This window comes from Cervus elaphus, chromosome 7 (assembly GCF_910594005.1).
Source record: "Cervus elaphus chromosome 7, mCerEla1.1, whole genome shotgun sequence".
Taxonomy (NCBI): domain Eukaryota; kingdom Metazoa; phylum Chordata; class Mammalia; order Artiodactyla; family Cervidae; genus Cervus; species Cervus elaphus.
In genome coordinates this window covers 49,077,353-49,565,598 of record NC_057821.1, presented here as the reverse complement: position 1 = coordinate 49,565,598, position 488,246 = coordinate 49,077,353, and the positions used below count along the sequence as shown (strand labels likewise).

The 488,246-nt window shown below is 50.4% G+C and overlaps 5 protein-coding genes, 4 long non-coding RNA genes and 1 pseudogene across 21 annotated transcripts; 3 read left to right on the top strand and 7 right to left on the bottom strand.

Moving 5' to 3' along the window:
* Positions 1 to 20,299: 20,299 nt before the first annotated feature.
* Positions 20,300 to 23,188, bottom strand: LOC122697646. The gene is made up of 2 exons (XR_006342134.1): positions 23,157 to 23,188; positions 20,300 to 23,085 (listed from the first exon to the last, which is right to left on the bottom strand). It is a non-coding gene; the product is annotated as an uncharacterized LOC122697646 (long non-coding RNA).
* A 494-nt stretch (positions 23,189 to 23,682) lies between these two features.
* Positions 23,683 to 50,465, bottom strand: RPP40 (ribonuclease P/MRP subunit p40). 3 transcript variants are annotated; one of them, XM_043908624.1, is made up of 9 exons: positions 50,396 to 50,465; positions 46,667 to 46,747; positions 31,016 to 31,160; positions 29,723 to 29,791; positions 28,953 to 29,048; positions 27,952 to 28,077; positions 25,561 to 25,759; positions 25,310 to 25,444; positions 23,683 to 24,215 (listed from the first exon to the last, which is right to left on the bottom strand). In XM_043908624.1, exons 3-9 carry the CDS (start codon positions 31,131 to 31,133, stop codon positions 24,017 to 24,019), a joined length of 942 nt encoding a protein of 313 aa, XP_043764559.1. In that variant the 5' UTR covers positions 31,134 to 31,160; positions 46,667 to 46,747; positions 50,396 to 50,465; the 3' UTR covers positions 23,683 to 24,016. The 3 variants fall into 3 exon arrangements, with proteins under 3 accessions (XP_043764559.1, XP_043764557.1, XP_043764560.1); XM_043908622.1 differs by lacking the exons at positions 46,667 to 46,747; positions 50,396 to 50,465 and adding an exon at positions 32,974 to 33,152; XM_043908625.1 differs by lacking the exons at positions 46,667 to 46,747; positions 50,396 to 50,465 and adding an exon at positions 32,321 to 32,596.
* A 2,648-nt stretch (positions 50,466 to 53,113) lies between these two features.
* PPP1R3G (protein phosphatase 1 regulatory subunit 3G) lies at positions 53,114 to 63,081 on the top strand. Of its 2 annotated transcripts, none has more exons than XM_043908626.1 (2): positions 53,114 to 55,859; positions 62,775 to 63,081. In XM_043908626.1, the coding sequence occupies exon 1, from the start codon at positions 53,708 to 53,710 to the stop codon at positions 54,761 to 54,763; it is 1,056 nt and encodes a 351-aa protein (XP_043764561.1). In that variant the 5' UTR covers positions 53,114 to 53,707; the 3' UTR covers positions 54,764 to 55,859; positions 62,775 to 63,081. The 2 variants fall into 2 exon arrangements, 1 of the variants encoding a protein (XP_043764561.1); XR_006342132.1 differs by lacking the exon at positions 53,114 to 55,859 and adding an exon at positions 62,544 to 62,656.
* LOC122697645 lies at positions 56,313 to 61,965 on the bottom strand. The gene is made up of 2 exons (XR_006342133.1): positions 61,631 to 61,965; positions 56,313 to 56,599 (listed from the first exon to the last, which is right to left on the bottom strand). It is a non-coding gene; the product is annotated as an uncharacterized LOC122697645 (long non-coding RNA).
* Positions 63,082 to 68,290: 5,209 nt separating the features above from the next.
* LYRM4 (LYR motif containing 4) lies at positions 68,291 to 152,252 on the bottom strand. Of its 3 annotated transcripts, XM_043908620.1 has the most exons (4): positions 152,081 to 152,252; positions 130,454 to 130,574; positions 76,013 to 76,070; positions 68,291 to 68,738 (listed from the first exon to the last, which is right to left on the bottom strand). In XM_043908620.1, the coding sequence occupies exons 1-4, from the start codon at positions 152,164 to 152,166 to the stop codon at positions 68,695 to 68,697; spliced, it is 309 nt and encodes a 102-aa protein (XP_043764555.1). In that variant the 5' UTR covers positions 152,167 to 152,252; the 3' UTR covers positions 68,291 to 68,694. The 3 variants fall into 3 exon arrangements, with proteins under 3 accessions (XP_043764555.1, XP_043764556.1, XP_043764554.1); XM_043908621.1 differs by lacking the exon at positions 76,013 to 76,070; XM_043908619.1 differs by lacking the exons at positions 68,291 to 68,738; positions 76,013 to 76,070 and adding an exon at positions 127,162 to 130,109.
* On the top strand, positions 77,329 to 80,098 carry LOC122697639 (vegetative cell wall protein gp1-like). Of its 2 annotated transcripts, none has more exons than XM_043908617.1 (2): positions 77,329 to 77,436; positions 78,155 to 80,098. In XM_043908617.1, the coding sequence occupies exon 2, from the start codon at positions 78,312 to 78,314 to the stop codon at positions 79,581 to 79,583; it is 1,272 nt and encodes a 423-aa protein (XP_043764552.1). In that variant the 5' UTR covers positions 77,329 to 77,436; positions 78,155 to 78,311; the 3' UTR covers positions 79,584 to 80,098. The 2 variants fall into 2 exon arrangements, with proteins under 2 accessions (XP_043764552.1, XP_043764553.1); XM_043908618.1 differs by having other exon boundaries at positions 77,357 to 77,436; positions 78,287 to 80,098.
* On the bottom strand, positions 105,462 to 105,844 carry LOC122697642. The gene is made up of 2 exons (XR_006342131.1): positions 105,798 to 105,844; positions 105,462 to 105,604 (listed from the first exon to the last, which is right to left on the bottom strand). It is a non-coding gene; the product is annotated as an uncharacterized LOC122697642 (long non-coding RNA).
* A 235-nt stretch (positions 152,253 to 152,487) lies between the features above and the next one.
* Positions 152,488 to 441,120, top strand: FARS2 (phenylalanyl-tRNA synthetase 2, mitochondrial). Of its 6 annotated transcripts, none has more exons than XM_043908611.1 (10): positions 152,686 to 152,963; positions 167,104 to 167,189; positions 196,576 to 196,610; positions 200,308 to 200,927; positions 226,943 to 227,102; positions 236,520 to 236,651; positions 309,935 to 310,095; positions 340,544 to 340,695; positions 354,115 to 354,355; positions 440,841 to 441,120. In XM_043908611.1, the coding sequence occupies exons 4-10, from the start codon at positions 200,331 to 200,333 to the stop codon at positions 441,009 to 441,011; spliced, it is 1,614 nt and encodes a 537-aa protein (XP_043764546.1). In that variant the 5' UTR covers positions 152,686 to 152,963; positions 167,104 to 167,189; positions 196,576 to 196,610; positions 200,308 to 200,330; the 3' UTR covers positions 441,012 to 441,120. The 6 variants fall into 6 exon arrangements, with proteins under 6 accessions (XP_043764548.1, XP_043764546.1, XP_043764547.1 ...); XM_043908612.1 differs by lacking the exon at positions 196,576 to 196,610 and adding an exon at positions 162,059 to 162,270 and having other exon boundaries at positions 152,687 to 152,963; XM_043908613.1 differs by lacking the exons at positions 152,686 to 152,963; positions 196,576 to 196,610 and adding an exon at positions 152,488 to 152,607.
* On the bottom strand, positions 421,644 to 423,789 carry LOC122697641. Of its 2 annotated transcripts, none has more exons than XR_006342130.1 (3): positions 423,736 to 423,789; positions 422,968 to 423,653; positions 421,644 to 421,870 (listed from the first exon to the last, which is right to left on the bottom strand). It is a non-coding gene; the product is annotated as an uncharacterized LOC122697641 (long non-coding RNA). The 2 variants fall into 2 exon arrangements; XR_006342129.1 differs by lacking the exon at positions 421,644 to 421,870 and adding an exon at positions 422,259 to 422,630.
* Positions 441,121 to 475,738: 34,618 nt separating the features above from the next.
* Positions 475,739 to 488,246, bottom strand: part of LOC122696843 — a 13,260-nt pseudogene continuing 752 nt past the window's right edge.

Sequence of the window (488,246 nt, the reverse complement as noted above, 5' to 3'; positions counted from 1 at the left end):
ACTCCAGAAAGCAGTTATAGAGGGAACATCCCTCAGCATAAAAAAGGCCAAAGGTGACAAGCCCAGAGCTAACATCACACTCAAGGTTAAACAGCTGTAAGCTTTCCTCTAACATCAGGAAGATATTATTATTCAACACAACATTGGAAGTCCTTGACAGACTTAGAAATAGGAGTTTTATGGGGACCTAATTAAACTTAAAAGCTTCCGCACAGCAAAGAAAACCACTGCCAAAAAGACAACCCAAAGGAGTGGGAGAAACTATTTGCAAACGATATGATCAATAAGGGGTTAATATCTAAGCTATATAGAAAGTTCATACAACTCAATATCAAAAATACAACCAACCAGGTTTTTTTAAAAATGTGTGCAGAAGAGCTGAATAGACCCTTTGCCAAAGAAGATACACCGGCACATAGATGTTCAACACTGTTAATCAGAAAATGCAAATCAAAACCACAATGCGGGATCAGTTCACACCCGTCAGAATATGCCTCCTTGGGACTTCCTAGTGGTCCAGTGGCTGAGACTCTGTGCTCCCAATGCAGGGGGCGTGGGTTCGATCCCTGGTCGGGGATCTAGATCCCACATGCGACAGCTAAGAGTTCACAGGCCATAACTAACTAAGTTCACCACCCTTATGGCAGAAAGTAAAGAGGAACTAAAGAACCTCTTGATGAAAGAAGACAGTGAAAAAGTTGGCTTAAATCTCAACATTCAGAAAGCTAAGATCATGCCATCTGGTCCCATCACTTCATGGCAAATAGATGGGGAAACAGTGGATGCCTTTATTTTTCTGGGCTCCAAAATCACTGCAGATGGTGACTGCAGCCATGAAATTAAAAGACGCTTACTCCTTGGAAGAAAAGTTACGACCAACCTAGACAGCATGTTAAAAAGCAGAAACATTACTTTGCCAACAAAGGTCTGTCTAGTCAAGGCTATGGTTTTTCCAGTGGTCATGTATGGATGTGAGAGTTGGACTATAAACCAAGCTGAGTGCTGAAGAATTGATGCTTTTGAACTGTGGTGTTGGAGAAGACTCTTGAGAGTCCCTTGGACTGCAAGGAGATCCAACCAGTCCATCCTAAAGGAGATCAGTCCTGAGTGTTCATTGGAAGGACTGATGCTGAAGCTGAAACTCCAGTACTTTGGCCACCAGATGTGAAGAGCTGACTCATTGGAAAAGACCTGATGCTGGGAAAGATTGAAGGCAGGAAGAGAAGGGGACGACAGAGGATGAGATGGTTGGATGGCATCACTGACTCAATGGACATGAGTTTGAGTAAGCTCCGGGAGTTGGTGATGGACAGGGAGGCCTGGTGTGCTGCAGTCCAGGGGGTCGCAGAGTTGGACCGGACTGAGTGAAGTGAACTGAACTGAATTAAAGAAATAAAAACAGCTTCACTGCTTAGCAACAGGGGAAGGACTGACAACATTTCAAGGACTTCCTCTCTGTCCTCCAGGGAACATTATGACAGCATCTCTGAAGATGCAGAGAAACGATAAACATCTGCTTTGGTGAAAATGATACTGGATGATGTGAACACTGGTTTAAAAGGTACTTTTTGGTGGGAATGAAATCCTGAAGTTTTCTGAGTTAAAAGTAGTCTTTATGAGGCCTTCCCTGCTGGTCCAGCGGTTCAGAATCCACCTTGCAAGACAAGGGATACCGTGCAACCCCTGGTCCAGGAGTTCCCACAGGCCCTGGGGCAACAGCCCGTGCACCCCTACTACTGAGCCGGCGCTCTGAGCCCGGGAGCTGCGGCCGCGGAAGCCAGGTGCCTCAGGCCTGTGCTTCACGAGAGAAGCCCCTGCAATGAGAGGCCATCGGACCACAGTGAAGAACAGCCCTCACTCGCCAATAGCTGGAGAAAGCCCACAGGCAAAGATCTACCACAGCCAAAAAGTGGAATAAAAATAAATCTTAAAAAAAAAAGTTGACTTTATGATCTTAGAGCCATGTTGTGTCCTTGGGTGACAGATTTTTTTTTTTTAAATAAGCGCCTCTACTAAACAAAGGTTAACAAAGGTTAATGAGTTTTAACATTAATTCCTATTTTCCTAAATTTTATGTTGTGTTCTAAAACTGAACTTAAAAGAATTGAAGTCATACAAACTGTATTTTTCAACCACAATGGAATGAAATTAGATATCAATAACAAATATAGAAAATTAAATACATGGACACTAAAGATCACATTCCTACACAAAGAATAAACTTTTACAAGAGAAAGTAGAAAATATTTGGAGATAAATAAAAATGAAAACTATAGTTATATAATAACTAAACACCTCTGTTTAAAAGTAGAAAAGTAAATAGATAAGTCAAAACATTCCACCTTAAGAAATTGGCAAAAAGAAAAACAAACAGCCCAAAGCAAGCAGAAGGAAGGAAATAGAGATTAGAGCAAAAATAAGTCAAATGGAGGATATTAAAACTTCAGAGAAAAATGAAGGAAACCAAATTGTTCTTTGAAAAAATTAGACTGATTAAAGAAAAAGAATACTCAGTTACTAATGTTAGGAGTGAGACAGGAGACAGCAGGACCAGACTTACAGGAATAAAAAGAACCGTAAGGGGATTCTATGAGTAACTCTATATCAACAGATTAGATAAGAAACATGAGGTGAGCTAATTGCAGGAAAGAAACTCCTGAAACTGACTCAGGAAACAGCCAAGCTGAACGCATCTATGAAGGGAGAACGAGTCAGTAATGAAAAATCTCACAAAGAAAAGTCTAGGACCACTGGCTTCACTCATGAAATTCTATCAAATCAGTACCTTCATAGATACTTCCGAGAAATGGATGGAACACTTTCTAACATTCTTTGTGGTCTGTATTCCCTTAATACCAAAAACACAGATATCACAGCAAAAAGGAAACTATAGATCAATATTCCTTATTAATATAAGCATAAAAATTCTCTACAAAATAATCTGGTACCATATAAAAATACACCATGACCAAGTGGGGTTTATGCTATGAATGCAAGGTTAGTTCAGAGTTAGTTCAGAGATGGCTTTGCTAACCAAAACAATCAATGTAATATGCAACATTACACTGTGTATAATACAATATAATACACAATATTGGTAAAATAAGGATAGAACCACATGAGCATCTCAAATGTAGGAAATGCAATTGAAAAACCTAACAGCCATTGTAATGAAAACACCCAACAAACATGGGATAGAAGGGGTTTCTTCAACTTGATAAAGGTCATCTCTGAAAACCCCACAGCTACCATCAGACTGAACAGTGTGAAAGCTTTCACCCTAAAATCAGGAACAAGAGCAAGATGCTTGTTCTTGCCACATCCATTCAACATTGTATTAAAAGTTCTAACCAGGACAATTACATAAGAAAAATAGTATTACTCAGCTAGAAAAAAATAATGAAATCTTGCCATTTGTGACAATATGGATAAACCTCAAGGGCATTGTGCTATGTCAGAGAAAAATACCATATGGTCTCCCTAATAAGTGAAATTCAAAATAAAAACCATGAAGCTCACAGATACAGAAAACAGATTGGTGATCTCGAGAAGGTAGGGGGTTGGGAGGGGTGGTTGAAATGGATGAAAGGGGGTTGAGAAGTATTAACTTCCAGTTACAAAATGAGTAGGTCATGGGAATGTGATGTACAGCAAATGTAGTTAACACTGTATTTATTGTGTGTTTGAAAGTTGCCAAGAGAGTAGAGAAGGTTGCAAGATACAAAATCAAGACACAAAAATCAATTGCATTTCAGTACATTAGCAATAAACAGTCTGGAGATGAGATTAGAAAGCAATTCCATTTATAATAGAATCAAAAAGAATAAAATTACTAGGAATAAAGTAGCCAAAGAACTGCAAGACTTGTGTGCTAGAAACAGAAGACTACTGTAAGAAATTAAAGGCACCTAAGTAAATTAAAAGACATTCATATGGATTGGAAGACTTAATATTGTTAAACTAGCAAAACTAAATTCGTCTACAAACTCAATGAAATCCCTATCAAAATTCCAACTGCTTTTTTTTTTTTTTTTTGCAGAAATAGATAAGCCAGTCCTAAAATTGATATGAAAATGCAAAGGATCCAAGTTAGACAATTCAATCTTGAAAGTGAAGACAAAGTTGGGAGGCTCACACTTTCCAGTTTCAAAACTTACTGCAGGGCTACAGACATCAGGACGGAGGCTCCGATCCCCCTCCGGGGGCTGCCTGCTTGGGAGAGGCTGTGCAAGTCATAGTGAGTTGGAGGTAGATTTTGTGGATGTGCATTTGTCTGCTGTAATTTTTATATATATATTAAACTTACTGCAAGTGTACAGCTCATTCCTGTTGTAAATATCATTGAACCATTTTCCAAGTGTAAAAAAAAAAAAGATAGTGTCATACTGGCATAAAGAAAGACATATGGATCAATGGAACCAAACCAAGAGTACAGAAACAGACCCTTACATCTACAATCCATTGATTTTCAACAACGATGCCAAGGCCATTCAATGGGGAAAGAATAGTCTTTTTAACAAATGATTCTGGGACAACTGGATATTTCATGCAAAGGCAGCAAGTTGAACTCACCATAAACAAAACTCAAAATGAATTAAAAGAACAGAACTAGATTGAAGTCCCGCAGATATCAAACTTTCAGAGGAGACATGACTCATGATCCTAAATGAGGCAGTGATTTTTTAAGATATGACACTAAAAGCACAACCAAAGAAAAAAACAAATTGGACTTCATAAAAAACGTTAAACTCTGTACTTCAAAGAACACTACCAAGAAAGTGGAAAAGTCAGCTCACAGAAAGGAGAAAGTATTCGCAATTTATATATGTGATGAGGGTCAGACTCTTACAATTCAACATCATTTGATGTAAAGAGACATCATCATTTAAAAATAGGCAAAGGCTCTGAACAGGCATTCTCCAACAATATACAAATGGTCAGTAAGTACATGAAAAGATATTCAATATATCATTAATCATTGTTGTCTGGTCGCTAAGCTGTGTCTCTTTTGTGACTCCATGGACTGTAGCCCTGCAGGCTCCTCTGTCTGCGGGATTTCCCAGTCAAGAACACTGGAGTGGGTTGCTGTTTCCTCCCCCAGGGGATCTTCCCAACCCAGAAACTGAACCTGTATCTCCTGCATTAGGCGGATCCTTTACCACCGAGCCACCAGGGAAGGCCCCCTTAATCGTTAGGGAAGTACAATCAAATCCACAAAGACGCCACTTCACAACACAAGAGTGGCTATAATGGGAAAAAGTGGAAAATAACAAATGTTGATGAAAATGTAGAAAAACTGGAAACCTATATTGCTAGTAGGGATATAAACTGGTGCAACCACTGTGGAAAACAGCTTAACAGTTTCGCAAAATGTTAAACACAGAGTTACTATATGATTCTGCAATTCCACCCCTGATTATATGCCCGAGAGAACGGGAGGCTAGTACTCAGGTGTTCGTACACAAACACTCATCACATCATTATTCGTGGTGCTCAAAAATTGTGGAAACAACCCATATGTCCATCAGCGGATGAATGGATAAACAAAATACGGTGTATCCAAGTAATGGAATGTTATTTGGCAATAAAAAGGAATGAAGGACTGATACATCAGCCGCCGCCAAAGCATTACGCTAAGTGGAAGCAGCAGACTCAAAAGGCCACGTGTTAGTATGATTCCACTCAGACGAGAGGCCGGGGTAGACAAGCCCACGGAAACATAAAGGAGACGAGCAGTTGCCAGGGACTGGGGTGGGTGGGCGGTGGGGAGAGAGGAGAAATGCTAGCAAGCATACGGTTTTATTCGGGGGAAATGAAAATGTTCCAAAACTAGTGACTTTTGCACAACCTTGTTGAATATACTAAAAACCATTGAATATTATGCTTTAAAATGGTGAATTTCATGGTCTTTGGATTATTTCCCCATTTTTAAAAAGGAACATATCTTCAAAGTAGGGAAAAGTGGTAACATGCTTAATTGATCCAAAGGAATGAAAATGGCCAAATAATAAACATACTTGATGTGACTTTTATTTCAAAGTATTAATAAATATATTATGTGAAGGCAGACTAAAGGCTTGTGTGAAGAAGTCTAGATGTATGTACTTGCTCTTTACAAATAAGGTCTAAAACTGAAAACTTGACGGTTAGAAAGGTAGAAAATGTGTACTTTGTAAATACTAACTGCACCCCCCCCAAAAAAACAAACCAAAAAGCAAAACTGGTAGCTGAATTAACATCAAAACATGTGTTAAAATAAAAAGCATGTTAGAAAGTGTTTCTTCATAATGAAGTCTAGTGACTTCTAGACTCAGTAGACTTCAGAGTTTTACTAAAAGATGAAAGTTACAAATGTGTGCACCGCCTCACCTATCCTCAGTAAATAAAGGAAAAATGGATGTCACCACTACAGAAAACAGACAAGTGCAAAACCAGTAAGGGAGACTTTGGCCCAAGCTTGCTTGCAGCTGATAGATTCTGACCTTCTCGGGTCATCAGTGGAAATGGGATATTAATGACGTTAACTGGTTTTATTTTTGCAAGTTTCCAAGTGAGTACAGAGACTCCTAAATTTCCTCCCAAGGACCCCACCTCGCACTCTCCAGTAATCCCCTCCCCTTTCGTGGGGACCTGACCGGCAACTTTTTAAACAAACGGAAAATGACAGAAGTGACAGATTGTCATTTCTGAGATCAGACTGAAATAATGAGACTTCTACCTCGAGACACCTGTTCTTCCTGCCTCTTCCTACTCACTCTGGGGAGGCCAGCTGAAGCTCTGGGGCCCTGAGGCCCACCCACCAGCCGAGGAACGGAGGGTCGTTTCCACCACAGTCAGCGAGGACCCGAGGCCGTCAGGTGAGCAGAGCCCCCAGGAGCCAGCTTGGACGGCCTCCCTCCCCAGCTGAGCGGTGAGGAGACCACGCTGGTGAGAGACCCCGGCCAGAGGACCCAAATCAGCAGGCCTGCTGTGTGTCCTGGGAACTAAGAGATCACACACTCTGGTGGTTGATAAATCCCCCCAGAAGATCAGCCTCACAGCTCACTCTGGCCCTTGACAGATCCACCCCTGCACATACAGACGACAGACAGACAGTGACGTGGGCTCTCAGCTGAAGCTTTCATTTAACGTTCTCTTTATTCTCTGCACTTAAGCATCACCTTATAAAGGGACTGGTACATAGATGGTTTTATGCGTAAACAATGGGCTGCAGGGCAAGTCATAATGTTGGGAAAACTCGATTTTTCAGGTAAGAAAACAGACTTAGAAAGGTTACACGTTTTCTCCAAGGTCACCTCCTTGTAAGTTTTGGAACAGGTGTTTGACAGCAACCAAACCACACCATGATGGCAGAAAGTGAAGAGGAACTAAGAGCCTCTCGATGAGGGCAAAAGAGGAGCGTGAAAAGGCTGGCTTAAAACTCAACATTCAAAAAACTAAGATCAGGGCATCCAGTCCCATTACTTCATGGTAAACAGATGGGGAAAAAGTGGAAACTGACAGATTTTACTTTCTTGGGCTCCAGAATCACTGCAGATAGTGACTGCTATCATGAAATTATTTTAACTTTAAACAATTTTTATTACACAAAGGTTGTCACATAATTGGATTTTTCTCTACTCTGTACACAATTGTTCTTACTCTCCACAGAAAGGCTGCTTCTCAACTTCTCATCTGTCCACCATGAAATTAAAAGACGTTTGCTTCTTGGAAGAAAAGTTATGACAAACCTAGACAGTGTATTAAAACACAGAGACATCACTTTGTCCGTATAGTCAAAGCTATAGTTTTTCCAGTAGTCACATGCAGATGTGAGAGTTGGACCATTAACAAGGCTGAATGCTGAAGAATTGATGCTTTTGAACTGTGGTGCTGGAGAAGACTCTTGAGAGTCCCTTGGACTGCAAGAAGATCAAACCTGTCAATCCTAAAGGAAATCAACCCTGAACCCCTGGACCCTGAATTGGAAGGACTGATTTCCAATCTTTGAAGCTCCAATACCTGATGCAAAGAGCCAACTCATTGGAAAAGACCCTGATGCTGGGGAAGATTGAGGGCAGGAGGAGAAGGGGACGACAGAGGAGGAGATGGCATCACCAACTCAATGGACATGAATCTGAGCAAACTCTGGGAGATACTGCAAGAGAGGGAAGCCTGGCGTGCTGCAGTCCACGAGGTCGCAAAGAGTCAGACACCACTTAGTGACTGAACAACAAGTCACACCCAGGATCAGGGACCTGCCCCTCATCGTCCCCAGGGCCCTGCGGACCCCAGGGTCCAGGCGCACGTAACCAGGCAGGGGAGGAGCCAGGACCACCTGGACTTTCACATCCTCCGCTAACGAGCAGCTGAGAACTAACTTGATTTTATCTGGAAACAGATGTGAATGCGACACTGACCGCCTCGTGACTTTTAGAAGCGTTCGTGAACTTGTGATATGTGTACCAACACGTGTACCCTTGCTCTCCACACTTCCGCGGTAGCGCTTGAGTCAATGAAGTCAGTTTTTAGATCTTTTGTTATATAAGCTCTTGCTACTCATGACCTTAAACTTAGGAGTCAAACGCATCTGGAATACGTACTGTTCCTCCTGACTCAGGTTTGGCACCTGACTCCCATTATCTAAATCAGGAACCAGAGAGAGGTGGGTGGTGAGGGAGAGTTACAGACGCACACAAAATACAGACTTTCGGTTTGGCTGACACTATTTCCAGTAGGTATGAGGAACTCCTCAACACTGGCATAAGTGGTTTTAACTTTATGAGAATGTTAACATAACTTTTTATAAAACACACCTGTTGATAGAATGCGCCTTTTGTTCCCATGTCAGGAACCATCAGCCAAGTCCCCAAAGGGGCCCAGCCTGAATATTCAGAGACTGACGCCCTGGGATTTTCCTGGTGCTCCAGTGGCTAAGATCCACGTTCCCAATGCAGGGGGCCCGGGTTTGATCCCCGGTCAGAGAACTAGATCCTACACGTCACAGCGAAGGCAGACGATCCTGCCTGCCACAACGAGGACCCGGCTCAGGCAAATAAATAAAGTTAGAAGCCGACGACCTCTGAGACGTGAGTCTCAGGGAACTGATCCCCCTCGTCTCCGGGAACCCCCCTCCTCGGGCTCTCTGCTGCACCCGCTGGGTGTTTCCTCCTCCCGCCAGGTTCGGTTTTGCCCACCGCCTGGCAACCTGACACGTCGAGGTCTGCAGCGGAGAGAGGGTTTATTCAGGAAGCAGCCGAGCACAGAGGCAAAACCCACCTCAAGCCTGCCTCCCAAGAGGCGAGGGGCTGGAGTGTTCCTGGGATGAAGAATCAAGAAGAGGGTTGGTCAAGGCTCGTGGGGTGAAGGGAAAGGTTGGACAAGGTGCAAACCCATCTCTCTGCACGGGCGCAGCTAGGCTCCAGGCAGCTCAGAAGGGCGGGGAGCGGGCGCTCCCGCAGGCCCAGGTGAGGCCTGGTGGGCCGGTCCAGTCTCAAGCAGCTCAGCTCCAACTATACACAGGTGACTCCAAGACCCTGGAAAACACCTCAGGGCAACATCTTGTTGAGGCTACGTGCCACGTGGAGGTGTGAAAGCCTCGCAGTGACCTTGATTAGCGCCGGCAGGTGGCGTGAATTTGACTCATCACCCGGGGTTTCCCTCCTTTCCTATCCACGCAGCCCTGGAGCCCCTGGTCTATGTAAACAGACTCCTCTGGATCCTCATCTGCTTACACAACAGCATGTTTGATGTGGCTCTGCCCCCAGGACATCACCCCTTCTCCCACGGGAGACCCCCACCTGTGGGATACAGACAGGGCTAGCATGCATGCCCTCCTGGCCCCCACGGCTGTATCCAGGCCCGCCCTCTCCAGTGCAGGAAGGTGTCTGGACGTCGTGAAGCCACAGAAAATGTCCAGCATTTGCTCCATGTCCTGCTTTGGGCAAATGATGATAAAGATAATGTCTGCCCACAAAATAGACAATAACACCTGTGAATGACCTAGTTCATTTCTGACAAAAAAAGCATCGAAAAAGTGGGGCTTAGTTCAGTCACTCAGTCATATCCAATACTTTCAACCCCATGGACTGCAGCATGCCAGGCCTCCCTGTCCATCACCAACGCTCAGACTTTACTCAAACTCATGTCCATTGAGTCAGTGATGCCATCCAACCATCTCATCCTCTGTCGTCCCCTTCTCCTCCTGACTTCAATCTTTCCCAGCATCAGGGTCTTTTCAAATGAGTCAACTCTTCACATCAGGTGGCCAAAGTATTGGAGTTTCAGCTTCAGCATCAGTCCTTCCAATGAATATTCAGGACTGATTTCTTTTGCGATTGAATGGTTGGATCTCCTTGCAGTCCAAGGGACTCTCAAGAGTCTTCTCCAACACCACAGTTCAAAAGCATCAATTCTTCGGCACTCTGCTTTCTTCACAGTCCAACTCTCACATCCATACATGACTACTGGAAAAACCACAGCCTTGACTAGACGGACCTTTGTTGGCAAAGTAATGTCTCTGCTTTTTAATATGCTGTCTAGGTTGGTCATCATAACTTTCCTTCCAAGGAGTAAGCGTCTTTTAATTTCATGGCTGCAGTCACCAAATGCAGTGATTTTGGAGCCTAAGAAAATAAAGCCTCTCACTGTTTCCACTGTTTTCCCATCTATTTGTCATGAAGTGATAGGACCAGATGCCATGATCTTAAGTTTTCTGAATGTTGAGTTTTAAGCCAGCTTTTTCACTGTCTTCTTTCACTTTCATCAAGAGGCTCCTCTTCTTCACTTTCTGCCATGAGGGTGGTGTCATCTGGGCACATACAAATTTTTAAAACTTATCAGGACAGACAGGTAAGGATTTCTTCAGCAGAACACAAAAAAGAATAATCCAGAAGGAAAAGACCAATACAAATTTCTTTCTTCCCCCAGTTTTGTTGAGATATGACTGAGATATAACATTATATAACCTTAAGGTACACAATGCAATAATTTGACATAGTGAATGATCACATTAAGTTAACATCCATCACCACAGTTACACTTTTTTTTTTTTTTCTTGTGATGAGAATTTAGAAAAATCTCTCTTGGGACTTCCCTGGTGATCCAGTGGATGCAGGGAAGGGGGTTCGATCCCTGGTCAGGGAACTAAGATTCCACATGCCTTGCAGCAGCTAGGCCTGTGTGCTGGAACCAGAGTTCAAACGCTGCGACTAAAGATCCCGCCTGATGCGATGAAGATCCAGCCTGCAGCAACTAAGACCTGGGGCAGCCAACTAAATAAACAAACATGAAAAATAATAATAGTTTAAAAAATCTCCTCTCTGAGCAACTTTCCAATACAGCACCAGATGACAAGGTGGTGATAAAAATAAACAGCCTCCGTGTCCTCATCTGTGAACCTGGAGGGGGAAGAGTAGACGCCCCTCACAGGACTCAAGGATGAAGGGAGACCCACCAGCCAGCCAGGTGCCCGGCACCCAGGAGCCGCTCAGCACAGGACTTCGCAGCATCACTGTAACCATGACGACTAGACCGTGGTTCTCATCGGGACCAGAGCGCCTAGAATGTGATGGAGGTGCCCAGACCCAGCATGGGACTTCAAGGACCCCTTTCTGCAGGACATCTTAGAGGAGGAAGGGCTTGAGAGGGTACAACAGAAAAGCGAAGAGCAGTCAAGACAGCCAAGACAGTCCTAGACAATGAGACAGCGGGTGAGATCAGGCAGCCCCCAGGGGCCCAGGAGGAGCGTGGAGCAGAGAAGAGACCTGGGAGGGGTCCTGGAGGGCTTTGGTGCCAAACCAAGGAGCTGGCAAGTCACCCTGGGCAGGGAAACACTGATGGAATTTTTTCAAAATACCTTTGAAGTGAAGTCAACAGGACTCGGTGTCTGGCTGGGGTTGAAGGAGAGACAAGGCTGACGGCTGCCAGGCTTCTGGTTTGCAGAAGAGAGCAGCGGGCTGGGGAGGACCCAGGGGTGGTGGGAGAGCACAGCTGGGGACAGGAGGAGTCTGAGATGCCTTGGAACAACCCGGCAGATGTCCACTCAGCAGCTAGACGCACCATCTAAGACTCAGGGAGACTGCAGAGCTGCGAGCTTGTGGGTGCAGCTAGGGCGGTGACACAGCTCTTGGGGAGCACAGGTCAGGGGAGAGCAGACAGTACCTGGAGGCGGGTGGTGGTGACGCGCACAGCGGTGTGAATGTGCCTCGGGCCACTGGCCTGTGCAGGTGGGAATGGCTAAGATGCAAAGTTTTAAGTTCTATTTTGAAAAGTGAAAGTAAAAGTGTTAGTCCCTCAGTCATGTCTGACTCTGTGACCCCGTGGACTGCAGCCCGCCAGGCTCCTCTGTCCATGGAATTCTCCAGGCAAGGATACTGGAGTGGGTAGCCTTTCCCTTCTCCAGGGGATCTTCCCAACCCGGGGATCGAATCTGGGTCTCCCTCATTGCAGGCAGATTCTTTACTGTCTGAGCCCCCAGGGAAGCCCTGTGTATTTTATGATGCAAACAAATATTTTAAAAAGACTTTTATAGAGTTTGTTTTCCTCCTTGACATGCATATTTGAATACTGGAGACAAAATATCTCTAGCACTCTGGATTAGCAAAATGTGTTTTAAGATGAGCATGGCAGGGACTCGGGGAGCTGCATCTAGGCAGTGAGATAACCTGGCTTTCCCGAAGTGCTCGGGAGGGCTGAGGAGCTTGCAGTTGGTGAAACTCAGTTCAGTTGCCATCTCCTGGGCACCTGTGGTGTGCCAGGGCTGGAAGCGGGGAGGAGGTTGGTGCCATCATTTGCATGTCTCCTCTTTGCTTTTTCTCAGATGGTATCTTGGTCCCTGGAGGGCAGCTGAGCATCAGGGAGGCCCCACTCTGAGGCGCTGCCTGGCTCCCCCACATCCTCACCTCAGAGGTCTGAGAGCCCTTCGGGGCTGAAGCTGAAAGGCACCAACCTACTGCTGATGTCACTGGAATTCCAGGAAACTATGAACGAAAATAGCACTTGCAAAATGGAGTGGCTTGCAAACTGCAGGTTCTTTGCCGGTGGTCTTGGGTTTGGGCAGGAAAAGTCGAAAATCTGCAGCTCAAGGATCCAAAGGGAGCCTTAGAAGGCAACGGGGAAGCCCGAGCGGGACCCCAGCTCTCCTGGCGCCCCCCACCAGCCCCTTCGGCTGGCCCCAAACAGTTCCGGCAGGGCTGAGCAGGTCTGCCTTCAGCCGAACTCTGCCGGTGTCATCCTGGGAGGCCGGCTGCTCTTGGCTCCAGGGAGCCAGGCTTCCTCTCCCTCGGAGTGTCTCAGATGGGCCAGCAGACTGCTGTGAGCGCCAGGTCTGAGATGGAGCAGACTGCAGATGCAAATCAAGTATTTAAATAGATGTTTTCCCTCTTTGGCGAGTCCCATGCATTGTTGCTTCTTTTTTTTTTTTTTCCTTTTTTAAATTCAGACTCCTTTAAATATGTATTTTTTTTTCCCTCCCCAGAGTGCTGGAGGCAGAGGGGGAGCTGCTTGAAAGGCCTTAGGGAAGCAGGGGGGCAGTTCCCCTCCAGTCCCCGTCCCCCACTCAAGTTGAAAGTGCCTTGTGAGGGGCAGCTCCACTCAGGCCCACGCTGGGGCAGGAAGGCCACAGTCAAGCTGGCCCGGCTGGTTCCTCCAGAGGCCTCTGGCCTGGCCTTGCGGACATGCCTCCGCCTGTGTCCTCAGCCCTAACAAGAACCGCGTTAGTTTAAGGCTTACCCATATGATGTCCTTTGATTTTAATCACCTCTTTAAAGGCCTGATCCCCAAATACATTCACCTCCTGAGCGGTGGGGTGGCGGTGGTGGTGGAGGTGATGTGTTAGGACTTCAGCTTGTGAACTTGGGGAGACGTCACTCAGCCCTTAATAACCAACTCCTTCCAGTGACCTCTGCCCCAACACTGACTTCCTTACCATCGACCTTGACTACTTTTACAGGTGGTTTCTAAAAACACTATTAGAAATGCAGACGGGTAAGACCAGACCCACTAGCATAACACATCAGCAGAAAATCCGCCAAAGCCCACAGGAGTTTGCTGCCAGGGGCTCCCTCCTCAACGTAACTGCGAGTCACTTTTAAAAGATCTTCACGCCCCGTGTTCTGTGCTGTTGCTTCCTCAGCCCCCCCGTGTGTGTTTGGCACCCGAGGAGGGGGCGGTTCGAGGGGGGGAAAGGAACGTGGCTTTGGAGCCCAGCAGAGGCTCAAAGGCTGATCTGCAGGTGTGCGAGCTCAGCCAGGTGACGGCACCACCTCACCTGTAGAGATAACACCACCTATCGCCAAGGTTTTAAGTGTGTTAGTAAGCTCTCCCCAGACGACAGCACCTTGGAAGCAGGAAACGTTAAACTAATAAATGAAGAGACCAGTCACCCATCATTTTGAGAGCCTGAACATCATTGTTCAAAATTTCAACACTTACATGCAAAGGGCTGTAAACACAACATGACATGCTAATTGGTGACCTTTGCTATTAGCCTGGAAGGAAAAGAAAGATGCTCTTCAGGCAAAAGAGAAAAAAAAAGAGAGGAAAAATAGTATCCCACCATGCCTACAGTCCCTCTGTTACTGGTGACCCCCATCCCGACCCCAGTGAACCCCAGCTCCCAAGATCCATGCCCTGGTCAAGGGTCCCGCACTGACACAGGGCTTGGCCATGAGACCAGCCTTGGCCGTCGGGCCGTTAGCAAGGATGTGAGAAGTGCAGGTTTCACAAGGCTGTCACAGTGGGGCTTGTCGTCCTGGGGGGAGAGAGACTGTGTGTGGGTGTTTTCACTCAGTCGTGTCCGATTCTTTGCAACCCCCTGGACTGTAGCCCACCAGCATCGTCTGGCCGTGGAAGTTTCCAGGCGAGAATACCGGAGCAGCTTGCCATTTCCTACCCCAGGGGAATCTTCTCGAACCAAAGATTGAACCTCTCGTGCAGTGCCAGGCAGACTCCTCACCACCGAGCCAGCAGGGAAGCCGCACGTTACACTTGACCTTAGCCAAAAGGCCAAGAAGCAGCTGTCTTCTTGGAATGTTCCTTCTTAAAGGCCAGCCGCCATGCTCTGAGGAAGCCAAGCAGACACACAAGAGGTCCGTGTGGGAGAGGACTGAGGCGTCCGGCTGACCCCAGCGGACCCTCTAGCGGACCCCCAAGCCAGTGACCTGAACCGACGGCCAGCCGTGGGGTGACCCTACTGTGGCGTCCACCCATCTCACCCTCAGGAGAACGGAGACCTCCGGCAGGTTTTGGGGGTGATTTGCGACCTTGCAATGGATAACTGAGATCGTTCCTTTTTGTTCTCCCAGTCTCAAATGTGAATAAGGGAATTTGTTTAAAACCTCCAGCTACACAATCAAACGTCACTTGCAATTTTGATTTCACTGCTTGCTTAGCTACTGGCCTCAGGAAGATTACTTAATTTCTCTAGCCTTCCATGCAAAATGTGAGTAACACTTGCTTTAAGAGTCTTTAGTGGGCCAGACACAGAAAACAAACTCATGGTTCCCAAAGGGTAAAGGTTGGGAGGGAGGAAGAAATTAGGAGTTTGGGATTAACAGACACACACTGTTATATATAAAATAACTAACGAAGATCGACTGCATAGCACAGGGAACTATACTCAATTCATAATAACCTACAAGGGAAAAGAATCTGGAAAAAAAGTATGTGTGTATATGTGTATATATATACACACATAAATAACAGACTCACTTTTCTGTACGCCTGAAACTAACATTGAAAATCAACTAGACCTCAATGTAAAAGAAGCCCTTAGCGAGCACTTGGGGACGGAACCTACACAGAATGCTCAGCCTGCCCGAACACAGTGCGCGGTGAATGTCAGCTCTTACTATGAAATCAAGTATACTGGCTGGTACTTTAACTCTGAGAACTTCGGAATGGATTCGAAGTGAAACAGGGGCAGAGCTGACCAACTGAGACACAGAGACAAGTCTGGGAAGCTCGGAGCCATCCCCTGCCCACAGCTGACCCTCAGGAGCGAAGACCGAACCTTGTCAGAGGCTAAAAAACACCAAAAAGCAAAACATGATGAACTCTGGCTGCTTGAGAACTAAGAGCCTGCCCTACATTCTCAAGCCTCCCAACTTTATCTGGGTCCCTTGCCTGAAGACTGTCAGGCCGTTTGGCCTAAAAACCGAGAGACTCAGTAAGATTTACAGGACCGGGGGCCTGAAGGCTGCCAATCGTTATCTGAAACGAGACCCAGCTGTGAGCGCTTCACCAGTAAAAGGAAAGGGTTCCACTTAACATCATTAGTTGAAAGAAATGAAGAAGTCTCCAGAACATGCCTTTTTCTGCCTGTTTGCTCCTTGGAAGGAGCTCCCGGAGCGATAACCGCGATTCCCAGAGCCCAGATATCTCTCCATCTTAGCTGCTCGCCGAGGCCTTCCTGCTGACGGTGCTCAGGTGCTGGGCACGGACTTCAGCAGCTCCTCCAGCTCACAGCCCTAAGGGGGATAAAAAGAGAAAGAATTCAGTCCGACCCCACGCCCAGCCCCCTCTCCCCGTGAGTCCTCCCGTCCTAAACCGAGTCCCTCCACTGCAGTAACTAACGCAGAAGCCGCTGCTCTGCAAACGGGGCCCGGGCCTGTTTAAGGCAACGGTTGTTTCTATAAAGCAGTGCCTTCTCCGGAGAAAAGTGTTCACCCCTGGAGGAAACCCACTCCTATCAAGCTCTTTCCAAAGAGAGCTGCTGTCCTGTCGGGCAGTGGCTTCATATGCTGGTCGGGGGGCCCCGTGGGTGGGGGGCAGGAGAGCAGGCCCGGGAAGGGGTCTGCAGGCCTTCCGTCCCGGGGAAGGCGCGGGCTGACCAGAGACGCCCTCCCGTCAGGCCGCAGCACTTACTTACCGGCTCAGCTTGAGCCGAGAGCGGGTCGAGGCAGGGACAACCGTCTTCCTGAAGCGTCTTTTCCTCAAAAGGAGCCAAGTCACCGACTTCTTCTGTTCTGACAGCCCCCAGGGTTGCCGAGTCCAAGCTCCTACCGCCCGCCGCACCACAGGCTGGTCAGGCAGGAGGGCAGCTGGCGGGGCCGGGAAGGACGAGTCTGCCTGGAACGCCAGCAGGCCGACAGGGTGGGGGGTTCACGCCCCACAGAACCATCTTGCCTGTTAGATTCGGGCTTCTTACTAAGTGGGTGGGAGCAAAGTCGAGCAGTCCTGTTTTCCCTGGGTCCCACTTCCTGGCCCCTGGAAGGGATGGTTAAGCCCCTCCTCCCAGCCACAGGTGGGCCTTGTTAGGATGTTTCCTGGGAGCTAAACAAAGTTACTTAACTGAATACTCACGACCTGGGAGGCAGCGTTCCCAGAGATGGGCCGTTATGTATAATTTAAGCTTATAGGCATCATCCCTTTGGTGATTAACTTGTAGCAAAAACAAAACACAAGGGCGAAAGAAACAGCCAACACAGTCAGATCCGTTCTTCCTCCTGCAGCACCAGGAGCCAGAGTGCAAACCAGGCCTCCACAAGTGTTCCAGCAGACCACAGCAACCATGGGTGTGAGGGCCAACTTCATGTGCCAACCAGGCTGGATCACGGGGTATCCGGATACTTGGCTCAATGTTGTCTCTAGGGCTGTCTGGGAAGGGCTTCCTAGGTGAGCTTAGCATTTGAATCAGCAGACTCAGTAAAGCAGATTAACCTTCTCAGTGCGGGTGCTCTTGAGTTGCTAAGCTGTGTCCAACCCTTTGGTGATTTCACAGACTGCCAGGCTCCTGTGTCCATGGGATTTCCCAGGCAAGAATACAGGAATGGGTTGCCATTTCCACCCCCAGGGGATCTTCCCAACCCAGGGATCAAACCTGCATCTCCTGCATTGATTGGCAGGCAGATTCTTTACCACTGAGCCGCCAGGGAGACTGGAGGGTGTGTGGGCCTCGTCCCGCCCCTGAGGGCCTGAATAGCACAGAAAAGCCAAGGAAGGAGTGGCTGGCACGCCGACTGCTGAGTCGGGGCACAGTCTCTGCCCTCCCCTGGTCCCCGGGTCTTCAGACGTGGAAGGACTGCACCCGTTCTCCCGGGTCTACAGCCTGCGGATGCAGAAGTTGCAGGACTTAGACTCCTAACTGCAGGAGCCAGTTCATCACGAGAAAGCAGATGGTCCCTCCGATGTCTCGACTTAGGATTCTCCAACTGTCCGATGGTGTGAAGGTGAAACACGCTCAGTAGAAACCACACTTTGAGTTTTCATCTTTTCCCGGGCTAGCGGTGTGCATGAAGCAAGGCTGTCTCTCGTGACACGGGGCAGTTCCTGGCCAGCCCCGCCGCCGCGAGGGTGAGCCGCCGTTAAAGAGACAACGGCGCTCTACCCAGCCCCTGTGCTCTCCACTTTCAGTACAGTCTGTAACGGATTTTACGAGGCTGCCAGCACCATTATGTAACAGGCTTTGTGTTAGGTAATTCTGCCTGACCGTGGGCTAATTTGTGTCCTGAGCATGTTTAAGGTAGGCTAGGGTGAGCTGTGATGTGTGTTTGGTGGGTGAGGTGTATTAAATACATCTTCAACTTAAAATAATTTCACATTATAATGGGCTTATCAGGATGTAACTCCATCATAAGTCAAAGAAGATCTGTATTAATAATATTCTTCATGTAGCTGTTCAGTCTAAGTCGTGTCCAACCCTTTGAGACCCCATGGACTGCAACACACCAGGCTTCCATGTCCTTCACTATCTCCCGGAATTTGCTCAAACTCATGCCCACTGAGTCGACGATGCCATCCAAACGTCTCATCCTCTGTTGTCCCCTTCTCCTCCTGCCTGCAATCTTTCCCAGCATCAGGGTCTTTTACAATGAATTGGCTTTTCACATCAAGTGGCCAAAGTACTGAAGTTTTGGCTTTAGCGCCAGTCCTTCCAATGAACACTCAGGACTGATTCCCTTTAGGATTGACTGGTTTGATCTCCTTGCAGCCCCAGGGACTCTCAAGAGTCTTCTCCAGCACCACAATTCAAAATACTCTTCATAGATCAAACTAAATTATTTAGCAGGAAGCCAAGAGAGACCCACCCATTTCTGAAGAAACAACCAGGGATCAGAGATGTTTATTTTCGTCTAATTGAAGAAATGTCTGTCTTGTTTTTCTGTTGCCCGAGGTTGGAGTTTTTTTCTCCTGGTATGTTGTCTCTAAACCCAAAAGTCATTTTCACCACCAAGCTTCCTGGATTCTCCAGAGACACACACACACACACACACACACACACACACTTATGGTATTGTTTTTATTTAGTTCCTAAGGAGACCCAGCCAGTCCATCCTAAAGTAAATCAGTCCTGAACATTGACTGGAAGAACTGATGCTGAAGCTCAAACGCCAATACTTTGGCCACCTGATGAGAAAAACTAACTCATTTGAAAAGACCCTGATGCTGGGAAAGATTGAAGGTGGGAGAAGGGGTTGACAGAGGACGAGATGGCTGGATGGCATCAACGACTCAACGGATAGGAGTTTGAGTAGACTCTGGGAGTTGGTGATGGCCAGAGAGGCCTGGTGTGCTGCAGTCCATGGGGTCACAAAGAGTCAGACACAACTGAACGACTGGACTGAACTGATGTCTGACTCTTTGTGACCCCTATTATATAAATATTGTATACTATTATAATTATATATTATGTATTATATTCATGATGTATAATAGACAAATATTTGTATTATGTAATAAACATACATGACTATGTATTCACATATTTTACTTTGATATCCTTTTGACTGTCTCTGGAGAATCCAGGAGTTTGGTGGTAAAAATGACTCATGGGTTCATAGGGAACACAACAGGAGGGGAAAAAACTTCAACCTCGGGCAACCAAAAAAGATAAACATTTCTTCAATTATAAGAGCTGAAAATAAACATCTCTGATTTCTGGTCACTTCTTCAGAAATGGGTGGGTCACTCTCGGCTTCCTGCTAAATAATTCAGTTTGATTTATGAAGATCCAGATAGCAGTAACTTAGCACCCAAAGAATAAGCCTTTTCCCTCTCATCTGGATTCTCAAGAATACGCTTGCAGTGGTCTTTCTGATCCCCAAGTCCTGGTAAATTACACTGAAAGAATTTGAGCACAATCTTAGCTCAAATAGGGACGTGTATAGCTTGGCTTTTCTGGTTGGTTGCCATGTTACTGATGCCCATGCTTCAAACTTAAGTAGACTGGCTTGGTAATCTCTTTCTTTCCAGAAACCTCCTGACACTAGTTTCTTAAAGATCTATAAGTCTATCGGGATTGGGAATACATGTAAATCCATGGCTGATTCAAAGCATAAAAAAAAAATAAAAATAAAAAAAAATTAAAAAAAAAAAAAAAAAAGATCTATAAGTCTGTTTTCTGATTGACATAAATTCCTCCACTCAGCCTTTTAAAATCCCTTTTATACCAAATATTTAACTTTACATGGAAAACAGTTGAAAATGGTATTAACCAGCAGATACAGTTTGGAAAAACTAGTCAATCACAAATTATTCCAACGAATTAACAGCAATAAATCTTATTTCCAGTGTTAACTACATGCGTGTGCGCTCAGTCGTGTCTGACTGTGACCCCATGGACCATAGTCCACCTGGCTCCTCTGTCCACAGGATTTCCCAGGCAAGAAATTGGAGTGGGTTGCCATTTCCAGCTCCAGGGGATCTCCGGAGTCTCCCATGTTGGCAGGCAGATTCTTTACCACTGCACCATCTGGGAAGCCCCCACCAGTAACTGGCACCTCTTAAACTAAGTTCCTTATTACAAGACTTCCTTTCTGACAGCAGGCTTCCCTATAGATCACAATGGGACTCACTGAAGACCACCACCTCCTGACTTCCTGCTTGGACTGGTGGTGAAGACCACGTTGAGGGAGAAAGATTGGGGTGTTGTACTGTCAAGTTCTAAACCAGCCCTGGAGGCTATTCTAGGTCCTCTGCAATTCTGCAAAAATTTTAAAATCAGCTTGTCAGTTTACACACAGACACGGAGTAGCCTGCTGGGGTTGTACTGAATCTACGGTGAATCTGTATTTTGGAATGACAGCTGAACAATATTGAGTCTTCTGACCATGAACAAGGTATAACATAGCCCTGTTCCCTTAGGTCTTTGATAGTTCTACGTCTAGGGCTTCCCTGGTGACTCAGAGGTGAAGAATCTGCCTGCTAGCGAAGGAGACGTGTGTTCAGTCCCTGGGTCGGGAAGATCCCCTGAAAAGGAAAAGGCTACCCCCTCCAGCATTCTCGTCTGAGGAATCCCATGGACGGAGGAGCCTGGTGGGCTTACAGTCAGTCCATGGGGTTGCAACAACTGGTCTTTCACATTTTTTATTCCAAACTACCTTATTTTTTTATGCTATTTGTAAATGTTTTTCATTTCCCTTTCCAACTGTTCATTGCTAACATATAGAAATATAATTGATCTTTGCTCATTACTTTACATCCTGCAGCCTCGATACACTCACTTATTAGTTCTAATACCTTTTTATAAATTTCATTGAATTTTCTACATAAATGATAATGTCATCTGTGAAAAAGAAAACAATTTTTTTTTCCAATTTGCATGTTCTTAATTCTGTTTCTTGTCTGGCTGCAGTCTAGAATCTCCAATACAATGATTAAAAGACATCCCCAATTTCTCCCTGATATTGGGGAAAGTCCTTTTATTTCTAGTTTGCCAGATTTTTTTTTTTACCAGAAGTAGATTGTGTGAAAGTGAAAAGTGTTAGTCGCTTAGTCATGTCCAACTCTGCGACAGCGGATTTTATCAAATACCTTTCTAGTACTGATTCCAACGATTATGTGAATGTTTAATGAACCCTGCATTCCTGGTATAAACCCCATGACCATGACATATTACATTTTTTTTTATCATATCACAGGTTTTAATTCACTAAACTTTTGCTCCAAGTTTTTGCACCTATGTTCATAAAGAATATTTGTTTTGCAGCTTTTTGCCTGGCCAGGATACGTAGCTAAGTTTGAAACCAGGGTAATGCTGACCCCATAGAATGCGTGGTGGAATTTGTGTAGAACTGGTATTATTTCTTCAAATGTTTGCTGAAACTCACCACTGAAGTCACAGGGGTTATAGAAAGGCTTTGCCTATTTCTTCTTGGGTGAGCTGTGGTAATTTGTGTCTTTCAAGAAATTGATCAGTTTCACCTATGTTCTTAAATTAGTTCAAAGGTGTTCCTAATACTCCCTATTAATTTACTATCTACAGAATCTTCAGTGATGTTGCCTCGCTCACTCCTTATATAGGTACCTGGTTTTTTCTCCTCACTAATCTGGCTGGAGATTTATCAATTTTACTGATTTTCCCAGAGAACAAGCTTCTGCATTAATCTTTCTCTTTCATTTCACTGGTTGCCAGTTTGACCTTTATTATTCCTTTTCTTCTGCTTACTTTGGACTTACTTTACTCTCGTTTCAATGCTTCTTAAAGTGGGAACTGAGGTCACTGATCTGAAACCTCCTTTCCTTTCTAATACAGACATTTAAAGCTACAAGTTACCCTCTAACTACTGCTTTAGCAAGAACCCACAAATTCTAGTTTTTTAAAAATTCATTTCAAATTACATTCTAACTTCTCTTTAGATTTGTTCTTTCCCTTGTGAGTCATTTCACTGCCAGATATTTGGGATATTGAAGGATCTTTCTTTATTGATTTCTAACTTAATTTTATGTGGCCAAATTATTTAGCTTTTGAAAATTCTTAATTATTTTGCAGCTAACCAATATTTTTAAAAAATGGTTCTTGATAGGTATTTTGGAAATTTAAGTAGTTTTCAATGGGTCCTTATCAGTCATATTGCTGGGGGAAAAAGTTCTTTCAACTTCTTTCTTTTTTTAAATATTTTGGCCACTCTGTGTGCACGTGGGACCCGAGTTCCCAGATCAGGGATCAAACCTGCAGGACCTGCATTGGAATCGCGCCGTCCTAGTCATTGGACTGCCAGAGAAATCCCATTTTTAAACAACACCTGAAGTTGAGTTATGATGTCATGTTTATTTCAGGTATAAAGCACAGAGATTCAGTTTTACGTGTGTGTGTGTGTGTGTGGCTCAGATGGTAAAGAATCGGCACAGAGATTCAGTTTTACGTGTGTGTGTGTGTGTGTGTGTCTCTCAGATGGTAAAGAATCTGCCTGCAATAAGGGAGACCTGGGTTTGATCCCTGGGTTGGGAAGTTTTACGTGTGTGTGTGTGTGTGTGTGTGTGTGTGTGTTGGGAAGTTTTACGTGTGTGTGTGTGTGTGTGTGTGTGTGTCTCAGATGGTAAAGAATCTGCCTGCAATAAGGGAGACCTGGGTTTGATCCCTGGGTTGGGAAGATCCCCTGGAGAAGGGACCAGCTACCCACTCCAGTATTCAGGCCTGGAGAATTCCATGGACAGAGGAGCCTGGTGGGCTATAGTCCATGGGGTCGCAAAGAGTTGGACACGACTGAGTGACTAACACTTTCACTTTCTTCACATACATATTATATATATGCTCTTTTCCAGATTCTCTTCCCTTATAAGTTACCCCAGCTTGTTCTTTAACAATGTACAGTATCTCAACTTCCCTCCTGACCCAGAAGCAGGAACCAGCTGGCCTGAGGCCCACTCCTGAACCCACAAGCAGGCTGACTTCAGTGGCTTATGCTCCCTCAGAGGACTGATGAGGGACCCAGGCGAGGTAACACATGAACAGCCCTTAAGGCAGGAACTGGCTCTGCGAAGTGTGATGTAAGGGTTGTCTCTTATCATGATGTGAAAAAGGGACAGTCACAGCGCGCGTCTTACCCAACGGCCCCAAACCCGGGTCCCTGGCCATCCTGGCCCGAGTCCCCAGGAGTCGCCCACCCCACAGGCTCACGCGGACAAGGAGACACCAGCTACGCGCCTCTGCCGGACAGCAAGCCCGGCTGCGGGCAGAGGAGGGCCCGAGTCCAGAGCAGATGCTGGGGGCGCTGATCTGAGCAACGTCATCCAAGTCTGAGTGAACACAGTCCTCACGCCGCCACGAAAGATGACAGACAAACATCAATGAACGTGATTTTAAATTCTGTGCTTATCACGGTGGACAGTCGTCGTTTGCCCCCACAGCCATCTGAAGCCAGTAGTCCCGATTGTTAAAGATCACAAAGTTGTATAAATGTTCTCCTCCTTTCTGAAAACCGTGTTCATTTTCTCTCCAGGAAACAGGGCTGTCTGCAAAGCCTTGAACGGACAGCGTCACCCACGGGGCCAACTTTGGTTCGTCAAAGTAGCGACTGAAAAAGACAGACACTTCTTAACAAACAGGGAGACTCAGGGATGGTCACATTTATCTTCTTGTTTGCTATTCAGGATAAGTGGTATTTCTGATGCTCCTATGAAGCTTCCACCTAAGCTTTTATTCATAAAAATTAGAAGACAAATTCAACTCCCGGTGCTATGCTGTGAGTTCAGTAAAAGCTCATCACTATGCAACACACAGGACAAACCTCACTGGTTCCTACCTTACTGTGGAAGCACATATGATTCAAAGAATAAAAGAAACCTCCACAAACTGTGTTAAGAGCACTTTCCCCCCTTTAAGAGTCCTGCTTTCAGGGGTTCTGTGAACTGAAACACTGCAGAGTATCGGGTTTCTCTTTTAAAATTCATCAAAATTTTGAAACTTCAACCTTCTTACTGAGGAAAATCAAAGCACAAAGCAATAAATGTGAAAAAGGGATGCTGGATTTAAAAAGGAAAAACCTCAACAGTTACAGCTTTGACATTTTCCAAGTGACGACTTCGAAGGTGCCAGGCTCACTCTAGGGTCTTCTCAGTATGGGACCGGGGTGGCCTGACGCGTGTTTACATAACGCCTCCCTGCTTTACACTACACAGCCTGGGGCATGTCACTCGTGTCCGGGGCTCTCGGATGTTAGTGCTAGGCTGGATCTTAGACACGATGTGGATTCAGAGGTGGTCAACTCCTATTCCCACCCATTTCAAAAAGTGAAGCATTTGGCAGAACTCCAACACGTAAAACAGGTCAGAATGTGTTCCGTGGAGCTCCGCTGTCTTCTTAGGTGATCCTGTAACTCTGGCTGCGCTGAAACGGTCCGGGCAAGGCAGGGCAAGAAGAGCAAGCAGTTTGTTCTCAAGAAGCCCAGTTCGCTCTGCTCTCCTTCCGAAAGGACAAGGATGCGGCAACATTGCCAGGGAGAACTCATTACGTCATGTAAGATGATGATGTCACTGCACGGGAACCCACGCAAGAGGGGAAAAAGCACACGTGTGCGGGGGCGCTGTGGGCCCTGCATCCCGAGCGCTGCCCCCAGAACAACACGGAGGTGCAGGCAGCAAGACAGAACGAGCAAAAAGGCACTCTCACCACAGCCGTTCCAACAGGACACATATCCTCTCCGGGAGGATGAACCCCGTGACGGTGCACAAGGACGCCTGGGCCACCACGGTGCTTGGCTGAGGACAGCAGTAGGTTGACACGAAATTATAAGGCTCATTGTTTCTATAAGAAAAAAAAAAAAGAAAACGCCTCTATATCCACCACTTTCGGAGTAGTAAACCCGTTAGAAAGGAGAAGCCAGCCCCTGCCCGCCGGGACCCGGGAGCCCTGGTACGCACAGGTCTGCGTGACTGAAGACGGCGCCCAGCCAGGCGAAGAGCTCGCGGGCACTGCAGGCCGCCTCCGGCTCGCCCCCGAGCCGGCCACTCCGCAGCACCGGGCACCGCAGGTCCCGCCTCGTGCTCAGCGCTATTTTTGGCTGATGCTCCTGAATTCCGTAACCGGAAAAGTATGACATCATCATGGATCCTTCTGCACCTTCAGAGACACCAAATAAGGCTGCTTCAAGAGTGTGAACACGCTCAGCGGGTCCGTGAGCCCACCCCGTTTCTGCCTGAGGGTTTTGGGAAGCAGGGAGGGGTGAAGTCAGACCAGGGGGGCGCTGTACAAAGCTTTATTCAAAGTAAAACCATTTAAGTTGCTTCCAGCTCCTAGAGCCAAAGTTATGTCAACATTCGTCTTCCTGGAAAATCTGAATGCTTTCAGATTCAACCCACACTACTCTCATCATCTGCTTCACTAAGCAACTTTCAAGCTAGTAAGTAAAACCCAAAGCATTGTTTACGTGTCAATAAAATTAGTGAACTCTACACACACAGAGAAAGGAGCGTGTCTGCACACTCTTGAAGAAGGAAACAGAGGAGGAGCTGAGTGGCAGAACCTCAGTCCAGCTTGTCTTCGAAAGCCAGGAAGATCCAGTGGGTCCTGAAGGATCTTCCAGTGGCCTTGGAAGACAGAGACAGCGACCCCCTGGAGCAGCGGGCAGGCTTGCTAACACTCCAGCGTATTACAAAGAATACCTCTGAACCGCTTCCCTCCCTCCAGGGCAGAGATCAGCAGGCTCACTGCCCAGGATGAAAGGTCTGCGCTGCTGAGGCTCCAGGCTGCCCTTGGGTAAGGCTGCCCCCGCCTGCACCAGCGTCCCCGGCCGGAGCGGCCCCCTGCAGGAACCAGGACCTGTGAACTGGTGCCGACGCTGATGCCCTGGCCGCTGCGACTGCTGGGAGTAAGTCGGTCCTCTGCTGCTGACCCGGGCGTCTTGGGTCTCCTGCCAGTGCCCAAGATACGGTGCGGGCTGACTTCGTAGCTTGCAAGCAGGGCCAAAACCTCAGACCTTCCACAGGTCCCAACAAGCCCCTGAAATACCCAGGAGCCTTAGAACACAGAGCTCTCCAGAACCCAAGGCACAGGAGGCCCTCCACAGACCCCAGGCCACTGAGATGCCAGGCTCTCGGCCCCGGGGCCACACCACACACAAGCTGCACCGAGGTGCTGCAGACCCCGGTTCACGCGGGCAGCCCTGCCGGACCCGGGGACATGACCTTCCAGGAAGAGCAGACAGGGGCCTGCTTCCAAAACGGACCCAGGGCTTCCCTCTTCTCCGAGAGAGAACCGCAGCACGGTAACTACAGGATCTGATGCCTTATAACCCTGGTCTGGACCAAAGACAATGCTTCGAAAAGGACTGAAGTACATGGCAGTTGTAAACAGATCAGAATGTATGGTGAACAATGTATTGTTCCAATCACATAGAAGTTACAACAAACTTAATCTGACATTTAATGACATGCCTGATTCTGACCCTGCAATGATGAAGAAGCACTTTGTACATCACTAGAATTGTTATTTTAAAACATTCCGGCCAAGGCTGCCGGAGCTGAGCCGGAGGAAGGAAGGAGAGCAAGGGGAAAGGTCAGCTGCTACGAGACCATCCTCGAGAGCCCTGGATGGACGCGTAACCTGGGGAGACGGAGGCAGACGGCTGGATGATCCTGAACTATGCGGATGCCGGGGGACCGAGCAGCTTCCGTAACAAAGCCTACAGGCTCCCTGCTGTCCCAAAGTAGTGTCCCTACCAAACCTTCGGTTAGGTTGAAATGGCACAAAGTGAAGAAGCAACACCTTAAGACACACCTTGCTGACAGATGCGTGATATACATCAAGATAAAGCACAGATGCCCACAGACCCAGCTGGAGCTCTGACAGCGTGGGGCTAAGATGCTGAGTGCAGTTTTGGGGGAGGGAGCCTGGGGGTGCCCTCTTGCTCCTGGGGTGCCCTCCACCTCCACGGAAGCTGGCTGCAAGACACATGCTAAGCACTACTTTTTTTTTGGTAAAACTTAAGTAACGTAAGGGTTTCCCTGCTGGCTCAGACAGTAAAAAATCTTCAACGAGGGAGGCTTAGGTTCTATCCCTGGGTCAGGAAGATCCCCTGGAGAAGGGAATGGCTACCCACTCCAGTGTTCCGGCCTGGAGAATCCCATGGAAAGAGCAGCCTGGCGGGCTATGGTCTGTGGGTGGCAAGGAGGAGGCAGACACCTATATCCATGTAGGTAAGCAGCATCCCTCACCAGCGGGCTGAATCACCAGGCCATCCTCACTACGCCCCTGCAACTAACAGCGAGATTTCAGCACCACTCTATCGTTATTACACAATTTATTTTTCATACCTGTTTGATGCCATGCCAAAAGGAAATCAAACTTCAACGGCTTCTTTTCTCTGAAGGCCCAAGACACTCTTTTATACTTCTTAGACTCCAGGTTAGAGGATAAATCCATCAGATCAATGGAAACAACTTTAAAAAATGGAGAGGAGTAAATAGTTCATTCATACACACACAGCTTGTGCTGTGCAATACATGCTGGATTACAAACATGAGGAGTTCAGGAAAATTCATGGATGAAAAAAGTCACTTTGTCTTCCTTGCCCTCCCTTTGGTTTACCAAATCAAAACTCTGCTTTTGATGGGCATTTCAGGAATTGAGCTAATTACAACAGGTGTTTAAAATTCACACTTTCCCAGTCAAAGACCACGGGCAGAGATCATCTCTAATCAAGGTGTGCCGGTGGCAGCCACGACCACTGACTTTCAAGCAGACCGTCAGCAGAGCTACACCTCCTCAGGCATGGGTGAATTTCTACCAGGATCGTAACACTTGGGGAAATTAAAGGAAATTCTTTACTAAGACCAAGTTGGAGCAGTTAAAAATCTGTATATGTAGAATGGGTAAACAACAAGGCCTACTGTATAGCACAGGCAACTACAGCCAATATCCTGTGATAAACCATCACGGAAAAGAACACGGAAAGCAACGTGTATACATGTATAACCGAGTTACTCCGCTGTACCGCAGTAATTAACACAACCCTGCATATCAACCACGCCTCAATGCAAGATTTAAAAAAAGGACAAGCTGGGTTCATTACTTTGAACTTGCGACCCAAAACATACGTATCTAACAGACCAGGTCCAAGTCTACGACCTTCATGAGATGCAGTTGCTAAAATCACCTGGCTGCATAGCAGGATCTCGTTCTCTCTGATAAGGAATTTTACAGACAGACAAAGCCACACTGCTTCTACACAAAGAGAAGAGAAGCAGTTCAAAGGTGTAAATCTGAATTGACTGCTACCTTTTGTGAGAAACTGATGGAGAGAGCCCATACTTACTGAATCTCATGGTCTTCCTGCCAGAATACTGAGACGGACGACCCTGAAGTCCAGTTTCTTCATAAGTGTCTTTATCCAGTGATAAAATTAATTTCCCTATAAATCAAATAATAATACCCATAAAGAGACATTAAATATATAACGTGTTCTCATGTTTTCAGTGTTAAAAAATAAAATAAAAATATAACACGTTCTCTAAGAGAAAGCAAGGCAAAGTGAGCAGTTAAATACCAGTGCACATAAAGATCTTTTTATAATACAAGTATATATATTATTTATCCATATATATCTTACTTATAAACAAGAGTATTATTTACAATTACATGTACAAACACATTATTTATTACAGTGAAACTAGAAATTATCTAACTTTTTATTAAAGAAAGAATAAACAAATTATGGTACACTCCTTTGGGATATTTTCAAGACATTAAACATAGTAAATTAAAACTGTATGCACTGATATGGAAAGATGTCTAGGATATAGAGCTTCGGGAAAAAAGAAAATTGAGAAACAATAGAGTGTGACATAATATATGTCTTTTTTTAAAAAAAAGAACAACCTGTATGTGTGATTTTAAATTCATAGAACGTGTCTAGAAGAATAAACACCTACCTGCTAATAAGAGTGCCTGCTAAGAATGGGAATGAGTTTGGGGGGAGCTGGATGAAAGGGTGGACCGTCACTTTACTCACACCTGTATGATTTGACTTTTTCTTTTTTACAGTATGCATTTCCTTAAGAACAAAGGAAAAATGAGTGTGCTTACCATTTGGCAGCAGGGCAACAGTATTATCCTCATCAATATTTGTGTTGTATGTCAGCGCATAGCATGAACCTGAAAGACAGCCCAGAGGAGAAATAAAGGGAAAAAACAAAACCACACCTGCAAAAAGTCAGTGGATGAGTTTGACATGATAACCATCTTCCGGGTTATGGGTTCCGCTCACTCAGTAACCCTAAACTGGCCATGGTGAAGGTGGAAGACATGCAAGGCCAGGCCCAGCTCATCCACATCCCCACCCAGGTCCTGTCTGTGCAAGCTGACTACCACCGCGCAGCAAGCGCGTGCACCTCTGCGGACGCTGCAGAGAGGCGCAGAGTGGAAGAGCAGGTGAGGCACACCAGCGAGGCCGAAGACTCAAACCTGCCAAGAACTTCTGTGAAGTCAAGAGAGCGGCTCGATCTCCCTGAGCCTCAATCTCCTCACCTGTAAAATGGGGCTGCAGGCCCATTTCACAGTGTTTTGCTGGGGTTACCTCGAGTCACCCATGGAAAAGTGCCTGCCATGCCCAGGGCCTCCATCGTTAGCAATTAGAGCATCGAACTTTTTTTTTTTTTGCTGCACCACATAGTTTGTGTCATCCTAGTTACCCGACCAAGGATTGAATCCAGGCCTTGGGCAGTGAAAGCCTGGAGTCCTAACCACTGGACCGCCAGGGAACTCCTCAGTATCTAATTTCAAAACTGACGAAAGGAATCATGTCGGTGAGACCAAAGACAAGAGGCCAGTGGCTCCTGTGCAGTGATGCCTGCAGTGAGGACGGATCCTTAAAGACACTGGAATGGTTTCAAACGAGTGGCTCCCAGGAAGTAACTGGAACAAGCCAGTCAACCCAGCAGACACAGGTGGACTGAGGGCCGCAGGGTCCAAGCAGAAGACGCGGGGCCCCCGTCAGCACCTGGCCCTGCAGAAGGCAGCGTGGCCGCATCAGGAGACCCCGTGCTGAGACGGCTGTTGTGGGCGCTGCGTGGAGCACAGTGCTCCTTGCAGCCATGCACTGCATCTGAACACAGTGCCGCAAAGCTTCTCCTCTCCACAAGCCGTGTGTGACAACACCCCCAAGGGATGCGTGTGGACCCGTGGAATCAGAAACCCAACCAGAGGGCGCGCGGAGCAGGCTGAGCTGCTGAGGGGCGGAGGGCGGGCTGCACACGCCTGACCTCACAGACGAGCTCCATCGGTCTGATTCGAACAAGGCAGGAGCCCTGGAATTGCGATGTGACCTCCCTGACCTTCCGCATCCCACCACGTTCACAGACACTACATGGTTTTTCTTACCTTTCTTGACAAAAGTATTGATGAATTCGTGTGTGATTAACTCATAAAGAGGTAAATCCTTCACAAAGTAATAGGGTCCGAATTCCATGACCAGATCTTTCAGTTCTTTTGATAGCATCCCACATTCAGGAATCAGAAAGGAAACCTATTGGAATATACAATATAAAAAACTTACTTTTTAAATTAATAACAGAAACATGGTTGACTTACATTATTATACTAGTTCCATGTGTATAGCATGTAATTCAGTATTTTTGCTGATTATACTCCATTATAGGTTTAAACAAGTTTTATTTTCATGCAGATCAACACCCAGGATTTAGTGATGCAACAACATAATTAAGGCTACTAACCATTCCTCCACAGCTCTCAACAAAACTCTGAAATTAATTTACTAATCTCAGGAAAAGAGAAATCCAACAATTCGAGTTTTCCATTTCTGAATTCAAGTGTACAGTATAGGAAAATTGAATGAAAAAAATAATTTTAATGGGAAACTCTTGCTTGAGTTTTATCTTTTGAAAATAAGCAATATATTTGATGTCCTGTTCCTGTCACTACATTAATTAATTTTTAGGGAAACAGAGTACAAATGATGGCTTCCCTGGTGTCTCAGTGGTAAAGAATCTGCCTGCCAATGCAAGAGACGTGGGTTCAATCCTTGGGTCAGGAAGATCCCCTGGAAAAGTAAATGGCAACCCACTCCAGTATTCTTGCCTAGAAAATCCCATGGACAGAAGGAGCCTGATGGGCTATAGTCCATGGGGTCACAGAGTCAGACACGACTTAGGGACTCAACAGCAAGTACAAGTGAATATCCCCAGATCTGTGTATCCTGGTACCAGGCTGGAATCAGAGGAACTGTCCCTTAGGGTGTAAGGAATTTAGGGACACTGGGTGTTCCCACTGTCCTGACAGAAAAGCTCTGCACGTGGGCCGGGGCAGACACTGTGCACCTCCCAGACGTCTGTCTGTGATGAGCTCTCCACCCAGAGCAGAGACGTTCAACCTGACAGGTTTCAAGCGGTGCCCGGCTGCTCCACACCTTGAAAAAGGCCACTCTCCCAAAGCGGGGACACCACTGTCCCCGAGGGACCGGGGTCGCCACTTGTGTCTGAGACACTGGCCAGTGAGGCCTGAGTTGAGATTAGGCTGATCAACTTAAAGTGTGAGAGGCTTCACGGACTTCCATTTTAAGTTCTAGTCTGGAGACCTCCCCACTTGCACGGGTCGGTGAAGCCTTCCCAGCAGACACCGCCCGGGAATCGGGGGTGTCTCCTCCTCTCAGCAGGTCCAGTAACTAACCCCACTGACGTCTCAGCCGCCACAGCCGCGAAAAGGGCCCCGGGGCGGGCGACGCTTCCAGAAAACACCAGCAAACATCGCTGTGTGCAAGGCCACCGAGGCGAATTTCTGCCAAAAGGTGCCCAAATACCGCCCTGGCGCTCTGGCTGGACAAGGCGGAAGGCAGCGGATAGAAGGAAGACCTCAGGGATCAAACCAACGCTCGTAAGCGATTCAGAGGAGCAAGCAGCTCCCGGGCGGGACCGGGCTCGACGCTTCGGAGAAACACGCGAGCGCGTGGCGGGCGCAGGAAGCCAGCGGCGGGGAAGCAGGACGGCCGCCCCGCCCATCCTGGCCCCGCCCCATCTCCCGGCACCGCCCCCAGGACGCAGCCCGCCTGGGGCGGGGCCAACCAGAGAACCCATGAACCCTGCCCCGCCCCCCGACGTCGGGGCACCGCCCCCGCACCGGTGCACCCTGGGGCTTGTGGTCCTGAAGCGAGTCAACACACGAGCCTGGAGCCACGGAGACTACAGCTCCCAGCATGCCGAGCGAGGGCCCCGCCCCTCCGCGCGACGAAGGCGGGCCCCCGGAGCAAAGCCCGGCTCTCCCTCAGCCTCCGGCGCCCGCGGGAGGGAGGGTGCGCGATTCGCGGACCCAGGGCCAGGACTCACCCTGTAATTGTGATAGTGCGTCTCCACGAGATGCCGGTGGCGCGACTTGTCATGGCCGAAGTTGGACTTCTCGCAGACCAGCAGGTGCCGGGGCACCTCTCGCAGCCGGCGCAGCGTGGCCATGCTCTCCCCGCGCAGACCCTGCTGGCTCGGCTGGCCCCGCCCCCTTCCCGCGGGCGTGCGCAGTGAACGCAGGGCGCACGTGCGGAGGCGGCCCGGGTAGGGGCGGGGCTAGCTCCGGGGGCGGGGCTAGGCCCCCGGAACCTCAGCCGAAGCTCTCTGATGAATACTGGAAAGGCGCGCTGCCCGGAGTGAATTCTATGGCCAGACTCCGTCCTCTGGGCCCCAGGTTGCCCTTTTCCAAACTGTCAAGGAGGTTTCTGTTTAATACTTTCAATAGGACTCCTTCGGAACCACTTTTAAGATCCTTTTAAAAATATCCTTTTGGGGAATGCTCTAGCCATCCAGGGGTTTGTATTCGGTGCTTACAGTGCTGGAGCCGGGATTCAATCCCTGGTTGGGGAAATGAAGATCCCACAAGCCGGCGCAACCAAAAAAAAGAAAAAAAAAAAGAAAGAAAAATAGCCTTTTGGAACCGCTTTTAATAATTTGTTGCTATTGGAAGTTATAGTGATAATTCGTTTTTCCATCTAATCTTTCTGACCAATTCCAAGTACTGTCCTACTACACACTTCTCAAACTGGAGTCTACACAGCCCAATTCTATGCAGAGAGGATGCAAAACAACAATATTTGTGGCACAACTTTATGGAGCATCAATTTTACTATAAGATTTGGAAGAACAGAAGTTAAATAATTTAGAAGATGCATGGATGCGTGTGTACTCAGTCGTGTCCAACTCTCTTGTGACCCCATGGACTATATAGCCTGCCAGGCTCCTCTGTCCGTGGGATTTCCCAGTCAAGAATACTGGAGTGGGTAGCCATTGCCTTCTCCAGGGGATCTTCCTGACTCAGAGATCGAAACCACATATCTTGAATTGTAGACGGATTCTTTACCACTAAGCCAATTTAGAAGATGTGTAAGTCTGGGCTTCCCAAGTGGTGCTCGTGGGAAAGAATCCTCCTAGTAATGCAGGAGACACGAGAGACGAGGGTTCTATCCCCTAAAGGAGGAAATGGCAACCCACGCCAGTCACATGTGTAAATCTAATCTAAAACTAAGACAGACTGGACAGTTTTTCATCATTACTCCTGTGCCTCAAATGTCAGATTTTCTCTGCAAATATTCTAAAGGACACCAATTTTCTATTATTTTAAATAGGAAGAATGACAAAGGAATAGCAAGTTGATCAAAAAACTACCGATTTCCTAAATCACAACAAGGCACTTAGATACAACTTAAAAATGCCGTATTAGAATGTGAGATGCTTAAGGCATCGTTTCATGGGCACCACACATATCAGTAGCAGTGGCCGCTCTTAGACCTGCAGTGTCAGAGGTGGACCTCTCCTTGGCTGGTACTCCAAAGCTCTGCAAAGTGACTGTTGCGATTCTGACGGTCTACCAGTAACATGTGAAAGCAACATGAAGCTTTTCTAACAAGCCACTTAGGTTAAAATGTTGTATTAACTTTTGAAGGCTCCCTGTAACTTCTGTATGTGTAAACTTCAGCTTTTCTCTACAATACTTCATCAAATTGGGTCTGTAGCCCCTCCCCAGTGTCTCCAGCCTACAACCACCGCCTTCCTCTCTTTCGACTCACTGCCAGTCCCAGCCTCCCGACTGTCTTGCCCTCCTAGAGTCAGCATCCAGACTGATCTCTTGAATATATGAACAACATGACATGTGTCCAGGGCCCAGCATCTACACCTGTCTGCACCACACACCGATTAACAGTAAAGAGACGCTTCTTTATGACTTGCTGGGTTCTGGGCACATAGTAAATACGTGTGAATGATTCTCCAACCACTTACTGCCCCTGGAGGACAAGGGGCATACTCTATTCACATCTCCAGTTCTCACGCCATTCAAGCACACAGTAGCTGCCCCATAAATACATTTGTTTAACAAATACTTCTTACCCATATTTCCATACCCAGATCCTAACATTCCATCAGGAGTCAAAACATTAACGCCTTGGATAAATGAACTTGCACGTGAATAGAGGACTGGCCCGGGGAGGGGCTGGTCCAGTTTAAGGTGGGTTTGCGGCAAGACAGCAGGTGGTCAGCCCGAAGGCCTCGCTCCCCGTCTGCTCTCCAGCTTGTGAGGAGGGCAGAGGGGCCACCGCCCTCCTGTTGGGCCTGGATCAGGCTCCCCCTGAAGCTGGGGCTCTGGCCCTTGTGGGCTCAGGCCTGGAGGGCACAGCGCCTCGGGCTGAACGGGGCTCCGTCCAGGCTCAGCGATTCCAGCACTCTGGACAGCTCCGTTTCCCTCCAGGTGTCGGGGGTAGAGTCTGGGATCAGGACCCTGTCCCGCGTGTGCAGAGAAGGACTCGGGGGCCTGCAGACAAGCCGACTCACAAGGAGCTCTGAAGAGTGCTGCCCACCATGGCTGGCGGTCTCACCTCTCCCACGACTGGACTGTCGAGAGACACGGGGTCACCAACCAGAGGCCACAACCTGAGCCTGGGAGGCTGCAGAGCCTGAGGTTTAGGGCACAAGCTCACGGGCCGGGGAAGGATGCAGCTGTGGGTGGGAGGGCTGAGGGCGGGGGCTTCACGTGGGCGATGCAGCCCTCCAGCTGGGCTGTCCTGCGGCCCAGGAGCCCAGGTGGTCATCACTTGGTCAGACTCAGGCCATCAGTGAGTCCGGGACTGCACCCACGTGCAGCCCATGCAGAGCACTGACTCAGCCTGCTGGTCCTTGTGGCTGGGGGGTGTCTCCTTTGGTTTCTGTTTGTCTGAGAAAGTATTTGTCCCTTCACTTTTGAAGGATAATTTCACTGGATTCTAAGTTGAAGAGATTTTTCAATTTTGCTTACATGATTTGTGAGACATCAGATTAAATTTTATCCCTGTCCCTCTAGGGGGAAGGTGTTTATTTTCTCTGCTTTCTTCAAGCTTTTCTTTGTCCCTGATTTTTCTGCAGTTAGAATATAATACGTCTTAGTGTAGGGTTTTTTGTTTTTTTTTTGTATTTGCCTGCATAGTGCTCTCTGAGATTCTTGGATCTGTGGTTTGGAGCTTATCATTAATTGGGGGAAATTCTCAGCTATTATTACTTCAAATATTTCTTCCATTCCTTTCTCTTTTCCTTCTGGTAGTGCTATTATTTGTATGTTACACCTTTTGTAGTTGTCTCACAGTTACATTATTTTTTATTTCAGGCATTCCTTTGGACTCTTTCTTGGTTTCCATCTCTGCTTATATTACCCACCTGTTCTCACAAGTGGGCTTCCCTGATAGCTCAGTTGGTGAAGAATCTGCCTGCAATGTAGGAGACCCCGGTTTGATTCCTGGGTCGGGAAGATCCCCTGGAGAAGGGATAGGCTACCCACTGCAGTATTCTTGGGCTTCCCTTGTGGCTTAGCTGGTAAAGAATCCGCCTGGAATGCGGGAGACCTGGGTTCAATCCCTGGGTTGGGAAGATTCCCCTGGAGAAAGGAACAGCTACCCACTCCAGTATTCTGGCCTGCATAGTCCATGGGGTTGCAGAGTCAGTGGCGACTGAGCGAGTTCTCTCAAGTCGTCCACTTTCTCCATTAGGGCCCTTAGCATGTTAATCATAGTTATTTTAATTCCTGGTCCAATAATGCTGCAATTTCCACCATATCTGAGTCTGGTTCTGATGCTTGCTCTGTCTTTTCAAGCTGTGTTTTTTCCCTTTGTAGTACATTTTGTAACTTTTTGTTGCAAGACGGGACACAATGTCCTGGGTATAAGTAAATATGCTTTTAGTGCGAGGCTTGTTTGTATGGCTGGAAGTTAAGCTGTGTTTGCTCTCTGCTGTAGCAGGAGGTGTGGGAGGCTGGAATTCCCCGTGTCCTTGTCTTCCCGTCCCTCATGCTCTCCGGGTTCTGCTAGAGTTTTTCTCTAGATAAGGCTCTCGGTTCTTCCCACTGTCACCTGTGCTTGACGCGGTGCCCTTCGATGTGGTGGTGAAACGTGTTAGATCTCTCAGTGGGGCTGTGCCCGGGTCTGTGAGGTGATCCACCCCACCCCCGTCCCCACTCAGGTGAGACCGGGGGGCCAGGAGGGGCTGCAGCCGGGTACTTGCCCTCCCTCAGGACTGTGCTACTGCTAAGTCACTTCAGTCGTGTCCGACTCTGTGCAACCCCATCCCTGGGATTCTCCAGGCAAGAACACTGGAGCGGGTTGCCATTTCCTTCTCCAATGCATAAAAGTGAAAAGTGAAAGTGAAGTCGCCCAGTCATGTCTGACTCTTCGCGACCCCATGGACTGCAGCCTACCAGGCTCCTCTGTCCATGGGATTTTCAGGCAAGAATACTGGAGTGGGGTGCCATTGCCTTCAGGAATGTGAGGCTCTGCTTATTCCCAAGGAGGCGAGGCTCCGGTGAAAGTTTCCTTGTGGAAGGGCTTTTGTGAAGAACAGAACGCTCTGGGCATATTTCCAAAGACTACTTCTTCCTTCTCCTGTGGAAAGCAGGAGAGGTTTTCTCTGATGTTCATCCTGAACACCTGGGGGCTCCTGAGAGTAGCTCACGGAAGTGTGGGCTCCTTAGATAAGGCTGGTGTGTGCATGCGTGCTGTCATTTCCGACTCTTTGCGACCCCACGGACTGTGCCCGCCAGCCTCCTCTGTCTGTGGGATGTCCCAGGCAAGAATACTGGAGAGGGCTGCCATTTCCTCTTCCAGGGGGTCTTCCTCACCCAGGGATCAAACCTACGTCTCCAGCACTGGCAGGTGGCTTCTTTACCACTAGCGCCACCTGGGGGCCAGGAAGTGAACACAGCTTCTAGGACGTGGGGTTATTATTTTTGAAAAAATACTAAAAAATGAAATAGTTCAGGGAGTTGAAGCTGGGTTTAAAAAAGAGAGAGAGAAGCTGTGAGCTCAGGGCAGAATCAAGACTGGAAACCAGGCCAGTGAAATTCACTCCTGCACCCTTTTCCCTGGGTGTGCCTCACTGCAGGTCCAGACCCAGAACGCCATCTGGGGTTTCGGTCACTGGGTCTTAAACCCTGGGGTCAGGGGTGGGGAAGACGATTCAAAGAGTGAAAAGGATGGACCAGCTCTAAAGTTTTCCTCCAGTTCAGTAACCACCGTCTGTCTGCCTGCCATGTATGCAGAGCCTGGCTATGAATACAAGCTTAGAGAAAAGAGAGAACCCCTATCCCAGTGGGGCACAGAGGCTGGAAACCACTCACCATCAGTGTCAAGTAGAACAGAGGTACAGGTGAGCACAGATACAGGTGAGCGCAGATATAGGTGTGTGCAGGTACAGGTGAGCATAGGTACAGGTGTGTGCAGGTACAGGTGAGCGCAGATACAGGTGAGCGCTGGTACAGGTGAGCACAGATACAGGTGAGCGCAGGTACAGGTGTGTGCAGGTACAGGTGAGCGCTGGTACAGGTGAGCGCAGGTACAGGTGTGCGCAGATACAGGTGTGTGCAGGTACAGGTGAGCGCTGGTACAGGTGAGCACAGATACAGGTGTGTGCAGGTACAGGTGTGTGCAGGTACAGGTGAGCGCTGGTACAGGTGAGCGCGGGTACGGTGAGTGCAGGTACAGGTGAGCATAGGTACAGGTGAGCGCAGATACAGGTGAGCACAGGTACAGGTGAGCACAGATACAGGTGTGTGCAGGTACAGGTGAGCATAGGTACAGGTGAGCGCAGGTACAGGTGAGCGCAGGTACAGGTGTGTGCAGGTACAGGTGAGCATAGGTACAGGTGAGCGCAGGTACAGGTGAGCATAGGTACAGGTGAGCGCAGATACAGGTGAGCGCAGGTACAGGTGAGCGCAGATACAGGTGAGCACAGATACAGGTGAGCGCAGGTACAGGTGAGCGCAGGTACAGGTGTGTGCAGGTACAGGTGAGCGCAGATACAGGTGAGCGCAGGTACAGGTGAGCGCAGGTACAGGTGAGCACAGATACAGGTGAGTGCGGGTACAGGTGAGCGCGGGTACAGGTGAGTGCGGGTACAGGTGAGCGCAGATACAGGTGAGCGCAGATACAGGTGAGCATGGGTACAGGTGAGCATAGGTACAGGTGAGCGCAGATACAGGTGAGCGCTGGTACAGGTGAGCACAGATACAGGTGAGTGCAGGTACAGGTGAGCGCAGGTACAGATGTGTGCAGGTACAGGTGAGCGCAGGTACATGTGAGCACAGGAAGAGAAAGTGCTGAATCCTAACCACTAGACCACCAGGGGACTCCCGAATCATTTTCAATCAGGCTAAACAGCTGAAACAGCCCGCAGGCCTAAGATCAGGAGTTCTAAGCGGGGCAGTCTGGTTCCAGAGGAGCCGGGGTGAAGGCATGTTCCAAAGTCACGGTCCGAAGGCAAGCAGTGCCAGCCAGATCGGCTCGATCTCAAATCAGACCAAAGCGCCAAATGAGTCCTCGCACACTGAACAAGACCTTTACCAGAAAGAGCAAAGCTTTAGCAAACATCCTGGCTAAAACCTGGAGAGCTTTAAAACGCGGAGGAGATGGGCCTCAGGAGAAAGACGCACCTTCAAAATCCAGGGTCCTCGAGAAAAGCCGTGAGTGACGATGAGCTCGGGGTGGAAACTGCACCTGTCTGCTCAGCGGCCGGGGGTCTTCTCTGGACCCCGGATGGGCCACCCAAATGTTGACCAAAAGTGATAAGACTGCCAGGTATTTCCCAGCAAAGACGGGTCTACTCAGCATCGGCAGAAAATTGCAACTGCAGGTTTCAAGCCTGGCGGCCATGCGCAAGCCCCTGCAGGCAGGGAAAGCAGCTTTTGTAGAGGGGAGAGGAAGGTGGGCGGGCTTAGTACACAGAGCCCCAGCTTCTCATTGGCTGGTCCTCACCAGACTGTCCGCGCAGTCCACGTGTCCGCTGTGGCCTTGCAGGGGTGAGGGCTCCCCCTGCTGGCCGGCCGACTCTGTGTAACTGAGGTTTCCGTTCGTGGATAACCCATATATTGTGTTTATCCCCAGGTCAACTGGTGGCCATCAGGGTTGCTTCCACCGCGGGGCTACCATGAACGGTGCTGCTTGGACATTCCCGTGCGGGGTTCTGTGTGGACACGGGTTCCCTTCTCTTGGGTGTCCGGTTATCTCTCAGTAAGACTAGTGAATAAGCTCATACATTTGCAGTTTTTCCTTCATTAGGCTTCATCCTCCCAATCTACTCTTCAACCTAACACTAGAGTCTTGTAATTTACTAAAAAAAAAATTTTGGGGGGGCCACGCTGCAAGGCATGTGGGATTTACTTCCTCAGCCAGAAATTGAACCCAGACCCTGGAATTGGGAGTGAGGAGTCTTAACCCCTGGACCACTAGGGAAGTCCTAGAGTCTTTCAAAAATGTAAATCTTTCAAGTGTGTAAATCAGATCATGCTGAGCCTGTATTTAAAATCTTTCCATAACTTCTCGCTGCTTTGGAAAAAGAAAACCCCAGCAAAAACCTCAATGGGGCCTACCACTCCAACCTCACTGCTCAGGGTAGGCCTGGGTGGTTTTGCGAACACCCCTGGAGATGTTTCCCCACCTTGATTTTAGGTGAATTGAGGCTCGAGGCTCGGGCCCCCAGCATGTGCGGTTGCCATCAGTGCTTCTGTCTCCCGGCCCTCTGCTCTGGAGCTCAGACAGGAGGGGCCAGGCCGCCGCCTCCCCGGGGGGTCCTGCCTGAAAGCCCGGCCTGCTAAGAGCTGAAAGGGGTCTCGGGGAGAGTCCCGTCCGTGATCCCCTGGGAGCGGGGTCTGCTGGGCACGCAGGGCCTGGAGCTGAGTGGACAAGGCTCCGTAGGGTGTGTTTGTGTTAGGGGAAGCACACCAACTGAAACCATCCACTCTGGCCAGACACCAGAGTAATCATTTGTACAAGTTGTTTTACGACAGGAGGTCCTGGTCAGGAACACAGAACTAATAAGCCTCCACCAAATGGAAGAGTTCGGGAAAGGTCAAAAGGAGACTCCACATGTCTGACCACCTCCCAGAATCCTTCTCACTGGCATCTATCTTGGCTGAACAAGGCTTGCACCACCAGGAAGGACTCTGAGTCAGAATGATTGGCTAAAGACCCCCCGGAAACTAATCCCATCACCATAAAACCCAAGACTGTGAGTCACGTGGCAGAGCTGTTCTCCTGGGTCCCCTTCCCCTCCTCTCCACCCCGGTGCCCTTTCCAATAAAATCTCTTGCTTTGTCAGCACATGTGTCTCCTCGGACAATTCATTTCCGAGTGTTAGACAAGAGCCCAGGTTCGGGCCCTGGAAGGGGTCCCCCTTCCTGCAACATTTCTGTTTTCTGAAACAAAAGTATCACCTACCATATCTATCAAGAAATGCCGCAACCATCAGGGGTTTCTGGTCTCCAAGTGTGAATGAGGGCCCCCAAACTGTGATCTGGCGGCTGCTGCCACCCCCCACCCCTCCCACCCCCCCACCCCCACCGCAAGGAGATTGCTGAGGAGCTGGGAGAATGCATGAAGGGGCCGCCGGCCACATCTCCCCATCCTTAAGGTGTTCAGGAAGCAGGATTTGGCCCTAGATAGCTGAGGTGCCTGACGTTCCATGAGCCCAGAGGCTTGCATCGTCCCATACACAGGACACTAAATCCCTTAATTTGATATCTGATCATTGATGTTCAGACTGCCTGCTCCCTTTGTTGCAAACTTGTATATAGCCTGACTCCCCTTCCAACCTCCTCGGAGCAGTTTTCTCAGAGATACTGAGATGCTGTCTCCTGAGCTTGGAGTCCTAAACAGTCCCACCAAATAACTCTCTCCTTTCGGGTTGTGACTATATTTTTTTAGTCAACCAGTTTGAATAAAACCATTGAAAGAAAAACAGAATTTGAGGACAAACTGATTGAATCCAACCCTTTTCATCAGCAGAAGGGGAAACCGAGCCCAAGGCAACCCAACCTCTCGCTGCTCCCAGCGGGAGCCAGGAAGCTGCTCCCACCCACGCGGGGGCCCAGTGCATGGCAGCCTCCCAGGACGGACGCCTTGGGCCAGGCCGGGCAGTCAGCCCAGCAAGGAACTCTGAGGCCGGAGAAAGAAAGATAGTGCTAAGTCGTGTCTGACTCTTGCGACCCATGGGCTGTGGCCCGCCAAGTTCCTCTGTCCATGGGATTCTCCAGGCAAGAGCACTGGAGTGGGTTGCCATATCCTTCTCCAGAGGATCTTCCCGACCCAGGGATCACACCCAAGTCGCCAGCATTGCAGGCAGATTCTTTACCAGCTGAGCTACCCAGGAAGCCCCCAGGAAGCCCCCGGAGGCAGGAGAGGGAGCAGTTAAAAGACAGATGGACAGACGCTCCAGACGCTCCAGAGAAAGTCAGACGCAAGCGTTCCCGCTGAGGTGGAAACAGACCTGGGCTGCCCATCGGGGCCGGGGGGCGGGCCGGGGACGGGGCAGAGGTGCGGGAGAGCACTCTCTCGCCGAGGACTTGCCCCAGGCGCGGGCAGGACGTGCCGCCCCCAGACTGTCAGCACGCAGTGGCCACGTGACCAGGCTGAAGGGAAGCTGGGGGAGGGGTCCCAGGAATGAAGTCGATGGAGAAGCAACAGAGAGGGGACGCCCGAGAGAGTCCAGGGGGGGCTCTGCCGACCCAGCCTGGGAGCAGCAGCTGCTGGGATCCGGCTGGCACTTTTCAAGCCGATTAAGGAGCTGCGTTGCCGCCGGAAGGGAGCCTGCCTGTCTCTGCTGAGTCCGGGCTCAGACGGGAACCTCTGGGGACAGAACTGAAGGCTCTAATCCATGCCCTCAGAGTTAAAAATAAAAAGTAGCAGGCTGCTATGCCTGCGATTTTAGACTTCCGCGGGGTGTGGGTGTGGGGGAGCCGCGCTGTTTCCACCGCAGCACACTTTTCTTTCCCTTTGTGTTGCCTCCGCACGAGGCCCCCTGTCCCGAAGTTATCCATCGGCCGACCCGTCTGCCAGAAGTAAGTGACACTGGGCGTGACATTGCTGCTTTCCGAAACAGAGAAGCCCAGATCCCTCTGGCTGAGAGCCCTGGTTTCTCTTCTTAAGCCTGAAACGGCCTTAAGACAATTACGTCTTAACTGAACACAGTTGAAGGGAGAAAAGGCTATAGGATAAAGCAGAGAACAGAGCCAGGCCACCCCTGCTGGTCACTCTGTGATCCAGAGACCAAACCGCTGTCTGCCAGCTGCTGACGTTCCGCCCAGTTTGTTTGGCATCATGTAGATGTTTGCTCAGAAAACAGAGCCCACTTTCCTTGGAGCCTGAGATCAGACAGGAGGTCAGGAAGGAGATGAAATCTGAGCATTCCACGCCAGCCTTCTCGCCTCCCACAACATGAAAGCCAGGGATGCTTTGTCCGCCTTTCTATACAAACTGGGTAGCAGCCAGTTTGTCACTGGATAGAGTTTATGAAAACACACATCTCAATTCAATGTAGTCCTTATAAACATAGGGTCCCCAGGTGGCCTGGCCTGGCCTCACCTTCTAAGAAGTAAGAGCCTAACGTAAAAGTGCTTAAAACTCAACATCCAGAAAACTAAGATCCTGGCATCTGGCCCCATCACCTCGTGGCAAGAGATGGAGAAAAACGTGAAAACGGACAGGTTTTATTTTCTTGGGCTCCAAAATCAATGCAGATGGTGACTGCAACCATGAAATTAAAAGACGCTTACTCCTTGGAAGAAAAGCTACAACAAAGGTAGACAGAATATTAAAAAGCAGAGATGTCATTTTGCCGACAAAGGTCCGTCTAGTCAAGGCTATGGTTTTTCCAGTAGTCATATATGGATGTGAGAGTTGGACCATAAAGAAGGCTGAGCGCCAAAGAATTGATGCTTTTGAACTGTGGTGTTGATGAAGACTCTTGAGAGTCCGTTGGACTGCAAGGAGATCCAACCAGTCAATCCTAAAGGAAAACAATCCTGAATATTCACTGGAAGTACTTATGCTGAAGCTGAAGCTCCAATACTTTGGCCTTCTGATGTGAAGAACTGACTCATTTGTAAAGACCTTGATGCTGGGAAAGATTGAGGGTGGGAGGAAAAGGGGGCGACAGAAGACAAGGTGGTTGGATGGCATCACTGACTCAATGGACATGAGTTTGAGCAAACTCTGGGAGATACTGAAGGCCAGGAAACCTAGCATGCTGCAATCCATGGGGCTGCAGAGTCAGACACAACTGGGCGACTGAACACCACCACCATAAAACTAGGATTGAAAGCAGTCCAAATTGGGAGAAAAACTTAAAGAGGAAATCTTTTTTTTTCTTAAAACCCAGGAAGACATCTATGAGAAGCTGCGTTTCTTCATTTCTCTGGCCCCGCATCCCCCACAGCCTGTATCACAGCCTGCAGAGGGGAGGTCCCGGTGGCACTGAGTCAGTGATAGTCCTACAGCTAAACCGCAGGCTCCGACACAGGCGCGCACTTCCCTGCTTCAGTAACCGTCCTCCTCCAACGATTTCAGCGGTGAGGAACTGGTGGTCTGTCCACCTCTAGTGTCCATCAGAGGATGCGCAGATAAACTGTGGCATAAACACACATTGGAATATTATGCAGCCTTTAAAAGGAAGGACATTCTGACATGGGCTACAGCGTGGATGAACGTTGAAGATGTTATGCTGAGTGAAATAAGCCCTTCATAGCATGATTCCACTTATATGGAGCACCGAGATTCATCGGATTCATGGATGCAGAAGGTAGAATGGCTGTTGTCAGGGGCTGGGGAGCAGGCGGAAAGAGGAGTGACTGTTTCATGAATGAAGAGTTTCAGTTTGGAAAGATGAAAAGAGTCCAGCTGGTCACGGTTCACAGCACTGTGGGTGTTCTTGATGCCACTGAACTGCACGCTTTAGAGAGGCTAAGATGGCAAGTTCATTCATGTAAGTCTTCTTTTATCATCATTTTTGTAAAGAAAAAAATTTGGACATGTATAAAATGTCCAGTATTGTTGGGCTTCCCTGGTAGCTCAGCTGGTAAAGAATCTGCCTGCAATTCGGGAGACCTGGGTTTGATCCCCATGGAGAAGGGAGAGGCAATACACTCCAGTATTCTGGCCTAGAGAATCCCATGGACTGTATAGTCCATGGGGTCACAAAGAGTTGGACATGACTGAACGCCTTTCACTTTCAATGTTGTAAACCAATGCTATCGCAATACAATTTTTTTAGACAACAACAACAACAACAAAGTAATAAAATTATAAAGGAAAAAATTGGTGGCTGAAAGCCACACTTTATGACCATTTCTCATACCTGTCAAGTTTGGTCAATTTCAGCTCCTATCACACCGCAGCACTCGCCCCCGCCGCTGCCCCCTGAGAGAGGCATTTCCTAGGCAGGTTGATAAGAAGCCTAGGGGTCCCCAAGGAGAGAGGGGTCTGGAATTCTCAAGGAGGAAGAAAGGACAAACTTTTTTTTCCTCTACATTCCTTAGGATTATATAACAATAATGTATCCTGCCTGAGGACAGTCTCTGGATTAAACCTTCTGGCTAATCCTGTTATTTTAAAATGTAAATTATGGGAGTAGGTCTGGTGAGGTCTTTACAATCTCCAGACATTCTTTGGATTCATTGGAGAGCATATAACTCCATTGCTAACACTAGCAGGCAGGGTACTCTGTCTACCCCCTTTTGATGTCTATGTCAGAAGCTTTCTCTATCTCCTTTATACTTTAACAACACTTTATTACACAAAAGTTCTGAGCGATCAAGCCTTGTCTCTGGCCCAGGATTGAATTCTCCTGCGGAGGCCAAGAACCCTGGCGTCTTTGCGTGATTCAGCAACAAGCTTTCACCCTGGGCAGGCAGGCTCCGAGAACAGGCTGCAAGCAGCTCGCAGGAGCCAGGGGAGGCAAGAAGGACCCTGCCCTCCATTAACAGGGCTCTGTGCTCTGTCCACTGGTTCCTACTCTGATCACAAAGGTACAGACCCAGAGAAAGTGAAAGCGAAAGTTGCTCAGTCGTGACTGACTCTTTGCGACCCCAGGGACCATGCAGTCCATGGAATTCGGTTTCTTCCAGCAGAAACAACTTCCAGAAAATTTAAAGAGCTGCTGCCTGGGACTTCCTTGGTGGTCCAGTGGCTGAGACTCAATGCAGGGAGCCAGGGTTTGATCCCTGGTTAGGGAACTAGATTATACTTTGGCCTCCTGATGCAAATAGCTGACTCATTGGAAAAGACCCTGATACTGGGGAAAGAGTGAAGGCAGGAGGAAAAGAGGGTGACAGAGGATGAGATGGTTGGATGGCATCACCACCTCAATGGACAGGAACTTGGGCAAACTCCGGGAGATGGTGAAGGACAGGGAAGCCTGGTGTGCTGCAGTCCACAGGGTCTCGAAGAGTCAGACAAGACTTGGCGACTGAACAACTATAACCAAAGATTAACAACTAAAGAGTTTGTATGCTGCTACTAAAGATCCCAGCCGCCCCAATGAAGATGGAAGATCTTGAGTGTAGCAACTACAAGCCGGTGCAGCCAAATAAATTTTTTAAAAATCTTAAAAAAAAGAACTGGTGCTTGTTTTTAGATTCTGTATTTTTTCCTCCTCTAAGTTTTTTTTTCCCCTTTAGGGAGTCAGACATTAAAGGATTAAAACATTCAAAGAAACCATATATACAAAGCAATCAAAAAGTCACAGCACATACCTTGGCAGGGGTGCAGGCTCAGAAGAGGCCTGAGAAGACCTTAAGTTTACCCCTCTGGTTGACCTCCAGCACAGAGATGCCCTACAAGAATAATTAAAAAGATTTTTTAAAACCATTTTTAAAAATTGAAGTATAGTTGATTTACAATGCTCTGTTAGTTTCGGATGTACAGCGAAATGACTCAGATCTACCTGTTCTTTTTCAGACTCTTTTCCGTTATAGATTATTTCTGTTGAATGTAGTTCCCTGTGGTATTGTTCATCTGTTTGATACACAGTGGCCCCCACACGTGACATCATACACAGGCTGTTTGGAAAATTCAGATTTACTGAGAAATGCAGATCTCTCAAACCTGGCGGTCTGTCATGACCCGCTACCAAAAGTGCCATGCGCTGCACTGCTGACCCCATCAGAGAAGCCTGTCCGTGCTGGGACGCTGTCGGTCCCACAGTAGATGCAGGCATTTCAAATTACCATTTTTCCTTCAAAGTTCAGATTTCAGGAATTGGCAACACATTCTTTCAGTTGCTTCCCTTGAAGTCAGAGATTTGCTTGAGTAATTTTAAAGAAAATGTCTACACCACACCCAAATGTGAATGTCCATGGTTCATTCATCCTTCTTTTAAGTAAAAATGGTGTTTCATGAAAAAAAAAAAAAGGTTCTGACTCAGCTCACAACAATCTCCTGGGTGCCCTTCCCCAGAGCAGTCATCGCATGTCAGGAGTAGAAGGGCTTTATGCGTGTGGCCCATTTTGTCACGTAGGATATTAAGGTCAGGGACTCAGTGTTGAGACTTAATAGAATGTATAATGTTTAATGGTTTATTCAGGATATTCTTAAATGACGTGGGCACAGTTTTACTCACCACTGCTTCTGTGCAGTGCAGATGTCTGCAAAGTGGAAAAGGCAAGTGATGTCTTAATTTTACTCTGAAAATGGTTTTGACATAACATCCCAGGAGCCGAACGCTCAGTGACCCTGCTGTCCAGCGGGCGGTAACTGAGGGCCTGGCACATGCTTTAACCCAAAGGGGCAACTCCAGCGCCCCCAGCCTCCCTGCACCTCCCCATTTATCCTCGTCCCAACGTTGGCACCAAAGAGGTCGGGGGGGGGGAGACCCAGGGCCTCTGCCTGACGCCCTCCTTGTCTTCGTACATTAGGCTCCAATGCAGTTATGACTCCTTTTCGAAAAATCCTTGTTTACTTATTTGGCTGCATGGGGTCTTGGCTGCAGCTCGAGGGATGTAGCTCCCTGACCAGTGTCCAGCATGGGGTCCCTGCACTGGAGCCTGAGATCTCAGCCCCTGGGCCACCAGGGAAGCCCGATGACTCCTCTATGGTCCAGTTTCCCAAGGTCCAGGTCTGCCTCCGAGTTCATGCCCCTGGAGAGTTCGACCGGGCTCTCTGCCTGGAGGGCGGAGGAGGCTGGAGTCCAGCGAGCAGCCTGGAGCCACACTTCTCGGCCCCGTGGGGTCACCCCTGGAAACAGGTCCCACACGAATGGCCTCACATGCTGGAGCTCTCTGCCCAGACCCACAGCTTGCAGCCCTCCGTGGGGACGCAGTCTAAGGACCCTGCCTTTAGTTTACACCCTACACTCAGCCCTGTTCCCCCAGCCCAGCCCTGGGGCCAGGGAGAGTCGGCCTGGACAAGGTCCTGCCCCAGCCTGGACCCCCTCTGGCCTCGCCCTGTTCTGTTTCTGGGCCTTGCCGGGGCTCTGAGTAGCTCAGCTTCCAGGCATCCCTGGGCGGGGGACGCATGGACACCCCGGGTCCGAGCTGTGGCCTCCTCTGGGGACCCTGAGCTGTCTGCCTCCAGCTGTGACCTTCTCCTCTCTCTGTCTCAGTCCGTTGCTGTTATCATTCTTTTCTTTTAAAAAAATGTTTATTTATTGGCTGTGCTGGGTCTTCTATGCTCAGTTCAGTTCAGTTCAGTCGCTCAGTCGTGTCCGACTCTTTGCGACCCCATGGACCGCAGCACACCAGGCCTCCCTGTCCATCACCAACTCCCAGACTTTACTCAAACTCATGTCCATTGAGTCAGTGATGCCATCCAACCATCTCATCCTCTGTCGTCCCCTTCTCCTCCTGCCCTCAATCTTTCCCAGCATCAGGGTCTTTTCCAATGAGCTGGCTCTTCTCATCAGGTGGCCAAAGTATTGGAGTTTCAGCTTCAGCATCAGTTCTTCCAATGAATACTCAGGACTAATTTCCAACACCACAGTTCAAAAGCATCACTGCTTCTATGCTGCAGGGGCTTTTTCTAGGTGTAGCCAGTGGGGGTTACTCTCTAGTTGCGGGGCACAGGCTTCTCCCTCGGTGGCTTCTCTTGCTGCGGAGCACGCGCTCTAGGGCTGGGGGCCTCAGCAGCTGTGGTTCCAGGCTCCAGAGCACAGGCTCAGTGGTTGTGGCTCGCAGGCTTAGTTGCTCCATGGCACGTGGGATCTTCCCAGACCAGGGATCAAACCCGTGTCTCTTACATCGGCAGATGGATTCTTTACTGCCTGAGCCACCAGGGAAGCCCTGTTATTACTCTTGTTTTATCTGTGTTATACTTCGTTTTACAGTTCCGTGTCTCTGCACGATTTGAGTATATCAAATTGCTTTAATGTCTGCTGTCTGTTTTCCTTTTTCTTCTACTTTAACTTCTTTTAGGTTTATTCAAGGTAAAAATTCCTGCTTCCACTGTGTTTTCCTTGACTTTCCATTAACTGTTTTTCATTGGGAAAGTAACAACAGCCCGTGACGGAGGTAGGACCCGACGAGAGGCGAGAGCATCCTTTGTAGCTCAGTTGGTAAAGAATCTGCCTGCAGTGCAGGAGACCCAGGTTCGATCCCTGGGTGGGGAAGATCCCCTGGAGGAGGAAATGGCAGCCCACTCCAGTATCCTTGCCTGCACAATCCCATGGACAGAGGAGTCTGGAGGGCTGCAGTCCACGGGGTCGCAAAGAGTTGGACACGACTGAGCGACTGACACTTCCTTTCACTTCACTTCACTGGCCCCCTAACCCCTGTCTGCCAAGGCACAGGTGTTATTGATCCCTTCCTTCTAGAAATCGTCTGTGCATGTAACAAGCAGACTCCTCCCCTTGCACTGAACCAAGAGAAGCTTGCTATTCTCACAGCTCTGAACCTGCCTGTGTTTCTTCTTAACTCTGGATCTCAGGGATTATTTCATGTGAGTGCGTGCTTAAGAGTTACCTCAACACTTGCGAGGACTGCACCCATGACATAAATTACAAATGGACACAGTGTTTTGAATCTGTTCCGCTTGTATAGGACAGTAAGATGTTTCTGGTGTGTTTTCCTGTTACAAACAGGACTTCAGTGAAATAGGCACAAACGTGTGACAGCATGGCATCAAGCTCCGGGAACAGAGCTCTGAGGTTCTCGGCATGTCTTCTGCATTTACAGGAACGACGCAGACAAAGGAAGTGCTACTGATGATTCGTAGCAAGTGATCTGTGTTGAGGAAGCTTAACTATCAAAATCATGGACTCATATAATTATTAAATATTACGTAGTATGAAGGTTTAAAGTTTGTATGAATTAGTATGTTCATGCTTGGCTATAGGGATGTTGCAGGAATAAATTGACTTTCGCACATTTACCATCTCAGGAGAAGCCTACATAGATCACAGTGTAAGCAGACACTCTAAGCCTCATTTTTCCCTTTGAAAAAGATCCCATGTCCCCATCTTCCACTTTGCTCTAGGCTTGGGCTCCTACCTCCCGACCCTGGGCCTCTGGTCTTCCTCTGTTGACAAGCAGGTGTTTGCCCCTTGGCCGTGTTATCTCTTGGCCCACACGCGGGGGAGGTCCACGCCGGACCCCGGGACGTCCGAGTCTGGAGGGAACGAGGAAAGGTAAACAGTTTCTGCAGCAGAAACAGGAGGCCAGGCCGGCGCCCGGGGTCATAAACTCGGCCCAGCCCGCGCCTCCCAGCCCCTCACCCCTCACCCCACACGAGGCCTGGTTCGCTGTTTACTGTCCTGACTTCACAGGGCAGCGAGCATCGATCCCCGAGGAACGCAAACTTGGGAGTACAACAGTCTGCTCCCGGGAGGAAGACGCACCTCAAACCACCCGTGGTGTCTCCCCAGGTCACGCGCAGCACGTCGTGTGGGCTCCGTTCTCCGGCGCAGCCGCCGTTTCCAGAACTGCGCGTGACGTCTACACCGCCTGTCTCCAGAGTTTGGGCCCCACGTTATACAATCTCATTGGAAACGGGATGTTGGGACTGAGAGTGGGGGGTGGGAGGGTAGGGGAGAGAACTATCAATTAGACACAGTCCCTGCTCTGCAAGCAGAGATGTGCTAATTGGACATAAAACTTGGAAACAAGTCAGAACCAGCCAGGGCAGGACCTGGTAAGAGGCCATCCCAGGGAAGCAGGCAATGATGCTGTGGGTTTGCAGAAGTGAACTCCCAATGCAGGGGGCCCAGGTTAGACCCCCTTGGTCTAACACATGCCACAACGCAAGATCCCATGCACCACAACGGAGACCAGGTGCAGCTAAACAAATGAATAAAAATGCCTTCCTGTTAGGACGCTGGTCTACAAGCGGCAGAAAGCTCCACCACGCTAACTGAACCAGAAGGTTGCATGTCACTCCACGTGGGAGGTGGTCCACAAGCTCCTTGGTTCTCAGTGACAGTGGGGTCATGCCACCCACAGCTGGGGTGTCTGCGAACCGGGGTGCAATTCCTGGGGCTGCTATCAACATTTGGAGGGTGGGCCTCCGGGAAGTGAAAGCCCTTAGCTTGCAGCAGACGGTCGCAACAAAGAACTGTCGCACTCAGAATGCCAGCAGCCTTCACTAGAAACATCCCCTTAGCAGCTGGAGCACATGATGGCCTACAGGGCCCTGCGTTTCCCACGCGCGGGACTGCACCACCGCTGACCGTGGCAAGGTGGCTGGGACATCGGCGTCCATCTCCTCTGGGGAGGAAGGACACTGCCCTGGGATGCTGCCTCTCAGACGTCCACCTCACATCCTACATCGCTCACTCCTGAGCCCGTCTGGACAGGGAGGGGGTTCCTCCTGGATGAGACTGGTGCTGTTCTGGAGGGGAGAGGGATTGGCCTCCCCAGGAGGGTCCGTGTGGAGGAGAGGTGAGACAGGAACACAGGGGCCCGGTGTTGGGCAGCCAGGCCCAGGCCGCTACAGAGGTCAGAGGCTGCCTTAAGGATCCTGGAAGGGGACCCAGCCTGTGGCCACTCTTGCAGGCGCCCCCCTGCCAATGTGGCTGAAACCTTCCTTCCAGCGGCCCTCCTGTTAACCCCACTCCCCTCCCTCACCGAGGCTCCCTGGACACCCTGATGGGGTCGGAGCCACCTTCTTAGCATCTGCCACAGGGGCTGACTCTATATCTTCTCCCTTGACTTTCTGGTTAACTGTGGTCTCCTCCCAATAACAGAGCATCCCACGTTCCCACCAAAGAGTGGGACAGGACAGCTGGACCAGCCCACAGGCCCTGACAGCCAGGCCTCCTTCAGTTCCCCCTTCCTCTTGTCCCACCCTGGGGGGGTGGGTCAGGGGAGGGGGAGGGTGGGGTGGGGAGGTGGGGGAAGGGTTTGGGGTGGGGGGCGGGGCACCTGATGAAGCAGGAGCCCAGGAGGGTCTCCACAGCCTCAAAGTCTCCCAGAAGTCCTATCTGATCTTTAAGATAGTTTGTAGATTTTGTATTTCACTCCCTAGCATGTCAGCGTTTGGGGGTGCTGGTGGTTTAGTTGCTAAGTGTCCGACTCTTGTGATCCATGGACTGTAGCCCACCACGCTCCTCTGTCCATGGGATTCTCCAGGCAAGAATACTGGAGTGGGTTGCCATTTCCTTCTCCAGGGGATCTTCCCGACCCAGGGATCAAACTCAAGTCTCCTGCATTGCAGGCAGATGATTTACCAACTGAGCTATGAGGGAAGCCCTATGTCAGCGTCTAGGTAAATGTGAAAACAATCTTCCCCAAATCTTATCTTTGTACCAACAGGTGTGTCTGGGGCCTCTTTTAAGTCCCTAGTTTGAGAGACAATCAAGGCCTCCACGCTGGCGTGGGAGGCCATGAAGGAGCCTCCGCATGTTCCTGCGAGAAATACTTCGGGGCCCCACCCCGGGCCTACAGCCTGAACCCCTAGGGTGGGGCCCAGTCCTGAGCTGGCACACCCCGGCCAGGTGACAGGGACGCGAGCGATGCTTGAGAAACTCCGACCTACAGGCTGCTAAAGTTAGCCTTAAAAAGGAAACAAAGTGAAACCAACGAGAAGAGGCTCTGGTCTTCTCAGCAGCCCCCCTCCCCGGGTTCGCACCCCTCGGAAGGCCGGGACGCGCGGCGGGCCCCGCTCCAGGCGGCTGGGCAGTGACCCTGGTCCCCCTGCTCCGGGCCGAGTGCGGCGGGCGGGGAGAGGGGCGGGGCGGGACGTGCGCCCGGGCCCCGCGCGAATGGCCTCCGGAGGCGCTCGGAAGCTGCCCCCGCCCGGCCCCCGGCCCCGCGCAGTCTCCCGCCCGGACCGGGTCCGGGTCCACCCGGCGCCCGTGGGGCGATCGCGCCGGGCCGGGCCATCTTCCGAGCGCCTGGAACTTGGGGAGGAAGGAGGAGCCGATCCGCGAGGCCCGCCGCCGCCCAGCTGCCCCGCCCGCTAGTTTTCCGCAGTTTGGCGCCTCCTCGGCGGGTGCGACGGCGCACGGGAGACCGCGCCGCGACCCTCGGGAGGGTGGATCTGTTCGGACCCAAGGGGCCGACCTCGCGGTCAGAAGGACGACCGAGCTGAGCGCGGACTCATTCCGGAGCTCGGGGGACAGGACTGGAGGAGTCCTGGGACCCCGCCCGCCTGGACTCCGCGCCCCCGGGCCCGCCCCCGCCGCGGGCCGGCTCCAGCCCGTGCGGTCGCGCCCGCCCCGCGCCCTCCTCCCACCCCGCCACGGGCAGCGCCCCCGAGCTTCCAGACTGGAACTGCCTTCTCCTCCTGGACCGAGGCGGGCGCTGCGCTCTCTGCACCTCCCCAGGCGTCAAGTGTCCCGAGGACAGGTCCCGGGCCAGGGCGTCATGGAGCCCCGGGGGGTGCGGCTAAGTGCGGAGGTACCGGGATCTGCGCCCCCGGAAAAGCCCCGGGCAGCTGGGGAGCCGCCCGCCGCGGGACGGCCCCGCACGGAGGGCGGCGTGGATGGCGGCTGCGGGGCGGCGGCCCCGGGCCCCGACGCCGAGCGCGGGTCCTCGCAGGAGCCGGCCAGCCCCCGGGAGCAGGAGGCGCGGCTGGAGAGCCGCCGCCGCGCGCGCTCCTTCTCGCTGCCCGCTGACCCGATCCTGCAGGCGGCTCAGTTCCTGCAGCAGCGCCAGCCGCCTGCCCCGGGCGCGGAGGGCGGCGAGGCGGCCGAGGACGCGCCGCTCGGTCCGGGCGACTGCTGCGCCAAGTGCAAGAAGCGGGTGCAGTTCGCGGACGCGCTGGGGCTGAGCCTGGCCCGCGTGAAGCACTTCAGCGAGGCCGAGGAGCCGCAGGTGCCGCCCGCCGTGTTCTCACGCCTGCGCAGCTTCCCGGCGCGCGCCGAGGACCTGGAGCGGCTCCCGGGCCTGCTGGCCGCGGTGGTGGCCGCGCCCCCCCGCGCGCCGCCGCCGCCCCGGCTGCAGCCCCTCTTCGAGCTGCCCGGGCCGAGCGCCGCTGCCGCGCGCCTGCGGAGACAGCGCGTGTGCCTGGAGCGCGTGCAGTGCGCGGCGCCCGGCGGCGCGGAGGTGACCGGCTCGGGCCGGGTGCTGGGCTGCCCCGGGCCGCGCGTCGTGGCCGTGCGCTACACCTTCACCGAGTGGCGCTCCTTCCTGGACGTGCTGGCCGAGCTGCGGCCCGAGCCCGGGAAGCCTCTGCCGCCGGACACGCCGTCGGGGGAGCCCGGGGACGCCGAGGAGCAGGAGGAGCCCGGCGCCGAGCGCTTCCACTTCGCGCTGTCCCTGCCCCCGGGCCTGCTGCCCAAGGAAGGGGAGGACGCGGACGCGCCGGGGCTCGCAGTCCACTTCGCCATCTGCTACCGCTGCGCCCAGGGCGAGTACTGGGATAACAACGCGGGGGCCAACTACACGCTGCGCTCGGGGCGCCCGGCCGACGCGCTCTGAGCCCGCGGGGCCGGGCCGACGGCGCGCGGGGCCCAGGTAGCCGGGCATCGTCGCCCCGGGGAGAGGGAGGACCTCACTGCAAGTTCGTTGGCACCCAGACAGGTCCTGCCAGCAAGCACGGAGCCCGGGCCAAGCGCCCTGCCTTCCCTGCCGCTTTGGCCTTTGGAATTCTCGCCCCGCATCGAATGGGAAGAAATCCTCAAGATTCCGAACAGTGACTTTCTCCACGGGGAAAAAAAAAAAAAAAAAAGACTCCTGAGCGAGGCTGCAAACCCTTGGGATTTGTTTTTAGCTGTGGACGCCCCCTCAGCTCTCATGGAGAGGTGGAAGGATCGTGCCGAGGGCCGGCATGGATAGCGGGTCAGTGGGAGCCTTTGCGTCGCTGCCGTTTCTCTTAATTGAGATCTGCGAAGTATTTGCGCTCGCACACGGATATCCTGTTGAAAATTTAAGGCCACGTGCATGTCTCTTACTTGATATTTAAGCTCTTGGCAGTTTGGGAGGCCTTGGCAGTTGGGCCATCTTCAGTGGATGCTGCTGCACTTTAAAATCATCAAAGCACAGTATTTTCAGATTTCCCTTGTCCCATCTCTCCTCTCTGATTTGGAAAGGGCCTAGATTTTCCACAGTGGGCTAGAGTGTTCTTAAAAATGTTTTGTAGAAGTCGTTCTTTCCCCAGGCAGCACAAGATCCGTGGTGAGTTGAAACACCAGAGTGCTCTTCCGGCCTCGGCTATGAGCTGGTCTCTGGCCTCCAGCCCTTTTGTGCGGGCAAAGCACACGGTCGCTGTTGGACTTCTGGGCCCTCAGCAGTCAGAGAATCTGGACTCTCAGTGGCTGGACTCCATGGCAGGAGATGAGGGAGGGAAAGGGCTTTCTGTGCCTCCTGGAGCCACAGTGGGGGGTGGTGACTTGAGGATGAAGCCTGCCCACCCAGAAGATCCTGCTCTGAACCCACTGGCACCATGCACAGGCTACGACTGTGGCCCCAGTTTGGTTGGCTGATGGCCGTGGATGCCAGGATAAGGTGGCCAGGCACGACCAGGGCTGGTGAGCCTCCTGAGGACTTGACTTCTTCAGACCTCCGTCATCCCTTGGTAACCTGTCTTTCTTTGGCTTTCACGTGTTCGGGCACATGGCTAGTATAGTCAGCTCCATTTTGCAATGCTAATCTTCAGGGAGCGGTGGTTTCAGTGCTGCTCTCTAAGAACCAGGGTAGGCAACCTACAGCCCACGGGCCAGATGCAGCCTGAAGGCATTCATGTAGCTGAGAGCTAAGAATGCCTGTTACGTTTTTAAATAGTTGGAAGAATTCAAAAGAATACTATTTTTGTGACACATAAGAAGTGTACAAAATTCAAATTTCAGGGCCTGTCAGTACAGGTTTGTAGGAACACAGCCATGCACATTTACGTACATGTTATCCATGATCACTTTCCTGCTACAAGTGCAGAGCTGAGGAGGTGCAGCAGAGACCACATGGCAAACCCTGAAATATTTACTGTCTGGGCCTTTATAAAGTCTGCTCTAGAGAAGTAGTGTTTTTTTTAAACTATATGTTGAGAGTTATACTTAAAGCAGTTAAACTTTTAGTAAAAATTTGTTACTTGACATAAACCTCCTTTGGGTAAAGGTAAAACTGGTTGCATTCCTCTTGGTAATCTTGGTTGATTACAATAAACACTCAGACACCAAATGTACAATTATTCCTTTACTGGGGAGGGGAATCCATCTGCTGCTTCTAAGAAATAGCAGAGGGACTTCCCTGGTGGCCCAGTGGTTAAGAATGTAGGGAATGAGGGTTCGATCCCTGGCTGAGGAACCAAGATCCCCTATGCTGCAGGGAAAAGAAAAAAGAAGAAAAGAAATAATAGAAGGTCAAGACAGCTGCACTGTGGCACCCCTCGGAATTAACATCAAGCTACAAAAAGCTGCCAGATATTTCCATGCCTTAAAATGGGATGTCTCAAGCTATAGAAATATTTAGTTTGAACTCTGGTTTGTAAAATATCCTTTTTGACTATGGCAGTGTTTGCCAAAGGTAACTGATCATGGAAAAAATTTAAATACTGATTTATGAGTAGAAAGCCATCAGAAGTTAATGAATTACAATTTATAGTTGGAGTAAAGCAGACTAAAAAAAAAATGGTCATGTGGATGACCTAATGTGCTCATAAAAAAACTTTTTAATGATAAAGTGGCCCAGACGGAAAGAAACCGCCTGCAATGCAGGAGACCCAGGTTCCACCCCTGCTTGGGAATTTCTTCTGGAGAAAGTGAAAGTCGCTCAGTTGTGTCCGACTCTTTGCGACCCCAAGGACTGTACAGTCCATGGAATTCTCCAGGCTACAATACTGGAGTGGGCAGCCTTTCCCTTCTCCAGGGGAATCTTCCCAACCCAGGGATCAAACCCAGGTCTCCCTCATTGCAGGCAGATTCTTTACCAGCTGAGCCACAAGGGAAGCCCAAGAATACTGGAGTGGGTAGTCTATCCCTTCTCCAGGGGATCTTCCCAACCCAGGAATCGAACTGGGGTCTCCTACGTTGCAGGCGGATTCTTTACCAACTGAGCTATCAGGGAAGCCCTCTCCTTTGGGAACCCACTCCAGTGTTCTTGCCTGGAGAATCCCACGGAGAGCAGAGCCTGGCGGCCTACAGTCTATGGGGCAGCAAAGAGTTGGACACAACTGAGTGACTAACACTTTCACTTTCAAGCAACTATTAGAACTACATAATTTTTATGCTACTAAATACAAATGCAACCAAGCGTTTTTATTCACTGTCTGATATTGGGTCTGGCCCATCACTTCCTTTTTGAAAGTGCGTTTACTGCATAATAATAACACCTAGATAAATACATTTTCTATTTTTCTTATGAATACATTTTAGTTGAAAAGTATTGATAGTGTAAATAGCCTATGATACAGTTTGAAATAATAGTTCATATGGCAGCAATGCATTACTTTGGATTGTTTTAGATTATTAAATTAATTATTAAAATTAAATTAGGAGCACAATATTATGATCAAAATAGAGACCCTCTTGTCCTGTATCTTTTAAAATAGTAACCCATTAAATCTAGAATAAAATACATGAGAAATGAATTTTTAAGAGGCCATGTACAGCAAAAATTTTATTCCTATAAAAACCATTACTGATTTTCAAAATTATATTTTGGAATTCAAACAATTTTAAGATGACTTGTTTCATAATATAAAAACTTCAAACTGTTCTGTTTGGGAACTGTTTGTGCTGAGAGTTATATTTGGTAAAGTATAACTGTTAGGAAAGAAAACCTGGATTTGCTCTCCCGTCAGTCTTGGAGGTTAGCTCTTCTAAGGCTCAGGTTACAAAGACCTGTAAAATACGGTGAACAGCCCAGACTTTCTGCATGTGGTTATAGCCTTTCAAAGCTCTAGAACTGGCAATCTTCTAAATGTCAACCTTACTTTTATAAAGTGCCAACTTTTCACTGTAGATTGATAGCAAACGCTTTGCAAAGAAATGTTAGGACGTTAAAATAGCTCTTTTTTGGTTTGTTTTTGAAAAGTCTCAAAGGAAGGGGCAGTACTGATGGGCGTGAGGAAGTGTTTAAGAGTGTACTTCCCAAATCGAACGAACACACACATTTATCCCCAAAGCTAAACTCTCACAGTGCAGCTGTGACATTTTTGCCGTAATATTTATCACAACCTGTTAAGTGAGGGTCACTCTGCTTGAGAATGTCATAACTTCAACATCTCACCCAGCTCTAGTGATCAAAAACTAGAAGCTGCTCAGCTCAGCCGAGGACCCTGACTTTTACCAGAGGGACTCGAGTTTCTTCGGTTTGGGCAAGGTGGGGCCCACGGGTCAGGGGACGTTGCGTGAAGTGTGTGTCCCAGCCCAGAGCATCAGAGCGGTGCTTGGAAATGCAGCCATCTGTGCGGACAACCCTGATAACCCCCGGGTTTATGAAGCAAGGTGCCCGAGATCTAACTGAGGATCCCAGCCGAGCCCTGGGGACACCAGGCAGCTCTGTGCGGGCGGCAGGACCGCGGCCCGGGAGCCGTCCTGCAGCAGCGGGCGGTGGGCAGTGGTCATCCAGAATCCGGCTGCAGGGCCTGGGGAAGCTTCTCCCGAAACACAGGTGTGCTGTGTGTTCCCACCTGGCCACGGCCCCACCTGCTGTGCCCCTCCTGCCCTGACCGGGGGGAGGCCTTCCCAGGCGATGCTGTGGGTTTGAGCCACGCAGAGCCTGCTGCTCGTTTGATTTTTGGAGGTTTATTTTGGACTCCCGCTGTGTCACTGTAGGAGTTTCCCATCTTTCTGCTCTGGCCCAGCGGCGTTTATGTATTTTAGCATGCTCGGTTTTCTCATCCCCCCACTCAGTCGCTTGTTTCTCAGGAGCGTGTGGCTTGGAGCCATGTAGGGTGTTGTGACCATTGCCGTGTGTACGTTGTCAGGAGTGCAAGGAACAGCCTTTGGGAAGAAACGGGAGGTTTGCTCTTGTGCAACATCACGGTACTGGTGTGCGCCTTTGGCTCTCATCGCGGGACACGGGTTTGTAGGTTAAAAGGGGGCACCGTGCATGCTGTAGCTTGGCAGGCGGCCCTGACAAACAGCGGGCTGTCTGCAGTCCAGCTCTGCCCGGCCAGCCCCCGTGACGCCAGGCCTGGACTGTCTGCCAGCATGGGGGGGGTGGGTTGCTTTGCGCAGTCATAGTGGCAAGGGGCTGAGCGGAAACTGGGCCCAGCCCAGTGGCCCCCCTTTTCCTCCTGCAGGGCCATCCTGGCCTTACTGCCAGCAAGCGGGCCGGTGCCTGAAGCCCCTCCTGGGGAGGCCGGCCCTGCTTCTCCTCGGCATTGGTGATGGATGGACACACTCCACCAGGTGACCTTCTGTGTCTCCATGTCCTCCCTTCTGCTGATGAGTGGACTGTCAGGACGCAGCCCTTCATGGTCCTTTAAGCCTCCCAGGCTGGCGGCTGGACAGCTAAACACTGTAACTTTAGGCTCATTAGGACCGAAAGCCCTTTGAATCTTTTTGATGTAGTATTTGCATCCTGTAGAGTTAGTTCTTTGGCTTCGCCCTCTGTGAACAAACACATTTTTGGTAAAGAAAGAAATGACTCACCTTTGGGTTTTGGGGAGACATCTGAGATGGCAAGGATCAAGGACTCGCTGTGAAGGGGTGATAGTGAGACGTACCTGGTGGATCTAATAGAAGAGCGGAAGTCTGTGAAGTCAGGAGTTCAGAGCCATTTCAACCCAGAAATCCTTCGATACACACACATCTCTGGTAAAGCAAAGATGCTGTAGAGACACTTCCAGACATTTTGGAGAAATCAGACTTGTGTAATTACGCATCCCATTGGTATTATTGGCACTGCTCGGGTTCTCTGAAATCTGTTAACTCAAGTCATTGCCCAAGGAGAACCGGCAGCCTCCCAATGTGTCCAGAAATGGGAAACTCGGTCTGAAACTCCGAACGCAGTCTAGGTTGACAGCAGGTGTTTGGTGAACTGCGCTTGAAACATTTAACCTCCAGGTCGAAGAATTCCCGAGCACGTCCTGCAGAAGGCCTTTCTGTAAACAGCTACACGTGTTCTGTAGAACACCCACTCGAGCATGTGAGAAGGTTACGGTGGTGGGAAATCATGGTCTTTAAAGGGCCCGCCTGGCAGGGCTCGACGGTGTTTGTAGGTACAATGCCTCCCGGGACGGCTCTGGGAGAACTCCTGACATCAGGAGGCTGTTCGGATGCAGCTGAAACGGCGTTTTTTACACCCAAAGTGGGAGAAACAGGTCTCTCGTAGGAAGTTACGTTTTGTCTGATTTTTACATTACATAAAAAGAAATGTGCATTTACATTCAGAACCACTTTAAATGGCTTAGAGAATTCCATTTGTGTGTCCTTTTCAGCCTGGTTAAGGAGAATATGTTCTTTTGGAAAAAAACAAAAACAGCCCTCATTTAGATCTGTGATTCCGCTGCTTATTTTCCCATCCCCAAACGTCTGAACCAGAGGTGCTTCTGTTATGGCATTTGAAGCGCTGCTGTTTGTTTTAAAGTCATTTTTCATGACTTTCTGGGGACTTCCCTGGTGGCCCAGTTGCTCAGACTCTATGTTCCCAATGCAGGGAGCTGGGGTTCAATCCCTGGCCGGGGAACTAGATCTCACGGGCCACGACTGAAGATCCTGAGTCTCTCAGCTAAGACGTGGCCAAATCCAAAAATAAATATCTTAGAAAATTCATTTCAGTTCAGTCACTCAGTCGTGTCTGACTCTTTGCGACCCCATGAATCGCAGCATGCCAAGCCTCCCTGTCCATCACAAACTCCCGGAGTTTACTCAAACTCATGTCCATTAAGTCGGTGATGCCATCCAGCCATTTCATCCTCTGTCGTCCCCTTCTCCTCCTGCCCCCAATCCCTCCCAGCATCACGGTCTTTTTCAGTGAGTCAAATCTTCGCATGAGATTTGGCCAAAGAAGATTAACAACAACGAAAAAATGGAATTTCCGTACTGATGCGACTGCCCTGAAAGACTAGTTTTTCTGGCCAAGGAAACACCTTCAGAATGGGCTGTGAGGTCTTGGCTTCTGAGGCTGGGGGCTGCCCGGCCCTGTGTGACCTGCCAACCTGGAGCCAGGAGCCGGTGCCAGGGAGAGGACGCGTGATGTGGGGCCTGGGCCTCCCCGCCCTGAGACCCCGGCCTGGGCAGGGTGGGCTGCAGGCTGCCATGAAGACCAGGGCAGGGCCCTTGGGGCCCTGACCCGACAGCATGCAGGTGGCTCAGGAGACCCCCAGGGATGAGTTTGTTAAGCCAAGGGTTTCTAAAGCCATCGGCGCCATTCTCTGTAGGACAGACACCCGTGACCCGTTACCTGTACGTGACCGTGGAGGCTGGAGATGGGCCGGCAGCAGGTCCCAGATTCAGCGGAGGGGCTCCCTTGTGTGAGCGATGGTCTGGCTTCAGCCCGGTGTGGCTGAGTCCACGGCCACTGCAATATCACCAAACACCCACATCGTTCCTCCAGGGTCTGGAAATGCAACGCAGCTCACCCCGGGGTGTCTGGAAGCCCTGGGCTCTCAAGGGAGGCTGCTTCGGACAGCTTTGGGTCACACAGGGGTGGGGGCAGGTCTCAGGGCCCAAGACGACCATGACTGGGGTTGGGGGTGGGCGTGGGGGCACATGGAGCCTGCTCTCCGAAGCCAGAACTGTGGGGCCTGAGTGTTCCTTGTCGGCCACCCTCCCAGACAGGATATGTTTGTGTTTATATGTTAATGTTTGTGAGGAATTCTGCACAGTTCCTTCTAATGATGTGAGAGAAAGTAACCTCATTAACCTTCGTTTTGACATTTGCCTGAGAAATATGCCCGGTGGAATGTCTGGCTTGAATAACAGGTTTCTGTCAACGTGATTCTGATACTGTTTACTTAAACTCAGAACTACTGTAGTCTGAACCCAGCCCCTGTGTTTCTCCTCGATTTTTAAAAGGATGATTATATCTTTGTGGTTTGAAAATGTCGTTTCAGTTCTAAGGAATTTGTAGGAAGTCTTCTGTGGGCTGCTCTGCTGTTATGGTGATATTTCTGTATGTGCTACACTTAAAAAAAGTGCTGAACCCAAAGTCCTAATTTGAATAAAGAATGTGAAGTGATTTGGGACCTTGAAAGCCGTCACTGAGTCTGGGAACGTATTCGGGGCTCACCACTGCGGCGGGGGGCTCTGGACTTAGTGGGTCGGGGCCGTGGATGCTGTGGACATCCTGCGATACACACGCGGCCCCCAGCGCAGGGGCCCTGAGACCTCAGCGCGAGGCCAGAGAAACTGAGTCAGTAGTAGCGTCCGAGCATCGATTTCTGGGTTCTGCCAATGAGCCAAGGTTGCAGGAGATCCTGTCGCTGGGGTTAAGTTATGAGAAGTGAACCCGGGAATCCTCTGCTTTTTCTGCAAATACTTGTGAGTTTCAAATCATTTCAGATAAAACGTTAATAACAATGCTAAACTTTTTTTTTTTTTTAAAGAAAGAAAACCTGGTCCTGAGCAGCGTGTGAAGCGTTGCCAGGCGCGGTGCTAGCAGAGAAGCACGCTGGGCTGCCCGCAGGGGCCTGACGTGGGAACGACACACCCGCCCCAAGTGAGCCTGGCCGGCCGTGGACACAGCTCGGCCTCGATGTCCCTGCGCTTCCAAACACGTCCCTTTCCTACAGAGCGTGAGTTTTCACATCTGCCGGGCAGGGGCCTTATTCTTGCCTAACTACATGGTTTCGAGCTTTAAGGGAGGCTCTCTGCGGCGTGCCAAGCACACACTATTTAAAAAGGACTTTTTTTGGCCACTCTGCCTGTGGGATCTTAGTTCCCCGACCAGGGATCGATCCCACGCCCCCTGCAGTGGAAGCGCGGAGTCTAGTCAGTAAGTCAGTCGTGTCTGACTCTTTGCGACCCCATGGACTGTAGCCCCCAGGCTCCTCTGTCCATGGGATTCTCCAGGTAACAACACTGGAGCGGGTTGCCATTTCCTGCTCCAGGGGATCTTCCCAACCGACGCATCGAACCTGGGTCTCTTATGTCTCCTGCGTTGGCAGGTGGGTTCTTTGCCACTGAGCCCCCTGGGAAGCCCAGGAAGCTGCTGAAGAGCCAGGACTTCCTGCTCCGTCTCCGCTCCCACTCACGGGGTGCCTGCCTTCCCGATACGCGCTCCACCTCCCGAGCCGAGTCTTCACCCGCCCTGGGATATTCCAGCCCCAGGATCTCTCTGGGTTCCCTCTGCCCAGCCTGTTCTCTTGCTTGTGCTCCCAGGCCAGCACCGGCTGGTTTTCTGGTTGTCCTCCAGGTGTTTAGCGGGGCTCCCCAGCCATGAAGCCGGACTCTCGGGGGCGTGCCTCCACCCCAAACTGACCCCCTGCCAAGAACACTCAGCTTTCTTTTGAACCGTGTGCCTGCTGCGAAGACGTGCGAGGGGACAGTTACTGCCGGTGAGCAAGAGGCAGACTTCCCCTTTCTTTTCAACTGGGTTTAAACTCTGCTTGAGGAATCGCAGAAGCAGCGGCAGAGGCCAGGGAGAAAAAGTGCTCAGTTTAGAAGCAGCTGGAAACACACTTGTTGGCTGAGACTCTGAACTGCTGGCTGGCGAGGAATCCGGGGGGCCACGGGCCTGCTCCATGAGCTCTCTGTGCATTTGCAGGCGGCCAGCTGGCTTCACTGCCCAGCCCATACCAAATCCACATTCTCGTGGGCCGCGGGCTGGGCCGAGTGGCCCCAAACAGCACCCAAGTTCCACACGAAGCTGGGGACGGATGCTGGCGATTTCTTGCTGATTGTGCCAGAAACTAGCACTCAGGGAATTCCTGGTCCAGCGGCTGGGACTCGGTGTTCTCACTGCCAGGGCGCGGGTTCAGCCCTGGCTGGGGAACTAAGACGCTGCAAGCCACAAGGTGGGGCCAAAGGAAAAGTGAAACGAGACGAGCATGCAGATGGTCTGGAGGATGGTTTCTTTCCTTTTGATTTAACTGGAATTGCAGACTGTTAGACCTGGAAAGATCATTAGGGGTCTGGTCAGCCCTGGGACCCTGCAACATGAGGGTGATGTTCATGAGCTGAAGATTAAATTAGACCCCGGTCTTCAGCTGTCTGCCTCAGTGGCTGGATTTTTTTCCACCATCTGCATTCTTCCCACCACTCCATATTCCTGTCTTCCAATTTTTTTAAAAGAAATTGTTTTATTTATTTTTGCAGTCTGGGTTATTGATACATCGTTTCCCCTCTCTGAACAAGCTTCTGTCTGTAGAGTCCCAAAAGGAAGTGAAAGGCTGTGTTTTTAGAAGTAAAAATCCATGCTAAAATCTGGCAAGTTAATAATCCTAAATATGCTCCGTGGTTGAAGTGTGAGTGGAAGATGAGACTCTCAGCGTTAATATTGGAGTCCTCGATCGTATATCCTACATGGGCTTCATAAATCACACAGGTGCACCTAAATGGAAAGTATTCTTTCTATGGAATAGCAAATTCATTTTTCTAAGACCCTGTACAAATCTAAAAAAAAGAAAGTCACTTGAAACTAACATAACATTTTAAGTCCACTGCACTTCAATAAATAAATTTTTTAAATAAAAAAAATTACTCCTTTAAAAACTTAGAACCAGTTATGTTCTTATTAAACTGTCTCTGTATTCAACACAGATGTCCTCAACCTGAATTTACTAACTAACTGAAGGGAAGTTCTACTGAAATATTTTCACAGTGTTTAACTGACATTTAGGAGGGGCTCCCTGTAACTTTCTGGTTGATGAGAGGAAAAGGTTTCTAACTTCCTAGGAAAGCTCATCACTTTAGAAGGAAAAGGACGCGGGTCGTTCATAGGAAGCCGTTTTCCGGCTGAGCCATGGCCCCGGAAGTCCAGCTCCTCCGGGAGCGGCCGCCTGCACGTGGATGCCTGGCCCGGCCTCGGGTGAGCGCCGGGCCGCTGGGTCAGAGAGGAGTGCAGTTCTGGCCCCACTCGTGTCAACCGTCGCTTGTGGTCTAATTCCAGGACAAGAAGACACCAGCTTTGTCTGCTGTCGGTGATGCTGTCAGCCATCCTCCCAGATTCACCTCCGGGGGGCTCTGCTCTGGGTTCGCTCCTGAGGGTCTTTGGACTTAAAGCTTCGCCCTTGAGCATCTGAGTCAGAGCATCTGTCTCACTCCCCAAGTGGATCTCGACAAGAGAAGCCATTTTCATCAACGTTTCCCTGCAGGACTAATAAGGGCTGCAGGCAGACTGAGAGGGAAGATCCTCTTTGTTCTCAGGGGTGAGGTGAGCCCTGCCCACAGACTCAGGGCAAACGGTCAGAGAAAAAGCCTGCTTTCCTTACCAAAGTCGAGTTTGCTCCAGATCCTCTTGTAACAAAGAGACGCACCCCTGGGATCCGCAGAGCGCACGTCCTCGTGGACTGCTCCCTTGGTCCCTAGGGCTGAGCACCAGCGAGGGACCCACCTTTGTCCGCTGACAAGGGGAGGGAGGGGAGGGGAGGGGAGGGGAGGGGCTCTGGAGGTTTCCTTAATGGAGGGATGTCAGAGCTGACATCCCTTGGCCAACACCCTGGTCCCATGCAGTTGTTTCGGAGCGACCACACCCCTGCCTGGGCAGAGGGGAACGGGCCCGGAGCCACACACCCAGGCTGAGACGCTGCCCCGGGACAGCCACCTGGGGGCGGGGGGAGGTTTGCCTCCCACCACGGTCACCATCTGCTGAGTGATGCTCTCACACCGGGGCCCTGAGACGGACAAGGATCTGGGTTCACAGCGGGAACAGACCCGGGACAGGGCAGGGGCGGGTCTCGGGCACACGCGGGCCAGAGCATCCTGGGGCCGTCAGTTATCACCAGACGCCGTGAACGCACGTTGGGACACTTGAACGCAGTGTCCCAGCCATCCACAGACGAGGCGGGCAGACACGGCCTTCACCGGGGCGTGAGGACGCCCGCGACTGTGAGAATTAAAGTGACGCGGGGAGCGGCGTGTGCAGCGGCCCGTCGGCGACAGTCACCACTACGTTAGGACCTGCGGCTCTTTATACGAGCCTGTTGTAAACCCAAACACGTGAGTAATAAAGTCACTCAGTGCTGCTGATGGAGGGGGGTGATCAGCAAGAAACCACCCGGTGTCAGGGTCCCTCATAAACTTCCCCAGGTTAGTAATTCCTTCTTTTCCTGTTTTGAACTGGTGTGTTTTCAAGGATAAATGCACATGAATATCGTTTCTACCTGTAACATACTCAAAGGGCAGAGTTTCCTGAACTGGCTAAACATTAAAAAGTCCAGGAGAAATTTAAAATTTATAAATCATTGTTGGTGATTTGATCTATGGTTCCTCTGATTTAGAAAAGGCAGAGGAACCAGAGATCAAATTGTCAACATCTCCCGGATTATAGAAAAAGCAAGGGAATTCCAAAAAACCATCTACTTCTGCTTCATTGACTACACCAAAGCCTTTGACTGTGTGGATCACAACAAACTGGAAAATTCTTACAGAGATGGGAATACCAGACTACCTTACCTGTCTCCTGAGAAGCATGTATACAGGACAAGAAGAAACAGAACTGGACATGGAACAACAGACTGGTTCTAAATCAGGAAGCAGTACGTCAAGGCTGTATATTGTCTCCCTGCTTATTTAACTTATGTGCAGAGCCCATCAAGAGAAATGCAGGCTGGATGAGGCACAAGCTGGAATCAAGATTGCCGGGAGAAATATCAATAATCTCAGATATGCAGATAACACCACACTTATGGCAGAAAGCAAAGAGGAACTAAAGAGCCTCTTGATGAAAGTGAAAGAGGAGGGTGAAAAAGTTGGCTTAAAACTCAACATTCAAAAAACTAAGATCATGGCATCCAGCCTCATCACCTCATGGCAAATAGATGGGGAAACAGTGGAAACAGTGACAGACTATTTTCTTGGGCTCCAAAATCACTGCAGATGGTTACTGAAGCCATGAAGTTAAAAGACGATTACTCCTTGGGAGAAAAGCTATGACCAACCTAGACAGCATATTAAAAAGCAGACACATTACTTCGTGGACAAAGGTCAGTCCAGTCAAAGCTATGGTTTTTCCAGTAGTCATGTATGGATGTGAGAGCTGGACCATAAAGAAAGCTGAATGCCAAAGAATTGATGCTTTTGAATTGTGGTGCTGAGAAGACTCTTGAGAGTTTCTTGAACAGCAGGGAGATCAAACCAGTCAGTCCTAAAGGAAATCAACCCTGAATATTCACTGGAAGAACTGATGCTGAAGCTGAAACTCCAATACTTTGGCCACCTGATGAGAAGAACTGACTCATTGGAAAGGACTCTGATGCTGGGAAAGATTGAAGGCAGGAGAAGGGGACGACAGAGGATGAGATGGTTGGATGGCATCACTGACTCAATGGACATGAGTTTGGGTGGACTCCGGGACTTGGTGATGGACAGGGAGCCTGGCGTGCTGCAGTACATAGGGTCGCAGAGAATTGGACACGACTGAGCGACTGAACAACACAACAAATAAATCACTGTACCTTGTCTGTCACTTATCAAAGTCAGAATACGGAGTGCTAAGAAATTTCTTTTTAAAAACTCCCAGTCTCTCCAGGTGGCTCTGACTCAGTGAGTGAGCTTTGGGACACACGTTTCAGCGTACACTGGAGTCCCCTAGGGTGTGTCAGACTGAAGATTCTGATTCAGAACAGGTTGGGGTGGGGCTCGAGATTCTGTGCTTCTAGCAAGCTCCCCAGTGGGGCTGACGTCAGTGATCCTGAGACCACCCTGAGCAGCGGGTTATAGGACCGGTCTCTAGGTGAGCGACCACACCCAGGGAACCTCTCTTGTCACGCTGGGCCCGGGTCTCAGTGGTAGGATGCGCCCTGCTCCCCTTTATCCCTGGATCTCTTCCAATGTGTGGACTTGCCTTTGCAAAGGGGCCACTCAGCTCAGGGCTGGACCCTCCCTGCTGGGCCCCCCACCACCCTCTGCAGGCCCGGCACCAGCAGGAAACAAAATCGCTTTAATCATGAAGACACGTGTGTCTGGTAGAGAAGGCCAGGGAGACGCTTTCATTTATTGTCACGGACTGAGAAACACGTCTGGAAATGCTTTATACAGGTGCTGCGGAGCCACAGAGAGGGGTGGGGTGGACGAGACACCACTGTACACCGCCTTCCCTCGAGGCGCTCCAGCTCTTCATCCTGACGCTTGAACCGAGGACAGCCAGCGACAGCTGACCTCTGTCACTGAGGCTGCAGAAGAGGGGACACTTCGCTCAGTTCATCAGTTCCTGGAGGGCAGGCAGAGTGAGGCTATTTAAAGCTGATGCAGGGGCCCCTTGAGGTCTGCTAGGGGCCCCACGGCAAACAGAACAGATGCTGCCAGTGGTCCACGCTGCTGTTGGAGGCTGGTCCCGGCTCCTAGGCCCGGGGCTTCTCTTGATTCTCAATGACAAGCTTGTCGGTCGAATACATCTGGCCAATGTGGACCTGGAGGCAAAGAGAACACAGAGGTCAGGGACTTGGCTCCGTGAGCTGCGGAAACTCAGAAAGCGCATCCCCAGGGCGCTGGTGCAGACGCGCGTCGTTCTGGAAGCCGTGCTGCGGCCAGAGTGCAGTCACGGCTTTGCTTCCTCTCTGTCTTGGCACCGTACCCCCCCACGCCAGTTCCCCCGCTTTGGGGACAGTGGGAGGTTGCCATTCACGCCTTCTCGCCCCTGGAACAGCCCCAGTGGCGGGCTATCCTGAGCCGGTGAGACCCAGGCTGCCCTGCGCACGGCGACTCCGCACCCACAGGATTTCCGGCCCTCAGGACCGGTTCTTCCGGCAGGATGGAGTTTTACCGTAAGGCGTGAGTGAGCCTCATCCACACCGGGCAAAGCCTGGCTCTGCACGCACCTGTCTCACTCTCCACCTCTGTCCTCTGGCCTCAGCATCCTCACCTGTAAGAGAGCCCTGGCGGTCCCAGCAGATCATCACAGTCCTCTGCTTTGGACCCACAACACCGTTGGTACCTACAGGGTGTGACAGCCCAGGGCCAGTCGCATGGGTGCCGCAGTGCGGGCAGGGTATTGGGTTTCCTGCCACCTCCCGAGGGGCCGGCCCTGCCTCTTAACGTGCCCCCAGCCGGCAGCAGCCAGAGCGATGCTGTGAAGCCTGCTGTCCCCAGTCGGCAGCCCACCTGGGCCACCTTCAAGGGCATGTGTCTCAAAGGCAGGGCAGGTGACCCAGGCATGCTGTGGCCCTGGGTCCTGCAGTCCTATGACCACTGATGAGACGATGAGAGAAGGAAGCAGAGATGATTTAGGGGCATTTGTTGAGGGAAAGCCCCCACGAGCCCTGGAGGAGGTGTGAAGGGCAGCCTAGTCCCAGCCAAGACACAGATGAGTGGCAGGCACCTCCTGTACCAGGACTGTGCTCGGGGAAGACTGAGACTGATCCTGCCCTCAGGAAGCTCAGAGTCTGGGAGGGGAGACACAAGGAGGGAGGTAACTGTAACTTGATGGCTGGAGCATCTGCAGCCATTCTAGCACTAGGAGGTAAGTTTGCTTCATCACACTGAAGATGAGAGGCAGGAAGCAGGAGCCTGGGTTCTTGATGACTGTGGAGCCACCAGCCAGCTTAACTAGCTTATTGCCAACTTTCTTTTACATGAGAGAAAAATCTCTGTATTTTTAAATGTGTTATTTGCATTTCTTGTTATACACAACTAAACCAAATCCTAATTGATATGACTGCATACTGTGAATTTTAATTGATGACTGATAAAAAAAAGGTCACTGCAAAGAAGGTGTGCCTAGGATAAGTGGAAACAATATTACTATCACCTGGGGAAGTGCCATTAACAGACAGTCTGAAAATTTCTGAAGTTTAAACAAAGCCACATGGAGACTTAGAGAGATCTCCTTTTGTCCCACAATACTTGTTTTAGAGTATGTGGCTATTAATATTTTAGCATTTTTTTGGTCTAGTATTTTTATTCACTTATACATTTAAAATGTATGCATATATATTCAAGCAGAATATTTATATTTGGAATCATAACTTTAAAAACTTAACTTTATATCCTTATGTCATGAAGTAGTCTTTGAAAGGATATTTTTAATAATGGACAAAACTGCACTGTGAAGAGGCATAATTTAATCATTCTCATGTGATGAATGTTTGAAGAGTTTTTGCTGAGTCTTGGGGTTACCATTCTCATGTATAAACCTTTTATAGTATCCCTGATTTTTCTTGTAAAAGGTTTCTAGAAGTGGGATTACTGGGTAAATAGATATGAATATTTTTATGGCTCTTGATGGATCTTGCAAAACTACTTTCCAAAAGTGCGCATTTGCTTGACAACTGACCCTCTGGATGGTCTGGAGGTTTGGCAGAACAAACAGGTCTTTCCACCTGGCTCACGGTGGTCAGTGTGTGTGCCCACGGCCCCCTTCCGCAGCCTGGCCCTCCTAACAGATGCCCCGCCAGACAGTTCACGCAGTACTTGCTTCTCAGAGCCAGCATCTACAGGGTTAGGTGCTCTCGCAAGAAATGCAGCCCTGTGAGGTGCCTGGTCCCGCTCAGCGCCATGAAGGGCTCCAGAGAAGAGGGCAGAATCAAGAACCAGGGGACGCTCCAAAGAGTTCAGACTCGAGAACGCTGCTCGGGTGAAGCAGGAGACGTGTTGGCCGGTGCCTACCACACCCCGTATCCTTCGGCCCGGGGACGGGCGCAGAGCTGACCCGGGGGACACCGGAAACAGACTGTCTGCTGGCCAGCGGCCGGAAGTCCCCGGGGTGGGTGGGGAAGCTCTGTGAGGCGAAAGCCACCTGGTGGCAGGTCGGCACCCGCAGCTGCTGGAAGTGCTGCTGGGGGGGGCTTCACCAGGCCCTCTTGGGAGCGGGCAGAACCCAGGATCCCGTCAGTGCGAGAGCTGGCCCCTACCCAGGGTGGTGACCGCAGGAGCCCGGCAAACCGCCGGAGAGAAGCCCGTCAGCGCTCACGCTGCCCCCCCTCGGGCCTGCATGCAGGCCCCAGGCCAGCAGGCCGGCAGCGCGAGCATCGCCACGAGGGGAGGTGACCTGCGGCTGGGGCCAGCGGGCTCCGCGGCGCCTTTATCCCCGCCCGGGGACGCTGTCCGCGTGCGTCCTTGGAAGTCAGGCCGCTCTGCGTTCTGCCATCCTTAGGACCCCTCTTCAGGGTCAGTGTGAGCCGATTTGGGTTACAGAGGTGCTTTAGACAAACATGAAAAGCTCAGAGAAAAAGACCAGTACTGAGTGGGCAACGGCTGCCTTCCGGAGGCCTGCCGCCGGGCCGTGCCCTGCGCCTCACTGGACCTCACTGGACCACAAGGGCTGCACGGGGCGCGCGCGCGCGCTGCTCCGCTTGGTTACGAGTCCCTGACTCTGGGTTTGGGGTGCGGGGCGGCGACACCTGAGACGGCCGCACCAGCACACTCACAACGTCCAGAGCGACGCACACAGCGGATCCGGAGGCGGGGTCACGGCAACCCAGAGCGCGCGGCCCGGTGGAAGGCTCGGGCTGTGAGCGGGCCCACCTCCTGGCAGCCGGCCAGCGTGGGCGTGATGGACCGGGTGTGAGCAGGTGCCCGCAGAGAAAAGGGTGAGCACCCACCCTCTCCACCCCCGCCCCGGGCACTGCCCCCGAGACCCAGCCCCCGGGGCGGTCTCTCCACCCCCCACACCCAGGTGGACGCCACGCCCGGGGGGCGCGGGCCCACCTTGCTTCCCGTGAGAAATGGTGGCGACAGCAGACACAGGAGGAGGAAGCAGCGTGCCCACGCCCCCACAGCGCGCCTCTCACGCTCAGCACCCCGGGTCAGGACACACACGCCCCTCGGCCCCTCTGTCCCCCTCAGCACCCGCCCTGCCGGCACTGCTGTGTGAGACGCCGGGACGTGGGCACCGGCTGTCAGCCATGGCCACACCTTCCCAGGGCCGGGAGCCTCCGGAAACACCCCGGGGTGGATGCACCCTGGCACACCTGATTAACGGGGCTCCCTTCTGTCTCCCCCCACCCCCAAGACAGGCTGAAAAGAACACTGCGGTGGACACTGGGAGACAAACACCCCAAATTCAGAAAAACAAGGTTACAGTGGGAAATTCTGATATTCCTCCAAAACAAAATAGAGCCAGACACTCAAGGACTTGGCCAAAGAAAATCCTAAAAAGCCTTGCATTTCTCAGGTTAATTTACTCTCGATTAGACTTTTGATTTAGTTGCCAGAGAGTTGCCCTTCACTTTATCTTAGAGCATATCCTCAATGTGCAATCATTAAAAATGACATTGCAGAAGACTATTTAATGACCTGGAGAATACAATTTGAGTGAAAAAGAAAAAGCACAATACAAATCACAATTGAGAGGTAACCATCCCATGTCCTGGCTTCACAACTCTGCCCTAAACTCACAGCTTTTTCTTCGTGTAGTCCTGGGTCCCCAGGGGGCAGGCCAGTACTGACCAACAGGTGGGGGATTCCGACATGATTTCACCCCAAGAAGGCTTCTATGACTGTGGCTTTCAGGACACCCCCAGGGTGAGGACAGGGGCATTTCTGCCTCCCCCCCCAGCCCTCCCCCTCCGCCCTCCAACCTCTGATCTGCTTCACCTGCTGAGCAATCCATTGTTAGGAAAGTCATGTTTACTGGGCAGGTACCAGGCTGAGTGGTGTAATTGCTTAGCTTCTTCCTTTTGTTGTTACTGTTCAGTCATTAAGTTATGTCTGACTCTTCGTGACCCCATGGATTGCAATACCACAGGCTTCCCTGTCCCTCACTATCTCCCAGAATTTTTTCAAACTCATGTCCATTGAGTCGGTGATGCCATCCAACCATCTCATCCTCTGTTGTCCCCTTCTCCTCCTGCCTTCAATCTTTCCCAGCATCAGGGTCTTTTCCAATGAGCCAGCTCTTTGCATCAGGTGGCCAAAGTACTGGAGCTTCAGCATCAGTCCTTCCAACGAATATTCAGGATTGATTTCCTTTAGGATTGACGGGTTGGATGTCCTTACAGTCCAAGGGACTCTCAAGAGTCTTCTCCAACACCACAATTCAAAAGCATCAATTCTTTGGCGCTCAGCCTTCTTTACGGTCCAACTCTCACATCCATACATGACCACTGGAAAACCATAGCTTTGGCTAGATGGACCCTTGTTGGCAATGTGATGTCTCTGCTTTTTAACATGCTGTCTAGGGTTTTCATAGCTTTCCTTCCAAGGATAAACCATCTTTTTAATTTGATTAAAAATGTCTTTTTAGTTTCTCCCTTAATTTTTACAAATATCCTATCTCTACATGACACATACATCTTTTGGATAAATAAAAGGAATCAGAAGAATTTAATGACCTGCCTACACTGTCACAACTGGTACACAAATTATGGAGCTGACATAGTCCAACCCAGCCAGGTCTTCTGACTCCAAAACCTATGGCCTTTCCAAATATATATATCCATAACAACACCTCGCTACTTTATCAGAGCTAAGTAAGCCTCTCAAGGGTCAAGGAACAGAGGGAGGGAGAAGACGGCCAGCTCCTGGGTTGGAGATGGGCCTGGAAAGGTGAGAAGGGATCTGGGAAGACCAAACTCCATCATCTTTGTACTCTAGCACACATCCTCTGAAAGTGTTTCTGTCCCCTGTAATTAATACTTTAAGCAGAAGCCCCGTGTTAGTCAAACAGAAGTGCCCATGGCCCCTCAGGCCAGGCTGCAGAGGCTGAGGCAGGTGGAGAGAGCTCTAGCTGTGGGCCTGTGGCAGGAGCTCCCCGCAGCCACAGGCGTTTCCAGGAGGGGGTGGGTGGGGTGTTAGCTGATGAAGCTGAGCAGGGAACCCACAGGCAGCCCTGGGTCCCACGGAGAACTTCGGTTTGTGATGCTCCATGAGGAGCAACAAGACCCCGCCCGTGTTTCTGAGTCTGTTCTGATTTTGCCAGGACAGCACGCTGGCTGAGAGCAGACGGGCCTGCCAAGGCCGCTGCGAGCCCTCTTTGGGGAGGTGAGTCTCACTAGGAAACGGCATTTTCCTTCCTGACCGGGGCAGGGGGCTGGCCCTGCTGAGCGTCCACAGGCCCGAGGGCAGCAGGAACCACCAGGACTGGGGGCGGAAGGAGGAAGCCCCCTCCCGTCCCTGAGGGGTCAGCGGGCAGCACCGCTTGGCCTCCTGGAAAGTGCCCGCCCCGGCCTCGGGCGTGGCTTACGGGTCACACTTGGCACACAGCTGTGGTGAAAGACGCAACATAAATCTCCGCTTGAACCCCTTCAGAGGAGCCAATCCGCTGGCATTAGTGACAGTCACGTGCTGTAACCAACCCTGGACCGCCCAGCCCAGGACCTTGTCAGCCCCCAACCCCGCCCCAAGGAAGCCTCGCACCCCCAGCAGTCACCCCCCTCCCGCCCCAGCCCCATGGATTTACTCGTGTCTCTCCGGGTTTCCTTATCTTGAATTATTTCCTAGAGACGGAACTGTATAGCGTGTGGCTTTGTGCCAGGCTTCTTTCACTGGCGTGATGTTCTCCAAGCATGATCAGGAACTCGCAGATCTCAAGGCTGATTTCTGCTGCATGCACACGTCCTAGTGTGTCCAGCCCTTCTTCAGTTGAAGGACACTTGGGCTGTCTGGACCTCTGGCTGTTGTGAACAGTGCTGCTATGAACATTTCTGCACAAGATTCTGTTTAAATAACTGCTTCAGTTCTTCGGGAGTGGAAGTGCTGGGGATGAGGTGATTTTATGTTTAACTTCATCTAGAAACCACCCAACTATTTCAACACACGCCAGAAATTTTTTAAAGCTTCCCAGGTGAGTCTAGCATCTAGCCAAGCATAAGTACCCAGCTGGTTAAGATCCAACTATCAATTTTTATATACAATAAATGACAAAATAAAGATGCAACCAGCAAAACTCAGACACAAGAACTTCTTCAGCAAACGACAAGGGAAAACAAGAGTGTGTGGGGGACGATATGGTGAACCCACAGATAGGAGACATATTATCCAAAACCTTATTTTCATCCTAGGTCAAACATACAAAGTTAAGAAAATTATATTTGTGAGATAATCTGAAAATTTAAACACTGTATATTTGATGATAGAGAAGAAAGTGGCAACGCAGTGCAGTACTTTTGCCTGGAAAATCCCATGGACAGAGGCGCCTGCTGGGCTACAGTCCATGGGGTCAGAGCTGGACATGGCTGAGCAACTGAACGCACATACTTCATGATATTAAGAAATTATTGTTAGTATGTTCATTATAATAATAGTATTGTAGTTATATTTCACAAAATAATCTATCTTTCCAAGTATGTACTAAAATAGTTTCACATAAAACATACATTTTCTCAAATAACATGGGTGGGCATATGCATAGAATGCCATTGGCCATGAAGATGTAATTACGAGAGGAGGGTGAAGGGTGATGGGTACTCAGAGCTCATTATACTGTTCTTTCTACTTTTGTATTTGTTCATATTTTCCTGTAAGACAAAATTAATAATAAACTGGCATAGGTATCATGAAAATCAGTACGGAGGTTCCAAAAAAATTAAAAATAGAACTACTATCTGATCCAGCATTCCCATTTCTGGGTATATGCCCAAGGGAAATGAAACCAGTCCCTTGAAGAGATTTCTGCATGCCCAGTCAGTGCAGCGTTACTTCTGATAGACAAGATATAGAAGCAACCAGTGTTTGTTCAAAGACCAATGGATAAAAGAGAATGCCGTGTATATGCGCATGCACGGACACACAGAGCAATATTACTCACCTACAGAGAGAAGATCCCTCCATCTGTGAAAACATGAATGGACCCGTAGGACACTGGGCTGGGACAGACACAAAAGACAATATTGCATGATCTCATGTGTATGTAGAAATAAAAAGAAGAAAATCCAAACTCATGGAGTGCTAGGATGAACGGTGTTTACTAGGGTGAATGGGGAGGGGACGTGGATACTGATCGAAAGGTGTGAACTCTGACTGATAAGACGAGACCGGTGTGGAGACCTAAGGGTGTCCATCTAATGGCGGCTCCAGTTCACAAGGGTGTTCTGCATGCTTGCAACCCGCTAAGACCAAATCTCAGTGCTCTCACCACACACACAGAGGGGGCTGTTTGCGGGTAGGGTTTCAATCAGGTTGGCTGTGAAAATCATCTCAGAATGTGTGCGACTATGAAAACATCATGTCATACGCTTAAATATACACAACTTTTATTTGCAAATCAAACTGTAATAAGGAAACAAGAAACAAACAAAAAAACCACAGCCATTGCAAACTAACACTGGCTGCAGATGGAAGCAGAGGTCTGTCTGTTCAGGGACCCTCTTCTCTGCTCCTCACTGCCCTCTCTGAGCTAACTGCCTCCCGGGACTGTGAGCGGCGTGCCCGTCAGCAGAGTGTGCTTTCCGGGCATCGGAATCACCTCCCCAAGCGGGGTCCACTCTCGGTGCCGCGAGTCATGTCTCCTTCAAAGACAAGGACTTTCTTTTAAGTTTTCCTGCTGACTCCATTCAGAAAAGCTTCCCAGCTCTAGAATTTGAAACAAACCCAATACTTTCTTTTTTTACGGTGGTAAAATATGCACAAAATAAATATGCCATTTGAGCCATTTTAAAACGTACAGTTCTGCGGCATTAAATATGTTCCCATTTTTGTGTAGCCATCGCCACCATCCATCTTAACTTCTATCCATCTTAACTTTTTCAAATTCCGTGGTTGCTAGAGATAAAGCCTAAGAATTTAATCCCCGAAGAAGAGTAGTATTAATGTTCACCGAACCCCTACTAGGCTCCAGGCACTTACACTGGGCGCTTAATTCCCAGAACGGGCCCTCCTGCTTTGCTAACACTCCCGGGCAACAGGTGTGAAAGTCTGTGCTACTGCAGGGTGAGAGGACAGAGGTCTGGGCTGGCGGGAGCCGGGGCAAGGCTGCTCTCAATGGTGCAGCTGCCAAGCTGAGAGCTCTGACTCATCGGGCTCCCGGCCCAAGCCCGAAGTCCGGGGAAAAGCAAAGTTCAACCCACCCCGTCAGCACGACCCCATAAACGGGGCTACTGCATCACGGCTACAGCTTCGATCAACAAGACACTTCCAAGTAAGGCTACAGAAACCAAGTTCAACTCACAGCACAGGTCACGCTGTATTTACAGAAACCACAGCCAGTGCTGGGGGCTGAGGAGTTACGTAAAAGTGAGTGTTTGCTTTTAAAACAGTACCTCTTTACCGTTTTTTTTCATACTTTTGATGTAATGATGTTTAACATTACACCTTTTTAAAAAAAAATAAAGTTTAAAATTTGACGAAATTTTAAAAGATGTGGGGGGAGGGGGAATTTATAAGCACATGATACGTATGTCCAAATCACACAAGCTTCAGTCTTGCAGGACGCCTGCCTGCCGTTTCTCAGAGAAGCAAGGCTCCAGGCTGTTCCGGGTATTCAGAGCGCGTGGCCGAGGCCCCTCTTGGACCACGGGCTTGGCAGAGGAGCAGCCCCTGGCGTGTCAACAGGCTCTGCACCCGTGGGCATGCGAGGCCTCCTGCTTCCTTGCTTCTTAGGTTCTTATTCAGTCAGTAAGAGCCTGTTACAATTCTAACATGGTGTACTTAAAAACAGTTTAAATGGTAAGCTTTGTAACATGTATCTTACCAGAGTTTTATTTCTAACTTTCCAGTTTTTGCATCTAGAGTTTTCATGTCTGAAAAATCTATATTTTATATAAAGTAACTGACCATTTTTCACAATTGTGGGATTGAAAACAAGACTGTCCCAGGGCCCAGGTCCTTTGCAGGAACGGGAGAGACGGGGGATGGGGGGGCTGCAACCCAGGGTTCTTGCAGCTCCACATTTTCTATTAAAAGGACGAGTCTCATGTCTGTTCTACCCAAGGCTCCACTCTCCCTTCCGCAGGTTAACGGTTCAAGGGAAACCCCGCCTGCTTTGTAGTTTTTCCCTGCCCATGTGAAACATGGTTTTCCCTCCATGACCTCACCGTTCTTCAAAGAGATGATGTTAACCGACAGCATCTTTCCGAGCTCACAGTCACGCCTGATGTCGAGAGCTGGGGATGCCGCAGCAACTCAGCCTGGAAAGAGGATGCGGTAGCAGTCCTGTGCCTGCCCGCCTCACCGCCGTGCAGCCTGTGGTCCAGCAGCTGCCCGTCTCCCTGCCCCAGCCTGGATCACCGCCCCACTGCCCGTCTCCCTGCCCCAGCCTGGATCACCGTGTGGCTGCCCGTCTCCCTGCCCCAGCCTGGATCACCGAGTTGTTGCCCGTCTCCCTGCCCCAGCCTGGATCACCGCGTGGCTGCCCGTCTCCCTGCCCCAGCCTGGATCACCGCCCCACTGCCCGTCTCCCTGCCCTAGCCTGGATCACCGTGTGGCCCCCATCTCTCTGCCCCAGCCTGGATCACCGTGTGGCCCCCATCTCTCTGCCCCAGCCTGGATCACTGCGTGGCTGCCCGTCTCCCTGCCCCAGCCTGGATCACCGCCCCACTGCCCGTCTCCCTGCCCCAGCCTGGATCACCGCGTGGCTGCCCGTCTCCCTGCCCCAGCCTGGATCACCGTGTGGCCCCCATCTCTCTGCCCCAGCCTGCATCACCGCGTGGCTGCCCGTCTCCCTGCCCCAGCCTGGATCACCGTGTGGCTGCCCGTCTCCCTGCCCCAGCCTGGATCACCGCGCGGCTGCCCGTCTCCCTGCCCCAGCCTGGATCACCGCGCGGCTGCCCGTCTCCCTGCCCCAGCCTGGATCACCGCGCGGCTGGCCGTCTCCCTGCCCCAGCCTGGATCACCGAGTTGTTGCCCGTCTCCCTGCCCCAGCCTGGATCACCGCCCCACTGCCCGTCTCCCTGCCCCAGCCTGGATCATCGCGCGGCTGCCCGTCTCCCTGCCCCAGCCTGGATCACCGCGCGGCTGCCCGTCTCCCTGCCCCAGCCTGGATCACCGCGCGGCTGCCCGTCTCCCTGCCCCAGCCTGGATCACCGCGCGGCTGCCCGTCTCCCTGCCCCAGCCTGGATCACCGAGTTGTTGCCCGTCTCCCTGCCCCAGCCTGGATCACCGAGTTGTTGCCCGTCTCCCTGCCCCAGCCTGGATCACCGCCCCGCTGCCCGTCTCCCTGCCCCAGCCTGGATCACCGCGTGGCTGCCCCGGCAGTCTTAGCCATTCAGCGCTCTGTGAGACTTCGAGGAGCTGAGACGCCCCGTGTGCTGTCTCAGGGCAGGGAGACCTCAGTGGTGCCCCTGCAGGTCAAGAAGGCCCACGGGGAGGCTGAGGCGGCACCTGAGACAGTCGAGCGCTCCGAGGCCCCAGGCTGTGCTGCAGATCTCCCGCAGTGGAGCTGACTGCGGTGCCTCTCAGGACACAGGGCCCATTGTGGACAGCGGTCAGACACTGACCCAGTAGCCTCCTCCTCTGGCTGACACAGGGGGTAAAGTGACCGCTGCGGGGCGAGGGGCCTCCGCCCGGGGTCACAGAGCCCGTGCTGACTTGCGGGCAGGTGTCACTGCTGAGACACTAGCCCTTCCTGCTTCTCGGCTGTAATACGCTGGTGACCGTGACGGGCGGTGAGAGGCAGACCGCTGCGGTCACAGGACCCTGTGCTTCCAGGAATGACTGAGCACGAGGCCTCTGCCCCGTGAAGAGCCAAGCGAGGACACGGTCCTCTCTGCTCTGACCCCACAGAGCTCTGAAGGTGCTGCCGTCCCTCGTGTAACCCTCAACACGTGTCACCCCAGGAAAACCCCGTGCCCCAGGGAGTGAGCGCAGAGGCCCAGGACAGCCAGTGAGACCTGGCAGTGTAATAACACGCTCCAGCAGCAGGTGGCAACAGAGGACTTCGCCAGCGATTGGGCAGCCGGTTCTGAAATGCTGGGAGGCAGCTTTTAACGGCTATTGTTTAAGTGATTTATGTGTTTGCATTCTACTCAACCTTATATATGCATTGCTGAATAAAACATTCACAGTGTATTTTCCACCGGCAGCTGAGCTCCAATTCCAAGCTTCTGAATCCTAATTCCCAAGCCCCTGACTGCAGATTGCTTTCTCCAGAACCATTCCATCCCCAGGAGAAGAAACACTTGGGCGTGGCGGGGGCCGGGGTGGGGTGGAGGGACGTCTGGTGTGACAGCCTCACCGGAGTGGCTGACCAGGTGTGTGCTGCCCCCGCCCCCTCAGGGCCCCCCCGCCCTCCACTGGGTCCCCTGCCTCCTCCATCCCTTGCTGCCTGCTCAGACCGCATGACCCGACATGTGGGGAGGAGAGGGCGGCCTTGGGCCGGCTTGGGCAAGGAGGGCAGAGCGGCTTGTGTGTAAGGCATGTGTCAGGTTTATAAGAAAGAAAAAATTCTCACACACTCACACAGGGTATCAGGTTTCCCCCCGTCCTTCCCAGAGACCCCCTGCCCCAGCCCAGGCATGAGCGGCCTGGCGCGGATGCCCAGGGGAAGAAGCAGCCCTCGTGAGGTGCGCGGCGGGCCGGCCACGGCGGGCAGTGCCATCTGCCGGGCCCAGTGCTGGGCTGGGCTGTCCTGGGCGGGGGTGGTCGCCAGCCCAGCGCATCGCTGGCCTGTGTGGCAGGCCCTTCCCGCCCAGCCTCAAGCTGCCCCGCCCGCCTTTGTCTCTATTTGAATAAAGGAAAGGACATCCACTCGTAATGAGTGGAGACAAGATGACTCTCATTTTCCAGGAGAGGAAAAGGAGGCTTACAGAGATTAGGAGCGGAGCTCAGCCTCCCGCAGCCAGCGTGCGCTTGCCCAGAGCCGCGGGCAGTCTGTCCTGGGCTTTGCGCTGTGATGGCCAGGGCTCGAGCAGGGCCCCCAGAGGAACAGGCTCAGGAGAGCGGTACGACCCTCGTCGCCGCGGGGCTGGGGGCACAGGCGAGGTGGCTGCCGAGGAGGAGAAACAAACCAACACTCCTCCCATCGTGCCTCTTTCTTGGTGCACGCTGGTGGGGAACAGCATCAGACGTCAGGAGGCCCGCAGCCTGTCTGCACCAGACCGGCGCGAGGCCGTGTCCAGGGCTTCGTCACCGAGGCTGCCAAGTCCCTGCTGTGGCCTGGGTTCCCTCCTGGGCCCCCAGAGCCGCGTGCTGGCTCCTTAAACGCCCTCCGGCTTCACCTGCTCCTCCCATTCCGGCCCTCAACCCCCGCCCCCCAGCCAGCCCTCGAAGGCGCTCCAGTGTGGACCAGACCTCGGACCGGGCACGCCGCCGCCCCCGTCAACGCTCGCACACAACCCACGCGCCCGTCACGGCAGCCCGGCCCCGCGTGTGGCACGTCACGTGACGACACACAGTCTCTGTGCGCCTGCGCGCACGCAGGGCTCACACCCCCCCCCCCCCCCCCCCCCCCCGCCCTCTGCGCGCACGCAGGGCTCACCACCCCGCACCCCGCCCTCTGCGCGCACGCAGGGCTCACCACCCCGCACCCCGCCCTCTGCGCGCACGCAGGGCTCACCAGCCCATGCCCACGCCTGCCTCCTGGAGATGAGCAGGGGCTCGCGCCGGGGGAAGGGCCGTCACCGGTCTGCTGCCAGGCCAAAGGGCCCTGCCGTCTGTGAACAGCGTCTGGGAAGGAGCGCGACCGTGCGGTGTGCTGAGGGCCCTTTGCAAGCCCGTCCCTGACCTTGCTGGGAACCAAGACCAGGCCTGTGTGTTTTCTCGCATCTCAGGTCCTCTCCTGAGACAGGCGCCGCCACCCTCGTTCACCCGTGAGGAAAAAGCAGAGCTGTGAGATGCCGTGATTATCTGCGGCCGCCAAGCTGGTAAAGACAGCGAGGAGGAGGTGATCCCTTAGCATGAGCGATGGGTAGCACCTGGAACACGTGGTAAACGCGGGGTCCTGGACGCAGGTACACAACCCCTTGGGCTGAAAGAACGGGAAGACTAATAGGTTGTGGAAAGAAAAAGTGTCACATTCACTGACAGGGGCTTTCCTCGTGGCCCAGTGGTAAGGAATCTGCCTGCAATGCAGGACACACGGGTCCTGGATCGGAGAGATCCCCTGGAGGAGGACATGGCAACCCACTCCAGTGTTCTTGCCTGGAGAATTCCATGGGCAGAGGAGCCTGGCGGGCTACAGTCCACAGGGTCGCAAAGAGTAGGACACGACTGAGTGAGGAAAACAAGAAACTTTATCCAGTGAGGAGACAGATACACATGAACACATGTGCACACACGTGTGTACACACACACACACTCTTTACAGCAAGAAATCAACTCTCCCAACAATAATTATTGAAAATGACAGCCTCTTAGTTGAAATCATTTTCCATTTATATGGAAGATATGTAATAAAACAACTGCTAATTAAATCTATAACTGTAAAGATGACTTTCTCATTTATATTGTATTTGTATTTCCATCTCTAAAATAAGAGTTTTGGATATTTTATTCTGGAGCTTAAGTTTAATTTTTTAAACTTAATCTAGATGTAGATCTAGAATAGATCCTTTAATGAAATTTCATTTATTTGACATGATGCTTATTTGGTACAACAAAACTGTGCTTTAAACTTGAAACTTTGTATTAACTGTTACATTTTTAAGGGTGGCAGGATGACACAATATTTCAGATAAGCCATTTATTCAGTCGCTAAGTTGTGTGCCAACATTATTTTGACCCCTATGTTCTGCAGCCCTCCAGGCTCCTCTGTCCCTGGAATTTTACAGGCAAGAATACTGGAGTGGGCTGCCATTTCCTTCTCCAGGGGATCTTCCTGACCCAGATAAACCACTGGGTGAGTAGTGGTTTGCCAGTTTAGCTTTCTGTTAGATGTACAGTCCTGAGTGCTTCATAACAACTCAGTGAAACTTCATAAATATGCACAATATCAGAGAAACAGGTACAAATGGCTGATATGAAGCAATATTATGGGCATGTGTGTTTAAGCAAGGATAATAAAGTGAGGACCTGAAAGAAACCACACTCACAAAGACACACTTGACCACAAGCTTTCCTACAAGAGGCCCTGCAGTCCAAGACTCGGACGAGGAGCATCTGACCGCCCAGCTCATTAATTCTCCCAGGTCCCGGGGACGCAGACACCAGGGATGGTGTGGGGTTCATTACCGCAGATTCGGAGACGGAGGAGAGGGAGAGACGGTATGCTAAAGCGAGGTCACATAGCTAGTCACAGCAGCTCTCTTGGATGCTGGGTTTCAGAGCCGAAGCTCAAACCACTGCTGATCCTTGCTGCTTTTCTGGATGTTCTCCAAGTGTCCTTCGTCGGGGCAGGGAGGAGAGAACCAGAACTGCAAGGATCACCTCAGCTGCCTGTTCAGTTCTCTCTGGGAACGGCTACCCCAGGGTCAGCAGGCCCACCGAGGGTGTGGGACAAGCAATCTAACACTCTTGGTGTGTCTCATGGGAAAAAAATACAGCGTGAAGGCTTCCACTGCTGTGGAGATCAGGGCATCAGAGGGCTTCCTGGATCTGAGCGCACACCTGGTGAGCGGGCAGAGCTCAGATAAGCTCCCTCCTGCCCCCTAAGCTGTGACTGGGAGAGTGAGACTACGAGATGAGCGAAAATTTGGAGTCAATGTTCCCCTAAAATGAAACATAATCATTTATAAATGTAAAAACCTGATGAATCATATATGTGTGCATATATGTGCGCGCACGCACACACACACACACATGCGCGTGCACGTGAGGTATAGGAGCCATTTCAAGGATAGGTCATCTTACGAGCTCATCACGGTACTAAGTTGGTCGTTCCTGTAAATGATTTCCTACAAGTAAAGCATCCCTCACTTAACAGCATGTCAATAACTCTGGGATACTTGTGAACAAGCCAGCCAGCTTTCATGCACAGAGGCCTCCCCGAGCCCTTGCTGACTCTCAGCCGCTCACCCTTCTCGCGGGCGGGGCAGGACGGCACTGCAAGGCAGGCCTGGGCCACAGCTGTCTGTCCCACTGTGTGCGTGGACACGCCAGCACCTCCGGAGGAGGCTCCTGGCTGTGGGTGATGTCAGCGGCCGTTGGAAAAGCAGGGCTTTGAAATCACAAAAAGTTGTTTCTAAAGGCTGCTCGGTACTCCAGGTGCACAACCTCTGAGCCCTTTATAAAATGGGACACGGACGCTGACCTCTCAGGATGAGTCCCTAGGGCACACCCAGAGACTAGCTAAATACAAGTTTACCTTCCCTTGTCCTTCTTAATTCTGCTTTCACCTTCACTTCCTCTGAGAATTACCTGTGCGCTATTTCCGCCCCCTGGATGGAGGGCTGCTGCAGGAAGGCAGCCTTTGGGTGACGCCCGGCTGGGGTCCCCATGGCGCTGGACCAGCCCGGGACATAGAGGGTGACACACACAGGCTGACTGAGTGAATGACCGTATGACTTTAATACTCTTGCCAGCGCAAATCACTGGATATGAGAATAACTGGACTTTAGAAATAAATCACGAACTCAACCTCACTTTATAGACGAGGCCGCCAAAAGCCAGAGAAAGTGACTGATTTGCCTGAGGTCAACATGCAAGTCCGCAGACCTCAGCTCTGAGTTCCTCCATCCGCCATGTTCCCCCAATGACGTCGCTGGGAGGCAGGAGACGCCAAAAGTGTTTCTTAGGAGGATTTCAACCACCCAAATAACTTATGCTGCTTGGGGAATCATCCACAGGAAATAAAGAACTTGTCATCTGACAACGCATCTGTAGTTAGCATTGCAGCACCTGGCATGACAGACTAAACAAGGGGAGGAGCTGGTTTTTGATAACCCTTCATCCTCTTAATCAATTATATAAAAAAGGACATCCCACTGGATCTTCTTTGGTTAAAAAGAAATACAAAAAGGCACAAAAGGGAAACTCTGATAACTCCAAAGGAGAAAACAGAGAGCTTGCCCCCCAGAAGGAGCATATCCCAGATGAAAACACTTAACTGCAGCAATTAAACCTGAGAACACCCTCTATACGGCCACAGAAAACACTGATTCTAAATCACTGGCTCTTCCTTAAATTCTGCACAGAAGATTACCTGGTAAATGTTATCATAAACGGTGTGCTCAATTTTTGCCGAAGTCATAGAATAATCAGTGGAAAACAATCCTGTAAACGAGATAGTCTAAGTCTTTGAGCCACTAATTTGAATCAGTGTCCGTCTGGAAGTCTTCAATGGCTTCTGCTCAATGTCCACACCCCCATCAAGTAAGTGTCAGAAATCCTGATCACACTCCATACGTTCAGTCTCACAAGTTCGTAAAACATTAGCCTATTAAGTTAACACAGAAGTGCAACTGAGCTGAGTTAGATGGCAGGAGGAATGTCATACAACGCCTGAAGATGGCGGGTAGGTAAGGGAGGATTTTAATATATTCCGACACTCGCCTCCCTAGTCCCCAAGCCCTGGCTGGGATGGGAAGGGAGGTTACAATGTGGGTGACTTAGAGAGAGTTGAGTGGAGGACCCCAGACCACGTGGCACGTACAGGAAACATCGGGAAACAACTCCAGCCCCTCACTCTACAGGCTGAAAAATCTGCTTCACAACTGCAGGAACAACCCGAACTGCATACTGAGTGTGTCTGGCAAGGGGGTCTCACAGCGCAGGTCCTGTCACCCCAGGCCTGGGAACGTTTACAGAGGATGGCTGGCTAAATGGACGGCTGGAAAGAAGAAGAGGGAATCAGAAAGCCTTCTCCTATCAGAATCAGAGGACCCTGCACTGCCTGCCGCTGGACTGATTGCTGATAACACTGGAGAAACATACGGCAGTTTTTGGACTCTGTCTTCACTAGGCTTTTAATGTCTCAGCTACCAGGAACACATACACTGTTAGGTCTGTTTTCTCAAGTAAGCCTCTCCTAGCCATTCCGAGGTTAAAATGATACTGCAGGCATTGTTCAGTCCCTCAGTTGTGTCTTTGACTCTTTGCAACCCTGTGGACTGCAGCAAGCAAGCCTTCCCTGTCCTTCACCAACTCCTGGAGTTTGCTCAAACTCATGTCCATTGAGTTGATGATGCCATCTAACCATCTTATCCTTTGTTGCCCACTTCTCCTCCTGCCCTCAATCTTTCCCAGCATCAGGGTCTTTTCCAATGAGCTGGCTCTTCACATCAGGTGGCCAAAGTACTGGAGCTTCAGCATCAGTCCTTCCAATGAATATTCAGGTTTGACTTCCTTTAAAATTGACTGGTTTGATCTCCACACTGTCTGAGGGACTCTCAAGAGTCTTCTCCCACACTATAGTTTGAAAGCATTAATTTTTGACGCTCAGCCTTTTTTATAGTTCAATTCTCATATCCATACAGGTCTACTGGAAAAACCATAGCTTGGACTATATGGACCTTGTTGGCACAGCGATGTCACTGCTTTTTAACACGCTGTCTAGGTTTGCACGGGGTGCACTGGGAAGACTAGAAGGCACCGTGCAGAGACCCTTGGTTTGGCGCAGCCCTGAGGCTGGCTGTGCTCCAGGCCTCGCACACGCTCCCCGAGGAACAAGCCCCAGTGACCTCTGTGGCTGAAGGACAGGGCTGAGGGCAAGGTCTCAGATGTCTCTGGAAGCAGTCTAGGCAGATCAGACGCTCTCCGCAGGCGACCATACAGGTTTACAACCTCGGTCACTCAACACTGAGCTCTGCAGGACTGCCATCTATCTTGGGCAGTGTCTGCCAAAACAGGAGGTGAAGGCAGACAACGAATAACCTTCTCGTGTCCAAGATACCAGGTGCGCGGCCACCAGCTCTGAAGGGGAAGGCTGTCGTCTCAGGATGAGGCCCCGACCCCGTCTCTGCCGTGGCGGGCAAGGCCCTGGAGGAGTGGGGCGCCGGGGAGGGGCCGGGACCCCAGGCCTCGGCGGAGCAAGAGGCAGATACTCTGCCCATAAGGACGGGATGTCCGAATGGAAAAGATCCGAGCGACTGTTTGAATAGGGACCCTAGTGAGCTCCGGGGCGGAAGAACACACGGCGGGCATCGAGGAGGTGGGAAGGGGCCGGTGGGTGCTCGTGGCCCAGAGGTGTCCTCTCCCCGGGTATCCTCAGAATAAACCCCCACCGCCCCCATCCACTCCACGAAACGGCACCTCATCCCATCTGCTTCCTGCAGACAGGAAGGGCTCCACGCAGGGAGACATCTGGGTCCCCTCGGGAAGAGCACTCACGCCTGCTGAAATAGCCAGCTCAGCGGCAGGGCCCTCCCGCCGCAGGGCGCACCACGGTGCTGTTACAGGCTGTGCCTAACCTCCTGCCCAGCCTGATCCCGCCTTTTCCAGACAAAGAAAAAAAAAGCACCCTTCCAGCATTTTGATTTCCACCTGATGAGTAATGCCAAGTTCACCTTCTAGAGCTCTTCCCTTAAACTCAGATAAACAGCACAGTGCAGAATTGTAGGTTCAGAGGTCTGCATCCCTTACAAAACAGAGAAAGCATGCTTGCGGGCTCTTAAAATCGCATGGATATCCCCTCACTTATAGATAAATATTGAATGAAAGCCTCCAATATGGAAAAGCATCTTCCCATGAATCTTCAAGAATAAACGAGAATGGCAGAAGTTGCCATTTTATTTTATGACTGATAATTTCGCTTTAAAACCAAACATTGAAGGGAATAGGACCTGGGTATCTGCTGAGGACTAAGATGCAGAGCTCTGATAATCGGTGCTTTATTACCAGGCTCAGGCTGCCGCTTCCTTCACTTGCGAAAGTACAGACACAGCAAGAGTTTTTCACACGATTAGACATTCACAGCCAGTTAGCATTATTAAGTGTTCTTGGTGGGAGCTCTGCAAACAGGAAGCAAGTAAATGGTGTCTAGTTTTTTTTTTAAAGAATACTGAGATTTTATATTTACAAGAGTCTGCTTTAACTAAAGAAGAAATCCTGCAAGTTACTGTAAAATAGAAATTAACACAGCTCAATTCCCAGAGGCAGTGTTTAGCAGTGAGATTTGCTTTTCATCTCACCTGGCTTAATCATGAAACCGTGAGGGATAGCTCCTGTTTGCCTCAAGATCAACATATTAATCCATTTAAAGAAATGCCACAGGAGGCTGTTCCCACTTTTCTTCAGGAGACAGACTTTGTTTGTTCTTGTTTAAAACTAAGACCTCTCTCCAACCTAATGGTGCCTGAGCCAGAGTGGGGTCACGGCTGGATTTAAATCAGGTTCATAAGCAAAGCCGGTGGTGAGAGGGGCCCGGCTGGGGGGCCCGCCGCTGCTGTGGCTCCTGGTGGAAAGGGGTGCGGGTCCCTGAAGAGGGGGGCCACCCTGAACCCCAAGTCAGCAGCAACACAGAGCGTGCCCCACTCCTTTATTACTGGGGAAGACTCAGAGAAGGAAGGAAAAGCAGTCCCTACTCCCCCAAAGCTTTTATTTTGTATCTGTTCATCCACCCATCCATCTGTACGTGCACATGTGTGTGTGTGTCTGTGTCTGTATGTGTGTGTGCATGTGTATTTGTCTGTGTCTGTGTGTGCGCATGTGTTTGTGTGTGTGTGTGTGTGTCTCTGTGTGTATGTGTGTGTGTCTGTGTCTGTATGTGTGTGTGCATGTGTATTTGTCTGTGTCTGTGTGTGCGCATGTGTTTGTGTGTGTGTGTGTCTGTGTGTATGTGTGTGTCTCTGTGTGTGTGTGTGTATCTATGTGTGTGTGTGTGTGTGTGTGTCTGTGCTCAGCAGTGTCTCATCTTCTCCCCCCGCACTGAGCAACCTTAAACAGCTTACCAGGCTCAGTCCCTCCCGCTGTGTCCCACTCTGTGTGACCCTGTGGACTGCGGCCCGCCAGGCTCAGCTGTCCACGGGGATTCTCCAGGCAGGAACACTGGATGGGGTTGCCATTTCCTTCTCCAGGGGAGCTTCCCGACTCAGGAGCGGAACGCACGTCTCCTGTGTCTCCTGCACTGCAGGCGGACTCTTCACCCACTGAACCACTAGGCTTCCCTGGCGGCTCAGACAGTAGAGAATCCTCCTGCAATGCAGGAGACTCCAGTTTGATCCCTGGGTCAGGAAGAGCCCCCGGAGAAGGAAATGGCAACCCCATCCAGTATTCTTGCCTGGAGAATCCCCATGGACAGAGGAGCCCGGCGGGCCGCAGACCACGGGGTTGGACTGCACAGAGCCGGACAGGACTCTGAAAGACTTTCACTTTCAAACAGCTCAGTGTAAGTATTAAAATATCCTTAGTGGTCAGCATTTGGAATAACTTTTGAAATCAGTTAAAGCAGTGTAATATAAAATATTAGAATACAGCACATCAATTATTTTTGATTACTGAAGAGGAAAGCAAATAAGATATTAATCACTGAGAAGAGCAGTTACAAAAGCTGCATGAATTATGTAAAAATTTTAGTGATGCATTTCCATTAGAGGATGGTAGTATGCACAGCGGAATTTTAAAAATAAACATCAGAACAGCCACCACCAGCAGTGTGTCACAGGGAGACGCTGAGGGGCTGGGTGCTGTCGCAGCGCTGACCTGCCTGGGTGACGGTCACGACTCCTTCATCTGCGTGATGGGGCCGGGAAGGACAGAGGACAACAGACGGATGTGTGGACTCAGGAGCCGTAACGTAAAACATTTCCAAGCAGAGCACGTGGCATGCCTCCTCACTCCATCTATCCTGCCACGGATGTGTCCTTTATTTCCCTGAAGATGACGCGGGTGGCTGGCAGCGGTAAGCCTGGTGTGTTCGTGTGTGTGCATGTGTGTGCATGTGCAGTAGGGTGAGTTAGAGCTAGGGAGCAGGCGGCAGGGGGCATCTGTTTGCTCACATTTCATGCTAATGGAAAAGATAATTTTTCTTTAGGGTTATAAGTAAGTGTGAAGCCATCTGGTGTCTCCTGCTGTTGCATCCTTTAGATCTTGCCTGTTTACATGCCCGTGGCATCGAAACCCCATTCGCCTAAAGCAGTAAGAGTCAGAGGGCGGTGTGGGTTGCTGGAGCCACACACGGCCCTGGGCTCCACAGGTGAACTACCGTGGGCTGCCGGTACTGAAGAGGCGTCAGAACGTGTGAGTGACACGCACACTCTTATTAAAAGTAGAGAGAATCCCCCTCCCCAAAGGGGAACCCCTCCACGTCAACCTGCCACCTGGAACCACCTTCTGTGAAGTGAATGTTCACATTTTGCATCCGTTTTTAAAAGCTGGTTCCAGTCCTTTAAGTATTCTCTTTTCAGACATTTTCTCCCATTCTGCTCTTTTTTCCTCTTACTGTTGCTCTTGATGCCACAATTTTAGTACAGCCCAATTTTTTTTTTTTCTTTTAACGGCTCACATTTTTTGTGTCCTATTTAAGAAATTGTTGCCTATTTCAAAGGAATGTAGATGTTTTGTTTTCCTCTGTTGAAAATAAGATGACAGGCCCCATATGGAGTTGACTGTACCAGGCCACAGGTCACCAAACTGAGACTTAATCATAGTTTCTACCTCTCCCAGAAATGGAATCTTGAACCAGCCCATCAGGAACCACCTGATCAGCAGTCATTAGCTCATGGGCCGGACAGGCTCGTGGCCCCTAAGGAGAGGGACCCCGCCACCGGCAAACCACGCTTACGCCCCCAGTGCCCACCGTGGCCTGGGCCAGCCCCTCATTCTGCACAGCTCCTTGGAGCTCTTCCTCTGAGTCTCCACGGAATGCTGCCTGATCCATGAGTTGTTCAAAAAAGGCAGTACGGTCTCCAAAATCTACTCAGTTGAACCTTGTTCTTTTTTTTTTTTTTTTTGAACCTTGTTCTTTAATGGCTCTAAAATTTGTTTTATCCTTTCTCACTTACATCTACAATCCACTTTTATGCATGAACGAGGAAGAGGTCAAGACACTTGACCCTCCAAACAGTCATCCGCAGACAGAACACTGCTGACCGAAAAGGCTGGTGCTCTGCATCTCTGCCCAAAGTCCGGAGACTGTCCTCGGTGGGTCTCCGCCTGGACTCTGCTCTGGTCCACTGATCCTTAGCCTAGCCGTGCACCAATGCCAAACCATCTCAACTAACAGAGCTTCAGAAAAGCTTCCACGTGGGCAGTGAAAATACCCTGTTCTTCTTCTTTACCTATGCATTAGCTTTCTCTGGTCTTTTGCATTTCCATGTGAATTTTTAAATGACTATCTCAGTTTCTTCAAAAAAAAAAAGAAAAAATACTGCTAGTTAATATGATTGGGAATGTATCACTTCTATATATGAATTTGAAGAACACCGACAGCTTTATAATATTGGGTATTCCAATTTGTAAACATGAAATGTCCCTCATGGACAAATACACATGAAGGTACTCATCTTCACGAGTCACTAAAGAAATTAAAATTAAAGTTTCTGTAGCCACTAGAATGGTTAAAATGAAAAAAAAAAAAAACAACACAAAAATACCAAGTACTGTGGAGAAAAACCACTGGACTATATATTGCTGACAGATGGGATGCAATTTGATGCATCCACTGTGGACGCTTGACAGTACCTTCTACAGCTGAACACACGCAAACCAATCAGCTGGCAATTCCATTCCCGGAGTGACCATGCGCCTACAGACAAGTGCCTCAAAACAGCCCTGGAAATGGCCCACATGTCCCTCAGCGGTAGAAATGATAAAACACATTTTGTGGTGCCTTCACAAGTGATTAAAAAAAAAAAAATACAGCCTGGAGGAGGAGCCATCCACACCAGAATGCAATAGTATGAACAGATCTCAAACAATATTGGGCAAGACTAGCTAGAGTCCAATACAGAACGTGAAGAAGCAGGGAAGCCACTCCATGTGACGAGGCGGGGTACTGGTGATCCTGGTGGGGCAGGGTGATGGCAGGGGACTCGAAGGGCCTCTGGTAAGATTCCTTTCATTGACCTGGGCTCTGAGTTAAGACGTCTTCAGTAGATAAACCTGGGGCTCCCTAGGAGGCGCAGTGGTCAAAGAGTCCGCCTGCCAGTGCAGGAGAGGCAAGAGACACGGGTTCCATCCCTGGGTCGGGAAGAGCCCCTGGAGGAGGGCACGGCAACCCACTCCAGTGTTCCTGCCTGGAGAGTCCCAGGGACAGAGGAGCCTGGCGGGCTACAGTCCTGGGGCCACAAAGAGTCGGACATGACCGAACACTCACACACAGGGGATGAACACACACCCAGCTGTACGCTCACGATGTGGCGCCGTCTACACACCTACATGTGTGTCTTAACAAAAATCACTCCCTTTTGATTATTTCCCCCTCCCCACTCTCAGAGCAGTTCCGGGAGCCATCTAAGGGAGCTCTTTCTTCTTGACGCTGAGGCTCAGCTGACCCACAGCACCGTGAGTTCCAGGGGTCCTACACAGTGGCTTGCTCCACAGAAGCTTTCACGTGTAGGAATCAGTCTAAATGCAGTACTTTGGGGGCATTTTTATCTCTTTTTTTTTTTTTTTTGGCCGTGTCATGAATCTTGTGGGATCTCAGTTCTCTCATCAGGGACTGAACCCAGGCCACGTCAGCGAAAGCCTGGAATCCTAACCACCAGGCCACCAGGGAACTCCCTGGGCATTGAATCATGCCGAACTCTGTAAGCATCTAGTTAGAAGCACTTTCTTTACCTTTATACTGGATGTAAAAATGGAGAAATAAAAAGTATGAGGCACCCACCACCTCCCGTTCACACAACCACTTACTATTCTGACAATTCCAGTGATTCAGCACTAGACCTTCTAGGACCACAAGTGTACGTCCGTGTTTATCTTATGAAGAGACGATGTCATATCACAAGAATGAACAGCATCGGCAAGGAGCCCGTTAGCTGTCATTCTGCAGACTAGCTGTGCTAACGTCTGGCTGCCCTAACCTGCTTTTCTGTAGTTTTGTGTCAATATTAATCAGTGGATCCAAGTACAGAATCCTGGGACATTCGTTTTTAGGTATGACGTAACAAAATTTCCCCCAAACTGGCAGTGAATGCTAGCTTGGTTCCTTTTAGTCTATTATACCCAGAAAATATGCAACTGTGATTGAGGCTCACATTTCTATAATCCACTAAGTGAAAATTTAAAATGAAACTGAGAATTAAGGAAAAAACTGAAGTTGTTAACAAAGGCAGTGAGCTGAAAGGCTAGATGGACAAGTTTAGTTTTTTTTTAATTATAAGATGATAATACAATTATAATTAAAGTTTCAGTAAAAATAACAAAAATCTTTATATAATGGGAGAAAATAAATTCTCGTATGCTATAATATCAAGTGCTATGAAAGAGCAACCTAAAGAATATTTTGTTTAGCTTTGCTAACATACTGAAAAAAAAAAAACCACACACACAAACAAACAAGGATTTTAAAATAAAACAACACAACCCCATCACCGCACAGAGGTTTGTGACGGTGCTGAAAGCTGTCTGTGGAAAAACTTCTCAAACCACATTCACTGCTTAAAGGCTCCACTAAAAAGCACAGAAGCTACCCAGGTCAATCGTCTGTGTCTCAACCGTGTGGCACTGAGGCAGGAAACGGTTGTTTCAAAAGCCGTGTGGTGGTTTTCTGGGTCAGTTTTCAAGCTGAACGCCTGTTCAGTTTCAGAACAATCGCAGAGTTGCTCATTTCCCTTCAAGGGGTTCTCTCACCTCTGTTGACCTGGGGCGACATAGCAAGTGGGGTTCCCCGCTTGCCCGCTGGGTTCCAGGTTATCCGCCAGGCTGAGGAAGGGAGAGAACAAGTTCTCTTACCCCAGAAACAGCCCGTCAGGATGCACGCCGGCGTCATCTACCCGGCCAGACTGCGGCGCGGGCGAGGCGAGTGCTGCTCTGACCTTCAGAGCTCCCTGAATTTCCTCCTCCCTTGTCCCCCTGCACCCCCACCCCCGCAGACCATCAGCTCGCTGTGCTGGGCGGGTCTGCACCAGGCCTGCAGCAACACACACACACACAGCTGTCGGTGCAAAGCTCGCCTTCACCCTGCGCTCCCCTGCTCCCGTTTATTCCTCTGACGCTGGTAAGGACACCGCCCGGTACTGGCTTGCTCCTCCCTTCCAGCGGGTCTCCCATCCATCCGCACGGTGCTGGGCACGCAGTGGGTCTTACCAGAGTGTTGTTGGTGAGCGTCCTGTATCCCGACTTACACGTACACCTCACCCGCCTTTCTCTGCTATCCTGGAAGATGCCTGTCACACGCGAGCAGTGCCGAGTCAGAGATGTCTTAATGGCCTACTCTTCCCTGAGAGGAAGGGCCTGTTTATTTGGGTTATTAGTTGCTGGGCTTTCATCCAGACATCCATTGCTGGAGAAATACATTGCGTTTTTTATTTTTAGCTATGAATGGAGTGTATAGTTTTTGTTTGCTTTTCAGAAATAGCTGGCCCTCCTGATGAGACACAGCCATGGATAAAAAATAACAGGTGTTAATAATTGCGCCGTGTTCCCATGTCAGAGAGCAAGGCTGTGTCCAGAGAGCAGCGGGCACCCACCACTGGGGGGCACGCCTGGCCAGAGAGGGCTCCCACCGACGGGGGCGGGGCCGTGTGAGCGCTCGGGACGCGGTGGTCACGCCACGCTGCCCTGAGTGTGAAAGCATCCGAGTCTGCGGTGATGCTCAGAAAGCAGGGGGGAGAGGGAGGGCCAGGTCGTCTGGAGATCGCCTGTGCGACCGCTGATGCAGGCGGCCTCGGGCAGGGTCCTCGCCCGCGAGGGCTCAGCCTGGATCAAAGGGGGCTGCAGGACAGGAAGCCACCTCCCTAGGCTCAGATACCACTGCCTCACTACAGGAAGAAGGGTCTCAGACACACGAGCCACAGCCACCCCGAGAGCGAGAGCGGGACACGGTGTGGGCCCCGCCCCGGAGGCGGGGAGGCGAGAAGCAGACGGCCTTCCTGACGGAGATGCGTCCCTGGACCTCAGCAGGAGGACGGAGTTCAGACTGCAGGACACTGTCCAAGATGATCGGCTCGGCCTCACGGAGACCACAGAAAGCTGGGGAGGGGCAGAGGGAGCTAGGGTCCCGGCTGGGCCCTGATCCTGGATCCTGGACGGGAGGGGAGGGAGGGGTGTGGCAGAGCGTGTCTGTGGGAGGACTGTGTCACGCCGGTGGGCACCGTCGCTGCGTCCCCGGTGACCGTCTCAGGTGTGACGCTGGCACTGCCTACAGTGGAGAACGTGCACGTTCTTAGGAAAGCGAAGTCGCTCAGTGCTGTCTGACTCTCTGCTACCCCATGGGCTGGGCCCACCAGGCTCCTCTGTCCATGGGATTCTCCAGGCAAGAATACTGGAGTGGGTTGCCATTCCCTCCTCCAGGGGATCTTCCCGACCCAGGGATCGAACCCGTCTCCTGCACTGCAGGCAGACTCTTTACCATCTGAGCCAGCTGGGAAGCCCAGGTGTTCTTAGGAAAAGCTTAGGGGCAAAGTGTCGTTGTGATTGCACTGTCGAGGGTTTCTACTGCTGGGCTGAAAAGAACGGTGAGAGTGGGCACCCTTATCTTGCTCCTGATCCTAAAGGAAAAGATTTCAAACTTTCTCCACTGAGTGTGACGTTCACAGCGGGCTTATCACATGTGTCTTATCATGTTGAAGTATGGTTCCTTCTATGCCCAATGTGTTAAATTTTTATCATGAACAGATGCTGAGTTTTGTTAAATGCTTTTTCTGAGTCTCTTGACAGATCATAAGAATTTTTTTCTTTCTGTTAATAGTAACGTGAGGTATCACATTGATTGGCTGGTATATGGTGAACCATCCTTGCATCCTTGAAAAGGATTCCACTTGATCACAGTGAATTATCCTTTCAATGTGCTGTTGAATTTGGTTTGCTAGCATTTTAATGAGAATTTTCATATTCACATTCACCGGGGATACTGGTCTGATGAACCAATATCCTCATCTGGCTTTGGTATCAGCGTAACACTGGTCTTGCAAAATGAACTTGGGAGTGTCAGTCTTCTTCAAATTTTGAGAAGAGTTTGAGAAGGACCGGCATTAGTTCTTCTTTTAATGCCCTTCTTTTAAAGGGCAGGGTAAAATTCACCAGAGATGCCATCTGGTCCTGGGCCTGTCTTTGTTGGGATTTTTTGTTTTTTGATAACTAAATATATTTGACTTCTGGATTCAATCTCACATATATCTGCATAAGTAATTAAAGTTATCAGAAATGAGTAAATGTTCACAGTTGCTTGTGAGTCCAACGGATCCCACTTTCATTCTTCATTTATAATCCCACCCTCACTCTGCTGTGTCACCAGGAAGGAGAGGTCCTTTCCTTACGGGACTGTGGGGAGAAATTTACTGAGACGTGATCACCCTCTAGTCCAGGACGCACAAAGTACCACGCCCCTGCGACGGAGCCCACAGACGTCCTGTGAGGACCCCCGCCAGGACCTCTGCCAGCACCGGCAGCTCCAGGTCGCGTACTATAGCGAAGTCACACCTGCCCACTCCCCGAGGGGCTCTGGCGACCCTCCGACTGGGTGAGTGCAGGCCCACCTGGGAGCCACGGGTCAGCCTCCGGTGGAAGAGGTGAAAGGTGAAAGCATGCTACACCCCCACGCGCTCCCATGTTCCGGGAAAGCAGGCTGACACTCGGGCTAGCCCCGTGGGGAGGAGCGGCCTGAAGGGCAGCAAGTTCAGAGCGTGCAGAAAGGAAGCGCCAAGGGCGGGCACGGGCAGATACGCGGAGCCAGAGACCCTCAGAGCAGGGGTCCCAGCCCTGCCCTCCCGCCGGTCCTCTGCTCTGAGGCAGGATCCATTCCGCGGCTCCTCCTGTTTCTCAGTGTGGGGTGCCCCAAGGCAGCCTCGCTCCCCAGGCACCGATCACTCCGGGATGCTGACACCTGGACCCTCAGGGCTGTGCATCCCACTCTGCAGGGCGGGGACCACACCCCGGGGCCACATCTGGCCTAAAAGGCTCCCCATCGTCTCACACATACACCAAGACTGTAGCCCACACACCACAATCACCCTTGTGCTCACAAAGTCCAAACGCTGACGTCTGTATTAATTCTCAAGGACATGCCAAGGCCCGTGAGAGGCTCAAATTACTTATTCATCATTCACAAATTGGTTAGTTATTGATGGTTTTTAAAAAATGGGCTTTTGATGGTCTTCAGAAATAATACTTTGCCCTCTTCCCTGTCTCCCCGGAACGTACCGATCGCACACCGTGCACTGCCTCTGTGAGCTCTGGGCTGCAGCCCCGTTACACCCCCTCCTCGGCGTTAGATCACGCGATCACCTCCCAGGTGACTGGAGCCGCCTGCACGGCAGCTCCTCCACTGTCCATAAATCTGTTTTCTAATTACACGGGAAGACAAGTTTGTCTTTGGCCCTGATTACATTAAAAACACCAGAAGCATCATGTTTTAATGTGCATTACAGACACATGACTCCCCAAGTGAGTCTGACCCATTAATAACACCTCTAACTACTGTCTAATGGTGTGCACAGACATGTAATGGAATATTTTATGGCTGTTTTCAACCATCTGTCCTTTCTTTCAATATGAATTTGCCAGAGACGTAATGAAATTTCTGGTGCTTTGTGCCGCTACACGTTTTTTTTAAAATACGGCACAGCAGTTAGAAGTACCAACACTGCCACATGCTCTTTGTGGAGCTATGCTCTCCTAGGCGTTGCTCAGAGAGCTAGAACCTTCTTCTGCATGAGCCTCTGAGATGCCCCCCGAGCTGGCCCAGGGATCCCCCCTCTGTGGCAGCACCACTGTGTAAGCACCCAAGACGGGGAGGGCTGAGGCATCACAAGTCTGAATCAGTCACAGAACAGGAACCGCCAGCCGCATCATGGACGCTGCACTTGAGAGTTACAAGCGATCTTAATAACTATAACCCTTCCCTTCAATTATATATCATACTTCATTGTTGTTTGGTTCCTAAGTCACGTCCAATTCTGTGACCCCATGGAGTGCCGCACGCCAGGCTTGCTTGTCCTTCACCATCTCCTGGAATTTGTTCAAACTCATGTCCATTCAGCCGGTGATGCCATCCAACCATCTCATCCTCTGTTGCCCCCTTCTCCTCCTGCCTTCAGTCTTTCTCAGCATCAGGGTGTTTTCCAGGGAGTTCGCTCTTCACATCAGGTGGTCAAAGTATTGGAGCTTCAGCTTCAGCCTCAGTCCTGCCAATGAATATTCAGGGTTGATTTCCTTTCGGATGGACTGGTTGGATCTCCTTGTTGTCCAAGGGACTCTCAAGAGTCTTCTCCAGCACCACTATTCAAAAGCACCAATTCTTTGGCACTCAGCCTTTTTTGTGTTCCAACTCTCTCATCTGTACATGACTACTGGAAAACCCATAGCTATTTCAAGCTTTTTTAATTTATAAATTTACTCTTTACTGAGTGCTTACTGTGGGCTAGTCACCGTCTATGGTCAGTTTTTCTGAGTGCAGGGCTCACATTTAAACACATATGCCAAAGGGAAATCCATCTGGTGAAGAGGCAGATCATAAAGCTCTCAAAACCCAGCAGTCTGCTTCCAGAGCTGCTTTTAGCAGGAAGGTGTCCCAGGGGTGGCGGGCAGATCCTGGCAGGCCCAGGTTCCATGAAGTAAGGAGGTCAGCCAACTGATACAGAAACTACAGATGGAAGGACCTGTGCCAAGGTGGGGGCACGTGGGGTTTCCAAAGAGGAAGCTGCGTGACCGCTGCCGGGGTCTGGAAGCGGAGAACTGGGACCCAGGACGCCCGACGGCCCTGCCCCTCAAGAGCTGTATGGTGAGACCCGAGCTTTTCCAGAGAGTCTCTCTGATTTCTATGTTTCTCTCTCTCTCTTTTGTAAAAGGGAGGCTAAAGGAGAAGTAAAGAGTCTGCTACAAGCAGCTGCCTGTGTTTAGACCTCACCATCTTTACGGGGAAGAAGGAAAGCTCTACAGCATATGGAAAACAATCATTAAACTTTTACCACCATCAAGAGTACAACAACCAATCTCACCTGCTCCAAGGGCCCCGGACAGGTTACTAAGAGCAGTGTCCCCTTTACAATTACTGTAGTTAACAGGAGGTGGATATCCGTCTCTCCCATGCCCGGCTCCCCCAGAGGGGATGACTGATAGAACCAGAGAGACTTACCCCGCACAGGCAGCTGCCACAAACCCGTCACAGAAAGGAAAATGAAGGTGGTTCGGTGAGCTTCTCGCTGTGTGACCAGGGCCCCTAGGCCGCTTCTTCTCGGGGGGAGGCGGTCAGCGAGAAACTCAGCCAATGACATGGCGTCAAGGACAGCAGGAAGAGAAACAAACCTTCAGCTTGAGAGTCCTGAAACCTTTTCTTGGTCTCTTTCCCGACACTTTAACTTTTGTCATTACAGTGATAATTAGTCATTATAAGGTCCCAAGTACTAAACTGAAGTATATCCATAAACATACATGTATTTCTCCTGCCCCTATTTCAAACAGATATGCTTAGGACAAGTTTAAATTCTAACAAACACTGAGAAGAGCTGAGAAGATAAAACACAAGCCAACCCTCCCTCTTCAGCTTTACCCAGCGTGGTGTGCTCCTCGGCCAGCAGGGGTCACGGGCACCGCACAATGAGCTCCTGCCTGGGTGCGGCCGGGCACGGCTGACCGAGGCCGGGCGCCGCTGACCGAGGCCGGGAAGGCGGCCTGCTGCTCACTGAGAAGGACCCACACTCTCAGCCGGAGGCTCTGCAGCCACTGTGCCAAGGTCGCAGGATGTGAAGGGGGGCGCTGCAGAACCCAGCGTGACCTCTGTGTGCGGTGTGACCTTGGGCATGCCTTGTCCAGCGAGCTCTGGGCCTTTATGAGGGGTTCACAGCCAGTGTGGACAGGAGCACAAGCCCGGAACCCTGGAGCATCCGGAGGTCAAAATTAGATGCCATGACAGGGTTTGGCCGGCCCGTAGCATGTGTTTAAAACAGGGTGAATCAACACAAAAAACCCCCCAATTTCCCATGAACATGGGAGGATCTGAAAATGCAGACTTCACGGCACCTTAGCTGGAACTAACAGCTGCTCCTCAAAAGGTACCAGCTCCCCAGCCAGCTGAGGAGCCTGCTGCCGGAACGTTGCACCAACGCAGCCTTCTCGTCTCTGCCGGAGCCCGCCAGGTGCAGGTGGCGCTCCAGGCTCCCATTCTGGAGCTGGGCGGTGGGGAGAGTCAGACTACAGTTAGAATACAATTCTTCTGAGGACTCCAGGATTAAGGGCCGTCAGCGAATCAAAGGCCCGGGGTTGTTTTAAAACAAGGCCCCCGATTCTGAGACACTCCTGCCACTGAGAATGGGGCGGGGGCGGGGGCGCTGTCGGGCGGGAGTGTCCCCGTCTCTTGAATCTGAACTTGTGCCGGATGGAGGCTGGTGGAAGCGAGGCTGGGGAACCTGTGAGGCGAGGTCCTCAGAGGCCAGGCCGCTGTGTCCTGTTCTCTGCGGCTCCGAGCACGGCGTAAGAAGTGCAGCCAGGGCTCCCGGCCTCGTGGCGAGCCCGCAGGGAGCTGTTCTGTTTAAGGGCCGTGGCTGCTCCCGGCCGGGAAGAAGCCTCCAGGTGAGTCCACGTCCAGCCGCCTGCGCCATCCAAAGCTGGTTAACCTTCCCACTGGAGATGGCGTCATGGGGCAGACATGTCACCTGCACTACACGCTATCAAATTCCCGAGTCACAAGAGCTGTGAGTACAGTCAGAAAGGTGGCTGTTTTCCAAGTTCTGGTGACGGCCGCAGGTCTCGGGAACGGGGCCTGGGGACCACTCGGAAACTCTCTGCCACGGCTTCCTTTGTGCTATAGGCCTGACTGTCAGCGAGCCTCTGGTGGGTTCTGAGCTGCGTCCCAGACTTTAAATTGAACACTCACCGGTCTGCTGTATGCTGCTCTCTTCTCAGGAACCGATGGGAAGGGGGTTAACCGGGTGGTGTTTGGTCTTCATTCCGAGCAGTGCGGTTTAGAAACCAATCCTGGCTGTTCCATGCTTGAGGGCTGAAGCACCAGAGGAAGCTCGCTTACGTTAAGATCTGACAGATTTTCTCCTGAAAAAGAGGTTTCCATCTTTACGCTGAAAACAAGGATGACGTCAGGTGATTACCTATCTCACAGTGGCTCAAAGGCCTGGTCTGAATACGGATCTCAGATTCCCGAGGGTGGGAGAATGACTTGGCTTGCGTAGGTGCGGGGGCAGAGGGGTGATGCCTGGAACCTCCTCTGTATTTCCCCAGCTGCCCTTCACACAGTCACATCCAAGAGGGCTGTACCCGGGCACCTGCTTCTTTAGCGCCGTAGATGACATACTGCAGCAGCACTCATTTTGTTTAGGGTTATTGGAAAATATCTTAAATATCCCCTACTGTATAAATGCCACAAATGTGTGTAAACCTTGAGAATGGCAACACGAAGGAGAAACGTGGACAAGTGTTAATTCGATAACAACAGGAGGACTACTGAGATCTCCATGCCTTCGTGTGTCGGAGCGCTGTGTGCTTGACAGGTGTGGCCGCTACTGAAATGCCAATTTCAGCAGCATTTTCAGAGGAGTTTAGAAATTTTTCAACTCCATATTTCTCTGCTAGTAATATACCTTTTTATGGCTTTCCTTAAATGGCATAGCTGATGTATTCTTAAAGAGCTGAGAAAGAAATTTTCTTGGTAAAGCATGTTCTTGCTTGGAACTAAATCACCTGACCACAAAACCCGTGTCCTGTCCTCCAAAATGATTCCTTTTAAGTACCAACTGTCTTTTTGTTTGTTTGTTTTTTAAAGCCGTGCTGTGTGGCATGCGAGGTCCCCAAACAGGGATCAAACCCGTGCCCCTGCACTGGCAGCCAGGAGCCTGACCCACTGGACCACCCGGGAAGTCCCCCAACTGCCTCTTGAAAAGAAGGATTCAGGGATACACAAGCTCTCTGGCGCCGACACAATTACCACCCGAGTGAGGGACGCTTGTTAAGTTCACCTCAGGACCCACCCTTCTGTGTAGTCTTGCTGGGGGGGCATGCTGTTTCCGCCCCACTGCTCTGCCTTAAGGGACATTTTATCAAGTCCTTTCTTTACTCACAGCTGTCAAACACATCCTTATGGCACCCAGTTACTTAAGTGACTAACAAAAATATAAAATCCAGCTGGAGCTCTAAGATGCTATAATGTATCTTCTTTGATCAGCCTGTGGGGCTCAAGGCCAGGTCATCACCGGAGAGCAGTTATCTGTTCCCTACTGTCGAAAATATCCCAGGTCAGATGGGGCTTCCCAGGTGCTCAGTGCTGAAGAATGCTCCTGCAATGCAGGAGACTCCGGTCAGATCCCTGGGCTGGAAGATCCCCTGGAGGCGGAAATGGCAACCCACTCCAGTATTCTTGACTGGAGAATCCCATGGATAGAGGAGCCTGATGGACTACAGTCCACGGGGTTGCAAAGTGTCAGACAAGACTGAGCACGCATGCAGGTCAGATGCATTTGTATTTGTGCTGCCGAAGCGAGCACGTGGTCAGATGCATTTGTAAGGAGATGGGAAGTGACTGTCAGGAAATGAAGAGTCCTCACACCTGCCTCAGAACTGTCCTCCGGGGAGAGGAGAATGCATTCTGGGACGAGGTCTCTGTTCAAAACCCTTCTGAGAGCCACTCCTCTCCTGGGCCCCTGCTCGACCACACCCAGCATTGCTGTTCATTGCATAGTTAATGGTTTGTGAGAGCGTCTGTCTTCCGCTAAGACAATCAGCAGCTTGACAGCGAGGACAGGAATCGTCTCATCTCCTGCCCCTGGTGTCCAGCGGGACAGCTGGCAACAGCAGGTGCTCATTGTTTACTGAATGAGTCAGCTCAGGGCTCTTCTGCAAATCGTCCTTGTCGGCAGAGAGCCATCCTCCGAGGGTAGATTTACCTTTTGGAAACAGTTAAGTGATTCAGAGTTAACGGTGAAGGAAGAATCAGAAAGAAGAAGAGACACTACTCAATTTTCTCAGGAGCCTGGGAAACTGGACTTGAACGCAGCTCTGCAGAAGGAAGCTTTCTGGAGCGACAGGCCCCCGGGTGAGTCATTTCAGAGCAACGTTTGGATGGAGAGCTCCGCATGTGGTTCTTGAGGACCACAGTTCAGGATTCCTCCGCGGAACTTCCTCAAAAGGCAGAGCTTCTGACAGCAGGCGTGGCCGGCTCTGAGTGTGCGGCGGAGCTGGGGGCTGGGGGCCTAGCGCCCGTTGCCTGCCTGCCTTGCACTTACATGGCGTCCTGGCTTTAAGAGGCTTTCTGCAGTCACCTTTTCTGACCCAGAGAGAAGAGAAGAAATGAATAAAATGGGTGGGGCTGAAAGAGATTCCTCTGGTGGTACCTCCCTGCTGCAAAGGGTTAAAACAGAATTCCTTTTCCTTAAGGGAGTTGGTTGCTGGCAGCTCACATGTGCTGCGCGGAAGCGGAATAAAGCACGTATTTGCATCTGTGGATACACACACGCATGCGTCCACGGTTATACACTCGTGATTTAAAAATGATACACAGATCTTGATCTTCTTGGGCTTTTTTCTCAGTAAGAATTAAATGCATAATTGAAAATAAAAAGGAGTGAAAAGCCCTTGGTAGCTCAAAGCCAGGGTCTAAGTTGGTTTTTCCTTTATTGTGATAGAACATACGTAAAATTTACCTTTTATACCATTTATTTAGAAGAATTTATTCTATTTTTATAAAACTGTGGTTATACCTAAAATTTATCATTTAAAGTTTCCACCTTTCAGCCACTGCGAAGGACGGTGCTATGAACACGGGCATGAACAGCTCTTCCAGTCTCTGTTCTCAAGTCTTCTGGGCACAGAACCACAAGTGGAATCGCTGGATTGTAGGTATTTCTAGATTTAAATTTTTGGAGGAACAGCCGTGCAAGGTGAATTTTATAACACCGTGCTGCATCGTACTTGCGGCATGCTGCTGGCTCTGGCTCTGCTGACCATTAATTTCTTACTTAGCTTAATCACAGGATATGTGACTACACCAGATGAAGTCTTATCATGCCAGCCACACAGGCTCATTGGTTTCCTTCACTACCAGCCTCATAGCACAGGTTCTTAGGTAGAGAAACACAAGCTAAGTCTCAACAGAAACGACGATTCAGCTACGTAAGCAGAGCTACTTACTGGGTTGAGCTGAGAAGGCCAGGTCTCCCAGCAGCCAGCTACTCGTGGCTCTACGGGCCTGTGGCCCAGGGCCCCGGAAGCTCTGCATCGTGAGGTTTCGGGGCCCGCTCACCCCACTTCTCAGTGGCACCGTGTACCGCGGGGCAGGAGTACACGGAGACAGTCCCGACTTCCTCCCAGAGCTGTACTGCGTCCTGACTGCCCTCTGCCGCTGTCCGGGGGGCCCACTGGGCTTCCCTGTCCCCTCGCTCCTCTGGGGCGTATGCAGGCCTGGCGGCGTCTGCGCTGTCACCCTGGCTCACACACCCCACTCGAACCTGTCTCCCTAACTTCCTCTGCCCTCAGAACTCCTCGGACGTATTCTCAACGCAGCCCCTCATATTCTCTCAAGCTACTGTAACAGAGCCTTCCCAACTTTTCTCAAGCATCACATGACAGTCCTACAATCTGAACTGTGCACAGAGAGATATGCTTTTTAAATTTTTTGAAAGAATTGAGACCACGTAAGACGAATGAATTTGCATGCTAAGAAAAACAGAAGTATAAAAGAAACTGCTGATGTCATTACATTGATGTTCAGTTGCTCGGTCATGTCTGACTCTTTGTGACCCCGTGAACTGCAGCACACCAGGCTTCCCTGTCCTTCACCATCTCCAGGAGTTTACTCAAACTCATGTCCACTGAGTCTGTGATGCCATCCAACCAGCTCATTCTCTGCCACCCCATTCTCCTTTTGACTTCAAATTTCCCAGCATCAGGGTCTTTCCCAATGAGTCAGCTCTTTGCATCAGGTGGCCAAAGTATTGGAAATTTACCTTCAGCATCAGTCCTTCTACTAAATATTCAGGGTTGATTTCCTTTAGGGTTGACTGGTTTGATCTTCTTGCTGTCCAAGGGACTCTCAAGAGTCTCTCAGCACCATAGTTCAAAGGCATCAATTCTTTGGCGTTCAGCCTTTTTTATTGTCCAACTCTCACATCTGTACATGACTTTTGGAAAAACCATAGGTTTCACTATACAGACCTTTATAGACAAAGTAATGTCTCTGCTTTTTAACATGCTATCTAGATGTCATTGTTTTTCTTCCAAGGAGCAAACATTTTTTAATTTCATGGCTGCAGTCACCGTCCACAGTGATTTTGGAGACCAAGAAAATAAAGTTTGTCACTGTTTCCATTGCTTTCCCAACTATTTCCCATGAAGTGATGGTACCAGATGCCCTGATCTTAGTTTTCTGAATGTTGTGTTTTAAGCCAGTTTTTTCACTCTCCTCTTTCACCTTCATCAAGAGGCTCTTTAATTCCTTTTCCCTTTCTGACATAAGGGTGGTGTCATCTGCATATCTGAGGTTACCGATCTTTCTCCCGGAAATCTCGATTCCGGCTCGCTCTTCGTCCAGGCTGGCATTTCGCATGATGTGCTCTGTCGCTGTGCTGTATTCAGTCACTCCGTCGTATCCAGCTCTTTGCGACCCCGTGGACGGTAGCCCACCAGGCTCCTCCGTCCATGGGGATTCTCCAGGCAAGAATACTGGAGTGGGCTGCCATCCTCTCCTCCAGGGGATCTCCCCAACCCAGGGATCGAACAGGTGGATTCGTTACTGTCTGAGTCACCTCTGCATATAAGTTAAATAAGCAAGGTGACAATATACAGCCTTGACATACTCCTTCCCCAATGTCGAACCTGTCTGTTGTTCCATGCCTGGTTCTGTTGCTTCTTGACCTGCATACAGGTTTCCCTGTATGAGACAGGTAAGGTGGTCTGGTATTCCCATCTCTCTAAGAATTTTCCACAGTTTGTTCTGATCCACTCAGTCAAAGGCTTCAGTGTAGTCAATGAAACAGAAGTAGATGTTTTTCTGGAACTCTCTTGCTTTTTCGATGAGCCAATGGATGTTGGGAATTTGATCTCTGGTTCCTCTGCCTTTTCTAAATCCAGCTTGAACATCTGGAAGTTCTCGGTTCACGTGCTGTTGAAGCCTGGCTTGGAGAATTTTGAGCATTACTTTGCTAGCCTGTGAGATGAGTGCAGTTGTGCGGTAGTTTGAGCATTCTTTGGTATTGTCCACATAATTATGCTTTTTTTTTTGAGGACGAATGACAAAGTAGGAAAAAGAACATGTGAGCCTCAGCTCCTTCTCTGCCGCGGAGCTGTCCCACACGTCTCTCAGTCTACCCTCCTCTCCCGCCTCCCCAGCAGCACGTGGGCTCCTTCAGGAAGCGCTTTCCCGGCGGCTCCAGGACCCCGCTCCATTCAGGCTCTCCTCCGTGTCTCCTGCAGTGGCTCCCTCCTCCTCGTCAGCAAACACAACAAAACCCTTGCATCCTCACAGAAACCCCGGAGGGACCCGTCTCCTGCTCCCCAGGCCCCCGAACCGCAGTGCGGCGCCTTCTGCCCTCACCGCCGCCTTCCCCTCCGACTCGGCGCCTCTGCCTCTGGCCCGCGCCGGCCCTCCCCAATGCCCCCTCCCGTGAAGCTGGAGTGGCCTCCCGCCGCCACCTCCTGGAGGCCTCTTGCTGCTCTGAGCGCGGGACACGGGCACCTATCACGCCCAGACTCTCCCCCACGCTTCGCCTGCTCCTCTGAGGCAACACGGCCCAGTCTCAGGGCTTCACCTCTCATCAGACGCCTTCCAAACGCAGGCCTCCCGCCCAAGAGGCCTTGGAGCTCTAGGTCTGCCTTTTCACCTGTTTGCTGGATGAACCTAGACAATACCAAGGTGGCCGGCATCTCCCAGAGGACATTTCTGGCTCCACGTGGATCCTCTTGGTTCCCTGTTGCTAACAGCATTCCCACTGAGCAAAGTGACACACACACTCACTCACACCCACACACTCTCACATATACACACACCCACTCACACACACACACACTCTCCCACTTACACTCTCACACACCCACACTCACATACACTCTCACACACACACTCTCACACTCACCCCCCCCCCCCACACACTCTCACACAGTAGCAATGAAGGAACAAGTGAACTTTACCCACAACAAGGCAGCTCAGATTGGTGACCAGTACCCTGAATGGGCATCAGGGTATTCTTTTTACTATTAAAATTCAGGCATTCTTTTTATTATTAAAACTGAGAAAGGTATTAATTAATGTGACATTCTGAAACCCTAGGATGTTGTATAGAAATAATGAAGATTTGAGTTACACCGAAACTGTTGATGTTTTATAACAGGTTTAGTAACTGTAGTAAGCATAAGAACTGGTTCTGTAAGGACTATTTTCTCTGTTGTGTCTGCTACTTTTTAAGGCGTTTGGAGAATTTAAGAGAAGCCCCTGTAAGAGATTGAAAACTGGTTTTTAATTTGGTTGAGGAAATATAATTTAGCTTTTAATCAATGTGCAAATGTTTAGCAAAAACCCACTTTCAAGTTTCAATTACTAGATGTATAAGATTAATGGAGTGAGGACTGAACTGAGAATAAACCTGGCCGTGGCCGTAAGCCCTGGACACTAGAGGCGCCTCCTTCACGGGCGTGCCTGAGCGTCTCTCTCGCTGCAGGGTGGCTGGGGCCACGCGTCTGTCCAGGACGTCTTGCTCAGAGCTACAAGCCTGAGCATGTGTGTTAGGGATGTGACCCCACTCAGGGATCTCGATTTAGGTTCTTCCGATAGTGCGCAGAGCACACTAACCAGCATGGCCGAGTAACACCTTAAATTATTAGTCAGATCACAGTTTGCCCCACATCGATGGACCATCTATATTCTTTAGTTAAAATCCATCAGTTTTCAAGGAGGCCATAACCCGGCAGTGGGGAATATTCTATGTTACAGAGATTTTTATCATAGGAAGATCTAGTCTGCACATCATGTTTTATTTTTATCATCTAGTATTTGCCACACACAGTTGTAGAAACCATAATGAAAGTGTAAATCTCCGACCTGAGGGGCGAGTGCCTGGGACATGTGTTACTTCAGTCCCGAAGGCTTCTCCTCCCTCCCTTCCTTCCTGGCTCAGTCTACACGTATACTGATTCAGAAGGGCGTCCGCGAACCGGGCCTCTAGCTGGAAATCCAAGGCCTAAGGGCTAATGGCTGCAGCCAGGAGAGCATCCAACATGCTGCTCTGAAGGCCCCCCTTTCCCGGGATGCACAGATGAGGGCTCCCCGAGCGTCCCACCCAGACAGTACCCTCACGGCCGCGGGGCTGGGGGCTGGATGCTCAGCTGTGGGTGGCATGCACCACGCCTGTTCAGCCTTAGTGAAAACAGGCTACACAGGCATGTAAGAAGCAGAACGAATGGCAGCGATTATTATCATTACTATATTTGGAACGATATATAGTAAAGAAAAGCTTCCTATCCGAAGATCAACAGGGACGTCCCGATGGTCCAGTGGTTAAGACTCTACGCTTCCAGTGTAAGGGGCGCAGGTTCAATTCTTGGTTGGGGAACTAAGATCCCACATGGTGCTTGGCGCAGCCAAAAGAATAAAGAAAACAAGGGGTCAATGTGTACCACTATGATGCGGCTGAAAGATCCTGGGTGCTGGAGTGGCCCTGCTCAGCCCGTAGAGTCTTCTGTCCTGAGCTGCGGGCCAGAGCTTGCGTCTCTCTCTTCAGAGCTGCTAAATCATGTGTGTGGTTAGAAGCAGTCATTTCTCATCTTCTGACTGCAAGAGGAGAAATACACAGGAGGCAGGAAAACAAATCTGGAGACTAAGAAAGCCTGGATCCTGTTTAAAGCTCTGCTTGAGTTCTTAAGAATAATAGCCAAAAGCCTTATTTACTTATGTATCAAAAGTGTTAACAGAAGGGACTAAGAGGGTAATCTCATCTATTTTTTTTTTTTGTCCTCAGACTGGCCTGCATTGAAGACAAACGCTTTTTTGTGTATAGCTTTTCTTTTAATTCAAGTACTTTATTTGGCTGCGTGGCATGTGGGATCTTGGCCCCACTGACCAGGGATTGAACCTGTGCCACTGCGTGGGGAGTCAGATGTCTGAACCACTGGACCACCAGGGAAATACCTGCATACACGCTCTTAGATGTCCACACTGTAGGGGCAGCATATTAAAATAAGCAAATTTCAAAGACTAAAGCAGGATGCGAGTGGCTTTTTACCATAAAAGGGTCAAAGTTATAAATGGATAGTCTCTCCTCTTTCCTTTTCTCTTGCAAGGAAAAAAGCTTTATAAAATTCTCCCCCCTTAGAAGCCAATAGATATTAGACAACCTGGTGTTCCTGCTTCTATTAAGAGTTGATTTTACTCTGTGGAGCTGCTGTAAAAACCCTGCAAAAACAAAAAGGACTTGCTCATGTTTTATAAGGATCAACCTTATTACCATTTTAACAAATTAATTTAAGCCATCTGGTGTTTGGAAAATGGGTCTGATTCTATAAAGAAAATAAACAAGGTATAATTAGTTCTTGAGTTCGTGCCCTTAAGGGAAAGGAGACCCTTGGATCACATCCCCTGCATTCCATTCATGCGCGCTCATTTGCCCACCAGCCCCGCTGGGCGTGCGCTGTGGACCAGGCGCTCAAGTTCTCGTGGTAAAGAGACAGCCTCTGCTCCCCGGGGGCTTCCAGAGGGCGGCAGGGAGCTGCCCGAGTGCACAGAACAGCCACAGTCCTGTCCCAGCTCGGCTGGGCCTCAGGGCCCGCCCTCAGGACAGAGCCCGCGCGTGGGATGCGAGCTCCCAGGAGCCCCTGGCTCGCCTCTGACCCCTGCTCCGCACCGGCGCCCGGGCCCTCCGTGGGCAGCACCCGCGTGCTCCTTGGCTGGCGCTCCGGGAGCTTTGTCCCCCGCACCCTGCTCCTGCCACGTCTCCTCATGACAACAGCCCCCCGCCAGCTGCTGGGGGCAGGGTCTGTCTGACCACCTGGAGTTCCTAGGGTCCGTGAGAGCCTGGCATGCGGGGGCTGACTGAGCCGGGTAGCTGGCGTGGTGGAGGGCAAGGGCCCTGGCAGAGAGAATGGCCGCAAAGAGGATTCCCTGAGGACACAGCCTCCCTTCTAGAGAGTACTGGAGACAGACTGACAGACACAGGAAGGGGTGGGTTTTGGCTCAGATTGCTCTGGGTCGAAATAAAAAGTGAATCCAAACACACAACTCCTTTGTCAGAGATGAGCCATACAAAGTCCACAGTCTAACACTCGACACAGAGAGAGCCCTCCGTAAGGAAAACTCTAGTCTAATGTAAATACGCTGCATCCAGTCTCCACCCGTGGAAACCCAAGGTCCAGCAGGAGAGGCAGAGCCTCGAGGAGGCTGGGAGAGACGCAGCAGCTCCCAAGACCCCGGGCTGGAGGGTCAGGGGCGGCTCAGGGCCCACAGACCCCGGGCTGGAGGGTCAGGGGCAGCTCAGGGCCCGCAGACCCCGGGCTGGAGGGTGAGGGGCGGCTCAGGGCCCACAGCAGGCCTCACTGCACTGTCTGTGCGCAGGGGGCTGTGACCACTGAACACACACCTGGGGGTTGTCCTCAGGGGTCAGGGGCGGCGGTGATCCCAGGGAAGAGCAGGGCTGCAGGAGGTAGGAGGGGCAGGGGCTCGGAGGATGAGCGCCCTCGGAGCACGATCACAGGGTCAGACGCACTGAGGCACTAGGATGAGGGCAGGCAGACGGGGGCTCCCGGCAGTGAGGAACCCGGGCCTCTGGAGGAGCTGCTCCAGACAGCTGGGGTCCAGCCTGGGGGCGGGCGGGGCTGTGAGAGCTGCGGGAGGGGGCAGGGAGTCCAGGGCATCCTGGAGGCGGCAGGATGGACTGTCTTGCAAGGGAGGCCTGAAGCAGCAGGCTCCCGGGGAGGACACGAGACCTGAGCCCAAGCAGAACCATAACTGCTTCTTCACCAGGTAAGGGAGGCTCGGAGGGTCTTCTCGCCTGACAAGTTCCACAGACGGACATGTCTACTTCTTTAATAAACAGTACTGGGATAAGGGGTTATCATTTTGGAAAAAGTCCATTTTTAGGCCAAGATAAATTCTCAGTACATCAAAAGTTAAAAATAAAAAAGCATCTATAGAAGCACCAGGAGAAAGTACAAGAGAACTTTTATAATCCTGGGCTGGGAATTCAGCACGATGTAAATGCAGAGGCAATGAAACAGAATGTAGCTACACAGAAATTAAGATCTTCTGTATAAAGAAGTGGTGAACAAAGTAAACAACAAACGACAAATGGGAAACACACATTTGTGACAAACACGAAAATAAACAATAAGACTGATTAATATAGAAGGGATAAACGGTTAACATACATAAAGTATCCTTCACTTGACCCATAACTAAAGAGACACTGTCTTTCACAAATTGGATTGATAAAGATGAAAACACTTGTTGTTCTCAGGGCTGAAGGGTGAGGGTGAGGACAGGCTTCTGGAACGGGGAGCTGCTGGGCAGCGTGCGGATGGGGGTCTATGCTTTTAAGGCTCACTCCTTCGGGCTTTGTCCTAAATAAAGATGTAGGTGCTAGGATGTCTACTCTGGCCCTGCTCATAATGGCAAAAAGCTGAGACCAATGTCATGTAAGCAGTAAGGGGCCAGGTAAATGACAACATGGTCACACTGTGGAACACCATTAGTAGTTAACAAGAGTGCACACACCCACGACACCACCTCGAACGCGCAGGGAATTCTGGAAGGCGGCGCTGGAATGTCACATGGGAAGTGAGAGGTAGAGCCAGGAGAGCAGGAGGAGGAGAGCAACTTCCTTTTTTGCCTGTACGTGTCTCATCTGGACAATGATTACTTTGATTTAAAATATGAAAAGTAGGGGACTTCCCTGGTGGTCCAGTGGCTAAGACTCTGCGTTCCCAATGCAGGGGGACTGGGTTCGATCCCTGGTCAGAGAAGTGGATCCTACATGTCACAACTAAGACATGGCACAGCCAAACACATAAATAAATAAATATTTTTTAAAAAAGAAAAGGAAATTAATATAAATTTCAAGAAAGAAAACAAAACCAAAACCCCCTCCAAGTTATCTAGCCAGTAAGTCACAAGATGCTTCTTGTTCCCCTTTTTTAACACATGGTCATGAAAATCCTATCTACAGTGCTTTAAAGCCAGGCTCTCTCTACCTCCCTGACTTAGGAGGGCAGGGCCACAGTGGGTATGTTAATGAACTGCCCTAAAAGGCAGTTTCCTCATCTCGAAGTATTGGCTGGAAGGCTAACTGAAACGGTGCAGGTAAATCATTTAGCACAGAGCCTGGTACAAAGTGCGTGCTCAAAAAAATGTGATTTATTATCAGTATTAGAACTCTTCCACGTTACAGTTTTCCAGTGCCCTATTACATGTAATTATTACCTGACTCTGGACTTCTAGACTATGTAACATTATTATACTATCTCCATCTCAACAGCCTCCTTTTTACTGCGTCTCAGAGAAACTAAGTAGAGAGCCTAAGATCACAACCTGGGCTTTGAAAGCAGATTGCTGACTTGAACAGGCTCTCCTTCTCAATCACAGCCATGGAGGATCAATGAGCCCCTATATTTCTACGTGAGTTTACGGCGACTGTGAAGCGCTCAGCACTGTGCTCTGATGGTGCCTTGGACAGAGCCAACCAAAGTGCTGCTCGTAACTCGGGTCTGCTGATGATCACATTTCTTAAAAAGATATTACATTTTTCTATGATGGTTGTGGTGACAGCAGAGAGCTCAAAAAGCACAAAAAAGAGAAAAAAAAACACAAAAACAATCCACAGAGGTGGCGACATCACCTAAGAAATCAATATGTGCTTCATTTAATCTATGAATCTAATCACTGTTGTCCCCAGACCGAAGCATTTTCATTAGAGTGCTACTGTGTTCAATAATTCTTTACACAACAGAAGCTGCTCTGACCCAAAGCACGTTTTTCCTGGGCTAGAAAAGCAGACTGATACTGACATCGCTGCGGACTAGACAGAGGCAAAGAGTTGACGTACTCTCCCCGAGGTCCTCAGCGAGTTACGGCAGAACCAGACCTGAGTCCAGGCCCTTGTGCGGTAATCTGCCTCAGATTCCACAGGGAGGGAGCCCACTCTTCCTTGCTTTAATTTCTTCATAGGATTTTTTGCAATCAGTTCTCAGTTTATCTTGGAATTATGAAGCATTATGCGAAGCACATGGAATAAGTATGTTGGAGTTGTAATAAATTCCTGAGTTGATGCAAAATAATTGATTTCCTTGAGTTTTGTTTTGCTTTTTTAAACAGTTTGCCTCAAATTACAAATCCTCAACACTTTTAAATAGCCTTGACATTAAATGCTTTCCTTACATATAGATGAACTTTAGTCCAATGTAACACTAGGAAAAGTTCATTTAGAAAAAAATTCATCTGGTATCTGTAGTAGTGATGCCCCTGTTCTGAACAATCTTAATGAGCAATAATCAGCTGAATATGAAGACTTTGACAGTCTCTGACACTTAAAATTTAATTGAATGCTATTTAATTAAAACTGTCATTCAGTCCCTAAGTCATGTTCGACTCTTTGCAACCCCACTGACTGCAGTATGCCAGGGTCCTCTGTCCTCCACTATTTCCCAGAGTTTGCTTACACTCATGTCCATTGAGTTGGTGAGGCTATCTAATCATCTCACCCTCTGTTGCCCCCTTCTCCTCCTGCCCTCAATCCTTCCCAGCATCAGAGTCTTTTCCAATGAGTCAGCTCTTTGCATCAGCTGGCCAAGTATTGGAACTTCAGCTTCAGCATTGGTCCTTCCAATGAATACTCAGGGTTGATTTCCTTTAGGATGGACTGGTTTGATCTCCTTGCTGTTCAAGGGACTCTTAAGAATTTTTTCCAACACCACAATTTGAAAACATCAATTCTTTGGTGCTCAGTCTTCTTAATGGTCCAACCCTTATATCCGTACATGGCTACTGGAAAAAACAGCTTTGACTATAGACTGTTGTCAGCCAAGTGATGTCTCTGCTTTTTAATATACCACCTAGGTTTGTCATAGCTTTCCTTCTAAGGAATAAGTGTCTTTTAATTTCATGGCTACAGTCACTGACTGAAGTGATTTTGGAGCCCAACAAAATAAAATCTGTCACAATCTCCACTTTTCCCCCTTCTGTTTGCCATGAAGTGAAGGGGCAGGATGCCATGATCATTTTTTTAATGTTGAGTTTCAAGCCAGCCTTTTGACTCTTCCTCTTTCACCTTCATCAAGAGGGTTTTTAGTTTCTCTTTGTTTTCTGCAGAGCCGTACCATCTGCACGTCTGAGGTTGTCGATATTTCTCCCAGCAATCTTGATTCCAGCTTGTGACTCATTCAGCTCAGCGTTCTGCAGGGTGCACTGTCTGCTGTTGTTTAGCTACTAAGTCATGTCTGACTCTGTGTGACCCCGTGGGCTGCAGCCCGCCAGGCTCCTCCGTCCATGGGATTTCCCAGGCAAGAATACTGGAGTGGGTTGCCATTTCCTTCTCTAGGGGATCTTTCCAACCCAGGAATCAAACCCGTGTCTCCTGCATTGGCACAAAGATTCTTTACCACTGAGCCTCCCAGGAAGCCCCTGCATGTAAGTTTAAGCAGGCTGACAACATACAGCCTTCTCGTACTCCCTTCCCAATTTTGAACCAGTCCACTGTTCCATGACTGGTTCTAACTGTTGCTTCTCGACTTGCATACAGGTTTCTAGGAGAGAGGTGGGGTGGTCTGGGACTCCTACCTCATGAAGAATGTCCCATTTCTGTGACCTACACAGTGAAAAGCTTTATCGTAGTTGATGAAGCAGAAGTAGATGTTTTTAAAATCACCCCCCTTCCAGCCAAATATACACATGTAAATACACATGTGCACGTACACATAGCATGATAACCTGACCACTTCTCACGTGACCGAAAACATCAGCTGTCAGAAAACATCATTTTTAAATTAGTCCCCTTCCTCTGACACCTTTGGAAGCATGTTGGGTCAGACTCTTTCCTGGGACATAATTCAGTTTAAAAAAAAAAAAAATTCTCTGTGCGTGTCTCAGCGGCCCAGCAGTGAGTGCCTGGAGCAGACGCAGCAGACAGCGTGAGCTGATGTCTCAGCCGCGGGGCAGGAGGGCAGCTGTGGGTCTCAGTGACCTCAAAATCCCCATCTTCTCCTCAGTAAAAAGAATTTACTGGCAAATATGTTCTATCCCAGCTGAAAGAGAGATTTAAAGACCTGTCTGGGCTGCCGTGCCTGCCGGGGGGTGTTCCTGGGCTGGAGTCCCGGGAGCACATCGCGGGCCCCGTGTCGCGCTGACCTCCGGGGCCCCGTGGAGAAGCCAGCTCAGAGCCGCGGCTTGGTCGGTCAGGGGTCTAATTGCAAATACGTCACATCACACAACCGATGTGCCTCTGAGAAGGGAAAATTCAAGCCCCGGTGCAGCTCTAAACCTGCCGTCACCCCACGGTTGCTCCTGGTTCGCTTCCGGGAGTTCAAACGCGTGAATGACTGATGGGGAGGCAGAGGGCTCCCCGTGTGCCGAGGCAACAGAAGAGCTGCAGGAGCCGATTGTGAACGCGAGACACCCCAACCCTGCCCCTGAAAAACGAACCTCCACGATGAGATCACACACATTTTGATGAACAAATAATCCAAAAACCCCTCGTTGTCTCACAGGTGCTCATCCGGATTAAAGCCGCGCCTGAAACGGCAGACTGAAGGGGCCAGAGGGGCCTCAAAGAGCCGCGTGGGGGGGCGTCCTGCAGAAGCGTCAGGCCGCTCCCCGAAACCCAGAGACCTCCTGCGGAACTCTGTCTGCTTGAGGCGGACACATTTCTGGGGGTGATATCAGATATAAGGCACTATGTTTATATCTTAAAAACACATACACACTTCAACCCAGTAATTTTAATTTTGGAAGTTTGTCTTAAGAAAACAGCCAGGAATGTACGTGAAGGTTTTTATAGCCACAATGTCTCTAACAGGAGAGGGAGGAAAAGGAAACCGAATAATTGTCAACATCCGGGAGATAGAAGAAACACATCATGGTAAGCTCTAACATAAAATATGCTGGGAGTCATAAAAAGAAACCACTAGGCAAGAGAGGCCCGAGGCCCGTGAGATGCTGAGCAGACCTCAGGTGAGGAGGCCGGCAGCCCCGGCGCGGCTGTGACCCCCAGGGAGCGACGAAGGCGAGCCCACGTCACCTCTGCGTTCACGTCTGAGTTCCAGGCAGGTTCAACAGCTGCCGATAGGCAGCTCACGGAAGCCATCTGAGGTCCTTCTGACGTCAGGCCGACCCCCAGGCCTCCAGGAGAAACGGTGGAGCCATGTGACACCCGGGGCGGAACCTGACTCCAAGACAAACCCCCAGAGTGGGTCAGCAGGGAGCCGTCTGAGTCCTGGGCTAAGATCATGCGTTTGCTAAACTGGGAGAATCAAGACAGATGAGTGAGAAACACACCTGACTGTAATTGAAGCTTATGGTCATTAACAAGGGGCCCCAAGTGATTCGGAGCAGCTGAGGAGGTTATAAGAGTCACCCTTTTGCAACCACGAGGTAATAACTGATTCAGGCAAGATGTGTTAATGGGTCTGGAAACCACTGGGCGAAAGGCTGATGGGGAACCGTTTATTTATTAATCACGAAGAGACGTGGGATGTTTGTAATGGAAATCTCGCCTCCACTTTAACAAAGGATCAAACTGAGCACAAAGCAATACCGGTTCCACTGGCATTGTGGGCTACTGACGGCTGGAAAGGGAGAAGCCTTATCACCCACTCAGGGTTCCTGCCGAAGGGTCTGTTCCAAGCGTCATAACAGAGACACACTGACTGATTCAGACTGAGAACAGTCTAGACTAAATATGCCAATATCATGAAAGCTGGGGGAAGAAAAAAGGCAGAGGGTCTCTTCCACATCAAAGGAGACTTAAGAGATGTGACTACATCTCTTAAGTGAATGCACCTCTCGAGGCCTGAATGGGTTCTGGCTCAGAGGCAGTTATGAAAGTGGGGCTGGAGGTGTGAAAACGGACTGTGAGTCAGCCAGCATTCACCGATGCCAGTTCTGAGGTGTGAAAACGGCACCCTGCAACGGCACACATGTCCTTGTCCTAAGGAGATACCGACCGACATCCACAGAGGTAGGGTGACGTCTGCAACCTAATGTCAACATTGGTGAAATGAAGAAAAGGGCAAATATTCACTCTTTTACATAAGCTGCTCAAGTTCAAGTAAAACAATTTCTTAAAGGAGAAAACCATCCAGAGAAGAGTGATTCGCTACTTTTCATTCAGAAAAAATATGCCTGACGGACAAGTGTTAACGTCAGCCCGTGAGCTGCCTCAGCGCCTACCTTGGCAGCTGAGTGGAGCGCGCACTCTGAAGGTGCCGTGAACCTCTTCAAAGTTAAATCTGCAACATCAGCAACGCTGTCAGCAAGTACCACAGGCCTTATGAGACTACAGCAAGGACTTTAACATACAGAAATGTTGAGTCCCACCCCCTTGCCCCAACCCTAATAAACCAAGAAGTCACTTCAGTCAAAACGCAGAGCTCACAGAAGCCTGAGACTTCACAGGCCCTGAGTGGTATGTTCACCTCTCAGACCGTCTCCTTTGTTGAGTGAACAGGAGTTCGCTTCCCACAGGCCTTTCAGTGAACGACATCTAAAGGGCATCACTTCCACCTGAACAGGACGGGTCAGCGGCCGTGGAGGTGGATGGGACAGCTCCAGGGGCCGGGAACAAGGCCCAAGGGCGAGGCCTGGCCTTCAGATATAACGGCCTTGGGTGTTTTGGTGTAGCTTCTGCTGGGAGACCTTACGTTTTTTAAGTTGCTAATATCACCAGCAAGAGACGTTCGTGCACGCAGCCTTAATGCATCTTTGTTTTTAAATTACTGACAGGTGCTCCTGTGCTACCACAGGAGGCATGGTCCATTAACCTTCTCTGGCAGAGGGACGTCAGGAACCCTGTGAAAGCCCTCAGGAGGAGCCCCTGCTCACAAGGACATCAGCCAGGACGTCTTCAAGGGTCTCAAGGCAAGGGCTGGGGGCTCACCTCTCAACGCGGCTTGTTCATGTGCTGAACGGGTGTTTCACTGATTCACACGGTAACTTCCTTTCTCTCTAACACGGAATGTAGGCTTCATGGGGGTAGCGGCAGGGACAGGATCTCTTATTTATTATCATTTATTGCTGTATCCCAGTGTCTGGAACAGTGTCTAGTACATAAAGAGTTGCAGAAATAATGCACAAAGATTGAATGGTTTTTAGAGCACTCTTCTGCACACCTAGTCTGGCTTTACACTGAAACAACAGCAAACCCTATAACACACACCCCACATGCCCAATACCATCAGAAGCACTTTTCTGCATTAACTCAATGAACCCTCAACAGGCTTACTAAGCAGGTATGGCCGTCACTCCCATCGTGACTGAGGACACGGGCACAGATGGCGGCCAAGTGACCTGCCCAAGGGCAGCGGTTGACCCGGGTATTGCTGCGGACGGCGTGGCTACAGGTCACAGTGGTGCCTCCCACCAGGTCAGAGGGCTGGCCTCGCTGTCGGATGCACAGACCCCAGGGCTAACCCTCCCGCAGGTGGACAGACTTCCGGAGCCTCCAAACTCATCTTTTCCCAAGCCAGACATCCCAGAGCCTCCAGCTGCGTAGCAGACGCCGTGGAGCTGGTGCTCTGACACTGGGTCCCCCTCTTTGGGTTTGGTCGAGCTGGTCCCTAAAAGGTCAAGAGTCCAGCCATGGATGCCAACAGCCCTGGGGGTGAGACCCAGCCTTGCAAAGTCACGATTTGACTTGAGCAAGCTTCCTGTTCCGAAAAACGAGCTGATAATAAGTCCTCCTTCCTGGCAATATCCGCCACCGTTTGGTCCAACTCCCTTGGGCAGGGCCCTGGCACACACGTTGCCCTCGGGACTCATCAGCGCTCACAGGCACAGTGACTCTATGCAGCTTTACGGGAGTGCACTGCACTGGCCTGGCAGACAGCCGTCCTGTGTTTGCACTGGAATGGTCTGCCTCTTCAACTGGATTTCACGTGGCGACACTGACTCAATTCTGTCTCCTGCTGCACAGCTCCTCCTTGCTCATAAGAGAAAAAAACCCTCATAGAAACAATTTATAGCACATCAAAATATTGACAGGAGCCTTAAGCCTTAATGTCTGAAGATAGCAGCGAGCATGACTTATCACAGAAGCTTCACTGTTTATAACCCGGCAATTAGGCAGTATTGACAGATGGAAACGCATTATTGATGTCAATTAGAGAAGCGTGAGACTGATGAGGCTCCCAAAGCTCTGACATGGGCAGTTAGAGCAACGCCTGTCAATATACCTCAAAGCCCCGGAGGGCCGGGAATGCGGGCGGCCAGGAAACAGAGGCCCTCCCACACTGGCCGCGAGACCACTTCAACTCAGATGCACTTGGGAGGGTCCGACTGGAAGGACATCGAGGCCGTGCGCACGAATGAGGGCTTGGGCGCCTGCACGGGGGAGGCGCGCGCACGGGGGAGGCGCGCACACGGACAAGGCGCGCACACGGAGGAGGCGCGCACGAATGAAGCCTTGGGCGCGGGCACAGAGGAGGCGCGCACGAATGAAGACTTGGGCGCCTGCACGGGGGAGGCGCGCGCACGGGGGAGGCGCGCACACGGACAAGGCGCGCACACGGAGGAGGCGCGCGCACGGACAAGGCGCGCACATGGTGGGCCCGCAGCCGCGCCGCCTGCACGGCCAGGATCTGACACCAAACCGGGACGCGTCCCCGGGACGCCGGCACTGGGGTGTCTCCCACGGGCGGGGACACCGTGCCGCTGCACTGGCTCTTGCTGGATCGTCTTGTCCCGGCAGAGGGGGTCGCTTCCGTCTCTCTGACAGAGCAACCTGTCAACAGGGGGGTGGCCGGCCACTAGGGAGGGGGGCCCCTGCCAGCGGCCACGTCGCCGCCTAACGGCTCTCTAAACTGCCCAGCAGAGGACAAGCACAGTCGCTGGCCTAGAGGGAAACATGGGCTCCCTTTAAAAAAAGTTTTCAGTAAGAAAAGCACTTAATATTAAGAAAAGCGTGGACAGCTGCACACAGTGCAGGGTACGAACCACTATACGATCATGGCAAGAAAAACACGGACAGCTACAGGGACAGCTGCAAACTTTAAACAACAGCTGAGAGTTACTGAAAACGCGCGTGCTGAGCCTGCTCGGCGGAGACAGAGCGGGATCAGAGCCAGAGACAGGATTTGTGCTCTCTTCCAGTCTCCCCTCCTCACCCCATTCCTTTTGCGAGGCCTGTCGAGTCCAGTAAAGAATGTCTCCCTGGTGATGAAGCATCTGTGGTCTGTCATCTGCGTGAAGGGCGGCTTGTGTCACAGCTCATGGGTCCCCTAAAGCCGCCATGATCCACACCACGTCCCTGCCATTGCTGGGTGTTAAAAGCGTCTGTGAAGTGTAGCCAAGTTTCTCTGGACTTGGCCCCGAGGCCGCAGCTGACAGTGGGAACCACTGTTACATAACTCAGGCAGGCCACCAGCCATGGCCGACGTCAATGCAACTGGCTGCCTGTGACACCTGGCGGCCAAGCTGTTTCAGGTCAATTCAGTAAACACAGAGGGTCAGTGACAAACCTCACCTTGCTCAAAATCCAACATTCACAGGTACGCTTCTGGGATCTAACTATCACTATCAATTATTTTCAGACTCAGAAAACATCAGGCGTGGAAGGGGGCCTTACGCCCCTGCACGCCCACGGGAGGAAACTGGCCTCGACGACCGTCTGCAGTGGGCAGGGTCGGGGCAGGCTGGCCCGTGTGCAGTGACGGGTGGGCACTGAGCTCCGAGTGCGCATCCCCGCCTGTGCAGGAGACCCTGGGACACGCTGGGCTGAGGGAGTGCAGATCCACACCGCGAAGGAAGCTCCACTCCAACCCCAATGAGGCGTGTTACAGAGAGCAGAGTCACAGAAGGAGCTCCTGTGCTGTCAGCGTCTGGGAAAGCAAGGCACCCAATTCCTCGCCTTTTCCAGACGAAGCCCAGTGGCTCGTGGACTTGCTGGTGATGCTGCCTCAGGTTTTGACAGACTAGAAAGGCAATGCCAAAGAATGCTCAAACTACACACAATTGCACTGGTCTCACGCTAGTAGAGTAATGCTCAAAATTCTCAAGCCAGGCTTCAATAGTACCTGAACCGTGAACTTCCAGATGTTCGAGTTGGTTTTAGAAAAGGCAGAGGAACCAGTGATCAAATCGCCAACATTCGTTGGATTATTGAAAAAGCAAGAGAGTTCCAGAAAAACATCTACTTCTGCTTTATTGACTATGCCAAAGCCCTTGACTGTGTGGATCACAATAAACTGGAAAATTCTAAAAGGGAAATACCAGACCACCTGACCTGCCTCTTGAGAAACCTGTGTGCAGGTCAGGAAGCAACAGTTAGAACTGAACATGGAACAACAGACTGGTTCCAAATAGGAAAAGGAGTGTGTCAAGGCTGTATATTGTCACCCTGCTTATTTAACTTACTTGCAGAGTACATCATGAGAAATGCTGGGATGGAAGAAGCACAAGCTGGAATCAAGATTGCCGGGAGAAATATCAGTAACCTCAGATATGCAGATGACACCACCCTTATGGCAGAGAGTGAAGAGGAACTGAAAAGCCTCTTGACGAAAGTGAAAGAGGAGAGTGAAAAAGTTGGCTTAAAGCTCAACATTCAGAAAACTAAGATCATGGCATCTGGTCCCATCACCTCATGGCAAATAGATGGGGAACCAGTGGAAACAGTGACAGACTTTATTTTCTTGGGCTCCAAAATCACTGCAGATGGTGATTGCAGCCATGAAATTAAAAGATGCTTGCTCCTTGGAAGAAAAGTTATGACCAACCTAGACAGCATATTAAAAAGCAGAGACATTACTTTGCCAGCAAAGGTCTAGTCAAAGCTACGGTTTTTTCATTAGTCATGTATGGATGTGAGAGTTGGACTATAAAGAAAGCTGAGTGCCAAAGAATTGATGCTTTTGAACTGTGGTGTTGGAGAAGACTCTTGAGAGGCCCTTGGACAACAAGGAGATCCAACCAGCCCATCCTAAAGGAAATCAGTCCTGAATATTCATTGGAAGGACTGATGCTGAAGCTGAAACTCCCAATACTTTGGCCACCCGATGTGAAGAACTAACTTATTGGAATAAACCCTGATGCTGGGAAAGGCTGAAGGTGGGAGGAGAAGGGGACGAAAGAGGATGAGATGGTTAGATGGCATCACCGACTCAATGGACATGAGTCTGAATAAACTCCGGGAGTTGGTGATGGACAGGAAGGCCTGGCGTACTGCAGTCCATGGAGTCGCAAAGAGTCAGACACAACTGAGCGATTGAACTGAACTGAAGGAGATTCTATGCAACTTCGGGGGGGTAGTTTTTACAGCATTAAGGAAGCGAGATGGGGGGGTGAGAAGAGGAGCACTTGTTAGGCTCTATGGACATGCTTGAAGAAAAAGAATCTATGTAAAAGACTGATTTAAATGCACACCAGCATTATTGAATAAAGCTAAGATTATTACAGGGCCCCACTTCAGAGAATTTTTAGAGCCTTTCAATTATTTATAACTGACCAATCTGTGAAATGACAGCCTTAATTACCAGGTTTGGGGACGAGAAAGCATCTCTGACACATCCCTTGGTTTTGGTATTTCAAATACGCAGCAGGGGCAAGACTAGCCTTCACTTACGAATGGTGTTCCTTGGGCTTCAGAAGACAGAGTGAATGATGATCAAGTCTTAAGAGTGATTAAATACCCTTACGGAGGACAGAGGGGCATTGAAAAGCGTCAGGATCTGAATTCAGGTGCCTTTTGTGCGAAGCCTCTCCTCTTCCCTGTGACTCCTAGCTGTGTCTCTGAGTGAAGCGGCAGACACCTGACTGTGTGTGATCATTGGTGAAACCGCCCTTCACACACATGCAGGTAAAACCCACGAAAGGCAGATACCCAGCGCTGAGAGAGGAGGGCCAGCTCTCACACGCGCGCTGGGCTGGGTCGTCAGCTCGCCGGCGCCCAGAGCACCTGGGACAGAAACCCAGAGTGACACACGCGGGCCCCCTCTGTCCCTTGCTCGGCGAGGGGGCAGCGTGCCCTGTGGGCTTGGTGGGAGCCTGGGCGCGAGCACGGCGCGGAGGGACGACGACCGCGGCAAGGACCGCGGGCGGGAGGCCGGCACGCGGCTCCACGGGAGGCCGGCAGGACTGCCGCTCGGGAACCCGAGAGCAGGAGCGCTCTCACACAAGGTGGGCGACCTCCACCCTGCCCGACGGGGGCTCTGTGCTGCTCTTTCCTTTCTAAGGCAGACAGCTGAGAGAGTTTTCTGAGCAGTGAGCAAGGAGACCAGCCCCGAGGGATAAGCTGTTCACGAGGGGGACTGCTGCCTTCTTGGGGGGTTCTGAGAACCAACAGGAGGAATGCGCACCCGGCTGCCTCCTCCCACCTTCGGGTCTTGCTTACCTTCGGGGGAGGTAAGGCCAGCCCGCATGGCCCCTCTTCTGAGAACTGCCCGAACAGCCGTGGGCTGTCCTCCTCCGAACTCTGTGTCCCCGGGAGAACAATCCAAACACGCCCTATCTGAACCTCCGCATCGAACGTGGGAGGGCAACAGTGTGTGATTTGCCTGGCAGAGTGGGATCAAAGTCCCTGAGACGTCAGCCAGGGAGCAGGGAGGGGTCAATCAAACAGAAAGTAGCATCAACCCTAAGGAGGAGCCTGGGGGAGCACTCCCATCCTTCTCCAGCCTGTGGGTGATCGCCTTACTGCTCTTCACCTGCTGCTGCCATTTTCATTGAAGGAAAACGTTCTCCTCAAAAATATGCTTTGGTACCAGTGACGTGTCTTTACCAGAAAGGAAGGTTAGCAGCTGAGATGCAGGCAACACTAATAAAACAATCCAGCTTTTTTTTTTTTACTTTCTCTGCAGCAGAAAGTTGAGGCTAGGAGAAGGTTTTGGAATTTATGATGGTGCAAATACTTTGCTCGCCTGGAACCGAGACTCCAGAGAGTTAAGGTCCTGGTGGGAAATGGCCAAGGAAAGTTGCGCACACAGTAATTTACCCTGAAATACATCAGCAGCTTCTGCAAATACTCAAGAAGGGGACAGATACTGATGTGAAATGTTGAACCACGGCATTTCAGAACTGGAAGGAGCCTTGGAGCTACAGTGTGATCCTTTAATTTTATAGACGAGAAACTGAAGGCTTGAAGTTCAAGCTCCAAAGGACTTACATTTCCCACCGTCAAATATCAGTCAGTGTCTAAAACACTTCATTTTATTTTTCTCAATTAAGAGAAATTGATGATTGGTTATAAAATTCTTCTTTAGGAGAAGAGAGAATTTTTAAATTCTCTCTTGATTTTTGAAAAAAATCAAGAAGTTACCATCTTGACTAATTTTAAGTGTATATCAACAATTCAATAGTGTTAAGTACATTCACATTGTTATAAAACACATCTCTAGAACTTTTTTACCCTGAAAACCTGAGACTACACCCATTTACACACTAATTCCCCTTTCCGCTCCCCCACCCCTGGCTGCCACCACCACCTTCCCCTCCCTCTGCACCTGACCCCGTGAGGACCCTCACACCAGGGCAATCCGGCAGTGCTGGTCCTTCTGGGAATTTGGGTCACTTCTACCCCTTGAACACTGTGAATGATGTGTAACTCCTTCCGTGTAGTTTAAATGCCCCTAATCTACAGATGACTTTCCTCTCCTCCATCAAAACGACTGCCAAGTAAACTTTAGTGGTTCCCCTGAAACTACCAGAACACTGCGTCAGCTGAAAGTGAGCCAGAGGTCAGGGAAAGTGCACACTGCTTTTCCCACAAGACCTGTGGGTAAAACGCCCAGCTTCTCAGGCCGTCTGCAGGATGACGTCCGGGTTCACAAGCAGGCTGCCACCCCTGACATCAGCCCCCTCCTGGCATCTGCACGGTAGTGCATGGTGCCCGCCCCGAGTCACGTCTGACGGCAGGGTCACAGCTCTGGGTCCCACACAGCCGCTATTTGAACTGCTTCATTAAAGAACACGAACAGCTGACATGGTGTGGAATCTTGTTATCACGAAAAAAATGCTGACAACAATGGTATAACTCCAACATCTTGTTATCCAGAATTAGAAGACACGATATCCAGCTGACCTTCTCAGGGTGTAACTACAGCCTACAGCTAACAATGTACGTCCCCATCTAAATACTTAAGTTACACAAGCCCTGCTGAGCTGGGTAGGTGAATATCGCATCACTGGCGCAGTGGGCAAACGTCCTGTGGAGGTTAAGTCCAGCGCTCATTCACCAGCCTACACGCGTGAGGGGCTGGGAGCCTGTCAGCCCCCTCGGCCCTGAGCCCAGCAGTGCTGCAGGGTCGCCTTCCCAGGGGACCCGCTGAGGAACAGCACACAGCTGGACGTACCCCCAAGCCTGGCACAGACACGTTAGTTTTCAGGTTTGAACAAAAAGGTGCCACACACTTAAAATTCAGCTGGATCCCCCTGAAGCCATCACTGTGACTCGCACGCTCAGGGAGATCTCGTCCGAGTACAGAAACACTGGCGCTGGGCCTGCTCAGCTCGTGAGGCGGGAGGGGCTCCTGCTGCTGCTTCTCCCACCGGCAAGGGCTATCAAGTCAGGGAGGTAACCGTTTCAGAATGCTGGGGAAATGCTTTCTCTGTGATTTCTCACCGTCTCTGTGAGCTACCCAGGCTGGGCACCGCCCTCCCTGCAGGTTACGGAGTATAGCAAACAGCCTTACAAAAGAAGGCTGCTTACAATCCTAAGGGCGTGACATATGCGGACCTCTAAGCTAGTGGTGATGACAGTCTCATAAATGCCTTATACAGAGGGGTCAGAACGAATACTTAGTCAGAACAGCAAAATGGAGAAAAGAACAAGGATGAAAGCAGAGTCTGGTTGACGCTCTTGCTTCTCTGTCTGGCGTGAACCACCCAGATCTGTTATGTCTCGGGCAGAACGTCCTCCATCACTTCTCCACGGCCTGGACTGTGAGAGCCACGTGCCCGGGCCCCATGTTCCGCTGGCTTCCGCGCACCCTCCCAGCACAGCTGGCACCCACGCGAAGGGCCTCTCCCACTTTTCTGACCCCACCTGGGAAGTGGACAGGGAAGCCAGGTTTGGCAGGGGCTTGTCCGGAACCTGCTTTCAGCAGAGGAAGAACTCACATGAGCTGCCAGGCTCAAGCTGTCTTTACGGAACCATTCTATCTGGAAACAGAGTTTATAGAAAAGTGGGCAAATGTCTCTGCTGTTATGGGACACGAGAGGATGCAGGCAGCTGGAGAGAGGGAAGCCTGGTGTTAGGGGGAGAGGTGGTGGAGAGAGGGGAGCCTGGGGTTCGGGGGGAGATGGTGGAGAGGGGAGCCTGGGGTTGGGGGGAGATGGTGGAGAGGGGAGCCTGGGGTTGGGGGGAGGTGGTGGAGAGGGGGGCCTGGTGTTAGGGGGAGAGGTGGTGGAGAGAGGGGAGCCTGGGGTTTGGGGGGAGATGGTGGAGAGGGGAGCCTGGGGTTGGGGGGGAGGTGATGGGGAGAGAGGGGCCCTGGGGTTAAGGGGAGAGGTGGTGGAGAGGGGGGCCTGGGGTTAGTGGGGAGAGGTGGTGGAGAGGGGGGCCTGGGGTTGGAGGGGAGGTGATGGGGAGAGAGGGGCCCTGGGGTTAAGGGGAGAGGTGGTGGAGAGGGGGGCCTAGGATTGGGGGGGAGGTGGTGGAGAGGGGGGCCGTGGGGTTAAGGGGAGAGGTGGTGGAGAGGGGGGCCTAGGGTTGGGGGGGAGGTGGTGGAGAGGGGGGCCTAGGGTTGGGGGGGAGGTGGTGGAGAGGGGGGCCGTGGGGTTAAGGGGAGAGGTGGTGGAGAGGGGGGTCTGGGGTTAGCGGGGGAGGTGGTGGAGAGGGGCCCTAGGGTTGGGGGGGAGGTGGTGGAGAGGGGGGCCGTGGGGTTAAGGGGAGAGGTGGTGGAGAGGGGGGCCTGGGGTTAGCGGGGGAGGTGGTGGGGAGAGAGGGGCCGTGGGGTTAAGGGGGGAAGTGGTGGATAGGGGGGCCTGGGGTTAGGGGGAGAGGTGGTGGAGAGAGATACCTGGGGTTAGCGGGGGAGGTGGTCCACAACAAAGACGGCGTGGCTGGCCAGCTCCCATCCGTGGGCCACAGTTACGGACAGTGAGGAAAGGAGCCCGATGTTCTCGTGCAAGGGGAATGCGCCCTGCACGTGCTTTCCGCGGTGAGAGTCACCCCTCGAGCCGTGGTGAAGGCCGGTGTGAGCTGCTGATGCTGCTGGAATCCCTGGGGTGGCCATGTGAAGACTAAAGGTCTTGGCACATGACAGACAAGGTCTCTGAGGACAGGATGGGCTAGGACGACGCAGTCCTTAAATGCCTGGAGAACAAAACTGGGAGAGGACTTGAAAGTATCTTTATCCTGACATTTCTCCGGACGCAGGAGCTCACGTCCTGAAACTTCGGAGTTTGCCCTCAGGAATGGAGACCTGAGTGCATGTCTGGCCGGGCGCCCCCTGAGACAGGGCAACCAGCCTTCTCGCACCTTGGATTCTCTGTGCCTAGACAACCAGAAGAAATCTTTCCTCGGAGACTTCTGTAAAAACTACAGAATCTCACCGTGTGACGGGGCGTCAACAGCGTCACAGCCGAGACCCTCAGCGAGGACAGGGGGCAGGAGGCGGGGCCACGTCAAGAGGACGCTCTTGAGAGCTGCCTCACCGAGGTGTGTGCCTGGCGGCCGGAAAGGTGGCCGCGGGCTCTCATCCAGGGCAATGCTGCTGAGACGGAGGAGCGGCCCGGGGGACGGTCTCCGAGGGCGAGCGCCCGTGGAGGCAGACGTGACGGGGGGTCACTGCGGCTAAGGGTGACGCCTCAGGTCGCCGGATTCCCTCCCTCCTCCCGCGGACCATCCGCACTATGGGTTCAGGGCAGCACGCTTCCGGCGGCACACACCCTGGACTGAGGGCCACAGACTCAGGCGACAAACGTGGTATATTCATTCAGTCCCCAAACAATGAAGAGCCGCCGCCACAGGGAGCCGGGCTGGACCTCCTGACTGACCAGTGTGCAAGCACTGTGACGTGCTGGCTGTCGGGGGGTGTCGCACGTTATTACCCGCTGACTGACTCTGCGACTCAAGCCATCTGAGTGAAGCCCGGCGTGGCAAGGGGAGCCCAGCTCCGGGAAGGTCTGGGGAGACTGTTCCACGCGAGGCGGACTGGGGCTCCAGGAGGGTCAGGCCGGGGGCAGGGGGCGGTGGCCGGGGCAGCACGGGGTCACCGGGATGCTGCGGACGGGGGAGACGGGCCGGCCCACAGAGCCCCCAGAGGGTTTCGAGCAGGCACGTCACCTGCTCTGACTTTCTTTTAGAAAGCTCAGCCTGCAGCCCATGGGGAGCAGACTGCAGGGGGCAGGGAGGGAGGTGGGCCGCAGCGATCTCATCAGCAGTGTGGAGACTGACCGAGGCCGTTTTATTGACGGCCTCAAGGCCAAGGTCAGCCTGGCCAGCTCAGTGTGAGGCAGCTCTGAGAGTCACGGCCATCTCATAAGGTAGCTGCGGTCAATGTGACGCTGGGATTCAGCACAGTCTTGACGCAACAGGGAGGCCCCCGCTGCTCTGGCGGGTAACACAGAAGCCCTGTGCCCGGAAGTGGGCTGCACGCCCCCGCCCCCCCATCAAGAAAGGCGCGCCTGGCAGGCTGTCCTGGGGAGGGCCGGGCCCGCGGCCCAGGGTTTGAAACTGGTTTGTGCGGAATCACTGGCCATGTCTGGTGAGAGCCAGTCTATCCATTTTTTTTTAAAAATAAAACATTTCAAACTGAGAAGTGACACAATTATATAACAGAAGAAATGGTGGCAAGATTACATACAGGTCCCTTTTCTCAGCAGCTCCTACTCTGAGCAACTTTACAGTAAAACAGAAAACCAGCCTGTTTTGGAGGCGCTTGCCAACCTCTGTGTGGGAAAATGCCAAAAACTGCATCTTCCTGAATTTATGCAAAATAAACATGCAGGCTGCTTGTTTTCCCAAGTCCGGGTATTAACGGGTCCTGTAAAACTCCCCACTGAAGCCTGGTGCAGGCCATCCTTCTAGAGTTTTCAAAAGGGCAACTCACTTCTCTGCCACTATTGGCATCCTTGGAAATCTGCAGACCAGCTTCTTTTACAGACGATCCTATTATCTCTTCATGCCTTTAGTTAAAGATCATTTCTTAGAAATGGCCGAGTTATTCTACTCCTAGATAACTGCAGAACTCAAGAAGAGCTGTCAGAATCTGAAAAGTTATTATAGAAGGGATTGTTCTATGATGCAGGCAACATAACAAGACTATTAACTTTGACATAAGATGAAAACCAACTTTTAATACTGCTTCTTTTATGAATGGTTTCGAGTCAAGCATGAAGAAGGGTCAGAGATATAAATATATATCCCGATACACATGTCACAAGTCACGATATGACATCATGTCAGCCACGCTGGGATCTCCTGACAACGCTGAAGGAGCCCCTCTAACACACTCATGGGTCTTGGGAAAATGTAAGGGTGTCCTTCCGCAGCTAAACAAACTCCCTGCGAGGACGAGTGATAAACAAGGGGAGGCAAAGTGGAGCTTACGGTGTGACCAGCGCTGAATTAGAGAAAAAGAGCGGAAAGGAGGACTTTTCAGAGGGTGAGAAAACCAGCGGGCAGCAGGCCGATCCGCCTTTGGCGCCCTGATTAACTCTCCAGAGACAAGGACACGTCGCCCCACCCGGAGGCCAGGCTGCGGCAGAGGCCCCGTCCACCTCGAGAGAAGAGCAGAGCGAGAGGCCAAGGCGACAGGTGGCTCTTCCGCAAGAGCAAACAAAACCCTCGCCGGGTCCTTGTGGGGTCGGGGCAACGCAGCCACGCTTCACACCTGCAGACACACTGCCATGCGGCGACAAAACTCAGGCTCATCGCCAGCAACGGCGTCCTCAGGAAAAGGGCGGCACGGTCTGGAGTTATGATCTTAAAACACTGGGAAAAGTAGAATATATTTACACTCTTTGACATACGTCCACATATCAATGTGCAATGCATCTAACAAAGAGACGAAATTTTAACAAGGTTTCCCATACTTAAAGCACCATCCTCTAGTAAAGGGTGGGAACCCAGCTTCCCCAGAGGACCTGTGCCCTGGGAATTCGGACAGCTGGCACTTCCTTCTCGCACCCCTTGATTGAGTGACAGGACAGCTCATCTCTGTCCACATGAGCAAGAGGAAGAGAGTCTCGTGATCCTGGGTGTGACTCACAAACACTAAAGCTGTGACATCCAATCACGGGGGACGTGTGAAAGCTTAACGCCCTTGGCCATCTTACCTGCCGACGGATTATGCCCAGGTCTCTTTTGGCTTTATTCACCAGGGCTTGAATTTCTACAGGATCCTTCACATTCTTGTTTTCTCTGAAGGCGTCTCTTATCCTCCTGATGGCATAAGTTCTAAATGAATGCAGGGAAAAAGAGGAAAAGGTTTCAGTGTGTCTGAAACAATGCTTTTAAATGAATTCACAAGAGTTTCCCTAGGAATCAGCTGTCTGCTGGGCCCCTGGGAGCATCCCCTTTGCTCGCTGCTCTGGGCACAGGCCCATCCATTCCTTTCCTGGGAGGACTGAGCAAACAGGCTTAGGGAAGTAATCTGGACAAGTCACATGGGGCTCCAGACAACGCTCCTCAGGTGACGGGCTCCTCAGAGCCGTTCGCGCCTGGCTTCTCTCCATTAACACGGACAACTGACCCTCAACGTGTAGAGACAAGCCAGGACTGAGATGCAGCCAGGTGCCGTACATGTAGGCACGCCGGTGCCGAGACAGTGACGGATGCCGCCCTGGGGTCAGCTCTCCAACCTCGCCCCACCCTCTGTTTCCTCCTCCTGTGGATGGCAACATGCGTGGTTCATCCTGGGATCCCACCGCAGCTGAGAGTGGAGATGACGCCAAGATGCTTTACAGTCCATGAACAGTAAGCGTGGACAAACTGGACTGAGTAGGTAGTTTAAGTGATAGTGGAAGACAATGTCTCAAAACTGGTAACAATATATTGAGAGGGTTCATGGAGACTTAATAACCAGATGACCATGTCAAGATATTTCCTTATAAAACCCTGAACTCCAAGGTCAGAGGAAAAATACCTCCAGAAAGGACAAAAAAAGAACTTTAAGCTGGTAATAATGAATGCAACATAGATAAGTACAACCTCAGATTTCTATTTTCAGAAATTGGCAAAGAAAACAGCTGTTTTCCAGTCATTTGCCAAACTGTATTGAGGGTCCAAAGGGACAGGAAATAACGTCTATGATGTATGGCCCATGGACCAGGCACTGGAGACTGCTCAGAATGGGACATGCATTATCCAATTTAACAAGCACACACTACAACTCAGAGGTAATAATAATAATAAAATGGCCCAGTAAGTGGCAGAACTAGGTTCTGCAAACAGCTGAACAGACTCTGTGATTTTCAACTGTACCTGGTATAAGCCACCCTGCTATTCATTTGCCAAGGCATTAAAAAAAAAAAAACAGAAACTGTCTCTGGCATCACAAAGAGTAGAAAGATCATCTCATCTCCCAACAGTACTTCAAGTATTGCTACAAATAGTTCAAGTGCCAAGCAAGTCTTAGGAAAAGTGGCTGAGAGCACTATGAGGGAGCTATTGACATAAGCAGTAAGTGTAAGTGGGACAACCGAGCTTCACTATTTTGAGGAGGAGGACTCTGACCAGTGAGGAGCATGGGAGTGAGGAGGTAAAGTTACCATCAGAAAAAGCCACTCTGGAGACCAAGGGCTCTCAGACTTGGGGGGAAGCGGTAAGCAAGCCCATGAATGCCGCGCCTGCTGGTTTACTGCTACCGCAAGGGTCAAGTGCATTAGCACGAACAGGGTGTCCCTGGTCCTCGATCCCACCCTGTCGAGCACCACGTCCAGGAGGAACCATCGACTCCAGCCTCAAGAGAAGACCTGGAGTTTCCTGGTGGCTGGCCCGCTATTTCTCTACAGGGGGAGTGTCCTTCTCCAGCCTGATTTCTTGGCTAACTCTTCCATGTCCTTAAAGACCTAACCCAGTTAGGAACAAATAAGACAAAAGATTAACATCCTCAGTGAATCGAGTAGAAGGAGAGAAGGACCACAGTCAATGAGTGAGAGGTGTGCACCAATAATTCACAAGGGAGCCTAGAGTGGATAAACTTAGAGAAGGGTGACATAAATATATGAGGCCTCAGCCTCAGCTATAATCACAGAAGCGTACATTTAAACAGGGCAGAATCTCCTGTCCATCAAATTAGCAGATTTTTTTTTTTTTTAAAGGGCATGTACAGCTTGATGGTGGGATATGAACTATACTTCCTGTGGGGAGAAGGGCATCATAATCTATAATAATGTTCATAATCCTTTATCCACTAATTCTACTCTTAGTGATCCTGTAGAAACAGCCTGTAGAAATAACAAAGTTGTATACAGAAAGATATTCACTACAGAAATGTTTATAAACATTAAAAATAGAAACCACCTTAATTAAATGTTCAACAACAGAGAAGCGGCTACATAAATTATGACACCATGCAGCTTTTAAAAGAGACGCTTTCAAACCCTTAAAGTCACAGGTACCAAAGCCAGAGGTATAGAAGTCTCCCTCCGGCCCCCAACGCTCTGCTCCATTAGATACCAGTTCCTGTGAAGTCTCCTGAAGACACTGGGTTCGTAGTAAACCCTCCATGTGTATATTCCTCTTCACAACAGTGGAGCTCTAAACACACTCTGCACCTTTAATTCCTGAATTAAAATACATCTGAGCAATCACTTCCCATCAGTACAAACGAGCTGACCCACAGCACAGAGACCCACCATTAGTGGGCCCCTCATATCCCTGGTGGCTCAGCTGGTAAAGAATCCGCCTGCAACGCGGGAGACCCGAGTTCGCTCCCCGGGTTGGGAAGATGCCCTGCAGAAGGGAAAGGTTAACCATTCCAGTATTTTGGCCTGGAGAATTCCATGGACTGTATAGTCCATGGAGTTGCCGAGTCGGGACACGACAGAGCGACTTTCACTTACTAACGAATGGGTACTTGGTTTCCAATCTTGCTATTACAATCAAGGTTCTTTCCTGTAGCATCACATGCACGTGTGTATATGTGGTCAACTCACAGATATGGAAGTGGTAAGGCAAAAGCCATGTGTATATGTGGCTTTAATAAAACATCGCCCAAGCTCTCTCTGCAGGGGGACGAGCGCGCGCTCCCACCAGAACTGCGTGTACGCTTGCTTCCAGCACCACTGCCAACGCGTGCGGTCAACTTTCCGATCTGCTCTCTGCCGGCCTGACAGGTGAAAGACCGTCTCTCATCTCACTTTACATTACATTTTCCTTGTTATGAGTGCTGCCAACCAGTTTTTCACAAGCTTAAAGCCATTTGTGTCTCTGTTCATATTCTCTGCCTTTTCTTAACTGAGTGATCTTTCTGATTGATTTGTAAGATGGTGCTGAGGAAGCTACCCCTTTGGGATGAGTCGTGAAGTCCTCCCTGGACTGCCATCTGACTTTACGTTTGTGTGCTCTGTCATGTACAAGTGTTCCGTTCCGTCAAGTGTATCACTTTCTATATTACGACTTCTGGTTAAACATCATAGGTACAAGCCTTCTCTACTGTGAGATCACAACAAATACTCACCCATGTACTCCTGAGAACTTTTTTGGCCTATCTTTTTATGTTTAACTCTTTGATCTTTTTGGAATTAATTTTGGTGGAAGCTGTTGAATATGGAATCTAACTTTACCCTCTGATGTTAAGTTTTCTGAAATGAAAGATATTAAGTCTATACTCAGGATGATCTCATATAAAGAGAGAGCATGCTCCAAATTACTTTTGATTACTGGAGTTTATGCTTTCTAAATGTTTTGAATAATTTTTTTTTTATTTCTGGCTGTGCTGGGTCTTCGCTACTGTGTGAGCCCCTCTCTGGCTGCAGAAACCAGGCTCAGGGCACAGGCTACAGTGGATGCGGCTCCCAGGCTCTGAGCACAGGCTCAGTCACCCTGTGACAGGTGGGATCTCCCCAGGTCAGGGGTGGAGCCCGTGTCTCCTGCTTGGCAGGTAGATTCTTCACCACTAAGCCACCAGGGAAGCCTCGCTCTCTAAATTATTATAGTAATTATTACTAATAATTTGAAGTGCTGGTAATTTGCCATAATAAAGAAAAATCAGAGAAGGTTCAATGTGTGAGAGAAGAAACTGGGAAAGGAAATATATTTAGACAAATACACATAGCCAGGAGACACGTACCACAGGGGATAAAACTAAAGCAGTGCCCTGGGGAAAAGAGGAAGAGAGTGTTTGGTATTAACAGATAACAACAAAAGGTTCTACAAGGTTTTTTTAAGGCAATGCTGGGACAACAAGGCAGATGTGTCCAGCAGGCTACCAGAAACGTGGCTTTGGATCTCCGGTGAGAAGGTCCGAGCTGGTAGTAAACCTGAAAATCCTTGACAAAGAAGAATGAGGCAGGACGGTAGGGGTAGACAAGTCTGCTCTGAGGACAGTTGCAGAACGGGAAGAGAAGCTAGCCTGGGACACAGCCCCGGAGAAATGGTGCCAATATTTAAAAGCAGATGAGGTGCCGGCAGGAAAGATGGGGACAAGGAGGCCCACTTTACAAGCAGGGAGGACACAGGAACGCCACTCGTCCCAGAAAAGGTAAGACGAGGCCTGGGAAGAGCCCCACGGGAGCGAGCAGTTCAGAGGCTGTCGGTAACTTCAGCAAGAACATGAAGGCATGTACCCAATGAGTAGAGTGCAGCACACACAGGAAGAAACGCCCCGGAGCTTTGGAAACACGCTTGTGAGTAATAACTGGGAGAAGGAAAAAAAAATTTGCCATATAATAAGAAAATATTTTTAAAATAATGAAAAAGTCAATGCATACAATCTTTGATATGTAGTCAAAGTCATACTCAGATGAAAATTAATGGCTTACCCAGCTTGATTATTAATAAAGTAAAGCAGAGTTTATTAAATTAGAAATATTTCCTAACACTTTAGAAAGGCAGTAATATCTCATAGGAAAATAAGAGACAAGTTATTTTAAAAATGTTCCAAACTAATGAAAAGTGGGGAAAAAAAAAAAACCCAGTGAAATTAGCTAAGACAATTGAGTTTGTTCTTTTATGTTATGACTTCTGAAGTATATATCAGCAAGCAAAATTATAAGCAAAAAAAGAGTGAGGAGGATTGGATGCTTGAGCAGAGGGGTTTAAAGCAATTATTTCAGAAATGGAGAGCCGGGCAGGCTTCCAGTGTTCGCTGTCCAACGAGAAGGCAGCGGAGCCGGCCACCGCCCAGTGCAGCGGCGCCAGTCTGCCAAAGTGGTGAGGCTTCTCCAGCTGAGTCCAGTTGCCCAGGTGTGGTTATGGAAAAGACAGATGTGTTAGTAAACCCCCGGCTGCAGTCCTGACAGGTGAGTGTAAGAGAAGGGCAAACAGAGAGAAAAACCTTCTAGGGTGCAAAAGAGACGGTGCTGGGAATTCCTTCCCCTGTGGTCACAGACTTTGAGAGTCCACTTCTAAGAACTTGTGCCAACCTCCTACTTGGTCCCCTTTGTGGAAGTCAAACCCTCATCTAAATATCCAATAATAAAACAATCAAGTTATGGTAAATTTATGGCTTATAATAAGCATTAAATATTAAATATGAAAATTATGTACATCCAAGAAAAAGTGTACTCAAAATATTATGACCTAAAAACCATTTTTACATAACTGCAGATTTTAGGTACAGTTCTATGGAGATTTTTTTTAAAGTGACATTCTCTTTTTTAAAAAAAAAAAAGGAACTTCCCTGGTGGTCCAGTGGTTAAGACTCCACACTTTCCATACAGGGTAACTAAGATCCCACAGGCCTCCCAGGGGCATGCCAAAAAGCACCCAGAAAAACACAAAAACAAAACAAACAAAAACCCCTCAATAAACAATGCAAAGAAAGAAAGGCACCTTCGTCCTGCAGCAGATGTCCCCTCAGGCCCTGGAGGAGAAGTTTAGGAGCATTTCTGTCCAGGCTTTCTTTCTGATGCTTAAAAACATTTAGGATCTTTAACCTACAATTCATCAAAATTAAACTTCCAGTTACCACTTGGATCTGTCTTCATTGCCACTGACATTTAGTCGCAAACAAGATTTTTCAGAATGTAAACCCATTTATCAAAGTAAAGGCCACCTCTAAAATGCTGTCCGGCGCCGTGGCAGAGGCGCACCTCCCTGTTTCCGGGTTTTAGGCACGCCCGTGTGGATAGCGCGGTGCCCTGCAAGCTGGACTCGGACAGCTCGGACCCACAGGGCCCTTCTCACCTGATCCTGGACCAAGGGGGTGAGGGACCAACTGTGCTTCACCTGTGGAGTCCTGCAAACACCCCTGTGGGGGGACAACCAAGGCACCACTCAAGCACTAACTGTCCTCACACCTACCAGTCCTCTCCTCATGGAACTGGCCATGCTTCCTTTAAAAGTACCACCATGACATCAATGCGCCAGGGGAAGGGACGGGATTTTCTGCCTTCTTCTCCCATGACGCCCTCATCTACCAGACATGAGCTTGACCTTGTACCAACAAGGCCAACTCAAGCTTTCACTGTGTAGTAAGAGTTAAAAGGTAGAAAAATACAGAATGCAATTTTTAAAATTTTACTTCAAAATTATAGTGTGAACCATGCCAATGTAAGACAGGGCCTTCAAATGATTTAAATTTAAAGAAGAATAACTATCTATGGTAGTATATTCAATTACTTCTGGATTTTCTACTTCATGGGAGAAAATAAAGCACGAACAATAGAAATTCCTCTAGAAAAAAACAGAAATAGAACAATTTGGTCTCAACTCAAGTGTTTTCATTAAAATTTCCTAACAGCGCTGCTAAAATGAGGCCAAATACAGTGACTTTTGTTTGTTATCCGTTTCTCCTGCCATCACTCACCAGCAAGGATAAGCGAGCCAGAAGAGGGGACGGGGACATGGATAAGTCACCGAGCTTGTGCTCAACACGTCATTAAGGATAACCGACAGAGAAGAGAAGTGCAGGCTGGTACTCGCTCCCCCTCTCGAGAGTGTGTGAAGTAGCAGAATACTGGCTGGGTTATTCAGACGGGAAAAAAAAAAACTTAAAAATATTCCAGAGATATAGTAATCATCTGTAAAATCAGAAACCAGGAGGTAAATATGGATGGTTGTGGGACCCAGAATTCATGACTGGAAAGGAAGGTCAATATCGTGGTGAGCATCCAAGAGCATCCTGGCTTTGAAAGCACCTTGAGGGACCAGCTAGGCCTGGGTTCCCTCCATCCCTGAAGAAGGAGTGAGTCCAGCACAGGGAGGCCATGAGCTAACTTTACTTTACCTACAAGGCATGAAAGGACTCTGACCTCTGTATGTAAATTTATGCAAAGAGGCACAAAAATTACATCCCTCCCTGGCTTTACTCACAAAATTCAGAAGCACTTACACCCTTCGGCGAGCTTTAATTTTGCTGTTCACAGAGAAGACGCATCTCTAACATTCTGTCTGGTCTAAAATTCTAAGAATTTAAAGATGCAGTTATCCTCTGTGTCTCCTGGGATGTCACAGGCAGGGTGGGCATGGAAGACCCTCACTGTCACAGGGGGATGGTTATCCTGACCTGAATGCTGTTCCGCCTTGAGATGTTTGCTGGCTTGGCTGTTTATAGTACAAATAACCTGTAACCGACTTCCCTGGTGGCTCAGATGGTAAAGAATCTGCAAGGCAGGAGACCTGCCATTGCATCTTTCTTTCAAGTAGGTCAAAATATTTTCATGCATTACATAATTTATTTCCATGACATCTCTGTGAATCATCTAGTAGGTGTTTGGGTATTTTTGTGTTAAGATTTAATTTTATTTACAAAACTGGAAGACTGAAGAAAACGGAGCAAACACCTGCATTTACAAGTTATTACTATTTATTTCACTACTATTTATATTAATACTGACTGAATAATAGTAGAACGACGCTTGGCATGTACCTACCAAAACAAAAAAGTACATAATTGGTCAAACCCAAAATGCAGCTGAAAAACCAGCCCTGATGATGAACACAAACCCATCTCTCCTCCTTCTGCCCCAGCCGGCCCTGGGAGTGTTCACCTGTTGGGCACACTCCTCCTCTCCCTTTGGGCCACGGTGGGGCTGAAGGATCCTGGCCACAGGCTGTCCCTGTAACCAGCCATGTCACAGTCGCTACTTAGAGCTTCTGGGCCATTCTCAAAGGTGGTGCCTCTTCCTGGCTAAGTAAGAGCATCCTTGGTGAGCAGACATGGAAGTGACCGAGGTGCACAGCAGTGCCGGAGAGCAAAGTGCTGCACGGCTGACAAAACCCTTCACGTTATCTCCCTGGGTTTCTCCCTCAGTATCTGACGTTCTTCTGCTAACTGTGCAGGTCCAAGGTCCAGCTCCCCGCTCTCTGGATGTGCACCATAACTGTGCAGACACCGGGTCTAACTGGTAAAGTCAGAAGGGCTTCCTCCCTACCACTTACATTTCAGCGGCAGTGACCTCAGAACAGAAATCCGCAGCATGCTCTCACTTTGAGGTGCATTAAACTTTTATTACTTGGCTTAAACCCAAGGCCAACTTTTCAATACACTTAAGTGCTCAGAGCAAGGTGGTTTGTGGCCTCATTACTGCCTGTGATTCCTCGACCCAACAGCCCCGTCCAGAACCAACAAGGGCAGATTCTCAGTGGGTATGCAATAGTCATTTTAATGTGGGGCAGACTCACTTAAAGGACTTCCATCTTCTTTATCTACTAAAATATTCAAAGTGTCCACCTTGCATCAAAAGCCACACAAGTGTGGCAGACTGCATTTACCAAAAACCTTACAGGAAGAACTGTCAATGGATGAAGAGAGGGAGAAGCCATGGTTGACACGCGGAGGCACAGCGGGGAGCTCTCCTCACTGCATTCTTCTGCAAAACGGAGGCTTCCTAGAAGCACGGTGGTCTTGTGTATGATCGACAATGCAGGCAGAGAAGGTGACTCGGCAGATCTGGGGAGCGCTCCTGCTGCCTTGGTGCTTTCAGGAGCCTCAGGTGAGTGGAGTCGGAGGTGACACGTGGACCCCCGCCTCCCAGCACGCACTGTGTGTCTGTGGAAGAGCCACACGGAGCGTCCACACGTTAAGGCAGAGAAGAGACCTGGAGACATGAGACAGCAAAGGAAGGCACTGGATTCCTTCACAGTCTCCCTGCTCCACTAACACCGCTACATTGTGGGAAGTGCTGACCCAGACGACACTTCTCCCCGGGCAGCCCCGTCAGGGGTCAGAGGGGTCCCAGGCGCTGTGCTGACGGTTTCCACGGGCAAGTCCTGCTCACTCATCACAGGCTCTTTACAGACCCTCCTCTCACAGCAGCGGACGGACCCAGGACGCCCGATGCACACCGGGCGCTCGCTTGTTCCTCCTCTAACCCCCCAGCAGCTCAGCCTCAGAGGCGCATCAGCTGACCGCAGAGGCGCGAGTTCCAGCAGCTGCAGCGGAGACTGTCAGTACACTCCCCGCCCCTTCTTCCAGAAGGTCCTGACCGTACAGATCCCACAGCCAAGTCCAAGTCAAGTCATGATGACGGGGAGCAGGACGTTCCACCCACAAATACACCACTCTGGCACTGGGTTATCTTGAGCTGAAGGCAACGGAGAAACAGCAGATGTGGGAAGCACTCTGTCCTGTCCATTCTGCCAGAAGCAGGGCATAAGCCTCCCACGAGAAAGGTGTCCTTCTGGTACCAGGAAGGAAAGAACAATTCTTATCAGCAGACATGGGGAGCTGAGGCTGAGATGGGTCTGCACAAACCACACCCAAATAATCCTTGTCTTCTGTCAGCTTCCCTGATGTGTCTCCTAGCTAATTTCCAATAACATCCTGCCCTTAGATGCCCAAATCTTTTGTCTTGTCACCGCTCCACAATTTATGGCCCTTTGTAAAAATAAACCTTAGGTCTAACGGCTTTCCTGGGGTTGTCACTTTTCTATGAGGCGCCCTCCATGTTATATAAGAATATTAACATGAAATAAAATGTGTACATGTTCCCTTGTGTTAGTCTTTTTTGACAGTTTAATTTGCAGGCTCCAGACAAAGAACATAAGACAGTTAGGTCTTCCTCCCCTAAAGCGGTCTGAGCCTTACTGCTCAGGACTGTGGGCAGTGCTGGCTCTGAGATGCTGACCCCAGATGTGGAACCCGGTCTTGGCTGACTGGGAGAATTCTGGGGCCCGCCGTGGGCAGAGCCCTTGCGTGACGGCCCTGCCAGAAGGCTGTCTGATCAGGTCTGCTCTCACTGAGTTATACGCCTGCTGGGGCTTTCCTTCCTTCAGGCTTTCAAGTCTGGTGCTAGAGCGTCAAGTTGCCGCTAAAAGCATGATCACCACGTCAGTGTCTCCCCAGCTCAGAGGCCACCTGCACGGAAGGCCGAGCTTGCTGAGTCTGCGGGGGAAGGACTCACACACAGGGCGGTGGGGCCTCTGGGGAGACCTGTCAAGTCCGTGCACGAGGCGCAGTGAGACCAGGACAGAGGGTCCATGGCTTTTTCTGGCTCCAGTTTGGCTGTAAGGAACTCTTTTCTCATTTAATTTAGCACTCTGCTTCTTAATAAAGAGGAAAAAGGATTTTAAGAGCTGCTTGCATCCATGCAAGTGATCTCTGGTGAACAGACCACCACTTCTAGGGATCAGATGTAGGGGAGGGATAATTATATGGGAAAAACATTTGTATTTATCCTCAAATGTCTGCATGGGCAGACAAAAAGAAATACATGAAAGCACTAAATGAATAACTGTGCTATAGAGTAATATTTATCATTATAATGAATTGGTCATATAAGTAACTTTGAATAAATAAGACCAAATGGAGGCAATATTAAATCTACTCAAAAAATTACCCCAGGAACAAAAGAATAAATATAAGGCTAATAGATATATTAATGACATCCATTGAGGATAACAGCCACGTAGTAAAGAAAGCAAATAATTACTCTGGGAAAAGACAGAGTCAACTAATTGAACGCCAAGGCCTGATTAACTGGCAAAAGAACAACATTAATGTATAAAGGTACATAACTGGAGAAAGAAAAGTGAGGTGAGCACGTATGGAGAGTCGCAGATTAACACCTACGACCGAAGAGATGCTTTAAAACAGTCTGAACCGTGCAGACGCGCTTCTGAGGCGATGGCCCCGCACCAAAGATGCTCGTGGAGAACGTGGTCCTCACTCCTGGGAGGCGCTGCCCATTCCTGAGGCATGACGTTTCGTTTCCAACAACTTCTTCCAGTTACATTCTCCTGACCAACGGTCAGGTCATTCCAACTCAGCGTGTTCAACCAGCCACTGAGTCCGGCTAATTCTCAGTGTATCTCAAGACCATTCTCCCCTCTTCTCTCTCCACGACTGCAGCCAGCCCTCACCATCACTCATGGCGTAACCCATCTTCAACCAGCCTCCGCGTCTTTAGCCTCCTTCTGCTTCGGGTGGCCCAGCTGGAAGGTGTTGTCTGTGGTTCGATCAGACGCCTGCGTGGCTGTCCACTGCCAAGGATGACATCCAGCATCTTGGCGGGGCCCCCGAAGCTCTGTGTCCCTCCCCCTCACCTGCTCCCACCGCCCCCGGGGGGGACACCACACTGCTGGTAGCTCCATGCACTCAACACCAACTGCACCGGCCTGTGGGCCCATCCCCACTGCTTCAGCCTCCCTCCACCAGCAAAGCCCTGCAGAGCCGTGGCAGCCCAGGGCAGCCACCGCTCCTTTCCTAACCTCTGGCCCTCCGGGGCAGGCTGTGCCGCCCCTCCTATCTGCCCCCACAACCTGCTGTTCATTCTCTATCGCAGCACTGCCTCTGCGTCTTCACACAACCCTCACAGAGAATTCCATGGACAGAGGAGCCTGGAGGGCTGCAGTCCATGGGGTCGCAGAGTCAGACACGACTGAGCGACTACGCTTTCTTTTTCTTTCAGTGAGTGCATTACTCTGTGCGCTGAACCACGAGCCCCTCCTGGGAAAAGGCCACACTCTGTTTGTCTCTGCACTTCCGCAGGAGCCCAGGGGCTGGCACACGGTGGGTGCCCAGTCAACGTCTGCTGAGGACTCAAGCCAGCCTCATCAAGGACCAGACGTCACAGTGACGGAGGTCTCCGGATGGCGAGGAAGCACCTGGCGCAGTGTGGCTCAACCGTTCAGCCAAGCTCATTGAGTGACTCCAGCTGCTGCGGATTAAAAGGGTTGGGCGGCTGGTCTACCAGTTTAACAGGGAACTGTGCAGTGACACTGGGGTGGCGTGGCAGCCCACGCCAGCATTCTTGCCTGAGAACCCACGGACAGGAGAGCCTGGCGGGCTGCAGTTCATGGGATCGCATGGAGTCAGACCCGACTGAAGCAACTTAGCACGCACACCTGTAGTCACTGGTTTACTTGTATCTGTCTGCACAGGGGACTCTGGAGCCCAACATTCAGCCAGAAGGTTCTGCAGCCTGTGCCTTTGGAATGATGTGCCAGGGAGTAAATGCACCGAAGGTCACAGAGCTGGGAGCTAGCTGACCTCAAACCTGAACCAAGGTTTCTTGATTCAAAGCCCAGGAGTCTTTCTAAACGAACATCACCTTGCTCGTGGTCCTCATTCAGAACACTGAAAACAATACTTCAAGCAAAAATCAGTTCAGGATTCACCATATTAGGAAAAGAAACACAGGGCTGAGGGAAGAAAACAAGGGGGAAACACTGGCATCAAGTCACATGACTTTCATTTATCGTTTATTCGTCATGAAAGATCATTTCTGTGAGCTGTTTGCTTTTAACCCCAAACTCCCTTAGTTTAAAAACAACAACAAAAAATTACTCTTTCAAATAGAACTGTAATAATCAGTTGCTATGAAGTTAAACAGATAATCAAAATGTCACAGTGATATATTATTGTATCTCAACTTTGGCAATTTTAAATCTGCTTCTTAAAATAAGGGTGGTAGAGATCAGCTGAAGGAACCCCATTCAGGGTATTCCTACTATTAATCCAGACAAAAGCCAGGAGGACACACGTTACTTTAGTTGACTCCTCCTAAATCTAGAAATTTACAGGTTGGTTCATGCAATTTATCTAATTTTATCACTTCATTTGGTTTCTAAAGGTTAGAATTTCCCTAAATTGGCTAGGTACCAGTTAGCTGAGAAAACAAATGCTAAGGCAGATGCAAACATCTACCACCTGATGAAGTGGCATTCAGGCAGCCAGGAAGGGGGCCACAGCGGAGAAGTACTAGGACAAGAAGCATCTCGCACCACAACAAGTAGACACAGCTACTGACGCGAGACCGTGAAATGCAATTCCCTATAACGGCCATTACAGGAATTTCCTAACAGAACGTTCTGTAAGCTCATTTTGCATTAAAAAAAAGCATTACCCTACTGCAAAACAGATTACTTTAAAGAGACCTTCAGGAAGTCCTACAGATTCACAATTGCATTTTGTGGTCTAACTTTGCGTCTCGCTTTGTTGTATTCTCTACCTTTACTTTCCCTTGACCCTGATTCTCTCATTTATTATTTTAAAATAATAACAATTATTTCATGCTATTGCATTTTACGTATTCTTATCAGTTTTTAAAATGGTTTTAGGGGCCGCTGTGCCTATTTGCTCAGTCATGTCCAACTCTTTGTGATCCCATGGACTGTAGCCTGCCAGGCTCCTCTGTTCATGGGGATTCTGCAGGCAAGAACACTGGAGTGGATTGCCATGCCCTCCCAGAGGGGATCTTCCCAACCCAGGGATCTAACCCAGATCTCCCGCATTGCAGGCGGACTCTTTACCAGCTAAGCCACCAGGGATGCCCCTTTGGTTAAGTATAAACAGAGGAAATGCAACTTGGAAACTTATAGATCAGCAACGACATTGATCTAATGATTCTTTTAAACACCTTCCCCCAAATTTGGGCTGAATAACTTAAATGTATTGTTCCCTAAGTTAACTAGACAATTTTTTCTTACTTTTCAAAACCATCATCACCCAACGTGACAGAAGTTAGCAGCCTTAAGAGAAAACACTGGATGGGGGAGGATTCCCAGTGTAATTAATGATAGTGAACAATCCATCTTTCAGAAGTCTACGAAATCGCTTTTCTCTGGCACGAGTAAACTGGCTGGAGCTCTAAGCGGTCTATGGGAGGGAGGGGTCAGCCGACAGCTCCATCCAAGGGCCCAGCGGTACTAACGCAGAACCCAGTGAAGGCTTAACGGGGAAGAAATGAGAAAAGCTTAACGGGGAAGAAATGAGAAAAGTTAACAGCAGTCTTTTTTCTCCTGTATTCCTCCCCCCCGTCTCTGTGTTCTCACACAGTCTGTAACAAAAACAGTTAAAGCTGTTTTCATAGAGACATCTGGCTTGTTCCACATTTTATCACAGGCAAAACTCATTTTTTAATAAGATTATTTTTTCTATAAGATTTTATAAAAAATCTTATACAGTAGAACAGAGTTCTACAGTATCTCTGAATCCTCACAATATAAACAGGCATTTCATGACTTAAAAAGGGGGAAAACTTTGTACCAGGGGGAAAAATCCTAATAATCTTGTCATTGAGAATGCCAGGAAGCAAAATACAACATTTCACCACTTCCCAGCCTGAGAGCCGTCCCAGGTAACATCTGGTCTTTGTGGCTCTAAGCTGAGTTAAGCGATAAAAGGTGAAAAAGAACAAGAGGATGGAATTTCTCACATATCAGCAACTTCTGGTTAAAGGCATGTTTTAGTCTGAGGACAAAGCAAAGATTTTCCTGGTGGGGAGGCTGGAGTTACACTTACTGGAATAAAGAACATATTTAAGGGTTTTAAGTTTCTAAAGGAGAAGAGACGTATAGAGTTAAAACTGGACTGGCAGTTAGGCCAAGAGGGCTGAAATGACGACCACAATGTCGTTTGCACGGTATCTGTGCGGTATTCTAATATCACAAATCCGCAGCATCTGGGCATTACTTCAACTTGCACGTTTCCTCTGTGTTTCCTGAGCTGCCCCGTGTCCATGTGACGTGCCCATCACGAGAATATCCTGTAACAGCAGGGCCGCTCAGAGCTGGTCTTCCGTCTGCCCCAGGCCCCGGTGCAGTCGTGTCCGTGCTCTGGGTTTTCAGGGAACACCCACTCTGTTCTGGGGCGAACGGACGTGTGGCCCTACGTCCTCTAGCAAGGCTGGTCCACTGCAGAAGGGGCAAGTTGCTTGGGGCTGACACCCCACGCTGGATGGTGCTCTTCACCCCAGCCTTCCCCATCAGTCAGTGAGCAGGGACACACGCGGCAGGGAGGCCGCCAGTGCAGAACGAGCCCCAGCAATGAGCGCAGAAACACGGGAGCGGAACCTCTGCCGGGGTCCTGGCTCCTCGACAAGGTCGCGGGTCCAGGCGCTCCGCTCCCACTTCAAAAAGAAACCAGGCTCCTAAACGGGGGTTGTTATCTAGTCCCTTCGCTAGACGGCAAAGACTTCCATAATGCTGCGTTCAGTTGTGCAGCAGTAATTCAGCCATCAGGAAACCAGACAGCCTGTTCAGCTGCTGCAGTGGTAAGAAGACAGTGTGAAAGTGTCTGTGGGTGGAGGTTTCTAAGACTCCTGGAGGCCGCGTCAGAGGCGCCCAGGTAGTAGGGAGTTCATACCGAAGAGCGCGGGTTATGGAAAGGCAGAGACCTGGAACCTCCGGTCCCCATTCTGTCCTGACCAGCTGTGACCTCACCCACTGCTCGCCCTTCCCGGCCTCCCCTTTCTCTCAGACCCCTTTTACTGCTCGCCGGCTAGTTCTCGCAGTTCTTCAGCCGAGCCCACCTGGGACGGAGCCCTGGCTGGGGCTTGCCGCCCCCACCCTCCCTGGTTCCCAGTGCCCCGCGCACGCCGCCTCCCTGCGCCCTGCTGTGCGCACCTGGAGAGCCGGCGCTCCATCCACGGCCCCATCCACGCAGAGGCCGGCTGAGGCTGAGCCAGCAGTCACTCTGGTGCTTTTCTGTCACCTTCTGCTGCAGAGGCTAGATGAGCTGCAACCTAGTTCCCCAGCCCCTGCTCAGCTAGTGTAGGAACATAACCGAGTTCTGGTCAATAAGACAGAACCAGAAGTCTGCTGGAAAGCTTCCGGGGAAAGCTGACCCTTTCCTCACGGAAGGGAAAGGCCATCCATGCTCCGCTGGCACGGTTCCTCTGTCTCGCCTTGAATAAGGACAGATTTGGAGCTTTAATGGCTGTTCGCAACCATCAGGCATAAGCATGAGAGGAAGCCTGAGGCTCAAGACACCTTGACATCACCCAGCTGTGGAATCAGCCTGAGCAGCCTCATGCTCCAGACCTTTTCCATGTGAGAAGGGCAACCCCACTGACGTAAGCACCCTGTCATGGTGTCCTGTTCACTTCAGCTCAGTCGTGTCCGACTCTGCGACCCATGGCCCGCAGCACACCAGGCCTCCCTGTCCAACACCAACTCCCAGAGTTTACTCAAACTCATGTCCATCGAGTCGGTGATGCCATACAGCCGTCTCATCCTCTGTTGTCCCCTTCTCCTCCTGCCCCCAATCCCTCCCAGCAACAAGGTCTTTTCCAATGAGTCAGTTCTTCGCATCAGTTGGCCAAAGTACTGGAGTTTCAGCTTCAGCATCAGTCCTTCCAATGAATATTCAGGACTGATTTCCTTTAGAATGGACTGGTTGGATGTCCTTGCAGTTCAAGGGTCTCTCAAGAGTCTTCTCCAACACCACAGTTCAAAAGTATCAATTCTTCAGCGCTCAGCTTTCTTTATGGTCCAACTCTCATATCATACATGACTACTGGAAAAACCATAGCTTTGACTAGACGGACCTTTGTTGGCAAAGTACTGTCTCTGCTTTTTAATATGCTGTCCAGGTTGGTCATAGCTTTTCTTCCAGGGTGAATGGCTGATAAAAATTACCTCTGAATACAATTTCCCCCTGCTTTTCAACAAGGATTTATAAGCATTGAGTAGGGAGGTATTGTGCTAAGCACTAGGAATGCAGAGATAAGACGGAATTTCTAGATTCAAGGGACAAATGGCAGAGACAAGTAGCGTGGTGCACGTAATTAATGAGAACTTAACACACGAGTACCTTCCCCGTTATCCAGAAACAGGCTGCCCGCATGGCACCAACCGCCTCAGCTGCCCATCCTCTTACATTCCACCTTAAATCCACCTCTGTCTCTGATGGAAAAGGGAGTGTGCTTCCTCCTCGGTGACCCGGCCGCCACCTGTGCCCCCTGTCGGGGTCTGTCACTTGTGTGTGGCCTTTCTTTAGGAGTCCCCACACTCGCATGTCAGCCAGGCTTCCTGGGGTGGGGGTGGTCTACACTCATGCGATGGTTTACTCCCTTCTGGTTCACTTCTCAGCGCCCCACCCTGGGCTGTCCTAACCACTGCATATGCTGCTCTGGGGAGGTCCCCGGAGGTCCCCACGCTGTGGACGCCTCCCTCTTTATCTACTGGACCTTGCACAGCAAGTGGCCTGCCACCCCCAGTCCCTGACTCCGGCGACACTGCTGCCTGCCTGCCTCGGCTTCTCAGACACTACAGTGGTCATTCAAGAGCAGCCCAGGGACTACTGGGGCCTTGGAGACCTTTCAGGAGATCCGTCGGGAAAAGGAATTTTTATTGTTTCAAGCAGGTATTTGCCTTTTCCAGCCTGATTCTCTGCTAAGTGGACAGAGGAAGTTCCCAGAGGCTAGGCTATGCGTGACAGTGACAGGTCCAGGCGGAAACACACAGAACCCAGATGTCTTCCACTGAGCCAAACACTAAAGAGACTTGCAAAATAAGTCAAACAGCAAAACTCGAATCACTGTTTTTTTTTTTTTTTTTTTTTTCCGGTGGGGGGAGAAAAATAGCTATTCTTCATAAAGGTGTTATTTATGTTAGTGTGCCATGGGTTTCCCAGGTGGCGCTAGTGGTAAAGAACCCGCCTGCCAGTGCAGGAGACACAAGAGACTTGGGTTCGAATCCTGGGTTGGGAAGATCTCCTGGAGGAGGGGCATGGCAACCCACTCCACTCCAGTACTCTTGCCTGGAGAATCCCATGGACAGAGGAGCGTGGTGGGCTACAGTCCACGGGGTCACAGAGTTGGACACAAATGAAGGGACTTAGCACGCTCAGGTTTATCTGTTTACTTAGAAATGGAGAGGGACTGGCAAACCACTCCAGTATTCTTGCCTCAAGAACCCCATCAACAGTACCCAAAAGTAAGTGCTTTAAGACGTTTCAGTTTTACTTTCTAATATAAATATTGATAACTATGCCCCACATAAGCAAGGCTTTCAAGGCCCTCAGGAACATTTAAGAATGCAAAAGATTCCTGAGACCAGTAAGTTGAGAACCACGTTATGATTTCTCTGCCTCCTTGCAGGGGCTCTTCTTCAGCCAACACCTCAAATTTTTTTTTTTTTTTTTGGAAGTCAGTTTTTTTTTTTTGTTTATTTTTTTATTTTTTTTTTAACACCTCAAATTTTTATGTTCTCTAGAACATCCTAAGCCCACTAACTTTCTCACCATAAACTAAGATTCCTCAATCTTGGCACGACTGACGTTCAGGGCCAGAGAACTCTTTCTGCGGGACCTCTGGCAGCTAACTACCAGAGGCCAGTAGCAACCTTCTGCCCACGCTGTGACACCCAAAAACGTCCCCGGACGTGGCTAAATAAGACTGGCTCTGGCTGAGAACCACTGCTCTGAATACTCCTCCTGGAAATGGTACCAAATATCAAGGTTTTTAATCTCACTTATGATAAGAAATAACTGGACTTATTCGGTGCCTACTCTGTGCCAGGCACAATTCTGAGCCCCTGATACGTATTCATTCACTTAAACCTTGTCTCCTGTGACACAGATAAGTCATCACCTCCACCTTCTAGATTAAGAAACTGAAGAGCAGAGAGGTGCAGTGACTTGCCCAGGGTCACACAGCAAATGTGGTGATGGCAATGCCAGGCCTGGGTGGTCCTCTGAGCTTTAGGCTCCTGTGAATAACTGCCTCTGCTGGGGACTCCCCCACGTGACATTTACTCGAGTCCTGAAGACGAACTCAAAAGTGTCTGGTAGCTCAGCTGGTACCCCCGGTTCAATCCCTGGTTTGGGAAGATGTGCTGGAGAAGGGACAGGCTACCCTCTCCAGTATTCCTGGACTTCCCTGGTGGCTCAGATGGTAAAGAATCTGTCTGCAATGCGGGAGACCTGGGTTTGATCCCTGGGTTAGGAAGATCCCCTGGAGAAGGGAACAGCTACCCACTCTAGTATTCTGGCCTGTAGAATTCCATGGACTATGTCCATAGGGTCGCAAAGATTCGGACACAACTGAGCAACCTTCACATCCACAAGACTAGCTATTTCTGTATTTCTTAAATTAGTTAATGGTACAGCTTTTACCCTGACCCTCTGTGCCTCAGTTTACCTAGTAACCTGGGTGGTATTTCAGACTCTGCTTGGATTCTCTTTATTCCTGAATCCAGTCATTCATTGAGGTCTAACAGTTTTACCTTCTAACTATTAATCAAGCTTTCCCTGTATCTTCCGCTCCTCAGCCCCTCAGAAGGGCCCTGATCTCTCCTCAGCGCCGCTGTAACCGACCCTCCTTTGGGGTCCTTGGGTCCGGCCCTCACAGTCGTCTTCCCCCTGGCGCCAGTGCGGTCTAGCTAAACAGCACGTCTGGCCGGGACACTTTCCAGCGTGAAGCTCTCCACTGGCTGCCCGGTAGCTGAGAATGAAGTCCGGGTTCCTCAGCACAGCCCTTGCGTGGCCCTTTCAGACCCCTGTGCCGTCTCTGTCACCCCAGAAGCTCACTTAACTCTCCACCTGAGCGCACCAGGCTGCTTCGCGCCTGTGACCCTGAGCTGTCCTCTGGGAAGCGCTCTGACCCATCACCCTGTGGGGGCCTGCCCCGGCGCTCACCAGTTAGTGAGAGGGATTCTACACTGCGTCCTACAAAGACCCGGCAAAGAGCCGCCGACGGTGGGTGCCTTGCTGAGCCCCACGTGCTCACTTTGCTATCTCCAGGGGCTGCGGTACTGGGCAAAGCAGCCTGGGGAGTGCCTGGAAGCCCTGAAGTCAAAGACAGTAGCAACAGGACGTGTGTGGACCTGTGGGGAATGCAGAGTGAAGAGAACAGGGAAAACCTGCCCAGGGTTACACTGGCTGAAGCTCAAAGGAAGCAGGGGACTCGACACGGAAGTGATTACAGGGCATGGCAGAGAGAGAGTACAGGGGAGAGGCGATCCTTGAAATCCACAAGACACAGCCTTAATCTCAGTACAAAACAAGGACACATTCTATGACCCATTTATTATCTTAGGACATAACGGTGGGGATCTCAGGGTGTAGGTACGTGACTGCAGGAAGCAGTGTAAAGTGATTACCAGATTCCTCTGGACAATACATTTACATGTGGATAATAAGCTCAGCTCACAAGGATTACTCAAAGTATACTGTGAACCAATATTCTGTAAGTACGGTTACCATGTAATTTCCACTTTCTGCCTACAGAGTACAGCGGCTGAGTGAATTTCCTGCAGTTGTTGTTTATTTTAAGTAAGTTACAAATTCTTCTCCCTGACTGTGGTGAAAAAGGTTCAACTTATTTACAAGCCTATTTTGTTGGCTCCTTCAACAGACTTGGTTAAGTTCTTGGTACTAAGCATGGGTTAAATAACTTTTCGTTTAAAATTCTAACAGTATATCTACTGTTTATGAACCTTAGCTTCCAAAGCCAAAGTCATTAAATGAAACAATGCACTCTCAGAAATGCTTTTTTTTTTAAATTAACTACCTGACCAGTTGGACATGACCTCATTGGTATGATCTAGATGTTCTCAAATGTGTAAGATGAGTACCTTTTCTAGGCAGGTGTCTAGAAATTAGGAAGTCACTGCTTCGGAGGTTTAGTGTCTGTCTGGTAACCAAGCTGCACTGGGTCTACCCCTCAGCATCCAACAGCTCATCCACCCAGCGTGGGGCACCTACTCAACCAGGCCTGCTCCAGGCACCCCAGACTCTCCTGCAAGGAAACCCAGTCCTCCGGCTGCTCAGTCATGCAAGGTGAGGCCAGGGGTGAAGAGTGGAGCAGGTCTTATACAATTCTTGCTTTGGGAATATGGCTGAAGCTCAGAGGACCAAATAGCTCAGTTCAGTTCAGTCGCTCAGTCGAGTCCGACTCTTTGCGACCCCATGAATCGCAGCACGCCAGGCCTCCCTGTCCATCACCAACTCCCGGAGTTTACTCAAACTTATGCCCGTCGAGTCAGTAAGATACCAAATCCGCAAAGATGCAGAGAGAAAATCTATAAGGTACATACATTCGTGGTGAGTCAAGTTATAAGGAAACAGTAAAAGAAAGCAGATGCTCTGAAGTAGATGAGACGTAGAAAGAGATAAAGGAACTCAAGAGCAGACAGGAGAATGGGGCAGGCGTGCAAAGGCTGTGCGCTCCATTGAGAATGGATTAAGAGCTTAGCCTCTCATTCCCCTGCTGCTGAGATCCTGAAAACTGGATCCCCGTCTGGGTGAACATTTCGGCTCCTGGAAGCCGGGCCCATCGTTCTCGGTTTACCATTACCTGTGTCCTGCTCACAAACCCCGTCCCACGGCCAAGGACAACAGCAGAACGCACCGTGGCGAGCAAAGGGGCTAATGAAGACACCTCGGAGGTGAAGGGAACAGCTAGAGAAGGCCCTCGTTTGTGGGCCGTGGCTACTGCGGGGCACCTCTGCGGGCCAGACTTCCGATACTACGAGGCGTTCTCACGGGTGCACCAAGCTGGCAGGAACCCCTGCACCTCGGCGTCCGCCCTGCAAGCAGAGAGCGCCCCGCCGGGAGGTCCGCGAGCAGAAGGCCCGACTCCGGGGAAGGGACGAGCCTCTCCCGCCCCCGAGGGCGGGCCCCCGCTCACCGGTAATTGTAGGCGCCGAAGCGCTTGCTCTCCCGCAACATCGCGCGGTACAGGTCCAGCACCTGCGCGCGGCTGGACGCCGCCATCTTGACCGCAGCGTGCAGGGGGTCCTCTCCGCCGAGGCCCCGAGTTTAAACTCGACCCGCGAAACCGCCGCAGCCGCGGGAAGCGCGGGCGGGACGTGGCCGCGGCGCTGCGCGCCGGGCGCGGCCCACACCCCGCCTCACGGGCGCTCGGGCTCAGGCGCGCCCCGGCTGAGGGGAGGCTCTGGCCGCGCGCCCCGGCTGAGGGGTCTCCGCTTCAGGGGGGCTCGGGCCGCGCGCCGCGGCGCAGGCGAGCTTCGGACAGCTAAGGGGGCGGTGACTGCGGGGCGTTCCCGGCGGCCGCCCCCGCCCCGGGGTCCCGCGCGAGGCAGCCGCCCTCGGAGCGCGCGGATCGGCCAAGGGCCGGACGGCGGGCCGCGGGACGCGCTTCCTCGCGGCGGAGAGCAGGGGTCGGCGGGCGGCCGAGGCGCTCCGCGTCGCCAGGTTACCGAGCGCCCGCCCCGTCCCCGCCGCTCCGCCCAGGCTGTCCTCGGCGCCGCCTGAGCCGCCGTGCGGGCTGCTCGGGGAGCTGACTCCGCCGGCGCCTGGGTCGGGGGCTGGGGGCGGGACCTGGCCGCGCGGGGACGGGCCGCCGCGGGTGTGCGGGGCCGCGGGGCCACCGCCCGGGGCTCCTCGGCGCTCCGGCTCCGTTGAGGGCGCCCGCCCGGGGGCCTCCGGCGCGAGGCCCGCTTCCTGGGCAAGATGGCGGCGCCCGTGCGTCTGTGAGCGCCGCGCTGAGGAGCCCCGAGAGGCCCCGAGCCCTCCACCCCCGGCGGTCTCCCGTCTCCCGGAAGCGGCGGGTGAGTGCGCGCGGGGCGCGGCGGGCGGTCAGCTTTCCGTGCGCCCGCGGATCGCTGTGGTCTGATGGAGAAGCGGCACCGGGCGGCCTGGGCTGGAGCCGGGGGGCTTGGGGTGTTAAGGACTCTGTTGGGGTCGTGTCTGCCCCCCAGGCAAGAAGCGGAGCAAGTCTCCTCCTGAAACTCTTCCCAGCTAAGTCCTCTCCTTTCTCTGAAGACGCCAACTTTCCTGACTCCCCTTGTTATCCGGGTGGATGCGGTTTGCTCTGATCCTGGAACGTAGAGCCCGGCGCGGGGAAGCCTCCCCTGGTTCTACTTTGAGTGTTTGCAGAGCGCTCCTCTCGGTTTTGGAATCTTTGTGTCTGTTGCCAGCATTGGGGACAGCCACAGTTCTCTCCTCCAACACGGTGCGAGGGGTAACTTACACGAGAGAGACAAGTCTCCGTTCACACCTCTCCCCCACCACGCTGTTTACGACTGTGTTTCCTTTATTTCATTTTGAAGTCACTCTGAGTCAGTTTCAAAGCAGCCTCCTGTTTTCAGGAACTTTAAGGGCAGACACTTTGGGGTACTTATAACCTAGGGTCCTTGCATATCTACATATACTTGTATTTGTTATGCTACCTGTTATAATGGCGTTTTTCAAAAGGCACGGAAGAGAAAACACTTTTATTAAAATCCTCTCAACGCTTCCCATTTGATTTTTGTTATGCCTCCTATGTCTCTGAGTCTCAAGATAAAGCTTTTTACAGAGTAGCCAAACTCCTGTTATTCCTGCAGGGTGATCAGTCATTGGGCATGTCTTGCTTTGGGTTAATTGAAAGCAGTTGTGATATTTTGCGTGTATCCTTTCAGTTCAGTTGCTCAGTCGTGTTGGACTCTTAGCCACCCCGTGGACTGCAGCGCACCAGGCTTCCCTGTCCATCACCAACTCCCAGAGCCTGCTCAGACTCCTTTGGCATTACTCAAATGATTCAAGACCAAGGGACTCATACATTATTATACAAGAAGATCTGGAGCTGTTTTCCTTACTGTGATAACACAGTTGAGTGCTGATGGTATAAATTAGGAGCGAGGCGCCTGGGAAAAGTACATGTTAGTGCAAGGTACAGAAAGAGAAAGCTATCAGAGGTAGAAGAAAAAACATGAACGTTATTTGGGCTTGTTTAAAAAGAGTGGGGATTGCGTTATCTTACTGTATTTTGCTTTCATGTAGAAAATGAAGTTGGAATAATTATTACGATATACACTTATTTGTCTCATTATCAAGCAAGTTAATCACTACCATATACAATTAACATATCTAACTGACTTTAACTGTTGTTAAAACTTTCCAAGTAAAGTCTTCGGAAAGTCAAAGAAAACTTTTCCAAATAAATATATAAAGTTTAGTTTGTTTGGGCAGTCTCGTCACCTATTCGGAGAAGGCAATGGCACCCAACTCAAGTACTCTTGCCTGGAAAATCCCATCGACGGAGGAGCCTTCTGGGCTGCAGTCCATGGGGTAGCTCAGAGTCAGACAGGACTGAGTGACTTCACTTTCACTTTCATGCACTGGAGAAGGAAATGGCAACCCACTCTGTGTGTTCTTGCCTGGAGAATCCCAGGGACGGTGGAGCCTGGTGGGCTTCCGTCTATGGGGTCGCACAGAGTCGGACACGACTGAGTGACTTAGCAGCAGCAGCAGTCACCTATTAGTACAAGGAGTTAACTGAGTTTAGGGAAGTGAGACCCCCCCAGTTGTTTCACAAAAAATCCAAGAGAGTGGCTGGAGGTACTTTTTAGTTACAGCAAGCGTCTTTTTTTTTTTTTTTTTTTGCCAGAAAGGTATTGGATCAGAAGCAAGAAAGGTGCAGTGAAACTTGCTGAAGTTAAGGACTACCAATTCCCAGATGCTTTAAATGTCTGTTCTTAAAGTCAGATGATTTCCCAAATCACCTGTCCAGGGTGTAAAGGGTGCTGGCAGTACTGAAGCGAAAATTTGTTTTTCTGTAATGACAGATTATCAGAAAGCCCATGTTTAGAAGTGAACGTGTTTAAGATTTGAAAGATGTTTTTGGACTTTTAAAAATGACATCTTTATATTTTGTAATTTATTCATAACTTGGAAGAGCACTGGTGTTTTCCCTGTGTGTAGCATTATTTAAATTTTTTTCAATAAAATCCCAATATCACATTGTCAGTTTTCACCCTTACTTTAAGGATTGTCCTTGTGCCCAGCCCACTGTGGATTACCCCACAGAATAAGGAAGCTGAGCAGAGTAGGTAACTTGTGTGGTATCTTATATCTTGCTCTGTACTAGAAGCCTAACTCTTTAAAAAGACTTTCTCTAAAGTTATACTTTATGTGTAATTACCTTCAAGGAAAGAGCCATCGATTTTTGACCCGTTTTCAACAGTAATAGTATGATCTCTAGATGGGTACAGTAATGACCATAACCCTGGGAGGTCAGAGGTTAGCCAGACTCTGCCGCAGGTGTGTGATCTGTGATCTGATCACCTTTTCCTGCTTGAGTCCTCTCTCCAGTCCAAACCGTAAGGGAGGTGAGCTGTGCTCTCCCTGCCTCTAGGGACAGTGCCAAGGCCAAGAACATCTTCTCATGAGTTTGTACCTTAAGCTGAACGGTTGTGAAACTGCACCTCACGTTGGGGCTCTAACCCACGGACTTTTAATTGTAATCACTCACCTGGTGTCTGGACTTAGGTTCTTTGTGTCTCAGTGCAAAAGGAATTCAGGGAGAGGCAAAGTGACAGGCAAGCAGTAGATTTATTAATACAGGTTTCTCCTGAGAGTTGCAAGGGGCCGGGCGAGGTGTCTCTGCCCTGAGGGTTGAGTGGGCTGCATTTTTATAATCCAAGGACAGTCGGGGAGGGGAGAAGACTGCGTTTTGACTTCCTCCTTCACGTTGGGCTGGAGCATGTCTGACTCTATGAGGTCTTACTAGGAAGGTCATAGCATTTATTCAAATCAGCAGAAGGGTGGTAACATTTTTCCTTTCACTTAATGACCTGGGGTATATGTCACGCGCTGTAGTTAAGCAAGCCTGCTTTGTTCTCAGTGTTATGATAGGCTTTCTTGCGCCATCAGCTTAAGTGGTCTCCCGAAGTTCCCTCGATTTCCCTCTCTATAATCCCCTATTGGGACTTCTGCAGCTCCCTGTCAGCGGTAGTCCCCCACCCCATTCCCCATCGCCCCCCAGCTCCAATAATATGTTGAGATCCTCACCCCCATATGCTGTGTTAGGAGGTGGGCCTTGGGGAGGTGATTAGGTCAGAGAGCAGAGCCCCCAGGATGAGAGGAGTGTCCTTATAAAAGGGAGCATGGGGAGCCCTCACCCCGTCCGCTCTGTGGGGACTCAGTCTGTGATCCCGGGAGTGTGCTGTTATCTGGCACCAGATCTGCGGGCAGCTCGATCTTGGGCTTCCAGCCTCCAGAACTAAGCAGTGAATGTTTGTAGCTTGTGAACCACCAGGTCCGCGGTGTCTCCGCGAGAGCAGGTTGAGCTGAGACGCTCTGTTTTGGGGTTGTGGTATCGCTGCTATTAGTGAACTAGGTCTGGCAGGTACATGGGTTTTAGTGGGTTTTTTGTTTGTTTTGTTTTTTGTTTCACATAACATTGTAACATCGGAATCTTATGCTTTCTGAAAAATAATGGAAAATGAAGTGTTTTTTTAACCAAGTTTTATCCAAAATGTTAATGGCATACTTTGTTTGAAAGAAGCCTAATTTTAACTACTGACATATGTTTGGGTAGAAATGTCCCTTCCGGTGGGTGTTAGGGCATGTGTAGACAAACAGTACCTTCCTTAACACTGTCTCCATAACTGTTCAACTTCACTGGGGGTTTCTGTTTAGTTCTGTTATTGGCCTTTTCTTCATTAAGACAGAAAAATCAAAACCTGACGTGATAAGCGTAATGTCCACATTTGACTCTTACTGTGGTGTGAGAATCCAGCCTTTCCCCGCCCCGAGTCTCAGCGTTGCAGCTCATCCCAGCAGTGGAGGTTCTGTTTTTCTGTCCCCAACGTGACTGGGGGTGGGAAGGGGCTTCCTGGTGGGTGGCTCTGGCTGGACCAGGGGAGGCCAGACGCTGCTCTCTGGATGCCACGGATGCCCTGGAGGGCTCTGTAGAGGCCCCAGGCGAGCGTCCTGCAGGCCCCAGGGAGCCCCTGTGACGATGCCTGGACCATGAGAGGCGCGGCCACTTGGTTGCGAAGCAAGAGAAGAAAGTGAAGCCGGGAGAAGGACGCGGTGTGTAATGGGGCCACTGAGTTGTGGGCAGAGACGTTCAAGGGCCTGAGAGGGTGTGTGCAGCCCCCAGCAGTGTGCTGTCTGCGGGGCAGTGACCGGGCGGAGGTGCCCGCCGCCTGGGAAAGGTCACCCACCCAGTGAGGGTCATCCTGGCACCTGGGTCTCCCAGCTCAAGGTCAGGGTGAGGGGTCAGCCCCCGGCGGGACCTCTGACAGCTCTGCCACGTGGAAGCTGCTCAGCCTGAGATGGAGATGTCTCCAGTGCCCCTGTGGACACCGCCCGTTACGGTGCAGGGTCACTCAGGAACCTCACTTAGCCCCCTTCCCTCTGCTAAGAAGTAACAGAGTTCATTGCTTTTCCTGTGCCTGCCCACTCAGAAGTCTGTCCTTCCAGAATTGAATGGCAGAAAGGCAGGTGGTTTAGAGGAAGAGGAGCGACTGAGGATTATACATGGATTGCTGTCTAACTCCCCCCGGGATAGATTTGGGTGTCAGTTCCCTGCTTGCTGTTCCACATCTGATGAGACCGCTGCAGAAGTCACGGAAATCAGTTGCTGGAATGTGCAGACCCCTTCCCACATGAGCACGTGGGTTCTTCAGCCCCTCTCTTTGGAAACTGTCCTCTTAAATGGCTTATCTTTCTAATCTTGGCTTGAAGGTGACTTCTTCAGCCAGCCCTCCCTGGCTGCTCACCTATAACTGAAAATCGTGTCTCCATTTGTATCTTGGGGTTTCTCTCATCTCCTACTTAAATTGTTAGTTTTACTCACTGCCGGGCTGGACAACTGGCAGCGCCTGTCACGTAGACGGAGGTGAGCAGGCGTGTGTGAGCTGAGCGGACGGAAGCTGCTGTGGCTGCTTCCGGAGGAGGCCCTTGGCGCCCAGCGCAGCTCTTGTCCAGTAGATGTTCGGGGAAGATGGAAGATGGGAGTGTTTCTATCTGCCTTGTCTGCTGTGGCAGCCGCCACCCACGTGTGGCTCGTGAGCGCTGGAAATGTGACTCGTGCAACTAAGGAGCTGAATTTTTAACTTTAATTTTACATGAAAGTGTTGGTTACTCAGTCTAAGTTGCGTCCGACTGTTTGTGACCCCATGGACTGTAGCCCGCCAGCCTCCTCTGTCCGTGGGATTTCCCAGGTGAGAATACTGGAGGGGGTTGCCATTGCCTTCTCCAGGGGATCTTCCCGACCTAGGGATTGAACCCGGGTCTCCTGCACTGCAGGGGGATTCTTTACCGTTTGAGCCCCCAGGGAAGCCCTGGTGTTTGCGTAGCTGTATGTAGATTAGCTGCTACTGTACTGGACACCACAGTCTAGAGGATGTGATTTTATTAGCTTCTTAACCTTGAAAAACATTGCCATTGACTACAAACCCATTGAGCACGGGTAATCTCCACGGCCTTTGAAAAGGCCTGCTCGGGGCTGTGCTGTGTGCAGCTCACTTTACAGCCTGACGGGGGTGTTCTGTGGTCTGCTCGAGAAGCAGAAGATCCTCTGTCCTCAGTGGCCTTCCATGATTTAGGATTATCGTTGCACTTGCCGTCCATTCTTTATTATTTGTTTAATTTTTAGTATTTTAATGGCATTTTATCCATAGCCCAGAGCGCTTCTGGGCTTTAGTTTGTGGGAGGATCCTTCAGGAACAAGGGCTGAGTTCTTTGCATTCCAGCCTTGAGCTGGTGCTCACGTAAGAATTGTTTTCTGACTACATGGCGTGCACCTGACCTTGAAGGCCGAAAGCTTTTTAAGTGAAGAGTGGGATTAAAAAGAAGAAGGAAGGAAAAAAAAAAAAGAAGGAGAATTAGCAGATTAAATTTGATATGTTAGTACTTTCCAAGTGACTGTAGGGTTAAAGAATTATCAAGATAAACTTTAATAATTACTGTATTAGAGCCACAAGATTTACACTTAGTCTGTATTGATTTATTTGTCTATATTACACTTTTGTCTGTATTGTCTATGTTGATACTTTGTCTATATTGTCTTAGGACTTGATATGAGAAATAAAAAGAATTGGTAGTTGCATCTTTTAGTTATTAAAAATAAAATGTCTAAAATTCATGTTTCACGATGGATTTAAAAAGTTGTGTTTATACATACTGACACAGTAACGTTTACCGTCTTAGCCATCTTAAAGTCTGTAGTTCAGTAACATTAGTGCATTTACCATCCCCCCATCCTGTTGCTAGAACTTTTTCATCTTCCCAGACCCTGTTGAACCCTGACTCCCCACTCTCCTCTCCCTCTGGCCTCTGGGAACAACTGTTTTACATTTATCTCTATGAATTTGATGAGTTTTAAAATTCTTTTCCATAACTTATTGTCCAAACTAATATGTAATACTAATATCTATGTGTCTCCAGGAATCACCTCGTTGAAGATGACCTTGGCCTACCTAATGCATAATTGTCTTACATTGGGAAATGGCAGACACTTCTCATTAAGGACCCGAAATTATCCGCTTCAGTCCCTGCTCCCAGCCATCACTAACCTTATGTGCTCACCTCGAGAAAGATCATCTCGCTCATTTAAGAAAACAGTAACTCTAGAAAATGACTTTTTAGTGACAGGTGGTAAGATGGACTTCCTTGTATATGTGTTGTCATGTGCTTGGGATTCCAAACTTTTTACTAGTCTCCACTGAGAAAGGCAAAAGAACCGCAAACAGTATTTTTAATATCTCCTACCTTAGTATAATGCTAAGAATTTGCCTACAATGCAGGAGACCTGGGTTCAATCTCTGGGTTGGGAAGATCCCCTGGAGGAGGGAATGGCAACCCACTCCAGTATTCTTGCCTGGAGAATCCCATGGACAGAGGAGCCTGGTGGGCTACAGTCCATGGGGTTGCAAAGAGTCGGACACAACTGAGCTACTGACGCCCCTTAGTATAACATCACTGTGACCACTGGACGCACCTGAATTACCGGGGTCAGGATGGTGTTTTTGTCCTCTTGTGAGCACTAGGGATCTGGGGAATTTGAAGGGAAGCATGTCCCTCACCAGATACTTTTTAGTCGCTCGGTGTGGTCTGAGTCTTTGTGACCCTATAGACCATAACCTACCAGGCTCCTCTGCCCATGGGATTCTCCAGCAAGAACACTGGAGTGGGCTGCCATTCCCTCCTCCAGGGGATCTTCCCGACCCAGGGATGGAACCCACGTCTCACGTCTCCTGCATTGGCAGGTGGGTTCTTTACCACTAGCACCACCTGGAATGCCCAAACCTGGGCACAGTACATACGGTGAATCAGAGGAGGTGACTGTTCTAAGCGAAAGGCACTGAAGGCTACTTAATTACGCTGGGAAGATACTGAGGGTTATGTCACTTGCGAGGGTGGGGAGGAGGGCTGGGTGGCAGCGGCGTTGTAGAGACAGTTCCGAGGCCCTGCCGATGGACTGAAGGGGCGGCGGAGGGTCCGGAGTGGCCTCAGGTCCCCAGGTTGTAACGCACATGGTGTAAAATCAGAGGCACAGGCTCCCGCACTGAGCAGCAGGCCTTCCTGTCCGAGTCCCTCGGTTCCGGCCGCGTCTGCACTTCCTTATACACACGTGTTAACACACGAAGTCTGTGTATCTTCCTGTTGAAAAATGGTAGTTACCCTGCACAGCCAGTGAACACCTCTTCGTTTTTATCATTTAGTAATATATCTTGGAGATACCCTATGTCAGTGCAGGTAGAGCTGGCTTGTTCTTAATTTACTTAGCTAGTCCTCAGTTAGGGCTTCCCCGATAGCTCAGTTGGTGAAGAATGCGCCTGCAATGCAGAAGACCCCCGTTTGATTCCTGGGTCAGGAAGATCCACTGGAGAAGGGAAAGGCTCCCCACTCCAGTATTCTGGCCTGGAGAATTCCATGGACTGGATGGTCCACGGGCTCACAAAGAGTCGGACACGACTGAGTGACTAAACACGCAGGCGCACAGCCCCAGTTGATGGAAACGTATTTCTCGTCTTTGGCCCTTAAGATGGTTTAGTGAATGTGCTTGTTCATGCATCATGTTGTACCCGTGCAGGAAGTGAATCTTTAATTTACTGCAAGTGGGATTGTTGAATTAAATATGTGCCTTTTAAATGTTAATATGTTGTCAAACTTTCTTCCATAAACGTTTCACCGCCAATGCCTGTTTCTTAGACCCTTGTAATATGATATTGACATGATCTTCCCCAATGTGTAGATTTTTAAAAATCTAATTGTCATTTTAGTTTGCATTTCTTTGAGTTTGAACATCGTTCTATAACTTTCAGAGGTATTTCTGATTCCTTTCGGGGGAACTTTGTGTCACTCTCTGATTGCCATTTCTCTATTTGGAAGTTGGACTTTTTGGACACTTATAGGGGTTTCTCAAATCATGATCCCAGAGTTTTGGTGGATATATTGGGATCTTATTAAGGCAGTCGTCATCTGTTCATACTTTAAGAGTTTGTCTTCACGAAGAGGCAGTGCTGTATTTCGGCATGTGCCTTCAGAGCACCTGGGGGCCGGTCATTTGACTCTTCTCCGTTGAGCGCGGGGTCAGCGAGGGGGCTGGGTCTCTCACCCTGATTCTGAGCGCGGCAGCCGCCCACCGCCCCCCGTGGCCTTGGTGCAGTGCTCCCTCAGGGCTTGCTGTTTGTGTACCTTTTATGTGGGGTTGTTGCACATCGTTTCAGGTGCATGTCTCACTCATCACTGAAACAGCTTCTGGACGATGGAGAACTGCCTAGTGATTAAGTTGCCCGCCCCCTCATTAGGCCTCTGCAGCTTAGCTGGTGTTTCACCCGCGACCAGCGTGGGCAGCTGCCCCCTTGAAGTGCTGCTCTCCTGTCTTAGCTTCGGTGATGCTCAGAGCTGAGCGCTCCTCACTCCGCAGGTGGCCTCTCCACGCCCCGCTCCCGCGGGCCACCTCCCTTGACCTGCTCCTTCACCGTGTGACTGTCACCGATGTGAACATCACTGAACGCGTCCACCTGCTTGTCCCACCAGCCCCTCCAATGGCGGGTCTAAAATAATCGCCTTCTTCACCCCGCCCCAAGCCAGCTTCTCCACTCCACGTGCCCACTTCTGTCTGCGGTCACCCCTCAGGTGCGTCACGGGTGTGCCCCTGCTGTGTGCCACCTGGGGAGCCTGGTGGCCTGGAGGGAGGGTGGGGACAAGGAGGGCAGGCGGCAGACGCGGACGCCTCTTCACAGCCCTACGGTGGACGCCAGTGCAGCTCAGACTCAGCGTGTGCTCGGAGGGGAGGGGGGGTTTGGAAGGATTATTAGTCGGTTACAATGTCTCTGCAGAAAGAAAAGTTACTTAAAAGCAAAAATGAGCTGTTGAAGTTTGTAATGAAGAGACCGGATTTCACTGCATAAAGACTTGGATGATTTATAAGTCTTTAAACCCCAGTGGAGGAAAAGTTATTACTTAATAATATCTTAGACATTCACTCTTACTTAAAGAATCTCGGTAGAAGACAAATTAGAAACTTCAGGTGCTGTTTTTGGCTCTGCCGGAAGGTTGGGGCAAATTATATTCCTGTCATGGGCAATTTGGAGCTTGAGGACAACAGCACAGTTAGAACATGAACTTTTAGAGCCAGCTTTGACCACAGCAGAGAGACTGTGAAGGCTGAAGGTCAAGAGTATGATTGATTGGGTGATTAGAATTCCTTTTAAAACAAATTAGAGGTGGCAGGTTTGCCACTGGCAAAAAGTACTGCAAGGAAATGAATCTCATCAGCATATAAAACTTCTTGGATCATCAAAAAAGGATTTAATGTTTAAAATATAAGTACACACACAGACACGACCTGCATAGGAATCCCTGTTCGTGCTGTTTTGCTGTGTTATGTCTAGCCTGGTTTTTCTGTTAAATAATATACAGGCACTCGATTGGGCATGTTTTTAACTTGGAATTTAGTGGCTCTTAAGCTAAATGTTGGGGCTTCCTAGGTGGCGCAGTGGCAAGGACCACGCCTGCCAATGCAGGAGATGTAAGAGATGTGGGTTTGATCCCTGGGTTTGGAAGATCCCCTGGAGGGGGAAATGGCTACCCACTCCAGTATTCGTGCCTGGAGACTCCCATGGACAGAGCAGCCTGGAAGGCTACAGGCCATGGGGCTGCAAAGAGTCGGGCATGACCAAGAATCCGAGCACTAACGAACCTCAAGAGGTTCCTGTCACTGAAGCCCAACCGTGAACATTAAGTGTGTTTGTCAGCTCAGTTTATCCACTTTCTGGATTTGTCTTTATATTTGGGGTCTTCAGAGAAAGGTGTGTGTGTAAGGGGGGTGTGTGGTGTCTGTCTCCCGGAGAGAAGGGTGAGGCGGTGGTCACTGGAGGAGTAAGATTTCTCGGGAGGGTCTTCAGAGAAAGGTGTATGTGTAAGGGGGGTGTGTGGTGTCTGTCTCTCGGAGAGAAGGGTGAGGCGGTGGTCACTGGAGGAGTTAGATTTCTCGGGAGGGTCTTCAGAGAAAGGTGTGTGTGTAAGGGGGGTGTGTGGTGTCTGTTCTCCCGGAGAGAAGGGTGAGGCGGTGGTCACTGGAGAAGTTAGATTTCTCGGGAGGTTCTTCAGAGAAAGGTGTGTGTGTGAGGAGGGTGTGTGGTGTCTGTTCTCTCGGAGAGAAGGGTGAGGCGGTGGTCACTGGAGAAGTTAGATTTCTCGGGAGGGTCTTCAGAGAAAGGTGTGTGTGTAAGGGGTGTGTGTGGTGTCTGTTCTCCCGGAGAGAAGGGTGAGGCGGTGGTCACTGGAGAAGTTAGATTTCTCGGGAGGGTCTTCAGAGAAAGGTGTGCATGTAAGGGGGGTGTGTGGTGTCTGTCTCCCGGAGAGAAGGGTGAGGCGGTGGTCACTGGAGGAGTAAGATTTCTCGGGAGGGTCTTCAGAGAAAGGTGTGTGTGTAAGGGGTGTGTGTGGTGTCTGTTCTCCCGGAGAGAAGGGTGAGGCGGTGGTCACTGGAGGAGTTAGATTTCCCGGGAGGGTCTTCAGAGAAAGGTGTGCGTGTAAGGGGGGTGTGTGGTGTCTGTCTCCCGGAGAGAAGGGTGAGGCGGTGGTCACTGGAGGAGTGAGATTTCCCGGGAGGGTCTCACATGTCAGACACCAAGCTGTCCACTTCCATGTTTGCTACATCCTCACAGTCACCCTGGCCTGGTAAGGGTTGCAGATATTTGCAGTTTCAAAGACAAAGAAGGAAAGCAGGTGAGAAGATACCTAAAAAGAACTAAGAGTAAAGTAGCAATGATGACAATAAAGATTGTTAGAAATGAACGTTGCTTCAATGTAACCATCCTGGTGTTTTTATTCTAGCCTTTTGGGGGAGCATTTTGAGTCTTAGGTAGTCAAAGAGGTTAAAGTTGGCTATTAAGAGGGATACACAGGGGCTAGTTAAGTCTCTACTTTTGTATATGCTTGAAAGTTTTCAAAATGAAGTGACTTTTAAATGATGAAGCAAAGTAAAATAGTCTTGATTATAATTAAAGGAGAAAGAATTTTTATGAATTTCAGGGTGACTTTTTTTCTCCTTTCTTCTTCACTATCAGACCTGTGTGATAGCATTAGCCTGTGAACCTATTTTTGAGGCAAAATTGTTCACAAACAATTTAGGAAATAGACAAAATCATTTTCTTTTTTTTAATGTGATCTCTCAGTTCTGTGTGTGAGGACTGCAGAAATCAGGTGGTTTCTTCATCTTCATCCGATGGCAGTGGGTTTGTCCCAACACCAGAGCATCTGCCCTGGAAGGCAGCCCAGGGCTGGAGCTGTCTCACTGCACAAGATGTACAGCTCTGGGGACAGGGGGAGTCAGAGGCTAGTCACTGAGCATCTGTTTCTGCAGAACACGAAGTGGGGCCTGAGGGGGTGCTCCAGAGACCGGAACGGAAGAGAGCAGCTCGCATTCATGGAGGACTGCCCTGTGCCCGTGGTCTCTCAACACTTCCTGGATGGCCAGTCCTCACAGCAGATCCATGAGTTAGGGGCGAGTCTATCTCGTTTCCTTTCTTTTTTATTATGATAAAATGTATAAGACAAAAATTACTGTCTTAAACATTTTTAAATGTGCAGTTCAGTGGCACTAAGGACATTCACATGTTTGGGTAAACCTTCACCACCATCCAACTCAGAACTTCTTCATTTCCCCAAACTGAACCTCTCAGCTGAGATCAGTTCAGTCGCTCAGTCGTGTCCGACTTTTTGTGATCCCGTGGGCTGCAGAATGCGAGGCTTCCCTGTTCATCACCAACTCCGAAGCTTGCTCAAACTCATGTCCATCAAGTCGGTGATGCCATCCAACCATCTCATCCTCTGTCACCCCCTTCTCCTCCTGCCCCCAGTCTTTCCCAGCATCAGGGTCGTCTTCAGTGAGTCAGTTCTTCGCGTCAGGTGGCCAAAGTATTGGAGTTTTAGCTTCAGCATTAGTCCTTCCAATGAATATTCAGGACTGATTTCTTTTGCGATTGAATGGTTGGATCTCCTTGCAGTCCAAGGGACTCTCAAGAGTCTTCTCCAACTCAGTTTTCTTTATAGTCCAACTCTAACATCCATGCATGACCACTGGAAAAACCACAGCCTTGACTAGACGGACCTTTGCCAGCAAAGTAATGTCTCTGCTTTTTAATATGCTGTCTAGGTTGGTCATAGCTATTCTTCCAAGGAGTAAACGTCTTTTAATTTCATAACTGCAGTCACCATCTGCAGTGATTTTTGAGCCCAAGAAAATAGTCAGTCACTGTTTCCTTTGTTTCCCCATCTATTTGCCATGAAGTGCTGCAAACAGATGCTATGATCTTCATTTTTTGAATGTTGAGTTTTAAGCCAGCTTTTTCCCTCTCCTCTTTCACTTTCATCAAGAGGCTCTTTAGTTCCTCTTCGCTTTTTGCCATAAGGGTGGTGTCATCTGCATATCTGAGGTTATTGATATTTCTCCTGGCAATCTTGATTCCAGCTTGTGCTTCATCCAGCCCGGCATTTCGCATGATGTACTCTGCATATAAGTTAAATAATGCTGAGAGTATACAGCCTTGACGTACTCCTTTTCCAATTTGGAACCAGTCCTTCGTTCCACGTCTGGTTCTAACTGTTGCTTCCTGACCTGCATGCAGATTGCTCAGGAGGCAGGTCAGGTGGTCTGGTGTTCCCATCCCTTTAAGAATTTCCCACAGTTTGTTGTGATCCGCACAGTCAAAGCTTTTAGCACAGTCAATGAAGTAGCAGTAGACGTTTTTGTGGAACTCTCTTGCTTTTTCTGTGATCCAACAGATGTTGGTGGTTTCATCTCTGGTTCCTCTGTGTTTTCTAAATCCAGCTTGAGCATCTTGACGTTCTCAGTTCTACTGTTGAAGCCTTGCTTGAAGAATTTTGAGCATTACTTTGCTAGCATGTGAGATTAGTACGATTGTGCGGTAGTTTGAACAGGTTGGCAATGCCTTCCTTTGGGATTGGAACGAAGACTGACCTTTTCCAGTCCTGTGGCCACTGTTGAGTTTTCCAGATTTGCTGGCATATTATGTGCGGTACTAACCTCCGTCCTCACTGAACTCCTAACTCCCCAACCCTCCTCCGGAGCCCCTAGCAACCACCATTCTCTCTGTTTCTGTACGTACTCATATACCTGAAATCAAACAGCGTTTTGTCTTTTCATAACTGGCTTATTTCACTTGGCATAGTTATCTTCAAGGCTCGTCCACATCAGAGCGTATCAGAGTTCCCTTCCTTTTTAAGGGTGAGCAATTCTTCACCTTGGGTGTGCACCACATTTTATCCACGGCTGTGTTGACGGGCACTTGGGCCGCGTTCCCGTTCTGGCTGTTATGAATATACTGCTGTGACCACGGGTGTGCAGATATCTGTCCCTCTGTCTGCTCACAGCTCTTGGGGGCCTAGTCCCAGACGTGGCGCTGCTGGACCCTGTGGTGATTCTGTGTTTGATGTTTTTAGGGACCACCAGATTGTTTCTGCAGCGGCGGCGCCGTCGTGTGTTCCCGCCCGCTCTGCGCGAGCGTGCTGGTTTCTCCAGGTTGGAGGTAGGTCCGTGTCCTGTTTCAGCGTCACAGCGGGGGGGCGGGGGCGGGGAGGCTGCGTGTGCTCACACCGCGTGCAGACCTAGTCCGAGCCCGGTCTGCCTCTCCAAACGCTGACGCAAACGCAGAGGAGGTGCAGAGGCTCGGAGACGCGGTTCAGGGCACTGCACGGTTCAAACCCAGGCCGTCTGCTTCACAGCTCATGTTGTTAAACATCTTAGCTTTAATATCTCTATATGTTTTTTTCCCTGCCTTTCTAAATTTATGCTGTAAAATGTTCTCTTATTTGAACTATCTTTCAGGATGTATGCAATATGTTTGATTTTATTTAAATTCTTGGGTCAAATTTTGCCTGTAAATGCTTTGAATAAATGCAAATTGATCCTGCGGAAGTTTTGTATATATCTCTGCTCTGCCTACCCCTGCCAGAAGTTTGCTTTCCAGTAAAACTAAATAAAACTATCTAAGCTGAATTTAAAAGGGGGGAGGGGGTTTTGAACAGATCAGTGGTAAACACTGAGGACTTTAAAAAAAACTCAGATAAAGTGAATTTTCCGTCTTTATCGGTATAGGAGCAGCAGCTTGGAAGTGTGTCCGTTTCTTTGATCCTTGTGTGTGATTTGCTGAGAGCTTCTGCATCGTCCCTCACAGACGCGGTCGTGCGGGGCCTGGTGGCGTCCTGAAACAAGCTCGTTCCCTGGGGGACGCTGGCTCAGCAGGGGCCGAGGGTCAGCTCCCGGCTCGGCCTGGGTGCACAGCGCCCCACGGTGCTGCCAGGGAGGTGCCCCCTGCAAACGCAGGCCGAGGGTTTCTTCACCCTGCTCCTCCGGGCAGGCCCTCTGGGTGGGTGACCTCTCCTGTGCTGCGTTTTAATGGTGTATGTGTGGCGGGGAGCTGTGTGTGCGTGGCCCCGAGCCCCTCCCAGGCCGGGGTGAGTGGCTGGTCCGCCATCGTAGCTGGTGGAGGTGTAGACAGAGGGCCCACAGTCACGCTCAAGCTGACCCTGCTCTGGATGGTGTCTGCGGAATCGTCCTGAATCCGGCGGCTCCCAGCCGTGGCCTGCACCGCAGTCCACCTCCAGGGATCCTCCGGTCACTGGCCTGGCCTGCGCCCTGGTCGTGGGGGTTTTTAAAGAGCGTCACAGATGGTTCCAAATGGTACGGCCCAGGTATGCAGCTGTTGCTCTCATTTCTCTTGAGCACCTCATGCTTTGGGTTCTAATTAAGATTTTTCTCATCACAAAAGCTCCACAACTGTCTTCCTCCAGTGCCCTTATTAGCAGGGCTCCCTCTCTCCCACGGGCCTCTCTCCTGTGTTGGAAGGTGGTGTTCACGTCCGCACTGAAGCCGTCTCTCTGCTCGTGACTGGGCGCTGGTGGCTGGAGGTGCTCGTCTCGCTCCCTCTGCGGAAACTTGAGTTGGGGAACGCAGAGGCAGGGCAGGGATGTGCTGGCCCAGATTTCTCTGTCAGCTCCGGGTCACTCTGCATCCGAGGGCAGTTTCATCCCCTAAGCTGAAGGCTCTGGTGGGTTTCGCAGACGCCCGTGTGGCCGCACCCGCGGTGTCCCGTTCTCTGCCTGAGCAGCGGTGACAGGTGGTTTCTCCTCCCCCTCCCACTTTTATGATGATGCATTTCTGGGCGCAGTCATTCCTCTTTGCTCCAGATGTGAAAATCTGAGCTTACTTCCTTTCAATAAATGATGGAAAAACCCGGGGGACCCCCTGTAAATCTGGTAAACAGATAACTAGGCTGGCAGCGCATGTGGCTGCCTGGGGAGTCCTTGGCCTCGTGATGCTCGTAATCAGGGGATTGACTGGGCTTAGCAGATGGGCGCCGCTCGTGTTTTCCTCGTCGCTGACAGGTGCGTGAGGGCTGTGGGGGGCTCTGCCCCCGGGACACCGAGCGCCCCACCCCCTTCCCCGCGGAAGGTGGCAGCCGGGCTTGCTGACCTGGGCTTGTCCCCTTGTCGTCGCGATCAAGGCCTGCGTTCGTTTTTAAAATGATTATCTTTGAACAATGGAAGCATCAGAGATGGATCACTGAAAGCCAAGGAATAGAACAGGAGAGCCCCCCCACCCCGGCTTTGCTGTCCTAAAGCCGTGATTATAGGTTGTTAACATTATCGTTTTTTCTCCAGTGATTTTTACATGGTTGTACCTGTTGCTTCACATCTGCCTTTCTTCTTACTGCTGTGCAGTCTTCGTCATTACCGTTGTGATGGTTGCATGATATTCTGTTGCGATTCCATACCACCGAGTCTTGGCTCTGCTGTTGACAAGTGCCTTGCTCCCAGCTTCTCGTGGCTGTTAATAACACCACAAGGTACATCTTTGTGCTTGTAGCTATTTCCATATTTTCAATTAGTTTCTTATGATAGAGTCCCTAGTGGTATTACTAGGTCAGAGAATAGGAACAGTTTTATGGCTTCTGAAACATTCTGCCAGATTGCTTTCCAGAGGAGTGGAACCAACTCACAGTGCCATCACAGCGTCGTTCGTTTCCCAGATGGCCAGCCAGGATTAGGAGGCAGCCTCTCACAGCAGGGGAGGAGGGGTGTGGGTGTATGTGTGTGCACATTGGTGCGCGTGTGTGCATGGGCTGTGTGTGTGTGTGTAAAACTTCTGGGTTTGTGTGTGCACTGATTTAAGCCTCAGTGCCATGATGTATTGTTCTTAGTAGGAATATGCTCGGTGTCCATTCCCACCTAAGTCGTGTAGTTCACAGTTTAATACAGAGCGTGGTAGACGTGGAGTGGGGCTTCCCAGGTGGCTCAGTGGCAAAGAATCTGCCTGCAATGCAGGAGTTGCAGGAGACTCGGGTTCAATCCCTGGGTCAGAAAGATCCCCTGGAGGAGGGCACGGCAGCTCACTCCAGTATTCTTGCCTGGAGAATCCCTCGGACAGAGGAGCCTGGTGGGCTACAGTCCACGGGGTCGCAAAGAGTCAGACACTCCAGAAGCAACTTAGCATATGTGCACACACAAGACTTGGAGTTAAGCAACTATATATACATTTTCTATTTCCCTGGAATTTGAAATTTTTAAAAACTTGGCAAAGGTGAATTGGCAAGCACATTTAGCCATTGTGATGAGGTTCTGATTAGCCCCCTGCTTTTCAGGAATGTCTGACGGTTTGGAGGTAAAGGTGGATTTTGAGGGGTTCAGGAAATAGGAGGGGAGGGCCTGGGAGAACCCGAGCATGTGCTCAGGAGGAAAGCTAGCCTGGCTGCGGACTTCACTGCTGAACATTCTTAAGGATGCTTCAGTGGAGGGCTGAATTGAGGATTTTGGAGTTCTGTCTAGGCTTTGTGGGAAAGGTACTGTGATTCATTAGCAGTTTGTTCTAGGTCTTTGTCATTGTAATTTTCTTCAATTCTTTATATTTTCCATTGGATCCTAAGCATTTAGTGCCTTTAGCTAGAGGCTGGACCTTTTGAAGCCGGTTGTCTTTCTGTCCCTTCCCTGAAGGGCTGTGTATCATGTGTGCAGGTGGTGGTTTTGTGCCTTCTGGTTGAATGGTGAGTGACTGAGTGAACGAAGGCGTGAGGGACATTAGTGCTCCATCTTCGTGGTTCCGGGAGGTGTTCGGAAGCCCGGCAGGCAGGTGACGGGTCCGACGTGCAGAACCTGCAGCGCGTGCTGTCTGGGGTACAGGAACATGTATTCTGAGCTGAGAAATCTAGGAGAGGTAATGCTGGAAAAGACCGTAGACGTGTGTACGTACGCCTCCAAGGCGCCTGACAGGAACTCCCCGTTAGACGGGTGGGGAAGCCGAGCCGGTGAGGCCGCGTGTCCTCCCCCGGGGCATCCCGGGTGGGCGGCACCTGGGAGCTCAGAGCTGCCTCTCCCGGCTCCCTGTGCAGCGTCCTTCACTGTGTGGTCTCAGGGGAACTTGCGGTGCTTGTTTTGCCACCCCCACCCCCACCATGCCCTCACCTGATGTGTGCTTGGGGTGCTCTTCGGTATACACCCACATTTCCCCTCCCTTCTGGCTGTGCAGATATGTGTGTGAAGCTTGTGACCTTGATGCAGCAGTCAGACTGGGCTCCAGAGCGGTACAGGCCGAGAGATGTGTCCTGAGAGCCGAGAGAGAGCACGGGATCAAAACTCAGTTCGGGACCAAATTAGAACTTCGTGCTGTCTCTGAGTTTGATCCGTGTTAGTTGCGGTACATGATTTGAGTGTGCATTTGCCACAGCTGCGATCCTTGCGAAAGTCTCATCACGGTCCACATGCGCCGAGCAGAGACTGAAGGTCGTCAGGGAGCAGCGACCCCGGCGGCTAAGAGCAGAAGCCCCGTGGGGGGTGCTCCGCTTCCCTCCCCCAAGCCCCGCTCCCTCTCCAGCCCCCACCCCGTCACTGGCATGCTGGGGCTCAGGAGAGGAAGCGCCCGAGGTGGATGTCAGCTGGGACTCGAGGACACAACGCAGGGGCGCGTCAGCCGCGGGCTCCCGCAGCCGCCCCGCGGGGTCCGCCCGGGACTCGAGCTAGGCCCCCCGCCGGGGCCCCAGGCCCGCAGCTCGGTCACCTGGGCAGCTCGGAGCGGTCCTCGCTCCTGGGTACTTGGGTTTGGGATTGGTGGGTGTTTACGTTTCAAGAGAGCTTTTCCCGAGTTCCTGTAACTGTGGGGCGCTGGGTGTGACAGCTCGGCGGCGCTGGCTCCGTGTGTGCACCCCTTCCTTCCTGGGGGACACGGGTCCTCCAGGCAGGCCCCCCGTGGCCCCGCGCTCAGCGGGTTTGTCTCCACAGCCCTGGAGACCAGCGCGGCCTGCCTTCCGTGCAGGAGCCGCTGACCTGGGTGCTCAGCCCAGAGCCGTCAGGACAGGGTGACCGGCCTGCCCGGGGCGTTCGCTGTGATGTGCTGAGGTCAGCACCTTTTTACTCTGTTCTCAACACGGTTAAAGTTGTTTCCGTGAGAGGAGCTCGAAGCTTCTTCTCAAAAATGCAGACAATAAGGAGAGAAAACTTAATCAAGTTCCTTCCACCTGAATGCCAGCCGCTCATAATATTAAAAAGTTTTCTTTCATTCCTTTCTGCTGTGTAATTTTTATGTGGTTCTTATCAGACTGTTTATGAAAGTTTTACCTTTTTCTTTTCTGTATCGCATATGATTTTTCTTGTTACTGTATAATTTCCTTTACCAAAATTTAATCTTTCACTGATCAGCCTACATTGAAATGTATGCTTGTTCTGTCATCATGGGGACCAGAAGCTCGTCCTTCTCCCACAGTGAAATAATGCTGGCTGCCCCCGAGTGTTACTGTCTTTAACACAGCAGGGTTTTCTGTATATGAGACTACAGCGCTTTCTTTCCCTTTTAACTTCTGTGTATTAAAACATGTGCACATGTATGCAACCCTGATAAATGTTACTAAGGGAAAAAATAATTTATACAGTGTTTTCTTTATGTGTAGGTTGTTGTGTTAAACTCAGATCCACTTATTTCTATGCCGTCCTCTTTAGATTTGGGAAACTCTTTAAGATTGAGACTTTCTCAACTTTTGACCTTGGTGGCTTAGTCAGCTGAGGAGAGGACCATGAGCCTCTTTTTCAGGCTGGGCGCGGAGGGTGAGTAAGAACCTAGAGTCTGTAGGTGATGAGTACACGGGGCTCGTGGTGGGGTCCAGCTGGCAGGAATGGGAGACCAGAGGCCTCCGCAGACCACGTGCTCCCGTAACGTGATGCAGTTTCAGTCCAGGTTGATGTGACCTCTTCAATGTGGCTTCCTGCAGTTTACCCACTGTGGATTTGTTTGGGGGCGCAAGTTAGTAGAAATAACTTTGCTTGCATCATTGGCTCTAGTGAATGTTTTTGGGTTTTATGCATTACACATACATATTCATCCACAAACCAAATTTAGGTGTGTAAAGCTCTTTGACTTCTTTCTTTTTTTTTTTGCTCTTTGACTTCTAATGAACACTTACACGTGTACAGAGTCTAAAGCCTGTAGGTAATTTAGAAACAAGCAGACGACTTGGGACCATCTTCTGGAAGCAGTTCAGGTTATGAGTGACACTGCAGTCCTTCCAAAGGTGCCTTTTGAATGAAAACAGGGCAGTCTCACTCATAGTATCCGTTTGCCCAGAAGTTACAGTATTACAGTGCCAAGAGCCTGTCTTCTGGGCTTTGCTTACTATTAATCTGTAATAAGTCTCGTGGCTTTTCTTTGTGGAGTGTGTGTGTGTGTTTTAGGTGAGTTTTCTGTCCATTCTCCCTCACACGTAGCAGCCCTGGGAGGCAGCAGGCGGGAGATGTCTTTATCACCTGAGGACTTAACTGTTTGACGTCTGAGGACACTGTTGCCCGCTTAGAAACGACGTCAGCAGTGGTGCAGAACATTGGAGTGACCCAGCAGGGAGAACCAAGGGAAATCAGAACTGAAAGACTGGGCCCACGCCTGCAGCCGCTGGGGATGTGCTCACTGAGGAGGGTTTTGAAGAGTTGGGTTGTTCCCAGGATGGGTTCAGAAGGGAGGGGCTCCCTCTTCTTGCCCCCTGTTCTGGGCCGTCACTTCCTAAAGGGCCGGCGCTCAAGATTTTCAAGAGCACGGTGCCCGCTGTTGATGTATCACTTTTAAAGGGGTCCAGCCTGGACTCCAGAAAGGAGATCAGACCAGTCAGTCCTAAAGGAAATCACCTGTATGTTCATCAGAAGGACTGATGCTGAAGCTCCGATACCTTGGCTACCTGATGCGAAGAGACTCACTGGAAAAGACCCTGATGCTGGGAAAGATTGAGGGCAGGAGCCGAAGGGGACGACGGAGGGGGAGGTGGTTGGAGGGCATCACCCATGCAATGGGCTTGCGTTTGAACAAACTCCGGGAGATAGTGAAGGGAAGGAGATGGCATGCTGCAGCCCATGGGGTCACAAAGAGTCAGACGTGACTTAGCGACTGAACAATGGCAGGCCTGGACGTGAATAAGAAATGGGCGCCCAGTGTGTTGCAAGTGCTGTGAGTGCTGGAGGCCGGTGTTGGGCGGTGAGATCGGTGTCCCTGTTGGCCCTACTCCCGTGGCCTTGGGGTCAGTGGGGAAACTGAGGCTCAAGAGCAAACCCAGCACCGGGCCTCCTGTGGTGTAACGGGGGAGATGCACGTTGCCAGAGAGCTTGAAGCATGGCCTCTAACCCCGATCTGAGGCTTCTGGGGTTGGGGTCGGGCGTGTGAGGGTATGTGTGAGTGTGTGTTGGGAGGGTGGGGAGTGTGAGGGTGTGCGTGAGTGTGTGTTGGGAGGGTGGGGAGTGTGAGGGTGTGCGTGAGTGTGTGTTGGGAGGTGGTGGTGCCTGCCGACTGACTGTCACCCTCAGGCTTGTGACTCTTTGGGTGTGGGGTATGCTGGGGCATTGGGAGTTGTCAAGCTTCTCAGGTCTCAATGTGCAGCAAAATTTGGGCTCTCCAAGCCTTACGTGGCATATGGGTTTTATCCACAGAATGTGTTTGGTATTAAGGAGCCACTGAAGGACAACCTAGACAGCATATTAAAAAGCAGAGACATTACTTCGCCAATGAAAGTCCGTCTCGTCAAGACTGTGGTTTTTCCAGTGGTCATGTATGGATGTGAGAGTTGGACTATAAAGAAAGCTGAGCACCGAAGAATTGATGCTTTTGAACTGTGGTGTTGGAGAAGACTCTTGAGAGTCCCTTGGACTGCAAGGAGATCCAACCAGTCCATCCTAAAGGAGATCACTCCTGGGTGTTCATTGGAAGGACTGATGCTGAAGCTGAAGCTTCAATGCTTTGGCCACCTGATGCAAAGAGCTGACTCATTTGGAAAGACCCTGATGCTGAGAAAGATTGAGGGTGGGAGGAGAAGGGGCTGACAGAGGATGAGATGGTTGGATGGCATCACCAACTCAATGGACATGGGTTTGCGTGGACTTCGGGAGTTGGTGATGGACAGGGAGGCCTGGCGTGCTGTGGTCCATGGGCTCTCGAAGAGTCAGACACGACTGAGCAACTGAACTGAACTGAAGGACTTTAACCAGTAAAGTGGTTAAAGCTGGTTCACATGGCTTGGATTTCAAGAATAATCTTTTGGGATAAGGAACAGCCCACCTGGCTATTATTTAATAGCTTAAATATTAAATTAATTAGCTTGAAACAGCTAATACTGTTTTAAGGATCTCGGGCCAACGTTATTAAGGATTAAGACCCTTCACTGCCGCAGAACGTCTGATACTGTCACCTTTACTGAGGTGCCACCTGACCTTTGCCCTTTGCTGTGACTTTTGTGTAAAGCTGTCCCATGTCTTTCCTTGCACGCAGAGTCTGCAGAGCTGCTTGGTGGTCTAACCCTGTGTGTGACATCTTGGTCTGGGGCCATAAATACGGTTCTAAAGTCATAAATTATCTGTAATGAAATTCACTATAGATTTACCTAGGTAAACGAATGAATTTTGAAGCCAAAGTCATAGAGGGAAGTCCACTAGAGTGAGGAAAGGGAACAGAGAAGCCACATCTGAAAAATACTAAGACCTGCACGTGAAGAATCTGCAGTGAAGTGATACCTCTCCCCCACCTCTCAAAGGGAGAGTGACAGAACCAGCAAGACAGCATACTTCCCAAAGCATCAAGATATGTTGACGTTAATACAATAGTAGGGATTTTGAAATGGAGTTGTTATTTTGAAATGAATTTGTTTGCTTGATTTCTGAGGAGGAGGCTGGTTTTTAAAGAATTGGGGAACAGGGGGCAGCAGAATCCCCGGCCCTGTTGTGATGGGCTGGTTGTATATATACGTTCAGAGGCGAGTGACCACGATAAACTGCCAGACAGGAGCCTGCTTCACGTAAAGGAGGTCGCTTTCCTCCTGCCGCCTCGTGTGGCGTCAGCAGTGGGTCGCGTGGGACAGAAGGCAGAGTGTGCTGCTGAGGCCCAGTCTGTTGTCCAGTGAGGCATCCTTACAGGAAGCTTCACTGGCCGCCCTAACTGACTGACGGAGCCATGTCTTTGTTGGCTGACACCTGCTTTTAGACGTTATCTGTAGAGAAAAGATCCCTGTAAGGGAAGCAGCCAGAGAGATGTCGGAGGTCAGACGTGCTGCTCCCAGGCTCGTCGAGGGCGAGGGCCTCAATGGATCAGCTGCTTCTCTGAAGCCGGGTCTGTGCTGAGAGTGGTTTTCCTGTAAGTAAATAGTACGTCCAGATAACAGGTCGTAAACAACAGACTGGAAACATGCATAGATTCTTGAAGGTTTGAACATTGTAAACAAGACTGTAAAACCACCAGAACAACACGGTAACAGACCACAAAGATTGACGGGGCGACACGTGAAGAGCTTGGGTGGCCACAGTCCTGTCCTCACAGTAAGAAAGCAAGCTCAACACTCTGACAGTCAGCACCTTTGATTTTTCTCCTCCTCTACTATTTTTTTTCTTTTTCTTATTTAAATTTTTTTCCTTTTTTCTTCATTCTTTTACTTGTAAATGAAGAGTCCACAGAGCTTCTCCAGCCTCCAGGGCCTGAGGCCTTGAATCACCCCAGGATCCTGAAGCTGTTTGACGTGACTGGCACCCGGGAGACACTCCCTCTGGTCATGGGGCGATGCTCGCCTCCCTGCTGGACCATGGCCGCTGGAGGAGGAGGTGGCCTGGGCAGATCCCGCCAGGTGGTGTCCGCTGGGCAGGCCTGGTGTGCGGCCACCAGGGGGCGGCGTCCTCGGGGCCTGAAGCCCGGCCTCCTGCTTTTAGACGGCTGAGCAGCTAGGACGCTGACGGTGGCCTCAGCAGCGTGTCCACCCTCGTCAGCGGGCCGAGCACCTCCCTCTCTCCTTCCTTCTGGGTGTGTTCTGTTCCGTAACAGACAAAACCACGTTGTCACTTCTCCTCTTGATGCTCTGTTAATTTTACAGTATTTCTAATTGCCGATGACAATGACTATTCCCAATAGGATCAGAGACCCAAGACTTACGTTATGGGAAAGGATCTTAGCAATTCCCCTTGTTTACACACTCACAGAGGTTACGTTATTTGCCCAAGGCCACAGCTCGTTGGTCAGAGGACTGAGATTCAAAGGGCTGCATGAGCAGATACTGAGCGGAATGTCCGACTTTTTTTCCTTTGTGTTCATAGAGAGTGGAAACCTGCCTGATCACGTCCTGACCCTGAACCTGGGTGAGAGGCATGTTAGAGGAAGTCATGAGGGACCCCGAGGAGGGACTGGAACCTTACATGGAGGCACCCCCCTCCTCAACCACAAGGACCGGCAGACTGAGTCAGTGCTCTGCATGGGCTGCACGTGGGCGCAGTCCCGGACTCACTGATGGCCTGAGCCTGACCAAGTGATGACCACCTGGGCTCCTGGGCCGCAGGACAGCCCAGCTGGAGGGCTGCGTCGCCCATGTGAAGCCCCCGCCCTCAGCCCTCCCACCCACAGCTGCTTCCTTCCCTGGCCCATGAGCTTGTGCCCTAAACCTCGGGCTCTGCAGCCTCCCAGGCTCAGGTTGTGGCCTCTGGTTGGTGACCCCGTGTCTCTCGACAGTCCAGTCGTGGGAGAGGTGAGACCGCCAGCCATGGTGGGCAGCACTCTTCAGAGCTCCTTGTGAGTCGGCTTGTCTGCAGGCCCCCGAGTCCTTCTCTGCACACGCGGGACAGGGTCCTGATCCCAGACTCTACCCCCGACACCTGGAGGGAAACGGAGCTGTCCAGAGTGCTGGAATCGCTGAGCCTGGACGGAGCCCCGTTCAGCCCGAGGCGCTGTGCCCTCAGGCCTGAGCCCACAAGGGCCAGAGCCCCAGCTTCAGGGGGAGCCTGATCCAGGCCCAACAGGAGGGCGGTGGCCCCTCTGCCCTCCTCACAAGCTGGAGAGCAGACGGGGAGCGAGGCCTTCGGGCTGACCACCTGCTGTCTTGCCGCAAACCCACCTTAAACTGGACCAGGCCCTCCCCGGGCCAGTCCTCTATTCACGTGCAAGTTCATTTATCCAAGGCGTTAATGTTTTGACTCCTGATGGAATGTTAGGATCTGGGTATGGAAATACGGAAATAAGTATTTGTTAAACAACCGTATTTATGGGGCAGCTACCGTGTGCTTGAATGGTGCAAGAGCTGGAGACGTGAATAGAGTATCCCCCTTGTCCTCCAGGGGCAGTAAGTGGCTGGAGAGTCATTCACACGTATTTACTATGTGCCCAGAACCCAGCAAGTCATAAAGAAGCGTCTCTTTACTGTTAATCGGTGTGTGGTGCAGACAGGTGTAGATGCTGGGCCCTGAACTCAGCCTGGGGAGCGGGGAGGTTGGAGGGCGGAGAAGGGTGAGGGTTGAGTGGGCCAGTGGGTAGAGGGGAAGGGAGGGAAGCAGGGGCAGAGACCCTCAGCACCCTGTCCTGACGGAGCAGAGAGCTCAGATCCCTGAGCATGGTGGAACCTGCCCCGTGTCCACTGGAAAAGCAGAGTGGCCGGGGGAAGCTCTAGGGCAGCGGAGGCAGATGGCTCATCCCGCCTGCCTTCCTGGGCCGCCCAGAAGGTAGACTCGAGCGGGGAAGGTTCCAGATGCACGAACTCCGTGCTGTCCAGGTGTTCTGTAGGACTCAAGGCGCTTGGGTGTTGGTAGATAGGTCCCAGGGTCCAGCTGGTGCAGAAAATGCCTGAGATTAGAGTCCACTCTGTCCCTTGGTCTCTGCCTGTCCCAGCACATGCCGATTCACCAAACGCTTGCTTTTCTAGCTCCATGTCCACTGCTGTTCTCCCCTTTGACATCCTGAACCACTGTCCCTGACATCCTTTGTCTTTAGCTCAAAGTGGCACTTCAAGGGAGGGCTTTAGCCATTTTGTTCAGTTGCTCAGTTTTCCTGGGTCTCTCGCATGTCCCATGGTGTCAAACTTTTGATTCTTTTTTTTTTTTCCTTATTAATCTGTTTCATGTCAGTTTAAATCTTAGACCAGCCAGAAGAATCTAGAAGAGTAGAGGAAATTCACATCATAAGATGTGAAAATTCTGGAACTTTTCCTCCAATCTGTAATATTATCCCTCTGAAGAAAGTTTTGTGTGTGTGTGTGCGTGTGTGTTTTCCCTTTTAACTTCTATTATTTTAAAGCCCCACTGGGTCGTTGAAGCTGATATAGTTCTGGTGGACAGGACGGTGTTGCCCTCAGCCTATCTTTCATACCATCTTGGAATTGCCCTGCTCTGCCCAGGAGAGATACCAAGGTTTAGCCTTACAAAGATGGAGCTGCTTTTCCATTTTGATTTCAGAGATGCTCAGGAGACTTCCTCCTGCTTCCCTTATGCTCCAGATTATACAGGTAGCAGGTTACACTTACAAGTCATATACTTTTTACTATGAGCTTCTGCTATGAATATTTAGGTGGAAAGCTGCTCTCATCCGGAACCCTTCTGCGGCTCTCTGGGAGGATAGCGCAGCATGACCAGTTTGGTGATGGGCTCATTACTGCTGAGCCTTAGGGAGGAGCTGGCGGGAAGCTGACCTCACTGAGGACTTTCCCCACCTGCCCCCAGTCCTGCAGCGACAGCAGCTCCTGCTCGTCAGGGCTGTGAATTTATTCAGAAAAGAGGGAGGGTAACACATACACACTTTACCTGCTTGAAACTGATTGGCAATTTACCTCTGGGATTTAGTCTCTCTACCAATTAATTTATAGTCTGTTCCGCCCTTCTCTTCCCTTACCCGTCAGTCACCACTCTTTTCAGGGATAATTGCGAGGAGGAAGAGACTATGGTTTTCCATCAGTGTGTTTGTCACAGTTCTACTCTGCTGTTACACGAAAAGGTGGGCCCACCCGCCTCTCAACCACCTTTTCTTCCCTCTCTCAGTTCTTGTTCTGTTTCTTGTTTTTTGAACATGTTAGTGAAAGGACATTTGTATAATTGTGGTGGAATGAATTTCCATTTGCCAGTGTATGAAGAGCACACGTTCTGGGAGCCTGGCTGACTGTGTACAGAGAATGTTGGAGAAAGCGTGGCTGTTGGCTCTGACACTCGGATGAAGTGAAGGCTGGAATCCAGCCTTCCCCCTGCCTTTCTGGGCTTGGCTGGCGGCCCCGGACTGCTGGAAGATGTGTGCTGAGGCTTCAGGCTCAGTGGAAGGAGCGTCGATGGGCTCTCCACCTGGAACCCATCGGGCGTTCCCGTGTTCCCTCCCTGCCTCCTTGGGCCGCCCTGTTGAGAGACAAGCCGTCCTGCCGCAGGAAGGCGTGTCAGCATCGCTGCAAACACCTCGGTCAGGCGCAGAGCTCGGGAACTGGAGCATTTATCAAAACGGCTTCCACCTCTCATGATATCCACTGTTAGTTTTGTTAACAAAGAATGTTTCTATGTGGCTTGGCTGCTCCATAGATTTGTAACATATCAAGTCCTTTGGGACACCTCATCCCCCCGAAAGCTGGCAGCTCTGGGGGTGTTTTAAATTTTCCCCTCTGTCACAGGGGAGAGGAACTGATGACATACGGCGGGCCAGAGCCCCTAAAACAAATCTATTTCCACCTTTTATAGCAAAGCTAGGGGAGTTGCCGGAGTGATGCGTTGTTAATTTTGCTTCCTGATGCTGAGTGTACCTGATGGGTCTGCCATCCAGCAGCAGGCGGGGGCTCGCAGGGACTGGTGTGAGCCCAGCTGCTCTTCCTTCCCCCTGGGCAGGGGCCAAGATGAGCAGTGTCTACCCAGCAAACACGAGGATCACTTTGTTGCTGAAGATCGGGGGCCACAGGCGTTTCTGGCGTTTATCGTGGGACACACTACTGTCCTACAGCTCAGGCAACAGATTCTAAAAGAGGCCGTGTCAGGCAGAACTATTTGCACACATTTTCAGGTTAGAAGTTAAAAAAAAAAAAAAAGTCCAGTTATTTACGAAGGTGCCTATCACGGTTTATGCTCTTTGATAAAATATTCCAAATAATCCACAATATTTTTCTTATTAAACACTATGAGAAAGATGAAAGGCAGGTGACCAGGTGTTTCTAATATATGCAGTATATATGTTGGATGAATTCACTGTAACAGTCATCACTGTTGTGGTAAAATGTCAAGAATTGCCAATTCAAGGGAAGAAGTCTGAAGTTTAATAAAAAAAATGTGAAGACGTTATAAACATCACTAGTAATCAGTGAAATGAAGATAAAAGCATGCATTTCTAAGCCTCAGATTGGCAGAGATGAGAAAACAACACTCCGTGTCAGGGAGGGACTGGAAATGTGACTTCTCAGGTACACTTGCTGAGTATTGGCTGCTTACCAGTATATTAGGACGACTCAGAAGATGCGTGTGCTTTTTTGACGTGACAGTTACCTTCATCCGTGATTGCTCAGTGCGGCTCCATTTATTTCGTGTGACTGTCAATGGGGCGCTTCGCGGGCTCGGTGCCCCTGAGATGTGACTCACTGCACGGAGGGCTTGCACTTAGTCCCAGGGAAAGCCTGAGTTGCTGCGCTGGTGACTGGAAAAATGTTTATCCTGGACAGAACGAACACAGACTCGCGAGCAGGGGTCTCGACGTGTTGTCCAAAGGAACACTTTTTCATTTCCTTCCATGAGTCATGAACATCTGCATGGGGCCATCCTGGCCAGCCAACTCACACACAAGCTGGTAGAAGTTAACTTTCATAATCTGAGGTCGACCAGCTAGTGCAGTTGTGTTTAAGTTTCTGTAGGATACTGATTTCTGAAATCAGTCACGTACCCCACCTTACTCAGTTTTTCCCAGCAGTGATGTTTCAAAATTGTGACCACCTGGAAGAACTCGCCCGTGTCTCTTAATTGGCTGTAATTGCTGTCCTGCCATGGTCGATGTGCCTGTGAGCTTCTTTCGGTCATAACATTTTTGATACCAAATGCATTTTTTTTTTTCCTTTCTAATTTTCCAGATACCAGCTGGGTGTCCTACAATTAAATTCTGTCCTGACTACCCAACGTTAGCTCAAACCCTGTGGGTAAAGGGCTCAGTCCCGCCGGACTCTCCCCTCCTTTATACGCTACTTACCATCTGGGTCTCCATCTACACCTTTCACCACCCAGGTGGAAATCTTTGGTTTCCACAGTGCCCTCCTCAGGTTCAACAATTTGCTAGATTGGCTCACAGAACACAGAAAGTGCTTTACTTAGGGGTTTACGGGTTTATGATGAAAGACGTAATTCAGGAAGAGCCAAGTGGAAGAGCTACGTGGGAGGATGTGTGGGTCGGGGGCCACGTGGGGGCGCGGGGCCCCTCCACCCTCCCAGCACGGCGGTGTGCTCACCACCTGAACACTCTCTGAACCCCATTGCTTAGGGATTTCTATGGAGGTTTTATCATATGTCGGCCTGATTACAACAAGTACAAGGATATTGTGGATTAGAAGAAAATCAGAAACATGTGGCATCAAAGAAATTTTATGTTCATTAACAGACCTCTTTGGACTATGCCTCCAGGCTCCCCCAGAGATATCTTCATTCATTAACTCCGACGGGATCGTTAGATTTGAGAAGTTAGAACATGTGAGCATGTGAACATATGTACTTTGTAACTTCTAAAAGACTGTACAAATGTATTACTAGGTCAGTACTGTTGATTGATCATCTTATTAAAGATTGCCAAATATTTTGGGTTCCATCATTTATTAGGAACTCTGAAGTTTTCAGGTAGCCTTTGGATGAAAGATTTAGTTTTTTCTCTTGTATTGTTTGGTTGAATTAATCATGGCGGTCTGCATTTTAATGTCTCCTTTTTCAAAGTGTGTTTATTAGACTGCTGAAGTGCTTTTCAGGTGCTTTGTACGTAGATACTCAGAATGAGAGGTTAACCGGAGCCATGTTTCCCATCTTCTGGGAGCATTTAAACGTCTCTGCTTTCCCCATGTCCAGCCCACCATGCTTTACCTGCTCTACCCCTTAGGATTGGCCCGTAACAGGTGGTTCGTGGTTTAGTCGCTGTCATGCCTGACTCTCTGCGACCCCATGGACTGTAGCCCACCAGGCTCCTCTGTCCATGGGATTGCCCAGTCAAGAATACTGGAGTGGGTTGCCATTTCCTCCTTCAGGGAATCTTCCCGGCCCAGGGATCAAACCCGCGGCTCTTGCATCTCCCCGCGTTGGCAGGCGAATTCTTTACCACTAACACCACCTGGAAAGTCCATGTACCATAGGGTTCCAGGCCAATTTCAGAGAAGACTGGCTGCTTCTCAGGGCCTGGTACTACCCCACTATATATTGTGTTGGCCAAAAAGTTTGTTCAAGTTTTTCTGTAAGATGTTGCGGGTTTCACATCTTACGGAAAAACCAGGATGAATTTTTGGGCCAGCCAGTAGTTCCTGGTCTTAAAGGGGACGTTGCTCTGAACCCGTTGTCCGCTCTTCCTCTGTAACTAGTGTCAGGATGTCTGGGTGGGTCAGTGAAAATCACGTTCATCAGCACTTATGTGCCAGCTCTTCCGCAGTGATCTTACGTTATTTCTAGTTTTCACAGAAACTGTGAAATGGGTATTCCTCACCCCCATTTTTCAGAGAAGAAATTAAAGTCCTGAGAGGTAGCATGACTTCCAGGTTAGGTTTGGGAAGTTCAGGAGCCGGAAATCAAGCCCAGGGCTGCTTTGCTCCGGTGACCGAGGGACCCTGGGCACTCAGGGTGCCGTGAGCCCTGGGCGGGGTCTGGGAAGGCACAGAAAACTCTGCACCACCACCCCCCCAACCCCCGAGGAGGGTGCTGCCTGTTCCTCATCAGGATGCCGAGGGGGTTCCAGAAGGACTTAATTAAAAGCTCTGCATAAATGCATGACTTTATATTAGGTTGGTAGAGGTTTCCTGCCAATACATGAAGTGCTGAGAATCAATAGGAAGAAGTTTACAGTTACAAAGTAGAAACGAGCGGAGCATGAAAGGCTAATTGGGACGTGTGGAATGTTAGGAAGCGTGCAGATTTATGTTTGTGAGTTTGGAAGACGCTCCCCTAGCAGTTTCTGGCGGGTTTTCATAACTGATGGACCGAAAGTAGCTGGGCTCCTCAGATGAGCCCAGCAGGGCTTCGTTTAAACACATGCTCTCCCAGAGCGCCCTCCTCTCCTTGCAGCTGACGGGCACGCACCTGTGTTCCACTGGGTGTAAGATGCTTTAGGGTCGGAGAGGAAGTGAAGACAACAAGGGCGCTGTCACGTGATTTCAACACGGTTTATCCGCGTCCTGCCCCGAGATGGTGCCTGAGCCCCTAGCGTGACTGGCAGGGGCGTCAATGCCCCCGGGGAAAGGGGATCCCCGTTGTTACAAGGGAGAAAGACCACAGTGGTTCAGCGCTGACAGCAGATCTAGACTCTTGCTTTCATTCAGCAAAGTGACTAGTTCTGAGTTGACTCGGCTCTCACGATTATAGGCCAAATGAAGAATTCTGTACTAACATTGAGTTTCTGATATGATTTTTAAAATTTAATTCAAAACACCTTTTTTTTTTTGGTATCAATAACTTCTAAAAATGTACCGTTTTACTTTTTTAATTGTCTAGGCATTTTCTTTCACCAAATACTTTTTTATGCTGTTTTGATGGAATTCTGTCAGTGAAATGAAAGGAAACTAAACCATGTGCCTGTGAAGAAGCAAGATTTAAGTGATGCTATATATTTTTTTATTTTAGGTTACACCACACTGCACGCGGGATCTTAGCTCCCCGACCAGGGATCAAACCCACAACCTCTGTAATGGAAACTCAGAATCTGAACCGCTGGAACCACCAGGCAGTCCCAAGGCTAGATACTTTGATTTTACTTAAATAGGCGGGAAAGGAGAAGAAAGCAATTGGTGTGTAGAACTCACGCGCTGTCTGCCAGGCACCCTCCTAGATTCCATGTGTTTACATATATATATATATGTTTGTATGTCTATATACTGTTATCTCACTTTGTCTGCATAGTATTTATAACCGTTTTGCAGATGACAAAGCTGTGGTTTAAAGAGATCAAATGCAAAAAAGAAAAAGATCAAATGACTTGCTAGTTAAGATGGGTTTAGAATATGAACCCAGGACTTTTTCTTTCAAAGCTCTTGTTTCTGTTGGTGTCTGTCTTGCAAAGACTAAGCTGCAGTTATCAGAAGGTTACAGAACACGACGTGGGGAAGCTGTAGCGTTGCTCTCGATCTAGTTACCTTGAGCAGCACGATCTTGTTAAGTAGGTGTTTCACGAGGATCCGAGGGTGAGTCTACAGGATGTGTGAGGGGAGTCGGGCCTCCCTAGGCGTTGAGCCTTTTTCCAAGGATCTCATCGTCTAGAGAAGACTGCATTGCTGGTCTCTGCTTATAATTGATTTTTAGAAATTCTTATTCGCAGCTGTCACTTGTGAAGCTGTGCTGTTTGGCTACTGTTTTTCTTCACGTGGGGGCTTTCCTGGTGGTTCAGATGGTAGAAAAAATACTCCTGCAACCTGGGAGACCGGGGTTTGATCCCTGGGTGGGGAAGATGCCCTGGAGAAGGGAATGGCAACCCACTCCAGTGTCCTTGCCTGGAGAATCCCACGGACAGAGGAGCCTGGTGGGCTGCAGTCCGTGGGGTCACTTGCTGACTTGGCCACTTAGTATCTTGAGCTGTGCCTCGCGAGCCGTCAGACCAGCAGCATAGCACCTACGCGTCTGGTGTGACTTTGAGCTCGGCCTGTGCTCATCCGGTCTGCACCCTCTGCGGTGCCTTCCCTGGTCCTTTGAGGCTCTTCAGACTTAAGGTGTCCATCACTGACCGTGCCCTCGGGGCCTCGCCTCTTCCGTGGACGCACGCCCCTCATTCTCTGGGTTGGCCCCTCCTCCTGCACCTCTGCGGGACTCTGGCCGTCCTCTCGTCAACGATGCACTCCCTTGTCAGCATGTTTCTCTGTGTAACTCAATACCGAGGTGCTCCAGCTTCATATATTTTAAGGTCTTTGATGTCGGGGATGATGATTTGAACAACAGTATTTTACACAAAGTGGGAGTTAAAAAGAAACCCCTTTACAAATGATTCAGTGTGACCTCACTTCAGTAAACTCGCTGGCAGCATAGGGATTGGTCAGGGACCGTGTCACGAGGGGCACAGGGGTCTGGCACTTGCACATCACTTGTGGGGCTGCCAGCCAGGGCGCTCCCGCTGGGAGACCCGATCGGCCCTCTCTGTTCAAGACGTGTAAACCGTTTGACCTTGCAGTCAAGCTTTTAGGAGTTTGTCCTAAAAATGCTGTTATGTATATGCAACCACATGTGTACAAGGGCATTCTTTATAGATTTACTTATTTTAGCAAAATATTGGAAAAAGTTAAATGTTCAATAGGGAAATGGCTAATTATACTGTGAGACACTCGTATGATGAAAGACTACACCGGGTAAAAGAGTGAAATAGATCCACAATCACCTTCCCTGGGAATCTTCACTGACAAGAATAAGGTGCAGAACAGATGCTAACATTTGTGTAAAGTTAAGTCTGCAGGGGGGCATGTGTGTGAGTGTGGGTGCATACAGCTCTACAGTGTGGAAACTTGCTTATAGGGAGGTCGGGGAGGCAGTGGAATTTACTCTTCACTGCTTACCCTTTCATAACATTTCAATATTATTATTATAATTTTTCCATGAAAAATATTAGATTAATTTTTTAAAAGTCTGATAGTACAGACTTATTCCCAAGTCTATTGACTTAAGAACAGTAGGTGAGATAATGTGTGTAAAGAGCTTAGCATAGTTCCGGATCTAACAGCGTGTCTTCAGTAAATGAAGCTGAGTGGGGGCCGTGGTGGAGACGGTGGAATTGGGTGAGGACGCCAGAACTTTACACTAGGAAGTCCTGGTGGTGAAGAACAGTGGATGTCCCATCCCCCTGCTCAGCCTCACCTGGGGATCTGGGTCCTCACAAAGAGATGGTCGGAAGTATGAAATAGTTCATAGTTCTGGTGCTTTGGTTTAAAAGATAAAGTTAAGAAGTAATATTTTCCCTTGTTCTTGTCTGCATTTTCATGTTTATTTTTTTTAACATAAAGTAATCGTGAATCACTTAATAGCAGGGAAAACAATTAAAAGCTGTATGTGTCTCCCCAGGGAAAAAGCAATTACTGAGTCAAACTTCGTAGCCTTGACAGATGAGCCGTGCTCCCTTGTGGTGTGGATCCTCGCCCACCACCATCGAGCTCCCGGGGTGTCCAAGCCTGGTTTCGAGGCGCAGGCTTTCTGACTCTAAGGTTAGGGTCTGATGCTTCCATCTGAGGATGTCCATCACAGGTTCGTGCTTTCCGTGAAGCTGCTGGGATGGGACCCGGCTTCTCAGGCACGTGACCGTCTGCTGGGGCCTCTGACCTGTGAGAGCCCTGGTCCCCAGCGTGAGTGACTGTCACATGTGCTTGTCAGGAATTCCTGCTTGCAGTTCTGCGTCCTCACCTCGGGTGACTGTCAGTGACTCGCACGCTTGCGGCTTCCTTGTCCACTTCAGTTCTGCTCCACCCTACCCTCTGTGACAACCAAGGCCTAAGAGAGGGACAGGTTTTCTCTGGGAAACCCTGCTGAGGGGAGGTGGGGACGACACGGAGAAGAGATCCCCGGTGACCCGTGGGCGACTATGGTGGTGCTTTGTCCATGGTCCATGGACAGAGCATGGTGCATGTTGGTCCACGTTTCTTCTTCTGAGTTTTGTGGCTTTGTGGTTTGGTGGGCTGTGCTCATAAGACCATTAAGAGATGTGTTTTTAATCTTTGTGTCTTGCAGTTAGGTAATGATGTTAGTTTTTTTTTTACCAATATTAAAAAAAATCCATAAATGATTTAATTAAATGCACAGATGTCATTCAGATAGAAACGATTTCAAATGTTGCTTCTTTTGAACAGATATTCTTAGCTGAAAATTAACGTGTTTTTGACCAATTAGAAATTGCAAATAAATCATTTTTCTATAATATTTCAGCAGTGCTGTTAGGCGACATACAGTTGCATTAGGTGATTCGGTGTGTAGAGGCATCATGAATTAGTTTTTCACTCTTGCCATCAGAGATTTAAGTTTATGGAGAAATTGTGTGGTCATTCATCAAAGAAAATATATATAACAAAATAGAAAGTTAAAAAAACTTAACATTTGGTGTATAAACACAGGGGCTTTCCAAATAGCTCAGTGGTAAAGAACTAGCCTGCCAGTGCAGGAGATGTAAGTGATGTGGGATCGATCCCTGGGTGGGGAAGATCCCCTGGAGGAGGAAATGACAACCCACTCCAATATTCTTGCCTGGAGAATCTCATGGACAGAGGAGTCTGACAGTCTGCAGTCCAAAAGAGTCTGACTCGACTTAACAGGAAAAATTACAGAGGCATAGATGTAATCGAACCATTCACTTTCACCCTTTTCCCCTGTATCATTTTATTTTTATTGCCGAGTAAAAATTGGCACTTACCATCCAGTTCTGTAGGAATGCAGTCACTGGCCTCGGTAGCCGCTAACCTTCAACAGCCCCTGAAAGAAGTGCAGGGTGACGATCAGGAATGAGGCATTCTGTGCTCCGGGAAAAACTGGAAGAACAGGCCTTCAGATAGTTAGATATTTTCAGGAGAAGATTGTATGAGCCCAGTTCTTGCAACTCTATATCTAGAAAAGCACTAAAATCCCGACTGCAGACACCTGTCCCTCATGACTAGCAGAGTGTGCGTGCATGCTAAGTCACATCAGTCGTGTCCCACTCTTTGTGACCCAGTGGGCTGTAGCCCACCAGACTCCTTTGTCCATAGAATTTCCCAGGCAAGAATACTGGAGTGGATTGCTCTGCCCCTTCCCTTCAGGGGATCTTCCAACCCAGGGATTGAACCTTCATTTCTTACATCTCCTGCTTTGGCAGGCAGGTTCTTTACCACTAGCGCCACCTGGGAAGCCCCGTGACTAGCAGTAATGTTCTGCAAAAATATGCTTCATTGCATGTACCCCCCTTTACCAGAATTACGTACATACTGACTGCCCTCCCCCATCTCTTTGGAGCAGCTTCTCAGATCTGTCGTGAGAGGCTGTCTCCTGGGCTCATTTTGCCCCAAATAAAAACGCATGACTCTCAGGTGCATTTTTTCAATTGACATTATTTATCAGATACTATTTCCTTTGAGATTAAAACAACCCAAAAGATAAGGTAGTTCTTAGTAAGAAGGCTCATAGTGGAGGAAAAAATATCTTAGTTCTAAATATTATATATCATTCTAGAGTTATAAAATAAGACGGGCTTTTTCTCTGAAAGAACAAAGATCTGGCATTTGATGGTTTTTAAAAGTCAGAGAGACTTTATTTCATTCCTGTGTAACTGGAAGCTGGGAGCCTTCAAAGTGTTTCTAAAACCAAAGATATTTCTTCACATGTATGGCATCTCATAAATCTGTGGGCAAGTAAACTGTTTCAAAAGCCCAGATTTGTTTTTGAAATAAAATATATGCTCGTGTTTCCCAGATCTGTATTTAAAATGATGCGCAGAGCTATTTATGTGGTGTCAGACTCGAAAAGACCGTCAGCATTTCAAAGAGCTCAAGTAAACAGTGGCTGACTCTGTCACTCCATGCAGAAATGTTTCCCAACTGTTTTTTAACCTTTCAAATTTTTTGATATTTGTAAACATCCAAAGATGGCTCAGTGGGTCAAGAATCCACCTACAATGCAGGAGACACAGGACACTCGGGTTCGATTCCTGGATCAGGAAGTTCCCCCGGAGAACTTGGCAACCTGGCAACCTGCTCTGTATTCTTGCCTGAAAAATCCCATGGACAGAGGAGCCTGGCGGGCTGTGGTCCCTGGGGTCACAGAGAGTTGGACACTAGTGAGTAAGCGCACACACACATACACAAAGTCTTACATTTTCATGGGTCAAATATATGTATCATTTGTTTCTTTTATTTACTTGTTGTTAAACATTCATTCCTAACCCCAGATCAGTTGAAGAGTTACTCATATTTCTTCTGTTTTCTTAAAAAAAAAAAACTTTTAAAACATTATAGAACTTTCGTCTTATTTTGTCATGTCAGATGAAGTGAAGATCAGATCATTTTTCTCCCAAATACTTAGTTTCTTAACACTGTTTCTTATATGAGCCATTTCTATCTTGATTAATGAGAACATATATTAAGTTTTTAGATATCTCCAAATGTATTTGTCAGTTCTTGCACCAGTTTTTATTATTATTGTTTTCCTATTAGTTTTTCAAAAAATTACTAGCTTCTGTCACTTGTTTTAATTTTTCAAATGAACATGGGGATTATTTTTTTTTAATTTTTTAGTGTACTTTATTTTATTTTTATATTTTCTTGGTCATGCTGTGTGGCATGTGGGGTCTTAGTTCCCCGACCAAGGATCAAACCCTCACCCCTTGAATTGGAAGGTTGGAGTCTAAACCACTGGACCGGGGAAGTCCTGGGGATCATTTTTAAAGTTGGAGAGTTGGACCATAAAGAAAGCTGAGCACCGAAGAACTGATCCTCTCGAACTGTGGTGCTAGAGAAGACTCTTGAGAGTTCCTTGGCCAGCAAGGAGATCTAACCAGTCAACCCTAAAGGAAACCAACCCTGAATATTCACTGGAAGGAATGATGCTGAAGCTCCAATACTTTGGCCTCCTGATGTGAACGACAACGGGCTTTGGGTTCGATCTGGGCTCTGGCTCTCACCAGGACCCCTGTTTTGTGTGTGTTTGTACAGCCCTCATTTTCCTTTTCTATAAAATATCAATCTTGAATTCTGCTGGTGACTAGATGAGGTGGTATCTGTGAAGGGCTCAGTGACTCAAGAAATACTAGTCATAGTAGTGTCATGATTACTCTTTTCATCTGTTCTTCCACCAGGCCTTTTGCAAGAGGTATTAGTAAAGCAATGAGCAACTTTTAGACATTCTTCTCTTTGATCTGTTGTAAAGGTGGAAAATCTATAAGGCAAATTGCTATTTTGATATTTTAAAGATAGCAGAAAAGCTGTGGTTTTTCCAGTAGTCATGTATGGATGTGAGAGTTGGATCATAAAGAAGGCTGAGTGCTGAAGAATTGATGCTTTAGAATTGTGCTGGAGAAGACCTCTGAGAGTCCCTTGGACTGCAAGGAGATCCAACCAGTCCATCCTAAAGGAGATCAGCTCTGAATACTCATTGGAAGGACTGATGCTAAAGCTGAAGCTCCAGTACTTTGGCCACCTGATGTGAAGAGCTGACTCACTGGAAAAGACCCTGATGCTGGGAAAGATTGAAGGCAGGAGGAGACGGGGACGACAGAGGATGAGATGGCTAGATGACATCACTGACTCGATGGACATGAGTTTGAGTAAACTCTGGGAGTTGGTGATGGACAGGAAGGCCTGGCGTGCTGCAGTCCATGGGGTCGCAAAGAGTCAGACATGACTTAGCACCTGAACAATAGCAAAGAAAGACCCAGGACTGCCGAGGTTGCAAAACTGCTAATTTACACGAGTATGTTCATCAGGGGCGGTGTCAATTAAACAAATGTAATCTGTTAAGTGAGGGGGCACCTTGACCTCTCCACTGCAAGGTCAGCGTGGGGTTCCTTTCAGTTGCAGCGTGCCTGCAGCGCCTCAGACACACTGGCGCAGACAGGCCCATGTGTTCTGTGTTCAGAACAGGTGATGGGGAAGCGGAGAGGAGAGGAATTCAGCATCATGCTTGAATTTTGTGTTTGAGACAGGCAGACAGTTAAATGCCTAAAGCAGCACAGGAGAGCTGCTTGAACTTTAAGAATGTTCCTTCTCCTCCCGTCTCCTGCTTCACCCTGAGATTTTCACATTTATATTAATTATCTTCACAGCTCGTATTAGGTTATACAATAGAATCTGAATTTCAAATAAATGTCACAATCGGAAAATAGGCCTATTACCCTTCACAGGCAGCCAGGGAAGAAAACGCGCTTCTGTTCCTGGAGCGTGTGGTCCTGTGAAGCACAGACCTTATTTTTCAAATACCTTGTCACCAAAACAACCAGGAAATCTCATTAAAGAGTCTCCAGGGTGCTGGGACCATGGCGGGACGTGGCCACGTGGAAGAGTGAGCCGTGGCCCCGAGGCCGGGCCCGCCTCCCGCTGGCCCCGGCATGAGCTGGGAGTCTCCTCCCGCTGGACCCAGGCCTCTCGTCTGGAGAGGGAGCACGTGTAACCAGCCGGTCTTCAGGGTCCTTTCTGGTGTCCACTTCTCTGAGCGGGCACAGGAGGCACCGCTCTGCGTGTTTTTCTGAGCCATTCCCAAGAAAAGGGAATAGGGCTTTGTTCCTCAGTCAGGCTCACGGTGCTCATGTAGGGAAAACTCGTCACCACCCCAGCGATGCTTTTCTGTTCATGTGTGTGTGTTTTGCATCATTGTGAAACAGAGGAGGACCCCATGGTCCTTTTCCCCCCAGGTCCTCAGCCTGCTTTTTGTCTGTGGACAAGCTTTAGGCAAAGAATAAGAGACATGAGATAATGCAGAAGCAAAGGAAAACAGTCAAAGGAGACCAAATAATAATAGTTTAGTCATCGAGCAGTGTCAAGGAGCTTGAGTTCCTCTTCCTGGGCTATAGATAACATCCTGATCCATACCCTGGGAGCTGTCCTGTGGATACTGAAACCCCCACCAGGTGGAAGGAGTCAGCTACATGCTGACCAGCCTGTAGCTAAGACATAAGCTGCCACAATCCTGAAAATTGGCCTCAGGGACACAAACTGGCCCTGTATTTTCCCAAGGAGCAGAGGTTCAGTGTCCACTGATTCCGTGCACTCAGAGATGTTCTGGATCAGAACTGCTGTGAGTAACGGGAATTGACTGTATTCTTTTCATTGTTTTCACGATTCAGATATCTTGCAATTTGAGTTAAATGCTTTCATGTACTAGCTAATCCTTAAAACTTACAGAAAAATGCAGAACTGTGTTTCCAGGGGGTTTAGCAGAGAGCCCAGGATGATCAGGACTGGTTGGGGCTGCTCAGGGCGGACGGAAGCTGAGATGTGGACCTCAGTTTCACTCTCCATCTCGATGCAGTGTTCAGGCATGATCTAGCAGGTGTGGGAATTAGAATTAAGGAGTGCTGCATGATTTGCGTCCTTATGAACGACTTGCTGAGAAGCCTCAGTGCTGTGCTTTGGCTATTTTCATGAGGCCTGCTGTAGGGAGAGGAGGAAGCATTTGCGGTATCACTGTGAGTTAACGGATGGTGTCTCTTCTCAGTGAAACAGCAATTCGGAAATACCTAACATGGGCATTCCCAGTGGGGGTTACTCCTTTGACTTGGGAAGAGGTTCTTTTTAAAGGACAGAAAGAAACATCATCCTGTTCCTCCAGGAGCTTAAAAATCCAAGAGATGGGCCAGCTTCCTGATGGGTGGGCGCAGTGAGGGTTTCGTGGGCTTCTCAGGAAGAAAGAAGGGATGGGTCAGTTCTGTGTGGGCAGAGTATGAAGGATAAGACCTGGTGTCACAGAGGTGGAGCATCTCTGGAGTTATGGACCATGTCAACAGGAAACTGTTTTGGTTTGAAAAGAAAACTCATAAGGAACTCACCAGGACTGTGTCTATTGCAAAAAGTGAGGTTGGCTGGCATTTATCAGGAGAGGACGAGCAATGGGAACGTCAGGGACAGCCTGGGACCAGGCAGGAGTCAGGTCAGCCTGGCCCTGAATGTGGTGCTCCTTCCAGTCAGGAGGACCGCACTGGCCAGCCCAGCAGTGGCTGGCTGTCATGGTGCTGCCAAGAGGATCGATAGAAAGAGAGGAAGAAAGAAAAGGCTTCAGAGAAGAGGCGACACTGAGTCACCATTTGTAGGTAGAGAAATGTTTCCGGCTGTTGGTGTCTACCTGATAATTGCAGTGCTATCAGCTATACTTCAGGAAAATATAAAAAAGTAAATCCAGCGGGGGAGAGAGAAGGTGGGATTATTTGAGAGATTAGCAGCATTGAAACATAAGCGTTACCATGTGTAAAGTAGACGGCCAGTGGGAATTCGCTGCGTGACACAGGAGCCCAAAGTTGGTGCTCTGTGACAGCCTCGAGGGGCAGGCTGGGCAGGGAGGTGGGAGGGAGGTTCCGGAGGGAGGGGACATGTGTCCACCTACGGCTGGTTCATGTTGACGTCTGGCAGAAACCAACACAAGGTTGTAGCATAATTATCCTCCAATTAAAAGCAAAATTAAAAAAATAAACACAGAAGCAGACCAAAAAAAGTAATTATGGAGCTAAGAACTGGCAAAGACTCTTTGCTCCACTCTAGCCAAGACTCCAGGATTTTGTATGCAGCGACTTTGTTTGGAGGATCTTAGATGAAATCAGTTTATTTAGAATATTTAGGAGAGAAGGATTTTGAACCTGGAGGCCATGTCTTCTGTGTAACAGTATTATTTCTAATTACCTAAAATAGTTTTTAATATGCAGTTTAGTGAGTTGATTTAAAACAAGTGTTAATTTTACTTGCCATAGCCATTCGGCTTGCTAATTATTTCTGGGTGAACCGTTAGTCTTTTTCATTAGCAGAGTATTTTTTGTTTTAAGGCCGTTCTGTACATGAAGGGTTATCGCGTTTTATTTGAACGCTGCGTTTAGTGGGTAATGAGTTATGCTGTCACTCTCTAAATGTGTATCATGTGGGACTACTGTAAACACCTTTCATTAAAGACAAAAATAAATGATGGCTAGTTGATTGGCCGAAGTTGAGATTAACTAGCAGTTTTGATGTTTCATTCGACTGTGATAAGACTCTGAAGAGCATTAAGGATGAATTTGGTATATTTGTTTTACAGTGTGTGTTATTTTTTATATGCATTGTGAAGAATTTTTTTCCCCTGGCATATTTAAGAAACTATTCATACTAATGGGTACTAGTAACATGAACTTAATTTTAACTGATATTTTTCTCAAGTGAAAATTTGTGAAAGAGTGGTTGGGAATTCAACTGCCATTCCAAACATGGTGACATCTTTAGATACTTATTAACCAGGGTTTAAATTAATTTTGCAGGGTCTTTTGTCTGCAGTCATTCCCTCATGTATTCGTTTAATTACAGATTTTCACCTTTTGACTTGTGACAGTAAAACTGATTTCTCTTGGAACTGAGTCCAGTGATTTGTGTGTGTGTGTTTTAAAAAAAAAAAAAACATTAAAAAGTTGTGTTTTTCCATTTGTCTGTGTCCATCACAAGCTACTTTTCTCTTGAGGACTCCTCTCTTCTTGAATAATTAAGAAGTTTCCAGCATGGCAGAACACTTTCCAATCTCTCATTCTTGAAAACACGGCATTTATGTGCTAAGAATGGTATTGCTAGTCATTTCTCCGCTGAATTACAGTGATGAAAAGACATCTCTTCTGAATGGGAACGCGGCCTTGTGTACTCAGATAACCGTTGTGTTTAGAACTGCCCTCGTTGCTCCTTTTTTTCTCCCCTTAGACTTAGTTTTAATAAAAGACATTATCTACACACAAGGTGCCGATTTCATTCTTGGTGTCGGGGGGTGGGGGGCTCTCTGATCTGCGTGCCTGGGCGCTGCCTCTCCTCGGGCCTGCCCTCTGAGCGAGCTGCCAAGCTCTTTGTAATTGTCTTGACAAGTGTGCGCTCCTTTATGGAGCAGCTGGGCCTCTGCCAGCCCGCGGAAGCCAGGCGCCCCAGGCGGCAGAGTCCAGTGCCAGGTTCTTGCTGGTGGCTTTAAGCCATACCTTAAATATGTTGCTGAAACCAATGGTGGATAGATAGTTATTTGAGGTAAGGATGCATTCATTTATTCTGGCGAGGAAGAGCATTTGTGAATGGTAAAGGGTGGCGGGCGTTTGCGAGCTGCAGACCCCCCTGTGTGCTGAAGCCTTCTCTTTCTGCCTTGGGGGCTTCCCTTGTGCCGCTTACATGCTCCAGAATCCATCAGAAAAACACATCTTGATGGTGCATCTTTAGAGGAAAGAGTTTATATACTTCATGCTGTCCGGTGTTAAAGGGCCTGAAGTAGAAAAGCAAGGTTGTTGCACCAGTGCCCACGATCACATCTAGGAATTGGGCACACCAGATCTGGGGGAAAATAGTCATTGTGTCCAAACGGACAGAGCCCAAGGAAGGAGTCCGGGATGCTCTTACTGCAACTGTGTTCAGACGTTCAGACGTTCTCCTGGGCGTTTCATGCTACTGCAGGTTAATGATATCCAAACGCAGTGTCCACCTGACCCTATATTGGTTATTTGCTAGAGGGAGAGATGTCCATGTCCACAGACAGTTACTTACCAGTAGGTTGATTTGGCATGAAAAGTGTGACTCTTTCTATTTCTGTTGGCTTCAACCAAGCCAGCAGGAGATAAGTTTTCCTGCTGCCCAGTGAATTCCAGAATCTGTACAAACAGTATCTTCTCGTCTTTCTGCATATCTAGGCTGGACTCTCTGTGATTTTATTCTTTGTGTGTTGCATAAAACCCCTCCCCGAATAGCCCCCGTTATTCTCCAGGTAGAGCTTTCCTGGTAACGTGTGGCCTTGTCCCCGGGGACAGACTTCATTTGCTCGTGGCCTTTCTCTTCTGTTTTCCTCTCCCAGGGACGGAACTCTGCCTGGTTCCTGGCGACCCTTTGGTAAGATCTTTGCCCTATTTGAAAAGTTTCAGCTGTGTTCTTGGCTTCTTTAACTCCATCAGTTTGGGTCATATGAACATTCTGTAACCCAATCTTGTATGTTTCTCTAAAATGTATAAGTATGTTGATACAGATTTTCCTGAATTCAGAACTAGCTTCTACTAACATTATAGTAGTTGTTCCGTCGCTCACTCGTGTCTGACTCTTTGCAGCCCCATGGATTGTAGCCCGTCAGGCTTCCCTGTCCTTCATTATCTCCTGGAGCTTGCTCAAACTCATGTCCATTGAGGCGGTGATGCCATCCAACCATCTCATCCTCTGTCACTCCCTTCTCCTCCTGCCTTCAATCTTTCCCAGCATCAGGGTCTTTTCCAGTGAGTTGGTTCTTTGCATCAAGTGGCCAAAGTATTGGAGCTTCAGCTTCAGCATCAGTCCTTCCAATGAATATTCAGGGTTGATTTCCTTTAGGATGGACTGGTTTGATCTCCTTGAAGTCCAAGGGACTCTCAAGAGTCTTCTCCAGCACCACAATTCAAAAGCATCAATTATACTAACATAACATGATGTGTTTTATTTCTCTACACTATTTTATTACAGTTCCTTTCTGAGTAACATCACCTGTGAGATAAGAGAGGTGAAAACACTTTAAATGAACCCATTTACTTTTTGCCGTGTAATTAAAATTCCAATGAGCCTGTTAATATGTCGATATTAATATATCAAAATTAAAGAAAATGCTATTTCTGGAAGTACTCAAAGGTCATTCCCTAACACATAGGTGCCTAAGAAAGTGAAACATGTTATTTGTTCTCCGAAGGAAGGCAAGGGGAGGCTAGAAAGGTGGTTGGGTCCCTCCAAAGCCGTATGTGAATTTTCTGCCCAGCCATGAGGGTTTTTTTTTTTTTTTTTTGCCATGAGGGTTTTTAAAAGGAAAAACTGAAGAAGTCATCTCAGCTAATCACTCAGATGTGGGGGTTAGGCTGGTGTGCCAGCCTGTGGACTTCTTGTGATTTTTTCTTTAGATGTTAGCTTATTCTCATAGTTTGTTCGAGCGATTACTGAAGGGGATGCTAGGGAAGCAATCTGGTCACCTGTTAATGACTTAGTCTTCATTTCTTTTCCTCTGATCTATGGAAAGAACAAATAGGCATTGTGTGGTTCAGAGATCTGAAAGGTGTGCTTGGGCTGGAGATGAATAGAACATGCGGGTGTCTGATTTCAGGTTAGTGACAAGACCAACAGGGGCCCCCTCTTGCGAGCTCTTTCCTGCCAAAAGTTGCTCACAGCCTTACTTTTCAGCTTCTTGTGAAAAGTAGTATTTTTGAAATTTGCCTACTCAACATTGTGACATCTATAATGGAGCCTGGTGACCATGGGGTTTTATGTCCCCCGAGGAACGAGTGTGCGGTCCTTACACAATAGAATGAAACTGATTACACAGTAGAATTAACAGATTCTTCACGTCCTAAAACCTGAAAGAGCTCAGCCTTGAAACCGCTATTTCTGCAGCTGCTAGTGCTGGAACCGAGGCCGATAAATCAGCACCACGCAATGCTTGTCACTGACTCTGGACCACAGTGAGGTTTGACCGTGAACCTGGAGGCGAGACATCGGAGGGTTTCACGTCACTAATGGAGAGGTTATGCCACATTGCTCTTCTTCTGCCAGAAGCAGATCCGCCAGCGCAGTAAATAAGTTGGATGAATGTGGAATATGATAATGTGGCTCTGTCACCCGTTCTTAACTTCAGCACGTCCCAGGTTGCTCCAGCTGCAGACACACGCATGGAAATCATTTGGGGAAAATCCAGAATTCATCCCGTGTTCTCTGTCTCAGTGGGTGACTGTTTTTTTTAACAGTCTGTTTCTTTTTTTAACCTTTCATGGGCCATTTTTAACCTTTAGTTTAACTTATCTTGTGTCCTATGTACCAGAAATGAATTAAGTACATTATGAACAAGATCTTTTCCTAGGAGATAGGTACTGTTTTCTATGAGAAGCCTGAGGGCCCAACGCAGTCAGAGGCTGTGTGCAGTGATAGCACCTTCCCCAGAAGGCTCCTGAGCGTAGTGACAGCACACGCCTTTGGAGGGAAGAGGCTTTCTTGTGTCTCCCAAGGGTGCTGAGCCGGGTCACTGACAGCCCACCAGCGTGACTGAGTGCTGAGATGTAGAAGGCGGCTCGGGCATATTTAAAATTTATATCTGCGGCGGTGACAAGCCACTGAGTACGGTGGAGGGGAAGACAGATTTCCACTGAAGCTCAGCCAAAAACACTTTCCCCCACAACTCTGACAAAACAGTGCCATAAATGAATAAATCTGGGTTCCGTGAAAACTTCCCACGTGACGGCTGTCTCAGACACCAGGGCCATGCCCAGGCATCTAGTAAGCCACCTCACAGGTGCACGGGCATTTAATTCGGAGCTGGGTGTTCTCAGCTCTGTAATCCAGGTGGGCTGTGATGCCGGGGTGCACCCCTGGCGTGCCTTGGATGGTCACTTGGAGCAATGCTGTTCCCTTTTAATGCATTTATTATCATGAAGTTATGTGCTTTCTTGGTAGTATCTAGAGCCTAGAAATCAAATCACCGACCTGTGGGCTTGATAGTAACTCAGTGGTAACAATGCCAAGTTTTAGAAGATGGGTTTGGCTGATTTAAGTTCACGGCAATTGTCTTTACCATTGTAGAAATTTGACATCTAAAGCTTTTCATGCCGGAGATCCCCGAGTCCGTTTAAACCTGCTCGTGGGCCCGCGAGAGCGTCCAGACATCTCTGGTGTCGTCTCAACGCCCCCAGCACCTTAGGGTTTGGGCCTCTCCTGCGGCTCTTTGTCACCTCATTTTTGATGCACACAGCCTGTGCGTGGTGACTGCCGTGTGACCTCCAGCTGTGAAGTCTGGTCCTCTTGTTGAATCCTGGGCGTTAGGAGAAAGGTCTGGCCACTCTCTGTGTCCCGGCTGCTCCGCATCTCTCCCCGGGCGAGGGCAGCCCTGCCCCTGGTTTCCCGTGGTGTGCACTGGGAACCTGCTCTTTTACCAAACAGACGTGTCATTGATGGGATCCTGCAAGGGTATTAAGTGGAAGTGACATGACCAGATGTGAGGATAGGAAAGATTTGCATCTATAAAAATAGTTCCAGCTGTCCACCGGTGTGGGCTATCACTCTGTGTAATATTTCCTTCAGTTTTCACTTCTATTTTTTAAAAAAAATTACATAAAAATAACCATTACCTAAATTGGTGTATTTTATTTGAAACATCCAAAAAAAAAGTGTTGTTCATGTCATCTTACAATATAGTGAACTAATCCGGAAGTCACATTTTGGCAGAAGTGAGCAGAACTTGGTGATTATGAGGATGGAATGGGGGGATGGCAGTTCAGACTTTCTCCCTCCATCCTTCAGGGCCTGTTGGATGCAGTCATGGGCTTCCTTTAAGGAATGAGACCCTGAATAGAGTCAGAATAAAAGGAGGTTGTCACATCCATAGGTTTGTTCCATGTGAGGGATCCAGGACATGACATGACATGAATAAAGGACATTTGCTTCAGTTTCATTGTCTCAAGTGTCCAGGGAAGGACAACTGGAGACTGGGGATCCAAACATGATGTTTATGATTCTCTTGATGTGGGGGGGGTGGGAGACCGACTCTCCACGGGTGAGAGGTGACTCTGCTGTGTGTGTGTCCTCTTTCCAGAACCCGTGAAGGAAGCTGTCGCCATGGTCTGCTGGGCTCTCAGGAGAGTCACCCGGGTGCGTCCCCACCTGGCCCGGAAGGCCAGCGGCGTCTACCCGGGCTCTGAGCATCAGCCGTTGGGCCCGAGGCCGGCCGCCCCGGGAGCCGCGGGCAGCACGGTGGAGCTGCTGGGCAAGTCCTACCCCCGGGACGACTACAGCAACCTGACCCGCAAGGTCCTGTCCAAGGTGGGCCGGAACCTGCACAACCAGCCGCAGCACCCGCTCTGGCTGCTCAAGGAGCGGGTGAAGCAGCACTTCTACGCGCGGTATGCGGGCCGCGCCGGGGCCCCGCTCTTCTCCGTGTACGACGACCTCTCCCCGGTGGTCACCACCTGGCAGAACTTCGACAGCCTGCTCATCCCGGCCGACCACCCCAGCCGGAAGAAGGGCGACAACTACTACCTGAACGCCACGCACATGCTGCGCGCGCACACGTCGGCGCACCAGTGGGACCTGCTGCGCGCGGGGCTGGACGCCTTCCTGGTGGTGGGCGACGTGTACCGGCGCGACCAGATCGACGCCCAGCACTACCCCGTGTTCCACCAGCTGGAGGCCGTGCGCCTCTTCTCTCGCCACCAGGTGAGCCGGCCCCCGCGGGGTGGGGTGGGGGGCGGGGGGACCCGCGCGGTCTCAGGGAGGGCTGCCGCGGTTTCCCGGCTGATCCCAGCAGAGCTGCGCGGGGCCCTGGAGCTGCGGTCTCAGGGAGGGCTGCCGCGGTTTCCCGGCTGATCCCAGCAGAGCTGCGCGGGGCCCTGGAGCTGCGGTCTCAGGGAGGGCTGCCGCGGTTTCCCGGCTGATCCCAGCAGAGCTGCGCGGGGCCCTGGAGCTTCCTTGGCGTCTGTGCGTCATCCGTCCTTGACGGCGTCCTTGGTGCAGGCGGGGCCCAGGACGTCCTGGCCAGCGTGCTGTGTTAGTGAGGCAGGAACTGGCTGGCCTTTACCGCCCCTTGTCGGACTTTTGCCTTCCGGTCCTCACGTGCCTGTCTCTGTGTTTCTCCTGATGAGTGGGTGGTCAGTGACTCACACTTACCCTCCATCGCAGAGGGCTGGAGATGCAGGGCTGAGACCTGTGGTTAGGTCGCTCCAGTCCTCAGCGAGCAGAGGTTAATTACCCGGACGTGGTGTTGGGCACCGGTGAATTTCCTAGTAGCCCAGGGCACGGGCTCTCGCGGCTGAGACTAAGGTGCCTGCTTGCCCCAAGCTTTTTCCTCTGGGTCCCCTGCTGAACACTTGTGGCTGGTGTACGTGCTTTTCCCTGTGAGAGGGCGTCACTGTTCTATTCCCAAAGTATGTGTTTGGGTTCAGAGAGCCTTTTTGATTGGGAAATCTGATATTCTGGTCATTCTCAAAAGCACCCAACTCCTTGCATCTGGTAGCTGACATCCTAACATGTTGTGTGAATCTTTCTTTTTTTTTTTTTTCTTGGCAATTTTCGAAAATTCCTGAAAGCTTGAGTCTGTTTCCTAAAAGAGTGCAATGTCACTTGTCTTTCATTAACATATTTTTAAACCATCTCTTTTTTTATGTAAGAAACAAATGGAATTAATGAGGCACCGGAAATATCTTACATTACTCCCTTAGTGCTTCTTACAAACGTGTTCACTGAAACGGGAGGAATAATTATCAACAAAAGTCCCTCCCACAAAACATCAGGTCAGCATGTTGTTGGAGTGAGCAGGAACGGTGTCGGCTCTTGGGTTGTTGAATGAGCAGAAACAGTGTTGGCTCGTTGAGTTGTTGGATATGAGCAGGAATGGTGTCGGCTCCTTAGGCTGATAAGTAATCATCGCTTGTTGTGTTAAATGAGTCCCGTTGTAGGAGACCACTGCCTCAGGGTGCTCAACTCTTCCTGAGAATCTGTGAAAATGCAGAAATAGGTATTGGCTTTGCACAAAAGTCCACCTATGCTTCATCCCAGAACTGCTGAGATGAGCACTTTTCTACCTGGGAAAGCTGACTATTTTCTACGTTAAGGGTAGTAACTATTATAAGGATGCAGATTTGTTAGGAAACACAAAGGTCAGAGTCTGGGGAGTATGACCGAGTGATGGAATGTCACCTGCAGTTAATGAGCCAGCAGAGGTGTGACGTCAGGGAGCCGGTGTCCAGGTCACGACAGTGGCAGGCGCTCAGCCCAGTTCATCACGTTACAAAAATGAGAGAGGCCAGTGCCCACTGGTTGGTGAGGCTGCAAGCTGTGGAGACGGCAGGGGAGGCTGTGAGACGCACACTGGTGTTTTAGTGGAGGGAGAACCCCGGCTCCCTGAGAAGGTGGGAAACGGGCGGAGAGGGGATTAACCTCGCCTTGTTTCACACTTCTGCGGGGTCCAGGCCAGGTTTGTGGGGGGCAGGCATGGCTTGTCTTCGGATGATGTGACTGTATGTTCTGCCTTGTAGTCAGAAAGACTACACGCACACATGTACACATATGTATCAATACAGTAAGGTAGTTCCACACGCCTTGTTTCATTTGCTGCTCATCATAAAACCCTGTGAAGCAGATTACTTCCACTGCAGCCATGGAAGTCTGAAGCCCCAGCAGGTTTAGTAACTCACCCAGGGTCGCCCCGCCAGCTGGTGGCAGAGTAAACCCTGAGCGTCAACCGTTCTGCCGCATCCGGTTGCTTTTCACGGAGGACTTGCTCACGACCCAGCCAGGGCTTTAGTTCCAGGAACAGTGTCATGGAGAGAGGACTGGTGTTTTGTGGGTTCCTGGCCTCGGCTGGTACCAAGTCTGATCTAACCTTAACATCAAAAAGAGTTTTTTTCCTTCTTTCACTTTATTACTCTCTGAATAGGGGTTTTCTTTTTCCCATCATTGTAATCACGCTACACATGTAATTTAAAAAATTGTATTGTCATTCTGTAAAGTTTTCCTGTTATTTCATGATCTTGGCAATCGTTATTTTATTCACTGTGTAGTGTATTTCAGGAAGAAGAAAGGTGAATCGACAGATGTGGGGTAAAGGAAACAAGAATAAGCATAGAAATGGATATACGTTATGTATCTATTAGTTGTGAATAAAACCCTTTTGTGTTTCAGAAAAGGTGAAATGTATCAGTATTCACAAATTTAAATGTGTTAACTTTACTGATTTAAAGACATCCATTATCAGATTTTTTTTCAAATTTTCAATTGAAAATTGAAATTTTCAATTTCAACATTTTTCAATCAGAGAATCCCGAAACGAAATCACCAGAGGTTGAAAGTAAAGGGCAAGAGAAAGGTATATGAAGCATACACTTAAAGCTGGTAAAGCAGTTTTTAGTATTAGATAAAATAGAATATGTGGAAAAAATAGTAACTATGAATAAAGAGGGATAATACATGGACCAAGATGCTTTATGACTTAGGAATTTTAATGTGCCTGACGTCATAGCTGTAATACAGAAACCAAAACCGAAGAAATCCAAGTTTGAAAAGTTCATGATGATAGTAGGTTTTAAATGACTTCAATCAAAGATTGATGAATTAAACAGACAAAATGAGTAAAGAGCAGCAAATCTGAAAAGTATGACTAGCATGCTTGATTTGTTTGTTTTTAAAATTCTGTAACTATGTATGTGTGTTTTTGTTTGTACAGACAGACACATACACACATAAATTCTATACCCAAGTGTTAGAGGTATATAGTCACATGGAAAAACTTAAAATAAGTTGTCCATGTACTAGTTGACAGTTGAAGTTGTAAATAAATGTCAGAGATGCAATAACATTATTAGAACTATACCTGGCTGCAATGTCGTTGATGTGGAAAGCAGTAAGAAAAGAATAATAAAGCTTTCCCTGTCCCTAGCTATCTAAAAATTCACAGCTGTAGATTCACGGGTTAAAGAGAAATATTGGAGTTACCAAAAGTCACTGATCACTAACTAGCAATGAAAGCACTGCCTTCAGACTGCTCAGGCGTGGTGGGGGCAGTCACTTGGTGATTCTGGTGGTGGCCCTGCTCACCGCGGCCGCCAGACCACAGGAGGAGCAGCAGCCAGACATGCGTGTCTCCTGTCGAGAGAACACAAGGCCGCCTGTGAAGAGTCCTGTCAGAAAAACTGGACCTGTATCGGCTCAACTTGCTGGATCTAACACATTTATAGAAATACAGAGGACAGAGAAACACATTAAACTATATCAGTTCAGTTCAGTCGCTCAGTCATGTCTGACTGTTCGCAATCCCATGAACCACAGCACGCCAGGCCTCCCTGTCCATCACCAATTCCCGGAGTCCATCCTAATCCATGTCCATTGAGTCGGTGATGCCATCCAACCATCTCATCCTCTGTCGTCCCCTTCTCCTCCTGCCCTCAATCTTTCCCAGCATCAGGGTCTTTTCAAATGAGTCAGCTCTTGGCATCAGGTGGCCAGAGTATTGGAGTTTCAGCTTCAGCATCAGTCCTTCCAATGAAACCCAGGACTGATCTCCTTTACGATGGACTGGTTGGATCTCCTTGCAGTCTAAGAGACTCTCAAGAGTCTTCTCCAACTACTCATCATGTGGATGCAACAAACAAAATCCAGCCTGGGGAAATTCTATAGCGATGCTACTCAAGGTGAGATCTGCCTAATGAAATCAAGTACAAGCATCACAGTGAGTGATGAGAAATGACGAGGCGGTCACATTCAAGGCTGTTGTCCGAGGACGTCCGTGGGTCTGCACGCAGTCTGGTCCAGGACTTCCTCGCTGCTCTTGGTGAGCTGTGCGTGCAGTCTGGGGGGTTGGTTTTGCACAGCACCTGTGTATAAGTTCCAGACTGATTAGAGGCCTAGAACTGTCTCTGCCACAGACAGTTTGAGAAGCACTGCTCTTCAGGATAAATGATTCTGTTTCTTCAAAGAAAAGCAAGGAAAAAACAATAGCTGGTGCCTATAGGTTAAAAAAAAGAAAAACAGATCTCAATCAATCACAACGCACAGATTCTGTCAAGGGAAAGCATCTTTCAAGAGAAAAAAAGATGTGAGACTGTTGGAAACTTGAACACTAACTGAACATTTGAGTTTCAGGAGTTCTTTATTTTTAGTTTTTGACATCTGACAGTGATATATTTTTATACAGTCATTCTCTCTCAGAGATACATATTGAAATACTGTGAACCAAATGATGGATTTTCTTCAAAATAATGGGGGTTGGGCATTTGAGGATGAATGTAAGAGGATGGGTCATGAATTGTCAATGACTGAAGCCAGGTGTTGGATACATGATGAATCATTATCCTGTCTATTTTTGCATACATTTAAAATTTTCTGAATAAAAGTTTAAAGAAAAAGACTGAAGGAAAACACTTCAGGGATCAGTCAGGGATCAGTCAGTCTGTCGATCAAAAAAATTTTTTTTTCTGAACATGAACTGGGATCCAATGCTGTGAGAGGGTGTCAGAGAGAGAGACGGTATCAAACGGTCACGAGAAGGTTCCTGGTTTCATGGGAAAGATAGCAATTAAGATTAAAAAGTAGCAGGAGGCAAGAAATATCACACTTTGGGGCATGAGCATAGATTATATTCAGTAGAAAACTGAAGTAGATTAAAGCTAGAATTAATAGCCTTTCATCCATCATTCTCAGATGATCTTCCTGTGGTGTTTTTCAGTCGTTAAGTTGTGTTCAACTCTTTGTGACCCCATGGACACAGCCTGGCAGGTTCCCCTGTCCTTCTGGAGTTTGCTCTGATTCATGACCATTGAGTCAGTGATGCCATCCAACCATCTCATCCTCTGCCACCTCCTTCTCTTTTTGCTTTCAATCTTTCCCAGCATCAGGGTCTTTTCCAATGAGTCAGCTCTTCACATCAGGTGCCCAAAATATTGGAACTTCATCTTCATATCAGTCCTTCCAATGCATATTCAGAGTTGATTTCCTTTAGGATTGACTGATTTGATCTCCTTGCAGTCCAAGGTTTCTCAAGAATCTTCTCCAATACCATCTTCTCCAATACCACATTTCAAAAGCATCAATTCTTTGGTGCTCAGCCTTCTTTATGGTTCAACTCTCACATCCATACGTGACTACTGGAAAAACCATAGCTTTGACTAGATGGACCTTTGTCAGCAAAGTAATGTCATGTCTCTACTGTTAAATGTGCTATCTAGGTTTGTCATAGCTTTTCTTCCAAGTAGCACGCATCTTTTAATTTCATGACTACAGTCATCATCCACAGTAATTTTGGAGCCCAAGAAAATAAAATTTGTCACTGTTTACACTGTTTCCCCATCTATTTACCATGAGATGATGAGACCAGATGCCATTATCTTCGTTTTTTGAATGTTGAGTTTTAAGTCATCTTTTTCACTCTCCTCTTTCACCCTCATGAAGAGCCTCTTTAGTTCTTCTTCACTGTCTGTCCTTAGAGTGGTATCCTCTTCATATCTGAGGTTGTTGATATTTCTCTTGGCAATCTTGATTCCAGCTTGTGCTTCATCCAGTCTGGCATTTTGCATGATATACGCTGCATATAAGTTAAATAAGCAGGATAACAGTATACAGCCTTGACGTACTCCTTTCCCAATTTAGAACCAGTCCATTGTTTCATGTCTGGTTATAACTGTTGCTTCTTGACCTGCATACAGATTTCTCAGGAGGCAGGTAAGGTGATCTGGTATTCCCATCTCTTTAATAAGAGTTATCCACAATTTATTGTGATACACACAATTAAAGGCTTTAGCATAGTCAGTGAAACAAAAGTAGATGTTTTCTGGAATTCCCTTGCTTTCTCTGTGATCCAATGAATGTTGGCAATTTGATCTCTAGTTCTTCTGCCTTTTCTAAACTCAGCTTGTATATCTGGAAGTTCTCAGTTTATGTACTGCTGAAGCCTAGCTTGAGGAAATTTGAGCATAACCTTGCTAGCAGGTGAAATAAGTGCAATTATCCAGTAGTTTGAACATTCTTTGGCCTTCCCCTTCTTTGGGATTGGAATGAAAACTGATCTTATCCAGTTTTGTGGCCACTGCTGAGTTTCTCAAATTTGCTGACATATTGAGTGCAGCACTTTGACAGCATCATCTTTCAGGACTTTGAATAGCTCAGTGAGAATTTCATCACCTCCACTATCAAAAACAAGACCTGGAGCTGACTGTGGCTCAGATCATGAGCTCCTTATTGTAAAATGCAGGCTTAAATTGAAGAATGTAGGGAAAAACCACTAGGCCATTCAGGTATGACCTAAATCAAATCCCTTATGATTTATATAGTGGAGGTGACAAATAGATTTGAGGGATTAGATCTGGTAGACAGAGTGCCTGAAGAACTATGATGGAGGTTCATAACATTGTACAGGAGGCAGTGACCAAAACCGTCCTCAAGAAAACGAAGTGCATGAAAGCAAAGTGGTTGTCTGAGGAGGCCTTACAAATAGCTGAGGAAAGAAGAGAAGCAAAAGGCAAGGGAGAAAGGGGAAAATGTACCTGAATGCAGAGTTCCAGAGAAGAACAAGGAGAGAGAAGCAGGTCTTTTTACATGAACAATGCAAGAAAATAGAGGAAAACAATAAATGGGAAAGACTAGAGATCTCTTCAAGAAAATTGGAGATTTATCAAGGGAACATTTCATGCAAGGATGGGCCATGATAAAGGACAGAAACAGTAAGGACCTCACAGAAGCAGAAGATGAACAAGAGCTGGTGAGAATACAGAGAACATTACAAGAGAACGTCTTAATGGCCGGATGGTCACAGTGGTGTGGTCACCCACCTAGAGCCGGAAATCCTGGGTGGAGTGTGACGTCAAGTGGGCCTTAGGAAGCATCGCTACAAACAGAGCTGGCAGAGGTGACCTTATTGGGAGGTTTCATAAAATTTGGAAGTCTTGTAGTCTTTCTCAAAAAATAGAAGGTCATTTCATATTAGACTTGTTAGTAACAAATTAGGTATAAAAGACAATATTAGAGGTTTCATCTTTATGAACATAGATTCTTCTCATTTTTGATGAACAGGTAAAAAATTATTAAGTGAAATGTTTGCAGACTTACATCAGTGGCATATTGTGTCCTTCCACGTGATTCCTGTAGGTGTACTACATTATACTGTACTAACTGATGTGAGTTAATGTGGTATAATTATTAAAGAAAAGCATGTGATCACCTTAATAGACATAGGGAAGCAAGCTGATGGCATTTAATGTTTTAGGACGTTAAAAAAGCATTTGACGGCATTAATATCTTATGATAAAAACTTTTAGCAAGCTAGGAACAGAAGGGAACTTCCGTAACATGATAAATGGTATTTGTCAAGCACTCTCAGCATACATCGTAATTAGTGGTGAATCATTATAAACACTTCTATCAAATTAGCAACGGTTCAGGGTTATTTGCCATCACTGTGTAGGAGGTACTGTTTCACTCACTGTTCATCATTGTGTGGGAGGTCCTAGCTTATGCGGTAAACCGGAAAGAGAAAAGCAAGTCTAAGCTTTGGGAAACATGAGCTAAAGCTGCTTTATTTGTAGATGGCATGATGGGCTACCCAGGAAGCTGACTAGAATGTCCAGATCCATTATTAGCACTAATTAGACCATTCAGCAAAGCTGTGGGTACAAAGACAGTACCTACAAGAATCTGTTTCTTATCTATAGGTTATAACCAGTTAGAAAATATAATGAATAAAAGATTTCATTCATAACATTGCCTACAACTTTGAAGCATCTGGATATCATTGTTGCAGAAGATGTTCACGGTACTTGTAGATAACATTATCAGATATGATTCAAAGACATAGAGGAAGAGACAGAGGACTGGTATCCCGTGTTCGTAGATTCATGAAGATGGTAGCTGTCTCAAAACTGATCTATAAATTCATCGTAAATCTAACAAAAGCATATTTTGGAGAAGCTGAAGAACCATTTTTCCTATTTACAGGAGGAGCAAGTTTACAAATAGCCAGGAGACACGTAAGCGCACCAGTGTAAGGATCTGTGCCTTGCCAAGCGCCCAGACTCACCGTGCTCTGGTCATTAGGATGGTTTTGTGTTGGCACAAGTGTGGTCAGATAGAGAACTCTCAAAGACCTCTCCTCCTCTTTGGGAATTTGTTTTCACTATAAAGTGGAACCGATTTTAAATAAGTGGGGAGATGGTGGATTCCACAGGCATTGCTCTTACTTGTCCATAGAGAAAAAAAACACTCTCTCTCCACCTCTCAACAAATGCAGAATTCAACTCTAAATGGTTTCACAATCCATCTGTGAATAGAAAGTCTTCCAGACTTAAGAGGAAAACACAGGACACTGTTATGACTTTGGCGTAGATCACAGCCTCTTAAACTGAGATTTCCTAAACAAGAGGAATCCTTAATGGAAAAAATGTTTTAAGTTGACTCTTAAGGTAAAACTTACATCTAATAAAATAATTCTTAAACGAAGTTAAAATTCAAGCAGTGGGCTGGGTGGGGAATCTGCTTTACATGTAACTAACAGAGGATTTGTGTTGATCAGACATAAAGGCCTCAGTGTGACACAATCCAGTAGGGGGAATCTGAAATACCGAGAGCTGGCGGACATGTGAGGCAGTGAAAGGTTCTGAGGGTGTCTAAAACCCATGCCTGGAGTCCAGCTCCCAAGCCTATAGTTTAGACACCTCATGAGGGCTTACATCAGCAGGGAGATGAGGCTGTTCATAGCACTGTGGATCTGGTATGGCATTCGTATGTCTGTGAGAATAAGTAAGTCACAACCAAATACATCAAGATGAATGAATATAGAAAGTAGCATTAGGCAAAGAGAGTTATCAAAGCTTAGATATTCTGATTGCATTTGTGTAACACTTAAGACATGGGCAGAACTAACCTGCTATATTATTTAGGGGTTCATGCACATGTGGAAAAGTTCTGGAAAGCAAAGAAATAACTTAAACATTAAGTTTGGTCGTTACTTGCACAAGGAGTGGGAGGGGATTGTGATCAGCAAGGGGCTGCAAAGTTTTTGGTATAATACTGTCCTCTTTTCTGAAAATGGGTGTGAGTGGTGAGCACAGGCTATATGCTCTTATTATTATTTAGACTGATGTACACTTTTTATGCGCTTCCCCGGTGGCTCAGCATTTAAGAATCTGCCTGCATTGCAGGAGATGCTGGTTCGATCCCTGGGTCAGGGAGATCCCTTGGAGGAGGGCATGGCAACCCACTCCAGCATTCTTGCCTGGAGAATCCCATGGATAGAGGAGCCTGGCGGGCTACAGTGCATGGGGCCACAAACAGTCGGACATGACTTAGTGGTTAAGCACAGAGGAACCGTGAATCTTATCCCCTTCTGTGTGGAGGGCATGCAGTTGCCATCACTTTGTAGAGTTATTTGGTAGTTTTTCTTTTTTTCTTTTTCATTGTGTTCTCTATGATCTGGCATTTTTCTTTCAAGTGTTAAAAAAAAAAAAAGGACAATGGGCTATAATTGTACATTGAGTACTTTACAGCAATTAACATAAATAAGCTAGAAGTACCTATGTCAGCTTAGATGAGGCTTTAGTAAAATGTTGAGAGAAACAAATAAATTATGAGTGATACTAAACTAGGACATCTTTTTAATAGATCTTTCAAAATATGCCCAACAATGCCCAGCAGTGCTCTGTGTGGCTTAGTCCATGCCGTCCGTCTGTCTGTCTGTCTGTCTACTTGTGTTTCACTTGCTTCTGAGCCCTTCCTCTCTCTCTCTCTCTCCACACACGCACACCTCAATCACAGTGTTTTGGTTCCATAACTATGTAGGTAGGTGTGAAAAAAGTACACGGGAAGGATAAGCACCCACATCGAGATGGTGATCTCCCGTGAGGTGTAGACAGGGCGAGTGCTGGTGGCAGGTGCCGTCATCGCTCGCAGATGCGTCGAGATGTCACGAATTTCTGGAGTGTGCAGAAGGGTGCATGAGACCAGCAAGGTTGAGAGCCACTGTTCTATAGCTTCGAAACCAAGGTTTTTCAAAACTTTTATTGAGATGTCTCTTTTGTAAAAAATAGCAGATTCCCTGTGTTTGCCAGACCCACCAGAGGGAGCCCACATGATCCCTGTATCTCTTTAATCTGATTTAAATATACTAATTCAGAGGAACGTGCCCGGACCAGCACTCAAGGAAGCTCCTCTTCCCGCTGGTCTCTGGAGATGCCTGTGCTGTCTCACAGGGAGCGCCCTGTGCGGGGGGCCAGCGAGTGCTCGGGGCAGGGGGCAGTGGGGGGCAGACGTTCAGGGGTTTACCCTGCGCTCTTGGCTGCAGAGGCTTGGTTCCCTCCGGGTCTCTGCCCGCTTTGATGACTTCCCTGGGTCAGTGTTATCCAGGGTCTTTCTATTCCATACACTCCTGACAGCCGTGGATGGTTCATGAGAGCCTGCCTTCCTGCCCAGTTCTGTCTTCATTCTTGTCAAAGAAATTCTAAATACTACTTCCCTCCCTCCCTCTCTCCCTTCCTCCCTCCCTCTCTCCCTCCCTCTCTGCCTCCTTCCCTCCCTCCCTCTCTCCCTCCTCCCTCCCTCTCTCCCTCCTCCCCTCCCTCCCTCCCTCCCTCTCTCCCTTCCTCTTACTTCCTTTTCATTCTCAGAATGTGTATATTTTTCTTGCCTTTGTTTTCTTGGCTTGTAGTTCTCAAACCTGAGTGTATTAACAGTCCTGGTTCATGACCAAGTTTTTGTTGATATCGCAGGTAAATGTAAAATTTAAGAGCAAAGTAGCAAGTCTTATAGAGGTATGTTTATTCACTTTAAAGGACTCTCCCTGTCCTAAAGTGATTTTCTTGTTACTTTCCTGACTGTCAACATGTTCTTTCTTTTATGAAGTGATGGTCATAGTATTCAAAAATTTTGCCTGTTTTGGCAAAATAAGTTGTTGCCAACCTTTTCTTAGTGCCTTGACTTTTTTGAAGTTTTTGCTGGTCTATGGAATACAAAACTTCAAGTCTTAATAACTGAAGGTGTTGTTATAGAGAAGTTGTAAATACTTTATAATTAATATGTAATCATGAATATTCACATAGAAACCAAGGGGTATGTTTTCATAGAAGACATGAACAAAGATATACAGAGAAGTAAGCTTTTGATATAATTTTGACCACCATTATTGCTGTATACTACTTCATTACTAGCTCTCTGTCAAACTCAGATCCCATCCCAGCCCCCCTTTTATTTTTTTAAAGCTTTTTTTTTTTTTTTGCCATGCCATGCATCATGTGGGATCTCAGTTCCCTGGCCAGGGATCGAGCCTGTGCCCCCTGCATTGGAGGCGAGGAGTCTTAGCCCCTGGACCACCAGGGAAGACCCCACCTCCCTTTGTAAAGTAACCCCTGTGGCTCTCATTTCCACAGTGGGAGGGCAGGTCGGGGCCCCTCCATAGCCACGCACTTGTCTGCAATGGCTTGATCCCGGTGGAGTGGACAGCCTTCATTTAGTGTCCATCGTGGTCCACCCTTGTTAGAAAACCGCTCTCATTCATCATCAGAAAATGCCCTTTTCCTCGCTTTGAAGCTCTCCCCCACCTTACAGATGGTTCATTAGAACCCTACTGTTCCTGGGCGGCTTTGCCGGGCTCCCCCGCCGTCAGCCTCACTGTGAACCAAGGGCGGCCTCTTTATTCTTGCCCTGTCCCCCGAATCACTGTGCTGTCTTTCAGTGAATGACAGGTTTTCTCCTCCACCATGCGGTTATTGGGTTTCCTTAATAGCCTCATGCGGAGGGGCTTTATTGAAGGAGTTTTCATTTGGCCTTGATAGATTATAGTCACCATGTTCCCCTAATCTCTTCTTGAAAATCTTTTAGAGGAAGGACTCCCCCTGTCAGAGACACTTAAGCTGAAATGGCTTTTCTTTTTTTAAAATTCTTTTTCTCTACCCAAATATTTACTTAGATGTCTCTTGACAGTGAAGCAGAAGGCAGCTGGTCACAGTCAGGACCCACCACACATTGAACTCGGATAACAGTTGGTTACTGGGGGACGGACTGGGGCTTGGAGACCATTTAAAGCAAGCCAAGTCTCTGTTTTCTGTGGCACTGAGCCCGTCAGAGAATTAGTTCTTGCTTTCCGGGTGACGCTAGTGGTAAAGAACCCGCCTGCCAGTGCAGGAAACATAAAAGATCCAGGTTCAATCCCTGGATTGGGAAGACCCCTGGAGGAGGACATGGCAACCTACTCCATTATTCTTGCCTGGAGAATCCCATGGACAGAGGAGCCTGGTGGGCTGCAGTCCATGGGGTCGCACAGAGTTGGACACGACTGGAGCGACTTAGCACACACGCATGACAAGGTAGGAATGACGACCTCTTAGCCTGAGGTCCCAGCACTGACCCCTGGCTACTGCTTTTGACCGCGGGGAGCTCTCAGCACTTACTGCCCGGGGCTGAGGGTTGCTGCACGTCTGGTTTCCCCACTGGCCACTCAGCGCCTTGAAGCTTGCTCCTTCTTCCTTGCACCTCGTCCTGTCTCTCGCCCAGGGTTCTGCGCCGAGGAGCCGTCAGTGGATGAGGCACTCAGATGCGCCCTCGTTCTCCAGACGTCCGCCCTGTCAAGGATGGCGGCGCACAGTGTCAAGAACACGGTGGGCCATCGTCCACTTTTCACTCCCAGAGCTGTTTCTCCTGCCCCAGGCTTCCCACGGAGGGCAGGGCTGGACTGCAAGGCAGAGGCCGGCTGTGACTTGATCATGGAAAACTTAACATACAGAATTATGAAGTGTAACACAGGGAACTGGGTGGTGAGGGCTGGCAAGTAAGAAGAGAACGCCGGACAACATGGAAGTAATGGATCCAGGAGCAGCGGCCGCCCCCAGTCTGGGGCTGGGCCCCCAGAGGAGACCCCATCCCCTGCCACCACCCACCCCCGGCCCCAGCTATGGCTCCCTGGATGGTGTAGTGGTTTCATGCTGATGGAATTGCTGGCTGTCTACACTCTGGAAGTGACTGGATATCTGCTTTCTGGGGTGCCAGGGGAAGCTGTTTTGGGGAAGGTGTCTTGCAGGAAGCCCTGTGCTGTGACACTGCCTAAGAGGGGTGCTGGGGGAGACAGTTGGGGGCCTGAGGAGCGGGGTGGGGCTGCTTGCACGGCAGGGCAAGCGAGGCCCAAGGTTCCAGCACGAAGCCCCTCGCAACATCCCAGTGACCTCTACTGACTGAGCTTAACACCGTGCCAGCTGGTAAAGGACAAACGCTTCAAGAGCCCAGCTCAGTTTTCACGGAGCAGTCAATGGTGGACTGACTTCTTGAGAGGCAGTGAATTGATAACTGGCAGGGTCAGCCTGCTCCCTCTCCTGAGTGTCTAGAAGGCTTCAGGGAGGCAGGCTGTTATTCACCCAATACAGGAGTGGCTGGGGCAAGTCACATTTAAGGAGGCAAAACCATTTGTCCTTGATGCTAGCTCAGGATTTCTGAGTATAATTTCAGTAGTGGAGAAGTCCTCCAGTTCCTGGCCCTTAGTACATGAAATGTATGAAGGACGGAGGGTGGTTTGAAGGGTCAAAGCTCATGTACCTGCACCAACACAGCATCCAGAGCGAATCAGATGAGGTCTTCTGTCTCATTCCTCCAGGGTCTCAGGACAATCATTGCCATGTCTGTTCCCCTCTTGCCGATGGAGACCGGGAGGGGCCTCACTCAGTTTTACTGAATCTGCATAATTACAGTAACAGTATTTTTTGTACTAGCTCAAGTGTTGTGCGGAAAAAGCAGAAATATTTCCACAGTGATATCATGCTCTTTCACAGTAGACTTCACACCTCGCTAGAAACCACATTTCTTGGCCTGCCACACATTCCTGAGAGCTATTGTGTGGCTGGTGGTGGAATTTCATGTTCTCAGCTCGGTGGGTGCAGGTGGCTGGGGACAGGAGGGGGTTCTTTGCTGGCCTCCGGGGGGCCAGCAGCCCCTGGCACTCACGCCCCATCAGACTGCACAGCCAGATGCCCGCGATGCCCTTGGAAAGGTGAAGGGTGACACCTGCTATTTAGCTAGTAGCGTGCCTTTTCCTGGGTACTTTAAATATCCTCTCTCTGAGGCTTTGCCCTGGAATCTGTTTTCTAGTGTCATGCTCTTGACTCAGCCTGGAGTAGGTCTCAGTGAAGTCATAAACTTGTCCATATGAATGGGTTTGGAAGATAAAATAGAGTTTTCTTCAACTAGATATGTCATCTAAACACTGCTGTTTTTCACCATGTTGTTCAGACGCTAAGTTCTGTCCAACTCTTTGTGACCCCTTGGACTGCAGCATGCCAGGCTCCCCTGTCCTCCACTATAACCTGGAGTTCCCTCAAATTTGTGTCCATTGAGTTGGTGATGCTATCTAACCATCTCATCCTCTTCTCATCAGGCAGCCCAAATGTTGGAGCTTTGGCTTCAGCATCCGTCATTCCAATGAATATTCAGGGTTTTCAGCTTTATTGAAACTTTCTACAATGTTGTATTTGATTGATAGCATTTCATCAGAGAAGGGTTTTCTGACCTCCTTTTTTTTTTACCATTTGAGACTGTGATGAGAGATCTGGACAACCTCCACAAACATACATGTACTTTGTATATAGTCTAAGGGGTATTGTAGGCCTCTGGATTGGATGGTGAAATTAGAAGTCAGTGTCCAAGGAGCCATTTCAGTTTCCATGTTCCAGCCTAAGTCTGTAGCAAGTTAGAAAAAACCTGTTTTCTATTCTCGTAATAATACTTCCCACTTCTGCTGTTTCTGTAATATTTCTCTTGGACCATGTTGCTGGGCTGCGACTGTGTTTGGTGGTGGATTTCATGGACAGACTAGTTAGAGTTAACTTAGCCGTAGGCGGCAGAGAATGCACCTAACTTGGGAATGACCAGGTGTTAGCTGGAGGGTTGATTTGAGGGTCGAGTTGAAGTCAGGCGTTAAGGGTCAGAGGCTGCCTAGGACTGGAGGGTAGGATGAGTATATTTGGGGGACGCCAAAGGGACAATTTCTGTGCAAATCCGAGAGCCTCTGTCGTGGGGCAGGGAACATTCCAGATCCAGAAAATGGAAGTACTATGTTTAGAAAGCTGGTGAGGCCCTGGTGATTGGACTCAGGTACAGAGTTGAGAGTATGGATCTTGTAGGAAGCAGGTCTTACTGCTCATCCGAGAAAAGCTGACTCCTGGAGGCCTATTACATGTTGGGGTTCAGTCATTTGTCATACATGTTAAAGTTCATGACTCAGGCTTAAAACAGGGAAGGGTTATATCAGACAAATGGAACATGGAACAAACAACTCTCATAAAAGGATCTTGAGTGAGAGATGGATTTTCAGAGGGAATTTGGGTTTCTACCTCCAGGGTGATCTCAGTATTTTTAGGACATGGACTCTTAGACGAGGTGAAAGACTCCTCAGTCGAGTTGGCCCAACTCTTTCACCTTTTCAGTGCAGAGAGAACCCTATGGTAGCGATGATGTCTCACTCTGGGGGAATTTGGCATTGCGTCCATGTAGAATATGTATCCATCGAGTTGAAGTAGTGGTGTAAATTATTCTTATTTGAACTACAGTGTCTTAAATATAATTTTAACATCTAATTGTTAATGTTGACTCCATTATGTGTTAATGTAGGCCATGGTCTTTATTAAATAACCGGCAATAAATTCATCCATAAAATAACAATACAGCCAATAATGATTTTTTGTTGAAAGGTTCTACCAGCACTCGGAATCCACAACCAACCACAACACCACTGAAGATGCAGGGGTAGTTTCCTTCTTGTACATTGTGTGATTTCTGCTTTTCAAATGTGTTCCAGGGCTTTCAGGTGTTGCCTATTTGCATAAATACAATTTTGCAGAGGAGCAGAACCAATAGGGTGTGTGTGTGTGTGTGTGTGTATGTAGAGAGAGATGACGTGAGATGATTAATTATAAGGAAGTGGCTCACTTGATCTTGGAGGCAGAGAAGTCCAGGCCAAGGAGAACCAACGGGAAAGCTTCAGTCTGAATCCAAGCCTGAAGGCAGGAGGAGACCAGTGTCCCAGCTCTGAGATAGGCAGGCAGAGGGAAAAAATTCTTTCTTAGCCTTTATTCTATTCAGGTCTTCAGCAGACGGTATGAAGCCCACTCACACGGGGAGGGCCGTCTGCTGTGTTCCGTCAGCTGATTCAGATGTTAATCTTATCTAGAAACAGGCTCATGGAAACACCCAGAAATAATGTTTAACCAAATACCTGGTGACCCTGTGGCCCAGATAAGTGGACACAGAATGAACCGTCATGTTCCTGGTCGGCCTGACTCTGTAGTGGATGCCGAGCACCTCTGGGAAATCCTGATAACTCCTCAGCTGTGTTCTATGGATGCCACATTTCCGAAACTCCTCGTACATTTAGTCAATTGCTAGAAAATACATGAAAGTGTGCTTATACACGAGAGTGTCAGAAGTGTGCAATCACGCACTTTCCCCCTTCAGGGCTGAGGCGAGGACCTGTGCTTGTGGATCGCGTCTCTCGGAGCCCATCTGTGGGCCTCGGCATCAGGCACGGGAAGTGTTTCTGGGAGCAGTGCCTGTCACCCGAAATGACACCAGTGTAGGGGAGCCCAGTCCTGACCCTGCACCTCGCTGTCTGTGGTCTGAGACAGCTCTTGGGCCACTCTGAGCCTCAGTTTCCTTCACTGTCCTTTGTGGACACGGGACTGCTCCTGAGTGTGCTTGGAGCGCCTGAGTCCACCGTGCTCAGCAGATGTCTGCCCCCCAACCCCCATATTTGTCTTAAACATAGATGCTGCTTAAGTGTTCCTCTGCCTGTGTATCGTCAGCATGAATCAGTAAGCTCGTGGGACCTACTTTTTAGGTCTGATGTACTTTCTTTTTTTAAGCCACTGCCATCTTTGCTGTGGACTTGTTAGTCATGTCTTATGTCACCTTCCTTGAGGGGAGGCGGTAGAATTTAGAGGAGCCTGGCTTGGTCCTGTTACGTTTCACCTGCTGCTGACATCAGGAACGAGCTGTCTGGCCTCCTGAGGAGGAAAACCCAGTCTCCTTCCCTGCGTTATCTGTCACATGGCTGGGGAAGACATGATGGGAGAGCGTGATTTTTGTCGGCCCCTGGATGGGTGAAGTTTTCTCCTCTGTTAGATGATGGTTGTCATGAGAATTGGTTCATGCCGGGACAGGGTGTTTTTTTTGTTGTTATCATTGTTGTTTTCTGCCTCAACGCATCCAGACATCTAAGCTCTCGTTTAGTTTGTAGGTGACTTCCCTCCTTTGACGTCTCGAAGTCCCTGATGTGTTCTCTGTATAGCCCAGAGCTTGGAGAATATTAATGTACGGAAGTCTTCCTAAGGAAATGGCACCCCACTCCAGCGTTCTGGCCTGGAAAATCCATGGACAGAGGAGCCTGGCGGACTCCAGTCCACGGGTCGCCTGGAGTCGGACACGACCGAGCACACACACGCTTCTCCCACTGGAGCCCCTAGGAGCGCCGGGAGAGAAAAGCGCGGACAGACACCCTCCTCGAGACCTGTCCGAGCCCACCGTCCTTTGATGATGAACCCCAGGGGGCAGGGCCGCTCGCTGCGGGCGCTCACCACGTTTCTGCAGAGCCAGCCTCCCACGTGCCAGGGGCATGCCTCCAGGGAGGCGAACGCCGCGCCGTCCGCAGGCTCTTCTGAGGCTGGCGTATGGGGCACACGCGTCCGCCAGGAGCCGAACCGCCTCTTGGATGGGTTCAGCCTAAATCGTCGCTCATGGAGGCTGGAGTGAGGGGCGGTTTGGAAAGACCGCGTCGTCCAGGGCGGACCTGAGTTTGCGCGTGGAGGTCTAGGGTGGGGGCTCCTAGAAAGCTTGGGCGGAAACCACCTGGAGCTTTGGCTTCTCATCCTCGTGGCGCCCGGCAGCCAGTGCTGGGTTAGGCTGCCTGGCGGAAGTAGCTTCTCCACCTCCATGGTGTTTTTGTAGCCTGCTTCGCCACAGACGTTGACGGTTCCGCGTCTGTTCCCGTTACCGCCCGGGCACCAGCCTGGCGGCCTGGAGAGGGCGCCAGGCAGCTGGGGAAGGTGCTGCGTGCCCTCCGCGGGGGCCCCGCCTCGCCGCGTCCCCTCCCCCGCGCTGTTCCAAACCTTGGTTAATCGGCATGTGGTGTGTCGCCAGAAATCCGGGGGATGACAAACCCGATTCAATATCAATTAGCTAGAGCAGGAACAGACTTCCCACAGACACCCCAGGACGGAGCTCTACTTGACGGGGCTCTTTTACTCACGAGTTTCCCAAATAATGAAGATCTCGCTCAGGGCCCAGTTGTTTAAAGAAATTAAAAACTGTGGAAATTAGCAGCCGAAATCCACTTGGATGAGCCTGCTATCCCTTTAATACGTCTGTCTGTTCATCTCACTAAGACATCCCAATCCTCCCTCTACAGTGATTTGAATACTTAATATTTGCTGAGATGCTTAAGTTGGATTTGAATAGCGTAATTGAATTTTTCCTGCTGCATTCAGGGGACAGGAAGGCTTGGGAGTCCCTATGGCAAGATATGTGAACGTGCTTATTTTTAGAAGTGATTCTTACTTATTCCTCCATCCGTGAGCCAAGAATTAATAAGCAGTGGGGCTGCCAGGTAGAGGAGACTGTATTCATCAGAATCCCGGCTTTATCTGTCACTCTCCAGGTGAATGGCCTGTGCCTGGGACTCAGCTGGCCTGGTCCGTGTTGGGTTTGGGTTGAGCTGAACTGGTCATAGATGAGATGCCATGTGAAGCCCCTCCTAAACAGGATTGTTGTAAGGTCCTGGCCTTCCTGGACAGCTTAGCGAGAGAGGCAGGTAAATTGGATGGTCCACACCGTCCAGTCAGCACTGGGAGAGAGACATGGTCATGGCGCAGAAGGAAACCTGTATCCCTGGAGTAGTCATAGAAGGCTTACATAGCATCTTAGAAAGGAGCTTGAAACTCTCCAGGAGGGGTGGGCGCGGAGCTCCAGGGAGCGCCAGCAATAGACAGGAAGGTGGGCGGACCTGGCTGTGATGAGTCCTGGAGCAGGTGGGGAGGGGAGGGGAGGGGAGGGGAGGGGTGGGGTGGGGTGGGGTGGGAGGGAGGTTCAAGAGTGAGGGGATATATGCATACCTATGGCTGATTCATGTTGATGTATGGCAGAAAGCAACACAATATTGTAAAGCAATTATCCTCCAATTAAAAATAAATTAAAAAAAAAAAGAAGCCAATGCGAAAAAAAAAGATGTCATCGGTTTAGTGGTTTAGAAAAATCTGCCAAATAGCTGGTGGAAATGGAGCAGGGTAGGGCAAGACTGGTCTTGAGGAGACTAGGTTATTTATAATCATCTAAGAACCAAGGTGGCTCAAAGCCCCCAAAACAGCGGGGACAGCAGATCGGAAAGGGGAGACTCGAGGGGCAGTGCGGGATTTACTGGGTTTGGTGGCTGCATGCGGGGAAGTGAAGGAAAAGGAAAAACAGCTGAAAAGGATGCCTGGGCTGCCGTCCTGGGACCACTCCCAGGGTCAGGAGTGTTTGGGGTGGGGTCCGGAGAGCCAGTGGACTTGGGGCATGTTTGGGCGGAGGTTCTGCCGGTGCGCGTGTCCAGCGGGCTGGCGTGGGGGGGTGGAGACGCAGACGCAGGCTCCATCGCACGTGGTGGCTTGGCTGCGCCCATCTCAGGCAGAGTCTGCAGGGCAAGACGGGTGCAAGCTGAGAAGGAGGCCTGCGGAGTAGAAATACTTAACGACGGGGAGGAAGGAGAGGAAGCCGTGAAGAGAACCACGGAAGCGCTGCCAGTCTGACTGCGATGAGAAGGGCGGGCGCGGCAGGAGACGGGATGGAGGGCGTCTTGTTGGTCTTGCAGGCCGTTGTGTGAAGAGGATGGACCACGCGTACTGAGCAGAGAGAGCCAGGCAGAGGTCAAAGGTCCCAGAGACGGGGTGGGGGGGTTTCCAGGTGAGAGCCATGAGGACGGTGTCACTGTGGGGCATTAGTGACACCTGCAGCCATCAGGAGAGGCTGTGCGTTTCATTTTCTCAGTTTTTAATTGAAGGTGGGCCTGAAGAGCCAGATTCTTTCCTCTCTGTGGCGTGGGGCCAGCCCCCAGCCTGTTTCCTGGGCTCAGGCACCGCAGCAGGAGAGGTGGGGTGGTCTCCTAGGCACCACGGTCAAGCTGAGATGCAGTGAGCGTGTGCTCTTGGGCATCCCACGTGCCTAGCGCATTCTCCTTGGGTTTCCTTGAGGGCCCTTGAGTGTTAAGAGCCCCCCGCCACACGGGGACTCCTTGAATTCGGGTGTTATTTTGGTTATTCTATGCTCTGTCATCCTTAAGAGTTTTGTACAACGAGCAACATGACTCACCCACGTCTCTTCCTCCTGGAGGTTTCTCCTGACCACCTCTGGGTTTGAGCAGCGCCTCTTCGTCTTTCCCACCTTCATGAGGATTATTGCTTTGTCTAAGCTCTCAAAGCTTTTCTTTTCCTCGTTTCTCCTGCCTTTTCGCCTTTGCTTCTTGTCCTTCCTTGGATGAGGAGGGCAGGCTGAGATACCCCTTGTCAAGCACTGGTGTTGTGATAGGAGCCACAGGGTCACCAGCCTCCCTGTGCCTGGCGGTGCCCTCGACCTCCACGTGGCCTCCACCGCCCGGCGCCTCCCTGTTACGGGGGCAGCATCGTCGTAGCTCACACGAGGTTCCAGAGCGGGCCTCCTCAAATAACCCGGCACACTGAAGCACGTGTGCATTGGAAGATACACAAAAAACAAAGTTTTAATTTTCATTCTTTGAAGGACTGATTGGCCCTTGTGCAACAATAATGGTTTACTTGGGATAAACCGTCACTGTTTCATGGAAGGTGCCCACCGCCGCATCACCGTGTCAAGCCACCACTGCGCCTCTCTGCTCAAGCCTTCTGTCCACTCCTTCATCCCATCTGTCTGACCATAGGCCCTCTGACCACCAAGCCAAGCTGATGGTCATGTGTATGCTGTCAGAGAAATAAGAGGAGCCTGGAAGATGGGATCAGGGGCCAGAGTTGGGTTTCAGTTCACGCTTCATCACTTGCTGTGTACCAATGGCCGGTTAACTTCTCAAAGTCTTAAGTTTCTTATATGAGAAATGGGGGAAAGAACAGGATTGTGAGAATTAAATGAACCCCTCAAGTGAAAAGGTAAGCCTGCAGTAAGGTAGCAAATTAGTAAACGAGCAATAAGTGTTAGCCAATAGCAGTCCACGCCGCAGCAGCAAAGTCACTTATAGGGTCCTTGCATCTGCCCAGGAATTCAGAGAAGCAGGGCGGGGATGGGGGGATGTTTGCATTAATATGTAAGGTGGACTGTATGGATTAAACCTGTGATCAATGCATAATTTTAAACAGTTGAATAGAAAAATGGCTGCCTTGGGAACCACGGAGCAGCCCTAAATAGCTGCCTGGAATTTTGTTGTCATTCAAGCCCATTTATCCTTGGCTGCCCATCGGATTTTGCATAGATGTATGTTATTCTTCTGACCATTTGCCTTTTTATTTGTGTTTTAAATGTATGTTTAAAATCTGGGCCGTTTTGCAAAATCCTTTTGGCTTTCTAAATTTCAAATATAATTGGCTTTTGCAATCCATTTTTATTCTTAAGCCTGATTAGAATTAATTTTTTGCACCTATTCTTTTCTCATTTGTGAACTACCTGCCCTGGCTTCTGTAAGCAGTTCTAGTAGCGGTGGAATTTGTATTCTGGGTCACTGAGGCTTCTGCAAGGACACTTAAAAAAATGTCAGAGAAATAGAAGAAATCCTAGTGGAAAAACAAATGGCACAGCCTATTGTGTGCAGCTAATGGAAATCTAATTTAGTTTTATTGCCAGTGGATGTCTCTCAAACGGAACGCTAAGTGAAAGGCAGCCACTTCAAGGCCCCTGGAATCAAGGGTGAGACGAGTGGCTTAGTCCCTGCGTGGTGGTCGCTCGGCTACGTGACCTCAGCCTCCCTGGGTCTTCACCTCTCCAGAGTCCGTCTCCTTATCTGAGACTGGCTTGGCTGCTGTCTCATGCACCTTCCAGCTCCAGTGTTACATTTCCTCTAGAAACAAGAGCTGACTTGTTTACATGTTTGTTTGTTTGTTTTCTCCTGTGCTGTATTATGCTGATGGTATCATGAATCACTGCTTTTCCTTCTTGCAGAATTTTCCAAACTTTAGTCTTTATTGTATGTTAATGAGTATTTTCTTTGTTCTACCTATATATTGCAGACACTGTAGATATTAGTTTTTAAAAAGTAGTAAAATATTAATGTGATTCCAAAAGTCAGAACTGTATGAACAATCTTACTTAAAAAAGGGTCCCTCCTGTCTCTGCCCGCTTCCCACCACCTCCTCTTCACTCCACCGTGTTTCCCAGTTCTTTTCATTCTGCAGCCTGTTCCGTTCCGCTTTCTAGTAGGCAGTCAGTCTCATTTCTATTTCCTCATTCCTATGTTGTTTATTTTTGTTTTATGCGAATGAACAGGTTCATTATATAGATATTATATATATTCACTTATATAGAATACATTTATTTAAATATATTTTGGCCACACCAAGTGGCTTGTGGGATCTGAGTTCCCCAATCAGGGATCAAACCCGGACCCTCAGCAGTGAAAGCACAGAGTCCTAACAACTGGACTGCCAGGGAATTCTCAGATTCATGTATATTGTATTATTTTCTCTTCTTTCTTGCATGAAAAGTACCATAGTAAGATTGCTTTTTTCACATAGTGGGGCTTGAGAATCATTACATATCATTTCAGAGTGGTCATCCTCATATTTTAATTAATATTATGTCTCTTAAGTACTCCACTGTATGGATCAGTCAGTTCAGTGGAACAGTCATTTCAGCCGCTTGGTCGTGTCCGACTCTTTGTGACCCCATGGACTGCAGTGTGCCAGGCCTCCCTGTCCATCATCAACTCCCAGTTGCTCAAACTCACGTCCGTCGAGTAGGTGATGCCATCAAACCATCTCATCCTCTGTCGTCCCCTTCTCCTCCTGCCCTCAATCTTTCCCATCATCAGGGTCTTTTCCAATGAGTCAGTTCTTCCATAAGCTGGCCAAAGTACTGGAGTCCTGTATGAATAGACCATAGTTTATTTAACCTCTCTCTCTTTTTTTTGTGTGGGCCTTTGTTTTCCAGTACTTGGCAAATTTAAATAATGCTATAGTGAAAACCTGGTTATGTATATATTAATTCTGGAGGTGTATTCAGGGTAAATAGCCAGAAGTAGAAGAGCTAGGTCAGGAGATGACTGCAAATGTAGTTTTGTTGGACATTACCAAATTTACCTCCAGAATGGTCCCACCAGTTTTCACTTCCATCAGCAGTGTGTGAGTTCATCTTTTCCCAAGCCTCACCAAAAGACTGTTGTCTTGCTTTTTAATTTCCACCAATGCAATAGTTGAAAAACAATGTGTCATTGTTGTTTTATTTTGCATTCCTCTGTCTGAACATTTTTCTATGAAGTTTTCGGCCATTAAACCAATGAGTTTATTCCACTGGCACTCTGTCTTCTTCCACTTTTGAGTTACACTATTTCTATTTTGTCGTGACATATAGAAAAAAGAGTCATTAATAAGAAATCCCCTATGCTCTCGTATGTTTAAAGCTTTTACTGTGGATTTAGTACTGAAAGCCCAGCGTTGCTGAATATAAAATTCTTGGTCCATGTATTTTTGTTGTTGTTGTTGTTGAGTTGTTTGAATATGTGGCTTCACTGTACCTTGTTTGTATGCTGTTTTGGAAGTTTGATGCTAAGCCAGTGGCTTTGCCTTTCTAAGATGTTTGATCTTTTTGCCTGGAGACCTTGAGGATTTTTTCATCATTGAGGGCTAATACTTCTGCTAGGATATGTCTTTTATGTGGTTCTTCAGGTACCATTTTACCTGGTTCACAGTTATTCTGCTCCACTGTTTTGTCTTTCCTCTTTCACCGACTCCAGTTATATAAATATTATTTCTCCTTTGCCTGTCTTCCATTTCTGCTACCCTCTCTCTGATTCTTCTTTATTTCTTTGTCATTTTCTTGGCTATTTCCTTGTTTTTCTTCAGGTCTTCTCACTAAGTCTTCATTGAATCCATTATTCCTTGTGTCTTGTAAGTTAGAGTTTAGTTCTGAAATGATTTTTTTCCCTTCTTTTTCTTTCTTGATTTCACAATTCTCTGTTTTTTGTTCATGTTTGTTCTAAACATCAAGCAATTATTTATATCACCAAATGCTCGTTTGAGCACATATAGTTTCATTTTCAAGTATCATCTTATACTTTTCTTCTGCTTCTTGGTTTTCTTTTTTTGGGGTAGAGAGCCATCAGTTGAGCTGTTTTGAATGGTTTTTAAATTTTTTAATTCCTTTGTGGTGATTTTCTGTAGTTCTGTAGAATTAATTCTGTTCCTTTTTGTGGGTTTTTGGTTGTATAGACGGCTTTGCAGCTCTCTGGTGCCCTCTTCTGTGAGTGTAGCAAAGTGCAGAATCTTTAGTGGAATTTTTTTTAGAGGGAGGTTTTGTGAAGCCCTAGACTTTCTCTTTTGTTTCTTTTACGCCTCCCTACCTAATGGCCAAAAAAATATCTTTTACTTTCTTTTGCCCCTTTCTCTTCCATTGTAGCCATGCCTCTGGAAAGCCGTAGTTTCAAACTGAGCAAACATTTGACTCCCTTTTCTGTGGGGTCTGATCAGATCCACCAGGACGCTCTCAGGATTTGAACACTCGCTCCTTCTGGTGCTGGCTTTAGGTCACCTGGTTCCTCACTAGTTCCCGTCTTCTCTCCCCCTCCTCACCTTGTGCTCACTTACCTCCGTCTTGAGTCAGTCTCCCTACCAGGCGAAGACCTGTGTTGTTGTTAAGATGGGAGCGCCTTCTTTAGTGGTTAAGCAGCTTCGGACTGATGACGGCTGTGACTAGTGGTTGGTGATTGTGAAGCCAATGTATTTAGTCACTGCAAGGTACCTGGGATTCTGTGCTTCTGCATTATTTTATTTAATTATCATAAAGTCTCTTTTCATCCCCACTTTTTCAACTGTTACCTGAAGCTTAGCTCCTGTATCACTTTTTGGAGTTTGAAAGTCTCTCAGTCGTGTCCAACTCTTTGCGACCCCATGGACTATACATGTCCATAGAATTCTCCAGGCCAGAATACTGGAGTGGGTAGCCATTCCCTTCTCCAGGGGATCTTTCCAACCCAGGGATTTGAACCCAGGTCTCCCATGTTGCAGGCAATTCTTTACCAGCTGAGCTACCAGCAAACCTAAATTTTTTGTGGCTTATTGGACAGTAAATGGGAGAAACATGTTTCCAGCCTTGTCCTGGCCTTTGGGGTCACAGGGCAACAAGTCCAGGGTGCATCCAGCCTCAGAGGGCTTCACAGGACTTCATGCCTAGGCTGTCCTTTCTCACCTGGTCTCAGGTCATGTTGTGAGGGTGGTGAAAACCTGGTTCACTGGTATTTCCAGTAGCACAGAGGGTCATGTGTCTTGTAAGGAAATGGCATGTGAGTAAGTTGGTGCAAAAGGAAAAGAGGCGATCAGCGTGATCAGAATGGTGTCTTTAATTTCCTAAAGACTGTCCATTACATGTGGCACAGGGCCTTGTTCAACGCTGATACCAAATGAATGTCAATTTCAGTATGTTCACTGATGACTTACTGAGTTTCATTTCCACATTGTGGTTTTTGATGTAGACTGGTGAAGATACTGTTTTTATTTATTTGCATTATTCCTCTTGGTTTACAGTTATTTGCTGGCATAAAAGATGGAGAGAACCTGCAGCTTTTTGAACAGAGTTCCCGCTCTGCCCATAAACAAGAGACACATACGCTGGAAGCCACGAAGCTCGTCGAGTTTGACCTTAAGCAAACACTTACCCAGCTTATGACACATATCTTTGGAGATGGTAGGTACTAAATGCCTTTGTCTTTGGGGGCTTAAATATTCAGCAGTTAGCATCTTCCTGAAATCATTAAGCCTACTTGTGTCTAGAGTTTTTGGTCTAAGTTGTAGTTAATGGTTTCGGTCCTTAGTGAGATAGAGCTTATGGGTTTCTTGGTTCATTCCATGTGAGGAGCAGGAGGATATGAAAATGGAATTAGCTGGAGAAAGAAAAATGATTACAGCTTTTGATAAGAATGGTAATGAATTGAGATCAGTCTCACCAATGGAGAGGAAGTGAACAGGCTGATTAATGTCGGAATATTAATATATTATCATTGGTCAGCCTTGATCGATGGGGCAGGATTCTTAAGTGTGTGAGCGAGCCCAGAGGAAGATTTTACATTCTGACGTACTGATTACCAGTGTCAGCAGCACAATACCAACAGTTTTCTGGAGGGAGAACAGTGTTTTTAAGATGTGGATTCTCACTTTAATCACTTGCCCTTCATTCTTTCTCTAAGAAATTTTAGTTTCCCTTTCCCCTCCAACTCTTTTCTGATTTACTTGAGATGGTATTTTTGCTTGTTTGTATAGAGATGTAAAGAAGAGGGGAGATTTTTCCTTAATTGCGACCTACTTTTTAGAAAAGATTCTATTTGTTAATAAATTCATGGTCGTCTGTGCCGGGCCTTTGTTGCTGCGTGGGCTTCCTCGGGTTGCGGTGAGCGCCGGCTCCTCTCTGTTGCCGGGACTTCTCCTGTGTGGGGCCCAGGCTCTCGGGCTCAGGGGCTCAGTAGTTGCAGCTCACGGGCTCAGTTGCTCCCATGGCAGGAGGCATCTTCCCAGATCAGGGATCAAACCCATGTGTCCTACAGAGGCAGGCGGATTCCTTACCGCTGAGCCACCAGGGAAACCCCCTGTGATCTACATTTTAAAAATGTTTAGAAAACAGAAGCCCTGCATGGTTAGGATCCTCTCTTATTCTCATACTCTTGTGAGTTTTTAAAAGAACAAGTTCTTTATCGAAGTGTGATTGACAAAAAGTAAACTATGTATATCTAGAGTGTATAATTAGCTAAGTGTATATACAATAAACAACATATTTACACAGTCTGATAAGTCTCAATGTTTGTGTACACCCGTGAAACCACTGGTAGCATCCAGCTAACCAGTGGGTCCCTCCCCGCATGTCTCCTCCGGCACCGGTAGGCCCTCCTTCTTGCATGTCCTGTGTCTCCTCCCCCGGCAGCCAGGGATCTTTCTGTCCCTGCCGTTCGCTCCTTCCGGATTTATATAGATGAATCCTGTGATGTGTGTTCTCCCCACCCCTCCTGCTGGCATATTCCACTTAGTACGATCATTTGCAGATTGATCCGTGTTGTAGCGTCATGTCAGTAGTTCATTCCTTTTTTCTTGATGAGCGGTGTTCCATTCTGTAGTTTATCTGTTCATCCATTGAGAGACATTTGGGTTGTCTCCAGTTTTTTGCGGTTACAGGTAAATCTCTGCATATTCGTGTACACGTCTTTGTCTGGACCAATGCCTTCATTTCTTTTCGTTAAGTACCCAGGAGTACAATGGCTGCATCTTTTGGCAGCTGAATTTTAACTTTCTAAGAAGCCGCTAAACTGTCCTGTAGTATATGAAAACTCCTTGTGCTCTGAGGTGGCCAGGGGTTTAAATTTTAGCCATTCCAATAGGACAGTAGTGATTTGTCAAATAAACATTTGGCTATATAAATAACTCTTCCAAATAAACAAGGAAAAATCAACCTGTGAGAGAAATGGGTGATCATGAAGGCAACAGATGATGTGGTTATTAATAGAATGACTCTTGAATGTGTGAAGAGATGCTCACTCTGATTAGTAACCAGGAGAAGCAAATGAAAACTACCTGAACTATCCTTTGTCATTCTTCATATGTGAAAAAACTGAAAAATCCAACAGTTGTATGTATTGACATAGATATAAAGAAATAATATATAGTACACAGTCTTGGCCTTATTCAGGTATCTGCAATACTGTCTCCCTGGGGAACTTGACCACTCACTCACTACTCTTACGTGCCTCGTTTTTCCTACCTCTAGATTTCCCTACTTCTGTGTGAACTCAAATATGTGTTTAAAAAGATTCTTATTATGATTTATTAAACCTCTGCTTCCCTGTTATTCCAAGGTTTCTTCGAATATCTTGACTGTTCGTGTACTATTTAAGAACCCACTAATAACCCCATATATTGTTTATATACATATATATATATTTAAAAGTACATCAATTTCATGCTAGTGTGTTTTTCTAGGAGGCAGAGAGCGGTATTACGGAGAAGGTCCAAATCAGGCTTTCAATTGTGTTCATGGGGTTCTACTAAAACAAAAAAGATATGAAGTTAAATATGACAAAATGTGATGATTTGATAAAATTAAATAGTGAGTGTGTAGATGTTTGCTGTTTTCTATTTCTGTCTCTTTGTTTGGACTATTTCGTGTTAAAATGGTATAATGTAACTGTGAGGCAGGTTTCAGAAAGAGATTGCTGATGCAAAAATCTTATTATAGCCAGCTTCTCTTTACTTTCATGATATAAGATAGGAATTGTGATATTTTTAGCAGTAATATAATCCAGTTAACACTGGAATGCTATAGGGAGATGGATTGTGCTATTCAGGGCATTTTCGAGGCAAGTAATGGTAAAAGAATTCTAACATCTCCTTGGATACAAGAAGATACAACCAGTCCATCCTAAAGGAAATTGGCCCTGAATTGCAAGGACTGATGTGAAGCTGAAGCTCCAATACTTTGGTCAGCTGATGCGAAGAACTGACTCACTGGAAAAGACCCTGATTCTGGGAAGGATTGAAGGCGGGAGGAGAAGGGAACAACAGGATGAGATGGTTGGATGGCATCACCGACTCAATGGACATGAGTTTGAGCAAGCTCCGGGAGGTGGTGAAGGACGGGGAAGCCTGGCGTGCTGCATGCAGTGCATGGAGTTGCAGAGTCAGACATGACTGAGCAACTGAACAGTATCGGTTCTAACATTTTAGGGAGACAGCAGTCTGTGTCAAGTCACTTTATAAAGAAACTCAGGATCATCTCAGTTTTTCTGTTGTCACCCTGTGAAGAAAATTGGTTTTAAGCCCTCCTTATTTATGTCTTGCTACACATTTCTATCATCGGATGACCCCCCATTTGTGAGATTTATTGTTGCTGTTTAGTTGCTAAGTTGTGTCTAACTCTTTGCGACCCCTTGGACTGTAGTCCGCCAAGCTCCTCTGTCCATGGGATTTCCCAGCAAAAATATGGGAGTAGGTTGCCATTTCCTTCTCCAGGGGATCTTCCCAGCCCAACCCAGGGACTGGACCTGTGTCTCTGGACTCAGCAGGTGGATTCGGGTTCTCGACCGCTGAGCCACCAAGGAAACCCCTTGTGAGGTGTAGAAGCTGCCCTGCGGTTACACGGGTGACCGAGTGGTTCTGAGTTGGCGGGTAGCTTCCTCTCTCTAACAGCTGGTGTTTGTGTTTCTCATTCTTCTTTATTATTTTTCATTCCTTTGCCCCCCTCCACTTGCTTACTGTCCCGGCCCCTCCACGTGGAAAATTCTCACTTATCCTCTGATGTCACCAGCAGTGAAGTCCTCCTTGGTGTCCTCCAGCCAGGAACCCTGCTGGAGTCTGTGCTGAACTCTGGGGAGCCGCCTCTTCTGCGCTCCTCTGAACCCCCTCGGGTGGGTTTCACTTTGCTGCGAGCGTCGCAGTATTGGGTACATGAGACAGTCCCAGTCTTCGAGCAGCTGAGAGTGTGACATCCTCTCCCGGGGAGGCCCGAGTGTCAAGGGAGCGCACAGGAAAGGTGGCTCCTCTGGATCCGGCCGGGAGAGCTCCCAGTGGGGGTCTGAGCTGCCTTACTCACTGAGAGCGGGCATCGAGCTGGACCATGTGAAGGACTGAAAAGAAGAAAAGTCTCATGGCCGGCTGGAGATGGCCGCATGGAACCAGAAAAATTACATTTAAGTTCTCTTTCCTCCAATTGCTCCGAAATCTTGGTCATTTAGTGCTTTAGGTCCTAGTATTTTTAAAGCTCAAGATAATAAATAGTACAGTTTCCCATGAGAATAAAGTGAGATAACATATGTGAACAGTGCCCTTTAAGAAGATATTAAATGCATGTGTAAATATGAAAAGAAATAAGGAAGGTCAGGCAAATGAAGGCAATCAAAATGGGGCCATACAATCAAAGAACAATAGTTACGTTGACTCGTCTTTGTTTTGCCTAGTAAGATGAGATGTGACTTTATGCCAGACAACAGCACAGCAGTTCAGACTGGCATTGATGGTGCCCTAAAAGTCCTTCTGGGCTCCAGCAAGTCATTAAACAGGCATACACACTGCTAGACCATGTATATGTTATAAAGATGTTCCCAGGGGTCCTGAGGACCCTAACCCTACGTTCCTCTGAACAATAGTCTTGAACTTTCCTTTGTCTCATTATTCTTTACATTTATATGTGAATAGCTTTCAAAACTGAGCATTGAGGTGAAAGTGTCCAGGTAGTTGTTTTCCTTATAAAAGACCATTCCCGCAGTATATGAGTTTTCTCACACACCTCTCATGCCCATGGCCAAGAATTAAGAATCTCAAGTTTTGAAACAGCAATGAAGTTGTAGCATCTCTATTTCAGGAAAACGTTTGCTTTATTTTTAAAATGCTACCAGCTTAGACTTTTAGGTTTTAGATTTCAGGACAGATTAGAGTTACTATTTCATAGATCTTCAAACTTACGTTTTTGTTCATGAGACCAGAGCCAACAGAATAGTGGAGTGGCAGTAAAGTATCCACCTGCCCAGAGAGTATATCTTGTTCCCGGCACTAAAGTCGGTCTGTGAAAGAGCCTTTTCTTTTTCTTTTCTTCCAGCCATGCGATCATCCTTAACCCCATTCACACAGTCGCTAAACACCCCAAAAATCCTCCTGCATGCCTCATCCGCCCAGCCTCGCCCAGCCCCGTGCACCTTTGCGGGGTATCGCTGACGGGGTGTTGGGGCGTTTGTATCATCCGCTAATGTGTTGCTTGGGGGAGGGGAGGTGCCCCCGCCAGGCTCACGCTGTGAACTTGAAGGGTGAGGGGCCGTGTTACAGGCGGCGGGCTGTGTGCCCTCACGGCGCTCAGGTGGGTGAATGTTCACAGCGCCCTGGGACCTGGCTGAAGGCACGTGCCACGCTCTGACTTCACGCGTTTCAGAAGGGGGTCAATGAGTTGTTTTATTTGGGGTAGGGGTGCTAGTTGCTGAGAAACGTTTCAGTAAGCCTTCTGGGTACAAGCCGTCTGGACGACTTTTAGAGCAGTGGTCACCAGTCTTTTTGGTACCGGGGATGGGTTTTGTGGAAGACAGTTTTCCCACAGACTGGGCAGAGGCGGGGGTTGGTTTGGGGATGATTCAAGTGCATCACATCTATTGCACACTTTATTTCTAATCTAATGCCACCACTCATCTGACGGGAGGTACCGATCCTCACCTGGAGGTTGGGGACCCCTGGTTTAGAGTAACAATAGCCGTAGTAGTGACGATGACAGGAAGCGATGGTAGGCAACAGCGTCAGTTGCTGCATTAAGCTCTCACAAGGACTTCCTCTGTTCTGACCTGCATCTGTTACATAGGTGTGACTGTGATCTAGTTTTCAGGTTCAGGAACCCGGACACGGAGCATTGGAGTACCAAGTAACCACATGGCTCCAGAGTAACCTGAGGCCTTGTTTGAGCCTCCTTGGGCTTTCCTGGCGGCTCAGACAGTCAAGAATCTGCTTGCAATGCAGGAGGTCCAAGCTTGATCCCTGGGTTGAGGGGATCCCCCGGAGAAGGGAATAGCTACCCACTCCAGTATTCTTGCCTGGAGAATCCCACAGACAGAGGAGCCTGGTGGGCTACAGTCCATGGGGTCGCAAAGAGTTGGACACGACTGAGTGATTGACACTTTCACTTTGAGTCCCCTGATTTTGACTTCCGAGCCTGTGTTAGATGTTAGCTCTTTTGAAAGGAGAGAAAGAAGTCATTTCAATAATATTTCTGACACTGATGTTTCTAAAAGCCATGATGTTAAAAAAAAAAAGGGGGGGCCGCCTCCTGCGTGTTGCCCCCGACTCTGTGCCTCTGACTCCCCTGTGGCCGCTCCGGATAAAGCCCTGCCCGTGACAGCGTATTCAGGTCCATTTCAGGTACCAACGGTCACCGAGGAGCCTCGGATTCAGCCCTTTAATCAGCTGATGACCAGGAACCGCGTGGGCAGGCCTCAGAGTTATTCAGCAGCTCTTTTTTTATTTGTTTCTATGGCCCGAGTTTTTTACTCTTTTAAATTATTAGTGTTGTATTCCTTTGTTCTTGAAAAGCAAAATTAAAAATTACAACACACTATTTCCTTGTGGCAATTTGTTGTTATTACAGCTGCTTTAGTTTCAGGGTTGTTTTTTTTTCCCCCTACTTGCCAAAGCAGTTGATTATTTTCTGCTAACATTTCAATTGCACCAGCATCCTAAGGCTGTTATAAGAGAGGTTATCCGTTTAGAATTTGAAAGAGAGAAAATAACCTGTAGACAGCTTTTATGCTCATGGAATTCACTGACATTTTTTAACATTGCTAAATTGTTTCCCTCCGTCTTGTACCGTCTGTAGCAGATGGTTTCTTTAAGAGCAGCTCAGGTCAGGTGAAGGATTCCTCACATTTCGGTCTCACTTTTTGTCCTTCAGGGCGTCCAGCCCGTCTCCCTGCTGAAGGCTGACATTTCCCTATAGGAAGCACGGGCCTCCGGGCACGGTTTAGATGAACGCCTCTGAAGGAGAGATGGACTCTGATCCCCTGCTGCTGGCTAGATGCGTTGCTGTGGGCGAGTCATGTGTCTGTTTCTGAGCCGAGCAGGCTTGGCGTTGTCCGTGAGACGCGCTCCCCACTGCCCGTCCTGGGACCCAGCTGTGGGCGAGTCGTGTCTGTCTCAGAGCAGCTGCGGAGGTGGGCAGGCTCCTCGCCCACGGGCACGCTCTTCCCAGGGCCGTCGGCAACCAAAGGCTAGCTGTGGCCGGAACTTGACGGCCCAGCCTTTTGGCCCCCACCCCCCACCCCGTCCCCTCCCCTGCCTCCCCCACCTCGCCCCACCCTTCTGCTTCCCCGCCCCGCTCCCCAGTTCTCAGGGGCTGCACGCCGGCCCCAGGCCCCGAGCCCTCCAGACCTTCAGTCCAGCAGAGGTTTGGGGGCCGTCAGATGCACTCACAGCCCTGATGGGGACGCGGCCGGTCTCGCCCCCGGGGCTCGGCTTGCTGCAAGCTCCTCAGAGCCGCAGCCCCAGGCTCTGCTGGGTGGCGGTTTCAGTCCCCCTCTCACGCCAGCAGGGAGCCCCTGCCGTGCCAGCGTCTGACCGCAGGCCTCTGGCCTCGCTGGGATCCCAAGCCAGCAGCGCGTGTTCCTGCAGGTGGCGAGCTGGCGTCTCTCCCGGATTGCGGAGCCCGAGCCCAGCAGCGCGGAGCTTTGCCCCCTCTGCCCCCTTGCTTTTCGGGCCTGTTTCTGGCCGGGGGAAGTATTCCTCTTGTCTTTGATCACAGCCTGGCCTTTGCGGTTTTCTCTATCATGCCTGTCGTGGTGCGTCGGGAGCAGGGGGCCGGCAGTGCGCTCTTGGCTGGGGGCGCTTGGCTTGGAAGCCGAGGGGGGTCCGTCTCCACGGTCTGCCCAGGGGAGGGCAGCGGAGGGCTGTGCACCCCCCGTCTGGAGCAGAATTCTCATCTCGGCGTTTTCTGATTGTAAACGTCGAGGTGTGTAAGCCGGCCCGGCTCCTGCATCTGTGGGAGCAGGGGTGATGAATGTGCTGTGTTCATGGCTGCCTGTCCTCAGCGTAAAGGCTGAATTGAAGGAGGCCTGTGAACCATCTCGTGTAGCACCACAGTAAATAAGCAATGGACGTCAATGACCTCAGCGTGCCCTTTAGGAATGTTTCTTTTTCTTCATATTTTTATGAAAACCCGAGAGAGAGTTTAGATCACGGTCTGGTTTGCAATGACATGCCTGTCGAAAATCACCCATTGAGTATTTGTTTTTTACGCACTTACCCTAATAAATTGTTACCGGAACTCTGCGAGATGAATGTTGTTCTTATTTTGACCAATACCGAGGCAGGGAGAACTTAGGGAACTTGCCTGAGGCCCCTCGGCTTGCGGTGGTGGAGCTGGATTCGGTCACGCGTTTGTGGTCGCTCTCTCTGCGCACGGGGGACCCACCCACGTCTCTGGGGCCAGGCATGGAGGGTGGGGCGTGGGCCTCCGTGCCTCTGTGTAAGAGAAGCGTGGTGTGGGATCACGTGTGGTGTTTCTGTGTAAGAAAGGAGGGAAATGAGAGGTGCATGCCTGTGTTTGCTCACGTCTGTTAATGAAAAGGAAACCCTGGAAGTTTACTCAGGGATTCAACGGGCAGAGGAGCCAGGAACCGGTATGCCAGTGAGACTTGTAAACATGCCCTGTTTTTATTTCAGTTTGATTGATGTGACTGACACGGAACGTTGTTTTAGTATATGATGTAATGATTGTATATAGGTATATATTAAGGATCGCCACGGTAAGTTTACTTAACACCGGTCACCTGACGAACTTCGGATTTTTTCACTCATGGCCTGTTTATACAGGGAAATGTATTGTTTTCACAGTGTTTCAATTTTGAACCCTGTGAATATATTATTTACTAAAAAATTTTTTTTAAGAAAGAGCAGAGAGCTCTGCTCTCTAATAAGAGCAGAGTAGTATTGGGAAATGTGAGAAAAGGCCTGTTCACCGCTTCATACGGATTCAGTTTAAAGGGCCGTGGGGGTGATTTAGATGTCGTTTGCTTTTATAGAAACTAGCAGAATGACCTGCTTTCCCGTGCGTGCATGCTAAGTCACTTCAGTCGTGTCCGACTGTTTGCAGCTCTGTGGACTGTATAGGCCACCAGGCTCCTCTGTCCATGGGATTCTCCAGGCAAGAATACCGGAGTGGGTTGCCATTCCCTTCTCCAGGGCAATCTTCCCGACCCAGGGATCAAACTTGCATCTCATGCATGTCTTGTGTCTCCTGCATTGGCAGGCGGGTTCTTCACCGCTAGCCCACCTGAGAAGCCCCCTTTCCTGTGACCGTGACCTAATTCTCTCCTCTGCCAGGTGGCCGCAGGGTTGACAGGTGACCGATTGGGTTTCAGAGGGCCCTGGAACTACACAGAGTGTTTCTCATGTTGGGAAAGACGTGTTCAGTTTTTCTCAAGTTTTAAGATTTATTGCCTCCCCCTAAAGTGTTGCAGATTTATTTATTTGCTATTTATTTGACTCAGAAAGTAGTCTTTTGGTGTCATCAGCTACTCTGTCCTTAGCAGATTTGGTCACGGAAAAGGCGAGACTGCCTGTAACGCTGGGTGTCTGTTTTTCTCCGGCGTCTTTGCAGGACTGGACGTCAGATGGGTGGACTGCTACTTCCCCTTCACTCACCCCTCCTTCGAGATGGAGATCAACTTCCACGGGGAATGGCTGGAGGTTCTGGGCTGCGGGGTGATGGAGCAGCAGCTGGTAAACTCAGGTACGGGAGGACCCAGCGTGTGGGCACAGGCTCTCCTGGGGGGCCCTGTTCCCAGGGAGCCCCACGCGCGTGCTGTCTGCGTCCGCATCTGCACCCCCCTGCAGGGCTCGCCGCCCGGCCTCTGTGCTGGCTTCGCCCTCCGGACTTTGCGCTGTGCTCTGGGAGAGCACCATCTCTCTCGCCTAATTTTGCAGTGGCTTCTTGGTCTTGGAACTCTTCCTCGTCAGCTCCGGGTGTTGGGTTTGCACTGACGATGTTGTGTTTGTTGGTCGGCTGCTTTGGAATCGCCCACAAGCCTTTGAGGCGTGTCCCACGAGAGCTGCCTGTCTTCCAGACTATTTGGGAACAAAGCCAGCCTGTCGTCCCTTTTTTTGTTCCCACTGCGTTTGGAACTGTGCCCCCGGCTCAGCAGATGTTCCGTAAGTGCTGAGAACACAGTGTAAGACGTGGAGGCCTGTAGTGTCTGCTGGTTTGTCCTCGACCCTCACTGTTGGCTGGACCACCCGATGCGGGGGGAGTGGAAAATGGGGGGCACTGATGAAATTCTCCCTGGACTATAGGAACTTGAGAACGATCTTTCCAGCTCTTTGTAGGACCATTGTTTCATGAAAATGATTATTTATAGGAATTCTCCAGGGGTCCAATGGTTAGGACTCTTTGCTCTCACTGCCAAGAGCCTCGGGTCAGGGAACTAGGATCTCACAAGCCACAAGGTCCCCCCTCCCCCTCCAAAATAAAAATTATTTCTAAACTTAATTTCAGAGCTGTGAATTATTTTTTTTTTAAGTCACGGTCAGAATTTAAGTTTAAAAGTACTTTATCACGTTGTGAGTCCTCCAGGGGAAGCTGGCTAAGATTGGGCATCAGGGTAGGAGGGTCCCCGTGTGAGCAGGAGGAGGAGGAGGAGGGGGGCTGATGCTGATGGTCTCCACCGCCCGCCAGACCCCCTCCCCATGTAGAAGGACATGCCCTCTGTGGCCGGGGAGTGAGGCGGCTCTGGATCAGGCTGGTCACGGGCCTCCTGCGGCAGCAGACCGGAGGGGAGCGGTCCCTCTTGGGGACTCAGAGCTGAGCATGGACCCTGGGTTAAGGTCCAGGGGTGAGAGAATGAGGGTGGAGGGAGACAGGAGGCGGGGAGTCGGCGCTGCCTGGCCTGGGCCGTGGGGCCCGCCCTGGGCTCAGAGCCAGCCAGCTCCGGGGTTCCTCTCCACTCAGCCCAGCAAGGCTCACGGGAGAGCCCAGCTCGGGGCCACACGCTTCTTGGACGGTTCTCCAACGTTTGAAGGTCATTCATGGAGAAGAGGGCGCAGAGAGGTGGCAGAGGAGGGCCTGTGGGTGAACTCGGGGAGGCGGGGACGAGTGTCTGCGGCGGCAGGAGTGCTGTCCGGACCGCTGTGTCTTCGTCAGCACCTTGTCTAACCCCGCCAGTCTCCGTCTGTCAGAGTTAAAATGAGCGCAGAGACGCCGCCCTCCAAGTTTCTTTCTGATGGTTCGAGGAGGCGAGCTGAGCACAGGCTCTGGCCCGTAGCCAGTAAAGGTGCATCTCTGACATTATTAAACAGGTTTTGTTGTTTTGTTTTTCCAAATGGTGAGAGCCACTTATTATCAGAGAGCCCCCTTAGTTGGAAATGTTTAAACAGAGGCTGTCCATCGTGGCATAGAGACAGCTTCTGGTCAGGTAGAACTCGATTTCCTCCGTGACCTTAGTATCCGTGATGCTAGATGGAGTGAATAACTTTAGAGGGAGGAAGATTGAGGGCGGTAAGAAAGACGAGAATCAAAGATACGCGTCTCAATAGGAAGCACAGAACACTGGGAGCAGACGTGTGAGCCGTGATCTCTCCTTGAGCAGGAACTCACTTCAAAAAACAGACAGGTGCCTTTGCTTTGCTTTGTCTTTTAGACAAAAGACTTGCTGGACCCTCGGCTTCCTCCCAGGGCACCTGGTGTCCGGGGCCAGCGCTCAGAACGCCAGTCAGGGAGGGTCAGTTTCGAGTCGGCTGCCACTTCCTGAGTCAGCCGTCTCTTCCTCGTGAGTGGCCAGTGTCCTTCATAGGTTCTTAGGAGGTTTATTCACACAGTAATTGGCTGAATATAGTCCCTGAAACAGGTTCCCAAGTCATTACTGTACATCAATGGCGCTGCTTTTCTGCAATTAGATCAGCCCTGTCGGGTAATCCTTGGAGGACACGGCGAAGTAGAAAAAGAAAAGAAAAAGAAGAAGACCCCTGAGATGCGCGTGTGTCTGATAGAGGCACAGGGTGGTGGAAGGTGCTTCCGGTTGTTGGGAAATGTACACATAAAATTTAAATACCTTGTGAGAGAGAGAGAGACTAAAGAAGAGGAAGAAGAGGTGCTTTCATAAAAGAAATTCCGTGTGGGCTTTTCTGTTTGAACTTGAAGCTGTCACGCCAGAGTTCTGCTCCGCGCTGTCAGACTGGTATCTGTTTTGATGTCTGTAGTCATAATCCTTAAACTGCGTGCCAGGCGGTCACTAACCGCAGACGGCATGTGCACGAACCGCCAGCTTTATTTTCTGAGTTCCTGTGGCGCAGCAGAGGGCTGGCTGGCTCTGGTCACATTGCCTCCCCTCACTTGGCCATTCTTATTGCGTTTCCTCCTGCATTTCCCACCGCCAGCCCCCCTCCCCCCTGCCCCCGCACCCCACTGACTTTTAAAAATAGAAGTTCCAAGTGATGTTAAAGTCAGTCATTATAGTCTCCATCTTCATGGTTCTTAGAGTTGTTCAGTCGCTAAACCTTGTCTGACTCTTTGCGCCCCATGGACTGTAGCACGCTAGGCCTCCTTGTCCTTCATTATCTCCTGGAGCTTGCTCAAACCCATGTCCATCGAGTCAGTGATGCCATCCAACCATCTCATCCTCTGTCGTCCCCTTCTCCTCCTGCCTTCAATCTTTCCCAGCATCAGGGTCTTTTCCAATGAATCAGCTCTTCGCATCAGGTGGCCAAAGTATTGGAGCTTCAGCTTCAGCATCAGTCCTTCCAATTTATATTCAGGGTTGATTTCCTTTAGGATGGACGGGTTTGATCTCCTTGCAGTCCAGGGGACTCTCAAGAGTCTTCTCCAGCCCCACAGTTCAACAGCATCAATTCTTCAGCGCTTGGCCTTCTTTATGGTCCAACTTTTGTATCCGTACATGACTACTAGGAAGACCACAGCTTTGACTACACAGAGCTTTGTTTGCAAAGTGATGTCTCTGCTTTTTAATACGCTGTCCAGGTTGGTCATAGCTTTCCTTGAGGTGCTGCTTAATGCTGAGATACGTGGTGACCGAAGAGGTTGACGGCGCAGTGACATGAGCAGGTGTCGGCTGAGCCCCGACTGTGCGCCAGCAGCTCACGAAGTGCCCTGGAGGCTTGCTTCCGTTTGACCTTGCCAGCAAAGCTCTGGGTGGGTGCTGTCACTCTCCCTCTTCTGGAGCCTCCGAAAGGTGATCAGGCTTGAACGGCTGGCAGCACCCCTTGCCCAGATCTTTCGGACAACAGTCAGTTACTATATCTGCTACCTGAGTGGCAAATTGTATGATTTTGAAGTGGCTAGAAGTCCTTCCAAGTAAATGATTCTGCTGCACATGGAATGAAGAGCTGGAACCAACGGAAACAACAGCAAACAAAGCTGTTTGTTCTGTGGTTATTTATCACCCTTGCCGTGGGGCCCTGCCTCCATGTGGGTTCTCTCTGTGAACAAGTGCATTTAATTAAATGCAAAAGATTAGATCGCTAATTTGAACAGGCAGTGAAAACACTTTATGACACATTTAAGTTGACTGTGGCGTATGTGTGTTTTTGCGCACAGAACAAGATAAGGCTCTTCCGGAAAGCTGAGAGAATTTTATTTCTCCTCTCTTAAGTTACGGCGCCTTTAGCTTTGCTCTCCAGCCGCTGAGATCTGGTAATTGTGATGTGGGCGGCGACTGCTGTCCTGAGGACTTGATTGTTTTTCCCTTGAGGAGATGTTTTGAAGACAGCAGTGAGTCATGTCTCCAAATTCTACACACTTATCTCCCTTTGGGCTGACTCAGGCCGCCGTCTTTCCAGGTACTATACGGATCAGGAAGACAGGAAACATCACTGGGTGACCGTGGGTTGTCATCATGCCTGGAAGGAACTTAACGTTTATTGAAAAATTTAGAAGATTGTACACAGGCCAAGGAGGAGAAAAGGCTCCATCCTGGGAAATAACTTTTTAGAAAACGGAACCACTTTCTTTACCTCTTCATTAAAATTTAAAACTTGACTCTTTGGGGAAAAAAACCTTATAAATATGCACATGAACGGTTTCTAGTTTTAAACAATCATTCTTTTGTTCATTTGTTTGTCAAATGTCTCTTGAATTACTTCTAAGGCTGTAGAAAAGCAAAAAAAGCATCGTCCTGGCCGTTGAAAACAACACAGCATGCCCAGACATAAACATAATTAGTTAGAGTGCCACGTGGCACGTGTCTGTAACAGAGGTGCAGTGGGCGGAGCTGGGGAAGACGGGGCCAAGCCCTCGTCCTGGTTACACGCAGGGTAGAAGGTGGCATCCACTCACTTTGGGCTGCTCTGCAGTGTGGTGTGAGCATCCCAGCGTAAGGAAGCTTCCTGCTCACAGGGGGTCATGTCCTTGATCTTTGCCTGGACATGCAGGTGACACAGCTGATGCTTCTGTCGCTGTCTAGGTGAGACCCTGTTTTCCGTCTGTCCGTCTCCCTGGCGACAGCCTCTAAGCTCCTGCACACGGCTGTATCGCGCAGTGTCACTGATCTAAGCTGGAGAGCTCCCAGGTGGCGCAGATGGAGACCATCCGGGCCCGTGTCGGACGCGAGCGGACGTGCCGCCGTGTCTCCTGCATCGGCCCGCGGATTCTCAACCACTGGACCACCAGGGAAGTCCGATGTCTGCACTGTTTTGATCCCTTTGGCGTTGTAGTAACTTTGGAAATCGGGACGTGTGAGTCCGACTTTGTTCTTCCTCTGTTCATTCTTTACTCTTTGCCGTGACGTGCTCAAGTCTCCGTAATTAAAAAATAATTTTTTCCTTAAAGTCATCCTTTACTGAAAGACTTCCTTCTGATACTTTATCTGCCCCGCTCTCATCTCTGTCTCTCTGTCTGCTAGTCCTTTGCTGTATCAGCCAGTCCAGGGTCCGTCACTCAGCTGAAGAGTTGGGACACCATACAGGTGGGAGCCCCCGTGTGTCCCCTCCCTGTTAGCACTTCCCCCGCCCCATGAGCATTCACTGTTCTGAATTTTGTGTTGTTCCCTTGATTTTCTACGCATTTTGTAAACAAGTGAACTTTCCCCGGCTTTTGCGCTTTAACATGTGGAATCACGCTGCCTGTCCTTTCCTGCAGCTCTCCAGGAGGACTGTAGCTCTCCACGCGGTGCTGTGAGGCTCATCTCTGTTGTCCTCTGTGGAGTTTCAGCTCCTTCGTCGCTGCTCAAGTTCTAGTGGGTGAATGTGCCATAGTTTAGTCATCCGTTCTTTAAGGGACATTTGACTGTTTACAATATTTGTTTTTTGCTGCTTCAGATGCTACTTGTGCGCGTTTTTTGTACATCTTACATGTGTAGGACTAAGAGTTTCTTAGAGCGATGTTTTAGTTAGCTGTGGAATTGCTGAGTCAGCACTTCTGAACCTCTCGTGTGCGTGCCGAGTCGCTCCAGCAGTGCCCTACTCTCTGCAACCCCATGGACTGTAGGCTGCCAGACTCTTCTGTCCATGGGACTCTCCAGACAGGAATCCTGGAGTGGGTGGCTGTGTCCTCCTTCTGGGGATCTTCTGGGCCCAGGAGTTGAACCTGCGTCTCCCTGCAGCTCCTACGTCGCGGGCACTTTCTTCACCGCTCAGCCACCAGGAAAGCCCTCAGTGCCTTAGCTTTGCCGGTGTCTCCAGGTGGTTTGCAGAGGAGTCGGGCCGATTTCCACAGACGTTCCCTTTGGTCCACGGCCTCTCTCGCATCTGACTTCGTTCAGCTTATTTGGCCAGGCTGGTGAGTTCAGAATAGTCTCTCACTGTGGTCTCATTTACATACAACTGCCATTGATGTGGATCACATTTTAATATATTTATTTGACACACACAGTTTTCCTTTTGCTCATTTTGGGTGGGGCTTATTTTTCTCTTTGTTTTTAATTGATTGGTAGGAATTCATTTATTTTGAAGGCTAATTATTTGTCACTTTTATACATTACAAAATTATGTTCTCTAGGTTGTGGCTTTTCTTTCTTTCTTTAAGTTGCTCTCTCATAAATGGAATATCTGTAGTTTTTACCTGAGTAGCTTTAGGTTTCTTTCTATAACATCATTCTCCCAAAAAGTCACTTCGTCAGGGAATGTGAGTGGGTGTGAGCTGACAGGTTCTGTAAAGATAACCCCTCTGCTTGTCATGCTTGATGCCAGTGGTTTAAGTCTCTGATATTATAGCTGTATCATTCATAGTTTCCACGTGGGGGTTCTGAATACTGAGTGACATTCAAGCGTCTTCCTTCTCTCTCCTAATGCTGCCAGGCTTGGTCCCGCCCTCTGTGACAGTTCTGGCATTTGGAAGGCAGATTCTGGGACACCTTGTTTGACTAGGAGACACAGCTCGGAGCTTGCTTGAGCACCCCAGTTATACCGTTTGCACAGAATTTGATTTCTTTCCTTGTATGTTTTGCAGTTCTTCCTGATCCTGCTTAGAATCCATGCCATCGCTTCCAATATTTCTACTATTGTAACAAAAGCAAATATTTTGGTAGCTTGATTCAAGCTGTAGTTCGTATATATGTTTCTGATGTTTTTGCAGCTGTAGTGTATGTTACATACCATCTGTGGCATCATTTCTATCCATAGGAGACTTCTGGAAAGCAGAGATTCTGCCCTGTGTCTTATTTTCATCATCTAAGGTCTTGGATATTTAGCAGATATAAAGCAGTTGTCCTACCATCAATGCCGACTTAATTTTCTATTTTCAACCATTTCGAGGCCGTGCCATGTACTGTGCTAGAAATCTTGGGCCAGGCCTGAGGGTCTCAGTTTCTTCATCTGTAAAATAAGGGTCTTAGATGATATAACCTCCAGATTTCCTTTCAGCTCTTGGATCCCATTATTTGGTTTCCTAAACAAGCCAGCTGGCTTCCCTAGTGGCTCAGTTGGTAAAGAATCTGCCTGCAATGTGGGAGACCCAGATTCGATCCCTGGGACGGGAAGATCCCCTGGAGGAGGAAATGGCAACCCACTCCAGTACTCTTGCCTGGAGAATCTCATGGACAGAGGAGCCGGGCAGGCTACAGTCGATGGGATTGCAAAGAGTCAGACACGACTGTGTGACTCACTTTAATAACTTTGACCCTGAAACAAGCCTGAGATGTGTGGTATTAATACAGCGCACAGGGCAATGTGTTTTGTTTTAAAACACCACGTGGAAAACTGCACTGAAGGACTGATGATTTCAAACTGTGGTGTTGGAGAAGCCTCTTGAGAGTCCCTTGGACAGCAAGGAGATCAAACCAGACCATTTAAAGGAAATCATCCCTGAATATTCACTAGAAGGACTGATGCTGAACTTGAAGCTTCAATATTTTGGCTACCTGATGCCAAGAGCCGACTCATTGGAAAAGACCCTGATGCTGGGAAAGATTGAAGGCAAAAGGAGAAGGAGGTGACAGAGGATGAAATGGTTAGATGGCATCACCCACTCAATGAACGTGAGTTTGAGCAGACTCCGGGAGATAATGCAGGATAGGGAAGCCTGGTGCACTGCGGTCCGTGGGGTCGCAGATTCGGACAGAACTTAGTGACTAAACAACAAGAATTGAAAACTGCATAGCACTGGCTTTTGGTATCTCTGGTTGGTTAATCAGGTCTCTTCCCCAAACCCCTTAAAGAAACTCTAAGACTGTCAAAAAAATTTTAAGAAGGATGCTCATCTAATTGAATTTTATTTAAACTATTTATGAGCCCCTTGCTTCCTAGAGTCGCTGCGGCTTTGCATGCAGGCAGTGATGTGCTGCTACTCGACGGCGCAGTTTTATTTTCTCCCCTACAAAGAGGCAATTTGGAAGTTTAGGAATTATTTATGGCACCGTGGGGATAAACACAATCTGCTACGTTATTTTTTTCAAGATTCGTTTCTGCATTTTAGGCTGGAAGCAGTGTCTTCATGCAGCAGCCGTACCGTCATGCCCGTGGATAAAAGGAAGTGACATCATTAGGCAAAATAGGTTCTCAAATTGTGTTTTTAATGGACGTAATTCAGGAGTTGGCCAAGTGTAGCATCTCTCAGATCGTGTGACTTAGGATGCTCATCTTATTAGGGGTTTCATAGGAAAAAGGGGGAAAAGGACATGGCAACCCACTCCAGTCCTCTAACCGGGAAACTCCATGGGCGGAGGAGTCTGGCCGGCTACAGTCCATGGATGTGCAAAGAGCTGGACACGACGGAGCGGCTGAACAACAAAACACAGGAAAAAGAAGACTCGATACCCAGTGAAGTGTGGGACGGAGTGAGCTGGAAAAGCCGTGTGTCCAGTGGAGAGTGTCTCTGAGCTGGGCGAGTGAGCAGAGCCCAGGCCTACGGGACCCAGAATCCTGCCAGGAGAAGGTCCCTTCTGTCAGGCGCGTCCCCAGGACACCTGGAGCGATGCTTGTCCATCGGCTGCTGGGTTGACCGTGAACCAGGAGGCCTGTAGCAGTGTAGTTTGGGGCAGTAATGACAAAGCACAGTAACATAATGCTTCTTCAGCTTTACCTTGAGGGGTGCCTTCAATGTGAAGGGAAGCAGCCAATATCAACATTCATAATTTAGCACGTTCATTTGGTATTTCAGGCTATTTGTCTACAGAGTCCTAGAAATGGAGGGTTTGTGGGTTTTGAAGGCATTAGGAGGGGAAAGCTCTCAAAACCCATTATTGGATGCTTCCAGGTCTTAGATCAGCCTGTCCCTTCTCTGTCTGCTCCTTCAACACACGTTTGTGAAGTATCGGCCTGGCAGGCACCACGCAAGGGGCCGCAGACACAGGGGTTTCCGCCTCCGAGGGGCGCCCTGTCCAGTGGTGGGGATGGAGCTGTGTGGCAGGTCGCGAGCTGTGTCCCTGGGGCTGTGATGACAGTCAGAGGAGGGGAGGTTCCTCGAGAGACAGGCAAGGCTTCCCCAGGGCCGTGACACCGGCCCTGAGCCGGGAAGGGGAGCAGGCTCCGTGATCGCGCAGGGAGGAGGGGATCTTCCCGGGCAAAGAGCCGGGCCTGTGCAGGACACGCAGGGTGGGCGGCCGCACTGCAGGTTCTGTAGAGACAGATGAGCGCGGAGCGCTGGGAGAACCTGGGCCGGGGTCACGTGGAGGCCGAGGTCCGCCCTGGAAGGGCACAGAGGGCAAGACAAGGACCTTCCACCTCACCTTGGGGGAGCACGTGATTGAAAGATTGAATTGCTGTTGAGAGTGAGTCCAAGAAATGCAGCTTCAGCGGCAGGAGACGGGTGCACAGTCTGGAGGGTGTGTGACAGCGCCGGGGGAGGGAGGGGCCCTTCCTCCAGGCAGCGGGTCTGGGGGTCCCCTCCGGGTCCGCGCGCCCAGGGCCCGACCTTGGTGTGCTGCAGAGGCACCCTCTCGGGGGCAGGGTCCTGCGTGCAGCTTTCCCGGGCTTCGTCGACACCCAGACCTCCGGGGTGCTCACCAGTGTCCCCCCCAGAGCACCGCAGGGGTTCCAGGGCTCACTCTCGCCCCCACCTCCCCCGCTTTGGTACCTTCGGTTACCGTAGTAACCAGCATAGCTCCTCTCTGCATCTTGGAGGCTTGAAGAGGAGGCAGATCTCCTCGGAGGTTAAAGAGCTGACATCTTACTCCTGTTTCAGAGAGAGCTCTTCTGGATGCTGTCAGCCGCCAGCCCTACGGAGCCTGGATTCCCTCCGAGAGGACACGCACGCGCTGGGGGCTCCAGGCAGCGGCTCAGGCTCTCCTTGGCGGGCCTCCCCGGGTCCTCCCTGCGCCCAGGGCTGTCTGCTTCCCGACGAGGAGCGGCATGACCGCGTGCAGGAGGGGGTCCGTGGGGTCCTGGGGTACAGAGACCTGCACCTCCGAGGCCAGACCTGAAGGGGTCCTTGGGCTCGTCCTTTCTCCAGGTCTGTGGCCCTGTCACTGGTTCGCGCTGTCAGGGCCTGTCCTCCTTGGCCGTGGCTGGTGATTTCCGTGCCGGTCGTGGAGGGGCCTGGGCGGGAGCATCTCGTTGGTTGCATGTCCCTCCTGGGTCCTGTCTTGGTGGTGCTGGAAGGGTAGCATGGGGAGGACCCGGGGGAGCAGAAAAGAATCCTTCCTTCTGGGGCCTCCTGGCTGCAGCCAACTCTTCCCTGGAACACTATGGGGAGGGTGTACGTGTCCCTGCAGAAAATACCGGGAGCTTCAGGCCAGACAGAGGGGCCTTCACTGACAAATCCATTCATCCCTTACCACCCCTGAGTCCCAGGACCTGAGTTAGAAGATGAGAATACCAGCATGCACCACACTGGTCTGGGACGGAGAACAGATGAGTCCGTGGGTGTAACCTGCTCAGCCCGGTGTCTTGGGCTCAGTTGCTCAGTCACGTCCGACTCTTTGCGACCCATGGACTGTAGTCCCCCAGGCTCCTCTGTCCATGGGATTCTCCAGGCAAGAACGCTGGAGTAGGTAGTCATTCCCTCCTCCAGGGGATCTTCCTGACCCAGGGATTGAACCTGTGTCTCCTGCACTGGCAGGCAGATTCTTTACCCACTGAGCCGCCTGGGAAGCCCCAGCTGCGTGTCTGGTGTTCAGTAAATGATCAAAAAGTGTTAGATTGTTTCTTCTCTTACCTTAAGCCTTTCATCGTTCAGAGAGTAGTTAAGTTGGAAATGATTCTAGGCGTCATTCACTCCATGCAGCTCCTGAAGTTGCCCGTTGGCATCTGTAGCCGCTTGTGTTAAGGGCGGTTTCTTTTTGGGGCGGGTGCAGAGGAAGACACCAGATGCTCCCAGGCCTCCGTGACTTGGCAAGGTTAGGGACCACTGGTGTCATCTGGTCCCCTGCCCTTGCCCAGGAGGGCTGAGGCTCATGTGATGAGGCGGTTTGAGGAGTGTGCGGTAGAGAACCAGACGCAGGTCTGCCTGAGGGTCCGGACCCATTCATGACTAATAACACTGTCGCCCTGAGGACCTTATTCAGACAAGCAAAATTCATTAGGTGAAGGTGCTTGTTCCCCAGGTGGGCAAAGCATTCATCACTAGTTTTTTGAGGAAAGGGTGAGGGAGGCAGGGAGCACCTATTGGGAAGCTAGATGCTTGGCAAGTGTAAATGGATAAGACAGCGCCCCTGGCTTCGAAGAGTGAGCGGTCTAATGAGGGGTCCAGTCCCAAGCAGACCCTGAACCAGGAGGGTCATCAGGCCGGGGACGGGGGGTTGGCATCCAGGGCTGTCGGGGGTTCCGTACCCCGCAGAGCTGCCGTCTGACCTTGATGCTAAAGGCTGCCCAGGACTCTGCCAGGACATTGACAGGTCAGGCCTTCTTGCAGAGGGTGGCAGGGCACGGGGCTTCTGAAGGGGGGGATCTCTGAGGACAGCCCTGCAGTGTGACTGGGGGGAAGGTGTGGGTGGTGGGTCCAGAGGGGTCCGGGGGCTATGGCCTTGCCTTACGGGTTAGGGAGCGTGTGCTTCAGGCTGGGGTCACTCGGCCAGGGGACGTCCTCGGGGGGTGAGGGGAAGACGAGCAGGAGACAACCGTCCATCTACGACGTGAGCTTATTTCCAGGTCGCTTCCCCGCTTGTGTGTGCCTCTGTGTGTAGCCTCCCTTCTGCTGACTTCACTTTTTTTTTTCCTTTTTCTATTTGGATCCTTCTAGTTTCTTTTTGGTTTTTTTCTGGCCACACCTTGAGGCTTGTGGGATCTTAGTTCCCTGAGCAGGGATTGAACCCGGGCCCCGGGCAGTGGAAGCGCTGAGTCCCCACACTGGACCAGCAGGGGATTCCCAGGTTCTCCCAGTGTTTAATGCAGATGCAAATAGATGTTCTTTTTCTTTTGTGCTTAATAAAGGTGGCGTACTATACTATATTTTTTACATCTTTTTTTTCCCCATGTCAGTAACCTTCTGGAGGTCTCTGTATGTTGGAGAGTCTGTCTCCACCACGTGTGGAGCCATACTGTGTTTATCCAGTGCTCCCAGCGCTAAGCTGAAGGCTTTCTGTGTTGTTTCTGAGCTTGCCGTCCATGGCGGTGTTTCAGTGAATCCCCGTGTCGCATTCCGTGCGCCAGTCTCTCTGCGGGATCCGTCTCTAGAAGCGGATGTGGGGCTCCTCTGGGGGTCCAGGGGTTTCCAGGGTGGACTTGGACTTGTTCGAGCCGTCACTCCACGGGTCTCCTCGGGCCGCCTCTCCTACTGTTTCTGTGCTTTTCTGAAAAGCTCCCAGGGATTCTCTGCGAAGGTGGTCGGGACACTCCCCTCACTTTGCCCGCCGCAGCTCCCCTTCAGGAGGGCCTTGGGACGAGCTTTGCTCCCTGACAGTCACATCGTATTTTCAGTTTGATTGGAGGTGCCATCAGAACTTTCTGGGTCATGCTGTTCCTAGATCTGCGTTCAGAGTTTACTTTCATTCTGAGCTTTTTGTCTATTTCCTAGAAAAGTTACTCTTGGATTAATTTACATATAAAAGTCCTGTGTTTTCATCTTGTTTTTATCCTGCCACTTCAGGTATGGTGAAATAAATGAAAATGTCTTCAGACGTTGACTGCTAAGGCTTTATTACCAGAGGCAGCCTCATTATGTTTGTGGAAATCCGGTGTGCTTTGAAGGAATTAATCTAGCCCACTCGCAATCTGTATGTGTTTACATAGAATGAACAAACATTACATTGCGTTTCATGAAAATTCAATTATTCCTGTCTCCGCAAAACACGCCCTGCTTCGTATTTAATCCTCAAGGAAGTCAGTGTGATGGTTCTTGAACTGTCATGAGAATTGGGGCTCTTGAGCTCCCCGCTTTCTCTTACAATCTGTGGAGAAATGGCTAGCGGGCCCTCGTCATCCTGCAACCCTGACCCTGTGTTTGGGGGTGTGGACCACTTCTGTCTCCATGGTATCGGGCTCCTATGAGCTACGCATTCCTGCTAGATTGTTCTTAGAATTAAGAGAAGCCAGGTGAAGGCTGACGCTGTCCACGATTAATGCAGTGGAGTCCACCACATGTGGAATTTATTCAGAGTCTGCGTGATGGTTATTCAGCTTGCCAGTTTCTCCCTGAGACCTCAGCTCCTTGAGGGTAGGAACCACGGTGCGTCGGTCCTGGTTAGCGGCTGCAGCGTCACAGGCGTCTGTGATGGAATCAGGGCGGTGCCGCTCAGGTCGAGGGCCCAGGGGCCCGGCGTCCCCGAGGCGCAGGCATGGCGGGCTGCAGGATCGGAAACGGAATGGTCGGGAGGGTAGGCAGGGCCGCAGGGCGGACGGGGACTCTGGGGCTTCCCACACAGGCCCCGCGGAGAGCTTGGTGGCCCCTCAGGTCCTTCCTGACCGGCCCTGGCTGCCCCTCCGGCCCCTGCTCGCCCCACTCTCCCCTGCAGACGCCCCTGCAGGAAGCCCCGAGGTGCCGCACGCACTGGCCAGGGCTCCTGGCACTCGCGTGGCCTCCGGGCAGAGGTCGGGTCGCGTTGTGCCTCCACGCTGTTCCTGAGCGGTTGTTTCTTTACCTCTTGGTCGCCCTGCTTCACACACGCCGCACCTTCAGCAGGTTCTCAGCAGACATTTGGGCCCCCCTGGTGGCTCAGACGGTAAAGAACCCACCTGCAATGCTGAAAACCCGGGCTCGATCCCTGGGTCGGGAAGATCCCCTGGAGGAGGAAATGGCCACCCACTGCAGTATTCTTGCCTGGAAAATCCCATGGACAGAGGAGCCTGCAGGGCTACAGTCCAGGGGGTCACAGAGAGTCAGACACGACTGAGTGACTGACACTGCAGTAGTTATCAATGCGTGGATGCAGGAGCGCATTTCGGTGCAGATTCTCCACGTCTGGACTGGAAGGTGGATTGGATGGAGCGGGGATGGGAGGCAGTGAGTTGGCTGGGAGTGTCTTCCAGTCCCCTCGGAGAGAAATGTGAGAGTGTGAATTACATCCGCGGCAGCAGAAATCCAGGGAGGAAATGGATTCTGGAGGCTGGAGGAAGCAGAGCTGACAGCCTGAGACGCACGAAGGAGACAGCGTCACGCAGAGCAGGGGAGCTGGGGGAAGCCGCAGAGGAGGCAGGCGCCAGATGTGCCCCGCATCACGTCGCCCCCGCTGTTCTTGTGGGCAATGGGGAGGCCCTTCTGTGTAGGTGTGGTTGAAAATCATCTTATCTAAGGGTCAACTGCCTTGGTTTCAGAAACTATGACCAAAGGTTCTACAGCAGAGTAAATTGTGGGATGCTGAAGCATCCTTTGCCTAATTATTTGATTATTTAGATTTATTCATAACAGTTCTACAAAGGCTCCGGGAGATAATAGTGACTTTTATAGAAAGAGATGCATCTAGTTAAAAATCCGAGGGAGAAGAGGGCAAAAGAAAACAAGAAACACACGTTTGTCTCCATTTCTGTCAGTTCAGTTCAGTTCAGTCGCTCAGTCGTGTCCGACTCTTTGTGACCCCATGAATCGCAGCACTCCAGGCCTCCCTGTCCATCACCAACTCCCGGAGTTTACTCAAGCTCATGTCCATCGAGTCAGTGATGCCATCCAGCCATCTCATCCTCTGTCGTCCCTTTCTCCTCCTGCCCCCAATCCCTCCCAGCATGAGGGTCTTTTCCAGTGAGTCAACTCTTCGCATGAGGTGGCCAAAGTATTGGCGTTTCGGCTTCAGCATTAGTCCTTCCAATGAACACCCAGGACTGATCTCCTTTAGGATGGACTGGTTGGATCTCCTTGCATTCCAAGGGACCCTCAAGAGTCTTCTCCAACACCACAGTTCAAAAGCATCAATTCTTCTGCACTCAGCTTTCTTTATAGTCCAACTCCCATGTCCATACATGATCACTGGGAAAACCACAGCCTTGACTAGATGGACCTTTGTTGGCAAAGTAATGTCTCTGCTTTTTAATATGCTGTCTAGGTTGGTCATAACTTTCCTTCCAAGGAGTAAGCGTCTTTTAATTTTATGGTCGCAATCACCATCTGCAGTGATTTTGGAGCCCAAAAAAATAAAGTCTGACACTGTTTCCACTGTCTCCCCATCTATTTGCCATGAAGTGATGGGACCAGATGCCATGATCTTAGTTTTCTGAATGTTGAGCTTTAAACCAACTTTTCCACTCTCCTCTTTCACTTTCATCAAGAGGCTTTTTAGTTCCTCTTCACTTTCTGCCATAAGGGTGGTTTTCATCTGCATATCTGAGGTTATTGATATTTCTCCCGGCAATCTTGATTCCAGCTTGTGCTTCTTCCAGCCCAGGGTTTATCATGATGTACTCTGCACATAAGTTAAATAAGCAGGGTGACAATATACATCCTTGATGTACTCCTTTTCCTATTTGGAACCAGTCTGTTGTTCCATCGCTTTAAGGAGACATAAATCTGGCTCTCGCTGCCTAATGGTGAAAGGAAAGTGGGAAACACAGTTAATTAACACAGTCTATAGTACAACATCTGTGAGACAAAAGCTGACCCTCCCCCCCTTTTTTTTAGGGAAAGCACAATATTCTGGGCACAGAGAGCTTTGAGAAAACACCCCCACACCTGTGAGGCGTGACGTCTTTAACACAGTTGAATTTCATGGTGTGTGTTTTTGTTTTTTTTACATCGCTTGGTCTTTTTTCCTACTGGTGTGATATGATTTGCTCTGCTTAACATATAATGAAGTTAATTGTGAAAGATCTCTCTAACCCAAATCCACAGATTACTTCCAAATTCCCTTTTCTGTCTTACCAGTTGGTCACTTGACAAGTCTGCACTGGCATGCCCCGCTGTGCAGGGCATGTCCCCCAGGACCCAGGGGGTACACGTGTGTCAGAATAACCCGAGGAGCTCACAGTCCCAGTGGGCAGCCTAGCTGTAAATACACGGAAAGTGTGTTCTAGGCCGTAGGCTGAGACCTTTGAGGATGTCTGTCAGTTCAGTTGACGAGAGGCTGGTGTGGGCTGGGGGACGCCAAAGGGGGTCTGGGCAGAAGGAGTGATTAGCTTGTGATAGCCTCGATGTTTTTATTGTTTAGTTTATGCACTAAATTGGGAATTGAGTCATCAGTTGATTCTTTCAGCACATTTTGAGTTTCGGTACAGTCTCTAGAAACATCACATTCGCCAGTTTGTTTTTGGCATAGAAGTGTGCCTGTTAGCTCAGTCACTGCCATTTGGGGTTACCAAGGACGCCCTCCGTTACACAGCTGCCTGGACACCGTCTTCTGCCATCTCTCCTAAATGCTACGCCAACCATCCTTATGTCCTAGTTTCCATCCTTCTATTTCAAGTGGTTGGTCCTGTTCTGAAAGCACAAACACTTGTTTTTCGAGAAATGATCTTTTAACAGTTAGGTCTTCGTCGTTATAATCTCTTCATAATCTTTGGTTTTTGGCGCTTGGAGGGTGAAGTCCTGCTGGGCTCTGGTCCCGGCTGCCCCTCTGCCCCCACCCAGCCCGTCCCCGTGGCCCCTGGTGTTCCTGGTTCCCCGCCTCTGAGTTCTCCCACGTGCCCTTTCTTCTGCTGGGACCAGCCTGGCCTAGCAGAGGACCCCATGGGCCATACCTGAAGCACCTGTGTACTTACTGGCCCTCGGGAGCATCCGTGTCACCATGGCAACGGACCGATGGTGACTGTGTCCCTGACTCAGCCCTTCCCCAAGGCTGTGGGCAGCGCGAGGACACGGCCCAGCACCCCCAGCCTCTCGCAGTGCCTGCTTGGAGCCAGATCACAAATACTTTAGAGGTGTGGTGTCCTCGAGAGGGTCCCTTCTCCGGTCTTCCCTGGAGACCCTCTTGGTTAGTGCTTATTCGTTATTTGTTCCTTACTCTGCAGATGGTTTCCAAGCAGCCTTTTGATTTTAAATCTCTGCAGAAGATTCCAAAAAGCCACTCCAAAGGTGACACAAGTCTCTATTTGTTGCCTTTCAAAATATATACACATTGGGTACCCAGGGAAGGTTTTTGAAGCTTGGGTACGTGCTGGTCTCTGGGGAGCCAGCAGGGAGGGCCCGGCGGTGAGGGTGGTAGTCGAGGAACGTCTGATGTGGTTTACAGAGCAGTTTCAAAGCGGAGTGATGGAGGCGATCTCAGAAATTCTAGGCAGCGGAGCCGTAGAAGCACAGAACGCTCCTTTCATTGGCCTGAAATCAGAATGTCTCCCCCTCCAGCTCCCTGTTGGTGCTCGTTACCCTGAATGTTCTATGTCACGGAGGTTCGGTCTGTAAACTGCTGCTTTCTAATCTCATTGCTCTCAATTATAAGGCGCTGAAAAAGCGGAAAACCGGGGGTGACACGTGGGACAGAGACCTTCACCCTCAGCATCCGGAGACGGGGGTGGCTGTGGTCTCAGCGCTGACCAACGGGCTGCCTGGCTCCGGGGGTTCCTTGGGCACCTCTGTGTCCTCATCCGTCAGGGGAAGAGCCTCAGAGGACATTTAGGGCTGTTCACAGTCTCAGCTTTGTTCACTGAGCAAATGTCTATCGTGCCAGCCACTGTCCCAGGCCCTCGGGGCACCGCAGAGCACAGTCCAGCCAGCCCTCCGGCCCCGCCATGGCCCGTGTGCCGGGCGTTTGAAGGTGGGGTCGGCTCTAGCTCCTCTGTGTGACGGAAGGGCCCCCGGGCAGCAGGGCTGGAGAGCCGGCCCCGGCCTACGATGACCGGTGGACACCCCACCCCTGGGCCGCGGGGCCGCCTCTCACGGCCGGAAGCAAGGGCCAGCAGTGAGGACTGGGTGGCCCTCGTCCCGCTCCCTGCCCCGTCCGTCCCCGTGTCCCGGCCAGCGTTCTGACTCACAGCACGGGAGACAGAGAGGCAGAGGTGGCCCCCTCGCCTTGGCCCGAGTCCTCCTGCCGCTGGTTTAAGCTCCCGTCATGAGACCCCAAGGGCTCCGGGATCCCCCACCCCCTGCCCTACAGACTGTGAACACCCGCTTTGCCAGCCAGCCTCGAGCCACTGTCCTCGCCCTTCCCTCCCTGCACCCGTGGTCACGGGGGCGGGCGCGAGCCCCCTTCCCCCTGCTGCTCACAGCTCTGGGCCCCCCTCTGCCGGCCGGTATCCCCCGCCAGGCGTGGCCACGCCGTCACAGTCGGCTCGACGGCTCTCTCTGATGCTCGGCCCCGGAGCCGCCTCCCCCCGCCCCGACCCCCGTCCCCCTGCACTGTCCGCAGCGTCCGGGGCAGGGCTGGCCACCATGTGCGGCTCCTCTGCAGCTCCCCGGACTCCCGGAATGTTCCAGACCCGCAGGGCTGGTTGCAGAGTGCACTGTGACTGCATCTCCTGCCGTATTTCCCGGAGTTTACCTTCTGGTATCATTTGAGGATTTTGTGTTTAACCTTCTAGATCTGAGCTCCTTGACAGCAGGGCCTGTGTGTGTGTTTTTTATTTATTTTTTAATCCCTTGAAGCACCCGGTTCCTGCATGTGATGAAAATTTAATGACCTGAAATAAACAGAATCGAATTCTTGGAGAGTTGGATTTGAGAGGTGGAAATAAGCCTATGGTTTTCCTTCCTGTTTCTCTGGGAGAGGGTGGAAACCGAGTCAAAGAAAAACTTAAAACACTCGTGCGTGGACGTCTCAGCGAAGACCGGACACTGGGGGGTGTCGCCGAGAGCAGCGGAAGAACGCCGTGGTTGTCAGGGCTTCCAGGCCTCTCCCTCCAGGTACGAGTGTCTCCAGCCTCTTGCGCTCGTCTGCTCTGCAGACTGAGCTCGGCCTGCTGAAGGCTCCCCGACGCTGACGGCATCTGCTCCGGCGCCAGCGGAGACCCCGCGTCACGAGAGAGCCTCAGGTGCTCTGCCGTGGCCGCCCTGTGGCTGTCGAGGGTCCTCTGCCCGCGGCCGCCCTGTACGGGCCGCTCAGCCCCAGGCTCGGCTCGTGCATCTGCGCCCACCCCCGGACCCCGGGGCCCTTCCCTCGGCCCTGGTTCGGCCCGACTCAGCCCCTCCCCGCTCCTTGGGTCTGTCTGGGTGTAATCCTTCCTGAGCGTGGTGAAGGAGGGCTGCCCGCGCTGGAGAGGGCTTTGCCCTGCTGTGTCTGCGGCTGTGCAGGGAGCCCAGGCGGGCAAAGCCGGCCTTCCTGCCCGGGGTCCTGAAGCCCCGCCCTCTGGGCAGGGAGCACTCTCTCTCTGATGCCCGGGGTCCTGGAGGCCCGCCCTCTGGGCAGGGAGCACTCTCTCTCTGATGCCCGGGGTCCTGGAGGCCCGCCCTCTGGGCAGGGAGCACTCTCTCTCTGATGCCCGGGGTCCTGGAGCCCCGCCCTCTGGGCAGGGAGCACTCCCTCTCTGATGCCCGGGGTCCTGGAGCCCCGCCCTCTGGGCAGGGAGCACTCCCTCTCTGATGCCCGGGGTCCTGCAGCCCCGCCCTCTGGGCAGGGAGCACTCTCTCTCTGATGCCCGGGGTCCTGGAGCCCTGCCCTCTGGGCAGGGAGCATTCTCTGACTGATCGGACCACCGCCCTCCGCAGCCTGAAATGCACAGAAACTCACAAATGCAGAGAGCTGGATGCAATCTGAATTTCTCCCCTCTCCCAAATAACTGCTAATAATTGTGAGTTACTGGCAGCATACCGTGGGGATCTTCTTTTCCACATGGGGATCACGCCTGTCAGCCTGGGATAGTTCTGTGACCCACCAGGTCTGCTGAAGCTGCTGCTCCACCCAGAGCCTGCCAATGGGGGACATTTTCACTGTGTCTTCTGCCTAGTCAGAATGTCTGTGGTTTCTTATTCCTGAGAATGGCAGGGAGCAAAGGATTATTTATTTCCCTTGGTATTTTTCATTTTAAGAATCAACACGGGCAGATTTATAGTGTTCGCAAACATGCTGGTAGCAGTTTGATTGCGGGAAGAATGAAATTTCGCTCAGGCAAGCGCAAATTTATCTGCTGTGGGGAGAAGCGCCATGCCTCTATAAATGGCACAGTTCTTCCCCAACGATAAATTTTAACAGAGGCGCTGGTTGTGGCTTTTATTCTTTTGTTCCCTCAGCTGCGTTAGATTAAAAATTAAAGGATCGCATATATTAATTTGACTGAATGGAATCGTTGTGCTGGACGTGTTGCTTTGTAAAACTCCTGCATTGACTGCTCCACACGTGAAGGCTCACGGAACTGCTGAAAACGGGTCCATGAGAGCCGCCTGCAGGGACGCGCGCTGCCTCTGCAGGCTGTCGTCTGAGCTGTTCCTCAGACCCGCTTTGCTTTCAGGAAGAAGAAATCAGTTCTCTGTGTTTCTGGAAACCATGGCTCTTGGACACTTCAGAAGCAAATTTGAATTTAGGCAAGCTAATTAACCTTTAGCTCAGAACGCTGGTCTTTTCACAGCTGTTTTTAGATAGAGACAGTTGCTAGCGGTTGCCTCCAACTTATTTCAGATTCTTTCTCTCTAAAAAACCGGTCTATGCTTTTTAATTTGACCCCCCGGTATTCTGAAATGTCGCTTTTGTATCTGATCTTTTCCTATCGCTGTAACTACAGTTTTATTTGAACTTGTCCTTCTTTTGTGCTTTTGGTTTGCGGTGACCCGGCTGGCTTTCGGGGCAGGAGAGTGAAGGGGAAGCGCCCAGTGTTTGCTGCCCATGCCAGCGGGCCCGGAGCTGGCTGTCTGGGCACGACTCACGTGCATCTGTACCCGCTGGGCCTCAGGCGTGGAGTGATGGGAGAGTCCAGACCACTTCATTTTCTTCTGACTTTTGAAGATTTTTCTTTTTATTAAAGTTTATTCACTGTGTAGTTTAGGGGTCAGAGAGCTGAACCAGGATGAGGACAACCCCCAGCGTCTCCACCCTCTGCCTCTCCACACGGCATCCCCGCTTCCTCCCTTGGAGGCAGCCAGGTTCCTGATCTGCTCCATCTCCAAGTAACACACCCACGTTGCTACTTCTTGATTTCTTCCCACTTTAGACTCTCTCTTAACTGTTTGGTATGGAATAAGAGGATTTAGCCCTCTCTGCCCCACCCTGCTGGTGGCTCAGAAGGTAGAGAATCACCCTGCCATGCTGTCAACCCAGGTTCGATCGCTGGGTCAGGAAGATCCCCTGGAGGAGAGCGTGGCAAACCCACTCTGGGATTCCTGCCTGGAGAGTCCCAGGGACAGAGGAGCCTGAGTGACTAACACTTTCACTTTTCAGTGATCAGAACAGATGCTTTTCCAGTCTCCCAGAGGTCCCCGTAGTTGGAATGTGGCGGGGCTAGGCCAGTGCTCTGCAGTGGGCGATTGTGACGCGCTAAATGCCGTCCACAGGTGCAGTAGCAAACTAGGATTCTCTTCTCTCTCCTACACAGCTTTTTATGCAGTTGTCTTTGCTTATTTCTCTATATTTTTGTTGTCCTTTAGATGCTAAGTCGTGTCTGACTCTTTGTGACCCCAAGGACTATACCCCACCAGGCTCCTCTGTCCATGTGACTTCCCTGGCAAGAATACTGGAGTGGGTTGCCATTTCCTTCTCCAGGGGATCTTCCCTCCCCAGGGAGCGAACCTGGGTCTCCTGCATTGCCGGCAGATCCTTTACTGTCTGAGCCACTAGAGAGAGTGAGGCCAGCGGTAAAAACCTACAGTCACCAAACATCAGAGCTGGAAGGGACCAGAAGGGGCATCTTATCTGTTCTTGGCAGAGAGGCAGGGGTATTCTCAACCCAGGACTTCCGGGTGATGTCAAACACATCAGGGTAAATTCTTTCAAGAGCTACAGTGTCTTGGAAACCCTCGGGTCAGCAGCAACAAAGCTGATGCTTTTCTAAGTGGTATTTCTCATCCTGCAGTGCATTGCAAAATAGAAATCTTAAACTGTGAGACAGTGCACATCTGTAGTACAGAGTTAACTCAATATTTCAGAGCATGCCAATTAGATCTTTTCTTACCCCTGGCTGGTAACAGGAAAAAAAATTAGCCATATAATGAAAGGAGAATTTGTTTGATGGTAAAGTGAGGTTGTATCTTATGATAACCGAATTCCCTTTTATAGTTTCCTCAAACGTTTCATAGTTAAAGAGAGAACTATTTAAGGATAATCTATAACATTACAGAAAGAATACTTATTTTGTAAAATACAGTTTGACCAGGAATCTTCAAATCAGTTTCAAAGGGGGCCACTTCACTCATAAAACATAATCACTCAATCATAAATACTAGAGTTTGATCTTTCAGCTTTTTCCTATCGCAGATTCCCTGTGTGATCCACAAACCATTTCATTTCCACACAATTAGCAAGTTACTTACACTTTTGTCTGAGTGGACTGCCCGGGATGCTGCAGGGGCTTCCTGGTCTTAGACAGATGGACAGGAGAAGAGTAGTGAGAAAATCGGGGAGGGACCCCTGGGGGGAGGGACCCCCTGGGGGGGAGGGTGTCCTGTGTGCAGGCTGTGGCTCTCTCAGAAGGGCGGGAGCTCAGGGTTTCTGTCTCTGGAATTTGTGTCTGTGGTTACAGACGTAGATGCACATTCGTCGTGGTATCTCGTAACCCCCTCTCCAGCTAGTGTGACAGGGAAAATGTGAAAAATACATCTTCCTGACCGTCTCAGTTTGCTGGAGTCTAGTCACTCTGAGGCTCCTTCTCAAGTGGCACCGTGCTAAAGAACCCGCCTGCCAATGCATGAGATGCAGAAGACGCAGGTTAGATCCCAGGGTCGAGAAGATTCCCCTGGAGGAGGAAATGGCAGCCCACTCCAGTGTTCTTGCCTGGAGCATCCCATGGACAGAGGAGCCTGACAGGCTGCAGTCCACGGGGCTGCAAAGACTCGGACACGATTGGGCACAGCACAGCCATGTTGAGTCGGATGGGATTTGGGTCCTTGGAGAGAGCGAGAGACTGACGTAAGCCCTCGACACGGTGGTCTCGGTGGAGCCTGTCCTCCGCCATTGCCACCTGCAGTCTGACCGCTCCTGGGGGCGCTGGGGGGCAGCCCTGTAGTCAGGGCCCCCCATCCTCCCCCTCCCTGGGCTCCCCCATCCTCCCCCACTCTGGGCCCCCTGTCCTCACCCCCCATGGGCCCCCCTGTCCTCACCCGCCCTGGGCACCCCTGTCCTCACCCCCCATGGGCCCCCCTGTCCTCACCCGCCCTGGTCCCCCCCCGTCCTCCCCCTCCCTGGGTCCCCCCGCCCTCACCCCCACGGGCCCACGAGGCCCCGTCCTGGCCCGGCTGCACCCCTGCTCCCCGTCTCCCAGACTCTGCTCTGTGCACCCCCCACATCAGCTGGACAGACTCGGGGGTGATGAGAGGCTGATCCTGCCCTTGTCCTTCTCCCTCGACCGCTGCTCAGGCCCACAGAAGCCCTTCTGCGCGCGCGCGGGCGGGTCAGGACCAGTGCTGGCGGCCCACGGCCATGCAGCCGCTCCCATCCGCCGGGTTCTGAACGCCTGGTGTCCTCGCGGTGGGTTTCCGTCAGGGACACTGACTCAGTTCAGGGCTGAACTGACGATGTCCTTGAAAAAACTAAAAGCGATGGGAAAATAGGTGCTCTTGGCTTCTAACGAGAGGAGATATAGAAGCTGAACAGAGCTTTCATAATTTCGGCTTTTATTGAAGCCGAACAGCTTGGGAATTGGATTCTGCTGTGTTCTTCAGCATAGTTCACTGGTGAGCCTGGTGGGCTTAGGATTCCAGGGGCCTGGGTTCTGGCTTCACCACTTGGCAGTTGTGTGACAATGTCGGTAACAAGATGCTTATTCCCTCTGTGCCTTGTCCCCCTGACTCAGAAGTGGCAGTAATATCGGTCCTGACCTTGAAGAGTTACACAGATTGAAGAATATTGCAGGTGGACCACTTAGAACTGTTTCTGACACAGCGAGAGTTCAGTGAATTTTAGCCTTGAATATATTTTTATTTAATGTATTGTTATTATTACTATCATTACCAGCATCTTTCAAGAATAGTTAATTTCTAATAAAGCAGCAGAATTCCTTTATTAAAAGAAAGTTGCTGTCCAATGTCAGCTCCGCACAAAATTTGTATTTGCAGGTGTTGAAATGTTATTAAAAGAGTCATTATTTACAGAATGGAGGAAAAATAATCATGCCAAACGGTTTTCTTTTTCATCTGCATAACTGTTTGTTCATGGTGAGAGCTAATAAGAACATCTAGGCTCAAAAATGGATTTGTTCATGGAGTGTTACGACGTGCGCTTCTGGCTTTGTTCAGACTAAATGGAGAAATGGAGGAGAGCATTATTTGCATATAGCTGATGCAAATTAGGCTACAAATTAGACTCTAAGCTTCCTGATGGTTTTTGTTGTTTAGTTGCTAAGTTGTGTCCGACTCTTTGTGACCCCATGGACTGTAGAACTCCAGGCTCCTCTGTCCATGGGATTTTCCAGGCAAGAATACTGGAGCGGGTTGCCATTTCCTTCTCCAGGGGATCTTCCCAGACCAGGAATTGAACCCACGTCTCTTGCATTGGCAGATTCTTGACCACTGAGCCACCGGGGAAGCTGTTCAAACTAAACCCAGAAACAGTCAGGAGCTAATGTGAATGTGAATGCTAACAGAATCTAAGAAAAACGAGGTTCTCTGTCCCCCTGACTTTTCTGGAAAGCAGATCGGTCCGTGAGATCCCGTCGTTCCCCTCCGGTTTCCCTCCTTGTCCTTCGGTGTGTGTTGCTGACGCAGAGCCGGGCCCTCGGGACTCTGGCAGACCTTTCCCACCCTGCTCTGAGCAGCCGCCTTGGTGGGAGATGCTGCATTTGTAGCAGCCAGCCTGCTGTTTTCTCTTCCTCCTCCCTTGCACCTTCCTTCCTGCTTCTACCAGTAAATGCCTTCCTCACCAGTGTCAGGATGTCTGGGAACAGTGAGTGCGCCCCGGCGGGCGGCGGGTTTCAGACACCCAGAGGCCGACCCAGAAGCAGCAGCAGAGGGCGCCCGGCCTCTCGTTTCCCGCAGTGGAGCCGCACAAACAGCTCTCATCTGAGGAGCTAAAAATGAATCGCACAGACTAATTAAGTCTTGCCGAGACCCTGTGCAGTGATCCACCGCTAAGTGCCCAAGATAAGTAGGTCTTATTTGAATCTTGGGGAAACGAGGTACAGAGGGAATTTCCTGAGAAATAGGAAATAGGAAGAGTCAGAATTTCAGTCACAGCCCAAGAATCCTTCTCTGGCTTTTCCCTACTCTGGCCAATATCCCAAACGTTCCTGTGTCGAGGAAGAGACAAAGGGGAAACTCAGGAGATTTGATTTCCTCCTGACTATTCCTTTCATGCAAGATATATGAGATGAATGCCTCCCGTAGATCGATGCCCACGACATTATCTGTACCACCGGTTTCTAGAATTTAAAGTTTAATTTAAATTTTATTTTATATTGGAGGATAGTTGATTTACAACGTTGTCTTAGTTTCAAGTGTACAGTGAAGTGATATAACTGAATCTGAAAAAGAATCAGTTCAGTCGCTCAGTCGTGTCTGACTCTTTGCGACCCCATGGACTGCAGCACACCGGGCCTACCTGTCCATAGAATGGAGATATATATATACATATATCTTTTTCAGTTATCTCCATTTCTTTGCATTCTTTTCAGATTGTTTCCCCATGTAGGTTATTACCAAATACTGAGTAGAATTCCATTTTACCGCCTGTTTTAAGTTGAGTCTTTTTTTTCTAAGATAGTTTTTCCAGTGGACCTCTGCTCTTAGCCAACAAAGAGCCTTAGAAAAGGGGAAACGGAAGCTAAATAGCATTCGTGGAACCCGTGTGGGCAGCTTAGACTCCGAGTGCTGGTGTCGGCTCACAGGCTGCGGTGATCAGAGGGGGCTTCAGTCAGCGGGACCATCCCCCAGGGCGGGGTGGTCCCACCAGTGCCCGTGGAGCCCCGGCCGACACCCGCGCGCCAGAGAATTGAGCCCCAGGAAGCTGCCCTGTGAGCCTCAGTGAGCACCGTGGTTGCCATGGAGACCACTCCTGCTGCCAAAACTCCAAGAAAGACCACTGGCTGGAGCCCGCCCGAAATGAATGAGAAACAGCGGAATTTAGGCCCTCGGCCACTTGTCCCACGTGGAGTTTTAATTTCCTCCCTCCCCACCCCCCGTCTTCCTCTTCCTCTCTCAAAGAATAGATGGGCACGTTCAGGCCCCTGGGGCCTCCCGGCAGCCGGACACATCCTGGGGCTCGGTGGGTACTAATGACGGCGCGTGACTGATGGGGTGTGCGGGGGCGGGGGCCCGGCGTGTGCCGGCCCTCCTGGAGCCGCGAGCCGCTTGTCGCAGGGGTTTAGCAGGCACTTTGGGATTTGTCTGCAGCATATGTGCTGCTGTTAATGATTGAAAAATTACCACAACAATTAGTCACGGATCGCTGCCGGCAGGGCCCCCAGGTGTGATGGACAGTCTGATTAAACCCGTGTATGTGACAATTAACTCTCCCTCAGGTTTATCCCGGGAGGGGGAGGGTGCCCTCGGGGTTAGAGCGGAGGGGAAGGAGGCGGAAGGTCTGGGAGAAGGAGCAGGGGGGAATTACGGCCACAAAAGGGGCCCGGTGCAGCTGGCACCGGGGTTTCATCTGATCCCAAATTAATCACAGTTTGATTAATCCTGCTTTATTGCACCTTTCTATTGCCCATTTATTTATATCTCCCCGTGATTTTATGGAGGCATGACTGATTAAATTCTGCCCATTCCATGTTTTTTAAATTTTAAAATCAGGTCTCTGCATTTAAGGCGATGTCCTAGGTGATCGGAGATGCAATTATCTCGTAAAAGCTAAGCAGGCACCAGACGTAGCATGTCATGAATCCCCTTATGTATCACAGCTGAGTAACCTAGAATAAATATTTGTTTGCTCGATAGTCTGCCTCAGCAAAAAAGAAGCCTTGTGATGTCAATCTGCTTGTTTATTTGGGTGGAAGAAATAAGAGCACACACACACAGGCACACATTTTTGTTAAATGAGAGGAGCACACATAAATTTGTCCAATACAAATACAGATTTGACACATACAGAGTTTTTTTGCACAAGAAAAAATAATGTTAGCATTTGCATATACTGCCAACATACATGCATAGCATCAAAGGGTAATGCTTGTAGCCCATAGATATGTTCGTATGTGGGATTATTTTTAACTAGTGTGTACTATTCTTATATTTTGTTTTAGATGTTACTTTTGGTGGGACTCCTATTTCTGCATTTGAGCAATGCAGTGTTTGCATCTAAACAATGCCAAGGGGCTGGCGACACAGACCAGCATGAGCGGAGCCTCATGCTTTGTAACTCACGTCCGTTGCACGCACGTGTAAGTTAAGACTGTCCCACTCCTCGTTCATGACAGGGCCCCGAAGGCTGCAGAAGTCGGGGATCACACACGCAGACACGCTGTTTCTCCTTGCAGTCTTCCTTCGGCTTCTTCAGGCCACTGCTTGTTTAAAGTGAATTTTGCAGAAGACTCTGAGTGTTTTTTTGTTTCCCTTTTTTTTTTTTTTTTAAGATTTACTTATTTTACTTTGTGACCACCGTGGGTTTTCGTTGCTGTGTCCAGGTTTTCTCTGGTTGCGGTGAGCGGGGACTTCTTCCGTTGCGGTGCGCAGGCTTCTCGTTGCCGTGGCTTCTCTTGCTGCGGACCACGGGCTCCAGGATACAAGAGCTCAGTAGTTGTAGTGCACAGGCTTACTTGCTGCGAGGCATGCGGGATCTTCCCGGACCAGGGATTGAACCCGTGTCCCTTGCATTGTCAGGCAGATTCTTAACCACCGCACCATCAGGGAAGCCCACGACTCAAGTTTTTAATTTGCAGGCTAAAGTAGACTATAGGGCTTCCCCGGTGGCTCAGACGGTAAAGAATCTGCCTGCAGTGCAGGAGATCTGGATTCAAATCCTGGATCTGTTCCTCCAGATCCCCCGGAGAAGGGAATGGCTACCCACTCCAGTATTCTTGCCTGGAGAATTCTATTATCTTCTTTACTTGTATTTTTTAGCCTGATCTACCCAGGCCTGTAAAGATGGAGGGTCTTTGTGTGGCGTGGGCAGCCGTGTACAAGAAGATAATCAGCAAAGATCCTACTGTGTGCTGGCCCAGCACAGGTGCCGTTCTGTTAGGTGCCCTTGGAAGCCAGCTTCCCTGATCGCTGGCATCACCACTTTTTACAGCATCAACCAAGAAACCCAGTCTCGCTGTGGACCATTTGGGAACCTTAGGATCCTTCCCTGTCAGCCGCCTAATAGCCCTTCAGTTCTGCCAGGAATTAATATAAAAGTAGAAGAACACTTCATTCGTGAAATATTCTTCATCGTTACCAAATTAGAGTAACTGCACACTTCTCGAGCTGCCATCTCGTTTCTGTAATCTCATTCCAAAGAGCCATATGCAAGGTAGAGGCTGACAAGTGCCTCCAGAGGAAAACTGGGCGAAGTGATGTGATTCTTAGCAGGTGGGAGGAATGACTTCTCCCCGGGTATTGGACAGCTTCATGGCATTTGTTTTGGTGTTGAGTTGGATATGTGGGCTTGAAGAGAACCGTAGTCTAGGTGTGTGCAGGTGTGTTTGTAGTCCTGCTCAGGCCTAATGGGAGGACAGAATCTAATCTGAGTGTGTGGCGTGGAAACAGCTGTTGGAGCTGAATGGTGGAGGACCTTAGATGCTCAGCCAAGGAGTTTGTGCTTCATCTTCGAGCCCGTAAACTGAGTCACAAGAGGATGAGAGGACGGTTCATGACGCACGTGTGTTCAGCCCAGCTCCCTCTCCTGACCACACTCCGCAAGCTTCTCGTGAAGCTGCAGGCAGAGGAGCAGCTGCTCTCCGGGGCCTCCGGGGCCCTGTCCTTCTGGCCCTGCCCGCGGCTCTGACTCCCTCGGCCACTCTCTCCTCCCCCTGCTGCAGTGTGGTTACAGTGGTCTCTGGCTTCTGAGCAGGCTGGCCTTTTTCTTTTATATATATATATATATTTTTAATTGAAGTATAGCTGATTTAGTGTTGTGTTAATTTCTGCTGTATAGCAGTTACTCGGTTATACCTGCATACAGTGTTTTAAAATTTTCGTTTCCGTGATGGTTTATCACAGGACATTGAATGTAGTCCCGTGTGCTCCACAGCAGGCCCTTGTTGCTCACCCGTTCTGTATGTGAAAGCTTATATCTGCTAACCTCAAGGTCCCTCTTCATCCCGCCCTCTAAGCCCTTCCTCCTTGGCAGCCACTCATCTGGTCTCTATGTTTCTTGTTCTATTTCAGCTTCACAGAGAGGTTCATTGGTTTCATATTTTAGATTCCACACATAAGTGATATCACAGGGTGTTCGTCATTCTCTCTCTGACGTACTTTACTTAGTATGAGAGTCTGTAGGTCCATCCACGTGGCTGCAAGTGGCAGCATCTTGTTCTTTTTCGTGGCCGAGTGGTACTCCATCACGTTATATACCCCGTCTTTATCCATTCCTCTGTCGATGGACATTTAGGCTGTTTTGCTGTCTTGGCTGTTGTGAGCATAGGGGTGCCTGACGTTGCTCTTGCCTCAAACACTTTCCCCCTTGGGCTTTGCAGGACCACCTCTTTCTCATCATTTGGGCTGCACTCTTGTACTGTTGACCTGTTTCCCAGCCTGCAGTTGCCCCCCCTCCACCCCGACCCTAAGTGGCTCACTGCCGTGGACCCCGGCCGGGGCTCCCTGCTTTTGTTCCCACCCCTGACTGTGCGCACAGCCACGCTGACCCTTGGTAACTCCGTAGAAGGTGCTTCCCTCCGTTCTGCTTTTGCAATTCTCTCTAGAAAAGTCATCGCCTCTTGTAGCAAATGCTGTTACAGCCCAAGTCTCCGCATGATAAAGCAACTGCCAAAGCCCGGTGCAGTGACCCGGTTCAGATGGTGTCCTTTATATAAAATTCCAGGATGGTAAAGAAAACATCATTCTGGTTTGAGCTCATAGCATCGACTGTCTTACAACTTAATTTTAAAGGTTAACTTAACAGCTTTGAAACAGTTAGGCTGACACCTGCACAGCCACACCTGGGTCTGGTAACCTCAGGTGGGCATCAGCTCGCCATCGTGATCCACCCGTCCCAGTGCAGCCTCCGCTCCCGAGGAGCCGGGCCGGGAAGGATGGCTGGGGGGACCAGGGACCCGGGTCTGTTCTCCCAAATCTCCCTCCTCACTGTAGTGAGCAGGCGCACACAAGAGGCACACGCATGCACACACAGACACATGCACAGGTACACACACACACACACACACACGCTGAATTGAGTTTTCTTGTCTGTAGCAGCCTAGGCCCCCACACCCACCTCTGAAAGAGGGACCGGGTGACTAAAGGACAAGCAACGGCTTGTGCAGAAGGAAGCCCCGTCTCCAGCGGGGGCTCCAGGCCACGCCCTCCGCTCACAGGACGGCGGGTGAAGCGCCTGGAAGACAGACGACAGACTCACAGCATCTCCTGGTGGCTCTTGGGATGGGCCCCTTCCCGGGACAGCAGTTCAAGCAGGCAGTGAAGGGGTATTGCCAAGGGCTCATATTTTAGGCTTTCACTGTTTGAGGCATGTTTTTTAAAAGCTGAGTTCAGGTTTTGCATTTAATTTGTTTTATTTCTGCTGACTTAACTTTAGGTTTTTAACCTACCAGTATGCAAAAATAGGGTATGTAAGCCATCAGATCATCATCCCCTGATGTAGAGAGGGTGGAGTCCTGGGTGAAAAGGAGGATATGATTATTAATTACTGTTTGGGTTGGGGATGTCTCGATGGCTGGGACCAGGTTGTGTAGGCCTTGGTGCTGGACTCCCGCGGACCTTGGTACCTACACCCGTCTAACAGCAGACGGAGACCCCGGAGGACACTGTGTGTGTGGATATCCAAGGCGTGTGGTAAAATGGCCCCAGTGGCCCTTGTGAGTACCATGGAGAATGGTGGGTTGGGCTTTTCCTAGATTTATATTTATGTGGATAGATCTTTCCAAGTGTGGATTATCAGCTTACTGTGGACCTCCAGGAACATCTGTGGTGGAGCCAGGCCAAGCTCTGCCTTCAGAATTGTTTTGCTCACGCTTTTTACCAGCGACTTTGATGAAGATGTGTTTATCAAGTCAGCAGTTGACACAAGGCTGGGAGCAACAGCTGATATGATTAGTGGCTTGGTCTTGAGTCAAGAAAATCTTGATAGTCTGAAATGATGTGCCCAAAATAACAGGGTGAGAAATAGGAAAGGTAAGTAGAAGGCCTTTAAAATAGGTTAAAAAAAAAAAAAAAAGAATTGTCCGGCTCCAGCATGAGGAGACGTGGAAGACGTAATTTGTCACAAATTCAGTGTGAGTTAACTTCTGACAAGAGGCTTCCCTGGTGGCTCAGAAGGTGAAAGAATCTACCTGCAATGCTGGAGACCCCTGGGGTTTGACCCCTGGGTCAGGAAAATCCCCTGCTGAAGGGGATGGCTCCCCACTCCAGTATTCTTGCTTGGAGAGTCCCACGGACAGAGGAGCCCAGTGGACTACAGTCCAGGGGTCACGACTGAGCAACCACCACGATGATGAAGCTGTTGAAACATGTCGATGATGTGACGGACGCAGCGTGTCTGGTTCCAGAGAAGCGTTAGCACCGAGAGGTCGTGTGGGTCATTGCAGTGAATCCTCGCCCTTGCCTGTGATGGCCCAGAACGCAGAGATTACCAAGTGGTGCGTCTGTTTCAACGCGTTAAGTAGAAATATTTCATTGCAAGGTGAGATACAGAACTTTGGGATAAACCCTTTGACGCCAAGAAATGACACTACTTCAGAAGAGATCTTCAGAGATTGTCAGCCATCTAGAAAAGGCCCGCCCTTGGTTCACTCCTTCCTGGCCCTCTGCCGCCCCAGCCCGTCCTGAAATCACCGTCTCTGCTGCCACTTGTACAAAACAAAGCTCCCAAATCAGTCTCACTGATTGAAGTCTTTATTCTTTAAGCAGGTTTAACTATATGGTGAATTTGAATTTTTTTTTTAATGGTTCTGTAGAGTAGACTTAAGCAGCCTCTACAGAGGACTGAAAAACTGAACACAATGCTATGTTGTGTGTGTGCATGTACTAGACTGTTGGTTGAATCCATTTTGCAAAATTAAAAATGAAAGCACTCTTTAAAAACTTCTCCTCTGCAGGTAGCCGGCGGCACGGCATTTCCTGGCAGGGAAAGGCCGCCGGGCCCCTCTGCACGTCTCACGCCTCCCTTTCAGCTCCATCTCTTGGCCCTGGGAAGAGAAATGTTCTGGCACCAGCGAGTCCCTGTCATCTCTGGGTCGGGCACCACCTGCCTCCAGAGCCCGGGGGAGCCCTGCGTGCGTTGCCTGGGTACCACCTGGTGACGTGGTGCGTGCCAGGCCTCCATGCTAATGAGCCGGGGGGAGGGGGGTGCCAGCTTCACAGAGCGCCCAGCCCCGGCCCCTCTTTATTATATTAGCTCGTTAAGGCTGCCTGCTGTCTTAAGGCTGCCTGCTGTCTGAGGGGGATTAAAAGGCCTGGGGCACCGCAAGCTGTCAGTCACAAGCAGGGTGCCAGCTGTAATTACGACCTCGGTTTCTTTCCCTTCTTCCTCTTGCTCTTTACTCTCCAGCTTCAGGACGGGAGGGAGACTCTGACCATTGGTCGTCAGCAGCCAGAGTATGTGCCCATTCAGTTGACTCTTCCAAAGAAAGCTAAGCTGGACTTTCCTGGTGGCCCAGTGGTTGAGACCCTGTGTTCCAGTGCAGAGGGTACAGGTTTTATCCCTGGTTGGGGAATTAAGGTTCCACTTGTGGCAAAAAAAAGACAGAAGGCAACACCGTGATGCAGCCTCCATCCACCAGCTCCACCGTCCTTCAGAATCTCGGTCTTGCCTGCTCTGTTAGCGGGCACGGCTTGTCCAGGACCCCCTCTTACCTTTCTCCCCGGTTGCTTCAGCGTGCGCGGTCGTCTTCCACTGGAAATTTGAGTGTGTGTACACATCACGGTGCAGCAGGCTCTCTCAGAAACACTCCCCCGCTTCCAGACTCGCTCCCCCAGTCACCCTCGCCTTCCTGCATTTTCCCACCTGGAGACGCAGCCCTCAGGGCCAGCCTCCTGCTCCTCTGGTCCCAGTGTGAGAAGGGCAGGAGTTCACGGGGCTGCTCCTGGAAGACTGTCCTTGCAACTTCCCTCCCTGCGTGAAGGAGTCACACCCTGTTCTGGATTGAAGGTCCTACTGGAGAGGGAGGGGGCCAAGGAAACCAGGCTGTCTTCCTTAGGAGCCTCCACTTCTTTTTTGTAGCTCACACTGCCTGCAGCTCACCACGCTACGAGTACAACTGTAGCGTGTGCATTGGGTCGTGCCACCACTGTCTGCGTTTACTTATTTCATTTTTTGTTTTGCAGCTTTTATAATGTTGGTTGGTTTCTGCCATACAATGCAAACCAGCCGTAATTGCACATGTATCCCCACCCTGGCGAGCCTCCCGGCCCTCCCCCACCCCGTCTCACCCCTCCAGGTCGTCACAGGGCCAGGCTGGGTTCCTGTGTTACACACAGCTTCTCACCAGCTGCCCGTTTTACACATGCTGGTGCACACCTGTGAGTACGTCCCACTCCCTCCCTCCCGCGCTGGGTCCACAAGTCCGTTCTCTACATTCGCGCCTCCATGGCTTCGGGAGAGGACACGTGATGCAGATACACAGGAGTACTGTGCCGTGGGTGCTGGGCTCGCCGCTTCAGTCCTGTCTGACTCTTGGCCACCCTGCAGGCTGCTGCCCGCCAGGCTCCTCTGCCCATGGGAGTCTCCAGGCAAGAATCCTGGAGGGGGTGCACGCCCTCCTCCGGGGGATCTTCCTGACCCAGGGATGGAGCCTGTGTCTCCTTGTCTCCTGCACTGAAGGCAGGCTCTCTGCCCCTGAGTCACCGGGGAAGCCCTGCGACAGAATATTACTCAGCCATGAGAAGAATGAGTTTGAGTAAATTCTAGTGAGGGGGATGAGCCTAGAGCCTGCCGTGCAGGTGAATAAGTCAGAAAGAGGAAGCCAAATAATTACATATTAACAGGTACACACGGGATCCAGAAGGATGGTGTGGAGAAACCTCTGTTTCTCTCACTGGTAAATGTGAATAATCCTATCTGTCTCAAAGGACTGTTAACTTAAATCTTTTTTGGAATCAGATGGGAGATAAATATCACATTTTCAAAAATTCAAGAAAGAGTTTTTTCCTTCACATTTTTGTATTCTGAATTCAGTGTTTGTCTTACAACCGGTATCATCTCTCGATTATTGTGGCAGCATTTCCTGATGGTAAATAAAACCTGCGGGAGGATCTTACCATCAGTGGTGGCTCAGGTTTGATGAAGTATGGTTTAACTGGGCTGAGCTGTTGTTGCGTTAAAGGAAGTAATTTGAGGAACGTACACAGAGGCCTGCTGGTTTGGAGGTTTATGTTGTCGAGTAAAACTTTCCGGCACGTGAGTCAGTGACTCAGTTGTGAGATGAGCAAAGGGGACCTGTGGAGGGAAGCGTTCAGGAGGTGATCCCGGGCAGTTCAGCGTGTGGGGCCGTGAAGGGGGAGTCGGTGCTAGAAGTCGCTGGGGTGGTCCCTGGGGTGGTGGCCCTGGGCCGTGAGAGCCGTCAGGAGTTGGGGAGGCACGGTCCCCACATCTCACGTCCACTTGGACAGGGCTGCGTGAGTGCAGTGTTCAGACCACAGCGCCATCGACCAGAACTTTCAGCAGCGATGGGAATGTCCTCTGTCCCGTCCAGTATGGTGCCCATTGGCCACATGTGGCCTTGAGCTGAAGCTGCACCTGAACATAACTGAGGAACTAGACTTTTAGTACCACTCGGTTCTAATAAACTGACGGAGCCACGTGAAGCTGTCGGCTACCTTATCAGATGGCCCCACGTGGAGCACAAGGAAAGGACACAAAGCGCCGAAGGCTTGAACACAACCCCCGGGGGGAAGCGGGGGGCAGTCTGCGGGCCCAGCGCAAGGGGTGCTCATCCCGAGGCGTCTTCTGCAGCTTCTCCCGGCGTCTTGGTTCGTAGACTCGGAACTGCCGCGCCTTCCAGGCAGCACTGGGTCCCGTTACGTGACTCCGTGTTCCCCTCTGTGAAGTGGGCGTCCTCGCTCCGGAGCCTGTTTTCAGTAAAACACGAGATAACGAATGCAGAAGCCATCTGTAAATGCGAGGCGTTATTTTGGTGGCTGACTGTGCAGAAACCAATCAGGCCAGACCTCGGTCAGCATCTTTGCCTTTGCTCGGGCTCGGATCACTCACACACCAGAATGGAAATAGGAAAGTGCTCACGTGATGTGGTTTTTAATGTCGTCCTCACACTGTTAAGATTTGAACTGGGAAGCGGGTTTGCAGTCTCTTTTCCTGGGGCAGCGACTGTGGTCGAGAGGACAGCTCGGGGCTAGGGACCACTGACTCGTCCTGGAAAGGGCCGGGGTGTCAACACTGTAGGTTTTGTGGGCTATCTGCTGTCTCTGTTGCTGCTGCTGCTTTTCTAAAAAAACCTTTAAAAATACAAAGCACATTCTTAGCTCTTGATTATACGGAAGCAGACCGCGGCCAAATGTCATGACCCCTGCTCCTGACCTGCTCGGTCCAGTCCGGCATGGTAGCCGCTCGCTGCCTGGGGCCACGGATACTTTAATGAAAATGGAAATTCAGTTCCCGCTAATGTCAGCCACATTCCAGGTGCCCCGTCGCCACATGCCTGGTGGCAGTGGAAGTGGGCAGGACAGAGCATCCCCAGAGCACGGAAATCTCTGGGCGCAGCCCTGTTCTAGGATTTGGTCAGACCCCACCTTTGCCGCTAACTAGCCTGATGGCCCGAGACGAGTTGTTGAATCTTTCTGAGCCTCTGTTCACGCACCCGTAGAATGGGGAAAAGAAGGGCTCACCTCTCCCGAGGACGCGGTGAAGATTCAGTGACTGAATTCCTGGTGCAGGCCTGGTCACACTGGTGCTCATCGCTAAATACTGCAGCTCAGCTACAGCGTGTTGTGATTCATTCTGAGAAAGCTTCACTTTAAAAGTTTTATTTAGAAGGAGAGTCATCATCCTTTTTACGGGACATTCATGAAGTGTGACCCTACATTTGGATAATCGTTGCCCATGAAGGGGAAGTTCTCTGGGCCCTGAATTTCTTGTCTGTCATTCCTATGACTTGTCTTCAACGTAACCTTCTGTTCCCGTTAGCGCTCCTCCTATAGTAACTGTGAAAAATTCACGCTGAATATTTGTTGAACTTAGCGATAGGGTGGAGATCCAGGTTAGCACACAGGGGCTGGTGCCCCACAATCAGAATTGTCGTCAGTCATTGTTTTACTTTGGCTTCTGAGGGAGATCAGCCCTGTTGATCAGCGCTCCTTCAGGGCTCCTGTGTGACCTGCCCTGAGCAGCGAGTTTTCTCTCGTCTCTAGCCCCAAGCCCAGCGCGACATCGGGAGGCCAGCCCTGGGGTCGCAGGCTTCTCACTCTCACTCCCACTCCCCGTGGGCACCTGTCAGCCCCGTATCCATCACGTGACGGTGTGAACGTGCCGCTGCGAGCCAGCCCTCTCCTGCGGTGATCTGCCTCTGTCCCCACGGGTCAGAGGTCACGGTCACTACCAGCTGATATCAGCTGATAACAGTAGTACTGTTAGTAATCCCAGACGATCAGTGATCATGTGGGGGTGTGTGTGTGCACACGCGCGTGTGCTTGCATCATACTGTCAGCCTCCCAGGAGGTCCCCATGCCAGCAGACTTGAAGTGGCTGGATCCTGGTTGTTCACATCCAGGGATGCTGCTGGTTATTTAGAGAAGTTCGCATGAGGTGCGTACCTGGAAGGGCTCGGCTGAAGTAACAGAGCTTGGACAGAGGAGATGTTCTGGGTTTTTGTTTTTCAGCTTGCACATCAAGGTGTCCCGGTTTCCCTCTGGGACGTGCAGCCCTGTGTGTGGGTCTGGGCCGCTGGGCCACCGCACGGGCGATTCCTTTTCGAGGGGAGCGGATGTCTGGGGAGACAGAGAGGGGCCCTGCTGGGACCTTCCCGGCCTCAGGGGCCAGAGGTGAAGCAGTGCTGACAGCTGATGGGTGGGATCCAGAATGCGGGGCCTCAGCGCAGGGGGCGGAGCAGTTAGTGACTGGCCCTTAGGCAGGGAGCTGAAATTTCAGGAACCGAGGAATCTAGACTGACAGGCTCAGGAAGCGAGTTAGACACAGTAATTCAGTGTCTCTCAGTCCTGGAACCGACTTTATCAGGACCACTCCCGATTTGGTGGATAAAACAGAATCAGGACAGTAGTGGCACCAACCAGCTCTAGAAGGGCTGGCGGATTCCGAGCGCGGCACTCTGGGCTGGCACCGAGGACGAAGGGGCGCCCTGGAGAAGGTGCAGCCCCAGGTCACACATTTCCATGGGGGGCGTGGAGCTGGGTTCAGCCCCAGGTGGCCCGGTGGTGGGCGACACCCCCCCTCCACATGCTCCTCTTCTCTGCTCCTCTCGCCGACCGTGCCCCCGCCTGGCGCACCTCTCTGGGTCTTATCTCTCGTCTGGACACTGAGTGGTTTGACTCGACTGTTCCAGCCCGTAGGTCATTACCAGGCTGAGGTTTTTAAATCCCAGCATCACAGGGATGCTTGGTCCTGTGGGTTGAGCCCTGGGAGGCCACGTGTGCTGTCTGCCGGGCATGTGGTGGGCTCAGGAGGGAGTGACCAAGGGAAGGATGTCCCGGCTGCCCCGTGGCCTCAGGCCGTGTCCACTCTGCGGGATATTCTCACCTGGAGGCAGCGTCTGTCACGCCTGAGGCTAATTTCTTCAAGACTTTTCATTGGGAAGTAGGTATCAGGGTCAGCGGTGTCCTGGGATGAATGTTTTTTCCTGAGCCCCGGAGTCAATCTTCAGCTTGTATATTAGACTCTGACCTTTGCTTTAATGGTTCTTCTGAACCCTGCCCGCATCTCCACGCCATCTTCCCCCAAACAACGGAGGTTGAAATGCTCAGGCTTTGAGGGTAAAGCTCAGCGGTAGTTTGTGGCTGTATTCACAGGGCTGTCTGCCACCAGGCTGTGGCTCAGCTCCTCATGAAGAGCCTTTCGCCGGTTCCATGTATATCAGGCCCAGGCTTCTTCCAGCCCATCTGTTGGGACTCAAAGAGTCAGGAGGGTTGCCGTTTACGATTGCACCTCCTAAGTGTTTCTGCTGACCTCTGCGCCTACAGATGATTCCGTGGGTGCAGTTACTCTGTGATGCTATCTGACGACCACACACAGTCGTCACTGCACACGACATAAAGGACATGTTGTCTCCACGCTCAGGGAGATGAGGGCCCGTGCAGCACAGTGGAGTCCAGCAGTGAAGGAGATGCTCTAGGTGTGTGTCTGTCTGTTCCCAGGTCCCTGCTGAAAGACAGCAGGTTTCATGGAGCATGGGAGCTTGCTTTTGGACTTGGGTCTGCGGTGCCTCTCGGGGAGCTCATGGATCTGCAGAGCCTCAGCCCTCACCTTTGGGAAAACCAACAACACGGGCTGCCTATGGCCTCCGGCGCTGCTGCAGCTGTGAAATAGCTCAGACTCGGCGTGTCTAAACCCAGACCGTCATTCCTCTACTCTCCTCAAACACACACACACCCGCTCCTGCTCCTGATTTTATTTCTTTTACAACTTTTATCCATTTCATTCAGTGTTTATTGAGCTCCTACTACGTGACAGGAACTTTTCTAGACGCTGGGTGTACACCAGTCAGTAAAATAGGACAGAACACTACTTCCTGGAGCTTACAGTCTGGTAGGAGTAGATAGTCAACAAGGCGAAGGACTGAATTACATTATCTGGTGTCACAGGCTCTTAAGCGAGTTCATGGAAATGAAGCAGAGAAGAAGGGTGGGAAGGTCTGATTTAGAGGGGTGAGTGGTTCCACTTAAAGCAGGCGAGTCTGCCGATGCCTTGCTGGGCAGGCGACATCTGACCCTTTCACACTGTTGTGACCCCAGTCGTCAGACGTGATGCCCTCCTTTGACTGTCCTTCGCCTGCAGTCCATTGACAGGTCCGGTCGTTTCAGCCCGGGTGACACAGCGCAGTCTGTTTCCTTCTCTCCTCAGCTGCTATTACTTATATTGTTCTTTTTGGTGGTGCCATGTGGCATGTGGGATCTAGTTCCCTGACCAGGGATTGAACCCACGCTCCTTGCGCTGGGAGCATGGAGTCTTAACCCGCAGACCACCAGGGAAGCCCCTAGCTGCCGTTACTCTGGTTCCAGCCTTCATCGTCTTTTCTCGAAACGCTCGGTTGCCTTGGTCCCCAGAGAGGCCTCCGAGGCACCAGTCCCTTTTCAGTTTGATTTTCTCATTAGTCATTGCTGGCGTGTAAAAGTGTTTTTGCATTTTATGTATAGTGAACATATAACTGAAAAAATAGGTTATGAAATTTTGTACTTTTCATAGACTTCTGTTTTCTTGGGAGTTGAGAAGCATATAATATTGTCATGCACATATGATAATACTTTTTATTAAGGTGCTATTTTACATAAAATGAAATATTCATTTCATGTGTGTAGTTTGGTGAGTTTTGAAAAGTACATATAATCATGTAACCTTGGTAGGCAAAACATAGAACATTTACCCCCTTAAAAGACTTCCTTATGCCCCTTGAAATTGTCTTCCATCCCCATCCCGGCCTTGACAGTCACTGTGTGGTCACTGTCATGATAGCTTTGCCTTTTCAAGCATGTCATGTCAGTGGACTCATACAATGCACAAGCTTTCATGTCATGTTAGTGGCCTCAAACAGTGCATAGACTTTTGTGTTTGTTTGCTTTTCCTCATTTAGTGTTTGAGGTTCATCCATGTTGAACATTTATTAGTTCAGTATCTTCTATTTTTTGTAATTGCCAAGTAGTATTCCCTAGAGTGGGTTTATCTCAGCTTGTCTGTCTGTTCACCAACTTGTGAGCATCTGGACTGCATCCAGTGTGGGTCTGTCACATGTGATGCTGCTGTGAACACCCACACACGACTGTGTGGATGTGTGTATATGGTTCTCTTGAATAGACAGGACTGGACGTGGAGAAGGGTCACTTGGTAACTTATGTTTAACTTTACAAGAGGCTGTTGTGTTATTTCCCAAAGTGATTGTACCATGTGTGTTACCATTGAGGATGTATAACTGTGATAGCCGGCCTGCACATTGGCCCCCCCAGAAATCCCTGCCTTCTGGGGTTCACCAGAAATCCCTGCCTCCTGGGGCTCACCAGAAATCCCTGCCTCCTGGGGTTCACCAGAAATCCTGCCTCCTGGGGTTCACGCTTGTGTGTGGTCATCTTCCACGTTGTAACAGGGTTGGTTTGCATGTAGAACACAGAAGCAATGAGGGACCTTACTTCTGAGCTCAGGTTATGAAGTACACTTGCATCTTGATTGGTTGGAAGCCAGGGTTACAAGCAGGCCTCTGCAGACACCCGTGAGATGAGGGGCTGAGGCCTCTGGCCAACCCCCAATTAGAAACCGATACCTCCTGTTAACAGCTCTGTGAGTTAGCTTGGAAGCACACATTCTGGCCCCGTGATACCTCCAGATGACTGCAGCCTTGGAGACACCTTGATCACAACATCATGGGAGACCCAGAGTCAGAACTGCTCACTTAAAACTGCTGTTAGGCTCCGAGCCATCAGAAGCTGTGAGAGGATTAATGTTTGTTGTTTCAAAAGCCACCGGGCTGAGATCGGTTGTTACACAGCAGTGGGTAGCAGTGAGAGTTCTGGTTCTGGTTCTAGTTCTGGTTCTGGTTCTGGTTCTGGTTCTAGTTCTGGTTCTGGTTCTGGTTCTAGTTCTGGCAAATGCTCCACCTCCTGAGCAGCATTTGACATCGTCAGCATTTTTTTTTTTAATTGATAAGAACTTTATTTTTAAAACTTAAAAATTAGCAACCATTAGAGGGGAATCTTCTTTAACTTAATCTTTTCTTCAGCATTTGAAAAGTATCTCATCTTTGTTAAGAGTTCCTTGGCTTTTTCAAAATCGTCTCTTTCAAAAGCTCTGCTCACCTCGTCAGTCAGTTCTTTCTGTTTAGCGGAGACCTCTGGCTGAAGAAATCTGGGTGGACAAGGCGCTGCAGTTGCTGGTATCTTTGTTGGAGCTTCACAGTGTCGACTCTGAAGGAGCGGTTCTGTCTGTGAGGCTGACGTCATCTCGGGTCGGGTCAGGAGGCTGCAGCGTGAGGCACTGGGTGCAGAGGAGCCCGTGCCCTGCGATGGGCCCCCCAGGCCGCCGCAGTTCCAGCATCGTGGAGGGCTGCTCCCTGCCAGGGACGCAGCACTGCAGTTTGCAGTCTTCTCCTGGTACCCCTGTCGACCACAGGCCCGACACCAGGAGCAAGGCCCCGGTCCTTCCTCCCCACATCAGGCCGGTGGCCTACTTCCCCGAGGTCGCCTGAGGCTGGCTGGACTAGAGCTACTATTTGGCTTGGGGGTATCGTCAGCGTTTTTAACTAGGGGTTCTTGCAGGTGTCTTGTGGTACCTTGTTGTGATTTTAATTTGCATCTCTCTGACAACTACTGATATTGGGCATCATTCTTTTTTTTTTTTTTTTTAAGGTCAGATTATTCGTGTTGTTAAAAATATTGCCATTTGTGAAGTGTCTCTTCTGACTTTTGCACATTTATTTATTTATTATTTTTTTTAATATATTTTATTTCTTTATTTAGACTGTTTTATTTATTTATCTAGGCTGAGCCAGCTCTCAGTGGTGGCATTTGGGATCTAGTTCCCTAATCAGGGATCGAACCTGTGCCCCCTGCATTATGAGCGCAGACTCTTATCCACTGGGCCACCAGCAAAGTCCCTGCTCATTTAAATATCGGGGTCTTTTGCCTTCTTGGAAATGTTATTCTGTCCGCAGACCTGCTGTACTGTCTCCACAGGAGCTGAGGGTCCTTCCCAGTCATGGCCTGTTCCCCTGTTGCTGAGCAGAATTGCTGTAATTTTTTTTTTTTTTAAAGAGTATTTGACTGTGCTTAGCCTTAAATTCTCAATCTCCCTGTCTTTTTATGAAGTGACCTTGAGTTAATAATCAGGCACCACTAAAGCTAATTCTCTAGGCACCACTGAGATTTCTTCCATGTCGTTAATCACTTCTCCTTGTCTCTTGCCAGTTCCTAAGAGGTGTACTTCTTCCGTGTTGCAGGATTCCTTCTCTGCCCTCAGAATTTTTTCTCCCAGCATCTGCTTCATTTCTATACACATGTGCAATGTTCATCATTTTAATTACCTGATTCATATTTTATAATCATCCCTAATTTTTGTTTCCATCATAATCTTATCTTCTTTCTAACTTGTCCCTCTAACACTCACTGCTTTTGTGCTTTCTAGGTGTCAGGAGATGAATATCATTCTTAACCCTTCAAAATCAGGTTAAAAATAGTAAGGGATTCTAGTAGAGCGATTCTCAGTCATGTTAGCAGAATTTCATAACATCTGCCTCATGAGGTTGTTGTAAAGATTTAATAAGATAGCATATATCCTGACTTTCCTACATTAAGAGATGACTTAGAAGTTAGACTCCGAAAAAGTAAAATCTGTCATGCAGACATTATTACAAAATTGCTATTTACTGCTAGTCTTAATGAATAGTCTTACTGCTGGTCTAAATGAGTATCTCACAGCTCTATGTTAAACACAGATTTTTAGTTCTACCAGCAGTGGGATCGCTGTTCGTTTTCAGTCGCTCAGTCGTGTATGACTTTCTGTGACCCCACGGACTGCAGCATGCCGGGCTTCCCTGTCCTTCACCGTCTCCTGCAGTTTGCTCAAATGCATGTCCAGTGAGTCGATGATGCCATCTAACGATCTCATCCTCTGTTGTTCCCTTCTCCTCTTGCCCTCAGTCTTTCCCAGCATCAGGGTCTTTTCCAATGTCAGCTCTTTGAATCAGGTGGCCAAAGTATTGGAACTTCTGCTTTAACATCAGTCCTTCCAGTGAATACTCAGGATTGATTTCCTTTAGGACTGACTGGTTTGATCTTGCAGTCCAAGGGACTCTCAAGAATCTTCTCCAACACCACAGTTCAAAAGCATCAATTCTTTGGTGCTCAGCCTTCTTTATGGTCCAACTCACATCCATACATGACTATTGGAAAAACCGTAGCTTTGATTAGATGGACCTTTCATGTCAGCAAATATTTACTGAGTATCTGCTATATGTTAAGCATTGTGCTAGGTCTGTGAGTGCCAAATGACGCTTGGCATGTTTCCTGTGAATTTGAGTTTGTTTGCTCTTCATCTGGTATTTATCAAGCCTCTGTTCTGGGCACAGCTCATGTATGAAAGCGAATAATCCAAAAATCGTGTCATCCAGGAGCTCCCAGGTGAGAGGCGGACGTGGTGGAGGGTGGTTCCCACATTGGTGACTTTGAATCAGCAGGAAAGGCTCACACAAAGCATGGAGGCAGCTTCCGGGAGCACACGGCTAGTCCCGCCTGGGGCTGCCAGGGAAGGCTTCCTGAAGGGTAACATTGGGACTGAAGTTTGAATGGCCAGTGGGAGTTCCCAGGGGCCAGGACAGGGCAGTGGCATTCCAGAACGTGTGAGATGCGGGAACACACGGAGAACTAAAGGCCTGCAACAGGTTTCCACGCCCACATCCATCCTTGCTGCAGAAGGCGCGGCTGCTGGGATCAAAGATAGACAGGTGTCATGGCTGTGGCTGCAGAATGTCTGCTTCTGAGAGCTTCCAGTCTTTCCATCCACGGTAACCCAGCTGTGAGTTATGATTTGGGTGTGTCTGTGGGAGGAGGTAAGCTCAAGGTTCTTGTACTGTTCAGCCTTGCCTCCAGTCTCCAAAACTGGACGGAGTTTAGAGGGACGGGTCTGCATCGGACGCTGTCCTGTCTTATTCTTGTGACTCATCACTGACCCACGATGCTTGTGTTCACTTCAGGAGTGCATTGGCTGCCTCTTCTTTGTTGGTGATTATGAAATGTTACACAATTTGATTATTTCAATGCCTTTGTCATGTAATTGGAGCCCCAGTTAATGTAGCTTAAAAGGATCATATGTTCTCACTTGATAAATTCTGTGTTGCTAAACCAATTTGCTGCCTCTCCCTGTAGCCTCTGCTTATGTGGTCTGCCAAGTGACCACAACAGTGTGGCCCCTGCGCTGGACACAGCAGACCCGGCCTCTGTCCCGTGCTGTCCTGTAAGGGCATCATCCTTTTGTGTGTCTTTGTGGAGAAAGTCCACTGTCAGCTTCTGACCCCCTGTCACTGTGATCTCAGGGGTCCACAGCCACCTACAGAGTCTCCTCCTTCAAGTCTCAGGGAGCTCTGCTATTGACGGCCCTACTGAGTCGTCATGCCCTTGGCACGTCCTCAGCCCCGGTCTTCCCGTTACCACTGGGAGCAAAGTGGAGACTTTGCTCCACGGTTCCCATGTTGGAGAGGGTGGCCCCTGTGGACGGGCAAACCAGGGTCGAGCTCATGCCTGCTCCTCCTCCTGTCTGCCCGCTGCCCATCCTCAGACTCCGGGCATCCCCACTCCTGTCCCTTTTGCATTCCAGCCTTCTTTACTTCCCCAGTGTCTCCTTTGCCATGCTGCCTGCCCACGGTCACGTGATTGATGAGTAGAATTTCAAGCACAGTCTTCCAGAGAGGTTCCTTTTTCTCCTCCACCCCACCTCCTGGAACTCAAGCGTTCAAGGTGGCCTGATAGTCTTCTGTCCAAAGAAAATGAGGTGAGGAGAGAGCAACGGAAAATAGCTCTGTTACATTCCTCCTCGTAGTTCAGATTCATCTTTTCCTTCTATTTGACCCTTGTAACCCAACGAACCTGTTGGTCTGTTTAAGGAGTGACTGTTCTTCCTTGGGATCACACCTCCGAAAATGACCGGCTGTGGGAGGTGATGCATCTGGGCTCCAGAGGTTGGAGGAAAAGGGGACTTTGTTGTTCTTCCTCCCACATCTCATCACCTCGTTTTCTGCCCTCTCAGATAATAAAGTCTTTTTCCAACTACAGACTCCGTGGAGGTCAGAAATGTGATTGCAGGTTAAGCTCAGGGAAAATTGTAGCCGCCTTATGTTAATGCACACGTCTAGCTTTCGATCCGAGGTCCGGTGGCTGTTGGAAAATGTAAATTTGTCATTCTTTTCTGCCCATGTTTCATCTTTTCTTTCCTTTTCTGCATTGTCATAACTCTCTAACTTTATTATATTTTCTCTGTTTTTTCCTCTCTTGGCAAACCTTTGTGCTCCCAGTGGAACCAGAAGAAATTGTACATGGGGTTTTGATAGTTTGCCAGCTGTTTCCTATAATTAAAAGTGCATTGGAAATGTGAACACAGCTTCCGTTCTGCTGACACTTCTGGGGTCTAGTCTAACAGAAATGCGAAAGGTGCAAGGGAAGAACTGCAGGTAGGAAGAGAAATGGAAGCCTGCTCTTTAGGCCAAAGGCTCCTTATGGAACATAAACCCTTAAGCCTCTGGGTTGTCTGTTCCAACTCTGCTCTTTTATTTGGGTCAGAAGACCATCTGTTAAGTTTTATCCACAATTAAACCCGTAACAGGGGAGTGGCGGTTCATGTCCTCGCGATTGGCTTGATCCACACAAATTGTCTCTTCAGGTGAAGTGATCCAGAGCAGAAACCCACACGGAACTGTCTGGAACCTGTGAGAGCTTGCTGTTTAAATTCTCATGCTTGAAGCGGGAACAGTAAATAGATTACGACCCATGTATCAGCCCTAATTGACTGGCCGCCCAGAGCTCAGGGCTGGAAGGCTCTCCAGGACGAGGCTGGCGATCCCGCTAAACTCCTGCCGCCTGGTGAGGTCCTGTCTGGGCGTCCCTTTTCCTTAAACCCTCACACGGCTGTGGAGCACCCCAGTTAGACTCGAAGCTCTGCCGGGACAAGGAACTTGTCTTTCTTTTCACCATCGTAGCTTCAGGGTCTAGATCTGTCCCTGGCACATTGTCTACACCTAGTAGAAGCGTGATGAATGGATGAATGAAGAAATGAGACTCTTGTAAACATTCACGTTTTTTTCTTTTGACTTTAACCAGCAAGGTCTAAAGTTAGGGACTCGGTCTGTCTGAGCATTGCAGTGGGCTGGACACAGCATTGATTCAGGAGTGAAAGCCCAGGACACAGGCCTGCAGGGGATGCGGCCAGGGTGCCCAGAAGAGAAGAAGCAAAGGACTGCGGCCAACAAAGGCCTCACGGCTGGTCGCCCCTCGTAGCCTTTTTAAGTCGCGATAATTGCCAGTCGGTTTTCAGATAAGCAGTTGGAAGAGATGACCTCTAACTTTCATGCTTTATCAATAATTTCACCTTTTGATCACCTGTCGACTTCTAAGTAGATAATATAGAGCAGTAAATTCGGCTCAAAAATTCCGAAAAGGAGAAAGTAAACGTTTTTTTTTAGTTTAGTGAGATAACAAGTTTTTTTTTAGTTTAGTGAGATAACAACTGGAATGGTGTGAAAACGCCTGCAAAGAGGGAGTTTATTCCTGGGGCTCCTGTGACTGACTGCGAGGCAACCAGAATCCTTATTCTTTCATACACAGCACGCCCTTTGTTTCTTTAGCACCGTAGTGTTTAGCAGGAATCCCACGGACAGAGGAGCCTGGCAGGCTACAGCCCTTGTGGCTGCAAAGAGTTGGACACGACTTAGTGACTAAATAACATTTAGCCTGAAGACCTCTGTGTTTCTCTGAAGATCTTTCAAGTGTCTTTCCTGCAAGAATTAAAGGTTTTTTTTTTTTTTTTCTTTTTTCTTCAAATGTCGGCAAACCCTCTTTTGGCCTAATGTTCAGTTCCTTCCACTCCTGTCTCCATGTTGGAGAAAACTCACTTTGTTAAAATCATCAGTGGACACCCCCTCCCCCTCAAATTACTGTGACCTGCTTTTCCACTAGAATTCCCCTCCTCCACCAGCTGATTCCTCTCCTGACTCTCTCTGCAATGACTTCGGCACACGACCTCAGACGGTCTCTTCTCTCCATCTCAGAGCAGGCATTACCTTCTCTCTGACCCTCGGTGTTGAGACGTGCCGCCTGCTTTCCTGGCTGATCTGTGGCAGGCCGGGGTGCTCAGCTGGGTCACTGTCTCTTGGATGTTTTTAGACTTCTCTGTTAGTGTTCTGGGAGTCAGTCTGAGATCATTAAAAGTCAGACCTCATGAGATGTGCAGCTTTCAGAATATTTTGTCAGCAAGGCAAGGCAAAGTTTTGGGAAGCTGGTGAACTTGTTCTACCTAAAAGCCGGACACCTGTGCACAGCATACAGGAGACGGGCTGCATCAGTCCACTCCGGCTGCCCTAACGGAGCCCCACAGGCTAGACAGAGTCACGGGAACATCGTCCCTCACAAGCGGAAGGCTGGATGTCTGAGGTCAAGGTGTCACAGGGCTGGTTTCTCCTGAGCCCTCCCTCCTTGGCTGGCAGGTGCCACCTCCTCCCGTGACCCTCCCAGGGTCTTCTCTGCGTGTCTGTGTCCTAATCTCTTCTCAGCAGGACGGACCAGTGGACTCAGGGTCCACCTCAGTGATCTCATTTCACCCCGTAACCTCTGTGGAGACCTCACCTCCAAATGCTCTGGGGTCCTGCGGCCAGGACCTCACCATGTGAATGGAGGAAGGGCACAATTCAACCTGTCAGGGGGTAAGACCCAACCCCACGTGAACGGAATTCAGTGGAAACAGGCCGTCAGGACGCTGGCGTGGAGCAGGCACCGGGCCCCGTCCCACCTCTCTGGGTCCCGAGCATCTCAAGGGCGGATCTTTTTTCCAGGCCCGTAGAGGATGACATTCTTAACGTGAGACAAAGGACAAGCTAGACAGTATGTGGACTCATTCACTGTCTCAGATTAAATGTCAGAAAAAGCAGTGAGAGGAACATTGTGCTCTTAATAGTAGAAGCTGACATGTTTCACCAAACTTTATTTCCCTCCCTCAGTTTTAAGCCCATTGTAACTATTACTGTGATCAGTAAGACATCAACACTGAAAATGAAAGAACTTTGTTTCCTAAATGTATTTAAAATGTCTTCCTCAACATCGTTCTGATTGAGACCTATAAATGTGGGTAGTTTTATCACCCTTAGTTTCATTTTAGGTAGAATTCTAGAAAATATCCGCTTTAAAAATGGGATTCCTTAATTTATTCTCCTCCACCCCAAATAAGTCATTCATTAATCTTTCTCTGTAACAGGAGCTGGTGCATCTGAAGCCAATTCAGTCTTTTCTATTGTGAACAAGTGGGGCTACCCGGGCGGCTCAGTGATAAAGAACCCGCCTGCCCGTGTAGGAGACGCAGGAGATGCGGGTTCAGCCCCTGGGTTGGGAAGATCCCCTGGAGAAGAAAATGGCAACCCAGTATTGGGTTTGGAATCCATTTAGGAAATGGCCCTCCAGTGTTCTTGCCTGGAGAATCCCGTGGACAGCAGAGCCTGGCGGGCTACAGTCCGTGGGGTTGCAGGGTTGGACAGGACTGAGCGACTAAACAGCCATTGTGAATAAACACTTTCAGTCCCCTTTCCCCAGATGCTGTAATTCAGGGATCTTATAGCTGATTATACAGCCCTGGAGCCAGTTTTGAGAGGGAAAAAAATCCTCCAAACACATCTCCTTGACTGCCTGTGTCAGGGACTCCAAGGGGTAAGGGGGTCTTTCAGGGGGTGTTTAGGACTTAAATATTTGTTGTCTTAGGCAATTTGAAGTTACTTGCTGTTTCACTGAACGGAATCTGGGACAAATCTTAAAGGATGAGAAATGGTTTATTTTCTTTCATATTTTAGAGTTCTCTACTGGAAATACAATCTTCTCTGATAATAAAATCATTCTAGGTTGTCTGGGAAGATAGGTTTATTTGGGAGACTTTTCAGGCTCTTCCTTTGTCTCCTCTTGTTCACATTGCCAGGTCTTTGGCTATTCCATTTCTTAGTCCTGGCTCAAGAGCACCCGCAGGGGAACAGGAATGCTGAGGTCAAAGTTGGATTAGCCAAGTTAGGTTCTTGACAGCGAGAAGCCTGACGGGACTCATGTTACTTCTCATCAGGCTGAGGACCTCACCCCTTTCGTGTCTTCTCCAGATTTCAGACAGATCCAGGGGGTCTTTGTTCACCTCTGTGTCCGCAACAGCGGAGGGACCCACCCACACCAGCCACTCAGTCCATGGTGTCTGAGTGACTATTGAATGAGGACTGGGATCCATGTGTTGCTTTTGTGTGCAGTTCCTCCAGAGAATAACCTTACTTTGTCTCGCCTGCTTCTAACCCCTGCCGCCCTCCTCGGAGCTGGTCCCCTCCAAAACCGCCAGCACACAGCCTCTTTGCAGGTTGAGTCCCAGTCTTTTCACAGCAGGACAGCAGCGTGAAGACAAGGGTATGATGGCTGGGGGTCTCTCCGTGAAATCAGGAGAACCAGGAACACGGGTGAGCCGGGAGGCTGGCATTTTGAATGTGGTCATCACATCATGGCTGACCCAGCCCGTCACTGGCTGACTTCCAACCTGGTTCTGGCCAGAGCGAGACCTGAGAGTTTGGAGCAAACACCTCTTCTCAGAGTCACACATCTTGGGAGCAGAAAGAGGTGAAGCAAGTCAGGCTGTGTGCTTCTGTAGCCATGTCTTTACTCCCTGAGATGCAGTCTGTACCTGGGATTCTTCACCTCCATCTCCCGCGAATTAGGGCAGTGCGTGAAAAGGATAGAGTGGGTAAGAATGGAGTGAGAAGGTTGGTTTTTGGGTAAGGGTGGAAGGAGCAGGTTGATTGTTTAAAAATATATAATTCTATTCATGTGTTTATTTCTGGCTGTGCTGAGTCTCCATTGCTTTGCAGGCTTCTCATTGGAGTGGCTTCTCTTGTTGGGAAGCACAGGCTCAATAGTTGTGGTGATGGACTCAGTTGCCCCGTGGCATGTGAGATTATCCCGGATCAGGGATAGAACCTGGGTCCCCTGCATTGGCAGGCGGATTCTTTATCTCTGGATCCCCAAGGAGGTGCAAGAAGGTTGATTTCTAATCTCCCATCTGCCAGTGACTGGGTGTTACCTCGGAGCAGGCGTTTCCTCTCTCTGGGCTCCACCTGCTCATCCGTTAGATGAGGGGGGTCCGGTGGGTCAGTGGCAATGATCGCTGCTCCTTAGTTCAGTGCGTTAAGGAAATCCGCAGACCCTGAGTTCCCCGTCGAGTTCCCCGGCGCCCGCTGCACTTCCGGCTTCGGGATCCTTGCTCCCTGTCTGGGTCCCTTGGCATGGTGACGTCACTGCGTGCAGAAATAGAAACCTGGTGCCAGCGTGTCCTCCATGAGGTCATTCGTTGCGCTTTGCAAGACCAAGCCTGGCTTGGAAGGCCGTCACTCCCTCCTGAAACGCTGGGTGCCGCGCTGGTTGGACCTCCTGCTCGTCGGCCTTGGTCCCCAGCTGTCCCCACGGACGGCTCCTTCCCCTGTTTCCGCTGCAGGGGTGGTGATGGGGCACCGGGACTCTGGCGGAGGCAGACACTGGCCATGCCGGCGGAGGCAGCACTGCCAGGGCCAGCGTCCTCTGCAAACACGTCGCTTTATGAAGATACAGTTTTTACACGATCCTTCGGTCAGCACTTCTGCCCTGGACGGTGTTTTAACAAGCCAGACGGGAACGCGAGCCAGTCTTGTCCCTTTCGCAGCTCCGCCTGAACCTTCCCTTTCTCCGGCCGGGGAGGGGGTGTGTGATGCAGTAAGAAACCCTGGCCACACCGCAGCTGCACTTCTCTCCACGTCTTGAGAAAAAGGCGATGTGGAGGCCGCAGAGTCTTCACCAAGAGCCTGTTTCTCTCTGACACCTGTGGTCTTGCTGAAGCAGGATGCTGGCTCTGCATGGTTTGAGGAGGAAGGCGGCTCCCTGGAAGCTGCCCCCGGGCCAGCCAGGGGGTGTCAAGGCCGGCTGAGCCACTGAGAGTGGGCGGGGCAGGTGACTCCCAGGCAGGCCGACAGGATCCTCCTGGTGGCTTCCTGGAGTGGGGGCCGGAGCAGGCCTGCTGGCACCCGGGTGTCGGGGAAGACACCTGCCCCTGCGATCAGGGCTGCAACTCCGGGGTCAGGCAGGCCTGGGCTCAGCGCCGAGGAGTCAGGCTGCTCAGGCTGTAAGCCCGAGGACTCTGGCGGTCTTAAATTTTACTGTAGGAAGCGGGGTGAGGTGAGAAAGCATTAAAAGGACACTGAGTTGTTCAAAGAACCAGTGAGCCCTCAAAAGGGGCAATAGCTAGGGTGGCTCTGGGGTCTCCACGGTGGTGCCCCTGCAATGACCTGAACTGGAGCATTTTCTGTCCCTGTGATATTTTAACCAAACCCCTGAGACGGGTAGGATAGGTCTTGCCTTGCACTTTTTTGGGAATTGGGTGGGGAGGGGCTCCCAGTGATGAGTACATGCAGGGTTAGTTTACCCAGGAAAACTGGGCCCCATCATGGAAGGAAAGGCCTGGGGTTGTTGGGGACTCAGCTGACACGTGGGTGTGATACAAACATCGCAGGGTCTCGAGTCTGAATCTCGGGTTAAGCCTCAGAGGCTCAGGGAGGGGTCCCCCAGCTCTGGACTGAGAAAGCTGGAGGAAATAGTCCCCTAAAGGACAGTCCCTATTAATTAGCAAGTCCCTATTAATTAGCAAGTCCTACCTGATTTTCAGCTGTTTAATCCCATTTTCTTAGCAGAGCCATTCATGATGGGTGACCCAAGCACATGTCCATTTGCTCAAGACAGCCCCAGTGTTGGCCTCCCTGCCTTCCAAAGTCACATTGTCTCCAGCTGCTCATTTTTAAAGTAAAGTGTCGTTATTACTGGTTGTGAAGGGCTTTCCTGGTGGCTCAGTCATAAAGAATCCATAATCTCCTGCAATGCAGGAGATGCACATTTGGTCTCTGGGTCAGGAAGATCCCCTGGAGGAGGAATTGACAGTGCACTCCAGTGTTCTTGCCTGGAGAATCCCATGGACAGAGGAGCCTGGCGGACTGCAGTCCATGGGGTCACACAGAGTTGGACACGACTCAGTGACTAAAGCACCATCACCATTACTGCCTGCATGAAAATAAGCCGGGGTGGGCTGGGTGGGCCTGTGCTGGTGCCCAGTGGGGTCCAAATCTGCCTGCAACTTATCCAGCCTCTGCAACTGACTGCAGCCTCTACACAGCAACCTAGGGGGCGGCTCTCGGGGGACCCCAGCATGGTCCCCAGAGCCCAGCCCTGCCCCACCTGCTTCACTCCGCCAAGGACACGCACCTCCATCACCCACGAGCATCACCCACCCTCCATCCCAGACAGCTGTCAGCAGGGCCCCGGCCGGGCTGGGCCATGCAGATGTGTGCCCAGGACTCTGTCTTAGACAACAAGTGGTCCAGACCCTGCTCAGTGCCTGAGGCTGTGCGCTGAGGACCTGCGGAGCTGAGGACAGCCAAGTCTCCTACTTCAGACTAGAGAGTCAGCAGGCAGATGAGACGGGATGAAGGAAGCGGATGCAGAAGGCAAGGCAGGGTCATATTTAACCTCCTGGGGAGATGTTTCCCTGAGGCTGCCCTAAGGTTCCACCAGTCCCCTGAACATTTTCATAATAAATCAACTCTTCACTGTTGTAAATTCAAGTTTTAATTGCTCTCAGTTGGACCCGGAAGAGCCATATCTTACCCGCCTGAGCTTAAAGCAAGTTGAGAGTAAGACACCTGAGCAAATGGAGGGAGCAGAAGGTTCACTTGATTTCTCCCCGACCGCCTCTCTGTCCGGGGGCCATCACCGCTTGCTCCGCCCTCCTCACCAGCCCTCCTAAGGGCACCGCGGGGTCGGCATAACAGGTGTCCTCTCTGCTCTGGCTTAAGTGGAAGCACAGGGAAAAAGCAGATTTCCAGCATTTGAAGTCTGCCTCCTCCAGGAATAAGGACTGATTGGGAACTTCCTCGTTCCCCACAGTCTCAGGGACAGGCAGGGTGAGGGGGTCGGAAGAATTGCCCTCCTGGAAATTTCTCTGCAGGTGGAAACACAGGCCCGCTGGAAGGAGAGCCCCCCCACCATGAGCCTGAACCTTAACTCTCGAGATGGGTGCATGCCAGCGTTCGGATGGTTGCTGGAGGGCAGGAGCCCGGGGCAGGGCTGGGTAGACATGCGCCGACCCCGGGGTGCCAGCCTCCTGCGCGGCCGTGCCGTGTGCTGCCTGCAGCACTGTGAGCCCGCACCCCTGTGCTTGTCGGGCTCCGTGAGCAGGCTTCTCGGGCTGGTCTCTAGCACCCCCCCGCCCCCCCCGCCTGAAGGTTCCCCGCTGAGGGCCGGAGACCAGACGGCAGGTGGGATGCTTCACACTTGTCGGTCACGTTGTTCCTGATGCTTTGGGCCTGGGAAGGGTCTGCTCTGGGGGACAGAGCAGATGTCGCTCCCAGACGTGACGACGGTGAGAACAGCCATCTGCAGCCGGGGGTGATCATTTAGGCAGGTGTGAGAGCGGCTAGGTGGAGAACCTCTGAAAGGCAGCACACGAGAAGTGAGCAGGGGTCTGCCCGAGATGGTCAACCTTCTGTGCGGCTCGGGGCAGCCGGGTTGTCCACAGAGAGAGGCTGAAACGCTAAGCCTGCTGCCTTCCTGGGTGTGTGTCTGCCGTCAGCGGCTTTGATTTTCAGCCCGGGATCACCGTCCTCCGCGTTTGCATGTTTGGGTGCATGCATACTGCTGGTTGGGGTTTTAGATCTCTGTGCAAACTGGTTCTCACAGACACCTGACCTGTCCAGCCCTTCTCTGCCACCTGCCTTCTCTGTGCATGCAGTGCTCACAGCCTTTCAAAGACAGGTTGCAGAATTTGGCAGCAAAAAATGGATGGCATCCAACACCTTAGTGGTTACTTCCCTGTGCCGAGCCCGACCAGCTCTCCCCTTGTTGAGTGTGGTCCTGCCAGCCAACGTCGGCCTCCCGACTGGACACGCGACTCAGTTGTTTGTGTCCAGGGCCCATTTGAGGTTTGACGTGTTGTCTCATTGGTGTGTCTTGTACCAGTTCGTGAAAACAGAAGCTGTTCTCTTTTTTCCCCCCCAAAGACTAACATTTGGGCTCCCTCTGACTTGTAATGGCTAAAAATGAGTTTGAAGCATGTTCCTTTTCATCTCTTCTTCCAGCTATTAATTTTTAGTACTTTCATTTATGTTTAAAAAAGCAGTTAGTCGTGAAAGTTCCCAGACAAGAATGAGTAATTGGCAGGTTGAGGTAGAAGCTGGGAGCTGGCTCTGGTTTTCCGAGAATAATCATAATAGCTTTTAAAGGGAGGTTGAAAACTGTAATCGGAGCTTACTCTTGGAATCGGGGCATTGTCCAGTGGCCCCGCTCAGTGATCTCTGGGGAGGCAGGTCAGATGCTGAGGGTGGTCTCTGGACACGGAGGGGAGACCCAGGAGCCGGCAGAGGAACAGAGCGGCTCAGAACATGGGGGCGGGCTGGAGGGGGCGGGCTCGAGGGCTGTGGGTTCTCCAGGCTAAGGCGAGGGGCCCTTGGAACTCCCGGGTGACTGACTTTCCGGGGAGGAGCTGACGAACCACGGAAGGGGTGTCAGGAGGGTCATGAGTCAAGCTCAGCGCCGGGCTGGAGGCAGGGGGACAGACGGACGGTGGGCAGGGCAGCAGGGCCGCCCTCCTGCGAGAGTGGGTGGCTGCTCTACGTGGGTGCCCGCTGTGGCGCGCCGTGGTTTGGAGAACAGGTTATTGGGAAGAATGGCATCCACAGCACTGCCTCTGTGTATAACCCGCACCCAGCGTGTGCGTGTTCCTGTGTGTTTATGCATACACGTGGCTTCTGGTTTGTTTCTCTCTTACTCAAAATACAGGATGTCGCCCCGTCTTGTTTTCTGGCGTCCCGTGGAGCTCCGCCAGGCAGTGCTCACTGCACTTGTAGCTTTGCGTCTCGTGAGGCCTGCTGGCCGGGGATGCTGGAGCCTGCCGCCAGGAAGACGGCAGGGAGGAGCAGGACCCGGGGAGTCTTACGGGGGCGGAGGAGGGAGGCAGGGGTCAGCGGGGTAGGTGGTTTTCTTTTCTTTTTAAACAAAGATTTTTGCCTCTTTTTTTTTTTTAATTTAGTGATTCTGAGGTTATCTCAAGGGTGAAAGTTCCCCGCTCTGTTTTCAGGGATGGCGGCTCTGGGAGGTGGGCACTGGGGGGAGGTCCCCCGGGTCACTTTGCCCCCTCCCGGCCTGACGCCAGCCTGCCCGCCTGTGTCCCTCTCGCAGCCGTGGACCCGGGCCTCCGTCCCCCTCGGGTGGGCCGGCTCTGCGTCTCTGCGCCCTGCCTGTGCCTCAGGGCAGCCTGCTGTCCCCCTCGTGTGAGGTTCTCCCCGGCCCCCAGAGCAGCGGGCACAGAGTCTCACGCTCCATGGAAAGGACGGAGGAACTCGAGCCGCCGGAGCGCAGGGCCCGAGCCTGTCTCAGCTTTGTGACCCCTATGCCGGGGAGGCCACCTGGTCACCCATCCAAGTCGGGGGCCTGTGGACTGTGGAGCAGAGCCTGACCTCACGGGGGAGCGGGCTCCCAGCCCTGCTCCCGAGGCCGCGCGAGGAGGGGTCCCCGCCGGGCAGCTGAACTCACGGAATGGCATCCCGGTGAAGGGGGTGGCCGCCTGTGCCTCGTCACGGCGGGCCAGCGCCCGGGAGCCCTCCTTCTGGACGGGCTTCCTTCCGGTGTGTTCAGGGCCGGCCGCCCAGGTGAGTGCCCTGCCTCCTGTCCTCCTCCCTGGGGCTCTGAGGCGGGAGCCCCTGGGACACAGCTGTCCCCCTGGCCTCCCTGGCTCCGAGGGACTGAGACATGGGGCGAGAGGCACGGCGGTGACAGTGTCCACGCGCCCCCCCCCCCCCCCCCCCCCAGTGTGGCTGCACTTACTCAGGGCGAGAGGCGTGGAGGTGACAGTGTCTACCTGCCCGGCCTACCCCGAACCCTGCCACGTGGCTGCACGTGCTGGTCAAAAGCAGCAAATCAGAGGAAAAGCAGAGCGGTGGAAACAGTAACAGGAAGGAACAATAAAAGCTGAGGTGCAGGTGGTTTTACGTAAGAAGAGACTTAAGAAATCTTGGGATTTTTCTTGCCGAGGAAAATGAGGAGGGTGAAAGCAGTTATGCTGGGGGGAAAGGCCTATAAATTACATTTAAATAACTTTTCCCCAAAATATAAATCATGAAATTACGTAAAATCATTTTGATTCATTATGTTAACATTAATAAATTTTAATTTTCAGGTGCATATGCCTAAAGGCCTCCAGGCTCTTAAGCACAAAATAATCGAAAAGCTAATTAATCACAAATGGGCAACTTTCCCAACTAACTCTAAGAACAGTTCCAATTAAGAAATAATACCCTATCTACAAAGTAGAATGAAATACACAAACTGACCAGAAACTTAATTACAAGCCATAGAAACTGAGAAGAAAAACAGAGGAGACTCATTTCCCAGGCCAGGTAGCGTCTCCGGATGTGTTTGGAGGAGACGCTGAAGGTGGCCCTAAATGGGCTTTTCTCTGTCCTCTTTATCTTGTGGAGCCTCTTGAAGGCCATTGAATCTTGACTCAAACATCTCTTATCTCTTCCAGCTTTGACATTAAAAGAATGAGCACGTGAAGATCGTGCACACTTACTGGGCCTCCCACTTAAACCGTCCTTTATCTGCACCTGTCAGGGTCTTCAGCACATTTGCATCCCAGACGCCCAGCACGGCATCTGTAATCCAGAAGATGCTAAATCATGTTTGCAGCATAAGTGGAGGGGCACGTGATCGCTGGACAAATCGCTTCCTTGGCAGAGGACACAGTGAGGTAAAGCAAGCACACAGCAATGACTCCGTCCTTCGCGGGGAAGCCCGCAGGCCCCTCTGAATTTCCTCCAGGATCCCGAGCTGTGTAGGTCTTGAGAGGTAAACTCAGAATAACCTATTAGCGACCCCAGGGAGGAGACAGGCCCTCCTTGTTTCATTTTGCTTTAATTCGGCTGATATTGATTGAGGTGCCTGAAGGTAGCCGCACATAATGGAATTGGAATTGCCTGGGAGTCAGAGGAGCAGAAGTGAATTCTAGTGCTGGCTCTGCCTCTAATTAGTCGTGTGACCTGTGTCCAGCCAGATCAGAAGCCAGGTCACCCGTGGACCTCCTGGTTATGTAAGCAACTGAAGTCCCTTCTCCTGCTTGGTGGGTTTCTGAGTCTGGAAACTTGGAGTGCTACCCCCCTATTCTCATGGCGTGTTGTGGTTGCATGACTGTGGTGGTGTTGTTTAGTCCCTACGTCCTGTCCGACTCTTTGCTACCCCGTGGACTCTAGGCCGCCAGGATCTTCTGTCCATAGAAATCTCCAGGCAAGAATACTGGAGTGTGTTGACAAGCCCTTCTCCAGGGGCTCTTCCTTGACCCAGGGATCACACCTAGGTCTCTGGCACTGGCAGGCAGATTCTTTACCCTCTGAGCCACCAGGGAAGCCCCGCATGACTGTGTGGGTAAGCCAGAAAAGGCTGTAGATAAAGCATGCAAAGCACTTGGGAAAGTCTCCTAAGAATACCCTTATGAAAAGAATAGGGCTGGATTGTTCACTTAGAGGTATCTGAAAATTGCTGAACGAACATCTGCAAAAGGTCTTGACGAATGAACATGCATGCCTGGAAAGAGGTCTCCTGCTTCTTTCCACAAGCCCCTGAAGCTGCCCCTCTGTTGTTCAGGGTTCTCAGCAAGCCCTGGGAGGAGTGAAAGTCATGCCTCCAGCTTTTCTTCTGAGAGCCTGTTCCATCTGTCTACGGAGGCAGCGGGTTGGCCAGGGTGACGAGAACAATGGCGATCCTCACGGTACCTCCCACTTAGGAAGCCATTCAGTTGAAGCTCCACTTCAGCAGCTCTCAGCCAGAGTGAGTGAATGCTGAGTCTTTGGGGCTCTTTGCTGTCTGAGTCGTCACTTGGCCCCCAGCCAGGTCCTTCTGGGTCCCCAGGATGGGGAAGGCTTTCTGAACCATTACAGACTCTAAGAGTCAAGAAAAGATGATTCTGTGAGGTATATTTTAGGTTTGTAAAGATCTATCAATAGGTCAGATGTGATAAATTTTCTCTCTTCCTTCGATCATCTCTGATCTCCCACGTTACAGATGGGAAGATGCTTATAGGAAAGCAAAATAGGAAAAAAGTAAAAAAAGGTAATGAAAATCAAGGATGGGGAAAAATCTAAGATTAAAGTGAATCTAGGAATGCCCCAGATATGTTTTGGTTTTTAGAAAATTCTGTGTATTACAAATTCACAAATACTCAGCCAAACTCTTAAATGAAGCACAAGTGATCTGCCAACCATCTAGTTAAAACAAATTGTGTGAATTATAATGAAATTCTTTCCAACCAAGTACACATTTTTAATGGGAGGAAATGTACTTCAGAGGAACTTTTAAAAGGCACCAATCTGGATCATCTCAGAGATATGCATAGCCTTCCTCGCATAGTCATTCTGTAATGTTTTGTTGTTGTTGGTTTTGCTAAGTCATGTCCAAGTCTTTTCTGACCCCCATGGACCCCGCCAGACTCCTCTGTCCATGGGATTTCCCAGGCAAGAATACTGGAGTGGGTTGCCGTTTCCTTCTCCAGGGAATCTTCCCGACCCAGAGATTGAACTTGTGTCTCCTGTGTTTCGGGTGGTTTCTTTACCACTGAGCTACCTGGGAAGCCCCTGTTCTGTAATAGAATTTGGGGATTACCTAGTTCAGGCCATTGTTTAAAAAGGGTTGGTGGCATTTAAAAGTCTAAACATCTCTGAAAGTCTGTTCTAAGTTTCTGAAAGTTTTTCAGTGTGAATGTAAAAATTCAGACCTTCAGAGTATTCACCCCACAGTTGGCTCAGGCTCTTCTAGCTGAAACGCAAGGTAATCATGCGTTCAGTTTGCAGAATGACTGCGTATTGCTGTGAGCAGCTCTGCATGGCGAAGAGTATTTTCCCTGAAATTTGGTGCCAACTCTCAACTCTTTCCAAATGTTTCGATACAGCCTTGCACTGACATCCCTTTATGTACAGTCAGGAAATTCAAACTGTACTTCATTAAGTCTCCCCCCAAACCCCCCTTGACATTCCATGACACTTTTGCCAATAGGAATTCCTCGTGGAGTGATAGCCCGTATGGAAAGAGCACCCCAGGTCCTAGCCGCAGACAGTGACTTTGGCTGATGTAGCCACTTCCCGAGAATGTTTATGGCCCATTTTGGATAAAGTAATCAGTGCTAAGATCCTGATCCAGCAGTGGGTTTTGGTTTCCCATGTTGACAATTGTGTGTCTCTAACCATATCTTACACCTGATACATATTCATTTAAGGTAAGTTTATTGTGTCATTGTAAAATAAAAATAGTAGCAGAGAATATTTTAAAGTGGATTTGCGTTTAGTAATTTAGTGCTCAGTGCCAAGTCACCTCAGCCGTGTCCGACTCTTTGCAACCTTAGAGCTGTAGCCCGCCAGACTCCTCCGTCCTTGGGCCTCTCAGGTGAGAACACTGGAGTGGGTTGCCGTGCCCTCCTCCAGGGGATCTTTCCAACCCAGGGATCGACCCTGAGTCTGTTATGGCTACCTGCATTGGCAGGTGGGTTCTTTACCACTAGCGCCACCTGGGAAGCCCTTTCAGTAATTTACAGTATTGTTAATTACATTTGCCAAAGCACTCAATTTCAAGGTACGGGCTCTTAGATCTGTAATTTAGTTTTCTGTTGGATATTATTCAGGGTAATGAAGCATGAGCTGCTGCCACTGAGAAACACCCTCAGAACCTGGGTAATTCAGCCCAACCAGAGTTCATGTCCGGAGAAGGCAATGGCACCCCACTCCAGTACTCTTGCTTGGAAAATCCCATGGACGGGGGAGCCTGGTAGGCTGCAGTCCATGGGGTCGCTAAGAGTCAGACGCAACCGAGCGACTTCACTTTCATGCACTGGAGAAGGAAATGGCAACCCACTCCAGTGTTCTTTCCTGGAGAATCCCAGGGACTGGGGAGCCTGGTGGCGACTGAAGCGACTTGGCAGCAGCAGCGGCAGAGTTCATGTCTTGCCCTCGTGGGGGCTGACACTTCTGTTTGGTAGCTCAGCATCGCAGATCCTCCCAGCTGCCAGGCCATCCCCACACTGGCTGCAGGGTCTGGGAGAGGAGCCTGGAGGTGGCGCCCCGCCTCCTAGATGCCACACTCCTGAGCTACATGGGCCCCTCCCACGCTTCGTGGGCGAGAACCCGTCCTCTGCCCCGAGGGACGGTGTCGGGACCAGAAGGAGCCCAGGGCTGTGTTTGCTGAGAGGTCTGTCCTCTGCCACGCCGCCTGGAAAGGAGTGGACAGCAGTAATGACAAGCAGCTAGATTCTCAATTGTACAGGCTTTCTCAAATTTTAAACGAAGTTTAATGACAAATTTTATTTGATTGACGTGACTCGTTGACATAGCCGCATGAGCCGAGCTGTATAATGGGAAACTGCAGGGACCCAGGTTATGGTGCTAGTTCTGCCTTTGTAAGTTGGGTACCTCTGTATTTGCCATCTAAATGACTTCACCTCTTTTCTCTTTATATCTGAGATAATTAGCTCATACCATGGTCCCTTATAACTTCAAATTTTAAATTTCTTTATTCTACTCACGGTCTACCACAGGTAAATGTTTTCACAACCAGGCTCTGCACTGAAATAGATTGAGTATGTTTGCAGTCTGTCTTTGCATTCTTTTTTGTTAACCAAGGATATAAAATGTTCACTCAGGAACCCAGAATTTAAACGTACAACTCTGATTTCATTAGTGCTACTCTGCATCAGTTTAATTCAGCGAAGATTTAATTGTCTGCTGCTATGCATAAGCATTTTGCCGGGTGCTCGGCATATGAAGACGAGTAGATCCGGTAGGCTTTTGTTCTGGGGTAACTAGTACTCGAGCATTGGAGACAGACGTGCACAGATGACTTCAGTGTGGTTTGGGAAGTGGGAGGGTGGCTGGCCCAACAGTTAATGGAATATGACCCTGTGCTCGGCATAGCTTGGGAGGTAGGCAGGGGCATCTGAGCTGAATCCCAGAAAATTAACACAGTGAGTTTGGAAGAGCATGGCACATGGGGAAAAGCTTCAAGCCTCTTGTTGGAACTGGAGCTGTCCTGTCCAGCGTGGCCGCCACTGGCCAGGTGTAGCTGTCGTGCATGTGGGATGCAGTTCAAACGGAGATTCCTTTAACTGTGACATATATACTGAGTTCAGAAATGAATGTAACCTATCTCATGAATACTTTTAAAAAAAACATTGATTACATGGTGAAATGAATATTTTAGATACAGTAGGTTAAGTACATTAATTAATTCCACCTCCCCCTGCCCTGCCGTTGTCAGTGTGGCTACTAGAAAATGCAAACCGCCTGCATGGCCTGTGTTCTGTTTCTGTCGGCTGAGGCTGTTCGAGGGCATCGCTTGTGGAGGATGACATGGCCGGAGCTGCTGGGACCCTTCACTGTCCACTTGAAGCTATCACAGCATTGTTAGCCAGCTGTATTCCAATACAAAATTAAAAGTCTAAAACCAAATATCTAATAATGCAAAAAAAAAAAATCACACAGAAAGTGGATTACCAATATTGCAAACTGAGTCTAAAAGATTTTACTCTGTTGTCTTAAATTCTTTTTATCAGATACCTAGAGTAAATAGACTTCTAACTTAAGCAATGTTGATCACGTGGTGCAATGAGTATTTTAGACGTACTAGATTAAGTGTATTAATACAGTTAATGTCACCTGTGTTTCTCCCCGCCTTTGCGCAGTGTGGCACTGGAACGTTTAAACCTCCCTGCACGGCCCCGCGGCCTGTTTCTGTTGGATGAGGCTGTTCTGGGGCAGAGCTTGTGAAGGAGGGTGTGGTCGGGGTTGCTGACGGACAGGGGGGTGGGTCGGGGGGTGGCTTGGGTGCTGCTCTGTAGTCAGCTCAGCCTTTATGTGTGTAAGCTGGAGAGCTTTCCATGGCAGAGTCACGGTTGGTCGTGTGTGCATTTTAGTTATTAGCCCCGGGCTTCGTGGTTGATGGGGCTTCCCAGGTGGTTCAGCAGTCAGGAGCCCACCTGCCAAAGCAGGAGATGTGGGTTCCATCCCTGGGTCGGGAAGGGCCCCTGGAGGAGGGCATGCAACCCACTCTAGTGTTCTTGCCTGGAGGATCCCACGGACAGAGGAGCCTGGCGGGGCTGCAGTCCTCGGGGGCGCAGAGTCGGACAGAGCTGAGCGACTAGACAGCAGCGAGCGGATGGCGCTGTGCCGGCTGGAGGCTGGAGGCTGGGTTTCTCGCCAGGTGGCGGGCACCGCCATCCCCAGAGGGCCCGAGAGGGGCTGCGTGCGGGCAGTGGCAGTAACGACGGAGGTCAGCAGTTGGCGTTCGGAACAGGGAGTCAGGGCTGACTGCCGGGTCTCTGTCTGGGGTGACTGGTGGGGCGGCGGCATCCCAGGCTGAGGCTTTCCCGTTTGGAGAAGCAGGCTCTGTACCGGGGAGGGGGACGCTGCAGGCTCTGTACCGGGGAGGGGGACGGCGCGTGCAGGTTGACATGATTGGCTGCCGTACGTCGGCAGCTGCTTGGGTTGACAGAGCCAAAGCTCCGGCAAGAGGTCAGGGCTGGAGAGGGAGGCTTGGGAGTGCCCAGGTGGCCACCAGACAGTGGGATTCTGTGTGATTACGGAGGACTGGGGAGTGGGGAGGATGGGAGGCAGTGGTGGCCCCCAGAGCGCGCGTACTGAAGGACCCCCAGAGCGGGACCCTGGACAGGTGGGGGCCTTGCCCTGGGCGGCCTCACCTCCAGAGCCGTGAGAAGGGAGTTGTTAGTGTCTCGTAACCACCCGTCTATGGTGCTTTGTTAGAGTAGCCTGAACTAAGCCCCAGGAGGGAGCTTTGACTTTGGCAGCTGGGGTTCCTGTTGGTGGTGGTTTTTGCGAAGGTCAGTCCTGATAGAACAGAGTGTAGAGGCCACAGTGCCAATCAACTTGATCGTACCGAGGTGTTGACGGGAGCTGGAGACTGGACTCGGTGAATGTCAATGCCCTTTCCAGAAGCTTGTCCAAAGGGAAGGGGTAACATATGCTAGGAGCCGGGTTCCGAGAGTTTGAAGGGAGAGCTTTCACGTAGGTTGGTTGGAGAGAGGGGTGGTGGTTTTGGATGCCATTTGCTGGGTGAAGCTTGGACGTGGAGATTTCCCCAGCAGTCCTGTGCCCACGGCCCGGGCAGGAAGTGTATAGTAAGGGAGTGCTGCGTATTCCAAGCTTCCCTTTTTCTCTGCTGCACTCTCAACGACCACGTGACTCTCTGAGCCCGGTCCCCGATGTCAGTTTAAAAAATAACGAAATAGAATAGGGGTCCCTTTGTGTTCTCAGATTTAGTTGACCCCACCATGGGGTTTATTCTGTTATGTCTCACTGGATGCATCTGGTGTGGTCTTCACCCTGAGCTCCCCTGAGAAAGTGGATGATTTGTCTGTTCATAGTTTTCCCGTGTTGCTTCGAATAAGCCAGTGAGATCAGAAGAGTGAATTCAAGCTCAGACGCGGTAACCATCACCCAGGTGACTTTCTTAAAATTCAGTTTTGCTTCCTGTTGGAGTGACCACTGTTTGGGTCTTCCTGCCAAACAGTCCCGGCCAGCTCCCCACGACACCCGCTTCCTGCCAAACAGTCCCGGCCAGCTCCCCACGACACCCGCTTCCTGCCAAACAGTCCCGGCCAGCTCCCCACGACACCCGGCTGTTAGCAGTTTCGGGAGGAGGTGGCGACAGTTCCTCGTGACCACAGACGGAGATGCGCTCAGTGACCCTGCCGCCCCCAGGGGTGAGCGGAATCTGAGGATCCTGAAGTCAGTCCAGAGAGGAAGCCGCCTGCCGTGGTGCTGCTGCTGGCAGAGGTTTCTTTAAGAAGGTCTTTGTTGGGGTTTGTAAGGCCTGAGTGTAGGCATTGCAGACAAGCCGTGACAGCCTCCCATGTTCAGAGAGTCATGCTGCCCTCGGCTCTGGCTCCTGTTGGGGACAGTCACGTCCAGCTCAAAGCTGCCCCATTACAGCAGTTCTCGTGTCTCTTGCCTTTAGACCAGATCGCACAGTTCCTTCTCTATTTGGCAGTGGGTGACAGATGTGACCAGTTCTGCCCCTGTCCTTGAAGGGCACATTTTGAAAATTATTGTTAAGAAAACTTATCAAGCATTTCTACAGAGTCCAGAGAATACTACAACAGATTCTGTGTTCACAACACCAGCTCACGAAATGACATGAGAGAGAGACCCGGCGGCCTGGCGGCAGGGGTGACCTGTGCCCGCCCACCTTCTTGTCCGTGGTTCTGATTGCCGGGCCGCAGCATCTGCCAGTTGGACGAGTGAGAAATGATGAAGCCATGCTTTTTCGAATTATCTCTGGAGTTCCTGGGAAAAGACAACACGAAGAGGATAAGTTTGCAAAGAAATAGAGCTCCCCAAGGAAGTAAGTTATTGATTAAAAATTCATGACAAATGTATTAAAACTGAAAATGAGAAAATATCGACGGATACATATGTTAGTGACCCAGAATATTTTGATTGTCCTCTTCGATTTTGATTGGTCACTGAGTGATGGATTTGGCCGCTGCCCCCAAGGGAGGCAGTGTGGGCTTACGTTTGACAGATGCTGTTTACCAGGAAGAGGGATGGCCACGCACCTGCTTCTCTTCTGATAGAATCACATCAGATACAAGCTCAGGTTCTTAAAGGCTTTACTTTGAAAAAAAAAAAAAAAAAACATATTCTTAGGAGTTCTTAGAAATCCTTTCTTTCCCTTTGTAATTTTTTTTTGCATATGGGATCTTAGTTCTCTGACCATGGTCTCTGGTTCTCCGTTCTCTCTGGGTCACCCGTTTTAGTGCTAAGTTCCTTAGACTTTCAAGGTTGTTTTGTTTTTTTTTTTCTTATAATTTAGCAATTTCTTGTTTACTGAACCATCGCACAATTTGCTCAGTCACTCAGTCGTGTCTGACTCTGCAGCCCCATGGACTGTAGCCCGCCAGGCTCCTTTTCTCCATGGGATTCTGTAGCAAAAATACTGGAGTGGGATGCCATTCCCTTCTCCAGGGGAGTCTTCCCAACCCCGGGAATGAACCTGAGTCTCATGTCTCCTGCATTGGCAGGCGGCTTCTTTACCAATGAGCCACCAGGGAAGCCCTTGCACAGTGAAGGAGCACCGTTTTCTTAGTTTGTAAGTAGTGGGCTCTCTATAAATCTCCTCCAGAGTTTATTTGGAATGTTTATACTGAGCTAGCAAAATTATTTTTGTAGGACAAGGAGAAGTGGCATTGATCCCCGGAGTCTGGTGCCACTCAGAGGTTATATTGTTTTTCAGTGAGTCCAGATTCCTCTGTCGCATCAGAAAGTCGGGGCTGATTAATCGTCAGGACAGACCGGGGCTGTGCTGAGCTAACAGAGGCCCTCCTGAAATCTTAGTGGTTTGATCCACTGACAGTGTCTCTCTCTGTGTCAGAGAGACGTCTGTGGAGTCCTCCGTCCACAGCAGTGCCGTGTGGAACGCGTGGCCCCCAGGGCCCCCGCAGCAGGGGAGGAGAGACTGGAGGGTCTCCAAGGAGTGGGGGGTCTCGCTTCCGCCCACTTCAGTTCCAGGGACCAGAGCTCAGTCACGTGGCCCCCAGGCTGTCCTGGCGGGTCCAGGGTGCTGAGGATGACGCAGGGCTTGGTTTCCACATAGCGTTTCCCCCACGGACACCCTTCTTACTGGCCTGGATGTGACCGGCCAGTTTGCTGATGAAAGGGACAGTCTGTGTCATCGTTCCGACTACCGATTTGGTCTGATTCACACATTATGTCACAGAACTTCCATGTGCTTACACCCGTGGGACTGTGTTTTTAGCTTTGCCAACCGATAGCTTATTTTTATCCAGCTCTGTTCCCATGTCCGTTTAAGTTCCCCCTCCATCTGCTTTAATCTCTCAGATTTTGTAGCCAAATGGCTAAAAATGCCTCAGATCCCTTGGGAAGAAGAAGGGAGACATCGGGCACATTTAATTCCCATGCTCCTATTTCCTTATTCTATTCCCTGTCTCTTTCATTCGGTTTAATATTATACTCTACTCTCTTTGGGGTCCAGAATAAAATATTTGAATATTTCAGCTATTTCTGCGTTACCTAGAGGCAGAGAAGGCAAGAGCAAGTCTGGGGGTTTGGGAGGCAGAGACCTGCGGGAGGCGGTTTGCCTGAGAGAAGGAAGGACGAGTAAACCGCTTGCAACATGGCAGTCAGCGAGCTGGGCTCAGCAGGTGTAAACCCTAAGATGGTTTTGTTTTTCCCCTCAGACGGTTTTGTTTTTCACACCACTGCCTTCAGCAGGTTCTTTCTAATCTTCCTCGTCCAGGGTGAGGTTTCAAGCAGATCTCAGCCTTCTTGGTCGTTTTCAAGGGTGGTCCGGTCCGATGGCACAGCTTCCATCTTCCATCCAGCTTAACGCTGTTTCCTTCCCTGGGCGCAGAAGGGGGTGCAGAGGTGGGAGCTGGAAGGGGGGTGATGGGGCAGCGGGGGCAGGGGAGGGGAGCGCTGGGCGGGGAGGGGAGGGGGGGGGCGAGGCCGGGAGAGGACTTCTGTCACCAGAGAGCTGAGCATGGTGGTGGTGGCTTTCGGGAGTGGCCAGTGTCCAAATGCTGACTTCTTTTTTCTCAGAGGACTAAGATCCTGCTAGCTGCACGGCCAAAAAGAAACAGCTTGACATCAGCCTAGAGGTCCTGAAGGCAACTGAACTGTGTGTTCGGGCCCGCCTTAAAGGCTGACTCTTCTCTGAATGTAGCTGGGTCACTAAAGAGATGGTGTCCCGCTGTAGAGACCACAGACATGCCACTCTGTAAACTGTAGACTGTGGGAGCAAGCTGAGGAAGGAAATAGCATCTTTATAAGATACTCCTATTGATTCGTTTTCTTTTTGGAAAGGTCAGAGAATACATCCACTGCAGTGAAACGACCTAATTAATGCTGCTGCTACTAAGTCGCTTCAGTCGTGTCTGACTCTGTGCGACCCCATAGACGGCAGCCCACCAGGCTCCCCTGTCCCTGGGATTCTCCAGGCAAGAACACTGTAGTGGGTTGCCATTTCCTTCTCCAGTGCATGAAAGTGAAAAGTGAAAGTGAAGTCGTTCAGTCGTGTCCGACTCCTCGCGACCGCATGAACTGCAGCCCACCAGGCTCCTCCACCCATGGGATTCTCTAGGCGAGAGTACTGGAGTGGGGCGTCATTGCCTTCTCTGACCCGATTACTGTCTACCCAGTAACCGCCAGGCATGAGCTCACCCAGCTCTCGTGTGCTGACAGGGGAGGTGGATGCCGAGGGTGGACAGATGCAGGACACAGCTGATGTCAGGGATGTGATTTTCCATCCGGTCTCAGTGGAGGCAAAGAGGTGCTTCTCAGCTCTTCCTCTGGGGATGGAATCCTGTTTGATTTTTAGTGTGTTTTATATGTCATCTTCTAATTATGTTTCAGATAATGATAAAGAGAGATGCAATGTGGTTATGAGAGTAAATCTTAAAAGGCTCAGTGGCTCCTTTATCTACTGCCGAAAACAACTCCCACCAGGAAAGAGGGTTCCATTAATTGTCATTACTCGGGAATTATGGAATTAGAGCTGCTGACGTTTCTTTTATCATTGGTATATTTAAGTGACAGTGGCATTACTTACTCTAAATTAAGTTCCTTTCACAGTTAAAAAATTACAACAGTGTGACAAGAAATAGAGCACTATTAACTTTTATTTTGGAACGCCATCTTTCTAGCGGAGATAAAGGCGCAGTTTCTCAGACCAGAAGGCAGGAAGGGTCATTCCTTGGCTCTGTAACAGAAGGGAATAGGTAAGTGCATCCAAGTTAATTCTCCAGGAGTTTCAGTGAGGGGATGGAACATTCAAAGGGTTTCCTGGGTGGCTCAGCGATAAAGAACCCGCCTGCAGTGAGGGAGACGTGGGTTCGATCCCTGGGTCGGGAAGATCCTCTGGAGAAGGGCATGGCAACCCCCCATGCCAATTTTAAAGGATAAAATTGCTATATTTTGGTGGCCAGTCAAAGGGAGATACAGGAGGTACGATGTGAGTCCTCGGTTGATTATACTCCAGTCAATATATTTAGATTTTTGTTGTTATTGTTTAGTCCCTAAGTGAGTCCAGCTCTTTGCATCCCTATGGACTGCAGCAGGCCGAGCTCCTCTGTCCTTTCCATCTCTCAGAGTTGGCTCAAACTCACGTCCACTGAGCAGGTGATGCCATCCAACCATCTCATCCTATATCACCCTCTTCTCTTCCTGCCCTCAGTCTTTCCCAGCATCAGGGTCTTTTCCAATGAGTCGGCTTTTCACATCAGGCGGCCAAAGTACTGGAGCTGTTCTTTAGTTTTTAACTCTTCGTAAATGCTAATCAAGGCATGACTGTTCCCTTTATGTTTTCAAAAGGTTCTAGACTACCCTGTACTGTTACCAACTTAGTCAACTCAATTCCGTTTCATGTTTCTGCTGCCATATGTTTTCCCCTTGTTGGAAGGATATGGATTTTTAGGACATAGGTCCCTAAAGGAAACTGGAGACATGATAAGGAGAATTCTGGCTGGACACAACCATGGGGCATTGGTTCAGGCACTGCCGGTTAGCCTCTGCACCAGAAATGGCTAATGAGAAGTAACGGGCAGCTCTGCGCATGCAGCTCAGGGGACGCTGCTCCACGCCCCGTGCTGACCTCAGTGGGAGGGAGTCTGAGAGCGAGGGGGCTGTGTGTGCACGTGCGGCCGATGCACCTTGCTGCCGGCAGACACCAGCTCGACTGCAAAGCAGCCGTCGTCCAGAAACTTCTTTAAAAAGACCCATTAAAAAAGAACGACAACAAAAAAGCTTCCATTACAGTGCTGATTAGAATCCAGTGCAGCTCAGGCCATATGAAGGAGCACGGTTTTCATGGCCCGTAGAGGCTAGTCACTGTCTCTTGCCGTCCGTGGTAAAGTTCTCTTCAAAGAGGTCTGCCTTTGGACCCTGTGAAGGATTTGTCGAGAGAAGCGTGCAGAGCCGAGGTTATATACAACTGGAGAAAGTTTTCAGGCGGGAGATCAATCTCTGGGCTCAGCTCGAACAGTCAGTCATCCGGTGACAAGCCTCTGAGGAAGCAGTTCAAGAATTGTAGCTGGAACGCGCGGGATCAAGGACTCAGTCCGTGACGGGAGGAAAGCAACCAGAATTTATGTAGCTGCACTGGCCTTCCTAGGCCTGCCTGCGGACGTGCGTGGCACACTGGGATGCTGTGGGCTTTTGTCCCTGTGTGGCTGTCTTCACAACTAACGGTCAAGGGCAGCGGAGGCTTTTTGTCCCAAACCGCTGCTCCACTCGGGCCCCGTCAGCACACTGCAGGCCCCTGTGCAGGGGTCAGGACCACTGTGAAAGGCACCCTCAGAGGGACGGAAAGTCTTCAGAAAAGCCTGCTGATATATTTAAGCAACCACTTATGTTGCAAATCATCTTATTAGCTTTCATGGAATAATGACAAAGTCCATCAGGAAACTAGCAGTTACAAAGCAAAAAGCACACAAACATAAGTGGAACGGAACTCTCTGATGTTTTGAAATACTTTGAACAGAGCCTCTTGAAGTTAATGTTTCATTGGATATATACTTCAAGAAAAAAAAATAGATTTCAGTCCCAGTGTCTGTGTGATCTTGCTAAAGTGGTGTTTATCTTTTAAACACAGCTAATAATACCAGCCTGACATCCCCTATAGGGTCGTTGTGAGGATCAGAATGAAGATAATAGAGGTGAAGTACTTTGTAACTGGTAAATTTCTATAAAATATGAATGCTAATTGCTAGGTTGTTTCAGTGTTTCTTGTCACAGTTATTTTGGGAAAGTGTCAGTTCATTGAGCCAAAGAATTCCTAGAGATCAGCCCCTATTGACAGGGAAGTACTTAACATAATAAAAATATTTTTCCAGTATGTAGTTGTTTAAAGTTTTAATTTGACCCTTGGCTTTGCCTGGTGGCTCAGACAATAAAGAATCTGCCTGCAATGCAGGAGACCTGGGTTTGATCCCTGAGATTCCCTGGAGGAGAACCCGCTGCAGTGTTCTTGCCTGGAGAATCCCAGGGACAGAGGAGCCTGGCGGGCTACAGTCCATGGAGTCCCAAAGAGTCAGACGTGACGGAGTGACTAACAGCGTTCACTTTTGCAGCAAAGCAGCCTATGAGAGGAAACGGTGGGGTGCAGGCTTCAGTCGCTGGGGAAGAAAGTGAGATGGAGGGAGGGGGATTGGAGCGGAGACAGCTCAGATGCTGGGTCCCGGAAGCCGCGGCCCAGGCCTGCCGCTGACCTGTCTGGATGAGGCCCGGTGATGGTGAAAAAGGCAGGGGGAGGGGACAGGACATTCCGTTTCCCTGTTATTCCTTCTTTTGTGTCCCAGTTCGCTTCTTTCTGAGATGTCTTTTCAGAAATAGCATCTCGCATATTGCCTCATACTGTGATAGATAAACTCTCTCATGGATTTAAACTTAAAGTCACTGCCTGTATCAAAAACTTCATTTTGAAGTATGAACTTGTTCCTAATAAGACCCATTTAAATGAAGTCAATAAGTTAAAAAGTGGAAAAATCTCTGAGCCCCGCCTTCCTGCCGCTCACTCCCTTCTTCTCCGTGTGTGAGCCCGCAGGAAGCTGGGCCAGCCCCTCAGGGGTGTGAGTGATGGAAGCCAGCCTCGGGCCCCAGCCCTCGGATCAGACGCTGCCCACAGAGTCTGATAGCGAACAGTAAAAGCTACAAAGGTGAAAAGTTGGGGAGTCTTGGAAGGTGGTATTCTCTGAAGAAAACAGAGCAGGGTACGGGGATTTGTTGCTGAAAATCCTTCTAAGACCAGCGTCTGTGTAAAACCAAAACAAGATGAGATAAGAGTCTAGAGATGGGGACGTTCAAAAGCAGGAAGAGGAGGAGGAGGACACCTAAATTGCCTCCCATCTGGAACGTTCTGTTTAACTGAGGGTGCTTCTTTCCAGTCAGTTTTCTGCTCCACAGATTCTCATTTACTGGAACCCTCCAGTCCTAGAATGTAGGAAAAAAAAAAAAACTGCCTTAAAACCCTGTCAGCCCAGGAGGACCCAGCAACAAATTCCCGCTGAGGAGTGCCAAAGGCCTGAGAATTAGACCTGCCCGGGTGACGACACCTGTCTAGTTACGGCTCTCTTTCATCCATGAAGGATTTGAGGTGCTGTGTAAAAGTACGTACAGGAGGATGGAGTAAGTAGTTCAGATAATCAGGACGAAGAGGATGTAAGTAAGAAAATAGAAATGGGACAAGAGACGCACAGAGCCACATTACCGTTCTCAGTGGGGACCGGTAAGGATGGCTGTATGCTTCCACGGGGCGGAGTGAGGGGTGAGTTAGGATCAGCTATGTGAAGTCGAGATACCCTCACACTGAAAACAATCCAGTCGTTCAGGAGAAGAAAAGAAGCTTTTCCTGTTCCCATTTTCTCAGACCTGAGATCAGTGTATTTCATGAAGACTCGTCGGGACGACTCAGTGACCCTGTGACCAGCGCTCTCGACATGCAGCTCCTGGCGCCTTCCTAACGTGATGGGCCGGACAGCTCAGTGGTGGTGGTTTTGTCGCTCAGTCGTGTCCAACTCTTGCGACAAGACTCTTGTGCTGCGGTTTCAGGTCCCGACGGGATGGCCCCTTGCTGGCCTGCGTCCGGGGTCCTCTCAGGCCTGTCCTCACTGGCAGCCAGGAGGCCCCGAGTCACACCCACCCCGGGTTTTTGTATATTGTGATCTTCCTAAATTCATCTCTTGGTTACCTTTCAAATATGATGCGTGCCTGCTTAGTCGCTTCAGTCGTGTCTGACTCTGTGCAACCCCATGGACTGTAGCCTGCCAGGCTCCTTTGTCCATGGGATTCTCCAGGCAAGAATCCTGGAGTGGGTTACGGTGCGCTCCTCCAGGGGATCTTCCCAACCCAGGGATGGAACCTCCTTCTCTTAACTTCTCCTGCATTAACAGGTGGGTTCTTTACCACTAGCTCCACCTGGAGCTCCGCCTGGAACAAAGGAGGCCCTTTGTTCTTATAACCTCCCCAGAATAAACAGAAATTATTTCATTCAGCCATGAAAATTTTTACTGAAATGTTTCTTCTCACGCGTTATATAAAAGGTGTATATAAAAGTCTGTCCTTCACTCGCCCAGTTACTTCCCTTAAAAAGACAGACGACTACTGCTTTTTTTTTTCTAGCCATAATATTCCACTGTATGGATATAGTAGGGTTTATTCAACCAGCTTCCTATTCATGGATACTTAGGTTGTTTATTGTCTCGCTATAAACAGTGCTCCAGCAAACTGCCTTATACATTCATAACTTCCTGTATGTAGGAACAGCCTGGTAGTGAAAGTGGCCGTGTGGTGTGTCTGTAATTCTGAGGATGGCAACAGCGCCACGCTCCTTAGGTCTGGGGGTTGAAAGCCCGCACGTGCGCCTGCTCTCAGCATATGGAAGGTCGTGGTTTCTCATGGTTTTGGTGTCAAGTATGCAATGAAATGTTTTTATTTTTCCCAGTTGGATAAGTAAAAAATGGTAACTTAGTGCACTTTTTGTTTTTCTTAAGTAAGCTTTTGATTTGCTTAAGAATCATTTTTTTCCCTTTTTGTGCATATCTTCATATTCTTTGCCCGTCTGAATAATGAGATTGTTATTCTTTTTCTTACCTATTGTTAGGGACGGCGTGTCGTTCTTATCTTGCTCTAGGAAAGTTTCAGTGGGTAAGGAAGCCGGTGAGGGTAATGAATGAAAGAAGCAAAGCTAAGAACTAAAAACTGCTGCATGTGAAATAGGCTCAAGTACAATGAACCCACTGCTCTTTCAGCTGCAAATAAATGCTGGGCTTGGATGGTTGGTTTTATCTACAATTTTTATAATAAAATATAAAGGATTTACTAATTAAGGAAAAAAGTCTGACTCACAGAGCAACATTAACATTCCACCTATCTTTATTATTTTTTATTTGCAAAGACAGTGCAGAAATGTTTTAAACATATTTTAAAACAATTAACCGTATAATCCTTGAACATCACATTTTATTATTATTTTTTACATTACAACCCTTATTTGTCCCCATGTTAAAGAGTGGTGTCATAGTACATACCATATTCGGACAGACGTTTTTTATGAGCTCGTGATGAACACGCACTGGGTAAGCGCGCCTCGCCCCTGCCTGGCGCCGCTGCGGCCCTGTCCGGTGTCAGGAGTGGGATGTCTGGTGCCAGGAGTGGGAGGACCTGTGGCCTCTCGTGCACTTTGACCCTCTGTCTCGTCTCCCGTCCCCACTGCAGCCGGAGCTCAGGACCGGATCGGCTGGGCCTTCGGGCTGGGGCTGGAGCGGTTGGCCATGATCCTCTACGACATCCCCGACATCCGCCTCTTCTGGAGCGAGGACGAGCGCTTCCTGAAGCAGTTCCGCGTGCAGGACATCAACCAGCAGGTGACGTTCCAGGTGAGCGACGGGGAGTCCCCTCCCCTTGAGCACAAGGGACGGGGTCACGCGCCGTGAAGAGAATCAGTGAGTGCAAAGGTAATGTCACCTTGCAACGCGCTTTCAACCGAGATTCATAGACACACAGGACCTCCATGGACCTTCTAAAATTATATACTGATAAAAGGGGATTTATCAAGCCTGTTAGTCTAAGCAGGGAACCAACTTTGGGCTTCATTAATGTCTGTTTTCCATGAAATAGCCATCTTGATCACTGATGATACTGTCACAGTTCGCTTTTTTGGGAGTTTTTTTGCTGCTAACCTAGACACATTGACTTTTTTATGATTAGTGTTTGAAGTGTACATTTTTTTCATCATTTTATTTTCAGTTTCTGTCTTTATACTAAAAGCATGTCTCTTGTAAACAGCTGGGTCTTTTTGTAAACCCATATTTAATTGGGTGTTGACTCTTTGTTACACTCAGTGTATTCCATGGGACATTCTTGGGGTTAATTTTTATTATCTCTTTAGTTCTTACCCATTTTCCTTTTCTGTTCTTTTTCTTTACTTGGAAATTGAGATTTTGTGCAGGGGGTTGTTTGTTTTTGTATTATATTTTATTACTCTATTGCTGTTTTGTTTCTCAATTTTATATTATTTTTAAGTGGTTATTCTAGATTACAATATGCATAATTAATTCATCACACTTTACCATGAGTAACCAAAGAGTATTACAACTCCATGAAATATTTAATGTTACAATACTGTAATTCTATTTACTCTTTCTTTTTCTTGTATTATTACTGTCCTATTTTATTTCTCTGTATATTATAATCCCACAATACATTGCTCTGTTTGCTTCAAATAGCCATTGTCCTTCAAAGAAATTTAAAACTATATTTTCCTCGATATTTGCCCATTGCTCACTGCCCTTCATGATTTTTCTCAGTATTCATTTTCTGTAAGTCTGAAGGACTTACTTTACCATTTCTTGTAGTGCAGCATGAATTTTCCCAGCTTTTGTTTGGAAATGCCTTTGTTTCATCTTTATGTTAGTAATATTTTCATGGATATAGGTGTCCAGGTTACCAATATTTGTGCATGCTTTTTTTCCCTCTTAGTTCTTTAAAATGTGTCGTTTCATTGCCTCTGTCTTTTCACTTTGGTTTTTGGCAGGTTGACCTGTGTGTGACTTCCTGTCTTACTGTCTTGCTTGGGACTTCAGTGTGTTGAATTAGTGATTTTCAGCCCTCTTTGAAAAGCCTCACATCTCTTCCAACAGCTCTCTCTTCCTTTGCCCTTCAGACTGTGACCGCCCGTGTGTCAGCCCGTTTGCATTTGTGCCGCAGAACTCTGGTGCCCAGGGTGTGCTTCTTCTTATTGGGTTTTCCCCACTGTGTGCTTTATCTTGGGTAGTTTTTCTCGTCTTGTCTTTGGTTTCCTTGTCTTCTCTATTGTGTCCATGTAACCACCAAGCCCCTCCAGTGCGTTTTCATTCTAATTTTGTACTCCTCATTTCTCCAGTTTCTACTTGCGTCCTTTTTAGGGTTTTTATGATTGATGAAATTCTCCATCTTTTCATCCATCTTGAACAGTTTCCCCTAAATTCTTCAGCATGTTCATCACAGTGACTTTTAAGTCTTGGTCTGTTATTTCCAAGCTTTCAGTTCTCTGTTGTTCTCCTTTTAGTCTTCTTTTCTTCTTGGTTATGGGTGACATTTTCCTGCTTCTTCAATCGTCTTGGTTTTTAAATGTTGGCAGCATGTATCCCCAGGAAGCCTTACCCTTTCCCCGGGCAGGCAGTGAAGGCAATGAAGCCAGATCCCTTTGTCATAACCAGGAGTCGAACTGGATTTCGTGTCTCCTTAAGTTTGTGTAAGAAACTTAACTTCTGATGGAGCAGGGGGTGGGGATGGGGGACAGTTAGGATTTGATAGCTGAGACAGTAGATCTCTGTAAAATGCTTTGTGAATTATAGATCACAGAGAGCTACTTCCTAATGACTCCCTTATAATTAGTATCTATTGACTATATTGTGTCAGTTTCCCGTGGCTAACGTTACAAATTACCACAAAGCTAGCAGGTTCAACCCACATGTCTCTATATTTTACAGCCCCGGAGGTCAGGAATTCACAGTCAGTCTGCCAGGCTCAGGCTGAGGGGCAGTGGGGCTGGTGCCCCCGGAGGCTCCAGGGGAGACCCTCTCCTCCTCCTGCCTGGGTCAGCTTCCGGGGCCGACCGCGATCCTTGACCCCTGACTGCATCGCACCGCGTCCCTCCCTTTCCTTTCCCATGTGGCCGCTCTGCCTTCCCTCCGCACATTTGTCTCTTCTCACAAGAGCCCTTGTGACAAGCCTATCTCCACACACTAAGATTTTTCTTCAGCACATCCGTGAAGTAGTCTTTGAGTGTCAGGTAACAGATCCATGGGTTCCTCGGATGAGGCAGTGGACATCTTCGGGGGTCGTTTTTCAGCCCATCACATACACTTTTCTTTTTTTAAAAAAAGCATTGTTTGTTTGTTTGGCTGCGCTGGGCCTTGGCTGTGGCACGCGGGGTCTTCAGCTGTGACGCGTGGTTTCTAGTTCCCTGACCAGGGGTTGAACCCGGGCCCCCCTCCCTTGGGAGCGCAGAGCCTTAGCCATAGGACCGCCAGGGAAGTTCCACATATACCTTTATCTGTTCCGTTTCCATCATGGCAGATTGCTTGCTTCAGATAGAAGAGAGGAGATTTTGTTGTTAGGTGAAAGTAATATAGATAATAGGAGAGTGTGAGCAGTTTCTGACCATTTGTGTGGCGAGGTCGTGCGTCTGTACATGAAGGAAATAGGGACTCCTTTCTCACTTAATGACCTTGGGCTGTCTGAGGAAGGACGTGTAACATGATTATAAATGATGGTGAGGCTGAGCCTGAAGGCAGTGACGGTGAGAGGGCAGGTCTGCTGTCGGCCCCGTCGTCTCTGAGGTCGGTCGTAGTTAGATTCCTGGGAAGCCATCAGTGAGTCCTTGGTCTCCCTGGGGTACCAGGCATCAGCTGCAAGCACCCTGCTCTGTGAGGACTGGGGGTTTCTTACGGCCAGGGTTGGCCGTTTTCCCTTGTTTTGTGTCTTCCCGCGGTCATGGTTCAGTGCCCCGTACTCTGTGCATTAATTTATTTAGTGCCTTATAACACTTGTCATTTGTTGAGTGCTGGGTACAAGTCATGGGACTAGACACTTTGCCTGTGTCATAGCTTTCATTCTTCACAATCTGATGGGGGTGAAGTCTATTAACCCATTGTATAGACAATGAAACTGAGTCTTGGAGCCAACAAGGAGCTCAGCCCCAAGAACTCTGCTAGCAAGTTACAGAGCTACGATTTTCACTAAAGCCGACTCCAGGGGGCTCCTAACATTGAACTGGTAAAATCTTGTTTCCTAGACGAAGCACCACTCTGGAGTCAATGAGATGAAATGCACAGTTTCTGACTTCAAGCTGTTTTCAATCTAGAGAAGGAGATAGATTTATCAAGAGATGGCTTCCCCCATGTCTCAGTGATAAAGAATCCACCTGCACTGCAGAAGACACGGGTTCCACCCCTGGGTTGGGGAGATCCCCTGGAGAAGGAAATGGCAACCCACTCCAATAGTCTTGCCTGGGAAATCCCATGGACAGAGGAGACTGGCGGGCTACAGTCCATGGGGTTGCAAGAGTCGGACATGACTGAGCGACTAAACAACAAAATTATAAATAATATGAAATGCAGTGAAGGGCTGCACACAGGTGAATGTAGAGTTTTGCTAATATTGACCAGTGTATGCAGGGATCAAAATTTTCATCTTTTTTTAATCCTATTTTGCTAGTTAATTCTCAAATCCTTCCACGTCTCTCCAGAATTGTATCAGGAATTGAGCCTGCGATTACTTGCTAATCTCTGGGACTTGGAATAGTTCCTAGATCCAGTTTCTCTGTCATTACCATAAATGTTGTCTGGTAGAGACTCAGTGCAGGATTATGCGGTGTTTCCTCATTCTGTTCCCAGATAAATCCAGCTGCGAGAATCCCATCAGCTTCACTGTGTTGCGGTGAAATTAGTGGATCTCATTTTTCTTCCCCCTGTGCAATTTTTTCCATCTCGCCACCGCCCCCCCCCCAAAAAAAGCACATAAATATTTCTCTTCTGCAGGAAGGAGGATGTTTATCCCAGAAGACAGTCATAGAAAATCACAGGAAGAGGGGGAGATGACCAGCCACAGGACTGTTTGTTTGCGCCCTGTAGTCATTGTTGACGGTCAGATGTGGAGAGATGCAGCGAGCAGGAGGATGGACCCGTTTGCTGTGGGAACCGTCCTGGTGCCTTTATGTAAAGCCTTCATCCCAGTGAGCGTGTGCCCAGTGAGCATCTCGTCCACGTTAACTGGTACTCCTGTTGTCACAACCTCCACAGCCACTGTGGGCCAAGTGGCCACGGTGCCCTCGTGACTCCTGGTCCCTCCTGCCTGCAGTTTCCATCTCCACCTTGCTTTGCCTGCCTTGTGATGTGAGGTTGTTTCATGGACCCTCGGTCTGTTGAGTCCTATTGGATTGCCACCCCGTGTCTGTCCCGGGACCTCTGTCGTCAGAGGCTTGTGGACTTATGACTGCTTTTTATCTTTGTGAAAGCGAAATAGAGGGCAGCCACCACACATGCCTTCCTTATTTAATGCACTTTTAAAACAGTAAGAGTGAGGTCCTCATATCTTCTGTTATAGATTGGACAGTTATGTTGTGACCTCTATATGCACACACGTTCAACATCCTTGTTACAACTTCTGGCCATCAACCCAATGAAGATGTTCAGCAGCTTCCTGTTTATAGACACCGCCGGGTGCGTGCATGCTCAGTCGTGTCCAACTCTCTGTGACCACACGGACTGCAGCCTGCCAGGCTCCTCTGTCCTTGGGATTTTCCAGGGCAGAATACCAGAGTGGGTTGTCATTTCCTCCTCCAGGGGCTATCTTCCCAACCCAGGGATCAAACTTGCATCTTTTGAATCTCTTGCATTGCAGGCAGATTCCTTACCACTTGAACCACTGGGGAATCCAAATTAAGGGAGGGCCCAGTCTTACCTTAAGCATGGATTGTTGTCCGCCAGGGCAACAATACTGGAGTGGGTTGCCATTCGCTTCTCTGGGGTATCTTCCTGACCCAGGGATCGAACCTGGGTCTCCTGCACTGCAGTTAGACTCTCTACCATCTGAGCCACCTGGGAAGCCATAATGCTCCCCTCGCCTGGACCTGGCTGTGTCTCTTTTCCTACGTCAGCAGCATGGGGGGCATGGACAGGCTGTGGCTATGGGATGTGTTTTTCTCTGTTTGAAACAGTATAGAAATCCGGGTCTCCTGGGCACGTGCACCTGAGTTAACTTACAGTGGCCAAAGGGAAAAGGCTGGACTGCCGACCTCAAGGGGCTCAGCCTGGGATGAGCCTCTCTGAGCAATCATCGGAATACCAGAGCCAGTTCAGTTGGAAAGTTCAAGGTTTTTATTAATGTTTTGGGGACCGAATAAAACTGAAGTAATTTACCTTGCTACGTTATTAGTCATGAAAGGTAAGCGTATTGTTGTATATCTCTCATTTGCCTCGTCCTGAATGAAAGGAGAAACAAAATGCTTCACAGTTTCAGTTAGTGGTGAACTGAACTGAGTAACTGAATAACTCAGTTATTCAGGGGATGAGGGAATGTTTGAGTTCATCTGTAACTTAAAGTCAGCCTGTATTTAGACTGAGAAATGAGAATTACCTTGTGATTCCATTATCACACAGTTTTTTTTTTTCAAACTGGGCACTTCGGTTGGCATTTTGTATGTATAATCTTGTGATCTTGAAAATGAAGAATGGTTAATGTAAGCATTCATTTATATCGTGGATAGCTTAATTATTCTTTCTATCACTTGGCTGAGTAATGAATCAAATGTTTTCTTTCCATTTGAGGGAAGAATTTATTTTCTCAAGGGCCTCCCTGTGAGATTTATAAATTACAATCAGAGACTGTAATTCACAACCAAGGACAGTGGATTATAAATAGATGACCCTTGTAGAGTCCATTCGGCAGATTTTGAACTCCTGTTTAATCAGTGGATGAGGACCAAGTAGCTACGGTATATTTATCTGTGTTCATTTTTAAAATTATGAAATCTTCTGAACATACAAACATGTATTTTTCTGATTTGACTTTTTAATAACATAGAACTGTGTACACTCCACCTAGCAAATATACTGGGATTTACCACAGATCCTTGTAAAGAAGAAAAGCATTCAAAATGCATTTGACACACCCATGCCTCCCTGATGGACCCCTCTTCTTGCTTTCTTCCCCAGAGGTGACCCCTGACTTTGGTTTGATGTTTGCCATCCTCAGGTTATTATTGCAGTTTGCATATATATTTAAAAAAAAACCAAAACAGTTTGTAGGATTGCCTCAAAATGACACTGGACAGCTGCAGTAGCTAAAAAATAGAAATTCACGTTGTTGTGAATTTCACCTGGAACTAATGCAACACTGTAAATCAACTATTCTTCTATAGAAAATTAAAAAATTAAATTTTAAATAAGGAAATATAAATTCAGGGAGATTTAATGAGGAATTTAATGAGCATATTCTACAATTTATATGGCAGTGCAGAGAATCCAAAACAGCCAAATAACTAAGTTGAAGGACTTGCTTCTCTGATGTCAAGTCTTTTTTACGGTCATTGTAAGAGTGTGGACCTAAGGCAAGGCAAACACAGAGGCCTGTGAGAGGCAGTCGGGAGCTCAGAAACACAGCTTTGTATTATTTCTGGCCTCCTGAAATGGCCGGCATTATAGAACCCGCAGGAGGAGGCGATGTCTGTGCAAACGAAGCACGGATAATTGAGAATCCAAATGGGAAAAAAAAATGAAACTCAACCCCAGACTCCTAATTATTCAAAAACAAATTGCAGGGGTTTACAGATCTAAGTGGAAAAGGCAATTTATCAGCTACTGACTTTGAAAAAGTCACTTTGCCGTGAATGCTCCTTTGATTCTTATTGGAGTAGATTGAATTGGGGAGATTGAACCAAATGAACTGTGGTGATGTAAAATTAAAGCCTAATTAAATGTCTGATCTTGAAAGTTTGTGAATAAGTATTTATTTAAAGTGGTTGCTGTAGGTTTTTTTGTGAAGCCTTTTTTTTTTTTTTTTTTAATTAGGGATAGTTCCTTCTATTTCTAGTTTGCTAAGAGTTTTTATCATAAATGACTCAAAGTTTACAAATGCTTTAGTATATTTTGGGGACTTCCCTGGGGGCTCAGATGGTAAAGAACCCGCCTGCCAATGCAGGAGACCTGGGTTCAACCCCTGGGTTGGGAAGATCCCCTGGAGAAGGGAATGGCAACCCACTCCAGTGTTCTTGCCTGGGAAGATCCCATAGACAGAGGAGCCTGGCAGGCTACAGTCTAGGGGATCGCAAGAGTTAGATAGGACTGAGCGAATAAACAACAGCCCCCTAACCCACAGCCCTTGGAACCCACTTCATTTCCTTTCTCTTGTGAATTGATCACTGTAGGGACTTCATCTGTGTGCCTCTTTTTGTGACGTGTTTTGCTTATTCGTGCTTGGACACTTGAGTTGCCCCCCACCCTTTGAGTGTTGTGAAACAATCCCACTATAAATATAGGGATATAAATCTCTCTTCAGGACCCCATTTTCAATTCTCTTGGGAACTGTCTTTCCCAGAAGTGGGATTGCTGGAGCACAGAGTAATTCTCTCTTTTGCTCTTTTGATAAATGGTCACACTGGTTCCCACCACAGCTGCACCCTGTTACACTCCCACCTAACAGAGCACAATTCCAATTTCCCTTCTTTGCCAAAAGTTATCTTCTCTCTCTTGTAATACAGTAGCCATCCCAGTAGGCGTGGAGTTATATCTCCGTGTTTTTGATGCGTTTCCCTAATGATCTGTGATGTTCAGCATCTTTCCACGCGCCTGTTGACTGTTTCTTTTGCCTTGGGCCAGCCTCCCAAGCGCTGCTGGCTCACTCAGTCCTGGCCCTGGTGACGGAAGTGCTGCCGCTCATTCTCGAGGTCCGGCCACAGTCTGTGATGGGTGACGGTTAGATTTCCGTTATCTCCTCCGTCCACCTCAGACGGCACTGCTCCTCCTGGCATTCGTTTGGACTTAACTTTGCCCAGTGAGAAAAACGTGTTTGTTGCGGAAGAGATTATGACCGCTCCTGAGACCTTGTCCCTCAGAGACGTCCCGCTGGGTGATTGAAATCCCTAGAAACCGAGTCTGGATTCTGAGATCCAGAGGAGCCACAACAAGATGGCAGCGCGGCTCTGCAGAAGGGGAGCCCAGCCTCCGTCTTTGCAGATCCTCTCCTCTAGAAATGACTCCTTGGTGGCGGGGCCTCGGGGGCCGGCTCCTTCCACGTGGCCGCCCCTCCCCAGGTGTGAGGCACGGCGGTTCTCCCCCGGGGGCGGCTCCGTCCTGCCCGCCCCTCCTCAGGTGTGAGGCGCGGCCGTTCTCCCCCCCAGGGCCGGCTCCATCCACGTGGCCGCCCCTCCCCAGGTGTGACCGGCTCTGTCCGCGTGGCTGCCTCTCCTCAGGTGTGACCGGCTCCGTCCACGTGGCCGCCCCTCCCCAGGTGTGACCGGCTCTGTCCGCGTGGCCGCCCCTCCTCAGGTGTGACCGGCTCCGTCCGCGTGGCTGCCTCCCCTCAGGTGTGACCGGCTCCGTCCGCGTGGCCGCCCTCCCCGGGTGTGAGGCGAGGAGGTTCTCCCCGGGGGCCGGCTCCGTCCGCGTGGCCGCCCTCCCCAGGTGTGAGGCGTAGAGGTTCTCCCCCGGGACCGGCTCCGTCCGCGTGGCCACCCCTCCCCAGGTGTGACCGGCTCCGTCCGCGTGGCCGCCCCTCCCCAGGTGTGACTGGCTCCGTCCGCGTGGCCGCCCCTCCCCAGGTGTGAGGCGCGGAGGTTCTCCCCCGGGGCCGGCTCCGTCCGCGTGGCCGCCCCTCCCCGGGTGTGAGGCGCGGCGGTTCTGCCCCCGGCGCCTGCCCCGCTCCGTCCCGCGGGCACACGGCGGCCCTCGTCATGGCTGTGGCGGAGCCTCGCGTGGCGTCTGAGCGGCCGTGCTAGCGTCGGCCCTTCTCTGCACCTCTCTCTGCTCGGTCCCCAGCCCTCCGCCTCGCTGTCTCTGCCTCTCTTCGGTCTTTTCCTTTGTGACGTTTTCTCTCCGCGTGTCCCTCTTTTCACACGTGGTTCTCATCCGCGGTAGGTGGTCGGCGTAGCGAGGAGGAAGCGGGCCCTCGCGGGCAGCCTGACGTCCGCGGTGGGAGGCGTCTCCCTGCTGCGGTCTGAGACCATGGTTGAAGTGCGGGGAACGGGTCAGGATTTTCCCCCGCACGAGGACATATCGGCTCTCGGCTCAGAAGCCCGCTGCGCCTCCGCTCTCGCACCGGGCACTGTGCCTGACGCCGGGGGTGCGGAGTCGGCCCCGTCCTGGGGCAGCGCGGGCGCTGCGGGCACGTGAAGAGGTGAGGGGCTCCGAGGAAGGTGGGCCCCGGCTCTGACCAGGGGGCGTCTGGAGGCACGACCCCGCTGTCGTCTGTGGCCCAGCTCCGTGTGTTCGGGGTGTGGGGGGCACTCTGAGATCGAGGGGCATGTGGACGAGGGCAGGCTGAGTTTTCTCTGGAAGGCAGCCAGCAGTATACAAACTATCATCATCGTATTTCCTCTTGACATGATCGCTGTTCTGAAGAACGAAGGAGGGGCGGAGCCGGGGGGCCAGGGGTCCACTCCAGCCCTCGCTCAGGCTGGGAAGAAACGGTGGGAAGTGGGAGTGAGCAGCAGGGAGACTAGAAGGTCAGGTTCGGGCTCAGGGCATTGTAGGAGACAAAACTGAAGGGCTTTGGGGTGACCACATGGGGTGACCGTGTGGTTTGTCATCTGAATTGAGATTCACGCCCTTTGAGAGTTGAAGGGGTCTGTTCACTGCACTTTACACAAGTAGACTCCTGCTGACCTGGGCACGCTGGGTGTTCACACCCTTTAGGTAAAGATAAGTGAGAGAGAGCCCCAGGTGTCTTGCCTTTAGAGCTCAGTGGGTGGAAAACAGGAGGAAAAAACCAGGCCTGGAGAATTTACCTGAGTGGAAACATTTGAACTCAGGATTCACTGATGTCCCCTTTCAAGCTCCGCTTTTTTGTTGGCAATGTCTTTACCATTGTTTTGTTTGCTTTAATTGGCACAGACAGGTCGGGATGGTAGCAGGTATGGCTGTATGCAGGTGACTGCTTAGGCTAAGGCAGGAAGGAGGAGAGGTTGGGAGCCAGGTGTTTACTGGGGAGGGTGAATCAGGGCTGAGTTCTCAGGGGGTGGATGGTCCAGGGCAGGGTGAGGTGGGGAGGGCATGTCATTGCCAGCAAGATGTGGCTGGTGAGCGGGTCCAGAGCTGGTGCGGGAGAATTGCTGGAAAGAAGACAGCGTGCAAAGGCCAACAAGTAAGACTCGGACGAAGCTTCCTCCCCACCAGAGGACCACACTCAGAAGGAGGCAGAATGAAGAGGGACCACGGGGCAGGACAACCGTCCTTCTTCAGTGTCTGCTCAGCTGGGGCACTGCTGACGTCATTCTGAAGATGCTTCAGGCTCTTGGACCTTGCTTGAGAACAGTTTCATGTAAACGTGGGTCATCACCGAAAGCTAATGTTACATCATTAGAAAAATGGGGGAAGGGGCGGGAAATCAAGCTTGTTGGAAGATTTTGGAGATCTCTTCTGGAACATTTCTGTATGTTAAGCAGAAAGAAAAAATCTTTTTTTCCTGACCAAGACTGAAAAATGAAAGCAAAAAAAATTAAAATCAAATATTCTAGTAAAAGCTATCCACATCTGAATATATGGAAGATCTTCCTAAAGTGTTTATCTTGTTGAAAGTGTGAGGACATGAGAAGAGAAGGTGATCCTGAAGGGTGGCTTGCACTGTTTGTTTAAATCTTCAACAATCCTGAATATTACGATGTGCCCTCTGCCTCCCAGTGGAATGTTAACAGCCCTCACGTCTCCGTTTTTCACTCCTGTGGACTTCAGTTTGCATCTTTAGCGTTGTATTACCATAGCTTCTTCATCTTCTAGAGGTAATTCAGTTACCCTCTTCCCAGATCCTGCAGGCTTCTAATTTTATAGGATTTTTCCTTTTCACCCAGTTTTCCAATTATCACCTTGTTATCTGCACATCTGCTTCACAGAAAATTGCACTGTGCCATTTAACCTTTTGGAAGAAAAAAAGAGAGAATGGAAAAACACACCTCATTACTCGGTTGGTTCAACCTCAAAGAAAGCCACATCTCTGGGTGTGGAGCTTCAACGAGACTGCAGAAGAGAGCACCTGAGTATTTAATAGATTCTAGAACGGGAGTGAGAAAGATGACTGACAGGCTCCTGGCATCAGGCCGGGCATCCGCAGCCGACCTGCCACTGTGCATTCCCAGCTCCATGCCAGAGAGTGCACCAGCTTCTACCTCTCTTCCTGAAAGCGTCGCCTCTGTTACCAGGCCACTCTGAAACCATTCTCACTTATCCTTTCCGCTGCTGGTTCACTTTATTTCCTAGTATAGAAGAAGCAAACAGATTCACTGGCTGTTTCATTTTCAGATTTCTCATGAAGATGTAACTTCACACTTAAATAGTTATTTATTTATTATACTTATGTTCACGCACTGCATCTATTAAAGGCAAATACACATCCATTAGTGTGTAAATTGAACTCGGGCACCCAGCAAATGAGGTGGAGCCTCGAACCTGATTTCTTGACTAATTAGTTGATTCTGATCAGAGGAAGGGCTGTAGAAATGGGTGGACCCCTGCGTGGTGGGCCTGCATCCATCGAGACACAGGCGGGTTTCCTTTGGGTCTGACTTCATTCATGCCTCGATTGTGATGTATGGGCATGATACCTGCATTTCAAAAATGATTTACATACTTGTGTGTGCTCGGTCGCTCAGTCGTGTCCGACTCTTTGTGACTGCATGGACTGTGGCCCACCAGGCTCCTCTGTCCGTGGAATTCTCCAGGCAAGAATACTGGAGTGGGTTGCCATGCTCTCCTCCAGGGGATCTTCCCGACCGAGGGATCAAACTCCTGTCTCTCCTGCATTGGCAGGTGGGTTCTTTACCACTGAGCCACCTAGGAATCACAATCTACAGGCTTACCTAGCTATTAAATAATAATAGATAATTTAATGGAAAAGATTGCCTGATCCTATAGAGAAGGAGTGCTATGAGGCACGTGGAGAACCACGGCCTGTCACAGCACAGATGATGATTGGGAAACTCCGGGGAGGCTGGCTGGTGGCCCCGCTCGGGGGGCTCCAAGCCAGGGCCTCCCCCTGACCCCCGTCTCGGCCTAACCTGCTGTCCCCGCCCACGCCAGTCCTTCTTGCTCCGGGAAGCCCAGCCTGCCTGTGCATTCTCACAATCACCCCCGTTGCTGACCCTCTCATTTCTGCGCCCTGCACCGCCAGGCCCGATCCCGCGTGAGCCCCAGACTCGCCTCTTTGCTGACTGAACACGGTTCCATGTTGAGCATGCCCATAAATGTCAGGCCTGGGTGGCCCTCCTCACACGTGCGGGCTCTCGTCAGGATCCTCGGGTGTCCCACAGCCTCCCCCCACCACTCCAGCCTTTGACAAACAGCCCCGCTTTATCCCCGGAAAAGACCAAGGCCGTGTAGCTTGAGTCCCCCCCGCCCTCCGCGCCACCTCTGAGTCTTCTCAGCATTAGGGGACTGTGTTGTGAGGATCAAACAGTTTAAATACCTGTCGTGGCCTTATTTAGCACAGGGCCTGACATACCGTATTGTTCAGCGGGTCCCAACTATTGAATCAGTAACTGTGAGTGGATTGAATAGCAAACAAGCATGTTAAGTGCTGATATAAACCCTTCTTTTCCTGCCACGTTTGTTGTTATTTACTAAGTCATGTCCAGTTCTTTTGTGACCTCATAGACTGTAGCCCACCAGGCTCCTCTATCCGTGGAGTTCTCCAGGCAAGAGTACCGGAGTGGGTCGCTGTTTCCTCCTCTCTGGGCTCTTCCCGACCCAGGGATAGAACCTGTGTTTTTTCTTGGCTCTATCTACTTCAAGTTAAATGTAACAAACATTTTTTTTTTGATAACTCGTACATTTTAGCCCAATGACTCTGCCCACAAAAAGGAAAAACAATGCAGTTTTAGTGCCACATCTCTCTGGGTTTGGCAGAGGGAACGAGTTGTTTTTCCCCCAAGCCAGTGTTTTTTCTTTTACCCATTCGAACATCCTCTCCATCCTGTGTGGGGGAGCTGATTGTCTGTGAACAGCACTGTGTGTCTTGTTGGGGCACTATCGATATCGCCATGGTTATTTCTTTTCTGGAAACATGTAAGTAATCACCATGGCAACACTATCACTCACAGATGACACAAATACACCTCCACATCTATTAAATAAAATAGCATTTAAAAAAATAGTGCCTTCCCATTGAGGATCCAGTCCTTACCCTAGCTTCCCTATCTTTCTTTTTTTTTTTTCTGCCCTTGATTTCATCTGCTTTTTTTCTGTACTGTAACTTAATACCCACAGGTAAAAAAGGGTAGAGTTCATTTGAAGAAATTGAGGCTTCAAGGTGTTTGCACCACACTGTGATCCAGTCACCAGGAAGGCCTCCGCCAGAAACCGGGTAGCCCTGTGCCGCCAGCTTCGCCCATCTAAAGCCCAGATACCCAAACCGCCAGCAGCCTTGTCTGCCGTGTGGCGCTACAGTCAGATACTTGTTCTTTCTAAGCCTCAGTTTCCTCATCGGTGAAATGGGCATGATATCCCTCTGGCTTGAATGACAGGAGTGACTGAGACCTTGCATGAGAAGTCCCTGTGTGTGCAGGGCTGGTGCTGGACAGGCTCTCGGGATATAAGTTGTCTCTGTGCTTCTGGAGCCCATCAGTCAGGTTGCGATGGTTCAGGAAGCCGTCCTCGGGAAGGGGATCTCACCCTTTGGGTCCAGGCAGACCTCTTGCTTCCCTGTCCTTCACTATCTCTCGGAGTTTGCTCAAACTCGTGTCCATTGAATCAGTGATGCCATCCAACCTTCTCGTCTTCTGGTGCCCGTTTCTCCTCCCTTTCTCCTCCTCCTCCTTCAATCTTTCCCAGCATCAGGGTCTTTTCAAATGAGTCAGCTCTTCGCATTAGGTGGCCAGAATATTGGAGCTTCAGCTTAAGCATCAGTCCTTTCAGTGAATATTCAGGGTTGATTTTCTTTAGGATGGACTTCTTTGATCTCCTTTCAGTCTAAGGGACTCTCAAGAGTCTTCTCCAACACCACAGTTCAAAAGCATCAATTCTTCCATGCTCATCCTTCTTTATGGTCCAACTCTTATATCCATACATGACTACAGGAAAAACCATAGCTTTGACTATATGGACCGTTGTTGGCAAAGTGATGTTTCTGCTTTTTAATATTTTTTAATTATACATTTTAATAATGTTCTATAACCTTTATGATAATATCATAAAGGAAGTACTAAGAATATCCCCATTTTATAGATGGAGAACCTGAGATTTGGGGAATTTAGGAATTTGTCCTAAGCGGTACGGCTCTCAGGTTGAAGCTCATGAAGTGGCTTTGGCCGGGGAAGGTGGTTAGAAAAGGCAGTGATAGCCGTTCCCTGGGTTCGGTCTGACCACCTGTGGCAGGGCATTGCTAGAGAGAGTCCCTGGCTCCTGCGTGTGGCTGATGTAATGCGCTCCACAGCGAGGCGAACTTTTACCCAGGCTCCATCCATGAAAAAATATGACCTTTACCAAAGTTAAAAAAACATTTCTTTGGACAGTCTTTTACCAAAATAGGATGGTCCTTTGTGCTAAAATGCGAGGCATGAAATGGCAAAATTCCTGATGTCATTGTTGACACAGGACACTCAGCCTTACAGGTTTTGTGATGTAACATGCTAGTTCATTTCTGAAGGCTCTCGTTTTTTCAACGGTAACCAGTGAAGACATGAGAGGTGTGTGACAGGTGGGCTCAGCAAGACCTCCTAGGCTTTAAATGTGCCACAGAGTCAGGGGTTTTCTAGCCTTCCTGGGTTCATCACTGGATGCTCTAAACACGAATCTCATCCATGAAGGAGTGTTCCCGGTGCCTGGTACCGAATCCCCAGGCTCGAAGGAGTGTTTGCACGTGAGTGCTCAGTCGTGACTGACTCTGCAACTTCTTGGACTGTAGCCTGCCAGCCTTCTCTGTCCATAAGGTTTTCCAGGCAGCAATACTGGAGTGGTTTTCCATTTTCTTCTCCAGGGAATCTTCCCGACTCAGGGATGGAACCCACATTTCCTGCATTGGCAGACAGATTCTTTACCACTGTATCATCTGGGAAGCCCATGCTTGAAAAAGAGCCATTGTGAAAGTGAAATGGTTCTGCATCCCAAATGTATCACTGTTCTTTCTCAGCAGTTAAAATCTGTAAAAGGAATGGAGGTAGAATAAGCAACGTTGAGTTTCCAGGGAAGTCTCGGATCTTGCAAGAGTCCGTTTGGGCCACAATGTTTATCCGGCTGCTGGGGGAGAAGCATGTGATGGGCCTTGCAGAAGCAAGGCTTTGGGTGCCTCAGTTTCCCCACTTGCAACGTGAAGTCAGCTCTGCTTCCAAGGGCTTTCATTTGCATGACAACTTTACACTCTCCTTCTGAAATGTGGATGCCAGTTAAATTATTAATACATCAGATTGTTCAGTAACAAAATCCAGCTCCCTGTCTCCTGTATTTACAAGTAGACCGTTTGTTTAACAGAGCCTTCTGTCATGCTTCCAGGCCTGGTTAAGTACTTTACAGAAAACCTCTTCCACAGATACTACTAATTATCCCCATTTTACAGATAAAGAAACCAAGACCCAGGAAGGACACGTAACTGGCCCAGGGCCACTGGCTGCAGACCTGGGCTGAGTGCAGCGAGTCTGGCCCCTGCTGTCAGGGAGGGCGTGAGGTGACCCCGCGGTCCATCCTGGCCTCCTATAGGCAGGTGGCTGTTTCCACTGGGGCAACTCTGTTGGATGGGTTCTCTTTTGTGTCCCTGAATGCGAAGGCTTTTGAGGAAATTAATGCTTCTGCCTCTGTTAAATAGTTTTTCATCTGATATGTGATGGAGTTCAAAAGCAGGAAGATGGCTTTTCCCAGGAGACATCGCTCTCTCTATTTTGGAGCAGCTCCAGCTTGGCCCTGCCCCTTTGCCACACCCACACCCACACCGCCACCCCTGGAGCGTGCAGATGAGGGTCCCAGTGAGAAGGGGAGGGACGGGGGTCCGCTTCCCCTCATGTCAGCATTCTCCTCTCCACTCTTCCTTTTTGCTGTCCGGAGCCCAGCCATCCAAGCCATAAGACACAGACAGCAGGCTTCACCAGGCTCCGGCAGGGTTGGCATCGCCCTCCCCCATCACCACCATCTAAACAAACACGCAAACAAGCCGCCATTCATTCTCTAGCTGCATCTTCAAGTGCTTACCACTCTCTGCATAGGAATGTTATGTATTCTAAAAGTGATGTGCAAGGCCTTTTTGTAATTTCTTCTTCCTCCCTGGGGTGTGTGCATATATGTGTGTGTGTGTGTTTTGAGTGTGTTCTTTGGAACAAGGCTGTCTTAGGGTCTGCATTGGCACGTTTCCTTGATGACTATTTTGTCAGCATGTTTTTTCTTTAACCTTCCGCAAATACTCATCTGCCTCCAAATAACATTTAATGAAGAGGTGTTTGAAACAAATCTCTGGAAACAAAAGCCACTTTATTCATCATCTGTGTGGCGAGCGGCCAGGGCGGCTCCTGTGTACAGTGGGTAATTAGAAGCAGAGGGCTGTGCGCGCGTGTGTGCCTGAGCACGGGTAGATATCGATGGTGTTAATAAAAACCTGGTTTCAGCTCCTTCTCCTCTGATCAGAATAAGAATTAGGTTACATGGAAACTAAATGACAAGAGGCAGCTGCAGAAAGAAAAATGCATTATTTTTTATTATTGTAATAGCCCTCTTCCAATATTCTTTCTCCTTCCAAATCATGGTGCTCCAGATCTTTAATGATAACTAGGTATAAAAAGAAAGCAGAGTTTTGTGGGGAAAATATTTCTTTCGTAGAATAAAAATGAAAATCACCTGTATTTTTTTTTTTTTTTTAAGGCTGTTGGTCCTTTTAGGATTGGCTCCTTGATGTCATAAAGCCCTTTTAATCATAATAAGACTCAGCCTCACTGTAGCCAGTGTGGTTGAGGAATGGGGTTTATCAAAACATATGGCTCACCGGGAGCTGTGTGACGTAGCGAGAAGACTAACCTTCAAACAACTGATAAATAAGAAAGCAGGATGCATTTAAAAGAACTGTAAAAACTCAAGTTAAAAACTGTACCAGCCATGCTTCGGGTCCAGTCAGGACCTTAGCATCAGGCAGCACCTGATGTGTTTCTGGGAAAGAGTGGGTTCGTGTTCTGTCTGCCACGTAGTAGCTCTTTGACGTCTGTCAATGTGTCTAACCCTTGGTCTTCATTTTCTTCCTCTGTAAAATGGGGATGCAGTGGTTTCTCTCTCACAAAGGTCAAAGTGAGGAGTGTGTAGAACAGGAGGTGTCAGAATACCCCTGCGTGTAGGAGTGTTTCAGTTGTCTTCCTGCTGTGATAGCATTGCAGGTAAAGGCAGAACAGGATATATTTTCATTGAGGAGATTTCAGGTGAGTGAGGAAAAGATGAGACCATAAGCCCAGTAGATTTCTGCAAATGAAATATTTTCTGAAAGTATCAGGTTCGCACATGTTACTTGGTTTACAAAATCTCCATTGTTCAGCCCTTAATTTTCAGTTTCCATTCCTGTGGCTCCGGAACCCGTCCTTCCTGCATCACCGTAATCCATGGTGTGTTTCTGGCAAAAGATCTGATAACTGAATTCTGGGACGTGGCTTCAGTTACTGGGAGAGTCACAAAGCCTGTTAGTGTTTTAAAGGTTCTGCGATGTCTTACTATAAGAAACCTGAAGCTAGCATGTCCCCAACTTATTGGATCATGGAACCTTTTATTTTCATTTTTTTTTTTTTTGTTTGAGAGTTGGAATATAGGCATCCATTCATTGTGTGTAAAGGTCACGATGGCTATGATCACAGTATTTTTCCTACAGAAATGAATAAACTGGTGTTTTTCAGTTTCACTGAGATGTAATCGACAATACAATTTTAAGATGTACAGCATAATGATTTGACTTGTTTATATATATATGTGTGTGTGTATATATACATATGTATATATAGTGAGCAGGTTGCCACAGTAAGTTTAGCTAACGTCTGTCATACAGATACAAAAAAGAAAAAAAAATATTTTTCCTTGTGATGAACACTTTCAGGATTCTTATCACTTTAATTTGGTATTATTTCTGATAAGCACAAAGCAGTGAGTTGAGTGAGGGTCTAGAATCGGAAGCTGGTAAGGACCTAGGCTCTGAGTAACCCCTTTAGGCCCCAGCTCCCCACAAACATTTCCATGAAACCTTAAGAGACATCTGTGTTATCCACGAGGTCCAGCCTCCCTGCCATCCCAAGTTCACAAGCTCTGAACAGAGTGGCCTGCCCACGTACAGGTCTTGGTTATTGTGACCTTGAGCTCATCCCTTAAGTCTCCAAGCCTCAGGATTTTCATTTCTAAAGGGAGACAATATTTCCATACAAACTGTGAAATTATTTGTTCTAGTTCTGTGAAAAATACTGTTGGTAGCTTGATAGGGATTGCATTGAATCTATAGATTGCTTTGGGTAGAATAGCCATTTTGACAATATTGATTCTTCCAATCCATGAACACGGTATGTTTCTCCATCTGTTTGTGTCCTCTTTGATTTCTTTCATCAGTGTTTTATAGTTTTCTATGTATAGGTCTTTTGTTTCTTTAGGTAGATATACTCCTAAGTATTTTATTCTTTTTGTTGCAATGGTGAATGGTATTGTTTCCTTAATTTCTCTTTCTGTTTTTTCATTGTTAGTATATAGGAATGCAAGGGATTTCTCTGTGTTAATTTTATATCCTGCAACTTTACTATATTCATTGATTAGCTCTAGTAATTTTCTGGTAGAGTCTTTAGGGTTTTCTATGTAGAGGATCATGTCATCTGCAAACAGCAAGAGTTTAGCCAAAGTAATCTTGAGAAAGAAGAATGGAACTGGAGGAATCAACCTGCCTGACTTCAGACTCTACTACAAAGCCACAGTCATCAAGACAGTATGGTACTGGCACAAAGACAGAAATATAGATCAGTGGAACAGAATAGAAAGCCCAGAGATGAATCCATGAATCTATGGACACCTTATCTTTGACAAAGGAGGCAAGGATATACAATGGAAAAAAGACAACCTCTTTAACAAGTGGTGCTGGGAAAACTGGTCAACCACTTGTAAAAGCATGAAACTAGAACACTTTCTAACACCATACACAAAAATAAACTAAAAATGGATTAAAGATCTAAATGTAAGACCAGAAACTATAAAACTCCTAGAGGAGAACATAGGCAAAACACTCTCCGACATAAATCACAGCAAGATCCTCTGTGACCCACCTCCCAGAATATTGGAAATAAAAGCAAAAATAAACAAATGGGACCTAATGAAATGTAAAAGCTTTTGCACTACAAAGGAAACTATAAGTAAGGTGAAAAGACAGCCGTCAGATTGGGAGAAAATAATAGCAAATGAAGAAACAGACAAAGGATTAATCTCAAAAATATACAAGCAACTCCTGAAACTCAATTCCAGAAAAATAAATGACCCAATCAAAAAATGGGCCAAAGAACTAAACAGACTTCTCCAAAGAAGACATACAGATGGCTAACAAACACATGAAAAGATGCTCAACATCACTCATTATTAGAGAAATGCAAATCAAAACCACAATGAGGTACCATTACACACCAGTCAGGATGGCTGCTATCCAAAAGTCTACAAGCAATAAATGCTGGAGAGGGTGTGGAGAAAAGGGAACCCTCTTACACTGTTGGTGGGAATGCAAACTAGTACAGCCGCTATGGAAAACAGTGTGGAGATTTCTTAAAAAACTGGAAATAGAACTGCCATATGACCCAGCAATCCCACTTCTGGGCATACACACTGAGGAAACCAGATCTGAAAGAGACACGTGCACCCCAATGTTCATCGCAGCACTGTTTATAATAGCCAGGACATGGAAGCAACCTAGATGCCCATCAGCAGATGAATGGATAAGGAAACTGTGGTACATATACACCATGGAATATTACCCAGCCATTAAAAAGAATTCATTTGAATCAGTTCTAATGAGATGGATGAAACTGGAGCCCATTATACAGAGTGAAGTAAGCCAGAAAGATAAAGAATATTACAGCATACTAACACATATATATGGAATTTAGAAAGATGGTAACGATAACCCTATATGCAAAACAGAAGTACAGAACAGACTTTTGAACTTTGTGGGAGAATGTGAGGGTGGGATATTTCAAAAGAACAGCATGTATATTATCTATAGTGAAACAGATCACCAGCCCAGGTGGGATGCATGAGACAAGTGCTTGGGCCTGGTGCACCGGGAAGGCCCAGAGGAATTGGGTGGAGAGGGAGGTGGGAGGGGGGATCGGGATGGGGAATATGTGTAACTCTATGGCTGATGCATATCAATGTATGACAAAACCCACTGAAATGTTGTGAAGTAATTAGCCTCCAACTAATTAAAAAAATAAATAAATAAAGGGAGACAATAGTGTTTATCCCATCAGGTTGTTAAGTGACATATAAGGTATGTTTTTAACACGTTCTGTTGAATGAGGCATGATCGTATGTGCACTATGAGGTAACACATCGACATACATGTGGACCTCTGGCTCTGGAGATGGGGGCAGAGGGTAGGGGGCAAAGGGCTGACGGGCCTTTTATTCCCCGGTAAGATGACCGTTGTCCCTGAAAGCACCCTGTGTTTGAAGGTGGCCGAGCTACAAAAGAGCCGTGGTGGAGTGACACGTGTGTGACCCGTGTCCTTGTACCTGAGACTACGGCGTGGTTCACCGACGCTCTGTGGAGCCCACACGACTTCTGAGACGAGGCTCTTGCCGGGCAGGGCCCCCAGGGGCATAGATTCCGTTGGTGAGGGGCTCCGGTCCCAGCCAGCCGCAATGAGAAGCCCTGGCCAGGGCGCGCTCCCCGCCGGTCCCAGGGTCACGGCCTGGGCCGTCCTCTGCCGGGATGCGCAGGACTGGCTGGGCGGCCAGTGTGCAGTCAGCCCCATGCCCGCCTCTGAGACGCCTGCCCGGCAGGCCGCCTGATCAGACACCCCCGTCACTTTGCTCCTTCGCCCCCAGCGCTGAGTAGGTAGGAACCATCCCTCTCAATTTCCGCTCAGTCAGTGGAAGAATAGCTTTTGAAAATGGGGGACCAGGAGTTAAAAGGAACCCCTCCCCCCCAAATCACCAAAACTAGTTGGGGACAGAGCCAGGCTGTCCCAGTGGAGTGATGGCCCCTAAACTTTGAGTGAAGATGCAAGAGGTGACTGCCTGGCGTGCGGTGGACCCCAGCTCAGTGGTAAACATTATTAGGTTGTTCATCTGATGACTCTTTTTAAAGTTTACAAAACAAAAAGAACGGGATAATTAATCATATGTTACGGTCTACAGTGTTCTGTAGTTTATAAGGACTTTTAATACACATGATCCCATTTGATCTGCGTAATAATTCGATGGGGGGAGACTGCCTGCTGTCGGACAGCAGCCTGTGGAGGCTGAGGCGCGTGGTGCCCCAGCTCTCGTGGGCGTCGGGGCCGCTCGGAGCAGCTCAGGGGGGCCCCACATGGCGGGGTGTGACTGGCTGGGTGAGTTAGAGGCTGGGAAGCCGCGGGCTCCGTGTCCACACCACACCCACCCATGCCGTCAATCGCCGAGTGTCACCTGCGCCCCGGCCACACTGACTGGGCCACACCGCACACCCGGCCCCACGGTGAGGATGGCCGCGTGCGCATGGAAAACCTCACGTCCTGCGCAGGTGACAAGCACGGGGTGGCTGGGGGAGAAGAGGAGAAATCCCAGAAGTTGCCTTCGTGGCCCATCCGGTGTATGGAGTGTTCTGTTCACTTTTCAGAAGGGAAATTCGTCATTACTGAGCTCGGGATGTTTCCTCTCTGTGCCCGAGTAGCCAGAGCGGGCGGCTGCTCAACACTGGCTGTCTCGTCCCCTGGCTGCAGCCCAGGGCACCTTCTTCTGCCAGCTCCCACCGGAGTCGGGCACGGGGCGCCTCCATCAGGACCCGCGTTCGCCGTCCACGTGCCCGGAAGTAAGGCGGCCCTCACACCCGCCCTGGGCACTGCGCTGTAAACCGCATGGGGCGCCTCCATCAGGACCCGCGTTCGCAGTCCACGTGCCCGGAAGTAAGGCGGCCGTCGCACCCGCCCTGGCCACTGCGCTGTAAACATTGTTCGACTCGCATGGATTTGGTGCCAAAGAAAATAGCGCTTCACGTTTCTCCCTAAAGTGAAGAAGTTGAACTTATTGTTTTTGTTACTGAAATAGAATTTAATAACAGGTGGAATTTTATTTTAAATAGAGAAACATTTCTTTTTAAAATGCGGATGCATAACCTGGCCGTTATTTTCCTCTCCACATAGTTTCTCTGGGTAAATGGTTAAAAATTGAGACCATTTCTTCCTTCATTTTCTTTGTATCTAATATTTGGAAGGTAATGTTCACCTAGGAAGTATAAGAACACCACAGATCCCCAGGAAGCCCCCCAGTTTTTTTGTATCTTGGGGTTCTCTTCCCACCCCATCTCATCCCCTGCTTCTCCCAGCCCCCAACACCCCCCTCCCCTGCCCCCCCCCCCCCCAGAGCAGCTGCCAGGTTTTCTCTGAAAAATGTAGGTCCTCACAGTTAGCTTTTTGTTCCATATCTGTTTCTGCCCTATGACCAAGAGTTAATATTATGCTGTTTTCTGGGAAAACCAAATCCGTCAATGTTTTCAGAGGTCATTTGCCCAAATGCACCTCCCCCTCCCCTGGACGTTTCTATGGTCAAATGGGATGGAGAACAAAGCCTCAGACACAGACACAGTTTGGGTTTCTGCCTGGGGCTGATTCTTTGGCCTTAGGGATCGGGAAGAAATACCAACACCTGTGTGTGAGGGGAGAAGACGGGAGAGGAGGGGCGGAAGGAGGTCCGGTCCCAGGGAGTCCGCTCTGCAAAAGACCCAAAGTGCGATCTTGACTCCAGTTTTGGACCAGCTGCTGCGAATCAGATGTCTCAAGTGGTGGAGGTTAGTTTCCGTTTTGCTCACTTTCCTCTGAACACTGGAGTAGTCTGAAGGCCAGCTCTGCATGAACCAGGTCAAGTCCAAGTTCCCGGCCCTCCCAGCATCTAGCCCTGTAAGAACGGGGACTTGCAGGATGGGGGGTGACATGAGATGAAAGCGGCGCTGGTGGCAGGCCAGCCAGGCTGTGCTTGGAGCTCGCGCTGTTTTCAGGTTAAATGTGGAGCGAGAGTTAACATACCTAGCTTCCCATTGTGTCTTTTTTTAAAATCTGTAGCCCCCATTCACTTATCTGAGGTGTATGGAAGGGAAATATCCATCCCCTGCTGAACGTGGTTACCTGGAAACAGTCATCATCATTAAACTGTATGTGACCTCACTTAGAACACAGTGATGATGTAAGACCATGAAGATAAGATGAGAAATTTAGTGGAAGATTTAAATGACTGTGCAAACCTTCGACAAGGAGTTTACCTCTGAGAGGGACAGCTAGAAGTAGTGCTGGCCTTGGAAAGGCTCAATCTTTTAACCTGAAAATAGTGAATTTACGGGTCTTCCCTAGTGGCTCAGTGGTAAAGAATCCGCCTGTCAGTGCAGGAGACACAGGTTCAATCCCTGATCCGGAAAGATCCCACGTGGCTCAGAGCAGTGAAGCCTGTGCTCCACAACATGAGAAGCCCCAGCAACGAGAAGTCCACTCGTCACAACAGAGCAGCCCTTGCTCCCCACAACCAGAGGGAAAAAATAGTGAATTTAAGAAATGATGTCTTTGACAAGTTCTGAAGATGAATAGAGAGACTGGATAGGAGATAGAAGTTTTCTGTTCTAGAGATCCTTCTTTCTTCCCCTGATGCATTTATTTATTCATAATAATATATTTATTGTCTGCATAATGATTTTTATTGTCTTCACAGCAATTTTATGGAGATGTGATCTGTGTCCTATACAATTTTCCCATTAAACCTGTGCAATTCAGTGGTCTTTAGTACATTCACGGAGATGTGTGACCAGCTCTACCATCAGTTTTAGAAATGTTCCCTCTCCCCTGAAAGATGCCCTTTTTATTTTCAGCACTTGTCTTCTCTGTCAGCCCTCCCCCGGTGCTCAGAGGGAGTGGTCTGGGTGCAGGCCCCGCCCCCTGCCGTGCTTTAACCAGAAGCACAGACGAAATTGCACTTGGACAAAGATTTCTGAGGCTTACTTCCCCCGCTTGTTTCTTAAGCTAAGACCCACCATGTTCAGGCAGGGCCCTGAAATCTGGCTCCGGGTCCCCTCCGTCCCACAGAAACTTGGGCTGCGTGCAGTGCTGGGGTCCCACCTGCCCACCCGCGGTGGCGGAAGCCGTCCTTGGTTTTCTAATGCTTGGCGGCATTTGATTTGTTTTAGATAAATATATATTTTTTAATTTTTATATGTTAGTTTGTTTTGACTGCACTGGGTCTTGTTGCTGCGCGAGGGCTTTCTCTCGCTGTGGCGAGCGGGGACTGCTCTCTAGCTGCTGCTCGCTGCAGTGGCTTCTCAAGGCCTGGGGGCCTCATAGCTGTGGCTCACGGGCTTAGTTGTCCACGGCATGTGGGATCTTCCCAGATCAGGGATCAAACCCACGTCTCCTGCATTGGCAGGCAGATTCTTAACCACTGGACCACCAGGGAAGTCCCAAATAAAGAATTCCTAAGCTTGAAAGTAGATCTGAGAGGATTTGAAAAGATTTCAGATCCTGTTTCTGCTCTTAAGGATGTCAGTGGATAGTTGGGGGACATGGTTTAGAACCATGGTAAATTAATCCAATCCACATTTGCCAGAAGGGTTGCATTGTTCCATGTGATTTCCTTGTGGAAATTTTTTGTTTCCTGTGAATCTTCACATCTCACTGAAATTCTGTCAAAAGATAAGAAACATGGGAGGCTTCCTTAAAGGTTGGAAGCATGCTTAGAACTCGGTGGATCTCACGTGGCTTCTCAGTGAAGGCACAGAACAAAAGTTTCCGAGTGGGAGCCGGGCCTCCCTCTGACCAGCACAGTGTGCTCCTGGTCTGTGAAATTAAGTCAGAATCAAAAACAAATTGTTGGAACAAAGTGACAAAATCTGTAAACATCAAGGCAGCATGGAACCTTGAGTTAGAACAACCTGAATTTGTTAAGCACCAAACCTGGCAGCCAAATTCAAGAAACCGTTTTTTATTACAAAACGAGTAGATGGAATTAAAGTGAGGGCTGTCATTTGAATGCTTTTAAAGGAAAGTCATTGGTAATGCATACTGTTTTATAGGAAAGACCAGTTTTTAAGTTCATTTCGATAAGATCACAATCACATAGACAGTAAACAGACTGGAAGTGCTTGTAAGTTGAGATAATTAATCGAAAAGCTAAATGAGTCATTTGAAAAGGAAATGTCATGGACGGCACCATAGGGATACATGTTAGCTTTGGTCTTATTTACACAGTTATTAATTGGGCTGAGCAGACTGCTTCTGGAAACAGTACTGAGGAGCAGAGCTGCTTCCTGTGAAACCCTTGTTTTAAATGGAGACCTTAAAGCCTGGGGGTCAAGAGCACAGCCTGGCCTTGTGTTTGACCTTGGCCCTGCTGCTCACTGGCTCGTTGACCTTGAGCACATCAGCTAAGGTCTGTCAGTTACAGCGTCCCCACGGACACCGTGGGAACAGAAAAGGTGGCTGCATCTTGGGAGCGTGCCGTCTGTCAGCGAGGTGACCCACGGAAAGTGCCAGCACCCTCCCTGGTAGCAGGTCGGTAACTGATCACCGATCACCACTGAAGCCCGAAGCCAGGGTGTGTTCTCAGAGATCACCATCGAAGCCCGAGGCCAGGGTGTGTTCTCGGAGGAGATGCAGAGCCCGGGGCGAACCACACTGGGTGAACTTTTGCCCACACGTGGCCGTGGCTAGAAGCTGAGTGGACATCATCTTGGCAATTCCAGAACTGTGGTGAGCTGACGGGGAAGCGGACCTGTCCCTGTCAGAACGACTGTCAAAATAATCTTAAAATGGAAAAAAAAAAAAATCATACTAGCTTTGCCTAAAGGGAAGAAGCCAGAGGCTGAGTGAATGGTCGCTGACTAGAGCAGAAGACCTTCCCCGTGGGGAAGGTAACCTGTGCCCTCCTTGAGCAACACTAGGGAACAGACTGCGGTTCAGTCGAGAGGGAGGTGTTGGTGTAGAAACCAATTCCTTGAGTAAAACACGACTGCCCCAGGCTGCGTTACGTGGATGGGGTCAGGTGGCCTTAATAGACGGCATTCCTGAACAGTTACGGGGCTGGAGGATGTTGACTTCATTGCGGGTAATGGGAAGGACGCTGTGAGGTTTTCACCTCAGCAAGTACATGGAGACGTTTATATTTTGCATATTTGCAGGGGCGAGCCTGGAGCAAGGGGCCAGCCAGGGCGGGGGAGCCCCGTTAAACCAAAATCTCCCTCTTTAGACAAGCCCCTCCCCTACTGGCAACCCACATCCTTGCCTGGAGAATCCCACGGACGGAGGAGCCTGACAGGCTACAGTCCACGGGATCGCAAGAGTCGGACACGACTGAGCGACTAAACCACCACCACCACCCCTACCCCAGTCCCTTTAGCAACGGGGTCTTGGAGAGCTGTCACAGGTGTGCGTCTGCTGAGCTGGGCGAGAAAACGATGAAGGATGTGCCTCACGAGTGTTACCTCATGTCTTCTTCACTGCAGTTTGCTCACATCTGAGGGTGAGAAAACTGTGTAAGTCTCCTCAGACGTGTGAACACACTCAGCAGGGCCAAGACCGGGGCCTGATGCTCAGCTGCAAAGCTCAGTGAAGCCGCCTCGAGGTTCGACAGCTGTTTCTCCAGAGACTCTGGAAGCGCCAGCCCCCCGGGGTCCCTCCCCCACACCCAGGGTCCTCTAAGAGATCAATTTCAGTTCACTCGCTCAGTCATGTCTGACTCTTTGTGACCCCATGAACCTCAGCACGCCAGGCCTCCCTGTCCATCACCAACTCCCAGGGTCCACCCAAACTCATGTGCACTGAGCTGGTGATGCCATCCAACCATCTCATCCTCTGTCACCCCCTTCTCCTCCCACTTTCTTTTTAAAAAATTTTTTTTTTAATTTTTATTAGTTGGAGGCTAATTACTTTACAATATTGTAGTGGTTTTTGCCATATATTGACATGAATCAGCCATGGATTTACATGTGTTCCCCATCCTGAACCCCTCTTCCAACTTCCTCCCCATCCCATCCCTCTGGGTCATCCCAGTGCAACAGCCCTGAGCACTTGTCTCATGCATCCAACCTGGACTGGTGATCTGTTTCACACTGGGTAATACACATGTTTCGATGCCGTTTTCTCAGATCATCCCACCCTCGCCTTCTCCCACTTTTCAATCTTTCCGAACATCAGGGTCTTTTCAAATGAGTCAGCTCTTCGCATCAGGTGGCCAAAGTACTTGGAGTTTCAGCTTCATCATCAGTCCTTCCAATGAACACCTAGGACTGATCTCCTTTAGAATGGACTGGTTGGATCTCCTTGCAGTCCAAGGGACTCTCAGGAGTCTTCTCCAACACCACAGTTCAAAAGGATCAATTCTTTGGTGCTCAGCTTTCTTTATGGTCCAACTCTCACATCCATACATGACCACTGGAAAAAACATAGCCTTGACTAGACGGACCTTTGTTGGCAAAGTAATGTCTCTGCTTTTTAATATTCTGTCTAGGTTGGTCATAACTTTCCTTCCAAGGAGTAACCATCTGCAGTGATTTTGGAGCCCCCCCAAATAAAGTCAGTCACTGTTTGCACTGTTTCCCCGTCTATTTGCCATGAAGTGATGGGTCCAGATGCCATGATCTTAGTTTTCTGAATGTTGAGCTTTAAGCCAACTTTTTCACTCTCCTCTTTCACTTTCATTAAGAGGCTCTTTAGTTCTTCAAGACCATAATGAAGAAGAGGAAATTCTGAATAAAAGGCAAAAAACGAAGTGTAAATACTTATGGGGAAAAGAAATTAGAAATATCGGAAATGAATAATAGATTCACTGAAATAGAGATTAAAAAAGAGGGAGAAACAGATGAGACCACAAGTCAGTTGAAAGGAGAATGAGTAACTCAGAGGCCGTGACTAAAGAATTACACCTAGCACAGAGCACAAATATGTAAAGATTAAAACCCTGCAATCAGTCAGGTAAGAGAAACATAAGGTAGATTGAGAAGCCCTGCAACGCAGAGCATTGGGTTTCTGGAAGAGAAAAATAGGAGTCGTGGCTGGAACTTTCCAACATGGATGGAGATGTGAACCATCTGGGTGAAGGTGCATGCTGAGTCCTGAGCAGAATAAACCAACATGAGCGCAGGCCCAGCCTCATTAGAACCTCCAAGATAAAGAAAAAAGCCTCCACGCAGCTGGGAAGAAAAGACAGATTCCCGGTGCAGAAGCAGCTCTGTCCGATGGCAGACTTGTCATCATTGCTAATGGGCATAGCTGGGCAGAGACACAGTAACCCTACAGTTTCAGCCTCATCAGATGGTTTACGTGGGCGTGTCTCAGCCAGGTCAGTTCTGAAGTCTGCCTCCCACATGCTTTCACTGGAGAGAAATGGAAAGATCTTCACCGGCAAGAGAGAGAGGGTCAGCCGTCAGGAGCTGTGAAAGCCTCGGCTTCTACACTTGCCAAGCTCACAAGGCACCTGCCATCGCTGCTTTAAACTTGCTACCTCTTGTTAGCGTGAACTAGGTTTGCAATACAACGGTCTGGGTTTTCCTCCATGGTTTAACACCTGCATTTACGGTAATATAAACCCTATATTTTGTAGTGTCTTATATTCTGGCTGTTGTCATGTTGACTGTTGTTCTTGGACTCCTGAAACCAGTGCCTCCTCCCATGTCTGTCGTGGAAGAGATTTCATGCTTATTCCTGGCAACCCCTGCCTCTTTACTAATTCCCCTAAATTTCCATGTTCCTTAAAGGTGGCAGAAGGGTACCACCCAAAGGAAAAGCACTGTGTAACCAGCCCCCTCCCTTCATCTCGCATTGTTATCTTAACCTGCAGGTTGTTTAAAATCACAGCATCTCAGCTCTGAAAAAAACAAGATTCTTTCAGGAGCAGTGGTACTTTGTCAGGAGCACCTGGATGGTAGCTTTATTATGTTCGTTTGAAATGTGTGTTCCGAACCAATGCTTTTGTTTGATAGCTGTATTGATGTTGCAAGTTGAGATCATTTATATTTGAGTACTTGATTCTTCAGAGGTTTTTCTGTTTAAAAAGTTTTCTACTTTTTCTAATCAGTGGTTCATCAGGGGGTTTATAGTGATATCAGGCTTAGTGTAAATCAATTTATAAACTTCTAACAAATTTATAGCTTTAGTAGATATTTCCTTAGTTGTATAGATTTCATAGGTATATAATGAAGCATTTAAGGAGACATTTTTTATTGTGGCAGTAATTTACAGACCTCCGTCATGACTATCTATGCACATGTGTATAGATATATGAGTAATATGTAGATATATATTTGTGATGTATGTGTTTAAGCTGTGTAAACAAATTTGGTAATTTCTAAAAATACCTAATTTTAAATGTGTATCCAATATTATGAACTAGTTAGTGACCCCTGATAAACTGGGAAAAGAGTGGGATAAAATGGAGGAATGACTACATTTGTGTCTATCACATCCTTAGAAGCATAATTTGAAAAATAACTCCCGACATAATTAACAATTAGAAATATTCCCTTAATAATTAGAAATACTAACAAATAATGACATTACTAATTGAAATATCAATTCTGACAGGCCCTTACTTATTTCTCTATTAAAATGGCTTCCTCAAAGTATCACAGGAAGTTAATGAATTGCTTGTTAATTAAATGTGAACTTTTCTCCTCTAGTTTTCAAATGGAAAAAAAAACTGATGTATGATGTATTCAAATTGCTTTATACTAAATTGAACATTAATGGCAATATAAATAAAATATATGGTAATGTCACACATGAATGTGATAAGGATCTGCAGTATTCCTAATGGAATTTGCTAATTTCGGATACTGACTTATCTTTTAAGTTCGTTTTGTTCCTGAACATTCAAGTGCTGAAGCAATGTCTTGCCAGCATTTTCTAACTAGCCCAAGCGAAACCTGCCCTGAAAACACTCAAACATTGACATCCAACTTACAAATCAGTCTGTCTTTTCTTCTCTCGTTTCTTTAGCCTCTCAGCAAATACCCTGCTGTGATCAACGATATCTCCTTCTGGCTACCTCGCGAGAATTACACGGAGAATGATTTCTATGACTTAGTCCGAACAATTGGAGGAGACCTGGTGGAAAAAGTTGATCTTATAGACAAGTTTGAACATCCGAAGTAAGTAAAAAAAAAAAAAAAGCCCTCTCTGGCTTATCCATTTTTGTTTCTCTGTGGCAAATGGCATGTGGGAATATGTAATGGAGTTCTGCTGCAATGTAGTGTAAGAGACAAATGTGATCTGAATTTATAGTGAACCTTTGGCATGTCCGAAAACTCTTTTGTATCCGTACTTTCTGAAAATCTTTCTAAGATGCGTTTTTCCTCTTTCCTGCCTTAGTAAACAAAGGATATTAAACAGAAGGTTTTTAAGATCTTGGAGTTTTCTGGTGTTGTTTTGGGAAGCGATATCTTATCCTCTCACATTCCAGGCACCGAGGAAATGAAGCTGAAAGAGCAGTTTGTGGCAGGAAAGCTGTTTTGTTCGTCTCTCTGAACGTTTATTAAGCACATACTACACGCCAAGACCCGTGTTACGCCCTAGGAGTTCAGTGTGCGTCTAGAAGTCTGCTCAAGGACTGGGGGAGGCAGTGTCCCGAGCTCCTGCCTGTTCAGCACTGTGTCTCCGTTTATGCAGTACTTCACTGGCAGCCTGGTCGGACAGAAGGTCCTTGTCTTCACCCACTTTTGCGGGGAGCAGGGTCTCATAAATGTTGCTCAGTTGTCTTCTCAAATTGAAGTCGATATAAAGAAATTTGAGGCCAGGCTTGACCTTTTTTTTCTTTTCTTCCTAAAGAATTCTTTGTCTTTAAAGTTTAATAACCGTGTCAGGATCCCTCTCGGGTGTGACCTGCTCTTGCTACTCTGTGAACCCTTGTCTCTCTCTAATCAAGGTGTGCTGCCTCCTGGGTCTCAGGAAAGTTTTCTTGAATCATATCAACAAGGATCTCTCCTGACCCCTCATTCGGGGATCCATACATGCTCTCCAGCCGTCCTCTGTCGCCACCTCAGGCTGCTGTTTTTCCCTCTGATGTTTGAAAAAATCTCTCTCTCCACTTGGTCTTGGGTGCTCCCTCCACCGTTACCTTCTCCCCCACCCCCGTCTTCTCTGGTCTCTCCTTGCCCACATTCCGATTCAGTTATTCTGTCCCACACCCACCTTTTCTGAGTTCTTCAAGCTCATATTTCAGTTTTCCCTGTTTTCTTCCTGTCTCTTCCCAGAGTCATTTCTGCTTTGTGATTTTTCCTTCTTAGATAAATTGCTTCATTTGGTTTTTAAAATTCACTGCAAAATACTTGGCCAGAAATTTCATGTGACCCAACGGCAACATTTTTCTCTGATTCCCGTCAGTAAGTTTTTCTGCCGTTTCCCTCTTTTTTCCTTCCCTGTATTTTAGTTAGTGCATCAGCGATCTGCGTGTGATTGCTTTTTGTCCCTCATATTTGAATGCGTTGGATTTTCGGAACCAACTCTTTGCACGAGGTTGAGGGCTGAGCCGGGGGCTCCCTTTGACATCTTGTGAGTGACACACCCCCCAGTCCTGATTATTGCAAGTCAGCGCCCTTTGGTGGAAACCTTCAGCTTCTGTGAAAACAACTCTGGGTTGTTAGGCCGCTTTGTCGTCAGGACAGAGTCCCTCATGGTGACTCCTCAGGACAAAGGGATTTATTTAGGGTACGCCTAAGTCAGGGCTGAAGGCTACTCAGACCAAGGCAGGTCTGAGGCCAGAGACCCTCTGCATCTCAGCGCTTCCCTCAGTTAAACACACATTCGTGTCTCCGCCCCTCACTGCCTCAGCCCAAGGCTTTCCCAGCCCGTCCTCTCTTTGATACCAGCACCAGTCCTGGGGGAGGCAGGCCCACTGAGCAAACCGTCACCCCCTGTGCTGGGCGGAGCCCTGCGCACCAGGCTGCTTCCTGGGGTCTGAGCAGGCTGTGGACGAGCCGCCGTTGGTTCCAGAACCTATAGTTGGTCTAGTCTGGGGGCCGCTCTAAACCGCCTGCCCCCTGCTTCCAGGCAAGAGCATTGTCAGCAGAGGGGCTCATTGCGCGGTTTCAGAACTGGCATAGGGACACTCCCGTCCTCCTCTCAGTCCTCCCCTCCTCCTCCCATCCTCCTCCCAGTCCTCCCCTCCCCCCTCCTCCCATCCTCCTCTCAGTCCTCCCCTCCCCTCCTCCTCCCATCCTCCTCTCAGTCCCCTCCTCCCCTCTTCCTCCCAGTCCTCCCCTCTTCCTCCTGTCCTCCTCCCAGTCCTCTCCTCCCCTCCTCCTCCGAGTCCTCCCCTCCCCCCTCCTCCCATCCTCCTCCCAGTCCTCCCCTCTTCCTCCCGTCCTCCTCCCAATCCTCCCCTCCCCTCCTCCTCCCGTCCTCCTCCCAGTCCTCCCCTCCCCTCCTCCTCCCGTCCTCCTCCCAGTCCTCCCCTCCCCTCCTCCTCCCTGGCCGCCCGGCCGCCTCCACCTGCAGGACTCCCTGCTTGCCCCTGGCCACTGGCTCGGTCTCATTCTAGTCTTCAGCTGCCGGCCTGCTGATTGATGCAGGCTCCGCGGGGGCCCAGGGCCCCGGGCCTCCTTCCACCCGCCCTCAGTGTTCTCAGGGGTGGAAGGAGGCTTGCTGCCTCGTGGCTGGTGGGTGCCTACCCATCCTCCCTCCCTCCCTCGAGGGGCTTTTATTCCATGACCGGAGGTGGTTTATGGCATTGGAAGGCGAGGCCGTGTGGTTTGGTGGAAAGAGCTGGGAGCTGGGCGCCCTGATTTCCACGTTTCTGCATTCTAATACCTGGTCCCAGGCCGCCGGGCCGCAGTCTCCTTCCTCTGCCCACTTGGGAGCTTGGATACCATCTTTCAGTGGTTGCTGCAAACACAAGATGAGCCCGTCTGTGTGACATGCTTTGAAAATCTCCGCGTTCTGAAATAATCGCTATGTGGTCGAGTATCAACCAGTAACTTCCACAGTCAACCCATCTTGTTCCTGTAAGACAGAGGACGACCTCAGTACAGTGAGTCCACTCGGGTTTGGCGGTCGGTCCAGATGATGAAGCTGTGATTCTAGAGAGAAGAGAATGAGGCTTCAGCGTGTCCTTCTGAAATGGTGCCTGGTCTTCCTGCAACTTGAGGAGTAAATTTTTAATCAGAAAGAAAAAAAAAAATACAAATACTTCGTTCAGCAGCGTGGATGCTGGCAGGCAGGGCTCCATTATCCACAGGAATGGTCTCTGGGCTGTATGCCGAGGCGATGCTGCGGGCAGTGGCAGCGGGTGGCTGACATCTCTGGTCTCATTTCTAGAGACAGAGCTGAGTAAGCGCAGTTACCGGAACTTAAAGATGGGCTGGCAGTGAGAAGCCTGCTTCAGCTAATCTTGGGAGAGCGCGTCAGAAGACATGTCCCCTTGAAATAGTCTTCGAGCAGTGCCAAGGAGACAGCCTTAGACCTCCACTGGCTGCTCGCCCTTCCCTCATTTTTATTGCAAGGCTGGTGGCATGAGTATAAGAATGTCTATTGTTGTGGCTCGGGAAAGCAGTTCTAAGAAAACTATTTTTAGCCTGGTATTTCTTTTCCCCGATCCCATCCCTCCCCTCCGTCCCCACGCCTTCTTTCTGAAGCAGCCTGGGAGAGGTATATTCTCTCACCATCACAGGGCAGCCCTGCTGGCCCCCAGCGGGAGACACTATAGTACACAATTAGTTCAGTCCCCGCACCCCTCCTCTTCTGCCGCGTCCCCCAGGACCTCGCCATTTGCGGGAGGATTCTTGGGGCTCACCTGCAGGCTGACCTGACCCCAGAGGAGCAGCCGTGCATAGAGCAGGGAGGGCCCTGAGTGCCTGCTGGATGCCGGCGAGGCGGGGCCAGCCCATCCCCAGCCACCTGCCACGTCACCCCGCACCTCTGTGGAAACTAGCCAGGAAGCCCCTCTCTCCTCTGGACTTGCAGTTGGCACTCTTCAGCGAGTTCTCCGGCAGTGTCTGTGCTCAGCATCTTGTGCACCATTTTGTAAGTGTGGAGAGCGAACGCCCTCTTTCTAAGACGCAGGCAAGTGTGCCTCACACCCCTTCGTGGTGCCCGGTCCCACCCCGACAGTAGTGGTCAGAGGGATGCCAGGTAAGACATGCACCCAGGGCAGCGTGTGTGGGGACAGGTCTCTGTCGTGCTCGCAGGGGTGGAATGAGGAGCAGAACTCCCCTCTCATCATGGGCGGTTAAGAGAAAGGCTTTCTATCATTTGGGTCTTTAAAGTTGTTATCTCAGTTCACAAGGTCACTTCTTTCCACTCTTCAGTTCAGTCTTTGCAACCCCATGGACTGTAGCATGCCAGGCCTCCCTGTCCATCACCAAGTCCCAGAGTTTACTCAAACTCATGTCCGTTGAGTTGGTGATGCCATCCAACCATCTCATCCTTTGTCGTCCCCTTCTTTTCCTGCCCTCAATCTTTCCCAGCATCAAGGTCTTTTCCAATGAGTCAACTCTTCGCATGAGGTGGCCAAAGTATTGGAGTTTCAGCTTCAGCATCAGTCCTTCCAATGAACACCCAGGACTGATCTCCTTTAGGATGGACTGGTTGGATCTCCTTGCAGTCCAAGGGACTCTCAAGAGTCTTCTCCAACACCACAGTTCAAAAGCACCAATTCTTCGGCGCTCAGCTTTCTTTATGGTCCAACTCTCACATCCACACATGACCACTGGAAAACCGTAGCCTTGACTTTCTAACGGCTGCCACCCAGATGAATGCCCAGGGGCCGCGGTGGGAGTCGGCCCTCCCCCGCCCCCCCACTGCCAGTCCCCCTGTTTGTCACCTCACTTTTCACACCCCATGGACACTCGGGCCCTGTGTGCCGCGGTCCTCAGAGTTGGTGATGTTGTCCTGGCGACCACGAGGCGCATGAATCCAAATGCAGCCTGAGAATTGTGCGGAGCATCACCATGCCCTTATCCTCACTAGAGAGTTGGGAACTGAGTCTCTAAGGATGGGTGTGTATTTGTAAGGAAGTCTCCGCGATACACAGGTGAGACCTGTTTGAGTCAGTCGTCAAAACTTCAGATCTCCGAGCAGCAGAGATGCCCCGCCAACCTGGGCCTCACCTGGCTGGCCTCTTGTGCCCCCAGCGCCTCTTGGCCCCAGTTAACCCTGGGCTGGGCTGGGACCTGCTGGCCAGGGTGGTTCCAGGCAGCTGACTCCAGGGTCTCCTGGAGACTTGCTTTCCTCAACTTGGTCAATCTGAGGCTCCAGCAGCAGACAGGAGGATGCACCAGAGAAGGCAGGGGGCAACCACCTATAGGAGGAGGGGCCCCTCCAGGGGGAAGGACCGGTGATGTGCACAGGTGGGCCCAGTGGTCCCGCCATCGGGGCGTCTGCCTTTAGGGGTGTTGGTAGCGGCCCCGGCAGTCAGGAGCAGGTGGAAGTGTGCAGCAGGGCAGACTAGCAGTCACAGAGCCGGGCTTTGGGACAGCCATCCAGCCAAGTGTGGAGGAGAGCCGAGCTCAGGCTGGCCAGGGGGAGCCTGGAGGCCGCTCCTGGGGTGGGAGCCCCAGATGTTGGGGCAGAGTCCTCCCAGGATTGTCTGCATATTCTGCTGGGCCCTGCTGGCCCAGGGCTCCTGCGGGTCCCCCTCAGAGGTGGAGTCTGGTTCTGAGTCCAGAACGGGGCAGAATCTGAGACGTGAGGGGTAGGGGGACACGGGGAACAGTGGGATTAGAAAACCCAGGGGGCGAAGCTGGTGTTTGTGGGAGCTTCCGTCTCTTTGTTTCGCTTGGTTTTAGTAGTCCATAGCGTCACTGTGATCATTGGTTCAGGTGTAGTTTGAAGTCAGAGAGGGTGTTATCATCAAGGGAATCTGATCGGGGTCTAGTGAGAAGAGAGCAAGGTAGAATGTCCTGAGAGTCCCGTGAAGGAGACAAGGACGCCCCAAGGCGTCCCCATCACCAGGCCTCTTGTGACTCAGATGCTGGGGATGTGAGCAAAGGGGCTTCCGTTCCCGCCATCCCCTGCTGTCCCCCCACCTGCTCACACGCATCTCTGTCTCCAGCAGAGCCCCCTCGGGGTGTTCTGGAAGCCCCAGACGGTGTCTCATGCGTGTTCACAAACCAGCTCACCCCACTGGACATGGTGTGACCACCATCGCGTCCCCGCGGCTCCTGGCTGGGCGTGGGCAGTCCTGCACGGCCCCGGCCGGCTCGCCGTTGAGCTGTGGAGCCCTGAGGTGCTCTGCGTGTTCCGGGCTTGTGCACAGTTGGTCCCCCCGCCCCACTGGTGTCATGCTTGTCACCTCTGTCTGAGCCCAGTCTCCCCACCGGCTGCGCAGAGAACCGCCCCCCCCACCCCATGTCCTGCCCTGGTCTTTTCCCTTCAGGTAACAGCAATCAAGGGCCGGGGATTCTGGGTCGGTCCTAAGTCTCATTTACACGGATGTCTTTTCCATGCGTGCACAATTCAGAGATGAGGACAAAATCCACAGAATGCCAATCGCCTTCCAGAACTGTTTTGTAGGATGTCGCATGTGTAGTATTTCTCAGAGGAGAAAGAACACTTCACAGAAGTGCTTGAAGTCTGTGTTTGAGAGATGTGGCCACTGTTCTTAGTCCTCTCCTGCTCCCGAAAGGAAGTGGCAATAGTAAGATGAGGAAGGAAGCTAGTCTTGGAAATTAGGCAGGTGAAATATCTGTACCGGAGATGACAGCGGAGGTCTAGATGTGTACACAAAGGTTTACCGGAATAATGTCTTACCTTGTGCTATGCGTAGTCGCTCAGTCATGTCTGACTCTTTGCAACCCCACGAATTGTAACCCACCAGGCTCCTCTGTTCATGGGGATTCTCCAGGCAAGAATACTAGAGTGGGTTGCCATGCCCTCCTCCAGGGGATCTTTCCAACCCAGGGATTGAACCCAGGTCTCCCACATTGCAGGTGGATTCTTTACCATCTGAGCCACCAGGGAAATCCATCTCTTATCCTAGCGTTCATTAAATATGGTAATTTCTCCTGGATCGTCTGTCTAGTAATGCAACCAGTGTGCAAGTTTTGAAATTCTATGGTTACAATAGAAGAAGCATTTCTAGCACATTCTTCTGTTTTAGCAACTGCTCCATCACCTTATATTTATACATTTTTCCATTCTTGCACTGTAAATCAGTGTCAAGCGCTAGGTCTTGAACTTTCTACTCTCTTTGGCATTTAGAACAAAGTACTCACTTAAGAAATTTTGATGAAATTGATTCACCATAAAGAAAAAGAAAGAAAATCTCTACGTTATTTTTCAGGATATAACTGACACCCCTTTCCACGTAGACCAAAAACACACCCCAGTTGGTAACATTTTCTGGTTAAATGACCAGAACCTTACCTCTCAGTTACAATGGTTTCTTTTCTTACAGGAGAGAAACGTGGGGTGTGGATTGCTATATAGAAACAAGAATTAGGTTGCAATAAGGTGGGATGTGAGTGAACCACTGGTTTAAAAATAGTGTAGTTTGGACCAAATATTCAGATAGAGGAAAGGAAAGAAAGAAGGGGGGGGGGGGGACAGTTTCGTGAAGAAGGTTGGTCATATCCTGTATAAAATACATTTTGAAACTCTGAGCTCCCAGGATCAGGAAGCTGATGGGGGGGTGTTAGAAGTATGCAGATTATCCACGGTTACCTAGGAAACCCCTCTTCTAATTGGAAGAGGAGCGATCACAAGGCAGGAAAGAAATTCAAGGGGTCAGATTAGGGCGAGTTCATGCGTATGTCTGTTTTTGCCGTAACGCGAGGAACGAGGGACGTCTATGAAGGAAGGTGGCATGAGGAGAAAAGCTGCCTGCTCGGGGAAGGTGGAGAAGCTCCCACCTCCTGAAAGTGGCGCTCCCAAACCGTGATGCCCCGCGCCGTCCTGCCCAGGGTGACAGGAGAAGTGGGCCCCGGCCCCCTTTCCCGGAAGCCTTGGCCCCCTTTTCCGGAAGCCCCGGTCCCCTTTCCCGGAAGCCTTGGCCCCCTTTTCCGGAAGCCCCAGCCCCCTTTCCCGGAAGCCTTGGCCCCCTTTTCCGGAAGCCCCGGTCCCCTTTCCCAGAAGCCCCTGCGTCCCTTTCCCGGAAACCCCGGCCCCGTCTCCCGGAAGCCTTGCCTCCCTGCACGCAGCCTCGAAAGGGCAGCTGGCGCACCAGCCCGGCGGGACTCTGCCCTTAGACCCGGTAGACCCGGCCGGCTGGTCCAGAGAGGAGCACCTCACAAAACTGGGCCAATGGGCCTCTTCTCCATCTCGTTTGGGTGGAAAACTAGAGAGAACTTGGGCTATGAGGGATCTTGCCGGGAACCGTCGCTGGCCGTGTTTCCTGCAGTGTAGACGGCAGAGAGCGAGCGGAGGAAGCAGCCAAGAAGAGAGGCGGAAGGCGGATGCCGGCGGAGCGGGTCCTGGTCCACCGTGGTGCGGAGCCCTGGCTGCACCGACCCTTCCCCGGTCCTTCCTCAGACTCCATAAACCACTGTAACTCCCGGCATGTAAGGTCCTTGGATGTGGGTTTTCATTACTGGAGACCAGGTGAGTTCCAGAAACTTTGGGCCCTGGAAGCGGGCAAGAAGGCAGAGGAAGCAGGCTGAAGCCAGCATCGTCCTAGTCAGAGGACGTGGAGCAGCGCGGAGAGGAGCTGTGGCCGCCTTGGGCTCTCGGTGTTTCTGTTAAGTGCAAGCTTGAAGTGGCTCTTCTTCTCCTCTGAGCTGGAGTGGCTAAAAATGAACGCCGTCTGGGTGAGACTTATTCGTTCCAGGGAACCTGCACTGAACACTTACCGCAGGGGCGCCACCGCGCTGTCTATGAGTCTAGTGGTCCAGAAATATCAAAGCGATTTTTAGAAACGAGAAACTGTCCTCAAGGAGCTCACAGTCTGATAGCAGGTCTGTGCAGATGATGTTTGCAGTCATCCCTGTGCCGTCAAGGGTCTTGAATGGGCGGTGCACCACCATGGTTTCAAAGAAGGGCTGCGTCTCACGTTGCCTTAAATGCTCAAGCAACTTTGCAGATCGTGGTTCAGCGGAGTCTAGAAGGCAAACAGGACTTAGATATGGAAGGGGCAAGGGCAGAGGGGGCGGCTTGCCCAAAGAGTGGAAGACGGAGGTGGGAGAGGAGTTCAGACTGACCAGCGTGCAGGGCGCACGGGCTGGGGAAGGGACTGTGCTTGGGGGTGAGACCTGTCTCAAAGGCCCTGAACTGCCTTATAAAGGCGTGGACTTTCTCGTCCAGCATGTGGGAAGTCCCTGAGCTCGTTCAGTGGTTTGCAGTTTATGAAGGATTTTCCATCTTGCCTGTGGCCAGGGGTGAGGTTGATCATAGGAGAAAGATGTATTGGATTGGCCAGAAAGTTCGTTCAGGCGTTCATGTACCATCTTGTGGGAAAAACCAAATGAATGTTTTGGCCAACCCAGTAGAAGCGTGTGTGCATAGTCTGTGAGAAGAGATGAGTCCTTGGTGAGGGGCGGGGGGCGGGGGGATCCTTGTAGGAAGAAGCTGGCTGATGGGGGAGATATTCAGGGTCTGAATCTACAGGGAAGGTGAGCCCGTTCCAGGGGGGGACCATGGGGGCGGGGGAGGAAACACAGCCCCTGGCCCGTGGGACGCGAAGGACAGAGGCTGACCAGGCCAAGGGAGGGGAGGAGGGAGCGGCCTTTGGAGGAGGCGATTTGATTACTTTGCACCTCTTGGGCTGAGAGGGGACACACAGCCAAGCTGACGGGAGAGCCCCCGGAGGGAGGCCAGGTTTAGCACCCACACTAATCCTGTGGGACTAGGACGAGGCGAGAGCCCTGGGGAAGACCTTGGGGGCGCGGAGAGGGAGGGTGGGGTTCGGAGGGACGGCCAGAGCCGCGGTGGTGGGGGAACCACAGGACGAGCCGCTGAGAGGAGCCACCGTCCAGGAGGCGGCGCCAGGGCCTCGTGAGGGGCTGTGGGAACTGCGGTTCAGAAAACCTTTCGGATCATCCCGTTTCTTCACTGTTCCTGCCCCCCATCCCGTGCCTTCACTTAGATTTATTCCACAAGCGTTCCTGATAAGAGGATGCGTGATGTGGACACGCTGAGGGTGGACGGGCTGCAGAGAACCAGGGGCTGAGGGGGACGCACTGCAGAGAACCAGAGGCTGTGCTCAGGTCCGCTCCCTGGCCCTGCCCCTCGCAGCTGTGTGTCTGGCTGTTCCCTCTGAAGCAGTGCTGCAGGAAGTTTCCGTTTCCCGTCACCCCACATTTGTCTTCCTTCCCTGCTTGGTTCAGTTAAAGGATCGAGTGAGGCTGCTGGAGGACCTGCTCCAGGCGCTCTGAGAGCAGAGGCTGTGGGTACACAGTGGTTTGCAACCCTCCACCCGGCGCCAGGGGGTCCTCCGAACACAAGCTTCCCCAGGTTCATTTAAAGGGCTGCAGTCAGTGTATTCAGCTCAGGAAAAGGTATGGCCTGAAAACTAGGACCTAAGCATATGAGCAGGATTTAGAATTTAAATGATACTTTGATCAGCATTTCTGGAAATGGCACAGGAAGGAAACACTCCTTGAGGTCTCATGTCCTTCTGGGTACGTCTGTGCAGCAGGGTCTGCTCACCCCTGTGGGGGTGGCCTCCTCCGGATGGCGGCAAGTCCACTTGGGGGACAGGGTTCTAGAAGTCAGCCGCACACCTCCACTCACCTCCCAAACCTGAAACAGCCGCCCCACAGAGAGCGGACAGGAGGACAGAAGTGGGAGGGACATACAGGGAAAGCGGAGAAGACTCCGTTATATTTAGGATGCGATTTTTTTTTGACCTAGATTCAATCAATGAATACCTAGATATTGAACCTCTCCCTTTCAGGATTCCTCCGGCAAGAAAATCTGTTTAAATATGAATCCCAAATCATGTCATCTCATGTCTGCCGCAGGAATATAGCTGGCAGTATTAAACAGACCAAGCCCCCGAGAAGCCTAGTCTGAACAGAAGCTATTCTTGGCATTGTTTAAGTAAAGGAGATCAACACAGATATTCAAGATGGAAAAATCCTAATAGTTAGTAGGAAACCAGAATTCACGGTCCCTCCAACCTTCGAAGCAGAGCAAGTGTTCCTCAGGAAACAGACGTGTCTTAGAGGTTTCAGCAGGGTCCCCCAGGGGTGGTGGGGACCCCTCCCTCACGCCCCACAGCTGGCATGGAGCCCCGCTTCCTGCCTGGATGTCCCCCTGCAGACCTCTCTGCTTGCCCAGTGGCTGGACCAGGTGCAGGGTGAAGTCAGACTCTAACATAGGACCCAGTTTACACATTGATATATTGTAATCATGCTGTTTTACTATTTTTAACAATACTTTTACTTACTAAATAGGTTTTCTGCTTATTGCAATACAAGGGGGATTTTTTTTTTTTCCTTTTAGCTCATGCCATAATGTAAAAATGGCAAGGCAGTTATTGTACTCATAACGGCGGATTTGTTTAATTAAAATTACATTCAGTCGTGCTGACACTCTCATAAGCAACTGTGAAAAATACCTATTATGATCTGTTGATATGCTGCCTTGAGCGGCTAATAATTGTAGTTAGAAGGAGGTTTTGCTTCTTTATCATCAGTAAACTTGAACATTCAAGTTTGAAAGGAGCGGTATTAATAATTTTAAACTTTTATATTTGTTTATCAGTTGGGCCTTTGCATTGTGTTTTAAAATCAGCCCCTCCACCCGTCCCCCAGTGAAGAGAAGGCAACTGTTTCTGTTAAATATCACATGGGAGTGTTTGGTGGAAAAGCAGGTTTGAACAGTCCCCAGCGGATGTGGGGGCGGGGCGCCCTCACGGGTGTCCCTGGTGCGCCTGAGACTGCTCAGGGTTCCCGGAGCTCGGTCGGCCTGCAGAGGATGCATGATGTGGTTGTGTCTTACTCCGTCTCATTTCTTGCCACGTCCCGGGAGGAGTGGACCGTGTGTCGCAGGGGGCCGGCGGGCCTCATGGAGCAGCACGTGGGCCCTTGCAGGGGCTGGCACGAACGTTTACAGCGTTAACTACTGTTGGCGGTGGGGGCGAAATCCTAGTGCTGGGTTTTCTTCTGGGGGAAACTCACTGTAATTGAAAGGAAGCACTGACTACACACCGAGAATGGCACAGCTTCCCGTTGCAAAGTGTGTGTGTTGTGTTACGTGTATAGTTAGACTCGTGCTCGTAAGAGACACCTAATTGCTTGATGAAAATGAGCAACAAAGCTGCTTTCATACGGTCTACTTGTTTTGGATTGGAAGACCAGGAAAGAAAGTTGAGAATATTACGAAAGAAAAAAACATGTGATGGGCTTTGAGATCTGAGAAGGAATTATTTTAACACCATAAGAAGAAATTGCAGTATACTTTTTTTTCCTGAGCACAATAAATGCTCTAGGATGTAAGCAGTGTGACGTTTTTTGATAGAAGAAATGGGAAGAAATGCCGGACCTTGCACCCAGCGCATCTGTAAGGCAGTATCTGATGAGACTTCCATTGTGGACAGGCCCAGCGTCTGTGTTACTCAGCTGAGATTCAGTCCAAAAGTGGACCCTGTAGAGTCTTCATTCCAACACTTTGTTTTCTGATTTGGAATTCAGCGCGCAGCCGATCTGGTGGTGTCGTTGACTGAAAGATCGTTGCTGTCAGTGTTCATGAAACAAGAGAGACTGGTCATTTTTAGGAGGTGGCACGATTCTGCCATCCTCTATTGGTGTTTTAAAATCTATTTCATGATAAAGTAGTCTCCAGAGCACATCAACCATTAGATGTCTATTTTAGACATTTATTGTTCCACCAACTTATAAAAATCCCTGTGGCATGAATGGGCGACTCATGCAGGGGCCCGAGGGCACTGGGGATGTGTGTGGGGGGGGTGCCCCTGGGCAGTACGTGCAGCGGTGAGGCTGCCTGCGGAGCCGTGCACCGCGGGATGAAACCCCGCTTCCTCACGACGTCTCCCCAGGGAGTGTACGTCGTTATTCTCACCTGCATTCTCGCCTGCCTCCTCTCTTATCTGGACAAGCCACTGGTTCGTCATCTACAAACCTGGTGTCAAAAATCTACCTTAAAAGCAGCAACATAAAAGTCTAAAATTGAAAGGAAGTTCATGGAAACACATCTAGTTTTTTTTTTTTACAAAAGCAGAATGATTGAATTTTTAATTTTAACACGTGTCCTTCAGCCTTCGGTGTGGCTGTGGACGTGTTCCCAGGGGCTGGCTCTCTGTCTGTGTGTCTCCTGTCCTGCTGTGGGCATGTTATCCTATTGCACACGCGCTTGTATTGTTCTCAGTCATTATTGGAATTTGCATGTGAAATGTTATAATGTTTGTACTCTGCATTTAGAGCACTCATGAAGGTTTTTTTCTCACCTGGGAATCCCATTAGGTGTATTCAGAGTATCTTTGGGGATTTTCAGGAATGCAAAGTAGGTTGGTTCTTCTTGCTTGGGTAGAGTGAACTGGCTCGGAGTTCATCCAACCATTTGCACAGATGCCTGTAGGAAGCTCTAGGGTGCCTGGGAAAGGCCACATTATGTTGTGAGTTGGGTATCAGACCTGCCTTCCTCTCTTCTCTACTGGACGTCTGGTTCTTTATTTGCAGATGGGTCAGTGAGAACGGTGCCGTGAGGTGTAGGGCCGTGAGGTGTCTGTGGACTTGTGGATTTCGCCGACCGTCAGGCAGGGTCTCCGAGGACCAGCCTGTCACTCGCCATTACTGCCGCGGGTGGCGCCTGCACTGCTGTCTGCAGCTGCCTGTCGGGCTACAGCAGGGGGCTCTGAAGCCTCACCGGGCTTCTCCCCTCGATGCGAGCGGACTGCCGAGGGTCACGTCCTTCCCTCAGGTAACTTGTCTGTAGTCGACTCTCAAATCATCTGGTGGGTGTCTGAATAATCCTTTTATTTTTTTAAAAAGTCATGCTCCATTTTACTGCTGTCCGCTTCACTCTTGGACTGAGTTTTTAAAGGTTATATCCCCAAGATAATGTTGAGCTTTTTCATGACTATGTGTCTTTCAAGTCTGTTCTTCCTGTAATCCTACGTGGGCAATTTAATTAGAGTGAGAGAATGTGTGTGTGTGTACGTGTGTGTGTGTAGGTGCGCGTGCCCGTGCATGCAGATGCAGGGGTTATTGAGTACCTGTTCTGTATGACCTACCGTTTTATATGCTGGTACAGTGGGAGGGTTGAGGCTTGGAGAGTTTTAAGTCACTGGCCTGAGGTCACACAACTGTTGGGTGGTCATGGCAGGACTTAAAGGAGGCATAGTAGCTCTCACATCGCTTCATATTTTGCAGAAAAACCAAATCAAATCTGGGTATTGGCCATCTCTCCCCCTTCCCACCATGAAGAGTGCATGCTAAGTCAGTTCAGCCATTTCCAACTGTTTTCGACCTCATGGCTGTAGCCTTCCAGGCTTCTCTGTCCATGGGATTCTCCAGGCAAGAATACTGGAGTGAGTTGCCATGCCCTCCTCCAGGGGATCTTCTTGACCCAGGGATCGAACCCGGGTCTCTTGCTTTGCAGCCAGATTCTTCACCATCTGATTCACCAGGGAAGCCCGGGTTATAACACGCATATATATAAAATACATACTTTAGACACCTGTATGGAGAACTGTAAATGAAGAACAATATAGGCTAAAGCTTGAGCTGTAATTGATCCAGGACAATCCATGTATAATATGCTTCTGAATCACATAAATCCCTCATATGACTTTTTAAAAAAATCACTTGTCCATTATTTAAGCTTTCTGATTAATCGGAGTAACGGCTAAGGATGGTTTACTCCAAGATAAAACTCTTACTCTGAATGAAGTATTTTCACTTTAAAAGCCTTTTGGAATATCTGAAGTCATTCCTTCCCCATGTTAAGCAGTCACTGAGACTTGATTTATAATATATCCTGCCTTTGCCTCTGCGTGTAGAATCTAACCTAGCACCCCAGGAAGAACGGAAGAGGATTTTTTAAATATCAAAAAAAAAAAAAAACTTCCTCCTTTGCACCTTCCTCCAGCTTCTGTCGCCGACCTTGGAGGCCTGCCCTCCAGAGCAACATAAGAGAGTAAATTTGCACAGTTGTGAACAACTTAAAAGAAGCCAGTTCCTGAAGGCACTGGACCGTGCAGGTGCTCGTCATTGAAGTGGCCAGCACAGGAAGATGGGCCCGTGGGTAAATGCATTGGGTACCCCGAGCCCCCCACAGCCCAGTCAAGTCTTCAGAGGGCTCTCTGCATCCTCGCGACAGTCGTTCTCAGCAGCCTGGACAGACGCGTTCACTCTGACCCTGCTTGGGTCTCGCCCGGCAGCACAGAGCATCTCAACCTGAGCTTGACTTCCTCCCAGGGAGACGGTGCTGAAGGCAATGCCGTTGAGCTCAGAACATGGGTTTTGGAGGGAAAAGCCTTGATGAGTGGCTTTTTAGAGAAATACTTATTTTAGACTAATGAACAAAACAAATAGCTCCACTCTAGAAATAACTCTCAGCTCCCTTATGATCCACCATCATGCACACACAAATTTTCTTCCAGGAGGAGGGAGCAAGTGTACGTGGGTGAGACAAAGAACCGAAGTAATAATCCAGCTTTGATCAAAACTCTTGTGTTACAGCGTTCCCTCTGAAAATGATTTCTAATCAATGAGCACTTCCACAGCGCGCTCAGGAGTAATTACCTTACATGTGTTCCCTCTGAGCGCCGATTAGAAGCAGGATGTGAGATCAGAGGGGCAGAAGAGGAAGGTAAGAAGGGAAAATCTCACCCAGGCGCTGAAATGCCCGGGCGGAGGGCTGTTTCATAAGCTCGTGCCCTGGGTAGGGATGTCAACCTCCATTCACCCCCTGTCCCCCCCATACCAGTGAACACATGCCCGCTCTTTGGGGCAGTGTTGGCGACGGCTGTGGGGCACCCTGCCACACTAAGGCGGGGTGACTGGCTGGCTCCAGTGAAAGCGTTTGTCCTGGCAGCAGACAGGCATGTGGGCTGCTAAACCCCCTTCTCTCACCATGTCCTGGTGGCCAGGGGTCAGTTTTCAGCACGGACTGCTAGGTGCAGACTCTCTAGCCCACGCGGTAGTTGAACCTGGGCTTCATTAGTCCAAGAAGGGACCCAGGGGCCTGAGAAGGGAAGTCAAACACTGGGAACGATTCTGCCTGTGAAAGGAAAGTGTAGCAAGAAGTGGCGAGGACCGGCAGGTGGCGGGGTCACTGCGAAGGCGAGGACCACGTGGGGTCTGTCCAGGCGAGAGGTCAGTGACCCCCAGTGCTTGCTGGATGGGGATGGTTCCCGAGAAGATGTGATGAGGGGCTTCCCTGTGGTCCGATGGTTAGGACTTCGCCCTTCCGGTCCACGGGGTGCGGTTTCGAGCCCTGGTTGGGAAGCTGAGATCCCACCTGCCTCATGGCCAAAAAGCAAAAAACCCATAGAACAGAAGCAGTATTATAACAAATTCAATAGAAGACTTAAAAAAAATGGTCAAAATAAAAAAATAATTTAAAAAAGAATATGTGAGGAAAGTATAATGAAAACACACGCATGGGGAGAAGCAAAAACCTTGTTTATGGCGAGAGTCGGACCATGGGGCAGTGCCCGGGAAGAGAAGCTTGTCCGCATTGGTCAGCGAGACCGGAGCCCTCGGCCCTGTGGTCACAGCAGAGCCCCCTGTGGCTGCCCCTTCCCGCCCCTGAGAGGGGCCAGCCGTGCACTTTGGCCCGGCCCTCAGATGGCTGGCAGGATGTCGGCAGGCTGGCCCCTGTGACCTTGGCTGTTCAGCCACGTGATTCCCTTGAAAGCACCCTCTCCAGGTGGCTTGCTTCCCAGAGAGGAGCTTGGAGGCCCAGGGTCTGGTCGTCCAGTTTTAAGCCCAGCGTCAATGGCTTGCTCACGTGAGGACCTGCATTCCTACTCCCAGCAGGTTAAAAAATTTTTACCCTCTGCAAAACGACTGAAAGAAGCTCAAATGAATGGCAGGTTTATTTTAGTGACTGGTTCCCTGAACATGTTTACCAATGGGAATAGCTGCAAACTTAGGTCATCTTAATGAAAACAGACCCAACAGACTCTCCGCTGACTCAGCTCTTAGGATTCTGAAGCAGTGTGCGTTTAGGCACAGAACAGCCCCTTTCTGAACATCCTTGCATTAAAAACCGACTTGGCTGAGGTACCTTCCCCACCTTCGAAGACGCTTCAGTTCTTCTCAGATTCTCCTGCAGACCTTTCACCCATGAGTAAATACCAACAGCCGCTGAAATGGTGGAGGGCAGTCATTCTGCCTCTGGAGTAGAATGGGGGGCTGCCCTCTATACCACATATATATACATACTGAACATAAGTAGACGGGGGGCTTCCCTCTATACCCTATATATATATACATACTGTACATATGTAGATGGGGAGCTGCCCTCTATACCACATATATATACACATACTATACATATGTAGATGGGGGGCTGCCCTCTATACCACATATATATACATACTGTACATCAGTAGACGGGGGGCTTCCCTCTATACCCTATATATATATACATACTGTACATATGTAGATGGGGAGCTGCCCTCTATACCACATATATATACATACTGTACATATGTAGATGGGGGCTGCCCTCTATACCACATATATATACATACTGTACATATGTAGATGGGGAGCTGCCCTCTATACCACATATATATACATACTGTACATATGTAGATGGGGAGCTGCCCTATACCACATATATGTACATACTGTACATATGTAGATGGGGGCTGCCCACATACTGTACATATGCAGATGGGGGCTGCCCTCTATACCACATATATATATATATATATATATATATACACACACACACACACACACATACTATACATGTGTAGATGGGGGCTGCCCTCTAATACCACGTATATTTACATACTATACATATGTAGATGGCGGCTGCCAGGGGTGCCCCTCCCTGCTCACAGGCTCAGCTGAAACAGCCAGAATGGGCTGTTAACGTCCAAGGGGGAATCTGGCCAAGGCTCTGGGCCAGTGCGTCTGTTGATATGTTAGGTTTATTCAATTAGAGCCACAAGCAAAGGAACATGAGCTGTGGGTTGATTTGAATAACACCTCGGAGGAGGAGCGTGTGAAGCCTTTAGGAAGCCCCAGGGGAGGAGGAGGGAGGACCAGGCTCTGCCCAGGGTCCCCACACGGCTCCCGGCTCCAGCCCACTTTGCCAGTCCATCCCCGCGGGACCAGGGTCCCAGCCGGACGGCAGACGCGCCTTTTGTTCAGGGCCAGGCGGTCCTTCTCCCGCTTCACCATACTCTGACGTCTCCTCCATGGCTGTGAACCTACAGCAGAAAGGAGCTGGCGAGCGCGCGGAGGCTTTCAAGTCGGAGGGGCCCTGAGACCCCGGGGGGATTTGGTCCCGTCAGATCGGCTCTTTGTCTCGGCAAATGTGCGTCTGGCACAGGGGGCTGCATAGAATTGATCTGATGCTTTAAAAAACCAGCACGTGTGAAATAATGGAATTAATTGCCTGGCCCCATACGTCACCATCGGCTGTAGGATTAACAAACCACACGTTGCCACAAAGAGCCTCTTCTGGGCTCGCATTTTCAGTGCCCTGTGGTCTTTGATCTATTCACACTTCATTCAAAGCACGAGGCATCTTTGCATGTTTTTTACGCACCAGCTGATGGAGGGTCGGGAATAGGTTGGTGCAAGGAGGCTGTCCTGTTCTCAGGTCCGCCTGGTGTTTCACATGGAAGCCTTGTGGTTTGGTGGATTGAGATGAGGGGGAGTTCTCATGTAGAGTAGCGGCGGAGAGACATGGGGTAAGAACGGGAAGGTTTTCTCGGAGTTGCTTGATGCCCCTTGTTTCTGACTTTTAATGTCACTCTTACTCCCATGGCCTCTCGCTGTCCTCAGAACGCATCCCCTGCCGCCCTTCATATGAGGCTACAGCATCGCAAGGAGACTTAGGTTAGGGACGGACACGGCTGGCTGCAGGGGCCCTGAACCCTGAGAACCCACTCCTTGGCTCTGACGTGGAGGTGGGGTCTTCTGTCTCCCCACTCCAGCCTTTCCAGGGCACCTCTGCTCTAGGAAAGAGGAAGTCTTTTAAGAAGAATACCTGGGAGGGGTTGGATTATGAGTCTGTTTACTAAGCTCAGTGCGGTGTTCCCGGCCCCCGGTAAACACGTTCGGCAGAGATGCCTCGGGAGAGGTGAGGGAGCTTCCACGTGTCCTCTGCTTGTGGTCAGCGCTGGCGAGTTTGAGAGGTGGGCACCACACAGCGAAGACACGGATCCTGGTGTACTTTGGTTTGGTTTGGTTTGCTGTGTTCGCCCACAGTAGGAAGGGTACAGTGAGCTGCTCTTTCACCCAGGGGGGTCTTCACCCTCAACCCGTGCCAAGCAGGACTATGGTCCCGCCTCTTCTTTCCTCCTTGCTGGCCGGGACCAAGGGCTGCTGCTTCACCCATGGCGGCTCAGACAGTAAAGAATCTGCCTGCACTGCAGGAGACCTAGGTGTGATCCGTGGGTTGGGTTGGGAAGATCCCCTGGAGAGAAGAGAACGGCAACCCACTGCAGTATTCTTGCCTGGAGAATCCCCTGGACAGAGGAGCCCGGCAGGCTACCGTCCATGGGGTCGCAAAGAGTCGGACACAACCGAGCGACGAATACCATGCATCTTTGTACCCTTAGCAGAGTGCTCGGCGCTTAGCATGTCATCAGAGTATATTGGTAGACTTGCCTTGGTTCAAAGTAAGCCAAGAAGATGAGAAGGAATATTTGAAATTTAACATAACCCTCAAAATAAAATGGAATTGTCACAGGTAGGAAAGACAGAGTTTACCAGCCTGGCCTGCACGCATGCTGACTAGGGTCAGACCTTTCAGCACTTGATTGACCACCTCTGATTTCTGTTTCACTGTGGGAAACGTGTCACATTCAGTCCCACTCACCCAGGTCACCGCCTCCTTCGTTCAGAACGTGAGAGAAGCTGGTGCCTGTACTGAGGCAGGACACGTGAATCCAACAGAACCGACCTGGGCTCAGGCTGAAGTCTGACGTTTCCCCGTGGGAGGGGCGGGTGGGGAGGTGGCGGGCAGAACCCAACGTGCGCTCCAGCCTCCACGGAATCACCAAGGACGGTGCCCCCGCGCATCCCCACAGCCACGTGTGACCCAGACAGACCGCCGGGGTCCCCCGCCCCCACCTTTTCGCCACTCTGCAGTTAGCTCCTGAGCTGATGGTTAAGAGCTTGAAATGGGGAGCCAGACAGCCTGGGTTCAGATCACAGCTGCCTGGGGAGGCTCCTCTTGGCAGGGGGGTTCTGCATCAGGCCCTGCCTTCCCTCCCAGTCTGGGGGTCCTTCACAGGCTGCAGTGTGGGAGCAGGGGTTGGGCTTGCCAACGGGGGTCCCTGCTTTATGAGGGCCAGACCTCCCTAGCCTACTTCTGATACTTTCTTTCTTAATCTTTGACTTCACCCTTCCCCACCACCTCTTTTTTCTGTCTCTCTGCCCCTCAAAGAATTCAGATCCTTTTAGGTTAGATTTTGGGGTTTTCAATTTACCCGACTCTATTTGAGGTGTGTCATTCAGGTCTGCTACCGTTTAAAAATTTTCTTGATGGCATTTTTTTTGTTGTTATATGGAAATATTCTTCATTACCGTGTTTAGTGTCCCAACTAACGCTGAGGTGTTACTTTAGGGATGAGGTCTTGGTCCTGCCCTGCTCCATCTTTGGGCCACACGGCCCCTGGCATTCCATGGGCGCCAGCCCATCCCTGCTGAGGGGATACGTGCTGCATAAAATAACGCTGTGCCATCGATTCATGATGTCTGTGGGTTTATAGTCGGGGCTGGGATTTCAGAGCACCTCATTATTCCATTTCAACAACCTTATTACAAAATGTCTTAAAAAACCACCAGAGTGCACCGTGTCCCAATTTGTCAGAGGGTCAATTTCTGTCGTTGCGGTGTGCTCGGTAAGTCTCCTTGAATTAACGAGTCCTGCGGAGTTCTGGCTGATGTGGAAAGGTATGTAGTTAGCATCTGTGTTCTGTGCATTCATCTCTCAGCCATGCTCTCTATCTATTTTAAGGAACGTTTCTTTGGGTGCTGTGTGGTTTTTTTTCCCCCTATTTATGTCTTCAGCATAAAAATATAAATAGATCATTTGTCTCCGGTATCCTTCAAGTGGCTTGCATCATCTCATGCTCTTACATAACCGAAGTTTCTGTTGCCGGTACACATCGTGCGGGATATGAGTGGTTGGAAACAGCCTAGGAACACGAAGGCCAGCCTCCGGGGACCTGAGGCTCCCTGCGGGGCCCGAGCTGTGCCTGCCGGCTCCCCGGCTCCGTTCCTATAGCTAACGCCGTACGGGTTAGCTGCGCCGTTCACCCCACCTGGCACCTGGCCACAGGCCATTTAAAGATAGAGCTGAGTTTTGCTCATTCTTGTATCCTCCGCAAAGTCTAACACAACCCTCGGGACTTCCCTGGCCATCCAGTGGCTAAGACTCCATGTTCCCAATGCAGAGGGCCTGGGTTTGATCTCTCATGCTGCAGCTAAAGAGCCTGAGGGCTGCAACTGAGACCCGGTGCAGCCAGATAAATTCTTTTTTTTAAAGTGTAGCTCTACTCTCTAAACATAGTTGATGCTTTGATAAGTCGTCAGTGAATTTGTGGCATAAATGTTTTTTTAATTGAGATATAATTGGCATATAACATTATGTTAGTCTCAGGTGTAACACGACAATGATTCGACGTTGGTGTATATTGCAGAATGATCACCACGGTAAGACCAATTCACATTTGTCATCATGCGCAGTTACATTTTTTTCTTGTGCGTAAACATTTCTTGAATGTGGTAATAGAAGGAAAAATAAAATATGAGCTAGTATGTATGAACTGTGCACTGCTAGATGTTATAATTAACGTGTAACATACACTGTCTCATTTAAACCAACAGCATCTCGGGAAAGCGCATGCATGACTGTTGCTAATACCGTGTTATGGATGAGAAAGCCAGGCTTGGAGAACTTGCATAACTTGCCCAAAGTCCACACAAATAAGAAGTGACAGAGCTGAGATTTGAACACCAGGCTGTGTGACCCTAGAGCCTGTGCTCATAGCCACTCATAGCACGCTTGACCTGCTTGCGACCCGCAGAACACGGTCATCTCACAGGGTCTGGGGTTGGTCAGTAATGACTGTCGGTGATGAGACCCAAAAGTGTCCCTCTCCTGCCTTTTTGGTTTGGTTAAAAAAAAAAAAGTTAAAATGTCTTCTCAGGCATTTTCTGAGAAGGCGTTTTTTTGAATTCCCAGAAGTCTTGATCGCTGGAAGAGGTTACGGTCAGCATCCTTGCTACTAGGCAGGTCTCCCGTCCCCGCCGTTGGAACCATTCCCTTCCCCGTTAGCAGCCCCTGCAAGCTGAGGGCAGGGGGCAGAGCCCGGTCGAGGGGCGGGATTCGGGGGCAACCGTGAGGGGCTTTCAGGACCAGGCGTGCGATGGGCAGTGGTGACAGGAGTCACAGAGACTCACCTGGATCTCCCCGGGCCGGTGGTCTTTGCATGCTGCTGCTGACGTCAGGGGACAGCTGTTGATCACAGGGGCCCCGTGCCCCTCGGGGGATGTGGCACGCTCTCCTGGAGAGGCCCGGGCCTCAGGGTCAGGCAGACCTGATGTCAGGTTCTCATTCCTTTTCTTCCTGGGTCCGTGAACTTCAACGCATGACTCACCCTCTCCTGGTGCGTCAGTCACCTTTCCTAAGAAATGAGGTTAATAGACTTTTGATTACAGGTGGCAGCTTGAACACAAGCATTAGCCTCACTTACCTCTCAGGATGTTCTGACAGTAACAGTAAATAGTTTGGGGTTTTGGGGGGGCATAAATCAATCAAGGACCAGGTGAATGGGGCGGGGGGTGGGGGCCACATCCGCAATGTGAATTTGGGAGCTGACCAAGCATGAGAGCTGGAGACTCCAGGAGCCCACCGGAGGAGTGAGCTGGGGACCGCTGCCTTTCACAACAAGCCTGCAGAATTATCTGGCTCTTCAAATCTGTGCAGATAAAAATAACAACTAGATTTCAGAAAGGAAGACCTACAAGACTGTTATAAAATAGTTCCCTCTCCTAGGAATTCAGTAAGTGTTAGTTTTCCTTTTTCTTTCAAGGCTCCCCTCATGTGCAAAAGTCACCACGTGACCATGTTGACAGACTGCTTTCCTCAAAGTCGTCCAGCCACCCATCAGCCCTTTCATTGTCTGTCACTGGTGTGCAGCGAAGAAGAGGACAGTGGGGGACGCTGTGGACAGAGGCTTCTGATCTGTGCTTGTTTAACGCCTTCGGGCCTCGTGGGGCACCCGGACTGAGGCAGTGGTGGCCGGCCCCAGGGTGTAGCTTGCACGGTTAGAGGAACCTCCGACCTTGGTGGGAAGGGCCTTAAAAGCAGCTCGCTGCATGTGAGGATCTAGTGTCCAGGGTGCTTCCTGATTGGTGGGAACAGACCAGCTTCCCCCAATCTGTAAGGAGATGGTGGCCCCAGAAGTCCTGACGGGTTCTGTTGGGGCCCCTCAAACTAGAGCAAAAGGCCACCACCCCGAGAGGCAGAGTTTGGTTTTGCGTGTATGCAGGAGAGAGACTAAACATGTGTATTTATAAAGCAGGCCATATGCCACTTATTGAACATGCATTGTATTTTTGTCTCTTCTTGCTTCAGAGAAGGAAGGCCTGCTAATTAGTCAATCTAGGCATGCATCTGTCTATGTCCATGTACATCTCAGTTGCTTCAGTTGTGACCAAATCTTTGCAGCCCTATGAACTGTATTCTCCAAGAAAACTAGAGTGGGTTGCCATGTCCTTCTCCAGGGGACCTTCCCAACCCAGGGGTCAAACCTGAGTCTTCTGGGTTGCAGGTGGATTCTTGAGCAGCTGAGCCACCAGAGAAGCCTAATGTCAAAGTGTACATATTGATGAATCGGTTGAAGAACTGATACCTGCATCTTTTGAGATGAGAGCCTTTGTCTGAACAAGGGCCCCAGAGCTTAGGTCCCCCTGGCCGCACACGAGTGCAGGGTCGCCTGGGGCCGTGAAAGGCTGTTTCCACTTGGCTGCACTGATGAGGTCTCCCAGTCAAGCTCAGAAGAGGCAATGCCTCGGGAGATCGGATGTGGGAATCATATTTAAATGATCCCCTCCTAACAGAAGATCGGATAAGTGGCTTCAGTAGAGCTGGCCCTGGAGTTGCGTTGTTTGAGAGTCCTTGGGCCTTGGAAATGAGGTTCTGACTACAGAGGGGCTTGGGTGTATTAGTGCCCCATCAGGATTTACACACTTTCAGCAGCGTGAAGCCTGAACCTCATTAACCTTTTTTTAAAACCGGAGAATACTAAAAGCGAGCATGGCCATTTTCAAAATGTGATCTTCACAATTGTATATCGCTGTCGGTCTTCAGTAAAAGTTTACGTTATGATCAGGAGCTTAACAGGCTTAGTGTCAAACTGTGGTTAAGAGGGTGGGTTTGGAGGCGGGCTGCCTGAGTTCACATCTGCGTGTCACCCCTTACGATCCGTGGTGCCCCGGGAATCTCTCTGTGCATCAGCGTCTGCACCTGAGAGGTGAGGGATGAATGGAACAGTGCCTGCCTCAGTGCTGCTGTGACGGCCACACAGGTTAACACAAGGACGCATGTAGGAGGGTGCCTGGCACAAAATAAGCACTCAGGAAACATGGGTGGCGGGGCTTCCCAGGTGGCGCTAGTGGTAAAGAACCCACCTGCCAACGCAGGAGACATAAGAGACGTGCGTTCCATCCCTGGGTGGGGAAGATCCCCTGGAGAAGGGCATGGCAACCCACTCCAGTATTCTTGCCTGGAGAATCCCGAGGACAGAGGAGCCTGGTGGGCTGCAGTCCATGGGGTGGCAAAGAGTCGGCGACTGAAGCGACTTACCACGCAGGCAAACACGGGCGATTATTACCGTTGCTAAGTTCTTACTCTGCAGGGACTGGAAGCATTAATGCATTTTAAAAGACTTTTGTCTCCAGTAGTTAAAAACCAAGAAAGCATAAAAGGTGGACTCTTGAAGGGGGTGAGAGCTGTCCTGGGGTCTGAGACATTTAGCTGCACTTCACTTCAGTAGTTCTCTACTGTACGCTTGCTTCTGTGACAAGTGCTTGGTACATGTTGTGTTGTCAGAGCCAAGGTGGCATTTACATTGTATAAACTGGGGGGAAGTTGCCAAGAATTTTGCATTAAAGAGCTCAGTTTTTCCAGATTGAGATAGATACATTGTTAGCCAAATACATGACTGGAATTCCTGCCGCAGATTTTCAAGAGATGCATTTCGGGAGAAATCAAACATTTCCTCCCCTAAGATAAAACCAGGTTATTAGATAATTTTAAATTCATGTCACATTGCTTACTCATCCTCTCCAGAGATGCTGATTATAGCAATATTTTATATATGTTCACATCTAACTTCAGATCGGGGTTATTTTTTATTTGAATTACTGCCCCCTGAGCTGCCAAGTTACTTGGCGCCGATGCTCACCCCTCTTTTATAATTGTTCCTGATAATGGTTTGCGGTGTATCGGGAGACTTCCATGCAGATTCCCCGTATTAGGCTACAGTTCCTTTACCCTGATTCTTGGGAGCAGCACCTGCTAGGATTAGCAGTGGGCAAGATTTCTAAGTAGCTTGTGGTTCACTGTGATCAGTACACTTGCTTGAGCCCAGGCTGTCCCCGGCTCCTCTCCACTTGATCAGACAGTTGATAACAGATTCATTAGATGCTCAGGCTAGAGCAATCATGTCATCCTACTGTAGCATTTTACCCTTGAGGCATTACAGCCAGAAAGACAAGGCTTTTCCAGCCAGTACTAACCCTGATAGTTAGTCCAAGAGCTGGGACTGGACTTGGATTCATTTAGTAACTAAATTAAAGGTGTTGTGATCACTCACAGCCACTCAGCACAAAGACAGATAAAATCACGTCTACTCAGCGTGAAGGCTAAAAGCCCTGCCATCCTTGGGGAGCACACAGCTTAGAGAGGTGACGGTCAGGTAAACAGGTAATTACAAAACCGAACTGTCTGCATCCCCTCCACGGAAGTGCCCCGGGTCGGGGTCATGCAGTTATCCAGCAGGTGCTGTTTCAGTCTCCTGATGCAGTTGTCGAGTAGGCAGCTTTGTTCTTGATGCCTGTCTTTCCACTTGCCCAGTCGTTTCTTCTTCTGTGAGTCCTTGGTCAAAGAACACTTGCGGTGCTGGAGCCGTGCTGGGCGCCAGCCTCACCTCGGTGCCACATGCCCGAGGGGGAGAATCCGGTCCTTGCCTTCAAGTGATTTATCGTCTAGTTGAAGGAGCCAGGCATGTGAAGAACTGATGAAGAACTGAGAACAGAGATGTGTCTAAGGACCCGAGATGTAAGAGTGACACGGTGCCTCGAAGACACCACTTCTGTCCTGCTGAGCCCTCTGAGGTGCTCACAGGCATGCTGAGCACTAGTTCATGGAGCGAACTTTGAAATGTTCCCTCGGGCGCAGCTACACCTTACACTAGGCTGGAGATCCTGTCGGACTTCCTGACTTCTCCTTCCCTTTCTTCCTCCTCGGTTGAGGCGTGTCTGGAATGAGTGGCTCTGGAGGAGGGCCAGCTGGTGGACCTGCCCTGTGCTCAGAACCCAGCGGCCACCCTCCCTCCTAAGCCGGCTAGAGAGGACGCCCTCCCCAGCCCGGCCCTGGCTGCTGCTCGGTCGGTCGCCCTCTGCACCTCTAGTTCATTCATTCGTTTGCTGGTTCGGTTGAATGCCTACTGTGCGCACATGCTGTAGAGACCATGGGAAGCAGACAGACCTGGCTGATGTGCTCCAGGAGCTTATGGTCTAGACCAGCTGGAGAAGCTGACTTTAATCAAATAATCACACGTATGAATGTGACATGACAGCTGGGAGAAGTGTTACAACATGGTGCTTGAAGCACAGCTGAGCGCTGGAATCGAGGGGTGGGAGGAGGAGGAGGCCGTGCAAAGCTGAGGCAGCACCGACAAGGCTCTGGCAGGGACACGGGGAGCCCCGGGGAGGCCATGTGGCTGGACCGGCAGGGACATGGTAAGGAGGCTGAGGAGGTGGTGAGCCCAGACCACGCCCGGGCCTCGCAGGCCACGTCCGAGAGCAGCAGGAACGCCCGGAGTGTTAAGTAAGCAAAACCTGCTAGGTGACTGGTCATGGTGTTCAGAAGGAGGTACCCAGGCTGCCTTCAGAGGGAGGACTGGGGGGAGGAGGGACCCTGGGGCCAGGAGGAGGAGGGACCTCGGGCCCCTGGGGCCAGGGGGAGGAGGGACCTCGGGGCCAGGAGGAGGAGGGGACCCTGGGGCCAGGAGGAGGAGGGACCCCAGGGTGGGAGAAGGTGGCTGCCGTAGCTGGGAACCGAGCTTGTGGCCGAAGGAGTGAGGGATGTGGACATCCCAAGATTGATAGGAACCAAAATCTCCAGAACCTGCCTTGACTGAGTCTGAGCTATGGGGGACAGTACCCTGTGTCCCACACTGTAGGGCTGGCAGGTGTGGGTGAAAGGACAGGGCTGGCCGAAGCTGAGGTGTGGGCGCGCTGACCTTGAGATTCACCTGAGGGGCTGAGGTCAGCGTGCCGCACAGGCTCGAGGGAGCTGGAAAAGTCGAAATCTCACAGGAGACGGGACTGGAATGTCAGCTTGTGTGTGTGTGTGTGTGTGTGTGCACGCACGTGTGTATGTGTGCGTGCGTGTGTATGTGTACATACATGAATGAGTAGCTGCTCTGTGATGCGGGTGGGAGGACCCTCCCGAGATGAGTGATGGGGAGGTCGAGTCAGGGTGGGCTGCGGACACAGGGGAGCATCTGAAACCGCGTGGTGGTGGGAGCAGGCAGCTGCACAGGTGGTCCTGCGAGGGGTGCCCCTGGGAGCTGGGCTTGGGCACAGGTCCTTCCTGGGGCCCCGGTGCTGGCAATCCCAGCCTGCCTCCTTCCCCGGGAAACCCGCTGCCAAGCCCTTGAGGCATTAGTATGTTCAACTGCAGAAGGAGATATTTTCCATGGAGAGAAAAAAGAAAGAAGTGGTTTTTTTGTTGTTTGTTTTCCTCTTATTTTCCTCTGTGGGTTTATCTTTGACATGGATCTAGGCCGCTGTAATTTTTGTTGACTTCTTACCGTGCATTATTCCGTGCCTCAACAGGTTTTTAAATTCATGACTTTTTTCCCAATCTTCTCTGTCAGTTCTTTTATTACCGCTTGTATTTTTCATGTGCTCTGTGGTCCTCACTCTTACGATGCATTGCTTACAGTATTATTACCGCTGTTCTCTATGCATATTATTACTTGAGCTTTGCAGGGCCTTCCCTGTGAATAGCAGAATGTCGTTTATGAAAGATGACAGTCACCCTCGCAGCGCCTCTGTGCTGTGTGTGAAGCTCGCCCGACGGCAGTGTTGGGGTTCTTACCCAGACCGCCAGCTCCCGCACCTGCACGTGGCCTCTCGTGTCTAGAAGGAGCCTCCCGGCTCCCCCAGGATGGAGCAGAGGGATCTGGTGTCCGCCCACCCGTTTATGGCATTTACCATTTGAACTAACTCAGGGAGAAGTATCTCTGGATTAATTCAAGTGTGAAAAAGACAGGGACTTCCTCGGTGGTCCAGTGGCTGAGACACAATTCTCCTTCAAGTTATTAATCAAAATTGTAATCGCCTGAGTAAGCAATGCTAAGTAGTCATTTTTCAGGTCCTTCCGTGAGAAGCTAGCGACATATAATTGGCATGTGCTGTGGTCAAGAGGGAGATTCTCGGGTCAGGCCGCCTGGCTTTGAATAAAAAGGACATGCCCTTTGCTGCCATCTGTGACCTTGGGCAGATTATAGCTTCCCTGCGCCCCAGTTTACGTCTCTGTAATACAGACCTAACCCTACCCATCTAACGTGATTATCGTAAGGATTGAAAGAATTAATTCACACAGAGCTCTTAGAACAGTGCCTGGCACAGGGTCAGTACTTAGCAGATTCTAGCTGCGATTCGATGGTGTTCCCTCCTGCCCTGGGGGCTTGGAAGGCTGGGAGCACCTGCTGCCTCCACGGTCAGTTCGTTCAGCAGACACTCCGTGCTCATCACATGCACCTCAAAAAGTAGGCGATTGTAGAGTTTTTCACAATGTCTAAATGTTAATCCACAGTACTAAGGTTGTATATGGTATGAGTATTGATTTCTTTTCTCCCATATTTGTAATAAGCAACACTTGCTCCCTTTGCATTGAAAACAACCCCCTTGGGACTTCCCTGGTGGTCCAGTGGTTAAGACATCACCCCCCCACCCCACCCCCAACAACGTAAAGGGCTCAGGTTCAATTCCTGGTCAAGGAGATAAGATCCCACATGCCTCACGGCCAAAAAACCAAAAACATAAAGCAGAAGTGATACTGTAATAAATTCAATAAATAAAAAAAAAAAATGGCTCACTTCAAAAATAAAAAACAACCCCCTCTCCCTTGGAGGGTGGGGCTCTTGAATACAAGGGCATGTCTTCTTTCAGCTTGGTACAGGCAAAAGCATTCTTTTTCAGCTCTTTTCAACAGAGGAATCAGATGATGGAACTTTTAGGAAAACATCCCTCCCAAGTCTGTTTGGATGGACTCGTTTGCTGCAGAGACCCGGTATTATTCCAGGCCGCTGTCTGCTCTCTTAATTGAAGGGCCTTGACCCTGGCACTGAAGAGGGATTGCCTTCGGGGCCACCGGCTGACAGCTTTCTTTACGGTCCTGTATTGTTAATGACTCAGAGAATGTTTTCTGATGAGATCAGAAGCAGTTCACGAAAGAAGACAAGGAGAGAACTTGAGCGCTTAGGAGAGCAGAGAGGAGGGATGTGAGAAATCCTAAAAAAAGACCAGAGCTGGTGTGGAAGGAGGGGCGGGGCTGGCTTCCGTCCCAGCCCAGCTACTCAGAATCTTTTTTTCAAGTGGGAAGGGATGACACGAAATCCTGTCTCAACCAACAGTGAAGATGCCTCTGAAATGACGTGAGGGAAGCCGGAGACCAACGTGGCGTGGCGTTGGACCAGGTCCTGCCCTGCAGCTCTCAAGGAAAGATGCATCCAGCCCTGCGGTTCACCCTCAGGCCACTGGCGTGTCTGCCGGAGGTGCGGAGCGTGGACGGTCCACGCTGCCAGGCGGGGCCCTGCGGGGCCCAGGGCAGACCCCTGCTGCCGGCTTTTCCGCCTCCTTCAGCCTCGCTCAGCAGTGCAAGCATCGTCTGAACACAAATTAAGTGGCAGTCTTGGGCTCTAAAGAAAAAGGAAAACTTTTTCATTTGAGAAATGAAAACTGTAATGTCTCCTATGTCAGTTCAGTCTGTGTCCCCTGAAATGATTTCATCTCTATGCTAATTTTATGCTGCAAATAGGAACTCTCCTGCTTAGCAAGAGGAGAGAAAGGGATGGAAATCAGATTCTCTGTCTGGGAGCCCAGTAGACTACCCCCCACTACCCCTGCCAATCCATCAATTCAGTGCCGCCTAGAAGATGTCCTCTGGGCTGGCCTGGCCCTCGAGGCTACCAGCCTTGTGCTGAGGGATCCAAGTTCTTCCTCTCCCACCCTGGAGCTGACCCTCGGGCCTAGGGCGTGGACTCATTCCGTCACCAGTCTGCACGTTCCTTCGGGCTCTCGCACCAGTGACTTGCCTGGTGTGTCCACATCCCAAAACTGACTTCCCTGCATTTCCTCCACTTCTCTTTTAAATGAATAATTAAGACATAAAAAGCGCCATCTCAAAAGCACAAATGCTGAGTCACTTCAGTCGTGTCCGACTCTTTGAGACCCCACAGACTGTAGCCCACCAGGCTCCTCAGTCTATGGGATTCTCCAGGCAAGAATATTAGAGAGGGCTGCCATTTCCTTCTCCAGGGGGATCCTCCCAACCCAGAGAGTGAACCCACGTCTCTTATGTCTCCTGCATTGGCAGGCAGGCTCTTTACCACTAGCGCCACTAAAGCACAAAGTAATACATGAGTCCAAGCACAGAGCTCTTTGAAATGGAGTTTGTGTTATGTTTAGCTCTAGAAACATCTGTTTCTCTTACTATAATATGAGATGTCGAGGGTGGGAACCTCAGTCTGTACCGTTAGCACTAACGTGGGACCTTCCTCCGAGCAGCCCCTTACTGCATACACGCTTGTTGAATTTTGTAACTGATCTGGGGATTCCTATCGGTTTGTCCCCTAGTAGTTCAAGGGCAGGTGGACAAGGAAAAGGTTGGCAGGGTCTCGTTTTTGCGGCACTTTAGCTGGTTTCACAAAGGTGCAGCTCTATCAGTTTGATCCTGCCTGTGCGCCTGCAGCTCCCCGTGTCCTTCCACACATGACGCTGCTGGCTTTAGTTTTCTTTATGTTGTTTTAAAGAGACGGTTCATGATGAAAAGGGAGTGTGCCTGTTCACAGACAGGACTAAGACTGATGTGAGAGTTATAAAAGGTTGCTTTCAGCTGCATTCGGAGAGCCTCCAGTGATGGGGGCTGTTTGTGATGGAGCAAGTGGCCTGCGGGTGAACCACAGTGCTGGACGCATCTTTCCTCGAGAGCTGCAGGGCCGGACCTGGTCCAACACCATGCCACGTCGGTCTCCGGCTTCCCTCATGTCATTGCAAAGGCATCTTCACTGTTGGTTAAGACAGGATTTCTTGTCATCCTTTCCCACTCGAAAAAAGCAGGCGCCAGGTGGTGAGAGACTGTGGCCCTGCGGATGCTTGCCCGAGGCTCCACTGGCCACAGTGCTGACTGGCGGCCCATCTTGGACACCATCGCAGGGTGATGGGGGAGATGTAGTGGGTAAATACGGCGTGGTGGTCCCTTCAGCCCTCTCTAGGGGTGGGGTGGGGGCTGGCGGCACCCTTCGATGCGTGAGGCCCCCAGGACCCAGCGAGGAGAAGGCCCGGAGGGTGCTGACTGGGCAGACTCAGTGGACAGGACATAATACAACTTGTCTTCAAAGCAGAAAGGATTTCCTGGAGACTTAGTTCTCACACACTCCTGAGATTTGAGACGGGGACGTCAAGGAGATATAGGGGTGTGGGTATGTATACATGAGGTGGCCTCTCTCTACTCGATAAGACTGCAAGTTCCGTTTCCATCGTATCCATTTTCCCCTCGCATTAGGCTGTCTGAGCCGGAAACGCAGCGCAGGGCAGGCATCTCGGTGACCTGGGAGAGAGAAAAGTCCATTCCACACGCTTTCTGCAGCATAAGGGGCTGAAATGCTTTTCGCCACTTGGAAAGCTAGTGGAGGTTGCGCCTCTTCCTTTTAACGACCTGCTTTGAGGTTGACCTGTCTCGTGTGGCTCTCTAATGCTTTCACGAAACAGACCCTGGCAGAACTCAAATGTGTTAATGACAGGCTAGTCGCAGACCCTCTGCCTGGTGATGTCTCGGCCTCCGCTTTCTTTCCGTGGTGTTCCACTCTTCTCAGCGGAGAGAGTTGGTGATGCAGCAGAGAGTCAGGGGGACTGGGAAAGGAGATGGCTGGGGCTGTGGCGGCGTTGGCACTGAAGAGGCCCAGAGTGGGGAGGCGCATCTGGACTCACGGCTGGAGGGGGCATTCGTAGCCACAGAAGGCCTGGGGAGCTGTCCTGGAAAAGGTTCTGTTTACTAACTCACTGAGCTGACCTGAGCTCTCAGTACTGGGTGCTTCCTGTGATACGCAGATCACCCTGTGACCACAGGGTGCAATGCCCTGTGATAGCAACAGTGTGCTACGCAAACGATCCAGCAGTTCCCTGACTGACTTAGGATAATTGTTTCTTACTGAAAAGCAATATAACCGGGGGGAAAGAAACTGGTGGCTCTCAGTTTTGTTTTGTTTTTTTTTTAAATAATTATCATCCATTGCTGTCCAAGTTTCAGATGTACAAGCACGGGGTTTGATTTAAACATACTGTGAAATGATGACCACAGTAGGTTCAGTTAACATCCATCTCCTCGAATGGATTCAATAAAAAGAAAATAAAGGAGAAAAGGGGGAAAATGTTCTTTTTGTGATGAGAACTCCTGGGATCTAATCTCTTGACAACTTTCTGATGCATCATAGAGCAGTGTTAGCTGTAGTCACGTTGTCCATTACATCCCAGGTACTTATTTATCCTGTAACTGGAAGTTTGTTCCTTTTGACTGCCTTTCTTCAGTGCCCTCTCCCACATCCCTCACCTGTGTTAACCGCAATTCTAATCTCTTTTTCCATGAGTGCGTTTGTTGGGGGGTGGGGGTTGTTTTTAATCCATAAGTGAGTTAGATCATAGAGCATTTGTCTTTCACTGTGTCACTTATTTCACTTAATGTAATGCCTCCAAAGTTCATCCATGTTGTTGCAAATGGTAGGATTTTCTCATTTTTTTATGGCTGAATAATGTATCATTATGGGCTTCCCAGGTAGTTCAGTAGTAAAGAATCCACCCACCATTGCAGGAGACATAGGTTCAATCCTGGGTCAGGAGGATCGCCTGGAATACGAAATGGCAACCCAGTTCAGTATTCTTGCCTGGAAAATTCCACAGATGGTGGAGTCTGGTGGGCTACAGTCCATGAGGTTCCAAAGAGTCAGAAATGACTAAGTGACTGAGCATAGTGTATCATTTTATATATATATATATATATATACACACACACACACTCATACATACAACAACTACTTGTTTACCCATTTATTCATCATGGACATCTAGGTTGTTCCCATGTCTTGCCTGTTAATAACACTCCAGTGACCATGGGGGTGCAGATATCTTTTTGAGTTAGTGTTTTCATTGCCTTTGGATATATTCCCAGAAATGGAATTGCTGGATCATATGGTAGTTCTAATTTTAATTTTTTTGAGGATCCTCCATACTGTTCTCTACAGTGGCCATACCGATTTATATTCCCATCCACAGTGCCTGAGGGCCCCTGTTCTCCACACCCATGCCAGCGTTTGTTCTCCATTACCTTTTTGGTGATGGCCATTCTCATAGGTGTGAGGTGATATTTCACGGTGATATTAATTTGTATTTACCTAATGACCAGTGATGTTGAGCATCTTTCATGTGCCTCTTGACTTTTCATATGTCTTCTTTAGAGAAATATCTATTCTGATTCTTTGCCCACTTTTCAACTGGGTTATTTGGGTTTTTTGCTATTGAATTGCATGACTTCTTTAAGTTTTTTGGATATTGATATTGGATTATCAGAGACAAACGGTTTGCAAGTATCTGTGCTTGTTATACAGAGCAAGGCACATGAATGTGCTCAGTTAGCACTGGCCGGTCTTGGCCACTGAAGGGATGTGTGCTGAGTTAGAAGAGACAGCGTCTGAATGCGCTTTGTGAGACTCTTCATCATAGGAGAGCAACCAGGCTGACCCCCAAGAACAGTGTGGAGTTTTATCCTGTATGGTACCAGGCTCTGCAGGACCCTGGCCAGCTGAAAAGAGAGGAAATTTTAATCAGTGTTTAGTGTGCAGTTCAGATTTGTCATGCACCAGGCGTATGCAATGCTAGATACTAGAGACACAAATATAGACCAAGAAACAAAATAATTAAGATGTGATTAAGATCGTATCCAACAAGACCAAATTCAGGGGAGAGAAAAAGAGGTATCATTTGACATTACAGAGAGCCCCTTAAAAGGAAACTACAAATACCAATTGTGGAGCCAGCAGCTGAATCCATAGATTTATGGAAAATTTTGACACCAAATGAGCTTGTGGAACCATCTCTCTAGAAGGGGAAGCAGAGGGGGGAGATGCTGACCTTCTGGTCTACCTTTCATTCTGGCCACACCCAGACTTGACTGGGTTGGTGGAGGCTCATGCTTTTTCATCTTCAAACACTTTGGTTGCTGGTGACTGAGTCTTAGAGCCAGAGAAGCACTTCTAGCCTCGATGGGTGATTACACCGCTGCTGTGCAAGCTTCTGGGGTTGCTGAGCTTTCCCACAGCCCTCCCCCCAACATCTGCTTTACCATTCGTGGCAATGTGCCTTTAATGCCCATCATTCTGTCTGCTTAGCTCCACTCTTTCAGAAGTCTCTGTACACTCAGAATAAATAGTAAATTTGGCCTCCTCCCCGCCCTGATGGGGTTTATTAGCACTTATGTTGAATTTTACTTATGAATGCTGATGACTTATATATGAATTTAATTATTTTATATGTATTGTATATGCAGCCACATAGGCAAATATTTATTTTCACTCTTGTACTGTTGGACAGCAGCTGCTAACATCCATAATATAGTACAGATTGAAACTTGGGTCTACCTTTGAGAAAGCTAGGTAGACGCCCAGCACACTGTTAGGATTCTCCATGACGTTGCAACAGCTGGTTGATCAGGCATTTCAGACAGATGATCAGAGAAACCAGTGGGAAAAGAATTGCTAAAGCTTATTTAAATGAATGGTTGACTTTTTTAGTTGGTTTTTGCTGCTTGATTCAGGCAAAATGTTTAATGTTTTTTTTTTAATGAAGCAACAGCTGAAGCAAAAATCTACAGTTTTGAAGACAAATCCAAGTTCGAATTCTAGCTTTACCTCTCAGTTGCTATGTACTTTGAGCAAGTTGTTTAAACTTGGGCCTCACTGTTTTTACTTGTAAAAATGGGGATGGTAATACTTACTGCGTAGGGTTTTCAGGAGAACTGTGTTTTAATAATAAATATAAGGTACTTAGCACAGTCACTGAAAACAAAACAAATGTTAATTCCCCTCCTCCTAAGAGAGTGATCTCGGATGGGTGGATGGATGGGTAGATGTACAGATGGATGGGAGTCAGCTCAGAGAGCCTAGCAGATCCTGTTGTTCTGGCTCTCATTGTATTTCAACTACAACTCGAATTCTGCCTTGTGGGTCATTCCTGCTCATCACGGCTCCTGGTCCATGCAGGACAGGAGGGGCCGCCACGGCGGCACCCAGATGGGCAAAGCACCCAGCAACCCCCAGCCCACGCCCTCCGGTCTGCCTGTGAGGTTTCCGTGAAGGGAGCGGGGAAGGAGTGGGCAGAAGTGAGTCTGGCTTGAGGAACGTGTCGGTAGCATCCCACCCCCCACATGGATTCTTTATTTTTATTCATATTCCAGCATTATTTTATGGTGTAGTTTCTTTCGTAAGCCTCTCTTAATCCTCCATGGAGCGAGGCGAGATGTAAAGCCACGAAGCAGCAGAGATCTGTGTCCAAGTTAACTGTGGCGTGCAGCGGATGCAGGCCCCCAGCCGCAGGACACGGTGCCCTGAGCACGTGTGTGCAAAGGGCCTGCGGGGGCCAGCAGTGGTGGGTGGTCCAGTCATCTGTCGGGTCCCGTTCAGGCGTCTCCCCTCGAAGGACGTAGACCAGGGCTGACCACTGCCGCTGTGCTGGAAGGTCGCCCCTCGCTCCTCAGGGCAGAGGCCAGACGCAGGAAGTCATCAGGGCTGTGTCTGCTGTTCCGCTTCCGGAGCACAGAGGCCCTGTCTTAGGTTCTTCATCCCTGCCATGCTGGACCCTTGGCTGACGCATCATAAACACACAGGGCACGGGTGGCCAAATGAGCGTATTGCACATGGGGAGAGTATTCAGAATAAATGGAGTGTAGAATTTCAGAGTGCCTGTGAGGAACAGCGTTTCAGACAAGTTGTTATTACTTCAAAGGTACTTCCAGAAACACACACTGTCCACTCACAAATGCTGCTGAGTGAATAAGCTTCCGCTGTAATAGGCAGATAAGGTTGGTTTCTGATCGGCATGCCCAGCACTGAAGCCCAGTCTGTTGTTGTTTAGTTGCTAAGTTGTGTCTAACTCTTGTCAACCCCATGGACTATAGCACTCCCAGCTTCACTGTCCTTCACTCTCGCCCGGAGTTTGCTTAAATTCATGTTCATTAAGTTGGCAATGGCAACTCATTCCAGTATTCCTGTCTGGAAAATCCCATGGACGGAGGATCCTGGTGGGCTATAGTCAGTCCATGGGGTCACAAAGAGTCGGACACGACTGAGCGACTTCATTTTCACTTTTGAGTTGGCGATGCTATCTAATCATCTCATCCTCTGCCGCCCCCTTCTCCTCTTGCCTTCAGTCTTTCTCAGCATCAGGGTCTTTTCCAATGAGTCGGCTCTTCACATCAGGTGGCCGAAATATTGGGGCTTCAGCATCAGTTCTTCCAATGAATATTCAGGGTTAATTTCCTTTTGAATTGATTGATTTGATTGTCTTGCAGTCTAAGGGACTCTCAAAAGTCTTCTCCAGCACCACAGTTAGAAAGCATCAGTTCTTCAGTGCTCAGCCTTCTTTATGGTCCAACTCTCACATCCATACATGACTACTGGAAAAACCATAGCTTTGACTATATGGACCTTTGTCAACAAAGTGATGTCTCTGCTTTTTAATAAAGCCCAATTACATTTTTTTTTTTTTAAAGCACACTTTTCAAGTGTTGCCCTGCAGCTTCTTCTCTGGAAAAGCTGACTGTCTGATGTATGATATTCAGTATTTACGTTGCACAGCAGGCCCTGTCCTGACAGTACAGAGTTCCACCAGGACCCTCCATGACTTACTAGTTCTTAAAGGAAGCCCCAAAGTCAGGTGACGTCACTGGATTTGTATATGCCTGGAACGTCTTCATTTTTCCTGGCCTTGTGTGCCCATCCAGGACCATATTCTCCGTGCCTGACTGTGTAAGAAATTTGAACGCTCACCCAGTGGAATAAATACCTCGTGTCAGTGAGCGCCTCATGGTGAATCCTGAGGTAATTACTTTCTGCCTCAGCTGGGGACTTATGGAGCAGAAGCTAAAATTATTCCGTCTGGAGACAATCCCCGAGGTGGCGGTGAGAGTTAAATATAATTCGTTTGCAGCATGTCTATTACGGTTACTTTTAACTAGCTCGGGGCCCGCTGCCGGCCAGCAGCTGAGGAGGAGGAGGAAGTGTCCGCGTCCACGAGCTCCTCGGAAAGGCAGTCGAGGCTCCGGGCGGCGCTTCCGGGCGGCACTTCCGGGACGAATGGAGCCGCTCCCACAGCCCCGCCCCTCCCGGCCGGGAGCGCAGGCGCTGGGCGGGCCAGTGGTCACGGCCGTGGCCTCACCGAGGGCCGGAGGGGGACGTCCGCTGGGCCGGGGGTGCCCTCCGTGCTGGTTTGGGTCCAAAGCCCCCCCCCCCCCCCAGCTGCAGGAAGAAGCCGCACGTCCGCGGTCACCGACGGACGGTCCCCGTGGGGGATTAGCCCTCCTTGCACGTGTCCGCCCTTCCTCTCCACACCCCGGGGCCCGCTGCGGGCGGGGTCTTCCCCGGCCTTGCAGCCCTGGAGAGGGTTTGCTCTGGAAACAGGCGTTCTGTAAAGAGCCGCAAGTCTGTGTGTCTTCAGGGGTCGGTTTGGCCACTGCCGGATGTTCACCGGGTGAACGCTGTCTGGAGCAGAGTTGACCCTGGGAGAGGTCCCCGCGCTGCCCGCTGGCTCCTCCCCAGAGACGGCAAGGGACCCTCTCGGCAGAAACCGCTTCAGGGTCAGCTGGGGGCCTCGGGGACCATCGACCTGTGTCCAGAACAAAAGTTAAGAATTGCTGTAGGTGACCAGGGACTCTGGCAGGAGAGGGAACAAAATTCCGACCATGAGGAGAGCACCGTCTTGCTTTTTCACAGAAATGTCACGTGCGCTATTCTAACAGCTCAAGGGGCGTCACAGCTGGAAGAAGTCAGAGAGGTGTCGGGGAGCTGATAGCAGGGGTCCTGGCAGCTCCAAGGTGGTTACGGAGAAGCAAAGCCAACGTGGCGAGAGGGGCCTGGAGAGGGGACTGAGCAGACAGCAGACCCGACGACCAGTCCGTGGGGTCGGACACAGGATCCACAAGGTCGGGACAGCTTCCTTCACCAAATCCAGGTGCAGAGTCAGCAGGGCAGACATGCTCACCATGCGCCTATGCTCACCCTGGTACCACCCCGCCCCCCCACCCAGCACAGCTGCCCCACCGCCCTCCCTGGGCACATCCCGGCCCTTCAGGCCCCCGGACTCAGCTTCCAGAGGCCGAGCCTCTGACTGTACAGCGAGCGCTCCGTCCTCTGCCCCACAAGTTGCTTCCCTTAGGCCCCGACTCTTCTGAAAACTCCCCTTTTCATTTCAATCAGTTTCACCATGGCAGTCATTTGTGGATTTAATGAGCAAGCTGCGATATAAAAAGTAAACAGTAGAGGTTACATAACTTCAGGGGCAGGTTAATGTTCCCCAAGTGTCAAAGTGGAGATTTAGTTTAGCTATTAAAATTCAGGAAGGCATCATGAAGCCTTTCTGTGTCTCTTTCCTCCCCCTGCCTCCCCCTCCCCCTTAAAAATAGCATCTGAAGTCTCATCCTGGCTGAGTCACTGCTTGGTGTGATCGGGGCTAGGCTGTAACCGGACCTGTCAGAATGAGGCCACAGTGATTCATGATGGAGGCTAAGCCTGGTTGCCACGGACAACGTGTTCCTCTCCCTTCTTCCCTGGAGTTTGGTGACGCCATATTTTGCCTTTGGAGTAGAAACACTTTTGCATAATGACAGTAATGGGATGAGATGGCCCTTCCCCCTGTCACCCACAGAATTGTTGTTGTTGATTCGCCCAGTTGTGTCTGACTGTTTTGTGACCCCATGGACTGTAGCCCACCAGGCTTCTCTACCCATGGGATTTCCCAGGCAAGAATACTGGAGTGGGTTGCCATCTCCTTCCCCAAGGGTCTTCTCGCCCCACGGATCACACCCAGGTCTGCTGCATTGGTGGGTGGATTCTTTACCACCGAGCCGCCTGAAAAGCCCCACCCACAGAATTGCTCACTGTTTGTTAGGGGCAAGTGTGTAATTGGCATAACTGAAGGCCTGTGGAGAACACAGCTGTAGAGGACGTGCATTTCACCCACCTCTGCAGCCTGACGTCAGGCCACCAGCCGAGTGCCCAGCACCTTTCAGTTCAGTTCACTTGCTCAGGCGTGTCCGACCCTTTGTGACCCCATGGACTGCAGCACACCAGGCCTCCCTGTCCATCACCAACTCCTGGAGTTTACTCAAACTCATGTCCATTGAGTCGGTGATACCATCCAACCATCTCATCCTCTGTCGTCCCCTTCTCCCCGCGCCCTCAATCTTTCCCAGCATCAGGGAGGGTCTTTTCAAATGAGTCAGTTCTTTGCATCAGGTGGTCAAAGTATTGGAGTTTCATGAGCACCTTTCATGAGCCCCAAACTGAGCCTCCCACCAAAGAGAGACAAAAGATCAAATAGATGTGGTCCTTACCCTAGAGAGAGCTTCCCAGGTGGCCCTTGTGGTACAGAATCCGCCTGCCAGTGCAGGAGACATAAGAGATGCAGGTTCGATTCTTGGATCGGGAAGATGCCCGGGAGAAGGGCATGGCAACCCACTCCAGTATTCTTGCCTAGAGAATCCCATGGACAGAGGAGCCTGGTGGGCTACAGTCCATAGGGTCTCAAAGAGCCGGACACGACTGAGCGACTTAGCCCGCACACATACTCCCCAGGAGGAACCTGGGGAGACAGAGCCAATGAAGGCAGCAGCCTGCATGTCCCATGTCGATTCTAACCACGTGTGTCTGTTCCCAGCCAGCTTCTTGAAGCAAGAGCCAGGCCCTGTGCTCATCGCGCAGGCGCCTGAGGGGTCGGTGAGTTTGTGGACTTGAGGAGAGCCTGTACTGCCCGCAGCCCCCGCCTGCCCCCTTCTGCCATCAGGACTGGGTCCCCACATGGTTCCTTCCTGCCTTGCCGGGTGCATGGGTTTGGGCCAGACCACCGAAGGGTGCGAGTGTCTGGGGAAGCATGGAGATCTGTGTCAGCCGAGTGCAGTTGCTGTGGTTTATTCTCAAAGTGGGGCTTGGGCAGGAAGGAACCCTGTACACCTGTGTGTGAGCAGAACCCGGCTGCACTGCCGTTGGCTGGACCTGCACCAGCTCTTGGGAAGTGAGGGCAGAGGTCAGGAGCTTGGGTGCTCTCCAGAAGCAGGAGGGCTTCACTGCAACACCGACGATGCCTGTTGCCAATAAACTCAGATTTATGGGAGATGAGATTTCCAGAAGAGGGTGCCTTGTAGACAGACGTGCGCAGAGATGCAGGGCCGCCAACATGAGCTCTCTGGACACCCGGCTGTGTGGGAGTATGGGATGGATTTTGTCTGTGGGTATAGATGGAGATACGTATATGCAATGTACACCTACCTTCCAGAAGAGTAGAAGGATATACCACAAGATGTTAACTCTGCTTATCTCTGGATCATAGGATTGTGGTAGTCTTTACATTTTTTTCCCCTTATGTATTTATTTTCATTTAAAGTCGTTTATATGAAAAAAAATCATTTATATGAATCAATCATGTGATTTTTTTTCTTAAGTCAGCCAAATACTAAGCAAAATGTTGAAGTTAGACTTTCCAAGAGTGGGTGGTCCAGCCAAAGACCTATTGTGTGTTATTTTCCAGCACTGAATTAGAAACCATTTATCCTGAAGATATGTCCTTTTTTTGGGTCAGTTTAAAGATAACTATTTTCAGGCAGTGCATCCTTTTCCAAAAAAAGAAATAAAGAAAAAAGTAGGAACGTAGATGTCAGAAATTGAAAAATCAGAGAAAGTGTTCCGTGTTGATAATTGTATTTTCTTTGTATCTAAACCTAATATTGGTAACAGACCAAATTTTCTCCATTTGTAGGTGTTCTCATAAGGTAAACCTCCTATTAAGGTTGTGTTTGAGAGAAATATTAAGAGGAAAGCCTACTGGTCAGAAATGGTCCCTTGATAAAAGACTGATGCTGGGAAAGACTGAGGGCAGGAGAAGAAGGGGGTGATGGAGGATGAGGTGGTTGGATGGCATCACAGACTCAACGGACATGAGTTTGAGTAAACTCCCGAAGTTGGTGATGGACAGGGAAGCCTGGCGTGCTGCAGTCCACGGGGTCGCAAAGAGTCGGGCATGACTTAGTGACTGAACGACAATAACTGTTGTTCAGATGTTAGTTCTAATTGTCCTCTGCAGACCACGGAGGATACTGATGGTTGACCCCTGGAGGGCATGGAAACACGCAGAGACAGTATACTAGAAACTGGGAATGTTGCTCACCCTCCACGTACCCCGCACCCGTAGGCAGGAAGTAATGCCTTCAAGGTGCATTTCATGGCCTGCTGCACTTAGGAAACACTGATGGCCATCCAAGCTTGTTTTCTTCACAAGAGCTCTGGGGGTGCCTGACTTCTTTTTACCTAGGCTCAGATTCTTAACTGGGAGTTAGAAGGCACGATACATACGTTTTTCTCAAATTGGAATGATTTTAACTTAAATGAGATCAGTATCCCTAAGTTCTTCTGGGAGAAGTGTTACTTTTCCCATTTCCGACATTATAGAATACTTCGATATTTGTGGCATTTTGTACTCAGAGGAATTCTTTAAAAGAGAGCGTGTGCTTCAGTTTCTTCATTATTCAAAAGAAAAAGCTGAGCTCAACACCATCAAAGGGAAATGCCCGAAGTCCCCGCAAGAAGCTGGTGGCGGGGCTGCAGCCAAAGCCCCGCTCTCTTTTTACTGCTTTCATTATGTGCTACTTTTTACCTAAGATTTCCAGCTATTATGAGGAACTACAGCAGTGTTTTCTAACAATGTACGTGGCCAATCAATATTTGATGAAGACATTGTTTAATAAACTTGCGTATTTATTGACCCATTGACTCATTGAGTCAATTAATTGTATAGCACATCCGTATATACACACATAGGCAGGTAGGAGGATGGATGGATGGACAGGCTGATGGTGGGTGCTAGGTAGCAAGTAGCACCAGCATGCTGCTCTCTGTCTGCACGAGGATTTAGTTATTATGTGTCCTCAGTCCACCTGGCTCTCTTCAAAGGAAGAGGCTCTGCCGCAACAAAGACCCAGCGCCACCTAAAATAAACTAAGATTTTTAAAGAAGGAAGAGGCTCTGGGGAGGAGTGACAGAGAGTTTTAGGAGACAGAGAAAGTAAACTCCTCTTCACTGCAGACCTGCTGGGTGAGAACGCCATACCCAGCTGCACGCAGGTATTTTGGGATCAGCGTAGTGTTGTCTTCAGTATCCGTTTAGTCAGGGTACCCATTTACCAAATGGTGCCAAACAGACATGTTAAATGAGGCTAAGTCACAGAGCATGTGTAGGAGGAGCGTTGCCCAGTAATTATACAGTGCATCTTTGTTTTGGATTTGTGTTTTCAAGTTGCTCCTATTTTATTTTGAAAGAGTAACTTAGAAAACCTTGAAAGAAAAGCTCACCTTCAACAAATCCGAGTGAAAAGGCTCAGGTGAATACAGTAACGTGGACTAATTCATAAACACCCCACAGAAGGTACCTTGTTTTCGTTGTCTTCTGTTGGTTAACATGCCAAGCAGGAGGGTAAATTCCTCATCTCCTTTACCGCATCACAGAATATGTCTTCCTAATCACCTCTTGCCCATATTGAACCACATCTTGGTCATAACTGTGGCATATGCTGCATTGAAGCTATGGTGAAATCATTCCTTTTCTTCCACCTTAGGGAAATTTCACCGCTTTATTGAATGAAGGAGGCATTTAAAGTACAAATTAAAGATAACTACTATTAATACGTTTGCTTAGGCTCATATAGACAAATAATAACAGTCAAAACAGCCTGACTCAAGTCTGCTACAAAAACACATTTAATACATTCCATCTATACAAAAAAATTTCCCAATGGTGCTCCTGTATTTATTTTGGCTGCTCTGGCTCCTTGCTGTGGGCCTGCAGTCTTAGCTGCCTGGTGGCAGGTGGATCTTAGTTTTCCAACCAGGGATCAAACCCACATCCCCTGCATTGGAAGGCTGATTCTTAACCCCTGACCACCAGGGAAGTCCCCCTAATGGTATTTAAAGATGTCTGTTGGCTTCAGTTATCGAGGCTACTCACTTGAACAGAGCATTAGATGAACAGGGGATCTCTGTCATTTCTATTATTGATGATCTATTTTATTTGCTCCTTCTTTTTCTCTCCTCCATTCTCATATTGGGCCCTTGGGCATTCAGTTGGATTTTGCATTTGTTAAATGTAAACAACAGCGTTACCCATCAGACTGGAAACATATTCAGAAGCGTGCATTTATATATAATCTTCCATTTTTAAATCATGAGACTAACAGCATATTTTATTGCACATGCCTCTGGTGTCCTAGTTTGGGACCTGTTTAAATTCTCAATAGCATCCTAATAAAAGTATCACAGAGAGCAACACTTAGCCATAAAGACATTTATAATGTCACACTGAGGTGGAGTGTAGGTTGTGTGCTTTGTAATAATACAGTACATGATTGCAAATAGGGTTTTATATAGAAAAGGTTCAAAGTGGTTTAAAAATTTTTGTATGGAGCCATATTTTTTGAATGTGAAGTCTCATTCTGTTTACTCATGTATTAAATGCTCCCAGACTTAATAAACCAGAAGCTTCTGTGTTTGTATTGTATATTAGTAAGGGAAAGTCCTAACAGTCAATCTTAAATGTCTCTGTGCCCCATTTTGCCTTGGGGATCACGACTCCAGGGTTCCCTCCCTCACTCTTGTGTTGTCCCGTGATATTTGCTGCTTCCTGAAGTCAATATAGATGGATCTGAGCCAACTTAAGTGTTGTCTCAATATTTACCTACAGAGAAAATTCCATTTGAGAAAACCGCAGAGTATGGCCATTCCTGGAACAACCGAGAGATGGTTATTACTGTCAGAAAGAACTGTTTGTTTTGCCCTGCTTTACTTTAAGAGTGACCAAACAAGTGTTTTAAAATTCCATCTCAAATTCAGAGGTGTTTTGTATATTTAAAGTACCCACATATCTAAGATTGTTCATGATTGGCTTCATAAACTGTTATTCTTTCAATTAAAAATATTAGAAATGTAGTATCTTAGTAAAATTTTTACAAAATTTTGTGAGTCAAAACAAATCCTTTATCAAGCCGTGCATCCTGCTTTTCTTTCTTTTTTTAACACAGACCTGGTATAAGTGCTGAGAATCAGAGCAAGCACAATTAGAAAGGGCTAGTCTACAAGAGAACCAAAAGGCGACGTCTGTATTCAGCTTTCCTGCATCCTCTCCTCCCAGCTGCTTTCAACAAGCTTTCTTCCCGCCCTGCTCTACCTTGCCCCTGTGCACCTTAATGTCTGTTCAGAATTTGGTGATGAACCAACATCACAAAATTCCGTTGGCCAGGCTCTCTGACAGCGGGGCACTCAGGATGCTCTGTTGCAAACTCTTTCTCATCACTAAAGCTGCAGCACAGAGACCCAGGAGCCGCCTCCAGTTCCGCCCGCCCGCCCGCGGGGGAGGCGGTCCTACAGGGGGCGGTGCGTCCCGCTGGTGGCCGTGGCCTTGCCCCACTGCTCTGGGACACACACCTGGCTTCAGTGAGGAGGACGGGGGCCGTGGGCGCCCACCCCGGGCGGAGACCCGCCGGGGCCCCCTGCCAAAGCCAAGTCTTCTTCCCTTCACCCGAGTGCTCACGTAACAGAGTGTGTGTGTGCTTCTCGTTCTGCCTTGCACGTGTTTGAAATGGTTGTTTGCACGTCTTATTTTACCCACTTGATCGTGCAGTTCCCAGGGGGCGGGGTTGTTCCTCACTCCTGGCACGAAGCAGGCGTGCAGGAAGTAGGGTGACGAGGGAAGGAACCCGTCAGACAGGCAGCTAAGCCTGGCAGCAGCCGCGAGCCTGGGTTTGGGTGACGCCGGTGAAGATGGCAGAAGCGGGGGGATGCGATGTGCAGGGAGGGGACTGGGAGACAGGTGAGCGAGGCCCTGGCAGTCAGGCCCCGCCTGAGCTGAGGGTGAGCTCGCTGGCAGAGCTGGAGATGGGGACGCCACCAGAGCAGGGTCATGAGGGGCAATGACAAATACACCTTCAGACGAGGTGAATGAACGTGGAGAAACCATGTCAAAAATCTTGTTCTCAGGGAAACCTTCTCTGAATGCGCGTCCCTCCCAGCCTGCGACATCCCCTCCCCTCACCGAGCACGACCCAGTTTCCCAAGATCACTGTTCAGATAAATGACTTTCGAGCAGAAAAACCCTCTTTGATAGACCCAGCGGATGCACTTGTTTTAAAGAGCATCTCCCCCCAAAAAATAAAAATAAAGAGCGTCTCCCTCCATTCCTGAAGGTCACGGTCCTCTGTAGACTCGGGAGGAGGGGTGGGGAGGGTTAGGGTTAGCCCTAACCTGGAGGCTGGTACGGGAAGGGGGTTGCAGGGTCAGCCCCTTGGCCTCAGCGGCACCCCCTTGCTTAGGGTGAAATCAGCACCCTGAGCCCCACATGGCTGTCCCCTGGGTCACATCGCCCCAGCCACCCTTTGTGACCCAGGCATCACCTGGACACCGTCTGCGCCATCTCGGGCCCCTGGAGCCTCAGCCATGTCTGTCCCCAGATCCCTGAGAAACACAGAAGATGTGAGCGATTGGAGGGGCCAGGGACGGGTGTGCTCGCTGGGGTCCGAGAGCCACACAGCGGCTGTCCAGAAGGGCCCGTCTCCAGCCCCAGCTCTTGCATGGAGCTCCCCAGGGCGTCTCTGAAACTGCCAGATGGCATGATGCCGGGTGCTCCCGAGTGTTCCTCCGCTGCGTCTGCTCCCCAGCGACCCGGGCTGCGGTCTCACCTCGACCCAGAAGCGCGCCCTTCTGATCGGAGGAGCATCTGACACCCGCGGCTCTGGGGCTGGAAGGGAGAACTGGGTGCCGGGCCGTCCTGCCAGAGGCCTGTCCTCAGGAAACCATCTCGCGGGGTCTTCTGCTGGTGAAGAGATGCCCGGCGGCCACTGACCTACCCTTGAAGCCAGAAAACGGGCGACCAGCGGGCCTTGTACCTCCTGCTCCTTCCTTCAGGCTGTGCTTTGCAAGGGGCAACACCCTCTATCTGGAGAGACTGTGCCTGCAAGATGTTAAACCTAGGGCCTCGAAGTGAGTGATCCCGGGCCTCAGGAACGTCATCGGAACTAAATGTGCCCTCGGGACAGGAGCCTTCTCTCCCCTTTTTTAAAAACATCCAAGCACAGCGTAAGCCCTGCTTTCCCGGCCGCCCCGTTGAGGGTCTCTGCAGGGTTCGCAGGGCCGTCACGTCCTGCTGTCTCCTCCAGCTCCAAACACTTGCTCCTGGGCCCACTCCATCACTCCCACCCCGTCCCACCACACTGCAGGCCGTCGCTTCCCCGCGCTGGTGCCTGTCTGTTCCCCAGGATGCCCTCAATGACACGAACACGTGTGCAAAAGGTCGGACGTAATGGAAAGGAGACTAAAGCTGAGCCTGGGCCCCGCGGTCATGGCGGGTTATCAGGGCGAGTCGCCTTCCGAGTCAGCCCCTGGCTGCCCCTGTCTTGTCTCCTGGGCGACATTAGGAAGCTCCGGTCTCCTTGGAGGAAATGTGGCCTCGTGTCCCGGCTCCCCCTCAGGGCCATTCTCCCCCAAACACCCACCTCTCGGGCCTCACCCCAGGAAGCCCCCACAAGTCGCTTCCTTCACCCGAGCCCTGCGGGATCCTTCACTTCACTGTGTGGACGGCCTCCCTTTCTCTCCTTCAGCAGCCCTGGCCGCAGGGCTTCACTTTTCATCATAAAGAATTCATTCACCTGTTTTTGCAGACTAAAGAGTTGTTCTGCCTCTAAAGCTAAGTTTTATCTGCTAACCCAATGTGGAAGTAGCTGCATCCAGGTGTAGGCTGATAGCCCTTGTTTCTTTCTGCTATTCGGTGAAAATCCGATTCCAGCAAGCTCTGCTCCACGGCTACCGTTACAGTGCAGCTCAGGGCTGAGGCCTGGGGAGGTCTGTAAACCCGCCGTGTGGTCAGAGCCCCAGGGTATCCTTGGATGTTGTGCAAATATAGCGAAGTTGGATGCGGCCCACTGCCCTTCCTGCAAGGAGACGCTTCACCAGGAAAACAGGACTGCAGCCCTGATGTTGAGAGGGGCCCAGGCCTCCATGGAGAGCAGTATGGAGGCTTTACTCGTGGCTCGGGTGGTAAAGAATCTGCCTGCAGTGCAGGAGACCCGCGTTTGAACCCTGGGTCAGGAAGATCCCCTGGAAAAGGAGATGGCAACCCACTCCAGTATTCTTGCCTGGAGAATCCCGTGGACAGCCGAACCTGGCGGTCTACATATAGTCCATGGAGTCAGACAGGACTTAGTGACTAAACCACCACCAGAAAATGGCATACAAAATTACCATATGATCTCAGCAGTCCCACAGGCAAAACCGCTGTAATTCAAAAACATACGTGTACTCCAACGTTCATAGCAACACTCTTCACAGCAGCCAAGACGTGGAAACAGCGTAAATGTCCATCAGCAGATGAATGGATGGAGAGGATGTGGTGCATACAGACAACAGACTATTAGTCATGAAAAAGAATGAAACAATACTGTTTGCAGGAACATAGCTGGGCCTAGAGATGGTCATACCAAGTGAAGGAAGTGAGATGGAGGAATACCACATGACACCATTTGTGTGTGGGATCTAACACAGGACAGAGATGAATTTCTCTACAGAACAGAGCTAACGACACACACAGAACAGAAACAGGCTCACAGAGGGGGATCAGGCTTGTGGTCACCGAAGGCCAGGGTTTGTGGGGGTTGACGCTGAGCAGATGCAGACTCTTACACATAGGATGGGTAAACAAGGCCCTCCTGTGCAGCACACGTTCTCTGTCCTGTGATGAGCTTAGAGAAGCAGATGGAAAAGGATGTATATGTGTGTAAACTGAATCGCTTTGCTCCACAGCAGAAATTAACACGACGCTGTATTTATTCGATGAAATAAATAAATTAAAACAGTGACCCTGAGTCATGCAGACATCCAGCCCCTGTTCTTTATCCCTGGGGTCAACTAGAGGAGGATGCCTCGTGGGTGTCTGTTTCAGGGATGAGGGTGGACCAGGGAGTGTGAAGTGGGGGGTCGTGGTGAATCTGAATGAAGAGACCCCTGCCCGTGCTGCCGCACACACCTGAGCTCCGGCCCCCACACGCCTGTCCTGTCCACCGCCCTCGTCACCGCAGACAGTGCCCCTGGAGCATGGCTTATTGTCCTCTTCTCATGATGCTGCTTTCAGAAAATTCAGCCAGTGCTCCTTCCACCTAATGCCTAACATGGTTAGTATTTTATTGTGTTTCCTTCTAATCTTGTTTCTAAGCTTTCTTTTTTTTTTTCCTTTTGCAGAGTTGCATTTTAAATGTATGTAAATGTTTTTTAGCTTTCACAAAGTAAGATTATAGTGGCGCAATCAGTGAAAAAAATCTCTAGCTTTAATAGAAAAATGGACAGTTCAATAGAAAGCAGTTCACTAAGCAGTTTATCTAAACTTATAGCCGGAAAACAAAATTTAAAAGTTCAGCCTCTCCAGCAATCAACGAAATGCAATTTAAAATAATGACTTCATTTTTCATCCACAGTTAAAATGAATGAAAACAATAATGATGTAACGAGCCTGGTGCAGGGCTGGGCACGTGTGTAGAGTTCCAGGAATGAGTGTGTTCTGGCTCAGTCTTCAGGCATCTGCACCCTGATTCAGTGGTTCTGCGGTTTCAGGTCTGTGCTGGTGCATTTAGCTGAGAAACACTCAAAGTCTTCGGCACTATCACTTCTAAGAGGGAGACTTGAGGAGCACCCTGAATGAGGTGGCATCCTGTTACCAATGAGGAAACAAATCAATTACGTGTCTCTAATCCCAACAGTGAACTAGTTTGCACGTATTTAAAACATCTTAAAGAATCGTTACCGACACGGATGAAGAGGTTCACGGTCTGACTGCAGGTGTAGAGGGTGGGGGGGTGTGATCTAAGTGTCATTGTATGATCGTGGACCGAAGGGGTGGTGAGCGAACACACTGCACCCGTGTCGTCCCGGGCTGTCGGGCCTGTAGGCGGTTTTCACTTTCTTCTGTACGTTTCCCCCCATTTCCCAGATTGTTTTCAGTGAGTGGGTGTTTTCCTGGTATACAGGGGAGGAAAAGTCATCTAAAGAGGAAAAAGAAGAAAACTGCACTCTGGTTGCGTCATCTCATAAGCGTTGTAACAGCGCAAGATGGGAAAATCCCAGGACACACGGCACGCGCCTGGCCCCGGATTCTGGCTGATCCATCTGCTAAGAACTGCTGACTGTTTTCTCAAGAGATCAGAGGAAGAAAGCAGGCCCTAGTCACTGGCTGGTGCCTTTATTAATGTCTTTTCACATCAATGTCAGCTGTCCTTTTGCCCACTCCTCTGATTCCCCCACCTCTCCCTCCGTCGCTGGTTTTTTTCCTGGGGCTGCTTGCGTCTGGTCAGTGGTTGAATTCATCCTTCCATAAACAATTTGTGAAATGATTTGGAGTTTTCCAAGGACAACGTAGAGGGTGTGTAGTCAACCCAGACGATAGTCAGAGCTCGGGCTGCTTGCAGACAGACCACCGTGTGGTCTTACTCTGCCCTGGTTGGCGAGGTTTGGGTTCTGCTCAAAGAACAGGCCCGATCCTACCTTGATTTAGAGAAGACTAGACACCTTGATGGAATATTACACAGTCATTAGACAGCACAGACTAGGCTGCAACATCAAAACATGCTATGAAAGGCAGACAACAAATTAATACCTATTTATGGTTACAACAGTGTAAAAACATATTAGTCATATTGAAAGGAAACAGAGGGAGCGTGGAGAAGTGAAAATGATTAATTTGATGGCAGATGATAGATTTTATTTATTAATTTTTTTTTCCAAATTCTCTGTGCGTGCTTGCTAAGTTGCTTTAGCCATGTCCAACTCTTTTCGACCTTATGGACTGTAGCCTGCCAGGCTCCTCTGTCCAGGGGATTCTCCAGGCAAGAATACTGGAGTGGGTTGCCATTTTCTTCTCCAGGGGATCTTCCTGACCTAGGGATTGAACCCAAGTCTCTTATGTCTCCTGCATTGGCAGGCCAGGTTCTTTACCTGCGAAGCACCACCTGGGAAGTCCTTTAATTCTGCAGTGAATGTTTACTGAGCTCTCACCGTATGCCAGACACTGGGCTGGGCCCATGTATTCGTTTTTAAAATGTGGTTATATAATATGTGAACTCCTAAGAAAATATAAGGTAGGGGTGGTGGAATTCATCCTCAGATACGTCACCAGAGGGACTTCCCTGGTCGTCCAGTGAACTTTCAGAATCCGCCTTCCGATGCAGGTGATGCGGGTTCAGTCCCTGGTAGAGGAAGACCCTGCAGGTCGGCAGGCTTCTGTCCTTGCTTCCTCTCAGAAAGTGAAAGTGAAGTTGCTCAGTCACGTCCGACTCTCTGCGACCCCATGGACTGCAGCCCACCAGGCTCCTCTGTCCACAGGATTCTCCAGGCAGGAATAATGGAGTGGGTTGCCATTTCCTTCTCCAGGGGATCTTCCTGACCCAGGGATCAAACCCGAGTCTCCTGCACTGCAGGCAGATTCTTTACTGACTGAGCCCCCAGGAAAGTCCCTTCTCCCTCTCGAAGGCCGTGTTAAACAGGCCCAGGACTCATCACCTAAGGAGACAACTCACACACGGAATGGAGAGGTAGAGTGGATTTGAAAGGACATTGGGGGCGCTCATCTACAGCATCTTGCCAGCGAGAGTCTGTTAGGTCGGCTGAAAGACTCTATGAAGAGCGGTTCCTTTGACGCCTGGTCCTCGATTCAGCTTCCGGTCCTTCAGACTGCCAGGTCCCCGGCCAGCGAAGGGGCCTCGTGTGTTTCCTGCAGCAATGAGAAAAAGATTACGTGGGGCCGGAGATCAGTCTCCTTTTATACTTTTTCTTCCTGAAGTGGAGAAACTCAGAATTCATCACCCAGAACCCAGGGGATTCAGGAAGGTCTGTGACCTGAGAAGACGTGCGTGTGCCCGCAGCCAGCCACATGAAGGCAGGGCCACAGCGGAGCGAGGCGGACTCCCCCCACCCCAACACACACACACAGGAGGCTGAGCAGGCAGCAGACGTGGGCCTGTCGTTTAGGGACAAAACCAATCAATAGTTGCTTCATTTCTGCTGGTTCAGAGAAAGAATGTGTTTCCTCCTGGATATAATTGCTTTTGCATAAAAGATTCATGACTTGGAGTCAGGTGAGGGGTCTGAGATCCTTCCCCCCACCTCGGCTTCCTGCCCTCTCCTCCAACCCTGGTCCCATCTGGGTTGCAGGGCCAGTGGCCAGCTTCACACTGTCCTGTCGGACCCTGTCTGACCACCCCCCAGCCAGCCAGACTATAACCGTGAGGGTCTGCAGGCCTCACGGTGACATCCTGCAAGTCGCCCTTGCGATGGGGAGGCTCTCCTCCCAGGATGGCTGACCTTGACCTGTGGGCACCATGGAGAGAAAGACATTCCCAGGAGCCCGGTGGACTCTGCCCCACAGAGAGTAGGAAGAACTTAGTTTGAGGACATGGGGTCACAAAGAGTCAGACTCGACTTAGCAACGGAACGACATCAACAAAGTTTGAGGACCTGGTTTAGAGTCTCTGGATCAGGGAGCTCATTCTAAATTCGGACTGAAGTGAGAGGGTGTCTGAGGCTCCGCTTGGAGGACTGTCCTGAGTGCAGGAGGCCACACCCCCTCCCGGACCGGCTCTGACGGGGCCCCCAGCACCAGAGTGAGGCCACGTCCAAAGGCTGCTGGAAAAGGCTTGTGTTGCATCAGGCCTCTTCCTAGTCAAGTCTAGGGCAGTCAAGTTACCGTAGCAGTATTTTCCTGAGTTTTGGATGAGAAAGCCTTCAGAACAGAGCCGGAAGAACGGAGACTGTAATTCAGAAGGGATGTTAGTTAGATCGAAGACCCTGAGAATCCGGCCCCACCGTGTCACTCGGCAGACGGTCGGGCCACTTTCTGCTCCCTCACGTGTAAAATGGTGAAATGATGCCAGGGAGGACTTGAGACGCTCCGGCGCAGCCGAAGGAGGTGCCTGGACCGCAGTGGACACTCGGGATGCGTCCGCACAAGCCCCACAGGTTCGCTCTTGCTGGTGAGAACTGTCTTGGCTTCCATGAACCTTTTATCCCACTTGAAACTGATCTCAACTCCAGCTTTTAAAATAGCAACTAGTCACTTTCCTTTTCTAGCCATCAAAAACGGGAGCTAAGCTCTCACTTGCCACCACACTCTGAGCTGGGCGTTGTGCAGTCATGTTCAGAATTCAGTTGGAAAGCAAGATTTTTGAAAACCTGGGAGGGAAGTAAAACCTACCTGCAGAAGCTAACCGGCTTCAGAAATGTCACACTTGGAGGTTAGAAAGTTGACTCTATTTACTGCTAACCAACCTTAGGAGAGGAATGCTAAATTGTGTTTATGATACACCTCCTCCCAAGTTTACTGTAATAGATGGTGACGTGAAAATATGTGTGTACCAATGTACCGAATCTGTGCCAGGTGAAGCTGCGGGGCGAGGAGTGTGCGCGGCTTTTGTGCATCCCTGCCTTGCGTGCTGGTCCAGATGTTCAGAAACGACACTGATGATACTGTCCTCAGACCCCTCAGCTAGTTGCTGACCATCCCGGGCATCGGGTTGTTTCAGTGCCTTATTCCGTGGTCCCCACTCTTTTGACACCAGAAAGGAGGATCCTTATAAACTCAGGTTAATCAATACTACGTCTCCTGTACCCCATCCCCACGTTGAACCCTCTATCAGAGAATTCGTATTTCCTCTGTTTTGCAAAATAACTTTTAACGATAATGGTCAGTCACTGGTGCATTGTTCGGACACTCACACGCAGCCTGTTAGCCTCCCACAGGGCAGTCCAGGCTGCATTCATCTTCAGTGTTCTCAGGATGAATGGGTCGACGTTTTCACAGCCGCAGAGACAATGGTCATGTGCTGTCAGGTAAAAGCCGATGGAGGAGGCAAATGCAGCACTTGAAGCGTGACTTGCGAGATGATGTAAATATTTTATTTTCCTTTTGGAAAAAAAAGCCCTCGCCAGGTCTGCGCCTTCACCGCTGGTCTCTGAGCAGCCTGACGATTTACAAGGCTCTGTCGTTCAGCTCTTAGGCTGGGAGGAGAGGGAAACTGCTGCTTCCGGGGCGCGGTGAGGCTGTTAGCAGGACATTCCTGGGCAACGTGGCTTGTCTGTTTGCATCGGTCCTGCAGACGAGTGGCAGTGCTCTGGGGAGTTGTTTATTCTGAGCAAGTTGCAAGTCGGCCCGTCTTTCAGTGGGCCTAGAATCAGCCTCTGGGTATCTCCGGCTAATCTAGCTGTCTACAGCCGTGTAACAAAGCGCCCCACCCCGCTCTGCTGACCGTCTTGTCCTTGTTTGTGCAGCCGTGTTCCTGTCCTGCAGCGTCAGGGCGCAGTCAGGGAAAATGCACCGGGGTGGAGTGAGGCATCTTACCTCTGGGGTCTGGCAGAGGCTCCAGTGGGACCTCTGGGGTTTGAGCAGGAGAACACGTCCCCTCCATGTGGCCGGCCAGACCTCTCCAGTGGCTTCAGCTCTGTAAAGTCTTTATAAGGCGCGTGATGTCTCCAAGGGTGAGTGTTCCAGCCTCGCTCATGGTTAGAGAAATATAAGTTAATATCTGCAAGTTATACTTTATCATCTGTTGAATTGGCAAAGATTTTTTTTAAAGTTGGTAATACTCTATGCTATCAAATGTACGGTGGGGCGGGGGGGGGGGGCGGTGATAGGCACTTTCATCTGTGTTATTTGTGGAAATACAAATAGGTACAGTTCTGGGAGGCAGTTTCACAATATCTATCAAAATTTTAAATAGACACTCCCTTTGATCCATATTTTATCTATCCCATAAATATCTTAATATAGGTATTCAAAGATGTGTGCCTGTGTGTTTATTGCCGTTTCATGTAACGTCAAAAACTCTTCTTCTATGGACGACTGATGAGTTATGCAGGAAACTAGTCATCATTATTTCATCCACCAATAAGAAAAGATGACCAGGATATACTGAAAGAACCAAGTCTTGCATAATTCTGTAGATGATTATCCCATTTTCTGTTTTTAATAGACATGTATACTTCTCTTGGAGAAGGAAATGGGAACCCACTCCAGTCTCCTTGCCTGGGAAATCCATGGACAGAGGAGCCTGGCAGGCTACAGTCCATGGAGTCGCAAGGAGTCGGACGTGACTGAGCGACTTTCACTTTCGTAGACTTCTCTATGCCTAGAAAACATCTAAAAAGATGGAGAGGAAGTTTCGAGCCAGTGTTATCTCTGCAGCAGGGGACTGGAATTGGGGATATGTTCTGTTCTTCAGTTCATAACCCCCTTCTGTATAATTTAATTTTTTTTACTATGAGCATATATTATTTTTATAATAAAACAGTAATTTTAAAACCCAGGATGGAAGACATTAATTTATTAGGGCTCCCTTTGCCAGAAGCAGCCTATATAAATGGATCAGCCCCTGTTGACAGAACTTACCCCACCATCGAGAACAGGTATCAATGACTTAACAAACAGTGAAGGTAATAAAAATTTTAGGAAAACCGACTAGAATCTCCTGGGGGATAAATCTCTGCCTAGATGAGTTTTTCAGCCCAGCAGAAATAGGAAAAAATATTTTGGGAGGAAAGACACTTTCTGAGTTGTCATCCAATGCCATGCATTTTATTTTTATTTTTTTTCTTTTGAACTTTTAATTTTGTATAGCCAATTAACAATGTGGTGATAGTTTCTGGTGAACAAGGAGGGGACTTCTCCGTCTGTATGCATCAATGCTGTGTTTTCCTGTCAGCCAAAGTGGCACATTTATTGTCGATGTTTGGAAAATACCAATTAGCTCAAAGAAAAAAATGTAATCTCACATTGGCTTTATTTTGGGGCTTCCCAGGCGGCTGAGCTGTAAAGAGTCTGCCTGACATGCAGGAGACATAAGAGACTTAAGTTCGATCTCTGGGTCGGGAAGATCCCCTGGAGGAGGGCATGGCAACCCACTCCAGTATTCTTGCCTGGAGAATCCCAAGGACAGAGGAGCCTGGTGAGCTACAGTCCATGGGGTTGCAAAGAGTGGGACACCACTGAGTGACTTAGCATGCGTACACACGGGCCTTTTTACTGTTACCATGCAGTGGTGTCGTGTCTGACTTTTTTTGACTCTATGAACTGTAGCCCGCCAGGCTCCTCTCTCCATGGGATTCGCCAGGCAAGAATACTGGAGCGGGTTGCCATTTCCTCCTTCAGGGGCTCTTCCCAACTCAGGGATGGAACCTGTGTGTCCTGCATTGCAGACAGATTCTTTACCTGCCGAGCCATCCGGGAAACACTTGGGCTATAAATTTAGACCCAGAGAACAATTCCAAGATTACATCTAAACAAACAGCTGGACTGAGGACTGATTAGAATGAATTTTGAGATTTTTTTGAAACTTTCATGAGAGCTGAAAGAAGCTGACTGATGGGTGGAGAGTTAAAGGGTGTCTGTCTGAGAGAAGAACTAAAAGCATTCTTTGAAAAGTACTCCAATTTCCAGCCAAGATAGGTTCACATTTCCCATGAGAGGGAGTCCTGAAGCAACGTTGCAAAAAGTGTAGAGATGAAAAGACATCTAAGTCCGTCCTGCAAATGAGAAATCTGGGTTTGTTTATTCATTAATTGAATTTAAAAATATTTATCGAGTACCCCATGCGGTACTCTTTCTACTTCCTGAGTATTTTCCTAGGACACTGCTCATTATTCACTTGAGAAGCCGGTCTGACTTTCAATAAACAAAGACAAAACCATGAGATACACGGGAAGTTGATGATTGGCCTTTGAAGTGCTTTCAGGTCATTATTTTCATACTGTGTTCACACAGGATCTGTTTTACATTCATTTGCAGCCTTCAAATATCTAATTTCGGGCAAAGCTTGGCCGAGTGACATCGGGGGCCTCTGAACTGTCTTTGGCTGGGTGTGAAGTGAGAGGTCGGGGAGGAATCTCAAACTACAGCTCAGCTTAAAAGCAACACTTATTTTTTTAATTAAAAAATCATCTGATATCACTTGAACCTTCTGAACAATAGATTTCTGTCACCCGCTTTGGTTAAAACTCTGGGTGTGGGACAGAGGCTTGGGAGGCGTCTGGATGGAGCAGAGAGCAGAGGTGGGAACCAAGTAACAGTGTCTGGGTCTGTCCCGCCGCCACGCGGGGCTGAGGGAGGAGAGACAGCCCCCAGCCAAGAGCACTTCCTGCAGAAGCATCTCATTCACAGGGAGCACTTCCGGGGCTGAGGAGCCCCTTCTGAGACGTGGGCCTTGTGAAGCATCCCCATGAGGCCCCATGGGTCACGCGAGTCACCAGGACCACACCCGCAGCCTCACTGGAACTCAGGCAGCTCATCAGCGGGCTTGCCGGCCACTGGGAGCCTCCGATCACCTCTACCAGCCTCTTGGGACTGGTCCCCAGGGAGGAAGGCCATCAGTCGGTGTATCAGTCAAGACTGGTGCTAAGCCACTCAGTCGTGTCCGACTGTTTGTGACCCCAGGGACTGACTGTAGCCCGCCTGACTCCTCTGTCCACGGGGTTTCCCAGGCAGGAATACTGGAGCGGGTTGCTGTTTCCTCTCCCAGGAGATCTTCCCGACCCAGGGGTCGAACCCCAGCCCCCTACATCTCCTGCATTGGCAGATGGCTTCTTTACCACTGAGCCACCTGGAAAACCCCTTATCAGCGAGATTAGCCAGGTCACATCTGCAGTAGTGGATAACCCGAGAAACACCACTTACCAGGAGTGTGTTTCTCAGCCTGTCTACCTGTCTGCCTGTCCACGTTGCAGACACATGGTCACTGCAAGGGGGCGGGCACAGTAGTGCCCCCACGTGCCTGGAGGGAGAGGGGGAGGGCTGGGCGTGGGGCAGCACGGTCTGCTCACAAAAGCCTGGAGCTCCTCCCCACACCGTGTATCAGTTCCTCAGACCTCAGGGAAGGACCACGCACTGAAGTAGACTCTTCGTTTTGTTTTCCTAAGTATGGGATATTACCAGTAGCATTCAATTTTTAAAAATTTTTATTTTATATTGGCTTATAGTTAGATTTACAATGATGTGTTAGTTCCAGGTGTACGGCAAAGTGATAATTCAATACCCATACAAGCAACTATTCTTTTTTCTAATTCTTTTCCCCTTTAGGTTATTATAGATTATTGAGCTGAGTTCCCTGTGCTATACGGTAGGTCCTTGTTGGTTATCTGTTTTAAATATAGTAAAGTAGACTTAATTTTCGTGGCCTTTGAGTGCCTAGTAGAGCTTTGTACAAGTGCACCCTGGAGCAGCAGCCCCTGCGGGGCGGTATCGATTAAGACAGGGGTGACTGGCCTGGAGGATGCATTCTGACTTGTCTGACCCCCTCTCAGCCGCTTCCTTACTGATCCCCTACTCCTTGCCACCACTTTGAATCTGCTTATGCCCAGGGCTGTTTGGTTCATCTTTGCAAAGCTCAGCTTTGATGACGTCATCCCTGCACACAGAAATTTGTGCTGGTTTCCCATTGTCTCTGGTTCCGCCGTGTAAACCAGTCCTCCGGCTGGGGCAGCATCCCTGGGTCTTGTTAAAACGCAGTTCTGAGGCCTGATCCTGGACCGACTGAATCAGAATACCCATCTTTGCATGACCCCTGGAGATTGGTGTGCACGTTGAGGTTTGAAAAGCCCCTAACCGTGGCCCTGGTTCTCACACGGGGTAGCACATTTGAATTACCCAGAGAGACTGAAAGAAGAATTGCTAGGTTTCCAGGTGTGGAGGCACGTCTTGCACCCAGACTCCTAGAGCTCCCAGGTAGCCGTGCCATGCGGCAGAATCTGAGGACCACACTGAACCCAGGTGACCTTCACGGCCACCTTTGGGGCCTCCCCAACCCTCCCAGGGCCGTTTCTACTCACCCGTGCCAGACTGACCTCTGACGCCCAAATGCACCCCGTGCTTTTGAGAAAGTGCAGTTTTCACCCGTTCCCAGCAGTCACCAGGACTCTACACGACTGGAGAGGGTGCAGGGCACCACGCCTGAGTTTCCCCTTTGAAGATGCCATGACGGCAAGTCATGGGGATACAGATCCGCCCATTTACTAAACTGAACATTTAAAGTATTTCCCAGACTAACAGAATTTCAAACTTAATGTCCCCAGACAGCAGACGGTTGTTTTACCCTGGTTCCTTCTTTGTTCTACTTTTTACTGAACGTCAGATCTAGAGTAGGTAATGGAAAGAATGTGCTTGATTTCATTTAGTTAACTTTTGGGGTTACAAACGGAGGGATCTTTTTAAAATTTTTGCTGCAGGAGCCATGGTAATCTGCTGTCAAGATTCCCACTGCTCACTGTACTTGTGATTGGGGACATACATCATCAAATACAGACTCTGCTCCCGTGGGCGGAGACTTTGGTCCCATGGGCGGAGACTCTGCTCTGTGGGCGGAGCCCCCGCTCTTGTGGGCGGAGTCCCTGCTCCCCGCGCCCAGTTTTCCTTCTCAAATGGCCTCGGAGGAGGATGAACACACTGCTTCCTGCTTCTGCTTGAGCAAGGTGTGCATTTTCAACAAGACGTGTATGGGCCCAGCAAGCAGCAATTGCTCTTTTTCCATGAACGTTAATAAGATCCAGGGCCTGAGAAGCCTGCGGCGAAGGCCAGGAGGCTCCCTGTGACTTGGTGGCCGAGGCCGACAGATGGGCCGCCGGCCTGTGGCCGTCTGCGGCGGGGGCGGGGGAGACCCTGACGCCAGAGTCCCAGGGTCCTCTCATCCATCGGGGCGACCTGCTCAGGCCCGCCTATTCCCAGCTCTAGGAAGGCCCGGGGTTAGTGTGTGTGCTGGGTGCTCAGTGGTGTCTGACTCTGCGACCCCGTGGGCTGTAGCCCTCCAGGCTCCTCTGTTCATGGGATTCTCCGGGCAAGAACACTGGAGGGGGTTGCCATTTCCATCTCCAGGGGATCTTCGCGATCCGGGGACTGAACCCGTATCTCCCACGTCTCCTACACTGCAGGCAGATTCTTTACCACTAGCGCCATCTGGGAAGCCGGGGTTAGCGTCGGTCACCTCTTGCTGTGAACACGGAGCATGACTGTGAACGTGGGGTTGCCCGCGCCTCGAGCTGGGCTCTGGGCACCAGACGTGGTGCCCCCACACACGCAGCATCGGGTGGGGGATGCAGAATGGAGGCGTCTCACGACCCTTTTGGAACCGAAATGATGAGTTCTTTGCCGCATTTAAAAAATTTTTTTTATTTTATTGAAGTGTGGTTGATTTACAATGTTATATTTACTTCTGCTGTATGGCATGGTGATTCTTTTATACAGATGTATACATTCTTTTTCATATTCTTTTCCACTACAGTTTATTGCGGGATACTGACTGTCGTTCCCTGTGCTGTAGAGTAGGACCTTGTTGTTTATCCAGCCTATATATAATAGTTTGCATCTCCTCATCCCAAACTCCCAATCCTTCCCTTCCCAAACCCCTCCCCCATGGCGACGACAAGTCTGTTCTTTCTGTACAGACAGTTATTTAAGCACTGGCGTCAAGACCCGACAAGTCTGGTCCTGGCAGGACTTTGGTGTCTCATTTCCTCTGGCACCGTCCCTCAAAGAGCAGTAGAAATGAGGAAGAAACGTCATTAAGTGAGATAAGTGAAAAGCAGAGAGCGGTTAACTTGATGCCAACTTTAAGATAATGTGAGTAAATAAAAGGCTGGTTGAAATGCTCAGTGTGGAGACTTCCCTGGTAGCTCAGGCGGTAAAGCTTTCCACCTGCAGTGCGGGAGATCTGGGTTCTCTCCCTGGCTCAGGCAGACCTCCTGGAGAAGGGAATGAAATGCTCAGTGTGTTCCCGCAAGAACTTTTTATCAGCAGTAGTTTCGTGCTTTAATGGGACACCCATGGTGTGTGCTGAGCGCTGTCTACTGCTGTGCAAAGCGGGGCGTGATTCTCTTCCATCAGGGCTCTAGAAGTTTCCGCTCTGGATGTTCATTCCACCCTGCATCCCTGAGCTCCCCTAGGTAGGTCCCTCTGCCCTGGGAGATGCTACGCAGGCACGGGCTTCTGGCCTCCCCTGCTCCTGGGTTCCCCCCGGGAGGGCCCTGTGGGCCCTGTAACTCACCTCGAATCTGGTGCCCTCTCGCCCTCCACTCGCTGCCTCTCTGGGAAGCTCTGTGTCACCTCCCCTGGGTGGACTTTAAAACCACAATGCCAGGGGACGTCCCCGGTGGCTCCGTGGTAGAGAGTCCGCCTGCCAATACAGGAGACGCGGGTTCCATCCCTGGTCCAGGACGATCCCACATGCCTCAGAACGACTAAGCCTGTGTTCCAGAGCCGGGGGCCCACAAGTTCTGAGCCACGTGCCTTGACCGCGGAAGTCCGCACGCCTAGAACCCACAATGGGCAGAGAGAGAAGGCACCACAGCTGGAGAGTAGTCCCCGCTCTCTGCTACTCGAAGAGGGCCCTCGCAGCAACGAAGACTCAGGACAGCCAAAAACAAAATAAGTAAACAAAATTATGTATCTACACACAGAGAAACACAACGCCAGGTCCTCCCTGGGATGGATGGGATGATCAGCCCTGCAGAGACGGGGCAGCCCCGTGGCCCCGCGCCCCCAGGGTGCGGCGTTCGGGCAGGGCTCCTGCCCAGCCGAGGGGCAGCCCCAGAGGGCAGACCATGAGAGCGCACCTCTGTCTTGTTCTGCCACGTCTTTCAAAGCCCTGCAGTTGAGTCCACATGTTCCAGTCTCTCCTTGGCTGATCGCCTCCTGCAGTTGATACATATAGGACAACAAAACAAAAATTTTAAATCTGTTTTGAAGCAAACTCGAACGGGAGAAAATGCTGCCATTGTGTGCCGAGAGCACATGTAAGCGTATAAATCCCATTGTGTGCGTGTGTGTCTGAACGGCGCTTTCAGAGTGCCATTTATAAAATATTTATCACAGCTTTACTGGTTTTAGTTCATGGAGAGCTCTTTGTGACTGAAAAGGAGCCAGAGCCCTTTGCTGATTTAGGAGGTGGTTTGCGGGGACATAGGAGCGGGATCCAGGGCAGACGACCGTGCTGGTGAAGAGTCCAGGGTTAATGGCAGCCGCCTCCAGGCTGGGCACAGCTGAACACCAGAGGCGCCTCCCAAGAAAGGGTGGGAGGCTCACCTGCAGGCCTCTTTCCTTTGCTCTCCCCGTGTCTGTGGCCGTCGAGTGGTGGGGGGCGGGGGGGGCGTCAGCCTTCCAGCATGGAGTTGACCAATGTAGCTGAAATTGGTTTCCTTACATCTCTAGCTGGTTTCCTATATCCCCATCTGTAACTTGAAACCAAATAGGAAACTGACTCCCTCACTCTCCGAGAACAGAACCCTTGGCACGATAAGCTCATTCAGGAGAATCAGACAGTGTCTGTGTAGTTGCTAAGTCATGTCCGACTCTTTGTGACCCCGCCAGGCTCCCAGGTCCATGGGATTCCAGGCAAGAATACTGGAGCGGTTGCCATTTCCTCATCCAGGGGATCCTCCTGACCCAGGAGCGAACCCACATCTCCCGAGTTGGCCATGAGCCACCAGTGAAGCCCCTCAACCTGGCTTTGTTTTTGTGCTGCATGCGTATTCATTTGTATTCTTTTTAAATTGCACATCAGAGACATCGTACAGAATCACACAAGTCTCTTCTCCACTCTTCTTCTATACTCTGTGTAAGAAGGACAAAGCCGAGCAAGCATCTGGAAAAGTCAGGAAGGTTCTGTGAGCATCTCGGTGTCCATCGTGTTCGCTGTGGTTTCTGAGGGAGATGCTGAAGAGACAGATGCTCCTGAAAGGGCTGATATGAAGGGAGAACAAACAGCAGTTGAGAATAATAGAAGTCCACTGTTTCTTGAGCGTTTTATATGTTCCTGCACTGCCCCACCTGCCCTAATGTATGACCCTCTTGTCATCCATATAAACCTGGAATACCCCTGTTTTACATTTAAGGAAACTGAAATTCAAAGAAGATAAATGTCTTGCCAAGGTTGTACATGCACACACGCATGTTAAAATTTTAAATGTTATATTTTAAGTAATTAAGACATACTTAAATTTATGTCTTAATTCATTTAGACATAATCATGAAACCATTGCATGTTCACAAAAATCACACATGTGTATGAAAAATAACTGAAAATTTTAATGAAAGGAGTCTCAACAGTTTACATATTTTCTCTTTTTTTTTTTTTTCGGCTGAGCCACGGGGCTTACGGGATCTTAGTTCCCTGACCAGGATCAAACCTGGGCCCATGGCAGTGAAAGATCCGATTCCTAACCACTGGGCCACCAGGAAATTCCCAGTTTGCATTTTTTTCAATCTCATTCGTTTCTGCCTTAGTAGAGAGAGCTGGCTTCTTGTATCAGCTTCTGTATTCAGTCTGGTGCTCTGAGTTATTTTGGTTGAAGTATATGAAGGATTCGACTTTGCCACAGATATGCTATTGAAAAAGAGAGAGATGTTTTAATCTCCTTTTGAAAAAATTGTGGATTGTCTTCTTTGATATTACGCCAAAAGTCAACAATAGTAGTTCCTTAAAAGTTTCCTGCACTGAGGGATCTGAAACCCTATCGATGAACTTCTTTATTAGTTACATTAAAATCCATCAGTCTGTCTCATCGTCTAATGGATCTTTCACCCACGCAGGGATTTTTGACAGTTACGAGAGGCAGTTGGAAAACATCAGTTCACTGAGTTATGCAGCTGCTTCCAAGTTGACACCTTTCATTATCCAAGATCAAAAAACATCACATTCATTAATATAACCACCAATCTCGTCAGAAACATCTTAAGTGTTGGGAGGCATTGGCAGATATGAGTTATCCAAAATTCAGATTTTCACTTGAAAGCTTGCAGTTTATCTTTGGCAAAAAAAAAAAAACAAAAACACTGTCAGTTCTTGAAGCAGCAGGCTCATTGCATTCATTTTCTGAGAAAATCCCACCATCATCTGTCTGCAGTTCTCTCACCTGAAATTGCCGTTCCAAGAAGAAAAGCGCCTGCAACTCAGTCACAGAAGTGCTTTTCCTCGAGACGACCCTTGTGCATCAGCGTGTAGCAGGAATGCTCCGTGTCCCCGTCTCACCACACAGAACCTACACAAGCCTGGTGTGCCCTGGGGGGGAAGAGTCAATAAAGGTGAAACTTCAGTGGAACCAGATTGAGGTTTTTCCTGCAAGTGCGAGATGGTGAAACCTTCCGTGAACACCAGCATAGTCGATGCCGCTCCCGGGATCCGTGTTAAGACACGAGAAGTCTTCTCCTCGTGTGCCTTCCAGCCGATGTTTTAAATGTCCACACGCAGGCCTCCCTGGTGGTTCAGTAGTAAAGAATCCACCTGCCAACGCAAGAGACACGGGTTCGACCCCTGATCTGGGAGGATCCCAGTGCCACAATTAAGACCTTGCACCACAGCTATTGAGCCTGTGGTCTAGAGCCGCAACTACGGAGCTAGTGTGTCTTTACAACAAGAGAAGCCCCCGAAATGAGAAGCTTGTACACCACAACTAAGAGTAGCCCGAACAGCAACGAAGCCCCAGCATGGCCAAAAGTAAATAAATAGTAAATGTCAGCAGCGTAGAAAGCACACAGGAAGTCTTATGTAGTGGAAGTGCCTTTTTTCTGGCCTTATGAGCTCCTGAAAGAGTCTCGGGGACCCCCAGAGTCTGCAGCAGACACACAGCCCACCTCCGCGAGGCCTTTTTCTGGTGGAGGAGGAAGACAGATAGTGAACCTCAAATGCGGGTCATGCTGTCACCAGCAAAAAGCAGGGCCGTGAGACAGAGGGGCTAGTTTAGGTCGGGCGGTTCTAAGAGGCTTCTCAGAGAAAGAAACTCTTGGCTGAAACTTCCGGCAGACTGAGTGGGACAGGCCACTCAGCCTCCAAGGCCAGAATGTCCAAGAGGCAGAGAGGGGACCCGGGTGCTGAGCATAGTGAGTTCATCTGGGGAGGGGTGGTTAGCAAGACAGTCAAGGTGCCCCACCAGATTGGGCCTTAGAAGCCACGGTGAGGAGGACTGTATCCTCTAGTCGGTGAGGACTCGGAGCCCATCGAGCCCACAGGCAAGGTGATGGCCCCCGTACTGCCCCCAGGAGGTGGCGTCTTCACCGGCAGGTGAGCACAGCTGGATTTGAAGTCCTAACCCTAACCCTAGCTGTAAAAACTCAGAACGTGAGTGGAAAAAGTCCCACGGATTACACACAGCATGATCCTGTCTATAAAGGGAAAAATCGCATCACAGTTTGTGATGAGGCTGCTTGAAAAGGAAGTCGTGGGACAACAGACCTCGGCCCGGGGGTCAGCAGGGCGGCTTAGGGGCAGTCCACCTGGAGACCTGGGTCCCCTCCCGGGTTCCGGTCCTGCCTTGAGTGGGGGGTCCTGGGTGTTTACAGTCTTATCTCACTGGTGGTGGTGGTGGTTTGGTCATTCACTCATGTCTGACTCTTTGCCACCCAGTGGGCCGTAGCCTGCCAGGCTCCTCTGTCTATGGGATTTCCCAGGTTCAGTTCAGTCACTCAGTCGTGTCTGACTCTTTGAGACCCCATGGACTGCAGCTCGCCAGGCTTCACTGTCCTTCACTATCTCCTCAATCTGCTCAAGCTCATGTCCACTGAGTCAGTGATGCCACCCAACCATCTCATCCTCTGCCGTCCCCTTCTTCTCCTGCCTTCAATCTTTCCCAACATCAGGGTCTTTTCCAGTAAGTCAGTTCTTCGCATCAGGTGGTCAAAGTAATGGTATCTTAGTCTTAATTAAGTCATATTAAGTATCTTAACCTTCCAAGGTTAAGGGCAGATAAGTAAGAGAGAGCAGGCAGCCACGGGTGGACCCTTTGTAAGAGTGTGTTGGAGCCATGGATCACGGCTGACCCAGGTGTGTGCACCTGGGGTTTGATATAAAAGGAAGATGAGCGTGGAGAAGAAACACGTGTGACACTTCTTTCCTTTCTTTACAAACCAAAAGGCTGCACTTCGAGCTCTGACGACAGAGGTGCAGAGATGAACACAGCATCTGGCTGAGAGCGTGGGTCCTGGGCTGAGGCCGCCTGGATTCCAAGCCTTGCTTTGTGCACCGCCAGCCGGGCACACCCCGCCAACCCTCCAGGCCGCGTCGGGGTCTTCATCCGCAGTGCGGGCCGGGGGCAGAACCCCTCTCGTAGACTCGCTGAGGAGGCGGAATAGAACAACGCCAAAAGTGCTGGTTCCCAGGCTCTCAGTCACCTGCGAAGGGCGCGCGAAAATTCCCTTTCCTGTGAATTCTCCTCGTTTCTTTCCTTTTGGTCTTTCTTTAAGTCGCTGGGGGAAACCAAGAATGAAGCAGGTTTGTTTTTTGTTTTGTTTTGTTTTTTGAGGAAAAGGTTGTTGAATCTATTCTTAAGAATGTTTGAATTAAATTCCCTTTGCCTGGGGTGATATTTTTATCTTATTGTTATTTGAACAAGCAGTAAAAAAAAATATATATATATATATATATGAAATTGGGAAGCTGCTTGCTTTCTTCCTGAAAAGAGGCTTTGGGCTTTGGGCCAAGATGTGGCTTGAAACGAATTTTAGCAGCAGCCGAAGCAGCAGGCAGTCCCAGTGGTGAGGGGCCCAGGCCCCGGCACAGCTGGGAGCCGGCAGAGGTGGGTGGGAGGCCCAGGAGACCGTGCCAGGCCGCCCTGTTGAATTTCAGGGGGCTTCTGCTACTGCACGACCTCCGTTCTCCCATAGGAGCTTTGAATCTGCCCGACCAGGCGGCTTGCAGAACTAAGACCCTCCTGTAAGGAAGGGGTTGGCGCAGGGCCGAGAGCCATCAGAGACCAGGGTGGCCCCAGCATCCCCCCCGCAACCAGGGCGCCCCAGAACCGCCTCCCAGCGCAGCAGTTCTGGGGGTGACCCGTCACCTTGCCCCATCAGGAGGCTCCCCCTGCGGCAGTGTGGGTAGGCAGGGCGCGAGGGCGGAGCTTAGGGGGCGCTGAGCGGAGGTGATTTGAGAGCGAGAGGCAGGCGGGGAGACGGGCTGTGTGTGGAATGGACAGACGGAGGGACATCGGGGGACTGTGGGCGGTTTCCGTGACGCTGCCAAGGAGGGCCTAGGGGGCTGAAGGGAGGCCTGTCTTACTGGGTGGGCCACGGCTGAGGCAGGGAGGTTTTCTGTTTGTCTTACTGGTTTCCAGTGGACTTGAAATGTTCAGAGTTGGGGGTTGGGGGGGCTGAGTGTCTGGGAAGGACGCTCCTGGAACAGGAAAGCAGGTGAAAGCTGGAACTGGGGGTGTGGGCTTCCCAGGCCGGTGCCTGGGGGACAGAGGCCGGGAACAGTGACCCCGGAGCCTCGTGCCCAGAGTCGGGCAGGTTGAAGGGGACTGTGGGGAGACCGGAGTTTTCCGGGAGGCTGTGCGGGGCCGCACATGCCAGGCTGGCAATCGGAACTGAACCTGATGATCGACAAGAGATGAGAAAAGACTGGGGAGGAAAATGAGGTCTGAGTTCCGAAGCACTTGTTGCCTCCAGGCAAGGCCTCTCCTCCTGCTGCCCGGGTTCAATCCTGGCCGTCTCCAGGCCTCAGTTTCCACATCTGTAAAACAGGAACAATAATACCATGAACTTGTGAAGGCTGGATGAGTTGATGGCGTGAGGCTCTAGGAACAGTGCCCGGCGTGTTAAAAAGCACCGTAATCGCGTTCTCTTGCGTTCATCGCTGTGGTGGTCATTATCTTAGGCACGCTGGTCAGAGGGAACGTGGGTGAGTTTGAGCGGTTAGGTGACTGTCACAGCAGGGCAGTAGACCCACCAGCCTCTCAGGGGCTGGGTCTGCCCCCCGCGGCGCCCCCACCCGCTCCGTCCGCCGTGGCACCTGTTCCAGGTTCTCACCTCCTCCTCCTCCTCCCCTGCAGCTGAGACACAGATGGAAACCCGGCTTTTGTTTCTTTTTAAAATCTTTCTCAATCCCCACTTGGGTTAATCACACTGGAGCCCCTTAGTCTAAGTGTAGAATGGATGTGTGCGCGTGGACTCGGGGAAGGAGTTTCCAGCGTCCACTCCCGAGCCAGCAGGCCCTGTGCTGGGGTCACCTCGTGCAGGGCTGGAGCCCACCACCTAGATGGTAACTGTGAAGGCAGCAGCCAAAAGGAAAATGTTCCGACAGTCATGTTAAATGAAACAAAACCTGTGGCTGCACACGCAGAACCGTCATTCCCCGCTAAGCCTGTGAGCGCAAGGAGCAAGGGCGGCCAGGAAGGGCAGACACAGGACTGCATTCGTGTTAGGATGGAGAGGGTCTGAGCCCGTTGTTTTCCTGTAATGTTTCTGCAGTTTTAAAATAATGTTTAAAAAGTTTTAAAAAAGAATGAGGGAGCTGTTGTTTCCGGAGAGATGAGAGACCACAGACAGGGCGGGGACCTCGACAGTCAAAGGAAAGCCCAGGTCCCCTCTGCCCTCACTTCAGCCCCAGAACACAGCACCTCCTCTGCTCTTGGAAATTCCCGCGCCAGCTCTCAGCAACAGACAGCTCTCCGCGGGGACTCCGGGCCTCGCAGAGTGGGCTTCCGGGGCCTCTGGACGTGGGATGAACACGCCGCATCCTCAGCCTGTCTCAGTGATGGGCTCAGTTAGGCAAACATGACGCCCGTTCCGGCTCTGTCTCCCACCATCGCTTGCAGGTGGCGTGGCCCTGGGTGAGGCTCTGAGCCTTCTTGAGCCTCCCTTTTACCATCTGGGAATTGGGATTAACATTACCTTGGTTGGCGGACTGTTCTAGTAGGAAAAGCACTGCTCCAGCGCTCAGCACCCAGGAAATTGCTCATAAACGCAGGGGCCGCTGCCGCTGCAGTGGTGGGCAGTGGGGTTGTGTTCACCATCATGGGTTTCTCTGGACAGAACCGGCATCCCAGGGTCAGCTCCCCGGCCGCCGCCCCCAGGGCTTAGGCCCGTTCCTCTGCCAGCGGCTCTCTCTCTCCTGGTCCCTGGAACGTTTTGTTTGCACCTATGTTACCGTGGCCGTGGTGTCATTTGTATTCGTTATCACTTTTCAGAGGTAACGGCACGGTCCTGAGCCGCCAGAACGGAGTGAAGACCGGGTCAGGGACTGTCTGTCTGAAGACCAGAAGCGCTGCCCTGGGGGTTTCGGGTAATGGTGAAGAAGGTGCACTCAGGGACCTTCTGGAGTCAGGCTCCGTGATGTGGGCTGCAGCCGAGTCTGGAGCAGGCAGTGCGGGGCGTCGTCTGGAACAAGGCGGGGCCTCCCCGCGTCTATCACCTCATCCTCCGTGGTCCCCGGCTCCACGTGGGTGAGGGCGGGCCAGTTGTCTGTGTGATCAGAACGTGGCTCTGAACAGGCGGAAGCGCTCAGCCACCCGCTTCGTCCTTGCTTCTTCTGTGTGATGCTCATGGCCCTGTGTCCTCAGCGCTGGGACGTGTTGTACAGGGGGACGCCCAGAGAGGGTGATTCACAGTGAGCTTCCCACCCTACGGCCAAGGTTGGTCTGCTCGAGCAAAGAGAAAGGCATCAGGTGCGTGGAGGGCCCGAGGGGCCGCACGGTGGGTGAAAGCCCGCTCGGGGCTTAGCTCACTGTGGGCGCTTAATGGATGCTGAGTAACCGAGCGTCTGAAGTGGGAGGTGGGTGAGCGGTGGGCTGACGGGCTGTGATGAGCTAAAGGGGCCCTCGGACGTTTGCACACGGGTCACTGACGTTTCATCAGCGGCGCCTACCTCCTTCGTTAGTCCTGAGCGGTAGGAGGAGTTGCCGGCCACAGGGGTGGCCCATGAGGAGCGTCAATAGAGGAATCATGCCTGGCCTGCAGTTTCGCCCAGGGATTCGGGTTTGTTCCAATACAGTCAGAGGCGGAGATGGTCTAGTATCGCCTGCTGATGTGCTTAAAGGGACCTGATGCTTTCACATCCTGATGTTTGGAGGGGAGCTGTGGATTTTAGAGCATTACAGCTTTATTGGATTGTTTGCTTGCTTTTCTTTTTTTTTTCCTTCTGTGCCTATTTTTGAAGCAAGGTTTGCTAAAGCTGCAGTGACTGTTTATTCATGCCGGGGAGGGAAGAATAATTTTGCTCATCTAGAAAGGATGCCTTCTTCAAAATGATTTTTTGCTGTTGGCAAAGCTGAGCCTGTGCTCACATGATTCTCTGCCTGCAGTAAAGTGGCAGGAAAAACAGTGTGCGCCATGGACAGCCGCAGCTGGCAGAGAGGTGGCTTCAATCGGAAAGCACGCCCTGGACCGGAGGGGAGGCCCAGCCGGGGGACGGGTACAGAGGCTCGGTGTCAAGTCCTGGTTCCGAGCTTCCTGCGGTTGGGTTTCCCCAGGAAATACCAGGTGCTCGCCCCACGGGAGCTGTGCTTTTTGGTAGAATTTTCCACTCCCTGCAGCTGCCCCTGCCCACCCTCTGGGGCCGCAGCTTCGTAGGGGTTCCGAGCCTGCTGTGTTGAAGCTGTCCCACGTGAAACCTCCCTGAGCCCGCCTGGGCTCACCACCTCTGTCCCCACTGACTTCCGAAGGCGGTTCAAAGGGCCCTAGTCTGTAGCCCCAGGCGGCACCCTGCCCGAGCCCCACAGGGAGCTGGCGGTGGGCGCGCCGGCTCTCAGGTCCACGGTGCCCGCCTGCTCTGCGCACGGCGGCGACTTCCATCTCTCACAGCTCAGCTACAAAGGGCGCTTAAGCAAGACAGGCCTGGGGTCCCAGGCAACATCAGTCTTCTCGCACAGGAACGGGCGGGCCCTGTGTGGCCGGGGTTGGACTTGGTCTGGAGCGTATGCCAACTCGACTTCTTCTCGTGAATGGCCTGCGTGGGTGAAGACGGGACCCCCAGAGCCCCGCTGTGCCGGGCCCTCCCGAGGGCAGGGCAGGGGGCCAGGCTGTCTGAGCCCCTGTGGAACCCACCGGCTCCCGGAGCCCGGCCCTGGGGCTGGGCCTGGATGCAGCAGAGAGCCGGGGTGGACGAGGAGATGAGCCGGCGCGTCTCAGGACCCAAGGCGGCAGGCGGGGGAGGCGCGGTCTCAGCAGAGACGCTTGTTCAGAAAAGGCAACACACAGCCAACGCTTGGTGTTTCCAAAGCTGACGTCTGTGCTCATTCTCCTTTTTTTCCTTGGAACGTTTTGGAATCTCCCATGGTGCTTGGGTTCCTGTGGGTTCGGAGCCCTGTTCTTCCTCCGGGGGGGGCGGGGGCCTGGGTCCCTCGCAGGGGCCTCTGTCCTCACCCCTCTAAGCACCAGGCTTCCCCGTTCTCATCTGCTTGTTTTTGAAGTACAAATGTCCAAGGATGAAATGCCTCACTGCATTCCTTCTCTTCCTCTCAAAACACCTGCCCGTTTCCCAAGGGACTGGCTTTGGTCAGCCTAAAGCCAGTCTCCTCAACCTCAGGGTGCTGACATTTGGACCAGAGCATTCTTTACTGTGGGGCCGGCTGGCGCTCTGGAGGGTGTCCACCCACTAGGGGCCAGGGGCCTTGCACGCTGCCTCCCACCTGGCTGTGACAGCCCGCAGTGTCTGCAGACGCATTCCCCGGTAGGAACCACAGCCCCCCCGGATCCGTGCCAGGGCAGCACCCTCCCCTTTCCAACAGGAGCCTCATTCTTGGTTCTTAGATCTGCATATTGCTTGTTCAGTCGTTCACCTGCCCAGCGCGACATGGAAGCAGGTGAGGGCTTGTGGGACGGGGAGGCGAGGGGCCCAAGAAGCAGCAGGTCAGAGACACAGTGAGATTCCCGGAGCGCAGCACCCCAGCGGCTGAGAGACAGGAGTGAGCGTCGGGGCGGAAGGCAGGTGGGCTGTGCCATCTCAGGCGGGCCTGGCAGGCACGGATGGAGCAGAGGTGACAGTCTGTCCACAGAGGGAGCGTCAGACCAGGGTGGGCGGCCTCGGCGGTCAGGAGCCCAGCCCCGGATTCTCCAGCCTCAGCGAACGGTTCCCTCATTCCCGGTAACTGACCCCCCTCACCGTGGAGTTAGTCCCTTCATTGTGTGCTTATGGTCCCCGAGCTTCACTCAGATTATCCTCTCAGCCCCCGGAGGTAGAGGGGACACAGAAGCCCATCGAGGCTGAGTCACTTGCCCCACATCACACAGCTGCTCAGCAGATCCCGATCCCTGCAGGGTGGCCTTGAGAACACCGCCCTCGCCTTCCCCCGAGGGCTGACCATGCCGGACGCTCAGCTGACATGCCTGGGGCATTTAAACAAATCTGGAACGCTGCCGGGCTTGTGGGATGGAGCACGGCTCGGAGGCAGGGCTCCCTCCCCGTGTTCCCCCCCATCCTGCGCCTCCCTCCTCCTCTCTGCAGTCCCCCCCGCCCACAGCCCCCTCTGCTGTGCGTGCGGATCCCACGTGCGCCCCTTCACCCCTACCCTCGGCCCCAGGCCCTGGACTGAGACCCAGGCCCCCACACTGGAGCCTGACTTTTAACCACCAGCTTCCCCCGTCTTGCCCTTGATCTCCTGCAAGCCCTTCGTGGCTCGCGTTGTGTCGGGCTGGGGCAGGGGGCAGAACTGGAAGTGCCGTGTACCTGGAGCTCACAGCCCCTCTGCAGTGAAACCCATCCGAGGCCGGGGAGCTTTCGAGCGCGGCACGGTTTGGTGTCTGTCTTCTCAGACGTCCTTTCACGTTGATAACTGAAGAGCGTGAGAATGGGCTCCTGGGTCCATCTCGGGCCTCAGCCTTCATTAGCGTGGCGGGGACCTGGCCCTTCTCCAAGCCCCAGCGTGACTGATCACATCCCGGGTCGTTTGTCCTCTGGGTGGCAGCGGGGCCCGGCCCTGCAGACCCTCAGTGCCCCCTCTCCTGCCCTCCTCCCGGGGTCCTGCACCCCCACCCCCGAGACGGGCTGGTGGAGTCCGCCTGGATCGCGCACACCTGGGGTTCCAGCCTCGCCCACACTCTGCCCTCTGTGCCTGCTCTGCAAGGCTTCTCCACGCACATCCTTCCAGCCTCACGTGTGGACCCAAAGCCAGCTCACCGGTCCGCGCTGGGTACCTCGGGGGGCAGGGACCACCCGGAGTCCAGCCCCGAGGGGCACTGGGTGTCTGACGGGCTCCTGCTGGGCCGCGCGAGAGGGGTACCCGGCCCCCGGTGTCAGTTCTCACGGCCTTGTCCCCCTCCGGCCCGCTCCTCCCCTAGTTCTAGCACCAGGTGCACTTGTGTTCAGAAAAGCTTCCAAATTAAATTAAATAAATGAATAAGTGACTGTTGGGGGCCCGGGAGGGAGTTTGGGAAGCTGGGGGGAGGAGCGGGCGTTCCTGGAGGCCCGGTGGGGCGGGGAGAGATGGGGTCCCACGGGTCCCCCTTTCCCCCCGCGGGACGACCACGCCCCTCCAGCCCCATCACCAGTCCCCGGACGGCCCCCAGTGAGTCTCCTCTCTGTTTCTCTCTTTATCTTTGTCCAGAAACAGGACCTTTTTAGACACTTAACTTTTTTTTTTTTAACAAATATTTCAAAGCCTATGCCTCCATTCATGGTCCCTTCAGTTCAGGTCACTTCTGCAAACGTGTATCAAGTTCCTCCTGTGTGCCGATCCTGGGCTCTGAAGATAAGCCCAGATGGAGGCCCTGCCACCCTCACCGGCGGGGCGGAGGCTGGCAGGACAGACAAGGGACCCTCCGGGCGTGGGTGCCCAGCCAGCAGCACCCACAGCCTCTAACAGCAAGACAGGGAGCCTGAAAGTTCGTGCTTGGATTCCCTTTTCCCAGGATGAGGTTTTGTGTGATTTTTAACTTATTTGCAGATAATTAACCCTCGGGTCAAAAAACCATACCCTTCTGCCTCTGCAGAGATTGAAATCAGGTTTTTGAAGAGCAGCAATTGCTGTCTAGAATTAAAAGCTTCCTGATGAATAATGCTGTCGTTACTGAGGGAGGAAATCACAGGAGCACTTTCTGCGATGTAATTAAAAAACCAAAAAAGCAGAGATGAATGAGAGACCCACCAGTGAAAATGGGGTTTGGTTTTCAGCAGAGGAAATTGAAGCTGTGTTGGTCACGTGGCTTCCATTTGCCAGTCTTAAGTGAAGTGAGTCCTGACCCATTTCAGATTATAGCAGGGAGATTCACGGCACATTTTCTTTAACCTTTGTACGACCATGGCCTAAAAAGTGGGGAGGGAGTGTTGTTCCAAAAAGCATGGGGTTTTTCCCATCCACTGACTTTTCTTTCTACAAAGGCCAGCCCAGTGGGCCGGGCATCCTCGTAGAAGATTCAGTCCACATTTATTCCAAGACTCATCTGCTGGACCTGTGGATTTTATAACTGATGGATTATATTAAAATGCAGAAAGCCCAACTGATAATAACTGTGTTGAAACAAAAGCTAGAAACATATTGCCAATTTAGTCTCAAGGTTTATTTGTTTACTGTATAAAATGGTTACGCACTGCAGTATTCTTGCCTGGGAAATCCCATGGACAGAGGAGCCTGGCAGGCTGCAAGTCCATGGTGCCGCAGAGAGTCGGACATGACTTAGCAACTAAACAATGAGAGCAGACAAACCCTTGGATATTTGTGACAGAGATGAGTACAGTCCTTAGTTATAAAGCGGCACAAATTCGGCTCTTCTTCATTTCAAGCAGTCATAGCTGCTAGAATCTCCGTCATTCAGGCCAGAGGGGAGTGTTGTCTGAGAGTGATGGTTAACGCAGAAAGATGGAGATCTGTGTGTGATCTGTGTTGCTGCCCAGGTGTCACTTGTGATTGGTCAGAGAACTTCGATCAGGTTCCAGGTAGGGTAGGTTTGCGTCTACATCCACACAGTGTACAGATCTGTCAGGAGGCGACAACTTGGGTTCAAGTTTCAGTAAAGCAGGTAGTGCAAGTAGGCATACCTAACCATCCGCCTATCTGAGACATTACCATTTCTCTTCCTTCTTATAGATTTGCTGGTATAAGGAGAGCTTATCTGCCCACCTCATGCTCAGCCATTCGGACATTTGATTTTTCATGAACCGTAATGAGTAAAATTAATAATGAAGCCCATGGTACAAGAAAGTTTATGTTTCTTGTATATGAACCTTGTCAAAACAGGCATCAGGCTTTCTTAGGAAGACCTGGGATTTATGTCAAATTCCTTATTAAAGTGTAAGAGGAGGCAAAAAAAAAAAAAGTGATGGTGAAATGCACAGCAGAGCAAGCCACTGCTGGATTTCTGTCATGTATAAATACACCAGTGTGTGCTCCATCTCTCCTCTCTTTCCTGTCTATACAATTCCCATTAATACGTGGGCTGTTTCTTCCCCCCCTCCAACACTAAGCCCGATGACTCGGGGTGAAGACATTGATTTAAACCCACTCTGCTTTCACTTTGCCCTGTGAATTAATGTAAGGAAATGAAATCAAACCTCCTAGCTACCACTCATTAGCAATACAATCAAGCTCATGTGAAGGAAGATCACATATTCACTAGCTTCCTAGAAGGAAACTTGAGCAACCAAAGCCTCTTATATATGCACGGAGAAGCATTCTCCCAGGGATTCTAGGAGGCCATGGAGGAAGCAAGAAACAGAACACACTTCAGAAATAAGATCCTACAGGAAGGAAGACAGCCCCTCACCCTTTCTGCAGTAGCGTGAGTGGTGGGTGATACGGGTTGGCTGTCCTGACCGCCGTCCACAACTCTCTCATTCCTGGCCTAGCAGTGACTATGCAACCCAGTTCTGACCAATAACAATAAGCGGGCGTTTCTGGATGCGGTTTCCAGAAGTCTTGTTGCCCAGGATGCTCCGTGGCCTTCTACTACCCTCTGTCTGCAATGCTGATGTGAGGCCTGGGGCTGGAGCAGCCGCCTTGTGACCGTAGCTCGCTAAGGCTGGTGGGGCAGAAGAAAAAGGGGTCCTGACCCTTGGCTTCCTTGCCTGCTCCTTTGGCCTTTGTTGTTCAGTCGCTCAGTCGTGTCTGACTCTTTGCGCCCCCATGAACGCCAGGCCTCCCTGTCCTTCACCAACTCCCGGAGTTTGCTCAAACTCACGTCCATTGAGTCAGTGATGCCATCCAACCATCTCATCCTCTGTTGCCCCTTCTCCTCCCACCTTCAATCTTTCCCAGGGTCTTTTCCAATGTCAGCTCTTCACGTCAAGTGGCCAAAGTATTGGCACTTCAGCATCAGTCCTTCCAATGAATATTCAGGATTGACTTCCTTTAGGATGGGCTGGTTTGATTTCCTTGCAGTCCAAGGGACTCTCAAGAGTCTTCTCTAGCACCACAGTTCGAAAGCATCAGTCCTTTGGCACTCAGCCTTCTCTATGGTCCAACTCTCACATCCGCACATGACTACTAGAAAGACCGTAGCTTTGACTCTACAGACGTTTGTTGGCAAAGTGATGTCTGTGCTTTGTAATACACTGTCTAGGTTTGTCCCCTTGCCTTGCGCCTCTGGAAGTGTTGAATGCCTTGAAGCCAGGTCAGCTTTTCGTGCAGCATGACGCTGAACTCATCAGAACTGACACACAATTGTGGCTCTGAGCGCTGCAGATACAGAGTATGTTATTCTGTTGCGAAAAGTCAAAGGAAATGGGATCCTACGTGAACAGAACAGGATCCTCGAATGTACATTCCTGAAATCTAGAGAGAGCTCAATGAATAAGAAGATGCTCAGAAACTGTCTCAGAATGAATGACACAGACCAACACATCATTTTTACTTAGAAGTAAAGTGAGGAGGAGAACAGACTCTTTCCTGTTTATCAGATACAAAGTTATCTACATAATCACAAGGAATGTTTTTATTGCCAGAAACATCTAACTTTTTTAAAAGCTTAAAGTGATTTTTTTTATCATTATTTCTGCAAAATGTTTTTATTAAAGGAAACACCATATGGTAACAGCAAGAAGAGTTACTTACAAGTCACGAAGCTAGTCACAGATTCCTTTCCAACAGTTAAATTCAAAATACTCATCACAGGTCCCTGCATTTAGAAAAAAAACTTCAAGTTTCAAGACTCCTAAAAGTATAAAACTTTGATCAGAGTGCTGTACACTTGTTTTGCTTTTTGTTTTCTGTTCTCATCCTCTAGAATATATAATAAAGTCTCGTGAGACCTAGGGGTCATATTCTAACATTGAACAGCCAGTGCAGCCATCAGCCACAGCCGCAGGTGAGCTGGGCCTTGGTGCGGAGTCTCAGGGCATCAGCCCCGAGGTCTGCGGGGACGGTGTGTGTGTGTGTGACCCTGAAACGTATCTCCATTCTTGTGCCCTGCTCGGGGTGACCATCTACAGCCCAGGCCACCTTGAGCCATCAGAGTCTAACACGCTGGGAGGCAGGGTGGGCTGTGTGGCTTCTGGTTCTGTCTCTGCACCAGCTTAGTGTGGTTTTAAACACTCTGGTGCCCCGGATTTAGATGCAGTGAACGATGGCCTCACCGAAAAAGAGAGCGATAAGACGCGGGCGAGAACGCTCACCTCTAGCTCAGGAATCTCCAGCGGTGAGGAAGTTAGGGCTCTGCGGTTGTTGGAAGGGCCACTGTGATTTATTTTTTATTGAGACGTGGTTGACCTACAGTGTTGTTTCTGGTGTAAAACAAAGTGACTCAGAAGTCCTCTGTGCTCTTCCGTAGGGCCTTGTCGCTTCTCATCCTATAGATAATTGGCATCCGCTCGTCCCAAACTCCCAATCTGTCCATCCCCACCCCCCTCCCCACTGGCAGCCAAAGTCTGTTCTCTGTGTCCGTGAAGCTGTTTCTGTTTCACAGACAAGTTCACTTGTGTCGCATTTTAGATTCTACCTATAAGCAATATTATATGGTATTTGTCTTTGCCTGACTTACTGCACTTCGTATAATGATCTCTAGGTCCATCCAGGGTGCTGCACATGCCTTCATTCTGTTGAAAGATAACTATACGATGGCTCCCTGAGAAGCTCAGCAGAGGGTATGGGTGTGCGTGTGCACACGTGTGACGTGTGTGTGCAGACGGGTGTGAGCACTGCCCGGTCTCCTGCCGAACGATGCCATCGTGAAAACCCGCTCCCTTTTGTCCTCTTTATAGTCACACCCCCTCCTCCCCTCAGCACCCTGCCCCTAGCAACTGCTCATCTCTATATTGCTTCCATTTTTCATCTCTATAATTTTGTCATTTTAAGGATATTATAGGAATGCAATCACTCAGTATATGACCTTTCGTTATTGGCTCTTGTCACTCAGCATGATGCCCTTGAGATCTGTGCACAAATCAAAAAACTAAACACCCAAGAATCCTAACTTCTGGCTCAACCACTTCCAACTGCGTTTATCCTCTCAACAGCTATACAGAGTACTCACCTCATCGTACAGGTGAAGCCTTGAGGCTTGGACACCGCCCAGCAGCGTCCCTGGAGCCCCCATTCCCTCCCTCCCTTGCCCTTCGCCTCCCAGACAGTGTCCTTGAGGACTGACCTCTCTCTGGTCGCAGGGACCTCTGGGTCCCCAGGTCCCCGGGACATCTCCTCGGTGTCCGTTTCTACACTCAGCCTTGGTTGCCATCTTGTTCCGCTGAAGTTTCTGTGTCTGTGTGGCCTTGGGAAAGACAACCCCACCTCCTCCAGGTCTAAGATGAAGGGGTCCATCAGAGTGAGCTTTCCCCCAGAGTGTACCTGGAACTCCAGGTCTGCCGGGCCCTGAATCTCCTCCTAGGATCTGTTACCAAGATACGCATGGAGCGACTGGGCTCCTTTGCCGCGGACGCTGGTAGCACAGCCGTTCACCCCCCGCAGTGTGGCCTTTCATCATCACCCGTCTCTGACTTTGTCCCTTCTTCCTGCATTGACGCCTCCCCAGATCTCTCATCCCTTTGATTCTAAACATAGCTTCTAATGAAGAACCAAGTCACTTATTCTAAGGGCCGAGTCGGGGAAAGAGATGACAGTTCTCAAAAACTATAGCAGGTTGTTTTTTATTTAGTACATTTCACTTTTTCTCATTATATGCCTAACCATCTAAGCGTGAAGTTTAGTGAACTTTGCTGGTGGAAGCCTTTGGAAGCGTTGGAGTTTTTTTTCTTTTTTTTTTTTTTGGTCGGTACAAAGTTTCCTTTTGGTTTTTGTCTGGCAGAATTTTCCTTCGGTTGTTTTGTTTGGTTTCTGGCCTTGTTCGTCTGGTTGAGTGCCTTTCCTTACCCTCCGTAACCTTCACCACGTCCTCTTTCCCGCTTGCCTCTCACTTTTTAAGTGTCTGCAAAGAAGAGGTTGTGTTTGAGGGTACTGAAAGCCAGGAAAAGGGATCTGGGAATAGTATTGTAAATGGGTGGACGTCCTGTCCCATAAAGGTTTCTTGAAACAGAAGCGTCACGGTCTGTGAAGGAGATGCGCAGAGAAGCTCGGATCCTGTGGAAACATGGGTCCCAGAGCTACAGAGAGAAATCGCACTTGTGCCTGATGTCCCGGGAGGGGCCTGCAGGTGTGTGCGTGTCTGTATGTGCTCAGGCTGGGGGTGTGTGTTAGACTACGGGGCGGGAACACAGTATGTGACTCGAGAGACGAGTAGCATCCTGAGTTTGCTGCCCTGCCGGCCGGGTCCGGTCGTCTGAGCTCTTCAGGCTCTCCCAGCTGTGATGCAGCCTCTTGAGAACCCGAGGGCGGTTCCTCAGCAATCCAGCATCTTACTCAATGGCCGCTTGTGCACCCTTGAACCTCCCTGTCACTCATCTCTGAAGCTGTCTTGATGGGACCGTCTGATTGGTGACGGTCACCCTGCAAACCGCTCTGCCACATAGGAAACCGTGGAGGCCTCCTTCCGTCCATCCCAACCCCGACGCCGAAGCCACCAGCCACGGCCCCTGTGGGGGACGCTGACCATAGGCCCGGGGGGGCAGCAGATGGGCCCAAGCTCACGCATCGGCTTTCCTACGGCGGCTGAAAGGCCATGCCGCTGGTGTTGATTTACGGGGCCACTTGATCAATGCCCTGGTTCCACTGTCTCTTCGCCACTGTACAAACAGCTCGAATATTAGAAGGTGAAAGCCATGCTCTCTAATGACCCCGTCAAAGTTTCATGGGAGCATTTGATCAGTGACCAACCTTGCTCAGAGCAAAACCGTGTTTCTGATGCTGTGGCCGAAAGCTCACCCCTGTTGTGCTGAGCTTGCCTCCAAGTTCGGGAGGCTGGGTCGGGGTCATCGTTGGTAGATGCCACGGTCTGGTGGAGCTGGGAGAGGGGGTGAGCGGAGGCCAGGAAAGCAGCCACTGAAGTCGTGCTGAGCCTCAAGCCGGCTGTCTCCCTCTCCTTTGAGCAAGTGAAAAACCATGTGTTTATCAGGAAGCATTTAATAAATATCTGTCACGGAGGCCACTGCCAGTGATAGTGGACTCGGCTCCTCGAGGGCTGATCCCGGCCAGGAACGTCCCGTGTACATGCGCGTCTCTCCTCGCCATCCTGCCACACTTACGTCTGGGCCCTGAGCCCGGCTGGCCGCGCTCAGCTGCTGACGGCCGTTTCACCTCTTCCTTCTGACCAGTCAGCACCCGGCTCCGACAGCGACGTGGGCAGTGAGCCCCCTGGGGCCCGCGGCCCGCGGGGGAGGGTGGGAGGCAGCGGAAGGGACACTCCTGGGGGGCGGCCCGGACGATGCTTTCCTGGCCTGGGGACCGCAGTCTGGGGCTGAGGGAGGGCAGAGGAACCAGACCGGCGCTTCCCAGGACAGCCTGCCCCCGCGCCTGCTGTGAGCTCCGAGTCCCTTCGCCCCGGGGGTTGTGGTCCCCCCGGCCAGCCCCGTCCTGGCGGCTGGACGCGCGTGGCCCTGAGTCACCGTGCAGCAGTGCCCTGCGAGCCGCTCTTGGAGTCCCTGTCAGCAGGTGAGACGCACAGGCTTTGGGGGCTTAAGTAGCTTCGCCAGGGCACGTGGCCACCAAGTGGCAGAACTCGGATGCACACCCAGTCCTGTCCGAGCCCTCAGCCTGCTCCTTCCCCGGGGTCCCCATCCACCCCCACTCCCGACGGGCTTTCTGTCGGGAAGATGCTCCCTCCTCCAGGCGCGGGAGGAGCCTCTCCATTCCCGCGCTGTGCTCAGCGTGCGCGCCCGGTGACTCCCCCAGAGGCGGCCCCAGGAGCGCCAGGCAGGTGCTGTGATTTCCGCTCTCGGCGGGCAGCACAGGAAAACGCGTTACCTTTTTCTTGCTAAATGCAACCCACGTGCAGATAAGTGCAGACAACACAGAATAATGAATAATCATAAAGAAACCATCCCAGTTAAGATCTGTTTGGGTTTGGTCATTAAACATTGGTGGTGGTGATGGTGTTCAGTCCTTAAGTCATGTCTGACTCTTAGCAACCGCATGGACTGCAGCGTGCCAGGCGCCTCTGTCCTTCACTCTCTCCCAGAGTGGGCCCAAGTTCATGTCCATTGTGTCGGTGATGCTATCCAACCATCTCATCCTCTGCCGCCCCCCTCTCCTTCTGCCTTCAAGCGGTGGTGACAGAGAACTGTCATGGTGATACTGGTCATTCTCCCCAACCTAGTCACTCCGTTACCTTCATCTGCAGCGTCTGGCAGTCTTCAGGAAAAGCAGTGGTGTTTATGTCATGATCTGTAACGTTTATGCCACAATTAACACCCACAAATAGACCCACAAGATGGTATCCTTAGAACAGAGCCGTTAAAAAAAATAATAAAAGTTCTGAATCAAGACTACAGTGATGATGAAGTTATTATTAGCCCTGTTCTACTTTCTAGCTCATGTGATGCCAAATTCTTAGGGGAAAAAATGGCCTCCCCAACGATTTCCTGGAAATCCTAAGTTAGGAGTGGGTCCAGGGCTCTCGGAGCTGTGAGATGACTGCCCCGTACCCACAGCCTTGCCCCACGCCCTTTTCCCTTCCGTTGGGAAGGGACGAGACTTTCCTTTGAGAGCCAGACACGCTCACGTCTGCGGTAGAAGATCTTATGTAGACATGCTTCACTGTGTGTGCCTGTGGTTTAATGGTCTCTTTTACTTTTCAGCAGACATCCCGCCTAGATAAATACCAGTTTCTATTTGTGTGTATCTCTTGTAATTGATTCTTTATTAGCTTTTCTCAAAGACAGTGGAATAAAAAGACCTGTTTGAAGAAAGCGCAGAATGTCCGTTGCTGCCACAAGAGAAGAAATAAATCAAGGGGTCTTTTGTACCAAAGGGAGCCCTCTGTGACCCTGTGTGGTGGAGTCAGGGGGAACCCTGGGAGCCGCTCACCCTTGAAAGGAGCCCCGAAGCCTGTGATGTGGCCCAGGCTCCAGCTGGCCTGCCCTGCAATTAGGCGCGGATCCGTCAGGCTGTGTGTCTCTGGTTCAGACTTTAACCCTTACTTAGTCTTCAGTTTAAAAAGACCAAAAAAAAAAATGTATTTCAGCTCTGATGATTCCTTTCATTATTTTAATTACTGAGTAATCTGTAATATTTGCTATTTAAACTCCCACGCAGCCAGCGGGTGGTTGTCTGTTTCACTGCGGAGGGCAGCCCAGAGCCGAGCAGGCGTTCTTCTAGAAGTCAGGCCCACCCTTGCAAACAGACAATGGCACCGACGAGGAAACACACACACATGCATGGACACGCATGCACATGCACGCACACATATGCACGCACGTGCACACGCGCAGTCGTTCTCCAGCAGTACCCGATTTCTGTGTTTGACCCCGCGGGTCCTTTACCTGCTGGCCATCCAGGCACACTTGGTGCGGTTCCAGACGGTGGTTTTCTGGGTCCTGGTTGTGAACTCCGGCCACTCAGAGTCCCCAGCCGAGGGTGGGTGGCCCAGAGCCTTAGTTTTTTCAAACCAAAGTTCTTTGCGGACAGCACCAACGCAGGCCCGGGTCTGCGGGGAAGTGGTCCAGCCTCGAGGCAGCAGCCTGACTTGGCTGGTGAGGCTGGGGCGTGGTCAGGAGGCTGCAAGCCTCCCTTCCGCCGCCCCCGCCCCCCAAGGGAGTCTGCTTTCTGCCATTCGGCAGGTGTCTGCTGAGCCGCTGCTATGGACCAAGCATCATACCAGTACCTGGGGCTCGGCAAGGAATCCTGCCTTCTGGGGGCGTTGGGGGGTGGTGATGCACAGACAAGTGATGGGTGTCACAACCCACCAGCACAGGGATGCCAGGGAGAGCTTCTCAAGGGAGGAGCTTCCAAGCAGAAACCTGAGGAATGAGTAGGAATTTGTGAGTGCGGCACATAGAGGGAAGGTCACCAGAGTTTGAAGGCAGGGGAACAGCCATCGCCATGCTGGGCTTAGCATTTGTTGCGAGGAAAGGTGGAAGAGAAAGGCAAGGACGCTGTGAGCGCTGGTGAAGCTGTGGGCTTGCCGACGGGCACCTGGAATGGCTTGTTGGTGACATCCTCTTCCTGCCTGGAAGGAAGACAAGATCATATAAGAGGTGACTGTTGCTAGCAATGGGCTTCCCAAGTGGCGCTAGAAGTAAAGAACCCACCTGCTAATGCAAGAGATGTTAAGAGATGCAGGTTCCATCCCTGGGTTGGGAAGATCCCCTGGAGGAGGGCCTGGCAATCCACCGCAGTGTTCTTGCCTGAAGAATCCCATGAACAGAGGAGCCTGGTGGTCTACAGGACATGGGGTTGCAAAGAGTCAGATATGATAGAGTACGTGTGCGCGCGCGCGCACACACACACACACACACACACACACACACACACACACACACACACACACACACACACACACACACACACACACACACACACACACACTTCTGTTTGGGAAGAGGTGGTTTCATGAAGGGTCAGACTCGCCTGATTCCTCCGCTCTGCTGTGCAGAGGTCCCGGGAGGGGCTGGGCTGTGACTCACATGGAATACTTCTGCTTCTCCCCACCCTCCTCCTCCAAGAAGACATGGCAGCCAGCACATCAGGCTCCAGATCCGTGGTTTCTACCCTATCCCCATCGAAATCTCTGCGCACTAAAGCTAAGTCCCGGGGCGTATTTAATTAAAAGAAAAATGGCAAAATAAGGTTGTGATGGGTGATTTCTAATTGTGGCCTGTTAGATTTTAATTACTCCTCGTAAATTGTGAAAGCTCCTCCCAGGCGCCGCTCTGCAAACCCCGGTTCTTTTTCATCACGAAGGAGATGTTCTCAGCCGCTGACAGGCCGGGCCTCCTGTCTTCGTAAAGAGACTTGATCTCCCGACAGTGACTCAGCAACTTGCCGAATCCAATTAGCAGCTTTGCAGCTCCTTCCTCTGAGCGGCTGTAGTCAAGTCTGGCTGCAGACGCCTCCCCAGCCGCATCACCCAGCCCAGGGTCTGCCCGCTTGTCACAAGCGATTACCACGGCCAGAGTGCGTACACGGGTGCGGTAGGCTGGGGGTCCTGGTGGGTTAGAAGCCTGCTTCGCCTGGGGTCCCTGCTTTTCTCTGTCCCTCGCCAGCGATTGACATGGAATGCCCTGGGACACTCATGGTTAGAGCAGTCAGAGGTTCTGGGCAGGAACTGAGGCCCAGAGACAAGAAGGTGCTTGCTTGGGGTTACCTGGGTACTTAGGGAAGGGCTACACCTCGGGGACCCGGATCTCCTGGCACCCCCCACGAGCCCACACCTAGAGGTTCCCCCCATGGTCCCTGTAGACTCTGCCCCAGCTGGCAGGGCAGTGAGGTGGGGAGTCATACAGCCCCTCGGGCTCCCAGACCCTGGGCTCTCAGGGTCTCCGTGGTGAGAGCACCCGAAACCCCTTCTGTCTTGATCTGGGGACAGGAGGCTGGCCGGAGAGAAAGAGAGAGAGAAAACACAGGTATGAAAACGTTAATAATCGGCCACTCCCACAAACATTGGAAAAAGCAGGTGGCCAGAGGGGCTCTGCTTTGGGGGGGGCCCTCTGTTGAGGGGTAATATGGGGGCCCCCTCTGGCACTGTGCTCAGAGGCCCAGATTACACTGGTCCTCTGTCCCAGCTCAGAGCGCTGCCCGCATCTGTCCACGGATGCGAGATCCCTCTGTAGCTCTTCTGATGGACACTTGCCCATGTTTCGTGAGTTGCTATTTTTGTCGTTGGAACAGACCTGGGTCCACACCTGGAGGCTGAGTGCATGAGCATATTTTAGTGAACTGTGAAAAGATTGGCCACAGCAATCGGCCGCCCGTGACCTGGGCGCCGCCTCCCGTGTTAAGGTGCATGTGAATTTCATGGCTGAGTCCCATCTGCTGAAAGGGCGCCGCAGACCTGGCACTTCTCTATGCTGTGTTTTGATTTTTCCTGTGCCCCGAGGTAACTGCAGAGAGTGGCTTTTAAAAAACAGAACCAACCGGGATATGTCTTCCAAGCAGGGCACAGTCACCACACTGCTTCAGAGAGAGACCCACCAGCCTCTTCCCTACAGTTTAGATACGAGTGGGCGGTCCAGACCGAACCCGCGCCCCGGAGGTGCTGACGGAGAGGCTGCTCAGATGTTGGCCAGTGGCGGAGGGCTCACAGGCCGGGGGTCCTCACGGGCCAGGATGGTGAGAGGGTGAATGGACGCGGCTGAGCGCCTGGTGCCCACTACATCACAGCTAATATCAATGCCCTTGCTTGTTTTTTTTTCTTTTTAAGTAAATCGGGGGACACATAAATTTTTATTAACCTACATGTATCTCCTGCTCATTAAACAAATTAATTACCAAGGCTTATGATGCTAACACTAGCTATAGTAAATGCTATCTTTTATTGAGTGTTCATTTTGTGCCAGGCATTACACTGTGATCTTATCTCATAAGTCTATTTGTGTTGGGTTCTCAGTCGCCCAGTCGTGTCCGACTCTTTGCGCCCCCGTGGACTGCAGCCCCCCAGGCTCCTCTGTCCATGGGGTTCTCCAGGACTGGAGAATACTGGAGTGGGTGGCCATTTCCTCCTCTAACGGGTCTTCCCAGCCCAGGGATGGAACTGTGTCTCTGGCATCTCCTACACTGGCAGACAGGTTTGGTTTTTTTTAACCACTGAGCCTCCTGGGAATCCCATGTTCTGTTAGCCCCACTTGGTGTTGAGCGCTGGGTTCAGAGAGAGTCAGGAACTTGCCAGAATGAGAGCAGGTCTCTCAGTCCCTCTGCTGGCCTGACACCGCCTGTTTCGAGAGTGGTAAGGTTCTGTGGGAAGCCCGGGGCTGATGGTAACAACCAAAACAGGAAGTCAGCTTTCCTGAGTTATTCACTCCAACTGAGGGCATCTGGAACAGCATCCAAGATGGAGACCACCCCGGGAAAGTGTGACCTCCGAGACCAGTCCCTGTAAGCAGTTCTGTTGGAGGGTGAACCTGGTTTTCACGAGTCTATGATCTAAGCCATCCTATGATTGCTGCTGGCTTCTTACGTCACTTTTTTAGTTTGGTTTTCTTCATGAATGATACCATTCAGAGGACCTTCCTTGCAGGTGTTGAGTGGTAAGCATTCTCATTTTGTCTCACTTTGAAAATGTTTTTATTTTGCCATTATTCCAGAATAACAGCTTAGCTGAGTGTAACTGTATAGGTCCACATTTTGTTGATATTTTTCCATCACCTCCTGACTTCTTTGGAGCCACTGAGAGGTCGCCCGTGTCTTTAATTGCTCCTTTGTAAGTTTTCTACTTTTCCTCTCTAGTTGCTATGAAGGTCTTCTCTTGGTCTTAATTGTTCTGCAGTTGCATAACCATGTGCTTAGGGCAGGCTTTTTTTTTTTTTTAAATCCTTTTCAGAACTTATTGTGCTTCCTGAGTCTGAGGACTTCATTATTTCTGGAAATTCCCCAGCCATTGTTTCTCAGATATTGCCTCTCCTTGTCCTCTGTTCTTCTTCTGGGACTCATATTCATCTGATTTTTCTTCCATTCTCCAATACTTTCATTTCTGTGCTTCCCTCCCTGTTGTGCTCCGCTTAGTCGCTCAGTCGTGTCCAGCTCTTTGCTCCAGCCCACCAGGCTCCTCTGTCCATGGGACTGTCCAGGCAAGAATCCTGGAGTGGGTGGCCATTTCCTCCTCCAGGGGATCTTCCCAACCCAGGGATCGAACCCAGGTCTCCTGCATTGTAGGCAGATTCTTTACCGTCTGAGCCGCCAGGGAAGTCTCTGTACTTCCCTACGGCATTCTAAACAGCTGCACACATCTGTCTTTCTGTTTAATTCTTCATTCAGTTGTATCTAGTCTATTGTTCAGCCCTTCCACTCATTTTAAAATTATAACTATACTTTTATTTCTATACATTTTCTATTAACACGTTGGTCTTTTTCAAATCTGCTATTATTTATAATGTTCTTTCATATCTTGTATGTCTTTAAGTATTTTTACATGTTTAAACTAACTTTTAATCACTAGAAGCACATTTTGGATTGTTCCTGTGTTCAAAATTCTCGGGATGCTGATTCTTCTGTGGTTTTACCTGGTGACTGGCATGTTCTGGGCTGTCTCCCCACGCGCTCTGTGCTTCCTGGCTGAGACTATGTTCACTGCGGCCTTTCCTGAAGTGATCCCACGTGGCCACCATTTTCTCCAGGGCTGTTCTGCGTTGTCTTCTGCCAGGTAGTCTAGGGATCCTACGGGTAGCATCATTCCAGGACCAGTTGTGTTCTGATATCTCAGCTTGAAGACCTGCAGCATTTGCTAGTCTAGTGTCATGTCAGGGACACAGCCCTTTAGAGTTCCAGCTTTGTGTGGGAATTTCAAGTCCAATTTCTTGCTTCATGTTGGGCCAAAGCCTCCATCTCCTGTTCTCAGGTAGACATTAAAGTCTGAACTCTAGTTTACAGTAGCTGATTCTGCTCCCTCCTCTGGGCAGCAAAAGCTCTAGACACATATTATTGCAGGGTTTTTTTTTTTTTTTTCTCTTTCTTTCTTTCTTTTTTGTACCTGGAGATTTCCCCTTGCTTTCATAATCTACTCAGCTATCAATGTTCTTAAGTGTTATTTGCAAATCTAGGAGTATACTGCAGTAGGATCTTTAGTTTATCATATTTCACCATCATTCCGGACTCTTCTTGGCTCAGTACTATCTTATTCTGAGCTAATTGTCATACATGGAAGAGATTGTGGAAGAGAAAGGGACAGACTTAACCCTCTGCTCACCTGTTCTAGCAAATCTGTCCAAAGCACAACACAGTAAGAAACGCAGCATGAAGGAAAGGAGCCGGGAGGTGCTGGGCCACACGATGCTTCCATCAAGGCGTGGCACTGTCAGATTGGACCTCAAGCCCACGATGGAGGTGTCTGGTTGACCCTTTGCCTTTGAAATTGACTCCTGGGCAGTCTTACTGAATCTCACCTAAGCATTTATAAGGAGCAGAATTCAGCTTAGAAAATGGAGTATGTTTTTCTTCTGTGCCCCAGAAATGTAAGCTCAATGTCTTCTTTTTCTTTTTTTTTTTTGAAGTCAGAAATATCAAGAAAAGAACATTTTTTTCCCCTTGAGTTTGAAAATGGACAGCCACAACTCAATTATATTTTGATACGGTTTATTGACTCTGACTTTTACTTTATTAGAACTTTCTTCCAAGTTGCTGACCATGCTCTGCTCACATGACTTCCATTTTCCCTAACCGAGGGACTAGTTAGGAGCAAGCAGCATTACTTTGGTTCTATTGAGAGCTGGAGAGGTCAATAGATTTATGTACGAAACGGAGACGGCCAGACCCCCAAAAAACTGCTGCGCACTTGAGCGGACCCACCTCCATGGCCCCAGACAAAATTGCTTTTTCTTGGGAGTATGTTTTAGAGCTATTCTCTGAAGTTTCATCAAGGGAATAGGCTTATGAAACCCACGACTGCCTTGATATAGCAACGTAGTTGAGACACTGGCCGCTAAGTCCGGCAGCGGGCTGGGACTAAAAGAATAGCTTTGGAGACAGCTGGAATCCCACTGCTGTTACCTGCTACCTGTGTGATCTGGGAAGACACTTGGAACCTCTCTGAGCTATAGTTTTCTCACCTGCAAAATATGGGGAGGAAATCCCCATTATGATGGGACTGTAATGAGAATTAAAGGAGAGCTTGCAGCCAGGCATGCTAAGTCACCCAGAAATTGTAGTCACTGCTCACCAGAAGCTGCAGGTATGGAGCCCACCTCGGCTTTCCTCTGGGGTGAATTTCCTTCTCCAAACCCCCACCATCTCTTTCCCCTCGGACAGTGAGGACCTGGGGACTGATCAGGCTTCTTCCACCATGGCTGAAGGTTCTAAACCGGATTTACATTTTCATGCATTCAGCTCACCACCTGCGCATCTGTGTTCCGTGTTTTCCAGGTCTGACTTTGCCTTCATCAACCTTACGTTTTCCCTCATTCTGACTTTTTTTTTTTTAATCCATATTTGCTATGCAGGGCAAAGATAGAATGAAATATTCAAGGGCCTAGCACTTTATGCTTAATAGACCCTTCTTCCCTTTAAAGTGTTGTTCTTTCTTCTTTTGCCCTTTCTTTCTTCATGCTTCCTACGCTTTCTCCGATGTATGATATTTACTAACAAATCAGTTCTTTCCTTTTTGTGATAAAGTCCTAGTCACGTTTCAGAAGGCATCCTGTAATTCATCTGTTAGTGGGCTATCCCTTTTGAAAAGCAGCCGGTGATGACTGCAGTGGACGTCAACAGCCCGGCAGAGTGTGTCTGGGAGGAAAGATGAGCCGAGTTTAATGCAGGGGAAGGGAGTGGGGTTCCAGCTCGGCCCCCACCCGCTCGCGCCGTCTCTGCAGCCCTGGCCCTGCTCTGCAACAGAGGCGGCAGTGTCCACCTCTCTGGACTGCCCCGTGGTCACAGCCAGTGATGTGTGGGCGTGAGGTTCTAGAAGCTGCGTAGCTTTATAATTGCCAACTTTCTTTATCACTGCTCCTGTTACTATTGACAGAGTGCCTTCAGTTTTTTAAAAGGTATGTGATGCCAAGGCCCAGAGCTTTCGTCAGCCTTGTCAATATTTGGAATTTAAAATTTGTTTCCATACCTAAGTCATACAAGCTTCTAGGACAAGTTTGTGTCAATGTGTTTCCTGCTATCAGCTTCTCAGGGGAGTAGACGTCTGGGGTGGTCATTTCGAGTGCCCAACAGAATACATGCCACGTGGTAGGTGTTCATTTCATTTGTTGAATGAATAAGAGAGTGAATGAATGGCGTGGAGAGACAGACAAATGTCTAACCTCCCAGGCAGAGGTGTTAAACATTACAGGCACTTCCCCCAAGGCCCTTTGTTACTCTGACTACCACTGGTCCTGGGGTCCCCACCAAGACCACCAGACTGCTTTGCTGCTGATGGTGAGCTGAGGGGTCAGCAGGGTTGCCACTGGGGAGAAGGACTGGGATGAACGCAGGACCAGCAAGGAGAGCCAGGGAGCCCTGGCCAGCTTGCCATGGGGCGAGGTCCCGCTCAGCCTGTGCTGTGCGTTCCTGGGTGGGCTGCCCCGGAAGTGATCATCGCACGGGTCTACAGCGAGCACTCCTCCCTGGACCACAGAGTCTCCACGGTCCCTGATGCTGAATCCCGTCACTCCTCCCTGGACCTCAAAGCTTCCACCGTCCCTGATGCTGGATCCCGTGATCCCATGAAGCACGCTGCCTGGATGATGAGTGTTTAATCAGCTCTCCCTGCCATATTCCAGCCTAGAGTCTATGTCCAGAGGAAGCCTGTCCTCCCAGCTGAGGCCCATTTGGTCGCTCTCGCCCTCAGCCTCTCACTGTTTGTCAAGGGATGTGCGACTATTAGACCCAGAGGGTCTCTTCTCAAAAGCATTTGCAAAATAAGCGTAAATCATGGACACATGTATAAATTTCTCTTTACTAACGTGTGCTTCCTTTGTAATTAACTAGTCACCGAGTCTTTTAACGTAATTGGCCCATTACCTCCAGGACCCATTAAAGAAATGAAAGCTGTGGGACGTGCATACTCGCGGGGAGCTCCACCACACACTCCTTGGTTGGGTGGCTCTTAATTCAGATGGGTGACATGGTTTTTATATAGTATTAATCCTCTGGGACCTTCCATTGTTGAGGGCTGTAAAAGCTAGTTTAACAACCTCTAGATGCAGTGAAACCGCCAGGAGCAGGGGCCCACCCACCTTTCACGGGCTTCCTTAGGCACCCAATCCTGAACTCTGGTTTCAGTTGACTGCTGAATACTTTCAGTTGAGGCTTCTTTGTTGTTGTTTAGTTGCCAAGTCGTGTGTGACTCTTTGCGACCCCATGGGCTGTAGTCTGCCAGGCTCCTCTGTCCTTGGGATTCTCCAGGCAAGAATACCAGAGTGGGTTGCCATTTCCTTCTCCAGAAGATCTTCCCAACCCAGGGATCGAACCCACATCTCCTGCATTGCAGGCAAATTCTTTTCCACCTGAGGCACTAGGGAAGCCCCGAGGCCTCTTAGCCAGAGTTTTAACGCCATCTCCCCGCAGATCAGGCAGCCTCTGGACGGCTCCTCGTGGGACCCCTTACACCTGGAGCATATACTCAGCGTCCTCTGTTGAAACAAAAGAGGAGACATAATGAACACCCCCGCTAGTAACACGAGTGTCGTTCAGCACCTAGAACAGGGTCCTTGCCCTTCACCTGCCAAATGCTGCTCATGGTTAAGATCTAGGTGTGAGTTCATCTCCCCGCCCGTCTTTTCTCTCCCCGAAGTCACCTACAGCCTATGTCATGCATCTTACACTCAGCGCTAACAGCCTTGTCCTGGGGGTGACCACGCCGTGCACTCACGTCTCAGCCCCCACACAGGTGGTAACCTAGCCTCATCCTCGTCTGTCTTGTCTCGGGGGGCTTCTTCCCCTCACCTGCCGCTGCGTCATGCACAGAATGGCCGCTGCGTGAGTATTTATGTATTGATGGAGCAGCGCTATTCCCATTCTCTGTGTCTCCTGCAGTTTCTGCCCCAACGCAGAATACATCATTGCAGGTCAACTGACTTTGAGTTGAAAATGTAGCACGTCACCTACCAAAAATCTTGTGTTTTGTGGCCCGACTCATCCGGTGGGGTGCCGGCTCGTTCAGGAAGCCACCACGTTCCAGCCTAGAGTTAAAGTTAGCTATGTTGACTTGGGCTGGGCAGACGCAGCCGGGGAGGAAAAGAAAACCTCTTCCAGATTTTCCCCACAAAGGAGGAACATGGAGCTTTGGAAATCTGTGCCACATGAGACGTTACTTCGAGTTTGTTAGAAATGTAGGAGGATGGCTTGGAAGACAATGGAAATGTCACAAAGAGTTTTTCAAATATGGAAAGCCCTATGATAGCACGGTGCGCTTCGAAACCACTCATGTGAAAGGCCGGGCAGCCTGGTTGCTAAGTTAGTGACGCCAAGAAGCTGAGCCATCTGGGCAGGTGGAAGCCAAGCACACCATTCTCCTAGGACAGTCCTGCCCATGCTGAGCAGGGGCCTGGTGGGGTTTTTCATCCTTGTTTTCGATTTGTCTGTTTTTAGTGTAAATTTGAGTTCCCGATTTCCATTTCTGGCAATAGTCAACGAGGTGGTTTGGGCCAGTGCTCCTCCAAAAGGAAACGTTTATGGTGCTGAAATCCACAGAACGTGAAATTTACCCCCATCACCGTTCTTCAGCGTGCGCTTCAGTGGCATTGATACCGCCACACTCCTGTGCGGCCTTCACCACCGTCCACCTCCTGAACGTCCTCACCTTCCCCCATCACCACCGTCCACCTCCTGAACGTCCTCGTCTTCCCCCATCACCACCGTCCACCTCCTGAACGTCCTCATCTTCCCCCATCACCACCGTCCACCTCCTGAACGTCCTCATCTTCCCCCATCACCACCGTCCACCTCCTGAACGTCCTCACCTTCCCCCATCACCACCGTCCACCTCCTGAACATCCTCACCTTCCCCCATCACCACCGTCCACCTCCTGAACGTCCTCATCTTCACCCATCACCACCGTCCACCTCCTGAACGTCCTCACCTTCCCCCATCACCACCGTCCACCTCCTGAACATCCTCACCTTCCCCCATCACCACCGTCCACCTCCTGAACGTCCTCACCTTCCCCCATCACCACCGTGCACCTCCTGAACGTCCTCACCTTCCCCCATCACCACCGTCCACCTCCTGAACGTCCTCATCTTCACCCATCACCACCGTGCACCTCCTTTGCTCAGCGGAGCCCTCCTGCTGTGAGCGCCGTGCCTCCATCCCCTCCCTCGGGCCCTGTGACCACGACTCTCTCCTCCCTCTCTGTGACTCTGGCTGCTCTCGGGACCTCTTGGGGCCGGAGCTGTGTAACCTCTGACCTTCTGCGTCTGCCCCATCTCACTGACCAGAACGCCTCCCAGTTCCCCCCGGGTTGCAGCACGTATCTTCTTAGGATCCGTTTGTACAGGTGAGGGGGCTGACGCTCGGGTGACTCGTCCGAGGTCTTTGCAGCCTTTCTCTGTGGCCCCAACTGAGGCTGCAGAATCTTTGGGCACATGAGTAATAAGACCAGTTGTTAGCCGGAGCCCAAACTGTGCGGAACACGTACATGTATTATCATCATTCGGTCCTTCGAAAACCCCATGAGCCTGTGATCTGCATCTTAGAGTGAGAGCCTGGGTCAGCAATGAGGAACTGGCCTGAGATCTGAGACTGGGGGAGCAGTAGGGCTGGGCCGAGCTGCCCCCGTCTGTCTCCCCACGAGAGAGGCTTTTAGGAAATTTCCCCAGAGCAGTTGTTTTCATCAGAACGTGCAGTGGAGACTGGGAACTCCGGCCTCCACCCAGAAGGCCAGGGCAGAGTCTGCTCCTCCCAGCCTAGTGGCGTGAGACAGCCCCCGCAAAGATGCAGGGAAGTTTCCAGGATCCATGAGAATAAAGTGGGTGGGGAGTGGGGGGCGCTGACGCCTCCCTGAGGACTTGACAAGTATCTGATGTGAAGCATCTACCTTGCCGGCAAAGCCTGCGTCTCCGAGGACCTCTTCAGCTGCCGGCGTGTGGGGAGCCAGGGAACCGGGGGTGCTGGGGCCCAGGGTGGGGACCGCTCTGGAAGCGAGCCTCTCTCCCAGCTTCCCCCCAACCTCCGTCAGAGCCTGGAGCAGAGTTTCATTCCCCAGGCGGTGGCTGTCAGAAGAACCATCTGGCTGGTTTCTGGTGAATGACTCCAAGAAATCCCTGTGGGAGGAAATTGCTGCTGCAGAGGCCATGCGAGGCAGTGGTGTCCACATGCGAACATGGAGGTGTGCTCAGAGTGGCCCCCGGGAGTGGCAGGCCAGACCGTCTGAGCCTGAGACGTGAGCGACACGCAGAGCGTGTGATGCAGGGAGGGGTGGCAGACAGCTGTGGACGGGGGCCCAGGACGGCCCGGGGGGTCTGCTCTGACCCAAGACCCACCTCCTGCAGGACGTCCCCCTTGGCCGGCCCGCCCGGCTCTCACCCACCCCCATAATGCCAGCTGCTGCCCCTGGCTTCCACCACCAGTGCCCCCAGGGTGGCTGCACCCCAGCTCTGCCCTTCCCTGAAGCCCCTCAGGTGGGCGCCCCCTTCTCCTTCATCCACGCGGGTTCAGCAGAGGCTTGGCCTGGCCGGCTCGTTCCCCCCAGGACCTCCGCTGTTGCCCACACTGTCACTTCAGACGCAGAGCCGGGGTAGCTGGCCATCGCTCGATCCAGCCTGTCCCCGGGAAGTCGCACGGCCGGGGCTGGGGCCCGGGTGCTTTCTCGCATTAAACCCATGAAACCTCTGTCCTCGGAAAGCCCAGAGCAGTTCATTAAGAGCCAGGCACACAGTCCCTGGACCTGAGGTCTTGTGACCGGGATTTCATTTCTCCTCTCCCCTTTGGCTTTTTTAATATAGTGAAGGTCGGGGAGGGGGAGGGCGTTGTGGGTTGCTTCATGTGCAGAGCACTTGTTTAAATCGTGTCCAGTTTTGAGCAGTAATTCTTGTCTCTCCCTGACTCCCAGCGCACACCTCTCCAGCTTTCCCAGCTGGGCCCCCGGGGCGTTCATGCCCCATCCCCTCCCCATAAGCCCTTCTCTCCCCATCAGTAGCATGAGTCGGGGGTGGGGCAGACCGCCCGGGGCCATCGGGGTCTCATCTGCATTTGCGGGTCCCACAGTATCAGTACCAGCCCAGGGGGCACATGTCACCATCACTCCGCAGACTGGAACCGCATCACATGGACCACAGGGGTCAGGGGAGGGAGTGGAAGCAGGGCTCCAGCTGCAGGTCCAGCTACTTTTCTCCACCTCAGGCCCTGTCCCCTCCCTGATCCCCTTCCCACCACACTGTTCCCTCTCCTGAGCCTCCCGGTGGGGCGAGGGGTCTGCGGTGTGGCCGTCAGGCTGGGCTTTGGCGTCACTCAAACCAGGAGTGAGTCTGGGGCCGCACTGCCTCTTACTCCGAGAACCACACCTGCCCCGGGCCAGCTCATCACCTCTGGGAGCAGCCCTGCAGGGGGAGGTGTCCGTGCGCCCTGTGTGTGTGCTGACCCATTCTGGGTGGCGTCCAGAGAACTGAAGGAGCTGCCCTCCTCACTGACGGACAAGCAGACATTTCATCTGTCATCTGCATCCCAGGACGGACTTGACCTCGAGTCTGGAGCCTGTGTGGGCGGCTGGGTCACCCCCATGGTGGGTGGTGGAGGTGGTCTGCCCCACCGTCCCTCCCGTCCAGGGAAGCCTGGTGACCCAGTTCCTCAGAGTCCGCCTCCAGCACAGTCACCTGGAGAGCAGCCGTGAGCTTCACGGTACCTTCTCTCCACTGACGTATAGTTGATTTACAACATGACACTAGTTTCGGGTGTACATCACAGCAATTCAGTATTTCTTGTAGAGCGTACTTCATACAAAGTGATTATAAAATATTGGCTGTGTTCCCTGTACTGTACATTCCAGCCTCACCACTTATTTATTTTATGTCCATCAGTCTGCTCCTTTTCATCCCCCATCCCTGTTTTTCCCTCCCCCACCTCCTCTTCTCTGGTAGTGACTAGTTTGTTCTCTGAGAGCCTCTGTTCTCTGGGGTGCACACCCAGGAGTGGTGTACACAGGGTAGCTTTGTGTACCCGGCCCACGTGGTAGCTCTGTGTACCCAGGTCACGTGGTAGATCCGTGTACCCGGCCCACGTGGTCGCTCTGTGTACCCGGCCCACGTGGTCACTCTGTGTACCCGGCCCACAGGGTAGCTCTGTGTACCCGGCTCACGTGGTAGCTCTGTGTACCCGGCCCACGTGGTAGCTCTGTGTACCCAGGTCACGTGGCAGCTCTGTGTACCCAGGTCACGTGGCAGCTCTGGGTACCCGGGTCACGTGGCAGCTCTGTGTACCCGGGTCACGTGGCAGCTCTGGGTACCTGGGTCACGTGGCAGCTCTGGGTACTCGGGTCACGTGGCAGCTCTGGGTACCTGGGTCACGTGGCAGCTCTGGGTACCCGGCCCACGTGGTAGCTCTATTTAACTTGCTGAGGAGACACTGCCCTGCTGCACATCCTTGCCTGGTCTCGCTTCTACCCCTGACTCACTGTGTGGATGTGGCCCCTACTTGTGCCCTCTCTGCCTCCTGGGCTGTGTGTCGGGACAGTGGTGTGGTCTCCCGGGCGGGGCTGTGGGGGCCGCGATGCTGACGTGGGTGTAATGGGCTGAGAGCAGTGCCTGGTGCAGGAGAGGCACTGCTTCCGTGTCTGCTGCTTTTTTCTGTGATGGGGGAGCCGTGGCGGATGAAAGACTGGGGAGCTTTCGAGCTAAAAGAGGCCACAGTAAGAGGATGTAGAAGAATCAGAGAGGCCCTCTCCAGACCTTTGGGGATGGCCCTTCCAGGCGTCCCTCCCGTCTGGGGACTCCATCGTCTTACCAGCTCCACGTGGAGCTGTGCAGACCCTTCAGCTCTGTGGTCTTCGTGGCTGGACCACTCCTCAGGGGTGGGAGATTTGGTCCTGCACTCAGACCAGGGCCCAGGTTTCCCAGCTAGTAAGAGGAAGACCAGGTATGTCCACCGTCTGAAAGCTCCAAATACAAGTTTCTAGGAAACAGTGTCTCACCAGTGACGCTAGGAAAAGGCAAACCCGGTTGCTTTTCAGTCGAATCGACTGAATTATCGCCAACTATTCTGCCAAATACTGTTTCTCTCAATTTTTAAAATTAATCCATATGTTCATGATTCATTACACCCAGCTCATCACAGTGTTTTATAAAAGCTATTTGAATCCCAAGATTCCTTACAGGGGTCTTCTCAGAAGCACTCAGGAGCAAGGAGATAAAACTTTTCCCACTTATCTTTGGTTGGGAATCTCAGCCCGGCGAGTCTACGTTCCAGCTCTTCAGCTGAAAGACAGAGACCTGCGTGAACCCTGGGAAAAATGTAATAACAGTGTCCTAAGGACACTTGCATCTCGCGCTCATGAATCGTGAGAGTTTCCGGGCCCCAGCGCCTTCTGCCTGCGTCTCCTGGCGGTTGGGAAAGGTCGTTGGAGTTTGCACTGTTGCTCCATCGATGGAGGAGACGCTGGGAGTCAGGACATGTGTTGTAGCCTGGAATCTAGGCACCAGCTCGAGGCCTCCAGGCTTGCGGGGCCTGTGTGATCGGGGAGGGAGGGGCATCCACCTCCCTGCAGGAGACTGTCCTCCGACCACACCGGATCCCCGTCTGCTAACAGCCTGGGCCCAGGTCCCGTCGCCATGCCTATTCTAGTAGACATTTGCAGCCCACAGTTCCTCTGCCCTTTTTCTCCTCCTTAACTAACCAACCCTCCCCTAGTCCCCTCCGTGTCTCAGAACCCTGGGCCCGGCAGCACCCCTGCCTGCTGAGGTCAGGATAGGGGAAGAGCACCCTTCTTCTCTGGGGGCAGGGGGGCAGGTCTCCCAGCGGCCACGGGGGGCTGTCCAGCGGGGCCCAGCTGGGCTCTGCCTCTGCAGGGACGTGGCTGCTCGGAGACCCAGGCAGGTCAGGCCTTGCCCCTCCAGCCCCACCACGAGGCCACTGCGAGGGAGCCTCCTGCAGCCGGCACACAGCCTCTGCATCAGGCGCCATGGCCTGGGGTCCCCCAAGGGCTCCACAGAGGCTTTCCTTCCCGGAACCAGGAAGCACAAGGGAGACGAGGCTCCTGCAGCCCGAGAGCTTGGGGCACCCTGTGTTGACCCTCCATCCCCTCTGCTGTCCCCTCGGGATGCTGGCAGCATCGTCTCCATCACCATTAGAGGCAGCGGTGGGAGGAGGGAGGAGAAGAACTCGGGCAGGGAGACCCAGCAGGCAGGGCGAGGCTGGCCTGCCCCCACAAGGCCTGAATGCAGACGGCCGCCCCAGGGTCTGGTGATTGTACAGGCGTTCATTCAGCAGCTTTTATGCAGCGCCTGCTGTATGCCAGACACTGCTCTGGGCGCCAGAAGAGCAGAGTGTGCAGCCCGCCAGGAGCTCACGGCGTCAGCACAGGCCCGCCTGTGGCCCACAGGCCGAGTCTCTCCTTCTGGTAGGACGGCTTTAGTGAGACGTGATTCAGACATCATACACCCATTTAAAGTGTTCAGCTTAGCGGTTTTTATAATATTCACCACCATCTCACTCCAGACATTCCATTGCCCTCAACAGATACCCGGACCCCCTTAGCAGTCAGTCCATTGCCCAGCTGCACCCCCCAGCCCGGGGCTGTCAGGAATCTGCTTTCTGTCCATGTGGACTTACCTGTTCTGGACATTTCATTAGCTGGAATCACATAAGGTGTGACTTTCCGTGCCTGGTGTCTCTCACGAAAGCCCGGTGTTCAGGGTTCGTCTGGCTCGTAGCGCTAGAACACCCTTTCTCTTCATGGCTACATAATACTCCACACAGAGGTAGAGTGCTTATCCACCCACCAGGTGAAGGACACCTGGGTCGCTTCCAGTTTTTGGCTGGCGTGACTGATGCTGCTCTGAACACTCACGTGCAGGTTCGTGTGTGGACGCGTGCCTTTGTTTCTCTTGAGCGTATACCCAGGGAGGAATCACTGGGCCGTAGGGTGACGGTGCGTTTCAGTGATTGAAGAACCGTCGATGTGTGACCCTCAGGTTCCTCCAGCTCTTTGCCCAGCGGGCGCACGACTTGACGTCCCCACCAGCCAGAGGGTGTGGCGTGGTCACCCCACCAGAGGCCCTTGGCTCAAGGGTCTGGGCCGAGGGCACGTGGCATGTGGTGTCAGGCTGACGTCCCCGGGCCCTGCCCAGGACCACTCGTTGCTCCAGCTTCGTCACCTGCGGCGGGGGCGGCAGGGCTGGCTCGGCCGGGGCTGGAGAGGAGGGGTTTGGTAGCTTAGCTTCAGGAGAGAGACGGAGGTGCCCGGGGCAGGGGGAGGCCCAGGCCTGCCAGCTGGTGCCCAGGCCTCCGTGCTGAGGTGTTAGGGTCAGACCAGAGGAGGAGTCAGACCAGGGGACCCGGCGGTTGGGGTTCCTGGCACCAGCACCTGCCTGGGAGTCTATTAAGGGACGGCCAGCTCTCGCGGGGGCCGTGGGCTCCGTGTCACCCGTTGGCAGTCTGGCATCATCCTCGGCGCTCACTGCTGCTCCCTCGGGTGACACACCTGCCCACATTCACACACCTGCCTGTACTCACACACCTGCCCACACTCACGCCTGCCCACACTCACACACCTGCCCGTGTCCACCACACCTGCCCACACTCACGCCTGCCTGCACTCACACACTCACACCTGCCCACACTCACACCTGCCCACACTCACACCTGCCTGCACCCACACACTCACACACCTGTCCACACTCACACCTGCCTGTGTCTACCACACCTGCCCACACTCACACCTGCCTGCACCCACACACTCACACACCTGTCCACACTCACACCTGCCTGTGTCTACCACACCTGCCCACACTCACACCTGCCTGCACCCACACACTCACACACCTGCCCACACTCATACACTTGCCTGTACTCACACACCTGCCCGCACTCACATACCTGCCCACACTCACACACACACACCTGCCCACACTCACACACCTGCCCACACTCACACCTGCCCACACTCACACCTGCCTGTGTCTACCACACCTGCCCGCACCCACACACTCACACACCTGCCCACACTCACACCTGCCTGCACCCACACACTCACACACCTGTCCACACTCACACCTGCCTGTGTCTACCACACCTGCCCACACTCACACCTGCCTGCACCCACATACTCACACACCTGCCCACACTCACGCCTGCCCGCACTCACACACCTGCCCTCACTCACGCCTGCCTGCACTCACACACTCACACATCTGCTTGTACTCACACACCTGCTAGTGTCCACCACACCTGCCCACACTCACACACCTGCCCACACTCACACACCTGCCCACATTCACACCTGCCCACACTCATACACTTGCCTGTACTCACACACCTGCCCGCACTCACATACCTGCCCACACTCACACCTGCCTGTGTCTACCACATCTGCCCACACTCACACCTGCCTGTGTCTACCACATCTGCCCACACTCACACCTGCCTGCACCCACACACTCACACACCTGCCCACACTCACACCCACCCGCACTCACACCTGCCCACACACACTCACACATCTGCTCACACTCACACCTGCCTGCACCCACACACTCACACACCTGCCCGCACTCACACACCTGCCCACACTCACACCTGCCCACATTCACACCTGCCCGCACTCACCTGCCTTTCTCTCCCGCCCCCCAGGACACACAGGACCAGCCACTGCTACCGCATCACCTACCGCCACATGGAGCGCACGCTGTCGCAGAGAGAGGTTGGGGGCATCCACCAGGCCGTGCAGGAGGCGGCCGTGCGGCAGCTGGGCGTCGAGGGCAGGTTTTGAGGCCCCGCTTCCCGGGGCTCCAGGGTTGCTGAGTGAAGGAGAGAAGGATCCCGTCTGTGGACTGAGGCATCCGTCATCCTGCAATAAACTGGTCGGTTCCAGGACTCTCAGAAAATAAAGGATTGCTTTCGAGATCCTGTGGACAGGACGTTTGTCTTTTATTTGGGAGAAACGGGGGAGGCACAGTAATGGGAGAGCGACCTTCCACTCCTTTTAGAAACGCTTTGCCATGGACGCTCGGGGCGCTTAATTGGTCCCTGGATTCCACTAAAGTGTAAACACCAGACATGATTTCTTGCCCGACAGGCTCTTCCCACCCTGGAATGAGTGAAGCCACACCGAGGGATGGACTGCAGACCCCGGAAGCTTTCCTGCATCGGCTCCCAGCCCATCTCCCTCCTTCTGTTCTGCAAAGGGCAGGAGCGCGGGCTGTGGAGGAGATGCCAGGCTAGCATCCCCAGCAGACAGGATTGTCTTTCCTTTTCACGGGCAGGGCTTGGACCCCAGCCTCTGGCCCCAGGGCCTGGGTGGAGTTGCCTCCTGTCCCCTGGGGGGCGACGGAGCCTTGGCCGCAGTGCTGGGAGGCCCGTGACCTGGTGGTACCCGTCCTGGAAGCCAGGGAGCTTTTGTTTCCTGACCGGTGGCCTCTGCTTCCGAGACGACCATTATGGGGGACTGTGGGGCTTTGACGTCTCCCCGTTTCCATGCCCGGCGCTTCTGTAGTCTGCCTGCCCCACTCCTGACCAGTTTTCTAATCAGATTCCCTCCCCAGTGTGATGCTGAAGGCTGATGGAGGGCCGCATGCGCCGGGATAAATATCTGATGAGCGCACCCGTTAGCAGCTGGCGGCGGGGCGGACAGGCGCTCCAGCGGGAGGCACGGTCCCCGTGTCATTTTGCCCTGTTATCCAGGGGGCACCTCCCACGGACTTCGAAGGGAATCCAGTGCAGGCTGCACCCCAGCCCGGCCGAGCTGTGGGCCAGGGCCCAGGAGTGGACGCGGGCAGTGCCCCGTGGGACTGGTGACCTTTCCTCCGGGGGTCTTTGCAGACATTCCTGACCCGACCTGGGATCCCTGTGAGCCCCCAAACCAGTTAGGCGTTCATGGAAATGCTCCCCGCAAATCAGCTGAGGGGTAATGCTCACAAAACATGGCGCTGCTCATTGGCCAACCACCTGAGCTCAGAGATGTCTGGGGCCAGGCACTGCGCGGGGGCAGGGAGGGCTGACGTTCGGGCGGCGGTGGGGCGGTCTTACAGAGGGCTTTCCTGAACGTTCTTCTCAACACTCGATGAGATGTAGGCAGCCCTCTCGTGAGGGGCCTTAACCAGGACCATGCCAGGCAAGGGGAGGCCTCACCCGAGCCTGCTGCCCCCAGATTCAGAACCTGCGGCTAAACGGGGTGCCAGGTCCCTTCTGCTCCCAGGCCTTTGTTCTGTTTACACAAGCCCTCAGCCCCGGGAGCTTGTGTGACCCCCTCACTCTGCTCTGGGTATCGGCGCTCCTGCCAAAGGTGGGCCTGCCTACCAGGGGCTCCTGGGGACGCCCAGCTCCTGACTTCTTCATGGGAGTGAGAAAGGAGAATAGTGAGGAAGGAAAAAAGAACAAAGAAAATGTAATCCCTGAGATGATCGGCACTCTGCAACTTGGGGACAGACGACTCGCTTCGTGCAATGTGGTGACCAGCACCACTGCCATCGCCGCACCCGCTGGGGGGCCTGCCCCTCCTTCACGGAGCAGGGACCGTGGTGCGTCCCCCTGGGAGCTGAGACCACGAGGCCAGGGACAGGCCCAGGGTCCTCCGGGCGGCGGGGAGCAGAACGAGAACTCGAGGCCCCCACTCTGTAAGACCAAAGCCCGCGGTCTTCCCGCCATGCCCTGTCACCAGCACCAGTCAGCGGGTGAGAGCACAGTGGCCGCGGCTTGCCCTCTGCAGCCTCAGGCCCCAGACGAGGGGCACGCCCTCCATGGCCTCCGCTGCTCAAGTGCAAGCCAGCACGTGCACGTGTTGTCTATTTGGACACAAGCCCTAAGGAGGGCTCGGTGTGCCCATGCTTACCAAGGACGCGGGGTGACCAGGCCGCACTGAGTCAGACAGGAGACCGCAGGGAGGGCGCATGGACCTGGGTAAACTACAGGACCTATCAGAGAAGGAAGTCAGTGTAATCAGCGGGTTCTGCTCTAAAGCCGCACGTCCAGCCGGGTCCCAGCTGCACCCCAAGCTGCTGGCATCCGTGAGCAGGACGGGCACCCAGGGCCGGGGCCCAGCACGGCACGCCAGCTGGGTCATCACCCTTCCCTCCCGGACAGGAAGGGCTTTCACGGGCAGGCGTGTCAGCCTGGCACTGTTACAGAGCACATTTTGAAATCTGCTTTTAACGGCTTCCAGTCTACTGAGTGGCTCGTTTGAAGTCATCTTTACTTAATAAGAAACAACTAGGATGACAAGCAAGTCAATGGAAAAAGGGAAGTCTTTTCAACAGGTATTGCCAGAGCAACTGGTTCTCCATGTTAAAAAAAAAAAAAAAAGAAAAAGGGGGGACGTCCCTGGAGCACCCCCAGGGAGCTAAGAATCCACACTTCCACTACAGGGGCACGGGTTTGATTCCTGGTCGGGGAACTGGAATCCTGCATGCTGCAGCCAAAACGTAATTTTAAAAAAATTTTAAAGACGTTATTTAAAAAGAAAATCATCTCAACCCCAATTCCACACTCCACACAAAAATCAATTCAATATGGAACATAAGCTTAAATGTAAAAGTCAAAAACTTATCATCGAGCTTAAAGAAGAAAACATACAGGATTGTTCTCGTGACCTCGGGTAGGCAGTGACTTCCTAGGGAGGTCACAGAAAGAGCTAGCAAAGAAAAAACTGGTACACTGGGCTTTTTCAAGATTTAAAACATTTACCGTTTGAAATACATCATGAAGAAAATGCATAGCAATGGATGGGCCTAGAGAGTGTCATACTGAGTGAGGTGAGTAAGACAGAGAAGGAGAAATATCACATGACATCCCTTATATGTAGAATGTGAAAATAAATGATGCAAGTGAACATATCTGCAAAACAGAAAGAGGCTCACAGACTTAGAGAAGGAACTTACCTTAATGGTCACCAGGAGGGAAGAGCTGGAGGAAGGGGTAGTTAGGGAGTTGAGGATGGACGTGGACACACTGCAGTATTTTAAATGGGTCCCCAGCCAGGACCTGCTGTGCGGCACAGGGAACTCTGCTCAGGTTACGTGGTGGCCGGGATGGCAGGGGAGTTTGGGGGAAATGGCCACATGTGTGTGTGTGGCTGAGTCTCTTCACTGTTCACCCCAAACTGTCACAACACTGTTAATCGCTCTACTCAGATACAAAATGAAGAGTTAAAACAATGAACAGGAAACCCACAGAATGGGAGAAAAATTTGTGACACCTATATTCAACAAAGAAATTTATATCCAGAATACACAAAGATTTACTACAGTTTAGGAATAATTGCTTTAAAAAGTCTTTTGAAAAAATGCACAAAGATTTCCTACAATTTGATAATTAAAAAATCAAAAAAAGAACAAGCACTCCACGAAAACATTTTTAAATGACCAATAAGACGGAAAGGTTCAACATTGTTGGTCACCAGGGGAATGCATCTATGAAGCTATGAGCAGACAGGACTTGTCCGTGGCCGCAGAAAGCAGACCAGAGGCGGCCTGCACCTGGGGAGGGGTTGACAGGAGGGGGCCCGTGGGGATTTGAGTGACGGGAATCGTCTCCATCTTGACTGGCATGCAGGTTACACAGACGGTGCATTTGTCAAAACTCCTCAGACTGGATGCTTTAAGATCTGTGCCTTGAGCCGCAGATAAATTATGCCACAATGAAAACGAGACAATCGACATGGGCCGCATCCCATGACTGGGTGATCAACTACAGCTCCACAGAGGAGACGGCAGCTCGGAGCCAGGGGAGCTGGCAGAGAGGTGGGCGTAGGAGGGACTCTGGGACTGCAGGGACAAGGTCACGCTTGAGACGGGTGGGCAGCTCTCCAAGAAGTTGGGGTGGGGGGGTGCTGGAGCAACAAGGTGTCCACACATCTGTCTCCCACCAGGGAGGGTAACACATGGCTCCGCTGAGAATCAGACCCCATGAGGCTGCCTCCCTGCCCATCATCAGCCCGCTTCCAGCAGGTGCTGTGAGGACCACAGCCCGGCCACACGAGCCCACCCCTCGGTCCTTCTGGATCACGTGTCAGAGCTGCCCAGGTACCACCAGCCGCCACGTCTGTGCCCCACTCCCCCCGCCCGCCCTCCCCCTCCCTCCTCCCCTCCCTCCCTCCTCCCCTCCCTGCCTCCTGCCCAGCCTTCTGAAGACCGCTCTGGCCTGGATTAATTCAGACCCAGACGATGAGGATGAAGCCACAGGCTCGCCGGAGGGAAACACATCGGGCCTGTCCACGGGCTCACCCCTTGAATGAGGGCTCAGCGCCTGGCGAAGGGCCCCTCCCTGGCGAGGACTGCAGTCAGCGCTCCTGTCGCTGGGTGTCAGTTCCTTCTCGGGCCGGACTGGGCGGGCGGCCCAGCCTCCTCCTGGCTCCCGAAGCCCCTCCGGCCCCACCAGTAGCACCGGGCAGATGGAGGGGAAGCAGGCCGCCTCCCTGCAGGGTGCCTCGGGGCTGCAGTCTCTGAGGCCTTGCTGTGCTGGCCCAGGGTAGGCCGGGCGCTCAGATGACCCGCCTCTCCTCCTCTCTGCCAGCCCCTCCAGCAGGCTCCCAGGGATGCTCGCTTCAGCTCAGCCCAGGCCAGGAGAGCCTGTTAACTCCTGGACTGATGCCACGTGTGGGCCTCGGGGCCTGAAAAATACCATTGAATGGGGTCGCTTAAAGTGTGTTTTCAAGAAAACAAGCAGTTTAGCAAAATGGTTGAAAACGTAGGCTTTGTCCTCAGGCAGAGGCAAGCTCCAACACGGGGTCTGTAACCCCTTAATCTCTAGGGGCAAACCTGCAGTCGGTGTTGTAAGGATGACGGGACCCCGTGTCTGGGAAGCTGTTTGCATGTGGCCGGGGAAGCAGACAGTGGAAGGAGAGCTGGCTGTGGGTTCAGAGAGGGCCACTCTCCCAACTAAAGTGACCACGGGGTCTGGGAGAATGTGACACAGGGTAGTATCCTAGACGATCTAGACTCAAAGGGAACTTTAAAATCATTTGTCCGGTGGCCCCATTTTAGAGATGATTTGCTGAGGCCCGGAGAAGTAAAATGACTTCTGAACTCCTCGGATGAATAACCAGTGCAGACTGGCCTAGACGGTTACCTCACAGAACAGCCAGTCTGGAGGAGGCAGGGCCGGTTCACTGGCCCAGTGCTTCACTGAGACCCCAGGCTCTTCCTTCTGCTCTGCCAGCCACAGCAGATGGGCGATGTCTTCCCCTCAAGGTTACATAATGGCTGCAGGTGCACCAGTCAGCATGTCTCCACACACCCTCCAACAGAAAAAATGGAGGGGGCAAAGGATCTTGGTTTCCCTTCACAAATTTCTTTTTCTCATAGAGAAAACTGCCTTCCCTTCAAGTCTCATTGGCCAGGATTGGGTCACACGTCCACAGTCCAGCTTCAAGACTTGGGAAAGGAGGTGTCTATCATTTCTAGCCTCTATTGTAGGGAAAAAAGTGCTACCAAAAAATAAATAAATAGATAGATAAGGGGAGTAGGAGATGGTATTTCATAGGCAAACCACAGTGTCACCCAGACTGGCCCAAAGTCAGCCAGCTACTTGCCAACCGGAGCTCACAGGGCCCAGACGAGAACCCACTTCTCTTGGTTCCAGGCCCAGTGTCGTTTCTAGGTGTCTCCTGGATGTTGCCGCCTCCTTGCTGAGCGAGGCGTTAGAAAGTGTGTAGTGAAGGGCAGCTAGTCTCTGCAGGAGAACTAGTTATGCTGAAGCTCGGAGTCTACACTGAGCAGGGCCACTAGGAGGCTGAGAGGCAGCGGGAGCCGCCCGTGTGTACGCAGGAAAGCCGCTCAGCCTAGAGGCTCCCGGGGCTCCCAGGTGGGCCTGCCCCTGCAGACCCCCCTGTCTGGATGTTTGTCAAGGAGGGTGGTGACAGGCGCTGGTGGATTCACCGGGCAGGGGCGTTGTGTTCATGACCGGGGGCTCCGTGTCCCTCTGGAGCCGGCTCTTTGCCAGGAATGTCTATCACCGCCGGTTCCCCGCTTCTCTAGTGGTTTTAGTCCTTTGAGTGTGTGTGCTCAGCCGTTTCTGATTCTTTGCGGCCCCATGGATTATAGCCGTCCAGGCTCCTCTGCTCATGGCATTTTCCCAGGCAAGAATACCAGACTGGGTTGCCATGCCCTCCTCCAGGGGATCTTCCCAACCCAGGGATCACACCCAGGTCTCCCATATTGGAGGCAGATTCTTTCCCATCTGAGCCACCAGGGAAGCCCTTTAGATAACTCATTTTTGTGTGTCTGTAACGCACGATGCAGTAGATGGCAACCGTGCTTTCCAGACAGGTGGACGGACTGGTTCAAAGTCACATGGGAACCCAGCGTCCCGGTTCCCTGGGACTTACCGCAGATGCTGTCAGGAGCACTGCATGTCACCAGAAATCAAAACGCAAAGCCCTTTGTCACTTTTCCAAGCCAAATGTCAGGAAAGCAGTTACGGAAGCCCCAGAGGCTCACAGGCAGGGCACAGCCAGCCCCACCGGGAAGGCTGCACATGCCTGGGCCCAGGTTTCCAGAAGGCTGGTGAGGGATGGACCCGAAAGGGCAGGGGCCATGGCTGCCTTCAGTGCCAGGAGTGATGTGGCCACAGCTCTGCCGGCAAAGAGCAGAAGAACATGGCCGTGACCTGAGAAGCTGGCCAGAGGAGCAGAGGGGGCTGCTAGGAGGAGCCAGCTGCAGTCCCTGCAGGCGCCGGCTGTGGGGAGGACAAGGCTGCATGGATAGGACGCTGGAAAGAGAGAGGAAGCTCCCGGGGCCTGGCCGGCCCAGCTGATGAAGACGGCCAATGGCAGCATCCATCTGTGAGCCGGAAGGACAGCAGGAGAGGGGTCCGGAGGGACACAGCTGTCCTGGGCCTTGTCGCTTGCAGGACCTCTTGCCACTGATGATGCTGAGATGCTGGCAGAGATCAGACTGCATGGCCTCCCCTGGAAGACACGCATCTCTCACCTCCCACCATCATGGGTCAGAATCCCAGGCCATGGATCCCAATAGGGGTCCCAGGGGGTCCCTGGAGTGCCTCAGCGAGGGTTCCCATCTGAGAACCCTCAGAATCACAGGCCCACACAATGAGTTGCCCCTTCATGGGAGGAATGAAGGGACTGAGGTCACTGTTTGCCAAGCAGGCTGACGCTTTTATGAATTTTTTTTACCACCAAGAAACTCATTTGTGATTTTTCGCCCCCAGGACCCTATGTTTTAAGAGATCCTCATCTACCAAACAAGTGCATTTACCAAGCAATAATTTATTCATTTTCTCATTTTTAAAATTAATCAAAGATACACAAAACTGCCAGCCAGAGCCTCTGATCTGCAGGAGATAACCCTTATTACCACCCTGGGTTGATTTAATTCCTGCCCAAAGCAGAGGAACTTAACATTTTTGATAGCCCTCACAGCCTCACTGGGGGCATGCGGGGATTTTCACTTCACTCTGTGATGTGTTCACAGCAGCTCTCAGGCTGCCCCTCACTGAGGCGCCCCAGGAATCCCCTGGGACCCCTATTGGGGACCAAGGCGCCATTTCAGCAGGAAGTCAGACACACAGGGAATCTCACCATCCCATCGCAAGCACACATTGCATAATCATCGGCTATTTCATAGGCAGGTCGCCGTCCACCTGTCACCGGTGTAAAACACGCTGCCGGGAACATCTTCAGGTCCACAGCTTTCTGTATCTTGGGGATTCGTTCATTCAGCTACATTCCCAGGTGGGAATTTCTGGGTCAAAAGTTGCAGTTCTATATCCAAAATCATTTCTGATGATCCAGAGAGAGACTTGAAGGTAAAACGGGGGAAACCCACATTTGCAAGCGACCACCAAGAGCAGATGTAGAAATCCCGAGGGAGAAGCAGGGGCTGTGTCAGGTGGAGATGGCCCCTGGGACCTGGGGTGTTGGCGCTTTCTTTCTCCAGGTTCCTCGCTGCCTCCAGGAGAGGATGCTGACTGAGAGTGGGCGCCAGAGAAGTAAGGGAAAGGGGAATCAGGTCCTCCGGGCAGGGAGCTGCAGCGCGCAAAGTCTCGGTGTTACCAAGGCTACCTTCCCTTTCCCCCCCTCTTTTCCGGGTTAATGGTTCTGAATCTGTGCTGGATGGTTGCAGAGAACTATTTTAAAAGGGGGGAGAAATAAAGAAAACAGCTCTAAAAGACAATTTAATGGCGAACCTGAGGAATCCACCTGAGCACAGCCCAGAGAACCCTCTGGTTCATTCCTGTTTCTGTGCGCCTTCACGGTTTGATCTTTTCTATGAGGTGAATTTACTTCCATTTTCCTTTAATAAAGCAGAACCACCGGCGTGCTCTGCCGCGACATGCAGCCTGTGGAGTGGCGAATGTCCCTGTCCCGATGGGAAGCGTACCCAGGCATACGGCGATGGTGATTACGCCGGGGAGAAAATAGGAACAAGGAGGCTAAAACCTACTCGTCCGATCGCGCAATGGCCCGCTGCTGCCAGACGGGTTACCCTGGCGGTGCTCGGGGCCTGGGAGCGCGTGGCTCCCGCCGCTGGCGGGAAGCTCGGAAGCTTCCAGCACCCTTCTCGCCGCTGACTCTTCACAGACTTAAAAGGCAGCCTGGTGGGTTCTGCCCGTCACCAGGTACCGGCGTGTGAGTCCGGCGCTCCGGTGGCTGCGCCCTCCTCCCGGGGTGCACCTGCGGTTTGCAGCCGCACGCCCGTGCCAGCCTGCGCCGCAGCTGTGGGCCGACAAGGCCTGGAGGGCAGAATCCGCCGCTTCACGAGGTGTGGCGGGTGTGTCTCGTGGCCCGTAGACCCGATGACTTACCGTGTCCCAGTTTCCCCAGTGCGTTTTCCAGCCCTGGACTTGCACCCGGGCAGACGGACTGTGTGACTGAGCTCATCCCCAGGGCCCGGGTTTATGGGGTGCGGATGCGCGGGCGTCCATCTGGTGCGCGGGCGTCCACACACCCAGGCTGCGGCGGAGAGCCGGCGGGGGCGTCAGGGGCGGAGGATCCTGTAAGGTCCGGCGCCCCCTGCGGCCCTCTCCTTTCCGGGATTTGCCTCCCAGAGGGGAAGGCCTCTCTGGGTGGTGATGCCGGAAGTGGGCAGGCCCCCTTGCAAGCCTGCGTGATCGTTTCTGTTTCTTCAAGGTGCTCTGAATCCCCTCTCCCCAGGTGTTGGGGGTTTCCCACAGATACAAAGCCGGAAGGAGCTCCTGAGATGGTGGAGGCAGACCCGGCCTCATGCTTCCCCGAGGGCGTTGAGCATCGCTGCTGCTGACTTGCTTGAAGAGCACAGAGGCTCTGAGGAGGCAGGTCCGGAAGACCCCCTCCCCACTCCAGCTCTCTCTCCTCTTCCCCCTCATCTTTAAATAGCCTTCTGCCAGATTACCTACGTTAAAAATATTTATATGCCAAATTACCTCCCTTAAAAGTCCTAGCACCCTGCAGCCTTCCCTGGTGGTCCAGTGGTTAAGATTTTGCCCTTCCAACAGGGGACATGGCTTTGATCCCCCGCCAGCGATCTAAGGTCCCACGTGCCATGGGGGTGTGGCCAAAAACAATCGGGGACTTCCCATCTGGTCCAGTGGTTGAGACTCTGCGCTTCCAGTGCAGGGGGCCTGGGTTGATCCCTGGTAGGGGAACAAAGATCCTACATGCTGCAGGGCAAGGTCAAAAACCGAAAAACCTTTTATCATCAAGAAGAAGCTGTGCTTCTCACTCACGTGTGCCATCCGCTCTCAGTAAGATGTGACCTGTGTCTCGGTCTCAAGTTGACCGTCCAGGTAACCTCCACCACCTGCTGTGTAGGTGCTATTTTCTCCTGCTGCCCTAGGGGTGAGGGTGGACCCTGGGCAGATTTGGGCTCTTGGAGCAGATGGCCAAGTCTTAGGTAATGGACAGGAGGAGAGGCAGGCCCACCGCCTGGCAATGACCAGCTGAGCAGGGCCTCCATCTGGCAGCTGCCGTCTTACTCGGCTCCACAAGGAGAGCAGACGGCGGCCGGGGATCTGCAGCTGGGGGAGGGCGTCCACAGGAGGAGCGAGCGCAGCAGGAGGTGTGGGTCGGGTGCCTGGGGCAGTCAGGAAGAGTCGAGCACGCTGCCCACCCGAAGCTTCACAGGGCAGGGCGGGGCGAATCCCCTCTACCCGGTGGGTCACTGGTGCCCCAGGTCCCCCCATCGTGGACACCAGGGTTTGCACGACAGGATGGGAGAAGAGAAATGCGTTTTTGGTTGCTGGTCCCACAGGGGCCTGAAAGCCTGGGGAGGAGATGGAGGCCCACGGTCTGCCTCCTGGGCTCCAAGTGAGCAAGTGTTGGGGAAGGCGGGCGCCGGAGCGGAGCTGACTTTACTGTCGTCCCAGCCCCTGTTCAGCTCAAGTCACACGTGTGAAGAGGCTTCTGGCTCCAGGCGGCTGGTAGACTCTGGCTGACAGATTTGGGATCTGATAAGAGACTGTTGATTTCATCCTCGTGTGCGATGTCGGAGATGGATTTCAACAGTTAAAACGGGGAAAGGCAAAAAAGAGCCCTAGACCGTTGCCAGCTTTGCAACACTGGCTGTTGCTTCTAACAGGTTTCTCCAAACTGTTAACTCCCCGACTTGGAGGTGCCTGTGTGTGAAGGGGCACTGTTGCGGGGTGCCGTCTGGGGGCGCTGAGAATGGGCGCAAAGACCAGAAGCGAAGAGAGTGGTCCACGCGGAGGGGGCGGCCCTGTGCAGCTCCGTGACCCCCTCCTCTGGGCCCGCTCTCCTGCACACACAGGCGGTCCGCCCGGCAGGCCCGGCACTGTCAAAGCAAGCGGGGCTCTCTGCTGAGGAATGCCATGGGATTCTAGCCCAGAGGGTCCACCCATAGACCCAGGGGTTTAAACAGTATCATTAATTGTCTGCTACAAACAATAGAATGGGAAAGACTAGAGATCTCTTCAAGAAAATTAGACATACCAAGGGAACATTTCATGCAAAGATGGGCTCAATAAAGGACAGAAATGGTATGCACCTAACAGAAGCAGAAGATATTAAGAAGAGGTGGCAGGAATACACAGAAGAACTGTACAAAAAAGGTCTTCATGACCCAGATAATCATGATGGTGTGGTCACTCACCTAGAGCTGGACATCCTGGAATGTGAAGTCAAGTGGGCCTTAGGAAGCATCACTACGAACAAAGCTAGTGGAGGTGATGGAATTCCAGTTGAATTATTTCAAATCCTGAAAGATGACACTGTGAAAGTGCTGCACTCAATATGCCAGCAAATATGGAAAACTCAGCAGTGGCCACAGGACTGGAAAAGGTCAGTTTTCATTCCAATCCCAAAGAAAGGCAATGCCAAAGAATGCTCAAACTACCACACAATTGCACTCATCTCACATGCTAGTAGTGCTTAAAATTCTCCAAGCCAGGCTTCAGCAATTTGTGAACCGAGAACTTCCAGATGTTCAAGCTGGTTTTAGAAAAGGCAGAGGAACCAGAGATTAAATTGCCAACATCTGCTGGATCATTGGAAAAGCAAGAGAGTTCCAGAAAAATATCTATTTCTGCTTTGTTGACTATGCCAAAGCCTTTGACTGTGTGGATCACAATAAACTGTGGAAAATTCTGAAAGAGATGAGAATACCAGACCACCTGACCTGCCTCTTGAGAAACCTGTATGCAGGTCAGGAAGCAACAGTTAGAACTGGACATGGAACAACAGACTGGTTCCAAATAGGAAAAGGAGTACGTCAAGGCTGTATATTGTCACCCTGCTCATTTAACTTATATGCAGAGTACATCATGAGAAATGCTGGGCTGGAAGAAGCACAAGCTGGAATCAAGATTGCCGGGAGAAATATCAATAACCTCAGATATGCAGATGACACCACCCTTATGGCAGAAAGTGAAGAGGAACTAAAGAGCCTCTTGATGAAAGTGAAAGAGGAGAGTGATAAAGTTGGCTTAAAGCTCAACATTCAGAAAATTAAGATCATGGCATCTGGTCTCATCACTTCATGGCAGATAGATGGGGAGACAGTGGAAACAGTGGCTGACTTTATTTTTCTGGGCTCCAAAATCACTGCAGATGGTGACTGCAGCCATGAAATTAAAAGACGCTTATTCCTTGGAAGGAAAGTTATGACCAAACTAGATAGCATATTAAAAAGCAGAGACGTTACTTTGCCAACAAAGGTCCGTCTAGTCAAGCCTATGGTTTTTCCAGTGGTCATGTATGGATGTGAGAGTTGGACTATAAAGAAAGCTGAGTGCCAAAGAATTGATGCTTTTGAACTGTGGTGTTAGAGAAGACTCTTGAGAGTCCCTTGGACTACAAGGAGATCCAACCAGTCCATCCTAAAGGAGATCAGTCCTGGGTGTTCATTGGAAGGACTGATGTTGAAGCTGTAGTTCCAATACTCTGGCCACCTGATGCGAAGGGCTGACTTATTTGGAAAGACCCTGATGCTGGGAAAGATTGAAGGCAGGAGGAGAAGGGGGCAACAGAGGATGAGATGGTTGGATGGCATCACCGACTCAATGGACATGGGTTTGGGTGGACTCCAGGAGTTGGTGATGGACAGGGAGGCCTGGCGTGCTACACGACTGAGCGACTGAACTGAACTGAACTGAACAAAGAGAGACACCAAATCTAAAACTCCCTTTCCTGGGGAACTCTGATGAGAAGGTTACAAGTTTATATATTTAAATTTAGCATCAAAGGATTGGTCGTTTTGCAAGCCACTCAGACATGCTTCATGACACCCCAAAGAATGGCTGCATCTGTAATGTGGGGGGTGGGCACAGATGGCTGCCACCACCAACCGCCCTATGTCTTTTTAATTAATCTTTATTGGCTTATTGGGCTTCCCAGGTGGTGCAGTGGTAGAGAATCTGCTTGCCAATGCAGGAGACATGAGCTCCATCCCTGGTCAGGAATCAGCTCTATTGGAGTATAGCGGATTGACAACGTGTTGGTTTCTGCTTACAGCAAAGCCAATCAGTTATGCGTCTACACGTTTAGCCCATCCGGGTCATTACAGAGAGCTGACTTCCCTGTGCTGTACAGTAGGTCCTTAGGCCCTGCGTCTTGACTTCTCTGCCAGTTGCATCTGGTTGAACACGAATCCTGTTGCCTACACTGGCCAGCGGCAGGTCAGACAATGATTCCTCAAATCCAGAACTCTCTATGCAGTTTCCAGGGGTTTCCACCTGGTATGACCTAAAAACATGCCAGGATGCAGACACGGTAGGCGTTTGCATTCGCTAAGGGGTGTCTGTGTCCTGGGGTGTTGTCAAGTGAGATGGGGTAGAAACCCCTGGAAACTGCATAGAGTGTTCTGGATTTAAGGAATCATTGTCTGACCTGCCCCTGGCCGGTGTGGACTCTGAGGTCCACGTTTAACCAAATTTGCATTCTCCAAGAAGTGAAGCAGCTGAGGTCTAAGGACAAAAATCACAGAAGCAGACTTGACTCCAGACCTGAGGCCCTCTGCACCACCTCCCCAGGGAGAAGGCACCCCGGTTCCCTTCTGAAGGGGCCGATCGCTTTCGGCAGGAGCTGAGCCCACACCCCAGCCATCCCACTCACACGTGCGGGGGCCGGGAAGGCCCTCCGAGCCACCCCCTGCGCCTGTGTGCAGAGCCCTCCGACTGGAACGTGCCTTGCGCAGGGTGAACGCCCTGCAGGGCTGGTCGGCCTCCGCTCCCCTTTCAGTCACTGTCACTGGCGTGACCGGCTGGGTCCCTGTTAGGGGAGGTTCGGACCAGACTAGCGATGACTCGTTTACTGGGCACACGTGGCAGGTATGGAAGTCAGGCCTGGAGGGCAGGAGCTCTTCAAGAACAAGGCTCCCAGGGCGGTTCTGAGGGGAGAGGGGCAGAGACAGGCGGTGACAGGGCTGGGCTTATCCTCTTGGGGGGCAGGAGCCAAGTCTAGAGCCCTGGGGGGATGGCGAGTACCCCTGGGTCACCGCCGGGACTGCTCCGTCTCCCACGGTGGCTGCCTGACCACCCAGCGCCTCCTCCAGAGCAGGGCTCGTGAGCTGAAGGCATCTGCTAACGGGGTCCTGACGCTCCCGGGATGCGCCGGATGGAGGGGATGGTGACCCCAAGCCTGGTCTCCGCCTGTGACGCATGTGATCGGACCCCGGTGTGCCTGACTCCAGCCCGGGACTCCTCCGGGCAGCAGCGCCCTGTGGGGCCCCCGGGAGGGGGTCGCCTCTCTCCCCCATGTGCCTGTGAAGGGCTCTCCCCTGTGCCACGCCTGCCAGAGAGTGCCCACTGCTGTCCAGGGCAGCCAGGAGGAGAAAAACCCTCAGATGTTATTTCATTCAGATGAAAACCGGGACCAGCTCCACCCCCTGCCCACTGCCCAGGGGGCCAACATCTGAGCATAGCTGGGGCAGCAGGGCTGGGGGCAGGGGGGGGTCTCTCTTTTTTGAACCGGGCAGGGCAGGCGGACTCCGCACTGGGCAGAAACCCGAGCTCAGCCAGCTCAGGGCAGGGCCAGAAGCCCAGGGCGCCCTCGGGGAGAAAGCAAGGCGGCGGCAGGGCCCCAGCCGACAGATGCCGTGGTGGCAGGGAGACCGGAGCCCCTGAGGAAGGAAGACCAGGCCCAGGATGCAGAGGCCGGGCTCTGAAAACCAGAGCGGGAAAGCTACCCCTCCGGGTTTGGAGGTAGAGGATGCCGGGCAGGCAAACAGACGCAGGAGGCGGAGGGAGACAGAGAAAGAAGCTGAGAGGAGCCGGGACCCGGGATTCAGCAGAGCGGGCCCCGCGATGTCCGGGGTGATGAAATATTTATGAATGAGGAGGCTGCCACATGCTGCAGTGCGGCGCCCGAGAGAGCGAAGTTTCAAGAAGACCGTAATAGCAAAGCCCTCCATTAATTATCGGAAGCAAGCTGTAACACCAGTTCCTATGGCAACGGGGTCCCCAATGGATTTTGTGCTTTTTTTTTTTTAAGCTGCTCCCATTTACTGCGGTACATGCATTTGTTTTCCACCAGAGACTTGAGCTTGTCCTCTGCAGATGAATTCCTCCCATCCTCACAGTGGCTGGAGCAGAGCCGGCAGGCCAAGCCGGGCCAGGATTGGCCCTGGGGTGGGAGAAGCGAAAGCTTATGCAACTTGGTGCTGAAAGTGCCATGAGGATGGTGCTGGAGGCCGAGAGCCTTTCACTGGGGTGGGGGTCGGGTGGGCAGCAGGGAAGGCAGGGGCGAAAGCCCGCTGCAGGCGGCTGGCAGAGAGCATAGGTCACTAGGGGCGTCGAGGCCAGCACCCGCTCCCCTAAGGTCTCTGCAGTCCAGGCTGGCACTGGGGAGGCGTCCTCGAAGCCTGCTGGGTCATCTGTCATCTGCCTGCTGCAGCCCAGCGGAGTCTAACACTTGCATGTGGAGAGCTCTGGGGGAAGGATGGGTGAGAGAACCGAGCTCCGGTTCCCGGGGAGCAGTCCAGGCCACGCCGCCTCCTTCCTGCGCCGTGGCCGTGTCCCCTGCATCCCTTCTCCATCATCACAGCCCCATAGCTCCCCCCACCCCCCACACCCGCTGAAATGCGGGTTTGATTTGATGCCAGCTGGAAAGCAGTTCTCCCAGGGGGGACAGGCCTGGGACTGCCTGCCCTGGAGTGCTCCCCTGAAATGCCCTGTCCCAGGCCAGAGTCCCCGGGCCACTCGGACGGGGTCAGAGGTCAGAGGTCAGCCCAGCTGGAGAGCAGCTCTGACCCCCAGCGCTGCTCCTTTAGGAGGGAGCGCGTGACTTCCCCACGGGGGTTGGCAGCCTGGGGCCCGGGGGCTGGTGTGGGTCGGAAGAAATGGCCTTGACTTGGAGACAGCACACCCCCACCGCGCTATTCAGGCCAAAAATGAATTTCTACTGCCCCCAGATTGTTTTTCTGGGTCTACTCTGCCTTCTAAGTTGCCAAAGAGACTTATAGGCACTTGTGGGGGGAAAAAAAAACAAAACTGGGAAGATGCCAAAAGAAGAGGTAAACCGAAACAATGTCTGTGTGTGTTCACGGACTTCTTTCTACCTGGAGGGTCTCCTGCTTTGTGGGAGGCCCGCCCCTCTCATGGGGTTGCGGGGAAAGGTGTGCCCAAGAGTCAAGGGGGGGCCTTGGGGGCTTTTCTCCCGGGCCATCTCCTGTTTAGATTCATCCCCAGGACTGACTGGGCTTCCCAGGTGGCGCTAGTGGTAAAGAACCCGCCTGTCATTGCAGGAGATGTCAGAGACGCAGGTTCGAGCCCTGGGTCGGGAATATCCCCTGGAGGAGGGCATGGCAACCCACTCCAGTATTCTTGACTGGAGAATCCCTTGGACGAGGAGCCTGGAGGGCTATGGTCCACGGGGCCACAAGGAATCGGACACGACTGAAGCAAGTGAGCACTCAGGATTGATTTCCAGATTCCCAGGCGGGGGGTGGGGGGCACAGGGCTCCTTGCACACCTGTGTGCCCACACGTGCCAGCCCTGCAGCCAGCGCCTCATCAGTTCTGAGCAGAGGTCTGTCTCCCTCATTTAAGTCAGGAACCCGAGGCTCGGAGAGGAAGGTCATCTCCTAGGCCACGTGGCTCCTCAGAGGTGGAGCTGAGCTCAGAGCCTGCTTCTGTCTGACCCCAAAGTCTGTGCTTCCGAAGCCTCACCCACCAGCCTCCTGCGGGGAGGGGCCTGTCTTGTGGGCTCCCCCCTCCCGCCCCTGATGCAGCCCCCGGCTTACCGCTGGCCTCCATGGGGTTTCCCACCAGGGCCCATAAGCCGTGTCCGCCAGCCCAGTGGGGCCAGCCCGGGACCTCAGGGCATGCCAGGGAGAAAACATAAGAAATCAAGGTGGAGTTCTGTGTTCTTGAAATGTTGACCTTGGTGTCTGCTTTGTGATGCTTTCATTAGCTCGGGAGCACATTTGTAGAATTTATAAATCATATTGGGGTGCGTGCCTGAAATTATTTTACTGATATTGAAAGTAAGCAAAGAGATGGGGCCTGATGTTGGAGGAAATGACCGGGTTCCCCCCTACCCCATCTCTTGGGGCTATAGATGGCCTCTGCCTTCACCTGTAGTTTTGTTGGTTCCCAGGACCCTTCTGTGGCTTCCCAGGTGGCTCAGTGGTAAAGAGCCCACCTGCCAATGCAGGAGATTAGAGTTCCATCCCCGGGTCAGAAAGATGCCCTGGAGGAGGGCATGGCTACCCACTCCAGTGACCTTGCCTGGAGAATCCCATGGACAGAGGAGCCTGGCGGGCTACAGTCCGTGGGCTCACAAAGAGTCAGACACACTGGAGTGATTGACCACACACACAACACACGATGAAGCTGTCCCCACAAGTAAACCAGCGAACACACCCATCACCTGACCTGACCTCGGTCACCGTTGCCTTTTCTTTGTTTCCTTGGATGAAAACACTCAAGACCTACCCTCTTAGCACGCTTCAGGCACACAGTTCAGCACTGTGTTACCCAAGGTCACCACGCTGTCCTCTGCATCCCCAGAACTTGCTCACCCGGCATAAACGAAGCATTATCCCTTCCCCGGCTCCCATTTCCAAGCTTCTCCGCTTCTGTAAGTTGGGCTGCTTCAGAGCCACGTGTCCAAAAGTACCACTCACTCTCTACTTCTGTGTCTGCTTTTTTCACGAAATGTAGTGTCCTCCAGGTTCGTCCACGTTACTGCCAATGGGAGGGGTCTCCCTTTTTCAAGGCTGAGTTACAATGTTCCATTGTAACCACACAGGACCCCATGGGGCCTTTGGGAAGGGGGTGCAGACCCTCCCCACATCCCCTGCTTTAGCTCCTCTCTGAAGTACCCAAACTATAGCATTTGAGACACATTTCCTTAGTGGTTTTGCAGATGCAAACCCCCCCACCAAACAGAAAATGTTAACTACTTGATGACCTTGAGCACATAAGGACTGATACAGCTCACCCTGTGACCCCACCTGCTACCTCATCCATCATCAGCCGACCAGAGACTTGTGTATGAGACGGTCACAGACCCCACAACCCGACCCCCTCACCTGGCTCTTAGACGTGCTTTGCCGAAACCCCTCCAAGAGTCTGGGCCCTTCAAGGCGAGGCGTGGGCCGCCTGTCTCCTTGTGCGGTCCTGCAGTAAACCTTTCCCGCTCCAAAGCCCCTTTATGTTTGTTCGCCGCCCCCACTGTGCATAGGGAATGCGCATTTGTGTTAACAGATAAAAGCTCCATTCTTTTTGAGGCCCCTTCGTCCTGTCCTATTTTCCATAGTGGCTGTGGTCCCCCCATCTGCCTCCTCATTCAGGTGAGACCTAGACGGGGCCGCCGGGGTCCGCAGCCATGGATCCACACGGGCTTCGTGGGTCCCCCGGCCCCAAGCACCGCCCTGCCAGGCTTCAGGCGCCCTCCCTGGAGACAGACTCCCTTGGGTCTTGAGGGCTGGATGGACGGTCCAGGCCACCAGGTCAAGCGTTCGGGCGCTGGGGCGGAGAGAAGCTAGGTTCAGACCCTCAGAGCTCGGCTGTGGGACCTCAGGAGACAGGACCGAGTCTCTGGGCTTCAGCCCTTCCTCTGTAACCCGGGGCCGTGGTGGGTCCCACACGGGGTCTACACACACGGTGGACAGACTCGAGACTGCGGACACGGGTCACGTACTGGAGGGCGCCACACCCCCCAGCTCTAATATCTAATCATGACAATTTTTACATAACATTGGTGGTGATGGTGGTTTAGTCTCTAAGTCGTATCTGACTCTTGCGACCCCATGGACAGTAGTCCACCAGGCTCCTCTGTCCGTGGGATTCTCCAGGCAAGAATACTGGAGTGGCTGGCCATTTCCTTCTCCAGGGGATCTTCCTGACCCGGGAATTAAACCCAGGCCTCCTGCATTGCAGGCAGATTCTTTACCAACTGTGCTACAAGGGAAGACCCTATACAGCATTAAAAATATGTATAAATAAGTTTGTTAATTAATAATAATTGCTCTTCGTAAGAGAGAAAGAGCCCTGGGTGGGGTGCCTCACAAGTGTTTGTTGACGGGAGGTTAGCTGACAGTGGAGAACCGGGCCTGCAGGAATAGAACCGGGGGAGAGCTGGGCGCCGGGGAAGTGAGCGGTGGGTGGTCATCGCATGGGGAGACGGGAGGCTGAGGGAGGACCAGACCCCCTTTTCAGCCTCTGGTTCTGCCTCAGGCAGTCCTGGGCCTGCAGGACGGCGGGAGGAGGGCTCCAGACGTCCCTCCCGGTTTGGAGAGAAAGACACACCATCCTTGTCTCGGGTCAACCACACCTGTCAAGCTCGGGCCCCACAGGTGACCCGCCGCCCAGGCAAGGGCCTTGGAAGGCGTGTCCTCTGGTGTGGGGGCCACGGGGAGGCTGGAAACCCTTTTCTGACCCCAGCCACTTCCCACTGTCAAGGAGGGACCTCCAGGGAGCCGGCCTGTGTGCCCGCTGCCCCCCCATCACCTTCCACCTCCCCTGCTCTGCGCTCCCAGGAAGACGCCCCGTCTGTCTGCCGGGGCACCCCCTCCAGGGAGGCTTCCTCAGAGGAGCCGGCCTGTTGGGCATTTGCCGTCGGGAGCCACACGGAGCCCGGGGCGTCCTTCCAGGGCAGGGGGAGAGAAATCGCCTGCAGGTTACGCTGCGAGGCTGGGAGCGGGGAGGGCCGAGGGGGCCGGGGCCTGGAGCGGGGGCGGGGCAGAGCCGCCAGAGGCCTGGGCTCCGCCGCTCTTAATGGGAAAATGAGATATTTCCCCGGCAATTTCTTTTAAGTGACTATTGAAATTAATGCCTCATTCCAGCATCACATCTTTGTTTGAACGTTTGCCTCTCAGAGGGAGAAAAAAAAAAAGGAGGAGAAAAAAATTAAAAACCTGAAAGGAGAGCGGCATAGCTGCGGACGGGGGTGGGGGCGGTGGACTGGGGCCGCCGGGCCGGAAGCAGGGTCTGCGGTTCCGTCAGCGCCACTCGGGACGCACAGGGGGCCCGGGCCAAGGTTCCGCTCGGCCGTCAGAAGCGTGTGGTCCAAGCCTCAGCCTGGAGGCTGGGGCCCTGTGTGTGGCCCCTCACCGGCTTTGTGGCCGCGTCCCAGGCCTCAGTTTCCCACCGGTGGGCTCTCTGGGCTGTCGGGGTCCGTGATGATAGTAACAGCTACAGTATTTGGGCGCATCCTATAGGTGTCCAGCTGGTCCTGCGTTGGGGGCCGGGGGGGGGGGGGGTGGCGGGGGGCGGTGGTCTCTGTGGCTGGAGGCCCTGGGCTGAGGTGCTGGGGAGGGACGCTCTGAGCCCCAGTGTGAAGAGTGGGACTGGTACCCGAGTTTGTCGTGAGAATTTCTTTGAGCTGATTCACAGGCCTGCCTGGCTTCACTTGAGGCCAGATAATGTTTGTGTTTGCTTCCTAAAATGTCGTTCAGTCGCTCAGTCTTGTCCGACTCCTTGTGACCCCATGGACTGCAGCGCGCCAGACTCCCCTGTCCTCCACTATCTCCTGGAGCTTGCTCAAACTCAGGTGCATCCAGTCGGTGAGGCCATCCAACCATCTCATCCTCTGTCGGCCCCTTCTCCTCCTGCCTTCATCTTTCCCAGCATCAGGGTCTTTTCCAGTGAGTCAGCTCTTCCCATCAGGTGGCCAAAGTACAGGAGCTTCATCTTCAGCATCAGTCCTTCCAATGAATATTCAGGGTTGATTTCCTCTAGGATGGATTGGTTTGATTGAACTGTAAGTACCCTCCACATGGACCACCCACCTCCTCGTGTGCCTTGAATCTCCTCCTGAGAGGAGACCCCTCCCACCGGTTCGTGGCCCACTCGCCTCCCTGGGGGCCGGGACATGGGGAGCCCCCTCCCCCCAGGGAGGCGGCTGGTTGGTGAAGGGCGGGCTTTGCTGGCTGCAGTGGTGACCTCCTGAGCTTGTTGTCCCTGTGGTTTGAACAACTCTTCCCTGGGCTGTGTGCCTCCAGGAAGAGCCGATCCCCTGGTCCCACCTGCTCCCTTGGTGACCCTTGCTGGAGCTGCTTCCTAACCCAGGCCCACTGGGTGGGGTGGGCAGAGAGGCCGGTTTTCCTGAGCAGAGAAGCAGGCCCTGGATGATCAGAGCTGTGTGGACAGCAGGGGCCAAGTGTGACCCCGGCAGGGGCAGGGGGGCGGGGCGGGGGGGAGCCTGTCCACTTGGGAGGAGGCGGGGCTGGGGAGGGGTCTCTGGTCCCCGAGGGTCCTGGTCTAGCAGGCCCTAAGCTCTTGTCTCCTGGATCTGCAAGGGGATGAATCAGGACCACCCAGATCAAACCCCGGACTGTGTGATGCTGGGCCAGTCACTGAGCTGCTCTGGGCAGCCGATGCCTCTGAGGTTCTGGCCGGTTTTAGCTTAAGCTCTGCGACTCCTGCTGGGATCCTGCTGGGAGTTTTCCCTCCAAGGATGAGGCAGGCGTGCCAAGAGCAGAAAGTGGTCACGTGGGGTCGGGCACAGAGATCACGGGTGTCCACACTCCCCCCCAAGACGTGTCAGTTTGCTGTTTCCGTGACAACACCGGGGCACTGGGGGGAGGTCAGTGTGCTCCCCCGGGGTCTGGACAAGCAAGCTCTGGGGAAATTCCCGCTGGAGGCTGAAGCGAAGGATTTGGGGTGAACTAAGGGCCAGCAGCTCGTTCCCTGAAGCTGAATCGAGCCTCCCCTGGCACAGTCCAGGGCGGATTTACGTCCGCAGAGGCGGTGCTGTGACCGGCAGGGCGGACACTCTGGACAGCCGGGCTGTGCCGTGGACCCTGCCGTCGGGCTGCCCGGGGGACGTGGACGGCCGGTGTGGGCTGTAACCTGGGCAGCCTGGCAGCATCTGTGGGCCGGGCACCCAGAGCAGACCCTCCCCGGGGCTGGCGCGGGCTGGCTGCCTGCTCCACCCGCTGCAGAGATGCAGGCCAGGCTCTGGGGCTCCCTCTCTCTCCGGCAGAGAAAGAACAAGTAGGCCCGGAGCTTGGCGAGCCGCTCCCGGGTCCCACTGGGATCTGGGGAGAGACGGGGCCTCCAGCAGGGGCAGGCGTGTCCCGAGACTCGTCCCAGGCCCCGCGGTGGAGGGGATGAGAACAGAGCTCACCACGGCCGCGGGCCGGCGGCGGTCTGTCGTTACTTGCACAAGGAAGGGAGCCAGTCAGGGCAAGGAAAACCCCAGAGCCAGGCTTCTCTCGGAAGCAGAAGGCAGGGTGCTGGTGCCGGAGGCCGGCCGGATCGGAGGCCAGCGCATCACGCACGTCGGAGGGTGAGGCCTTTTGAGTGACGCTTCTCAGTCTCCTCCTCCGTAAAATGGGCGTGGCTGAGGGGGCGTGTGCAGGTGATTCCAGGCTCGTAATAAATGCTCGCTTCCTACAGGATGGGCACCGGTCTCAGAACGTCGTCCATGACCGAGTCAGAGGAATAAGGAATCCTCTGCAACTCAGCACTGTTGTCTTCTGAAGAATCTTCTGGTCAGCTGGGCGTTGAGGAAGGCATGCGGCGGAGAGGAAGGAGAGTGAAACCCAGACGGAGGACATGCCAAGGACATGCCATCTTGTATCATGGATGACACGAGAAGTACAGGATCCAAGGCCCCGAAACGGAAGTGCTCCCTGAATCCGAGCTCATTCCCTGTCCTGCGGGGACAGGGTTTTTATTAAAGTTTAATAAAGCACTTCCCAAGTGGTGCAGTGGTAAAGAATCCACCTGCCAAGAGATTTGGGTTCAAGAGAGTTGGGAACATCCCCTGGGGAAGGAAATGACAACCCACTCCAGAATTCTTGCCTGGAGTATCCCACGGACAGAAGAGCCTGGCGGGCTACAGTCCGTGGGGTCACAGAGAGTCAGACATGACTGAGCACACACATACACATTCTTAAAAGTTCATATATCACAAACTGAACACACCTACAAAGACCCCTCCCTATGAACCCTCTATTCACTTATCCCCTTATTCACTCTGTCCTGACTTCTAGGAACATAGGTTAATGTGGCCAGGTTTCACTTTATTTAGAGGGATTTGTATAATGTATACTCTTTTTGTCTGTCTTCTTTGGCTTGCCTTGTGTTTGTAAATCTCATCCATGTTGCATCTGGTTGTGGCTTAATTTTTGTTGCTGTAGAATACTCCATCTTGCAATTATATCACTGTGTATCAACCACTGATTGGCATTTGTATAATGACCAGATTTATTCTACAACAAATAATGCTTGTCAGCACATCCTAATACATGTGTCAGTGGATATATACGTGCATTTCTGTTGGGTGGAATCTCTGAGTCAGAGGTTATGCATATTTTCAGTTTTAAAAATACTGTCAGTTTTCTGTAGAGGTTGCACCAATTCCCCATCTCACGAGCAGTGACGGGGAATTTCAGTTGCTCTGTATCTCACTTGTATCTCACTCTGTCAACACTTGCTATTCCCGGTGTCTTTCATTTTAGTCATGCTGGTGGGTGTCTGTTGGTATTAGATTATGTTTTTAATTTGTATTTGCATGATGACTAATGCAATGGAGCATACTTTTCTATGCTATCAGTCACTAGATAAACTTTTAAGGGAAAAGCTTGATCAAATGTTTTGTTCATTTTTGTTTGGCTGTCCGTTCTATTATTGATTTGTAAGAGTGCTATGAGAACAATTCTTTTGAAAACAGGAGAAGTCTTTTGTGGTATGAGTAGTGTTTGACTCTACATTCAGGAATCTGAATATCAGATTTTCTCAGAAGTCAGTCACACAAGTACTTACAAATCTCAGCAGGGAGGTTAGTCTACGCGTGGGGAAATTCAGCCTCAAACTTTCCCGCTACAAAGCCTTCTCTTGAAGCTTAAGACAGTCTCTTTTTCCTCCAGTTCATTTCATGCTAGTTTGCCAAGTGGGCAAGGCATGGTCATCCCACTGGGGACTGGAATGAAGAGGACAGTGGGCTAGTGGACAGAGGAAAAGGACACAGTGGGGCGACCAAGGAGGATGTGAAGTCCTGCGGTGGGACAGGCTCAACAAGAACTCCTGGGGTGAAGCATCATCTGAGAAATGCCGATCGGTGGAGGCCTCCTGAGTCAGATGGGCGGGTGCCTGGAGAATCGGTGTCAGCCCAGCCAAGAGAAATGCTTTTGCTTAATTTGGGGACAAACCGAGGAGCCAAAACATGGAACAAAAGTACCCCTGGCAGAAACCACGCCCCTCCCCGGTCCAGACTAGCACAGGTGTGCACTGGGCAGCTCTAAGGCCCCGCTCCTGTATTTCTAGGTGTGAAGCACACGGACCCACACTCGCCCTGAGGCCCCACGTCAGAGAACGGCCGCCAGTCCCCCTGCAGGCACAGCAGATCCTGCAGCCTCTGGACACCATGTGAATGGACTTACCCCTTTCACTTCCGTTTTACACAGTGCAGAATAGACACGTTTGTCCTTTCTTGAACTGAAACGAAGGCCAGGAAAATTTTCCTTAGTTTTCATTCATTTCTTCCATTCATTTCATTTATAAACCTATACTGAGCACCTACGCTATGCCCAGTATCCTGCTAGAAGACAAAGTTTTACCCTCAAAAATCTCACACTATTGTGGGAGAAATAGAAAAGTAAACAATTAATGTCAGGATAACGTAGCGGTTGTGAGACAGAGGCTTGTGGGGTGTTAACAAGGAAGGAGTCCTACCCAGTGGCTGGGGAGGGGACCATCAGGGGCGAGAAACCCTGGGAAGGGCTTCCTAGAGGAGCCGCTGCCTGGAAGTCTGTTTATTTCCAACATTTGCAAAGGGGATATATTTGAGAAAAGTTAGGAGTTCACAAAACCCCTCCCTGCATCAGAGCAGGAGGGAAAGATTTCCAATTTCCTATCCTATTTAAATACCCCATGCTGTTATACCTAGGGTTCTCATCACTTATTTTAATAAACCCTTTTCCCCATTTTGAACATCAACTCAGTGAAAGTTAATTAAAATGGTGTAAAATGTGACCTTGTGTGAATTAATCAATGTTAGAAAAAATGAGCCTATTTTCTTTTCCTTCCTGTTACTTACCTATGGAAACCCAAGAAAACATTCACCGTCCGTGTACACAGCATTGTCAGGACTCACGTTTTCAACATCCTTCTGCTCACAACCACAGGAGTGGACGGCTGGGTGACCAGGTGGGGACTTGAGGGTCTGTCGTGTTGTAATTCAGCAGAGACTCTGTTTACCAGGTGGGGGCTAAGACAGGTGGATTCCCGAGTGAAAGAAATGGGCAGGCGTTCATTACAGATAAGGGTTGGGCGTGTAAGCTAAGAATCTATCCCAAAGCCAGCTGAGCCAGAGGCTGAGAGTTAGAAGCCCACATCTACTCTTCTGGATGAAGTCTATGACAAGACATCAGCTGACTCCATTGAGATGCAGACGTGTGCAAGTAACAGAAACCCTGATTCACCGTGATCTCAACAGCAAAGTGGTTTATCATCTCACATAGTGAGTCCAGACAGCTGCTCTGGGGTTGGTTAATTCACCAGCTCACCAATGTCTCAAGGACCCAGGTTACTTCCATCTTTCTACTCTGACATCCAAAATATTTTGGATTATCCTCATCGATCGTTCTCCTGATGGACCCAAGAAGACTGCTTTGATTTTAGGAACAATACACAGACTCCAAGCCCAAAGGCTTCCTCTGCGGATTTCCTGCTTAGGTCCATTGGTCAAAACGGCACCCCACACCCAAGCCTAAACCAGTCATTTGTCGGGACAGATCCTTCCAACACACTGGCCTTCCAGCCAAGCCCACGGACTCTCACCCCTAAGGCGATGGCCTAGATTCCCCCAGAGGACTTGGATGAGGATGAACAAGGTCAGATTCTGTTACTAAGGCAGAATAGAAGGCCACCAAGGTGTCCATGCAGAACAAGAGGTTCCTGCTTCCTCTGACTGCAGTTGAGGGCACAGGCTTGGGGATTCAGGGTTTGCCCCTTTGAGCACCTCATTTCTTCTTTTCAGGAGCAAGTAGGCACTGGAGTCACAAGAGACAAATGAGTGCAGTCATTCGTGTCCAACTCTATACAGTCCATGGAATTCTCCAGAGCAGAATACTGGAGTGGGTAGCCTTTCCCTTCTCCAGGGGATCTTCCCGACCCAAGAATTGAACCAGGGTCTCCTGCATTGCAGGCAGATTCTTTACCAACTGAGCTACCAGGGAAGCCCAGTGTATAATGAAGAAAGAGCTTTATCAGAGTGAGAACACTGGGGACCAGACCCAACATGAGCGGGTGGGGGAAGCCCTTAGCAAAGTTGTGGAGTGCCCAAAACTCAGCTTCTGATGCCAGGGGCCCTCCCTGTTCTGTGTCCTCCCTCCCCAACCCAGATTCCACCCAAGGGACCCAGGGAATCCTTCTCCCCTCTGTCCCATCAATGCCTACAAGTGGGAAGGCATCAAAGTCCACACTAAGCTTTACATAACAATGAGCCCAGGAGAGGGCCTAAAAACAGACTTGAGTCCCAGCTCTGCCATTTGCTAACTGCCGAACCATTTTCAGCCTCAATTTTCTCACCTACAAAATGAAAATAGTGATAACTACCCAACAGGCTGCGGCTTCTGTGGTCGTCACTGTTCATCGTAAGCGAGCAAGCTAACCGCTAACAAACTGAACATCCCCATGCCTGCAATGCAGGAGACCGCCTGCAATGAAGGAGATGCAGATTCGATCCCTGGGCTGGGAAGATCCCTTAGAGAAGGAAATGGCAAACCACTCCAGTATTCTTGCCTGGAAAATCCCTTGGACAGAGGAGCCTGGCGGGCTACAGTCCATGGGGTAGCAAGAGTCGGTCACGACTTAGCGACTAAAACACCACCACCACTCCTTAATAAACGTTTGTTTCTCACCAACACAGAGTCCAACGTAGATGATTCCGGTCACCCAGCTCTCCCACGACCCAAGCACTCCAGGATCCCCTTGGGGCCTTCCATTCTGTGGCACCAGGATCTTCATCAGGCAGCCTTGAAGGTATCCAGAGGATCTTCCCAACCCAGGGATCAAACCCAGGTCTCCCTCATTGCAGGCGGATTCTTTACCAGCTGAGCCACAAGGGAAGCCCACGAATACTGGAGTGGGCAGCCTAACCCTTCTCTAGTGGATCTTCCCGACCCAGGAATGGAACTGGGGTCTCCTGCCTTGCAGGTGGATTCTTTACCAGCTGAGCTATCAGGGACGCCTGAAGGTATCAAAGAGAACATCATATCTGCTTTCACTATCTAGATCCAGACACAAATTCCTCGTGGCGAACTAGGACCTTCCAAGAGCCAAGGGAGCTGGAATAGAAAACTGCTGTGTGCCAGGAAGAGAAAATCCATGCGGTGGGCATCAGGCCGGCCCAGCCACACTGCTGACCTTGTCGTTGCTGTTATCCGTAGCGCAGTCACTGAAAAGGTGGTCATCTCCAGAGTAACAGTGGCCCGTGATGGTTCACGGATGGTCACTGTCATTACCCCAGGGAGCCGGTTCTAGGAGATGATGACCCTTAAAGGCTGGCTTGGGGTGTCGAAAGAACAGACCCCACTGCTGATGGAATGGTGAGATCTGGTGGCTTCTATCTTTCTGAGGTATAGAGCATGGTCAAGGACATGACGGGTGTCTGGAGAGCAGGAAACACCTGGGATGCTCCTCCACCTGAGACAGCCCTTCGCTCCCGACAGGCAGGTGGAGGGCTCCTGGTCCCCATCCCTCAGGTGGATGAGCTGGTCAGCTGCCAGCCCAGGGCCTTGCTGTCTGCACCTTCACCCGCCTCCATCTCCGTTTCATGCTTCCCCTTCCCCCGCCCGATGGGTCACCGTCACACCCTCCTCATCTCAGGTCAGCTTCTGGGGAACCACTTGAGATCTCAGGTAACCTGGAGCGTCAGAATCTCCAGAATCCTAGGCCCTGTTGAATTAAGTAGCCGAGAGGGGTCTTGGGGTACATCAGTATTCACCTGCACCTCAGTTTTCACATTCATAAATCAAAACATCACAGACGCAGACTTTGATGTGAAATAGAATGCCTGAGTCGTGCGGGGACTCAGAGAAGTTCACGGCATCTCATCAGCACACACTTGGCCTTTAAAGGGTTTTGAGAGCCGGGCTCAGCCCACGGGCAGCCAGGTTCTCTGAAAATGAAATCTGAATCGGCAGAAAGGGCCTCTGTCAGTTGAGTTAGACTTGCTTTTCTCAGCAAGTCTATCACATTGTGGACGGGGAGCCGCTGGACCGAAGAACAGGAATTTCCCAAGATCTGTGCTCAGATCACACTGTCTGCCCAGGGGGGTGTCTCAGCGCTACGCTGACCACATGGAGCCCTTCCTATCTCTTCTGGCCCAATGTACAGTCTCCTTGGCTTTGACTGGCTCTGCCCTTGCTTATGAACTCCTGATTGCCCCCAAACGTGGAGCTCTGTTCACTAAGGACCACAGAACAGGTGCATACACGGCTGTACCACCAGTCACCCGGGGAGCTTCTGTGGCAGGGAGCAAGTCTGTTTGTGACCTCAATGGGGACCCCATTCTCAACACTGCACTTAAGGTGTACTTATTTCAATAAAGAATTATTGAATAATGTGTTGCTTACACTTCTGCATAAGACTGCATGTAAAGAAAGGATTCTTAGCTAAGGATTCTTCTTCCAGTTTGGAAACAACTCCTGGAAAGGGCATCATATCATGAGGAGCAGAGGATGCTCCTATTGCTTCTACTCAGATTCCGTGGGGCAGAGGAACGATCCAGGTTTCCTCTGGACCTGCCCAGGCCTGGAGGACCAGCCGGCCACTGTCCTGGGCTGACTCTGCAGCCTGGCTTCACCTTGAGGGCAGGAAGCTCATTTTCCCTCTGAACTCACAGCTGCCAGCAGAGGATGGTGGGGGGGCATCTGCAGAAGCTGCTGCAGGACCATTTGGGCATCGGAGGAGGCCATTCCATTATTCCCTGGGTCCTAGGGGCTCAGCAGATAGCAGGCGGACAGCCGGAGGGAGGGTGGGCAGCTGCATCCCTCTGGAGTCACCCCCCCTGACTCCGCCAGCACTGCCGTGCCATCTGTACCCGTCTGCCCGCTCCTGGTCAGTGGCCGCAGTTGGTGCGGGACCATCCAGAAAAGAGGATGCTGTGACTCTGAGGAGGAGGGGCGCTGGGATCACTGCTAGCCTCTCCACCTCCTCTTGCAGGTAAATGAGCTGGTCAGGAGCAGAGATGACGTCCAAGGTCACACAGATGGTGAGGGGGAGCTGGGAATGTGATGTAAGCCCACCCCGCCCCCGATCACAGGGCACTCCCTGGCCCTGGGCCAGCTGCCCTCTCCCCGTTTCCTCCTCTCTCTCCCCCTTCTCCTTGTCGTGGCCCCATCTGCATTCCACCTTCTCTGACCGCTTCAGTTCCGACCACAGCTGCAGGGATACCCAACACACTAGCAACTGCCAGGCCCGTACCCTTCTCCCCCACCGTGCGATGTGCTTAACCCAGCTTGGGGCTGGGGGGCTGGGGGCCTCTGACCACGTGGCCATCGCCTGACCGAAACTCCCTCTGTGACAGCAAGTAGGAGCTGCAGGCTGGAGGCCGGGGGTGGGCCTGGCTGGGGCACCTGCAGCAGCCTGGACTTTGCTGACCCTCTGCCCAGACTCTGGCATCAGTAACTCTCAGGGCAAGGGTGAGGCAGGTCCTTTTCCCACAGCCTGATTCTCAGACTCCAGACCTGCTTCCCTGGGATGAAAACACTTTAGAGGCTCCTGGGCAGTGTATGGATTTCATCTGACAGGCTCAAGGGCCGACTTGGGTCTCCAGCTTCTCCTGCCTTCCTCCTTGGTGCCCCCCTCCCCCACCCCACCCCCAGAGCGAAGTCGCTCCCTTCTCTCCAGCGGCCACCGTACCTGGTATGACTTACACCCTTGTATCCCGAAGGCTGTACTGCAGGGACCTGCTTAGTTCTCTGCTTCGGATCTTCTCACCTGAGACACTTTGAAGGCAGAACCTATCTTTCCACCCAAGGATGCTGGTGCTGAGAAGGGCCTCGGTCCCTGTGGGTTGACTGGGATCCTGGGCACCTGGGATCCAAATCAGGGCGTAAAGAGCAGGCTGGGAGGCAGAGTGAGGCTTCCCCCCCTCCAGCTGGGACCACGGGTAACCAGGGCAGCTGCTGATTTCCTGTGACGTCACAACCCTCAATTAACCAGAGCCTGATAAGTAGACCTCAAGTGCATATGAGGGGACCCTGGAGCGTGCCTGACAAGCTGGATTTCTGGAGTGACCCGTCCCGGTAGGAGCGTTTTCTAGAGCGTATCTGTGGAACTGCTGAGTCCCCATGCTCTGGGAATAAAAGGTTCTGAGACCATCCAAGCGTGAGAAAGCCATATCCCTGTGAAGCTTCACAGCGCCTTTTGGTGTATTAAAAGCTCCGAGCGATGCTACAGTAAGAAATGTGAATTGTAAAACTAGAAAACCAAAACCATGAGAGCAATCCCTCCCCTGACCCAGAAGTCAAGCAAGTGCCTGGGAACAGCCTTCTGTCCTCACAAACAGCACTGCACTCCGTCCACCCATCTGGGCTCAAGTCAGCCCCTCTCCTCTGTAATTTTGTTTATGCCCACTTTCAATTTCTAAAGAAAAAAAAAAAAAAGAATTAGTTTGAGCCCAGAAAGACAGCCGGCCAATGAAATGCCGAGCTGGAGCATTACAGCATCAGCGAGGCCGCTCATTGGCTGGCTGGGCCTGAGGAGATGGCTGCAGCTTCCTGGCCCCGCCTCTCAGCCCCAGCTTCAGCGAGGACCAGGGGTGCTGGAAAGGTCGCGATGCCCTTGGCCGTGGGCCCCCATAGCCCGTCAGCCTGGCCGTCGTCAGCTGGCAGCTGCCGCTTGCAAGCCAGTTGCAGAGAGAGCCTGCCTTCCAGCCCTGGACTCACATCACAGACGCCTGGGTTGTCATGCTATCATGGTGGTTTTTCACGCTCACCCTGGGGCTAGGGTGCCGCGAGGTTTTCTTCCTTGAGCGGATTAACCCTTCCTTCAAAGGTAGCCCTTTCCACTATGCAGCCCGGGTTGACATTAAGCTCCTCCTAATTTCTCAGCAACTCCTTCGTGTTGGCACCCATCATTTGGCACTTGTTGCAGATGTGGTATTGTGGTGCAGGGCAACATCCATCCCTGCTTTCTACCATTAGACAACACCTCCTGATTTTAGCTGGGCACACGTATTCTGGAATAAAGACAGTTCCCTTACAGCTAGATATGAGTGAGCTCTGGCCAATAGGAAGTTCAGCTTCAGCTTCAAGAAAGTATCTTAAAGGGAAGTGTGCCCTGTTACGTACCTTCCACTTTCTGGCTGGCTAGAATGGAGGTGTCATATCTGGAGCTCAAGCAGCCAGCTTGACCCATGAGGTAGCATACTAGGATTAGGGAATAGTAAGATGAAAGAAGCCTGGTCCCTGATGATCTTGGAAACCAGGTATCCGTCCCGGATTGCCTCTTCTGGACAAATGTTTTTATATGTTATTGGGTAACTTTTGGAGTTTATAATTGTGTTAATCAGGGCTCTCCAGAGAAACAGAACTAATAGGGTATGTATGTATCTGTAAAGAGAGATTTGTTTTAAAGAATTATCTCACACAATTGTGAAGACTGAAAAATCTGAAATCTGCAGATCTAGGAAACAGTTGACACTGCAGCTCAAGTCCAAAGCCAGTCTGGAGGCAGAAATCCCGTGTCTGCAGGGCACCGCACTCAATCTTTTCTCCTATAGCCCTCAACTGATTAGACGAGGTCCACCCACGTAATGGAGGTTATTATGTTTTGCTCAAAGCCCACTGGTTTAAATTTTATCAGCATCTAAAAAATACCTTCACAACAGTGTCCAGTGTGTTGTTTGACCCCAAAGTGGGTACCATGGCTTTTATGGGCTGAATTGTGTCACCTCTAAACTCTTACATTGAACTCTTAGCCCTCTGTACCTCAGAATATGATGGCATTTGATGATAGTATCTTCAAAGAGGTAATGAAGTTAAAATTAGCTTGCTAGGATGCATCCTGATCCAGTCTGACTGATGTCCTTAGGAGAAGGGGAGATCAGGACATGCAGAGGGACAGCAGGTGTCCAAAGGGGTGAGCATGTGGGGACACAGCCAGAAGGGGGCTGTCTGCTCCCCTTGGAGAGGGGCCTCAGGAGAAGCCAGTCCTGCGGCCACCCTGACCTTGGACTCCAGCCTCCAGAAGCTGGCCAGCCTGGGGCACTTTGTATGACAGCCTGAGCAAACCAACACGCCGGACCTAGCCGAGCTGACAACAGGATAAACCCTCACAGTGTTGCTTCTTTACTGAGACCATGAGGACTCAGGAGGCAGGTCCGGGTTGTCCATCTCTGGTGATCAGGCAAGTTCTCATACTGTGCAAGGAGCTGAGGCTCCAGATTCTTCAGTGCTGGTGGGTGATGGACTGTGGTAAGGAGGGGCGTGCCATGGTCAAGTTTGGGCTTTGGAGAGGTCGCCCAGGACCCACAGATGGGTAGAGGAGGGTGAGCCTGCAGTCAGGGAGGTTGGTTTAGAAGCTGGCACAGAAGAATAAAGAGATGCCAGGGGCGGTGATGGTGGTACGAAGACAACATAGCAGCGATTTGACCTGCTAAACCAGGGAGGGGGAGTCTGGCAGAAATTCCACGGGTCCAGTTGGAGAGGCTGTGGGGACAATGACGCACCAGCCCAAGAGGAGGCTGCAGGCGACGTGCTCCGAGGTGGGCATGGCCAACAGCACGTCTGATTTCAGGCGTGCCGAGTTGTGTGTGATTGGGGGGTGTCACTGAGGGCTTCCGAGGTAGTTTCACATGCTCGTTTGGAACTCAAGGGGCATTCTGCTTGGAAACCCAGATTTCTATGTCCGTTTCTCTCCAGCAATTAAATTTTTAGAAGCTGTGAATATTCCGTCCATGTGTGCCTGTCTCAAATTTTCCCCATCATACATGGCTCTGTGATTTTTCTCTTTTCTTTTTTTCTTTAATACTTCCCTAGTTTTGATTTTGTTTCTATCTGTATGAGACTTATTTTTGAAATGTACTAAAGTAGGGATTTATGATGAATATAGCCAATTGCCCCAATATCTTTATTCATTTATTTATTATCTTGGCTGCACCTTGCGGCATGTGGGATCTTAGTCCCTAACCAAAGATTGAACCCATGCCCCCTGCAGTGAAAGTGCAGATTCTTAACCCCTGGACATCCAGGGAAGTCTCTTCTTTTTTTATTTTTATTTTTCATTGTCAATATAATGAAACTTTTAAAAAAAGAATCAGACATTTTGAGGACTCCCTGTCACATGAGAAAAGCTCAGTGTCATAGCAAACATAACACATTGTACTGGCATGAGGTCTTTCATTCAGTATCTTTGACCCTTGCCTCCCAATATTCGGGACTGCTGTCCTGTTCAGAGGGACCTGCCCTCGGGCTGCATGAAGCAGCCTGGCTGCCCTTCTAAAGGCAGATTTCCCTACAAAAAGCTTTTTTTCCCCACCCGGAACTGTTTCCCAGGAGCCAAAACCCATTCCCGGTGAAGTTCTCCCTGCCAGGAACAATCGTGTCGGGAAAGAACAGAACGCGATCAGGAGCGGCTTGGAACTTTGGAGCCTGCAGTTGACTGTCCCTGCCGGCTGTGACCCGGGCAAGCCCCGGTCACTCTCTTGTTACTGGGTACCTGCTCTGAGCCAGGTCCCTGAGCTCTCTGGTGACATCTGGTCCTCAGCATCCTCATTTAACAAAAGAAGAGGTAAATATACCTGCCTTGCGGGGTGATTGTGGTGCATAAAAGGAAGTAATCCATGCAGAAGGGCCTCTCACCATGCCTGCCTCGGGGCAGGAAGTCTGTCAATATCAGGGTATCCTGTGGCTGAAAACCTCGCCTCTAGTTACTCTCTCTCCCTCCCCAATTAAACACAATGGTGGCGGCAGCAGCACCAGCCAGATGCAGTCCAGCTACTTGTTCTAACCGTTTCCTGCTGGAGGGACGTCCATCTCCCCAGTTAGTTGGAGATGACAGGCTCCTGGACCTTCTGGGAAGCCCCAGGCTGCTCAATTAGGTGGTTCCCATCCCTGCACCCCGTTCTGAAGGCTTCTCATCTTGGGAATTCATGGACTCAGGCAATGGCGTGTCACCCCCAGTCCAGGAGGTGTGACAGCCACCCCGCCTGGTATGAAATGAAACAGAGTGGGATTAACTCTTTGTTGCCCAGCAAGGACCTCTAGTCCCCAGAGACCTAAAAAATCTGGGGCCTCCCCTACAGGGGGAGGGCTCCTCGTGGGGAGGCCTTTGTTCCCTCCAGCTCCCCAGGGAAGACGCAGAGATCTCGGGGCGCCCCCCCTGGGCCCCGCTGGGCCTGCTCTCCGGACCAGGTTCCTGCCGGCTGTTCTGCCGTGTGATGGGACAGCCGCCTTACGGCCCCTGTAGCTGCAGACGCCAGGCCCCTGATGAGGACACGGCAGGCTGGCTGTTTCTTCTTGCAAACACGGACGGCGCCCTGAACATCTTTGCAGAGTGAACCTTCGCTGACCGGCAGCTGGAGGAGAGCCACACGGGCTGGCTCCCGAGCGTTCTCCGTCCAGTCCTCACGGTGACAGCGACGGTGGTGAGGCTGCTGGCGACAGCTGTGAAGCCCTCAGTAGCTCCCATTTATTGCCCTGTTTGGCTGAAGGCCTGGCAGATCATCAAGGCCTCTCTGGCTTTTTACTTATTGCAGGCCGGAGGCCGGCTGAGTGGTTCGCGCGCATCGTAACACTTCCTCTCCCCACTGTCCCGCCCTGTCACCATCTCACTTGAGAAACAAGCTTTCAGAGAGGTGAAGACTCGTCCGAGGCCGGGCGGCCAGCAGTGGCAGAGCCCGAGCTGGTACCGGGTCCGCCTGCGTGACGCTGGCACTCGGCTGCGCCCCTGACGGATTGGACCATCCGTGCCCGCGGCGGGCTGCCTGCGGGGCCCCCGGGGCAGGGGTGGAAGGAGCGGGGGATTGCCTAAGTCAGCCCCGCCAGCAGGGAGGACGGAGCCGGGAGGCGGGTTGTCTATTGATTGACTGAAATTGGATTTGTTGACACAAACTGCCAGCGTTTCACCGTGATGAAAGGATTGCCCACCAGCCTCATAACAAGCCCAGATTTCCCTGAGGGCTGCCCGAGCTGCTGGTGCGGTTCTTTGTCAGGAGAAGAAAGCAATTAGGAGGACGGGGGAGGTTATTAGGCCTTATTGCTTCGCTCAGCTCCTGCGTCCACGGCGGGGAGGAGGGGGCGCGGATTTCGGGCCCGCCGGGCTACGTGCTGTGGGTTCTGTTCTCACCGCATCCGCCGCGTGCAGCCGGTCGGGGGACGAACAGCTCGCGGAGGCTGACTCCAAAGCAGGTAGAGAAGGCGCACACAGACCGGGTCGCCCAAAGAAACCAGCAGGTGGAACCAGCGCTTGCCGGCTTTAAAAATAGCATCGTTGTGTTCTAAACACAAACCCGTGAAGCCACAGCACGCACACGCGTCTCTACTGTGCGTTCTGCATCCCGCTCCACGTTCTGTCACGTGAACACTGCTCAGACTGGCATAGTTTAAAAGACGTATTTAAGGAAGAGGGCCCGCTCCACGCGTCTGCAGAGGGGCGTCTGCAGAGGAGGCAGTGCTTCCATGCGGGGCGGGGGCTCACCGCATCGCTTTAGCGACAGTTACTGGGATCTCAGAGATGCCCGGGAGCGTGGGTGAGCAGCGGGGTGGTGGACCATTAGGGATACTGCCGCCTGAAGTTTGTGTAAGTGTTACACCCAACAGAGCACTTTCACTGACACTGCTTTACTTTTTGTTGTTGTGATAAAGTAGACATAATATCTTCCATCTTAATCCTTTTTAAGCGTACACATCTGCGCCTTTGAGCACATCCTTATTGTTCTGCAACCATCGCCACCATCCATCCGCAAATATTTGTCCTCTCGAACTGAAACCCAGTCCGCATTCAGCACTTCGCTCCTGTTCCCCTAATCCCAGCCCAGGCAACAACTGTTCTTTCTGCCTCTATGAGCTTGACTGTCTAGGCAACTCAGTAATATTGGCCTTTTACTGATTGGCCTACTGCACTAAGCATGTCTTTGGTTTCATCCACTTTGTAGCATGTTCCAGAATTTTCAAAACTGAGCAATGTACCATAGTACACATAGACCACGTTTTGTTTATCCATCATCAGCGGGTTCTTTCCACCTTTTGGCTATTGAATAATGCTGCTTTAAACACAGGTATACAACAGGTTAGATCCCTACTTTTACTTCCTTTGTGTCTATACCCAGAAGGGAAATTGTTGAATCCTATGGTGACTCTGTTTTAATTTTTTGAAGGACTGCTGTACCATTTCCCACAGCCTGCACCATTTTGCATTCCTGCCACCACTGCCCAAGGGTTTACCCTCTGAACATCCTCACCAACGCCTGCTACTTTCTGTCTTTTCTGATAATAGCCATCCTGGTGGATGTGAGTGGTAACTCATGGTGATCTTGATTTGCATTTTCCTGATGATGAGTGACGTCGAGCATCTTCTCTTGTACTTGCTGGTTATTGTCATATCTTCTTTGGAGAAATGTTTATTCTAGCCCTTTGCCCATTTTAAAAAAAAATTGTTTTAGTCATGTTGCTTTATTTTTATTCTTACAGTGGCTGGGGCTAGAGTTATGGATAAACCCCATTTTACAGAGAGGAAAATGATCACAGGTGTCTTAAAACTTGCCTGCAGTTTCCCAGGAGGTTGGCTGTCAGCTCTGTGACTTTCAGAGCCTCTTTCTCTCGGCCTCTGGAACTGCTTATCAGGCTAGAGCATCCAAGGCTGGAAAAGAGTAGCTGCTGGCCACACCTGCGGGGGCTGACAGGTGCCATATTCAAGGTAAGGAGGAACCAGGCAGGTGAGAGAGCAGGAAGATCAAAAGCAAGTGACGTGTGTCGTCTATCGTACCCACACCCACATCCGCGCAGGCCATCAACAAATGCATGCAAAGTACTAGACCCTGTTCCAGGCTGACACGTGGGAGGTGAGCGGGAGAAGAAGGCATTGCCTCCGTGGTATTTATATCCTCCAACCGCCCTCACGTGGCTGTGGAGCCCTTAACACGTTGGTCATCGCCGCGAGAAGCGCTGTCAATGCACCAGAGACCAAAAATGGAAAGGACTTCATGAATACTTTTCCCTATTGGTTACGTGTTGAAACGATAACATTCTGGGTGTCTTGGGCTCGATAAAATATATCACTGAAGTTGATCTCACCTGCTTCCTTCTGCCCTTTGACGTGTGGCGACTATTAACTGGAAGATTACGTATGAGGCTCACGTTGTAGTTCTACTGAACAGCGCTGTTCCAGCCAAAGCCAGGGGCAGCAAGTAAAGAAGCAAATAAACAGATATTGGCACGTCAGGAAGTGAAGGATGGAGTGGGTGACGCAAGCTGGGGTGGGGCGGAGGTGCTCTTCTCGGGGGGCAGGCGCTCTGCGGAGATGCTGTCTGGGCAGAGACCCGAAGGCAGGGCTCAGGGCAGGTGCTCTTGGAGGAGCAGCAGGGCCGTGTGGCAGGGGTGGGGTGAGCCCAGGGTCGGGAGGGAGACTGGAGAGGCCGGTGGGCAAGGTCCTCCCCCAGCCTTGAAGGGTGACTGACAGCGGACCCAGGGAAGATTGACAGCAGGGACAGAGTCCCCACGAGGTGCTGAGCCAGCCAGACCTGGGGGACACCAGGGGCTGCTGCTTTGGGATGGAGGGGACCCGTGATGGGGCCAGAATTCATGTCTGCTGCTGAGTCTGAAACCTCATTTTGCTGACAAAGGTTCATCTAGTCAAAGATATGGTTTTTTAGTAGTCATGTACGGATGGGAGAGTTGGACCATAAAGAAGGCTGAGCACTGGAGAATTGATGCTTTTGAACTGTGGTGTTGGAGAAGGCTCCTGAGAGTCCCTTGGACTGCAAGGAGATCCAACCAGTCCCTCCTAAAGGAGATCACCTCTGAATATTCACTGGAAGGACTAATGTTGAAGCTGAAACTCCAATACTTTGGCCACCTGATGTGAAGAGCTGACTCATCAGAAAAGACCCTGATTCTGGGAAAGATTGAAGGCAGGAGGAGAAGGGGACGACAGAGGATGAGATGGTTGGATGGCATCACCGACTCAAAGGACACGAGTTTGAGCAAACGCCAGGACATAGTGAAGGACAGGGAAGCCTGGCGTGCTGCTTTCCATGGGGTCACAAAGAGTCAGATGTGACTGAGCCAGTGAACAACAAAAACTTGAGTCTGAGTTTTGCTGCGGTGTTTGAATGGATACGTGTGGTTCGTGTTTGGAGACAGAGGTCTGGAGCCTGGACGAGTCGCTGAGACTGAAAAGACATGGCAGTAGAGGTCACCTTGAAGGACACCCTTGAACCCATGAGCACAGATGGGGTCATGAGTGGTCCTTGGGGGATGATAACTGTTCAAGTCCAGTTTGAGTCGTGGCTCTGCTGCCTCCCGCTGCCGAGCGCCTCTTCATCTGGGGATGGACCACAGGCCCGTGGGTCCTGGCAAGGCACCTCTCTCTTCCTTTGTCTCAACATGGGTTGGCCCTAGGGCGACCTGGCCAGGGGTGGTGGTCCTCTGCTGGCCCGAGCCTGGCCCTAAGAGGTGCGGGAGCAGCTGCCTCATCTCTTGGTGCCCCAAGCCCTTCATAGGGACTCGCCTGGCCTGAGGTCGTCATGTTGGGAGGAAGCCTCCCCACCCCGTGAAGGGGCTGGATGGGGGGACAGAGAGAGAGGCCCAAACAGCCCCCTGCCTTTGAGTCGTTCCCACTGAGGTCCCGGAGCACAGACTGTCGGTCTTTGCCTTTTGTGACCTAAGTTTATGACGTACAGAAGGGCGAGGTGTAAGAATAATAAGCTGTCGGTTTAAGCTACTAAGTTTTAGAGTAGTTTATTCAGCAATAGATAAACAGAACAATAGATAAAATAGGAGAATAATACTTACTTGGTTGTTGGGAGGGCGATGTGAAATTAGAAGCACAATTTTTGGCTTTGGATTGGTGCTAAATAAACTTCCCTTTTCTTTCCATTGTACAGGTTATGCTATAAAGTCAACAACCTGTCTTGACTTAGTTCAGCCTTGCAGAATGGCAGAGAAGAAACTGAAGTCATATTTCATGTCATACATACCTTGTTTAAACGTGTGGGAATATTAATCATGAAATTATAGTAGACAGTCGCTCAGTCGTGTTCAAACCTTTTGACCTCAGGGACTGCAGCCTGCCAGGCTCCTCTGTTCATGGGATTTCCCAGTCAAGAATACTGGCGTGGGCACCCATTCCCTTCTCCGGGGGATCTTTCTGATGCAGGGATCGCACCCAGGTCACCTGTGTTGCAGGCAGAGTCTTTACCATCCGAGCCACCAGCGAAGCCTGATGTTCCCTCCGTTCAGTTGCATCTCTCACCTTGGTTACACTGGTTTCGAGTCGCATTTTACTTTTCTTGTGTTGACACCTGTGTTGAAGGTGCCAGATATCCCCAGGGAGCTCTTGGACGACCGAACCTGTCAGTCGGACTGCTCAATCGATGTGACTATTTTCTTCTTTTTAATAGGTCAGACTTGTCTTTATTTTGAGTTTTCATTTTTTATCACAATATAGTTGATTTACAATGTTTCTTTATTTCAGGTGTACAGCTAAGTGATTCAGTTATTGTTGTTCAGTCGCTCAGTCGTGTCCGACTCTTTGCGACCCCGTGGACTGCTGCATGCCAGGCTTCGGTTATACGTATATATCTGTATCTAGATGTAATCCTTTCTTTTTCATATTCTTCTCCATTACAGGTTATTACAAAATACCGAGTAGAGCTCCCTGTGCTGTATGGTAGGTTCTTGTTGGCCGTATCTATTACGAAAGAGATTGTAGAGTGTGTATGTTAACAACAAACTCCTAATTTGTGTCTCCCCCATCCTTCCCCTTTGATGACCATAAGTGTGTTTACTACGTCTGTGAGTTTATTTCTGTTTTGTAAATGAGTTCTTTTATATAATTTTTTAGATTCCTTGTGTAAGTGATATCATACAATATCTGTGTTTCTCTCTCTGACTTCACTTCGTATGATAACTGTTGGGTCCATACATGTTGCTGCAAATGACATTCTTTTTTAAAATTCTTTTTTATGGCTGAGTAGTAGTCCGTTTTGAATAAATTTGTATATATATATATGCCTATTTTAATATTTTTGCCTTTTCTGACCCCACATATATTTTTGCTCATAATTATTTAATATGTGAAGTGAAAGTCACTCAGTCATGTCCGACTCTTTCTGACCCCGTGGACTATACAGTCCATGGAATTCTCCAGGCCAGAATACTGGAGTGGGTAGATGTTCCCTTCTCCAGGGGATCTTCCCAACCCAGGGATCGAACCCAGGTCTCCCACCTTGCAGGCAGATTCTTTACCAGCTGAGCCACAAGGAAGCCCAAGAACACTGCAGTGGGTAGTCTATCCCTTCTCCAGGGGATCATCCCAACCCAGGGATCGAACTGGGGTCTCCTGCATTGCAGATGGATTCTTTACCAACTGAGCTATCAGGGAAGCATGATAAAAAACTTCAATTTGATTTAATTCTTTATTAAAGGGAATCCACTGTGCTTCGCCCAGGTTGAGTCTTTAACGAGAGCAATTATAGAGAAGATTATGGCTGAGAAGAGCAGGTTTGCTTTGCTTCTTCAGGAGGAAGCTCTGTGCAAAGACAGGAGAGGAAGTGCAGCTCCCAAAAGTTAACCTGCCCCTGAGAGCAGACAGAATTGACCAGGAGGCCGCTGACCAGGCAGCCTGTGAGCTCACGAGGGTCTGTGAGCGCAAGGCTTCTGTTTACATGCTCTTTAGTCGTGAGAGCAGAGACAGTCAAAAAAGATTTAGCAAGGTCAAATTAAGAAGAGATCATTTTGGTGGTTATAAACCTGTATTTGTTTTTTTATTCTATTTTTATTGTTTGATTTATTTATGGCCAATAAATTAATTTTTAAATTACTGATGCTGGAAAAGATTGAGGGCAAGAGGAGAAGGGGGTGACAGAGGATGAGATGGTTGGATGGCACCAACGACTCAATGGACATGAGTTTGAGTAAGCTCCGGGAGTTGGTGATGGACAGGGAGGCCTGGTGGGCTGCAGTCAGTGGAGCTACAAAGAGTTGGACACAACCTAACAACTGAACAACACCCGAGAGTTCAGTAGTTGAGACTCTGCTTTTCTATTGCAGCGGGCACAGGTTTGGGAACTAAGAGCTCACGTGAGAAGTGATGTGGCCCTCCCCCAAAAAAATTTTAAAAAGTAAAGGAAATGCTTTTTATATTTCACCACTTAGTGTGATGTATGCATGTATTTTTATAGACTAAAAAATCATTCTGAAGAAATTTTCTATGTTAACAGTGAAAAATAAAATGCTATGAGTCTTTCTTAAAAATCATGAGCAATTGTTATTAATTAATTTCTAACTTACATCTGCTTTAAAAGATTCAAAAGATTATCTGGATTCTTCCCCTTTTCTGTCCTTGGAAGCCTGGAATACTGTTTTCAAAATTAGATAAGTAATGCTCGCACTCATGCATTCATTCATCCATTCACCCATCAAAACTCTATTGAACGTCTACAAACTCTGAGATACTAAGATAAGAAATAGATCAGCAATTTATAGAGATTTACCAACAGCACATCATGATTCCTTTGGGTTTTGGCATTGCTTTTCAGAGCCAAGGAGTTAGCCAAAGAAATGATATTCTAAGTGGCCCTGGGATCATAGGAGATAAAACAGATTACTGTACTGTGGAGAGATCTCTAGCAGACACCAAGGAATAATGAAACTGGGGAGCCAAGACCTTATTCCTGGAGGCGTAGGCACTTAGCTTCCAGAAGACACCCGAGGCCATTTGTTTGAGCCAAATGACGCTCCTTTGGACAGCTATCCAATCGTTGCTTATATAATTCCAGCCAAGGATGAAAAATTCCATAGATCATCACTGTCAGCTGTAGTTGTTAGGATGATTTTTCTTAAACCAAGGTGAAATTTCCTGGTGGCACTCTTTTCCAGTGATCTCACTCTGCCCCGTGCTTCCACCGGATGTTTGCCTTTCTTCACGGGTCCTCAGCCTAGGAGGGTCCAGGTGTGATGCCTCCTGGAGATTTCTCCAATCCACACTCACCACCCCCAGGTCCTCCATCAGCTCCTTACAAGGACTCTTTCCTAACTGCCCAGCACTCTTCCTTTGGCCACACCACATTTGTCACCGTCTCCCCTCGGCCTTAGTGCCAGCATCACATGGCATTCTCCACGAGCCGATCATGGTCAGTGTCAGGGGACGATGACATCCTCCAGCCTCGTCACCTCCACCTGTTCCACCTTCCCCACCGTCATTCTCTGAATCAACCCTTGCTTGTCTTTCAACACCCGGGGAACCTTGGAGAGACTCGTAGGTGTTCTTAGGAGTGAAGGTGGCCCAGAAGACCATACATCCATTTCTCCAGAGGGAGGCTGGACTGTGTGAACAGGGACACCCCCAGCCCTGCGCTCAGGAGAACAGTTCTTTTTAAAATTTTTGTTTATTTTTAATTGCGCTGGGTCTTCATTGTCGTGCGAGGGCGTCTCATTGCACGGCTTCTGCTGTTGCAGAGAATGGACTCTAGGCACATGGGCCACAGTAGCTGTGTTTCGCGGGCTTAGTTGCTCTGCAGCATGTGGGATCTTCCCTGGACGAGGGATCGAACCCATCCAGGGTTCAATCATTCCCTGGACTGGCAGACAGGTTCCTAACCACTCTACTCCCGGGGAAGTCCTGACCGCAGTTCTTTCTGTGCTAAGACATTAAGAGGCTTCCCTCCCAGGCAAGAAGACACTGTGTGGGACATGAACACTAAACAAAATAACTCTTAATAATAAATAGACAAATGAGCGTGTGTTTGCTGTGACTTTCGCCATTCCCTGTGAAATGCAAAACATTCATGGTGTCAGAATGTGGTACTGGAGGAGCTGCGGGGCCCTGTTGAATGTTGTCGCACGTTATCCGGGTTCTTCGTCAGGAGTGGTCACCTTACAGCCTCCCTGGAACAGTGTTTAGTTTCCTATTTGGCAACAAGCTTCGTTCTCATCAGTCCCTCCGTTAGTCACTCACCCCCCAGCTGGTGGCCTGTCCTCTGATCAGATGTGAGCATCCGATAGCACCCAGGTAGCATCCAGGTAGCAGAAGACCCCAGAAACCCAGGCTCAGCCCTGAGGTCCCAGCTCCCACTGTGGTCTCTGGTCCCCCTGCCTCCCACTATGGGTTTCTGTGCCTCAACCCTCCTTAACTTCCAACGGCTGAAGAAGAATAAAAGGTACACAGACAACCACAGGAAACAGTAGTTTATTAACCTGGACCGATCCAGAAAGGGCTATAAAATGAACACCCTAGCCTATGGAGGGTCATAAATAACAAAGATAATTTTCCCATGTTTTATGCAAGTATAATTTTTGGTGGTAAACAGTAAGATGATATATATGTGTACTTCCTATCCCAAACTGTACACAATTAGCATTTAGAAGATTGTAATTATAGCTTGGCTGGGCTTTTGGTAGGTGCTAAAATTGATTTCTTGGCTGAATTATTTTGCAATAGACTTAAACCACTAATTGTACACCTAAACGAAATTGAGTGTGAACAAATCGAATAACTTTTATTTTACCTTGGATAATAATTTATTGATGCAAATAAAACTCCTTAATTAAATCTGGCATAGCCAGGCCTGTGGAGGCCCACATAAAGGCATTCTGTCACCCAGCTTTAGTGGTGATTTTAATTTTAGAATAATGCTCTGCTATTCTTAGAGAGAATTGTGTATCTATTAAGGACTGCAGAGGTAGTGAGTTGTCTGAAATCAGTGCCTCTTTGAATTTCAGATGGATTTAGGACAGATCTTTCTGGGAGAAGTGCTGATTTATAAATTAGAATTAAATATAGCCAAAACTGAAACTTAGGTTACTATTTCTGAAAATAGCCTCTTATTTCAGAAGTTTTCAAAGTCTCTCAAAAAAGAGAAGAAATGGGTCAATTGTGGAGACACACTTTTATTCTGATCAATACATGCTAGAGACTTGATCAAAGAGAAACCATTAATACAAGCGCATTAGTTTCCTAAGACTGCCATTACAAAGGACTGCGCTTCAGATGGCTTTAAAAAAGAAATGTATTATGTCACAGTTCTGGAGCCTAGAAATTCAAAATCAAGGTATGAGCAGGTGCCTCCTCTAGCTTCCTGCGGCTGTCGCGTTCCTTGGCGTCCCTGGACTTGTAGCTGAATGACTTCCATCTCTGCCTCCATCGTCGGACGGCTCCTCCCGGTGTGTCTCTGTCTCCACGTGGGATAGGACGGCACCCGTCATCCTGGAGTACGATGTGGTCCTCCCACTACACTGCTATGTGACTCCGTCTTCACTAACTACCTGTGTCCAAATAAAGTCACATTCTCACGTACTAGGGGTTCAGACTCCAACACAGATTTTTTGGAGGGGGACATAATTTAACCTTTAATAATAAGAAAAAATTATCATTGCTCAGTTCTATGTATCTACTCGGGGAGGCAAACAGAAATTTAATGAACAACTCACCGCAAATAAGAATTGCTTGATATGTATATTCTCAGCCTCTTTTAATTCCCATTAATCACAACCCGATCGAATATAAAAACTGTTAACTCTAATACCCTGAGGGATGTAAAAGGACATGATGAAATGAAGGCAACTTCTTCCTGTTTCCCTTGAGACTACGAGAAGAAGAATGAGGATTCACCGGCAGTAGGAGAGACTTAAAGCAATATCCACTTGTGTCAAAATGGTAGAGCCTCATGGTAACTGGGAAGCTGCCCCAGTCCCCTTCTCTGGGGGGGTGTTGGTAACACGGACGGTTCTTCCCTGCCAGAGATGGGTGGACTGGAGACATTTTTGGAAGAAAGAGGTGGATTGGCTCAGGTTTTCAAACTGTTTCCCAGAGCCTTGAAGTTGCACAAGGCACATATGTGGGGCTCGTCCATGCCAACCCCTTGACTCTGTAGATGAGAAAAGGAACTCACTCTGTCTTGTGACTCTCCAGACATTGAGTATATTTGAGTTCATCAGGCTATTAGAGAGGAAACAAAGGCTGTTTCCTCTCTAATCTTTGGTTTGTAACTAATCTCTCACCCACTGGTGGTGTCTTGATACTGTCTTTTGTGATCCAGAGAGCCAGCTTCTCCTATGTGGCTACAGTGATATTTTCCTTATAGGCGTGTGCGTGTGCGTGTGTGTGTGTGTGTGCGTGCGTACATGTGTGCACAGACATTGTGAGCATATGTTCTCACAGCACAGGACCTTCTGGAAGGGTCTCCCCTCAACATTGTCCCTAGGGCCGCCCCTGACAGAGCCTCAGGGTTGACAGCGGTCCACTGCCAGCCAGCACTACAATGGGAACCGATCCTCCCACGAAGCAGGAGCAAGCTGTGTTTCCCCGCCTTCTCCAGTGAGTTGTAGCAGCCCTCCCCCGCCGCCCGCATAGTTATAAAGCTGAGAGAAGTGTCAGGACAACGCAGGGAGGTGACGTGGACCCTGGCACCCCTTGTGTCCTCTGGACTTGCTCGGGACTGATCCTAAATGTACTGTTTCTATCAGATGCCTGACTGACTTGGTGGATGTGATGATGTCCTGCTCATGATGAGCAGTTCCGGTCATATCATCACTTGATGTTACATTTTCAGCTTGATTTCTATTATCTATCATCACTTCAGGAGCTGGTTTTTATTTAAAATTTTTTTTCAAGTTCTTCCTAGTTTCTTTTAATTTTTTTAAAATTCAAAATCTATCTCTATTATTATTTTTTAAAATGTCTTAATTTTTAAAATTAACTAATTATTATTTTGTTGTTGCTGCACCACACAGTATGCAGAATCTGAGTTCCCCGACTAGGAACTGACCTGTGCACACACACCCACACCCACTCCCTCACCCCCCCCCCCCCACCTTCCCACGCCGCCCCCCGCCTTGGGAGCATGGAGTTTTAACCACTGAACTGCCAGGGAAGTCCAGGAGCTGTTTTGTTTTTTGGTTTTTTTTAACTTTCACTCAGTAAGTTTAATGACAACGCTCAATTCAGTGGAGTACAAAACAGGATAACACACCTTTGGGTAACTGACAAGTCCTTCATTCTATATTGTCCTTTTAGGGTTTTATTTTTATACCAGTACTGTGATGTGCTTAAGATACAGATCAGTAAATAAAGGTATTAAAGATACCAGTACAGAAAATACATTCAGTAAATTAAAGCAAAGACCAAAGCTCTGGAACAAGACGAGCCTTAGCCAAAGCTGTTTGGATATACCCAGGGAGCTACTCTTTTGAGCCTCATTCCAGGTCTCTGGTCTCAGCGACCATATTTAATACGCACATCAGCCAAGAAAGGCCAACAAAAGGTTTTTTTTTAAAAGGTAAGCAAATGTAGACTTATTTTGTAATACACAAAGTGTTAATTTCAGTAGATCCATTAAAACAGAAAATCTGAGAAAGATCATCAATCAAATTGTCACTCAATCCAAATTAATGTTAGACATCTGTTTTACAGCACTCCTTTAAAATCTATATAAAGTTCAAGTTTTTCAGCAGTTTCTTAAACTTTATAGGAAACTCTCTACAATCTCAAATGCTTATTAACATAAGCATACATGAAATACCTTTATAATAGAAACAGTTGTTCAAATGTTACTAAGGTACTATCTATGGTCCTAAAATAGGCCACTTCCATCTAATAATTATGGATCATCATAATAGCTACATAAATGTATCATGATAAACAGAACCGCCGGAGCCATACTTGAGGCTCCAGTAGTCATGCATTTGAGGTGAGCACAAGACATCACTTCTGAAGCCTCCACAGTGTGGGCGGTCGAAGGACGACCTTTAGGATCTTCATCAGTGCACGAGGAGAAGAGCTCAGTTACTCTCTGGTACGTTTCATCCAGTTCTTCCATATCAATAGGCGGCCTTGTTCCCAAAGCTGCATAGTATGCGTCATCATCAAAGTCACTTTCATCAAAAGTTTTATCATCGTCATTATCTTCTGGAAGATTGATGTGTGGAATAGATAAAGTCATCATTTCCCACCGAGTAAGGCCAAAGGCAAATACGTCTGCCTTGTTGGTAATAATACCATCCTCATCCAGAGCTTCCTTGGGTCTCCAAGGCTC

Coding starts and splice junctions, on each gene's coding strand:
- RPP40 (XM_043908622.1), bottom strand. CDS start 33,096: ATGGCCACGCTGCGCCGGCTGCGAGAGGTGCCCCGGCACCTGCTGGTC. Junction 29,792..31,015: donor CAATACTTTTGTCAAGAAAG/GTAAGAAAAACC, acceptor GCTGTCTTTCAG/GTTCATGCTATGCGCTGACA. Junction 25,445..25,560: donor GTCTTCAGTCACGCAGACCT/GTGCGTACCAGG, acceptor TTTTTCTTATAG/AAACAATGAGCCTTATAATT.
- PPP1R3G (XM_043908626.1), top strand. CDS start 53,708: ATGGAGCCCCGGGGGGTGCGGCTAAGTGCGGAGGTACCGGGATCTGCG.
- LOC122697639 (XM_043908617.1), top strand. CDS start 78,312: ATGCCGCAGCAACTCAGCCTGGAAAGAGGATGCGGTAGCAGTCCTGTG.
- LYRM4 (XM_043908619.1), bottom strand. CDS start 152,166: ATGGCGGCGTCCAGCCGCGCGCAGGTGCTGGACCTGTACCGCGCGATG. Junction 130,575..152,080: donor TTCGGCGCCTACAATTACCG/GTGAGCGGGGGC, acceptor GCATTCATTTAG/AACTTATGCCATCAGGAGGA. Junction 130,110..130,453: donor TGGGCATAATCCGTCGGCAG/GTAAGATGGCCA, acceptor TACTTTTCCCAG/TGTTTTAAGATCATAACTCC.
- FARS2 (XM_043908613.1), top strand. CDS start 200,331: ATGGTCTGCTGGGCTCTCAGGAGAGTCACCCGGGTGCGTCCCCACCTG. Junction 200,928..226,942: donor GCCTCTTCTCTCGCCACCAG/GTGAGCCGGCCC, acceptor CTTGGTTTACAG/TTATTTGCTGGCATAAAAGA. Junction 354,356..440,840: donor GGGTCACGTCCTTCCCTCAG/GTAACTTGTCTG, acceptor CCCGCCCCCCAG/GACACACAGGACCAGCCACT.